Source organism: Pelodiscus sinensis, chromosome 3 (genome assembly GCF_049634645.1).
Source record: "Pelodiscus sinensis isolate JC-2024 chromosome 3, ASM4963464v1, whole genome shotgun sequence".
Lineage (NCBI taxonomy): Eukaryota > Metazoa > Chordata > Testudines > Trionychidae > Pelodiscus > Pelodiscus sinensis.
The window spans coordinates 184,888,645-185,314,163 of record NC_134713.1 but is presented as its reverse complement, the minus strand read 5'-3'; the positions used below and the strand labels follow the sequence as shown (position 1 = coordinate 185,314,163).

Below are 425,519 nucleotides of genomic sequence, written 5' to 3'. Positions count from 1 at the left end.
ATGGAAGACTAAAGAGATTATGTCTGTGCCCATGCCACTTCCATATTTTTTCTCTTAAACTAGATTTAAAAAAAAAATCTTCTTTTTGCTTTAAAATCTGGTTTATGAAAGGAAGTGGGTATTTACTGAATGCTCCCTCTAGACAACCCAAATAAGTATTCCATCCATGCCTCTAGTTGGAAAGCTTTTCACCAAAACTTTATTCTTAAAGGGAGCAAATTTAAGTTTTTCTAATAATTTAAAATTATCAACCAGTATCAAAGTGTTCCTGCAATCTTCCCTGAATCACTATATGTCCGTCATGCCTATGAGAACCTTCTCGACCTAATGAATGAGAATGCAATATGTAACGAGTAGTCCCTATTTACAGAGACTCAGACCTGTGCCCACAAGTAAAGGCTTATTCTTAGAAGTGTTGTCAAGCTTGTGACCTTGAGACAAAACACATCAATGTTGATTGCACCAAGTCTATTGAGAGAGTGCAGATGCCAACAAATTGCCCTTTTAAAAGGCCAAATAAATTGCAAGCAATGTAGTCACCTACCTTGCCACATGGTGCCTAGAATGGTGGGCAAGAATGGCAAAAGAGCACCCCATGACTCAGCCAGCTCACTACAAAGAGAAGAAACCCAGATATGGCGGTGAGTGCCATAACAGATGATGCTGGCTATAACCTAACTATGCGATATGCCAACAAGCTGAAATAGACAACCAGCTCCACTTCATTTGTCCACTCAAGAGGCAGCAGCAGCTGTCCAAAAGAAACCAAATGGCACGGTGAGTGGAAAGATATGCTTCACATCTGCCTCCTTTAATCACCCGTGCAGGGCACCATGCCAACCCATCCACAACAGGTGAGCATTCAGTCTGCCTATTGTAAGCCATCTTGCCCCACAATCCTAAACTCCCCATTGGGCCCTACGGGAGGGCACTCCTTCCCAGAGGCACCAGCCATATAAAAGGATAGGAGAGTATATTTAAGATAGTTTTCTCTTCTTCAAAACATCATTAGGATTGAAAAATGAATCTCTTGCATGCACATTTTGCATAAATACATGGTAAGTTACCAATTGATGTTCAAATAACTTAATTGAGTTGGGGGGGGGAGGTCATTTAATTGGCCTATTGAAATGTTAACAGGAACAGATATGGCATGGAATAGACTTTAATGGCTGCAGTGTGGCACTAATGTCTGCATTCACTTGCAAAATTGTTAATTAGGGCACTTTGGTAGTTCATTTGCTTTTGTATTGATGTACTTAGTCCAACAAGAGAAATCAGTTTTGTATGTGGTATTTACATGAAGCAAAAGAGCCTTAACATGCATGTTCAGTACCAAAAGCTAGGAAAATAAATACTAAAGCAAAGTTGTTTTGTGATTAGTGCCTATTTTTTCAATTGCAAATTTCTACTTGTATCAGTCATTTTCTAATATTCACCATATTTCACTGTATTTTGATTCACCTACATTTTTTCAGTAGTGTGGTTTAAAATGCCGTAGTATGGTTCAAACATGGTACATTCACTAGCTATTTCAAGAATTTTTTTAAAAAAGGATCCCTACTGTGTAACAAAGTCCCACATTCAAAAAGAACTTAGATCTGTGTTCGGTTTCCATAGGATAATATCTCTTTAAATATATCTAACAGGAATGACTTAAGTTGTATTGACTGGCCTACAGTTTACAAGTGGTGTATATTCGGAAAGCACATATTTGTGCAAAGGAAGTATATAATACTTCTCCAACAAAAAGAAACATTTTAAATATTGTTGTTAGGTTTTTTTATAAGAAATTGAAAAATTGCATTGATTTAATTTCCTGAATTTTAGAGAGACGAAGCCTTGCACTGTTTCAAAAGAATGAGTATCCAAAGCTGTATACTTGAATTGGCTGTAAGATGGTTTTATTATGTACTGTGGAAAGACAAGATGGTACATTATCCTAGAGGGCATTATTTATGAAAACAAGTGGGAAAAAAAGGCAAAGAATAAATCGTTGTAAATAGTACTTTTTTCCAACAGTGATTCTGTTGACCTGCTACAACAGAAATATAGAAAGAAAGAAAGAAATTATACTGTGTGTCTAAATGAAAAAAGTTCCATAATCATTGTATTACTGTCCCATGAGCAACATTTGATATTCTTTCCTACTGACCACTCTTTGCATTTTAACATAGTTTGCAATGATGCGTTTCTTTTAAACTTCAGAGATTCCTGTAGGGAGAATTGACATCCATCAATTTCTTGTATGTATTTGTGAAAGTACTTATGTAGAGATCACAAATATGCACGCAGCAGCTATCTCGTTGTGCAAGTTTAATCAGAATCCCAGAATGTGTCATTGTGACTGTATGCAAATGTATTTACATAGGAATAGGTCTTGGGTCCTTGAAAGAAGGCAACAAAGTTGAAAACTGAGGCCAACAAATAAATGAAAGTTTCTCTAAATCCATTGGATAATAGAGGCAGTGTTAAGGCTAACCACAGTGTTGAACTAAACAGAGGGATTACTCCTGGGTTTTGCATCAGTTGTTTTCTGCCGGGTGGCCTCACTTGTCAAAAAAAAAAAAAAAAAGTTTAACGGGAGAACATTCACATGGCACATTGAGAAAAGAAGTATGCTTAATTCCATCAAAGCTCAGAAATCAGTCATTAATTTATTCTAACCTCCAATTGTTGGTCATTTGTGAAACATCTGGCCTTTAAGTCATAGGAACCTAAACATAAGTACAATGTGAGCTCTTCTCAAGATGTAAGTTTGGTATAATGGGGGACACTGTCTTAGCTTGTATGTACGTATACGTGTGCATGTATGTATATAGGTTACATATGTTTCAACTGGTACTTAATTTCTAAGACTTTGAAAACATATTAGAATGAATCCTTCATTTAATTTACTCTAGAAATCAGATTATTGTTCATTTGCATCTTAGAAAAGTTCTGCCATTAGAAAGAATCTCTTTTTTTCATGGTGGGTTAGCAGTTAGATATTTAGCAATCTTGCGGCTTACAAGTGAGAAATAGTTCCTAATGAAGTTGAAATTCAAGATAGAAAATGTATAAAAGCTTTCAGGAAAAAACATACCCTATTTTCCATATGGCTAACTAATTGTTATGATATTTGTTTTAAAGCTGGACTTAGACACTCCTGACTGCCCTCTAATTTGATATGGCTGGCCCAGACGATTCTTATTCAAGAAACTTTGGTTAGGAGAATGCAGTGAAGGAGATAAATAATTTTGCAGCCATAAGCACATTGCAAAATATAGAGCGTAAATCAGTCATTTATACAGTACAGAGTAGAACACTTTCCAGTTCATTTAAATTCGTTATGGGTTTGAACCTGGTTGTAAAGTAGCAAAATGTTTTGAAATAGATTTGGTGAAATCCTGAAGTTGGCAGAATCCTATGTGTGATTGATCTTAAAATAATGAAAGCAGTGCACTATACTCACTTCTAAGAGGTATTTTTGTGATATATTTTATCATGTATAAACTTTAACATTGCAAAATGCTCATTGATGAAGCCACAGTATTGCATGAGATGTGAAAAGGAAATTTGAATTCAAATCGGATGGGCAACATATAGCTGTGCCAGTCCACAGCCAAAATGTAATTTAGGTATTTCAGAGCTTTCAAAGTCTCAAGAAATTTACCTATGTGGACGGATTTTTTTTTAATACCATTCTCTCTGTAGTCAGCCCATTTATTTTCCTCATAAGAAGAAAGAATTTGATGCAGCTATGATGTTATTTTGACAAAGAGAGGGATGCTTTCTGAACATATAACAAAGCAAAGCAATTTTTAAGGCTTTATATAAATTGGGTCCTTTCAATTAATATTAGCACAAATCCATAGTCCATTGCAAATTTTCTAGTTTCAGTAATTCCTTTCAAGGCAAATGTTGTTCTAACAAAGTCTGAGAATATATACAATAGAGAAAATTATGTCCCCTCATTTTTCATGGATTGCATTAAAAATACAAACAACATATTAGGTATTGCCTAGTATATTTGGGTGTCATCTTGTTTACTTGTTGCTTTTGTAATGTGGCCAAACTTTTGTAATATGTGTGTATAGATATGAGAGTGAGTTTGTGTAAAAATAAGAATGTAGATGCCATATGCTGAAGTCATGCTTAAACTTTGTTTAACCCATCATTTCAGAAGTACTGATGTCAAAAGTACTGTTAGGATAGTAGAGATGAGAGAAAAATCACTTTAAACAGCTTGTGAAATGTAATGTTTGAAATGGTTCTTTGAGAATGTGCAGATTATGGCTTGCATAGTGACTCTTTCCAGCTTTCTGGGAAATGAGCTGTTGACATTCTTTTGGGTCATCATCCAAGATAGGAGGGCAACCACAAGGATTTAGCAGATAAATGCATCCAAAAAGACCTTTATCCATTTCACTGCAACTTGGAAACATTCATGTCGAATAGCAGCATTAATGTAGCCCTTTTAGCCCTTCAAAGTGAGCCTTATATTTAAAAAAAAATCAAATGACCACAGTAATAACTTCTTTCTGTCTTCTAAGAGGTAATTCATTATTTACATAATTCTGGAGCGTAAACCAATCTTTTCTTCAGGACTCTCTGAAATAGAATTGGGAACTTAGTGAAAAAGATGCTTTTGAATTCTAATCAACCAAATCTGTCTCAAATTCATTTCTAGTTTATTGTAAACATTAGAATTTAAAATAATTTCTTTTTTTATCTGGTCTTTTGAAGAGAAATAGTAACCTGTTTTCACATTTTGTTTTGGTTGGGGGCATTGACTTTTAAATTCAGGTGTCTGGATGGGTGGGTGCTGATAGCATGGCGTGAGTTATACATTAGTGTGGGTTATTACAATATAAATAGAAAAAAAACTTTTTGACTCGAACTAAAATGATACTATATGGGCTGAATGTGCAGGAAAGATTCCCACAATGCACTGTGAAAACCTAGGCTAACAAACACCCTGCTGCGTTGAAAACCCCCCCAAAAAAGACAAAAGCACAATGAAATAGAAAGCTTACCACCGGTAGCTTTCAAAATGACAAACTAGGCAAACTATACATCTCCACCACTCCAATTTTGTCAGAATGCTAATGAGCTTGCTCTGATCTTTACTCGGCTTCCCGTGTTTTCTACATCTTCAAGGACCACATGGCGCTAGCAAAATAAAGACAACTAAATGAGAATTTCGAATGCTTTTTGTGTTGGGACCTGGTGCCTTTCAGTTGACGCACTCGTTGAATATTCTCAACTTAAAAGAGTACAACAGGGGGTTGGGTATGAACTTTTTAACAGGGGGAAATTTGTACAAAAGTAAATTAGTGTGATGAGGAAAATATGAGAAAAATTTCTGATTAATTTCCACTCCATAATATCAATGACACCTTCAGTCCCACTCATACTCTTCTAACAAGAGATGCTGATAAAAGATGAATGATTCTGTGTTGTTCGCAGTGAATGTTTAGTGGTTTTTTAATAGCAGCATTCTACATAAAAGGCACCAGGAAGTACTCTGCATTAGCAGTTGAGATCACTAGTTAATAGGATGATGTCTTTTAGCTTTTGTCACAAGATTATTAGAAAGGAGGGTTTCTGGTCTCATTGTGCCATAGTTTGGAGTGCTTGTTGAGTACAAGTACTAAAATACAGGTTTCTCAGTATTGTTTCACATGTAAAGTGAAAGGCTTTTAATGCAACACCTTTTACTTTTTTTTTACCAGGTGATTTTGTCATTGATCTCTTATCTGCCCCCTTTAGCTGTTTTAATCATTTGAAGTGTTCTGCTTTTCAATGGCCCCTTAATGATGGATATGTGTATAGATTCATTATAAAAAATAAATCCCCAAAAATAATGTCCTATATCTTCACAAACCTTATTACAAAGCTGTATTTACCAGTTTGTATTGTCGACTCCTGAATGCTTAGTCTATCAGTCTGTGTAATTCAATTTTGCAATTGTTTTTTTTAAGCATACTGCCTAAAACAAGCTTTGTCTTTAAACATAATTAAAATCTCAAAAAGTAATGACAAATCTGTAGCCACTAATGTTAGTGGTAAGAGAAAATATCACGAGTATTCAAGTTCACTAGGGAAATAGAGACCCTAACACCATCCAAAATCACTTCCATTGCTGCCTTATGGATCATTAGGGTAGGATGTATTTGCATATCTGTGCAAGTTCAAATCTAGGGGGGCATGCTTTGTGTGTGAGACAGGGTTTATCCCTTTTTAATATTCTATATTAGTGTTTTTAAAATGATCTGTATTTGGGCTTCTTTAGTATTAATCTGTGTAAAACACACAAAGATTTAATATCTCACTATACCACCCTTTCTCACTTTAAGTAATATAATATTCCTTGATTACTCCCATTAGTTTCTAATCATGGAGTAAAATGTTACTCAGCATGACGACTGACAACAAAAATAAGGCTCTTTTATAGAAACTAAGCAGTAGAAAAGTCGATAGAGTATAATTCAAATAATTTCAATCATTCATGCATATACATAAGGAAATACCTGTAGTTTACTTAAGTGATAGATACATTATGAACTTTTTATATTTACCATCTTGCTTAAATCAGCAAAAACAAAGAAGACTGCAATTACTACATCCGTTTGCCAGATTTGCATTCCGTGTATGGCATTATTTTTACTTACCTCAGCATAATTAACTCTAGGTGAATTGAAATCTGGCCAAATAATGAGATTTGTAAGGAGGTATCCAATCATATTGTGGGAGATTTTAATATACACATAAAACCATAGCAACAACAAAAACAGTGTGGCAACAATAGTTGCTACAATAAAAGAAGAAGAGAAATATATTCCTCAAAAATGATGTTCTCTATTCATCTTTAATCATAAAATAGGAAAGGAAAATATCTTACCAAACATTTGAAATACATCAATGATGTAGATGTGGTGTCACTATCTGCGTTGCTATGGGTAAAGGTTTGTTGGCATTTCTGTTTTCTTATATAACCATACAAAATTACCCTATAGGGGCATGTCTACACTAAGAAATAATTTCAAAATAAGTAAAATCAAAATAACAACTCCGGAAATAACAAAATCACAATAGCATGTCTACACTAGGGGGGAGTATCAGAACAGCTCAAAATTATTTCGGAATAGCTCATCCACACTGATTGGAACTGCCTTGGATTTCGATCCCCTGGAAGCACTCCAGGGAGGGCACCAGGCGGGCAGACACTTCCTGTGGCTGCTTGGTCAGGCAAGGTAAGACGTGCTTTCAGGGGCTCCTCTCTACAGCTGCGTCTCACTCTGCTCCCACACTGCCTACCCTTTGTGAGACACCAAACAGAGAAAGTGAGCCCTGGTTGCCCTTGCAGACACCACAGCACTGACATCATGGAGCCGGAGCTGCTGCAAAGCAGTGCCACGCTCGCGGGCCTCATGCTGCACCTCGTGGCACAGTTCATGCAGACTGCCCACGTGCTGCTCCAGCAGGATGATGATCAGCCCACATACTAAATAGAAGAGTAAAATTTTAGCATGTACAACCTTAATTTGGGTAACATAAACATGAAGACTTAAGGGCTTGATTCTCATTTACATTAAGGCTGTTTTACACCAGCTGTCGGTGTCTTAAAGTGCATATACGTGTAACTTGGATAACTTCACTGTGTCACGTTGAAATTAATGGGACTCTACAAGGACAGATGCACAAAATCCTTCGGTAAAAATTAGTTCTTCTGCAAGTGCTTGCATATGTCCATTCCTCTAGAATGTAATGTGCTTTGTGCACAGTGTCAGAGAACCAATATTACCAGTCAGGGCAGTTCTGTGTCCTCTCACCTCATGCCACTTCAGGTTGGTATAAGAATCCAGGGATGCCTCCAACCTCTTTCAATTCCTTCTTACCGCCACTGTCATAAGCGATTCTGTCGCTGCTTTGTATATCCATCCTATGATTGGTAGGGATTAGTTAAAATGGTTAGTTTTAACAATGCATATTAGTCAGATTTTTCATCTCTGGTAGCATGGACTGTACTGGAACAATGCCACGCTCACCAGGTTTTAAGTCCTGCCAGACTTGCGCTGCACCATGCCAGTTGGTGGCCTGGCTGAAATATTTGGGAGGATCCCATGTCAGTGTCTCATTTCTCGGGGATTAGTTTAAAGGATAGAGCAGCGAGGCTCAAACGTTTGCTCATGGAGGCAGCACTTCACCCCCAGTCTGACTCGTCTCAAGCGCAAAGCATCCCCAGGTCACCGGAGATGTCTGCAGCTCCTCGGCCCCATTCGCCAACACTGAAGAAAAGGCTTAGGCTCTCGTCAAGCTTCACAGTTGTCAGAGCCACGTAGAGCCAGAGATTTTACAATACATTTTGGGGGGATACTCTCACTGGAGCACTCTTAAGCTAAGAAGATGGGATCGCTGACCTGTGAAAAATCTGTTGAAGGCATCCCCTGTAAGATCTGCACCAGAACCATCAATCGTTGCCACTCCCAACCACCCAGAAGGTAGTGCAAGAAGGTTTACAGTCCGTACAGTCCTCTCATGGTACCATTACCTCCGAAGCCCTAGGCTTTGACTGTATATTTCCAGTTCCTGCTGATTCTCCACCTCCCCTACCAGATATTTCAGATTCTTCCTCTGGTCTCATAGGTGTATTCTTCTGTGTCTAAGACAGGGCATACCCTCTATCAGAGACTTGGGAGCCACTGGTCTTGCAAAAGTCACCGCATTGGCTCCATCTAAGAGGCAGTGACCCAGCCAAGAATAGGTCCCAGGGCAATATCAATGGCTCTTCTAGACACCATGGGGCATTCTTCCTCCCACAAGGACCCCGCTGCAACCATCCTGTTCCTTGTCCTCCAGAACTCTCCAGCTGTTTTGGCACTGAGCATCATTCTTCAGTCCCTGGTACCAAGATCAGTACCAAATAGATAGAAGTCACTTGGGTGGCTCCCCCACCACCAGTCCTGGAGCGGACATCACCTCAGAATCCTGTAGCATCCTTTTCCTCATTCCCCACAGGTGAGTCTGTTGGGGTGGCAAGTGCTTCAGAGAATCACAAAGCTCATCAAGATCTGCCAAGAAGGAGAGTTTCTGTTCTTGACTTGCAAGCAGAGGAAAAATGAGAGCGCTGTCATGAGTTGGCAGACTGTTTGGTATCAGCAGCCCTGGCTGGGGTTGCTCTGCCTGATTAGTGAAGCCATAATGGAGGCAATTCAGGCACTGCAGCAGATACCATCCTCCTTACCCACCACAGCAAAGCAAGCTGAAAGGAGGTATTACATTCCCTCTGGGTGTGTCTAGACTACAGGGTTTTGTCTACAAAAGTGGACTTTTGTCAACAAAACTATACCTGCATCTACACTACCACCGAGTTCTGTTGACATAACGTTGACAGAACTCGGCAGTTTTGTCGACAGCGGTAAACCTCATTCTAGGAGGAATAACACTGTCAACAGAAGGCGTTATTGCATCTACACCGTCCTTTGCATCTGCACTCTCATGTCTACAAAGCAGCTTGCTATGTCGACAGAACTGGATGTAGTCTAGATGCTCTTTGTCGACAGAAGCTTTGTCGACAGTATCTGTCGACAAAGCCTCTGTCAACAAAAGCCTGTAGTCTAGACGTACCCTCTGTGGGCTACTAGCATTGTATTCTCATTCTTCCTCTGGTGCCTTGGTGGTGGTGGCAGCATCGGTGGCATCTGTTAATGAATGGGAGGGACAAAGACCACCAAGCATCCATGCCAAAAGGCAAAGATTTGAAGAGGCTGGACTTGTTGGGATGCAACCTTTATTTCACTCTGCAGCTCGGAATTGCAAATCATTCTTCACTCTGGAGCCACTGTGGCCTTCTGGGAGAATATTATAAAATTTACAAGATGAGGTACCAGAGACAGGAATATGCAACTGTGAATGAAAACAATCTAGTTACCTTGAACTGCTCTCCAGGTCAGTTTAGGTGGCATCAGTGCAGCGGCTCAAACTGTGCGAAGATGTGTGTGGTTACAGCCATCTGGGCTCACCTCAGAATGGTAGCGGACCAATCCAGGACCTTCCTTTCGAAGGTCCCTCTTTGTTTTCAGATAAGATGGATGATAGTTCTCCATCATCTAAAAGATTCCAGGGTGGTGTTAAACTGTGTTGGTTTCTGTACTCCTGCCACAGAAGAGAACCAGTTCCATCCTCAGCTGCCATACAGACACGAGGGTTTTTCTCTGCAGTCTCAGGATCCACTGAGGAGAAAGGGCAGGGGTTATAGGAGACTGCCCTCCTCTTCAGCATCAGTGCATTTATTCCATGTAGGCACCTCATCCAGACAGACATTTTAATGCAGGGATGGGGAACCTAAGGCCCGGGAACAAGATGTAGCCCCTGGCTTGCCTGGATCCAGCCCCCAAAGCTCAGGGGCCTCCCCAGCATTGGGGAGCCATCGCTGGTGCTCCACCATGGGGCTGGAGCACACAAAATCTACTAGCCTGGGCCCCCCTAGGCTCTGATGTGCAAGGGGAACGTGGGAGGTGTCTTTCTCTTTCTCAGTCAGAGGCCTTGTCAGTTAGGGTTTCTTTGGGGTTTGTTTTTGCTTCTCACTTGTATGTGGCCCCTGATTAATTTTTCTGGGCGTCAGCAGCCCTGGACCCTAAAAAAGGTTCCTTACCCCGTCTTAGTGCATTGGTGGAGGGCAACGTACAAGTGACTGTCATTCCATCTGTTTCCCATCATTTGTTTTCAAAACACTTATCCCACCTCCTACGTGCTTGGGCTCATGCAGCTGGTCCCCGAGTTATGAACGCATCAACTTATGACCGTTCATATTTACGACCAACCTCCTGTACAGCTGGAACCCAAGTTACAAATGAAATCCGCACTCATGAACAGCGTGGCTGTAATGTAAGTTAATATAATCCAACGTACGAACAGATCGAGTTACAACCTAGTATTTGGTACGTACCTTAATCATAATTCAGGGACCGGCTGTATAACATTAAATCAGTGAGTCTTAAGCACGATAGAGCTGGGATACATCCCCCAGTTCATTCCCATCCCATCTGCCTACCGTCCTTCCTCTTCTGGGACCACTTTTGTGAGAGCAGCCTTTAATAGGTGGTCCAATCATTTCTTCACGCAAGAGCCACAGAAGAAGTCCCATTGAGTCTCAAGGAAAAGGTTTCTATTTCCACTACATTCTTATCCTCAAAGCAAAAGGAGATCTCAGGCCTATTATAAATTTAAGGAAGTTGTACAAATTCTTGAAGAAAATAATATTCTATGTGGTTACCCTAGCCTTGAGTATTATCTTCCTGGAAAAAGAAAATTGGTATGCCATCCTCAAAGCTGGTTTTTTTCTCCACTCAAGCTCATCTGAAGACATGGATTTTGCCCATGAAAGCACTTTTGATACAATAGATAGATAGATAGATAGATAGATAGATAGATAGATAGATAGATAGATAGATAGATAGATAGATAGATAGATATTTTAGTCGCTAAGGTGCCACAGGACGACTCATTGTTTTTAAAGGACACTTACGTCCACTTGCAGTATGACACAACCATCGGTCAATTCACGGTGCTCACATTTGGTCTCAGCAACTCGTCGGGTTTTCATGATGCATGATGGAGGTTACAAAACTTGGAGTCCATGTGTTTCTTTACCTGGACGACTAATTGGTCAAAGCTCAGTTCAAGGCTCTGGTTACATAACTCAGTGCACTGAGTGCCTAGTAAATTGGGATAAATCAGGTACAATGCTACAGGGGGGAGTGTATTGGACCAGTGTTAGACACCACAAAGGCCACGGCCTTACTATCACAGTCCAGGCTCAAAAGACTGTGGGGCTTAGTGCTGTGACAGAAAACATCTCCTCTCCCTGTGGGTGGCGCACAGCTATCTCCACCTCCTGGGTCACATGCAGCAATGTACCTATGTGGCTCAGTATTCCAGACTGCTACAGCCCTGCGCAGATACAAAATTTGTATCCGCACTCACATCTGTATCCACAAACATGCGCCACAGATACCTGCATTGACACCTGTGGATGTGGTTACCGGCAGGTATAAAGTGCTCTACAGAACCCATCTCAGAAAGCTGCAGGCCTGTACCTCAAGACATCATTTGCACAAGGTGGTTCTCATGCCAATGTCAGTTTTGTCATCTCTGAATTAATGAATAGACCCTCTGAAAGTCTGTGTGTGGGCCTCCTTATCCCCACCACTATCAGCCCTCTCACAGACATATCGGCTCTCGGTTGAGAGGAAGGGATCATTTGGGGTGCCTACAGACCAAGGTCTTTGGTTGTCTCCAGACCTAATGGTCCGTAGAATTGTCTGGGAGTTGAGAGCTCTACAGCTAGCCTGTTCAGCTTCAGTGGGAAAGAACTTGTTAACTTGAACAGACAACTCTGACTGTGTTTTACATACACAGAAAAAGGGGAGCTTGAGTGACCTAAGAGGCAGTTCATTTCTGGGACTTTTGCATAACCCACTCAATTCATCTCAGGGTTGCTTACCTTCCAGAGAATCACAACATACTGGCTGATTAACCTCCAATCACCATAACTGGTCTTTCTGCCTGGACATTATCAGCTCTATCTTCCAACTCATGGGGACTTACTTCCCACATTCACCTGTTTTCAGCAAACTCCAATAAAAAATGCCACCTTTTCTGTTCCCAGGGAGGTCTCTGCTCAGATGCATTGATGGATGCTTTTTTGCTACCCTGACAGAGCTCTGATTCCTGTGCTGCCCAGAGTTTTGTTCAAGGTCAGCAGTGGTATTCAGTCCTGCCCAGCTAATCAAAACTCTGCTGTCTCCAGACGTGATTTCTCAGGGTCACCGCCACTTGCTCCATCTCACCCCGCAAGCCCCCCACCTGATAGTGAGGATGTTTCCATGGTTAATAGTTTGGGAGAGATCTTGTTCTAAGGATGTTCAGAAAGTGCTTTTCAGTACAATAGTAGAAAACCCTCCGCTAGGGGCCATTACTAAATGGCTAAATGGAAGTTCTTTTTCCATTTTAGTCCCATCAGGCATACCCTCAGAGCATGCATTTGTGAACCTCATATTGAACCATCTTCTCTACATGAGAATCAGAGTTTGTATCATCCCCTATTCCTTCTCAGAAAAAGTTGTGGTGAGGGAAATAAAATGCCAGCTGGTAAATCTGAGGGTAGTGTGCTCTTTACTAAAGCAGAAGACATTGTTATGAAGGATGTGAGCAAGCCATCCTATCACTTCTGCATTTAGCCTTCATGTCATGACTAAACAAGCAAGGAAGGCAGAGAGGAGAACTCTGGCCTGAGAATCAGCGGAGCTGGGGAGGAAGAATAGAACTTACTGTCACTAAGAGCAAGTCATCTGATGTGACTTCTCAATCCACAAGCACAGAACCTCCACGGCCAACATTGTTTTCTAAGTGAGTGGGCCCTGCAGCTCTAAATTCACCACTCTGCTAATGCTCAAGAACAGCAACAAGAACAAAATTTCCCATGTTTTAGCAGCAGGTTCAGCGATACCAGGGGATGGATGTTGGGTTATTTTTTCCTGCCATGTGGACAGAGACCTGACATAATTTTCTCACCAGTGCTCGTTTCTTCTTAAATACCAGGAGCTTTCAGAAACTGAAGATGGCCTGAGCATAGCTAGTCATCATCCTTCTGGATTTTGAATCTTGGTCATGGTTATGTGAATTCCTGAGGCTGTAATTTCCAGCAATGCCAAACCTACTGATGGATAGAATTCCTGGAGCAGTACATTTTATTTTGTATCCTAAGGTTAAACAGTATCACCCCTTACAGGGTGCTGTGCAGTTGATCTCACCTTCTACCATCTTCCTTTAGGAGTTAAAAAAAATCTGTCCTCCTGGTTTGTGGTCATTGGTTACAGCTTGGTCTTCACTATGATCTTTCATAAAATGTGAGGCCTCTTGAACAAGCTCATGTATTCTGTTCTTACTGGCTTTCTATTAAGGTAATTTTCTGGTGGTAGGTACATCAGTAGGTAGAGTGGACAAAATCAATGCCCTTTCATGCAATTTCTCTTTTATCATCTTTCATAACAATAGTTACGCTCTGGATGGTTCCCAGTTTCAGATCCAAAATAACTCTAGGTTGCAGAGATAACAGACCACTAACCTTTTGTCCTTCTGTGCCAATTCCCTTTCCGACAAGGAGAAGGCCTGTAATGTGATGAAGACGAGCTCTGTGTGAGCTCGAAGCATGTCTCTCTCGCCAACAGAAGTTGCTCCAATAAAAAATATTACTTCAGCCTTCTTGTCTCTCTAAAAAGAAGGCCTGGTATTTCTTAGATGTGGTCAGAGCCTTGAAATCATATTAACACAATTCTTAAAAGTTTTAATAAGACTCTGTGTGGTTTGGGATTTTTTGGCTATTAAGAAATTACAGTTTCCTGATTCATGTTAAACTAGTTAGATATGAATGTGCCATAAAGAAATACACATCACTGGTCCTCTGAGAGTTGAGGCACATTTCATTACTGTTTTGCACTTTCTTGGGCTGAAATAAATTCTAACAGTGCACAGAATAACTCTGTCTGGAGATCCTTGACAGTCAGTTCATATCTTGAGTAAATATTATCTTATGGATGTCAATGCCTCTTTGGAAGCTGCATTAAAATATTGGTGTCCAGAGTGAAGTTCTCAGAGAATGCCTCTGCATAACTTGCCTTCAGTGCTTTCTCCTCCTACTTCAAATTTGGAACTCTATGATCGGCAAGAGAACTTTGTTTCCTTACTTGAAAACTGCTCTTCAGAAGATTTAAGCCCAGACTGCAGCCCCATCCTGTGTATCTGTCCATAGCTATTTCTTTGTGCATTCAGTTAGTTTGGAGTAATTATCTGGGGAAAGCAGGCAGAGGTTTCTTTGGAGAGAGCTGAGCATCCTGATTCTAAGCTGCTGGTTGTGGAATTCAGAATAAACCAGCTCATTAACTTCAGACTTGAGGAGCTTTTTTCAGTAAGTAACTTTAATGGGAGAAGCACCATTTTTTGGTGATTGTCCATTTTGAAATTCAAAATGTCATAAAAATATTTTAGGCAAAATGTATCCAGTTGATGCCCTCAGTCATCATCTACTAGTACCTGACATTTTTATCCTTCATGGCTAGTTTCCCATTGAGTCATACACATAAACTCTTAGAGTACGTCTACACAGCAGCGTTATTTCAGGATACAATGTCAGTTATAGTGCGCGTCTACACAGCAAGCCCATTATTTTGAAATAAATTCAAGATAACAGGCTTCTTACTTGGACTCCTATAACCCTCATTGTACAAGGAGTAAGGGAGGTCAGGGGAAGAGTGCTCTGTTTCAAAATAAGTTCTGGGTAGATGTGCCCGAAGTCGAAAAAAGCTATTTTGTCTTAAGCTACAAAATTGATGTAGCTCAAGTTGTGTAGCTTATTTCAAGTTTACCCCTGCTATGTAGACATGCCCTTACTCTGCTTATCCTAATGATATAAAACCCTTGTTTCATTAAGGCATCAGAAATCCTCTGGAGTTTTCCGATGCTCACAACTTCCTCTAGCAGTGGATATTTAACAGTCTGACCTGTGCTTATCACCTTGTCTACCAGTACTATTTATTGTACTGTTTAGTTTCTTGAGTTTCCTTGACATTTTTTATTTTTCTGGCACAAAAACATTTATCATAATGAAAAACAGATTGAGATCCTAGTAAATACGCCATGTTTGGCCAAATTTTTCAAAAGTAGTAATGGGGAAGGGGCTCAGATTTTGAGACTCCAAATAGAACTGTTATGAAGGAGCCTGATTTTCAGAAAGTGCGGAGCACCGGATCTCAGAAAATTGGGATCTTTTCAGGTTTCTCCAGTTTAACATCTAGACTAGTCAAGTTTTCAAATCTTGACTGCAATGCCAGGCTGTCTGGGCACAGGGAGCAGATTCGAAGCTCCTGTTAGAGCTAGTCTGATTATTCTTTGCAAATAATATTTGTTAATTTAGCCCTTTCTGATGCCTTCTCTACACTTATCATTACTTTGTATACTTTTATCACATTTCTTTTTATTCGTCTCTCCTCTGAGCTAAACAGCCCCAACCTTTCCAATCTATTTTCATATGAGAGCTTTGATATTTTCCTAATCTCGATCAGATAAATGGAACTGTTTAAGCAGGCAAATAAGACATATTTTCAAATTAATTTCAGGGTAAAATATGTAAAACTTTAGGCATTGACCAATCTTTGTAGGACTATCTGGCAGTCATCTAAATACTCTCAAATAACTACTATGTATGCCCTCATAAATAGCAGTGAAGTAAAGTTGGCCAGGTTTTTTTTGTGTGTGTGTGTTTTTTTCCATTACTGGACCTGCTCTTGTTCACATGCATTGGCATTCTCCTGCTAGCCTCTTCACCCAAGTGTGTTGAGTGAAGAAAGCTTCTTCTATTCTATTTTAAAACTGTGTATAAATATCAGCAAATGGCTGAAGAATGGGCTGTGTCTTCAGTAGGTTCATTTTCATAGTGTTCTGTTGAAGTAAATGGGTAGCTATGGTGTTTTCTGTGTTTAACCATTCCAACGTAACACACAGAGTATGCAGTACAAATAAAATGTAAAAACAGTTGTGCTTAAGACAGCATACCTAATGATATCCATAAAGCTATTTCTTGCCAGACTGAATGTGCTGGTTTTGGATGATGATATAAACCTTTTATTAGCTATATTTTGTGAGTAGTAATTAATTTTTGCGAAGCAGCTATTTTTGAATTTGAGGATTTTTAAATATACATTATTTTAATCTATTAGTTTGGCTTGATGAATTTATGATGGTTTTAGTGTGTCCATCCATTTACATAGGAAACTAGTCTTGTCCCAACATGTTGCCACTTTTTTCCCATTTGAGTAGCGTTCATAATGTTTTGTAGTACTTTCTTCTTTTTTCTTAACAATGTGAAGTCATACTAAGTTAATCCGTGTTTGGTCTATCTTAATGTCTTACCTAAAAGGTTTAAATGGTTATAATCTACAATACATAGTACATTTATGTTCTATTCACAGGTTGATCATGTGTATGTGTGCGTGTGTGTGCACACGTGTGTGTTTAGCAGGGGAAAAAATTGTGATTTCAGATTGATTCCGCTTGACCATTTATCAGACTACTGTTTATTAAAATGTTTAACAAGCAATCAGCATACAAACTACCCATTGTAACTTCTGCAATATTTAATGAAAATAATATTATATACATCCATGTTCAAGTTCTACAACATACAATTATGCCACTTATTTATTTGCACTGTCATCCAAAAATTGTAATGTATTTGAAATTCAGAAATGGTAAGGTTGAAAGAAGAAAAAGACCTCAGTTGTTATTAAATAGTAGCAATTGAAGTAATAATTTAGTGCATGTAATGAACCAAAAGATGTGAACCCTTTTGGAGGCAGCGGTTCATCAAACTCCTGGATTGCTGGATAAAATCTTTGAACTTCGTGCTACAGCCTTTATTCAGTTTCATGCAGGAGATACTACAGTACAATGTAGAACCAAAATTTAAGTCAATGGGCATTGCTTGCATGTTTTTGAGACAGATTGTGGGCCTTAAACTTTTTCAAGCTCAGTGTTTTGATCATTCTTAATCATCAAGGAGGGATCTGGTAGATGTCAAGCGAAGAGAAGGCGAGAATATGCATCCTTCACCGCTCAAGCCAGATAATAAAATAAGAATATGGTGATGTGAGAAAAGTCTCCTAGATTCCTAGGGGAAAATAAAATAGGAATTTTATTTTAAAAAATTAAGAAATTAGAAAAACATTACCAAAAATTCTCATCACACATTGTCCAGTAAAAGCTATTATGCTAGTTGTTCTTGTCTCATATTTCCATCGCTTATTCTGCTTTTTGAATATACGAGATACTTGCAGCACTAAAAAGTCTAAAGATTTTTTTTTTCAGGATTCATTATTGTACCTATAAGATAAAAAGGTATAGCCATAATTATGTGTTAAAAAGAGTACATTCTGCTAGATAGTTAACCAGGTGAGGTTAAACAAAATAAGATGAATTCTGGGCTTTTTAGAATACTGACAGTCTTCATTTTAAGCTACAACGTAAAGTGCTTTATCCTGAGATTAGGTATTGTGGCAGAAGCTAAAACTGCCTTTTTCTCCTAACGGTGCCAGAATACAACCTCCTTTTCTTTTTGCGCTAACAAGACTGCTTTACCACCACAGCCCACTCTAAGTAATTAAATCAATCCTTTGTACTTACCGTATTCTCCTCTAGTGACGGTACTAGATCTGATTATATGCTTCATGCATATTCAAAGTACGGCACTGACAGCTCTTTAATGAGCTCTTACTTAATCAGTATGAACAATGTTCATCTTGTTCTTTTTTTCCTCATACATTAGAGCTAGGAACAGTTGGGGAAAAAAATGAAACATCCAGCATTCATTTGAAAAATATATTGTACTTTGAAAAGTGTCTAAGCTGGGGAAGTTGCATTCTGCCCTTTAAAAGTCTGATGGACAAATTGGATTACTAGTATTGGATTAAATAACAAATGGTTAGAGGAGAAATGAGAAAAGCTCGCTGTGATCACAGGCTTTAATATTTTTTGTTACTTATAAAGCTGAAGGGGTCTTTAACCAGTTATTAAAGTCAGGATTAATTTGTAATGGTCCAACTTACTAGCATTAAAAGGGTTGGGATTTTTTTTCTTTAAAAAAAAATTAAAACAATGGTATAATGCATGTATTATAGGGGAAAAAAACAATTTTAAGTTGAAGATCTGTGGGCTATTTATAGATTTCCATCATCTTGTACTGGCTCAGATAAGAGGTTTGCGCACACAGTATCGATTTGGTCTCAAACATGTTTTTCACTTCATTTAAATAATCTGTGTTGTATTGTTTCTCCAGAGAGCAAAGTGGATATTTTCACATTTTGAATTTTTAAACATTTGTACTTGACTGTTTTAAATAATCATTTGAACTTGGAAAATAAACACAGAGAAGTTGAACAGTTTTACTGAGTAGAAGTGTAAAATTAATTGTGGTTGAGAAAAATCCATATATTCATTTTTATCTGGAAATAGTAGGTATAAATTTAAATTTAAAATATCAATACTGGATCAGCATTCAATTTCTCTTCATTTAGAGTGTTTTATAGGCATTCTCCTGTTGAAGAAAATAGTGCTAAATTGAGTAAACTAACTAGTAGAACTGTGTTGATTGAGAATAGTCATTTTAAAATTATTTATGTTGTCATGTATATTACCTTGCTCATGTATGAAGCATCTGTTTAAGTTGAATGTACAAGCATTTAAAAGCCCTTGGTCAAAAACTAAGGTATCACAATCTACTGCTATTAATATTGCACACATGTGTCATTTCATTGATCAAAAAGGCCTTCACTGGCGTACAATTGGCCTTTTTCCAAATTGCAAGCTTTTTCTCAGCTTTTTCTTTTTACTCTTTCTTCTTTTGTTGCTGCCCAGGGATTTATGCCTATCGCAGACGATATCACATGACCAGTGTCAAGGCATCACATGGTCCAAAATGAATACAAAAACAGCTGCCCTAAAAGACAGATTAAAATTACTGTAAAACAATAAAGACTTTGTTGACTCGCTTTAAAAAAAAAATTCTGTGAATACTTCCTACACTGAAATATAAGCTTAAAAATATTGAAGATGCATGCCTGTTTTTGTTAGGCTCTCGATTGACAAATATAGCTGTTCTATATTAGTATAAAGAATCAGCATCTTAAAGTATGATCTCACCCTAAAACGTTTGTCATGGTGAAAACTAAGGGCTCCATCCTCAGCTGGTTTAATTTGGTGAAGCTCTGTTGAACTGTGGCTATGTCCCGTTTTCTGTTTGTTTGAAAATGGTTTGCAGACTCAACCATTAGCTAGCATGTATTTGTGACAGTATCTTTTATCCAAAGACCCCGGAGTACTTTATAAACAGTGAATTAATTCGGGGTTATCATCTCTGTATCTAGTTAGGAGAACTTTTTTACCTGCATCATAAAGGGGGAATCAAATCTCATGGCGATGAGCACAAGAAAGGAACCCCCCATATTCCTGGCCCCCTCAAAAAAAAAAAGTCACCTGACTCAGTGCAGTTCAGGGGAAGGTGGTCAGTCTTCTTCTAGAACACTGAGTACCTTCTAAGGGCTTGTCTTCACTACATATTGGATCAACATTGCAGCGATCGATCCACCAGCAGCCTATTTATTGCATCTGCTTAGGTGTGATAAATCGACTTACAGGTGCCCTCTGTAAATTCTGGTACTCCACCAGGATGAGAAGAGTAGCCAGAGTTGATGGGAGAGCAGCCTCCACGGACCTTACCGTGTGGAAGACACCACAATAAGTATGTTGATAGCTGAAGTTGCGCAGGTTAGCTCGACGGGGGGGCGTAATGTAGATCAAGCCTCTGGCTTGCATTAGGAAGTCCCGCTAGCTGGGCCAGTGAACCAAGTCCTCTGATCTTTAATTTGTTAGGGCAAACCATCCTTCTAGTCTTAAAACTCTTTGGAGGGAATTCTGAGTCATAAAATAGTATTGTAAATGCAGTGCAGCCATGCCACCCTGCAGAAAACTGCAGGAAAAAGGTTTTGAGGGAAGAAATCTCTACAAAACAATGCGACTCCCCTCTTGTTCTCATGGACTGGCACTTCTGCTCTCTGCTAATAAATACTGCTGGACCATCCCACTGTAGAGATCCGTGAGAGGGAGAGGACATGCCTGCAGAAGTACTAGCTCTGTCATGTCCTTCGTCCCCCAGCAAACCCTAGATTCTATCAGTGTAGCTCCAGAGGTGCAGCATTTAACAGGAACTACTGTAAATCACAGGGAAATACCCAGCGAAAAAGGTAATAGAACCCAGTCTGTTATTATCTTTTCTGTCTAAACAGCATGGAGCCGTAGGGAGCCTATGTGTCCCTATCAGCTCTGTCCCTGATCTGTCCACTCTTCTCCCTGTGGATTCCAGATCCATTGGGCTACATGGGGCAGAGGCAAACAATGCCATAGAGACAGCTGGCCTTCCTCTCCATGCAGCAGGGGGAATATCCGTGTAAAAAGGGCAGTTCTCCTTGCACAGATCTGGGGCCATGCATCTGTGTTTTGTTTGAGAATGTATGTAAGACAAGCAGTGATGCCAAAGAATCAGCTATGATTCAGATGTTAACACCCAGAAATTTGGGGTTTCCTCTTAAACCAAAAGCTCACCATACATTTTGGGTACGTTACCAGCTTCTTGTGTAAGCAAGCTACTGCTCCACAACACTGGAAATGAATATAAGACCTTCCCTGCTTTTACAAACATAATGAATTACTGTAATCCTCAACATTCGTTTAAGGTAGGTGTTAGTCTCGTATTAGAAATGGGAAACTGTGAGATACAGGCCTACGGTCAAAGAGCGAATCAGGAACAGTTCTGAGGAAAAGAATCCCACCCCTTTGAATTCCTGACTTTCTTCTTTTATTGTATCCACTAGACAAACTTCTTCCCAAATTATGAGAAGTCCTGTGGCACCTTGCAGACTAACAGATTTATTGGAGCATAAGCTTTCGTGGGCAAAGACCCACTTCATCAGATGCATGTCAGACCCACTTCGTCAGATTTCAGGTCTTTGCCCACGAAAGCTTATGCTCCAATAAATCTGTTAGCTTATGCAGATTCAGACTAGCACAGTAACCCCTCTAATACTTGTTCCCAAATTATGTATTTGTTTGGGTTAAAATTAATTAGATGTACATGCCAGGGATATGTATATAAGGATTTTTGTCTCCTTCAGCTTAATTTTCAGAAAGACAATAGCTGATAGTTTACCACAAATGGTAGAAATGCACATATGTGCCTGTGCCATGACTCCAGTACCCACGGCCATAGGCCCCCATTCAATTCCTGTTAAAATCAATGGTAAGACTTTTACTTTAGTAAAGACTGACCCAGGGCCCTGGTGCGTAGAAGCTGGGTCAGCTATTTCAGCCCACAGTCTGGTAAGCTTGGCATCAGCACAGCACATTGGCCATGGATTCGGGCAGGATTTCACCTCCATAGCTGCTCTGGGCACTCCACCCCCATGGAGCCTGAGTATTCTGGGTTTGTGTAGCTGGAGTTAATTTCACCCATCATAATGTTTTGTTGTTTTTCCACCCCTTTTATGATCATATTAACTCTAGGGAGGGTTTAAAGGTAGAACAATTTTTCTTCCAAATGTATTTAGCATAAATATGCTCTAGAGTTATGTTAAGAGGCACTAAAATATATATGCTGAAGAATATCAGTTTTAAAAGATTGACTTGTGATCATTCAACAGTGTAGAACTGCTGGTCTTGGAAGTCTAATCTTGTGTTATTTTTAACATTTGGAAAATTACTTTTTAATATCCATTAACAGGAGAGATCTCATGTTCCAAAAATTGATCTTAAAGTATGTTGCCCAGCTTGTGAAACATCATATAAATTACAAATGTGCTTATTCTATAGGAAGGAACACAGAAGAAGAAGAAGCTATGATGCAGGAATGGTTCATGTTGGTTAATAAGAAAAATGCCTTAATAAGGAGAATGAATCAGCTTTCTCTTCTGTAAGTATGGATGGCTGAGCTTGTTACAAGAGGTTGATTTATCAGTATGTTCACTTAGAATATAGATGCTAATTTTTTTTTTTGCTTTATTTCCATTAGACTTCAGAATGTTTCCTCAAAGATGCAAAGTATGTGTGATTTGTGTACATACGAAGTAGCTTCATTTTTCTCATATTTCAGACATGAAAATTCAAAGCTTGCAATGGTGCAAGATTAGTGAGAGCTGTGAAAAAAAATATGAAATAGCAAGTGCATTTATATTTTCAAAGGCAAAAATAGTAGGATCAACTTACTGTACCAAAATATGCACTTGAATTGTACTTTAAATATAATATGCAAAGTCTAGTTTCACGGAAAACTTGAAGTTAAAATTCACATTTGCTGGTGTCAGTAATATTAGATCATTCACTAGTTTAGCAGTATTGAAGTGTGGGAAAATGCATATTTGTGAACATCAGGTGAAGCAACGTTACCACAGGCGATGCAGAGAAAGATTTGTGTAATAAAGACATGTAAACCGTCTTCAGAAATGGGCAGAACTGGCACATTTATTAGAAGCATGGAGGATGAGAGAGAGCATAAATACCATTCATTATTAGACTGGCATTTGGCCTGTTGAGGTCATCATTTCTTGTTTAGTTTTTCTCAGTTTACTGATGATTTTCTTTTAGTATGCCACCTAGTGTAGACATATGCATGCTTCCTTTGTAATATAGTGAAATGAGTTGTATGTTCACGAATTTCTTCCATGTCTGAACTTGATAGAAGATTCCACCTTATAATATTAAGCTTTCTAATCCTGTGTCTAATTTTCTGTATTCGTTAAGTCAGAATTTACATAGGATAATACTTTAAGTGTTCATACTAGTGAACTGTTTGAATCTGGAATTTGTTCTTTAGATAGGAGAGAATATGTAGGACATATCACAACAGCTGCTCTGAGGATGAATATTTAATAATTATGTACAATAGTACAAGAAAATTAAACTAAATCCAGAAAAAACAGATGTTATGGAAACGAAAAAAGCGACATTACTGAATATTCTTCCTAAGGAAGGTTTTAAGTTTGTGTATCATTTGTTTGGAGTAGCTTAAAGTTGAAGAGAAAAGTCAGTTATGAGTCCTAAAATCAATGTAAGTTAAAGGTTCTTTTAAGTGTTTAATGATTTAGTAATTAACATATTGATGAACTTTTGCAACTTGCCTAGGGAAAAAGAACATGACCTAGAAAGGCGGTACGAACTGCTGAACCGAGAATTAAGAGCAATGCTTGCTATTGAAGGTAAGCAACATTAACAAATGAAATTACTTAACAGAAAGACCAGTAAGAAGGCCCACCTGAGAGTAGAGTTAGCTATCACACATAATTCAAAATTATAACGTGCAAACAGATATTATAGGTCTTTACTCTTATGCATAAATTATATCCAAAGAAATTGTTTCAAGCATAGACTTCAGGAAGCAAGATGAGAAACAGGTCTTACTACAGTATATTTGAAAAAGCATTGAGGTGGGGAAACACAATGTATTTTTGCATTTTATTTATTATGTTTGTTACAGCACAGTAATCTTAATTTTGACACAGTGATGTTGCTTATCATAAAGGGATGACTCTTACATGAGATTCCTTATTTTTTTACATATTTTAATATTTTGATAGCAATATTTCCACTTGAGGGAAAATATCTCTTCAGTCTTCATGATAAAATATACACGTGACAGGTACATATTTCATCACATATAACATCAGTGTTAATGCAATCTATTGCACATATTTTCTTCATTCTTTGTAGCTCTTTAGAGTCTAGTCACCTTACCTGAATGAAAACTCATGGAAAGATTGACGTGGGGAGAAGTGAAAAAGTTTCAGACTTTCCATAATGCTTTTAACAGGAATTGTACAATAATCCTAAGGAGGATACATAACAAAAATAAATATCCAGCTAGCTTAAACTGTTGCTTGCATTATATTGTTATTTAAATATCTTAAGTGTTTTATAATGCTGCTCTACTTATACCTCTCAGTCACAAATGCCGTCTTGTAGTTCAAAGATGTTTGCTTAAAAGTTAATCCTTTGGGCTCTGTAAAATGGACCTTTTGTCTAATCAATGCAAATTGATTTTGCTATTCTATATTGACCTCTTAGCCCTTTGACTGTCCATGGTAATTTCTTTCTGCACCTGATAAGGTAGCTGATCCATAATAAATCAATTCTAATTAGTTTAGAGACTTCACTGGAAGCATAAGTTTGTAGGAGAAAGACGAGGTTTGTCAGGTAGCTTCATATCTATCAGCCTGTTACTATATTCTTGGGTAAAGCTTAGTTCACCATATTCTTGAATAAAACCTGAGTTCAGAAATGTACAGTGAAGTGGTAGTTAATTGTAAATTAAATATTTAAAACCAAATTAAAATCCTTTTAAACAAAAAAATATTATTGGGCATAAATTATACTGTAATGTTCCTTTATTTTATTTTATTTTATTTTATTTTATTTTATTTTATTTTATTATTTTGAGGACTTCAGACCTCAGGTCTTTGAATGCCCTTACAAAATATAACAAATCACACATATACCTTAACAAAAAAAATTAAAAATAGCAAAAGGTGCCAGACATTAGAAAGATCAGATCTGCTTGTTATGTTACAATGATACATTATACAGGATTTTTCAGGAAAACCATGTTTGTTTGCACTACTCTTATTATGTTTTAGAATTTTGAATTTTATTAAGATGATTGTTCTCTTGGGAACTTTTTGCACTATCCCTCAGCCATCAGGATGACCATATTAAAGGTGGAATTATTCAGATAAAATGATGATGACTGAGGTGATATAAGTATGTTACAAACTGCTGAAATATAATTTTGAAAAATTGTCTATGAGTGTAGATGTAGATGCTTTCAAATGTTTCATGTCTGATATATTCTCAATTTCAAATATAATTTAAAAGCGATTTTAAAACAATAACACAAAATGCTTATTTGTAGCCAGGTTGACTGTAGAAGAAATTAGTTATATTGGCTTCATGAGTGCAAAGCAGTATCCATCAGCCCATTGCTAATGAACAGTTGGTGCCATGTAAAAGATGTGAATGAACAAATCTAACATGTGTGTACAATTTTTCCCACTCCCAAGAACATATGGACATGAAAAAGTAGCAGGGTTGTTTCTGTTTGTGTATTTAAAGTGATTGTTAGTAGCAATTACAAACTGTTTTTTTAAAAAACACGTTTTTGAGAGGTGATAATTACTGTTTTGGTAAATTGCTTTAACTCTTCCCACCCATGACTCGACTGTTTAAAAATCTATCAAACAATTTACTTAGCTAGTTGATGACAGGGGAAAAGAGACTTGCAAAAGGTAGCAGCCTGCTGATTGTAGATAAAGGCAGTTTATTGGCCATGGGCCTGCCCTGCTTGTCTGAGCAGTGTGTGGGCAGTACTGTAGTTTAGAGGTGCTGACCGTTATAGTGTTCAGTGATGTGGAGACAGTGTCCTCTTAGCCAACTGCATATGCAGTTGAATAGACTTTTGGAGTGTTAAAAGCACTTCACACAGAACACATGAATGGCCAGCAGTGGTAAAAAGAGGAGTACTTTTTCCCCCCTCCCATTTAGCAGCAGAGATTAAAAAAAAGGGAGAGTAACATCCTGGGTGCTTACAACAACAAGCTATTCATATCATTACAAAGTGAATTTGCTCCTGAAAATGCTCATCCCGAGAAAAGCCAGAAATAGTTGTATAGAATCATAATACGCTGAAGGAAATATCCCTTACTTGGTTAGTTTTAAAGCCTGGCCAAATGAGAGCACGCTGCATGAGTTTGTCTCATGTAAACAAGGTAGGCATTTCAGAGCTTGGATTCTCCTGCATGCATAGCAGAGTAGCAGGATACCTTAGACTTAAACACACTTCACTTGCCTTCCCTTTCCCCTCTCCCCCCTCCTCCCCAGGTTTAATGCCTCCTTAGAAAAGATAAGTTCATTTTTGCACACCTTGGGGTAGTGTGTTCATTTTCTGCCCAAGAAATGGATCTTCTTTAGGATTTTGTACATCTTGATTTATTCTTGGCTTAGAGTTTGAAGTGGGTGCTCTTCTAAAAGGATTTATGCATAGGTTCACTATTTTTGTAGTTATGGTTTATATGATAAGCTTTTTATATTTAAAATCAATATGTAATCCTGTGGAGGAGCTTATCCCCTAAAACCCCATTTGTAAATCTATTTTAGCTTTGTTACACAGCACAGCCACAGTATTCCATAGATTGATTAGGTTCAGCAGTAGAATCCTATCAAATGGCCTGCTCTGATGATGATGCAAACTCTTTCAGGATTGCTAGTTGACTGGAACTAAAGATAAGACTTGACTGCAATCCCCCAATGTGCTCTTTACAAAACTAGTGTTAATTTTCATCAAAGTGCTAGGCTTATTTATTATAGTGGCAAGGTTGAAGGTTTTACTAGAAAAACTTTAGACCATTTCTATTACAGTGTTTCTACTGGAGCAGGTCAGCCTGTTTTCTCAACATAGTTATCAGTGTGAGCAATTAAAAAGAAGAGAGTATAAAGTCCATGCAGATGAATAATTTGAAAACATTTGGATTTAAATCTGAATTTAACAAACTATGTAATTTGACACTGCACATTGCAAGTGACTGCATGGGGTCTTTTGGCTTTTCAACACTTTTAGCTCATATACAACATCAGAATTTAATCCTATTTTTATCCAGAGTGTAGCTTTTATAACAGTATTATTCTGGAATCTTCACATTAATCACAGTCCGTATTGTAGTTTCCCAGAGCTGTAGTCACTGCTGGTAACTATCTCTAACAGGTGTTACAGATAATCCTGTCTTAAAATTTAGAAGTAGAAGACAAACTTGCATGCCGTTGATTTTTAAATATATTGACATTTGTGTTTTCTCCTAAAGCTGTTTTTGCTGCGGGAGATCTCTTTAATCAGATATTTTGCTGTACATAACAAGCTCCTACTTTAATATTATATAAAATAAATATTGACCAAATACTGTTAATAAACTCCTCCCTTCCTGACAAACTGCTATTTAATTTATCCTTTCCTAAGACATGTATGTAAGTTAATTAAGCTAACAACAAGGCAATTGTGTACTTGTGTTAATGAATCTTTCAGTTGCATCTTCACAAATAGCACTTGTTGTCCACTGGAAGAACAACAAAAATCAGTTTCATTCTAGAAATGAGTGTCCCACAAGACATTATTTACCACACACTGCTGTGATCTGTGCATAGTATATCAATATCTATAGGTAGGAAAAAGTAGTTCATACCAAATCTCTAATTCTAATATAATTCTAAAATAGTGTGGCTTCTGCCTATACACATAAGATGTTATGGAGAATTGCTTCCAAAATTCAGAAAAAATAAGAATGTTTTAAAAAACTGAAACTGCCAACAAAGGCAAAACTGCAACATATTATCTCAAACCCATGTAGAACTTGTGCTTTTCAGGTTCTTCCTGAATGTATCTGCATTTTCAGGTGTCAAAATATTAGCGAATCCTTAAAATCAACAAGCTTGTAGTCAGGAGCATGGAGAAGTTAGGCTAGAAGTTAGACAAGGTTTGGAAGTCTGGGAATTCTGAACGACATGTCTTTTCCCCCCTTGTTTCCAGTCAGATCACTGACAGACATTGTATGACATACACTTGGGAGGCTGGTTTGTTTTAGTCAGTTGACCTCACTTATGCTGGCACTTAATTTTTACGTGTGATTTCACAAAGAGCCTGTTTGGAGTTTGAGATAGAGAAGGCAGGATTTTTTTAAAAATTGAATTGAAGCAGCATGCCCTGAAATGTGCCAGACTAGGAAAGGGCAAATATCAGTGGAAATCAAAGGAGCATGTTCTACACTCACAACAAAAAAGGGAGCTTTTGGGGGTTCCAGGTGTGGGGTGGGCTAAAGGTGAGGACAATACATTACAAGATAAATTGATTTGGTTACCACCTGGAAAATTAGCTTCCATAAGTATGATTGATAAGAAACTGTCCCTTTAAAAATAAGCAGTGAGAACTGTCTGCCGGCGTTCTGCCAGGTAAATGTTATGGAAAGTGACATGGTGTACTGCATCAAGTTCTTACCCATTTATGAAACACCACTGTGTACATTTGCACACATTGAATGTATATACACACACGTGTCTGTTTCTGTTTTCCATATGTGCATGTTAGTATATGCACGTACACCTATGGCGCTTATACGTGGCCATGGAGAGAAGGCAAGAGAATGAAAAAAAATGGTTACATTCCTGGCTTTTTTTGCTGTGGTTCTAACCTTTATTGCATGATGATGCATCTAATTTTTAATTTGTAAATACAAGACTGAATTCCCTCTAGCACCACTTGCTTTCATAAAGCTTCTGAGCAGTTTGCTGTCTTGAATAAATTTTGCTTTGGAGGGGGGTCAGGGGGATTTGAACCAGCACATTCTTGTGTGGGTTGCGAAGATTCACATGGTAACCATTGGTGTGCATTGTTAGGTTTATCTGAATAAGCACCAGCCATGTGAGTTTTAACATGATTGCCCAGGGCAATAGAGAGAAGAGAGAAATCCAAAAGGATTGCACACTCTCTTTCCTCTGTGTTTTTGGAAAGTGCACAGAGGGGAGGACACTGCTTGAATCGGTGGTTATGGTCATTTTTAAGCTGGTGTCCTGTTTCCCTCCTGGTCCTCATTTGTTCTGCTATCTGCCTCATCATCTACTTCTCCTGCTTTTCATTGTTAACTTTCCTAATGAGGGAGGCGGGGTGGACTGGCGGTTGATTGACAGCTACAAGCCCCTACAGTCTGGCTAAAGAGCAGTTGGCTTGGACTTCAGGCATGTTCCAATCTTGAATTTGCCTTCTTTTTATGAAATGCAGATACTGTTCTGTTAAAAAGAGGGACAGAGATCATGCAGAGGAAACCTATGGGGTCAAAAATGTTCCCTTGGAGTCCTCTAGTGCACAAGATTCGTGCAGTAGGACTAGCCCTTACCCAATCTTGTGCAACAAAATAATTTCAAAATCAAATCTGTAATTGTCATTTAGCAAAAAGCCTTAGATTTAGCCATCATCCAAACAATCAAGCAGGTTACAACACTATGGAGAAAACTGCTCTGTAATATTGTCTACCAAATGTACTTTTACTTCAAAGAAAAATGCTAATTAACTGACACCTACTTTTAAAGTTATTTTGAAACATCTGGTGCCCAGTGTGAGATATTTCCAACTGCTATGATACACCAAGCAAGAAATTAGCAAAGAATAAGCTATTTGTGCATAGATGGAGTTAGATTCTAGATTTTAAAAAGTTCTTAGAATTTTTTTTGGTTCTGTGAATTTTGCCAGTTTCAGAAACAAAAGTGCCTTTCCCTCTACCCAACATATTCACAGAAAACAAAGCCAGAGCTAGAAAGATCTCTAGAATCGGATAAAAACAAACAATAAATGAAATAAAGAAATGCAGATTATTCCATTTATTTCTTTTTTTAAAATGCTATTGATAAACTGATTCCAGTCTGTCCAAGCCTCTGCTAAAAGTTCTGTGAGAAATTTAGAAATTAGGCATCTTGGAATATTGCCACATCTAGGATAGAATTCGTTGTTTATGTAAAAGTATATAAATTTATAACTACAGGTTATTAAGTAATAATGCATGAAGTCAAATGCAAATCTTCAATAACTTGATATTTTTGATATATACAAATTCACACAAATGTGAAATATGATCCCAGCTTAAAGTTCCATACCTTTGGAGGTTACAGAAAGGAATAATCTTATTTTGTTTTTTATTCCTAATGCCAAAGATCTGACACCCATTTGTTTAAATCATACAGAAATTCAGACCAAAAAGATTTTAAACCACACATTTCTGGGGGATTTAATTATGCTTATTTAATATATTTATTATTTTCAGATTGGCAAAAGACTGAAGCCCAGAAAAGGCGAGAGCAGCTTTTGCTGGATGAACTTGTTATTCTCGTTAATAAACGTGATGCCCTGGTCAGAGATTTGGACGCCCAAGAAAAACAGTGAGTATGACGTGTTATTTTTGTAAACCCTCTAGAGACATTTTGACTTTTCTGAGAATGGATTTGCTTTTTCTCTATGGTCCAGACAGTAAAAGTTTGAGGAAAGTTCAGTAAACAAAAGCAGCATGTTCTCTCTGGTGTTCAAGAGTGAGAACATGAACTCTGGGGTTTGTTAATGATGATCCATTTTAAAGAAAATCTAGAGCCTGATCCTCAAATTGAATGGTGCTATCACATCTACCCTAGAGTGGTGCTCTGTAGCCAAATTCCTTTGGCAAATAGCCCGCAGAGCGCCTAAGTGGTGTAAAGAAGAACTGTGTGTCCTTAGATGGAAAACGGACAATAATTGTTCCTTGCGTTTGTTTTCAGGGCTGAAGAAGAAGATGAACATTTGGAAAGAACTCTGGAACAAAACAAAGGCAAGATGGCCAAGAAAGAAGAGAAATGTGTCCTCCAGTGACTGGCCTTCCTGGAGCAGATGCAGTTGCATTTTGTAGTCCAGATCTTTCTTACATTTTTAAAATACTGACCCCAAGACTCAAAAAACAAATATATAACTCAATACTTCCGAAAATATAAAACTTCTCCCCTTTTCTTAGGCTAGCTCTATACTGCATTGTTTTCTGGATTTGTTATTTTTTTCCACTCAAGCAATATTATTCCAAACTAGCTTTGTACTATGATTTAATTGTGAGCTTAGTCATCTTGTTGAAATTCTGTTACATACATTTGCACAGAAACATTGTTGTGGTGGTAATATCAAAAATGTTTAAGAGAAAAAAATGACAGGATTTCTTTAGCCAGAGGAGGAATGAATTTTGAAATAAATATGTTTGTTGTAATAGGATGATGAAGGGGGAAATAGAAAACAAAAATCATTCTAAATGGTTTCATCTAGTCCTGCCATATGTAATGCTTAATAAGCTATCTAAATTTTATAGTTCAGATTCAATCCAGTTATTAAAATGTGCTATATTTACCAGTGTTTATTTCAGAAACGTTTTACATTTTATTGTATGTATAATATAAATTAAGACTGTCTGATTCGCTCCGAGACCAGTTCTTTACCATGTGATTTGAAAAGAGCCTTGTGATCTGAAGATGTGGTGTGAGATGGGGCTAATTGAAGTGCATCAGTTTACAGAAACATTTTGTCATTAAAGGCTACGCCATTTTTTTATAATTATTTATTACATCTAGTTTTGTTCCCTTCTCCATTTTGTTGGCTCCAGAATGCTGTTCATATTTATTCAGTAGCTATTAAAGTCTGTTCTGCCATTGTGTGCAAACCCCCTCTCAGTTAGAGTTCCTTTTGCTTCCATTGCTCGCTCATTTTTGTGAAAACTGTTATTTATTACAATACTGAGTCATATATAAATTTTCAATAAAAGCTGAATCTTTCTTACCGTTAACTGTTGCTGTCTTCTCTTCCCAGTGTGAAAAGTTTACTTCTGATTGTTTGGGGGGAGGGGAGATGGGGAAAGGTTTATTTAATTTTTAAAATGAATTTGTAAAAAATGATTTGCAAATGCAACAGCTTCCTACCTGGCACCAGTCTAGAGGCAAAAGATACACCTTCAGATACAAAAATAGAATTTTCTTTTGGGGGTGAGGATTAAAAAGCCATGGCCTTGGTTTTATTTGTAAAACTTTTCCAGATACAAGTCTTGTTTGTCCAAGAAGGTTCCAATTTCTCTTTTTTTGGAACCTGTTCCGGTTTACATTAAGATTTTGCAAATCAGACCTCTGGTCACTGCTACTTTGTCCAAGATTTTCAGAACTGGCCACAGTGCATCGTTTTCTTCACCTTCCTTTGCAGTGGCTTGCCTTTTTATAGCTCAGCGGGCCAGATCAAAGCTCTTTGTCAACTCTCAGCGAACTGCAATTTTTTAAAAAATTGTATTTAGTGATAGAACCACCAAGCCAGACAAAAAGTTCAACTTTTGACATGGCGCAGCCGTATGCCTGTATCCGCCTGCTCAACTCATTCCAGTAGCAAACCAGCCCTCTCCCTAACAAAAGGAAGTCTGTTCGACAAATTGGGAAGACCTGAAAATAATAATGCGGCAGGTTTAGGCTTCAGAGTGCCAGCGAAGTTTTACAAGAGACTATAAATCATGCCTCAGTTAGGAAAGGACAGCCCAGCCGGCGCATACAGGAATGCTGCCGCTCAAATCTGCGCCTCCCAGGCCGGGGGAAAAGTTCGTGCGAAGTTTCTGGGACGGGACCCAGTGGCTCCGCGGGCACTTTGGGGGAGCTGGCCCCGCCACCTTCCTGCGCCATGGAGCCCCGGTGAAAATCAAATCCCCTCATCCAATCGCTGCAAAATCCAGCCAAGTGGGGCTAGGGGAGAGTCCCATCTCAGCAGCTGCTCCTGCGCCTGCCGCCGCGGCTTGGAAGAGAGACGCGGTTTTCTGACCCGTGCGGAGAGAACACACGAGATGTTACCAAATCCACCTCGTGAATAATCCGGTTAAAATGATAAAGTGCCAGTGTAAATACCGGGGCTCTGGGCATGTGCCTTCGGATCTGCCCATCATGGGAATCCCTTGCCGAGGTGGTTCATATGCTAAATGAATTAAACCTCTTATCTCCTTTCACTGGGGGATGCGAATCGGGCCCGGATCTGCCTCCTTCTCCCCCTCGCCCTTTGACTCTATCACCCCCGCCCATCACCTCCGTTTCTGGGCTGTGTTCTCTCTTGCCGGCCTGCTGGACCAGCCGCTCTTGATTTGGCCCGAGACAAGTGCGCACTTTGGGGTGGTTAATGTAGGTTAACGCGCTTTCTCGGCGCCTAAGAGTCAGAGGAGAATTGGTTAATTCGCAGCGAACAGCTGTTCGCCCTCGCAGGGCCCTGGGCTGCGGAGCAGGAGCCTGTGCCAATGACACCGGCCACGGCGGAGTCCTCGCTGCTGCCTCCGCTCTGATGAAGGGGGAATAAGTTTTGACAGCTGGCGTCCTCTGGCCTTTTCCAACTGGCCCGTTCAGGGGCTGGGCCCGGCTCGCTTTGCCTTCCCGGGCGCAGGTTTCTCTGGCCCGGGCTCCAGGGGGTGGCTCAGCCCTCGGGCTGGGGCTGTGGGCTAGCGGGGGCGCGGAAGAAGAGGGTGCATGGAACCGGGAGGGGGAGACATGCTGGGGCACGGAGCACAGAGCGAGACGCGGGCGCTCCAGGGCAGCGCTGGCCACTAAGCCAAGGGGCTGAAATGCTCCGGGGGGAGGGGTCAGAAGCAGCGTCCACCGGGCTGTTCTCCGCCAGCAGGGTCCAGCCCCAGGCTCCGGGGCCGCTGCAGGGAGCAGGGAACTTGGGGGGCTTCTCCCCGCGGCATTGCCCGGTTGTTTGGCAAACTCGCTGCAGCCAGCTGAACTCCCGCCCCTCCCCCCCCCGTCCCAGCCAGCCCAGGGGCTCCTGGGTCAATGGGGGCGAGACAGTCAAACGCCCCCTCCCCCCGAGCGCCCCAACCCCTGTAGCTTCCCACGTGCCTCGGGGTCCTGCCCAGGCGCAGCAGGTGCTGCGGGATCCCGCGCACACGCCTCCGGTGCCCGGCTGCAGCCCTGGGACCCTACCCCCCTCCCGGGGGCCGAGAGGGGCTACGGGAAGGCCGGGCCCCGCAGGCGCTTACCTGTGCGCACCCAGCGCTCCCCCTTGCAGCGCGGTCCCTGGAGATGGGTGGGGGCAGGACGGGGTACCCTGACCGCCCCCCCTGCGCCTCCGCCGCGGCTGCTGCGCCGCCGCCTCTGCGTGCAGCCCCCAGCGCGGCGCCAAACTTTTCTCTCGCGCGCTCGCTCTGCGCCGTGTGCCCCCTGCCTCCCCCTAATCCCGGGCTTTTATGGGCTGCGCATTAAGAAAATTCGCCTGCAATTTGGGATTAGACAAGTGCTCTGATTGCACGGGCAGGGGCCAGTGCTACCTGATACCTCCCCGCTCCCAGCCCCAGCCTGTGGGGCTGAGCCCCAGCGCCAGAGCCAAGCTCCAAGCGGGAGCGGGCCGGGCAGCCGAGCCCCGGCTGGCCAAGCAACCCCCTCTCCTGCACGAATAACCGGGAGCCGATTGCTGGGGAGTTGGGCGCAGCCGAGAATATGGGCTTTTTGGCGAGCCTGGCCGGGCTCCCTTTGCCCGGGCGCGCGTTGGAGAACAGCCCTTCCTGCTTAAAAATCGGCCCCCAACTCCTGGCCTACCACCCTGGGACAAAGGTTCAGGTGCCTCAGCGGGGCTTGCTCCCTGTGCCTACAAAGGCAAAGGTAGGGACCCCGGGACTGGTGTCCCCTGACAGCCCTTTACTTTTTGTGAATGGGCTGCGGCGCCTTTGTTCCCCGGAGAAGTGCCCGTGTCGCTGACTTTTGTGGACTATAGAAAGATCTTGTAAACCCTCCTTTTCTTTCGTCCCTTCTCCTCCTTCTACCTCGCCCCCCCCCCCGCTTTGATTAGATGTCCCCTCATCGCCCGAAAAAAAATGTAATTTCGTTTGGGCCGGCGGTCACTTCCTTTGAACATTAGCTCGCTTTCAGCTCCAGCTTCAATGAGAAGGAGTTGATTTTGAGAGATCAACAAAAGACCCGCACCAAAGCCTTATTAAAGGTCCTAAGAAGATCGCCTGGACCCTTTGAGAAGCAGTTAGGGAAACAGTGTGCATCCATGATATTCTGTTACCGTGTTTTATTGGGACGCCAAAGGAAAGTGTCTCGTGAAAAACACTTACTTTGATGCCCGGCCGCGTTTAATTTATTTTGCTGGCAACGAGTTGATTTTTTTTTTTGCATGTTATTATTATTACCCCCTTTTCAGATTTCCCTTTGTGTTATTGGACATTCTCCTATTAAACTACAAAAAAAAGGAGTGATTCTTAGGAAGAGATTAGGGCCCTTCGTTAATATTTATGAGACGGCGCAACTTAAACATATATATGTCGAGATCATTGTGGGGCCTGAGAGCTTGGAGAGGGAAAGCCCAAGTTTATGGTCACCCATCGCCATTCCCTTCGCTTCCTTCGTTGTGTAGGTTTCACGAGCGGCGCGCTTCAAATAAAGGTTGGGACCGATTTTCAGAACGGGCACTTGGGATGTTTCGGAAAGGGGGAAACCCGTGAAACGAAACCCATCCCAGGCCAGCACAATCCTTCTCTCCCAGCCTAGGTCCTGCCCAAACACAAACGGGAACGAAAGGGGTGATTTGCAGGGCGTTGCCGGTGGCAGACCAGCCATCCCAGCCTTCCTTCGTGACATACATTTCTGCGCACTTAGGAGCCCTGGTTCGTACCGGAGCGTACGAAAAAACGGGGGTTGCAAACTTTGGGAGAGCGAGTGGAGTCGTAGAAGAAAAAGTCAGGCTGGGGCAGGACTGGGAAACCCACTAGAAGGAACTTGCTCCACATTCCGGGCGGCCCGGCTAGGCGCTGTCGCCCCTTGGAGTTCAGGTTTGCTCGCTGCGCGCCTAGGGAGAAGCGCTGCTCAGTGCGCGCGCAAATACAACTCAGCTTCACACAGACGCGCACGGGCAGCAATTAAACGCGCAGAAAGTTCCCTGTGGGCGCCGGGCTAGGCGGAGCGTACGCTAGTCCAGCCGGGGCACTCCGGGAGCCCCTCCCCCGAGCTAGTCCCGAGTCACTTGCACCCGGGACGGGCTTTGTCCGGGCAGGACAGCACCAGGGGCTGCGCCGCCGCCTGCCCCGGGGGAGCCGGCGCGCGCGGCAGGGCTGGGGTGGAGTGGGGAGCCGGAGAGGAGGGAGGGGGCGTGCAGAGGTAACCCGCATCCTGAGCTGCCATTGGCCAAGGCGGCTGTCAGTCAGGCTGGGGGAGGCCGGGGATTGGCGCCGGGCCGGTTACGCACTTGCCTCGCGCTCACATACAAGGGTAGGGCGGTGGAAAGGTGATCAATCTTCATCAGGCTACATTTCCAATCACCTAAGCGCCCGGGCCAGACCGCTCCTGCCACAAGGTAACGCGCTGGATGCGCTGCGGGGCCGGCTCCCCCCTGCCCTGCCCCACGCGCGGCCCCGGCGCCCCGCAGAACTTAGCGCTGCCCGCAAAGAAAGTGCAAGGAGCCGCCCCCACTCACCCCCCCCCCCGGGTGGCAGCGCGGGGCAGGGGGACAGTAGGGAGCCCGTTGCAAGCGCCCGGAATCTGGCCCGTCCGCTCCTGGCCGGGGCCTTAGCGGCAGCGCCCCAGGGGTACGGGCAGGTGAGGCTCCTGGTTCCTGCGCAATCTGTCCCGGCGCTATGGGCTGCAGGAGCTTCCCCCCCCCCCCCAGCCCGGACTTTCCGGGAGCAGCAGGGGCGCCCCGGCCCGTCTGCTCTGCCTGGCCCCTTGTGCGGCTGAGCCCGGCTCGGCACCTTGGCCCCTGGTGGAGCCGGGCGAGGCGCTCCGGGCTGCCCGCGTGTCCCCGCCAGACTTTGCAACTCCCCGGCCAAGTTCCGCTCCCTGGTAGCGCAGCTGGCGGGTCCCGCGCGGGGGTTGGCGAAGCCCTGCCCGGGGGTGCTGGTGGGTGTGGGACTCCTGGATTGTGTCTTAGCCGAATGTGCGGCGCCGTTCTCTCCCCGCCTCCTCCCCCTGCCTGGGAGGGTGCCGCTGTGGGGCTGGCAAAGAAACTTACATAATGGGGCCAAATCACTCCAGGCCCGGCCAGGCTCCTCTCCAGGAGCCGCTCAGAGGGAAGCAGGGCTTGGCCTGGCCTGGGGGAACCTGCTGCCTTCGATGCGCCACCGCCAAGCCACGGATCCTCTTTGGAGCCCTCTCTCCCGGCCTGGGGCGCTTCTGTGTCCATGGCGCTCTCTGGGACTAGAGGCGCGGGCGCCGATGCTGGTCGGGAGTCTCTGGGAGGATAAATCGGCCTCCACAGCACCCCTTGGCCTGGGAGGTTAGGACGCTTTGCAATGGACTCGGTACTTTCGGGAAATCCGCAGGAAAGTGCACACAGGCCTGTGGAAACCTCCTGCGTGCGTGTCCGCTCACTCCAAACTGCGAGCTAAACCGGACGCGCTTAATTTCCACCCAGACCCTAAAACCGAAACCCATTTACACTAGAGGGGATCCCAGCTGTCCAGTGCAACAGGTGATCCTGGGAGCTGGAACTACGGGTGCGGGGGGTGCCGTGTTTTCCATCTCATGCAGAGTTTACAGTTGGGTGCATTGGCGCTCAGCATATTACCCCCCCCCACACACACACACACACACACACTATACACATTGCTCCAGCACCCCTGGAGGATGTAAATTAATTTGGAAATGGCCTTAACGGCGAAAACAAACAAACAAACCCCTCCTCCCCCCTTTTTTAAATCTTTCTGGTGCAAATACAGGAAACTCAGCTGGAGACAACATGGCCCTGCACCCAATTAAAGTTTGTAGCAAGTGATTACTTGTGATTAGAGCCGCCACCATCTGTTGCAGGAATTCAGATTTTATTTTATTTGGTTGGTCTCTTCTAGTTTTTCTCGTGGCGGACACTGAGGGTGCTTAGGTGTCTGTGGCCTGCGGAGAGAGATTTCAGGAGCTGGGATCAAGGTTGTGGATTTTTACCTGGAAATTTTTACTTGGCTCTGAGGGGGGGAAATAGATACATTCCAGTTCCGCGGTCCCGCTTGTAAATTCTTTGCTGTTGGAGAACAGCAAGACAAACTGAATTGGCAGGAAACCGTGAGGCGACGGGTTTGAGTTGGCACTTCTCAAAGCCGGGTAAGGTCACCCAGCTAGGCAGAGCAATTCCCCCTTTTATTTATCCCTAGTGAGAGGACGTGAAAACTTCCTCCGTCACCCACACGCACCCCTTGTGCAAATTTGTTTATCACCCCTACGGGAGGAAACCCCTGGAATATGAATTTCAAAGTGCTTCTAAATCTGTTTGGGTTTTTTTAACTGCTACCCATTTCTAATTAAAATGTCCCCTTCTGCTCTCTCTTAAATTAATTATACGTCCCTCTTTTGATAGCTCGTTTTGATTTCTAATCCAATTATCTTTTTAAATAATTGCTTTATCTCCCCCCATCACTTGTACTGTGCCCTCCTCCAAGCCCCCACGGCGATTGTATGCTAATATGGCTCTGCTCTTTAAAAAAAAAACTCACTTCTCGTACTTTTTTTATTTCACTATGTTTGGGGGGGTGTCGGCCATATTGACTGTTCCCCCCGCACACCCTTCTCTAGACGCGCAACAACTTTCGAACAATAATACTGACCACGAAAAGGAGCGAAACTTTCGATTTTATTTGTACTGCGTGGGGTTTTGTTTTGGTTGTTTTGTTGGGTGGGTTGGTTGGTTGTTTTTTGGCGAAGAGAGAAATACAACTCCCTTTGCAACGAACAGGAGTCTGTGCTCTTGTGTCTTTTTGCAATCCACCTCCCCCCCCCCCCGCAAAAAAACCGATTTAATTTAATAGACGCACAAATAGGTAAAACTTCCCTGCGCTTTCGATTCATTTTAATGTGATCGGCGCCGCTCTTCTCTCGCGAATTCAAACTCCGAATCCCAGCGGTGTGTAGCGCGCCCTGCGAAGTCACCGGGTTTTGTCGATTCCGCTCCGAAGAGCTTCTGATGTTTGTCTTTTGTTCCGTGTGTATTTTGTTTTTCTTTTAGGGAGCGAGGAGACTGTTCTGCACCCGGATTTTCTGCCCTCGCCTGGAAGAACCCGTTTTGTGACTTCAAGACGTTTTAAGACTTTTTGTTTTGTTTTTGTGATCAATCGGGGAAAATCTTTCCAGCTTTTAGCATGATGTCTTACCTCAAACAGCCCCCCTATGGCATGAATGGGCTGGGGCTGACCGGACCTGCCATGGACTTACTGCACCCCTCCGTGGGTTACCCGGGTGAGCATCAAACCTCTTTAATTTCTACCCGCTTTGCCCCTCTACTAGTCACTTTACACGGCTTAGCTAGGCCTCGTACAGATCAAGTCGTTTTTCTCCTTCTCTTCTTGCAACGAAGAGAGATGGGATATTTCTGGCACTCCTCTGTACTTTCAAAATGTACCCGAGTATTTAAAAAAAAACCAGATTTGAGCGAACGAATCTGCTCGTTAGATTGTTTAAAAGTAACTTTACTCTCAAAACTAAGTTGGGCGATAATAGAGGATTTCAACAGAGAAATCTCCTTTCCCCCCCCAAACTAAATCGCTTCTGAACGGTCAGATGAGACGATTGAAAAGTTTAAATTTCTGTTGAATTCGGGCGCTTGTTTTTACCAGTGGGGATCTGTTTGTTCGAGTTCTTAACTTTGGGAGTTAAAAGTGAATGTAATGAAATTTGTACCGGACTGCGGAGAGGTGCTGCTTTCTGTTTCCAGCCCTCGGCCTGTCCCTCACTTTGAGGGGTGGTAGTGGGGTCTTTGTTCTCGTCCGTTCCAATTTCTTTTCCTCCCTGGGTTGTAATTTAAACACACACGCCGAGAACTCCAGTTTTTCCCTGCCTCTGGGCTCCGGGGCCTGGCGGAGATGGCTGTGCGGTGCTGGGGTGCGGATTGCGGACGGGGAGAAATCCACAATCGGTTTGGCGTTCCCCGCCGGATTTCGCCTGGTCCGTTTCACTGCGGCCTTAACTTTTGGAGTTCACTTGCTGGCTCGCATTTTCGCCCCTGTCTCCCGCCTCCTAATCTCCCTTCCTCGCCCCCCCCCCCCCCCAAAAAAAAAAAACTTCCTCGGAAATGTTTCCCTTCCACATCCCAATGCCACCGAGCGTGGTCCATGGAGAGCCTTGAAACGCTGCACAGATCCGCCGGGATCTGTAACTAAACTGAGCGTTTGCGGGAGAGGGGGGCAGTAGTTCCTGGGATTTCCAACTCATTTTGGAAGCGAAATGCGGGTCGATTCCGCTCCCGGCTCCGGTTCCAGGCACCGGCTTCTGGGTGCTGGGTGTGAATCCGCCTGCCGCGAAGCCCCCGGCCCGTAGCAAGGGACAGGCAGGGCCCGGCTCGGGGGAGTCTGCAGGGAGCCGGGCTGAAGCCCACCCCAGCTGGTGGTGGGGGTAGCCGGTGGGGAGCTGCGTGTCTAACCCGCGTGTCTGTCTCGTTCCCGGGCCGGCAGCCACCCCACGGAAGCAGCGGCGGGAGCGCACCACCTTCACCCGCTCGCAGCTCGACGTGCTGGAGGCGCTTTTCGCCAAGACCCGCTACCCGGACATCTTCATGCGGGAGGAGGTGGCGCTGAAGATCAACCTGCCCGAGTCCAGAGTCCAGGTCCGGTACCATCTCTCCCGGCCGGTGGGGCCCGCCCCGGGCCGGGATGGGGGCAGAGGAAGCCCCAGGGCAACCTACCCGGGACGGGGGTATTTCCAGTCAGCCCCTGGGGAGCGGGCCGGTGTCCGGCCCCTCGCACTGCCCTCGGGGCTCGCGTGGAGCCCTAGATCCTGCGCCCTGGGCGGCTGTCCCGGCAGGTGCGGAGCCAGAGCAGGCTCAGGGAGGGGGCAGTGAGCTTGGGCAGCTGACCCCTGAGCTCTCCCAGTCCGGCCCCAAGTCCCCCTGCAGGGGGGCAAAAGGGGCCTGCCAAGGGCCATCGGGCCTGCCGGCAAAGATCCGCTGTGGGGCTCCCCGCGCGGGGACCCAACGGAACCGCTTGCCGGGGAGAGGCGCAGCACCCGGCTGGCCAGGGCTGATGGGTCAGCCCCGGAATCTATCCCTCGCTGGAAGGAGGCTTCCCCGCGTGTTTTCCGGGCCCCGCGCCCCAGCCGGTCCCGCTCAGACGGCGCGGGAGGGAGCCTCACAAACGGGGGGGGGGGAGAGTCTCGCAGCGTGTCCGTCCCCCCCGGGAAGCCGGGGCAGCCTGAGGACCGGGGTGGGGTGCGGGGGTTGCAATAAAGACAGGGCTGGGGCTGGCTGAAGGGGGCAGCTCTGGGGTAAGATCCAGCCTCAGGTATTTCCCCCGACGCCCGCGCACCCTGCAGTGGCTCTGGGGGCTTTTCCTGGCAGCATGGGCAGGCCCTTCGAGGGGGCGGGCTGGGACCCGGGCCTGTGGCGCAGGGGGCCAAGCCCGGAAATGGCCCTTCCGGCCTGAGCGAGGTGGGGGGAGGCAGGCGGGGCTGTCATCTGCCCACGGGAGCTCCCTGGCAGCCATGGGGGGGAGGGGCTGCTGTGCTGGGCGCTGATCACAGGGGACCCGCTTCCCGGCCCGAGGGGTGCACGGCGCTGCACAGGCTGCGGAGAGGCGGGGGCTGGGCTGGACTGCTCAGGACCCAGCGCCTGCTCCCTCCCTGGCAGGCTGCGGGCATTGGGGGCGGTGCTGGGCCAACCGGATGCTGGGCCCCTCCTTCGCGGGGTACGGGGGGGGGGAGAGCCGATCGCTTCGTGCTTCCTGAGGCAGCTGGGGCGCTGTGTAGAAACCCCCTTGCTTCGGGAGCGGGGGTGGCGGGGCTGGGAATGGGGTGAGGTGCTGGGTGGCGGAGCAGGATGCTGCTCCCCTTTTCGGGGGGAAGTGCTGGGTACCGCTGGGGGCGGTGTGTTCGTGGGGCCGGCAAGGGGGCGGTTCTGGGTGGGGCAGTAGAGATGGGGTTGGGTAGGGTACAGTGGAAGTCCTGGGTACCGAGGGCTCCTTTGCAGGCCGGGGCGGAGGGGCTGGTTGCAGAGCTGGGGCCGGGGGGAAGCAGGTGGGGATGGCTCCGCTCTCCCCGTCGGGCGGAGCTGGGGGTGGCGAGGGGCTTAGCGGGAAGCCGGCTGGATGGCAGGGGAGCGCCAGGCCGTGGGGAAACTCGACCGGAACTTTGTTTTCGCTTGTGCGTGGGGGTGGGCGCTGGGCACAGGCGCTGGTTGGCAGGGGGTGGGCGCTGCGCGTCTCTCGGCCGGGCGAGATGAAGGGTGGGAGCCGGGGGGCGAGGGATGTGGGCGCTGCGTGGAGTGCAGGGGGGTTGATGCTCCTGGGACTCCAGCTGGGGCCTGGTCTGTGGGGTGCTGGGAGCCACGGGCCCTGCCCTGGGGGGTGGGTGTAAGTGCCGGGAGAACTGGGGGTCGGTGCGGGGGGGCCATGAGAAGCTCGTGGGCAGCTCTTCAGTGGCTGCCGGGGTGTAGTTCTGGCTGCTGAGCGCCGGGGCATGGCTGCGGGTGATGGTGGTGGTTTGAGATGCCGGGAGAGCTGGATGGCCAGTGGCTGGCAGGGTGCCAGTGGGAGACTGGCTGCGGGGGGGGGGGGACTAGACTCCACTAGCTATGGCTGCTGGGGGCAAGTGGGTGCCAGGAGCTGGCTATGGGCAGTGGTGGCTGTTCAGGGTGCTTGGAGGCTGGGGGCTGGGCAAATGGGTGCTGATGGCTGTTCAGGGTGCTCTGGAGCTGGAGGGTAGCTACAGATGCGGGGTACTAAGAGCTAGGTGCCAGGGGCTGGCTATGGGCGCTAGGAGAAGTGTCTGGGATGCTGGGGGTTGTTGGGTGTCTGGTGCTGACTGTAGGTGCTCCGGGGTGGGTACCAGGGAAGGCTGTGACGCTGGTAGCTGTTTGAGACCCTGGGGGTGGCTGGCTATGGGGCTGGAGGTTCAGGGGCTATGGGTGCTAGGGAAGGTGGGTGCTCAGGAGCTGGGAGAAGTGGGGCTGGCCAAGGCCGTTGGAACAGTTTGCATGGTGGGGGGTGCTGGGCGCCACACTGTAATCCCTAGGCTCTTCAAGCCAGGGCAGCGCCCTTGGTACCCCTCCTTTCAGCACCTATATTGTTGGTTTTTCACTGTCGGGCTGGGATAAGTGGGGGCTGGTGCCGGGGGTGGGCTGGCAGGGAGTACCAGGGACTGGGTGCTGGCTGGGCTCAGGGTGCTAGGGTCTGGGTGTGAGGGGCTAGTCGCTTATCTGTGCCAGAGGCTGGAAGCCAGGTGCTGGGGGCTGGCTAGCTATGGGCGGGCGGGGGGGCTTGGAGTGCCAGGGGCTGGGTACCAAGAGTCTGGCTAGCTTTGGGCTGGGGGTGCTGGAGGCTGGGAGAAGTGGTAGCCCCCCCCACACACACACACACCAGCTATACCACCAAAGGCTCATTCACTTGTACATCTACTAATGTGATATGTGCCAGCAATGCCCCTCTGCCCTGTACAGGAGCTATGGGGGCTGGGAGCTGGCAGGCCGGTTGGAAGCTGGGAGATGTGGGGGCTGCGTGTTAGGAGCTACTGGTGCAATGGGCTGGCTAGCTATGGGCTGGCTGGGAGATGTGGGGGTTGGCTGGCTCTGGGTGCCAGGCCCTAGGGGCTGGCTATGGGCTCGCCGGGGGCCGGCTGCTGACGGCTCGCTCTCCCCGCAGGTGTGGTTCAAGAACCGGCGGGCCAAGTGCCGGCAGCAGCAGCAGAGCGGCGGCGGGGCCAAGAGCCGGCCGGCCAAGAAGAAGCCGTCCCCGGCGCGGGAGAGCTCAGGCTCGGAGAGCAGCGGCCAGTTCACGCCCCCCGCCGTCTCCAGCTCCGCCTCGTCCTCCTCCTCCAGCTCCAGCTCCTCCGGCAACGCCGCGGCCGCCCTGGGCAACCCCGCCGCGGCCGCCGCCTCCATCAGCGCCCCGGCCTCGTCCATCTGGAGCCCGGCCTCCATCTCCCCGGGCGCGGCGCCCTCGGCCGTGTCGGTGCCCGAGCCGCTGCCGCCCGGCGGCGCGTCCTGCATGCAGCGCTCCGTGTCCGGCGCCTCCGCCTCCTACCCCATGTCCTACGGGCAGGGCGGCTACGGGCAGGGCTACCCGACGGCCCCCTCCTCCTCCTACTTCGGCGGCGTGGAGTGCAGCTCCTACCTGGCGCCCATGCACTCGCACCACCACCCGCACCAGCTCAGCCCCATGGGGCCCTCCTCCATGGCTGGCCACCACCACCACCCGCTGGGCCAGGGCTCCGGCCACCACCACCACCACCACCACCACCACCAGGGCTACGGCAGCACGGGGCTGGCCTTCAACTCCCCCGACTGCTTGGACTACAAGGAGCCCGGCGCCGCCTCCTCCTGGAAACTCAACTTCAACTCCCCCGACTGTCTGGACTACAAGGACCAGGCTTCCTGGCGGTTCCAGGTCTTGTAGGCTGCGCCCTGCGGGGGAGCAGCCCGCTGCCCCGCCCCGGCTACGGAGCCGCCTGCTTGGGCTGCCCTGGATCGGCGTCTTTCTCCCGGGCAGGACTGGGTCCCCCTCGCACACCACCAGCCTCTCAGCCCCGGCTCGGCTGCTCGCTCCCGGGTAACTTATTTATTCCTGCTCCGCCCCCGGGATGCTGCTGCGGGGCGCGTTGGCTTCACACGGGCCGGACCGGAGGAGGATTCCCGGCTCTTGCTGCCGAAGCTGCGCTCCGTGGACACAGATTTCATCCCCCCTCCCCCCCCCCCCCGCAGGCTGCTCCCCACGCGTTTGGTGACTCCACTCTCTCCAGCTGCAGGGGCCCGGGCTAGGGGTGCCCGCTGCAGCCGGCGCTGTGTACTGGGGACTGGACAGCGTCTTGCTGCGCAGCGCAGCGGGAATGGTGTAAATATTGGGTCCGTTCCAGGGACCCGCGTTATTTTTAGTTATTGGGTTGAAATTTTATCTTGAGTCTAACACTGAGGCAAAAGGAACTAAACACCAAACTTCTCTCCTCTCCCACAACCGCGCGGGGCGAGTCCAGGATCCCGTTCTCCCGCCCCTCTTCCCCCCCCCCCCCACTGCATCCTTCCTCCCTGGGGGGGGGGGGGGGGCGGCTTAGGACAAATCCAACCCCCTCCCGCAAGAAGAGACTGGGAGGGCTAGCGATTTTGGAGGGTGATTTTGGAGAACAGCTGTCAGCGGTGGGGAAAGGAAACGGTTATCCAGCTGATCCAGTTTAGTGGGGGGGGGGGGGAGGGGAAGAAAAGCAGCTCCAATTCCGTCCCTTTTAGCCCCCTCGGTTTGTCTAGTGAGTTTTTTTTTTTTAGTGCCTCGCCACGCTGCGACCCTAGCCAGCCACGCCTGCGCATCTGTCTCAACCATGGGTTTGAACCTCTCTGGCCCCTCGGTGGAAAAGGAATTTGTAAATTTGATTATTGCGCCGTAATCCAACACGTACCTGTTGACATGTAAGGCAACTCCTTCCTCCCCCTTATCTACATAGCCCTGTAATAAAAATCAAACTAATGCAGCCCTGGTCCGTGTCATGCTTCCCAAGCGGGGCCCCCTGGAACAGCCTCCAGTAGCTCCAGCTTCCGCGGAGCATGCGCTGGCAGGCGCAGGTTGATTTTTATTTACCCACGGGGGGCGGGCGTGCTGGCCCTCGGTACTTTTATTTCCAAGAGCTGCCTTTTTAATGGCCGTAATTGGATTGGCCGCCCACCAAAACGCTGGTGGGTTAGACAGAGGGAGGCGATGTGAAAAAAGCTCCCCGGTTGGCTTTTGGAAGAACACGAGAGTTCACCAGCACCGGCCCAATGGGATGTTTGTCTCTAGCGGGGCCCAGGCCCATCTGAAGTCTGGCACTAAGTTTTCCCCCTCTTAATTGCGCCTGGATTTCCCCATTCAGTGTGTTTTAGTGGACGCGGCCCAAGCAGCCGCAGCCTGGGCTGCCTTTTCCCTTCGGGAAACCATCAGTTCTGCCAACTGAGCCTGGGGTGGGTTCGTTTTTTGTGTTGGTTTTTTTTTGGAGCCGCTGATCTACTCTCCCAGAAAGGGGATGCCCCGAGCTGCTCTGGATTGTCGGGGTTGGGCTGCAGTCAAACGGGAGCCGCCAACGCCAAGCTTTCTAAAAATCATGAAGGTTCCAAGTACACAAAAATCCCCCCAAAAGCACGCCCCTTGTCCCAATGAGCTCAGCCCCTTCCTTCTCCCTGCCGCTCCGTGTAAACGCATTTTTTTTGCCCGCTTCGGAATTTAGACCCTATATAAGTGTAAACGATTTTTTAAAAAATCAATGCATTGGCGCCTCTCTAAGAGTGCCAATCTCATCGCCCCCTCCCCCGCAGTGGGTGTAGACAGACATTACACCGCTGAGGGAGATAAAAAGGCTTCTAGCTTTTAAAAGACCAGCTCAACAGCAAAGTGCAGGTCGGAATCAGCGCAGGAAGCCCGGTGGCTGTAGCTATAGCACAGACCTTTCCTCCCTGGTGCAATGCTGCATGGCGCTAGCGAGTATTTTTCACCCTGGAAAAGGCTCATCTAATCCCGGGCAGGACAAATCCCCCAGCGCTCTTGTGAGTCGTAAATGAGCCAGACACCTGTATGCAAGACAGCTGTTGGCCCCAATTCAGGATGCACGTAGTTAGGGGGCGGGCGGGGCCGCGTGTGTTATACAAGGACACGCCCGGTGTTTTGCTGCGCTGCGCTGCGCTCTGCCCCCTGGAACGACCCCTTCAACCTGGGCGCCGATGCAATCTGCGTCTCTTCGGGGTTTTGCTCGATCAGCCCAAACTCCCGCGCGGTGTCTGCTTTCTCCTAGGCGGAGCAGCCCTGGCTCGTGCTCAGGGTCACTTCGATTGCAGATGCAACGCCAACCCGTGGGAAGCCCCCCCTCCCCCCCTCTGTTGGCCTCATCTGGGCCAGGAGGCTCGTGGCAAGCTGGAGGAGTTGCCCCGCCCACCCCCATGGCTGGGCTCGCCCCGGGGGCTCTGCGGCTGGAGCGGCGCCGTGGGCACGCGCAGCCCTCACCTGGTGCCAGCGTTCCACAGCCTGTCCCTGTCTCCCCGCCCCCCACCGCCTGGCAGCCAGCTGATCTGATCGGCGGCTACACAGCCTGCTTATGAACCAGGAGCGCACTTCAGTTTATCTCCTGTCAGCAGCCGCCCCCTTTCAAAGGGGAGGGGGGAGGTTAGGCTGGGCGCGCGGAGGCACTTTGCAAAGGACAGGCACCCCTCAACGCCGTCTGGGAAAAGGCTGCTGGGCAAAGCCAGCCCCGAGCCGTCTGCGCTTAGGGCCGGATCCCGCCTGCTGCTCCAGCTAAAGAGCCAGGGCAAGTAAGTGCCGGGCTTCGGCACCCCCCAGAAATAATGGTGCCCGGTCCGTAAACCTGGGCACAGGCCTGAGGGGAGGGGGAAAGGAACCAATAGGGGGAAATGTTCGTCTGGACAGGCTCAGCTGCTCGCCCTCTAGGTCCTTGCCCAGCGCAGGAGTTACCAGGCTGGCTGGGAGACAACTCGCCCTCTCGCTCTGAGGTGCTGGGACAAATGGCGGAGGGGGAAGGGCTCCTGAGAACCACGGATCCAAACTGCAGCCTGTGTGTTGATGGAAACCGCTGCCACCCCGTCCCGGCGCCTCTCTGGGCAGGGACCCGCTGGGTGCAGGGAAATGACTCAAAGCCAAAGCTAAGATGCTACTAGCCACATCCCTCCCCTCCCGTCCGCCGGAGGCAGCCACCTTGCCGGGGGCTCAAGAGTCCTTCTCGGGCGAGTCAAAATGGATCCGAGCCCGTGGGTCTGGGCGGACAAGGATTCACACGCTGCGCTTTGAATTCAGCGCGACCCGGGCCAGGTCCGTGCGCCCTGGCAGTGCCAGCGCCCTCCTAGTGGCACGGGGGAGGGGGGAGCGAAGCTGGCAGGCCGCGGCCCAGCTCCGTGGCACCCGCTCCACGAGCTTGGCAGGTTGCCTGGGGGGGCGATTCGCTCGGTTGAGCAAGGGCCAGCGCAGGTGGCACCTTCGCCTTCCGGCCGCTGAGCAGCCGCAGGTCCCTCTGCGTGGGGGGTGCGGGCTCCCGGCAGGGCAGAGAAGGGCTGGCCTAGCCCCTGCGCGTTGCTGCTGAGAGCTGGCCGGCTGCACGATCCCCCGGACGCCAGGCGGCTCCTGCTTGGACAACAGCTCGTTAAAGTGGCTTCGTGGCTTCACGCCACCCTGCGCCGGGTGCCAACCTCCCGGAGCTCCGCGCCACCCCCGGAGGCACCGCCGCCCTTGGGGGCCGCGCTGCTGCCCCGGACCCGCAGCTCCTTGGGCAGGGCTTGCGTTCGCCACACAGAAGCACGTTCCACTCGCCTTCCCTGGCTAGCTCCGGCGCCCTCCCGGGACGCAAGCCAACAGCTGGCTCTGGGCACCACGCTAGGGCAGAAGGAAGCGCCACAGTCGCCAAAATCCTCTTGGCTGGCGGCCCGCGCTCCTCGGGCAAACTGGTGATTTACCCAGCGCGGCTTCGGCCTTGCCTTCTGTGCACCCCCCTCCTTCCCGCAGGGACAAGCCAACGGGAGCAGCGCGGCGTCGGGGGACAGGTACTGCGCGGAGCCAGCGGCGCAGGACTTGGGCGTTTATGCACAGTGCAAACAGCTTCCCCATAGGCCGGGCCCAGCTCAAAGTAGCTCCAAAGCACCTCCCCCAATAAGGCCTTGCTCAGGCCTGTAACTTAACTGGGGGAGGTCGTCAAGACGGCTCCCGCCGGTCTCCTCACAAGAGGCCACTTACGGAACAGCAAATGTAGACAAGCTCCGCGGCCGCGTTACAGATGCCGAATCCCGGTTTAGCGCGTGATTCTCGTCTACACTTAACCAACCTGGCCGCGCCCGCAAGAAGCAACGTGCAAACAATCAATCGCTCGCTAGCGCAGCATATGGCCAGCGCAACCAGGACATTAGCCCCTAACCAGTATGAATATTTTATATGGTGGAGGGAGCCACTCTTTGAAACACATTCAGGACAAGTCTACCGTACCCAGCAGTCGAGTGAGTTCCTAGTGTGTGGGGGCCGAGAAAGTACTTCCCTGGCCGAAGCGTATGATGTCAGATCAACGAGTCGTTTTGAAAAGGCATGAATTGTTAATGAAAAGTGGAATACATCACACTCGGGCACGAACGAGTTTAAATGACCGAAGCGTCGGGTATTTTATGCGACTCATCTAACACATTTGCCCATGTTGCTGGACTATCGTTTGCACCAAGAAAGACTGGCCAAGCGAATGAATAAACAATGATACTTAAGAAAAGCGGGATTGCGTCATAATACAGCACGTCTGAACTAAAGCAACAAAGCCATTCGCTGGAGACAGGTTAGGCAATAAGTAAGTAGCAGCAACTGCCTCCGACATCAAATAAAACACAACGGGGGCGGGGAATCTCTGTCCTTTCAGCGGCCCAAAGTGAGGAGGAAATGGGCTCGAATGGTTCATGCATAAGGGCCTGATTATACCGGACTCGCTTGCAGCCGAGGTGTGAAAGTTTGAGAGGGGCGCCTATGCCCACACACGCGTGGGCTGGGGTGGGCCCTAAACTCCCCGGCTTGGAGGAGCGAGGGTCGCTGGTCGGGTCTTTGGATTCACCAGCGCAATAAAACTCGCCGGTCTCTGCGAGAACAGAAATCTCCCCCTTGCCTGGGGTTTTGGGGTCCGGTCGCTGCTTAGGCAGAGTCGCGCCCTGGGTCAGGAGCGAGCAGAGGGGGCTGGATCTCTCTAGGGCACCAGGTGGGCGGCAGTTTCTCCAGCCCCGGTGGAGCTGGGAGGGGGCGTTAGGACAGACCAGGGACTGGCTTTGCTCTGCTCGGTCCCGGTGTGATCAGCAGCCGCTGCCTCTCCCCGCCGATCAATACGCAGCCGGGCTTGGCTCCCAGGACACAGCAGGGGCGCACCCGGCCTCTGTCACCCGCCTGCCCCGACTGCAGGGCTGGGGCGGAGGGGAAAGTGGCAGCCAAGGATTCGGAGCCTGCCTGGCGTGTGACTGCCCCGTGGGCACGCAGCCATAGCCAAGCACCACCCCGGGAGGGGCTAACAGGCTTGCGCGGGGGTCGGGGAACAGTGGGCCCCCAAGGGCGAGAAGGGCCAGGTTCCCCCCAAACCCCGCTCCCCACCTCGGTTTGCTGTCCTGGGCTGGAATGGGAGTCAGGTGAGGGGGATGGGCCCTCCCCCATGCTGGGTGCACCAGGCACGGCAGGGTAAGAGCCATGGGTGGTTGTTTCCCTCTGCTGCCCAGGACCGCAGACGGATTTGGACATGGGCCTTTTAGAGCTCAGTGTAAGAGCCTCTATCTACCCTTTGAGCTAAAAGCTCCCAGCCCAGCTGTAGCAGTCTCTTGATCTTATCTGTTGTTGTGGTCTAGGTGCCACTGCATGGGATAGTGAATCGCACTAGGCCTGTGGGTCACACTAGCAAAGGGGTCAGGGCGGAGGGCAACTTTACTTGGCAGTCCTGCCCCCAGCTGGGCCGCAAGACCGGGTCAAGCAGCAGCCTAGGCTTGGAGGAGAAGCTGCGCACAGAAAGGCCGCTCTCAAACCTCCAGCAACTGGGAGACACCACAGCCAGGGCCCTAAGACGCCCCCCAGCTCTGTTCCCCGCTTTCGGTGGGCACTGGGATCCATCACACCCACAGAGGGGAATTCAGAGTCAGGTGCCCGCTGCCAGGTGAACTGAGGCCTGTAAGTGGGTAGCAGCCTGGCCCTATGGCTGAGCCCAACGAGACACGCTGCACAGGGGCTGACAGCCACGGGCCTTCCCGGGGACAGCCCCACGAGCAGGGGGAAGGAGGACTGCTGAAGCGGGCACACAGGCACCTCCTCCCCCCTCCCCGAGCGCCGCGTCGCAGCTGGCACCCTTGGACGGGAATTTCAGCGCGGCTCCGGGCAGCGCATCACGAGTCGCGCAGCTCCGGCCGCAGGACACTCCGCTCCGTGTGGAGCTGCCCGCCACGTCTTAGGCAGAAACGTTGGGTTAGCGGCAAGGATCAGCTAGTCCGGGGAGTCAAACGTGCAGCAGCCGCCGCTGTACTCCCGGGGCCTTGACGGCGCTTTGTATTGCGAACCAAACTGTGTCACCCGGGCCTGCGTCCTGCGCTGCGCGCCAGGTGTCTGCGCTAGCCAACGCGTGCGCGCTGTCTACGGAACCGCCCCGAAGCCTCCCCAGAACCTGGACTTCCACGCCACCCAGCCGCCGCGGAGTCCCCAGGAATGCTCCCTTCAGCGAGGCCCAGCTGTAACTCCGGGCGAAGTCCTGCCTTTGGGGCCCCTCTCAGAGGGGTCTCCCCCGGCCTGCCTGATCCCTGCCCCAGCGGCACCTCGCCCGAGGAGTGAGGCCGGGCGTGAAGCTGATGTGAGCGTGAGCCCGTTTACACCGGCATATCTGGCGTGTCGCTGGAGCCAGGGGAAACTAGGCTCCCCCCGCCTCCCTGCTTCTGAAACTCTGCACGCACGGGGCCTGTCACTGTGCCCGACGCGGCTGTAACGTAGGGGTCGGTCCGCCTTTTGATTCTCTCCCAGCATTTCTGACTTCTCACCTTGGCTGCCGGCGGGAAGCCCAGAGCTGCGGAATCAAATCTTCGACCGTATCTATTTTTTAAGCTAGCCACGACTACACTGGCAGACACTCCAGTGACTCCCGCCCAAAGCAGGAGAACTGGTTGCCGGGGCCTGGATGCGGGGGAAGGAATCACAACCACCAGCCGCGCCGGGCAGGGAGCTGAACACGTCCCTAGCCCGGCAAGAACATGGCTCTTCGGAGCACAGATGCGCTCTGTGCGCGCGTTCTTCTGGGGACTCCACCAGCGTGTGCACGTTTGCCGCTGGGACTGATGTCACTCCTGTTCAGACACGGTTTTCCCGGCTTCCCTAGTTATGTAAACCTACGGTTCTTATCCGGCACTTAATACACAGCTGCTGCTTCATTGCCCTTAACGTGTGGCTAAGAATAGTACGCCCTGAATGAGGCATGAGTGATCCAACAGGCAGTGTCTGATAATTGAGATCACCGGGTCCTGCTCTGCTTTCACAGGGCGGATCGAAGTGCTTTAACCGAAGTGACTCTGGATTTGCGACAGAACCACAGGATGGGTGGTTTTGTTCACACCGAGTAAGTAGCCCCTGTCCGGTTGCAGCCTAATAATAGCTACTGCAAAGTCACCGAGCAGAAGGGGTTAGACTCTGGTTTCAGTCACTCAGACATAAACGCGGAGATGTTGTAGTGACCTCAATAGAAGCACATGGGACAGTAAATGGGAGCAGAAGCGTTTTAGGATGAAAATGGTGCCCCCGGTTTTCTCATACCATGGCATCAGGACAGTAGAATTTGAGGTGATTGGGTGTTTGTGATCGCTACACGTACACGTCGTTGAAGGGGATGGGTGTGTAGCACCAAGAATCCCTGAATGGACACGCAGTGTTCTAGAACGCGTGTGCGGAGTTCTAGAACGCGTGTGCAGACCCAAGGTACGCAGCGCGGTTCAAGACCTTTCTGCTTTCAGTCGTAATGGTTCTCATTGGGGTTGAACCAAAACAAATACAAAATGATTTAAAACCAAGGCACGCTGAGAGTGTGTATGGCCCCTCCACACACCTCAACAAATAATTCCATCAAGTTGGTTTGTGACAAAACTTCCTTAACTTCTTGCTAGAATTTATAGTAGTTGCCTTAATTACTTTTCTGACGGTTAAAACAGTGGAACTTGTTAAAAAAAAAGTTTTCGTTTTTGTAAACCGCCTGTCAAGTGGATTGGCGTCGGGTGCTGTCATCGGGAAAGTCCTCTCATAAGCCAAAGTATTTGTTCACGTAGCTACTGACTATGCCGAGTAGGAAGCGGCTTTTCAGGATTCTGTTTAGGTTGCAGCGCTGGCCCGAGATTAGCAACTAACCATTAGAGGGTGAAACGCGGGCTCCACTGAAATCGCCCATTGACTTCAGTGGGGTCAGGATTTCACCCTTCGTGTCGCTGTGAAATTCAGCCAGGTATGGGTGGCGCATGCAAAACTTTAGTCGTATTGACCTACCCCGCTCCCATCGCCGGGCTGGGTTTGCGGGAGAAATGAGCCAGCACAGAAAGCTGGAGGGGAGGGGGATACTAGTGCCTCATTTACACGGATGTAGTGGCGCTCGCATCCATGAGAGGCCGCCTCTCCTGACCCACCCGGCTAGGACCCTGCACAGAGGCGAAGGGACCCTAGCTACTCAGGGTGAGCCAGCAACAAACAGATGATCCAGCAGGGAGACACAGCGCTCCTTCCCGATACGGCCAGGAGGAAAGTTTGGCCAAGCACTAAAGCAGAGCCGCAAAGCGTTGTGGTGTGTGTGTGTGTGTGTGAACGCGCGGAGGGACACAGCTGAATCTGCGCTTTATCCCCTGCACACTGGCCCTTTTGAGCAATCTCCCTCCCCCCGCTTCTCGGGTGCAAGGCGCTGGATGGGCTCCGAGAGGGCTCCGCATGTGTGTGTTTAGACAGCGCTCCAGCTCGAACGCGCTCCAAGCAGAGCGGCCGTTTCCTATGTTCGCTCCTCGGGTGGCGTTACGGCAAATCTGCCTTTCTCAGGCTTGTTAAAGCGTCGGCCAATCTCGGCTGTCTCACGCCGCGCGGGGCCGGGCCGGGAGTTTGTGGGACAGAGTTTGAGGCGGCTGGAAAACGCTCCGGCTGGTCCCGGGGCTCAAAGACCCGCCGGGAACTCCCAGTAAATGTCCAGAGCCCAGCGCCCCCGGGGGAATCCGCTGGTGCGCTGGAGAATTCCCAGGGGACCGTGCCCAGTGCCTGCCCGTTCTTCCCAGCCTGCCAGGACAGACTTGCTCGGATTTCCCGCGTCTGGGGCTTCCTTGAGTACTAATGAGGGCGGAGTGATCATTAACCGGCGCTCCTGTCTTTTCTCTTCAAAGGAGATTCAGCCATTGACATGCCCGGGGCTAGTTTTTCTCTATGCAATGTAGGGCGTCCAGCAAACTTCCCAGGCGCCCCACAAACTTCCCAGGCGCCCCACACCGCAGCGATCCCCGCAGCTGGAAAGCGGATGCTGCCGAGCATTTATCCCGCGCCCCGCAGGAAAAGGGCAGCCCTGGTAGCGCCTGAAGCTGGCCGGTGCGCCAGACGGTGCCGCTGTCCTAGGGGTGCTGCTGGTGGTGGGGGTGTTTCAGCCCCTTCGCAGAGAAACTTGTGGCAGACGATCGGCGGACGCGGGGCGCATTTAAACACACGCGCCTCTGCTTTGAAACGGTCTGGCAGGCTCCGCCAGGACTCGCCCCAGAGATGCGCGTTCTCAGGGCCGCTTGCTAATGAGATTAGCGCGCCTGCACCAAAGCGTGGCGCCCGAAGTCACATCACCCGGCCGCGGGGTGACTCCGTAGGCGGGAGAGGCCGGGGATCCCGTTCGCCTCCCCCACATCTCCGAGGGTGGCTGTGGGCGGGGCGGGTCCGGCGCACGACGCGCCGCTGGAACGCGGACTGACTCCGGATCAGGAGCGCTGCGCTAATCCACGCGCCTCTCGCCTGGCGATTTCACCGCGCCGCTTCCCCACTGGGGTGTGCGCGTCGCACCAGCTGCTGCCCTCCTCCAGCCAGGCCGGGGATGCCCGAAGCCACGTCCGCTGCTCTGAATTCGGTTGCAGGCAGCGTCCTTTCTTAACGGGCCGTCCGGCCTCCAGGGGTGCCCGATTAGCAGCCCTGGCTCCCCCTCCAGTTCCCCCCCGTAATTATGTCACGTTCACGACGCTTCACGCTCCGGCTTTGCAGCCTGCTGACTTGGCTGGCAGCTGCCGCACGCTGGACCGAGTTGCGGGCAGGCCGCACGCGTTAGCCGCCCAAAGGGCGGTGAGATGTCCAGGGCTCGGGACGCGCAGCAATTACACCCAGGCTTCGCAGCCTGAACAGCGAGCCCTGGACCCAACCAGGCCCCAGCTCGCCACTAGCAAGGCTCGTTTTCAGCGGCTTAGAAATGTCTCAAAACAATCCCATGGTCAGCGAAACTTTGGGACCTTTGATCCTGCAGGAAAGTCCCCTGCCCAGAAGCGTTAGAAAAAATGCGCAGTGACTGCACTTTGCCAGCCCCAGTTCTGAAAGGGTGTGGGGGGGGGGAGGGGGGGAGTTACTTCTTTCCCCTCCCAGCCTCACGCCTCGGGAGCGCCAGGGAACATGGACGAATGTTGGGGAGGCCCAGGGAGCGTGTCCTAGACAGTTTCTAATGCAAGGAAACCGACCCACGTTTTTGTTCAGTGCAGGGCTTGCCTTGGAAGCAATGAGCTACAGCGAGTGCAGGTAACAGGACATCTCCAGCAGCTGCTTCATTCACACAGGGCCTAGCTCAGCACTGTTGCTGTGGCAGGATCCCCCCCCCCCCCAAGATGGGAGCAGCCTCATTGGCTTCTAGGGGACTGTGGCTGGGTTGAGGTCAGGCCTGTCCCTTAGGACTTTGCTGACCTGCGGCCTGAGCAAGGTCCCGCCTAGTCCCTGACCGAGGCAGGGCTCCTGTATGGCAAAAATGTCACCAGTGCATGTAACTAGACTCTCCCCAGGCAGTAGCACCAGGCTGAGGGGCAACCTGCACGCATAGGTCACGTCCTCCCTTTGCCGTGCTTCCGTGTGCAAGCGCTGCTGTCGCTGTGGGGATTGGAGGCGGGTCGGCTGGATTACACCCCACTCACTGCTCTAGGGAAGAGGCAAGACAAAGCAGGGCCAGAATTAGGGCCTGTGATGGGGTGTCTGCCTGACGAGGGTTAAATCCAACCCTGGGCGCGTGCTGGGGCTGCAGCAGATCCCAGCCAATTAGGGCCCAGCTGAGAGTTGCACAAATGAGAGCTCTGGCCTGAGCAGACAACAGATGGGCCTGCTTCAGCTGTGGAGCAGGCAGGACTTGGCTGCCAGGGAAGATGGCGGTTTCCTGGGACAAGGCAGGCAGATCTGGGGAGCTCTGGCCTGACTTCACCGCCAGGGGTGTCTTCCTGGGGGGGAGTGCCGGACCAGCTGCCATTTTCTTTTCCCCACTTGGCGCCCGACGTACATATGGCAGGGGGGAGCGGACCAGCACTTTAAACTAAAGGGGCTGTAACAAAATGTTCCTGGCTTTTTTTTTTCCTCAACAAAAATCTTCTCGGTCCTGGGGGGGGGGGGCACAAATTAAAAAAGGTTGAGCACCCCTGTTCTATGGTGTCATTCTATGGCTAGGTAGCTAACCTGACCCAAGTGGTAACTGAAGCAGGGTTCTTCTCCTGAGTCTGGAGAGCAAGGAGCGTGTAACCGAAGAGCTGAAAGGAGCACACAACTTTCCTTGCCTCCCTGGGGGTGTTTACATTTGAAATTTAAAGATGACACTTTAATGCTCAACGCTGCTGATGGTTGGAGCAGAAACCTTCAGCAAATGTATCCATTCCACAAGCCTCTAACACCTCCTGCGCTGGGGACTTTTAATAATTTATTAATATAAAAATAAACCCGGCAGGACTGTGAGTCATATCTTATATGTGATAAATTCAGTCCCTCCCTCAATTGGTTTAAATGAAGCTGCCCCAGCCCTTCTGGTCTGCCATTCCTGCATGCTACAGAACGCAGGGATTCAGAATACGGGTCCTGAGGAGATAGCGGGGTTATGAGCGTGTTCCTAGAGGAGACCAGGAATGAGTGGCTCATGTTGTGTAGTAACCAAATGCTATTTGTGTTTGGAAGAGCAGGGCTGTAGGGTTTAGAATCTCAGCCCCCGTCTTGGCGTTGATGATTTTTCTAACCTCTTTGCACTCCATAGTGGGTTTTTAAAAACCATATTCATTGAGCTAATGAGCAAGGCCTGTGAGGAAACTAGGGCAGTGTGGAGGCTGTGACTAGAAAAGGGAGATTCAGCTAAGCATTTTTTCTCATCAACTATAGCTTGTGTCTGACAAGCAAGCTCCTTTGGAAACAAAAACAAATGGCCAACCCCCCTCCTCACTGCCTCCAGTGAACTACGGGGTTACTTCCAAAGTTCTGAGAGAATGACTTAGCGTCATGTAGCCAAATTGCTAAAAACCACAACAGGGTCCTCTCTACCATCTTTCTCATTAAAAAGGGGGAGGGGGAGCCAGAAACTAACACTCAGGGATTAAACAGTTTAACCAACAAAACATGCTACTTTCTCCCTGCACACCATACACACATACTCAGTAATCACACAAAACATTGTCACCCATGATTACCCAGAATCCTTAGCTCTAGCACAGTGGTGGGCAACCTGTCGCCTGAGGGCTGCATGCAACACCTTGGGATTTTGTGTGTGGCCCATGAGACGTTTTCTTTACTGTTGCCAGATTCTGTTGGGTTTCGTCCACGTAGGTTTTTTTCTCCTACCCTCTGCATCCAGTCGAAGTGCTGCTAGCATACAATTACCACAGCCTGCAAATTCTGGGTACGCAGGCGCAGTTAGCAAAACTGCCCTATCCCGGGAGACCATGTTGGATACAACAATCTTGCAGCCTACTGAGATGGAGGGGCACTCCTGCAGCCCAGGTGATGGGTGGCTGCTTCTCTAGTCTACAGATCGGACTGTGCACTGGCCCTAGAATGGATGCGTGTTTAGATGTGGTCCTCTCGCATTTTTCTTGTGAAGAGCCCAAGAAATTGGGATTTAGGTGGGTGATGTCAATTTCACCCTCAATGTCCCATCATCACCTGAAAGACAACCCAGCAGCAGGCCTCATGTCTGGTGGCTAAAGCAGGTCACTGTGATGCATGGAGGACTGCAAGAAAACAGACAGGCTGTGTCTACATTGGCATGATCTTGTGCCAAAGCGGCTGCTTTTGCGCAAAAACATGCTGCCTGTCTACACTGGCGGGGAGTTCTTGCGCAAGAACACTCACGTTCTAATGTGTGAAATCAGGGCTTCTTGCGCAAGAAATATGATGCTCCCACTCAGGAATAAGCCTTCTTGTGCAAGTGTCCTTGCGAAAGAGGCCAGTGTAGACAGGCAACATGAATTTCTTGCGCAAGAAAGCCCGATGGCTAAAATGGACATCAGAGCTTTCTTGCGCAAAAGAGCATCTACGCTGGCACAGATGCTCTTGCGCAAAAGCACATCTCTTGTGCAAAGGCACATGCCAGTGTAGACGCTGTCTTGTGCAAATACTTTTAACGCAAGAACTCCTGAATTAAAGAGCATTTTCACAGGATCATGCCAATGTAGACACAGCCACAAGGTATGATATAGGGATTTTTTTTTAAAACCTGACTGAGACAGTTGAGTAGCTCATGGGCTGGGTGACATGACAGGTTGTAAACATGCCTGAAATGGCAGTGAAACGTGACATCTGCTGTATGATTTTTTTTTTAAACACAGTTTGGTGCTGGGGAAAGGTGCCAAGTTGGCAGCACCAGAGCCTAAGTGGCCAGATAAGAACCCAACGAACCTGGCGCTAGTAGACTTGTCATCTACTCTTCCTGTCATCCCAGGGCATGCACACACTCAATGTAAGTGCTGGTGGCCATGGTTGTGGGGATCTGGTGAATGGTGCGGAGAGCAGGTTGGTGGGAAGATACTGATAAATCCCTTTCTGTTCATGGGGCAAAGCCCAGTCATTAAAAAAGTTGGCTAGTCTGGAAAATATTTGAGTTGAGCTGAGACAGTATTTTGTTTTGTTTGCTCTGTACATCATGCAAAATTGGGCTCACAAGATGGGTGTGATCTAATTTATCATGTTGCTACTTTCATTAGTTTTGTTATTCTTTAATGTTTACTCAGGTTTGAAAATGTTGGCGTTTAACCCTTCTCTGTCTTGGTTTTTCTATTTGGGTATGTCTAGACTGCAGTACTATTTTGGGGTACCAAGAAACGCGTCCGTTATGTCAAAATAATTTTCAAAATAACAGATGTGCTCTTTCAGCATCCCTGTAAACCTCATTCCATACGGAATAAGGGATGTCTCAAAATAGCACTTTATTTCAAAATTTGGCACCATGTAGACATGTCAAATTTCAAAGTACAGGCAGTCCCCGGGTTACATACAAGATAGGGACTGTAGGTTTGTTCTTAAGTTGAATCTGTATGTAAGTCGGAACTGGCGTCCAGATTCAGCCGCTGCTGAAACTGACCGCCAGTTCTGACTTACATACAGAATCAACTTAAGAACCCCAGGTGTCCCCAAATCAGCTGGTGCTGAAACTGATCAGCAGCTGATTCCAGGAAGCCCGGGGCAGAGCAACTCTGCCTCGGGCTTTCTGTAGTCAGTGCTGGTCAGTTTCAGCAGAAGCTGACTTGGGGACGCCTGGGGCAGAGCAGCTGGGGTGCTGCTGGGTTGCTCCAGTAGTGCCGCTCCTCGGCGCTACTGGACCAACCCAGCAGCACCCCATCTGCTCTGCCCCAGGCGTCCTGATTCAGCCGCTGCTGAAACTGACCAGCAGCGGCTGAATCAGGACGCCTGGGGCAGAGCAGCTGGGGTGCTGCCGGGTTGGTCCAGTAGCGCCCAGAGCGGCGCTGCGGGACCAACCGGCAGTGCCCCAGCTGCTCTGCCACAGGCGTCTGGAGAAAAGCCTAGTCTGCTGGGGGGCGAGGGGGCGTACTAGCTGCGCCCCCCCCCAGCAGACCAGGAAGACGCGGGCGGCGGACCGAAACTCACTGCGGTCCCGCCACCTGGGTCCTCCGCGGCTTTGCTCCCTGTCTCCCTGGTCTGCCAGGGAGACGGGGAGCAAAGCCTCTGAGGACGCCAGCAGCGGGACAGCCGCGGGGCGTCTGGGCTGTCCCGCTGCCGGCTTCCCCGAGGCTTTGCAAAGCCGCGGGGGGGCTCGGGCAGCGAGGCAGCTTTGCAAAGCCTCGGGGAAGCCGGCAGCGGAGCAGCCCAGGTGCGCCTGGGCTGCCTCGCTGCCCGAGCCCCCCCGCGGCCTTGCTCCGCGTCTTCCTGGTCTGCAGACCAGGGAGACGCGGAGAAAGCCCCAGCGTACACGGGCGGCAGGACCGCGAGGTCCCGCAGTCCGTGTCCTCCGGGGGAGCCCCGTTCGTAACTGCGGATCCGACATAAGTCGGATCCGCGTAAGTCGGGGACTGCCTGTAGTCTATTTCAAAATAAAATTGAAATAAGATACATAATTTTTGTAATGCAAATTGCGCATCTTATGTCCATTTTAAAGTGCAGTGTAGACTTACCCTTTGTGATTACTGTACAGGAGTGTAACAAAGGGCAAGCAACACTACAATCTTAATGACACTCACATATCCCATTGCATCCTAGTGTTTCAAAACATCTTACAAAGATGGGGAGTATTATTAGCTCCATTTTGCAGCGAGGGAAACGGAGGCACATCGAGCTTTTCCAGAATCACGCAAGGAATTACTGTCAGAGCTAAAAACAGAACCCTGAGCTCCTGATTGGCGTGCTAATCATTAGATGATTATTGGCTTAGTAGATATAAAACCCTATATAAATGCTAAGTATCATAATTGAGAAGAGCATGTACAGAAAAGCAGGAGAAGTGTAAATTATACAGTTATACATTTAAATTACAAGTATCTTATAACAGTTATTTTGTAGATGCTCTTTCTGGGGTGATTACAGATCCATGCACTGTTCTCCTCCATGATATGAGTAAAGAACCACTGCACACAATCCATTTGTGGCTTTCCTTGTGCCGACCACTGGATAATAGTCATTGCTAGCTCGTGAATGTAAATAGAAATTAATATATACAAAAATTCCACATGAGCTCAGAGCCTATTTTAATTTTTGTCAATAAAATCTCCCAGCATAACGCCTGGAAAATGATACTGCTTCATTGGAGATCTTTTCTTTCATGTCTTACATCCAGAACAAAAAACGGCAGGGAAGGAGACGGCTGAATATGGTCACAAGGTTGAAGTATAAAGAAAAACATATGCCCATTTTCAGATAAATCCCTATTCAACTCTTTTCCAGGATAGAGCTCCAAGAAAGCCATAAAGGGATTTTATTAAAAACTGAGATTTTTAGGAAACAGCATTCTTGATCTTATGTACATTTCTAGCATCACTTCCTGTATATTTTTAAACTGAAATCCTCTTAGCATGCAAAGTAAATAGATTATGATATACTGAAGGATTAAGGATCACTGTCTGGTGTCAGATTAATCCCACATATAGACCATCACTTGTACTGACAGAAATATGGCTTCAATTCAGCAAAATAGCTCTATGGCTAGGTAACACATTTCAACATGTTATGTAGAGCAAGTGAGAGATTTCCTTGGTCTGTTGTTGCACTGCATCTATCTATCTCAGAAATTAAATATAAATCTGTATCATATGCAGCACATGCTCTCCTCAAGTTACTGTAAGGAGGCATAGCGCACCAATCATCCATTACATATACTGCTACATGTGGGGAAATGCTGAAGTAAACTGTTTGTTTCACAGTTCTCACTTTATTAATGTTTTCCCCATTGAATACATAGAATTGTATGCATTTAACAGTTTTGTTCACTCAAGACAGAAGCTTTTCAGTATGTTTTAACAGACATATCTAAATATGCGGATACCCAGAGACTGTTAAAAGACGTTGCATTTTGTATTACTACCGAACCAACAATCCTCTTAGTGTATGTTAGATTGCATCAGTCTTTTGACACTCATGGGAAAAAATGGCTGGACCAATAAACAATAAATCAATACACTTTACATAAAACAGATATTCTTAACACAGTTTGAATTTTTAAAACCTTTTTATTTTGAATAAAAATATAATATTTATTTAGTGACAAATACCATTTAGTGACCAAAAAGCAAAATCAACTACATCATTGGCTTTCAGTTTTATGTAACTGACCAGTTCAAAAGATCAAGCTTAATCTATATGTGTATATATAATAAAGAACAATACATATGTATATACATGATATTCTGGATCAAACAGTGGAAAGGAAGAAACACCATAAAGTTCCTTTTCTCCTTTAGTAGTTCTGGAACTAGTATTATAATGAAACAGTTTAAGTTGCTTTTCAGTGCATTTTCTGTTAGTGACTAGAAGAGCAAGATTAAAATCAGGACTCCAAAGGAATGATGTTTAAGAGACTCCATCTTTTTTTTTTTTTTTTAAAGGCAAAATAATGGTTCTTCAACTAAGATGCTATATGTAGATTTGAAAATTGAGAGCGTTCTTAGAAAAATGCTGCTGACTGTGAAAGACTGCTCTTTCACAGAAGTAGCCTGAGTGAAGATTTTATCTGCTAGTATCTCAGCAGAATGGTTTTCACAGCCTTAAGTGGACATTAAAATCTGCATCCAAGTGAAGATTATTAAAATATATAATGCATGGAGAATTACATAGAATTTCCTCTATGAGATTTATGGATTTGTTTAGTGAAAAACAAATCTTTCAATGTTACCGTTTGTACACTGTTATCCATGAGTACTGGATTTTATACATCATAGGAGATCATGCTGAAAACGTCACAATATTGCTGTACATAAATAAACGTGAGTCTGATTTTTGCCTATAAATCAATAATTCAGTGTTTTTAGAACGTTGCTGAAACGTGTAACTGAATTGTCTCTTGAAAGGCCTGATCCAAATGAAAGATTGTGATGAACTTCAGTGGGAGTTCAATCAGACCTTAGTTATTTTTCTTTTAAAGTGAAAGTACTCATATTTTTGGTTATACTAGACCAAAGTGTATCACTTTGAGAGATCCACTTCCTTCATTCTCCTGAGGAGAAAAAAGAAGCATAAAATCACTCACTGTACAGTACAGACATTAAATACGATAGATGTAAAAATTTACCCTTTTATATTTAAGAAACTGCCCCCCCAGTACCCCAAAGAAATGCAAACTTTTCTAAATATTAACTACCGCATGGAAGATTATTTTGCAAAAACGAAACCTAATTTTGCTATCTTTAATTCAAATGTATAACAAACATTCTAAAAGTGTATTATTGGAGCCAGATGTTTAAAGATAGGGAAGAAATTTTGTACTCTTAACACAAGTCTGCAAATACTTATGTGGACATGAATTGGAGGCCCTTCTATGTATGTATAACAAATGCAAATGCATAACTGAAACCTAGGCCATTATTTTTGTAAGCAACATGACAATTTGTGAAAACAGCATGTGCTAAAATGCAAGGGTGTTTCATGATATATGTTGTTAGTGTAGCGCCCCCTCTCCACCTGGTTACCTTCTTTTAGAGCCAATCTCCTTTCAGGTTCGGATGGATAGGTCTGGGTTCTTCTGGATCCCGCCACCTACTCAATTTTATTCTTTCTGATTGATGTACTTGGCGGTGCCTCCACCCCCCTCACTCCTTCCTAGCAGGGTTGCCAGGGCAGCTTGGGAGGAAAATTCTAGCCCAGGATAATCCCCACGTATTCGCCAGATAGTTGGAGACTCCCAGAAAATAACACACACATACACTATAATAAACACAATTATATTAAACAGGAGACAATTATAACAGAACAGGGTAAAACATCATTTTTAGGGTCACCAGTGCCCTGCAACTGTGAAGTTAGTGTCCCGTTGGTACGCGTACTTTGTTGGGGCCCTTGATGACTGTTGACCACACAATCCTTCTCTGCAGAGGTTTAGCAGTGGGGCTGACTAGGTCCAGTACAGCCCAAAGGACTCACACATGGGAGAAGGCAGTAAATCCCTCCACAGTTTAATAGGCTGCAGGTAATAAAATCCCCAAACAAATTCCCTGACTTACTAACTAAAAATTGGTGCACTCACACACTCCATGAATGACCTCAGGTTGAGAGATGACTCAGTCTCTGCAAAGGGGCTGCTCTCTTCTCACAGGGGTCCTCTTCAAGCAGGAACCAGGCTGCTTCGGTCCCAGAATTTCCCCTTACCGTGAAGAGGTGCAGGGCTCAAGATGCAGACCACACAACTGCACCAAAATTCAAAACTACAGCCTCCCAGGCCAGCCTCCAGACCCACACAGCAGGCAGCAGCCCTGAACTTGCTGCTAGAGCCCAGCTGACCATGCAGTGACTCTCTCACCCAGGGAGCTGGAGCCAACTCAGCCTGGCTGGGGAAGCCTCCCAGCAAACTCCACAACTGGGAATCAACAGTAGAGACATAAACCCAGCTGAGGGATCCTGCCTTCAGGTCCCTAGATGCTAGCTCTCAGGGGGAACCCTGCATGCAGGCCTGGGGCTTACTAGCTCCCACACACTCAGTCCTCCCCTTTTCCTGGCTGGCTCCAGACTCCCCTCAACAATGGTCTCTCCTTCCCCCTGGGAGGGGCATCTCACTCCCCATGGGTTGCCGGGCAGACTCTGGCCCTGGTAGGGAGGGGGAGCCAAGGCAAACTCAGAGTGCCTCTCCCTGAGCTGCCAGCAGACAAAGCCCCAGGAATCCAAGCAATCTCCTTGGGGGTTACACTCTCCCTGTGCGAAAGTTCTTGCCGTCCTCGGCAAGGGTCATTTAACCACAACACAAACATGCAAGGTCCTTTCCATCAGGTAATAGTATACATTGTTTAGTTGACAATAAATATCATTAGCCAATAAGTAAGTATTGCTGTGTCCACATACAATATTAATTTAAACATTAAATTGTTATTCAATTTACATTAATAACATTCTTACTATATTTAAATAAATGACTTAACCTTGGAGTCTCCATTGTTAACTATCAGACACAAACAATAATAGGCCACCCGCACCCATCTATTTACTAAATGCAGAGGGACAGAGGTGGAGGACCCTGGGACATCATAGGTGAGTTTCTGTACAGGTTTTCGCTCTCGTTCTGAACGTCGAAGTACAGGAGCTTCTTCATTCTCAGGGTTCTCAGCAGTAATGACTGCAGGACAATCAATGATTTCCCTCTCTGCAGGTTGCATGGCTTCTCCCACATCCTCTACAGGTGGAACCATCCTAGCTGGTAAACCACTTGCCTCTTCATGCTGTATTGTTGACTGAGGGGGTACAAAGGGTGCAGCTTCAGGGTTAAGTATTTGAGCTAGAGGAGGCTCAGATTCTCCCTCTCTAACAGTTTCTACCTCACATAGCTGCTCATGAAGCATAGGAGGTATTGGATAATAGGGGAAGAATTCCTCTTCACTGCTACTCTGTGAATGAGGATCATTTTCTCCAGAGGAGGTTAAAGACTCACTGTCTGCCTCCTCAGCAGATTCAAGTTGTGCAGTAAGGGTTCTTTCTGCAGGAACTTTCTTCCTTAGTCTTGAACGAGTAATGGGTCGCCGGGAGGAACCACATTCACTATTTTTCTCTTCACCTATTAACTGCCCCACTGGCAAGAGGTGGTTTCGGTGAATAGTCTTACAAACATTTTTTCCATTTTCCATCCTAAGGCGATATACAGGCAAGTCTGGTAGCTTATCAACCACTATGTAGGTGTCTGCATTCCACCGGTCAGCTAATTTATGTTTTCCAGTGAGACCTAGATTTCGGATTAAGACTCTGTCTCCTACCTGCAGATCCTGTTCACGGACCCGACTATCATATCTCTGCTTGTTAGCAAGGTTGCTTTTTGTGGCTGCTTGGGAGGCCAGTCTGTAAGCTTCCCGCAAGTCACGCCTGAGACTCTGAATGTACTGGAGATAAGTTGTTTCGCTAGCTTCATCAGAGGATATCCCAAAACATAAGTCAATTGGTAGCCTGGCTTCTCTGCCAAACATTAAATAATAAGGCGAAAACCCAGTGGACTCATTTTTAGTGCAGTTATAAGCATGCACAAGGTAACTGACATGCTCACTCCATCTGGTCTTTTGGGATGGATGTAGTGTTCCCAACATGTTTAGCAAAGTCCGGTTAAATCTCTCCGGTTGTGGATCTCCCTGGGGATGGTAAGGAGTGGTTCTGGACTTCCTTATTCCCAGGGTTTTTGTAAGTTCACGAATTAGTCTGCTTTCAAAATCTCTTCCCTGGTCAGAATGGATTCGGGCCGGGAAACCATAATGTACAAAGAATTTGTCCCATAAAATTTTGGCCACTGTACTGGCTTTTTGGTCTTTTGTGGGATATGCTTGGGAATACCTTGATGACTGTTGACCACACAATCCTTCTCTGCAGAGGTTTAGCAGTGGGGCTGACTAGGTCCAGTACAGCCCAAAGGACTCACACATGGGAGAAGGCAGTAAATCCCTCCACAGTTTAATAGGCTGCAGGTAATAAAATCCCCAAACAAATTCCCTGACTTACTAACTAAAAATTGGTGCACTCACACACTCCATGAATGACCTCAGGTTGAGAGATGACTCAGTCTCTGCAAAGGGGCTGCTCTCTTCTCACAGGGGTCCTCTTCAAGCAGGAACCAGGCTGCTTCGGTCCCAGAATTTCCCCTTACCGTGAAGAGGTGCAGGGCTCAAGATGCAGACCACACAACTGCACCAAAATTCAAAACTACAGCCTCCCAGGCCAGCCTCCAGACCCACACAGCAGGCAGCAGCCCTGAACTTGCTGCTAGAGCCCAGCTGACCATGCAGTGACTCTCTCACCCAGGGAGCTGGAGCCAACTCAGCCTGGCTGGGGAAGCCTCCCAGCAAACTCCACAACTGGGAATCAACAGTAGAGACATAAACCCAGCTGAGGGATCCTGCCTTCAGGTCCCTAGATGCTAGCTCTCAGGGGGAACCCTGCATGCAGGCCTGGGGCTTACTAGCTCCCACACACTCAGTCCTCCCCTTTTCCTGGCTGGCTCCAGACTCCCCTCAACAATGGTCTCTCCTTCCCCCTGGGAGGGGCATCTCACTCCCCATGGGTTGCCGGGCAGACTCTGGCCCTGGTAGGGAGGGGGAGCCAAGGCAAACTCAGAGTGCCTCTCCCTGAGCTGCCAGCAGACAAAGCCCCAGGAATCCAAGCAATCTCCTTGGGGGTTACATTAGCATGCCTACAAAAAGTGTGAAAACTTTGCTACAGAAAGTGTTATGCTATAGTGAATCACTGCTTCCCTTTTGATTGCATATGGGCAGAAACCTCTTCGCGATGCAAAGAAAGCTAGGCGTGGAGTCAAAATCAAAGGAAAGTGGGTGTATGTACCCTACTGTAGTTTATAAAATACATTAATTTAAATGGAAACAAAGTGGAAAATTGGCAACTAGAAGGATGTGTAAGTTAAGGCTGCCGCAGGCTTATGTGTGTGCTGGCAAGTTCATGTTGATTTTCACTCTTTCACTTCAAGTGAGAGAGAGAGAGAAAAAAACAAACAAACCAACCTTGCAACCTAATAAAGAGCATTTATCAGAGCAGCAGCTCCATCTTATGGTATATATATTCAAACACAGAGATACACATCACGTTCTTCAACAATGCTTCAGTGCACAATTCATGTATTACTGCTGTGTGTTTAAGGCAAAAAAGATTTCAACAGCTAGAATTTTGTCTTGCTGGCAATACTGCATTTTAGCTCCAGCCACTTGTACGGCATTTTTGCTGCTTGATGGATAGGGAAAAAGTTAGAGAGCATGTTTTTAAGGAGGTACTTGGCCGTCACTAGATAAAGCTTCTTGCACCATGTAAATGCCAACAGTTGTTCTAGGAAAATGAAAGTGTTTTCCCATTCAGCACCTCCCTACCACACCCCTAAGGTTATAAAATGCAGAAACAACTCAGCTTTCCTGGTGAATTTCATGCACAGCCTCTACCATACCACAACTCCCAGGCAGATCTTGAGGCAAAGTTTGTAAATGGTTAGATTCTAAGTTGGCTTAATGGATATTAGACTCTTAGAACTTTCATTTGTTTCACTGATACTGAACATTTCAACTCTAGTTTTGAGTCTAGACTACTGGATAATTATTAACATCTTTCTGTTTCTAAGTGCAGGCATCTAGCACCTGCTCAAATCATTTTTTTTACTAACATTTCATCACTAGAGATAGTCTACATCTTCATGGTAGCCATGCAGCTATTGCTCCTTTTTCATTCTTAGTCCTCCTTGTATGAGATGGATTGCTGTCTTGTCTTCTGTTAAGACGGTAGCACAGGAATTCTGCCCTGTAGCTGTTGTGGTCATTTTGTAAGTTAATATACAATGAAATAATTAATAACTTTGCACTTCCATGGTGCCAGGCTCCCAAAGAGTTATACAAAATGTCAGGAAGCATTATCATCCCAATTTCAGAGCAAGAGACTGAGCCATAAAGAGATGAAGGCCTGCATTTGCAATCTGAGACATCTGGAGCCTAATTTTATACACAAAGACAATCAGCACTTCTGGAGACTTACTTGTATCAAATTAGGTATCTAAACATTAAGGCATCTTAAATCAAGAGAGACTTCTGAAAATGTGGAGCTTTCTTAAGGTCTCCCAGGTAAACTAAAATTGGGAACAGAATTGAGTCAGGGATTGGAAGTCACAAGGCTTCACTGAACCCAAATGCCAGATCTCAAATGCCAGAAATTTGACTTGGTAATTGGATCTGACCTTCCACATTCAGTCCCACATGTACCTCTAATGACTAGATCAGCTGGACTTTCAGTGGCCATTTCTTCTAGAAAATAACTAATCACTTTACATTGGCAAAGTCTTTTTTGGTCAAATATTTGGCTACGTGGCAGTGTATTTTCTGGACCTGGCAGGTGAATGGAAACAATTTCCTGCAGTTTCAGGATTTGCAGTGAGCAAAGTATACACAGGTAATGATATATGTGCAAGAGATTGTTGACATTATGTGGATATTGTCTTAGCAAGGCCCCTGGTCTCCACTCATTTCTGATCCCAGCTTCATGGCTACAGAGGTCTCCCTGGTAGCAGAACCAGGGCAATCTCACTGTGCGAGAAATGGCTAGGCTCTGGGTGTGCACCCCTTTTGTGGCCCAGAACCCAGCACAGTGATGGCTCCTTTTGCTTCAATGTACAGGAGGTAAAGGAACAGAAGAATGAATCTGGGCATTCACTGGTGCATTGGAGGGATAACTCAGCCATTGGGTTTCACAGCCATTCTGTGGCGGTAGGTGGGAGGAGTTGTCTTGCTCCTCACTGGACATATCGAGAGGACAGCCCCAACTTTGGCTGAGTGCTGAGCCCAGCTTTTGGCCCTCTCAGTGAATGCATTTTAATGGTCTCTTAGGGTACGTCTAGACTACATGCCTCTGCCGACACAGGCATGTAAAGTAGGCTACCCAACACAGTCAAAGAAGCGAGGATTTAAATATCCCCAGCTTAATTAAAATAAAAATGGCTGCCGTGCTGTGCTGGCTCAGCTGATCGTCGGCACAGTGCGGCAGTCAAGACGTGGATCGGTCGACAGGGAAAGCCTTTGTCAACCGCTCCTGTAAACCTAGTTTCACGAGACATAAGGGAGTGGTCGACAAAGGCTTCTCCTGTTGACCGGTCCGCGTCTTGACTGCCGCGTTGTGCCGACGATCAGCTGAGCCGGCACAGTATGGTGGCCATGTTTATTTTAATGAAGCCGGGGATATTTAAATCCCGGCTTCTTTGACTATGTCGGGTAGCCTAGTTTACGTGCCTCTGTCGGCAGAGGCATGTAGTCTAGACATACCGTTAGTTGAAGACACATCTCCCTAAAGCATAGGCCTCATTCCCTAGGAGCTTGGCAATATTGATACTGAATTCAATAGGCAACTGTACCAGGCCCTTTTCTGTGATTTTCAATACAACAACTTTCAGTCCAATTAGCTGGACAAAAAGGAAACATGTTTTAACTTCTCCACGCTCTTATACAAATCTGTAGAGAGAGAAAATATATTAAGCCCCGCAGAATGATGGAAAATAATCATACTTCGATTTTGAACCTGTACACAACATTTAGCACGAAGTATACTGTGCAAAGGATGGACATGCCTGTGATACTCTATAACAATACAGTAACAGGTTGTTCAAATTATGTAGTTAAGCACTAAAAGATGAGGAAAGGTTCAAGTTAATGTTGCTCGTAAGGCTCCGAAGTGTGGTTCCGTTCGGAAAAGTGACAACGTAAAAATGGTTCCAACTTGCTTCCTGAGCATGATTGTCAATAATTGCTCATTTTGGTGACAAAGATCCGTTGTTATTGCTTTTTCTTCCATGCAAGAGCCATCCCAGCTCCAGGAGATGAAGCAAAATTCTTTTTTCCCTTGGTTAACAATTCTGTTTGATGCCCAAGTTTTATTATTTCAATCGTTGTAGAAGCCTTAGTCAAGGACAGTGTTCCCTGTAAACTGTGTGCTTGCGTGGCCAATCAGGACAAATTCAAATGTGGCTCAGCTGATTTGCAGAGCACTCACAGCTAGGTTTTGTGTTTCTATTAGTAGTGAACATTTGCACATGCCTCAGTGCACATAACATTTATACTGCACATAGATGGAAAAGATTAGAGGGACCATTGGTCATGCACTACAACCCCATTGTGCTAGGTGCTGTACAAACACAGCTCCTATCCGTCAGATAGAAGAGCACATACTCACTGAAATCAAGAGAACTGCACAGATGTCGCTAAGGGCATCATGTGAAGATCGTCTCATCAGAGTCAGCGTTTACCTTGCATAATCTTTATTGACTGTGACTAGAACCCAGCCTCACTGTCAGATTCCAGCCTGAGTTTGCAGGGATGGCAATCAGGAAAACAACAACAGCAACCCATATTTTGACTTGTACTTGGCACACATTTGATCTGGAATCACTGAGAGACAATGAATACAAGTTCAACAATTTGAACAGTCACGTTTCAGAGCAGAACTACACTTTATCTGCTGCCAAGCCTGTGTCCATTACAACACAGTCTTTTTCTCGATCAAGTGAGATCATGTAACTGAAGATCAGAAAATGTCTCACCAACCTTAGAGACACGTATACATCTTGTAATGTTTTGTTCTAGAGGATGAAGGGTCCCACAAATCCAGAGATCCACTACAGAGCTGGAGCAGCAATAGTGCAGACCACACCACCTACAATAGCCAATATGTTCTATTGGATGAAGGGCAATTTAAGTCTTTGTGACTCTTTAACTGTTGGTGTCACTGCTGAAACTGCCAGCAAGGATGCCAATTAGTTGGAAACGTGGTGGCTGTGAGACTAATTACCCATTTCACATTTTCCACCCAAATCAGTATCAGACATTAACACATTCTGATTGCTGGTAACCAGAGCTGGATTCAAACCATGCAGGTCTGGCTCCATTTTACAAGCCCTTTGGAAGTGGAATGACCACTAACAGGAGACCTGCATGCGGAGGAAAGATCAGGCCGGGAAGTTTGTAACAAGATGTGAAACAGAGTAGAATGAGAAAAAAAAAAAAAGAAAAAAGAAAGAAAGATGTTACCTGTTCTGTGTGAACGTCTCCAAAATTCCCTTTAAAACACAAGATGACAACATTACAACAGAACACTTGCTGGCAAACAAACAAGCAAGGTTAATGTGTGGACGTTTATTTTATATCCTATCACCAGGCGGAAAAGTTGTGGTACCTATCACATGATGGATAATTAAAGAGTCCATAGATATGTAAGTGCATGTGGGTTACACCCTCCCTCTCTTCCCAAACACTGCCAAACCCATAGCGCAGTGCAGTCTGCAGAAGATAGCCTGGTAGACACAAGGTCAGTGACAGATCCGTGTCTGGGTATCACACATGCATGAGTGTTTGTAACCAAGAGGTATAGGATATACTAAACGCAGCTCTGGTAGCACAACCCTTTCATGTTGATCTCTTTGAAAATGTGATATGATACTTGGACATGACAAATGGTGAATATCCTGACCTCAATCACCTCTTTTACAAATATCCTTCAGTGCATCAGTACACATGGCTTGGGGACCAGAGCCAGGCCTACATTAGAAAAGGACACCGGTATAATTATGTTGCAACTTCACCCGGTGTGGACAGTGCTACCTCAGCAGGAGGGCTTCTCTCTTCAATACAGTCCTAGCCATCCAGAGATATGGATTAATGATGCTGACAGTAAAAGCTTTTCTGTTGGTGCAACAGCATCTTCACTGAAGTTCTACAGTGGGCATTTTAAGGGCAGACATGCCCTTGGTAAGACAGGCCCTTCTACCATTACTTGTCCACATTGAAATAGTCTGGCATTGTTCTATAGCTCTCTCTATTCTGTCAAAGGTTTAAAATACTTCACAAAGACAATGACCCCCTCTGTTCACTCCAGAAACATCCTTGCCGAAATCATGTTGTTTCTTTTACAAACTATTGATGTCAATGGCGTTACACTGGTTTACACCAGTTGAGGATCTGTCCCGTATGGACGATAACATAAAGCAATGTCCCTAAGAATAACAGTAATATGTTGCACATAGATAGCCCCTTTCATTTATGAACAATACACATTTTTACAAAAATGGGAAAACCGAGTCACAGAGGTTAAGTGATTTGCCCAAGGTCACAAGAACCAGTGGTAACCTCAGGAATAAAACCCAAGGTCCTTGGTTCCTTTCATTGGGAGATCTCGCTGCCTCCTTGTTCTGCTGTCAGACTGTTAAGAATTTATGAATTTTCAGACCTTGCTTACTTTTTCTTTCTGCACTCAAAATTCTTCCAGGATATCAACTGACACTATTTACAACTTCTTTCCATTGTGCTTATTTGAAAATAACATGCTAGTTCTTACCTGCAGGATTCCAGGGCAAGGGCTCATCCATTACAGAAGCAGCACTGATATCCATTCCAAGCGCCGTCTCCCTGTTGTCTCTTTGTCTATGTGTAGCAGAACTTAAAAAAAAAAAAAGTGGTGATGGAGCAGAGAGTCATATAACAGACATGTTGTTTGTTTACATCTTGAAAAGCGCATGGCAGTCTGTAATTCACTGTTTTCAAACGCTAGCTCTTTTTTATCAGATGCTCCTGTTTGTTTACCATGAAAACTCTCTTGCCTGTGCAATCATTCTATAGCTGTTCTGTCAGTCAAAGATGTGGAATAAGGGTCTTGTCTTTCATGCGATTAAGGGTTTTGTTAAACAGGGTGCCCCCAACAGATCTTCAGATTGTTCTAACAGACAAGAGGAATGTTTCACATTGAAACAGTTCTAAGGAACAGCAGTCAGGCAGATACCAGGATGCCAAGAAAGCAGGATGTGATGTACAGAACACCATCCTCTAATTACTCTCACACTTAAAAAAGCCCCCAAACCAAAAAAACTCCCCCTACAACACGAAGTTGTGAGCTTTGACTCTCTGTTGCTCCTTCGCCTCAAAGGGAAAAAAAACACCACCACCCGCATGATGTTGTGGAATGTACGTATAAGTTAGTTTGTCAGGTCTTCTTGATTTCTTCATTTATTCTCCTGTTGCTCATTCATCCTCAATCTTCTGTTATTCCACAGCATACATAGGCAATCTGCTTCCCCAGGCAGTGGAATCAGCCTGTCAAATTTTAGTAGATACATTAACTTGTCTGGCATCGGCATGCCTAGCAGGATCTCACCATGCAGTCCTCACACTGGCAAAACTCCCACTGAAGTTTTGCCTGCAGGAAGAAAAGAGCAGAATATAAAGACTGAAGAGGTTCTTAAGCAGGATCAGGGGGTTTCTGTCACTTCTTCATTCTGGTGGATTTCCCGCCTCCTAGTTCCTCTTTGACTATGGTAACACCTACTCTATTGCACTACCATTTTCAGAGGGACAATGACACCCCATGCCATTTTTTTTAAAGACTCCGAGTAGATTAGCAAGTGCTTCTTTTAATTTTGGACAGAAGTAAGTTGTGAGAATGAAAATGTGGCTGCTTTCATGTTGCACACTAATTTATTAACGGCTACAGTGCGCAATCTCGTTTGGCTTTGATAATACAAATAATAGATTCCAGACATAAAAGCCCTTTATTATTGACAACAATGTAAATAATTAAAGAAAGAGCTCAGACTTTCCTTGTGTCTTTGTCTTTCTACTCCCTGTACAGTGAAGGTTATGCAAGCAGCTGTGACTCTATAAAGCAACTTAAAGCAACCCTGCTCCTCATCAGCTTACCCCAAGCCATATTAAAGCCACAATAATGCAACTGCTCCATCACACTAAGCTTTATTGGCTCAGCCAAAGAAACTAAGAAACTTCATTGGAGACCAGATTAGGTTGGTTACAAAATGGAGAGATTCTTTTGCTCTCTGACCCCATTATCTTTTCCATAGTATCTTAGTCAGCTTTCTTACCCATAGCCATAGATTCTGGGGAGACCTGTAAATTGCTTTTTTGGCTGCCAAATTGCAGTAAACCTTCTATTTTTATGTTTTAAAAGAGCTTAAAACTGTCCATCCTCTTTAGATGTGTCTTAAAAAATGGCCAGTGCTGGGAGGATTTTGTATATATCCAAAGGCTTAGAAGAAAATGTTCCTTCTCCTGAGCTGTTAGCTTTATGGTCAACAAATATGAAAAGCCCAGTGGGGATAAAAGGAACTTAACCAGTTCTATCTAATGCATATAAATCTACCTAAGAGCTCAGTGCACATCAAGTCCTCAATGTACTACATTCATCTCAGTCTAAAGATGCAGAAAACGGGTTTTTTGCACATATTCCACATGTTCTTTTTCAATGCTGAGTTAATATGAATGAGAAAGACTCATCTGAGATGAGTAAACAAAGTCAATCTGGCTGGGGTGAGTTGGATCAACAAAGTAATTGTCAGGTTTTTCTATCAGCAACAACAGTTTGTTTGGGCTCAGCATTTCTAAAAGTAGAGATGGTAAAATGGTTTTAGGGAGACTGCTGCCGAACACTTTCCTTATTATCCTTGTTTTGCAAACCTGGAAACTTTCCATTAATTACCATGTAGCATATGTGACAAAGCCAAGTTACTTTTTCAAACTTTTGTTCTTCAATAATCAAATGAGCTCACTTAATATGTTAATAATCGAATTTAATCTAGACGCCCTTTGATTACAATAAAAAGGGTAGGGAGTGTATTTGCTATGCAACAAATACATGTAGTCCTAATAGTTAATTTCACATCTTCAAAGAGCCGTACACACATTAATTAATCCACCCAACATCTCTTGAAGTTAATGACTGTTATTACTTCAGTCTTACACACGTAAAAACTAATTTGCCCAAGGCCACACATATTTACCCTAGACAGCATTTTTGGTGCACCTGAAATTCCCAATGACTTCAGCGGAGTTTTGAATATTCAAAGAATGAAGAATTGGGCCTATAGTTACAAAAGTAGGATTAGAACTCTGGACTTCTTGTTTTTCCATCTCATAATCAGTCTAGCATACCATGCAAGGTAAATCAGGGTACGTCTTCACTAGCTTGTTAGTTCGAACTGGGTAGGGTAATGAGGGCAAGCAGAGTTGCAAATGAAGCCCGGGATTTAAATATCCCGGGCTTCATTTATATGTTCCCGGGCGCCGCCATTTTTAAATCCCCCTTAGTCCGAACTCCGTGCCCGCGGCTACACGCGGCACGGAGTAGGTTGTTTGAATTAAAGATCCTAATTCGAACTACCGTTACTCCTCATTCCACAAGGAGTAACGGTAGTTCGAATTAGGATCTTTAATTCAAACAACCTACTCCGTGCCGCGTGTAGCCGCGGGCACGGAGTTCGGACTAAGGGGGATTTAAAAATGGCGGCACCCGGGAACATGCAAATGAAGCCCGGGATATTTAAATCCCGGGCTTCATTTGCAACTCTGCTTGCCCTCATTACTCTACCTAGCTCGAACTAACAGACTAGTGTAGACGTACCCTCACTGTGCATATGTATTAGATGAAGTTACAGTACATTTTGTACAATGCTGTTTTGATGTATTTATAGTACTCTTCTCACTTTGTCTTAATATTATTTGCAAACTTCTTGCTTCAGTGTTAAAAAGAGAATTCAAAAAAGGTGGTATTTCAAAGGAATCAATGAAGCTCTAAACCCCCCCTCCTCCAATATGAAAGAGCATGGAAGGCAGCCATATCATAACATTTCTTGGATTTTGATTGGGAGTTACAAACTCAGATTGATTACACACTTGTTTTCTGTCCTTAATATAAAATATGTACATTTTAAAGCACTTAATTACCACTTAAAAAGCACTTAGATTATATAACATATACAGCACATACTTTTGCATTATACTTTAAATCCACTAGCATTAAAACTATATACAGCTAATTAGAAAACAGAAACAGTTTGAACAATTTTTTGGGTAGCCAAGTATACTTAGGGGAGAAAACAAAACACAGTCCACAATAATAGATGTGGACTGAGGATGCAGGCATAACAGGACTTTATCTGGTGTGCAAGACCATAGAAATTGTCTCTGCAGCTCACCAGCTGAGTCAGCCAGAAATAAGCTGGCCTGAAGAAGTCAATATTTTTCTCTTACACAGTGTTAAGTCATGGAGAGGATCAAATAAGTTATCCTGCTCCTCCGGACAACAAGGTTAGTGCCTTTCAAAAATGTTTTAATTATTTATATGCATCCACAGAGTAATTCCGATAAAAAATGTTTCACATGTACAGACACACACACAAAAAGGCCACAGGAGAGAAAGGATAGTTTGGTTATAAAATATGTGACATCTTTTGAATGGGTGATTGTGAAATGGTCAAAAGGAAACTACAAGCGACCAGACAATCTGCCCACCAGCAACAACAACAAAAAAAAAATACCAACAACCCTGATTAGAACTAGTACAACCCGTCTTCTAGCATTCACAGAAAAAACTCTGCCCTGGCCAGTGCCCTCAGTTGCCTAGTTTAACTTAGGATAGGGTGAGTAAGCCTGAACACAAATGCAAAAAGAATACAATTCCAAGTATTTGGAGCATGAACCTTTGCTCAGATGAGTAGTGGGCACTACTACCTGGAGATCCAAGATTACTTGTGTGAGTAACAGCTCTAGGATCAACTGTATTATTAGGACTGTTCAATTTCAGTCCATTATACTGCTCTTTCCCTAACTTAACTTTGAGTTACTAACAGGACTCATTTTTCTGGCTGGGAAGTTACTTTAGCATTTGGATTTGCTTGACTCTAAATCCAAGGAGAGAGCTCAGTTTGGGTCTACAGTCAGGCCCAGGCCAGAAAAGGAGCGAACTTAGTGGCCTGCCCTACAAAGGCTCACAGTTTCCCCGATCTTTTTCTTGACCCTTTATTGTCATTCAATGGCGTTTTGCCCTATCATTCAAAGGGAAAAAAACAACAACAAAACAAAACAAAATTCCCCAAAAAAACCAACAAAACTCCAACTAATTATTTGAAGGCTAATGTTCCATTTACATTCCCCCTCCTCTGCTGCTTAACTGATATGAATTTGCTGTGCTTTTAGGGCCTGACTGAAATCCCACTAATGTAGACGTCTTTTCAGTGACTTTCATGAATGATGGATCAGGTCCTTAGTACTCAGAGGTGGGAGAGAGCTTGAGCCAATCCTGTTCACTCCGTCAGAAAAAGACCCATTCAAGACCGGGCAGTGTCCATTCTCATGTTAGAAAACCAGGCGGATTCCACTCAGCTTGTGATATTGATTTATGAAATCCAAGCAAGTCGCTTAGTCAAATGCGTCTACCTTTTTGTTTATACTTTAGACATATTTTTATAGAGATGAAAATGGAGCAACAGAGGCAAGTGTAAAGCACAAGGATCGATGCCAGCTATAGGATCTGACTCAGGGATGCCTGACTGGGGATAAAAGCCTTGAGGAGGCTCTTGGTACTGAACAGGTTAAATAAAAGTGAATTGTTAAGCATAAAATTGAAAAAAATCTGGATGCCATCTAAACATATACATAATCTGTTATGCTTCCTAAAGAGTGCTGGTACTAGGGCTGAATTAAGGAATTAAACTCTTTGTCTGGACAAAGAGTAAAAGGATTTTAAAACATTGGTAATCATTGAGATTCAGCTAAATGGTCCTAAAAAGTAAAGCAGCTGCTATCATAATAGTACATATGAGAACTAAAGAATTGCACTTAGCCTTGGAACTGTGCTGGGATTTAAAAAAAATGTAATAAATACGCAGCTAGTTATAGTGTCTAGATACTATTGGGATCACTTTTTCAGTCATGCAGATGCACAGGAAACTGTTCAACATTTTAGGATGCCCAAGCACACATCTTACAGGGAACATTTGAGGAGCTTTACCAGTAAACTGGGCTATGTCTAGACTGCAAGCCTCTTTCGAAAGAGAGCGTCTAGTCTGCACGCGGAACTTTCGAAAGAGCAAGCCGCTTTTTCAAAAGAAAGCACCCAGTGAGTCTGGATGCTCTCTTTCGAAGAAGCCCTATTTACATTCAAGAACGCCTTCTTTCGAAAGAAGCACTTTCGAAAGAAGGCGTTCTTCCTCGTGAAATGAGGTTTACCGCCGTCGAAAGAAAAGCCGCGTTCTTTCGATTTAATTTCGAAAGAACGCAGCTGCAGTCTAGACGCAGGTGAAGTTTTTTCAGAAAAAGGCTACTGTTCCCGAAAAAACCCCTGAGTCTGGACACAGCCCTGGTGTCAAATGACTCAAACAACATCAGGAATGGAGCCATGCAGCACTCTCCATTAATTGTCTTTTGTTAAAAAATCTATTGAGCATCACCACTTTGCATGGTGTTTTACAGAGATTAAAGAAGACACAGGCCCTGCCCCAAAGATCAGGGCCCAATCATGCACAAGCCTTATTCGTGTGAGTACGATGTAACCCTATGAGTAGTGTCCCTGAGTGTATTTAATTAGACCTTCTTTAAGTAAGGCTTGCAGGATCTAGTTCATAATTATAAGATTGATACTGAACATTCTGTTGGTGGGTCTGTGCACATGTGGCTATATTGTTTTCAGTGTTCCCTCCAATTCTTTCCATCCATGTGCAGCATACATTTTTTATGTGCACCGAGGCATGTGCAGATGTGCACCACCCGTAGCAAGGGCAAATTGTGGTAGCACCCAGGAAATGCACTGCTCTCTGTGCCCCTGCTAAAATGTTGATTGCTAAATCATAGAATACTAGGACTGGAAGGGAGCTCGAGAGGTCATCGAGTCTAGTCCTCTGCCCTCATGGCAGGACCAAATACTGTCTAGACCAACCATCTCTGATAGGTGCTCCCTCATGCTCCTCCCTGTTTTTCTGCCTGGTCCTCTCTGTACCCCCTCTGCTCACAGGCACCAGTCACCTATGATTTAGTAGCTGTGGGCACTCTGCTAATCAGCTAAACTGCATTTGAAAATCTACTGGGTGGTCGCCCAAGCACACATCTTACAGGGAGCACTGACTGTGTCTTGTGCTTCAATGAAGACCTCGATAGGACAGCTGTAGAGACGAATCACCCAGGGGGAGAATATTGGGAACTTTGAATGCTAGGAAGCAACAGCCCTCTCCCCTGCAGTACTGACCAACACCAACATTTGAGACTGCTTCTCTAGTGAGCGGCGTAGTGTCATGACCTCAGAGAGCGCGATGATATTTAACAGTGCTGCTACTCCATTGTTTCAGGAGGCAGAAGCAAAGTCAAATTGTGAACCGCTCCTCCCCCGAAAAAGTTAAGGGGAGATAAAATCAAGTGCATTGGAATGACACCGAGGAGGTAAGAAATGAAAGTTCTACCTACAGTAACATGTATGAAATAGTTAGGGAGATCTCGCAGAGACACCAAATCCCACTGTGCACTAGGTTTGGAGACATGGGGTATATCAAAACCACCAAACCCTGCCTTTTGGTGACAAAACAGGGAGAGCATATATACGACCATGAGACACTTGTCAGGAAAAACGCACAGTTTCAGTGACAAATAACTTCCATCCCTATGGCTCTGTCTACACTGGAAAGGTTTGGCAACCCAAGCACTGTCAATATTCATGAGTCACCAAAAAGAAAGTCAGCAAATCATGTTTACACTGCCACCCTTTGTCGACCAAGCATGGCCACAATGTTAGCCCCCCCCATCGGCAGAAAGAGCAAAGCAACATGGTTAAGCATCCCACAGTGCCTTGCATCACCGTCAGGCGCTAAGCATGGTAGGAACGTGCAACGTAGCACTAGGCATTTTGGGAACATGAAATCGTCCTGTCAGCCACCTCTTTGCTTCCCAGCTCTCTCAGGGCTTCTGGCTTATTTTTGTGCCAATTGAATGACAGGCCTTGCTGAGAGTTCCAGCATCTGCTGCAAGAAATCGTGGATCCCAGACTCCTCTCCCATGTTGCATTCAATCTGCTTAGGACATCACACGCCGCAGCAGAGCTACTTACGCACTTAATAGCAGAGGATGAAGACTTGGATGCAGACGACAATCTGAGTGACTGGGACAACAGCAAAGTGGTATTGCACTGGGCTGTCATGAAACAGCTGTGTCCAGTAGAGCGTGGCTTTTGGGCTAGGGACACCAGCACTGAGTGATGTGATTGTGCTGTCATGCAGGTGTGGGATGAAGACCAGTGGCTACTGAACTTTCAGATGCTTTAAGTAACTTTTCTGGAGCTGTGTGCTAAGCTGGCCCCTGAACTGCGGCACAAGGACAGCCAAATGGGAGATGTTCTCTGGAAAGAGAAGTGCGTTGCGATTGCTTTGTGGAAGCTGGTGACTCCTGATTGCTGCCATTCAGTTGCAAACCAGTTTGGAGTGGGGAAGTCTATAGTTGGGGCAGCACTTCTGCAAGTGTGCAGGGTCATAAGTTGCATTTTACTGTGTAGGACTGTGACTCTGGGAAATATGGATGAGATAGTGGCTGGCTTTGCTGAAATGGGCTTTCCAAACTGTGGCAGGGCGATATATGGGTCACCTTAATAAAGGTGCAGGAACAAACCATCTCGATGTGCAGTAAGAAAAGCAAATATGATAGGCGACCATCTTGGTTTAGCAGTGAAATCCTTAGCAAGCTTAAGCACACAAGGGAAGCTTACAAGTAGGGGAAACTTGGACAGCTGACTAGGGAGGAGCATAAATATATTGCTTGAATATGCAGGGGTGTAAACAGGAAAGCCACAGTGCAATTGGAATTGCAGCTAGCAAGAGATGTGAAGGGAAACAAGAAAGGTTTCTACAGGCATGTTAGTGATTAGGGTGATCAAGGAAGGTGTGGGACCCTTACTAGATGAGAGAGATAACCTAGTGACAGATGATGTGGGAAAAGCTGAAGTACACAATGCTTTTTTGCCTCTGTCTTCACAGACAAGGTCAGCTCCCAGACTACTGCACTAGGCAACACAGTATATGAAGGAGGTGGGCAGCCCTAAGAGGAGAAAGAACAGGTGAAGAACTGTTTAGAAAAGCTGGACATACACAACAACCACGGGGCTGGATTGAATGCATCCGAGGGTTCTGAGGGAGTTGGCTGATGTGATTGCAGAGCCATTGGCCATTATCTTTGAAAACTTGTGGAGATGGGGGACATCCATGGATGATTGGAAAGAGGCAAATGTAGTGCCCGTTTTTAAAAAAGGGAAGAAGGATGGATGATCCAAGGAACTACAAACCGGTCAGGCTCACCTCAGTCCCTGGAAAAATCACAGAGGGGATCCTCAAGGAATCTATTTTGAAGCACTTGGAAGAGGGGAAAGTGATCTGGAACAGTCAACATGGACTCACAAAGGGCAAGTCATGCCTGACCAATCTGATTGCCTTCTATGATGAGGTAACTGGCTCCCTGGACATGGGGAAGTTGGTGGATGTGATATACCTTGACTTTAGCAAAGCTTTTGATAGGGTCTCCCACAGTATTCTTGCCAGCAAGTTAAGGAAGTATGGATTGGATAAATGGACTGTAAGGTGGATAGAAGGCTGGCTAGATTGTCAGGCTTAATGGGTAGCGATCAATGGCTTGATGTCTGATTGGCGGTTGGTATCAAGCGGAGTGCCCCAAGGATTGGTTCTAGAGCCGGTTTTGTTCAACATCTTTATTAATAACCTGGATAGGGGGATGGATTGCACCCTCAGCAAGTTCAGAGATAACACTAAGTTAGGGGAGAGGTAGATATGGTGGAGGGTAGGAATAGGGTCCAGGGGGACCTAGACAAATTGGAGGATTGGGTCAAAAGAAATCTGAGGAGGTTCAACAAGGACAAGTGCAGAACTCTGCACTTGGAATGGAAGAATCCCAAACACTGATACAAGAGCAGGGACTAAGATTTTGTGCACTTCCCCCGCCCCCAGACTCTGACTGATCTCCTCCCACTGCCCTGAGGTGCTGGCGCCTAGAGGGAACTGCCAACTGTTCAGAACAGCTGGAGATTCTCCCAAGGTGAGGGAGGGGCAAAGACTTCATATGCTCCCCCACTCCCAGGCCTATCGAGGTCTGTGGGCAAGGTAGCACAGAAATGTCCTGGCCCTGCCCCTTTTTCCTGAGGCCCTGCTCCTTCTGGGGCAGCTCAGGGCCACTTCACAAAATTGTAAAGCACCCCGCCCCGCTAAAATGTTGCCCACCCCTGCTCTGGGGAGTAGCTATTTTGAAATAGGGGCAGTGGAGCATCCACACGACTGCTATTTTGAAATAAGCCTTACTCCTCGTGAAAAGCAGGATTTATTATTTCAAAATAGCCAGCCCCTTAGTTTGAAATAATGGGCTTAGTACTGAGGACGCTCTGCTTGTTATTTTGAAATAAGGGAGGTTATTTCAAAATAACTTCCTAGTGCAGACCAGGGCTAAAGTGCCACAGGACTATTAGTTGTTTTTAAAGTCACAGTCTAACATGGCTACCCCGGTGAGACTGCTGATCATGGTGAGTTTTAAGGGTGGGGTGAAGGAAGGCCGGGAATGGGGCCCCAAGGACGTACTGTCTGCGCTTGTGCAGCAGGTACACATGGAAACAATTTGTTATAATCCTACAGTTGTCCACTGGCGGCCATTATTCTGGCTTACAAATCCCTACTGAAGGCTAACAGGCAAACCTGAGCTCAGCTTCTGGATGCGAGCGGGGGACGGGGAAGGGGCCCTCTCCTTATGCAGCCAAACTACGTGCCACCTTGGTTGCAGCAACACAGCACGAGGAATGGTTTAGGGGAGGCAGTGGGGAAATGGCAGCCCTGCCACGGAGTCTCCATGAGAAAGTTAAGTACCTCAGGCAAAGCTTCAGCATCATCTCCCAGCAAGAGTCTATTGATATCTCTGTGCACACGGATGCTCTGGTTGGACATAATGCAGACCCAGGCAGGGCTTAGCCAGCTCACAGAAATACAGCCTTGGTCACCCCATGCCACCACTGCCATCCCCTCCTGCACTGCCGCCTGCCCCACCCCTACCCCACTGCAATACACAGCAACTTACCACCCCATGCCACTGCCACCCTCCCTCCGGCTGAACTAGAGCAACTTCCTGCCCTGCATTGTATTCGCCCTCCCCCGCCTTGCACAGCAACTTACTCCACCTCTCTTCCCTGGCCTCATGACCCTACATCTCTTCCCTTCCTTTATGTTCCATGTGCAGTTGCTGAGAGTCCTCACAAACCTCAGGACCTGAAAACAATTCCCCGCTGCCTGGCACACAGGTTGTCACCAGATGGAGGCCCACCTCTGTGTCCACGTTCAGCTCTTCATCAATAACTTCTGCCTCTGAGACAGCTCCTGTTTCTGACTCTGCTCTGGGAAGTATCCACACTCTCTGGACATGGAGGATTGCATCCGGTTCTTTATAAAAGCAGCATGTTGTGAGTACAGCAGCAGGCCGGCTCTGTGCCTCCTTCACCTTCTGGTACACCTGCTGGAGTTCCTTCCTCATGACTCTGCATTCTAGGGTGTCTTGACCGTAGCCCTTCTCATGCAGGGCTCAAGAAATGTGACTGCATGTATCCTAGTTCCTACAGGCCACTCACAGCTGGGATTGTATGGATTCTTCACCCCACACACTGATGAGGACCAAAAGCGCTAGGGTGCTCCAAGATGGGAGAGGGTCTTGAGTGAGAGCCACCCGCTTCCCTGAGAAGATGCCATGAGGAACACTAGACATTGAGCCAGGCACCAGGAAATGGATTTTAAAGTTCCCACAGTTTGCAGGTGGGAGGGGCGCATCTGTTGACATAGCTGCAGAGCAGCAGACTTTAAAGTGCTGGAGAGAGCGGCTAATTGGGTATTGTGGGAGCAATGCTGGAGTTCAATAAACTCGACAAAAAAACGACTATAGTATACACTGCGTGACTGTCAACAGTATGGGGAGGGGGAAGCTGTGGGAGAACATGGAGGGAATCCCAAGATGCGCAGGGATCAGCTCCGCCCTCCCACAACATGGCACGGTGGGATACATTCCCACAGTGCACTGCTCACACTGTCCATGATGGCGCCCACAATGTGGACATGATCCCTCCACGGAGGGACAAGTGTGAACACCCTCTGGCGAGCTTTTTGTGAGCTGACGTTTGTGTTGTCAACCAAACTTTGTAGTGTTGATATAGCCAAAGAAAGGCCGAAAAACTATGATAAAGTTGATCTTTTTTTCCTTGAGAGAGAGAATTTGGAAGTATATAGGCAAACAGCAAAGTCTATATCTCATTGGTCTGTGGAATACATAAGCACAGAAAGACTAGCTTTAAACACCATGGCTACGTCTACACTGCAGGGTTTTTGAGCAAGAACAACTGTTCTTGAGCAAAAAGTTGCAGAGTGTCTACACTGTATGTGCGTTCTTGCACAAGTAAATTTACAGTACAGCATTGGAAAACAGGGCTTCTTCCAGAAGAGTTATTCCTCTCCCCATGAGGAATAAGCCCTCTTGCGCAAGAAGGCAGTGTAGACAGACAACATGAATTTCTTGCGCAAGAAACCCCTATGGCTAAAATGGCCTTCAGAGCTTTCTTATGCAAGACAGCGTCCACACTGCTATGGACGCTCTTGAGCAAAAGCACATCTCTTGCGCAAAAGCACATGGCCGTTTGGACGTGCTCTTGGGGAAGACCTTTTGCCCAAGAACTCTTCCGAAAAACAGTTCTTGCGCAACAAGCCTACAGTGTAGACGTAGCCCATGAGAAGTAGAGACAGTCAATAGCTAACTAAGGGTGCATCTACACTGCACCATTATTCTGGAATAACGGCCATTATTCTGGAGAAACAATACTAGCGTCCACACAGCAATTGTGTTATTTTGAAAGAAAATCAAAATAACGTTGAGCCTTTTCTGACATTGGTAAACCTCATGCCACGAGGACTAATGCCTCTTCCGAACAAGATCTTTTTTGTGGACGCTCTATTGCTGCTATGTTGAAATAGCTCCTCACCAGGGCCATTCTGAGTTATGCCTCCCCAGTGCCTCCTGGGGCTTTAAACTGAGGGAGCACATCCACATTAGGGGAGTCTACCTCAGATTAATTTGGACATCTTCCAGAATAGCTTTTTCTGAAATAAGCTTGCATTGTAGACATACCCTAAGCGTGACCAAGCTTATAACAACTATGGGCCACTGGAAGAGGGAGAACATGTCATGCCTGTTCCACTGGGGCTGGAGGCTGAGCTGAAGTGGACATCAGAAATGTCAGATAAATATGGGAAACTTGAGAGAATGATAGAAACACTTTGCAGTCAATATACTTTACAAACTCAGAGTCATTAAATGTAAGTTCCTAGTGAGGAGGGCAAGCATTAACCCTCTTCTAGAAATGAAGAAACTGGGGTATAAAGGGCAAGCCCACCAACCGGGGAGGGAGGCGGGGGGCAAAGGGGACAATTGTACAATGCCTGGAGCCCTGGGCCCTTTAATCGCCCTCAGCTCCACCCCCTCTACTCTTGGCCATGTCTTTTCTGGAAGCATGGAGCTGGCCCTCACCTCCTGCCTTGCCCAGGGGCCCCCAGTGGCAGGTGAGTTTTTATTAAAATGACTACTGATTTTTGGAGGATCAACTGGAGCTGACTTACAAGGTGTTCAAGAAGTGCTGAGCACACTCCTGCCTCCTGAAAATCATGCCTTTTTAAGTCGTCTTATGTTAGGCACTCAAAGTCACTAGTGACTCCCGAAAATCTTGGCTAGGAAGTGCCACATGGATTGCGGCTGAGTGGCAACAGACCATAATACATCCTGCCTCCTACCCCTGTGTCTCTGCAAACTTTCCTTTCTCCACAAAAATCTTTCCCGGGGAAAATGTCTGATTTGGCCACAGATGGGTCGGGAGAAAATAAACCTTTGGTAGTGTGAAAATGCACATCTTGTTTGCTTGTCATTTGTTAATAGATGTGAACAAGGGATGTTTCTTGGAGTCACACAGTCTCTAGCAGGCGTCAATTTCTCTTTGAGCCAATATAGAAGAGTTGTTACTGGAGTTTCTTTTAAACTCACATGAGGGTGGTCAGGGTTCATGTAGTTTCGGCAGTTCTAAGGAGCCAACAATGAGGGTCAGAAACTCTCTTTATATTTGGTAGCTCAGCAGGAGGCAATCAAAAAACGTCAGGGCAGTGGATCTGCTTGCTTAGGGTCAGCTGCTTTCATAGGGTTTTAGCAGTTTCGAGGCGGTGTTGGTGAGGGTCAGAAGTTTTTCTTTATATTCCCCAGCTTGGCAAGAGGTAGTCAAAAACCTCAGGAAGGCAGAGCCGTTTATGCAGCTTCAGTGATTGCAAAGAGTGGCTAGTGAGGATGAGCAATTTGAGGTGACCCCCTTGGGCTCGCCTGTGTTAAAGTGGTCAGGCCAGCAAGCCAAGAAAAGCAAGTGAAGCTGAACTCCGGATTAGCGGATACGGGAAGACCAGCAGAGCTAGAGTCAGGGCTGCCCTATGACTATCAGGTACAGCGGGGTAGGGAACCTTTTTTGAGTTGGGGGTCGCTGATCCACAGAAAAATCAGTCAGGGCCGCACACAAACGAGAAGCAAAAAAACCCCAAACCAAAAAAACCCTGACTGAGAAGAAGAAAGACTCTCCCCACATTCCCCTCACACACCAGAGTCTAGGAAGGCTCAGGCTAGTAGATTTTGTGTGCTCCAGCCCCACAGGGTATGTCTAGACTACATGCCTCTACCGACAGAGGCATGTAAATTAGACATACCGACATAGTCAATGAAGCGGGGATTTAAATATCCCCTGCTTCATTAGAATAAAAATGGCCACCACGTTGTGCCGGCTCAGCTGTTTGTTGGCACAAACCTGCAGTCAAGACAGGGATTGGTCGACAAGGAAAGCCTTTGCCAACCGATCCCTTATGCCTCGTGAAATGAGGTTTACAGGATTGGTTGGCAAAGGCTTTCCTTGTCGACCGAGCTCCGTCTTGACTTCTGGTTTGTGCTGACAAACAGCTGAGCCGGTACAATGTGGTGGCCATTTTAATTCTAACGAAGCGGGGGATATTTAAATCCCCGCTTCATTGACTATGTCGGTATGTCTAATTTACATGCCTCTGTCGGCAGAGGCATGTAGTCTAGACATACCCACAGAGGGAACAGCAGGGGGAGGGGCCTAGAGTGACAGTGTGGGCTCCCCAGTGCTGGCAGGGAGATGCCAGATAAGAGATGTGCAACCCAAGATATAGTATCCCCACCCCTGAGGCTTAGTATATATCATTCAGTAAAAGGAGAGCTGAAGGAGAGAGGGCACATTTCTACCTCTGCATAAGATGCATGCTGGCATTGGTCCCCATTCTGGACTGTAGTTTAAATTGTTGAATTAGATCAGTACAGCTGTGTACACACCCCAAATGGTCACAGCCAACAATGTCACACTAAACGTTGCAGGAACCGGTTGCATCCAAATTCTTTAGATTGCTCTGAAAATCTCAAGTGTGCTTTTTGTGTTTAAAAACTGTGTGAAACTCTCATTTTGGCATTAGCCTACTGTACGCTTAATAGCATGATCAGTGCACTGAATATTGTCAGTATTACTCCAAAAGTCCATCCTGTTTGTGTGGGTCAGAAGGCAGAATATTGATATTTGGTAAGGGATGTATGTGTGACTCTGTCCTAACCAGGAGTCAGCGGAAGCAATCACATACCTGCAGCTAGGACAATATGCAAGTACAGGTTGGACATTTCTTATCTGGCATCCTTGGGACCTCACCGGTCCCGAACCAGGGAATTTGCTGGATCCCTGCCACAGCCTCCAGCTGCCGACTCTGCCAGCTTGGGGGAGGGAGGGAGGATGAGGGAGGGGAAGAAGTGGGGAGACTACGTCCAGCCCCACCTGGGTTGCTGGCGCTGCTGCTGCTGCCTGGGCTGGACTGCCTTCCAGGCTCTAGCAGCCTGTGCTGCCGTGGGCTGCCAAGGGCTAGCTCTGGCCCTGGTTGGGCTGCTGGGGGCTGCTGAAGGCTTGGACTCCGATCCCAGCCCCATGGCAGCCTGTAGTCCCATTTCCGCAGCTGTCTGAGGCTCTGTCCCTGCACTAGCGTGTGTTGCTGGGGCTGCTGCCAGCCCCAGCCCTGGTTCCGCTGTTGCGGGCTGCCAAGAGTGCAAGCTCCTGCTCTGTGGTAGCCTGTAGGTTTTGGTCCCAGCCCTGGCCCCATGGTGCCACGGGTTGTCGCCAACCCAGTCCCAGTGCCGCAGGCTGTTGGGAGCTGCCAGGGGCTGTTACTGGCTCCACCCCCGGTGCTGTGGGCTGCTGCCAGCCCCTGCCCCATCCTACTGCTTCAGCCTGACCCCTCCTGGACTGCCCTCCTGCCACTAGGTACCAGGGTTCTCTGACCAAGGAACATCTGTGGTCCTGCCGGACCGTGGATGTTGCAGGACCAGAGAATTGCGGATGTGGGCAGTGCAACCTGTACAGTATTATCTAATTATTACAAAATTACCAGAAAAGGTCTATCACACAGGAAGGTAAAAATAGAATCGGCACACTAACTGTCCTTCAAAGCACTTGAAAGTCCTTCCAGGTTGGTATCATTTGCAAATTGTATAAGCATAGGAGTTACAGCACAAGTTGCAAAAGCTAAAACGCTTCACTGCTAAACTTACACCCCATCCATTCTGCCGATCTCACCTGTTAGAACTGCTCTGTGCTGTGTGTCTGAAGTTTGAGCCAGAAGGGGGGAGGGTATCCTGAAATGTCTGTTCCTCTTGTGATGTTACAGATCGGGTGACAAAAGCTTCATCTGTGGTATCCTCAGTGTTTCCATGCCCCAAAAGAGCTGTTAAAATGATCAAATTGAGACATTAGATTTGATTGATCACAAAGAACAAAACACGCTCATTATCCCCAATTTGCTCTCACAATAAGCCATTCAGGTTATTTCAAAACTGCCACATAACACAAGAGATAGGGATGTAAAATCCCGTTTAATTAGTTAACTGGTTAAACATTAAGCTTACCAGGTTAACTGATTGAACAGGGGCAGGTGGGGGACCATCCTCTGCCTGCTGCAGCTGGGCAGGAATTTTTCCCAAGCCACAGGTAGGGGCTGCTCCAGCCCAGCTGCTTCCAGCTTCATGCTGGGCTGCCAGCTGTCAGCCTGCACGGGGCTGGAAGTGGCAGCTGGCAGAGGGTGGTTTCTAGCTCCCAGCTTGCATGGGGGGTACAGAGGGTTTTGGTGGCAACCTGGGGCAGGAGGGGATGGTGACTGGGGCAGAGAGCTGGGGTGCGGGAGATGGGGTGTCAGAGGCAGGCGCTGGCCAAGAGGCACTTACCTAGGCAGTTCCTGGCCAGTGGGACCCTCATGCAGGCTCTGTGCCTGCCAGCAGCCACAAACCACTCAAAGCAGCTGGCTGTTCCATGTAGCTTTCCAGCCAGTAGGAGCTGGGAGATGTGCTGGGGGTGGAAACAGCATGCAAGGCTTCTCTCCCCTCCGCAGCGCGTGGTGCAGACAACAACAATGAGCAGTCAGCACTTGGAGTGGCACGGAGCTGCTCCATGTCCAAGGGTCCCAGCGGGACAGGCTGCAAGTTGGATTAAAAGACTTGGTGGGATGGATCTGGTCTGTGGGCCGGATCTTGCCCATCCCTGGTCTAGCGGATGACATAGATTGTGTTTCATGTGAGCTTTTCTCTACAGCAACACTGATCAACATTCATACACTGCATAGCCTTTCCCCTTCACATCTTTAAAAGAGATTAAAACAAAGTCAAACTATTTTCCCTACTATTTTTGTTTTACTTAATTTTAGTTTACGAGACAACACTGACTTTAGGACCCTGAAAATAGGGAGATTTTAGCATATCAGAAGCCTTAATTTGAGATGTGCTGAATCTGAGAGACCACTTTTTGAAAAGTACCCAAGCCATCTAAAAAGATGTAGAAAAATTGCATACTGTAGGTATGACACTAAAAAAAGAAAGCATAATCAAACCCTAGGCTAGCAGAGTATGGATTAAGGAAAAATCCTGTTACAGATAAAGACTTTAAAAGGTTTTTCTCAAAAAATCATAAGACCTTTTGCTTTTTTTCCCCTTTAAATCCTGTTTGCCCCCCTTGTTCTCTACCTCCCTGAATCCTGCAATACCTAATCTGCAACAATACCCATGGTAACACCACAGGCAGTGGAAAGAATATAATGCTACTGCAAGCGTTACCATACTGTTGTATTTTACATTTTGGCCAGAGACCCAGAAGTGCTCACCAGCTTAGGAGGGCAAAGACACTTGGGTTTCTGATCCTTCAGTTTCTAAAGGGCTAACTCCCCAAGCTTGTTGCGGACTGTTATTACGTGTCATGCTGTTCTTGTGTGAGAGAAAAATGCAGTGAATGAGCCAAACAGGAGTAAACTAGCTTATCTACCATACCCATAACTAGCGTGCTCTGGTTGTACTTGCTTCACAGATCCACACACATGGAACTGTGCGGGCAAGGAACCATTAGAAGGAGTTAGCTCAGTAAGGGGTCACATGCCTGGATGCATGCTCACAACAGTTCCTAGACTGAATCTATTAAAGAAGAGGCATAGATCCCATTCTGATTCAGTCCCCTTGTCTAGAATAAAAACTGCAAAGAGAAGCAGTAAAAGAGGGAGAGTGAATGTGTATCTAGGGAAGCAATACACTATAGCTGGAAAATTCAAATTCCTAGTAAGTAAATTAGAATTTCTTCTACTGAAATCTCCAGAGATCCCTATTCTTCGAAACGAATGAGTAGTAATCAAAGAAGAGAGAGGGGCTGAGCAATTAACTGATCTAACAAGGAACTGCAGAAACTATTTTTCAGTGTGTCAAGAGCTCCAGATACTGGCCTAGACATAAGCCACTAACAGAACTTTTGCCTTACAAGCCACCCTAATTTTGGTGGACTAAACTGTAAGACCCTTTGGGAATCAACAGTATATCTCGTAGCTGTTTTCAAAGCACTGGCCTATCCATTTTCAATTGGCCTAGAAGTGATTCTGTTTTTCAGCTCAGAACCCAAGATGAGCTACCAAACATTCCAGTTCTCACAATATAAAAAATGAGACCTAGATTCAAAGACTAGTTTAACGTGGTTAAATGTATGCCTTCTTGTTATGCCGAGCTGTGATACACAAGTCACACGCTGAATGAGACTGCCAGAGGTCTGGTCTACATTGGTATAACTAGGTCTCCCTGGGATGTAAAAAATCCCCCCTTCTCCGAGAGACGTGGTTATCCTGACCTAACCCCTCAGAGTAGTCAGCATTAGATTGATGGGAGAATTCTCCCATTGACCTAACCCCCCTTCCATCTGCACACAAATCATGCTAACAAAGGGCTTGAACCCAGAGTCCCAGGACCAAAACTAGAGTCAAACCAGGACTCAAGGTTCTAGCCCTATTGCCTTTCAGTGTAGATGCAGCACCTCTTGACTTGTTTGGTTCTGGCAGTCTGCCAAAAGTAGGGAGCCAGAGGAAGGCTTGTGGGGTAGGGGAGAGCAAAGCTTTGTACCAAAGCTGCACAGCTACAAGACACCCAGTGTTACAAGGTAGATGGTGACCGAATCCCCTTTCAGGTCTTGGTGAACCCCAGAACATCACAGTTGACCCTTCATATTGTTTCAACATAGTTAATGTTTGTATTGCAGAGAGAATCGAATTGTGCTGTAACAAGGAGACATAAAGGGCTGAAGCCTTGGACATGTCTGGTCATATGCTCTTGTTACGACATAGGTAGGTCACATATAAATTAAAGCATGTTGTGTCCAGGACAGGAGACAATTCTGATGTAACCTCATCTGCTAACCTGGATATTTGTGTAGTGTAGGCAGGCCCTTAGCTATACCAGGTTACACATTATTAAGTGGGCGTGACCAGGTCTGAGGCAGCATAATTGAGAGTAAGCAAATCTGCCATCTACCAATTTACACAACCCCTCTGAATTTGGCCCTATACATTCTGGGAAACTGGCTTGCCCTTAGGCATGCTAATGAGTTTTGGCACTTTCACATCTTGGAAACAATTTGAATGCATCTTAGGATCTGTGTGCAGAAGTTAATTATATCTGATGGATATTCAGTGCTTAGTGTGAAATGAATTAAGTTTGTTTAGTTCCTAGGAGGTAAGAAGCCACAGTATTGTTGCCATAATCACAAAAGCAGCATTGCCCATTGCACTAAGCTGTGCTCAGCAGAGGCCAAAGACTTGAATGGGTCTATGCTTCGTTCCTTACCTCGAAAGGGGGTCTCTTCAGAACTAGACTGAGGAACACGAACAGAGCGCAAGGGAAAGCGTGTACATGCTGTCTCTTTTCTGTGGATAAATATTGGCATTGTGGCACTTTTTGTGATCACTAAAATTATTAACAAATTTAAAATATTCACCAAAGTCCGTTCACATGTAACCTGTAGATAGTATTTTATCAGGTGATGCGCAAGTCAATCCCTGCATCTTTGTTTACTTTTAGGACAGGGAGGGAATTCCTTAGAACAAATCAAAAACCCATGAGCATGAATGATGATGGTTCCAAAGGCTTGCCAGAGATCCTAGTACAGGGGTGGGCAAACCACAGACTGTGGGGCGTATCTGGGCTTTCAGGACTTTTAATCTGGTCCACAGGATTACTAGTCCGGGGGCATAGCTAGGCTAAGGCAGTCTCCCTACCTGCTGTAGCCTCATGATTAGGGATGTTAAGGACTAGTTGACAGGATAGTCAACTAGCTGCTTCCCCCGCACCTTGCTGCCTCTATCAGAGGGGACAGTGCCGCATGGAGCCCAGGATCTCTGTGTGGTGCTGCTGCTTTGAAAGGCTGCCGAGGCATTTCAAAGGGGTATCACCACATGGAGCCTGGACTCAGCTGGGGACTACCCAGCTAATCCTGAGCTCGGTGCGGCATTGCCACTATGAAACACTGCAGTGGTGTTTCAAAGGGGGAGTGCCACCCTATCGACTAATCGAATAGTCAATGCATTGACTACTTGATTAGTCAATTACACGATACTTAACATCCTTACTCATGATGCTCCTGGAAGCAGGTGTCACATCTCTGTGGTCTGTGGAGGAGGCAGAGAATCTCCATGTGCTGCCCCTACTTGCAGTTACCGCTCCCCACAGCTCCTATTGGCCAGGAACAGGGAACTACAGTCAATGGGAGCCACGAGGGTGGTGCCTGTGGATGTCTGCAGAGCGTGGGGCTACCTGCCTCCACCCCATGAGCCACTGCAAGACATGCCAGCTGGACATGTCATGTGCCAGACATGTCATGTGAAGCCAGGGCAGGCAGGGAGCCTTACTTAACCCTGCTGAGCTGCCACCCTGGAACCACATGAGGTAAGTGGCACCAGGCCAGAGTCTGCACCCCACATTGCAACACCCTGCTACAGCCATACATTCCTGGCCTGCCATACAATTTTCCTACCCGAATGTGGCCCTTGAGCTAAAATGTTTGTCCACCTCTGTACTAGTGGCTTCTTTCACTGTAGGTGGAATGAAAGAAGGAAGAATGACCTTTGTATATTTTGGAGGCAGTGGCGCAGGAGAAATCATGATGGTCCATACAGTCCCAATGCTAATCCTGATGAGAGGACCTAGTGTTACTGTATGACAGGATATATCCTAGAGAAGTCTAGAGCAGCTCAAAACTATGACAATCAAATTCTCTATTATCTTTAGAATGAAGAAATATATATCTTCACTATGGATCCATGGGTTTGTGTTTCTCGTGGGCACAGATTAACTTTTAATATAACATTTTCCCTCAGACATTCCTTAAAAGTTACTTTTCCCTACATCTAATTTAAATAACTCAGATCTAGCCAAAATGGCATGAATACAGCATAGAAGGGCTGAGGGGATGGTTCATATATGGATTAGGTTTATGCTAGGATTCAGGGCTAAATCAAGACTTGGTCTGGTGGTCCTGGAAGGCTCATAAGTTGTTTACACAAGATTTCAGTCCTAGATGATGAATACCCTTCAAGATAATGTGTAGTCTTGGTTACACCAGAACCATAAAATAGGCCTGTTCTAGGTTTGGCTCTTGGACTCCTCAGTTTTCTGAGTTCAGATGTAGGGATCTGAATCTCAATTTCCACAAAATTTGAAAGACTTCGGAAATCAGTTTCTGGCTTTGCCTCTTTTCCTTGAGAGAGTGAAAGAGTTCATTTTCAAAGAAGTTATTTTTACCTCAAATGCTACCATATTACTGTACATCTTGCTAAATTTACAAAGATCACATTTCCCTGGATAAGGGTGAGAGAGCATTATATGATGATAATATATGTTTAAATTAAAACAACATGCTCAAGGAATACATATATATGATGACGCCCTCCTAAAATTTACTTGTAGCTGTGTTTGTGACATCTGGCACCTAGCTTGAAGAGCTACATCTAGTTCTGTAGAAAACAGGTTTTCATATTATTCAGCCAGACAAACATTCTGAGAAGACTTCATGCAAGAGTGATGGAATTCATACTCCTTCCCTAGTGGTGATATTATGCATCATTACTTAAATGTGTCTATTCTCTATTGCCTCTGTGCCTGCACATTAAAAAAAAAATTCTCAAGTCTCCTCCACAGGACTTTCAGGGATAAAATACATCTTAAGACATGTGATCACATGGCAGAATGCAAATCTTTTTTTAATATTGTTTGCAAAATTGACAGATCTACTTAACAGAAGCCATTAAAATGTTTACAAAGTAGGAGCTGCTCTTGTAAAAATACAGCTTTTTTGACATGAAAAATAAACTAGTTGATAAATGCAAGATAAGCCATTTGACTTCTTCTTTGTGTGCTCTGCATGGTATGCACAGCCAATTCTGTAAAATCTGATGTTTACAGAGCAATCCTAATGTACAATCTCCTTAGGCAAAAGGGACACAAGAAGCCTTTAAAACGCTGAAGCAAGCATTTAATCAGAGTTCTTCATGCTGATCTTTGAAAAATTCAATAAGTTCAAAAAATGTAACTCCCTCTAAAGATAAAATATCAGTTTTTTTGCTTCAGGAGTTGCAAATATATACCAATGAACTCCCAGTGAACCAGCCAGACTTTGGCCACTGTTATTTTAAAAAATAAACCGTAGGTTGCTCAGAAACAATACAAGCACTCAAAAAATACAAGTAGTTGGTGAGTAGAAGTGTTACCATAGAATAATAGCTCAACTAGTCAACACATATACACTTCTTTTGGTACCTTTAGTCAGTTTCCTTTCACGTGGCTAGCTATTTTAATGTTAATTACACATTTCTTTATTTTACATGCTTGTTTCATAGTGAAAGTGAGATTTTACATATTTTCCTAAAAATATAAAGGAGCTAGTTACGTGCAAGTAATTACCCCAGAAGTGTAGTACTGACTATGACCATATGTGTGTTACACAGCTGTTCCACCTTGATTCTAATATAGCTCTGGTGTTAGAGCATGTGAGGGTATGCATAAAGTCGATAGGTGACGTTCTAGCACCACTGAAGTTAACGGAAGTTTTGCCACTAATTTCATTGTAGCCTGTATGTGTGTGGTGTGGTTTTGTTAATTAATCACATGCATTTATAAGATGCTCCTCACCAGAGCATCTCAAAACTATTTACTAAATTAATTTAAAAATATATGCTGATAACAGAGAGTATCTACTAGGCTACTCTAAAGCCTTGTTAATTAAAAAGTTGTTTCCCAAGTGACAGTCCAGGAGCCACAGAAAAGCCAGACCAAAGAGGCTGTGATCCAATATGACAAGATCAGGCTCTGATGGATTGCCAACTGGAACAAATTCCGCAGGCAAGCATCTACCATTGCAATGCCCTCCCCGGCAGACACTCTGACTTCAATTTTATGAGCAGTCTCCTGACAATAAAAAGGCCTGCATTTCCAGCTATACTTTTGGTAAGTCTTGCAAACCATGTGATCATCTAATTATCTTGACCATGAGCAGATACACATTTGTCAATAGTGGCAACGCATGCTATAAGCTCTGCTGTCATGGTATAACATGATCAACATAATACCATTATTGTTTAGTAATTATAGCAGGGGATAGGCTTGCAGGACTTTTGGGTTTTATGCCTGATACTGCTATCGACTAGACAGTTTTTCTTACTCATAAATGGTATTTCTTTGGTGCACAAGATTAATCTGTAACTGGAAGGGATATAAATTACAGACTCACAAGAATATTAGGGAAAGACAACCATTTGAGCATAGAAGATAGACCAGTTTGGCCAAAGGCTGTATCAGTAAAGGTGTAAATGCATACTCAGTGTCTTAGGCTATGTCTAGACTGCTGCTTTTTTTTTTTGATAGTTTTGTTGGAAGAGGCTTTTTTTAAATTTGGCCCGTCTACACTGGACCAAATTTTGGAAAAACCTCCTCTTTCGGAAGAGCCCTTCTTCCTCATGGAATGAGGAAGACAAGGCTTTTGAAAGAGTGCATCTGCTCTTCCATAAAAAATGTCAGAAGAGCAAACACGTTCCCCGGGCATGGCGGAGTTTTTGTATCCGGGAAGAACTCTGTAGTCTAGACACAGCCTTAGTGAAAGTTGACACGGAAGACTGGACTATTCTGCTTTGTTCGGGTCCTCATACCCTGCTCATCACTACTATAGCTAAGGGCTTGTCTTCCCCACCATGCTACCACAGTGTCACTGCACTGATGGTAGCACGTCTGATAAGATGTACGGTGTTGATGGGCGAGTGTTCTTTCATCGATGTAATAGTTCCCACCTCTTGTTGAGAGGTTATGTTGGTGGGAGAGCATCTCCCATGGACAACGCCATGAAAACAGCAATTTATATTGATATATCTTTTGTTGCTCAGTGTGGGGGATTTTTTTTCCACATCCCGGAGTGACATAATTTACATCAACTTAAGCAATATTGTAGACAAGCCCTAAGTCATGGTAGATTGCAAACTTCCTCTTATTGCTATTCTAGGGAAGCATTGCCTTTCTCAGCCTAGGAGCAGAACTGCTTTCAGAACCTTATAAGGTGCCACAGGACTCCTCGCCACTTACTATGAACCTGAGGCTCTTCTGGGCCCTTGATGTACTGGCACATGAAAGTAGACAACTCTTAAATGGAGAGTGGTGTACCAGTCTCCAAGATCCAGAGAGGGAGTGATGGATGCTGGAGTCCTCAATGTTGAGCTGTCTCAGGTCCAGGACAGGTCTGAGACCTCCCTTTGCTTTTGGGATTAGGAAATAATGGGAGTGGAAACCTTACTCATGTAAAACATCCTCCCTGACTCCCAACTGAAGCAGAGATTGAATCTCCTGACCCAGAAGTACTTTGTGAGAGGAGTCCCTGAAGAGGAATGAGGAGGGAAGGTGGAAATGAGAGGAAGAAATCCACTGGCATGTGTATTCCACCTATACAGTGGTCAACAGCTAATGGCATGTATGGATACAGAACCAAATACTGAAGAAATGGAAAAGGCAGTTTGCAAACAAAGAAAAACTGGGCTCTGGCATCCTGGGAACTGGTAATTTCTGCTTCTTATGCCTCTTCTTAGGCCCTGGGGATGGTGACTGGTGCTGGGACGCAGGCATGGTAGGAGGCACACCTCCTGGCAGTTAGTGCTGAGTTTGACTGACTTGTCTTAGATGAAGGTCTCCAAGTCACCTCTGAGAGTAGAAACTTTAGCCTGGTTTCATGATCTTTCCTCGTGCACGGCTTAAAGTCCCTGCAGATTTGGCCACACACCCCAATATGAGCTTCTCCAGGACATTTCAAGGAGCTTGAGAGTGGGTTGCTCACTGCCAACCACCATTGAACTGTGACTCAATTTTAACTGGCCTCTCTATTGACACTCGCCAGAATGCAAACCAAGCCTTTCTTTACAGCTTGTAGCACAACATTCTGTATCTAATTTTGTCTTGAAAAGGGACAATTTCCTTTAGCCATTTTGTCCCCATAAAACATCCGTCTTCAACACTACTCCTGAGAGATTGGTTAGTGAAACAGCCTGGACTCCAAATTCCCCACAAGAGTGAAACCTTGGTGTTCTGCCTCATACTTATTAGTGTCTCTATGTCCTGGAATTGATGAACCCCAGTGCAGAAGAAACAGGTGCAGTGTGAAAAACCAGAAGTCAGCAGAGGGAACCACCTTGAGATAGGAGACCAGCAATTTGAAGAGATGCATTTTTCGGTGAAGAGAGGAAAGGTGTGGAACACCTAGACTTCTGGGTTTACATTGACTGTTCTTTGACAAGAAGGCTCCCTTTTGAGGTTGTCAACTTGCAGACAATCATGTCCAGGTGAACAAGGTTTTGGGATGGCGCTGCAAAATTTTGGAGCAAGTTTATAACTAGGCGATAACTGTTAATTATGTCTCAATCTCTCAAAAGGAATGATGACAGATGGCCTAATTGTTAAGATACTAAATCACAACTCCCTGTTCCTGGAAATGGGTCACTAATACTGTTCTGAACTATATTTAAATTCTAGGTGCCAGCAAAACCAAAAGGGATATTGCAGCACTCAAAAGTACAGGCTCCTAAAGCAAAACTGCATGCACAATTGACTTTGAGAGGCAATGAGGACATGTAGGTACCCATTCTCTTTATTCTTTTGATATGAAGAAATTCCATGGGGAACTGGCTCCAATGTCTGCACAGGCCGACTCTATGTTGAACATTTTGGTGGCAACCATAAGAAGTCTAGTCAGGCTAACACAATTCCAAGCAGACCATTTCTTTCAAACAAAATAAATTAAGCAGCCCCCCTAAATTAATTATCTGAATTGATGCTAGAGTTATTGCGGGTAGCAAAAACCCTTGGGACTGAGGTCACAGCAACTATGGCAAGGAGGTCTTGTATTGACTTTATCCCTTGGTGCTTTTGTTCTGAGAAACAGCAAGAGAGGGATGGACAATTTTGAATCAAGAGGAAAACAGAAGAAAGTCTACGAAAACTTGCACTGCTAATGAACCCAGTCCCCTCAGCTAAAAATGATGAGACTCCATTGCTGCTGAAACAGAAGGAGGCAGCCTCTAATGCCAAGGATCCTGAAGGTAAAAATCACATTACGTGTGTTCATGTGCCCTCAGACCTCTGCAGCTGGAGACAACCCTTTGACTTGGAGGGACACTTTCTTCTTTCCTTGCTTTATAGAAGAGACATATCGAAAGTTACCTCTGCATCAGGAATGAGCTCTATTGGTATATTCTTTGCACTTCCTGTGTGGCAAGGCAAGCAATTCAGGGCCTGATTAAGGGGATCAAGGCAACTACTCCAGTAGGGGAGAACCATTAATTTTCACTTAGTGGACATTTCTCCCACTAATGAAGAGTTAAGCCAGATGGCTCTGTGGGCTACATTAAAACTCAGCGGTAGACCTGTCTGATAGGAGATGGAATCTTGGTAAGCATTTTGTAGATACCAAGACACTCAGCAAGGTGGAATTTCTTTTTCACATCTTCAGTGAATTCTGTTGAGTAGGAAAAAGGGGGAAAAAAGCAACAACTCTGAAATCTACTCCATCAGAGCTCTGGCAAAGTACAGGGAAATAATTCCAGACCCTTTGAAAAAAGACTGAGAGTCTCTTTTAATGTGTAGTTTGGTGTTGCTCTCTTTAGGAAGAGGAGACTGACTCCCTGAAAAACTGGCTCCAGATGAACAAATCTGAAGATTTTGTGCCAACATTGTATTACACTTGTGTTACACGTAAGGCTTGTCTATGCAGGGAAATTAACCCTAATAGTTCTTGCGGAACAAACTATTGTGGAACAGCTCACTGGGTGGACACTATTCCAGAATAAAACTGATTTTATTCCAGAATAGTTGCTCAACATTCAGGAATAAAGTGACTTTTTTTATTTTGGAATAGAGTGTTCAGGGCAGTAGATATTCCACATCAGCTGTCCAGTCAATTTTCTCATCCCAACAAGCCTTCTGTATGCAAGGAGAATGAAGCATCTATTTGACACCACTAGATGCTATTACGTAACCTTTGGGGCACTGGGCGGAAGGGAATGGTATTATTGGGCTTCTCTTCCTCAAAGCTAATATGACTTTTTCAGACAGGGAGGTAGAATCAGATTTAACAATTTAGTGATATTTTGAAAAAGAACAGGGTCTTGCAAAGCAAACTATTTTGAATACCTCCTTTCTGATGCTATTACCTGAAACATTAGGGGCTTGCCAAATCACTATTGTCTGAGGATGGTGGACAAGTGGCTGTTTAATGCTCAGGATCTTGTCACAGTTACTCCTCAAATAAGTGACCCTTATTTTTAAAGAAAGATTATCTGTAGAAGCCAATGATGGAATATATTCACCCTTTGCTGGCAAGACACATAAGGGTTTATTAATACATATCTTTAATGTCTTTGATTTGGCTGAGGGAGAGGAGATGTTGTCTAGTTGGACTCACTCTGCAAATGCAAGCCTTGACTATTAAGGTGGAAAATTCTGGAAGGACTGTTGAGGAGGAACACCTCCATCTTCCAACAAAGACCTTTTGAACACCAGCATGACCTTCTCATTCCAAAAAGACTTGCCGTTCTTTGTCAGGCAAAACTTTAGCTATGAATCTGGGGCAGAGTGTTTGTAACAGGTGCTAATATGGATAGGCCTGACAGAACCGAGGCTGGTTTATGCTGCGCCTCATGCACTACAAAAAAAAATGACAAATCCTTCTGTTTTCCTCCAAGCTTTTTTTTTTTTTTTTTTAAATTTTGCTGCTCTGAATACCACTGGACTATCTACAACTGGGAAAATTAACATTCAGAATGTTTCCAGAGTATGTAACTGTCAGCTCAGCTTGTGCTGTTCAATTTGGCCCAGTACATCTTGCTGGCTGATAAGTAGTGCAAGGTCATTCACACTGCCATCCCCAAATTCCTGCTGTTTCATTGGCTGCTCAGTTCTGTTCAGGTGTGATGTGAAAAAAATACCAGTCAGATAGAAACTGACCTGGTTTCCTGGGAAAATCACTGTATAACAACAACTACAATAGTAAAGCCATCTACCTGACAAGATAGTGTAGTGCTTAATTAATACACAGACAGCACTTTGAGATGTTTAGATAAAAGATGCTATGTAGTTGAAGATTATAATTACTTCCAGTAACAACTGTTAAGTATTAAAACAATCACTCCAGATTGCCACAGAACTTCATCACATATGCAAAAGCAGTGCCAGCAATATACAGTTTGTAAGATTACCAACAATCTTTGGCATTTTCCTTGCTTGCCTCTATCATTTAAGACACACTGGAATTGATGTTGCGAAGCGCTTAGTGCCCTCAATTCCCTCAGCACCCAAATTTGGGGAAAACAAATGATGGGATGTATGCACTTTTTACTATTTATACTTTTATAGTCTGAATAGACAAGCCAGACAAAAGGTGCAAAGGGAGAAACAGAGGCACAAAGAAGTGAAATGCCTTGTACAAAGTCAACAGATCAATGGCAAACTGAGAATAAATTCAACTCTCCTGACATCCAATCCAGTGCCGTGCCCACCAAATCACACTGCATCTCTTGCTCCCTTTCTTCCTTTAAGTGTTTTTCACCAGTCCTGGTAAGAATGGTGGTGTAACATAATCCCGTGCCCATGTGGCATGTGACATAGCCCATAATCCCATTATCTAATTTGAGCAGTCAGATGCCAGGTTCCTTGATCTGGTCCTCATCAGTAAGTGCCAGATTAGAAAAACCTGAGAACTCTAAACCGAAGTTGCTTTCTCATTTTATACACTGTACATCTTGCAAGTGCATTATGCTTTCCAAAGCGTTTCAAAAAATGGTTAGCATACACAGCACACAGCTGCAGACTATACTTAGACGTGTGTGACAGAGCCACAGCTAAACTCCATGGAAGCGTCTCATCTGGAACTCCAATAGAGAGAGCGAGAAAGCTGTCAGGAGAGTATTCTCTAGGACAATTCTTTCCCAGCCCTGGTCTGAAATAGGATATATACCCATCTTTTTGGGGTAGGAATTTGGGAAGGAGTGGGTGATCGTGAGGAGGATGTATTTTTACTGGAACAATTTTTCCAGCAGGATCTGTAGTGAGGAACCTTTTTGGTTATGAGGTGAGGCTTCTTTTTGTCCAGGGAAAGGTAATTAGTTTGAAAAGGCACTGAGGTTAGCTACCTTGACATTTCTCTTAGTGAAGTCCCAATGTAACATATTCTGCCTCAATGTAGTTGATCCAAGGTCTATGTGGTAGATCTCAACCAGCTACATCACCACCAACTTGGACTGGTTAAACTGAGGTTAAAAAGTGTTGACTATGTTTTCATTACAGAACAAGTTGAGATGTACATCCTGGTAAACTATGCTTGGACGGCTAATGCTGGTGTCTCTTCCTAATGCTAAGCCTTTAATTGACCTGCATTTTCATTTCTCTGTCAAGAGCTCCTAGAGTCTGCATAGGCCATTTATTCATGCTTCTCCCTAGGCTTTGCAGAATTCAATTTTTATTTTGCTAGGATAATATCAATGTTTACTTTTAAGTATTTTTATTTGTATCCATTTAAATTCGTATGGGAGGGGACAGAGAATTTTTTAATGTTGAGGTTCAAAAAGTTTAATTTCTTTAACTGTTAAAACACAAATTGTTGCCATCACCTATCAAAATGTACAAAGTAAATATCCTTAAATACAACTCTAATAAGCTCCAAAGTAGCATTTTTCTTACTTTGCCTATTTGTAAACTTAGGTTATTATCAATGGAAATAATTTTCTGTGTCAGTTTGTGTGTGTGTTGTGAAATTGACATTTGCCAATAAATGTAATCCTGCCAACCCTCATTATCTGTTTAAGTGAACACATAAAAAATACTCTAAAAAGCCATTCTAGTTTACTGGAAAAGTAGATTTTTATATATTGATGTGATTAGGTGGGTCAGTGGGCTGGAGGCTGTCTCATTTGATCCCTAGTACAGCACCATGCATGGTGCTGCTGCTTAATAATACTGTAAAGATCATACAAGACAGGCTTTCTTTTTCCCATCTGCAATGTTCGTCTGAATTTTATACATTTACCTACCAAGATATTTGGGCCCTGATGCTGCAATATATTGTACATTGTGAGCTGATCCACTGGAATACGGCCCCAATAGAAGGAAATGGAAGTTTGCCTGGGTGCAGCAAGCCAGCTGCATGCTGTATGGTAGATTACAGTAGTATTAGTTCTTTCTGAAATTTTCACTATATTTTGGTGATTAGCGTTTCTATACATATACTGTTTACTCTGAAGAGTTGGTACATTTTCTGATGAAATATTTTATGAGTGTTGTCAGTATGTACAATAGTGATAGAAATGTAGCCGTGTTAGTCTGGGGTAGTTGAAGCAAAATGCAGGACAATGTAGCACTTTAAAGACTAACAAGATGGTTTATTAGATGATGAGCTTTCGTGGGCCAGACCCACTTCCTCAGTATGTACTATATTGTGGAAGCTCCAAAAGTCCTTCATGGCTATCAGGAGGGTAATATATTTTAAGAGACATCAAAGATTTAGCAAACAAACAAAAAACCAAGGGAATTTAAAGGAAAACTAAGTCTGTATGGGACACGTTCTCTTCCCAATGAACACATATGCCTCTTAAAATTAACAGGAGTTCTGTACTTAGGAGAGACTAAAGGTCTAATTTAAACTAACGAAAGCCAGGACATGTAAGACTAGTATTCTGTCCCTTTAAAGATTTTTCCCCCATTACACACCCATATGAATTAAGAATATTCTCAGCTTTTACAGAGACTATTGTAATTGAGCTGAAAATGAATGCAAGCAGTTTGCCTCAGAAAAACAAGAAAGTACTTTTAAAATAATTTGTGGACTGTAGTTAAGTTTTTTACTGTTTAACCCATGAAAATGACATTTCTGATTAAAATTTTCTCCTATTATACAGCTGCCTTCTAAGGGCAAAAAGAAAAAGCTAAACAGTCAAGATGTGCCTGGCCAAATCGTTAACACACCAGTGCACATATTTAGCTGACAACTGCTTGAAATGTGAACCATTTGCTTACCCTTTCTAGTTATTTCAAAACTGATTTGGGCTTAAACATCTGAAACCTACAGGTGTTAAAATTCTCCCACTTGTCAGCAGCGCTGGCCTTATCAGACATGGTTTCAGGATGTGGTCAGACTGGAAGAGATAACCAACGACCCCACAGGTGAAACCCAAAGAACAACCTAGCCCACCTGCACCCCTCAAGGCTTATTTAGTGGACCTGTCCTTCAGAAAATAAAATTCAGAAGGGGAGTAGTTAGAAAGCACCCAAGTTACTAAAGCAATTACACTAAATGCACTGAATTTAATTTGATAATTCATGGTCACAGGTCTGAAACCTTTAACATTTAACCTTGCAGCAAATTAAATCAGCTTTCTGATCAAGTGAAAAATTGTAAGCTATTGAAGTTTGAGTGTGCAAAGGATAGGGTAATTAAAAGAAGCCTTTAAAAAAATTAGAAGAAAAAATGTAGTGCTAGGCCTTCAACCGAAACAAAACTAGCCTGACAAACAGAATATCTGTAGCAAAACAGGAAGCCATCATGGTCTTTATAAAACATATATTCGCAGTGAGTGAATCATACAGAAGGATAAACTAAATGTAGTTGAGATATAAGCAAGCCCAACTCCTGATGAATTCAATGAGCGTATCTCCATACACCAAAATTGAATTTGGCCTGATATGTTCTGTAATTCCTTTCAAACAGTATAAATAATATATTTGATTTTAAATAACACAAAAGTGGAGGCATGTGCCTTCCATATAAGCGAACCTCCCCCTTTGTTTCACTTTTTCACATTAATGCAACTTGTACTAGTAACATACGCTATGCCAACATATATAACATGTTAATAACATGGTAATTATACACTGTGCAACTCTCTGTAGAGACACAGTAATTAAGTGGTACATTGCATAACTGAGAATGTATGGGAGTGGTGTATATTATATACACATTCACACAGCACGCACACATTCACTGTCACTTCACCTTGGATTCGCTATTCAATCTCTGCTAGACAAATTCTACACTGAGACAAAACACAAATGCATTTTCTAAATGTATCTTAAGGAATTAGGACATAAAAGAGGTTGGGGTATTAGACCCTGACTTGTTTTAAACATCACTATAGAACCATGACTGACAGTTAACAATTTACAAGAAGGGTGTGGCTATGAGAGTCACTGAGGCAGATATAAGCACAGGTTCTCTCTGATATGCACTTATGGCCTGTCAGTCATTCTCTCAAGTGCTTTGTTGCACAGACATGCCAATAACTAATATCACATTCTATAGGTCTAATGCCTAAAGGCCTTTAAAAGACTATGCAACCGTATTAGCATTTGAAAACCCCTGATTAATGAGGTTTATGTGCTTCAGTTGACTTTTCCCCCTTGTAAAAGCATAATCTTCGACTGAAAACATGAACACTTGGAAAGACGGAAACTATTTTGTGTATAATTTTTTTAACGGGTTAAATATTATATTTGAAGGAGGGAAAACAATGCGCATCTTTGTTTCTGAGCCATAGCTCCTGCTCTATTTCTAAAATGTAATGCACTGTCTCGTACACAGAAAATGTCAAAATAGACTGCTCGCTTCAGACCCGATTTACTAGCCCATACTGCCTTTCCCACCATCAACTGAGCTACATTTTGCCACATTGCATAGTTCAGTAACAAACTGGTATGAGCAGTGGAGCCAACTGGGCAAGACGGGGGGGGGGGGAGGGTGACTTTGGGCATCTCCTAAGCAGCCCTCAGCACTGCCCAAAACAAGCTACGTGGGGCTCCGGCAGCAATTTAAAAGGCAAAGGGCTCCAGCTGCCGCTGCAGTAGCAAAGGTGGTGGCCAAGAGCCCTGGGCCCTTTTGTACTGCCATGCCTTGGGGCAGTTGCCCCCTTCGTCTCCTTCCTCTCCACCCCCAATATGTGGGCCTTGGTTTGAATGCTACTTTTTAAATCAGACCAATACATATGCTGTATTCTAAAGTGCTAGTCAGGAAATATTGCACCCATTTCCCAGCCTTTTAAATACAACTCTGTCCACAGGAGCTCTGGTTGGAGAGGCCCTCAAAAGTTTGAGACAAAATGTCCCAGAAGCAGCTGGAGGTCCCTGGCACTTGGTTCTTCAGAATGTAATGGGGAAGGAGGAAGGGAAGAAGTGGAGTGCGAAGTGGAGAGGTAACAAGAGCTGCAGCTCCTATGGTGTTCAACCCCTTTGAAGCCCAACTTTCAGGATGGGAGCCCGGTAAGAGCCAAGCATGAAATCTTGGCTCCACTGGGAGTTTTACCATTGACTTCATTGGAACCAGAATTTCATTGCAGATGAGCAAATCTGAGATGTTTGTTTCAGATGAAATATCGACGGATTGCCTTTCTCTCAGAAACATTCAGTTCGTTCTGAATATTAATAATTAGCAACCTCTTGGTGAATGGGCCAAATGTTGCCATTAACTGGAAGTCACCAATAAGTGAAAGATAACCTGTCTCTCCTTTCCATGGTGAGTGGGGCCCTGGGATCACCAGCGCGCAGGGCACTGCTGCTAGGGTAGGTTGCAGCCTGGACAATGCAAGAACAGGTAATCTGTGAAGCTTGTGGGCCTCAACGCTCCCACTCCCCACAGAAAGCCCTGGCATCCTGGCTGAGTTGCTCTTCCTGCCCCCACACCTGGCTGCTGTCCTGCCTACCATCTACTCTAGGGAATCCCAGTGCTTCTGCCCCTGGCAGCAGCCCCACAAACTTGGCCTGCCCTGGGGCATTCCACATGGAATGGAGGTTCAGGGGGGAGGAACTACAGGAAAAGAAACTGTCCAGAGCCAGCATGTCTGCTGGATATATCCGGCTCAATTAACATCATAGAGAATAAATATAGTGTCAATCCCAGATAAAATATTCCTGTTAAGCAATTTGTTGTTCTCAGGTTGTGATTAAGTGGCATTTACTGTAAAGCAACCATTGTTGTTTTGTCACTTTTTTTGGGGGGGGGGGGGGGGGGGGCAGGAAGACAATAAAAAGATTGTTCAATGAAGGAAGCCTTCCCTTATAAAGTATCTTTCCACCTATGAAATTTTCCATCACATCCCCACTTCACTATATATAGCCTTATTGGCTTCCCTTCTTCCAGCCCCTTACCCTTTCATGTGGACATCTTTCTCCCTATACTGACCACATACCTATTTCCATTAAACCCAGAGGGGTGGTGGTGTTCCTCTGGATCACTTAATTCTATTTGTTTTCCTGTTCCAAATTTGCTTTAGATGAAGGAAATCCTTTTTTCCCCTCCTACCTTGTGTTAAAAAATGTGCAAGGCATTCTGGTTTGCTTTGCCTGTAGGCAACCACTCAAAGTGCAGGAAAACAGCACCGTGGAATGCAATCAGAGGAGCAAAATGGAGGCAGGTAGAGAGTGGGAAGGAATGAACAGGCTTGAAGCATTTTTCATTCAGCTAGGGCATTGCTGTGTACTAGAACAGGATGGCCAGCTCACGCTGTTTCAGACCTGCTTCACTTCACCCATATTACCACCTCTGCGGCTGCGGCTGCGTCTACACTGGCATGATTTTGCGCAAATACTTTTAATGGAAAAGTTTTTCCATTAAAAGTATTTGTGCAAGAGAGCGTCTATATTGGCATGTGCCCTTGCGCAAAAGACCAGGAAGAGGATGGTAGCACAGCCAGCTGTGACACCAGAAGCCTTTTCCAACTTCTCTTGTTTTCTGGGTTTTTTTAAGCTTCGGGAAGTTTATTATTTAAGACCTATTTACTATTAGGGTATGTCTAGACTACATGGCTCCATCGATGTTCACTCGACATAGGAAAATGAAGCAGCGATTTAAATAATCGCTGCTTCATTTACATCAAAATGGCCACCGCGCTGTGCCGATCAGCTGTTTGGCAGCACAGCAGGGCAGTCTGAATGCGCTGCAGTCAACAAGGGAAGCCTTTGTCGACCACTCCGGTATGCCTCGTGAAACATACCGCCACAGCGCAGCGGCCATTTTGATGTAAATGAAGCAGCAATTATTTAAATCGCCACTTCATTTTCCTATGTCTAGTAAACTCATCTACATGGCTCCGTCAACGGAGCCATGTAGTCTAGACATACCCCTAATGTTTACATTAACTAACATGGTTAAAACAATGTTTAGGACAAAGAGTAATGCATAGAGGAATAAAATAATGATACAGAGTGTAGGCAATAAAATGTCAATAGGAAATTTCACTGATGTTTGGCAGCCGCAGGGTAAATTCTCAAGGGATATGAAGTAACTGACAACCACATAATCCAAATAAACAGGGAATGATATACAAGCCACTGTATAGCATTTTTAAGAAGAGTAGATTAAAGAAAAATAAAATAGAATATAAAGAATGTCTTCAAATTTTTAACTTCAGAATATGTTCAAGAAATGTACTCCCTGTGTTTAAGACGTAGATGAGATTTCTCTTTCAAATTTCAGTGAACGTACAATAGGCTGGTCTCTTATTTATAACAGAAATTTTTTTATATTTATATACTATGAAGACTTTGCTAAGAACAGCACCAATACTTTTTTCCCACCACCCAAAATGAAGGGACAGAATCAGAAGATGTTGGAAAACATCTTTCATAATCAAGAAAATATGAGATGATAAACTTCTGAAATAGTGACATTAATAGAATAAATTGCCTGAAAGAATGTGGTCACAGATAAGACTGTGATCAAAGTTATACAGCGTAAGTGGTGAACAATATATGCAGCTCTTGATGGTATTTTGCAGTGGATAACACTGAATTTGCCATTACTAGAGGACTGGGAGAAGATAAACAAAAATCTTCCTGCTTAGATGCTTATCATAAGAGCATGGATGTATAAAATATCTAATCTGTAAATACTAAAAATGGTAAGTCAAGCAATATTCACAATCCTCTGTACCTCACAGATGGAGAGAGGCAAAGCTAAATCCAAAAGATCTCTCAAACAATAGATTCCCAGATCCTTTAGAAACCCAAGCGACACTGTCTGGAATACTGACCTGACCCAAAACTCCTTGATATTAATAATAGGAGTGGTTTTTTGACCCAGAAATAAGGAAGGAAAAAAACCTGACACTGGAAGTATGTGGTGAAGGATTGTATTCAGGACCAGAGCTGGTTAGAGAATTTTAATTGAAACAGTTTTCTGCCACTTTGATAAACCCATTTTTTTGTAAAATCATACCAATTTTAACATTTTCTGCAGAAAATGTTTAAATTATAATATATGTATGTGTCTAGGACATTTTTGTTTTGGAAATTTTTGTTTGAAAACTTATTTATGGGATTTTTACAATTTTTTATTACCATTATTATTATTTCATTAGGTGTCACTAGTAGTGCATAATATGACATGTCATATCATATATTACTACTACTGACTTGGCATGAAATAATTTAAAATTAATAGAAGGAATATAACAATGAAAAGCCCATAAAATAAATGCTCAAATGAAATTTTCATTTTAAAACAAAATTATGAATTTCAAAATGTCAAAATAACCTGTGAAATAGAAATTTCAAGTTTTGACCAGCCCTATCTAGGACTCATTTGTAAGTAAGATGACATGATGAATGGACTTAACGTAATCATACAACCTTTACATATAAGCAAAGGGCTCCACATCATACTGTTTGAAAATAAGCAGTGGTGATATTTGGTATTTCTAGGCCCCCCAAATCTGTTATCAGATCTGTGTGGACAGAAACCGTTCTTTTGATGTTGTTGTTGTTGTTGTTGTTATGGGAGTTGCTCTGAAACTTTGGGGAGTGATCTCGCTAAGTGGAGTTCAAAACTTTCAGAATTAAGCCACTCATCAGCAAACTGGCTTCATCATTGGAAAACACGTCAACGAAGAGGGTGGCAAGCAACATGGAGAGTCTATTTAAAGATCTATTCCTGTGTAACCCTAAAATGAGCCTTTATTTGTCATGGTGTGTAGTTGCACCTCATGGTGAAAGTGAATAGGAAGCTGTGGAATAAAGATAACAGACTTCCCAGAAGTCTCTCTGGCCTCATGTAGTAAAGATTAGATAATAGTGTAAGAGAAATGAGGGATTTCAGAAATCAGAAGGATTTTGCCTTTCTATACAGTTAACCTATGACAAGAAGGTTAAAAAAATGGAGACATTCAATACAACAATTCAAAATAAATATGAATGGAACTATTATAATGAATAATAATTAATATTACAGTAGTGTCTCCAGCTCATAAGCAAGACTGGGGCTCATTATTTTAGGCACAGTACAGACATGCAGTAAGAGTTAATCCCTGACCCCAAAAGCTAACTATTTAAATAGACATGGCAGATGAAGGACAGGAGGGGAAGAGACTTGCCCAAGGTCACACAGCAAGTCAGTAGCAGAGCTAGAAATTGAACTTAGGTTTCCTGAGTCCCTGGCCAGTACTGTATTCACCTAGCCATGCTGCCTCCCATTGAACTGTAAGGCAGAAAAGCTCCACACTGTGACAACGAACAGGAGAATAGTTATTGACCTTTAAAAATATGAAAAGGGAGAGGTGAAGAAAATTCATTCTTTGTGCAAACTTTTTGAGGATTCAGGTACTTCAAAAAGAAATGTGAATGTTATGGACCAAATTCTTCAGTGATACATACATTGTGCAACCCTGGTGAAGTTAATGATGTTTATGAAGTATAAATCAGAGCAAACTATACCCCACATACTTAATAGAAACAACATCTTTGTCAGGAATAGGGTAAGTGTCTGCCAACTGGTGGCTAGACACAGGAGCTAAGTTGATCAATTAAAAGCATCCCCATCTTGTGACTGAAGTTTCCACATGTCATCTGTGCATGTTATGTCACAAAATAAAACAAATAATAATCACTCTTATTTAGAACCTCCCCTTTAAGGACACGGATATAGTGTGTCCTCTATACAAGAAAATTTAAGGGGAGTGTAAGTGAACAATACATAAGTTTAAAGGAGGGTATCATTTAGGGCAGTGTTTCTCAACCAGTGGTACAAGAGTATCCTTAGGGGTATTCAAGAAAAGTCTGGAGCATATGTCAACACAACTGAAATTTGGAGAAAACAAAATTTTTGTTTTAAGTTTTACAGCGCTTGATTATTTTTGTACCATTTACACGCAAACATGTCATCACCTGCCCAGGTACGATTAAGTTGTTTAAACAAATGTGTTGCAATGGTAGAAAAAGTTTTTGTGTGTCTGAAAACTGTAGGTACTGGGGGTACTTATACTTTTTTTTGTTTTGAAAAAGGGGCACTTTATAAAAAAAAGTTGAGAAACTAATTTAGGGGAAGTTGAAGGCCCGAAATAGAAACCGAGGCACTGAGAGGTTAAGTAATTAGCTCAATGTAACAATGCATTACGAACAGAGTTTAGAAGAGAACATAGACTCATGATTCCCACTCCCTTCCTTTAAGCAGAAGGCTATGCTGACTCCGATTGTCTCAATTGAGACTGAAGCAGGCACCTACACAGCAAATCTCCCATCTCAGAGGACAGACTCCACTCTGAGCTAATCAACAGGATCTGTGTTAAGATTCTCCTAGCTGGATACTATAGTTTTATATATATTTTATGGAGACCTTTGCTTATTTGCCAACTTCCCCCCCCCTCCCAAAAAAAACCCCCCAACTCTGCAAATTCCTCCATGAGCATCTTGTAGAAAGTATATTTTTGGTCAAATTATAGAAAGGATTATGAGGGCATTGGTGGTTCAGTGGTAGGATTGTCATCTGCCATGTGGGAGGCACATGTTCAATTCCTAGCCAAGGCAGTGCCTCTTTTCAACCTGTGCAGCTCCTTGTCAGAGAATGTTGTGAAGGCCAAGACTTCAACAGTATTTAAAAAAGAACTAGACAGTTTTATGGAGCATAGGTTCATCAATGGCTATTAGCCAGGATGGGCAGTAATGGTGTCCCTAGCCTCTGTTTGTCAGAAGCTGGGAATGGGCAACAGGGGATGGATCACTTGATTCTCTGTTCTATTCATTCCCTCTTGGGCATCTGACATTGGCCACAGTTGGAAGACAACATACCGGCCTAGATGGACCTTTGGTCTGACCCAGTATGGCTGTTCTTATGAACAAACTGAACTGTACACTAGAAAGTTTCAACAAACAAATTATACCAGTCTGAAAAACAGAAACAAAACACCACCACTAGAAACAGCATGGATTAATACATTATTTTGGAAATGGAACTGTCTCAACCAATCAGAGAGAAGGGATAGACACTTATTTCACAATTATGCAATTCCCTACGCTCAGATTGTTTCGGGGGGGGGGGGAGGGGGAGGTGTCTAATTTGCATAACAACTACAAATGAGATTTCTCCGTAACCATGTAGAATGTGAAACCCTGGCATGACTGGCCAATCACAGTGGCAGGCTTCTCACGGTGACTGTACTTTCTGATTATTTTTAATCCGACTCTCAAATCTACCTCTTTTTCCTGCCTCAATGTGACTGTGAAAAAGTGCACTCTGATTATGCAAAACCCTCTGCTTTGACTTTCTACGGTCCGCAAACCCCACAGTCTACGTATCCACCACCACCACGATGCCTTCTTCAATTGGTGACTTTCTTTTACGCTGTTCATGACACATAGTCCCAAATATCAAATTCAACTTAATTTTAAAGGAAATCACTATCAGTGCGGAGGAAAAGAGGTGTGGCTGGGGACTAAGTCTTCCAGTGACAAGGAAAATTGAGCAGGAATGCAGGTGCTGAAAGGTCTGAGACTAGATAGCATCAGAAGGTAGAGGAGGGCAGACAGAGGAGCCAACAGGATTGCTGGGCCCCTGAGTAATGTTTGTGGGTAGCTCTGTGTATGTGGAAGAGGTGGGACCTCAGGCGGAAGGGGTGGGGCCAGGCCAGCCAGGCCCTAGTGTCAGCCAGAGGCACAGTGCTCTAGCCATTGAGATCTGGGATATTCTGATGCAGGGCTCCCTCCGTCTCTCCTGATGTTATGGTCTAGATAGATAAATAATTGGAGTTGCAGGAACAGGGGGGCTGGATCCTGGGTCTGCCACATGAGTAGTCTAACCACCAGGCTATAAAGTCATTCTCAGTCTCTCTCGCATGCTCTTTCTCTCTCTGGCCCAAGTGGCGCTTTGGGAGTGAGCGAGTGAGAGAGAGGTGAACATCCTACCAACTGGGCGATCTTCCTCCTCCAGCTGTGTAGCCACATCTCACTCATTTTGCATGGTCAGGCCTAACCTAATTACTTATGAGAATTCAAGCCAATATGATCATCCCAAACTCATGCCAAGATAAGCTTCATGATTCTTTATACCGATTCACGATAGGAAAGATAGAACTGTTGTAATGTCTGCGTATGGGGGACTTCATGTATGAACCGGTGCTAGTGATGGGGGTGTTTAGAGACAGTGGAAGAAGAAGCTCTCTGACCCTAATCTGCTTTCTCCTCACTTTCCAGTGGTAAGAAAGAGAAGCAGCAGCAGTAAATTGGGTAGGTTTGCCATTGCCACCCATTCCAAAATTATATTGTGGGAGTGTCGCTATATGATGACATTGCATCTTTTCATTATAACGTTGAGACACCCTGACATTTCATACAGCAGACACAAACGTGTGTGATGGTCGATGTTGCTTCATGATCTGCATTTAAGATTCAAGTCAATAGTTTAAAACTAGCATGATTCAGCACTAGCTTCATCGATGCCAGTGACTCCTGAAGTCAGCTATGAAGACTGTTGTGGAAATAACATTATAAAGCATAAATGTTTCTAACCTGCCCAGGGTCAAGAGGCTAAATGTTCTGAGAAAAATACGCAGCTTGAACTTAAAGGGTAGAAACTGTAGCCGAGTAAAAGAACTCCCTTCCATTGCTGTAAGATGGCTATTGCTACTGTTTCTAGAGCTCTGTTATGATCACACGACCCTAAGATTTGCGACAGAGATGCTTCTGCAGAGACTAACTGATGATACAGCATATTCAGGGAAAAAGACATTTTCAGTGAACGAAACAAAATATATAAAGGGGAAAGGTTTTAGTTTAAAGACAGAATTGTCCCTTGGGTTGAAAACATGACCTCCGGTGACCTTGTGTGTGACTTAGGGCACTGCTGGTCAATTTTCCAACCTGCAGGGCAATAGTTTTTCTCTCAGCTCCATTTACTTCTCCTTCTCTTTCATATTTTGGCCAGATTTGATGCTCAGGAAGGTAACAGGTTGATAACGTTGACAAGTGCCAGGTGTACTATCAGTGCTAGTCAATCTGCTCTATGTAGGTTTTACCAGGAACATCCCTCCTATGCTGACACCAGCCCTCTCCTGAGCAGAGACTTCCAACAGTGAAAGATTATGGCACATGCTGGTTTTGTTATACTGACAAACCTTCAAATAAGGACTAAGTTAAGACCATCAAACGACTTTCATTTGTGATGTGTCTGATTTTCATCTCCACAGGCGAAATGTTAGTGTATTTACCCACTCTTTCACCTATGTCCCCTAAAGGGAAAACAGCCAAGACCTCCACTTTGCTATGGGCTTCCCATAGCATTCAAGACAACCCTAGGCACAGAGTGTGAGAGTCCACAGTCTTTGCTTCCAGTAATCACCATAAGCAGAGGTTGGGTTTTTTTTTAAGTTCTCTACTTGATCTGCTTCATCAGCAAACAGATGTACAAAGACAAACTGAATGGTTCTGTTTAGAAAATGTTGACATCTGAACACAGGAGAATCTATAGATTCTTCTTCCCTCCTAATCTGCCCCTGGTTAGGGCTAATATTTCCTTTTTTACCCCTTCCACCTTCTGTGCAGTGAATATTCATCTGACACATTTGGTGGGCAACAAGCTAACACGACCTTTTCTGATATTACAATTTTATGTACACGGTTGGCTTAAAACATCACAAATTTTATAGTTGTGTGTTCCAGAAAAACACCTCTTCTTCAAATTCCTCAGCTGACACGTTACCTCTGTGATGTGTTACACCCTGTCACATCATGTTACATTATACAGAGTAAACAGAAGAAAGGTTATAACCTTGGTGTGCATACCAACTGCCATGCAAGTATGTGTTTGCCGGCTACTCCTTTTATATATATGAATGCGCTCTAAAAAATACTAAAATCAGAGAAACTACAGCCTTGAGGAAGGAGCTGAAGTACATCACATGAACATACAGACACACACCTACTGCTAAGTAGACAGAGCATGGAAAGAGAATCTCACAAATGGTAGAACACTAATATCATTTTACATATACATAGTAGATTTTATCCAGCAGGTACAAAGTAGCTGACTGTGAGCCAGATTCTGGCTGCTGCGTACACATAAAAGCACAACTGAACCTGCAGGGGCATAAGGGGGATATTGTGGACTATTTTTGCTCTGAATCTGGATTCCCCACCTGTGCCCAGATAGGTCACTCCATAGGCTCCCCAGAGGCCTCTGACAGAGGGAGCAAAGTAGGCAGTTGCCCTGGGGCCTGATGATTAAAAGGGACTGGGACTCCTGACTGCCACTGCCACAGAAGCAGCAGAGGTTTGGAAGTTCTGGTCCTTTAAATTGCTACTGGAGCACCACATGGTGCACTCCAGACAGCTCTCAAGGCTGGCTGGGTGGATGTGGGGGCCAGTGCGGCATGCTCCAAGTAGCATAGAAGGCTGGCTATCCCAGCCCCACACCTTCCAGAAAGCTGCCTACCCCCTCCACCTTGCCCAGGGACCCGATCAGTCTGTTGGTCTTCTGGCTCCCCATGATAGGAGTGGCCTCTGGGTCAGGAAATACAGTCTGCAGGTTCTACACATGCAATGCTGAGCCAGCAATAGCAATTATACACCTCGTGCAGGCCTGGTGTACATACCCACAATCGGTATATCTATTACATAAAAACTGTTAGAAGAGCCCTATTAAGGTTGCAAAGTCAAGCACTCGAAAGTTAGGAAATTCCAGAATTCAGTTTGCTTGTACAGTCCCAGTCTCATTGTTCCAATCATCCCTACCCCCAGCTACCACTCTACATCTCTGTGTCCATCTCCCTCCTTTGCATTCAGTTCTGGTTTCTGTCCCCTCCTTGAGTCCTTGTCCCAGCCTACCTACGTTACAGATTATGGTGTATGGATGTTACACAATAGCTGGCTCTTCCATATTGCTGATTTTTTTCTGTCTGAAATACCATCCCATGAAGACAAAAGCAACAAGCCTGGCTAGCCTCAAAGTTCTTGCCATCTTGGATATAGTTGGCAAATACCATACCAAGAATATTACAAATAAAATGGGAATCAATTCATTTAAAAATCAAGATCTAAAGTTGAACCGTCTTTTAATTTCATTTGATAATTTGGGTACTGGCACTTTTAAAAAGTAAGTTACATTCCATAGCAAACATTATGTCACAATAGACAAGAAAAAAGTTAAGGAATGTCATAATTATTCTAAAAACCTGACTGAAAACTATAAATCTCTTTCAAGTTCAGGTACACAGAGCCTTGTGTAGACCCTCTGCAGCTAAGCAAAGCAGCCAGTCTTTGATGTACTTATAATTATTAGGGGCTTAAGATTATGTCTTTAGGCAACACTGCCTAGCAGTAGGAAGGTATAGATCAAAACTGACATCATGACACAATGAAGTGAAGGTAGGTGAAGAGGAGCCAAAAATAGTTTGGCATAACTATATACTTCAAGTAAAACAAGGATCTGGTGTGATGTTGTTCAGGGACAATGCAATAAATAACGCAGTTAGTGACCAGAAACACCACAATATTAAGAACTGAAGATTTATTCTTCCCTAATATTGGTGAGAAATAAAAATGCAAGTAACAAAAAACTAACAATAAAATGAAGTAGAACAAGCAGCCAGTCAATTTACAAAATGATGTAAAATACATTGCAACAACAATTATTTCACTGGGATTGGTCCTGCCTTGGGCAGGGGGTTGGACTTGATGACCTCTTGAGGTCTCTTCCAGCTCTATGATTCTATGATTGTATGAACAACGAGGGTCTAATGCAGGGGTGGGGAACCAAAGAAAAACCAAACAAACCCTCATGGGTGTGACCCCTGACTGAGAAGGAGAAAGACATCCACATTCCCCTCACACACCAGAGGCTAGCGGGGCTCAAGATTGTGTGCTCCAGCCCAGCAGCAGGGGGAGAGGGGGAGAGGGAAGGAGAGCCAGCATGGGCTCTCCAATGCTGGGGGGGAGCCCTGAGCCCCAGGGCCCAGATCCAAGCAAGCTGGGGGCCACATCTGGCCTCTGGGCCTGCAGTTCCCCACCCTTGGCCTAAGGAAGGATTGAGAACTAGAGATGCAGTAGGGCTTCAATCTTCAGGGCACTGAGTACTCCCAGTTCCCACTGAAATTAATAGGAATTGAGAGCCCTCAGCATATTGCAGGATCCAGCACCTCAGGTGAGCATGTGAGATTGTTACATGCTATAGTCCGAATCCAGTCTATAGAAGTAAATGGGAATTTTTCTTGGACTCCAGTGGGCTTTGGATCAGAACCCATGTGTGGTAATATGTAAGCATCATTAAATGACTGAAAGGGATGACAAGGAACTTAATAATGAATGCATTATGCCTGGCACAGTATTCTGAAAAATCACATGGTGGAACTCTTTTCTCACTATAGATTAACTGCCAGTTGGGTGTGAAAGGAACATTTTGGATCCAAATTGATATTTTTTGCCTCCCAGGGGAAACTATCATATTATTGGAATACCCCAAGCAAGTTATTTCGTTCCTGAGGATCTGACTGACTTATACTGGGATGCAAATAAATGAACATGAGCCCGGTTTTTAAGTTGGAGGCCCAAACTTTTCAGAACAGTTATGGACATCTAGTCCTTTGTCATATGAAGGCCAACATGGGAATATTCTTATCTGGCCCAATTAGATTTTGCTCTATGTTCACTGTATAACACAACTTTATTTTGGATAGCAAACATTATCCCCAAACATCTTACAGCAGCATGAAATAATGAATATGAGAAGAGGAAGAATGAAATGAGGAGAAATGAGCTGGAAAGACAATGAGGCAGGTGGACGTAAGAAAGCTGTTCCAGATAGGAGGAGTTGCAAAAAGAGAATGCTCTCTAACCAACAGTAGAGAAGGGATTAAAGAAAGCCTATTGGTAGAAGAATGAAAGGAATGATGAGAAACAAACTATTAGATAATAATAATAATAATAATAATAACAGGAACAAGAAGAGAAAAATTATGAAAAACTCTAATTCAAAATTAAATGGTTACAGTATAGACAACAATCAATCCTATTGATTATTAGAGCAGTTGGAGCAATTTCTCATGATATGAATGAGCGATTCAAGAAAACATTAGGAGTGCAAGCCATGCCAATCAGTGACCTCCAAAACACTGCTCTTAGACAGTGGGAGTATTTCAAAGAAAGTAAAAAAGAACAAGTGCACTTGAGTGCCTAAAATGCAGGAATTCTCCGAAGAGTTAAACAGAACTGCTGGCTACTCAAACTTACAGAGTCAGTTCATGATCAGGATATATCGGTGACTCACAGAGATATATTTTAGTAATAGAGAGCTAGCCGTGTTAGTTTTTCCTTTTGTTTTAGCAAGATTAGACTATGTAGCACTTTAAAGACTAACAAAATGGTTTAACAGGTGATGAGCTTTCGTGGGCCAGACCCACTTCCTCAGATCATATTCTGGAAGAGAATTGGTATATATGGTCATGCCAATTCTCTTCCAGAATATGATCCGAAGAAGTGGGTCTGGCCCATGAAAGCTCATCACCAATAAACCATCTTGTTAGTCTTTAAAGTGCTACATAGTTTTTCCTTTTGTTTTAGGGATCTATTTTGGACTTTTTGACTTTCCCTTTTGGTGCTTATAGGCCATTTGTTTAAAATAAATTCCCATGATGTAATACTGATACAGTAAACTAATAATCATAGAATACCAGAACTGGAAGGGACTTCAAGAGGTCATCAAGACCAGTCCCCAGCCCTCACAGCAGGACTAAGCACCATCTAGATCATCCCTGACAAATGTCTATCTAACCTGCTCTGAAATATCTCCAGAGATGGAGATTCCACAACCTCCCTAGGCAATTTATTGCAGTGTTTCACCTCCCTGACAGTTAGGAAGTTTCTCCTAATGTCCAACCTAAACCTCCCTTGCTGCAGTTTAAGCTCATTGCTTCTTGTTTTTCCTATCATCAGAGGCCAAGGAGAACAGTTTTTCTCCCTCCTCCCTGTAACATCCTTTTAGATACTTGTAATAACACCAACTTATTCGTATATAGCTTTTTTCATCAGTAGATCTCAAAGCACTTTACAAAGACAGGCTAGCACCCAGTCTCCAGATAATTAGAAAAGGAAATTTTAAATGATTTTGAAATCCCAATGGAGCCAGTAGAATTCTCTGAGAATGCGGTGATCCGCCTGAGCTTCTTTATAGGTGTGGGAAGGCAGGTGACTCAGTCTCCTACTATGGTGTCTACAAGAAGAAATACCTCAGTATTTCTGTATCACTGTATCTGGATATTAAAAATAATTTTTTTTTAAGGAGCAAAAACTCACATGTCTCTCACGTCAACTAATGGACTGCTGAGAAAGTCTGCCCCAAAGGCCTTTTTAGAACAGTGGAATTACCACACCTCCAGTTGTGTGATTAGGGTACCACTGTTAAAAATGTTGCCTAAACATTAGAGCTACTAATATTTTAAATTTAATTTCTAAGTAAAGGTATAGTGCTTCGCAGTTTGCCTTTGAACTATGCAGCATTTATCTGTCTTTCTTGTCACAACATGAATTCCTTTTGGGGGAAAGCTATTGATTTGAAGGTTAAAATAAATTCATCTTACTGGGCCCTAATATAATTTGTTGGAAGCTGGCCTTGGGAAACTTTCTGACATTTTACTACATATGCTCTTCATTGGGTATTCATAGTGCAGTGATGATTGAATGGTTGAGTTCTTTACTTCTATCATCATTATTAAACATGGCATTTTTTAACACATTGTACCTTGTGAGTTCTTTATAGCTTCAGAGCTGAGCTTTACATTAGCAATCTATAGTCTACTGAATTAAGCAGATGTGCTCTTCTACAGAGGAAAAACAATACCTAGTTATTTGTGCTCTAGTAGGGTGTGTACAAATACTAATACAAATCCTCTGCTAGTAAGCCGAGATTTCTCTTTACTAGACATTTTTAAAAATGTCTATATTGTTCCTGTCAATACAGCTAACTGGGAAGTACTGAACAAGCTTCAGGACAAGGCCATAGGGAAATCACTGAGGTTTTGCCAAAAAGCTTGTGTTAAAGACCTGCTGGGGAAGTAATTCAACAGAATTTAACTGTGATCCAAAAACTAGATTAAGGACAGTCGTAAAATCCAGGGCCACCTGTCTCCAGTTCAAATTGGAGTTGGAGAAAAGGGAAGGACTTTGCATTTCTACTCTGGGAAAGTGTACAGTGCCATTATTTTGATCTCATAATACCACAGGATGCATTCTCATAGGATTTCAAACATCAAATCCGTTGAGAATGCTTTCTCTTAAAAAGCTTTTATCGAATTAATCTAACAATGTCTGTTTCGGCCCAGACCAAGGGCAAGGAATAGCAGAGAGCCCAGCTGACTCCGCATACCCCTCCTCCCCCCCAAAAAAACCTTGAGTAAAACTAGCTGTGTTCTTATCTCCTGGAACACAAAGGAATGTCAATGGTTCTACAGTGTTTTCATTAAAATCACCAAGAGATTCTTATTGGCTGTAGGATCCTTCAATAGTTATTTCTCGGATATATGCATGGCAAATACTGACAATATAAGGAGCTCAAATACACTAAAAATCCAGAAATTACCTCCTTTGCAACATTAAGTAGAGTGACTACATTTCCCTATGCTGAATATGGGACACTTGGTAAAATTACTTGTATTCAGGTGAGTTCAATGGCAATCAATCAGAACTATGCAGTGCAAATGTTCAAATTAACATCAATTTGACTGAGCCCCTGTTAAACATAAATACTGCATAGCTGGGGTCTTTCTATTTACCTTCTTACCTTTAAGGTGTTCGGGTTCACAGCAGGAGAGGGACCCCCCCCGTACCTGCACACCTTTCTCACACAGAGGGTTACCAACTAACCTGACCCTCCCTGGCTAGCGAGCTCCACCCTCCTTGCCTGGCTGGGCCCCAGGACAGATCCATCTCTCCTGGTTGCTGGAGCCTACGCAATAACAGGGGGCATGCAGGCTCACTGGAAAGGGAATGCACTCTCCAGGGGTTGGATATGGAGGAGGAGCGGGGCTGTGGAGCATGAAGCAGCGAGAGGCAGCAAGAGGGGGAGCACGTAAAGGATTGATGGATGGGCAGCAGAAGCAACAAGTAACTAGCAGACATCTGGCACGTGCTCACACTCACCAGGCATTGCTGCTTGCTGCATGAATTCTGTGCCAGCTGGAAATGGGATGTGGGGGCAGGGCCCTGCTGGCTGAGAGCTAGGCCCTGTTGGCTAGGATGGGTTGGGGCTAGGAAGTACATATTACATAATGTGGATGAGATTGGTACAGAGATAACATGTAATTGAGAAATAAATGGTTTGGGGGAAAATATTATTTAGGGAGGGAAGGGAACTCATTCTGTGGCCTTCATGACACATCCCTTGATATTACCATCACTTTCCCTACCTTTGCATACAATTTGGGCCCATGTGCCTCTGTGATATACCACTTGCACATCTCACTGTTTGCTTTGGTTGCTGCCTTCCTATTGAAATTCACAGTGCAAGTGAAAGGCTTGATTTAGGAAGCCTCAAATGCCCTTGAAACAGAGCAGCAGAAGAGAGGAAAGCGAGTGGAGAGCACAGTGATGGCACAGAGAGCCACAGGGAGTGGGAAACAGGATGAATGAAAGGCAGAGGTGAAAGGAAGCGGGTGCGCCCAGATGCACAGCTCTGGCAGGAGCTGGCTGAGCTGCAGCAAAAGCCAGCAGGGAGCTATTTAAAGAGCTGGCAGGGACCCAGGTTGCAATAGGACAGGACCTGTAAAAAAATGTTAAGTTACTTTCACTGCTGATGAAAGGTCCGGGGTTACAAAATGATGAAGAGGCAAAGTAGGAGGAGGGAAGAGAAAACAGACAAGGGAGCTGGATAAAACCCTGGTTTCAATAAAAGGGGCCTGGACACTCAGGCTGTCTCTCAAAAATGGGGATCACAATACACTGGGGCAGCTGATAACTTAATTTTTCTATGCACACTTCAATGAAGAAAGTGTCTTGTGTATTGCTGCAAAAATGATCTGTAATGAAAGACTCAGTTGTAATACATGCCTTCTGAGAGGCAGAGTTAAGATTGTTGCTTGCACTGTAATTCTGACGCTTCCAACTTTTGCGTGATTCGCTTCTCAGAGGTAACGTGGCATTGACACTGCAATTTACACATCAGGGGGTGGTTTATTTGGCTTTTGTTTATGAGTGGTTAAACAATGCCCAGGCCTCATAAAACCTTTTTTGCTAATGATTCTTCCTTCCTGCATCACAAACTTAAAATTAAAGCAGAGTAATGCAAAACCAAACAAAACCCACAACTCATTTTTCTAGTACCGAGGGTCATAACCAATTCCGGGACTCGTAGAAAGATTCTCACAGATTCCAAGAGCAAAGGAATCAGGCCCTCAGTGCTCCAACATGCTAAGCTACAACTATCATGGGGGCCTTGGATTTACTAAATATTTTGAACCACCCTGATATTAATTATTCAGAAAATGACAACATCTTAAAGACTGCTTCAGATAATGGACTGATCTTTTTATTAGTCACAGTGAAGAAGTTTCAGGCTCACTGATGCCGGGGGGAGAGGGGGCGGAAGGAAACGCAGTTGCCTGTGGACCCCGCAATACAAAAGGGCCTGGCGCTCCTGGCTGCTGCCGCCGCTACTGCAACAACAGCAACAGCCAGAGCCCCGGGCCCTTTAAAGTGCTGCCAGAGCACCATGTGGTGCACTGAGAGCTGGGGATGGGGAAGGGGGCGGGGAGAGGCACACTCTCCCAGCGGTACTAAGGGCTGCCTAGCCCCAGCCCTGCTCCTTCTGCTTAAAGCCCCACCCCTTCCAGGCTCACGGAGCAGGGCACCCCATCGCTTTCCTAGGGACCCAGTGAGGCTGTCAGCTGTGCTGAGGAGTTTACTGTAAAATAATAAGAATTAGCACTTACAGAGAGAGGGCTTTCCATGAAAGACTCTCAATATACTGGCAAAGCTTTAATTTCACCTCATAAAATCTCTAAACATTGGTATGTCTGTTTTACCGATAATGAGAGTAAGGTGCAGAGAGATTAAGGGCTAACTGTGTAGCACTGAATGTATGCAGCCGCATATATATATGTGTGCAAACATGCAATGTATCCATGCAAGTCAGATTTTTACAAGCCCATGTAGCTCATTAGGCTTTGAACTAGCACACACATATAAAAATACCTGACTTGCACGTGTACATTGGCATTGCATACATAATCGGATATGTACAAATGTAAACTCAAAGTAATAATCCTCTAATTTTGACAACCTTTCCCTAAAAAAAAATTGCCAGCCTGAAACTTACATTTTCTGACCCCCAAAGCCTATGTCTTGACCGCAAGATCATCCTACTTTCTTGTTAGGTGACAAATGAAAAGGATCACAGAAAAACTCGCACAGCAAAGAAGTGCATTGGAATAAGGAAAATGGGTATTACACATAGTACTCCTAAAAGCTCAACCTTTTTCTCCTAGGGTATGTCTAGACTACATGCCTCTGTCGCCAGAGCCATGTAGATTAGTTTACTAGACATACCCAAATGAAGCGGCGATTTAAATAATCGCTGATTCATTTAAATTAAAATGGCTGCTGTGCTGAGCCGATCAGCTGTTTGTCGGCTTAGCGCGCTAGTCTGGATGCTCTGCGGTCAACATCAAAGGCATTTGTTGACTGCCCCGTTATGCCTTGTGGGATAAGGTTTACCGGGGCGGTCGACAAATGCCTTTGATGTCGACCGCGAAGCGTCCAAACTAATGCGCTGAGCTGACAAACAGCTGATCAGGCTGGTGAGCACTTATCTCATCTGAGCACTTCCAGAGCCTCCCAACGAGAAGCCTGTTGTCTTCACTGGGACTTCTTGTGTGAGCTAATGCTTAGCAGGCTGAGGAAGGGCTCCACAAGCTGGTATTGAATAAATAAAGTTTACTTGTATGAATAAGGATTCAGGATCAGGATCCTTTATGCTACTCTCATTGCAATGTGCATAGCATTCATCAACCCTTTTTCTTATTTTCTATAAAACCGGTGTTTTACTCTTTTGCTTTGCAGCCCTCATGCTGACACGATTCTCACTTCTATACCCAAAGGCAAAGCAATGCTGTTTTCATAAGCTTACCTCCTTCCCCCTAAATAAAAACATCACCTCCTTTTCCAAGAAAACAATTCAAATTAACCAATAACCCCCTACAAGTAGAACATTGTGGTGATGCAGAACAAGTATTGATTCAAACAAAAGGGTTTTTTTTATAAACAGCCTTAATTCTTACCAACTCCAGTCGTTATTGATTCTGCATCAATGTCGTTAGCCTTTTTCTTTGCCACTTCAGCTAGTGCCAATTCACCCTTATCTACCGCAAGGTAATGGATGTCCTTTGGAAATAAAGCAAAATAAAAGATTAATCTAAAATGAATCAGACAAGTAACAAAAGAGATTTTGAAAGAAAGAGACTCTTTTCTTGCTTAGATCACCAACACAAATGGAACAGACGAACCTACTGTTATATTTTAATTTTCTTTGTACTATTCTTTCCCTATGCAAATTTTCTACCCTACTCATGTTGTTGAAAGCAAGGTCTCCAGTTAATAATACATAAAAAACTGATCATCCTTGAACAGATAAAAGTGAGCCTGACAACGCTGCATGAATAACTGAAACTTTAGCTGGATGCTTCCGAGTCTTTGGTGCAGCTGGCCCTAGCTGCTGCAACATGAACCGAACAGCGATTGGATGGCAGGCGGTGTGGCCACATTGTGTACATCTAACCAAAAGCGTGGGACATCTCTTGAGCTAATGCTAATGTCTGGAGTGTGATGGAGTTTTTTCATTTGGTATGAGAGTTTTCAGATAAAGCTCTGATTGTTCTGTTGCACTATAAATTCTTTGAGATGTGGATTCTCACTGCAATGATTTTGGAGATACTGAGATTAATAGTGCTCAATGACTTGAACATTTTAATAGATAGGGAGACTTCCATGTCCGCTCAGGGTTTCATGGCCACTATGATACTCATATGTTTAATTGCAGAGTACTGGAGACTCAATTCATGGATCAGAGAGCTTTCTAATTTCCCCATGTCATGGGTCCTTCTTTGCCTGCTGTAATTCGAGGTCAGTGTTTATCTCTCCTCAAGGGAGAGAGAGATCTGTTTTGATGGTCTAACCTTTGAGGGTAGTGCCTTTACGACAGAGATGTGCACCACCAGCCTGGCAGTTTTGCTCACTACAGTAAATGAAGGGTACTTCCTTGTAACTGAGGATCTACAAGGTGGAAGCTACCTATTTACACTCATGGGATACGCCAACCAGTGCTGCTCGGATGATGCAGGTTAGTTAGCCATGCCCACACTGGAGGATTTACATGCTCCTTCTTGTTCCTATCCTCACGATTCCAGAGTGTTTAAGAGAAAAATGGCACTCGCATTGCCTCAGCTCCTTTCACTGCCTCGTTAAGTACGTGTTGTGAATAGGACTCCAAGGAAGAGAGGAAGATGGGTGGGGAGTGTGAACATAGAATCATAGAATACTAGGACTGGAAGGGACCTCGAGAGGTCATCGAGTCCAGTCCCCTGCCCTCATGGCAGGACCCAGTACTGTCTAGACCATCCCTGATAGATATTTATCTAACCTACTCTTAGATGGAGATTCTACAACCTCCCTAGGCAATTTATTCCAGTGTTTCACCACCCTAACAGTTAGGAACTTTTTTCTAATGTCCAAACTAAACCTCCCTTGCTGCAGTTTAAGTCCATTGCTTCTTGTTCTACTTTCAGAGGACAGGAAAAACAATTTTTCTCCCTCCTGCTTGTGACACACTTTTAGGTACCTGAAAACCACTATCATGTCCCCTCTCAATCTTCTCTTTTCCAAACTAAACAAGCCCAATTCTTTCAGTCTTCCTTCATAGGTCATGTTCTCTAGACCTTTAATCATTCTTGTTGCTCTTCTCTGGACCTTCTCCATGCAGAGTCCATCTTGAAAAATGTCTGTTGCAAGTAAGTAACCACAGAGTGGCTTCTGCACATTCCCACTTATAGGCCAGACTTATAGGCTAGGTGTTCTAATTAAAATGTAACTGTAGGACTACATTGCCAAATTGAGCATCTGACCTAGAGGCTAGATCCAAGGCATGCTGCTTTGTGAAAAGTATGGATGAAATTCCAAGTGGCAGCTTTCCAAAGATCTATAATTGGCATAAGTCTAAGATATGCGGAAGATGCCACCTTAATCCTAGCAAAGTGAAACTAAATTCCCTGGGGAACAGGTATTGAAGCCAAAAAAGTATGTCTCCTGAATGAAAGAAGAGTCTAATCCAGTGGTTACCAACCAGTAGATCAGGATCTACAGGTAGATCTTGGAGCCTATGACAGGTGATCCTGACAGGTTTGGCTGGGAGACTATCAAGTGTCGGCACTTCATTTGCCTGTCTAAGCACTGTCGTGCTGTTCCTGCTCCTCTGCCTTGGAGCTGCCTCCCAGCTGTGCAGGGCACAGGAAGAAGAGGAGGTGGTGCTGATGTCAGGGTGCCCCTCCCTCCACTCTGTCTCCCATCTCCACGGGGGAAGAGGGAAGGGGAAGGGATGGAGAGAGTTTGCTGGCTGCTTTTTGGAGTGGTGCAGGGCCAGAGTAGGCATGAGTCTGCTTTAGTCCCCTGCACCATCACCCAGAAACCATCTGTGGTAAGCATTGCCCAGCTGGAGCCTGCATTCTGAACCCTAGCCCCAGTCCTGAACCCCTCCTGCACCCCAAATCACTGCCCTATCCCTGAGTCCCCCTGCACCCAAAATCCCTCCCACAGCCTACACCCTGAACCCCCTCCAGCACTTCAACTTCCTGCCCCAGGCTCAGCTCAGAATCCTCTCACACTCCAAGACCTTTAGCCCAAGATCAGAGTCCTCATCCTCTCCCCCTCTGCCCCAGCCTGATAAAAGTGACTGAGGATGGGGAGGATGGAGTGAGGAGGAGCAGGGGCGCGGCCTTGGAGAAGGTGTGGGCAAGAGTATTTGGGTTTCAGGTGGATCCTGGATTGTATTTAAATTGAATAAGTGATCTCATGCTTAAAAAGGTTGGAGACCACTGGTCCAATCCATCTATACAACAATTGTCAAGAAAGAAGTTGTGAATTTTTATTTTCTGCTCAGGAAAATAGGAGAACATCTACAGTTCTCTGTCCTATCTAAAGAGTAAGCCAAAGCACTGTTTACTTCTAAATCATTTTAGTAATATGTGCGGCATGGCTTTCAGCCCTATGGAAAACAGAGTTGGTTTTTTGGGGGGAGCGGGGGGAAAACTGAAAGATTGAAAGATGAAATAAAGAACATTCTCCCAGAGGTTCATAAGGTTGTTTTATTAATTATGTGAGAACCAAGTTAAGATCCCATAGTGGAGGGAGACCCTTCAGAAGAGATGGATAAGTAAATCTATTTACTGACTCATGTGTGACAACTGACTTATTGTTAACCAGTGTAAAAACTAGTATATTTGATAAACAGGATAAAGCCAGAGTAGGAATTCTGAGATTAAGTACACTTTGGACTGGGACTTATGAAGGAGGTATGCTATTTTCAACTGCCCACATACAAAACACATTTTAACACATACCATTTTTAGTAGCTTCTTTCCTATAATTAAATAAAATAGTTTGTATGTCAGCTGAACATGAAAGTTTGACATTATTAGAAATGTATTGCCCATGCAGTCAGCTAGAGCAGTGGTGCATAACCCTTTGGGGTTGCGGCTATTTTCCCGGCTCGGTGCCCGACGTACGTGCAGCTGGGGGGGAGTGGCAGAGGCCGCAACAAAATGACCGGAACTTTTTTTTTTGCTCAACAAAAATTTTTCTGGCCCTGAGGGTTGCTAATTAAAAAAGGATGAGCACCACTGAGCTAGAGAGATCTAGGGTCTGGGTGACAGACTCAACTGCTCTGACAGGTCAATAAATCTAGACAGGAAGGGTCTTGAAGATCACTGTCAACAGGTAGAGAAGGACTGGGAACCCTTGTTGCCTGGCACAAGGTAGGGTGATATAATACTGCTGTTGTCCTGTTTTATCTTGTGTATAACTTTCTGCCAGGGAGGAAAAGTAGCCAAGCACCCAAAATTTCACAGCAGGAGAAATGCATATGAGATCAAATGACAGTCTATCCCAACTCTCAAACCAAAGATCTGACACCTCATATTTATTTGGTGCTAATAAGTCTATGGTGAGGTATTCCCACTGGGCAGAGATTCCCTGTGCTACTGATGTCATCAGGGAAGATTCTTGTGTATCCACATTGACCCTGCTTAGCTGATGTACTAAGTCATTGTTCTTTCCTGCAAATAGAGTGCTATCAGAATGAGTAATGTGCCATTTCGATAATAGAACTTCCCTGGAGAGCCAGGGAGAGTGGGTTCCTCCCTGCTTATTTATACAATAAACTGTGATGGTATTGTCTGTGGCCACCTGAAGAATCTTGCGTTGAATGTGAAGCCTTTAACGCCCAATGAATTTGAGGTTTTTGTGGACTCTTGTCTTTGGAGTCAATGACTTCTAGCGCTGAAGGTGTGTCAGTGAGCTCCCATTCTACACTGGATGTATTCAGAGTGACAGTCCCTGGTGGAGCTGGCAGGATGAACTGTACTCCCTTGAGCACATGTTGAGGTTAAGCATTTTTGTCGGAATGATTAGTGTTTGATATATGCTGTTTATGCTATATCTGTAGTTGGCAAACAGCCAGCACTGAAGGGTTCTCATCTGTAGATAAGCACATGGAGTGACATAGGTTGCTGAAATTAGAAGACCTAGTATTAACAGGTAAAATATTATTGCCTGAGATGATTGAGACCTTAGACTATGTATAGCAGTTGGGATGTTTCAAATTGAAATATTTCTTGAGGAAGAAGAGCCCTGTTTAATTGATGAAGGGTACTGATTTAATGTATTCTAGAACAGATTTCTTTTGATTTATCAAGAACCTCAGATTTTCAAAAAGGATACAAGTATGAGAAATGGCTTTGCAAAAAATGTTTTTCTATGTTTTTTTTTAATTAGGCAAAGGCACAAGTAATGATAAACTTGTATCCCTTTCCTTCTCAAGTAAGCTACTGAAAGGCAATCTGAATGTCCCGAAGGTGGTAGACAGGCCAAAGGGAAGGACTTTGCATTGACAATGGTTGCTTCCTTCTGTAAAACTGAGGTATTTGTGATAGAATTTCTTGATGATGGCATTTAGTTTCCTTAGACCTATGACTGATCAGAGACAACCATCATTCTGGAAATCAAGAAGAATCTTGAATAGAATCCTTTCCTTCTGAATTCCATTTGGACTTCTTCTACCACTCCTGTTTTGAGAAGAGCCAGACTCTTTGATTTTACAGGCTCTTGTGAGAGGGGTCCATGAATAAGGACAGGAATGGGGGATTGAAGAGTTTCAAACCATGTTGGATGCTCACTGTGGATTATTTAAATACCTGCTTGCTCCCAGAGAAGCCCCATGGTAGGAGAAATGGCATAATCAGTCTCCAGACAGGAGGAGTTGGGCACAAAGAATTTGTTTGATTGTAGCTGTCAGGAAAATTGTCAAATGTGGGACCTGGGGCTTGATCTTGAAGACATTACAGAAAGTTGCTTGCTTTCTGGTTTTGGTTTAAAATTACTTCTGTGTTGAGAAGAGAACTGTGGTTCTCCTTGGATGCTTCCGATACTAGTGACTCCTTTAAATCAGGGGTAAAAGAAGAGGAGGAAGGCATGGCTGCTGTCAGGAGGGGCAAAGCAGGCAGTTGCCATAAGTTTTGGCAATTTAAAAGAGCCCTGGGCTGCCACCACTGCTACTGCAGCAGCACTAGCAGCTGCAGCCCTGGGTTCTTTAAATTGTGATGCAGTCTGGGCAGCACTGAGGACTGGCTACCCCAGCCCCATCCCTTCTGCTTGAGGGCCCGCTCTTCCAGGGGCCCAGAGCAGAGCTCTTCCACATTATCTAAGGAAGATCTTCAACTTCTGCTTTGCTTTCTGGTGGCAGTCCTGACCACTTAAGACAAGCTGTCATGAGTCTCCCTTTGCTACCCAGTGTGCCACTCTGTCTGGTCAGTTTGAATGGTCTCTTTGGCAGGTATATACTATGGGGGGGGGGGATTGATCTAAGTTATGCAACTTCAGCTACATGAACAGCAGAGACACAGGCTCATCAATGAAGGGGGGAGAGTGGGCAATTACCCAGGGCCCAGCAATTCAAAGGCCCTTTAACTTGCACCATGTTGCACACCTCAGGCAGCACTAAGGCTTGTGGTGGTAGGGGGATGGAGGGGAATGCACAGCTACTCTCAGCCCCGTCTCTTCCAGGAGTGCAGCGCTGTCCCCCACCCCGCCTTGCCAGGGGCCCACAGAGGCTGTCAGCTCCCCTGTATAGCTAAAGTCAATGGACTTAGCTCTACTTATGATGGTGTCGGCTATGGTACATTGACAGCAGGCATTCTCCTATCAACTTTGTGCTTCTCAGTGAGGTGGATTACTGGAGTCAGTGGGAGAGCAATTGGCAGTCAATTTATCATGTCTATAGTAGACACGATAAATTGATCCCCGCCGAATCAATTGCTCCCCCATCAATCTGGCTGGTAGTGAGGACGAGCTCTTTACAACATACACACTGTCTGTTTTTTCCACTATGTGTATCTTTAATCTCAAATTCAGCATTATAAAACTTAGTGTAGCTTGTGTAAGGAGGAGCCTTCCACCCAACTTTCTCTGCCACACCCAGCTCATTCTCTGGGCTCCCCTCTTTGCTTCCTGTTCCTGCCAATTATATATTTTCCCCTTGTTGAATTAATTACCTCATTAACCTGACTAGCCTGACCATTGCCAACAAGTGTCAAAAATCCCCTCCATTACAGGTTAATTCATCCCAATTAAGCCTGTGATCTTCTCTGTTATACAATTAACAGTGAGAAAACCTTCTTAGAGAAGTGGCAGAAACAACAGCTCTCACCACAGAATGTGAGGAGTCAAACATCACCTTCAAGGCATATTTTTCCACTTGCTGAATTTCCATTGTGATCACATTTGCCAAACTTCCTCTGCTCGTCAGGAAGGAATTTGGAGAATATTAATAATTTTTCCCAAAGGTGAAATTGGAAGTGAGACTTGACAGCTTGACAGTTTGCTACCATTAAATATAAAGCAGAGGAAGAGAAACATTTTCTTTCTGTCTTTGTTTGAAGAACTAGAATGGATTAATCCCCTTGCTGACCTTTAGATCATTGCCTTTACTACCAGGAAGCATGGGGCTGGATAGGTATTGAAAACCCTTTTGGGGAATTTATCCACTTGTTTGGACACTGCCTGGAAAGAGGCTAGATGAGACAAAGGGCGTATCTAGACTACACTAGACTTTCGGAAGAATACTGTATATGCAAATTCTCGCAAATTCTTTTGAGCTCACTCCCGTTTGTTGACAAGCCAAGTAACTTTCGAAATTCTAGTGTAGTCTAGATACGCCCAAAATTACCTTAGCTGGATGTAAAACCCTATCCAATAAAGGCAGAAAACACCTACTGCAAATGTAATTGCACCTTCAGATGGAGAATATAAAAGAAGACGGTCTCATCAGAAGATGCCTGGTTGTCAGCATCGGGATCTGCATCCTGCAACCCATAATGCATCAGAAGTCAGAACAAGAGACTTTTCTACATTTCTCAGATCAGTCTGGTAGCTTTGGATACTTAAGAATGACACCCTGAGATCTCAGAAGGGATTTGATCAGAATAAAGTACACGCTAGGGATCTAGGTATGAAAGACTTGGCCAAAAGGGCCCTGATGATATGGAGCATGCGCCAGTTGGACTAATACTCAGCCAATGGATCTGGTTCATTACCTTGACAACAGAGAAATGTCTGGGATTCTGAATGTCTCTTGGAGGGGAGCTGTGAGCACTCCAATGGGCACTGCTAGCAATGGTTCATCATCAAAGCTGCACTCATTGGCAGGCCCATCAATGGGATGGGGGCAAAGGGGCAGCTGCTCCTGGATTCAGGAATTCTAAAGGGTCCGGGCTCTGGCTTGCAGTGAATTACCACCAGATTGAGCACTGCACAGTGCATGGGGGAGTGGTTTCTAGGCATTCTGGAAGGCATTGAGGTTGGTTGCCCCAGCCCTGCCCCTCCCACCCAAGGCTTCAACCTTTCCAGGAGGATGGAGCTGTTCCCTCCACATTGTCCAGGGGCCCAACAATGCTGTTGACTGCCCGGCTCACTGGCAAAGTCCATATGTGGGAATATGAAGCAGCCACTCCCAGAACACTTTTTTTCCATGTGGCAAAAACAAAATACCTCCTGATTATTTTTTATCGTAAAGATAAAAATCCAAAGAGATATTTTATTCTTGGTCATTATTCTGCACTCTAACTGCATGCAGAGATGTGAAGGGAAAGGAGAACTTTCTCGAGACAATGTCTCCAAGTAAAAAAGCCACGGCTATCTCTCAGACTCAGAATACGTCAACACTACCCACTTATTTTGAAATAAGCTATTTTGGAATAATAACTCCCAAAATAGCTATTTCGAAGTAGCGCGTCCACACTGACTGGAGCCTGAATCACATTTAAAGCCCACCGGAATTACTTCGGGCTGGGCATCAGGACAGCAGGCACTTACTGTAGCTGCTGGCTGAAGCTAGCTGAGGCTTGTGGATAAAGGGACTTCGCTCTACAGCTGTGTCTCAAGCTCTTCATCTTTGCCTACCTCCTCGAGGGACAGCTAACTCATCTTATGGAGTGCTCTGGTTGCCCTTGTGGATACCACAGCACTCCCAGACATGGAGCTGGACCTGCTGCAAAGCACTCGCTGGCTCCTAGACCTACTGCCGCACCTCCTGGTCCAGTTACTGCAGGCTGCCCATGTGGCACTGCAGGGAAAGGACCCTCAGCTCCCTGCGGGGCATCTCCTCAGCTCTCTCCACATGCTGCTCATACAGCACAGCCCCACTCACTCTCCCCTGCACACCATGCACCGCTGCTTCTGGTGCCGGGACACCAGTTCCAACTGGTGGAACTGGATAGTCATGGAGCAGTGGGACAACCAGCAGTGGCTCTAGAACTTCCGCATGTGGACGGACTCCTTCCTAGAGCTCTGCAAGTGGCTCGCCCCTGCCCTATGGTGATGGACACCAACATGCAGCCCACCATCCCCTTCCAGAAGCAGGTAATCATTGCCATTTGGAAGCTCGCCATGCCGGACAGCTACCACTCCGTCGGGAACCAGTTCAGCCTGGGGAGATGAACCATCGGGGCCATGCTCATGCACATATGACACTCTTTCTATTAAAAAACAACAGTCTAGTAGCACCTTAAAGACTAACAAAACATGTAAATGGTATCATGAGTTTTTGTGGGCACAACCCACTTCTTCAGATGACCGGTCATCTATAATGTTTCTATAATGTTATCCCTTAGCATTCTCCTTTTGCTTGCTCTACATTCATTTGTCAAAGACAAATGACTGGCTTGTCAAATATTCAGCTGTCTTCCCATGTCCAACAGCACAAACAGTAGTACTGAAATGAAAATATATGAGCAGAACTCTAAGCATTAGAAAAAACACTAAGGAAAAGTGAAGAGTAAAAGAGAAGGAACTGCGATGGCTCCAAATGAAGGGGTGCTGACTTTGAGAATCCCAAAAGCCGGCTGTTTTTGGACCATCACAAACACAGGTGTGATTTAAAAGAATGTGGCAAGTGTCTTGGGGGCAAAGTAATTAGTTAGAAACTGGATGCAAGCACTGTACTTCCTCTGTGTAGAGAGGGCTGCATCACAAAAGATATGATTTTTATCAAGATTAAGGAGTTTAAAGACCTGAAGAAGAGCTTTGTGTAGGCTCAAAAGCTTGTTTCTCTTACCAAAAGCAGTTGCTCCAGTAAAAGATATTACCTCATTCACCTTGTCTCTTTAAAAGTTGATACTGTCAGTTTACTCAAGATAATAGCTATAAATGAATGTGCAATGAGTTGCTTGCAGCTTCCAAATAGTTACATGTATGGCTAGGGTCTACTCACATATCTACAGATTATGGGGGAGATTTAGGTGTTGGGAGTTTAATGGTCCTTTGTGCCTTTAAAATCTCATCCTATATTGATTAAGTTTAGGGGTTCTAGTTTTCAACATTAACTAAATACAAAAAATGACTGTAGAGATTCAAGAATTTATTTTAAATAATGTAAGGGGGAAGAGAAATTTTATTAATAATAAACCAAAAATGACAAGATTCCCTTAAAGGGATTTTCAGCAGAAATTTCATCTTGTAAACTTACAATCAGCATTTACTTCCTGTTCAAGTTCTCTGCAAGTTCATTCCAGCTCATGTAGCCACATGAGGAGCACATTTTTAAGTGGTTACAGTGTTGAAATTTAAGATGTCATCAATAAAATGAGGTTGCTTAAAATGTATAATTATTTTTAAAAAACAAAATAATGATTATGTGACTTTTATTGCTAATGAAACTACCAATTTTGGCCCAGATGTATGCTGCTGAAATTAATAAACCTGTAATACCTGTTTGGTTTGTTGTTTTTTTTTTTTGTTAGGAATTTACAAGATACTAAAATATCAAAAACTAAACAGTAAAATGGGTAAAAATAGAAATGAAATCCAACAATCTCTAATTTTGTCTATCTGTCCATCCATGTCTATATATAAAAATCATTTTTCAGATTCTCAATCCATGGATTGCTGGTTCAAATGATGATATTACCCTGAGAAAATAGGATTTTCTGTCCAAATCCTCTCCGCTTCCTTCCTTCATGGCTAATGATAACACTACAATCATCTCTGTCTCCTGGGCTCAGAATAGGAAGGCCATTTTTGTCTCCTTTTACACCAAGACTATGTCCAGATGTTTCTTCCTCTATGAAAGCTTCAAGCCTCACCTATCCTCTATGTCTAAATAGCTAAAACTCTCAGCCAGGTCTAAATCATCACTTGCCTTGATTACTTCAGAACCTCATCTCTGGTCTTCCTGATCCTCAGCATTGCCCTATACAAGTATATCCAAAGTATGGCCACAAAGATTTCTTGCCTGTCTCTAATTACATCACCCCACTCCCGGAACCACTTCATTAGCTTCTGCTCCATTACATCAAATATAAACTTCTCACATTCAAGTATCTACAGAACTTTGCTTCTCCCTGCTGAACCAAACCAGTGGTGAGGCTAGCACAGGAAAACTGGGTAGGCAGTAAGGATGTTAAATTGTGGTTAATTTACTTGTCGAGTAGTCAATGGAATTTCCATTGACTACTCGCACTTCCGCATTCCTCCTTTGAAATGTACAAGAGCCCCAGTGGGGGCTCTTGTACATTTCAAAGGAGGAATGCGGAACGTCGTATGCAGCCCAGGGCCAGCAGAAGTCCTGCTGACTCTGGGCTACACGTGGGTGCCAGCTTTGAAATGCCATGCAGAGACCAGGGTCAGCTGGGGAGTCCCCAGATGTCCTGGGTTCTGTGGAAAGGCTGCACCCTGGAATCAGCTGTGAGCACTGCCCCTTTGAAACACTGAGGCAGCGTTCAAAGGGGCAGCACTGCAAAGCTGAGCCAGGATCAGCTGTGTGGCGCTGCCCTTTGAAGTACCCCTTCTTCCCCCTGCCTTTGTATCTGATAGAGGCAGCGGGGGGGGGGGGGGGGAATCGACTAGTTGACTAGCCTTTAACATCATTAGTAGGCAGTGGTGCTGTGTGTGTGTGTGTGTGTGTGTGTGTGTGTGTTTGTGGGTTGGGGAGGCCAAGAAAGGGCACATGTCCTACATGCCATGGGCAGAAGGGGCAACAGGCCAGCTAGCAGCCAGCAGAGGGACTAGCGGGGGAACCTGGTGCTCACAGCAGATGTTCGACTCTCCCACACTGATTGGCAGGGGAAGTGGAGGACAGCAGCCCCTGTGTGCTCTGCTCCTCCAGCCTTGTTGCTTGGGGGCAGAACAAGATTGACCCCACTCTCACAAATGGGGAAAGGATGAAGTTTGGGATGGAGAACAGAGAGTCCCCAGAATGAAGGGGTGTTGACTTTCAGAATCCCAAAAGTAAGGATATGCTTGGACCAGTTTCTGAGCACAAACAAAGGTGTGATAGAACAAGAATGTGCAAGTGCCTGGGGGTGAAGTAATCAGCTAAGAACTTGCAGAGAACACTGTACATCCTCTGTGTGTTGGTCTGCCGTGACTGTCAGGAGAGACGGGCCTGAGTTATAAAAAGTATGATTTTTTATCTAGATTAAAAAGTTAAAAGTTGATACTGTCAGCTTATTGGAGATAGCTGAAAATCAGATGGCTCTGGAATAAGTCTGAGCTTACAAATATTTGAATGCGTAGCCAGATTCTGTCCATGTATGTAATAACATTTATATTGATCATATTTAGGGATTCTGGTTAAACTGAAAATAGCAGTAATAGTATATTTAAAAAAAGTTTTAAATAAACTTGGGGGAAGGGAACAACTACTGAAAATGACAAACTTCTTTTCAATGTACTTGCAACAAACAGAATTTGAATATTATTTACTGTAAAGTACAGCCTGTATTATTGCTCTATTCATGCTCTTGGGTTTTTTTTCTCCTTGGTCCTGTGTAAAGCACTCAGACAGTTCAGTAATGGGGGCTGTATAAGCATCTCAGATAGACAGAACAGCAACAGCGACTTTTTTGTGTGGCAGCATGCTTTAACATTGGATACAAAAAATAAATAGGACAGTTTTAAAAAAAGCTATTTTAAGTGTTTTTTAAAAACGATTTCATATAACCTGTCATTACTAATTAAACCACCAATTTCTACCCATATGAGGAAATCACAGGATTGTCTTTCTTCGTGTCATTTTGACACCGACATGTGTTGGGTCTGTGTGTACTGAGGGAAGATCTAGAAGCAAGCTGAGAGCTCTTTTTTGTTTAGAGTATCACCTGGTTCAATTATCATGGAGACTCACGATCTGCTACCATCTACTTTTTAAAGTTTGCACAATTTTTTGCCTTTTTATGGTTTCTGATTTACGCCCACAACAGCACAAGCTTTCAGCTCATAATCAAATTAACCTACCAAACAGGATTTTACTAGGAAGTTACAAAAACCTAAATTAACCAAAACCAAGAAGTGAAATGAGAAAAAAAGAGAAACCAAAACAGATTCCCTTACCATGTACACCAACGAATTAAAACAAAAAATAGGTAATAAAATTCTTAACGTTATTATAACAGATTTTCTTCCCACATACTCAGCCATGAGATTATAATTTCAAATATCACACTACCTATCAGAACAATCTTTTAAGTAGATTTTTCTTTCTGGCTATCACGAGTAGGTTGAAATGGCTGGCTTTTCCCATTGAACAATTTGATTAGTTCCTGGAGCTGCTTTTTATGTTCATCTTTCCAACTTATGCAGAGCTAGCCCTCCGTGAGCAGAAGTCATCTGAGACACTATTGCGCATTTGTCTATAGGATATTTCTGGGCAAAATTCCAACATTTCTTCAAAAATTACTTACACTTTCCTCATCAGTGTCTCACCCCAAGATCTGACACTTTTATTAACGTGCCGGTTCCTCGGGTTTCTGCTACCTTTGGTAAGCGGATGGCCTTTTGAATTTTCAGCAGCTGAAAGCTGGAATACACTACAAAAGGATTTGAAGCTAACAACCCTTCTATCGCTTGATCTTTTCTGTCATAGATTGGATCAGTCATCGTCCAATAAATGTGACTGTTATTCATGAAATATTAGGTCCTCTTCTATTTTGCTTTTATTGAACATTGTGGGAGTTAATATAATTGATGGATTTATATGTGACGTGGAGTTAGGAGCTTTGCAGAGGAATACAGCAGCATCTTTATGTGTACTATTGTGGTATCATGTTAGTTACAGTGATCATTGAGGAAGAAACTTTCAGTGTGAATCCCTGTCTTCAGATATTTTTAATTTTATGCAAATAGATTTTGGACTGAGTTTTCTCATCCTAGCTCACAGTCCCGAGATAGTTTGTGATAAGGGCTTAAGACAAGGGTGTACATACTACATGCATTAAGATGTAAATTTAAAAGTATATACTTAGTTTGCAAATGCTTTAGGGCAGGGACCTTCTCTTTGTTATATATATTGTGTACTGTGCCTAGCATAATGGGTCTGAAGCCTCTACGTGTTATCACCATGCAAATAGATCACTATTTCTGTGATATACGTGGCTTTGAATTTCCCAACAATCGCACGTTAAAATTTCAGCCATAAGACCGTTAGCTCAATGCAAGTATTGTTTGTTCATTTTTTATAAATGAGCATTTTCACTTCACTGAGTGGTAAATAAGCAATGAAGTACTTATGGGGGAGATGTATTTTGACGGGGGATTTGAGAAAGAAAGGGTGGCTCCTGCTTTCTGCCTAGGGTTCAGGAAAGCATGTTAGGCACTAGGAACTGCAGGAAAGGCCAGGACACATTATAAAGAGATTGATTCAGATCACATCGGTGTAAACCAGGGATAATTGCATAGAGATATAAAGAGTTACATTCATGCAAAACAGGTGTGGGATCAGACTCAGGCCCCAAAAACAGTTATGAGGGAGAGTATTGATGGAGTAAAGGCAGGGAGAGAAAGAAAAAGAAAAGGTGAGAGAAGAGTTTAAACTTGATGTAGAAGGGGAGAAGGAGCCAGTGGCTTGATCTGAAAGGGAAAGAGTTACCAGAGTCACAAATGCACAAACACATAAAAAGCACATTACAAATATATGAACATAGGTCCAACTCTACTTTCACAGACATGGGTAAAATTACCGCTCACTTCTTGTATTAGCCAGGGTAGAAATTTGCCCTGAAGGTCTAATTTAGACCAACAAAAGGAGGAAAATGCACAGTTAAACCCTCCATTGTGATACTGTCTACTGCTATTGAATTGTTTTTAAAGCATCTCCAGGGCAAGTATGGGAAGAGAACACCATCACTACAGCTTTCAATCATTGTTAAAAGGTTCAGGATAGGCTGTCTGTATTCTCCCAGTCTCTAAATGGCTAGAGGTCTACATGCCTTCAGCATTTATGTGGACAGACCATTCTTCTCCCGCCCCAAAAGGGTTAGATTTGATGTTAAGTGGGCAGAATTAACACCAAAAAAGGACCTAACTTGTATGAATGAACTGGAACAGACATGAAAAAGAGAAAAAATTAATACTGATCTTAGCTGAAATAACTTTTGATTTTAAGCCACCTCAGAAGTCCTGACAACAGGAAGTTGCTGTGTGATTATATGAAATTTTACACATTTGGAGGCTACATTAGAGATACAAACAGAAAACTCAGCACTCGTCGATACTCGTTGTGCAGATTTGTGTCATTCTCTGGAAAATGTCACATGATGCAATCTAGATAGGTTACTGCAAAACAATGGTTTTCAAACTACAGGTAGCGAGCCAGTACTGGGTGGTGGAATGTCAGGCACTGGATCTCGCTGCAGGGGGATCAGGTGAGCAGTGGGGGGTATGAAGGCAGCTACCTGCCTGTCCTGGCACCTCAGACTGAGCTGTACCCCAGAAGTGGCCAGCAGCAGGCCCAGCTCCTAGGTGAGGAGAGGGGGCAGAAGAATGCACAGGCTCTTACCCTGAGAAGTAGCTCCGCACTCCCATTGACTAGAACCTGCTGCTGATTGCTTCTAGGACACAGCATGGTCTGCTGTACCAGGACAGACAAGAAGCCTGCCTTAGTGCCCCAGCTGCACCGCTGACTGAGAGTCGCTTGAGGTAAGCCCCTCCTGCCCCAGCCCTGCTCCACCCCCAGAGCCGAAGCTCTCATCCTCAGCCCAACCCCAGAGCTCACAGTTTAGTCAAATTATGCTGGGTCGTGGGCATCAACCATTTTCTTCAATTGGGTCATGAGAAAAAAAGTTTGAAAACCACTGCAGTAGAAGACACAGTATAGAAGTATAATCTAGGGACCGCATGGTTAAGCTTCCTTTTCTAGTCTGGTATGAAACTATGAAAATGTGCTATGTTAAAAGCTAACAGGATGATCCGATGGAAATACAAGCATGAATTGATATACAGCATCCCTTAGTCCTGAATCATCAGTTAAACATAAAGGACCTTGGAATCAGCTCCAAGAAGACAGTGGGAATTTATTTTGTAGCCTGCATAGTAGCACCATTACAATTACACTGGAGGAGATATGAAATGATTTCATTTGGTAGATAACATCATATTATAAAGAATCACAGTGCCTTTGAAGCAATCACATTTTCAATTTAAAGATCCTAGGGTGCGTCCACACAGCACCCCACATGCAAATTGTGTATCTTATTTCAATTCTATTTTGAAATAGCATATTTTGAAATTTGGTGTGCCCATGCAGTGCCAAATTTCGAAATAATGCACTATTTCGAGATACCCCTTAACCTTTGTGGAACGAGAGGTTACAGGGATGCTGAAATAGCGCACTCGTTATTTCAAAAAATATTTCAAAATAATGGGCTGCTTGTTAAGACACGGGGTAGCTATTCTGGGATACCTCCAGTATCCCAAAATACCTGCACAGCGTAGACGTGCCCTTAGTCACTTTCATTTAAAAAATAAGGAAAGGCAGCAATCTCTATTCTGGGCTAAAAAGGATCTGTGACCCCAAGCTGCCTCTTAAAATCTTGTGGCTGTTGTTGCTGCATCTTCTCTGGGCAAAAAATAGCAGAGAAAAGAACAAACCATCAGCTTGATACAGTGGATTTTTAGAAGAGTAACTCCTGTTAGTGTGAATCAGAAATAAGCGAAGGAGATGACTGATGTTGGACAGTAATTGAGGCGTGAGTTCCAGGTCAAAGCTGCACCAGATCTGGTTAAGTTGAACGTCACCGAAGTTTCATAAGTGTCCTTTTATGAGCTTTCAGCCCTGAGTGGCAGCCCAGTTGCTAAATCAGCAGCCCTTGTGAGACTTCTGCAAACCTGAATGGTGGGGCCATCAGCTGTTTTGTTGAAATCTCCAGTGTCTTGGGGCTAAATACAAACTAGACTGGGAAAAGGGCCCCTTCCAGTTTTAGATGCAAGCTTGAATGCAAATGACATAAACAAGTTCTAAACCAGGAATTCCAGTAAAGCTTCACTTGCTCCTTAAAATATCAGGGTGGAGACTGGGGTTGGATGAAGGCACAGCCACTACTGGGGTCAGGGAAACAGGCCTTTGGAGTCACCTAGTGATGTTAGAATCAAGGGTGATGGTGCAGGGATGGGACTATGGGATGACGCCTTGGGAGAGTGCCTAGCATGCCAGATTGTACAAATTCAATGCTGGTAGGGAATATGAGTTGGTCTGTGAGATGTACCACTGAGAATCCAATCACTGCTAGAATTCCTAGGAATTTAGTGGCTGAAGATCCACATGCCAAATTGAAAATATGTCCCAAGTACCGGAATGCTGTAGCTGAATATGACCATAAGACCCACTCGGCTTAGACAAGATCTTGTCTACACAGGACTTTTAAACTATCGGTACAGTTACTGTTTATGCCTGGGTAACTGCATTAGTACAAGCCATGGTTTATACTCATGCTCTCCATCTAGATTAGGGGCTTGCGCCATTGCATTTATTTTGGCATAGTGGCTCTGGTGGGTAAAACCCCAGGGGAGACAAACCCCAACCTGCCAGGCTAGACAGATATACTTCTCAGTGAGTTTGGAAATCACAGCTTCAGTTAATTATACTGACAACCAATTTAACCCATGGGCAATGGAGGCTGACATCAGAGGCCAGATGGAGGTGGGAGTCGATATTTTGACAGTTGTGTTAGGTAACAGGGACAGGCTGTGAGGGGCCATGAAAGTGAAGACAAGTAGCTTATATGTGATGCAGTAAAGCAGGGGGAAACAGTGGAGGGAAGCAAAGAGAGGGGAGCACAGACAAAGCCATGGACTGAAAAATTATCTTTTAGCAGCATTTTGAATGGATACAAATAAGGCAGATTGCATTTGTCCAGGCCAGAGAAAAGGATTTTGCCATAATCAAGACAAGAAATTATGAAGGTTTTAGCCATGTGGACGGATAGAAAAGGCTATATTTTAGAGATGCTATGCAAAAAGAACTGGTAAGATTTAGACATAGCTTGGATGCGAAGACCTACAGTAAGGTTCAAGTTGAACATCTGAATGAGAGACAGGAGTAAGCAATCCCCATACTATTACAAAATCCAGGGATTCTGTTCTCACTTTGGTCTCGTCTACACTCGGATAAAAGGGAGTTAAAAAAATCTTTATAAATTCTGGGGAGGACCCGCGGGTTCACCTTAGCCAGATGAGACATGATAAAGTACAACTTGTTCTGACTACACTACAGATTTCACAGATGTCCATTAGTCTTTTAAATAAAGCACCCTTTCAGCTAGCCCAGACAAAGCCTTACATGAATGTATCTCAAGAGGAACTCCACGGAAGTCAATGGACTGGATTCTCCAGTGGCCAAGTTCACTTTGTGCCATTTATGCTGACTAAGTAAACTAAAGTTTCCAAAGATTTATCCCCTGTGTAAGAGGAATCTCCATCAGCACAAACCTGGCAAGTTCTTCCTGGGATGGAACTCCCCCTTCTGGCACCAGGAAGAAGGGGGACATGTTCGGGGATTGGAGTGAAAGACGAGAAGAAGGTACACAGTGGAACAGTTTTTGGTGTGGGACCTTATGCCAGTGTAAATTATAGCTGCCTGCTGCTTATTCACTGCATATCAAGCTAGGTCCATTGCAACCGATTTCTGCTCAGGCACAGCGAGAATAAAGCTCAGTGGAGTTAAACGGGTGAGAATAAGAACAGAATCATTTCCCAAGCTTCTCAATGACTATAGATCTCAACACTGCTACTCTGAAGTCTTGTGCAGAAAAGGTTATATTATGAGAGAGACAGAGAGAGAGAAGGAGAAAGATGAGATGAAAAAAAAACCCACAATTTTTGGAGGGGATACAAGTAAATACAAAAATATATAATGAGTTTCCTAAAAGTATAATATTTTCATCATGTTCTTTTGATGCATATTTAGAAAAGTTTATCACAGTATGCACATCTTTCTAATTAGATGGAACAAGCCACACGATTAGAGCTGTGAAAAAAAGCATCAAAAGAGGCACATAACTCTTTATATAATTAGACAGGATTTTTTATAACCCATAAAAGAAGGACTTAATTGTGTAATTTAACATACAATTTAAATATCAAGATCAAACTAGCAGGGCAAGAGTGATTTAATGGGATAAATAATATTAACATCTAGTGCCAAAGCTTAATTTAAACAACAGAATATCTTCATTATGCAAAAGAGTCAAGTAAATGAGACTTTCAAAGGGCTTTAAAAAAAAAACAAGCCCTTTCCCTATTGTTTCTTTGAAAACAACTAAACCGGCTGCATAGCAGCAACATGCTGAGAGAGGAGCAAAGCGCTGCTGGCTTTGTCCATCTGACCTCACTGTGACATTGTGGTGCAAGATCTTATAAAACAAGAGCCTCCTGCAGACATTGCACAGGGGACTTTTTAAGAGCCGGTTAATTTTACTTTTGTAGCTAATTAAATGGGAGGGCCAGAGAGCGCATGAAATGTAAAACTGCTTGGGCTGACGTTGCAGCTTTGTTGTTTTAAAAGTACCTGGAGGAGCGTTCATAATTTGTCACTTTTCACAGAAACCTAAGAGACAAATGGGGAGCATCCGGGATCCCCAGGATAGAGGCTGCTTTTGCGGACTGGCCTCTGCAGCTGTACTTCTTAAAGGAATGGATTAGAAACATCTAAGCTTATTAGGGTGGAAGATGACATCCAGCCCTTGTCTGACACAGGAGGAGGAGGAGGAAAGTTCAGAAATGTATATATTAATTCCTGAAAAACATAAAACAGGCTTTAGGCCCTGGCAAGGCAAATGTCAGCAACTCAAAAGATACTAGATTGCTATTGACCAGTTTCATCATGGAAAGGGGCAAGCCAGGTAGAATAAAGCCTTCTCCTGTATGTGTCTAATACTGCAAATGACACTGATCCTCTTTAATGTGCACAAAAGCTGACAACTAACTCCTCTCCAGAACAGCAATCACCAAGCCATCTACAGGAATGACTCACCATAAACAGGTCCCGAGCACCTATGTCAACAGCGAGCAGAAATGCCTTTTCAAATCTCTGATACCTGCAAGAAAAGGTGAAATGTATCATTTGCTGAGGAGGTGAGCACCAGATTACCAGAGACAGATGAACTGACAGCTGGTGAAACTCTAAGGCAATGTCTACACTACCAGGTTATTTCAAAATAAGTTATTTTGAAATAATAACTCCCGAAATAACAATTTCAAAATAAGCTTATTCTTCTTCACAAACAGAAGTTATTATTTTGAAATAACAAGCCCCTTATTTTGAAATAACAAGGCCAGTGTAGACATGCCCTAAGAGGCGTGTGGCCTCTGCTCCAGTTCTTGTTTAAAACATACAGTACATTTATTATGAACCCCAAAAGGGAGGCCACCCCACATGACTGGTAAAACCATTTGTGAGATAGCCTGGAGATCACAAAACTGAGAAATATGATAGCAACAGTAACAAGCACTTTTTATCTTCTAAACATTTTAGCAAACAATCAAAGTGCTTGGATTTAGTGGATTTCAATGGGAATTGAGGGTACTTAGCATCATAGGGTGCATCTACACTGCACCTGTAGGTCGAAATAAGATGTACTATTTGAGTGACACAAATTGCATATCTTATTTTGATCTAATTTTGAAATAAAGCGCCATTCCAAAACGTTCCTTAACCCTTGCGGAACAAGGATTACAGGGACGCCAGAATAGTGCACCCATTACCTTGAAATCTATTTTGAAATAACGAGTGCATTTAAAGATGCAGAATAGCTATTTCGGGATACTTCTGGTATCCTGAAATAGCACCACTGTCTAGATATAGCCTTACAGAATTAGGACACAACAAATTAACCCTTATAAGAGCCCTAGGAGCCAAGTAGGTAAATACTATTGGCCCCAACCATCCCCTTCCATAATAAAGCCTGTGAGCAAACAAGGTGGGGGAAGATCCCCCTCTCCCACCCCTAAAAGACTAATGTTCCTACCTCAGACTTGCCCGGATTCCAGAGGCCCACATGGAAGTGTGTGTCATTGCACTGGCTCTGAATACTAGCAGCCTCCCTCCAGCCAAGCTCCCTGACAGTGCAGTTCCACTGAAGTTCTGCTACCTAGAGCAGAGTTTCTTAAACTTTTTAAGACCAAGGAACACCAAACAATAATTTTTTTATGAGGAGCACCACAAATTTTTGGTTGAGCAAAAGGGCCAAAAAGGGGAGAAAAAGGGTTGGGGGGGGGGGGGGGGGAATTATTGAGGGGAAAAAAAGGGTTGGGGTAAAGTAATTGGGCAAAAATAAATAAATAAATAATAAGGTTGCCTGCCCCTTTAAAGACAACCATTTTGAATTCTGTTGCGCTCCGCGGCACACCTCTGACTGCCTCGTGGCACTCCGGTGTGCTGCGGAACACAGTTTAAGAAACACTGCCCTAGAGGCAGTGTTATCTTCTCTGGGTAAATGCCACAGGGCTGGAAAGGGAAGCGAGGCAACATACCACCCCTTGGCCAAAGACTCGTCTCCCTTCCCAATATGGCCCCCTTTCTAGCACACATCTCCAGACAGGCTGAGAGTTCTTTGCAGGGCCTGGTGAAGAGAACAGAGCCATAGACGTGACTGGGCCTCTATTCTAGTTGGAGGAAAGGGGAAATCCATAAGCTGAATGTCCCCTCTGAGTGTGGATCCAGAAGGCAGAGTCTTAGAACTGCCTGCTTACAGAAGGAATCTGTGAGTCTGTGTCAGCACTGGGAGCATTCAGGATCCCCAGGATAGGGGTCCCCACCTTATTTAGGGTACACCAAGCTTTTGGTTCCCACTCCTATACTTAGATCACTACAGCAGTTTTTCTCAAACTGTTTCAGAACATGAACAGTTGAATAGAGAGATTACTTCTGGACAATAGTCCCATAGCACAATCCCATGGACCACTTCCTTTCTCATTTTCATGCACCATATCCTGTGATAACTGCAGTAAATACTTACACAAGAAAGCAATATCAAGATCCAGATCTAGATCTCAAGAGATGTACAGCGTATCTGTATCCGCATCCATATCCGCAAAAATGAGCCATGGGTACCCGTGGATATAAAGCAGATAATTGCAAATTTGCAGGGTTCTAGATACTAAATTTGTATCTGCATCCACATCCATATCTGCAAAAATGAACTGCAGATATCTGCATCTGCATATACACATGGATATAAAGTGGATATCTGTGGCTGTGCAGGACTCTATTTATGTATGTTTTTAATACATCAGGTGGACATCCATAGAAGCAGCTGAAACCAAAGAGAGATGGTTCTTAATAGCAGCGACTGTCAAACTGTGGGTCATGGCCTTCCAGTGACTTACCCAGACAAGCTGGGATATAAAGTTTGAAAACCTTTGCTCCATAGGATACCATCAAAGGCTTTGTGTACCCAACTAGCACCAGAAACCAAACTTGGGACAAATGCTGCACTAGACAATATTCCTATTATGAGATCATATATAACGTGAAGGAATCTATAAAGATTTTCAATAGAGAAGATCACAACTACTCCATACTAGCTAGGGAGAGCACTATGGAAAAGAAAGTCTTGATGTGGAAAAAAGTTTACTAATCTATTATGCCATATGCATATATTCACCATATAACAGTTAGGCTGAAAAATGTGAGATTTTAATTTATTAATACAGTGTATACATTTTATGGTAATGTATTTTTGCTTGCAATCACAAAAATCTGTATGACATGAAATAGCGTAATTTAGAAAGATTATTTTTTTGATTTGCAGAATCACAAAAAGTAAAAAACAACAACCAAACAATGGTTCATCTCAGTTATCTACACTGGTGCCCATAGTTAAGGCTGCACAAGTGTTTCTATTGTAAGAGGTAATATTTAGTTGCTTATCTTTATTCCTTTACTTTGCTGGCTAAAATTGGAGAGGTTTATTCTCAGTCAGGGAATAGATTTTCTTTGAAAGTCTGAGCCAAAGCTGTTCTGCTGTTTTTGAAAATGAAGACAAGGGAAAATAAGAGTCCCCCCCTCCCATTATGAAAAAGGTTTGTGACTTCTTCACTTTTTTAAAACAACAGCTGTACAGGGTCACTTGTATATGACAGAAACTTGACATTTGGCAGAGGGAGATCATGGATGATGTGCCAGTGAAAACTGATTGTGATGTTAGTTGACTGTTCAAAAGATGTGTTTTGTGAGTGCTCAGTGTCTTTCATAAGACCAAGTGGTCTGCCAATATTCTATTAGGTTTATGTGATCATGGTTAGATCAGAAAAGTTGGTGGGCAGTATTGTGTCTTTATCTCAGATTAGTGAAGGTGCCCAGGGAAGAACGCAGCCCTCTTTTCTTTTGATGGATGAAAGTGTCTCGCTAGATGGACAAGTGGTCTGATCCGATATTGTAAGTCTTATGTTCTACCCAGCTCTGAAAAGCCTTCTTGCTCTTTTCCAGAGCATGTCAGTAGAATGACACAGCAGAATCTAGCACAGAGCTAGCCAGCAAGTGCTTTTCCACAACAGATAACGAGTTAGTAACAAGAAAGCAAAATAAATTAGCATAAGCAGAAAAGGAAACAAACTTTCCAGCTTCCTATATCCTAGTTGTGGTCTCCCAGCTTCCTAAAGACAATTTCCCACTGTGTCATCTGATCACAAATTTACTGTACATCCCCTGAGCATGCCAATAGGAGGAGGGAAAAGTGGTGCTGACGTTAACTTCTTTATTCCTGGGGTGTGGGCAGGGCCCCACATGCATCACACATCTGTATCTCTAAAGGTTTTTTTAATACTTTCTATGAAGGATACCACATGAAAATACATTGCATTCTATATTTCTTTTTAAGCAAATGCTTTAGTTTAGAGAAATATATATAGACGTTACAGTAGTGCATATACATTAGTGTCATAAATGTCTTTTTTCAGGAGGCACCCCCAAATGAAATGACAGTTCTCATTCCCAGGTTTCTCAAATACACTATATAAACACCTCCTCAATGCTAAGATGGAAAATAAGAGACTGAATCGTGAAACATGCGTTATAACATACCAACCAGAATACATGTACACAGTGCCTTTTACATGGCAATAGCTAAAAGAATTTGAATGAGATCTGCAGTAGCCAAGACCATCTTTGCTACCAAAAATGAAAAGTAATATTTTCCTTTGATTATTTTGCAGAACGGAATCATGGCCTTAAAACTGTCAGTTCTCTTCTGTCTCACAATAATTTCAATTTTTTCCTTTAATCAACAGACATACTTCCGTCTCATTATGGCCCCTACTCAGAAAACCGTAAAGCTAGCTTGTTATTTCCAGAGCTATACTCGGAAAAAAAATCTATCTACCAAAGAAATGCTCTTCACAAACCAAGAGAGCTGGAAATAACAATCACAGAGACTTCATAAATTATTATAAATAGTATTGCTCTTAAATGAGGTAGTGTTTTCAAATGAAAGTGACAAGTTTGGATTACTTATGCAACCAATATTAAATCAGTCAAGAACATGTGCCTTTTAGATTTGTATAAAGTAGCTTTATTTAAAAAGCATTTTTTTTAAGTCTCTTCGGTGTGTAATATTGCATTTTCATTCTGTAGGGCCAATAAGAATGTGCCCTGGCTGATGTATTAGTGTAAAGATACATTCAGACAGATCATGCATGTTTTACAGTAGGGTTTTGTTGTGGGGAGAGTTCTTATTTCTCCTAGCACACACCATTTACAGCTAGCTGCCTCCTAAACAATAAAAAAAAAATCCAATATTTGTTCTTGCATAAACATTAGAGGGCACAAAATTTTCAGCCTTCAATATGGTAGTGATATTCTACAAAATACAAAGTTGAATACTTAATTTACTACTTGCTTCAAAGTAATTAGAATAATTTGAAAAAGAGAAGAAAATCTGCCTGTAAACCATGAAGTTCTGCTATTTGTTAAGTCAATGTGTGAGCCGACAGAAATATGACCTTTGCGAATAGAACTTACATACTATTATCAACCATATAGGACAAATGGTAAAACATTAGTTTATGAGCTATTTAAAGTAAAGTATAAAACCCAGTATAATATACTACTAGCCCTGGTATACAGTAGGGCTTTATTTCGAAATAACCCCCCTTAGGTCAAATTAATAGTGGAGCATCCACACTATGCCAATATTCCATGTCCAAATCATAGTAATTTATTTATGTGGTGAGTTTTTTTGCAGATGCAATAATAAAAATAATGTACAGTTGTCTCCATTCTTTATTGGACCTAAACAGAGTAGGAGCACATGCTATACCTGTTCTTCTCTTTTGTTGTTGTAATTTCTTTTGCCCTTTTTAAAGACTTGCTGGCAGTGTTCCCTCTATTTTTTCTGTCGAGGGGTGGAATCAGTTTTGTTGGATGCATAGAAGAATGTGTGGATGTGCACCACCAGTGGAAACATATGCTGCCAGCTGTGGGCGCTCTGCTAATGAGCTGAGAGGCATTTGAATCTCTCCTGGGTGATTGCCCAAGTGACCAGCTTACAGAGAACACTGCTTGCTAGCTAGTAAATCTGCCATTGTGAAAAGTTTCAGAGGTGTGTTTGTGATACTTATACGTTAGTATCACTTTTCACAGACTCCCAGCAAGTCTGTTGTGAAAAATGATGTTAACAAACACACTAATATAATTTTTCACAGTAGACTTGCTCAACCCTGGAAAGTCTAGGGACAAATTAAGCCATAGGTAGGAAGACAACGGGGGAGAGGGGACAGGGTGATGGAGGGGAATGGATAGGGAGTCAGGGGAGGCCAGGTGTAAAAGATATGGGGAGGCAGCTGCCGCTTCATGGCCAAGAATCTATCCTGCATCTATTACATTTCTTGCATCCCCTAATTTGTGTAATATACCTTACCTGTAAGTACAGTGGACCAAATTCATGTCCTTGGATATGGGCAAGGAAGGCTGGTTCTTACTGATTTTAACTGGGATCTTGGCAGAGGTATTGGAGGGCAGATTTTGGCCATATAGGTACTGCTATACCCAAACATAACACAGAGGGTTAAAAATAGTGATTTATCTTTCACACTGAATTTCATGGCTTTGAAAGTGGTCAAACTGTGTGCATGGGAGGGGAAGGGTTAATTTATTTAATATATACAGTATTTTAGTGAATCAAGTGTGAGCTCTTGTACTGCCAGTTATAAAAACCAACAGGAAAAATCAGAGCAGAAACAGAGAAACAGAGAGTGGGAAATTTACTGTAGGCAAGATGGAAGCATTCCTTTAGGGGCCAGTTACCACCAACAAGCCTTCTTAGACATGCCCATTGACCATGTAAGCATATTCCTTGTGCTGGGCCGATAAAGGAGGTATGCTGTATTATTTTTTTTCTTGTCTTCAATAAGAGTACACAACATTTAGAAAATAATCTGTTGCAGAAGTGCTGTGGCATAAATATTATTTATATACACTTTTAAACTGAAAAAATGTTGAGCTCTCCTCATCTAGCAGTCCAATCAAGGGTGATATGCATTATAAAAAAGAATATTTAAATACACGTGGAGGAAAGCCACCAGACAAAAATGAATATTGAAAAAAAATTTACATGTAATCAAATTCCACTGAAATTAAGTTTTAATTGTTCAATACTGTGTGACGCAGATGCAAATTTTTAAGTATTTGGAATATCAATCAAGTGTTTACTTACATCAAGCAATTGTATTTAAGCATATAAACAGACGATGAAAATATGTTCAATCATCTACAACGCCCAACATTTATGGCAGGGGTTTACAGGATCTCTTTTAATCCAGTTATTTCATTTAATATTTCAATTTAATAGCTGAATCTTTCATTCAATTTCTAGGCATTTTGCCCATTTCATAAACACAATAATACTCATTATTATTCATAAAAGACGACATTTCCCATAAGTTCTCATATCAGCTCTTTTTTGTAATAGAAGCCATTTGCATGATTGTTCAAAATAAGCACGGCTTATTGACAAGATTTTTTTTCTTTTAAAATTAGACAAAATTACAATTGAAGTGACCTGTTTTAAAAGAATGCTAACCTCACTCATGTGGGAGATCATCTACAAAATGGTAAACAAGAACTGGGCCAAGGATTTTAAAAAGAGGGTGTTGAGCCTCCTAAATAAGTGGCCTGATTTTAAATGGGTTCTGCTGGGTGCTCAACAGTTTGACTATTAGCCCACTTATTTAGGCATCTATCCATGTTTTGGCACCCACTTTTGAACATCTTGGCTCAGGGTTTTCACAGTTATGTTTTAATTAAAACATGCACATGTACAGGAAGAAAGTCAAATGTAGAGGCAATAATTTTTACTTCAATGAGCCTTTGACAAGACAAGGCTTGAAATAGCTGTAGACTTCCAGAGGAAGTTTCTGAGTTAAATTTCTATAAATTCAGAGGTAATTAGAGTATGCAATTATTTACGTTTTAATGTCCAGAATACACAATCAGTAAGGGTATGTCTATTCTTCAACCTATTTTGAAATAGGGATGTAAATGAAGACATTCAAAATTGCAAATGAAGCTGGGATTTAAATATCCTGTGCTTCATTTGCATAATTGCGTTCTGGCGCTATTTCAAAAGAGCGCTATTTCTCAATAACAGATGCTGTTATGACGTGGTTATTTCGAGAGAAAACCCATCTCTCAAAATAACCCTTATTCCTTATACAATGAGGCTTACCAGTTATTTCGAGAGAAGGGCTGTCTCTTGAAATAATGCATCTACACAGTACATTTTATTTCGAAATAGCGCTATTTCAAAATAGTGCCATAAAGCAATTATGCAAATGAAGCATGGGATATTTAAATCCCAGCTTCATTTGCAATTTCGAATGTCTTCATTTGCATCCCTATTTCAAAATAGGGTGCAAGTGTAAACATACGCTTACAGAATTCCTACACTAGTCTGTTGTAAAAGACTCACTTACTAGTTATTTACAGTGTTGCCAATTCTTATAAAAGAATATTCAGAATTTTACTATGGACCTTGTGATATTTGATGTTTTACTTAAAATGGCAATGCCTGGAGACATGATTACAGGAGAATCTCAGCATTTATTTATTTAAAATATTTTTACCCCGCCTCTCTAGTTAAAATATTCAAGATGGATTACAAATGTTTTAATCAAACTGTCTCTCTCATTTATACAGGACCCCAAGGGGGCGGGGGACATAAAACCTGCTAAAACATCTCAAGAGGAGGGACACACACACACACACACACACACACACACACACACACCCCACTAAACACCAAGACAAACATGGGTAAAAAAGATGACTTTGGCCTGGCTCTGAAACAGTGCATTGTTGGTGTCAGGTGAATGTTCCAGAGGAGAGAATTCGATAGCCTAGGGGCAACGGCTGAGAAGGCCCTGCTCCACGTAGATGTCAACCTCACCTCCATAAGTGGAGGAACACGGAGCAGAGCCTCCCCAGCCAATCTCAATCCCCAGGTGGGTTCGTATGGGAGGAGACGGTCCTTCAAATACTCTAGTCCCAACCCATTTTGGGCCAAGTCATAACCAAGACCTTGAATTGTGCCTGAAAACATATTGGAAGCCAGTGCAGCTGCTGGAGCACCGACATAATGTGCTCCGTATAATGAGTATTAGTTAAAACTCAAGCAGCTGCATTCTGGACCAGTTGAAGCTTCCAAAGACTCTTCAAAGGCTGCCCCACATAGAGCTCATTGCAATAATCCAATCGGGATGTGACAAGAGCATGAGTCACTGTAGCCAAGTCATTCTTATTCAAGAAGGGTCACAGCGGGTGGATCAGGAGAAGCTGCCCAAAAGCACTCCTGGCCACTGAGGAAATCTGATTTTCAAATGTTAAAAAAGGGGTCCAGGAGAACTCCCAAGCTGTGTACCTGTTCTTTCAAGGGGAGTTTTATTTGAAACCCAACAAAAGAGCAAAATCTTCACGCCCTTCCCTTCCACTGATTTCATACCAAGTTACTTTTCTCTGGTTTGTTGTGTAAAAAATGGAATCTTCAAGTGAGCCCCAAAGGCTCAGAAACCAAAAGGCAAAGAGAAAGTTTTAAAAAAGATCACATGATTTCGGGTGCCTGACTCATGATTTTTTCTTGTCTGGGGCTTGCCACACTAAATCTACCTGATATTTTCATATGCATAAGCAGGAGATGAGTCTAAAGAGACAGTGGTCCATTATAGTTCTGATGTGCTATGGCTGAAAGGGATAAGCCACAGGGTGTTTATTTACTACAATATACTTTTTTTTTACCTCAGTAAGCGTTCCAAAAGCTTCACAGAGATCAGAGCTAAACATTTAAACTGCAGCTGCTAACTGCTTTAACAAAATTTACACAAGAATCTGACATCAGAGATGGGCAGTTCGTATCACCTGGCCAACAATCACACGGCTACATAAGCACTTACAGGCAAAGCCAACTTATTTTTCTTTAGATTGTGAGCTCCCCAACCTGGGGAACATGCTCACAGGCCAAATGGACACTGACAGCTCATGAAGCGGGAGGGTCCCTGCTCCCAGTAGGCACCATGGGATTCTGACAATGGGAAGGAAAGCTGTGGGAAAGTTGTTTGGAGGTTAGTGGAGAGATGACCAGCAGATTCATGACTACATGATCTAGTGCTGAAAACCTTGCTTAGCAATAGGTATACTGGACATGAAACCTATTTGATAGCAACTAAGAAGTTGCCTGGCAACAGGGAGGAGACTTTTCATGACTCTGGAGGAATATCCCTACACAAAGCATAGTTACTTAACTGATCACTGGATTTCCTGGTTAGGTAGGAAACATGAAAAAGAAACCAACAGTGGATGTCAGCCTTTGTGTGTCCAGAGGGTTTTTAAATGATAACTATAATTTGTTAACATTGCTTTTATAAAGTTAGGCTAGTAAAAGTTTTGTTTGTGTCTTTGAAGTGCCAGGTTTAAATATAACGAAGCTGTGTGATTTTGATGGGAGCTGGCAATGCTCACCATCAGGTATAGACATTAGATATTGGTCTAGCCAGACAAACATTATATTAATTATACCATATATGGTTTTTTCTCATCCATGGGGCTGCTAGAGGAAGCATACAAGAACAGGAAAATTAAGGTCCCAATTACAGAAACTATTTTCAAGGACAAAAAACAATTCATCGTGTCAGCAAAACTGGCTGATAATTTTGCCAACTTGATTCAAATCAAATTTCATTTTTTATCACTCAACAAAAGAGTTTATTTCATGGCACAAAGTCTAGAATATTAAAATGACACCTACGTTCTATGAAAGAATTAAAAATATAATTTTATACACTTACAATTGGAATGAATAACTCTTCTGCACAAGTTGGATTTGGGAAGTCATAGCAATGAAAAACCAGGACACTGTCCCAAGAAGAAATTAAGATTTATCAGCCATATAGATTTGATTCTTCACCCTAAATTGCTCATGACCTACTGACTTTAATAAGACTTAAATACATGCTTAAACTTATACATGTGCTTAATTGTTTTACTGAATTGGGTCTTCAATGACAAATGAGGAAAACCTGTACTATAATGCTCTGAAAGTGATACACATGTGCATAAGGATTAATGAGTAACAATTTAGATTAAAAACTTTTAAGCAACCCAAGAGTTTGTTACTTTGATTTTATTTATATTCAATTACATATTTCTAAAGGAAGTCCATTTATAAGTTTATAGCTTATTGAGAAAAAACACAGGTCTGAGACCATGACATAAAACTCTGGGAGTGCGTCTAGACTGGCAAGATTTTGCACAAAAGCAGCTGCTTTTGTGCAAAAACTTGCCAGCTGTCTACACTGGCCACTTGAATTTGTGAAAGAGCAGTGACTTTGTAATGTACAAAATCAGTGCTTCTTGCGCAAATACTTTCACGCTCCCGCTCAGGGATAAGCCCTCTTGCGCAAGAATACTTGAGCAAGAGGGTAAGTGTAGACAGGCACCTTAATTTTTTGCACAAGAAAGCCCGATGGCTAAAATGGCCATCAGAGCTTTCTTTCGCAAAAGCGCGTCTAGATTGGCACGGATGCTTTTGTGCAAAAGCACTTTTTGCACAAAAGCATCCTTGCCAATCTAGACGCACATTTGCGGAAATACTTTTAATGGAAAAACTTTTCCATTAAAAGTATTTCCGCAAAATCATGCCAGTCTAGACGCAGCCTGGATGTAGAACTGAATGCCCTTTAAATACACACTCTGGGTATTGAGCAAACAAACACAAATATAAATTGGAAAAGGAGGCTAATATGAAGAGTCTGATAGTGTGACACCCTGACCAAAGAATTTTCTCATGGGTTTAATTTGCTGTGAATCTGCATAAAATATTCCCCACACAAAAGAGTCTAAGAATTATCTCTGCAAGATGATATGAAATCATACTTTGAAACTCTTCTCCCTGTAGTGTTTTTGTATTCTACTCTGTAAACACAATAAACCCTAAACTGATTCTTCTATGTAATGATTCATGTGACTATGTATACATGTGCATGACTATTCTCAGATGTGTTTATTTTATATGTTTGAAGAACATTGTTCAGACACATTTTGGAAGATCGGTTTTCAAATAAAGTCATTTTTTGAATGAAGTAGGTTTTTAAAAAGTTGTCTTACAAGAGAAAGGAATTTAAATATACATTCAGTAGGGGAAAATGTTCCATGTGCATCCAAAATTACATTAAAAATTGCAGGTCAACTATGAAAGAGTACAGCATTCAATTTATTTGCTCAGTCTTAATTGCAGAGCCATACAATTAATACAGAAAATACAGTGTTGCTCCTTTTCATAATATTATTTGTTGAGTACTCAGTGCACTAGTGCTTAGGGTGGGGTGAGACTGTAATAAAGAAACTCCTCTTTGTAACACATATATGAAAGAGGGAAGATTTACTATGGGAATCTTAACTCAGTATGTCCTGGCTTTGTACAACTAAACAGACCATTGAGTTAATGGAATTCTGGATGTAGGAGAACGATAGTCATACAAAGATTTATTAGTAAGAAATATAGGCTCTATACCTAACCCAGACCATGCTTTTCTGTTTGATGCCAGGGAAGTCATATAAGTTTCTGTAAAATGGGGGTCACAGTTACTGGGAAGGACAACTTTTGAGAAGAACAACGGTACTTTCCCATTTCACAGGAACATCAGGTGGCTTAATTCTTTCATGTATGTAGAGTGCTTTGAGATTTTCAATGGAAGGTGCTAGAGGAAAGTAAAATACTATTCAATTAAAATTATAAGACAGAGGTTTCTGTGTAATTTATATTTTACTATTTTCTCTCTTATAACCTTCATTTCCTTTGAATTTCCCACATTGCAAATTTGCTTTATCATACTCATTCTCCTTCAAGAGAAAATATTTTGTTGCCATAGCAATATCTTCCTTCCTTGCAATTTTATCATAGTATCTTTCCTTCAGGTTCCTGTAAGATGCAGCTAGCACCCATCCTCAACACACAACACCCTCCCAGCCTGTCAGTTCCCACCACCTTCCACTACTTAGTAACTTCTCAACTGTGTATCTTTATCTTTACATACAGACACTCTCCAACACACTGTTCCAAAGTACTCAAGGCTAAAAACAGATGTTAATTAAAAATGCAGATAAGACCTGATGACACCTGTTGTTTCGCACTTATTTTGCTCAACCCTGTCTGTTAAAATCCCAGCCTTCATTCCATTAATTCTCTCCAGCTTTTATTCTGTTCCTGCTTTAGCCCTCTCACTCCAGTGATCACGTAAACGTCACAGTATTTTACTGAGCAAACATATCAGCACGCATACATACCAAAAGACAGCTCCATAGCACAACTATGGTTAAGGATCAGTTGCTGCCTCCATTATGAATCTCTCTTGCATGAGTGTGATACCTTAGCAATTTCAAACTGCAACAGATGGGAATTTGATATTAAAGTTAAGGTGAGTGCACCCGTTCTAGCTTTCCATGAGCTACAGGTGCAATTCTCACTCCTGCCTAATAATGGAAATGTGATGCTGCCACTTCCTCAGAGAATAATGTCTTAGAACAAATATTCCAACTTGGGTGCCTACATTTCATAGAATCATAGAATCCCAGGGCTGGAAGGTCATACATTTAAGTATGTAAATCCATATTCAGAAATTTGGTCCCAGTCTGTAGTTAATGAGTTACTGAGTTTTGTACTCCAAAGTACTCTCATTACTTAACAGCTATCACTTTAACAGGGAGATTTTCAAAGCAAGTTGGCTACCTAACTGCTCTTTGTGCCTTTTTAAACATACCCAGAAACGCTTTTCTAGGTCTCTCTGTCTCTCCTTCCCTTCAACATCAGAAAATATACGTCAGCATCAACAATATTATTCTGTGAACTGGCCAGAGACAGCAATGTCGGAATAATACATCTAGGGACCATGCCCAGATTTACCGATGGTAGGTTACCAATCCAGAGAACGCTAATTCTCAGGTTTATCCTGAACCAAAGATGGCAGTGCCAAAGCATGAAGTGTCAAAATCTCAGTGTTTCTTTCTGTGATTCTCTTCCAGACTTTCTTTTGTTTCCGTTTTAACCCTCCCACTTTAATCGTCATGCAAATGATGTTCCTCAACTATCCAGTGTCAAAGAAATTGGACTACAGAGGAGAAATACCTGTCTGAAGTTCAAAAGGGCTCAGAGAGGTGATGCTCAGTATGAAGATAGCCATTGGAAGGCTAAGAAGATGCTTTAGACTCTACTGAGGGCATCTTCCTTTTGATAGTCAAGATTGTGCATAGGACTCACTACTGGATTTTCATCTGTAACTGTGATGTGTTTTGACAGAGCTGTTCCTGTAACTGATCTGCAATAATCTCCCCCCCACACACACACACACACTCCTCCCATATTTGAATGCGATTGCCACACACCTGCAAGATCAGACCCTTACAGACACAAATAAACACATCACACACTAAAACTAACCAATGGTCCCCCTTATGACTCATCTGCTGTAAAGCCAGTTTAACCAGCCCTAGAGAAGTAGCTGTGACATAGGGCTTACCCAGGGCAGTACTAGCTATTGCAACAGCTCTATATCCCTCCCTTCTAATGCAGCCCCACTTTTAGAGGTAAGTCAGGGAAGGGAAGACAGCATGGAACTCTAAATGCTCCCATTCTGGGGCACGGAACAGCCCACAGCTAGTTGTGGGGAACTGCAAGCTCTTGAGACTACTCTTAGTATGCTGGGGCCCGGCCCCAAAATCCCAGCGACAACGTACAACTACCTTTCCTGGGTACGCCTCCCATGACGCGCAGCACAGAATCCAGCCCAGAGTCCTTATTACCGTGTGGCTACAGATATGTCTGTTGTTCATGCTTCACAGGATTGGCTTCCTAGGGAATTATATCATCCTGTTTATCTTTTTCTGGTATTTTGCCCAATTTTGCTTATTTCTGTGATGATCACCAGAGAATTAAATCTCAGACCCATTCACATGGCTTTAAAGTCTCTGACTGAAATTGAAACCTGTTATGCAGCTGGTTTAAGAAAAATTCATTTGCAAAACTACTGAAACAAAGGCGCTCTAAACTGTCACTGGCTATAATATTTAACTGGAAATATACACCTAGATAAGTCAAAGTGGCAACTCTAGTCTTGTTTCTAAAGCAAGTCGGGAAGCATGACGTAGGGAAGCTCTCTCATGTGCACTTAGATCACGGTGACTGAAATTCCTGTCGGTGAGGGCAGCATGCATATGAAAACCTCAGTTTTGGTCATTTTTACAAGATGGCAAAAACAGTGACTATGCATAATACTCTCTAGAAGATAATTATTTCACCAGTCAGATTCCTTCTACTACACCTACTGCCCTTATTGAAACTTGACTGGGTTGAGTGGGAATTCTGAGGAAATAATGAACCCTTAATGGATTGCCATACTCACACTATGCAAAACTATACAAGACACAAATGACACTAAGATACTCTTTTTAATCCTGTATCATTATCATTAACGTTTATAACTACATTTCATAACAGCGCTAGCTATTAGTACAATGACAACCTCATGCCTAGCCAAACTTAGGGTGCCAGCTATTATATATTTGAGAGAGTTTGTCTGTCTGAGAGTCTGTCTGTCCATCTATTCAAGAACTCCTTCTAAATGGCAAGAGCTAGGACTACCAAATTCAGTATGTACCTTCAAGATCAGTGTTTGGCTAGGAAAACGGGACTGCCCGGAATGGGATTGCTTCTCAGAAAACTATACAGAAGAGAGACAGAATCACCAAGCAGGTGAAAGGGGCTGGTTGGGGGTACAGCCCCCATAACCAGGACTGCCTCGAGCCTCCCATTTTCAGATACTCTTTAGGGAAAGGAAGGCAAAGCCCACCCCCTCAATTTGTACGAGAATATTGCTGGCTGTTCCCCTTTGTCAGGGAGCGAGGGGAAAGTGCAGAGTTTGCTGCATTCCTCACTCTGGCTGGTGAGCACAGGGGGCAGACGAACCTGGATCGGCTCCAACCGAGGGACATGCACCCCTCCCCCGGCATTGCCCACTGGAGCTACAGCAGCCATGGAGAGAGACTTCTCCCTTGGCCCCTAGCTGCTGTGGTGAGAGAGAGCTGGGGTAAGTCCTCTCTCCCCTGAGAAGCCTGCATACAGGAGCCCTCATCCCCAGCTCCACCCCAGAGCAATGATTTAAATACAGCATGTACATTTTCATTTTATTTTCCAGAAAACAAAGTGAAGGATGCTGGGTAAATCTTCTAGTAATAAATAAGTCATATATTCCTAGACACAAAAGGCTCCATCCTTACCCAACATCTCTTCTAATCTCTTACTCCCAGAGAGGCCAAGGGTCTGGAAATTTATCCTTACAGAGTGGTTGGAGTTTTCCAGCCCCTATGGCTTAGAGCCTTCCAAAAGCACTTGCCGATTGTCTTGTTTTCCAATCATCTCTGGCTATATAATGGCTTTCCAAAGGCAGTTAATGGTATAAACTAGGGAGAGTGCTAGTATACCCTTCTGGTGTTCTGGAATTGGCTGGCAAACACTGTAGCGCCTCACATAAGAGACGACACTAGGTGGAAAAAAGCCTCGTTCTACTCTGTTCTGTTGTTACAGATACTCTGCCTTCTCTCTTCCTTAGAGGTGACTGGTTGCAAGAGAGAGTTCTATGTGTAAGCACTGCCTTGTGTGTATCGGGTTATGCCACTGCACTTCTGGATTTATCTGCTCACAACTTTACCATATTATTTTAGCTCCACTCAAGTCAGTTGTACCATCCACTCAACTTTGGGAGGAGTGCACATGGGTCTCCTGAGAGGACTGTACAAAATATAACTGCAGATACAGACTAAAGGTTGCGGTAATTACAGTACAATTGAGGTGGGAGATCACTTTTTATTTTCAGTCACAAGCTGGACACAATGGCTCATAGATACATCCCGTATTTTTTAAGTGTGCAGCTGATCAGATTCACAGTTTGTCCATGAGGGAGGCCTAGGCACACACTAGTAAATACAACACAACTTAGTTTTGTAAAGAAATTCATTTTCACCCAAGAAAAATATACAACTATATTCTTTTGGTGGAATCATCAAATTTCGAGATCCAAGTGGACCTGGAATCTTAAAATGTTTTCCATGACCTGCATGTAATAAAGATAAAAGTTTCAATTTCTTTAAAATGGAAATTCACAAATACAAAAATAGATTCCAGCTATCACGGAAAAAAAGGACAAAGTGTAAATGCTGATTTGCTGGTTACCCTCTGCTTTGTGCCAGCTTTGCAGCTGCACTTTGGATGTTAGTGACAAGCCTTAATTTCCAGCTCAGGAAATGTTACTGTGAGAATGTATGCGTGCATGTTGCGTGTGAAAGAGAGAAAGAGAGACAGAAACAGACATGTTCTGAATAAAACACAGAGCATGGGCGTGTATGTGTGTAAAATAAACAAGTTATTTTCATGCATTAGGAAATATGACAAGAACAATTTATGAATGCTTGAGTGGAGCGAAGCAAAGCCATGAGTCAGCTATGTAATGTCATTCTTAAGAAGTGAAAAATAATTATTCCATCCCTCTCCATGTTCTGTATTCATAATGCATTAAATATATGGGGATATTATAATAAATCAGGAGAGTGAGTTTTGATGTCCAAGAAACACCAAAGATGTATTTGATGCTTGTAATTCAGTTCCTGTATTTTATTTCAAGATAAGAATTCAAATTAGAAATGAAAATAGTTATTTAGATCATAAATCCTTATTTTAAATCTCTCCAGGACAGGCCCTCATGCTTCTGTTGGTGCTGGTGAGAAACAGTCTTTTGATAGCTTTTCACCTATGTTTAAGAGGCCTTTAATTTTCATTTTGTGTATAAAACACTTGCATTCAAAGGTAGTCCAGTTTCATGATTTAAGGCCTGCTCCTGCAAAACACCAAACCCCTTCAGCTCCCATGAAACTCAATGGAGGCAGAGGAAACTCAGAGATTTGCAGGATCGGGCCCTACATTTTATAACAGATGGAAACAACATGGCTTCATTAAAATCACGTTATACCTTGCATTTTATTTCCTTCTACTAATGATCTACTTTCATCTCCTTGCTGTTCACATTCTGTGCTATCACAACCCAGTGTGACCTATGTTTTAGGACATGAGTGATGTTTTTGGGGAGCTTCATTTTTAGGTGTCCCACTTGAGACCCTTTAAAAGGGTGAATGCCCAGCACATTCTGAAAATCATGCCCTTTTAAAGTGTCTCAAGTTGGGCACCAAGAAATGAAGGCCTAGTATTTCACTGATATGTAAATAGATCTATCAAGGCATTTGTAATGGGATACAGAGCTGTTCCTCTAAAACACCTGCCTCCTATTGTATTGGTGAGGCTGGCTGTGACCCAGATCCATGTGATAACTGTTTGGTGCCCTGAGATGGTGATCTTAGTCCAGATTCCAGTGAACACAAACATTCACATCATGAAACTTCAACAGCAACCGGCTCTTTTTGTGGAACTCCTGTTAGCCAGGCAAAAAATTGCCTTGGTGCAAATAGTCTTGACCTACTTTAACTCTCCAATGAGTGAGTCCCCACCAGATAAAAGGTAGGGCACACTAGGGGCAGGTGGGGGGAGGCAAAAGAGATGAATATTTTTCAACCTTAACCATTTTCACTTTCGGATCTAGAAATATGTAAGCATCTAAACATGTGAATTTCAGATGCATAGAATCATAGAGCTGGAAGGGACCTTGAGTGGTCATCGAGTCCAGTTCCCCACCCTCATGGCAGGACCAAGCACTGTCTAGCTCATCCCTGACATGTGTCTGTCCAACCTGCTCTTAAATATCTCCAGTGATGGAGATCCATAACCCCCCATGGCAATTTATTCCAGTGTTTAACCACCCTGACAGTTATGAAGTTTTTCCTAATGTCCAGCATAAACCTCTCTTGCTACAGTTTAAGCCCATTGCTTCTTGTCTTATCCTCAGAGGCCATGAAGAACAATTTTTCTCCTTCCTCCTTGTAACACCCTTTTAGATACTTGAAAACCACTATCATGTCCCTTCTCAGTCTTCTCTTTTATAAACTAAAGAAGCCCAATTCTTTTAGTCTTCTCTCATATGCCATGTTTTCTAGACCTTTAATCATTCTTGTTGCTCTTCTCTGGACCTTCTCCAATTTTTCCACAACTTTCTTGAAACGTGGTGCCCAGAACCGGACACAACACTCCAATTGAGGCCTAATCAGCACAGAGTAGAGCCGAAGAATGACTTCTTGTGTCTTGGTCACAACACTCCTGTTAATGCATCGCAGAATCATGTTTGCTTTTTTTGCCACAGTGTTATACTGTTGACTCATGTTTAACTTGTGGTCTATTATGACCCCTAGATCTCTTTCTGTAGTACTCCTTCCTAGACAGTCACTTCCTGTTCTGTATGTGTGAAACAGATTATTCCTTCTCAAGTGGAGTACTTAGAAGACTCCATCTTTTCCTGTCTCACCATATGCTTTTCCTGCCCCCCTTCTCTCCCCTTTCTTTCTCTCCTTGTCCTCTGCCCCCCAGTCCAAACTTTCCAGGTGTCCTCTATATCCCCTGTCATAATCCCCAGTTCTCTCCATGCCTTCTGCCTCCCCTAGCCTCTGCACCCATTTCCTTGTCTTTGTCTGATGCCTGCATCCTCATGCACCTGAGCAAGAGCGAGTGCAAGAACTCTTTACTCCTCCAAGAGTGCATAGTGCAGAAATCCCCTTGCCTCCCAGCACTGACCGGCAGATTTGCGTAATGGGAAATGCATCTCATAAAGGGATATAGAAGTGGCTATTCAGCTAGGAAGAAACAGGAACTATTATGCCTTCCCATGCCCCTCTGGGGGTGGTGAAACTGTGCCAACGGGTATGTCTACATAGCATATTAAGACAGGGCTCTGACTCAGGCTTAAGCGCAAGTTACCTTCTGTACACACAAAAATCAGTGAGACTCAGGCCTGGAACAGCACTGGATTTAGGATGGTCAACTTTCTACACATACAGACCCAAACACCTTTGCCCCTCTGAGGCCATGCCTCTGCCCCACCCTTTCTCCGAGGCCCTGCCCCTGCACCCTCCATCCCCCCACTCTGTCACTCTCTTTCCCCACCCTCACGTGCTCATTTTCACTGGGCTGGCTCAGAGAATTGGGGCACCAGGTGGTATGAGAGCTCCAGTTGGGGTGTGGGCTCTGGGTATGGCTGGGGATGAAGGGTTTGGAGGTGAAGGAGGATGGCCTGGGCTAGGACTGTGGGGTTTGCATAGAAGGTGGGAATCAGGGCTGGCTCCTATGCGGAAACGTGGCCCCATGGCTGTGATGTAATGGGGGGTACTTTGCTGGTTGCTATGCTGGGCAGTGGGTTGTGAATGACCTCCACTGGCTGCTGGCTGCAGCACGGCCCAGCAGAGCAGGGGATGAGTCATTATGCAAGGAGGCTAAGAACTTGTCTGACCAGTCATCTCCCAGGGAGCGGTACAATGGGAAGAAGGGGAGTGGAGCCTGGCTGGGGGCAGGGCTGGAAGTGAGTGAGTTAGGTTTCTGGCTGGTTTCATAGAGGAAGCAGCCTAGGCAACGGGCTGGGATTTAGGGGCCCAGGCTCCCCAATCTCAAGGGAGGCTGAGGCATCCTAGGCCTGCCCTGTAACCAGATTACATCTGTGCTGTGCTGTATCCTGGAGAAACAATAAACTCCCTCTGTTCTACTGGCTGGTGGAGTCTGTCCGTGCCATTACAGGGGTGCAGGAGATGGGAAAACCCCAACGCGCCATCACAATGGCACTGCATGCTGTACTGTCTGCAGGCACTGTCCACTCCACTCCCACTGGCTGTGATTCCTAGCCAATGGGAGTGGTGGGCACAGCACTTGGGGTGAGGGCTGCATGTGGACCCCCCTGGCTGTCCCTATGGGTAGGAGCTGGAAGGGGGATGCCTTTGCCAGCATCTATACCAGCTCTGCTATGCAGCACCACCAACCAGAAAATCAACGGTCCGGTCAGCAGAACAGCCACAATCCGTATTCAGTTAGATCTTCTGGCTGAAAACCAGACACCTAGTCACCCTTACTGGTCTTGGGCCCACAAATCCTGCAGGGGGTGAGTCAGAGCCAGAGTCCAGCTGTGACACAGGCATTTTGCAGTGTGGATAGAGATCAAGTCTGGGTCATTGGATTTGGACCTGGAGAGTCTGCCAACACTACCCCATAATCCCATTAGGTTATGCTTCCCAGGCCTTCCATCCCAAAACTTTCCAGGAACCGGAAGCAACATCCTGGTTCAAATGCAGCTACTTAGCAATTAAAGCTTTATTTCCATGCTGACCATTCAACTAGAAACTCAGACAGCCTTCATGTATACTAATTACTGTCAGCACTAAGAAGTCCTGCACCAAGTGCGCTGCTAGCTGGCCAGAGAGAGGAACAAACTTTTCACAGATAGTTGATTACATTCTGAGGCAGGGCATACTGATCAAGGCCACCTCTGTAACTCATGAGCTCAGTCTACACCGGTCAATCATGTTGCTTAAGTATCTCCTTGGTTTAGATGGATAGCTTTGTTCCCTGCTGGCCTGGAACAGAAGTTAACACTTCCACTAGAGGACCTCCAAAATATCAATGTTCTCTAGAGCCTGCCCTGCCTGAAAGGACTCAGATACAATAGCTCATGACTAGATCACTAAGTGCCTGTCCCATCACCCTCTCTATCCAGAAAAAAAAATGATCCAGTGTAGAAATCTTTTCAAGTGCATTTTGTATGTTTATCTGGCTATATGATTGTTTTCGGTGCTGCTCTGAAATATTTCTAAAGTGGCCAGTGTTTCTGTGTCATTAATGTAAGAACATAAGAATGGCCATACTGGGTCAGACCAAAGGTCCATCCAACCCAGTATCCTGTCTGCCGGCAGTGGCCAGTACCAGACGCCCCAGAGAGAGGAAACACACCAGATAATCATCATATGATCTCTCTCCTGTCATCCACTTCCAGACAAAGAGAGGCTAGGGACACCATTCCTACTCATCCTGGTTAACAGCCATTGATAGATTCATAGGGTATGTCTACACTACCCCCCTAGTTCGAACTAGGGGGGGTAATGTAGTCATACGGAGTTGCAAATGAAGCCCGGGATTTGAATTTCCCGGGCTTCATTTGCATAAAGCCGGCCGGCGCCATTTTTAAATGCCGGCTAGTTCGGACCCCGTGCTGCGCGGCTACACGCGGCACGGACTAGCTAGTTCGGATTAGGCTTCCTAATCCGAACTAGCTGTACACCTCGTTCCTAATCCGAACTAGCTAGTCCGTGCCGCGTGTAGCAATAGAAAGTTTAATTACAGCTCCCGTTACAAGTGCCACAGGCAGTAACAAATGCCATCAGGTGCTCACTCTCAATACATTTCTGAGTCAAAATTCACAAACTGTTGTCACAGTAATCCTTAAACTGTGAGTTGCAGTCAGTATTGACAAAAATACATACCACGTCTCCACACATTTCATTAAAGTCTGTACAAAATTCACAATACATAATGCTATAGCTGTCCCATAAGCATTACAGAGCACCATCCCAAATATCATTTAATGCCCTCTCTTGTATGGGACCATTTAAACCCATTACATGGGTGCACAAAGTATCCCTAACTTCCACTGTGCAGGAAGATTCAGCACTAGTCACAATCAGTGCATTGTCTGATTGCGTGTACTATCCAGAAATTCTGCAGGTTCTAGAGTTCACTGCTGGCTAAAAATTCCTTTTTTTTTCTTGCTGACACCACACAGAACATTGTGAGTCAGCAGGGTTCCCAAGAATAACAGCATGAACAACTATTTATACAATTTTTATAAAAAGGACCTGAGGATTTCAGTGGATGAGAAGCTGGACATGAGTCAACAGTGTGCCCTTGTAGCCAAGACGGCTAAAGGCATATTAGGTTGCATTAAGGTGAGAACTGCCAGTTGATCCAGAGATGTGATCATTCCTCTTTACTCGACTCTGGTGAGGCCACATGTGTCCAGTTCTGGACCCCCAATTACAGGAAGGATGTGGATGCATTGGAGAGGGTCCAGCGGAGGGCAACCAAAATGATTAGGGGGCTGGAACATATGATCTACAGGAGAGGCTGAGGGAGTTCAGTCTATTTAGTCTGCAGAAGAGAAAAGTGAGGGGGGATTTGATAGCAGTCTTCAACTTCCTGAAGGGAGGTTCCAAAGAGGCTGGAGAAAGGCTGTTCATGGTAGTGATGGATGGCAGAACAAGAAACAATGGTCTCAAGTTGCGGTGGGAGAAGTCCAGGTTGGATATTAGGAAAAACTATTTCACTAGGAGGGTAGTGAAGCACTGGAATGGGTTGCCTAGGTAAGTAGTGGAGTCCCTATCCCTAGAGGTATTTAAGTCTTGGCTTGACAAAGCCCTGGCTGGGTTGATTTAATTGGGATTGGTCCTGCCTTGGCAGGGGGCTGGACTTGATAGCCTTCTAAGGTTTCTTCCAGCTCTATGGTTCTATGATTCTATAATGTCATTTGATGGGAACAACAGCCCAGCTTGTCCATGAAGGTAAAGTCTTGATCTTTCAAACTTCCTGGCATCACGTGCCCTGCTAGCATAGCACTTGCATAATGATGTAGTAGAACCCTCTGCAGTTTACATATTCATGGGCATCTTGCAGAGGGCAAACTAAAGGCACATGAGTCCTATCATGGTTCCGGCACTGCTTCGAAAGCCCATTCTCTCAAAGCAAGCAATTACTTCAAGAACATCTGTAATGCACACCTTCTCAGGGTATGTCACAGTCCTGGTTGCCTTAAAACCCTCTGCCACAACATCCCCCACAGTTGATTTGCCAACTCGGAATTGGTTAGTCACAGACTATGGCAGAGTGAGGTGGCCAACTTGCTATAGTAACCTACTTCTGAACTTCAGGGGTCTCCTTTACGTGGATGTCCTGTTCCTGGAGAGTTGAGGCAAGCTGATCCCAAACCTCCTGGTGCTTTATGTGAACATGCTGGACCCACTATTGGTCATTGCTGGGCCACCTGATGATGTGATCCCACCCGATTGTGATCATGGCACTGCTCCAGAAGCACTGGTCTATATAAGGGGAAATCTGCAGCTAAGCCAACAGGCATGAGCAGCATCAGCTGGGTTGCTGCTGGCATGTCTCCTAACTGCTGCTGAAATGTCCATCAGTCTCTTGAACATGCCCTGCTGGATTCCCAAAGTAGGACTGACAGCATTAGACGGACAAGATCTTCCATTGGGTCAAAATCCATTTTGATGGCTCCAGCTGCTGGGAGCACGTGAATGCAAAATGGCTTGACTGGATGTGCTGGTAGACTAAAACCACCCAAAAGAATTCTGGTCATCTCCAAGACCCAGAGCAGCTTTTGCTGGTAAGGGCATGAGAACCCTGGGATACGAAGGTTTATACGCTCAGAAACTCAAGTTCTGACTCAGGTCTGCATAGTGCACTATGGATGTATCAGCACCGTTGTTTCCAGTGTAACATGGACACCCCAAGTGTAGGCTTGGTACTACTGAGTCTGCAAGCATGGGTCACAGAGACCCTAGACTTAGTGTGTTCTGTAGACATACCATTTTATAATACACTCTGGTTATAGTGGATCATTACTTTAAATCCGCAATACAGTTTTACATTAGCATACAATCAAATCATTTCTAGCCACTTAATGAAACATCCTAAAGGAAGCAGGAAATAAACACCAATTAAAACAGAACCTCTTTAATAAAATAAAGGTTCGCTTTGGAGACTGGGGGTTTTCTGCTTTCTATCAGATAAAGCTCCCATTTTTGAAGATTTCATTTTGTACTTAGATTATGCCTTCTCAGATAAGCTATAAAGCATTACCATCTGCTCTGCCAACAATCACATGATCCTATCACTAGGATTCCACTGAATACAAATCCTATTGACAACAACATTCCATGCATATGTTCCACAAATTGCTACAGCATTAGGAAGAGGGATTCCAAAATTAGAGGTTACTCCTGTCTTGTCCGGTGGGGGAGGTACAGCACACAGGAACACCATCCTGTCTATCCCCTGCTCCCATGCCAAAGTTTCCAGGCAACATGCTGACAGTGAGGCTCCCTGACAGTGAGGGTGGGGGTGAGAGGAGGAGAAATTGGCTCACTGTGCCCAGCCATGCTCTACAGCCTCAAGGGTTGAGAGCTTAGTCAGGGCCCCATGCCTCTGCATGCCTGATAGCATTTGGCAGCAAACTCTCAAGTCAGAGAGGATACACCTTTCACTAGCAGCTATAAAGAGCACTGTACGTTCCCCTTGCAGCAATCTCTGAGGCATTCTTTCCGTATCTGCTCTATGCAGACAAAATGGCCCAGAGCACCTCCATTTGGACACTGGTGTACTGCATGCTCCCCCACTGCATCCCTCTGAAGAGCAAGAACACAATTTGTCCCTAACACCATAACTGTATCTGGCAATAAACTCAGCTGAAGGTTCTGTCCTTAAAGCATCATATTATAATGCTAATGTTATGAAATTTCATCAACTTAGAAACATTCCCTTGGCCTTTTTGTGGACTAGTTTAGTATAAAGATTATCCCTTTTCAGGCTTTCCAGTTTTAGAAGACAATTATCTCTTTGAATTCTGATAGAGGTTAAATTTTACCTTCAAAATAATTGACAGTTCATAATTTTGCATATGGAAGAAGACTTATATCATTCTAATGAGACATAGAAAATGGATGCTTTCATTGTTAAGTATGTGAGTCTCATTCTTTCAGGCAGTCCCCTGTATAAAATATGGTACAACTTTCTTATTTATCACCGAGGCAAAGAATTTCTATCTTATTTGCATTAATTGAATAGCTTTCAAGTAAAAAATAGAGTAAGAATTTCAATTGTGTTTGTTAATATTCACTTGCATAGAGTCAGCTGTTGTACGCTAACATTTATAGCCAATCAAAAAACCTAGGCCATTAATTTATTATTGATCAAAACTCCAGACATATGTCAATGTTATAGAACCTCAGCTAAATTTGATTTATTGATGTCTATATGAATTACAAGTCACAGCAACATTTATTTTATTTCTTTATTATTGTGGCTAAAATGGAATTTAATTTCTTAAACTGTATTGAAAGTTGTATTATTCAAATAATAACATGGGCAGTAAGGTTATGACCCGGAATATTATTTGTTAAGTGAGAAATCTGAAGGTGGGAAGAACAAAAGACTCAGATTTCTAGGGCTCAGAGCCAACAATAACTTGGACCACACACTGCTCATTTCCATTTTTTAGCATCAATTAAAACTCAGAGTTTCTTCCTAGTTTGTAAGCTACTCCAATTGTTAGTCTAAAAGTAGCTTGCCCAAAAATTGCTCTAGAAAGATACTTTCTTTTATCAAATCAAAAGGGAAAGAATGATTCATTTTTATGTGTATTGATGATAGAAGAATCCTAAATAGCACTTTATCTACATCATCACACTTGAAAAGAATGAAGTGCAAGCTAAATAAACAATGGTGATGAATGCATTTTTTTCAGGGGTGGTCCTTTTGGAAAATGCTAACCACATTAAAGAGGGTGGTTATTGAAATGTGTAATTAATTTGAAGTTTATAAAAGCTGAAGCTGTCATTCACCTGAGCAGATGGTGGAAGAACCTTCTTGCATATCTGCTGATTGGGTCTCTATATTCCAACACAGTCGTATCCAACAAGGGTCTTACCGGAGCATAAAAGGTTCCCAGGCTTGCCTCAAGCTGTGCTGTGGAGTTCAAACATAGCAGCAATGAAACAAGTGAAACTGCTTCAATTACAACAAGTTGCTCATGTTTGTAGTCAGTCAGGTTTCTGAAACACAGCTGAAATGTGAGCTTGTTACAGGAAAGATGAAATCTAAAATACAGCAGACAAAACCTACCCTGTGTATAAACTTTCAGATAAAGTATCATTGACAAAGACGTTGAGCAAGAAAAAGCAGTCGAAAGTGAAGTAATTTATAAGGAACCTGCCTTTTGCCAGATATGCATAATTAAAACAGTGACTCATAAGAACAATACAGTTTGAACAAGTTTGTCAGTAAAAATCAACTCCTAATTAAATCAACTTTTCTCTTTCCTACCAAAGAAATTATAAGGAGACTCAACTTTTCAGGATTTACCATTTATGTGTTTGGTCACTGGGTGGTCACCATAGACAAGGGAGTTATATTGGTTTAAAATGATTGTAAGGGAGAAGACAATGAGGCCTTTCTTCAGAAGAATTTTTTTGTGAATTCCCTTTTGTTTTGATAATGGCACTTAGGGGTTTTATATTTTTTTAACATAAAATGTATTTTTCTTGCATTATTTATAATTATGTAAAGTGCTTGTGCCCTAAGTGTCTTGGAGAGGGTACTTTAATGATGAGTAACATTAATTTCCAAACATCTGGAAGATTATAAGGTGACAGGTAATGACCAGCACGAATTTGTACAAAACAAAGCATGTCAAACCAATCTGATAGCTTTCTTTGATAGGATAACAAGTAATGTGGATAAGAGGGAAGCAGTGGACGTGATATACCTAGACTTTAGTAAAGCATTTGATACGGTCTCACTTGACCTTCTTATAAATCAACTAGTGAAATACAACCTATATGGGGCTACTATAAGGTGGGAGCATAACTGGTTAGATAACTATTCTCAAAGAGTAATTATTAATGGTTCACAGTCATGCTGGAAGGGCATAAAAAGTGGGGTTTTGCAGGGGTCAATTTGGGGACCAGTTCTGTTCAATATCTTCATCAACAATGTAGATATTGGCATAGAGAGTATGCTCATTAAATTTGCAGATGATATCAAGCTGGGAGGGGCTGCAAGTACTTCGGAACATAGAGCCAAAATTTCAAATACCCTATATACTCGAGTATAAGCCGACCCGAATATAAGCCGAGGCACCTAATTTTACCCCAAAGAACTGGGAAAAAATATTGACTCGAGTATAAGCCTAGGGTAGGAAATGAGGCAGCTACTGGTAAATGTAAAAAATGAAGATAGATACCAATAAAATTACATGAATATTTATTTCAAAGAAAAACAATAACCTAGCTCTGTAAGTGGAAAAGGGGGTCAACAAAAACAATATGGTTCTGCAGGCACGGCCACAGCTCAGCCCCCGCCGCCCCCGCCCCCGCCCCCGCCCCGCAGCCCCCACGTTCCGGCCCCCTCGCCTGCCAACAAGCCCCCTCTAAACGAGCCAGCGGGGGGGGGGGGCTGTGAGAGACCAGAGCCGGGCATCGATGGGCCAATGAGCCAGCGGGGGGGGGGGCTGTGCGAGACCCGGGCCAGGCGTCGATGGGCCAATGAGCCAGCGGGGGGGGGGGGGGGGGAGGCTGTGCGAGACCCGGGCCGGGCGTCGATGGGCCAATGAGCCAGCGGGGGGGGGGGGGGGGAGGCTGTGCGAGACCCGGGCCGGGCGTCGATGGGCCAGTGAGCCAGCGGGGGGAGCGGGTGCCGGTGCTGGCTGGATTTTACCACGGGAGGGGAGGGGAGGGGAGGAGGAGCAGGGAGCAGCAGCTGGTCCTTGTGCACCTGCCCCAGAATCGGGCCCAAGCTCGTGATCAGGGCTCCCGGGCGCTTCAAGAACAGACGCCCACGGTGGCGAGTCGGCTCCTGGCCCAGCTGTTCCCGAGCTCAGCGCTGCACCCGAGCGTCATGGCGAACGGCCCCAAACGCCCTTCCTCCCACGCGGCAAGGGCCCATGGTGCCGGGCAGGCAGGGGTTGGGGGGCCAGGAGGGCAGGGGCTGGGGGGCCAAGGAGACAGGGGCTGGGGGGGACAAGGGGACAGGGGGGCTGAGAGGGTCAGGAGGGCAGGGGCCGGGAGGGCCAGGAGGGCAGGGGCTGGGGGGGACGAGGAGACAGGGGCTGGGGGGGACAAGGGGACAAGGGGGCTGAGAGGGTCAGGAGGGCAGGGGCCGGAAGGGCCAGGAGGGCAGGGGCTGGGGGGCCGGAGCTCCGGGCTCACGCGTCTAGACCCGGCCGGCGGCAGAGACGCGCTTAGCCCGCCCACGAGCAGGAGGCTGACTCGAGTATAAGCCGAGGGGGGCATTTTTCAGCACAAAAACTGTGCTGAAAAACTCGGCTTATACTCGAGTATATACGGTAATCTGGACACATTGGAGAAATGGTTTAAGGTAAACAGAATGAAGTTTAATAAAGTACTCCACTTAGGAAGGAACAATGCATTTCACACATACAGGCTGTGTTTACATTGGCACCCCTTTCCGGAAAAGGGATGCTAATGTAGACTTCGGAATTGCAAATTCCATGGGGGATTTAAATATCCCCCGCGGCATTTGCATTTACATGGCTGCCGCTTTTTTCCGGCTTGGGGATAAGCCGGAGAAAAGCGCCAGTCTAGACGTGATTCTCCGGAAAATAAGCCCTTTTCCAGAGGATCTCTTATTCCTACTTCCTAATTATACCTAATTTCTTATTTCCTACTTATCCCCAAGCCGGAAAAAAGCGGCTGCCATGTAAATGCAAATGCCGCCGGGGATATTTAAATCCCCCGCGGAATTTGCAATTCCGAAGTCTACATTAGCATCCCTTTTCCGGAAAGGGGTGCCAACGTAGACACAGCCACAGAGTGGGAAGTTACTGTCTAGGAAAGAGTACTGTAGAAAGAGCTCTAAGGGTCATAATGGACCACTAGCTAAATATGAGTCAACAGTGTGACGCTGTTGTAAAAAAAGTAAACATCATTCTGGGATGCATTATCAGGAGTGTTGTGACCAAGACACAAGAAGAAATTCTTCCTCTCTACTCTGTGCTGATTAGGCCTCAATTGGAGTATTGTGTCCGGTTCTGGGCACCACATTTCAAGAAAGATGTGGAGAAATCGGAGAGGGTCTGGAGAAGAACAACAAAAATGATTAAAGGTCTAGAAAACATGGCATATGAGAGAAGACTGAAAGAACTGGGTTTGTTTAGTCTGGAAAAGAGAAGATTGAGACATGATACCAGTTTTCAAGTACCTAAATGAGGAGAAGGGAGAAAAATTATTCTCCTTAGTCTCTGATGATAGGTCAAGAAGCAATGGGCTTAAATTGTAGCAAGGGAGGTTTAGGTTGTACATTAGGAAAACATTCCTAACTGTCAGGGCGGTTAAGAATTGGAATAAATTGCCTTAGGAGGTTGTGGAATCTCCATCACTGAAGATATTTAAGAGCAGGTAAGATAGGCATCTATCCGGGATGATCTAGATCAGTGATTCTCAACGTGGTTGGCAAAACCACTTGGAGAAACCTTCTAATTGTCCGCTCTGGCATGTTTATTTACCGATGCCGCATCCATGGAGCCCCCCGGCTTCCCTTGGCTTCAAACGGTGAACCGGAGCCAATTTCTGGCTGCGGCGCCGTTAAGTAAATATGCCGGAGCGGCCAATTAACAGGTTTCTCAAAGTGGTTTTATGAACCACACTGAGAAACACTGATCTAGATGGTTCTTGGTCCTGCCATGAAGGCAGGGGACTGGATTTGAAGACCTCATGAGGTCCCTTCCGGTTCTAGTGTTCTATGATTCTATGCATTTTTTTATATGATGTGATTGTTGCCTGGGAGTCAGGGTGATATATATGTTTTTAAGTGTAGACCAAATGATGTATGAAAGTCTCTATCTTTCTCAAATCACTGAAAGAATTTGATACAGTGGAACAGATTCTCCTTTTAAGATGGATGTACAAATCCCACTATTATTAATTAGAGCTTTGTGTCTGCATTAAAACAGAGTACTCCCAACCCACTGTCTCATTAGGCAAACAAAATCTCAATTTACTGCTATTAACATTTGTTTGAACTAGCCATTTCTGTATTTACTGATAATGGCTTTTTAATTGTATGCTTGCTTACATTTTATTGTATTAGGTTTGATAGCACTAAATGTTCTAATAATGCAGCCTTATAAACATAGGCAAGGTGTTAGTAAATTAGGTTTTGCATTATCTTAAATCTAAACAGTCAGATAAGATGAACTTTAAAGGTGTTTTCTTTCAAAGCAGCAGTCAATTTAGATTAAAATTGAATACAGAAATGCTATTGCAAAAACAACCCATACTCTCTTGCTATTGCTGTTTTCCTGACAGCATGTTTTGTACTTCTGAAATGTGGCAGCCTACGTGGAATATGGGTAACTACTAGCACAGTTATAGATTCATTAGAGAGCCCAGCTTGATGTTGGAGGCAGAAATAGAGATCTCAAAGATAACCGCCACACTGCTACAAATAAAAGGGCTCACTGGGTTCCACTAATAAAAATAAAACAAATTACCATGTCAAATTTGTTAGATTCATATAGAATAAATCCACGCTGGAATAAAAGTCTGTCTGTCATAAGACAGCATTAGGCTGCTACATGGGGAGAAAATACACAGACATCTATTTAGAATGTGCATATTTTCATAAGTTTCAAGAGCAACCTTTTTTTTTCCACTGGTTACTTTACAAGTGCCCATTAAGAGAAGATTTTAGTGCTGTACATTTGTGGAGGGGACTTTATGGAAATCTCACTTGCATCTCATGCGGTAGAACAGGATTGTCCAACGATGGTTTGAGAGCAAGCTGGGCAGCTTACAATTTTTCTAAGATCTATGATCACCACATCCACTAGCCCCAGCCTTTCTTCCCATAAAGATGAGCCTGTTACACAGTTGTATTCTTGCTGGGCCATAGCATGACACCTGCTCACTCTAAATTTTGGAGTCTATTGCATTCCAGGATACAACTCAGTGGGAAGCCATTACACCAGCATCTAGCAGAGATGAGGCTGAGTTCATTCTTCCATGTGGGGGAAGTCAGGAGGCACCGTAAGGGGATAAGTTGGTTACAGTGCAGAGAGGGCTAGGAGGAGATACAAGGACTGTGGAAAGATGGCTCTTAGAATAATATAATACTAGAACTAGAAGGGACCTCAACTAGTCATTATGTTCAGTCCCTTGCACTCAAGGCAAGACCACACATCATCTAGATCAGGGGTGGGCAAGTTACCTCTTATGGGCCAGATCCGGTCCAAGAAGCCACTGGTTCTGGCCTGCAGACATGCTGCCAGGACCCTAAGGCATGCAGCAGCTGCTGATTTAAGACCAGGGCTGCTCCATGTGGCTTTGTGCTCTGGAGGAAAAGGGAGGCTTCGTGTGATAGTCCTGCCTCCAGTCCAATCCTCAGCTCCTACTGCAGGGGTAGCCAACCCGTTGCAGATGAAGAACCAAAATAGTGGTGGATACAGCGCAAAGAGCTGAGGGAAAAAAGTTGTTCAGAAAAAAAAAAAAAAAAAGCCCCGACGTGTTTGATTGAACAAAAACCATTTTTTTTTTAAGAGCAGGCATTGCCAGTTTAAGGTGACCATTCTGAAAGCGGCCATTTTGAACTCTGCATGGAACGCCACAACTTTGTCTCTTTCAGACAGAAACATGTTGCCCCTTTCAGAGCCGCGGGACTCAAGCCATGAGTTGGCCACCCCTGTCCTATTGGCTAGAAATAACCAGCCAGTAAGAGCTGAGAGATTGGCCTGGGGCATGGGACAGTGCAAGGCTCTCCCCCTCCTGGAGCTGAGAGCCACATCTAGGGAGCAGTCTGCAGTTTTAAGCAGTCTGGGGGCTGCAGCAGGCAGGGAGCCCAGCCTGCCTTGGGAGTGCTTCAGGGCTGCTATCTGGGAGATACTTAGGTAAGCGCCTCCCAGCCAAAGCCTGCCTCTGGCACCTCTGCCCCTCCTGCACCCCAACTCCTTTCCCCAGGTCACCATTCAAACCCTCTAAAACCCCTTGCCCCAGGTCACAGCTCCCTCCCAGACCCTGTACCCCCTCATATACTTCTTCCCCAGGCCAGAATCCTCTCCTGAACCCATACCCCCTCCCTGAGCCTACATCCCTATCCCCAATCCACTTCACAACCCCTTCCTTCACCCAAACTCCCTCTCAGATTTCACACTAGCTCCTTCACCCTAGTCCCTTACCCTGTGCACCCTTTTGCACCATCCTAGACCCTGCACCTCCTGCACAGAAAAGTGCGGCCTTTGACCACTTTCCAAAATCTTGCAGTGGCCCCCCACCAAAAATTATTGCCCATTCCTGATAGATGTCTAGCCAACTTGCTCTTAAGTATCTCCAGTGATGGAGACTCCACAACCACCTTAGGCTATTTATTCCAGTGTTTAACCACCCTGACAGTTAGGAAGTTTTTCCTAATGTCCAACCTAAACCTCCCTTGCTGCAGTTTAAGCCCATTGCTTCTTGTCCTGTCATCAGAGATTAAGAAGAATAATGTTTCTCCCTCCTCCCTGTAACACTCTTATAATAGTGATAGAAATGTAGCCGTGTTAGTCTGGGGTAGTTGAAGCAAAATGCAGGACAATGTAGCACTTTAAAGACTAACAAGATGGTTTATTAGATGATGAGCTTTCGTGGGCCAGACCCACTTCCTCAGATCAAAAATAATAGGTACTTTAAAACTGCTATCATGTCCCCTCTCAGTCTTCTCTTTTCCAAACTAAACCAACCTAATTCTTCCAGCCTTCGTTCATAGGTCATGTTTTGTAGACCTTTAATAATTTTTGCTGCTCCGCTCTGGACCTACTCTAATTCCTCCACATCTCTGAAATGTGGTGACTGGAACTACAGTTGAGGCCTAACCAGCACAGAGTAGAGCAGAAGAATTACTTCTCATGTCTTGCTTACATGACTCCTGTTAATGCATTCCAGAATGATGTTTGCCTTTTTTGTAGTAGTGTCACTCTGTTGACTCATATTTAGCTTGTGGTCCACTATGACCCCTAGATCCCTTTCTGGAGTACTCCTTCCTAGACAGTCACTTTCCATGCTGTATGTGTGAAACTAATTGTTCCTTCCTAAGTGGAGCACTTTGCATTTGTTCTCGTTGAATTTAATCTTATTTACATCAGACCATTTCTCCAGTTTGTCCAGATCATTTTGAATTATAATCCTATCCTCCAAAGCACTTGCAACTTCTCCCAACTTGGTATTATTTGCAAGCTTTATAAGCATACTCTCTATGCCAATATCTAAATTGTTCATGAAGATATTGAACAGAACTGGTTCCAAAACTGGTCCCTGTGGAACCCCATTTGTAATGCCTTTCCAGGATGACTGTGAACCGTTAATAACTACTCTCCGAGGTCAGATCTAAACTTGTAGGGAACATCAAATGAGGATACGTAACTCCAGGTACGTTAATTACATAGCTGGAGGCAGCGTACCTTGTTCTGCATTTCCCCGCAGGACAACCTGGCCTCCATCTTGGTGCCCCTTCTTCTCCAGGCTTTTGGTGCCAAGACGGAGGAAAGGGAGGAAACAGGGAGTGCCACATGACAGTAAATCTGCCCAGCACCTGGAAAGCATATAGGGGAGCGTCTGTCACTCTGACAGGGCTCTGTGTCTTTGGATGCTGTGCAAGCAGGTCATCCCAGTGGGGCACAGAGACCTCCCACAGTGAGCCAGCCTTGCTGAGAGCTAGAGCCAGGGGAGATAACATCTAGAAGGGACCCTTTAACTTACATCCACACACAAAACCAGAGAGAGAGTGTCTGCATACGACACACAGAATGGCATGGGACAGAAGATTGAGAGAAGTCCACTTACCTGTTCCAGAGGTTCCTGGAATCCAGTTACTGACATTCCTGTGTCATCCAAGTGTCTGAAGGACATAGTATAGTCCTTCTCTATTGTCTTGTTCCCCTATTGTAAGGGTCTGAGCTCTGGGGTTCATCCCCTATGGTAACATCTATGCTAACATCCGAGCCACTATTGTTATGTTGCAGGGTGTCCTAGTTCGTTTATTTGTGTTATCTAATAAAGATCCTGTTGTTTAATCTGCCTGCGTCTCAACCACACTAAACACCGATGATAGATGCGGAGGGGGTAGGATACTGCAGACAGCCCATCTTCTGACCAGTAAAATCATAGATCTAACTGTTTCGGGCTAACATACTCATTGCACAAGCAGGAGTACTGGCAGCCGGCAGGGGTGCCTTCTGAGTTCAATTTAGTGAGTCTTAACTAGATCCGCCAAATCGAACTCTGGAAAATCAGTTACAGCAGTGACGATCTTCTGTTTAGTGTAAACATGGCCTGAGAATGAAAATGGTTATCAAACCACTCCTGAATTGAAAGACTGCCCTTTTTGCAAATACTCCCAAATTGAACTAAATAACTCCTGTGCCCTCCAGTCATGATGCCCTTTCTTAATTGGGTGCTGCTTCCAAATTTTAAAATATATAAATACATATTTGAGTCTGTATTGACCAATGTTAGTCACTGATTTCAATATAAGAGAGATACAAATGTGTGTGTATAAATATTACAATATACATGCATACATATACACATAGGTATAATAATTATTGTATCATATAGTATCATAGGCATATCACAAAGATGATGTATATCATGCAATATATATTTAGGTATATGTATATATTACATAATGCATGTATTTTTACAGGGCTGGCCCACAACATTTTGGCACCTGATGGGGGGAGCTCAAATGATGCCCCCATGCCACCTTTTTCCTGCCTGCCTGTTATTTCTCTTGCGCCCTCCTTCCTCCAGCACAGCACTCCACCATCTCTGTGCATCTAGAGCAGAGAGGATACATATGCACCAGCAGCAGACACAATTTTCTATACTCTGGGTCCTAGTGGCACCCCTCCACAGTCTGGCACCTGAGGTGGCTGCCTCAGTTCGCCTCATGGTAAGGCCAGCCCTGTATTTTTACACCTTTCTTCCATTAATATGAATTAAAATACAATTAATATTTTTGTATAATCTTATTGAAAATATCTCTAGAATGATGACCTTTAATGACTTTACAATGATGTTTGATTGCAGAATAGCAACGCGTCATTTATACCTAGTAAATATTGAGCCTTCTTTTTAAAGCTAGTTGTATGATCCCAGTAATTCAAGCAGAGATTTTAAACTATAAGCATAAATATTGATGAAATACACCCAAACTCTGACCTTCTCTCTCTGGTGTCAGCTTCTGTCTCAGAAGGTGATTTACAATGGCACTCATGCTCATGTAACACTGATGACCCATAGTGTCCCAGTTCATGCTGCTCAGGACACTAATCGCTTCGGATATCTCATCGTAACGAACATACTGGTGGATGAGTTCCACAACTCCCAGCTGTCCTCTTGTGATGACACCTGTCATAGGAAACATTAAAGCCAAGGCTAGCACCATAACATTGTAGATCAATAATTTTCTGTTTTTCTACCATAAAAATGTTGGTCCTTATTAATTCAGGTTTTAACAAGTAAATGAGCTTTATGTTTCAATATTGTACTGTGCATTTGTACAGCACCTTTTATCTAAACATATCTAGCCTCAATATGCTTTACATTGCGCAGAAAACTCAAGTGAAATATGGGGCGGGGAATGTGGCATATGCTTACCAGCAACAACAGCACTACATAATGGTTTACATTATTTGTTTATTTTAAATTATTTATAGGCCTTTCTATAGTGTTCATCACAGTAATAACTGAACTTCTCACATATGTTAATAAATTAATTTTTACAATGCTTCTTCCGTTGTAAGGAGGTAGTGTTGGAGAAAACAGAAAGCAAAGAATAGCCTAAACTGTTTTTACATTCACCTACAACTGGTCAAATGGCACAGCTGCACCAAGATTAGAGAAGGAGATTCTTGCTAACTTAAAATGATTACTTCTTAGAACAGCTGGTTCAAAAGCACACAAAAGAGGCTATTTCAGCTTAGTCTTAAGTAACATACAGGAGTTAATTACAATTGCTGAGCTACTAAGTAATAGTGACTAAAGTACAATTAGGTTCAACATGCTCAGAAGCAAAAGGCAACACCGTGATAAAAAAAAACTTTAGAAAGGGAGAATTCAGTCAAATAAGATGGCTAGTCAAACAACCCCTAAAATCAAAAAGAAAGGAAATAAAATCCTTACAGGTGGCATGGATATTACTTAAAAACAATAACAGATACTCAGGCACGCATTCCACCAAACAAAGAGGGAACTAAAATGGTAAACTGCAAGCCAATGGCAAGGTTCTAGAAAGGTTATGTGAATTAAACAGAAATCCTTCAATATTTGGAAATCTTACCCTAGTGAAGCCAGTAAACAGGGGCCCAAAGGAACAGCAATATGTAAGAGGTAAATTAGAAGGAACAAAATGGATTCTGAAGAGCAAATAGCTGAAAGTGTAAAAAAACAATAAGAATTTTTTTAAAGTACAGGCAGTCCCCGGGTTACGTACAAGATAGGGACTGTAGGTTTGTTCTTAAGTTGAATCTGTATGTAAGTCGGAACTGGCATCCAGATTCAGCCGCTGCTGAAACTGATCAGTTTCAACAGCAGCTGAATCTGGACGCCAGTTCTGACTTACATACAGATTCAACTTAAGAACCCCAGGCATCCCCAAGTCAGCTGCTGCTGAAACTGATCAGCGGCTGATTCCAGAAAGCCCGGGGCAGGGGCTTCCTGTAGTCAGCCACTGGTCAGTTTCAGCAGCGGCTGACTTTGGGACGCCTGGGGCAGAGCAGCTGGGGTGCTGCTGGGTTGGTCCGCTTTGCTGTCCGCTGCCCGCGTGTTCTGCCGCTTTGCTCCCCGTCCCCCTGGTCTGCAGACCAGGGAGACGGGGAGCAAAGCAGAGCAAAGCCGCGGAGCACACGGGCAGCGGACAGCCCAGATGTGTCTGGGCTGTCTGCTGCCCGCGTGCTCCGCCGCTTTGCTTCCTCTCCTTGGTCTGCTGGAGACCAGGGAGAGGGCCCCGTTCGTAACTGCAGATCCGACATAAGTCGGATCCGCGTAACTCGGGGACTGCCTGTACATCGAAAGCAGAAAGCCTGCAGATACTTCACTTTCTCCGTAGGATGATGAACCAGGCTGCAGTGCCAGAAGAGGTGCTAGAGCAAACCAGCATTTAAAAGCAGCATGTCATCAGGACAAGATGGTATGAATCCAGCCCTTCTGAAGGACCATAAGTGTGAAGTGACTGAACTGCTAACAAAAATATGCAATCTCGCATTAAAACACCCATTTTCCAGAAGATTGGAGAGTGGTAGATGCTGTACAGGCAGTCCCCGGGTTACGTACAAGATAGGGACTGTAGGTTTGTTCTTAAGTTGAATCTGTATGTAAGTCGGAACTGGCATCAGCCACTGCTGAAACTGATCAGTTTCAACAGCCGCTGAATCTGGACACCAGTTCCACTTACATACAGATTCAAGGTAAGAACACCAGGCATCCCCAAGTCAGCTGCTGCTGAAACTGATCAGCAGCTGATTCCAGGAAGCCCAGGACAGAGCAACTCTGCCTCGGGCTTCCTGTAGTCAGCCGCTGGTCAGTTTCAGCAGCGGCTGACTTTGGGACGCCTGGGGCAGAGCAGCTCGGGTGCTGCTGGCTTGGTCCAGTAGCACGGCCGCTCCTCGGAGCTACTGGACCAACCCAGCAGCACCCCAGCTGCTCTGCCCCAGGCATCCTGATTCAGCCACTGCTGAAACTGATCAGCAGCTGAATCAGGATGCCTGGGGCAGAGCGGGTTGGTCCAGTAGCGCCAAGGAGCGGTGCTGCGGGACCAACCGGCAGTGACCCACCTGCTCTACCACAGGCCCCCGGCTTTGCTCCACGTCTACCTGGTCTGCTGGGGGGGGCACTAGCTGCGTCCCCCCCCCCCCCCCCAGCAGACCAGGGAGACGTGGAGCAAAGCTGCGGAGGACCTGGGCCGAACCGTGGCGCTTCCAGATCAGCGCTGCGGTCCGGCCTGGGTCCTCCGCGGCTTTGCTCAGCATCTCCCTGGTCTGCAGACCAGGGAGACGCTGAGCAAAGCCACGGAGGACCCGGGCGGACCCGCGGCTTCCAGATCAGCTGAAAGCGCTGTGGGTCCGGCCCGGGTCCTCCGCCGCTCTGCTCAGCATCTCCCTGGTCTGCAGACCAGGGAGACGCTGAACAAAGCGGCGGAGCACCCGGCTGGACCCGCGCCACTTCCAGATCAGCTGGAAGCGGCCGCGGGTCCAGCCCCTGGTGATCCGCCGCTTTGCTCCCGGGGCCGGACCCGCGGCCGCTTCCAGATTAGCTGGAAGCGGCGCGGTGCTCCGCCGCTCTGTTCAGTGTCTCCCTGGTTTGCAGACCAGGGAGACGCTGAACAAAGCGGCGGAGCACCCGGCTGTACCCGCGCCGCTTCCAGATAAGCTGGAAGCGGCCGCGGGTCCGGCCCCCGGTGATCCGCCACTTTGCGGAGCCAGCAGACCAGGGAGACGGGGAGCAGCTTTTCTCGCCCCGGAGAAGGCGGGCGGCGGGACCAGGCGCCCCGCTGCTCTAGTTCTCCGGGGCGAGAAATCCCCGTTCGTAACTGCGGATCCGACATAAGTCGGATCCGCGTAACTCGGGGACTGCCTGTATTTTTAAAATGCTAGAGAGGTGATATGGGGGATACTGGAAGCCATAAATCTGTACGTGGCCAGCTGATTGAAATGACAATTGAAAATAAAATAATGAACACCTATAAGATCATGAAATGATAGGGTCAGTTTCTACAAATGAAATCATGTCTCTCTAATATATGAATGTTCTTTGAACACATCAATAACATAATGAATAAAGGAGAAACAGTACGAATGTATTTAGACTTTCAAAAGGCTTTTGTCAACATCTCTCACAAAAGACTATTAAAGAAGCTACCCTGCTTTGGAGTGAGAGGGAAATACTGTCATGGATCAAAAACCAGGCAGGAGACAGAAAGCAAAGAGTAGAATTAAACAGTCAAGAGAATGTCTGCAGGTGCTGGCTGCTCCAACCCAACATATTAAAAACAACCTCATCAGCTACAACATCATCAGCTTTCCAACTCAGTAATTCTGAAGCTAAGAGGACGCTGAATGTAAATTTTCATGGCAAGGCAAGCTCCCAAAATCCAAACTTTTGCTGTCTAGGAGTCACCCTCGATTGCAGCCTTACCTATCAACAACATCTGAATCAGGTGAATCATAAAACAAAGTTGTGCAATCAATATCATCCAGGGTCTGACTAGGGTTATAATGCTTGAATGCTTTAATTTATTCCACAGCTGAGTACTACGCAGTATGTTGGGGAAGAAGTTCATATATGGATCTCACTGATTTCTGGTTAAGTGAGGCTATGAGACACCTAACTCCCACTGCCACTCCACTGCCTTGGTTCCACTCGTTGCTAACATCTCTCCTCCAGCCATCTAGTGAGAGGTGGCAATATTATGTGAGTACAAGAAAGCTCTTGGTAACCCACAGCTACCACATCACGACAACCTTGTTCGCCATCTTCACACTCGCTCCAACCATTCTGGGCAGCCCGAGAAACTTTTTTGTCCTCCAGCTTCAACCCATAAGGCACCTGGTAGGTGCAATGGGATAGCTCTGATGTAAACAAGCATCCCACCATTGAACTGCCTGGTTTCTTGCTGGGCTGAAAACAGCCGATGACCATCCACAACATTGGGATATTACATGGAAGATGTGTGCATCTGATGCACAAATGGAGAATCAAGGATTCACCCTAGCGTGAATGTGGAGACCTTTAAACTATCAAACACATTGTGAACAAGTGCCCCATCTTTTCATATCTAGAAGGTATTGTACATGTGCACTCCTCAAAATGGATTTCAGACCTTGCTGTTAACTAGTCAATTTTGCTATTGCCACACAAAAGAAGAATGGTGAATTTTCATCATGGAAGAAGGTTTACAGTGGGATGCTTCAAGGTTCCTCTCTGTCCCATGTGTAATATATTTATTAATGATCTGGAATGGAGGGTGTATTGTGAAGGAGCAAAGTTTGCAGATGTCACAATTATTTTGGTGAGTGAAGAAGAGAAAGGATTGTGAAGCACTTCAGAGGGACATAACTAAGCTAAGTGAATGGGCAACACGATGGCAAATGAAATTCAATGTCATTAATGCAGAGTACTGAATATTGGAAGGAAAAATATGCAAGTAATTCATACACCTTACAAGGCTCTAAAGGGCATTAAGAATCATAGACAGCTCAATGGGGACCTCTGTTGAATGTGCAGGTCTGGTTAGAAAAGCAAAGAAAATATGAGGGTGAATAAGGATTGGGGCTAAAAGCAAGGAAGAAACTATTGTTATGCTTTTATGTGAATCAGTGGCACAGTATCATCGGGAGTACTCTGCACATTACTGGTCATCACATCTCAATTACAGGAAGTTTAGAGAAGGAAGGCAAGCATGGATATGGAAAAGCTCATGAAGAGTTATTGAAAAGATTAGTTTACCATAGAAAGAAGTCAAATAAGAGGGAACATGATAAAATATAAACATATAAAAATAATAAAAAATATTTATAAAAATATAAATATATATAAAAAAGGTGCTCTGGCACCTCACTACCCTCATGTTCTCCAGTACAGTTCCAGCATCTCTCACTATGCTCCAACCCACTCCTTCTTGCTGGGTGATCGCTGCCCTGTTTCATATTCGGGCCTGGCTCTAGTTCTTGGCTGGAGACACTAGTAGGCTCATCCACTCCCCCTGCCGTCAGTCCTCCCTGAAATGCAGGCTTCAGCTGTCTGACTCAGAGAATCAGCAGGTGTCTCTCCCTCCATCCCTTCCTGGGGGTGACTTTCCAGCCTGGGAATGATTGCAGGCAGTCCCCAGACTGTCTCCCTGCCTTCTGCTTTTACCAGCCTGATCTGGTTGCATTGCTCACAAGGGAACTATTACTGCTTCCTCTCTGAGTGGCATCCCTTCACTGAAGCCTTGAGCCCAGCTCTTCTTTCCCTCTGAGCGCTCATTTGGGCTTTTTCTCTGGGTACATCTGTACTACACAGCCTATGCCACATAATGTAGACAGAAGGAGCCTCGCTGATGGTACTTGAATAACCAATTCCCAGCAGAAGCCCTCTTCCTTCCACATAACTGCATCTACACTTGGGGTTATATTGGCATAACAATGTAGGCCAGAACGGTGTTTTTTTCACACCCTTCATCAATATAGCGATTGTGATATAACTTTCCAGTGCAAATCAGGCCTCACTCTCAGAACTCTGGATTCTGCATTCGCTCTTTACTTTGGGGTGTCTCTTATTTATAGCTCTCCAGGGCAGCCCCATCCTCCTTATTATGTTCTCCTCCTAACACGCACCTGGCCTGGAACAGAAGATTTACACGGATGTTCCATAACTGTCACTCAACTCTCATTTTAAGAAAAACATAGCAGTAGGAAAGAGAAAATAGAACCTAAGAATTGCAGTCAAAGACTCAAAGAAAGGTAAGAAGAGAACTTTCTTCTAATGGAGAAGAGCAGAGACAAGCTGCAGAATGCCATATCTCACAAAACTTCCTCAAATGCAACTGTGAGTGTAGTTTGCACAGGCATACAAGAGCGAAGAGGCAGGAAAGCTGGAAAACAGGTATAGCCAGATGTCAATGACCAGCAAGTGGTTGGTATGCCATGTCTGATGTTTCTAGACCATTTGAAAGGCTCTGTCTGTTAGAGAGAGTAAGACAATGATATTTTTAATTTTTTTCAGTATCATTTAAAGGACACGTGCTTGCCTACTAGACTACATTTTACACTGTTACAGTAATTCCTCATTTATAACACGTGCCTGCTTAACACGTTTTTGCGATAGCACGATTTTTTTTTTAGGGAACGTTTTTTGAATTACATGACCGTCCCTGGAATAACATGATTTCCCCAGCTGGCCTGTTTCCAATGGCTGTGCGGGGCTTCCCTTGCCTCCCTGCAAAGCGGCAGAGGGTTCGCCGCTCGCCGCGCCGTTCCCCGCTGACTCCCCCTCACTGGACACCTTGCCCTCTCTCCACCGTCCTTGCTTGCAGGCCAATGGCTGGGTTTCCCCAGCTGGCCCATTGCTGGTAGCTGCGAGGGGCTTCCTCCGCCTCCCTGCAAAGCGGCGAAGGGTTTGCTGCTTGCCACGCTGTTCCCTGGCGACCCCCCGTTGCTGGATGCAGTGCGGGTCCCGGCAGACCCGTCACAGGGGCATACTCCCATCCCAATCCCCCTCCTCTCTCCTCTCCTTCCCTTCCCTTCCCCAGAGCAAAATACCTCCCCTCCCTGCTGTAACCCAGTCCCCTTTCTCCCTCAACCTTATGTCCCGGTCCCAACAGACACCACTGCTTGAAACACAACCCCCACCTTTTCCATTATTTTCAATGGGAAATTTGACCCCGCATAACACGTTTTCACTTAACACGATCATTTTCTGAAACATATCTATAGTGTTAAATGAGGAATTACTGTATTTACTGTATGGAAACGTTCTCTGTGTAATTGCTGTTTTTACATTGATGTGGTGTATACATGCATATTTCTGGTAATGATATTATCTAATTGTTATGGTAGTCCTTCTTCTTTAGTGTTTATAGTATGTTTTTAAAGTATTGCACAAGCTAAGTAATATTGATGTTAATTACTGAAGGAAGATGGAGATAATTGTTTATATGTTATGAAATATAATGTAGTACACTAGGGCAAGATTGGTATTGTTATTTTTCTGAATTTAAATTAGCTAGGCAGAGCACTGGAGGCTTCTCAAATTTGTCCAGATATCTGTGGTGGCAGCTGGAAGTAAAAACTATTTTGCACATGGTCTTAGCAATTATTTCATCCGGAGCAGTTCATCCGGAGCAGTTCAGAAAGTCTTGAGATAAATTATTACTAGCTATAACAAGGGTCTTGATTTTCAGAACTACACAGGTCCAAAAAAAAAGTAGACACCATCTACAGTGAAATACAAAGTTACTTGGCAAATCTATGCTGTGTGGTTTCACACATGTGAGCTACTTGGTTAAGCTTTCCCGGGAGAGTACCCTGATAATGAAAATCTCTCTTTGATGATTAAGTTAATGCAGAATGATCACCTGCCCTGCAAGGGTTAAAATCATAGGATGGGATGCAATATCTGGTGGTAGAATAAAAAAAACCCAGAATTGTATAAAGGCCATAAATTTAGATCTTTATAGCAAATCAAAAGCACAAATTACTCTGAGAAGAGAGTGATATCTATACCAGATCAAATATGCACTATCACCCTGAAACTTTATTCTTTTTGTATAGATCTGCTGATTCTAGCAAACACATACAAAAAACCTGCAATATCCATAGTGCCCTATATACAGATATTAGGAGCCAAATTCTTATTATAGACATTGATTCAGCAAGGTACTTATGTACAGATGTAACTTCAAGCATGGATGCAGTGTCAGAAACTACAACTCCATCTTTAAAATACCCTGCTATATATAGACTGGGTATTTTACTACTGGGAACCTGCCATCAGCAATGTGTCCTAACACAGTACATTAGCTATACCACATAAGCACAACACAGCGAGTTAATGAGAGTTTTCACCTTTCAGTGCTGAATGTCTGTTTTTTCCATCACATGCCTCTAATGTATTTTTATATAATGTGTATGTGTACTAAATATTAATTAACAGAGCCCCAAAAATTGCAGATCTCAGCAATGAGGACTGACTATTCAGAACAGTATTTCACCTTGTTAATGTGGCAAGCAGACAGAAAGCTACAATCAATACTGAAGCAAGAGGGGACTTTATATTCTGATGTGCATCACTGGCTATGGATGAAGAAAACATGGTCTTCTGTGTAGAAGAGATTGTATGGTAATTTACACAATGAATTTTAAAATGTGATAACTTTCAACTGTGGAGGTCACCATCTTCCCATTTGGATGCTTGACTTCTCTTGGGTGGTACGCTTCCAAGTGACCTACTTTGGGAAAAAGAGGTGAGAGCCAACTCATTGCCTAATTGATTTAGGAACAGTGCCCAGGGAAGCAGTCCAATTAAGTTTACTAACTGGCAATTAGCAGAAAGGCCTCTAAGTCCCTGCACTGAGAGTCTGTTTGCCTTAATAAAAACATAAATGTGCTAGAGCTAGGTAAGGGAGAGCAGTGCTTTCTGGAAAGCTGTCGTGAGTAGACTCCACAAGGGAGGACTGAAAGAAAAGCAAGGTACACATGAGCAGAGTGCCTTCTGTCTGACAGGTAACCAGGTAATTTAGAGGTTTATTTTTTAAATGGATGACATGCATAAAAACATCAAACAGCCGCTTTAATTAGTGTTCTGTCTGGTGCTTTACAACTGCTAAGCCATATTGGACACGGTGGAGCTGCACTATTGGATAATAAATGGCACTCGATAAACATTTTTTTAATAGTATTTTTGGATAAAAGTGACAAACAGGTTAGCTCTTTTCAATCAATAAAAGCATGGCTAAATCTGATATTTTGCTTCTTGCTAAAGCTAAACAATATCAGTTTACCAATGTGTAGTTAGACCTTGAAGACTGTGTTATCTGAATCACTTTTAGTCTAGTCTTTTAGGGCTTGTCTTCACTTAATTTTTGTTAGTCTCTAAGGTGCCACAGGACTACTAATTGTTTTTACAGTTACGCAATGTCACAGCTACCCATCTGAGACTTTTTATCCTGAGAGCGACACTCTAGAGATCGATCTTCCAGGGTTTGATTTAGCGGGTCTAGTAAGGACCCGCTAAATCAACCACTGATAGTGCTTTGTTGACCACCGCACTCTACCAGGTCACAAGGAGTAAGGGAAGTCGATGAGAGAAAATTTCTCCCATTGACCTCCTGCAGTGGGGATGCCACAGAAATTTGACTTAAGGTACACTGACTGCAACTATGTTATTCTTGTAGATAGATTTGTGTATCTTAGGTCAACTTTCTCTCGTAGTGTAGACCTGGACTTTCTTTAATCAGAAGTTTTTTTCTTTATAAAAGGTTACTTGAATATCATTGAGGAAAAGATATACAATTGACAGACTTGTCAACAAATTCAGGTCTAGAGCCACAAACATATTTAGGCACCTAACTGTCTCTTCAGGGGCCTATGTCCAACATTCAGATGCCACTGACATTCTCAAAACCACCACTGTGCTGCCTCCTAACATGGAAGGTGCCTATGTTTCTGCCAGTAGGGCATGCACAAAGTTATGCTACATCACAGCACTGATGAGAGACTTAGCTCATGCCTATGTCATGGCAGCCTTCCCAAATTAGACCTTTCCCTATCTATCTTTCCTGAAGGTCCCAATCCTGTAAGTGTTTTCACAGCAAACTTACAGGCAGCCTGGGATGTATGCGTGTGCACCCACATGTCTATGTGATGCAGAAATACCCAACAGCCCAGTAGTTGGGGCACTCATTTGGGTTGAGGGTTTAAGACCCTGCTCAGATCGGGCAAAGGAGGGATTTGAACTTAGGTCTCCCGTATTTTACATAAATGCCCCAGTCACTGGACTAGGGCCTATGTGAGGGCATATCCATCTGTCTGTCTTTCTCTTGCTCTCGGTGTCTGTGAGAAAGGGCATAGGCTATTTAAATAGTTTTAGGACCTACCTCCAAGGGAAGGCTTGCAGCTGGGGATCCTACGTGTATATGCCCTGTCAAACATGTGGCTCAGGCCCAGATCAGTAAGCATTAGGCCACTGAACACTAAGCCCTACCCCTTTCCTCTGCCTTTCACTCCTGGCTAGTTTAGGCAGCTCCTCCCTCAGGTTGCTGAAGATGCCTTTCTTAGGCAAGGGACTCTCTCCATTCACTGTGGAGAGAGCTAGGGCCCCTAACTCAGGACTCAGAATGCCATTTGGCAGAAGGGTGCCTAGAAGTTAGGCACTGAAAATCCCATCTAGCTCTCACTGCCACCTAATTAAAAAAGACAGCTGGAGTTTGTTGTGATCTCACTAGGGCATGGGTTCCCAAACTGGAGGATGTGCCCCCCTGGGGGGCATGAAGAAATTCCAGGGGGGGGGGGCGTGAGGTGACTCAGCCGCCCCCCCCCCCCCCATCAAGTTTTGCTGCCCCGCTCAGTTCTTTTTTTTTTTTTTTTTGCTCAACAAGTTTTGCTGCTTTTTTGGGGGGGAGGGGGTGTGAGGGTTTTTCAAAAATCAAAAAGGGGGGCCTGATGCCAAAAAGTTTGGGGACCACTGCACTAGGGATTTACATGGCAATTAAAATGTACATACAAAACCACCACTCCGCTGCCTCCTAATGTGGTAGGTGCCTATATTACTGCACCTTCACCTTGTTGGACAAGCAGCGGGGGAAAATGCTGAAATTTCCTAGTGGCATTACATCCAACATGGCTCTCTGGCGCAGGACTGTCTCTTTATACAAAGTATTGAACTGGAGGTCAAGAGACTTAAGCTTGATTTTCCTCTCACTTACCTTCACTTTATACTCTCTTGAGTGGTGTCAATCCTGATTCTCCTAGGTGTGAGAGGAAAATTAGATCTCTACAGGGCTCTATTCCTGCATCGTCCCTTGACTTGCAGCATAACTTTGAAAAGTCATTTAGCATCTCTGTGCCTCATTTCCTCCACTTTTAACCTCCATGAGGCTAATAATGCTTCTTTGTCTTTGTACAGAACTCTTGTGCTCTACAGATGAAAAATGCTATAAATTCTAAATATTATTTTTACTACTTCTACCTCAGTTCACAAATCCAAATATGTTAATTTTCTCCTGCCCTAAATTATACAAAAGCATTTGCCTCGTATGAGGAGTTCTGAATAAAGGAAATGGGATACCACATGTGCTGGAGTCAGGAAGAACATTAAACAGAGTCGTAGTAGATATCACCTCACTGCTCAACCTGCTGCAGACCAAATGTGGGATGCACAATTTGACAAATATCCATCAGGAGGGAGGGACACACACACATGCGTGTGCACACACCCCTATAGACACACATCCATTCATGGGATCTACACTTTTAGTGTGAATAGTCATTCTATAAAAATGGTTATTCTTCAGGATGTGTTGCACATGTCCATTCCATGGCAGGTGCATATGCATCACTGGAGAATTTTTTCCCCATAGCAGTAACTATAGAATCATAGAATCGTAGAACTGGAAGGGACCTTGAGAGGTCATTGAGTCCAGTCCCATGCCCTCACAGCAGGACCCAGTACCATCTAGACCAGGGGTGTCCAAACTTTTTTCAAAGAGGGCCAGATTTGATGAAGTGAACATGCGTGAGGGCCGACCATTTTGCCTGACATTCTTTGAACCATTAAAATTAAATGCAAATTAACTATTTTATGCAAAGTTTATTGCAAACGGCATACTTTTCATTTCGTCACATGGATGACCAATCTAAACAGGTGTTAAATCACTCTGCCTTTCATATCTGAAGGCCAGATGAAAAAAAAATCCAGGAAGCTGAAATATATGTCAGGAACATTGTAAAGTACATTACATATTATTGGTAATAAAGGTTGTCTGTCAACTTTTAAGTTCAAAAAATATGAACAGGAACATAACACCAAGTGTATATGTTGTGTCCAAATATATTTATAACTGATTTAGACCAACTGACATTAACTGAGATTTTACAATGTATTCATCTCAATACATATGGATTCGTTGGGGGCCATAAAAGATAGATATTGCCAAATTACCTGTGGGGCCGTATTAAACCGGAACACGGGCCGCAATTGGCCCGCGGGCCGGACTTTGGACATGGCTGATCTAGACCATCCCTGATAGATATCCATTTACTGCTCTTAAATATCTCCCGTGATGGGGATTCCACAACCTCCCAAGGCAATTTTTCCAGTGTTTAACCATCCTGACAATTAGGAAGTTTTTCCTAATGTCCAACTTAAACCTCCCTTGCTGCAGTTTAAGCCCATTGCTTCTTGTCCTATCCACAGAGGACAAGAAGAACAGTTTTTCTCCCTCCTCCTTGTAACACTTTTCTAGGTACTTGAAAACTGCTATCATGTCCCTTCTCAGTCTTCTCTTTTCTAAACTAAACAAGCCCAATTCTTTTAGTCTTTCCTCAGAGCTCATGTTCTCTAGACCTTTAATCATTCTTGTTGCTCTTCTTTGGACCTTCTCCAATTTTTCCACATCTTTCTTGAAAAATGGTGCCCAGAACTGGACACAATACTCCTACTCAGCTCAGAGTAGAGTGGAAGAATGACTTCTTGTGTCTTGCTCACAACACTCCTGTTAATGCATCCCAGAATCATGTTTGCTTTTTTTGCAACAGCGTCACACTGTTGACTCATCTTTAGCTTGTGGTCCATTATGACCCCTAGATTCCTTTCTGCTGTACTCCTTCCTAGACATTAACTTCCTATTCTGTATGTGTGAAACTGATTGTTCCTTCCTAAGTGGAGTACTTTGCATTTGTCCTTATTAAACTTCATCCTATTTACCTCAGACCATTTGTTCAATTTGTTCCGATCATTTTGAATTATGACCCTATCCTCCAAAGCAGTTTGAACCCCTCCCAACTTGGTATCATCTGTAAATTTAATAAGCTGTTGAGGCATTATATGCACTTGCTGCATACCCATGTTGCTAGCTGAGGGAACCACCCTTTCAGTTCCTTCACACTGGAAGCAAGTATATGTTGTGATTCCAATGCAGAGGGGAAGGAGGGTGGGTCATGGAATGGACATGCACAGAACATCTCAAAGAACAACTTTTTATTCTGAGTTCTTGCATGTGTCCATTCATTCTGGGTGACTCATAAGCAGTTGCAGATGAAGAAGGGAATTGGAGTCTACTGGAGCAAGTACTGCAACACCGTGCTCTCAAATCTAGAAATAATCTCCTGAGTTCTGAGAGAAAACACAATGGGCAATGAACCTATGAACCAAGCCACTACCTTGCAAAAGTCACTGATGTGAATGTGACCCGAAAAAGTCACTGGCAGTGGTTGTACTGTCATAAAGTGTGTTAAAACTCATGGAGATAGTAGAACTATAACAATATTGAGCACAGATGTATACAGGAGGAGCTTTAGGAAGAAATCTTCTGTGAAGTGACATGTTGTCCTTCATCCTGTCAGCAAAAGAGACAACTAAGTGTAGAGACATTCTAAAACAGTCAGTCCTGTTCTGGTGAAAGCGAACACCCTATGAATGTTTAAAGTCTGAAGTTTTTCCTCACCTTTGTGAGAGTAAATTCTATGGAAAAGAGTTGCTAAGTAGACAGGTGATTTAGATGGAAATTGGACACACTTGAGTTGTGGGTTCATATTAACTTTATCAAGCTCTGTCTTAGCAGGGTCACCCATCATAGCCTGAACCTCTGCTACCCTCCTGCCTGAATGTTACTTTCATTAAAGAGATGAGAAAATGAGCATGTCGCTATAGACTCAAAGCGGGGAGCCCATTAAAACCACAAAAAACAAATTTAGGTCTCAGGATGGTGTTGAGTCCCTAATAAATCAGATAACCCAGTCCAAACCTTTCAAAAGCCAAAAGAGAGTTGAAAAAAACAGATCTTCCCAGTACAAGAGGCTGGAATCTAGAGACAGCTGCCCAATGAATCCTCAGGAAATGGACTGAAAGTTTTGTTTCCTTTACAAGAAGAAGGTAATCCAAATTCAAATGAGAAGAGCCTGTGAGGAGTAGGTATCTTTCTTCTGGGATCACCAACAACCTCTTCCATTTCTTGATGTAAATATACCTGCCAGAGGTTTTCTGATATTTAAAAGAAAATTTTTGCATTCCAAGGAAACAGACAGATGCCTGGGGAGTTAACCACTGATCATCTGAACAGTCTGGTGTCAGCCAAGAGGGCTGGGACTTAGAGTCTGGCTGTGGTCTACAAAACGATGCCCCAAACTTCCGGAGAAGTATGGTTCTGAAAGGCTAATCAGGTCTGAAAATGAATGGTGATGGGGTCTGACTAGGGCTATCAAAATTAAGATGGAGTGATCATGTTTGAGTTTGTTCAAAGCTCTCAACACAATCACCATAGAGACTGGAGGAAAAGTGTAAAGACGTTTCCCCTTCCAGGACAGAAGGAAGGCATCTGGCACAGACTCTGGACTGTGACCTGCTCCTGTTATGTTGCATAGTGAATCGGTCTATTTTTGCTATCACTCAAATCTGAAAAATAGACTTTCTATATCAGGTCCAAGTGATCACATTCACATCTTTACTAAATGATCTGCCATACCATTCTGAGATGCTTTGAGTGTAATCTTGTTCCTGATGCAGGAACACGAAAGTTCATTTTCTCTTGACACAGGGATCTGACCTGTCGCCTTCCTGCTTATTTAAACAGAACACTGTTATCTACATGCACCCTTACGGGTGTGAGGAATAAACACTTGAAAGGCTAGGCTAGATAGGTCGAGTTCTCAAATACTGATGTGGAGGGAGAGATTCTGATTTGATCAGAGATCTTGTGTCTGAAAGGCCTCTAAATGAGCTCCCTGCCAGCCGAGAGAGGAAGCCTCCATGACTATGGTCATGGACAACAGGAATCCCATTACATATATTGGCAGGATACATCCACCAGTCCAGGGACGACAAAACACTTACAGTAAGTGAATCTGCCAGTCCAGAGAGAGATGGTAGACAGACTTCAACCACCTCTGCATAACAAGATCATCTTTACCACAGAGTAGGTTTCAGGCAATACAGGACCTATGAAAAGGCTTCCAGATATATCTTCATATGATCATGAAGAATTGTCTGAAATGTCTACATCACATCGCATCTTATACATACATGATTCAGCACACTAAACTTCACCTTAGAGTTTTGGTTGAGAACAATTCCTATGAATTTGACTTGCTATACAGGGAGAAGAACTGACATGTCCTTGATTGACAGGCCCAATAAGCAAAAGAGGAACATGTGCTCTTCGATAGCCACTATTACTTGATGTCTGGAATGACATTTCATTTATGAGTTGTCCAAATGTGGGTACTCCTGGACTACTGCCATCCTGGGATGTGCTACAACCACTGTCTTGAATGTTGTGAAGACTTTGAGGGGCAGAGGACAGGCCAAAGGGAAGGACTGTAACCTAATAGTGAATATTTGCTCCAACAAATCTTAATCTAACTGTGGCTCTGGTGAATTTGCCACAGGGAAGTTGACATCCTTTAAGTCAAGGGCAGCAAACCAGCCATTGGGGTCAAGGGATGGGGTAATAGATGCCAGGATTGCCACAGGAAGCTTATCTTCTTTACAAATCTGCTGAGGTTTCACAGATCTCTTCTGGACCGTGGCATGAGAAAATAATGGGAACTGAATCCATTCTCCCAGGTCCCTTGTTACCCCTTCCTGCAACATCACTGAACTTCTTGACTCAGTACAGTGTTGTGAGAACTGTCCCTGAAAGGGATGGGGAGTGTATGAATTGCTGAGTATATCCCAGGTGAACCATGCTTACAACCTATCAATCTGTTGTAATGTGAATCCTAGCAACCTGTGGGGCTACCTGGTGCCAGGGAGGAATTTGGAGGAAATGGTTTACAGGCCTTAATTAAAGAGTCAATACGACTTAGATGTTATGGATTATTTGGAGGTAATAGAAGGTGGCAGGAAGAAGTCTCTTCCTCTGAGACTTATGACATATCCTGGATTGAACCAGTTGCCTCATCAGGCAGAAACAATTTGCTACCTTTGCTGGACCTGTAGACAGAAATTGCTTTCTCTTTAGGGCCTAGGGTATAAATGTCCGAAAAACGGGATGATTGCCCTAGAATCTTTAAGAGACTGCAAAGCTTCATCTGCCTTCTCAGGAAGTAAATCTGAGCCCTCAAAGGGCAAGTCCTCAATGGTCTGGTGGACTTCAGCTGTCTGATGACTGTAGCCAAGAAGCACAATGAGTCGTGACTACTGTTGCTGGCACCTGAACAACTGAATCTGCTTCATCCAATGCAGCCTGTTAAAGATCCTCTTGCTTCCAGGCAGCTTACCACTTCCAAGAGCTCTGAACTTCTCTGGCCACTTCTTTACAAATGTCAACATCGGGATGCTGCCAACTTCGGTTGAGTCATTTTCCCCACATAGCAAGTGACTGGATTCCAAAATGGAGTTGCAAAGCTGCTTCCATCTCAAAGTCCAACTTCCCTCAACTTCTGAGTCCTGGTCTTAAACCCTTACAGATAGGGGTCCTTCTCCCAAACACTTGAAATGGTGGGAGTGAGGATTTCTGATAGGCAGAGCCATCGACAGCCTGCGCAGGCCCCTCGGCTAGGTAGGAGGGCCTCAGCTCCATGTTTTTGGGAGGGGCAGGACTTTGGGCAGAAGGGGTGGGGCTACGGCAGCCAGCCCTCCGTGCTGCCCAGAGTGTGCCATGAGTCCCCCCCCCCCAACCCTCAGGGCCACATGAAGTGTGCTGTCGTGTGGCACTCCAGTGGAAATTTAAACAGCCCAGGTGTATGGCCGCTGCCACAGATCGGGCCCCTTTGAATCATTGGGCCCTGGGGCAACTGTCTCCTTTATATCCCCCCCACTGACAGACACACACTTCTCGTAGCCAGAAAAGTGCTTAAATCCCAGAGACTTAAGCATGCTCTGGGATCAAGCTAAATGCACAAAGAAAAATAAGATAACCAAGATTGTTTTCATAAATGAGTACTCCTGACTAAAACTATAACATAAGAATGGCCATGGATCAGACCAAAAGTCCATCTAGCCCCGTATCCTGTTTGCCAACAGTGGCCAGGTACCCCAGAGGGAGGGAACACAACAGGTAATCCTCACATGATCCCTCTCCTGTTACCCAGACAAACCACAATTATGCTATATATAAAATAAAAGAACTCTAGAAAAAGTTTTTCTAAAGTGTGAACAGGAAAGAATACGAGAAGCTCAGATACACAGTTTGACTGCCGACCAATGGGCAGTGAAAAGGAACTGAGAGGGATTGGGATGGCTCCTCCCGTTTATACCCTGGGCTCGCAGGGTGCACAAGCCACTCCAGTGGTAGTAATATGGGAAAAAGTTCTCTCTTCAATTCAAAAGCATCTAGAATGGAAAGGACCCATGTGAGCACTCAGAAAGAGTTATGATTTTGTATTTCTGACATAAATAACTTAACAGAAAAACTATTTTTGTTGCAGTTGTACCTAGGAGCCCATCACAGGCCAGGTTTCCATTATGTTAGTCCCTGTATGAGGGGACATTAAATGGATCTGGAACATTAGCAATTATGAGACTAAAGTGAGCAATAACCTTCACAATGGGAGAAGCTGGTGAAGAAGAGGTGTTACCTAGACACTGTAATGTGCTGAGTGACTTACCAAGTTTAAACTGAAGAACTCCTAAAGGTCCTTTGTCAAACCGAATTAACAGAAGGTCATGAACATCCATGCTGTTGTCCCTGGGAGATGCAGCAGGAGGTGCTGCCCATTGTAGCTGGATGAGGCTGCTAGACACATCAAACCGCTTACTGAATTGCAAAGTTGTCGTAGGTGAATAGTCTTCTGCCAAAAGCTGCATTTTAATTGGGGACAGGGCCGTGTCAAAGAGCTGCAGCTCCCCTTGAGAGCTGCCGATCAGAAATATTGCTCCGCTGGGGTGGCAGTTTATTAAAGCAGGCAATAGTTCTGCCTGGGCTAACAGAGTCACTCTCTGGTGGGCTTCATACAGAATGACTGAAGAATCTTCACAGCCCAGAACCAGCTTGTCTTCTGTAATGTTCCTGCAGCAACTGATGGCCTTTGATCTGAGAGGTATTCTGGTGACTGCCATGCACTGAAATTTCTTCCTCACCCACTCATAGAGGCAGCTGTCAGCCATGGGCTCTTTGTCTGTGCTGATGGAGTGCTCCACTGTGTGAACTTGATACGGCTGAGTGGTGCTAAAGCTAGCATCAAGCGGATCCCATTCTGTATGGACGTAACTCAAAACCTGGGGAAAAAACAGAATATTTTAATAGGCATTGATAATGATGCAGCCCCCTTTTTACAGGTTCGGAGGAAACTCCCCATACAGTTTCTGCAAAACAAAAACATTTAATGAAATCCTAACAAATCAGAATATAAAAGCCATACCCTACTCTCACAGTTTAATAACTAAACAAATGATCGTATTTTATAAATAGAGTTTTAAACTTTTTATTTAGAGGTTGAACTACTCCAATCCAGCACCCTTGGGACTTGACTGGGTGCCAAACCAGAGAATTTGTAGTAACACAGAAGGTAAATATTGTCTAGCAACATTACCAACACTTCCATTGCTTACTGGGCTCTGAAAAATAATTTAGGGGTAAATTAGAGCTAAACAACAGCACAGGACACAGAGCCAGGACTGGTGGCTGTCAACAAACATTATAGGAACATGGGTAATTTGGCCACACCAATGATAAGTGGACATCAGTGTTCCCTCAAAGCTGCGTGGCAGCACAGCTTCACGGGTGATTAAACAGCCCCGCCCACCCAGTTTAATCAGCCCCGTCCAGTCAGATTAATCAGCCCTGTCCTGTGCTGCCGCGCAGCTTAGAGGGAACACTGGTGGACATCAAGCTAAATAAAATCATGCTAGACCACAGATGTTGCCGGATTAGAGAGTTCCGGACTAGCGAGGTTCAACTTGGCGTAATCTCTTTATCAAAAACATAACACAACTATCCAAACGTTATTCGTTTACACAGAGAACTTAGGAGGTGAGCAGAACAGAAGACACGAGAGACGATAGCTCATGTACTGGTCTCATTCATAAAAGAAAACAAGAAAACGAGCTGTTGACTGAATGCCAAGAATTGCTGGTTATTCACTGTAAACAATCAATTTAAAAATTACATTGTATATCCAGAGCAAAATGTTTGTGATTGCTCCTGTGGGATGTGGTAAGAGCAAATGCTGCATGGGCACTGTTGGTTGTACAGAAGTGGTAGAACCAATCTGCATCAAAACTCTGTGATATTTAATGCACAATGAGGAGAGATGTATGAATGAAACCTAGCTGGTTTAGATTAAGAGTAAATGATTATATGAAAACAAAGGAGGAGGACTAGCTGTCAAAATTGCAGGTTGAATAAACTAGAGGCAGAGCACAAAACCAGGATGATACAAAGACCACAGATATATAACTGTAAGGATGTGGGGTATGGGAAGGCAGGAAGTGCAGTAAAGGGATGAAGAGAATAGTGGTGTTTGACAGATACTGGGTGGTATTGTATGGCACCTGAGCAGAGATGCTATGGGGAAATTAGGCAGTAGATAAATAATTAGCCTACTTTATTCTCTTAAAGACAGAGAACCAGGTTAGCAAATGTGTGCACCTAGGAGAAAGAGAAGGATGAGCTTGTTTGTATTTGTTCATGCTGAAATAAAACAGTAATAGGAAAATTCTGCCAAGCTCTGCCCACTGTTACACCCATGCAACCCCTTAGACTACATTCTAGTATTGCTGACCTGCCAAAAAATTTGGAGGCCCTAAAGGCAGAAATGTCAGTAAAACTTATTTTGAGGTCAGGCAGCATTGCAAGTAGCAGTTAAAAAAGATGGATAATAAACGTGATTAGCTGACTGAGCAGATCATAAGCCTGGAGGGGGACAAAAATGGAACAATGTGTTTTCAGTCTGAACTCAAAATATAAAAATACAAGAGTTGAAACCTAAATCAAAGTAGTTGATCATTTTGACTATGCTAAGTCTATGTGTGAGTCTATAACCCAGTGCAGAATTTAGCCTCCTGGCCTGTAACAGAGACAAAAATATATTCATTCTGAAATGTCAGCGATATTCTGAAGTGAGGACTGGTGAATTTCTGAACAGACTGTTTGGGATGAATATGTAGTTGGCCATTCTGGTTAAGAGGTATTGTTTTGACAGTTTACTCAACTAAAACTAATGTTAAGAAACAGAGCACTAAAGCAGAAGCTGATTAGCTCAACTATATGGCAGGCAGCAAACTGTCTGTCTGATCATTCAAAAATCACTACCCAAGTTTTAGATTACCAATCAAGGAACAACAGAATAGAGGTGAATGTCTAAGTGTGAAGCAAGTACATATCTAGTAGCCAGTGCACTTGATTTTGATTTTGATTTATTTCAGCTGAGTTATGTGGATTAGTCCCACATCTGAAATTGGCTCATGAGAATGTAATGACAAGGGAAGCCAAGCCAAAGACCAACAATATATAGATACTGGGGCATATATTTCTGAATTGAAGTTATATGATGTGGAATGGAGATAGAATATCATTAGCATATGGGAGCAAACGTATTATTTTGTATTAGGTGAGTTATATGCAATACAACAATTATGTTTACCAAACTGAAAGGAAAATAAAACAGGAGGTGAGAATTTGGATGATATGCCTGTAAAGAGAAATATTTTATAAATATTTTGATTTGACACAGCACCACAGATGTTTTGGAGTGAAGATCAGTAAAGGTTAATGAAGTAATTTTGGATGTTGCTACAGTCAAACTAGATAATGTTTTTTTATTAGAAACTTGTAAATGTGTAGCAAATTGCCTGCAACAAAGGTAGAAAATATTTGAGAAACAGTCAGAGAAACTCAATATAAATTGATTCTGGTTACTTCCATACTGGGTTAAAAAGGCAAGATTGGCAAGTGTGATTAAGCATGGACCTTCGCAAATATATTCTTGCAATGGGAAATAGAGGGCAAAGAGAGGATGGTTAGATGCTTAGATTTTCAAAATGTATTTGTAATGAGAATTCATGTCTGTGATGCAACAGAAATCACATTTGACATGAACTGGAGTAATAGAAATACAAGAACTCTAAACCTGTGACTAAGGAATTATCTTCTGTCTAACTCTGTGAGTGAGTCTGGAACAGCCTAATTAGCACTCAGTAGGTCCTTGGGAAGCAAGAGATATTTGCTCCTGGGCATCCAGGGGCTCTGAGCAAGTAAGAGGGCTGGAGCTTTACGTGATACCCGATGGTATATGCAAAATGGGTAGTTTATCTATCTACTTCATGCTTTCCCAGGTTCAAGGGGGTCTTTTGAACTAACACATTCAAAAGGGGCAGGAGAAGGAAAAACAACATCTTTCAAGTTTCCATTCAATATTGAGTAAAGAGGCTCAAACCTACTTCCATTCTAGTCAATGGAAAAACTCCCTGGATTTAATGAAGAAGGTTAAACCCTAAATGGCACATAAAGTGTTTGTTGTATAGACTATATTTGATTAGAAGTCATGGGGTAATGATGAATGCTTATACTTATATGTCAAAATGACCTAAACGATATATGCAAGATCTGGTGGGGAGAGCATCAGTAATACAGAGTAGGGATGTTAAAAAGTGGTTAATTAGGTAATTGTGTAACCGCTGAAAATTTCAGAGGCTCCATGGTACATGCTGAGGGCAGTAGAATGCTAAGGCTTTGCAGTATGATGCTTATACTGCAAAGACTATAGCACAGCTGCTCCCCAGCAGTGGAGCTGCAGTCAAGGTTTACAGGATCAGTAGGAAAAGGCTTTCCTTGTTGACCAATCTCCGTCTAGACTGCTGCTTTTTGCCGGCAAAGTGCCGTGTCGGCAAAAAGCAGTGGCCATTTCTATTCAAATGAAGCGTAGGATATTTAAATCCCCGCTTCATTTGCAATAGCGATGTGCCTAATCTACATCCCTCTGTCGGCAGAGGGGTGTAGTTTAGACACACCCTTCTTAAACATTGATGTGAACAAAGATTTGTTTTGGGCAGGTTCGTGGAAAAAGTACAACTGCCTCCAAGTTACCAAGTTTTGTTCCTGTCAGAAAATGTATGAATGGCACATAATATTTGTACTTGGGGCTACCTAGAAAAGTGGTGAGGGGAAAGAAGGTGAAGACTCCAAAGTATTTTTCCCAAAAACGTCTCCCTCTGTCATTACATGTTAATGTGACTGACAACACATTATACAATGAAGAAGGTTTATGCCAAGATGCCAGCCTTGCTCTGAGACATTTGGGGACATTTACCAAAAAAAATTAAGAAGGTTGCTTGCTGCAGGGCTGAGAACCCTTCAGGATTGTCTCAGAGTCACGAGGAATTAAAGATTATGACATGTGATGAAATCTCCAGGAATACACCCAATCAAAATTGGCAACCCTAGGCTCCAGTGATGGAGAAGGCGGCCTCCCACAGCCAAAGCATTGTGCTCATCTGACCTGAGGGGTGAGTGACACACAACACACTTAATCCTACCGGATTTTAAATCTAATTGCAAAATATGGAAAATTAGGGAGAGTTGGTATCCATGTTTATGGGTAGCCATGAGGAAAACAATAACCCAGCATATTAAGAAGTCTGCATTTTGGGGAGGAGTTGATCAAAGGGCTTTAGGGTTACCAGGTGACTGAAACATCCAGTTGAAAAGGGATTCAGGTGTATAAATCCAGTTGGTGCAGGCAGAGGAGCCAACGGCTCTGCAGGCCATTGGGCAAGACAGGGAGGGGCAGCTCCATGATCCCAGAATGGGTGGGGCCTTGGACAGAAGGGGCAGGGCCAGGGGCAGCCAGCCCTCAATGCTGCCAGGACCAGGGTGCACTGGCCCCTCCGCCCACCCACCCTCAGAGTCGCATGGAGCATAGCGCTGCGGCAGTGATTTAAAAGGACCTTTTCAATCACTGGGCCCCGGGGTGATTGGCCTCTTTTGTCACCCCCATTTGTTGGACCTGGATACAGGGTTGGCAGGCTCTCTAACTGACTCTGTGTGGCTCCCTGGAAGTGGCCAGCATGTCCCTTGGGTCTTAGATGGAGGGATGATCACGGCGGCTCTGGATGCTGACTCTGCCCCACAGCTCCCATTGGCTGGGAACCGTGGCCAATGAGAGATGCAGCAGCAGCTCCTATGAGTGAGTGTATCACATCCCGTCCATACTGGTGCACATAACAAAATTAACTCTGCACGTGGACAATCTGTGGTGGGGTGGGGCCAACTGGTTCAGAGTAGGGGGGGGCTCAAGGTTGGGGAGGATGATGGCTCTGGTTGTGAGTGCGGGCTCTAGGGTATTGCTGAGGATGAGGCATTTGGGGTACAGAAGGGGGCTCCAGGCTGGGGCCAAGGGTTTTGGAGTGTGGGAGTGGCCTCAGGGCAGGATGTTGGAGTGGGGGAGCAGGGCCTGGGACAGAGTTAGGGTGCAGGAAGCAGCTCAGGGCTGGGTTGAGGTGCGGGGCACTTACCTTGAGCAACTCCCATTTGGTAGTGGAGGGGGCTAGCTCCACAGGGCCTGGGCTACCCCACACTGACCTGTAGGCACCGCTCCCCCTCACAGCTCCTTGCCAATGGGAGTTGCAGGGGTAGAGTCTCCAAGTGAGGGCCGCAGGGAGACAGTGCTCCCTGATACTTGCAACAACATGGCTCCAGCCAGTGTGGAGAGGAACGGCAGCGCACAGCACCACCTTGCCCCCCCTCCACCCCAGGAAGGGCTGGCCTGGAACGCAGGGCTTCAGAGGCTGCAGCTCTAGGCTAAGAGAGCACCTTCAGTTCAGGGCCCGTGGGCTGCAGCCCCTAAAACACCTTCCTTAATCTGGCCCTGCTGCTGGGTCCAGAGGGGTGTGGCTTTAGAATCACAGAATCTTAGGGGTTGGAAGAGTCCTCAAGAGGTCATCAAGTCCAACCCCTTGCTAAATGCAGGACCAATCCCAATCCCAATCTCCCCAGCAAGGAGCTGCCATGGTCGGGGAAGAGGTGCAATTCTCCAGCTCTAGCAGGGAGTAGCTGTGTCTGGAGGAGAGGTGCCTTTTTCTGGTGCTAGCAGGGAGCTGTTGCAGCTGGCCGAAGGAGAGGGGTCTCTCCCTGGCTGCGGCAGCTCTGTGCATGGCAGTTTTAAACCCTTGAAAGAGGCTTAGTAGGCGGCCACACAACTCAGACAGCACCTTGTTCCACATCCCAACCCCTATCCCCAAGATCCCCCCTTCACTCCAACCTGCAGTCCCAGCCTGGTGAAAATGAGCAAGTGAGTGAGGGTGGGGGAGAGCAAGTGACAGAGGCAGGGATGATGGAGAGAGAGAGGGGGCAGAGCCTCGGGGAAGGGGCGGGGCAAGGATATTTTGAGTGCTGCAATTAGAAAGCTGGCAACCCTAAAGGGCTTATCTACATGGTACTGCAATGCACAGGTAGACAAGCTCCAAGTTTTACAATTTCCTAAAGCTAAACCATAGACACTATTTCTTCCTTATGCAGCCTTATTGTACTGTTTGTTTCAGCCATTATAGGGCAAATCTATTAAGGTATCAGAAGAGCCCTTTCAAATGGTTTTATTTAGATTCTGATTGTTCACTTAGAAGAACCTTTAAAGCTCTCCAGGCTCCTTGCATTCTCTTCCTTCACATCAGGAGCTTGATCCCAAGCCCACTCATGTCAACTGAAACCTTCCCTAGCGAACACATTAACCCTTCAGACTTTAGAGGTAACATTAAGGGCAGGGGCAGATGACCGTTTTGCGGGGCCCCGGGCAGCATAATTCCGCGGGCCCCCCCCTTTGCCACGGCGCACACGCAGTGACGCCATGAGCATGAGCGGCGGCGCCACAGCGCATGCGCGGAGCTTTCTGAAGTGCAGGGCCCGGGGCGGCCACCCCGTTCACCCTGCCTTATATCTGCCCCTGATTAAGGGGCTACAAGGAAAAACGGTGTCCTCTGAGCACCAACATGGATTCAGAACTCTCAGAGGGTATGTCTACACTACAGCACTAATTCGAACTAACTTAGTTCGAATTAGTTCATTCGAACTAAGCTAATTCGAACTAACGGATCCAGACTAAAAAACTAGTTCGAATTAGCGTTTTGCTAATTCCAACTAGCATGTCCACATTAAGTGGACCCTGAAGCGGGGTTAAGGATGGCCGGAAGCAGTGCCGGCAGGGCATCAGATGAGGACTTAGAGCGTGGAGCTGCTGCCTCAGGCTAGCTAAGGGCTGTGATTAAAGGGACCCGACCCCCACCCCAGACAGACAGTTCTCAGGGGTGCCCTGCTTGCAAAGCAGTCCTGGCTTGGAGTGCCCTGAATGCCCACACTGGGCACATCACAGCACTCGGCCATCAGCCCGGCTGCACTTGCCGCAGGCTGCCATCTGGGGAGAGGGGGAAATTGGGGGGCTGCAGGAGAGCTTCCACCCCCAGAAGCCCGCAGAGCCAGCCCAGTCCTCCCCATCGGGGGCTCGTACCCCATTCCTCCCTCACCTCCTTCCACTTACCCTTCCCTAGCCCCCCTTCCTGATGTACAAAATAAAGAAAATGTGTGGTCAAAAATAGAATCTCTCTTTATTGAACAAAACTTGGGGAGACTGGGAAAAGGAGGTGGGAGAGGGGAAGAGAGAGGGTGGGAGAGGGGAGGGCAACTAAAATGATCAGAGGTTTGGAACAGGTCCCGTATGAAGAGAGGCTAAAGAGACTGGGACTTTTCAGTTTAGAAAAGAGGAGACTGAGGGGGAATAGGATAGAGGTCTCTAAAACCATGAGTGGGGTGGAGAGGGTGCATCAAGAAAAGTTCTTCATTAGTTCCCATAATAGAAGGACTAGAGGACACCAAAGGAAAGGAATGGGTAGCAGGCTTCAAACTAGTAACAGAAAGTTGTTCTTCACAAAGCAAAGAGTCAACCTGTGGAACTCCTTGCTGCAGGAGGCTGTGAAGGATAGAACTAGAACAGAGTTTAAAGAGAAGTGAGATAAAGTGATGGAGGTTGGGTCCATAGAGTAGTATTAGCCAGGGGGTAGAAATGGTGTCCCTGCCCAAAGTTTGTGGAAGGCTGGAGAGGGATGGCACGAGACAAATGGCTTGGTCACTGTCTTCGGTCCATCCCCTCCAGGGTCCCTAGGGTTGGCTGCTGTCGGCAGACAGGCTACTGGGCTAGATGGACTTTTGGTCTGACCCAGTACGGCCATTGTAAGCTCAGGGCTCAGGGTCGGGGGTCTCAGTGGACCCCCTTGATTTTCATGCACACCTGCTCCTGGGTGGCCTGGCTGGCAGCTCTCCTGCCCTAGACGGCCACTTTCCTGTGCCTAGTGCGGAGGTCGTGGACGAGGTCCACGATGTCCGCACTAGACCAGGCGGGTGCCCGCCTCTTGCGGTCCCGGGCAAGCTCCCGGGAGCCGCCATCCTGGTCCCAGGAAGAGTGGGAGGGCTGGGGGGCATCGGGTGGCTGGCTCGAGCCGTGCCGGGTACAGGGTCTGCTACCTGGGTGCTGGCAGGCTTGCACCTGGCACGGGCACCGTAGCCAGCCCGTGCCCCTTTAAGGGGTCCGGGGCCGGGAGGGGGGCAATAGAGTTTCCCTGGTGTTGGCCAGAGTGGCCACCAGGGAAACCTGGGGAGGGCTAGCCTCCCACTAGTTCGAATTAAGGGGCTACACACCCCTTAATTCGAACTAGTAAGTTCGAACTAGGCTTAGTCCTCGTACAATGAGGTTTACCTAGTTCGAACTAAGCGCTCCGCTAGTTCGAATTAAGTTCGAACTAGCGGAGCGCTAGTGTAGCGCCTATGAAAATTAATTCAAACTAACGTCCGTTAGTTCGAATTAACTTTGTAGTGTAGACATACCCAGAGAGCAAAATGTCATGGCACGTGTAACCTGTCTGCTTTTATCTAATGAGCAATGGGGTACAGATGCAAGGAGGAATGTGAAATTTAAGTGGCAAGCAAATCCCAATACTTTTACCCATTTTAAGATCCCTATTAGACTGTCTCTGCACCCCAAGAGAAGACATCAGACCTAGACATTGCATCTAACCATCTATAGCAAGGGGTGGGGAACCTTTTTTGGGTTAGGGGCTGCTGACCCACATTAAAATCAGTCGGGGACCAAACATAAGTGAGACGCAAAACAAACAAACAAACCCCTCACTGATGTGGCCCCTAACTGAGAAGGAGAAAGACACCCCCCACATTCTCCTCACATACCAGAGCCTAGGGGGGCCCAGGCTAGTATATTTTGTTTGCTCTAGTCCTATGGGGGGGACGGCAGGAAGGGGCTGGAGCACCAGAATGGCTCCCCTATGCTGGGGGGAAGCTCTGAGCCTCAGGGGCTACATCCAGACAAGCTGGGGGCCACATGGCCTTACGTTCCCCACCCAAGTGTATGCTGACTAAATATGAAGTGCTCATGGCTACAGTGCAGTGGTCTATCTGCCTGGGAATGGGGGCTAGAGTTCCCTCATTAGCTCAAGGAAGTAGGCAGGGAAGCTACATATAATTTACAGAAAAAAGGCAAAAAATAGAGAAGGAGAGTGGGGTAGTGCCTCAGTTACACAGATAGATCCATATTTGGAGGCCCCAGCTTAGGCTAGCAGTTGGCCACAGTTTCAGAGTTCATGAAATACAGCTTGTGACTCCAAAGGGAGATGTCTGAAGGTCATTTTCATGAAGTAGAACCAATTATACTCTGTGAAGAAGCACTCCTTTTGAGTTTTGTAACCACTGCACCACAAATTGTAGTAAATGTATTTTAAAATGTTTTGCATTGTAATTTATGTATCCGTTCCCTATTAAAGCAGCTGTCATGCACCAGTGTTACATATTTCCATCCTTTTTTTCCATGATAGGGGCCTATGCATTAGCTAATCAGCAGAATGAGCTTCTATGCTCTTCCTTCCTAACATCCAAACTCAAAAACTGTAACATTCAAAGTTAAGGAAGTAAATCTTTCAATCTTTGAAATTGAAGCACCTGAATTACATTAGTTCTCTCTTATTTTTGATGTTTGAAAGAAAATAATAAACCTTATTTAGGAAGTAGTGCACTCCTGTGTGCACACTTTTAAACACTCAAATAATTGCAGGCTTTTTGCATGGAGTGCTGAGAAAGGATAAAGCCCACATACTGAATGAAATAAGAGTTTTAAACAGTAGATTCTAAGCAGAAAATTGGCTTACCAAGCAGATAAAAAAGAAAACAAAGGAAACATAGAAATAAGCTCTCTGTGACTGAATTGTCTGTCTTTTCGTTGAGAAAATGTTTGATTTACTTTATGCATGTTAGAAAACTGCTAGTTTAATTTCACACCATGAGACTCCAAACAACAACAAACACTTTAATTAGAAACGTTGAGTGGGAAGTATGAGGCACTCTAGGGTAACATATCCTAGACAATGCAAAGAGGAAAAAATAAAACTCTTTTGAACTCATTTTATATAAGAACTCCCAGCTCCCAACTACAGACTGCTTATTTGCTGCATTGTATTTACAGTTTCATAGACATTCATTCATTTACATCTCCAGCTAACATTTATTCTTATTTTCTTTAAATTTATCACCATCATCTTTGCTCTATATTTATTCATTGAACTTTTCACCCAACCTGACATCAAAAATTTTACATTTGCTGCTTTGTGACTGTGTTAGGTATTTCAGCTATTCAGTCACATACAGCGTACCTTTCTTTCTGAATACTATAATTGTTAAAGGATAGCTCTCTTACAAAAGGTCAACTATGTTTGTTTCACAAAGTTTGAGAGACAATAACTCAAAAGCACTAACTATTAAGGACAGTCTCTTGGGAGAAAGAAACATGATATTCTCTCACAGGCAAATTATTATTTCCACAGGAATGAAGAATAATTTCAGTGATTCTTTAAAAAAAAAAAAAGCAACTGAAGTGAAAACAAACATAAGGCAAATGCAAAGTATCACAGCATATGATCATTGGCAGCATTATCACTTAATTCACAGCTTCAGAATATAGTCTATGTTGTGTTTTTTACCATGTTTCTCACAAACCATTTAATCCAAGAATGATCTTATGCTAGATCTGATCTATTCATAAGAAAATAGTTTTTAATGATTTCTTGAAGATACACTCCTCTATTTATTTACAAAGCAAAACAGCAGCACCAGCTCCACAGGAGAACAATTTAAATAGCATCCCTGACCATGCAAACTATTACCAATAAAAAGGGGAAAATAAATATATTTACATATGGGCTCATTAATAAGAAAAGCGCCTTCATATTTCTCTTTCGAGGGCTGATCTCCACCAAATTCTATACAATTTAACACATCCAGATGATTCTTGTATTAAAAACAGTAAAGCAATCAAATATATTGCTATAGCAAACTGCTATTAAAAACTTTACATAAATATAGCACATCTTAAACTACATTCTCCAGTACTTTTTTTTTTTTGTAATTACCATTCAGGATTATTGCTTTTGTACTGTGTGACTTAAAAATATTTAAAGTACTGCTTGAGTATTATAGATTTTAACTTGCTCCTATTTCCCCTTCAAATTATGAAAGCATCTGCTTCTGTTTTTAAGGGGACGTTATCTACATTTTAGTCTCAGACACAACACATGTAAAAAACCTCAACCCATATAACACAATTCACAATTCTTTATACTGTTGTTTACATTTTTAAAAAAAATCTATTTCCCCTCCTTAAAATAAAGCATTGCTTGGATGAGTAACATCCGTACCCCCTGAATGTACAATGAGCAGCTCCTCAGTGCATGTGGACAATGTCACTGGACTACGTCTGGGGAGAAGCTTGGTCTCATCCCTCAGCCATCCCTGGAATCATCCTGATGGGAATTCTTCTGGTGTGTAGCAAAGGCCACTGAAGGAACTGCACATTTGAGACACTTCCAGAAAGGTAGCATCTCACCGAAGCAATTCCCTCGGGGTGTGTCTAGACTACAGAGTTTTTTCAAAAAAGTGGCCTTTTTTCGAAAAAACTTCACCTGCATCTAGATTGCTGCCGCGTTCTTTCAAAATTAAATCGAAAGAACGTGGCAGTTTTTTCGACCGTGGAAAACCTCATTTTATGAGGAATAACGCCTTTTTTCAAAAGTGCTCTTTCAAAAAAAGGCATTATTGAACACAAACAGTGCTTTTTCAAAAGAGAGCATCCAGACTGCTTGGATGCTCTCTTTCGAAAAAGTGGCTCTCTTTTTCGAAAATACTGGTTGCTGTCTAGACGATTTGTTTCGAAAGAAGCTTGTAGTCTAGACGTAGCCTCAGTGGCCTTTGCTATGAACAATCAAGGAGGGTTTGCTTATAGGTATACTGCTATCATTAAGTAACAGCAGTAGCGGTATTCCATAACCAAACCCTTCTTGTCTCCTTGCCTGAACAATTGAAGTAGATTCAGTAGTTGGCAGATCGTTTCTGTGGCTTGGTTAGATAATCAGGATCGTGGGCTGGAGGACAGATGTAGGCAGAACCTACTCATTTCCTCATACTCTGTTTCCAACCCCACCAATCCCACATGTCTGCAACCAAGACAATCCTCACAAAGTGGACGTTTAGCAATTCCTGCTGCCTCCCAGGATTCTGCCAAATAGCATAGGCGTATCCTAACTCCTCTTCTTTTTCCTAGTACAGTTTGGGAAAGTGTACAAGGCAAGACACCCCAGAAGGTGGCATTATTTTATTACATATATTTTAATAATTTTTCTTTGAAGAAACAAATCCTCTGCACAGACTAATTTCTTGTTTTATATTCCCTTACTACCAATATTGATTGGGAGAAAGACAGATAAAAGAACACTCCTACACAATCGGTGGAAAAACAAATTATGGAATCCACATAAAATGAAGATGGGCTTACTCCTGGGCATAAAAATATTTTTAATGCCTCTGTTCAATTGTTATTTGATTGTATACACACCTATGACGTATGATGGTGTTGTGCTATATCTACAATATTGCAGGACAATCTGATTTTAAAATCTGATTTCCCTCTTAGAAATCTCCATCTGTTGGAACTTCCTTTTAAAATGCAAGCTGCTATAACATTTAAATCTGTTACACTATACTGGTGAATGTTCAGGCAGTGAAGTATTTGTATTATTTATTCTTGACCAAATTTCCCTTAGAAAGTGTACTGTGCTTGATGCTTTTTTGACACAAACAGTGGCTGTGTCTAGACTGGCCAGTTTTTCCGGAAAATCAGCTGCTTTTCCGGAAAAACTTGCCAGTTGTCTACACTGGCCGCTTGAATTTCCGCAAAAGCACTGACGATCTCATGTAAGCTTGTCAGTGTTCTTGCAGAAATACTATGCTGCTCCCATTCGGGCAAAAGTCCTTTTGCACAAAACTTTTGCACAAAAGGGCCAGTGTAGACAGCTCAGATTTGTTTTAGGCAAAAAAGCCCCGATCGCAAAAATGGCGATCGGGGCTTTTTTGCGGAAAAGCGCGTCTAGATTGGCACGGACGCTTTTCCGCAAAAAGTGCTTTGCGTTCCTCTGTCTAGTGTGACAATCTAGACGCTCTTTTCCGAAAATGCTTTTAATGGAAAAGTTTTCCATTAAAAGCATTTCCGGAAAATCATGCCAGTCTAGACGTAGCCAATGTGAAAACAAGGGTCCTGTGCTGAAGAGCTTACAACTGAAATAGATGAACTTGAGGCAAAGAAATGGGGGTAAGAATGCAGCATAAAGTCAAAGAGACTGAACAGCTAAATCTGGCAGGCAACTTGTTAGTTCCACTTTCTAAAATCTTTGTCTGTGTTAATGTTATGGTATGGGCTAACGAAAAGATCATCAATTCAGGCATGAAGGCAAAAAGGACTCTTCCCACTATTGTGTTAAGCATCAGTGATGTGCTTGGGACCGTACATGACAAAAATAAAGACAGACACTATCCTGAGCAGTCTAAACAGAATAAACAATGTGCCCTAGGAGATGAGAGGAAGTGCTAATTTAGAAATCTCAATGTCATGTATAAACTAAAATGGAGAAAGCTTTACATTGACGAGTTAGTTTTTGTGGCTCTCGTGAAAGGAATGAGTCTTTAGGAAAGATCTGAATAAGGAGAGACTGGAAGCCTGCTCTGCCTGGATTAGAAGGCCATTCCAAACAACACGGGAACTAGGCAGAAGGAATGGAAAGGTGAGAAAAACAAAGGGGGACGGAAATTCTAGCATCATTGGTAGTGCAAGGAGGTTAGTGGCAGCCTGGTGAAGTTATAAAGCAAAAGTTATGGACTATAAAAGTGGAGAATGAGGAGTTTAACCAAGGCATAGAAGCTGATCATATTACTGTTTTCTGGTTGTCACCAGCATTTAATTATGGGGAAGCCAGGTCAGAGATTCAAAAAGAAGAATAATGTGTTCTGGCCAACAGGCATGGAAAATAATTTTAGCAACTGCATTCTGGATGGACTGGGCATGTGAGGAGTCAGATGGGACTCAAAGAGGCCAGAGACTACGAGATTGCAAGAAGCCGACCAAGGAGTGGCCAATAGCTTTTTAGCTATTGGGACAAAAAGGTAGGGTCACATATTTTGGTAAGTTGTGGAGAGAGCAGCACCGGGAATTGACCATAGCTTGGATGTATGGGAAGAATCAAAGATGACCACTAATGGTTGGAGAGTAATGTAAAGAAATGCGACTAGAAAGGGAATATGTAGGACAATTTGGATACTCTCATACTTAAACAGCACAGTGATAGAAATAATACCACAGAAATAACATAGACAAATTATTTCAACTGCATTTTCTTCTTTTATAACATTTCTTATATATAGACAAAGCCAAGGGAAAAATTCATAAGGATCACTGATTATCAAGATAATAATTCTAAGACACTTTGACTCTGATACATCGCTAGTAAAAAGTAACAGATAATATAGCTTATAAAAGTGAAATATGCTGAAAAGAATGAGCAGTCCTGTGGCACCTTAGGGTATGTCTACACTACAGTGTTACTTTGAAATAGCTTATTTTGAAATAACGCGTCTGCACACAAAATGAATTTTGAAATAGCAGTTTGCTATTTCGAAATAGCGCATCTACACTGAGGGGACTCTGAATCGCATTTAAGGCTGGCCGGAACCAGTTCCGGCAGGGCACCAGGTCAGGACTTACTGTGTGTGGCTGCTGCCTGAGGCTATTTGAGGTCTGTGCTTAAAGGGACCCCTCCAGACAGCCAGTTCTCAGGTTTCCCTGCTTGCTTGTCTACCTCGATGAGAGACAGCAAAGCATTTTGTCTCTGCGTCCTCTGTTTGCCCTCATTTGGGACACCACAGCACTCTGTAACGTGGAACCAGAGTTGCCCCTGGGCACTCTTGGATGTGTTGCTGAGAGCCTGGCTGCACTTTCTGCAAGCTGCCATCCGGAAAGTCCATCGGGGCTGTCAGTATCCAGGAGGCCTTGTGGGAGAGCTTCCACCCTGCAGAGCCTCCCTGGTCTGCCCCACTGGGGTCCTGTGCCTCATTCCTTCCACTTACCCCTCCCTAACCCCCCTTCCTGATGTCAAATAAAATATACATATTTTCATGAACACAAACTCTCTTTATTTAACAAAACTGAGGGGGGAGGGAATGAAACTCTGGTGAGACTGGGGAAAGGAGGCGGAAGAGGGGAGAAGAGAGAGTGAGAGAGGGGAGGGGGAAACCTGGGAGGAGGTAGATGGAAGGGGGAAGCAAGGGGAAGAAGGGGGAGGGGAAGCTCAGGGCTCAAGGGTGGGGATCTCACCGGACCAACTTGATTTTCATGCAAACCTGCTCCTGGGTTCGCATGTGGCCTTTGGTGGCCAGGCTTGCAGCTATCCTGCCATAGATGGCCACGTTCCTCTGTCTAATGTGGCGATCATGGACGTTGGGGGCATCCCCTGCAAACCTGAATAAGGTCCGTGATCTCCACACTGGACCAGGAAGGTGCCTGCCTTCTCTGGGCCCTGACAGGCTCCTGGGAGCTGGTAGACAGCTCCTGGGGAGTGATGGAGGGCTGGCTGCCAGTGCCTTGCTGGCTCATGTTTTGGGGCCACTGGGTCAGGGGCAACGACTGCTGGCTCAGAACTGGCAGGCTTGGAGCTGGCACAGGCACTGTGGCCAGAGTCTACCCCTTTAAGGGCTCCAGGGAGGGATGGAGGGAATGGAGAGTTCTTGGTTGAGGCTGGAGTGGACACCAGGGCACCATGGGAAGGCTGGAGGCCCCCTATTTCAAAATAAGTGTCTACACAGCACTTATTTCAAAATAGCTATTTCGAATTTGGCATTATTCCTCGCAGAATGAGGTTTACCAAATTCGAAATAAGCGCTCCACTATTTCAAATTTATTTCGAAATAGCGGTTTGGCTGTGTAGATGCTAGGAAAGTTATTTCGAAATAACTTTGCTGTGTAGACACTCTTAGAGACTAACAAATATAAGTATTTTCAGGGAGTAGCCAAGTTAGTTTGTACAGGATAAACTTAAAAAACAACAAATGGTCTGGTAGCACTTTATAGAGTAACAAAACATGTAGATGGTATCATGAGCTTTCATGGGCATAGGCCACTTCTATAAAGTGTTACTCTATAAAGTGCTACCAAACCATTTGTTGTTTTTTAAATATAAGAATGTATCCTAAGTAAAACCCACTTCATCAGATGAGTTGGAGAAAAGGTCGTGTAGAGGCTTTAATCCATTAAATTAACTTGAGAAAATGTTAATCAACTTTTTTATGTAAAGGGAAATTTTAAAATGATGCTGGATGCCTGGAGCAGAGAAAGTTAACTTGAGTCAGGAGAAGGATCAGAACTGGGAGAATTCAAGTCCTTTGAAGCCCTGACTCAAAGATTCCCTGCTCTGACCAGTAGCCTGCATTTCCTGAACTGAAAAGTTCAGTTCAGTGCCTTGTCCATTGCCAATTACAGAAGCTGAAGGAGCAAACAGTCATCAGGTAAAAATAAAAGCCAGGTTAATGTAGCCCTGATTAAAAGCGTTGACCATGCTACTATTTTCTAATTGTTACTAATATTTAATTAAAGATATTTGAGTTTTTGAAGATACTTAATCAAATTGCTTCCTCAAGAAGTGATTTACATACATCCTAAGGCTAGAAATAGGGATATGTAAATGCCTGGCCCAGATTTTTATTTCTTGTCATGTGTTAGTATATAAATTCATATTATATTTTGGATAACATCACGAGGGCACATCCTATAGAGCTAAATAAGCATTATAATCATTACCTAGCTAGCATCTCCTGATTTGCACCTCCCAACACTATATTGGCTTAAACTTTTTAAACATTTTTGTATCCTTGTGTTAGTCCCACAAATGGAACTACTAAATTATTGGGCTAATTGGGAGACCATATTCAAGGTATTATTACAGGGTATGTCTACACTGCACAGCTATTTCAGGATACCTCTGGTATTCCAAAATAGCTACCCCACATCTACAGAAGCCACCCGTTATTTCAAAATATTTTTTGAAATAACGGGCGCACTATTTCGCCATCCCGATAAACCTCATTGCACAAGGGATAAGGGATGGCTTGAAATAGCGCGTTATTTCAAAATCTGGTGCTGTGTAGACATGCCAAATTTCAAAATAAGCTATTTTGAAATAGTTTCAAAATAAGATACACAGTTTGCGCTAATTGTGTATCTTATTTCGAGTTTAGGGTGCTGTATAGATGCACCCAGAGGTTAATCCTCTCCAGTCTGGCACCCTCAGGACCTAAGGAGTGCCAAACTAGAGAATCTGCTGAACCATGGGAGGTGAATATTGTCCAGCAGCATTACCAACACTTCCACAGCTAACTGGGCTCTTAGAAGACATTTGGGAGTAAATTAGAGGTAAGTAACAGCACAGAACACAGAGCTAGGACTGGTTGCTGCAAACAAACTTTATGGGATTGCAGAAAAAGTGGCTACACCCTTCATAAGTGGACATCCGGCTAACTAAAATCATGCCAAGGATATTGCCAGACCAGAGAGTGCTGGACTTGAGAGGTTCAGCCTATATCAGGAATTTTTTACCTCTGCTTCTCTCACCAGAGGCAAAAAATTTTTGGCTAGCCGGTTAACACTAGTTTACAAAACAGATGCAATAGTGCTTGCTATTATTTTTGAGTGCATGTGTGTGCTTAATGTTAAAAATAATAGCATCTGAAGCAAAGTAAAACTGTTACTTTAAAGCATTCAGGAAATCCTTCCACAACCTCTATCCCATGTACATTTTTTTTTCCTACAGGCTAATTGTCCTATGCCATATTTTCCAAAAGGCAGCAATGCTATAACTGGGTTTTATATACATTTAATTTCTGTGCTGAATTGCATATAGATTCCAAATTTGAAGTGCAAATAAAAATAATGTTCATACATCAGTCATAGTAAGTTATTTTTCATAAATTGGAGAACATCTGTTTTTATAATGGTTGGCATTTTTCTCTGCTGTTTTTTTAACCCTCAGTATAAACTTGAATAGACTGTTCTTATTTGTGAACAAATCTGAAGAGTAAGTAATAAAATATAGTTCAGAACTTTACCTCTAGTCTGCCATGTGCACAGCCTAATAACAATAAGTTGGCTCTGTCCCTCTCACTGGAAATAGGAGACCATGGCCATGCTCCATCATTAGTCAGAGACCACCAGCAAATGACCATATCTTGGATACAATTTATTGACAGGTGACGTTTTATCCTTCTACTTGCTGGACCAGGTATATCAGTATAAGAAATCTGATGGAGAAAAAAAATACAGGAAATATTTCAAGTCATAAAAACAACATACTGGCAACATTTACTGTGCATGTGTGAAAGTAAACATAAACACAGAGAGGACTACATGTTTGTGTGTGTGTGTATATATATTACATTGAAATGAAAGAAATCTCTCTCCCGACAGAAAGGCACAGCTCACCCTCAATTTTATCTATGGGGAAGGGATTGAGAAGAAGAAGGGTGTGAGTTAAGCAGGAATTTACTGCAATGACTCCAATCAATACCAAAATGTACAGTCATGGTTGCTTGACAGCATCGACCTACACACGGGATTTAAACGCAGCCATATTAAATGACAAGTCCTGTGATGCTGACCAAAGGGTTAGGGCTGCTGTTTAAGACACATCATCAAACATTAAAGACAGCTAACAATGTTTAAAAGAGAATGTTTATTTCCCCCTAAATAAAGGAATCCAGCCACGAATACCCATTTTGTATCAGACTATGCACTTTGCTGCATAATGTGGATGAGCTACAGCATCATGCGTAAAGTTTATGCAGCTCTTGAGAATTGTGCCTCTATTTCTCAGGAAGGATTTGCAGAATTTATTATTCAAACTATGTTATTTTGGAGCATGGTTATTTGAAAACATGAGCAGTGCACCATCTGGGTGACACATGCCAAGGAAATATAGATTGCACCGCATTTCTGCTTAAGGAATTAATGGAAGGTTGATAGCTAGGGGAAAAAAAAACTATCTTGCCATTGCTGGTCAGCAATAATCGAACCACTTTCTGGGGATTAAGCGCATGGCTAAGCCTACTGGACCAGACACTAGCAAAGGGCAGGGGGTCTTCTTATCAGAGAAATGCTTCTGGAGCCAGTCTCACTACATGACAGATTGCTTTCATATTCCTGTCTGCAAGGCAACAAAGGATGGCAGTAATGCGATAATGCCAGAGTGCAATGGGTGTTAAGAACCCGTTGCATTTATGTATTGTATTTAGTAAATAATCAGGCTCATCCAAATTGTGATCTCACCACTCAACCAAGGCCATTAAAATCAAGGTTAATACTTTTAATAATCCTTTGCTGTTTTTTATATGGTCAAAAAGAACCCTTTTCTATTTGCATGGTCATAATATTATTGACCTCTTCATCCCCTGAATACACATCAAAAGGAACTGAAATCAAAGTAATTACCAATGTTGTTCTCCCACAGTAAACATTTATCGCTTTGTACTTTCGCCTCAGTGGTGATTAAATTGAAATGGACTAAAAAAAAAACCACAGAAGGATTTTTAAAGGATCAATGTGTTCAGTAAATTTATCTTGCACTTTAATTTGCCCAAATTCTGTCAATTTTAAAATATAAGTAGATAACATACACATACATATAAAGTTTATCCAAGAAATGCTAAGTTAACCACTCAAAGAAATACTAAGTTAGTCACTTAACTTTTTTTATTAATCAAAACCACACTGGAGGTACTGTTAGATGAGAAATACAAATACCTTATGGCTAGCAAACACAAATGCAGTCGCAAGTATTAATTACAGTGCTGAACCGTAATTTTACCAGTCACATACTAGTTAAACACAATATTACTAGGTTTTTTTTTTTTAATCTTATATATGTTAGATGAAACCTTCAACATTGACAGTCCTCTTGAGAATAAGGAATTGGTAGTAGCTGGTCTTATGTTTTGCCAGCCTCCAAGAACACAGTGCTGTGGACTCACATAATAGCTCCAATTATCTTTATCCAAAGTGTCACTGTTTTGATATAAAACCCAAGATGGCACTTCTCAAAAAGGAAAAAGACGCAGCCAATGATGGATTCGCTTGGATATATATTGTACACAAATACAATTTCCAGCTAAATACTGAACATACGTAGCGTTAATTCTTTATCTGAAAGTTAGAATACTTTCCAAAGATAAACAGTGAACTCCAAAGCCGAGCCTGCCAAGCCTGCTAGTCAGAGACATGCTGAAGGAAAGCAAAACTATTTTTCTGCCTCCAAGCATTGAGGCTAAAAATAAAAACTATCCATAAAACTGAAAAGCAAACAAGCCTGACTGACTCATTATTACTACAATACTGCCTAGATGTCCCAACCAAGATTGGACACCATTTGTCAAGCCCTGAACAAAGACATAGTACAATACGGTCCCTGTACCAAAGAGCTTACAATTTAAAGAGAGACAGGAAATATCCTCCTTTTACAAATAAGAACATGAGACTATGAGAATGGCCACACTGTATATGATCAATGGGCCATCTAACCCAATATCCTGTCTTCTGACAGTGGCCAAAGCCAGATTCTTCAAAGGAAACGAACAGAACAGGGAAATCATCGAGTGATCCATTCTCTATCGTTCAGTGCCAGCATCTGGCAATCAGAGACTTAGGGACACCCAGAGCATGGGGCTGCATTCACGACCCTCTTAGCCAATAGCCATTGAGGGACTTATCCTTCACAAACTTATCTAATTCTTTTTTGAACCCAGTTATAGTTTTGGCCTTTGCAACATCCCGACAATAAATTCCACTGGTTGTCTGTGCATTGTGTGAGGAAATGCTTTCTTTTGACTGTTTTAAACTTGCTGCCTCTTAATTTCATTGGGTGATCCCTTGTTCTTGTGTTATGTGAAGAGGTAAATAACACTTCCTTATTCACTTTCTCCACAATCTTAGGCCATGTCATCACTAAAAGGAGATGGATGCTGCTGCAATCAATCTTCTGGAGTTCTATTTAGGGGGTCTAGTTAAGACCTCCTAAATCGAACTCAGAGGGCACGCCTTTTGGCAGTCAGTACTCCTGCTTCTGCAAGGAGTAAGGGAAGCCTACAGGAGTGTTTACTCCCATCGGCCTCCCACTGTGGGGATAGCAGAGAAACTCGAAATAAGGTATGTCAACTCTAGCTACGTAATTAGTGTATTTTGATTCGACCTTCCCCTTTAATGTAGACCTGGCCCCAGTTGTCTTTTTTGTAAGCTGAACAGTCCCAGCCTTTTTTAATCTCTTCTCACATGGGAGCTTTCTTTTATCCTTAATAATTTTTACTAGCTTTCTCTGAAACATTTCCAATTCTAATATATCTCTTTTGAGATAGCACAACAAGAAGACACAAAAAAGATTAAATGAATTGCCCAAGGCCACCCAGGAAGTCGGTGACAAAGACAAGGATTGAACGGAGAGCTTCTGAATCTTAGACCTATGATTTAACCAAACCTTTAACGGTTTTTTTCTGCCTTTTTGACAAAGCATCCAGCTCCTGTGAATAAGGTCAATATTCAGGAACTGTTATAGTGCCCCAGATTTCTCACTGAATAGAATCTTTGCTTCTTATCATTGTCATTTGCAACTCTATTGCTTCTGTGATCTAGACATTATACATTAGTTTGATCCAGGTGGGGCAGTTCTGAATACCTGCATATTACAAAGGAAAGCTGATGTAACAGTCTTGCAGTCAGGCCTGCTGTAGGAGGGTGGGCAGGGGAAGGAGGCAACTGCCCCACAGCCTGGCAATTCAAAGGGCTTGCGACTCCAGTCACCAGCGGCCCTTGGCCCCATCCCTGCTATCTGAGGCCTGCTCCTTACACAGGTGTGAGCTGGGCACTTCCCATCTTGCCTAGGAGCCTGGAGTGGTTGTCTGCTCCCCTGCTTGCAATAGTGAATAATACTTCATGGTGGTTCACACTGCTGCAGTTTAAAGATAATAACATTTATATTTAGCTGCCTAACTAGTAAGCCTGACACAAAAAGCATGCAGTTAAAAATGCTAATGCCTTTTTTTTTGGGGGGGGGGGGGGGGAGGGTGAGGTCTGGCCAAAATATAGTCATTCCCACTGATTTCTAGAGCAGTGGCTCTTAACCTTTCCAGATCACTAAACCCCTTTCAGGAGCTTGATTTGTCTTGCAAACCACAAAGTTTCACCTCCATTAAAACACTACTTGTCACAGCACAGCATTACTGACTAAGTGCTTACTTTCTCATTCTGTCCGTACAAAATTTGAGTTTGTACAGACTTTGCTAGAGCTTTTCATGTAGCCTGTTGTAAAACTAGGCAAATATCTAAAAATGTCTGGAAGACCCCTGAAACTCTGGTTGAGAACCACTGTTCTAGAGAAAGCAATATTAGTATCGTCTGTAGAAGTCTTCCAGAACTCAGCTGAGACAAAATATAACAACCCTATAAAGGAACACAGAGGCTATTTCTGATTTCCTAGCACAGTGAGATGTTTCTGCGGATTAGATTTTTCCCTCTTTTCCAAGTAAAAGGGCACCACAGTTAGGTTCAGAAATACTCTTACTGCAATCCAGAATAAAAATGTGATATATAAGTATAAAGCAAACACAGGAGACATAGCCCTTACAAGGAAATGATCAGGATAAGCACGAGCTCATTACAATTTCTCAATTAAAGTTTAGGGGAATAGTTTGGCTTAGGGGCATCAGTCCTGCTTCTAAAGTAGCAACCTTAATAAATACTATAGGCAAGGCATAAATGTGCATCATTTTAAAGTAAACTGTATCAGCTCAGTTCCTAGTGAACAGTGAACTGTCTCAAATCCACGTTACAGAGGTTGGCTCAATCTCGCAAACACAAGTCACTGCTGAAAAGAGGCCCTGAACTGAAACAGCCTGGAAAATGTATTACTCACCCTAGCAGAAAGCATTCCTACCTTGCAAGTTAAAATGTATTATGACAAAACTTAAATCAAACACATTCCTTACAATATGCCTGCAAATTCCCATATAGAAGGAAACTAATTTCCTGTAGGTGATGGGGAGGGGGGAAAGGGGAGGGAAGAATATGAACTTGCACAAACAACAAGGAGCCGTGTGGCACCTTTAAAGATGAACAGATTTATTTGGGGATAAGCTATCAATGGCAAAACCTTGCTTCGCCAGAGTCATCTGACATGCCTCTTACAAAGTGGAGTTTTGCCCATGAAAGCTTGTGCCCAAATAAATGTTTGTCTTTAAAGGTGCCACAGGAATCCTCATTGTTTTTGCAAGAACAGACTAACATGGTGACGCCTCTGATAGCTTGCACAAGGTTGTGTCATTAATGTTTATCCAGGTTGTAGTAAGTGCAAACTCTCCTCCTCCTCCTGCTTACTAAATATCTTTCTGGCCTTTGGGGGAAGATGGTCTTCTGTCCTCTATTCTTGCAGTAAGTTAGAAACTTCAACCTTTCTGTTAGAAGCCAATGGCCTTCAAAGAGAACCTGGACGATTATTCTCATTATTTATTTTGCACTAGCACCTACAACGGTGGTTTTCAAACTTTTTTTCGCATGACCCAGTTGAAGAAAATTGTTGATTCCCACGACACAACATAATTTGACTAAAGTGTGGGCTCTGGGGTGGGCATGAGGACAAGAGCTTTGGGCTGTAGGAGAGGGCTTTGGCTTTAGGGGGGTGTCAGGGCTGGGGCAGGAGGGTTTACCTGGAGCGGTTCCCAGGCAGCCGTACAGCGGGGGCACTAAGGCAGGCTTCTTGCCAGTCCTGGCACCACAGACCATGCTGTGCCCCAGAAGCAGCCAGTAGCAGTTTCTAGCCAATGGGAATGCAGAGCTACTGCTCAGGGCAGCGGCAGTGCATGGAGCCCTGTGCACCCTTCTGTCCCCCACTCTCACCTAAGAGCCAGGCCTGCTGCTGGCCACTTCTGAGGCGCAGCACAGTCTGCAGTGCCAGGATAGGCAGGTAGCTGCCTTAGCACCCCCACTGGTCACCTGATCCTCCTGAGCCAATGAGACCCAGTGCCTGACATTCCACAACTGAGTACTGGGTCGTGACCCATAGTTTGAAAAACATTGATTTACAGGACTCTGCTGAGCTTAAGACCCCATCGTACTAAAAGTCAAACAGGTTACAATCCAAATAGACAAAAACCAGGAGAAAGGGAATATTACAGCTCTCATTGTACAGCTGGGGAAATGAGCTATACAGTGATTAAACCACTTGCCCACGGGAACTGTAGTCATATTTCCCATAATGCCACCCTCTCTCCCCTACTCCTAGGAAATGAGCATTGTAACTAGACGGAGAATAACAACTTCTAAACATACAACTGTGAGACAAAAGCAACCTATTTATATGCCTACGATGTAGATATGGTGGGGTATAGAAGAGTCTTTGATCTTGAATGCTCCCTTGCAAGTTTTCTTTTGACAAAAATCAGTCTGGGAGGATTTACAATTCTTGAATCCCTCAGAATTGCATCTTCACATAGCATTCATGGTTGGCCTCATGCGCTGCTTCCTTCAACCTCTGTTCCATAAACCTCCTGTAAGAACATACCTCCTTCTGCACATGACCCCATCACTGCCGTCATCTTGTTTTTAACTCGTTCAAGAATGCAACTTGCTGGGATCATCAAAGTATCTCTTCATTTGTGACAAAAATCAACCTGACTTTTGGCACCAACGATTGTTTTGTTTCCTCTCCCCAGCTGTTTTTAATGGCTACAGTTCTGCACCATACAACATGTTGCCATCACTACTGCACTGAACACTCATATCTTAGGCTACCTCTAGACTGCATTGCTTTTCCAGGATACTGGAGGTATCCTAGGAAAGCAACGCCACGTCCAAGGAACACGTTCGCTTTTCCGAAAAATGTTTTGAAAAAGCAGACGCACTCTTTCGCCATCCCTGTAAACCTTGTTCTACGAGGCACAAGGGATGTGTCAAAAGAGCACTTTTTTCCAAAATTTGGCACCATGTAGATGCGCCAAATTTTGGAAAAGCCTCTTTTGACAGAAAATCAGAAAAAGATACTCAATTTGCATACTGCAAATTGCATATCATTTTCTGATTAACCCTGCAGTCTAGCTGTAGCCTTAGTTGTAACACAGGCATCCCGCCACCTAATCAGAGGCCTTTGAAGATGCTGAAATGCATCCAATGTGAGCCATGCCTGCTGTCAGCCGATTACTCATATAAATAAAACTATTCATCCATTCAATGTCATTGGCTTCTACGTGTAGTGCCAGGCAAGTTATAAGCTTTATTTTTATAGGAGGCATGGATGCCTTTGGTTTAATCACCACAGATCTTGCCATTTTCCCAGCATTAGGTATAGTTGGTCAATAGTCTCTTCAATGTCATCTACATACTCAAGATCTTCTACAGAGGAATAATTAAATAATCACACTTTGGCTTCAATCAGCTTTGTAACAATCTTCAAATAACTGTAACAATCTTACACTAAACATATTAAAAACTGGACCAATATTGGCACATCAATTTTTTAAAGGTAAGAAAGTATAATCCATTCAGATATTTTCTGACTTTGCGATATAAATTCATTTTTAGAACGCAAAGTATTTGCATTAGAATGGCAGGTAAGGAGTTATGTCAAAGACCAGTATTTTATTGTGCAATACTCTATCAGGCAGTCCTAGTGGTCCATAGCATAAAGTTGATATGGTATTTATAGTCTTCATTGACTGCTATACCTTAAAATCCAAGGAGGAGAGTTTTTCCAGTCTTTTGTCTACATCAGGAGAACCTGTCTTCTTTGTAAACTGAATAAAGCAGAGTTTGTTTTGCTCCCAAAATGACAAGATGATGAAACTGTCTGTAAGAACAGCTGAAAAACAAATAAAAATTGTCACCACTGTAATACCTACTACAAATAACAAATTACTGAGTTTTCCACTGAGACACTGAAAAAGCAATTTTTCTCAAGACCATGTCTTAAAAACTACACTGAAGTCTGTGTAATCTCCTAAAAGGAATCAATGTGTCATCTTGCCAGGACCTTCTTGGAAATGAGAAATAAAGCTTACGGTGTACTTAAATAAAACTGAATAAATTATCTTATATCAAATTATCACTCTAATCAGTGTTTTATTCCTGTCCCTCAGTCTCATCTTGGTACCTTCCTTAGTCTCTTGCCCAAAACAACTCCCATTGATATTTTGGGGTTGTGGCTTTGCACAGCACTGTTTGCATTTGGGCTGGTCAAAGACAAATTATTGTTTGAGATTAATTTGGTAATTTTACATTATCAGTCAAGAATAAACAATAAATGATGGAGCAGAGGCTACCACAGTAGTCAAGAATGTTGTTCTTCATATCATTTTTGTTATGGGCAAAAATGAAACTATTGAAAGTTTTACACAGGACATTCTGTTTCAGTGCTCTTGATCTAAATCATGTGCATGTCCATGAGTGAATGTATTCCTGAGAAGTCTGGAAAATGCCTGTGGAATCACATGGTATTGTGTTACCATCTAGTATAAATGGAAATATTTAAATGTAAAATAGATTAACTAGCACTACAGAGAAAACATAGGTTAATAAAGAAAATGAGTGATACAACACTGCCAATAATTTAAGGTTTCCCCAAACACTGAGCTGTGCTCTGAACAGTGAACATCTGTAAGAGGATGTGTGAGAATTCAGACAGCAATTTGATGGTTAGTAAATGACTGAAAATTGCTCTTTGGACAGAAATATGATTCTAGTCAAATTGTGAGATTCATTTTCAAGAATTAAATGCAGAAACCTATGCAAAAGGGATAGAATCAGGTTAAAAAAATAAAGGACCTGGTTAAGAAAAATCTATTTTAAAAACACCTTTGCATTTGTAAATAATACCCTAAATTCTTAGATCTATGAGAATTTTTATAATTTACTTTTAATAACTGATATTGATAGCTTATTCTTACATTACACTCACCTTGAACCATGAAAGTAAATTAGTCAGCTTTGCTTTTTGTTTTATAAACAGCTGCACTTTCACATCGTCAGGCGTTCACACAATTTTGCAATATTTGGTATGCAAGTGTCAAAGGAAAATGTTTGGATTTAAACAAACTGTGATCCCTGATATTTCAAAATTTCATAAAAGGAAACTTTTGAAACAAAACTTTGGGCCTAAACTAACTGACACTGTCCCTTTGATGCTACAGTTGAGATTTTTAACACACAAGAAAATTCACATGGCCTGTGTGTATATATGCAATTGCATACACTATATTACTAGAAACAAGCTTTAAATAAATATTTCTGCTACACTACAGACAGGCCTACATCAAACCTCAGAACACTCCTGAAACGTGGGTCTAAACACAGAGGAGGGATTGGAGACCTATGAGCAGGTGAGAGTGGTGAATAGAGAAAGTTGGTTCTTCAGACTCTGCAAAGCTCTGGTTGCTTGGATATTGGATGAAGGGGTGGGAACAGGAAACATGACTCTTATTGTTTAGACTGGCAGCACAGCTGGGACATTCAGAGCCACCTGGTGATTGCTAGGGTGCAAAACTAAATTATAGTCTTGGGTATCAGAAAAGATTTCAAGAGGGGCTTGGGAGGAAAAAGAGGGTGGTATAAGATATTATCAAAAGGACTGCCATCCATTCATAATTCTTCTTTCCTGAATCAGGCATATATTCAGGACATTCAGTTGTCATCAATACCTGGAAATTTGGAGTATCTGTTTAGATGAGCACACCCAGGAAAAGACCTATTTCCTGCGCCCGATTAGGTCTAAAACAATCCTGACTACGCTGACCACAGAGGCCCTTAAAGGGAACAGGAATGCAGCTCTACAGGCTCATAATGCCCCAGTAAGCTTTCAAAGATTAGGCAGGGTACTGGGCTATGAATCTACCACATGCCTGCCATGAGATCACAATGTTTTAACAGAATTTAGGAATTTTGAAATGTCAAGAGACGTGGACGATAGTTATGACTATCCTGCCTGTTCTGCAAGGTATGTGACATTGATTTATGTAAATGGGGTCTTTTCCCATGCCAATCTTTTCTTTATTTAGCTAGTTTATTATATTTTGTTAAAGGATAGAATTAACAATAAATGCATCTGCCTCTTCTTCACAGTTGCAGCCTCAAATTTGTACATATTTCATAGTTCAGAATTATGTTTAATAAAATATTAAAGTTGAATGGCTAACCACTCAAAAGTCAGGAAATATTAGTTAAGGCTATATATGCAACCTTAATTTAGCTCCTCGTGCATGCATTGTGTTACAATCTCTATTTTAGAATGGCATACAACTTCTCAAGCCATGCAAATAATGATCATGAACGTTCTGCACATTTGTGTATTTTTGTAATATTTCCCATTTTTCTACATATATCATTGTTAGAATGGACTGATATCTTTGGATTTAGACTCCTTATATATTAAATACCATACAGCAATGACAAATTATTTAAGAAGCTTGTTAGATGCTGCATGCTAGCTTATCTTCAATCGTCAGCAGAGCCTTCTTTAAGTGCAGTTCACCAGGAGGACATTAACTAGGAAGCTATTTATTTTTGCATTTAGGTGGCCTTGTATGGCAGCATACTCTTTTTGTTGTATATTTAGGCTCCAATCCTGCAAACTGATTTTTGTACATAGATCCCCAGTGCCCAGGCAAATTTCTATGGACTTCAATAGGGTTTTACACAGGCATGTCTGACATTTTGGGTCAATCCGGAGGCCTAAATCCATAGTGTGTTAAGTTAATTTCTTGGGCTTTAATCTGACTTTGCATAAATGGATTCCATTTTAGCAACAGACTTTTTCTTTCCCTCCCGCTCAGGTATTCTTGTCAGTCCTCAGAATGTATGACTGGGCATTTCTGCTGTAAATAAGCTAGCTCCACATGCATGTATAGCAATATTCATTCTTTGCTGCGCATTTGATGATAACAAAAACAAAAAACACCAAACCAAACCAAAAGCCAAACCAAATACAAAACAGACTCTGAAAATCACACTATTAGGGCAAATTAAATCCAATGTCTTCTGGAGAAATTTCTTTTGTGCGCTGCTTCTCAAAGATGGCAATGGATATACCAAAAATTCAACCTTCAGCTCCTATTGACTGGACAATGGAAATGTTCAAAAAGTTCATAAGATTACTTTTTAAAATTAGAAAAAGACACTTTATCTGGCTCTCATTGAGCAGAAGTATGTTGCCTTTTTTTAGCACAAACTTTAACAAATATTTCACTTTCAGAACTGAGCATTTTTAAACTGAAAGTTGAAAATTTCAGAAAGTTATGAGCAAGTGAAAACAAAGGATGGAATAGAGACCATTTTGTAACCGTAACTTTGGAAGTATAACTTTGATTGTTACAATTTTCTTGAGAGGTATGATTGTTAAGATTTATTAATTAATCAATCAAATATTAGAAGGTTAAGTAATTTTTAATTTAAAAAAACTGTGAAAAAAGTAAAAAAAACAGGGAATTCTAAATGACAGTCTCAGCACCTATGTCTCTTTAGGGTACGTCTACACTAGCTCCCTAGTTTGAACCAGGAAGGCTGATGAGGGCGACTGAAATTGAAAATGAAGCGCGGGATTTAAATATCCCGTGCTTCATTAGCATGTTCCCGGGCGGTCGCCATTTTGGAAACTGACTAGCCCGGAATAACTGCCCGCGTCTACACGCAGCAGTGAAACAGGAGTTTGAAGTAAACCCCTTAACTTGAATTAGCTGTTAAATCTCATTCCATGAGGAATAACAGCTAATTCGAGTTAGGGGTTTACTTCAAACTCCCATTTCACTGCCGCGTGTAGATGCAGGCAGTTATTCTGGGCTAGTCAGTTTCCAAAATGGCGACCGCCCGGGGAACATGCTAATGAAGTGTGGGATATTTAAATCCTGTGCTTCATTTGCAATTTCGGTCACCCTCATTAGCCTCCCTAGTTCGAACTAGGGGGCTAGTGTAGATGTACCCTTTGTGTATCTGGGCCTAAGCCCCCAGATATCAAAGGGAGCTCTCATGCACTCAGATGTACATTGATATTTAAGTACAAAACTTGGACTTAAGCTCTGAGTACTCAGAGTAAAATTCATATCTACTCAGGTGCAAAATGAAATTGTATATTCGTGATCATTCAGATGCCAGGATACTAATGTCTGATTATAGTTCTCAATGGAAGTTCGCAGTGGAGCATTAACAAAACAAAAATGAAGAAGACTTTCATATTACAAAGCTGTTGTTGAAAACTGACATATTTCATATACACTGGATTTTGAAATAAACACATCTCACTGAAATAGCAGTCATTAGCAATTAGAAATATTAGTTTTCTGGGAGCCTACAATTTAGAAATTAGGCCACTCTGTGCAGTGCTATCCTGTTATTTTTTATAACTGAACATTCTGTATAGATATAAAAATCCTGCTTAATGAATTATTTCATTCTTATCTGTTTCTGTCCCTTTCCTCTGTGCATGAAGTAACCATGCAAACAGCTGCAAGTACTAGTGTTTAAATTGTGTAAGAAACAGAATTTTAGAAAATCCATTCAATATTTGACAAGACTGAAAACTTTGATGTTAAGTGTTATTCCCAAACTGTTCTTGGTCCTGAGGGTTCTAACGATGGCATTACATGCAATTACTTGTTGTATTTGCAAGTCCCCAGTGGCAATAATTAGTCTACCTGTTGACATACTATTTCTCCTGCTCTATTGTTAATGTAGGCAATTGATTTGCACATGGGTGTAATTACCATCAGTGATGGTGTCGGAGATGAGCTTCCCCACCAGGGTCCTGTCAATCACCACTTTCTCCAGCTGTGGCCCAGAAATGCTTAGGGACACCAGCACACCTGAATGAAAGAGGAGCTAAATCCAAGAGGCAGAAAATAAGACATCAGGAAACAATAATCAAGAAACTGGAATGTTCCAAAGTACATATTAACATTTCTCTGTGTTACACAGGAATCTAACTGCAAAATCACACAAAGGCTTTTATCTTGGCCAACAAAATATATTACAAACATGCACAATGAAAGCTTTATCAATGAAAAAGAGAACTAGAAAAATGCATCATGACTATCAACTACAAGTGCACAATAACTAGTTATGCTGATCTCTTCAAAACTACTGGCCTAAGTTCTCCATATGTTCTACTCAAACACCTGATTTTCAGAGGAGGAGGAGGACATTAACATAGGAGAAGGACATTAATTTAGTGTCTTTTTGCATGTGTTTGACCCGCAATTCACAAATTTAAACATTATAAAGAATAATTTCACATCCTCAGTCAGGAGATACTCTAAAAGTTGCACTGACATTTTAATTTCACCTCGGTTTAATTTGCACACAGACATTTAAAACATCAGCTGTCTTCCATCTCTATTAGCTTTGATTATTCATGTGCTTTTGAATGTATATAATGGTGGCCTGATGCCCTAATGATAGGCACCTAATAAATTCGTACACAAAAAATGCCCGCCATGAAGTCTCAGAGGTCTCTCAGTATAGAAGGAACACAAAATCTAAATACAGTACAGTAGAGTCTCTCAGCTCACTTCAGAGTTAATCAATCATCCCTTATTAAAGTCACCTCAATTAAGTGGTACTGCAGACCAACAGTGAGTAGCAGTCTTTTCTGATGCCATAGCATGGCATAAGGGGTGTTGCTTGGTGTGAGGGACAAGTAAAGCTTTGTTTTTGCCTAAATAATCCACAAAAAGGTGGCTGAATTAAATCCACCATTGCAAAATAATGCCGAATAAAGACCAAATACTTCTGCTCCACCGTCAACTGACATTATCATGCCAGAGCATACTACAGCATAAGCAGTATGTAAAAATCACTACAGGTTATCCTCTCTAGTTAGCAACATCTGTGGTCCAGCATGATTTTAGTTAGCTGGATGTCCACTTATCATGGGTGTGGCCAAGTTTCCCATGGTCCCATAAAGTTTATTTACAGCCACCAATCCTGGTTCTCAGCGTTCTGTGCTGTTATTTAGCTCTAATTTACCCCTAAATGTCTTCTAAGAGTCCACAAGCAGTGGAAGTGTTGGTAATGCTGCTAGACAACATTGACCTCTCGTGATTCAGCAAATTCTCTGGTTCGGCACTGGTCAGGTCCCAGGGTGCTGGACTAGAGAGGCTCAACTTGTATTAGGGTAAAAAGATATTATTTACTGGACTATCTTGCTAAAAAGGGGCTAAGCTAAGGATAAATTTGGCACTTTTTGTCCATAAATGGACTAACTGGTTGTCAAAATTTAGGGGTTATTTTACAGCACCCTGAATGCATAATGAATGTCTGTGAAAAAGCATTGAAGAAAATCAGCAATGTGGGGTTGATTCCCAGCGATACCACAGCACTGCTCAGTGTATCTAGGAAGAGAGTATTTAATTGGCATTATGCCACTTTCCCCTCTCCCGCTGCTTCTGCCACATGGCACCAGGTCTGCTCGGTGATCCCCAAAGCCACATCTTTGGGCGACAGGGTTCATGGGGGGGAGAAGGTGGGGCAATGGTGAGAAGGGACATGGCTTGGGGGGCCTATAATGGATAGCCCCCTTCCCTTTCCCGAGTCTTGGGATGGATTGCACAATCACTCTGGCTGGGGATGGCCTGTGGGCTGGGAGTTTGAAACCCCTGTTTTAGATAGTATTATAGATGACAACTCTTTTTTGGGGAAAAGCCAAGAAGTTAGTTGAGCTAGTTTGCAGTGGGTTTTTTTTGCTGACATTTGTAAAGTCCAATCTTGTTTTCTTGAAGACAAACCAAGACAAACACACATAAGGAGGAGGAGGAAAGAACAGATTAAAAAAAATAGTTCCTGCTTCTGGTGCCGTCTTTCACTTGCAGCCATACTCGTGGAAAAACACAGACACAGCACATAGTCTGATTGACACCCCCACCCCCAGGACAAGGCAAACTTGTACCAACATTGGACTAGTTAGGGCCTTGCTTTCTGATCGCAGACTAACAAAACATTACAAAACACACTCTTGGCTGGCTATCCCACAGTCTTATTAGAGAGAAGGCAAAAGCACAGAGATTAGAAAGAGGAGAAATAAAATAAGGAAGAAAAAGAACATCTTTTGGGACTAGGACAAGGAAGGCCCAAAGGTGTTAGCGCAAATTCTGGGGTCCTAGCCAGCCATAGTCATGAGGCTTGTTCGTACCAGTTCTCCCATCTTTCAGCCAGCAGCACCTACATCCATCAATTTTCCACACCCAGTCTCTTTCTGAGGATGCCCAAAGGGAGCGATGAGTGAAATAGCCCACCCCTCATTATTTTGTCCACCCATTAGAACTAATTTCCAACATACCAACTTTAGGTCACTGATTTCCAGCTCCAGACTTAATTTTTTACCAGGAATGGTCTCAAAATGGTCCCTGAGTTAGATCAAAAAGCCTTCTTTGTTCCACCTACTTCAGTTCACTTGTCTCTCTTTTTCACCTTTCCCCATCAAGTCATCATTATAGATTACTGTAACATGTTATAAACTTTTTCCTGCTTTCCTATAGTTAGGCTCACATCATCCCACAGATTTAACCCACCTCACTGGACAAACTTATATGCCTGGTAAAAAAGAGTAGGGGGTAAGCTAATAAAGTTAGTCTACTGCTTAAAGTTAGCCTTTGTCTGTCTCCATTCAACTGCATGCCCCGATCAACTTTGTAGGATCTGCTCTGCAAGTGTGGATCGCTGGATCACATTGTGCTCTGGTCTCACCCCTTATGCCACCACTTCCAAAGAAGAAAGTAGCTGGCTACTGCAGCTTGAAGCCAGAGGAATCTTCAGTTGTTGCATTAAAGCAGTGTTAAGTCCTCTTGGTTGCATCACTGGAATATCGTAAAGGGGACTTACTATGGGCCAATGAGCCAGGATCGTATTTATATTTCTAATTTAAATGTATATAATTTTAGAATTCTATAGTTTAAAATTTGGTGCTTGCTTTTCTAACAGATGTTATCATAATAACCCACGTCTACTCTATGTCACAGGTGTGAAACAAACATTGATGTACAACATGCTGTTAGATGGAATACCAGGCAAAACTTCCTTGCAGTGAGATCTATTAAATTGTATAATAGTTTCGAAAGGAAGCAGCAGGAGTACCATTACTTTAGACTTTTAAAAATGAACTGCAAAAGCAGTAGGAAGTATATAGTTGGGAACAAACCTGAATTGATAGTGGCATGGATTAGATGACCTGAGAGTTGGTCTATTTCTAATTTATATGAACACATTATGTTGTCAGAGATGCAGAGATATTTTCATTTATGATTTTTCTTTTTGAGTTTTGTGTTTTCCACATTTTGATTAAAAGGGAAGAGAATGATTTCCTTTGACAGTGTTTAAGTACAGGCAGCAATAGGGACACGAATTTGAGCTGGCTTTTTTTCTCATCTACGACCCTACTATACTATCTTTGCAAAATGGCAGTTATACACATCTTTATGAATTAATATTAATTTTATGCATTCTGCAGCAGTGAATAGAACAACATATAAACTAATGAAATATTTCCTTCTTTCCTTTATTAATATTTTTAATGAGAAACTCCAATCTATTTTTTGTGCTAATTTATGCTGGGTTTTAAAAACTAATTGGCATGATATTTCAAATACAAAACAAACATGCCTGCCATGCAAAACATACATTAAAGGCAGAAGAAAAAAAATGTAGTAACTTCCCATCCTGACAAAGACTAATCTTGTATTAATCTGAAGGCACATACAATATGTGAAAGGGTATGTCTACATTGCATTCCTCCTTCGAGAGGGGAATGCAAATGCAGACAAACGAAACTGCAAATGAAACGTGGATTTGAATTTCCCACGCTTCATTTGCATAATTGCGTCCAGCCACTTTTCCAAAATACTGTATTACAAGAAAAAAAAAGTGGTCCATATGGGATTATTTCAAAAAGAAACCTTCCTTCAAAATAACCCTTAAACCTCATTTTTTAAGGAGTAAAGGTTATTTCGAAGGAAGGGTTTCTTTTCGAAATAACCGCTTTTTTTCTAGGATTATGCTATTTAGGAAAAGCGGCCGGCTGCTATTATGCAAATGAAGTGCAGGAAATTCAAATCTGTGCTTCATTTGCAATTTTGTTTGTCTGCATTTGCATTCCTCTCTTGAAGGAGGAATGCAATGTAGACATATCCAAAGAGTCCCAGTCATGAAAGATGTCCTTTAAGGTTCTATTCTAGTAAAAATGTTAGGCACAGTTACACGCTTGTAGTTTTTATTACAACTTTTCAAAACTTCAATTTATCCTTATGTTGCAGTTAGATTAGATAAAAATAATTTATTTCCAATTTGATAACGTGAGTCTAGCAAGGTCTGACTACAGTTAGTTATAACTGTCTAATGAATTCAGCTGAAAAAGTAGGTGAAAAATTGACCTAACTACGAGAACAAAACTACAAAAACAAAAAAATAATACATTTACTATGAGAAAGTCTTCATACGCTTCTGAATTGTGCAAGCTCTAAAAAGCCTGGGATTATTAGGTGAGCAAAACATCAACCTGCCACACAAGGGAAAAACACACTAAATCCTCGAGTTTCAAACTGGATGATTTGAGTAAGGGGGTTGGGTAAATAAATTTCCCATCACTTTTGCTCTATAACTTCCTGTTCTTGGTAGTCAATCTGTCTGGTCATCCAGGAAAAGTTTACAACCTTAGAGCATTAGAAATTCCTCCTTCTCCAAAAAGTGAGATGCTGTGGTGCTCTGCATTTACTTGAGAGATGAAGGCAATGGGATAAGCCAAGCAAAATAGAGATCTGTTGGAGATTACTCCCTATTTTACAGAGAAGGGATATCCACCATGTCTCTCTGGCAACAATCAAGAAGAGTGCGTTTTGGTTTGTTACCCCATTCAGTCAGCAACATAGGTACCTTCTACCTCTCAAATGACTCTATTAAAGTATCAAAGCTACATGATTGTTATTGTGTTGCATCTAAATTGTCCATTTTATATACAGGCAGTCCCCGGGTTACGTACAAGATAGGGACTGTAGGTTTGTTCTTAAGTTGAATCTGTATGTAAGTAGGAACTGGCATCAGCCGCTGCTGAAACTGATCAGTTTCAACAGCCGCTGAATCTGGACACCAGTTCCACTTACATACAGATTCAAGTTAGAACACCAGGCATCCCCAAGTCAGCTGCTGCTGAAACTGATCAGCAGCTGATTCCAGGAAGCTCAGGGCAGAGCAACTCTGCCTCGGGCTTCCTGTAGTCAGCCACTGGTCAGTTTCAGCAGCGGCTGACTTTGGGACGCCTGGGGCAGAGCAGCTCTGGTGCTGCTGGCTTGGTCCAGTAGCGCGGCTGCTCCTCGGAGCTACTGGACCAACCCAGCAGCACCCCAGCTGCTCTGCCCCAGGCATCCTGATTCAGCCACTGCTGAAACTGATCAGCAGCTGAATCAGGATGCCTGAGGCAGAGCAGCTGGGGTGCTGCCGGGTTGGTCCAGTAGCGCCAAGGAGCGGTGCTGCGGGACCAACCGGCAGTGCCCCACCTGCTCTACCACAGGCCCCCGGCTTTGCTCCACGTCTCCCTGGTCTGCTGGGGGGGCACTAGCTGCGTCCCCCCCCCCCAGCAGACCAGGGAGACGCTGAGCAAAGCCGCGGAGGACCTGGGCCGAACCGTGGCGCTTCCCCTGGGCAAGGAGTCCTCAGCATCACCCAGAACATGATGCAACCCCCCTCTCCACCCTGGCACTTCAGCGGTAATTTAAAGGGTTTGGGGCTCTGGCTGCTGATGCTAGCACAGGAGTAGCAATGGCTGGAGTCCCAGGCTCTTCTGAATCACCAGGTCCTGGGCAACTGCTCCCTTTGCTCTCCCATAGGTAGGAGAACATATTGGGGGAGAACAGCCTGTTCAAAGGGAATTTTGGGCCAAATGCAACCAAGTACTTAAGCTCATGTTTAACTTTAGGTCTCTATTTCAATACTTCTCTATTCAGCAGGGCACTTAAGTACAGGCTTAAGTTCCACTAAACTAAAGTCAAGTCCTAACATTCAGGGGCACCGACAGGCTGGCTGGGCCCCTGGGCAAGGTGTGGTGGCTCTGAGCTCCCAGAAATGGCAGGGCCTCATGCAGAAAGGGAAGGCTGCAACGCCCGAAGGGTGCTGCCCTGGCACACTCCTCTGCTCCCTTGGCAGCCCCCAGAGCTCCCCAGAGTGCACTCTGTGGCACTCCAGGGGTGATTTAAAGGGAGCACTGGCAGCCAGAGCCAAGGGCCCTTTTGAATCAGCAGGTCCTAACTGCTTCCTTTGCCTGCTCCCCCACCCCATCAGCGGGCCTGAGAACATCCAACCCAGATCAGGGAATATGTAAAATGGGTCCTGGAATTGCAAAGCAATTCTTGTTTCTTATTCAAAGCAGGATCACAGGGTTTTCACCTACTTCTGCATTGCAGGTTGCTTTTCTCCCTCACCCCACTGTAATTATTCTGTCATTTTCCTCAGAATAGCTGAGGCTAGTGTTGTTACATGTTAATATTTCACAACAATCAATGCATGTGTGAGTTTAGCAGTTTAGCCCTGGACCTCTACCAACATGTTATGAACTAACTGCTGTGATTAAAAGCAAATAATTTAATATGATGGACAGTGTTCCTATTACTAGCTGGCAAGAAGTACTAACTTCTCATATATTGTATTCACATAATATCTTGATTCTGACATCAGATACCCTGGCATGTATCACCATATATCTTGCTAAATCAGCTTACTTGCGTGCACATGCCTAGCAGCTAATTGCACAAGCTACGTCAGTACATATTGCTCTGTATCCCAGCTCACCAGTAAGTTCTAAATGTGCAAACGACTGTAACATTAAGAGTATTAATGGGCTTGTTTAGTTTGGAAAAAAGAAGATTAAGGGGGGACATGATAGCGGTTTTCAAATATCTAAAAGGGTGTCACAAGGAGGAAGGAGAAAATTTGTTCCTCTTGGTTTCTGAGGACAGGACAAGGAGTAATGGGCTTAAAGTGCAGCAAGGGAGGTTTAGATTGGACATTAGGAAAAAATTCCTAACTGTCAGGGTGGTCAAATATTGGAATAAATTGCCAAGGGAGGTGGTGGAATCTCCCTCTCTGGAGATATTTAAGAACAGGTTAGATAGACATCTGTCAGGGATGGTGTAGACGGAGCTTGGTCCTGCCTTGAGGGCGGGGGGCTGGACTCGATGACCTCTCGAGGTCCCTTCCAGTCCTATGATCCTATGATTTATGCACATATGCAAATTGCAACTTAAATAAAATCAAATACTAAGTTAAAATGCAAAATTCTTATTATTAGCTGCCAATATTCACTTCAGCTATTGTGCATTCATATAATAAAATATGTAAATACTGGCATGTGTTAATCCTACACTGAAATGTGCAGGTAAAAACCAAGAAGTTAGGAACTAGATTATTCAGCTAGCCCTCATTAGTTTTGCAAATATTCATTGTACACCAAAGCTGAATAAATAGCTTTATATCACAGCACTGAATTCTCATTTTTGTGGCAAAAGACTTTGAAGCATTCCAGAACACTGAGGAATGATACCACAAGTGAAAAGTAGCTACAGTTTCTTAATAGCACATTCTAATTAAAATGTTAGTGAAATTAATTGACAACATTCAATTGTTATTCCTGGCCAGAATAGGAAGGAAGAATAATTTATTTATAAATAATAATGACATTTTACTGGAAAAACCTCTCGCCTTCCTTTTCTGTCAAAGCATTTCAGTCTATTTATTTTCTTCTTTGACAACAACTAACAGAAGATTACAGGATTATTTCAGCAGCTCATCACAGGTCATCAAACTTTGGGTTTAGAACTACAGTACTAACATGGTATACATTCACATGCTATTGGAACTAATAAGGAGAGAGCTAAAGAAGAGAGCTCAGTCCTTTAGGACTCCACTAAGCTCTCTTAAATGGAATACCGCCACAATCCTTTCAAAAAAATTCACAGTACTTGTCTATTTTTGTTAGTCTCCAAGGTGCTATGGGACTCCATGTTGTTTTCAAAGTTACAGACTAACACGGCTACCCCTCTGAGTACTTGTTTAGGTTATGTTTGCATGAACTCGCACATTTTGTATTTCTATAAGATACAAAAAATAGTCACATGTATCTACAGTATTGCAAGAATAAAGAATATAACCAACGAATTTTTTTGGCAAAGGAAATCATATAAATATAAAAATTTCCAGTGCCATGTCTGTCAATTGCACTGGACGGGGGGGCTTCCAGGGGACAATGCCCCCCACTTTTTAACTAAGGCATAGTAAGGGGACAGGGAATGATGCTGCCTCCACTCCCCACTGCATACCTTAGGCAGGTATGGAGCACCACTAGCAAGAGGTGCACTTTGCGGAGCGGCAGCTGATAATGGGGTCAGCTCTATTGCTGCACTGTGTAGTCCCTGCCAATGTTGCTCTGCTCCCGTCCAGTTTAGAGGGCAACCCTGCCCTCTGTCCCCAAACTACATTCATGTTAAAAAAGGGGGGCACAGCTCCTTGTCTCCCAAGTTCTGGTACCAGTGGCTCTTCCCAATTTTACAGAAGTTCTGGTCCCTTTGATGTTCATCATATAGGAAAAAGTGATGAGAGTAGACACAAAATTACACTTTAAAAAAAGTGCAGAACTAGGACATTATGGTTTAGTGGTAGTTCTAGACCAGGGGTCTCCAAACTTTTCAGCCCGAGGGCCGCATTAACTATCAAACAGCAGTTCGGGGGCCGCTTTCACGACGGGGAATTTCAGTTGCCTATTGCGCCCTCTGTCGCAGCGCGGCCGGTACTCTGACCATGCACTCCCTCCAGTGCTGAAGGGGAGGGAAAGGGGGGCCCGGGCCCACCCTCACTCGCGGGCCCCAGCCCAGGGCCCTAAGGACACGGAACCAGCTGGCTCCGGTCCGGCTGACGGGGCTCCTGCCGTAACTCGTCAGCCCGCCAACTCTAACGAGTTCTGCCCTGGGCTGCTTCCTTTCCCTCCTCGTGTGACCCTCTACCTCCCCCCACCGTGGGACGGTCACCTTTGATTCGTCCGTCAGGCTGACGGTCGTATATCCAGACGCCCACCCCTCCCGCCGGGGCTGGTCCTGCCGTCTGGGTGGCCGTCGGGTCTGGACTCCTGAGAAGGGGGGGGGGCTTTTCCCCCTGCTCTCCCCTTCCTCTGCACGCTGTCCTCCCCTCCTGCTTGCCACCGCTCACTCATTCCCCCACCCCCAAAGCACAATACATCTTTATTTAAAGCTGCTTTTCCTCAACTGAAAGAGAATGTATTTCTAATATTGCTTTCTTTTTGAAAAACGAATTACAGAATGTGACTTTTATTTTTTTAGAATCATCATATTGTAAGACATAAATTGCTATCAGCATTAAGAGTTCTTTCTGCTTGTGAGGTTGGAGGAAGAAGATGTCTGAGAGGACTGTGCACGTCGCCGGGCGGGCGTTACCACCACCGCCCATCCTGCCCCCTGATTGGCCGGCTGCCCTGTCAGTCTGGGCGGGGGAACGCCGCCCGTGCTAACCCCCACCCCCTGCGCCGTTTGCCGCCGCGCGGCCGCTTGTCAGCAGAGCGGCCCGCTTCTCCTGCCCCGGCGCGAGTACACGCCGCACACCCCTGACAGGGCCCCCCCCGCGGCAAGAAGGGCCCATTCGGCGGCGCCTCAGGGACGGGTGGGGGTCGCCTCGTCACACCGGCACGTGGAAGGCGGGGCCAGACAAAAAGGTCTCCACGGGCCGGATGAGAGGGCCTCGCGGGCCACATCCGGCCCGCGGGCCGTAGTTTGGAGACCCCTGTTCTAGACAATGGCATGCAGCTGGATTCAATTTAGAGTTTTGAAGTCAGATGTCCAAAAGTATGTGCACACAAAGGACCATATGATTTGCATGCCTACTTACTCTCTATGGGTATGTCTACACTACCCCGCTAGTTCGAACTAGCGGGATAATGTAGGCATACCGCACTTGCAAATGAAGCCCGGGATTTGAATTTCCCGGGCTTCATTTGCATAAGCCGGCCGGCGCCATTTTTAAATGCCGGCTTGTTCGAACCCCGCGCCGCGCGGCTACACGCGGCAGGGGGTTCGAACAAGCCGGCATTTAAAAATGGCGCCGGCCGGCTTATGCAAATGAAGCCCGGGAAATTCAAATCCCGGGCTTCATTTGCAAGTGCGGTATGCCTACATTACCACCCTAGTTCAAACTAGGATGGTAGTGTAGACATACCCTATGTGTAACTGCAGTACTGTGCATGCAGTCTTACTGTCATTTGCACACACAATTAACATGACTGAATATTTAATTTTAGTAGTTGTGTATGTGCATTTGTTTGAGTCTCAATTTATTGTTCCCTAGGTTGGTAAGAGCCTGGAGATTCAAATATTTTTGGAATTTACTCTTTTCCAGCAAATAAAATAATATTAAGTGTTTTTATAATTTTTTTTATAATTCATTGATTCAAAAATATGGCATTCTGTTGTGAGAGACCACAGTGCTTTGCACATCTTCCATTGGGCAATTCATGAAGGGAGGGATTTACTCCCTTTCACCAGATCTGTGGGGGAGAAATAAGTAGCAATTCAGTGTAGGATACTGTATGACATGAAAAAGAATTGATAAGTAGGAATTTTGGAAATTGCCCTACTTGAGAAGAACTCTCCCAGAATATTCATTTTCCTCTGTTTTATTTTCACTTGTTGAAGAAAAACAGTTTATTATGAGGATGGCGGAGAGCAAGATAACACAAACGTTTTGACTGGATGTTTTCTGGATCTTCTACATCATTATGGGAAAATTCAAGTCTAGTTACTTATTGTATAAAATTCTGTTTGAACTGTGATAATCCCAAATGCAAAATGTTTTAAGTAAAGGAGAAAGCAAAGGAAATTGCTTAAGACAGAAGTAACTATTACTAATACCTTTGTTTTCACCTCTGGCTAATTTTCAAGCAAAATATAGTCAGACTATATATTTAAAAGTTGATATAGCAATCTCTCTTTTCCTCTCCTGTCAATTTCACCCATACCTTGTAAGAGAGATACTTTAATAGCTATATTGTTTTGTGTGCAAGTCTGTGTGTATGTATGTGAAGAATTTCCTGAGAGAAACCCAAGTTGAAGAAATGAGTTTTACATAAGATAGCTGGTGAATCTATGATGTAGCATTTTAAGGGAGGAGAGACATAATTCTGGCTTGAAGAACTCCCCTGGCAAGAAGCTCCAAAATTCAAGGAGCCAATCCTTAAAGTACAGGCTACAAATGGCAGGAGGCTCTTCAGAGGACAAGTGTTCCATACAAGTAAGGAGCGAGAGTTTAGAGAGGCGGGGATGTGACAGGAAGGAAAAAAGATATGGGGAGACTAAGTAGAAAGAAACAAGTAAGGATACATAGCAAAAGGGTAACAAAAAATAGGAACAGCCTTTTTTTGGGGTAGGGACACTTAAAGCTGATCACGACGCAGCCTCTCTGATTCACATACTTCTTCCCTTCCTCATCTGTCCTCCCAAAAAATCTGGGGCCTCAAATAACTCCACAGTTCATACTTAACATTAGCTTTATAAGATTAGCATTCACTGATGAAGTGTTCTTGTTAAAACAATTCTGGAAATTTCTTGAACATAAATGGAACTTGGATACGTTAAATATATTTAACAAACAGGATCATACAAATTTGGAACTGTTTAAATTTAAGTTTCACTGAAAAAAATTGAAACATTTTACAAGAGCAAAGTACAAAGTTTGTTTTGAGAACTACATTAGTAACATTTTTAATAATTTCAGCTTCAGTGCTGAAGAAGTTTTAAACATGGCACATCTTTCTCATAAGCACTAAAGATACAGGGCTATACAGAAAAGTTCCAAGTGATAAAATACTAACCATAACTCCCATGCAAGTTGCTGAATCAGGAATTAGGACTCTGGATCACAGATTCTAATATGCCATACTGTTTCCACTTACCCTAATGCTCTATGCTAATGAGGATGTGAACAGATGTTTCCTTTTTATAGTGTATCTGTCCTCAATATATACATAATACACTATACATAATACAATATAGATATAGTACATATATGTGTGTGTATATATATATATATATATATATATATATATACTATATATATATGTACTATATCTATATTGTATTATGTATAGTGTATTATGTATATATTGAGGACAGATACATGCACATAGCTTGCCACAGTGCCCTATGCTCTGTAATTACACGTGAGCTGTTTATCTAGATTCTCAAACAACTCCCATCACCGTCATGTCCAAGCTCAAAGTCAGTGCTTTGATATATATCTATATAAATGTTTGCTACGTAAAATATATAATATGAAAATATTTTCCAGGCTTTTTTATACATTTTAACAGCTCTTTTGACTGTGCCTGGGTATGATCCTGTAAGGTGTTTGCAGTAGTGCTGGAACTAGGAGTGCTGGGGGTGCAGCCACACCCCTAGCTTGAAGTTGTAATAACAAACACCAAATACATGGGTTCCACTATAAAATTGTTCCAGTGCCCCTGAATGTCCTGTGCCTTCAAATCACATTACTTTTATGGAAGATGAAGACATTTAGCATCTTGCAAGATCAGCACCTCACAAGATTTAGTAAGTGCTCCTTACTAATTATTTCTTGCTAGTAAAATGACCACAGAGTTTGATTTTATCCTGCCTGTTTCTGCTGATAAATAAAATCTAAATAATGAAATACTCCCTCCACTAAAACACTAGTGAGCTTCTATACTAGTTAACATGATAACATTTCAGCATCAATCACCAAATAGTCGTTCAGCTCCACTGACTGAACATTTCAAGACCATGTCAAAACATTTTACCTGACAGACATATTTATTCTTCCATTTGCTCAGCACACACTGACTGTTTTGCATCAGCTCCTGAAGAACAACAGAAAACAGAAAGAGGGGAGTTGGCCATACACATTGTCACCAGTGGTTAAGGTGCTTCTGATTTTCAAGCATGAGAGATCAGCATGCCACACAAACAAAGATGCAACTGTTTTGGAACAGCCCACCGGACAAAAGCACATTCATCATCACCAGGAGGGCTGATCCTTTATGAAAATTAAAGCTGTTGAAAGAGGTTTGAAAACCGGATTATTTGTTGCCATACTTGAAACTTTCTGAAAGGTACCTCCAGATCCTTAAGAGCATCTCGCAGTTTTTCTGGGCGTTTGTTTTTAAGTATCCAAGGATAATCTCGAGCTGGCAAATAAAATAAATAGATATACAGAGAGATAAACAGTCAAAAACTATTATTTTAAATTGCATTTTTCTTTCTTTTAGTGTGGGAAAACAAGTAATAATCCCCATAGGAATGATCTTAAACATAAATGTTATAGAGAAACTTGCCCATAATTGGGGGGAAGTGGGTATGGTTTCTATTGTCAAATGATATCCTTTTGAAAGGCTCTGTCATGGGGACAGTTAACATGAAATATCCTCACCTACTATGATTTCAGCATGACAATCATGGGTAAAGCTCTCAGGGCAGAATATCCTCCCCAGCTGCTAAGCGTTTGCCATGGGAAAGTCTCCCAAACACTGTGTTTGTAGCTAACCGAGATGCAAGTTATCAACTCCCTCCTGACTCATCTTAGATATTATTATGTTGAATTAACATTAAGGGCAAAAATTCCTAAAACAAGCACTAACTTGTGCCCACAAAATATGCATGCATAGATGTCAACAGGTAATTGTGCACTGCACTACTACTACCACCATCTGAGCCATATATGCATTTATTACTGGAAACATTGGTTCTAAGTGTCTGCTAATGCAAGCCAACAAAAAAAGAGGAGTGGGGAAGGCAGAAAGGAAATTCAGGGCCAGGGAATATGACTGCTTAGCTCACTTAAATAGGAATCATAGATACTTACAGTCTTATAACAATCTTGCTAACTTTATTTAGATGCCTAACTTTTAGCAAACAATTTAGAAACATTTAGCCTAAGATACTAACTCTGCAACATTAAAGGAGGCAAAGCTTCCTTCGGAGTTAATGGCAATAGTTGGGTCATAGCTGAAAGACCAGATTCTAACAACTTACTAAAAGTCATTATTTAAAAAGTGAGCCATTTTCCTTAAGAATTCATAACATAAAAGCATGCGAAACTGAAATAAAGTCTCTCTCTCTCTTTCCTCCCTCCCCCACTCTTCATTGTTTATTAGTCTAAATTGTTTAAAAGAAGCTCTGAACTGTCAGAGTTTCTATGTCTACTTTCATGCCAAATGAATTAAGTCAGGGTTTACGCCCTACCACAAAACCAGTTTATAATAGAAATGTTATACAATCCTTCATTATTGCATTACGTGTAACATTTAAAACAAAACAAAACCAAAAAAGCACATGCACATACAACTTCCCTTGTATTAGACCAAGCCAGTGACAATGGAACCGTTATGACCATTCTAATTAGGCAGGTAAGATCACATTTGCACTGAGCCACTGTGTAAATTAAGAACTCTTATCTACATATACAAATAGAGTTGACAACTTTTTTCTTACACGAAACTGAACACCCTTGCACTGCTTCCTGCACTGCCCCTCTTTTGAGGCCACGCCCATGTCTCACCTGCTCTTTGAGGCCACACCCACAGCTCACTCCATTCCCCTCCCCCACCCTTACTCCCTCGCCCATTTTCACAGGGCTATGGGCAAAAGGAGGTCAGGGTTCCAGCTAGGGGTGCAGGCTCTGGGGTGAGGCCAAGTATGAGGGGTTTGAGGTACAGGAGGAGGCTTGGAGCTGGGGAGTAGCACAGAGAGGTTCAGAGTATGGGAGAAGGCTCTTAGCTGAGGCAGGGGGTTGAGGTGCAGGAGGAGACATAGACTCTGGGCGGGGGGGGTGGATTTCAAGGTGGAGTCATAAATGGGGGGTTTAGGGTGCAGGAAGGGAATCAGAGCTTGGGCAGAGGGTTAGGGTGTACGGGGAGAGGGCACCTGCTGGCAGTGTGGGCACTGGAAGTGGGGATGAGGGGTTTGGAGTGCAGGAGGGTGCTTCAAGCTTGGATTGAGTGGTTCGGAGGGAAGGAAGGGGATCAGGGCTGGGGCAGGGAGTTGGAGTGTGTGTGAGGGGGTGTCAAGGGTGTAGGCTCTAGGTGTCACTTACCTCAGGCAGCTCCTGGAAGCAGCATATCCCCCTTCAGCTCCTACATAGAAGCATGGCCAGGTGGCTTTGCACACTGCCCCATTTTAGCTGTTGCCCTGGCAACTCTCATTGGCCATGATCCTGGCCAATGGGAGCAGCAGAGCCAGCATTTGGGGAGGGCGAGGTCAGTGTGTGGAGTCCCCTGGCTGCCCCTACATGCAGAAGCCAGAAAGGGGGTACATATTGCTGATTCTGGGAGTCACATGAAGCCACAGCAGGGAGGGAGCCTGCCTTAGCCCTACTGGACTGGACCAGTCCATCGACTGGTCTTCTAACAGCTTGATCAGCGGTGTTGACCAGAGCCAGAGACATAAATACCAAATTACATGTCCAAATCACCACTTGAGTATAAAATTAACCAGTGCTGCCTTACCAAAGATATGGCCCATAAATTGTCATGTAAAATTCTGTGCTTTGCAGCTGCCCTGATCTCAGCACAGAGCCCTAATATTTGGACTGTTCATTGACAAATCCATTGAGGCCTGTTAGGGGAGGAATCTTCCCATCGTGCCACAGAGCAGCAGTGGGCCAGGTCAAGGGAATAATCACGGTGACACAGCTAGTGTAGCTAACACATCATATATACAAGAGAGGCTAGTTGGTGCAGCTGTCTAGTCAGTATCCGCTGGCTTGGCTCTGCTCACAACAGATGGGCCCATCATACAGGGAAGCCATGAAGGACAATACTCCACAGCATACAAAGGATGTAAATCTTGTATACGGCTCCTTAAATTTTGACCTGCTTTATAGCAGATCTTCACTAGTTCTCCTGAACACAAGGTTCTCCAAGAATACTGGGGTCTGGGACCCAAGAGAGTTTGTCCTTATGGGACAAATTGGAACATAAGAATGACCAGACTGGGTCAGTCCAAAAGTCCATCTATCCCAATATCTTGTCTTCCAACAATAGCCAGTACCAGGTGCCCCAGAGGGAACAAATAGAACAGTAATCATCATGTGATCTATCCCATCACTCATTCCCAGCTACTGACAACAACAAAAATCTAATTGAGTTTGTGTGATTTTTCAAAATAAAGGTTAGTGTTATGGCCAATTTCTCCCTCAAAATAGATACTTTCTGCCACCAAACACAGATACACACTCCAATTAGAAGGGAGAATTGGGTCACACTACTAATTCAGTTATGATCACATATAGTATTAACAGAACTATTAAAGGTATAAATTTTATTTTGAAAAATCCCATAAAATCAATTAGATTTTTCATAGCTGTAATGCAATAGAGACTGAATAAATGTGGTATGAAAAGGAGTAACTATTCAGAAGTTATAAAACTTGTGGTTTTATTATTCAAATGATAAACTTCTAGAAGCACCATGATAGTAACGTGATAGTTTCATTAAAACGTCTTTTAACCAGGAAATAGGAATATAGAATCCAATGTAAATTTTAAAAAAACAAACTGAATACAGTTGTTTATCAGCATGTTTCTACTACACCTATTGGAAGAACTTTAGGTTACTATTTAAATTGTTTCATTTATTTAAGATGTTTATCGATAATCTTGATAAAGAGAATCCTGGATTATATTTATTTCTCTTTTTACTTGACACGAGAAATGAGAAGGAATTCTGACTATCTTGACCAAAAATATAGAAAAGATAAACTGCAATTATAGAAGAAAGGTTTAGTTACATCTTATGAATTATTTTGTGCTCTTTAGTTTTATGATATTCATACCTATTATATGGTATGTGTAGAAAGTTGAGTTTGACTAAGAAAGATTATTTTAGTGTTTTGCCAAGGGCAGCAGCAATTAAAAATATAATGTTGTCTTACAATAATAAGCAACCTAGAAAATGCCCTTACATTCCACAAGCTGTTGCTTCTCTTCTAAGTAACCATGCTTCATTTGTGATACTAAAAAAGGGGGAGGGAGGAGAAGAGAATGAAAAGATTAATGTTAACCCTCACAACCACTGTCAGCAAATATTAATACATTAAAGAGAAGAGTCAGACATTTTAATAAATTACAGAAATATACACAAAATTAACACAGGCCTGATTTTTTTCACTTTGCAGTCAGATATCTTAAATTTGCAGTGAAAGAAAAGCTTATGCAGCCCAACAGGTGGGCCAATATTACCGAGCCTCCAATCTCATCAGATAGTGAAGTGAGCTGCAACTGAATCCAAGAGAGAAGCTGAGTCAGTCTGTCATCAGAACCATGAAGACAGCATATTAACCACCAAGCTAAGTACGTGGGATGCCCACACAAGCCTCCACTTTATCCTGGTCTGAAACAGGAAGTAACTGTAGCTGAAAAGACCTTTTGGGCCATCATGAAACTTCTAGGATTAACAGGATTAATCAGATAAAGAAAATTGATCATTCACTCTGAAATGCCTATTTCAGATATCAGGTAAAGATCCAGGAGGCTAACACTAGTGCATTCCTCTGTGTTTATGATGCCCTCTACTGGGATTCCAACAAATAAAAAAATACTAGAATGCTCACTGTCAGACTGGCTGTATTTGAAACACTGTATTACATTACATTTATATTTATTAATTTTTCTTTCTAGCATAAACAACATTGTGAAGTAGAAAATATACACTCTGTGAGGCCTGAATGATGTTTAGTTTATCACTGTCCAAATAGACAAGGAATTCAGTCATGTCTCTTGAAAATTAATTCAATTATTTTGCCATTCATTTCATTAAATTATTTAACTATCTATAGTTCAATTTATTGCAATAAAAAGTTTAAAAATATATTTGGATTACTCAGGACAGAGAGTGTGACTGCTTCTTTATTCTAGAGAAATACAAAGACCCTTGTATATTAAAATGTTCATTGCTGATTTTATACATAATGCCATTAACCAAACTACTTCTTTCCAAAGCAGACTATTTCAAAGTTTTCAACATTTTTTAAACCCTTAAATACAATTTATATCGTACCTGGTTCTTTCTTGTCATAGTATTGATAAATCCCAATGTCTTCATCTACATAATTGAGTGAAAATATCATTAAATTGTGACTGTGTCAATGGAAAAAAATACAGCTTATGAAATGAATTTAAACCACTTTTAAAACAATGCCTCCTGGTGACTGACAATGTTACAACTACTGCCTTGTAAACTTTTTTTTTTTTAATAATATTAGTGCACTTTGGAAAGCTCCTCTTTCAATGGTAAAAAGCTCCCATTTCTAGCTATGTGGTGCTCTAATTCACTAGATTTTAAAGAGATGCTATTTTACTGCACATTGACCTCTAAGGCCTCAGGAGAAATTTTGGCAGAACTTCCTCATTTGGAGAAGAAGGTGGAAGTCATTTCTGTGGCAGACTAATTTAAAAATAAAATAGTGGTTTTCTGAAGCTGTTTGGAGGTTTGAAATGTTAGATTAAGAGCAGAGAGAGACAGTGAACAACAGGTTAAAGACAAGATGTGTGATATATTCATGTATAATGTGGCTCTGCAATTTATTACATAGTTATCTCCTCAGATATAATTTTATATATGGTATTATTTGTAATAAGCAAAAGCAATCTTAGGTTAGAATCCATTACAAAGAAAAATGAAAATAATGAATTGTCATTTTAAAATCTGATTTCTCCCAACAAATGAAGCAACATTTCATGTTGCTAAAATGTAACAGTTCCTAATATGATTTGAATTACAGTTATCATAATTATTTATTTTATTTAGGTTGCCAGGCATTTCTGGACAGTCTAGCTATTAATTAAACTTTTTTCTCTAGTTGTCATTACAGCATGCTTCTTCTCATAAATATAGGGGACGGTGTAGGATATTGAGTCAACCTTTGATTAGTCATATTTTTGTATGGCTTTTAGTGTTACCAGAATTTGTCTTGTTCCAACTGTCATAGAGACTATATGTCAAATAAATGTGGCTTTGGTATCATACTCTTCAAAACCAGTGATTTGTTGAGCATTGGATTTTAGCACTTGCAAAGCTAGAAGTACAAAGGTTTTTTCCACGTGAATGATAATTAGTCATGTATCTCAAATTACTTTGAAAACTGGAATGATAGTTTAATATGATAAATAGGCCATAAGTATACCAATTCTTCATTCAAAATGTTCAGAGCCCGAGCAATAAAATATTGTTACATATTAAGTGCATTTTATGCTTCTGCAATCAACTGGAAAGTATGAATGAATACCAATAAATTAGTTATTGCAGTGAAACCTATAGAAAGCAGCACACAGCTTCTTAAAAAGAAGCATGAATTAAACAATATAATCTTAATACATTTTTCTTTATTGACAAGAATGTTTCATATCTATGATGAGATAAGTACAGAAGCTGGCCACATTCTACCATACTATTTTTATATCATTTGCTTTCCCCAAGTACAAAAATAAACTTCATGTAAGTATTCAGAATTTTATATCAGTTGAATATTCATTGACAGATTTCATTATTCTGTTTTAGAAAAAGGTTGGAATTTGGTCACAGTTGATTTACCCCCAACATGTAAGGTATTCTTCAAAGACCACAGGTGCATCTCAGTCAGGCAGAAAGACATCTGATGGCAGATGGAAACTCAGTCCTATCAAAAGAAGGAAAGAAACAACATGTGGAAATTAATTATTTTCTATCACCAGTGAAACTGAAAGTCCCTTGGCAACAAAGTGGTAGAAGAGCCTGCCATTGGTGATATTCTGAAAGCAGAATCATAAACACCCCCCCCCACACACACACACACACACAGTGTAGTGCTTTTATTTCTGCTCCTATAAACGATGCTAGCTAAGGGGAAAAAATATCCTTTCTATTATATTAAATGTACTATGTTGCTATAGGTATATATGAATTTTATTTAGATTCTAAGTAGGTATTATAATAGAATCGGAAACAGTCTTTAAAAACCTAAAATATATTTCTTTGAACCATTGTGATTGCCTCTCATTCATATACAAAAGCTTGCATATTCAGCAATAGCAAAGTCAGAGTTAAAGGAGAATGAACTTTAGAAAAATAAATTTTTTTTGCTTTATATTTAAAGAAAAATTTACAGCCAGCCTCTATCTTTGTCCTTGCTGCTGTTTACCTGTAACATTACCACATATGTGCGTGTCAAGTCAATAACTGTGCAAGCAAAATTAGAGGCTATTTTTGAAGGTCTGACCTTAGAATGTTAGAATATACTTTTAGGATTTGACCCTGCAAGCCTGTACATAACACTCTATGAATGATGATGATAGGAACCTTGCAAGCACTAACAATTAATGTGAAATACGTGATTTGATGGCTTTCACGGGAAACAAAGGGAGGTTACATTAAATTATTAGTAAATGACAAGAACAACACGTATCATTCAGATACAATTTATTAGGTGAATTTATGTAAAATTATTATAATTCTGTTTTTTTTTCTTTGAAGTGCTGTCTCTATATTCACAGTTATGAGGATAATCTTGGCCATGTCTACACTAGGAAACTATTTCGAGATTAGTGAATTCGACTTAATAACTCCCAAATTAACAAATTCAAACTAGCCTACACTATGGGGAATCCTCAAAATTAGCCCGAGGCAGGTTCTGTTAATATGGACGCAGAACCTCGGACTTAGAGCAGCAGGAAGCACTGGGATGTAATTATTTTCAAATAGTGGCACTGGAGCATCCACACTACTGTTATTTTGAAATAACTATTTTGGAATTAGCATTATTTCTTGTGGAAAGCAGGAGTACAGATTTTTAATTCTGTGGTCCGTTATTTTGAAATAATGGGCTTAATAGTGTGGATGCGCCACTTATAAAATCTACTGGGAGTGGGTTATTTAGAAATAAAGTCCTAGTGTAGACAGGGCCTTCTCTCCTCCCATGCCATTGATCATTTCTGGCAAAAAAGTATCCATTGGACCTCTCTGACTAACCTCTGTAGCACCGAATACTCTGAGCTGTGGTTACAAACAAGGTCATAGGCCTAAAAAGCTTCAGCTTCCAATAGTCCCATAACAGCAGAATTCAGAGGAACAGAGAAAAATAAGCATTTAATATGAACATGCAAAAGAACCACTCTTGAAAAACTGTGGTTAGTATGCTACTGTACATAAACTTTTTTTCCCTAATTATTTGAGACACGCTTTCCTTTCCTGCTGTGGGAAACTCAATAGCACTACAAGAACAAAAAGATAAGTTAAAGGACTTCTAATTAGAAATTAATTAATGGAGATTGCATATCTCCTAGAACTGGAAGGGACCTTGAAAGGTCATTGAGTCCAGCCCCCTACCTTCACAGCAGGACCAAGTACCACCCCTGACAAATTTTTGCCCCAAATCTTTAAATAGCCTCCTCAAGGACTGAACTCACAACCCTGGGTTTAGCAAGACAAGGCTTAAACCACTGAGCTATCCCTCCCCCAACAAGCATCTGACATAAATTTCAAATCAAGAGAGTTGTAGGATGAAAATATTCAAGACTCGTCAGTGATATGCCCCAATGAGGACTGTTTTAAGACCCTGACATACTTTCATCTTAGCTAACATATAATATCTCAGTGTACAGTTTAATCCACTTAAAAACACTGGAGTGGGAAAAACGTTCCTCTTATTTCGATCCCCAACATGATAAAAAAAAAATCTCGCTGAGTTCCTAAACCTGTTAGGTCAATCCAAGTACAAGTTTAAAATACACATGACACCTAGCAAATGCAATATAGTTTCCCTGGGGTGAAAATGAGATTTTGCTAAGAACATTGGGAGATTGCTGGAACTCAGACTCCACTTCTGGAATAAGTATGGGATGAGGACCCAGGACAACACTGTCCATGTGGAAGATGGTGAAAGAAGGCGAGCCCATAAATTCTGTAGTGCTCTCATTCTTCTTGCAGATATTACTGAAACTGAAATAGTTTCTTTGGCAACAAGTGGAAATAAAACACAAATCCTCAAGAATCAAACAGTTAAGGTCTTTGATAAAATGTGTTCTCTGACTGATGGAAAGACATTAACAGCATTTTTCAGAAATCTTGACACGGTAGTTTGACTAAAAAAAAAGAATCTGCCACTTGCAGATGATATATATGGAGTGGCAAGCAGGAGCACCAGGTCAGAAGAAAAGTGGCTGAGAGACTTTAGACATCGTATATAATCCAATATATAGACACAGAAGCTAGAAATAGTGTTACCCTCTGCTTTTCCACTTCCCAGAGTTGTATTTTCATCATATATGGATTTCTGGACTGCACCAAAAACTCCTACCGTTCCACAGAGCACACCAGATCACAAATAAATAATTCACATCTTGTGACCCAAACCAAGAGGTGGAAGAACTTAGTAACTGTGAATCAGAATGCACAACACCACCTTTCTGAGATAGCAATCCAACAATATCAGTAAGAGAAAAAGAGATTCTCATGAGACATCTGTCAGTGGAGCTACAAGATTTACACTCATTAAGGATCTCACTATACAATACTGCTTCATCATGATTATTAGGAGAGCACTTCCACTGAACAACTAATATACTCTGAGTTCTTATGGCATCAGGTAGCTTTCATTTTATTTCTCTGAAGGTGGATGTTTACTGAAAATTCCTAAAACTCCTTTTTTTGGGTTACATGGAATCTGCATATTTCAAACCTGATGGTCTGGTTTCTTAAAAATTCTCTCTGGCTAGCCTTATGTTTTTATTCTGGCAATCAACGTCTTCCAAGCTTGTAGGTTCCCTGTCACTCACAAATTAAGCTAATTCTTCATTGCAAACTTCAAAGTTGCCATTCACTCAATCGGATTATAATGAAGAGTGAGTAGAAAGCATCTGCTAAACATGGCATCCCCCCGAGCCGATTTAAACTTCTCCAAGTATGAGAGCCAACAGAGACACATGAACAGTTATGGTAATGCACAAAATAAAATCCTTGATTTTTCATCTAATTATTACTATTATATTTTTGTTTTAGTCTGTTTAGGAGCCAAGCCTTGAATGTCAGAGAGACAAAGAGAGGAGCAAAAAGGAAAGTAGTGGGTTAAGCACCAAAAGAATGCTTTCAAGTGTTTTTTTCCTCGAGTATCAGAAAGAAAAAGACAGAAAGGTGCTTTGCACTCAGTACCAAATAATAACTTTCGTAAACTTTTCATATTTTTAAACATTTTCATTCCATTATTGAAAAAAAAGTTACGTAAGGAAGCGATCAAACTGAAGCAGCATATTTTAGTCCTCAACTAAAAAATGACTGTTCAGGGAAGTCACGTCCTCTATTTATTCACAAAAGAAGGATCCTTACAATGTACTTCAAGGCTAATCTGGAAGTACCACATCTAGGTGTGAGGAACAATTTGGTTTATAGAGCCACACAATCCTTGACCTCTATGCCCTATCAACAAAAAGACCAATTAGTGCTAGTTCTAGAGTTGGGTTGTTTCAGTGATCACCAATCCACTGGAAAAACTTCTAAATTATCCCAAGACATCTTCTGTTTAATCATATTTTACTTGAATCTGTATGAATAGAAGACTTGTGTCCCTAAAATAAAATGGTACATTACATGCATTAATATTCACTATTACAAAATTATGTTGCTCCACTAGGAAAAATATTTGAAGGAACTCAGAATAGGCATGACAATCAAATAATAGCTCCTCAATGTCTAACTACATGATTTCTTGCACAATTTTCTTAACTCTTAAAAAATGACTTGCTAAGTTTACAACATTTTTATCTGCATTGGTTATACCCTCCCTTATGCACATGCTTCAAGCATATGAGATATCCCATTGAGCTAAATGGAATTACTCATCTGCTTGTATTTAAGCACATAAATCTTTGCAGGATTTGTAAGGACAATTGCAATTACTTTTTATGTTTCCCCTTCTCTTGCTTCTGGTTTATAAGATTTATGGCCTTAATTTTTTCCTGACTTTTGATGCCTTGATTGTCTTAAACCTCTTCTTAAGCTTGAAAAGTTCTGATTTTTAAAAATTAAAGAAAAAGAGCTATTTTACTAGGAAGGTTCCACAACCTATTTCTATATATAGTTAGGATATATATGTGTATATAAAAATAAACTTATGCACATGTTTTTGCTGAAAAATGTATCTGACTATGCATTATACATACATTTTTCAAAGTCCTAAAGTAAGTTCTATTTTCATAAAATATCACTACAGAGTTTTTTGTTTTATTGTTTTTTATTTTAACAAAGATTAATTATTTGAGAGGAAATGGCTATCATTTTTATTAGCTTCCAGACAGAATCTCTCCCCAAACTCAGTTTTGTTTTCTTACTATTTCCAGGTGGGAATCAGAATTATATCTCTGTAATCGCCGGAACTCATTCCCTTTCTCATTGTCAAAGCTATAACTGATCAGATATCAGGTGTTCAGGCAAAGAGGTAAGCCAGAAAACCACTCTACAATTCATTCTATGTTTCTGAGATGTCATATCTGGAGCAGCAATGATCAGTCTCTTTTTCTTCTTCTTCATGACCAATTTCTCCTTCACCAAGGAGAGTAATTTCTTGCAGCACAGTGATATTAAAGAAATGTAACAGTCAACTATGTGAGATAAAGTTTGGGCCCAATCAGATACGCTAGCTCAGGAGGTATGTACTGTCACTTTGATGAACTGATAAATCTACTTCGTTGTGCAAAATATGTAAAACACATTTTAAAAAGCTGGAGTGATCTTGTCTTATTTTATTTTACTGTAACTTGACTAACTAGCTTTAACAACAAATAGTTACCTGTACAAACAAGTAGCTCTCTTTGAGCTCAATCTTGCTCTCACGGCAATTAATGGAAAAATATACATTGACATTTATAGGAGCAGGATCATTCCCTTTATATTTGTTCACAGGGATATCATGTTTGGGAAAAATATTTGACCTGAGTGCGCTATAATGGAAGGCATTTACAAACAGAATGAAAACGTAGAAAATCTGATTCTAAAACAAACAAAAACAAAACTCTTTACTAGGAATCAGTTTGTGGTCTGAATCCAGATTCTTAATTCTCCTTTATAGTTTATTCCACCAAAATGCTAATATCTAAGTTTAAAAACTCCTGCACTAGAAAATTCATCTGACATTCCTTGGGTCCTTGTGGGGGTTTAGGGCAGAGGGTAAGGGGTGCAGGAATCAGGACTGGGGGGCTGGAAAGTCTGAGGGGCTCCCTGGGACTACCCACAGTAGTGAAGGTAGTGCTGCTCCGCGGATGGTAGCTCCCTGGGATGCCTGGGGCCTTGCTGCCCGGCTGGCGGCAACTTCCGGGGGACTAGGATTTTCAAACTTTGGGTTGTGGCTTGTAAGGTAATCCACTAGCCGACCACGTGATGTTTTATTCACCTGATTATCCACAGGCATGGCCAGTTGCAGCTCCCAGGAGCTGTATGGTACACCGTTCTCGACCAACGGGAGCTGCGAGAAGCGGTGTGGGCTGGGACACCACTTCCTACAGCTCCTGTTGGCCAGGAATGGTGAACCATAGCCACTAGGAGCTGCCATTAGCTGTACCTGCAGATGCAGGTAAACAAAGCACCTCGGAACCAGCTAGCAGTTTATCCTTACTAGACATGACCCAAAGTTTGAAAACCCCTGGTCTAGTGCTCTTATAAACCAGCTTACTACAAAATCTTGCCTATCTTAAAATATTAGTTTCTTGCCTTTTTTCTTTTGAAAAAGTAATATGTAAATGGGTGTACAACACACAGTACATACTGTAATGAAATACACACTGAAACTCTTATTGTAAAAAAAAGGCTGAATAATCGTTGAAAGGAAATACATTATCTGATAACCTAAGGATCCTGGCATGAAAATCATACATTGTAAATTTATTTCCATATGCTGTGAAGTTGTTTCATGCTCCACTGAATTAATTCTTCATGGTTTTTGTTATTGTTTTAGAAGTCTGAAACTAACTCCTGTCTTTTGTAATTACAAGTAGTTATGTTACATTTACTGTTTTTAATTTTAAGGCATTTCAGTGTTTAACTGTAGAAAAATTATATAACTCCTTAAAAATATCAAAATTACTACATAAATCTCATCCTAATAAAAAGTTCAGCTATAAATGAGAACACTTTAGCTCCAACTGATAGCTATTAAGAACACATCTTAAATGTGTATCTTACATTTAATATAGTTGCTGCTTATCTATCGCACCAAGATTCAGAATACCGAAGGCCTGATCCAGCAACTAGTTCTGCAGGGATGGATTCCAATGAGGATCCATGTGGTCTAAATGTGTCACCTATGCAGAGCCAATAATAGGATCAGATCCTTAAACAGGATCTGAAAAATAAGTAAAAAAAAAAAATCAGAAATTCACTGCATTTTTATTTAACTCTTAAAGTACAGTAAAACTCCAATTGTCTGGCATCCAGTAGTCCAGCACTCCCGATAGTCCGACACCAACTGGAACCCGGAAGTGCTATGGCCAACCGGACAATTGGAGCTGCTCCTAGCTGCTTCCCCAAGTCCGCTGCTGCCACTGCTGAAACTGACCAGTGGCAGACTTGGAGAAGAGGTGCAGAGCAGCTCAGCTGCTCTGCCCCGCCGCGTCCCCAAGTCGCCACTGCTGCTTGCAGCCCCAGCTGGCCTGTCGTCGGCAGCTGCGCGGGGCTTCCCCCGCCTTCATGCAAAACGGCGGAGGGTTCGCCCTATGCCATGCTGTTCCCCACCAACCCGCCCCCCCCCCCCCCGACCCCTGACAGCCCTCCTTCCAGAGTACCTCTTGATACTCCGGCATATCCAATAATCCGGCACCCCCTGAGTCCCAAAGGTGCCAGATTATCGGAAGTTTACTGTATCAGGATTCTAGAAATCATTCTTTAGCACAGTTTGGTTGCTTAGCTGTGTGTTGCGGAGTCCTGGAGCACATGGTGAAGAACCACTATTTATTGTGGATCAGATGTACTTGACTTCTTGGATTAGCAATCTCTTGAAAAAATGTCAACAAGCTTGTCAGTTCACTTCTGTTCAAATATTTGCAGGGAAAAGATGTTCTGAAATACACTTTTACAAACACTCTATATTTCTAGATGCTGATGGACAAGTATTTGTATTGATTATTTATGGGTATCTCCATTTTATGCTATTTTACATTAACTACAACCTGATTCACTCACTTATTGGTAAACCTATTTTGATTACGGGAATGATGTTTTACAGAAATACACTTGTCCAAGCCTTAGTGTGGTTATACTAATATAAAGGTGCCTTATACCAATATAGCTTAATTCCCTTTCCCACATTGGAACAGTTATACCAATATAAATGAGGCCACTGGAACCTTTATGTGTGTTGGGTCTTTATCTAGCTTGCTGGAAGAAAAGGAGATTGTTCCTTTAAGGGTTGCTTTGTAAGAGAGGGAGAGAGGGAAGAAGGGAGCAAGCTTGCAGGGATGGACAGGAAGGGCATGATGTATTTGGGGCTAGGCCAAGGTCTTTGTATTGCCCTACCTGCTAATACAAAGAGTGGGAGGGTATTAATGCCCCAGGCAGCCATGAAAGACTCTCCTTCCCATGATCAGGATGGAAGAACCCAGTCACACATGTATTTGGAATAGGCCTCAATTCCCTTTTGACATGCTGTGGGCATCACACTACTTGCCACTTTTCCCCAGTGGAGCTGGGAAGAAATTTTTCCTGCCCCGTCAATTTTTTTCACCTTTGCCACAGCTGATTTGGTCTGGTGGGGTGGCGTAGGTGTGTTAAGTTATCATGTTACAATTTATACATAATAGTCATGGCAGATGTCCACTGTAAACACTTGGTAGAGAATGCATATGCTTATTGGATACATTGGGATTGGAAAAGGATCTGAAGGATCACATCCCTTATTGGAGCTTTGTAAGGTGAGTTGGGGCTCCTATACCTCATCGTCAGGGAGCCAAACGTCCCCTTTTCTTGGTCCCCTTTAAAGAAGCTGAAGAAAGGGGTTTAAGGCTCCTATCTCTGATTTTGAGCTGCCCCTCACACACACTCCTTCCCTGCACTGTACAATCTGATCCCAGATACTTCCAGGTATTATAAGAGAATTAGCAGATTTATCCAGTGTTGCTCAGGTCTGTAATTCAGGAATTCCATCATGTCTTTTTTTCTAGAAGCTCTTATAATTCACTATGTTTTCACAAAAAAGGGCCAAAGTCAATTTGGTTTCCAAGAACATTTTATTCTAGTTTTAAAACCTTAAGCATTGATTTAGCTATGCCAAAACACAGCACTACTCCAAATTTCTCAGTTTAACTCTTTTCTGTAAGGTTTACCGAGAAGTAATTTTATTCCAGGTTCATCCTGTCTTTTGGCTCCGGTTGGCTCAGTCACTTTCAACATTTGCTCATTTATGTCCATTTTAAGGACTGTACTTGCTTTGGTGATTGTCTCATTTCTGTTAGGTTTTATGAGAAGCAATCCCATTCCAGGCACATCCCATTATCCTGGCACAACCAAACCCTTAACTTGCTTTAAGTTGTAGTAAGAGGAAGCTGTATACTGAATTTAGTGGTCCTAGTTCTTACCATTTAGGAGGAGTTCTTGATCAAATAGACACATTCTCTAAAATCTATAGTAGATAAAATAGCAGCCTAACATGCATGACTTTCTGCTTTTCTTGCAGCATGGACAGACAAAGAACCTTTTTATATCAATATAATATTGCCCGAAGTAGGATGACTGTACCTCTTTAATTATAATGGCCTAGTTAAAGCAATACAATTTGTGTGTGTAGACAAGCCCTTACTTAACCATCATGCTTAAAATGTATTACAAACTCTGCTCAATTCTTTCTGCACATGCTAAAACCCTAGACTTTAATGTAATTAATTATTTTAGTTGAGATATTGCTATGGCATAAATTGGTACTGAAAGTCATACTCAAATATTGTGCATTTTTATCTACAAAATTCAGTGTTTCATGACCACCTTCTTTTCCCTCCATATCTCCTCAGTTCTTAGTCAGGCTCACTGAAGTCAACAAAAATGTTGGCTGAGTGAAAATAACAGGATATTGCCCTTTAAAAGTAAAACCATAGAGAAGCGTATGTGTGTTTTGGCACAGATTTGGGGAATCCACTTTAAAGGCAAGTATTTTATTTTGATATCACTGTTGATTCACTTTCCTTCTGAAACTTGCCAACATTTTCTCATCTATGTGCCTATATTTTAAACGCCTAAATCCACATTTAGGCACATAAATAAAAGTGGCCTGATTTTTAGAAGTACTTAAGCCAATGGACACTGTAAGCGCTCTGCACTCCTAGGGTGTGATTAGACTACATGGCTCCGTTGACGGAGTCATGTAAAGTTGTTTACTCAACATAGTCAATGAAGCGGGGATTGAAATAATCCCCGCTTCATTAAAATAAAAATGACCGCTGCGCTGTGCCGACAATCAGCTGATCCGGCACAGCGTGGCAGTCTAGATGCGGTGCGGTCGACAAGGGAAGCCTTTGTCGACTGCTCCTGTAAGTCTCGAGGTTTACAGGAGCAGTCGACAAAGGCTTCCCTTGTCAAACGCATCGCGTCTAGACTGCTATGCTGTGCCGGATCAGTTGATTGTCGGCACAGTGCGGTGGCCATTTTTATTTTAATGAAGCGGGGATTATTTATATCCCCACTTCATTGACTATGTCAAGTAAACTAATTTACATGGCTCCATTGATGGAGCCATGTAGACTAGACACACCCCTAAACGTCACACCACATATTTAGGTATCTAAAAATGGCTTTAGAGCTGGACAACACCTCTCAAGCTTACACAATTCTCTAATTTTGACAAAAACATGTATATAAATTATTTTTGGTGGGAGACAGAGATATGGGCATAGCTCTAGTATGATGAGGAGGAAAATTAAAAATAAACAGTTGTTTCTACAATAAAAAACTGGCTGAAAAAGATGTAGTTTAAAGTAAAGTACAGATGCAGTACAGATAAAATTATCAGGCTCATTTAAATACCAATCTGTCTGTGTGGGCACTTACAGTGCTCTCATCATCAATGTATCTGAGTGCCTCATAGACATTTATGAATTTATCGTCAAAACACCCTCATGAGGTAAGGAAGTAATGTTCCCATTTGACTGATAGGGGCCTGAGGAACAGAAAAATCCGGCTTGCCCAAGGTTAGCCAATTACATATTGTGGCCAATTCAGAAATTGAATCCAGATCTCAGGAGTTCCAGCCCATTGCCTAATCCACAAAATCATCTTTCTTACCTTCATGCATATTTTTACTGCAGATTATTGATATACACTTGTGAAAGGCAGCTATTGACTAACTTATAAGATAACAGGATTAAAGATAACTAAACGGAATGAACTTGAGGTAATGGTATTTGGTAGAGACATTAAGTTTATGAATCAGTCATACCTCTAACAACCTTAATTAAGCCTGGCACTCATTGTTCAATTGATACTGCAGGGAAGTGTTATAATCTGTAACAACCGTCTGACAGAGTGGGTGTGAAAAGTTAAAAGGTCACCAAAGATAGATCCAATTGATCTAGGTTGTGACTTCATACAGTGAAAAGTTCACATACACATTTTGGTGAAGACCCTTAAGCCCTTTATAAAAACCTGACAACAAGTAAGTAACTTACACCGCAGAGTACCAGTGTTCATGCATGATGAGGTAATTGTAGAAGTACTAAATACCAAACAGTTTTACGACATATTTTTGGCCACTGAATGTTGATTCAAATTGTCTAGATTTTCAAAACTTCAAGTCAACAGATCTTACATTTTCCCAGAAGTAGTTTCTCACTTCAAAGCCCTGAGAGAAGATAATTCCTTTTTTTCAACTGAGTAAAGATAAGCGTCAAGAAATTATTCAAACACAAAATCAAAATATTTAAATAACAATAATAATCACAGAATCATAGAAATGTATGGTTGGAAGGGATCTTGAGAGGTCATCTATTCCAGGGGTCTCACACTCAATTTACCTTAGAGCTAGTACCAATCCTCAAATCCTCCTAGCAGATCAGTGGCACTCCCCCCCTACCCCGCTCTAGAGAGACTCTGGAGAGGATGTCTCTTGCATTACCCCCGTGCATGTCTCCTGGCCCCACTTGCCATACCTGGGTGATTTAAAACCTACCAGGGCACACACACACACCCCGCCGCTATCACCAGCAACGCACTAGGGCTAGAGTAGCTTCCGACTGCTAGCTTCATGGCATGTCCTTGTGGCCCAGGTGTAAGCTCTGAAACTACTAACTCATTTTGTGAAACTGAGGCGACATCAATAATTCCAGTTCTCCTGATAAATGGGGTCTTTTGTTCTGAAAAGCCCCAGCCACATTATTAGAATTAGATCTGGGAACTACTGATGCCTCATGCACCGCTATCAACTGTGATCACTCTGAATTAGTAGGCAATGCTTGTTTGTTGGTGCACAGTTTTAAAAGAAAAACTTTAGATCTCATAATTTGTGAGGAAAAGCTAAAAAATGTGACCTGAGTTCAGCCGAAGACCTCAAACTCCAAATGCCAAATAAAAACATCCCCAAGTGTATTTTTACGTATCACAGCAGAGGTTTGAATGCTTGATTTTCCCATGGTTAGATGAGATACCTCATACATTAAGGCTGGGGGGAGTTAAGGAACCAGAGCCTCCAACTCCACTGAGTCTCAACTCAGACCCCTGTGTAAGGCAACCCCTGTGTAGGCTACCTCCCAGCACAGAGTCTATGTCCTAACACAGTCCCTTCAGTCTGGCACATGAGCTCTATAGTCCAGGTTAGGGGTGTGACTGACTAGTCAACTATCCAATAAGCAAATGCTTATCGGATGATCGACACACTAGTTGACTAGTTGCTTCCCCCCTCCCCTTGCTGCCTCTATCAGAAAGAGGAAGTAAGGGGGGGGGGGAGTGAAGGAGGTGCTTCAAAGAGTGAAAGAGGACTCCTCTGCTGACCCAGGGCTCCATGTAGTGCTGCCACTTTGAAACGCCGCGTGGAGCACGGGGACAGTGGAGGATTCAAGTAGTCCCCTGCCGGCCCTGTGCTCCTAGCAGCACTTTTGCCTTTGAAGTGTTCAAAGGTAGAGGTGCCCTTATTGACTAATCAAATATCAGTGCAAATTGCATCTATTCTATTAGCCAGTTAATCTAAATTTAACATCCCTAGTCTAAGTCACTGTGGTGGCTGTCTCTAGGAGTGCCCCTGGAGCAGTGTCCTGTTGCGGTCCCAGATTCCTCCAGGCAGGCCAGTTGTAAGTTTGGTGGGGTTGGAATCCCAACAGATCTCAGTGCTTTGGCCACCTGGGTTTCTCTTAGGCAGGTGATGCTGGGCTTCCCCTCTGTCTCCTTTGACCAGGGAGACAGTGCTTGTTTCCAGGTGGCTGCCTTGGCTGGCAGGCTAGCAATCCTTCCCCTCAGGTAGGGAGGCAGCTAGCTCCTCCTGCCTTTTCACCAGTCAGCCCCAAACTGAGTCAGTTTCTCTCCTTTTCTCTCCCCTTCAGGTTAGGTATTGGCTGCAGGTATTATGGGGCAGGGCTAGTTGGGTTCGTAGGCTCTCTTTAATTTTTTATGTGCTGATGGGCAGTTTCTCTCCATCACACTCACAGAACTGAACAGCTCTTATCCTTCACAGCTTTTAAAATGGATATGCTAAATGCCTGTATATTTATTTAAATAATTTCAAAAACACATTGACAAACTAGTTATAAATCTTCCAAAACTTAAAAGTTGTTTGGAAAAAAAAATCAAGAAAACATTTTCTGAGAACATCTTAAGAGCTACTTAATTTTATCTTTAAATGTAATTGTTGGTATTTTATTTTAAAATAGTTTTGACATTCAGACAATTTATCAGTAGCTTCTTTAGTATGGTCCATTTTCTTCTCCTTTTCTTTGTGTTTGTTCTAGAAAGCAAATTAAATTTCACTAATATTTGAACATCGGTTGTGACCTTTGTTGTAGCCATTTTCAAGATTCATGTTAATATGAACATCTTGTTTGCTAGTATTTATTTTAAATATTTTTGCTGATGCACATAACTCCCAGTTAATCCAATAAGACTCGTATCTAGTTCTCTTCAATATTTAAAAAAGAACTACATCTACATGTCAGACTTCCTTTTAACCAAGATTTGATTGCAAACACAAACAGATAGCTTTTTTCCCTTTGTACTCCTTTCTGATCTTCAAACAGGTTACTATGAAAAAGACTTACGATTTTTCTATTTTAAGGAATATTCATCTCCACCAGTACACTGGAGGAAGACAGAAAAATAGAAATGTTCATATTGCAATAATTAATTGTGGATTGTAATACCATAGTATAGATTTATGCTGTTATTATACAGATAGGAAGGGGGAAAAGGGACTTTGAAGAAAAAATGCACTTGTTCAAACACTTTATAATCACAATTTTTGACAGCTGAGGAAAGGACCACATACAAAATTAAAGGTAGAGAGATTTAAACACTGAACAACTGATTGATTTTCTTTTGTCAGAGACGAGTATAGTAAGGCCAGTCTTGTCTATTAGAAGAGTTCAGTTAAGAAATCTTCTGAAGCAGGGATGCCTTTAAACAATGAAAATGAAACAAGTCATGTCCAAAGTATGCTGAGATACCATGTAAACACCAAGTTTCAGAAAAGTAGCTAAAGCCAAATTGGACATTATTAATAGTAACAAGCCAAGACTTAAGAAATCCATTCACCAACACACAAGTAGGAAACTTCCCTGAAGAAACTGGTTGAGGAAAGTGAATATTTATTCATCGATTTTCTCAGAACATAAGAACGGCCAGACTGGGTCAGACCAAAGGTCCATCCAGCCCAATATCCTGTCTGCCGACAGTGGCCAATGCCAGATGCCCCAGAGGGAGGGATCACAATAGGTAATCCTCATGTGAGCCCTCCCCTGTCACCCACCTCCAGACAAACAGAGGCTAGGGACACCATTCCTACCCATCCTGGCTAACAGCCATTGATGGACCTAACCTCTATGAATTTATCTAGTTCTTTTTTTAAACCTGTTAAAGTTCTAGTCTTCACCGTATCCTCTGCTGCACCACGGTCCAAACCCCTAATAATGTTTGTTGCCCTTTTCTGAACCTTCTCCAATATCAATATATCTTTTTTGAGATGAGGCAACCACCTCTGTACAAGTATTCAAGATGTGGGCATACCATGGTTTTATATAGAGGCAATAAGATATTTTCTGTCTTATTCTCTATCCCTTTTTTAATGACTCCTAACACTCTATTTGCATTTTTCACTGCTGCTGCACACTGAGTGGATGTTTTCAGAGAACTATCCACAATGACTCCAAGACTTCTCTCTTGAGTAGTTGTAGCCAAATTTGTCCCCATCATATTGTATATATAGTTGGGATTATGTTTTCCAATGTGAATTACTTTACATGTATCAACATTAAATTGTATTTGCCATTTTGTTGTCCAATCACTTAGGGTACGTCTAGACTACAGGCTTTTGTCGACAGAAGTTTTGTCGACAGATACTGTCGACAAAGCTTCTGTCGACAAAGAGCGTCTAGACTACATTGAGTTTTGTCGACAAAGCAAGGTGCTTTGTCGACAAAACCCTGTAGTCTAGACACAACCCTAGATGCAATAACACCTTCTGTCGACAGAACTCTGTTGACAAAAGGCATTATGCCTCGTAAAATGAGGTTTACCAGCATCGACAAAACTGCTGAGTTCTGTCGACGTTATGTCGACAGAACTCAGCGGTAGTGTAGACGCAGGCATAGTTTTGTCGACAAAAGTCCACTTTTGTCGACAAAACTCTGTAGTCTAGACACACCCCTAGTTTGGTGAGATCTTTTTGAAGCTCCTCATAGTCTTCTTTGGTATTAACTATCTTGAGCAGTTTGGTATCATCTGCAAATTTTGCCATCTCACTGTTTACACCTTTCTCTAGATCATTTATAATTAAGCTGAATAGGTAGGGTCCCAGGACAGACCCTTGGGAGACCCCACTAGTTACCTCTCTCCACTTGGAAAACTTACCATTTATTCCTACCCTTTAATATAAGGTTTTCTTTTGACAGAGTTTTGTCTCTAGCTCTTATGGTTACAATGAGAGCAAGGTGAAGTGAATGTGACCCCAATGCAGTATTCTCTCTCTGGATCTAAAAATAAATAACCTGAAACTGTTGTGAATTCTCAAAGACCCAAATTCTGGGAGTAGCCTGAGTAGTCAGGCAATTCTACAGGAAGTTCTAAGGCTACAGAAAAATGCTCGGATAGTATGATGATAAGTATAGTGTAAGATCATATATGAAATAGAAAGTAGAAATGAATAGGAGGGAGAAAACTCCTCACCCAGCCAAGTTTTTAGCCATTTCTCTAGTGCTAAGCAGCCTTTCTATGAGGATTGAGACAGGAAGAAAAAGCTAATGGATCAGAATTGCAACAGATTCACCAAATCCCCCAGACCTTGCACATGCGTGAACTGTCTCTACACAGCCGTCCAGATCCTATCCCATTTTTCCATCTGCAGAAAAAACTACACTAGGGAGAGCAAGTTTTTTTCCTATAGAGATGTCTACTATGTCCAGTACTTCAGAGTCTTTAACTCTCTTCCCTCCCATCTCTACATACACTGGGGAAGGCTGCAAGGGTAACTCTTCCAGATAGTGAGTCGCCAGATGATTTGAGAAATGATAAAGACCTGAGAATATTAGTATAAAAAAGTCACAGTAAGAAACAACATCCATTTGAAACAAGGGAACCAAATGTTGTAAATGACATGAATAAGCACAGTAAAAAGATCGGCTATGTGAAGGACAGAAAAATTGGAAGAGGGAAGCATAGAAGTGTGATGGATGGAGAAAACACATGTATGTGTGACTGATGCAGATTAGACTGACCAAAGTCCCTTTTAACGTGCACCTGCTTAACCATCAAACCAAGTATTTTCACCTTTTCCCTATGGGAAGGAAGATGAAAGGAGGAGCAGGCTGCAGTGCAAAGAGGGTGACGACATTTCTTGCACCAACTGCTCAATCACCCATTTTCTGGGCACTACAAGAAGCAAATGTTCCCCCCTCTCCCCCAGTTGCATACTGCAGCAGTGGCTCAGTACAGACAAGGAACCTACTGAATTATGGACATAACTCACTTCAGCTTCTGGGTTTTCTTTGATGTGTTGGGCATCATATCTGACACCACCAGCAGCCATTTGACTGCAGGCTAACTGAACCAGGACTCTTCCTTGTTCTCAGTTGTCCTTGTTCACCCCAGGATGGTCTTGCACTGGCTGATCCTACACCCTTTTAGGCAATATGAGCTACATTATTGACTTCAATGGAGACAGACTCAAACCTTTATTTCTTCCTTACTTGCCAGGGGTCTTGTCCCTCCTTCCTTACTCCATGGCATCTTCTGCATCTTCCTCCTATTGCCTTCTACCACTATATATGGGATCTCTATCTTCTTTCCACTAACCTATAGCATGTTTAAACTTCCCTTTTCCTGCAGATATCCTTATAGCATTATTAGCTCACAATGAGATGTTGACTGCAGAGTGAAATGTATTAGAATCATCACTAGTTTCAATTTACTGTTCACACACCAAGAAATTGACCACTTTACAAACTGATGGGTATGGAAATAGACATCAAGATACCAGTGGGTGAAGCTATATAAATTGAGACAAGAGATGTCCAAACATCAATAGTTTATATCACCATTGAATTCAATGCTACCCTCTAGTGGCAATGCTAATCCACTAAAAGAGCAATATCTGATTATACAACAGACAAGTAGAGATATTTGCAGGAAAGCAACAGTCCTCAAAGGATAAAAAAAAAAACCAATAGCTAAATCTGTAGCTGTACTGTAATCCCACAGCCTGAAATACCATTTTAAAAGTCTGTAAATCGCAAAAATTAACCTTCTCAACTTCTTAATTACAGCTTGTTAAAATACTCACAGTATCACTTAATCTTCTAATTAGCTTCATTAGTCTGCCCTAGAAATAGTTATTTCCAACATGGCATCCACCTTGTAACATAAGCCATGATTATAAACTAAGCTTTCATTGGAACATGCCTGTATTTATCAGACAGACATTGAAGAAAAACAGAAATCTCGCATCTGACCTAGCTACATTTGTCAACATCACTTCCAAACACAGTTAAACCTAATCTTAAAACAGATCATTTTAAAATCTTAAACAAAGAAATAAGTATGTCCCATATACACCAGTAACCTATCAGCCACAAAAGTCTCAAATGATAAATTGTCCTATCTGAAAACAAAAATAATTAGTTGTTCAAAGTTTTGTCAAACACTTGCATCTTCGGTGCTGCCTGATATTTTGAAGACCATACAGCTTGTGTTTATGAAACAGAATGCAGATCTGCATTACACTTTCAGATGCAAACTCTTCATATTTTCTGTTTTTAATTAGATTAATTAATTAATCCCATACCATCAATATAATTTATAGTATGGAGACATTAGCTACACAGTTCTTCTCAGTGGGTAAAATAGTTTTGGGGGGGAAATAGACAAAAATTACTCATTTTTAAGTTCTCAAAATTGCACACACATGCACATACAACCCGCCTCCCTCCCATTACCACTAACAAAAACAAAAATATCCATTTAGAATAAAAGCGGTGCATACATTTTTGAGGAAAAAGAGTGGAGAGGCCATCAAAGAACTAAGCTCACTTGCTTGCAGGAAAGATATTAAATGCCATGCACCTAGAAATGTTAGTGTAGTATAATTTTCATTTAAAACGTTCTTCCTTATTATCATCATGTGGGTCTCTAGTTGAAAGCAGTTTGTGAGACTTGGATGAAATAGTAACATTGTGGAAGACACTATAAATGTAGTTGTCCCATTGCCTCCCCAGTAGCAAACTATGCTGTATTTTAATAAAATTAAAAGATGGGAAATTTAAATCTTATAAAAGGCAATCTTTTTCATACAGTGTACACTTATACAGTAAAACTCCAATAGTCCGGCATCCAATAGTCCGGCATCCAATAGTCCGGCACTCCTGATAGTCCGGCATCAAAATGGCAAGAGCCTAGTGAGTGAGCTTCGGCAAAAAATGAGTCACAAGATAACAGCGGCAGCAGCTGAACTGAGCAAAAAGGGTAAAAAAGGCTTTAAAAACCTAAAACATTACAGTATACAGTATGTACAATAAAAAGGGTTAAAGAACACTTTATATACAGTATATAATGTATACAGTATATATATAACCATCTTATAGTACCTCCTGATAGTCCGGCATATTTGATAATCTAGCACCACCTAGGTCCCATAGGTTCCGGATTATCGGAAGTCTACTGTACTTTGTAGAAGTGTTTTCCACAGGTTGACTAAGGCCAAATGCTTAACAGGATTCTAAAACTACTGGACAACAAGAATTATAAAAGTATTTTTTTAAGTGATATAAACCCTCACACTTCGGAGCGTAAGACAACTTCTAATCAATAAAGAAAGAGAAAAATCTTTTCTAGTGGGTAAGTTATTTCATAATTGCTTTCTCTAGAATTTCTCGCACCATCCTCTAAAGCAGCTTGTGCTGGTCACTATTGAAGACCACATATTTGACTGTATGAACTACTGGTCGATCCAGTATAGTAGTTTCTATTAGGGATGTAAAGGGTTAACCAGTTGCCTGGTAAGCATTGCCTTACTGGCATGCTTACCAGGGTAAAGGGTTGACTGGCACCCACCACAGCCAAAACAGACCCCTGCCTGTGACGCGGTGTGGATTGGGGGCTGCTCTAGTCTGGCCAAGTCCACCATGCTGTGGCCAGGAGGCTGCTCTAGCAGCTTTCTGCCCATGCCAAGCTGTGGCAGGCCAGTTAACCAATTAAATACATAATTTAAACATATAGTTAAATATATAGTTTAACTTGTTAACACTTTAAACGTGATTTTACATCTCTAGTTTCTGTGCTTCTGTTTAGGATTGCCAGATGGTTTCAACAAAAATACCGGACACACTTGACATCACATCACAATCTATATTACATCTTATTTAGAAAATACCAGACATTTATATTTTCTCAATTTGCTTCCTGAACAGAAAGCTCAAATATTGGATTGTCTGGTTCAAACCCGGATATCTGGCAACCCTACTTCTGTTACATCTCAAAACATACTGCGTGTTAAAAAGGGAGGTTATTTACCAGTAACTTTTTCTTCAAGACAGGGATATGGTGCTCCTGGTGTCAAGCTATGCTGCCTCAATTCCTTCCTATCTATAGATTTTATGTAGAAATCCAAAGTAAAAGGGAAGATGGGCAGGCAGTGTGAATGAGTCTCTGAAAGAACCAATAGTTACTGATAAGAAACTACTTTTTTGTCTTTGGGGCCTGTGTGCATTCCCACTTGTGAGAGAGGGGCAAGCCATGCTCCACTGGTAGATGGCGGAGTTTTCTAAATATGAACTGTAACAGTACTCTCCCACTCTCTGGGTATTGAAAAGTAATGTTACATCCAAAAAGCAGCATCCGGGAATGCTGCTGCTTTGCACAGCTCCACCAAGCAATCCTCTCTAAAGCGTGCCATTGATGCTGTGGTGCCTCTTGTGGTTCTTCAAATTTGGAGGTACTGGTTTCTCAATTAAGATACAGTATTGATCTAGACATCTTCTGATCTGACAATCGGTTCTCCTTGGCCTCTTTCTCTTTCGCCTCTTTCTCCTTATGCTATAAATAGCCAGTTAGAATTACCAGGTAATAACAGAATGTCCTCTTTTCATCTAGTATATGGAGACTAGGGATGTTAAACTGCAGGTAATTGTGTAACATGTAACTGCTGAAAAACTCAGAGGTTAGTTTCACGGTTACATGCACCCGCAGCCTGTGCACAGCTTAAAAGCTGTCTCCTGACACGCAATGGCTCCCTCCAGCAGCCTCGCTCCCATATTAGAAAAGTTATACTCTTCTGAAAAAGTATATTTTATTTTTGTGCATGTATTATTCCTGTATTTGAAATTAGAAATATGAGGTATAAACCTGTTTACTAATTTAGATATGCAAATTGAGGACCATTAGTAGTGCTAAAGGAACTTAATAGCCTGGTTCTCTGATCAATGATCTGTGAATAGTCTTGTTCTTCCTGTAAGCGTTGTCTATGGTTGGCCCTGCCAAGACATGTGGACTGGTCACCTGATGTTGGGACCCATTTTGGATGCTGAACACAAAAGATTCTCACATTTGGCAAGAGATATGAAGGTGGGACACCAAACAAAAGGGGTGGCTACCAGACGCCAAGACACTACTGCTTACTACCCAAGATGACAGATTTATCTGGGGTTCTGGTCCCACTGGGGCTGTGCACTGGGGTGCTCTGCAAAGTCCCTTTGACTGAGCCTTCCCAGAGCTGAGCTGATCTCATTGTCTGTATTACTCTGCTGTGAGCTATGAGCCAATTCTGTGCCAACACTGGAAGAGACCACAGGATCTAGCTCAGCAGGAAAGGGCGGTGGGGCTGAGAGGGCTGATAGACAGGTTCATTGATATTTTAGCACATCAAGTGACAGTCTTAAGGGGATCTCTGTGATTGAACCCATCACACTAGCATTCAAAATGTATTGGCTGGATGTTGTAACAACAATATTCTTCAATATTTCTCACAGTCTGGCTCAAAAATGTACAATATCCATTTGTTTTTGTTGCTGTTGTTCCTACTAACAATTAAATGATCTGACATACCGACCTACAAAGGTGACAAACAAAAATCTGTGACAAAACCAAACAAAAAAGGTGACAAAAGCAGAAGTTTGGGATAGGGGACGAGAAGAGGTTCAAAGGACATCTCATTTTCTGTAAGACTTTCACCCCATCCATATCCTCTATTTGTCATCCTGGAATGTCTTAGTCTTTGCTTACTTGAAAATACCCAATATTTTGTAGGAATAATTCAATATCTCTTAGAATAGGTTCCAAAGCAGTTGGCCCTCCTAAACGACAGAGAAATGCACTACTGGCTACACTGTTGGGCTGGTTCCATAGAAATGCTTTTATCTTTTCTTAGCTAATACTGGGCAGAGTGTGGGGCTAGATTTAGGAGCAGGCAACCTAGGCAACCCCCAGAGGTTCCAGGTTTAGGTTCAGTGTCCAGTTCGGGGGGCTGGTTTTGTTGTTAGCAACAAAAGGCAAAAAAGAATGTTTGAAGTAGAATGTTTCAGATATTCCATATGTGAATTTATTTTTCACGAACCTCCTAGAATGCTCTGGATCTTTGTAGAATCTTGTGGAACCTTCCAGACTTTCTAAGAATTACATTTTCCTTGACCCTCCTACAATGTTATCAGCCATGTCCTCATGCTTATAAAAGGGGTGGGACATCACCAGTCTGTGAGATATGAGAACGAACTGAAGTGAAATGAAAGCTCAGATATGATATTATGAATCTTGTTTTATTGTGTAATTGTGAAAGTGTATTTGTATTTTAAGACTTCAGGAGTGTAAGCAGAGAATAAAGGGCATACTTAATGAAGCACCAGAAACTTCTATCAAACCAATATCTATGCAACAATATAAAATAAATACTGTTACATCTTTTGCCATGCTTTAATGCTGGATGACATTCTAAGACTGCAGAACATAGACTTTTGCTTTTCCTAATAATGTCTGTTTTCCCTGAATACAAAATGTCCCCCACAGAATCCTTCAGGAGCTCGGTATAGGAAGCAAAAAGCTGAATTGCAATATAATTTGCAGCAAGGGGAAAAATGGATGGGAAAACATTTGAAAAAGAACAACACAGACTGTACTTTAAGCAGTAGCAATTGTTCCAGCGCAAAAGAAATTGAGGAGCAGAACATAAATGATTGCAATCCTATTACTAAGGAATTAGCAGATTTCCCTGAAGAAAAGGAATGGAAATGTGAAGAAAGTGATGGACAATTATCAGGTTTCCTGGCAGGGCAAAAGAGACTGATGATAAAGAAGGATGTGGATCACACGAAAAAGAGAATAATGACAAAAAAAATCCTGTTTACATGAAAAGGAGAGAAATGATAAGAATCAGACTCTCACGATGACAGAAACAGCAATGAGAAAAACTGCACACCCAAATAGATACATCAGATCTTGCTTTATGCTGGTGATCATGAACTCTTCCAATATTAATTGTACAATTTTGTATGTGTCGGCCAAAATCAAGAATGTGATTACTGACATTTCCAGTAAATAAGCAGAAGCGACACTTCTCAAAGTCACACAGCGAAAGAATGCTTGAGAATGGCGAGTCGGTGTTGGCTAGTTTACTTGAAATCAACTGACAAACTGTTCTGTTTTGGTTTGGGTTTTTTGCAAAATATTTGATAAGAATGACAAATCTTTGTACTTTCCAAGTGTAATTATAAGCACAGCTTAGTTGATGCTCTGAAGCAACATGAAAAGTCAGCAGCCCACTTTATGCCCTACTCCAAATGAATGGAAGTTGAGTCCTGACTCAGGCTGTATAAATGCACAGACGCAGAATACCAACACATTATTAATTTAGAAACCCAGCATTGGAGGAACATGCCTGAGCATCTGACTTCAATTACTCTTTTCCTTGCAAAGAATAATTTGGCTTTCTGGAGTTCATTGGATAAGTTGTTTACTGAACATAGCGGTAGTTTCCTCAATTTGGTAAAGCTCCTTGGGAATACCACGATGTCATGCATGGCCACCTACATGGAGTAATTCATAAAGAAACTATGGACTATTACTGAAGTGAAACAATTAAAAACCAATTGAATGACTTTAAAACAAGGATTTCCTTGATAACATGTTGATGCATCTCACAAAGTGAAGTACTACACCGTAATAACGACTGCACTCCTGACGTTAATAAAACTGAAAAGATGCCATTTAAACTAAGATTTATTGATGACGAAGATGGCTGTATCAAAGTAAAGGAACGTGGTATCTGTTTCTGGTCTGTGGACAGCTCTACAGGAAAAGGCCTGGAAGAATTATTAATGAACGTTTTGAATGAGAATAAGATAAAGCTTCAGGACTGCTGGGGCCAAGGCTTTGACAATGGTCTGAAAATAAAAGGAGGAAACAGTGGCATCCAAGCAAAGATCCTTGTGCTGAATCCAAGCAGAGCATTATTTGTGCATTGTGGCTGTCATTACCTCAACCTGGTTGTGTCAGATTCAGTGACATCTTCTTTAGATTCAGTAGCTCCCTTCAGAGTACTGCAAAGGTATGTGTCCTGTTTTCAGCATCAGCTATCAGGTGGAAAATCCTCATGGATCACACTGACAGCATAAGGTCAGTGATGTACCAAATGACTGAGGTTTGCAACGCTGCGATGGAACAGGGCCAGTTGAGTAAAGCTGAGGCTGAAATCTGACACGAGACACAAAATGAGGCAAACCAAGTCACTGACTTCATATTTCAGGTCTCAGTAATGGTTTGGCACAATAACCTGTTCCAAGTAAACATTATAAAAAGGCATTTCAAACTCACTCGATGGACATCATGACTGCTACTACTTTGATGAGAAGCTGCCTTGATTTCATTGTGGGCCTGGATTTGAAGAGGCCATCACGCTGCCAAAGAAATGGCAGAAAATTTAGCAGTTGAGCCTGTCTTCAAAGAAACTTGTATTCACTGGAAGAAGAAAAGAGTTTGGTTCTGAAGACAAAGATGAGGTGATGGGAAGCTTCCCCCATCTCCACAAGAGTTCTGTTCAGTGTCAATCCTTCCAATCCTTCTTGAAGGACTAGGGAGCCGCCCCTTTGGCAGAAGGCCCTTTCTGTTTGCTGGATCAGAACGAAGGCCTTGAGTCTTGAACTATGGCCCAAAGTGCTCCTGTATGTCTGAAATCTGAGCTAAAGTCAGAGAGAACTGTGCTCAGAATGTAAGTCTCTTCCACGTGGCAAAGTAAAAATGCCTCAGAGAGACCATGGATGATAATTTTTTTTACTCAGTTCAACAGGTTCTAGCAACTGATATTAGGGCTCGTCTAGACTATGGGGAAGATTCGAAAGAGAATATGCAAATTCACGGGAATTTGCATATCTTCTTCCGATCTCAGTTTTGAAAGCAGTTTTTCCTCAAAAAATGAGGTTTTCGCGGCTTTTCGACGAAAGGGGCAGTTTGCCAAAAAAAAAAAAAAAAACGAATCTAAACTACTTTCACTTTTGAAAGCTCTGCTTTCAAAAGTGAGATAAGAAGAAGATGAATCTTTTGAATCTTCCCCGTACTCTAGACATAGCCTTTGTCAGCCAATATCCTCATGGTGAGATCCAGAAAGCATGGATCCAGGTGGAGAATCTGACAGTTTTTTGGAGATACTGCATTTGACTGGAGAGGTAACTGCACTGGAAATTGAATGGAGAGATTCTTTAGGACTGAATTGCTATTCTGATGCTGGGACCAATCCTATTCAACCTATTTATAGATAATCTAAAGAAAGGGATAAAAATGGAGGTGGAAAAATTTGCAGATGATACTAAACTACTCAAGATAGTTAAGACCAACGCAGACTATGAAGAGCTTCAAAAAGATCTCACGAAATTAAGTGATGGGGCAGCGAAATGACAAATGAAATTTAATGTAAAGTAATGCACATTGGAAAAAATAATCCCAACTATACATACAATAAGATGGGGACTAATTTAGGTAGAACTACTCAAGAGAGAGATCTTGGAGTCACTGTTGATAGATCCCTGAAAACATCCAGTCAACGTGCAGGGGCAGACAAAAAAGGAAACAGAATGTTAGGAATCTTTAACAAAGGGAGAGAGAATAAGACAGAGAATATCTTATTTCCCTTATATAAAACCATGATACACCCACATCTTGAATATTGCGTACAGATGTGGTCACCTCATCTCAAAAAGGATATACTGGCATTGGAAAAGGTTTAGAAAGGGGCAACAAAAATTATTAAGGGGTTGGAACAGGTTCCATATGAAAAGAGATAAAAGAAACTGGGACTTTTCATCTAGAAAAGAGGAGACTAAGGGGGGATATGATAGAGGTCTACAAAATCATTTCTGATGAGGAAAAAGTAAATAAGGAAAAATTATTTACTTGTTCCCATAATATAAGAACTGGGGTCACCAAATGAAATTAATAAGTAGCAGGTTTAAAACAAACAAAAGGAAGTTTAGCTTCACTCAGTGCACAGTCAATCTGTGGAACTCCTTGCCAGAGGATACTGAGAAGATCAGAACTTTAACAGGGTTCAAAAGAGAACTAGATAGATTCATGGAGGTTAGGTCCATCAATGGCTATTAGCCAGGATGGGTAGGAATGGTGTCCCTAGGCTCTATTTGTCAGAGGCTGGAAATGGATGACAGGAGAGGAATCACGTGATGATTCCCCGCTGTGTTCACTCTCTCTGGGGCATCTGCCATTTACCACTGTCAGAAGACAGGACTGGGCTAGATGGACCTTTGGTCTGACCCAGTATGGTTGTTCTTATGTTATGTATAGTGATCCAGGCTGACCCCCATCTGAGCTTTCTGAAAATCCTCAAGATTAACTTAATTGGAGGATAAGCATATAGCTGGCCCTGGGGAAGCTCTAGCCAGGCAAGCTCCCAGGCTGCAGAGCCTGAAGTAAGGCCTGAGGTACTAGGGCTGCAGGGAGGCATCCAGGGCAGCAGAAGGTAGCTGGTCCAAACCCCCTTGCCTATGAGTGGCCATTTTAGCCTGCAGTTTGTCCCTGAGGTAAAGGGCTAGATCAGTGGTCCCCAACCATTTAAGGTTGCCGGGCACCAGGGGGCGTGGCCGTTCGCCAGCCGGACGCCAGGGGGCATGGCCGTTCGCCCGCTAGGTGCCAGGGACACTTGCGCGCCCGGGGGCGGCCCCCCCATAGCCTCATACCCGGGGGCAGAGGCCCCCCATAGCCACACGCCCGGGGCTGGTGCCCCCTCCAAGCGCCACACTCCCAGGGCCGGCGCTCCCCCCCCCGCAAGCGCCGCGTGCCCAGGGCCGGCGCTCCCCCCACCATGCATGCTCCACGTGCCTGGGGCCAGGCCAGCCCCGAGCACTTGGCGGGCGCGCACAAATGCCCCCGCTGGCAAAATGGCACCCGCGGGCACCGTGTTGGGGACCACGGGGCTAGATGATAACTGGCAAAGGGTCTCTGAGGCAAGGTGTGTACAGGGGGATGGAGGTTTCCTGAGAGGGAGGACCCCTAAGTATGGGGACACTGCAGCAGGACAGTACCCAGAAGAGAGGACGCCACAGTCTGGGGGGGGGGGACATGGGTCTTATCACAAAGTGGTGAACAAAAGCTAACAGCAGGCATTACACTAGCCAGAAGGGGGCGCTCCAGGGCTGAGGGGCTGAGTCCCTGAGTAACGAGCTGGAAGGAGGCACTGTGGCGATGAGTCACACCGTGTTACAAGGTTACCCACTGAGAGGAGACAATTGGGCACTGCAAGTTTTAACTTGGAGCCACAAGCTCCACGTGAGAAAGAAGAGAAATAGTTGGGTTCCCCTGCTTGTGAGGCCTCAGATGGAGCAAGCGCAGCTGGCCAAAAAAATCTGAACTCAACTGCATACACACACCGGCACCAGAATATGTATATCAACAAGCACATGAAGGCCATAATATTATGTATCCAAGTTGTTACATTATATAATGAACTACTGACCAAAGAATAAATACCTGTGTGTAATGGCAACGGTACTAAAGCTCCTAACAAACAGGATTTGACTAGCCTACAGCAAACTGATTTTAGGAGACACATTGTTGAGTCAGCTTCCTTTAGTTCACTTTTTAAGGAGGAGCCTAATGTCTGCAGAGGAAGGTCTCTATCTCAATAAAGCTATTATTTTATAAAACATCTTCATTGTAGGCAGAAAAAAATCTACATAGTTTATAAACTGCTGCTGTGTACACACATGCGTGGACATGATGAACACAATTACCTCCAACAGAAAGTAATTTTGTAAGTGAACATTATATAATACAGACGCTTGTTCATTTGTTCTAAAACTGGAATGAGTTTAGCCTGTTTTTTATTTATACAGTGTGTATTTCCTTTTCTTTTGCTTCCAAACAATAGTTACATACTGTTCAACTTTTGCTTACTTGAATCATGTCAATCTCTTTTATTCACCTCTCCTGGCTGGGAGTGGGCAGGGAGCTGGGGAAAGCTGTCCAGGCTGGGGAGAGTTGCCCTGATGGAGTGGGGTAGAGAGGTGGGGGGAGTGGGGAGCTGGGAGGGGGGCTATTCTGGTGGGGGGGGCGTACAGAGAGCCATCCCGCAGGAGAGGCGCTATAAGCAGGGCACATCACACCTTCACTCCACCAGTCTTCACGACCAGGATTGGGAGCCCCCTTGTGCCACCATCACCCCTACCCCATGCTCCCACAGGGCAGGCCAGGGGCTGCTTTGCATACGCTGGATCTGGGGCAGCTCCTGCAGTACACAGCCTCCCTTTCCCCCACCCATGCCAGTCTCCGTTCCATTCACTGCAGCCAGAGTAAGTGGCTCCATGGCTCCAGAGCCAGCTGCTCGCTGGTGCCAGCTCTAGCTCTGGGCAAGCTGGTAAACCCACGTCCCTACCCTCAGCTGGTCCTGCTCTAGCCGTGGGGAAGATGGAGGAGCTGCACAGCTGCTCCTGGTGCAGGACTCGAACCCAGAACCCCAGGTTCTGGAGGTTCCATTAGGGTACCAAAGGACCCAACTGAGGCCCAGACTTCTCAAGTCTTCCAGTGTATTCTCAAATGTTGTCTGTGACAGATGGCAGGATAGACACCTCTCCCTTTATAATAATACAAATATAGATTTTCATTCTCTGAAATCCAAGAAAAATAGTGGACAAAGTTATGCACATTAAAGAAGTAAGTAACTGTATACTTCTGGGAAGCACCAAATTATTTGTCTTTGACAATAAAAACAGTTGGAGAAGAGTTAAGTAAAGTAATGTAAAGCTCTTAGCTTTAGAAGAACTAAGACAGCTCATTCGTGCAGAAGCACCCTCTAATGGCTGGCTGCAGAGTTAATTTAATGGAAGCTGTAGGTTAATTAACATCTGCATTCTCAGGCAGAAGGAACAATTAAAATGCTGAGTGATAAACAGGGAAAAGGACATATTGAGTATTTTTGTGTGTATGTCTGCACACATTCACTAATAATTATACACACTACAAAAGGAATCAGATCAATCTATTGTATACTTTACACTGCCATATATTTCATGAGATTCTGGATGTGTTTATTTTTAAATTATCCCCAACTGAAGTATATATACCATTTTAAATTTACATAGGTTTCAGTTGTCTTTCAGAGGAAATATGAAAGCTGATTTGCAAATCTGCATAGAAATTTAGACAGCTCTTCGTTCCAGTTTTTGTACAACATGCAAAAATGAGTTATGATCAAACATTTGAAAACAGCAGATACAGACAATGGACTTCAAGAAGGCAGACTTTAACAAACTCAGAGAATTGGCAGGTAAGGTCCCATGGGAAGCAAGTCTAAGGGAACAAAGAGTTCTGGAAAGTTGGCAGTTTTTTAAAGAGCAAGAGCACCAGAAGTAATTTCCCCAATGCCTAAGAAAGCTAAGTATGGGAGGAAACCACCCTGGTTTAACCAGGTGATCTTTAACAACCTAAAACTCAAAAAGGTGTCATATAAGGAGTGGAAACTAGGTCAAATTACAAAGGATGAATATATATTTTAAAAAATCCACACAACACAAGGAGGCCAAGGTACAAAATGAGATTAAACTAGGTAGGAATGTAAAGCAGTGTTTCTCAAAGTGGTCCATGGATAGGGTTGCCAGATGTGCAAAAAACAAAAATACCGAACACCCCCCAAAAAAAAACACTGGGAAAAAATTCTGTTGAAGAAAAAAAAAAGGGGGAGGGGGGAGATCAACGTTGTTGAGCAAAAAAGAAAAAAAAAAGAACTCTAATTTACCGGACAGAAGGTGAAAATACTGGATTGTCCGGGTGAGTACCGGACACCTGGCAACCCTATCCATGGATCCGCTCTGAAAAACCTGCTAACTGACCACTCTGGTTTGTTTGTTTATTTACTGCCTCCGCATTGCAGCTCCCATTGGCTCCAGTTCACTGTTTCCAGCAAAGAGGAGCAGCGGGAAGCCATGGATGCAAACAATGAACCAGAGCCAGTGGGAGCCACGAGGATCCATGACTGCGGAGCTGGTAAATAACAAACCAGACTGGCCAGTTAGCAGAATGGATCCACAGATGACTTTGAGAAACACTGATCTAAAGAATAACAAGAAAACATTTTACAAATGTTACATTGTAAATTCTACAAACATAAGAAGTAAGAAAAATACCAAAGAGAGTGGAACCCTTCAATGGGACTGGAATCCATCCTATGGGGCCCACAGATAGGGTTGCCAGATGGTTGAAACAAAAATACCGACCCCCAACCCCCCCAAAAAAAAACACCAGGAAAAAATTCTGTTGAAGGGGGGGATAAAAGGGAGGGGGAGGAGACCAAAGTTGTTGAGCATAGAGCCCCTAGAGCTCAGGTGTCCGGTATTCTCTGATTTTTTTAACTGGACAGGAGGCAAAAATACTGGACTGTCCGGGTGAATACCAGACACCTGGCAACCCTACCCACAGAACTCACTGTCATGACAATGGGAGCAGCTAAATATACTTTGTTGCAAGTGGGACTGCATGAGCAAAAAAAATTGACTCCAAATTTGTGGGAAAACACTAAATCTTTTTTTAAAGTAAGGGTTTAATATGTACATTTAAATGAGAGAGAAACAGATTAGATGTCTAATGTAACAAGAGTTAGCGTATTTGTATATGGTTTAAGCTAGATTTGTTATAGTCTTTTAGTGGTCACATTTGTTTCTGAAATCTGTTTTTTTATGTTTGTACAAATAGATACACAACAAATATAAATAAATATTGTGGCAAGGGCCCTGCTTGTCCTTGTCAAACTCTGCTCTTCTCCCCTTGGCGAGAAGGGCCTCAGGCAAAGCATCCCCTTGTCCGTCATGTAGGGGCAATCAGACTTTTCCTCAGAAGTGAGTTAGGGTGGTAGTCTCTCTGGGATGAAGGGAAGGAGCCCAGCCTCTCCTCCTGGAGCTCCTTTCTCCCCTCCTGTCTCTTGTAAGTATGAATGTCTGTATGCTTCTCTCACACTCTCTTCTATCTCTCTCCCCTCTCCACCTAACGGGAGGTTTTTAAAGGTCTCCAGCAGGCCAAAAGTGGAGTCTGCTGGCCCTAATTGGTTCAAGGTAGCCCGGTCTCAGCTAATCCCTAATCTGCTTGAGACAGCTCCTTGTCAGCTGCTCCTAAGTGGCCCACTCCTCACTAACAAGGGAGTTGGCTTTTTTCCCTCCCTCCTTGGGCTGCCTTTCTCCCACTTGGTTCAAGCTCTTCGACCTGACTTTGTCACAATATATATAAAACGCATACAGGCTGAACCTCTGAAATCCGGCACTCTCTGATCGGGCAACATCCGTGGCCATGCAGGACCATGCATATTGCTGGACTAGAGAGCCTGGACGGGAGCAAAGGCAGCCAGGGTCAGGAGCGAAGCCCTGGCCAGCAGCAGCAGGTCCAGTGGCTGGGAGCCCCTGCCAGGCCAGGCCGATGGCTGAGAGCACAGTCTGAACCAACGTGGCAGGGAGCAGCAGTGGGGAGTGCAGTCCCGGCCAGGGCTGGAGGCAGTGGGGTTTGGGCAGTGGGGGCAACGGGGCTCGCACGGCAGGGAATGCAGCCCCGGGCAAGGCTGGGGGCAGTGTGGCCAGCACAGCAGGGAGCGCAGCTCGGGGCCAATGTGTTAAGGAGCGTAGCCCTGGCCAGGACCAGGAGCGGATCCCAGTGGACAGGACTGGGAGTGGAGTTCCATGGCTGGGACAGATGCCCAAGAGGGGCCAGTGGCAGTGGGGAGCCTTGACCTCCCCTAGTCTGGCAAACTCCTAATTGTGCCGGACCAGGGAGATCTAACCTGTAGTAGAATGGTGACTCTATCTCTGTAATCTCCTGCGAGCGCCCCTCATTCGGCCAAGTGTGAGTTCTTGCACTGCCTCAGTCTTAAAAGCCCTGCAGCTACTCAGCCCTCTGACCGAGTCACACAGTCTTGTATTCATTCACAACCCCCTTCTAAGAGATACCTCTAACAGAGGCCCATCCAGGTACGCATAAGACCTAGCCCCATTACAGTGTCTCTTCCTGGATTTGCAGAATCTACGGCTTTTGCCGATGGGAATGGGCTAAAAATGAAAGAATAAAATAAAAATGCAGGAGCAACTGGGAGTGGGAATTGTGGGGCGGGGCAGGAGTGGGATTTAAAAAATAGCATGGCTATTTTGCATGGCTTTGAAGGAGAGATTAGGCCCATTACTCATGTGGGAAAGACATAATAGAAAATGCAGCAATGGCTATTTTGTTTCAGCTTTCACCAAAAAAGTTAGCAGTGACTGGATGACTAACATAGTGAACATCAATGTAAACTGGATAGGATCTGAGACTAAAATAGGGAAAGAACAAGTTAAGAATCACGTAGATGTCTTCAAGTTGGCAGGGCCTGATGGAATACACCCTGGAATATTTAAGGAACTGGCTGAAGCGATCTCTTGGCCATTAGTGGTTATTTTTGAGAATTTGTGGAGGACAGAGAAATCCCAGAGGACTGGAAAAGGGCAAATATAGTACCTAGCTACAAAAAAGGAAATAAGAATAACCCAGGGAATTATAGACCAGACAGCTTAACTTCAGTACCCAGAAAGATAATGAGCAAACAATCAATTTGTAAGCACTTAGAAGATAATAAGGAGATAAGTATCAGCCAACATGGATTTGTCAAGAACAAATCACATCAAACCAATCTAATATCCTTCTTTGACATGGTAACAAGTCTCACAGATACAAAGAAAGCAGTAGATGTGATATATCACAATTTTAGTAAGGCTTTGATACTGTCTCACATGACGTTCTCATAAACAAATAGGGAATATAGCCTATGAGATGGTGTGTGCACAACTGATTGGAAAACCATACTCAGAGAAAATACCATTCAATATCTTTGCAAATGATTTGAAAAATGGCATAGAGAGTATACTTATAAAGACTGCATATTATACTGTGCTGAGAGGAATTGTGAGTGCTTTGGAGAATGGGATTAGAATTCAAAAATGATCTTGACAAAGGAAGAATTCTCTGAGATGAGCAAAATCTGGACAAATGCAAAGTACTACACAGAGGGAGGAAGAAATAATCAATTGCACAAATACAAAATGGTAAATTACTGCTTAGGAAGGAGTATTGCAGAAAAGGCTCTGAAGGTTATAGTGGATGACAGACTAAATATGAATCAACAATGTAACAGTATTGCAAAAAAAGCACACATAATTCTGGGAGGTTATAAGCAAGATACAGGAAATATGACTTCTACTCTAATCAGCACTGGTGAATCCTCAACTGGAATACCGTATATACCATCCCACTCTGGGAAAGATGTGGACAAATTGGAGAGCGTCTAGGGGAAAGGAACAAATAAGTTTAAAGATCTAGAAAACATAACTTATAAGGACAGATAGAAAAAATGGGTCATTTAGTCTGGAGAAAAGAAGACTAATTGGGGGAGCGGGACATGATAACAGCCTTAAAGTATGAAAAACGTTATATAGAGAAAAATGATAAACTGTTCTCCTTATCATTTGAAGGCAAGAGAAGAAATAATGAGCTTAAACTGCAGCAAGGAATATATAGGTTAGACACTGGGTAAAACTTTATAACTGTAAAGGCAGTTAAGAAATGGAACAAATTACCAAGGGAGGTTGTGGAATCTCCATCATTGGAAGTTATTAAGAACAGGTTAAACTAACAACTGTCTGGGATGATCTAAATAATACTAGATAATACTTAGCCCTTCCTCAAGTTCAAGGTATTGGACTAAATGACCTATAAAGGTCCTTTCCAGTCCCACTTTTCTATAATTTACAAGTATATTTCACTATTTTAAATATTTTGTTACATGTCCTGTTGAACAGAAAATTACTTTGCTATCTTATCAATAAATTTTCACAAAAGCTATTTACAAAAGAATGTATGTAAAATATTATCAGTGTACTAAGCCAAGAATATATAGTTGTCCTTTTCATTTATCCCAGAAATTGCCTCAAGGCTACACTGAAGTTACTGGAAATATAAACCGTTCTGAAGTTTCAACATTTTCCTTAATATATAACTTTCTTTATATTCTACCATTTTTGCTGAATTTGACTAAAAATACCCAGAATATTCTGAAATATACTAAAACTGCTATATTATACCTCAGTATTAGAGTCTATATTTGGCATATAATACTTCATTATGAAATGTTAAGTATCATGTCACAGTCTTTATATAAAGCCAGAAGCAGATAGAGCAGTTAATAACATAAAAGTAATGAGGCTAACTGACCAACTTGCTTCCCAACGTCACTTTGCAAATCTCTTTGGGCTAAATTTTCAGCCAGTGAGAGAGGAATTAGCCATAGAAATCCCATTAATGTTAATGAGCGTGTCATGGCTAACTCCCCATGCACTGCGCTAAAGATGTACGGCTATATCTCTAAATATGTGCAGATGCCCATATTCTTTTTTTTTTAAATAGAGCCTGAAGAAATGAAAGGCTCTATTCTCACATAACTGACTTATACACATGTATCTTTTTTCTCCCACTCATGAATCTTCTACATATTGGAATGGGTGTACTGTCTATGTTCTGTTTCTTAAAAAGATTATCCAAAGTATGTATGTTTACCAGCATAGAGAGACAGTCTGAGCTATATATTGTACAGTGAATAATACACATACGCAGAAGGATTTTTCTCTTATGTCCATATCAAGTAACCGAGTAATACTGTGTACTGTGTGAATCGTGTTCAGCAGTACAAGAACAGCCTGTATTCAAGTGGATGTTTTTAAGAGACTGTAATACTCACAAAGGCATCAACAGGACAGAATTTGAAAGCAAAGTCCCAATTATATCTGTAGAACAGATAAAAGCATGGAAAGCCGCAATGTAAGGGCTTGTCTCCACTCACCAGGAGATGGACGCTGTCGAGATCAATCTCCCAGGGTTCAATTTAGCGGGTCTAGTAAGGACCCACTAAATTGACCACTGATGGTGCCCATGTTGACTCTGGTACTCTGCCAGGTCCTGAGGAGCAAGGGAAGTTGACTCGAGAGTTTCTCCTGTTGCCCTCCGACAGTGGGGATGCCGTGGAAAATCGATCTGGTACATCAACTCCAGCTACACTGTTCATGTAGCTGGAGTTGCGTATATGAGGTCGACGTTCCCCCCCGTGCAGACCTGGCCTAAGTTTTCCCACATCCAGTGACTAGATCAGATTTAAACAGGAAAGAGACATCTGTGCATTGGGCCTCTGCCCACAATGGCCTCTAATTCATTTCATACAGGCCTCCAAAGAGCTATCTTGCATGTGCAATTGTTCTGTGTGGAGATAGCACAAGGTCTAAAGGGAAGCCAAAGATGAACCCCCAAATGAACAGTAAGTAAAATCTGCTTTAAGCTCACTCAAACAAGTCGAAGAACCTTCTTATGGGGCCAGGACATATAGGCTCTTCAATTAGATGGAATATAGCTAAGTCCATGCTCAGACTGCTAAAAATTTTAACTGGATCTTTGGTCTCACAATGGAATCACTGCCTACCTGTGGGAAAAGGGAAAAGGTGGAGAATGTTCTCTATCGATTGTATTGTCTTCCCTTTACTTATTCTTTACAACAACGCTTCATCTGGGCCACTGTACGGTTTGGAAAGAGGTGGGGCAGATTTGGAGGGAGAGAATCAGGGGACGGGGCTCTACCTCACTATTCATTGCATACCTCCCCATATTTTCACTCTGAAATCCTGCTGAGAATTTGTGAAGCTGTGCGCTGTCTTAACTCCAGGAGAGTCCTCTCTGTCACTATTTCTCAACAGTCTGCAGCTGTTTCAAGCTGCAGCTGTGCTGCTGAGAGAGAGACCAAAAGAACAACACAGAGGCAAGGTCTCCATGCAGTTGTCTCCTACCTCCTTAACTCTCTGACGTCTCCTTCCTTGTATATCTAGGATGAAAGTGGGATGCTTGAATCCCCACACCATTCCATGTTGTGGGAATTATTTGAAGAAATTTTGCATGGTGAACCTGGCATAGTTTTCTTGTACCTGGCTCCCTTTCAAAGGTTTCTTCATGAGAGATGTGCTATTTAGTAACCATCCTCCTCACTTGTCAGCTTTATTTGAGGATTGCAAAATACACCCCTGACAAATGTTCTATTGCTCGGTAATGCTAACACAAGTCATTAATTAGCAATAAGTTTGTGTAATTAAATGGGAGAGGTGCTTTGCACAACATTTAAAAGTACATGCAATGAAAATAATAAGCGACCTTGTATATAAGATATCATTATAGATCAGAGCCCTCTTCTGCCTGAAAGAAAGAAGTAACTTGGCAATGGATGCTAATTCTTCAGTGTTTTCTACATCACATAAATCATTACTCTTTGTAAAGGACTTGCTATCTTTAAATAACAATGTCTATAAATCACACTTTCTTCTGAATCATCAGGAACTACCATCCTCTGGTATTTTCTGTATAGTTTTAGATATGTTTCCTGACAAGTTAACTAAAGAATTTATCATGTATGTCATCAAACAGAAATATAACAAGCATATCTTGCCAGCTATTGCAGAACCTCCTCTCTCTGGCCATCTCATTACAAGTAATAAACAATGTAAAAGTAATCAAGTGTTCAGCAGTGCCATAAAATATTATTAGAATAGTTTAGGGCTAAGCCTTTCCCCCATCTCAACATACACACAGGCACACGCTCTTTGTGATAAGGATTTGTAAGCTAAAAACTTAGCGGGCTTAATCCTACAATTGTTATATGAGAAAGACTTCCAGGAACTTCACAGTCCAAAACATGGAGTAAAACATGAAAATAATGTGCACATTCTCAGCAGGATCAACTTTCTTGGTTTTATCTTTCCAATTTTAATATCAAAGTATTCCAAACTCCAATTATGTTTCATTACTGAAACTGTGAATATCCCATTTAATTATTTTTAATATCCTAGGATTACACAAGGAATGCAGAATGTTGGTAAAGTAGACAAGGAAGAAAACACAATAATGATTTAAAGGGGGGGAAAGCTGTTTTTCGTGTTCTTATCCAATCAACAACTAGCTTTAAATATAAGTAATATAGTATTACACATAATTGCTTTAATCCTAAGGCATTTTAGGGTGTACTTGAAATAATACAAGGGAACCTTGTTTTTGTATATTCATAGCGTAAAACATCTAGCAAATAGTTTCTACATTCAGAGTGTGTGATTAACCAAGATGGTAAATACTTTTAAAGACACATTTAAATCAAAATACTGTATGTTAAATCAAAGAACTGTATATTGTGTAACAAATCTCACCATTTTCTTCCTGAGATGTTACACCTTGATTATAAAACAAGAGCTACAGATATAATTATACTCATTCTATATTCTAAGACTTCCAGTGAAACTGCCAATTTAGCAAAGATGCAAATGTTCCACAACTTTCTATGTATATTTTTTTTCCCCTCACCTCTGATAAATTGATTTTTAAGTTATCATAAATGCAGCTTTACACAATAGCACCATCTAGTGTTTAAGATACATGTTTGCATTTAATTTACTAAATGGCCTCAACACATTTTTCTCTGGATTCCCAATCGAGAATATAATTAAAATGTTTTAAACAATGTTTCTTCCTCAAACTTCTCCCTACCTGTATGTTTTCTAATTTCTCTTATCTAATTTCTCCCACATTTTTAACGCAAAAGGTAAGTTTTCATTTTTATTGTTTTCAATCTAATTTAGATTATCACTACTTAATGGGAACTGGGGTGAAATCCTGGCCCCATTCAAGCCAAATGAATGGCAACAGGGACAAGGATTTTATTTCTGATCTTTTTGTTTGCCTCTCAAATTCTGTGCAAACAAATGGTGCAATATGAATAATAAAACAATAATAAGCTATCATTTAAGAGATGCTCACTCCTTATGGAAGGTATGTTATAATTAAAAGTCAATAAATTGATCTAAAACTTAGATTTTAACAAGACAAGTAAATACATGTTATATTCCTTCTTCCCTGTGGGTACGTCTACACTGCAACACTATTTCGAAATAACTAGCACTATTCTGAAATAACTTAGTCCGTGTCAACACAGCAGGAAGTTTTTTCGAAATAGTATCCAAATACTATCAAGCTGGAGCACTTCTTACTCCAACTCCTGCAACCCTCATTGTACGAGGAGTAAGGGAAGTCGGAGGAAGAGTGCTCTATTTCAAAATAAATGCTGCGCAGATGCTCCCTATTTCAAAATAAGCTATTTCGAAATAAGATACACAACTGAAGTAGCTCAATTTGCGTCGCTTATTTCGAGTTAAGCCCTGCAGTGTAGATGCAACCTGTATGTCCTGTATCAGATTTAAAATAAAATAAATGCAAGATAACTTCCCTACAATTAAGTCTCCAAAAGAATGGAGTAGTCAAAAAAGTTAGAAGCTGGCATTAATATATTAGAAGAATGAATCATTGGAACAATTTTTACACGAAGGGGGTGCTCAAAGCAAAATCCATGCATTTGGGTTGTTATTACTATTTCAAGTGAGGGCGTACAGCAGCACCATCAGCACCCCTAATTCCAGAATCTATGAATGCACAGACCTGATTAAAACGGTGTCTTAAAAATTATAGGCAGCAGTGTTTCACTACCTATTACTGAGGCTTCGCATGATAAGACCTTACTTCCAGTGGCTTATAACTTTTCTAAGCTTTGAACATATTTGCTGAACTTTTCCATACAAGGTGTCTGTCTCAAGTTGGATGTTTCCGGAAAATTTTAGCCCTTATTGTTCAGCTATTTCCAAGAACAAGACTAGGGATGTTGATTTACCATGTTAAAAAATTCTCGAGAAAAACTGTTTGAAAGCTCTAGTACCTCCATGCTTTGGAGCAGTGACTCAGAATTTTGCAGGAAGGTGGCCTTTGTGTCAAGGACTTGCATTTTGCCATCATGAAAATCTGCTCAATTTGGCCACGATTGACTTTTGAAAAGTCACAGTTTGCCCAAGTCAGTAGACTTTTACTCAACTTCAACAGTTAATTCTCTGAGGATTCTTCCCTTAATGCAGGGGTGTCCAAACTTTTTTCAAAGAGGGCCAGATTTGATGAAGTGAACATGCGTGAGGGCCGACCATTTTGCCTGACATTCTTTGAACCATTAAAATTAAATGCAAATTAACTATTTCATGCAAAGTTTATTGCAAACGGCATACTTTTCATTTCGTCACATGGATGACAAATCTAAACAGGTGTTAAATCACTCTGCCTTTCATATCTGAAGGCCAGATGAAAAAAAAAATCCAGGAAGCTGAAATATGTGTCAGGAACATTGTAAAGTACATTACATATTATTGGTAATAAAGGTTGTCTGTCAACTTTTAAGTTCAAAAAATATGAACAGGAACATAACACCAAGTATACATGTTGTGTCCAAATATATTTATAACTGATTTAGACCAACTGACATTAACTGAGATTTTACAATGTATTCATCTCAATACATATGGATTCGTTGGGGGCCATAAAAGATAGATATTGCCAAATTACCTGGGGGGCCGTATTAAACCGGAACACGGGCCGCAATTGGCCCACGGGCCGGACTTTGGACATGCCTGCCTTAATGTGAAGATGCCTGAGCCTCTCACAGCTTCTAGTACTGACCAGAGTTCACATGAAGTATCTCTGCAGAGCAACAGAACATTCCCCCATCAAGCCAGAACTACTAGTCTCAAGCTGGATTTTTCCTGTAATGACTGTTCACACTAACTCTGGCCAAGTTGAGGCCAGGGTGAGATGACCACCTGTTCCTTATTTTAAGGGACCATAATTGATTTGTCCCTTAGGAAGATCACAGATCCCTTATTTTAAGATTCACTGAAATGTATTGAAACCAGTAATTATCATTTTAAACATTATCTTGAAGCTTAGGATAATTGCACTGCGCACTCAAGGGCAGTAGAAATATACACTTGAGAGAAAATATGCTAAGGGAAAAGGTGTTTTCCTAAAATGTCCATTAAAGGTTGACCATTTTTAATACAGTTCTCCCTTATTTCCATCCGACAAAGGCGGTCACCCTTGGCCAGGCGAGGGAAAGGAGACACTCAGCAATGCCCCTCCCCACAGCAGGAAACATGTTTGATTCAAATGCAGAGGGGATAAATGTCTAACCAGGTAGAAAGGAAAGGATTAGACTGGGACTGATGAGGCTGGCACTAGAGGTGACACACAAACTGGGACTGGTTAAGGAGACTGAGGCTGAGCAGTAGGGAGAGACAGACAGGGAGATAAGACTGTGGACAAAATTAGTTTATTCTTCCACAATTAGAAAATAATTCCATAACCAAAATCTTGTCTCAAACTTTTTTTTTAATATAAGACTGAAATTTTATTAGCTATTTCTGAACCAGTTTTAGGAATATTAACTTGTGTTGTGTTCACTGACGATATATGGATAACAACCAATGAAGCAATTATAATAAATGTCCGTGTCTGATCTTTTTCTAATAAAACATATACTCCAGCCTCAAATAATGTGCCATTCAAATTGAATAAACCTAAGGTGACATGGAGTATCAATGTTTTAGTGCTTAGGCATTTTGTTCATGACATTAAATTGCATGTTTCACCTTTTATCAGCTCTTTTCAAGAAAGCATATATTTAACAGTTAAAAAATAAGTCCTCTTGGTTAGCATGTATCATTTTTTTTAAAAGACCCGGACATTTGTAAGCTGTGACAATTATTTTTCTAACAGAATCTAGATGTGGATATCATTGGCAGTTATGTTTGCAGCTTTGAAGTCTGCTCTAGGTCTGTCATTTGGTTTAGGCTATTGATGGGTGCCTGGGGTGTTTTGTCCTCTGGGATGCTATTTTCCTTTAATTCATCTCTGATTAGAAGCTATTTATGCATTTTTATCTGCTTTATGTAAAGATCAAAGGGATCAGGGATCCCTATTCTGACCCTATAATAGGCAAAAAGGACAGTATGCATGTTCTTATTTGGTTTCAGTGTAAATTTTAAAGCCCACCTTTACACTGTTCAATTCTTGATACATCCCTTATGGCAAGAGCTTTCTATATGACTCAGCAGTTAATGGTACATACCCTGTTGCCTACAAAAATGGATATACTTTTCTTTTCATACCTTTGTAAATAAGTTTTTAGATTGAAATCTCTTTAGATAATTATTTATCTCGTCAGTGAGATTTGACACATTGATTATTACTAGCAATTAAAGTACAATTGAGCTCCACAGTCACTACAGCATCATTGTTCATAATGCTGCCATTACACTAAAATTATGAAAACCTCTGTAACTATTACCAAGACTGTTGTTCTTATTGTGAAATACTCGTCTCAAAAATTAATTTAACCCTTTTAAAGCTCTAATGGGGCAAAATTTGACTATCTAGCCACTTCTAGATGGATTTCCTGTTCATACTCAAAAATAGCTCTAAAATGTACAAATAAGGAGTCATATTCAGCTACCATTGGTATTAATGAAAACGGAGATCTTGCCACCATCAGTGCAAAAGAAACAAACCCCTCCACACTAACACAGTGCAGTTTAAACAACAGGTATTGCTTTGGGGAAACAACTTTTTCAGTTACAATGTGTAGGCCCACCGACAGAGATGGGAAGGGAGCAACTACCCTGGAACCCAGCCATTCAAAAGAGCATGAGGCTCCAGATGGAGCTCTGGGCTTCTTAAATCGTCACTGGAGCCCCAGGTGGTGCTGTCCTGGCGGTGCTAATGGGTTGGCTATGGGGGAAGTATGGCACAGTCTGGACAGTGCTGAGGAATGGCTTCCCCAGCTCCTTCCACCCGAGGCCCCGCAGCTTCTGGGAGTGCGGAGCTGTCCTTCCATCTTGCATTGGGCCACCCCTGACACTTTAGTCACACTGTAGACACGTGGCAGATTTGGTACACAAACACAGCAAGTATGGTGAAAAAGAAAATTCCAAGGACTGTATTTTCAAAGGGATGCAAAAATGTTGTGTACAGAAACACTCTTCCTTCTGCTCAGTGGAAGCTACAACTCACCCTCCTTGTGGCCTGATTTTAATTTGTCCTGTTACTTCCTGCTTGATCTCCTGGTCCTCAGCTGAGAGCCATGGAATGAGGACCTGTGAAAACAGCCAACAAATCCCTCTGTGCAGGGAAAGCATAAAGTTTGAGTACACGAAACCCCTTTGAGGAATTTTTTCTGTCAAAACGTATTTGCATAAGGAGGTGCAAATTACTCCAACTGGTCTGTGGACTGACAAAAGAAGAAACGGGGACCCATTTGATGGGAGGAGCCTAACAGAAGGCTCAAAATTCTTCAGGGTTCCAGCCAAACAACAATTATCTGGAAGTCAGGACCACAGATCTTCACGTTATCTGTCAGAGTCTAGGATTGCAGAAGGTTCTGCTTTCTAAAAGGTTCTGGAAGACTGCAGCACAGGCACCTGGAGTCCATGAATAGGAATATACAGACGAAGAAACCGCCAGCTTTGCCAGACAACTTCAACAGAGCAGTTATGAACTTAATGCAGAAATCTGCAGCACTTTTAGTATTTAGAGGCACTGAAAAAAATAGGATTTAATATCAGAGTCCACAACTACTGAAGTGCCATTTTTTAATTCAATAAAATCTTTTTTCCAATTCAGTTGAACTTCTCACAGAATTGCCAATCTGTCTCACTGGAGTGCTGCAGAAAGTAGGGGTCCTCATTATAGAATTTAGGGTCACTTTGCAGGATATGACCAAAGAACAAGTATCTTACGCTCAGGCAGCTGCAGTCAAAGCCTTCTCTCAATTTTTGCCTATGTACTTCTACCCTGATTTGGAGACACCACACTAGGACTGAGAGAATAATTTTTTCAGGCCTCTCTGCTAAACAAGCAAACAAAAATAAATTGCAATTAATTTCAGCTAATTTTGTGGGCATTTTCTGACTGGAAACTGGATTGATACCGCAAAACTTATTTCACAGATCATCAAACGGTAAAAGATTTTGGTCCTTACCTCTCTTAACTAGATTTGAAATAGAGATCTCGGGGTGAAAAGCTCATACTCTATAATCTCTTAATCTATCAGGTCCCTCCAGATGATTTAAAAGGAATTCAAAGGGTGGAATTTAGGTTAAAAGCTAGCAGACAATGTCTTAATTGCTGTATTTTGGGACTGCTTCTTTTTTATTTTTTGTACTTTTTATTTTGCATCAGACAGCATTATTGTTGATATTTTACCAGATGCTCTTCTTATAACAGAAAACATAAACCTGGATGAGGTCAAACCTTTTTAAGATTTTAATTAAATGGACACTAAATACTGGAGGATGAAAGATGCTTAAATTGTTTTAGAATGTGTACCATCTTCACTGTCTTTTTCTTGTCTATATTTATAGCTTTTGCATTCACTCCAGGAAATTGCACAGCTTTAAGTAGAGGAGTGCCTTGCAAAGAACAACTGTAACTTAGAATTTAGAACACTTAGGGTATGTCTAGACTGCATCCCAATGTGAGGTAGACATTGCAAATGAAGCTGGGATTTAAATATCCTGTGCCTAATTTGCATAAAAATGGCTGCCACGTTTTGCAGACTCAGCACTTTGTTGGCAAAAAGCGGCAGTCTAGAAGGGGATCTGTCAAGAAAGAAAGTCTTTTTCGACAGATCCTGTAAAGCTCCTTCCAGGATCCTCCTCTAGACTGCCGCTTTTTGCTGACAAAGTGCCATTTTTATGCAAATTAGGCACAGGATATTTAAATCCCTGCCTCATTTGCAATGTCAATCTGCCTAATCTGCATCCCTCTGCCGACAGAGGGATGCAGTCTAGACATACCCTTATAGCTTTACAACAGCTCTGCTAGTCACAGACTGACATGACCCAATGAAACTGTATAAGCCAACAGAGAGGCAACAGAGGTTTTGTGCTACATCAAAATAATAATTATAATACATTCAAACAGGACTTGGTGCTTGGAGCAAATATACAAAAAATGGACAGAAACTTTATGTCATAGCCTAGTACCTGGGGGAAGTTAACAGGAAGAGATGAGAGTTATTTCCACCGTCACAAACTGCAAAACAATTTACAAAAAAAGAGTAGACTAGATACTCACTGGTATCCTATCCACTGAACTCAATGGACCTTAGCTGTTGCCAATTTACACCACTTAAGTATCTAGCTCAAATGAATGTATAGATGATACATTGTCATATAAGCTTTTAAAAAAATCTATATATGCTAATTATGGTAAGAAACCTGAGGCTTTCAGTCCTGTCTATAGTAAAGAAATTGAGCTCTCAGGCAAAATGTCAGGCTTTAACACAAATTATAAGAAATCAGAGGCCGTATGAACAGAACTACCACAGGCAGGGAAAATGCAATTAGAAGAGCTTTTAAATTTAAATGTGCAAGGAAACTGATGAGATACTTAGGGGGGTGAACATTCCAGCCGAAATGGAAAAACTATACAAAGAGAAAATTATATGCTGCTTTTAGGGAACATCAAAAATTACCTTGAAAAAACAGACAAACTTTCATTTTCATTCCTAGAGAGCAAAGACACTTCCAATGACCTTCTTTCTCTTCCAGATTCTGACAGTCTTGTGTCTAAGGAGCTTTTAAAGGGCATTCAATGACATATAATGAGATTTCTTGGACCTAGAAGCTGCCCAAAGCCAATAAGGAGGTACTTGTCTACAAAAAAAAAAAAAAATCAACAAAAGAGGGGTTGGTGCTATTACTTATCAAAAATAATACCAATACACATAGCCAAGAGCCTGGTCTGACTGGCAATGGATCTCAAATTTCTACCATAATTAAGGCCATGTCTCAACTGACAAGCTTACAGCAGCACAGCTGCACTAATAGTTGTGCCATAGTAAAGCTATGTCTACGCTGCTCCCATTTTGTGCAAAAAATATGCAAAGGAGGCGAAGCATGGAATATTGCCGTGCCTTGTTTGCATAATTAATGAGGCTTCCGCATTTTTTCAGGAAGAACGGCTGTTGAGCAAGAGTGGGGTTTTGCGCAAAAGCCTCTTGCGCAAAAACGGAGCGTCATTAATTATGCAAATGAGGCACTGCAATATTCTGTGCTTCGCTTCATTTGCATATTTTTGCAAAAACAGGAGCAGTGTAGACATAAGAGCGCTTGTATAGCCACGCTCTGCCGAAAGGAGAGAGCTCGCTCATTGACGTAATAAAACCAGCTCAATGAGAGGCAGTACCTATGTCAACAAGAGAGTGTCTCCCTGCTGTCTTAGTACTGTGCACTAGGTATGTGAACCAATTACAGTAAAACTCCAATAGTCCAGCATCCAATAGTCCGGCACTCCTGATAGTCCGGCATCAAAATGGCAAGAGCCTAGTGAGTGAGCTTCGGCAAAAAATGAGTCACAAGGTAACAGTGGCAGCAGCTGAACTGAGCAAAAAGGGTAAAAAAGGGTTAAAAAAAACTAAAACATTACAGTATACTGTATACAGTATGTACAATAAAAAAGGTTAAGAACACTTTATATACAGTATATACTATATACAGTATATACATAACCATCTTATGTATATGCTTGATACTCTGGCATATCTGATAATCCGGCACCACATAAGTCCCATAGGTTCCGGGTTATCGGAAGTCTACTGTAACTGGTTACCTTGTAAGCATCACCCTTAATAGGCAGGCAGAGGGTTACTCCAGCCCCATGGGGCTGCTTAGCTCCCAGCCCACAAGGACTCAGGATTCGCAGCATGGAGAGGGAAAGGGCTGCCTGCTCCCAGCCTGCACAGGCTCATGGGCTGGGAGTCGGCAGCCTCGCATGTGTTGAAAGCAGCAGTTATGGGGGGGGCGGAGCCTGGACAGAAGTCCTATCCTCTTCCTCTTGCTGCCGCTTCCAGCCCCATGTGAGGCTGCCAACTCCCAGCCTGCATGGACTGGGAGCCAGCAGCCCAGTATGGGGTTGGAAGCAGGAGGGCTGGAGCAGCCCCTGACCACAGTGCAGGAGCCACTCCAGCCCGTCTCCATTTAATCAGTTAACCGGTTAAACTTAACGTTTAACCAGTTAACTAATTAAACAGGATTTTACATCCCTACTGAACACATGAGCGCTTATGCCGGCAACATTTATTTTGCTCTGAGTCCCATGGCAATAAGTGAGACCACAAACCAGCGGTTTTCTTTTACAAGTTCACTATCAGCAGTGAAACTGACAGTGCAAAAATTCTGCAAGTGTAGACACAGCCCAAGTTTTTCTAAAGCAATTGCTGCTTCTGAAAGCAGGCTGCAGGTAGGCCCTCATGTTTAATGAAAGAGCTCCATAGCTACTGTGGTGTTAGTGAAAAGTCTGTTTCATTCTAATGATTTGAATTATCTTGATCTGATTCGTTGGGTCAGAAACTGCAAGCCTCAGTAGATTTTAGCTAGAAAGTTGTTCTAAACCAGCCAACTGAATGCAACACTAACAAGTGGTGTCACAAAGGTTTTGCAGACATTAGTAATAATATAGACATGGCCTTAGTAAAAATTATGCAGGGATTATATTTTGGGAGTGCATTAAGAAACTCACTCAGAGCCTGAAAGAACAGATCCAAAGCATTATATAAAAGCCCACTTACTAAACTCATGGGGGGCACTGTAATTTAAAAAACTCCCCATTCTCTCTGATCCCTCACTGAAGATTACAGATTTCCCCTTGATTTGTAAAACTACCAGATTTGCCAAATTATAAAAAGGTGAGTTTAACTGAAGCAGCTATTTAAAATTCAAGCAATTAGTCCACCAAAAGAACTAGAAGATTCTAGTCTTCTTCCTATGCCATCCAAGAACGCACTTCAAAAATCTTGATGAGAGACTCAGGAAAATCCACTGGGCGTAAGGGGATACAGAAGTTCCCATGTGCAGCATGAAGTGGGAAGCCGAGAAGCCCAGCACAACTGCCCAGTCCCTGATAGGGAGCAAAGAAACCAGGTGTGGCTGCCTCATTCATGGAAGAGAGTGGGGAGCTCAGGGGGATCAGTCAGGCTCCTGTTGGGTAGATCCACGCCCGGAGTTTGGCCAGCTGCCATGCTCCTAATGGGGAGAGGGAAGCCAAGAGCCCAGGTGGCAGCCCACATTAGAGCAGGAGCTGGGAGCCTGAGCAACAGCCTGGCTTTGAGCAGGGAGACAGGAATCCAGGAGGGCAGCAGTGCTCCCCTGCGGAAAGTAGGAAGCCCAGGTGGCAGCTTGAGCTGGGAGTCTGGGTGGCAGTCCAAGTTGGGAGCCTGGCTGGCTGCCCGAACTTGAAGCAGAGTCCAGGTAGCAGCAGACCACCTGTAGAGCTGGGAGCCAGCTTCCTTTTCAACTTCACAACTTCAGGAGAGACACAGAATTGACAAGAATAACAGACAATAGATATAAGTAACAGTTTCTACAGGGAAACTACGTCACCCTAACTACACCAACATAAGATCTATGCCTCTCATGAAGGTGCAGTTACTATGTTGGGGTAGTAGAGCACTTACATTGGTCAGAGCAAGGCTATAGTGTGTACATTGATATAATTAGATTGAGGTAAGCTACCTCGTATTGACCTAATGCTGTAGTATAGACCAGGCCTAAATTTTCAGACTCAATGTGGGGCAATGACAAATACCCAACTTGGATGGCATAGCCAAATGTCTGTTTTCTAATTTGAATTGTAGACCAGACCTTAACCACCATCAACCAAGTGGTCTAAAGCTATGCCGACAGCTCTTTTCATCATTTATTTGTTTCCTCAATTAAAGAATTAAGCTGCCACTGATATAGTTATCTTTAAAAAAGGATGAATTTACACAATACTCCTTGTCTGGAGTTGCAGTAGACAGTTCAGAAACTGAATGGGAATTACTGTTGCAAGACTGTACAGACCCCAGGAAAGTATAGTATGCTAAGCCAATGAGTATGCATTAAGCCATTCTTTATATAAAATACCATGCTCATGCTTAGAACAAAACACTTTTCTCCCAATGAGTTTGTCTCTCTGAAGTGAGAGAGCCATGAACAAATAATTAGAGCATGCACCAATAACATACATATTAAGCAGGCTGTGGCAGCTCAATAACTTTCCCCTATTTATCTTCCAACTTTCACATCAAGTATATAGCCCACATTACTGATGATAACCCATTATTGTTTGCCAAATCAATTTGTCCCTCTTGCATTGTCTGTAAACGAGTACCCCTAGACATATTTGTTCGGCTGGATAAACTTCCCTGGATTTCAGTATTCTGTCTAAAATACATACGTAATCAAGAACAACTTGTGCTTTGGATCTGAGGAAGTGGGTCTGGCCCACGAAAGCTCATCATCTAATAAACCATCTTGTTAGTCTTTAAAGTGCTACATTGTCCTGCATTTTGCTCCATTTCTTCCATCACCCAAAGCTTGATTCAGGTTCTCTCTCATGTCCCCTTACTGCAAAACATTAATGCTCCTGTAAGATATAAGCATTTCAAGATGTAGAAGGATCCTACAACATTGAGGATCACTATGTTACACGGATCCCTGTGAAGGACAAAATGATATAATTTTGGGTTGCAAGATAACTACAAAGATAACACCCTAGATAAACAGGATCATAATCTGATATCTGAATGAGGCAGAATTAACAATGAAGAAGAACGCCGTCACACTTCAAAGTTCATACAAAAGAATGATCAATTTTTGCTTGCCCAGATATACAAACAACTGACTCCTCCATGTATTATGCATTATAAACACCATTGGGTATTTGGTAATGCCCATTTGATAATACTGCTGTTGTTCAGGCTGCAGGGTGCTGTTTGTGATCCTGTGGTGCAGAAGCTCTATAAATTGATAGTACCATCTTAATTGATCAACAGAATGCAATCTGCAATTTCATAGCTTTTGTGTCCTTGCCAATACTTTCTGTTTTCAAATAAATGTTAAAAGTTTTCGCTGCAGGTAACAAAACTAAGTATATGCTTTATTGTGGTATAGTTAATCTGATTCACATTTTGAAATATGCAAATACTTGTCTCACAGTCTTTCAAATGTCATTAACTGCAAATCACAAAAGTAACACTGGATTCATTTGTATTGTACAGGAAGGTCAATCCTGGAAGATTCCTGCCTTTAGAACTTATTTGGCTAAAATAAATTGCATATGAAGGACTTGAAGGATCATTCCCTTAGTTCACATTTTTGCTTGATCAGTCAGGCTAACACATAACATACATCTGGTTCTCTCTGCTCCCCCCAGAAAAGTTTTTATATTGATTCACCTTAACATGACTGACAATCCTACCTTCTTACTACCTGTATTAATATTAATATTAATTAATATAATATATAATTAATATAATCCATTCATCTGAAGAAGTGGGTTGTGCCCATGAAAGCTCATGATACCATCTATATGTTTTGTTAGTCTCTAAGGTGCTGGAAGACTATTCGTAGTTTTTTAAGTTTTTCCAGAAACAGACTAACTTGGCTACCTCCTGATGCATTAATATTTGTTTGCTGTATCAAAATCCACTTTTCTTGGTAGCACTACATCATAAAATTTTAATGAATCTAGAAAAAAATCTACAGCACAATAGAAATCAGATAAATATGTTCATCATCCAAAAATCAAATAATCATTTATTTTACCCTGTGAGGCCTGACAGAGTAAGCTTTTGCTTAATTAAATTATTTTTAAAGTAAGTTTTAACACTGTAAATGTTCACTTAAGCTTTTGAAATATCTTATGGTCTTTTATGTAATTGTCCTATATTTAGATCATAAAAAAATAATTTGACTCAGGCTACAAAACAAGAATCTCTTTTTACAATTTTTATACAAATATTTGAAAAAAGGATGCAGTGCCTCAAAGTTATTAGTCTGAAAATATACATATTACCAACAATATTATTTTAACATCCTAATTTATCCTGTCTTTATATTCCCCAAACACTAAATGACAGAAGAATTAACTATAAAACATAATTTAATTAGCCAATTTTTTTACAACAATAATAAAAAATTACAAACAAAACTGTTAGGGTATGTCTAGACTACATGGCTCTGTCCTCATGCCTCATGAAATGAGGTTTACAGGATCGGTTGGCAAAGGCTTCCCCAGCCAACAGATCCGCGTTTAGACTGCTGCGCTGTGCCAGATCAGCTGATTATCGGCACAGCGTGGCGGACATGTTTATTTTAATGAAGTGGGGATTATTTAAATCCCCACTTCTTTGCCTATGCCGGGTAAACTAGTTTACATGGCTCCGTTGATGGAGCCATGTAGTCTAAACATAGCCTTACTGTAACAAATATTCATTTTGTAGATAATCTTTACAATGGGTATGCCCAGTAGAATGTACTCAAAAAGCCTTAGGAAGTACATTACTATACTGTACCATTGATTATGATACTGAAAATGATGGGGTTAACCCAAACAATTTACCCTAGCCTTGCTAAGACAAAGATACTCAATTAGTATGGTTTTTAAACAACTGTTCCTTAAGAGAAAATATTGCTTGTTCCCAAAGTTATAGACCAATTTTAAAGCATTGGTTATCTTTGCTCGCAAGGGGGTTAATTCAGTTGAATAGATGGATTAAGTGAATTTACTTCCCAGCAGTGCACCTAAGGGAAATAACATCTGCAAGATAAGACTTCACTATTGATATAATGGTTTGTGAACCTAGATGCATGATGGCTCCACTTTGCATGAGACTGGCTATGGTGAAGACACAGTCAATCTGTTATCTTTTAAGGGGCCTCATATGGTAACTAACTCCAAGAACACGCTACGGGGTTATTCAGTGCATGTGAATGGGACCTCAGTCAGCAATCTAGGGTCTTCCAGAGTGACAATGGAGCCCCAGCAGAGATAGCATAAAACCACAAAGCAACTGCAATGTCACAATAGGTTTTATTAGGGAGAAAAGTGAAATTAACTTGGCAACAACTGTCTGGTGTTACACTTAAACAACTGGTAATTCTTAATAAAGTCACACCACTTGTGTTTCACAAGGCTGTCTACAACATTATGCTTTGCAAGTATGTAAATTAACATATGATATACACACAGACTTATATGTATTTATGTAAGGCTTCCCATCAATGTAGAATCTATGTACTGCACAAATGTTAATTTCTTTATTACTACATACTGTTTTCCCCACTTTTACAGATGGGAAATGAAGGAAAACAAAGTGTAATTGAAATGTTCAGGGTAACACAGGATCTCTGTAGCAGAGCTGGTGACTGAACCCAGATCTAGTGGATCCTATGTTAGTGATGTAACCACTGGACCATAGTTCTTCTCTGTGCATAACTATGCATACAAACACAGGAATGAGATCCACCTGATAAAAATGCAGATCCATGTAAAAAAATGGAGTTTCTCTCAAACTATGGCCATTTCAACTGTATTTCTCTTGCTAATCCCTCTCTGCTGGGACTCCTTACAATGTTACAAATAGATGCACTTTTTATGAGAAAGAAATTAACCTGATAGGAAACCATTCCCTTCTTCCAAAACAACGGTCTCAGATGTAACAAGAAATATTCAGTCCTGTACTACAGGGTAAACCTCTCTAATCTCGTACTCTCTGGTTCGGCAACATCCATGATCTGATATGATTTTAGTTAGCCATATGTTCACTTATTATGGGTGTGGCTAAGTTTCCCACGTTCCCATAAGAAGAAGTTACTCACCCTGTGTAGTAACGATGGTTCTTCGAGATGTGTCCCCGTGGGTGCTCCACTCCAGGTGTCGGGTCCCGTCCCGGCGCCGCTGGTCGGAAAACTTCTATAGCCGTAGCCGAGCCGGACCGCGCACGCGCGGACGCAGCGCGCGGCGTTCGCGCCTTTGCAACGGACCGGCTCCCCCTTGTCAGTTCCTCTCACCGCTCGGTCTCTGAAAGATAAAGCAGAAAGACCCGGAGCGGGGAGGAGGGTGGGGCGTGGAGCACCCACGGGGACACATCTCGAAGAACCATCGTTACTACACAGGGTGAGTAACTTCTTCTTCTTCTTCGAGTGGTCCCCGTGGGTGCTCCACTCCAGGTGAGTATAAAGCAGTAACCCAGAATGCGCTCCGGGTCAGTTATTTTCTACTGTGGACAGGACTGCAGAGGCTACCGCTGTATCTGAAGCCCACCTCTTAGTTACGGCATAATGCCGTGCGAAAGTTGCGCTAGAGGCCCAGGTAGCTGCCCGGCAGATATCCGCAAGGGGAATACCCTTTGCAAAGGCAGTGGTAGTCGCTACCGCTCGCGTAGAATGAGCCCGAGGTAAAACAGGTAAAGGCTTATTCCTAAGCAAGTGGCATTTCGTAATACAGAGAGTGATGAGATTTGCAATGCGTTGAGCGGAAAGCGCTTTGCCCTTTGATCTAGGTGCCAAAGATACCAACAGCCTGTCAGTGCGTCTCCATTGACGTGTTCTATCTATATAGAAAGAGAGCGCACGTCGGACATCGAGCGTGTGAAACAGAGCGTCCCTAGTTGAAGAATGAGGCTTGGGATAAAAAGTCGGGAGGACCACAGGCTCGTTAATATGGAAGGAAGAACAGACTTTGGGAATAAAATCTGGGTGTAATCGCAGCGTCACTGTATCTTTGGAAAAAACTGTAAAAGGAGGGCTTGCCATCAACGCCCCCAGTTCACCTACCCTTCTTGCCGATGTAATTGCAAGGAGGAAGACTGTTTTCATTGTTAGCATATGCAGAGAAACTGATGTCAAGGGCTCAAAAGGTGGGTACATAATGGTGTCCAATACTAAATCCAGATTCCAAGAAGGGGAAGGCGCCCTTCGTGGTGGATGCAAATTTAGGAGCCCTTTGAGGAACCTCTTTGTAATTGCATGGGAGAAGAGCGAGGAACCTTCTATTGGCTGGTGAAAAGCACTGATGGCTGCCAAGTGCACTCTTAGGGACGATAGTGCCAGTCCTGAAGTCCGTAAGTGAAGGATGTAGTCCAAAACGTGTTGTAGAGGAGATGAGAGAGGGTGTATGTTGTTTTGAATGCACCAGTTAGCGAATCTCCGCCATTTTGCAAGGTACGTGTTCCTCGTAGAGTCTTTCCTACTGTGTAGAAGTATTGTCTTGACCTGCTCAGAACAGAGATTTTCATCCCCTTTTAACCACTGAGGAGCCACGCCGTCAAATGCAACGCCTGCAGTCTGGGGTGTAACAGCGTGCCCCGTTCCTGAGTAAGGAGGTCTTGGTGAAGAGGAAGAGGGTAAGGTGGTTGAACTGACATTCTGTGTAAGAATGGATACCAGGCTTGCCTGGGCCACGCTGGCGCTAGCAGAATGACAGTCGCCGCTTCTAAGCTGATTTTCTCCAGTGTCCTGGAGATAAGCACTGTGGGGGGAAAAGCATACAGAAGTGTCTTCTTCCATGTGACCAGAAGCGCATCGCCGAGAGAGCCCTTGCCGAGCCCTGCTCTCGAGCAATACAGGCGACATTTCTTGTTGTTGTATGTTGCGAATAGGTCTACCTGTGGAATCCCCCATTTCCGAAATACCACAGAAAGTACATCTGTCCTTATCTCCCACTCGTGATCCGTGGGGAATTGCCTGCTGAGAGAGTCTGCAATTACATTGGCGGTGCCAGGTAAGTACGACGCTGCTATGGTTACGTTGTTCTGTATGCACCAGTTCCAACATCGCACTGCTTCGGCGCATAGGGATCGTGACCGTGCTCCTCCTTGTCTGTTGACATAATACATTGCAGCTATATTGTCCGTCAGTATCCTCACTGTCAGACCTCTGATGTGGGGAAGAAAATGTTTGCATGCGTAGAAGATTGCCCGAAGCTCCAACAGATTTATGTGCAGACGCCTTTCGCTGGGAGACCATTTGCCCTGAATTCGTTCGCTGCCCATGTGGGCCCCCCAGCCGATGAGTGAGGCATCCGATGTTATCTGTACCGATGGTTGTTGTCGATGGAATGGAACCCCTGGCAGAAGGTTTTGCTTTTTCGTCCACCACTGCAGGGATCTTTGGACATGCGGAGGTAGGCATACTACCTTTTGGATGTCGTGCCTCACAGGGACATAAACTGTGGACAACCAATGTTGGAGACCCCTCAGGTGGAGGCGCGCATGAGGAACTACAGCAGTGGCCGCTGCCATATGGCCCAGGAGACGCAGGCAACTGTGTACCGATACCATGGTGTTGCTGGTTAGTATGGTCACGAGATCCTTGATCGCTTGAAACCTTTCGTGAGGTAAGTAAGCTCTCGCCGTGCGTGAATCGAGGTTTATCCCTATAAACTTTATGAATTGCGTCGGAATAAGTGTTGATTTTTTCCTGTTGAGGAGGAGGCCGAGTGACTCGAACGTTTGTTCTACCGTCGCCACCATCTGCGATGCCTCTCGCTGCGTGGCACCTTTTATTAAACAGTCGTCCAGGTATGGATATATTATCACCTGTAACCGACGCAGATGAGCTGCCACGACGGCCAGGGTTTTTGAGAAGGCTCTGGGTGCTGAAGCCAGACCGAATGGTAGAACCCGATACTGAAAATGATCGAGACCTATCACAAATCGCAGAAAACGCCTGTGCGCGGGATGTATTGTGATGTGAAAATACGCATCTTGTAAATCGAGGGCAGCGAACCAATCGTTGACATCGAGGGATGGGATTATGGAAGTCAGTGTCACCATTTTGAAGCGCTGTCTGCGAAGATAACGATTCAGACGTCTTAGATCGAGAATGGGTCTCCAGCCCCCCGATTTCTTTTCCGTTAGAAAGTATCTGGAATAGAACCCTCTTCCCCTGAACTGATCGGGGACCCTCTCTATCGCTCCGATGTCCAGGAGATGATGGACTTCCTGTCGCAGGAGATCCTCGTGAGATGGGTCCCTGAAAAGGGACGGGGAGGGTGGGGTGGTGGGAGGGATGGAAGTGAAAGGAATGGTGAAGCCGCTGCTTATGACTTCCAGAACCCACTTGTCCGATGTTATTGCGACCCATTGATGATAGTAAGGTCGTAAGCGGTGGTGAAAAATGGGTTTTGTCTGTGTAATGACGATTGGTATGATGCGCTTGCCCCCGACAAGGGAGTCAAACTTGCTGTTTTGAGGTGGGCGTGCCCGTCACCCTGGGTGGTGGTGGACGCCTTCGTTGAGGGCGCTGTCTAGGTCGCGACTGGTCGAACGGACGATTTGTTTGCCTCCGAGACTGATAATCGTACCGTCTTTGGTATGGAAAATAACGACGGCGGCGGAATGGCGGTGCGTACATCCCCAGCGTCCGAAGTGTCGTTCTTGAATCTTTTCCCGTGTGAAGCACCTCATCTGTCTTTTCTGCAAACAACCTCACCTTGTCAAACGGGAGGTCTTCTACCTTGGAGTGCAACTCCTTGGGCACTGCCGCCGTGGCGAGCCAAGAAGAGCGCCTCATGGACACCGCTGTTGCCACTCCTCGAGCTGCTGTATCTGCTATATCCATGGCTATCTGAAGATTGGCCTTGGAACATGCATAGCCCTCCTTGAGGATCGATCGTAACAACTCTCTGTCCGCCTCCGATGATCTTTGGGACAGGTCTGTAAGTTTCGCTATACTGTCGAAGCTATGATTCGCCAACAGAGCTGTATAATTCGCTATGCGAAGAAGCAAGGTGGCCGATGTATAAACCTTTCGGCCAAATATGTCAAGTTTCTTTGCCTCTTTATCAGCCCCCGCATTCTTCAATTGTGGGTTCTTAGCCCTTTGGAGAGCTGCGTCGACGACCAAGGAGTTTGGTTGCGGGTGAGTAAACAGAAATTCCGAGTCTTTGGATGCTATAAAATAACGCTTTTCCGCCGGTTTCGAAGTTGGTGGAGTCGAAGCCGGGGTATTCCAAATCTCTGCTGCTGATTGGAGGATCGCCTCGTCCATAGGAAGAGCAACCTTAGATTGTTGTTTGGGGTGTAAATTTCTCCAGAGCTTAAACTGCTTCGTTGGAGTGTCTGCTATCTGAACCTCTTGAGACTGGGCTACTCTCCTAAAAAGGTCTTGGAAGTCTTTAGTGTCGTCCGGGGGAGATGGATCCCCTTCAAACACTGCATCGTCTGGGGAAGATGTTGAAATATCTTTTTGAGTTACAGATCGTAATTGATCGTCCGTATCCGATATCTGGCCTTCCTCGGGCTCAGATAGCTGAACTGAAGGCGAAGGATTCTGGTGCTTAGGCGATGCCCTCTTCCAGTGTTGAATTGGAGATGATTGACGTGCCTCATGAGGAGTATGGCAGCAGCAGTGATGAGAGCGAGAATGAGGTCTCCCATATCCCGAAACTGACCGGTGACTTCTATATTCAAAATGGTCAGGGGAAGACCTTCGCGAGGAATATCTGCTGTCATACCGCCTATGATAAGATCTAGGCGGGGAGTAGCTAGGTGAGCGGGATCTGTATGATGATTCCCGACGGTAGCAATGATATCGTTCCCGATGGTCAGAGTAACAAGATCTTGACCTACAGCGAGGAGAAGGCATTGTTGGGCTATGAGACAACGGAGGATGACTAGCCCTCATTGACTGAGAAGGAGAAACTGAAGGCTGAGGTGAAGGTGAAATTGAATGCCTTCGTGCTGACTTTCTAGCAGCCTTTGTCGGGACTGCTGAGGCAGGGGAAGCCTCTCCCCCTTGCACTGATAAGGAACAGCTGGTAGGGGGAGGAATAATTTCGCCAGGATTGTCGGCAGGCATTAGCATCCTGCCCGGCACCGCAGGCAGATGGTCACTCGGTGCAGCTGCGATAGCAGCATGATCTGCCGGTGCCGACTCGGCACGGTGGGGGGCGATCTGCCGGCCCCGTTCGTTCCGCTCCCCGGTGCCATCTGGCAATGCGGCATCCGGTGCCGAGCACGGTGCCGGCTTGTCCTGGCCCCCAATAGCCGTTTGCGGTGCCGCTCGATGCGGCTGGGCAGACTGTCGCGGCTCCAGCCCCTGTGGCGGTGCCGAGTGTTCCGCAGCGACCGTGCTCTCGGCGGGACGCGGAGCCGGTGCCGATAACGAGCGGCTTGCCGCTTGCGGCTTATGCGACCTGCCTGAGTGCGTTGCCGCCCCGGAGACACCCGGCTTGTGCTCCTGACCAGCCCGGGACAGCGAGGGAGGCGGGAGAGAGCGGGTGGGAGAAACTCTCTTCTTTTTTGATCCCAACGCCTCAGGGGAATCTGATCTCTTCCTTTGTCCTATAGAGGACTTTGAGACCTGCTGCTCCGGAGGCTGTAAAGCTTTGTCACACAACAGCAGTTTCAGGCGCATATCTCTATCTCTGCGTGCCCGCGGAGTCAATTTAGCACAGTGAGTGCATTTTTGTGGCACATGCGCCTCTCCTAAGCATCTGACACAAGCTTCATGCCCGTCAGATGCTGGCATGGCTTCCTTGCAGAGAGCGCACCGTTTAAATCCCGGTGACCCAGGCATAATGTCTCGTTTTTGTCTTTTTGTCTTCTTTTTTTTTTTTTTTTTTTTACCTAACTAACTATTATTAACCAATTAACTAACTAACTTTCTCTTTCTTTTTTTTTTTTTTTTTTTGTGTAGTAACGGCTCCTGTCTGAGGAGACAAACGGCGTTCCGCCAGCAACCACGGGCGGCTGAGAGGAACTGACAAGGGGGAGCCGGTCCGTTGCAAAGGCGCGAACGCCGCGCGCTGCGTCCGCGCGTGCGCGGTCCGGCTCGGCTACGGCTATAGAAGTTTTCCGACCAGCGGCGCCGGGACGGGACCCGACACCTGGAGTGGAGCACCCACGGGGACCACTCGAAGAAGAAAGTTTGTTTACAGCCACCAGTCCTCTTGGCTCTCAGTGTTCTGTGCTGTTACTTAGCTCTAATTTACCATTTACATCCCTAGAGATTACTAACAGTCACATGAACGTGTCAAGAACAAATAATGTAAAACCAAATTAATAACCTTCTTTCACATGATAACAAGACTTTTGGATGGGGAGAGCAGTAGATATGATATATCTTGACTTTTGTAAGGCTTTGTAAACGGTCTCAGATGACATTCTCATAAACAAACTAAGGATATATCATCTAAATGAGCCTATTATAAAATGGGTGCATAACTGCTTGCAAAACCATACTCAGAGAGAAGTTAATAATGGTTCAACACTCATACTGGAAGGACATACTGAGCAGGGATCCACAAGAGTTTATCCTGGGTCCAGTTCTATTCAGTATCTTCATAAATAATTTGAATAATGGCATAAAGAATACTCTTATGAAGAAACGAAGCTGGAAGAGGTTGAAAGTCCTTTAGAGCAGTGTTTCTTTTTGAGACCGCCGAACACCAAACAATAATATTTTTGTATGCGAAACACTGAGAGTTGCCAGATGGTTTCTAAAAAAAAAAAAAAAAGTGCCGGGGAAAATTTGTTGAGGGGGGAAAAAAAAGCATCAGGGGGAGTAACCAGAGAGACCTTGGAAGGTCGGGCCGAAATGCGGTTGCGGCCCCTTTAATTGCCGCATGTCCCAAGCAGGCTTCCATCAGCCACTGGGAAAAGTGGAAAAATTTCCTTAATTAGAAATACCCTAGGAACACCTGTGACAATTTTCTTTAAAAAAAAAAAAAATATTGTCGTCACACACACAAAAAAAACCAAACCAAACCAAAGAAGTAACAAAAACAAAGAAGAGGTCGTAGCATACCTGCGAGTTGTTCACAGAACACTAGTGTTTTTCAACCTATTTTTATAAAGTACCCCTTTTAAAAAAAATTATAAGTACCCCCAGTACCTACAGTTTTCAGACACACAGAATTTGTTTCTACCATTGCAAAACATGTGTTTAAACAATTTAATTGTAGCCAGACAGGTGAAGAAATTTTTGGGTGTAAAAAGTATACAAATAATAAAGCGCTGTAAAACTTGAAAAAAATTCAAATTTTCTTCAAATTTCAGTTGTGTTAACATACCCCCCAGACTTCTCTTGAGTTGTACCACTGGTTAAGAACAACTGCTTTAGAGTATAGGATTAGAATTCAAAATGATCTTGACACACTGGAGAAATGGTCTGAAGTAAATACAATAAAATTCAGTATGGACAACTGCAAAGTACTATACTTAGGAAGATATCAATAGCACAAATACAAAATGGAAAATGACTGCCTAGGAAGGAGCACTGTGGCAAGGGATCTCAGGTTCATATTGGATCACAAGATAAATAGGGGTCAACAGGAGAACACTGATGTATACTTTTTTAAAAATTTTACAACATTCAGGAGTATATAAGCAGGAGTATTTATTGTAAGCAAGACATAAGAAGTAATTCTTCTACTCTACTTAGCATTGATAAGGCCTCAACTGGAGTACTGTGCCCAGTGCTAGGCACCACAATTTGAGACAGTTGTGGACTAATGGAAAAAATCCAGAGGAGAGCAACAAAAGTGATTAAAGGTTTAGAAAACATGACTTACAAGGAAAGACAGAAAAAAATGAGTTTGTTTAATATGGAGAAGACTGAGCAGGGACATGATAACTAGGGATGTGAAAGATTAACTATCTAACGGGTAATCATCACCCTTAAAGGGTGACGCTTACTGGTTCTGGTTAACCGGTGGAGGCTGGAGCAGCTATCTGCCATGGCTGCTCCAGGTGTGCAAGGGTCAGCCGCCGACTGGGGCACTCCAGCCTGACTGAAGCAGTCCCAGTCTGCAGAGGGCCCAGGCACATCGCAGGCCAGGGCTGCTCCCACTACCCCTTTAATCAGTTAACTGGTTAAACATTACATTTAACAGGTTAACCAATTAAATGGGATTTTACATGCCTAATGGTAACAGTCTTCAAGTACATAACAGATACTGGTAGTAACAAAGAGGAGGCTAATAAATAATTCCTTATCCACTGAGAACAGGACAAGAAGTAATAGGCTTAAATTGCAGTAAGAGAAATTTAGGTAGGCATTACAAAAAACTTTCTAATTGATAAGGGTAGTTAAGTACTGGAATAAATTGCCTAAGGAGGTTTTGGAATCCATCACTGGAGATTTTTAAGAAGAGGTTAGACATATACCTGTGAGGGATAGTCTAAATAATACTTAGTCCTGCATCAATGCTGGGGAATGGATTAGATGACTTATCAAAATCCCTACATTTCTCTGATTCTATCTCAATCAATGTCAGCAAGAAACAGCTTCCTGTCAAGTAAAATGGTAGTTTTGTAGCTTTCTAATGGGGCACACAGCATTTACTTCCCGCCTTATCATCAGATACGGAACAATTGAACCTAAAAATATTCACATGTAAGATATATTTTGGTAATGTTTATAGTTTTCCAAAAATTCTCCCCTTCACCTAAGGTCTATATAGTGGATGGCTTATTAAAGGTCACAAAAAATTCACAGTAACTTTTTTAAACTCTCAAACATTTCTAATATAGTTAAGTTGCAAAATATGTCCTATGCAGAATACATCAAAGAATGGCATGGTGCAAAGGTTTTATTGGCACTTGTTTCAGTTAACTTGCATAGTTCCATAATGGTTTTGACAATTCAGCACCCGAGACACATGATAACTCTTTAAGCAACAGTGTACAATTATATATATTTATCTGTGCAAATATATACGATATGTCTTTTGTTTTACATGTTCTATATTTATACAGCATTTTCTTCTTACAAAATGAGCTAAAGCACAGAATGGTGAAAAACTTCTGGAGTGACTTCAAAACCTTATAACTCGTAAATTAGCAAAGGAAGCATCTCGATAGTATATTTAAGTTTAATGAAAGAGTCAGATTACAAAAGTCTACAGTAGTGGAAGAAAATGATATAGCTTTAAAGTTCAGTTGCACGGTATTAAAAAGCAATATTCAAATAAATTATTTTTCCCTGCAGTATACCAAGTGTTTGGAGATAGAATTAAAATTGGGCTTCCATTTTAGACTGAGTATAATACTAGACTGTAATGCAGTGTGTTCAAGTGAGCTCCAAGTACCCAGAGTGTGTGAGAGAGCATTTTGCTTCAGGCATTTGAAACTTAATGCTACTTTAATATTCTCTGTTGGGTATTGTTACAATGGAATTTCAACTATGTCCTACAATTTGCGTTAAAGATTACCTGAATAGCGGTGAGCAGTACAAAATTTTTGAAGCATATATCTAGGCTGACATAGTGGCTTAATGTCCTGTTGTTTCTTGCTTTAGAAAAATTAATTTTTCCAGTCTTCTACAGTGAATGCAAGCACCACCTGGAGATTTAAATTCACTGTTAACTGTAGTGTATTTGCAGTTCTCTTGACTATTCTATGCTGAGGCTGGCCTATATGCATCAGACATGTAGAAAACAATAATGCCATCTTATAACACTACTTCATGTGCTTTTGAATCCAAAACTAGCCATACAATGGGTACCTTAAGTAATCAAGTCATTTAGTGTCTTGCTTCAAACAAGTCTGATGGCATATCACAATATTTTAAACGATTGCATGGTTTGTCCATAATTAAAACTATATTGCACAATCCTTAGGAAAACATCTCCCAATAGGAGATACTAACTCCCGTGTGGTGGTGATACATGTTTAATAAATTTCCTTGCTTTTTCAAAACAAAGTGTTAGATTCCAACTTTACAATCTTCCCCGAAGCAGGGACAGTGTGTAGCTGTATCTCTCCAGGAGGGCAACAGAAAACAAAGTGTGACTGCAGTCACATTTTCTTTGCTTCCCCTTTGCTTTAGTGGATGGGAAAGTTATTTCTCCTCTTTTCATGAAGAAGCTTACTCGCGGTGCTCTTCTCATTCCACATCTGCATTCCCATCCACTAGCTTTCCTCTTCACAACCAGATTCACCCTCTGAGCAGGTCGGAGAAAGGGAGTAAAGCAATCTTTCTTGCCAAAGTGCCATTCTCCAGTATAGCCAAATAAGGCCTGCAGACAATCTAGCTCTAAATTTGGCAATTAAAGATTCATTCATCTGACCCTACTTCAGCTCATGTAGAAATATTATGCTGCTATTTATGTAGTTTGATAGTGCTACACTATCTGATGTTAATTTTCATAAACTAATTCTCACTCTTCATTGAAGAGTCAAACCAGATCAAGAGATAATGGCAAAAATACAAACTGTACAAAAAAGCAAAATGCAGGACAATGTAGCACTTTAAAGACTAACAAGATGGTTTATTAGATGATGAGCTTTCGTGGGCCAGACCCACTTCCTCAGATCAAATAGTGGAAGAAAGTAGTCACAACCATATATACCAAAGGATACAATTTAAAAAAATGAACAAATATGAAAAGGACAAATCACATTGCAGAACTGTTCTGCAATGTGATTTGTCCTTTTCATATTTGTTCATTTTTTTAAATTGTATCCTTTGGTATATATGGTTGTGACTACTTTCTTCCACTATTTGATCTGAGGAAGTGGGTCTGGCCCACGAAAGCTCATCATCTAATAAACCATCTTGTTAGTCTTTAAAGTGCTACATTGTCCTGCATTTTGCTTCAACTACCCCAGACTAACACGGCTACATTTCTATCACTATTGTACAAAAAAGGTTGGCACACATCAAGGACTTATTAGTTTAATCTTTTTTAAAAAAAATTACAATAAAAACATTTTTAGTCATGTAACAGTCTTTAAGTATAAAGCTTTATAATACATTTAGAGGTACACCATCAAATTACAAATGCGTACTTCTGTCTGAAAAGATGCAGTCCATTATTGTTTTGAATAGCACTCAAGATTAATAAAAGACTAGAGAAAAAAGATTGATTTTCAGATTTTCATTTTGAACAATTAATGTTAATTGCCCTATGTAGCTAGTTTCACTTTTACTCTTAACTGGTCAGTTTCTTCTTTTGTTTATCTGGGTCTAAGAGCAACAGGAATAAAAACATTTTTAAGTTTAGAAAAAGATTATAAAACCAGAAACATTGGCAGGTGGACTAGGGCAGCGGTTCCCAACTGCCAATCCACAGACCTGTGCCAGGCTGCAAACAGCTGGCTGCTGGGCCACGGCAGTGGCTGGAGCTGAAGCTGGCTGTTCATGGCGGCACTGGCCTAGTGAGCCGCCACACAGCTGCTGGCTTCAGCTCCAGCAGCTGTGGTGGCTGATTTTGCCCGGCAGTGGTGCTGGGGCTGAGGCGGCAACAGGAGGATGTCTGGTGTCTTCTGTAAGAGGGGAAATCATGCCCGGTTCCCAAACATTGCTGTCCTGGTCACCCCAGTGCCAGTAGCGAGGGTGCCGATGCCGACGAGACAGTCCGAGGCTTATTCGATTTAGTACAGATGTTCCCAGCTTATCCCCCGTGCTGACCCTACTCGTTGGAACAGGTGGAAGTGAGTGCACTGGTGAGGCACGTTTCTTTGCCGAAGAGCCCAAACTGAGGGAAGAGGCCCTTCGTTTTTGGGCCATAACAGGATCTGAGCAAGTAGTGGACGGTGTAGAGTCTGATGGCTGGAGCGCTTTGTCAAATAAGAGCATGTAAAGTCACATCTTTCTGTCCCGTCATGCCCTCACAGTTAGCTTAGAACAGTGCAGGCATTTTTGAGGCACATGTGCCTCACCGAGGCACCTAATACAAGAAGAGTACCATCGAAGGCCAGTATGGGCTTACAACAAGTATTGCATTTTTTGCAGCCCTGTGACCTCGGCATCATGAGGGGGTGCTCTCATCTGCCCCCATGTTCATTTCTGTTTCTTTCCCAGGTTACTTTTTTTTTTTTTGGCTGTGGTCTTAAAGACGGCTAGTAGCTACATAGTTTAAAAAACATTTTTTAAACTGAACGACAAACTACTTAACAGTAAACTATAACTAGAAATTGAGTATAAACAACTGAACTATTTAACTAAGAGCTTTTTTTTCTGACTAGAACAGTTGAGTAGAAGGGCTCACTCTGTCTGCCACCAAGAGCAGCAATGAAAGAAGTCGGGCAGGAGTCGGACCCTGCGCTTGTGCAAAAGGGCACAAACGTCACGAGACGCCAACTGTGCACATGCGGTCCGGCTGACTACTGCTATGCAAAACTCCAATCTGCGGCACTGGGACGACCTGACAACCGTGGAGCACCCATGGGGACAACATTTGAAGAAAGGAAGGTTGTCAATTTAAGTCAGGAGTTGCTGGGACACAGTGTGCCAAGTTTGGTAGTGACAGCGGATGCAGGACAGATTCCAGGCAAGACAGAGATGGTTGCCAAAAGGAAGTGGCAGCAGGGGGTATTGGGAAATGAGAGACAGTGGGCACTAGGGTGGGTTTGGCAGGTTTAATAATACAGAGACGCAGAGTACCAGGGTTGGCTGGATGGGGACAGTGGGTTCTGGAGTTGCAGGTAGAGGGATGTGCAGTGACAAGACGGGGTCAGCGGGTGAATGGGTTGGTGGACAGGTAACATTTTGTGTATTTGCATATTCATAATGAATATGCAAATACACAAATAAAATGTTGCAGGTCCGCCAACAGCTTGTAAATGGGTTTGCCGGTCGGCGGTATAAAAAAGGTTGGGAACCACTGGACTAGGGTGTAGTAACTGCAACTACTTTTTTGTGGGGTGCATTACATTTACTAAAATTTTGAACTGTTGATGTCACTGTAATATTTCTGTTCTTTGGCCTGCTAGTTCCACCTTACAGCAGTAACAAAATGTATTCTGCACATGGAAGGCAAAAAATAGTGGAAACATTGGCTCTGAGGCAGTAAAGTGAAAGCTGCTGTATTTCCTTCAGAATTTCTCAGGAACAGCAAGCAACATTATGGAGATGTATTTGAAACCAAATATGCAAACAGAGTAGTTTCCTCCTCTCCAAAACAAGTTAAATCAAAGGCTTTGTAACCTCTCTGTCCCTTGTGATAAAATAACAAACCCACTGCCATTTTCTGCACTAAAACTTTAGTAATTTAAAAAGCACATCCCTGAGTGATATAAGTTTTACCACTGAAAAGCACCAATATAGATAGCACAGCTCCTAGCAATAAATAGCTAATGAGTAGATCGATAGAATGTGTTGTAAAAGCTTCATCACTTCATTTGGAATGAGATTTTTTATCACCAGGCGAGATCTTCCCTGGAGATAAAGAATGACTATGCTGCCCACGTCACAGTGCTCTGGCAGCAGCGCTGAAACGCGGACAGTGCAGACACCCTAATTCTCAGAGTTCCTGATCTCTGAGCCTCCCTTGAAGCTCAGTGTTAACTTGGCAGCTCAGGAATCACAGAGAAATTGGTTCAATTGTACTGTCACTTCCACCCATCTACATGAAAAAATCTCTAAATCTTGTTACTACATATTTTAGAAATGTGTGTCTGTCTGTTCATTTGTTCAAGAACGCCTCTTAAATGGTTACAACCACCAAATTTGGTATGCATTTTCCTCTTAAAGCAATGAAAGAGTTTATTTGTGGCAGGACAATGGGACTTGCCTGGAATGTGATTATTTCTCAAAAAACAGAAAGGAAGAGATTTGCTAACAGGGGCAGTTATACTACAGAATGACCACAGGAGGGCAGCAAGGGCCAGAGATTAGGCCCAGGACAGTTATAACCCCATTGGACCCGGAAGTAGAAGGGATGGAAAAAGGGACAGCTACCTACTATATATTGTAGAAAGTTTGTCTGTCTGTGTGTCTGTCTGTCCCCCAACTGAGGGACATGCACCCCTCTCCTGGCTGTGCCTGCTACAGTGGCCATGGACAGGTGCTTTTCACCTGGCCCCAAGCTGATACAGTGAGAGAGGGCTGGGATTATCCTCTTTCCCTGGGACAATAACCCCACCCTTGAACAATGACTTAAATGAAGAAAAACAAAATTTATTTAAGGACTTGAGCAACAGCAAGTAAATCTTCTAGTGTGTATATATTAAGCACATGAAGCACTAAACTAATGGAATCCATGAGATCAATTACATCCATTATACAAATACAGTCTTAATTACTGTCTTGTTCCTGTGACAAGAGATTTTGGAGAGATTTTGATAGTACTAAAGCAACCAATATAAGTATAATGAAATGTTTCATTATAACATGTCTAGATGGTCCTTAGTCCTGCCATGAGTACAGGGGACTGACCTTGATGATCTCTTGAGGTTCCTTCTGGTTTTATTATTCTGTGATTATATTAGGGATGTCAACGTGTAGACAACTACACAATTAACCAATAAGCCTAGGTTTATCAGTTAATTCTGTAAACTACACGCATCCCCTCCCCTTGCTGCCTCTGTATCAAAGACAGCGGGGGGCAGGGGGATGCGGGAGCCAGTGCCCATGGGAAGCCAGCTCCACCTGTCCCCTACCGCTGCCTTTAATAGAGAGGCAGCAGAGCAGAGGGTGAGGAGACAGATGGGAGCTGATATGTGTGAGGAGCCCAGCTTTCAAGCCAGCTCTCCATACATGCTGGCTCTGCACACCCCTTGCCTGGCTCTGCACACCGCCTGCTACCCCTTGCTGCCTCCTACAGTGGCAGAGTGGCAGGCAGGAACCACTCTTTCCTCCCCCCCCCCCCCACTGCTGCTTTTGATAGAGGGAGGGAACAGAGGATGCTGCCACAGAGCAGCAGGCCTTTGTCAACAGTGAGCCTGGGCCCATAGCAGCAGCCCCTGTACGCGGAGAGCTCGGGTGCTCCGCAGACAGGAGCTGCTGCAACCCCATGCTGCTGCCTCTGTATCAGGCAGGAGTTGGTCTGCATGGAGAGCTGGTTTTTAAACTGGCTCCCCTTGCAGACCGGCTCTCACCTAATAGAGAGGCAGCAGCCAGCATGGCAGGGGGCTCCCCAGGGGTGACGCTAGAGAGTACTGGCTACCAGCCCTACCCCGGAACTATCGAATAGTCACGTAATTGCTAAAATTTTATGCGGTTACACTATTCAATTACACACTAACATCCCTAGTTTATATTTGCACTTTTGTTCTGAATAATTTTTACGATAAACAGAGGGCCAGAGAGGCTATCAGGAGATTCTTTGCACCCACGCCCCAAAGTGTTGAGAAAAGGCCTTGTCTTCATTATGTGGTGGATCGATGCCACAGAAATGGATCCACCAGCGGTAGATGTATCACATCTATTTAGATGTGATAAATCAATCTCCAAGCACTCTCCCATCAACTCTGCCAGGACGAGAAGAGTAGCTGGAGTCAACAGGAGAGCAGTACCCGTTGACCTTACTGCATGGAAGAAAACATTGGTAAGTATGTCTACTTCAGCTGCCTTTAGGGTTGAGCAACAGGAGGGCTTAGTGTAGCCAAATCTCCACTGTCCTCAGTCTTTGTTCCCCTGCCATGGGGAAAGCTGCAAATGTCCACACAACCTCCTCCACGCAACAACCTTATATGTAAGGGGCTGACAGTGGATTTTCCTCAGGCAGATGGCAAGATCATACAAACCTATTTATGCCTATAATTGGTGAGAGAAAAGAAAGACTTAATCTCCCGCACCACAGCAACTAGAAACTTCACTTCTCATCTCTTCCCTATAGCTGAACAGAGAAGGTGAGAGAGAGGGTAAAGACCTCAGAGTGTGCCATTAAAAGCAACATCCACTTCCAAAAGGAAAAGACATTACCTGCTCATACTTTACAAAACCATTTTTAAATGGAGCCTTAAAATAAAGGCTTAATGGATTATTAAAAAATGTTATAAGAATCTTATAGCTGTGGATAGCACGCATTAAAAATGGCTAATAAGGACATCAATGGAATGTGTTGTAAAAGACTTATAAACCCCCTCTTAACTCATACAAATATTAAAGGACCCATATAAAATTGATTACCCATTTATTAGAACATCTAGGAATCATTTCTTAATTTTTTATAAAATATAAATGGAACCTTAATATTGTATAAAGTATAACCAAATTCCTAAAATATGGCTTAAAGCTTCTGTGAACAGAATGAAAGCACACTGAATGCAATGAAGTAATTCAAGACTTTTATTTCATGATAAAAAAGAAATTTCTAGGTAAGTTCCACTATGTCTTTTGTGCTTATGCAGTTTCTCACACTAAGCTTATTAAATAAACTATGAAAAAATAGAACTAAGTGTAGCGATTAAGAATACAGCAACTAAATCTTTTACGGGAAATAGTGATACCATCTGAAACTTTCCTTCTATGATTTTTTGCAAATGTTTCTAAATGACTTGAGTTCAAGTTCTTGCTTTATTTTTGCCTATTTACAGCCTTTTCATTGTTTTGCTATTATATATATACAGGCAGTCCCCATGTTACGTACAAGACAGGGACTGTAGGTTTGTTCTTAAGTTGAATCTGTATGTAAGTCGGAACTGGCGTCCAGATTCAGCCGCTGCTGAAACTGACCGCCAGTTCCGACTTACATACAGAATCAACTTAAGAACCCCAAGCGTCCCCAAGTCAGCTGCTGCTGAAACTGATCAGCAGCTGATTCCAGGAAGCCCGAGGAAGAGCAACTCTGCCTCGGGCTTCCTGAAGTCAGCGCTGGTCAGTTTCAGCAGCAGCTGACTTGGGGACGCCTGGGGCAGAGCAGCTGGGGTGCTGCTGGGTTGCTCCAGTAGCGCTGCTCCTCGGCGCTACTGGACCAACCCAGCAGCACCCCATCTGCTCTGCCCCAGGCATCCTGATTCATCCGCTGCTGAAACTGACCAGCAGCGGCTGAATCAGAACGCCTGGGGCAGAGCAGCTGGGGTGCTGCCAGGTTGGTCCAGTAGCGCCCAGAGCGGCGCTGCGGGACCAACCAGCAGCGCCCCAGCTGCTCTGCCACAGGCGCCCGGAGAAAAGCCTAGTCTACTGGGGGGGGGGAGGGCGTACTAGCTGCGCCCCCCCCCACCCCAGCAGACCAGGAAGACGTGGGCGGCGGACTGAGACGCACCGCGGTCCCGCTGCCTGGGTCCTCCACGGCTTTGCTCCCAGTCTCCCTGGTCTGCTGGAGACCAGCAGACCAGGGAGACGGGGATCAAAGCCTCTGAGGACGCCAGCAGCGGGACCGCTGCGGGGCGTCTGGGCTGCTCCGCTGCCGGCTTCCCCGAGGCTTTGCAAAGCCGCGGAGGGGCTCGGGTAGCGGAGCAGCCCAGGCGCGCCTGGGCTGCCCCACTGCCCGAGCCCCTCCGCGGCTTTGCTCCGCGTCTTCCTGGTCTGCAGACCAGGGAGACGCGGAGAAAGCCCCGGAGTACACGGGCGGCAGTACCGCGAGGTCCCGCAGTCCGTGTCCTCCGGGGCAGCCCCGTTCGTAACTGCGGATCCGACGTAAGTTGGGGACTGCCTGTACATCGGATCCCTACTTACAAACCCTGCACTAGCTGCTTCCCCCCAGCAGACCAGGGAGACGCGAAGCTAGCGCCCCCTTTCTCACCCCGCCCCCAGCAGACCAGGGAGACGCGGAGCGGCTTTTCTCAGCAGACACCTCAGCTTGAGAATAAAGGACTGAGGGAAGTGAGGTATGGGAGAATAAAACTGAGCTCTGGAGAAATGTGTGGCTAGAGTTTCCCCTACAATATGTACCAGTTCCGACTTACATACAAATTCAACTTAAGAACAAACCTACAGTCCCTATCTTGTACGTAATCCGGGGACTGCCTGTATATTTCTCTCTCCAAAGTTATTTCACCATTTTTTGCTTCTGTTTCTCATCCCCCCATCCCTTTGGTATTTTACTGTTATGTTTTATTTCTTTATATTATTTATAGTCTTTCTTTTTACTTCTCTTTCAACTCAGCTTATTCAGATCATGCCCCCCAAGAAACTCCATCACAGACAGAAGGAATGACTAAAATTAAAAGTGTAAAAACAGACTGTGTAACTTCATAAAGTATCTTTAAAAGTCACTAAAATCTTACCTAATTGTCTATTTACTCCTCCCTTTATTTCCTCAAAACTGTAAAACTTCAGTAGGAGGTGACAAAGGATAAAATTTGATTAACTATCCTGTCTCCATCCTAGCCATCCATCCCCTTTCCGGTGCAGGCACTAACTGAAAGGTCTCAAGTTCACCCCTTTCATAGAATACTAGAACTGAGAGGCCATTAAGTCCAGTTCCTAAGCATCATCTAGATCAGTGGTCTCCAACCTTTTTAATCACAAGATCACTTTTTCAATTTAAGAGTAATGTAAGATCTACCTCAAACCCGAACACCCTTGCCCTGCTTCCTTCCAGCGGCTTCTCTGAGGCCCCACTCCTGCTCCAACCTCTTCCCCGAGGCCTCACCCTGCTCACGCCATCTCCCCTCCTCATTCACTTTCACCAGGCTCGGGTGGAGGACTGGGGTGCAGGATCTGGTCTTGGGCCAAGGAGTGAGGGAGGGGCTCTGGGCTTAGCCCAAGGCAGGGGATTGGAGTCCAGGAGGGTTTCAGGGTGCAAGCTCTGGGAAGGAGTTTGGGTGCAGGGGGAACTTACATTTGGGGCAAGAGCTTGGGTGCAGGAGGAGGTTCAAGGCTGGGACAGAGGTTCAGGAAGCAGGTTCTGGCTAGGCACCGTTTAACTGAGATGGCTTCTGGGTGGTGGAGTTAAGGCAGGCTTACTCCTACCCTGGCCCTGCACCACTCCTGAAAGCAGCTGGCATGTACAGTAATGGCTCCATGGCACCATGTGCTGCTCCTTATCTACAGGCACTGAGCCCAGAGCTTCTGTTGGTCACGGTTCCCCGTTATCGATCAATGGGTGCAGCAGGAGTGGTGCCTGCAGGCAAGGACAGCATGTGGAGCATGCTCTGCCTTTCTCAGGGGCTGCCGGGACATGCCACTCACTTCCAGAAGCAGCAGTTACATAGGGATAATTACTCTAGGCACGACAGGATAGGCATTTTAGAACTCACTACTCTCAGAATTAAACATAAGCATAAAAGAGAAATGAAAATTATGAAATGCACAAACCAGTCAAAAACCAAATATAGCTCACTTTGCAAGCAGCAAAAGTAGTAACAACAACCCCTCACATATGTGTTGGGTCGGGAGATGAGTGTGAAGAATAGTGTGTGTTTGTGAGAATGACAGAGACACAGTGTATGACAGTGACAGATTTGCATTGGTAAGCTCCTTCCATCCCCCTCTCTCTGTGTGGAGATAGTGTACACACGTGAGGGGGGAAGGACACCCTGACACAAGCGTCACCACTGTTTTGTCTCCCACACACTGCACAGCAAGCAGAAGGTTCCCAGAAGGTCAGCTCCAAGGCAAAGGGCAGGAGCAGTAGGACAGTGGGTGGAGGGACAATTGAAGTGCCAATGCTTGAAAGCTTCTCGGCAAAACTAGTCAGGATCACCTGTCAGAAGCTCCAAGATCTACCAGTAGCTCCTGATCTACTGGTTGGTGAGCACTGATCTAGATCATCCCTGACAGGTGTCTGTCTAACTTGTGCTGAAATATCTCCAGTGATGGCAATTCTACAACCCCCCCCCCCCCAGGCAATTTATTCCAGTCTTTAACCACCCTGACAGTTCGGAAGTTTTTCCTAATGTCCAACCGAAACCTCCCTTGCAGCCACTTAAGCCCTTTGCTCCTTGTGCTTGTTCAGTTCCCGCTGGCGGGGCTTGCACGGGAGAGTTCAGCCGCAGCGCAGGGTTGGTGCGCCCTGCAAGTCACCACGGCGGAAGGGAGCTGCTGTCCCCATCTCAGGGACCGGCCGCCCCTGGCAGAGGGGGGTCGCTGGTCAGGGTCCTCTTCCCACCAGGGGATCGGCCGGAAGTGGGGCGAGAGAGAGGCCGCAACCACCGCATCCTAGCAACAGTGCTCTCCCGTCACTTAGCAACCAGGGAAACAACCTGCGCGCGCATGCGCACATATCGCGGCGCGCCTCACCTTGTCTCTTCCACTCGCGCGCGGGAACAGGTCACGCCTAAAGCTACCGTTGTTTTCTTTGGCCGCGCATGCGCGCACTCTCGGGTTCCCTCAAAAACAAGACCGAAATCTCTGCACAGAACGACGTCCACCCGAACTCCCGGCTCTTTCATCTCGCGCACGCGCAAAAATAAACGCGGGCCACGCTCCCTCTGCGGCGCATGCGCTAACATACTCGCGGCCTAGCGCCCCCTGGCGGACTACGGGAGGCTGTTCCTCCTTGGGCCTGCTCTGAATGTGCCCGCCACTCACTGCGGGCGCGATTCTGCGCTTGGTGGGAAGGTGCTAAAAGACGGGGCACGAGCCGCTGTCATCACGCCGAGCTCAGTGAGCGGCAGCGAGGCTGGCCCGGGGCATGCTGGGAGTTGTAGTGCTCGCGAGGCTCAGACTGAAGGGAACGTGCGGAGGTGCCGCGAGGACAGAGACTACAGCGCCCAGACGGCAGCGCGGCCCGTTGGGATCTGCCCTCTCCTCCCCCCTCTAATACCTTCTGCCGCGCCATAGAGCTGCTGCTGCCTTAGCTGGGATTAGAGGTGACCCTGAGGCAGCGACACAGCCAGACGAGGAGCCGCTTCGTTCCGCCATGGTCAGTACCGCTCCTTACTCCGCCGGCACGAGGGAAGCCGGAGCGCTTCTCCCTCTGCTGAATGGGGATGGGAACCCCTGCGTGGGGCGCGGGTTCGCCTTCCCGCCTGTGTGAGGGGGTAACCTGCCCGGGGTGCGGCGGAGCAATTCCCCCCCCCCCCCGTCTCGGGGTGAGGGGCTGGGAGGGGGAGCAGATTCCCCCCCCGTCTCGGGGTGAGGGGCTGGGAGGGGGAGCAGATTCCCCCCCTCCCCTCCCGGGGTGAGGGGCTGGGAGAGGGAGCAGATTCCCCCCCTCCCCTCCCGGGGTGAGGGGCTGGGAGAGGGAGCAGATTCCCCCCCTCCCCTCCCGGGGTGAGGGGCTGGGAGGGGGAGCAGGCCCCCCTTCCTCTGTGTGTGTGGGGGGGAATATCCCCTTTCTGCGGTGAAGGTGGGTTTACAGAGCCTCTCTCTCCCCCATATGTGTGTGGAGGCAGTGACCTTGTGCAGTTCCTAGTGGAACAGAGGCATGTGTGGAGTACATGGTGGCTGTGCCGGGGAGGGGGTTGGGGATAGGGCAAGCTGCAGAGGTTCCTGGACTAGGCACCCACGTTTAGGGGTGAGGCACCATCGTTTCTGTGCTGCGGTGACCCCTTATCCTTGCAGCAGAGGTCATGGAGCCTGCAGCCTGGGCCCCTTGAACATTGCTGGCTGGAGCGCTTGCAGAGGGCACATCATCAGTGGCTAGATAGAGTTGCTAACGGTTGGGTAAAATCTTGGTGTGTTTTTGTAGAAACCATCTATAAATTCCTGGAGAAGGGATGAGGAGGTGGGTGATGTTGCTGAAATGCCTTGAGCTGGCTTTGAATGTGTTCTTCAAGGCACAAGCACACCTGAGACTCAAACGGCTCCTATCAGGGCTGCCTGCTTGCTGAAGGATTCAAACTAGCAATTACACTTTTCCATATAGTTTTGTATCTTGATCTAAAAATGTCACAGGTCTAGGGGATCATACCACATGCACTCCTGTGTTGTTTTCCAATTCATTTTGTGTTTGAGTCTTATGATGTTAGGCAAGTTCAGGTGATGTAGTTAGGTAAGAGGGAAGGGGGGCTGGTACTAACCTCAGATATGTGCCCTTGATTTCAGATTTCATTTGTCCTTTCTATGGTGGTAGTGAAATAGTTGAAAAGATATTTTGCCTGCAAAGGCCTGAGAGAGAAACATTCTCATTTCTCTGTTAAAATAGTCACTAATAATATCCCCAAAGGCAAGGAGCTATATCCAGTACACTGCTTCTCTTTATTTCTGGTGTAACAGTTAGGATTGCACTACAGGTGCTCTGATCTTACTACTTGCCTCCATTTCCTCTCCTAAGATGCATTTAGATATTTTCAGGTTAAATAAACGAACTTGTATGATACGGCTTACTGTCGGATTTGTAAATTGCTTGCTTCCTGTTACTATCCAATGTATATACAGGCAGTCCCCGGGTTATGTACAAGATAGGGACTGTAGGTTTGTTCTTAAGTTGAATTTGTATGTAAGTCGGAACTGGTACATATTGTAGGGGGAAACTCTAGCCAAACATTTCTCCAGAGCTCAGTTTTATTCTCCCACACCTCACTTCCCTCAGTCCTTTATTCTCAAGCTGAGGTGTCTGCTGAGAAGCCGTATCTGGGGGCGCTAGCTTTGCGTCTCCCTGATCTGCTGGGGGGGAAGCAGCTAGTGCAGGGTTGCCTCACCCCGTTTGTAAGTAGGGATCCGATGTAAGTCGGATCCATGTAACCTGGGGACTGCCTGTACTTAAGATGACCCTTCTTGTATCCCTAGCCATGGATATGTATTTATTTTTTTGCCCATCCTACCTTCCTTGATCCTAAATCCTGCTGTTTCTGCCCCAGTCTTCTTTTATTTGTATGTCTACAATGCTACTCTAGTGAGTCCCTGTACAAACTTACCATTTTGATCTCCTGTTCATGCTACTCCCACTCATATAAATTGGTGCTAGGAATGACATTGTTCAAAACAAAATCCCTCATGATTTTAGTACTGTATAATTGTTATTAGTCAAATCCTCAGGTATTTTCAAATGTGAATGTTTACATATCTTAAAATGGAAGTTGAAGGAACGGACTCGGGACCACTACATCCACATAGAACTTGCCCATAGCTAGAAACAAGTGCTAAACTATCTGATCATGCTGAATTTTAGCAGAATTCAGTTTTCTGAACTAATTTCTCTACTCAAAAATAGGAAAAGGACTGAGTGAAAGTGAGAGACAAGATGGGTAGAACAACATATTTTATTGGAACAAATTTGTTGGTGGAAGAAATAAGACTTCCGTAGATCTTGAAAGCTTGTTTCTTTGGTTTTTATTAACCAACTTTTGTTGGTAAAAGATATTCCCTCATGCACCTTGTTTCTCTGATGTCATAGAACCAGGGCAGCTACCACAGTACTTCCAAGAGGGAAAGTCTGTCAACCAAGTCATATTGGTTTGATGTCTGACTCTTAAGCTTTCAATGAAATAAAGCTTCAGTAATATTAACCGTGTATAGTATAAGGTGTCTTATAAAGCAAGGTTGGGTACTTCTAAACCTTGAACTGAGCATGGACTACTGTCCTCGTAATCCCATTTTCCTATATTGGGGGAACGCTCCCCTATAAATGTAATTTTTAACTAGTTAACCAATTAACTGATTAACCAATTACATTGGATTTTACATCCTTACTCTATAACCAAGTATTCTTTTAAAATAAGATATTTTGTCTTCCTCCGTCTACAGAATTCTACTTATGCTGAACAATAAAGAGGATGAAGGGGTCTATAACAAAATACTTTATTTGGCACTCTTTTGTATAGAACCAAATACTCCATACACTTTCATGCCTTTGGGGGTGATGGGAGACAGCAAGGTATAAATAGCTTCCATTATATTTTAATTGAACTTATTTTATATGTGTCATCTAACAAACTCCAAAAACTGAAGACTAAATTAGGTTACTGCTCTAGTTACTAGAAAAGAAAAGTATTCTTATTAAAGTTCTGAAGCCAAGTTGCAAATTAAAATGACTATCCTATGTACTTAAGACTCCTTTCTGAAACAACGGACCTCCATGTAAAGGGACATGGTCACCTTGACATCTAGCAAGTTTAAAACAAAACTGAGGCCACCTTCACTCTGCGGAAGATTGATGCGGCTGTGATTATCTTCCAGAGTTTGTTTGAGCAGGTCTCATAAAGACTAGGGATATCAGTGACTAGTCAAGTCACTACTTGAGTAGTTGCTTCTCTTCCCCTCCCTCTTGCTGCTGCTATCAGCAGTGAGGGGAGCTGGCTTAAAAGCTGGTTTCTCCCAACAGTGTCTCCGTGGGGGAGCGGGACAGGAGAGGCAGAAGTGCAGCAGGGGACCAGGCACTGGCTCGCTTCCTGTCCCATGCTTCACCTCTGCCTTTTAAATGTAGTAAGAGCCACCCTGCTCTTGCTGTGTTTAAAAGGCAGAGCCACAGTGGGGTTAGCGCTGCGTTTAAAAGGCAGAGCCACTGCAGCTCTTCAGTTTTCCCCCTTATTGGCTAATTGAGTGGTATATAGAAATTCCATCAACAACTCGATTATCTGATTAAACATAATTTGACCTCCTTAGTAAAGACCCACTAAAGTGAACTCAGAGGATGCCCCTGTCAGTGGCTAGTATGCCTGCTCCTGCAAGGAGTAAGGGAAGCTGACAGGAGTATTTGCTTCTTTCAGCCTTCTGCTGTGGGAACTGGGGGGGAACTTGAATCAAGGTATCTCGACTCCACCTACATAATTAATGTAGCTGGAGTTGCATGTCTTGATTCTGGTGCATAAAAAAGCCTCTGCCTGAGCTCACTAGATTTATATACATGGACAGGGCTCGACAAATAATACAATCTACTCACTACAGGCGAGTAGATTGTAACCCGGAAGAGCCGGGTTCGGGTGATCTGCGCATGCGCAGAATGCCGGACGGCACAGCTGGCAAGCAGGGCTCTCCGTGTTTCGGCGAGCCCTGTACATGGATTTTCTAAAGCTACACCAAACTGTAAGATCTAAGGTTTTAAACTGCAACTTGTTGTGATCCTTGTCAATCTTTGTAACTCTTTGTAATAGGCAGCCACCTTGCTTGTAACTTTCCCTAAGCTGCATTCTCCCCTGAGTGAATGGAGAGAGTGTGAGTGTGTTTGAAGAAGGCCTGGAACAATGGACCACATGGCAATGAGCCCTCACAGTCTGGGCATGCTCTCTGCTGGATAAAGGGAAGTCTGGGAATGCTCCCTGATGACCAGGTGAATGAGTCACAGGCATCATTCAGTCACTGTATAAAGAGAAGGAGCACATGTGAGACACTCTTTTTTTTTTCCTTCCACTGATCCTGAGAAGCTCCCCTCTAGTGTCTTTCCTCCTGACCAGCTTCCCCAGCCATGATGAGCAGACAGAACCTCCAGGATCCACATGCCTTGGCTCTTTCTGCAACCCATATGTCTGTGTAAGTGTGTGATTGCCTGAGGGCAGGAATGAATGGAAGTGTGTGTGTGTGTGTGTGTGTGTGTGTGTGTGTGTGTGTGTGTGTGAGAGAGAGAGTTCTGTCTTCTTTAGCTTAAAACCTTTGGTGGCTGCATTCTCCTCTTTAGATCTACTTAGTGGAAATAAACCCATACTAGTGTAGCCCTGGGTGGTCTCTGGTGAGAATATTTTTGGGGTAACAGATTTGACCTTCCCCGTTAGTTTAGACCTGTCCTGTTTTAAAAGTAGCTTCAGTTGCTCAGTGCAGCTATATCTTGCTGATTTTGTGTGTTTTTGCTTTTAAAAAAAATCACAATAATCCCAAAATGTCTCCTCCCTCCTACCAACTCAGACTGGTTCAGTTAAGTTAGCAGCCCATAGGCCAAGTGTGGAATGGAGGCTGTGCCTCACCAGGAGCACAGGGAGTCCTGCTGGCAGGTCCAGGCACACTGGCCAGGATCCAGCCTGCTGGCACCTGGATGTTGGACTCCAGAAGCCCCATGGCTCTGTCCACTGGGTGTGAGTGTATGGTGTGCACGGGCAGCGTAAGGTGGAGGCAGAGCAGTGGGGACATGGACATGGTAGCAGTAGGTCCTTCACAGGCAAGATGGCGACTGGGTCTGCTTCTGAAACACACACACACGCGCGCGCGCGCGCACAAGGTACATCCACCATCACAATGGGACAGGCAAAGCTAGTAAAAATGAATTAGACTAATTAAAAGAAATAATAGCTTAAGGCATCTGTAATGGGGTTTTCTCTTTTGTGTGTGGACAGCTCCATGATTTTTACAATATTGACAGGTAATACTGTAGTGGGAGCTGCACCTGCCTTAAACCCCAAACTGAGTTTTTGTGGCATTCTCATTTTATTCTCAGTCTTGTTTCCTGTTGCTATGTTAAAGACCTATCCGTGCAAACTGATTCTACTGGGAAATGAGTTAAAACTGACTGAGTAGAATAAAATATTCTGTAATCTGTTAAGTATTCTTAAGTGTTGCTTGTAACAATAGTAGATAAAAATCTGACCTGATTTGTTGAAGTGTAACAATCCAGAGAAACTGTGCCCTCCTCCTCCCCCCATAAAACGATCATGAAATTGGAAGTCGCTCTTTCATTTTGCCAGAAGTGCCCCCAAATGACACTAAGCAATTAATCTGAAGTGATGAAAAGTGCATGGAGGGGAGCACCTGAATCTTGGTGTGCCAGTGTTACATGTTGTCTCATTTCAAAACCTGTTAATGTTCATGTAATTTAGTGGTAAGTTCAATTTTCACTTTTTTTTTAACACAACTGTTACTTTTATTACAACTAGCAGGAAGATCATTATTTTATTAATTCTGACAGAAAACAGATCCCTGGAAGACTAGATATTAACATCTGATACACAGTGGACTTCTCAGATTATATAATGCGAACTCACTTGTACAGTTCTGTCATCTAGCCAGATTCACCAGTCATCAATAAATGTGTAAAATGCTACTTCTCTATCCTGTGGTTCTGTAATAAAGCCATCATTCTTGGAACTTTCTGAAAAAGGAACATAATCATTCCAGTACTCTGAAGACTTGTAGTAATAACAAATGTGACATTAACCTCACATGCTACAAATTGGAATCATTAAAAAAAATGAATATCAAACCATGAGTTATTTTAAAGTAAGATTACTTACATTTAACAATACACAATTACTATAAGAGTGACTGACTCAAATTGCCTATATATTGGAATTTTGATGTTCTAGCCTCCTAGCAATTTTTTGCTTTGTAGCAATCTTTGCTCTTTTTATTTTATATAATGAAATTAGACTGTTTCTAGATAAGTAGCTTCAGATTATGGTTAACATGAGCAGCTTTCATTAGGAAAGTCACAATCTTCTGGGGTGGTATCTCTTAGCCCTAACTGCCAACCTGAGCTTTTTGTTACCTTCCCAATGCTTGAGCTAAATTTAAAAGTTCAGCTGACATAGCTATGCTGGAAAGAACTACAAACATGATTACATGTGAGACCTGACAAGAATGTCCATGACGAATGCAGGCTGTTGACTTTTTTTCACAGAAGGCATAATGCACCTTGCTGCAAAGCTATTAACATATCTACTGTAACATTTTTTCTGTCTGATGCTGTTGCTTTCCAGTTTTGGGGGTCAGCCTGACATGCTTGTAGTTTGACTTCAGTATGCCTTTGTTTTGTTTGCTGGCCACACTGGAAACAGGAATCTTGTTTTAGCTAAACAAAAGCAGCCAAAAGCCAACAGAGTTGGAACTTATAAAGGATATTAAATACTAAAAGGTTCTGTAGCCACATAAAGAGAACATGGAAAGAAGGAACCAATAAGCACAGAGGAGGGATGGCCCAGCAAATAAACAAATATTTTTAATAAGTACAGTATTAATGAGGAGTTAGAGATAGAAATTACCACATGAGAATGTGGAAGTCAACTTCTAGCTTCTCATTTCCACTGACCCAAATAGCTTAATGGGACTAAATCAGCAAGATTAGAATCTCCAACCGAAAATGTTAATGAAATTGCAAGCCCAATAGCAAGGATTTTTAATGAATCTCTAAACTTAGCATGTCTCCTGTCGAAAGGTAGAGCCCCTAATGTGGTCTCTCTATCTATGTAGATTATATTAAAACCTTTTCCTGTGGGATGACAAAATGACATCATCACATCACCCCACCTCCAGCTGGAGTTTTGCTCCAGGCAGCTCTTCTGGCCCCCCTCTCTCCTCCCTGGTGCTCCAGGGAGGCAGGAGCTGTGTGGCCTCTCCTTCACCCTTCCATGTTGCTCCGGGGAAGCGGTGACTACCTACTCCCTTGGGCTCCAGGGAACCATGCAGCCTTCTCCCTCCCTGTTGCTCTGGGAAGGCAGGAGATGCACGGCCTCCTTGGTGCTACATGCGCCCCTGCTGCGTGTGGTGCTCCCTGCACCTGCTCACCCAAGCCCTGAGGCTGCCTGCCTTGGGTTCCTCGGGTGTGGGGGGAGTTTTAAACACGTCTGCAGCAGGGAGGGCTCAGGGTATGAACCCCCACTCACCCAAGCTGAGACTCTCCAGCCCACTTGTGCACTCTCCCCCCTGGCCAGACATCTGCCCCCAGAAAGAGGGGGTGGTTGGTGAACATAATTCTCGGGTGGCTTTCACAGTCAGAGTGTGAGAGAGGGGGGTTGACAAGCATAGTGCGTAGGTGGTGCAACCCCCTAGTCCATTTTTTAAGAAAGGGAGGAGCAGAAGAAACCCAGGAAATGACCTGTCTTGTATTGGAAGTAATTTAGGATATAGAGTTAAATAGTAATTGAGATACAATACAGTATGGTTTTACAAGAGAGATCATGACAAACCAACCTGATCTCATTCTTTGAGAAGATACCTGATTTTTGTTTAAGACAAAGGAAATGCAGTAGGTCTAATATGCCTAGATGCAGTTCCAAATTGAAAAATTACTGGATACATCATCACATCATGGGGTAGAAGAAAATGGGGATAAGGAACAGGTTAACGGATAGACTACAATGGGTCATACTGAAAGGAGAACTGTTGGGCTAGAAGGAGATTATTAGTGGAGTTCCTTGTGGATCAGTCTTGGGACCTTTCTTATTTAACAATTTTTTATTAATGACTTGGGCACAAGAAGTGGGAATGTATTTAGAGGTACTGTCAACCTAAAGGACCAGAATATCATGAAAGAAGATACAGATGACCTTGAAAACTGGAGTAATAGAAATAGGAATTATATCAGCACTCTTTTGAGTGTTATGTAGATATTTGCTGGAATGTCACCTGATCCAGGTGTGTTCCCTTGTGACAACTGCTTGATTGCTGTTATGGTCTCCTAAATTGGAGACTGGTTCAAGCTAATTTTTCAGTGGACATTGTGGAAGAGCATTAATTGTATCCTCGGAAATGTTGGAAGACTGATTGAGAAGCCAAATGAAATGTTCCATTCATTGGCCAAGTGTTTCTTTTTGTCAGTTAAGAACCTGTTGCTCTCGGGTGCTCATACAGAGGTTAACCTGTTGTCCCAGAGTCCATTCACAGCATAAAAGTAAGCAAAAAAGCATTTCATGCCTTTGCAGACTTCTGCTAGTTGTAACCTGCCACTTCCTTTTTCCACCAATGTTTTTTTTTATTTGCAGAAGTCTGTTTTGCTCAGTGATGTGCAGTCTTCCTATCTGCAGAATCCTTGTCCATTGTGGTGGGAAGTGCAGAGACCCAGCAGCCCTCTGGCCTGCTGTTTTCTCCCTGCTGGGTTGCTTTGCTTCACCACAGTGGCGGGAAGTGGAGCACCCCAACCTGCTTCATTCCCTCCAAGTGATGCAGGGCTGAAAAGGAGCAGGGGTAGGGAGAGGCCCTGACTCCTGTTGCCATCCCATGCCGGGCCCTCCAATAATCCCCAACTTGCATCTTTCAGGGGAGGAGGTTTTGGGAAAGGGGTACAATGGGGGCCTAAGTCTATCATCTGACTAGCAGTTGGTACTCTCAGGATGCAAGTGAGCCTTAAACCATGGAGAATAGTGAGAGATGTAGCTGTGTTAGTCTGGTGTAGCTGAAACAAAATACAGGACTATAGTGCTACATAGTCCTGTATTTTGTTTAAACCATGGAGAAATCTTCACCAGATAATATAACTGATAATGTGTCAATATTTTGAGAGAGGGTGCATCCAGTTTGTCTTATGCTTGTTGAAATAGTATATTGATTATGATTAGATTGCACATGTTGCATTTGGAAAGTAGTAGCAAGCTGCCAGAGTTCATGTTACCAACTCCGTTATTATACACAGGGCTCGACAATCTATGTGGCGAGTAGATTACAACCCGGAAGAGCCGGGTTCAGGCAATCTGTGCATGCACAGATCACCGGACAGCGCGGCTGGCGAGTGAGGCTCGCCGCAGCTCGGCGAGCCCTGATTATACATATGGGTCACCTTCCCTGGGCATTGTCACACTGGTATAAGTACTTTCATATCACACTAAAGCATTTGTCTGCCTACCCAAGACAAACCTTCCTAGTGTAAATGGGATCTAAAACAAAGAAGTTTTACTTTTTTTTTTTTTTTCTTCCCCCCCCTCCTCCCTTCTCTCCTCCTCCCCCCTCCTTGCTGTTCTTTGCACTTGCAGCTTAACATTAAACCTAGGACAATGGTCTCCAACCTTTTTAACCACAAGATCATTTTTTCAATTTAAGTGCAATGTAAGGTCTACCTCAAACCCAAATTCCCTTAACCCACTTCCTTCCCACCACTTCTTTGAGGCCTTGTCCCTGCTCCACCTCTTCTCCAAGGCTTCACCCTGCTCACACCATCTCTCTTCTTCCCCTACCTCACTCACTTTCACCAGGCAGAGGTAGGGGGTTGGGATGCAGGCGCTGGTATTGGGCCAAGGAGTTTGGAGCGTGGGAGGGGCTCCAAGCTTATCTATGTGGAGATAGAGTACAGGAGAGGGGAGAGGAGGGACACCCTGACATCATTCCCCCCTCTTCTCCCTCCCACATCCTGCACAGCAAGCAGGTGACTCCCAGTGGGGCAGCTCTTAAGGCAGGAGCAGCATGACATTGGGTAGAAGGGCAACTGAAGTGCTAGCGCTTGATAACTTCCTGGCCAAATCAGTCAGGATCACCTGTCAGAGGCTCTTAAGATCTACCGGTAGATCCCGATATACTGGTTGGTGACCACTGCCCTAGGAGATTGGTCTGAGGCTGTAGGGGAATTTGATGTAACACACATTACCCTTTGCTCTGCTTCTGGAGATGTGGAGTAATTCTTGGACAGTGGAAAACCGCATACACATCAGCCTTTTGCCTGCTGTTTTGTTGTATATCACTTGAATTGCTACATAATAGGGATGTTAAATATCGATTAATTTAATAATCGTGTAACCACTTTAGATTTTACAGTAACACAATTAGTCCCGGAGGCAGGGCTGATAGGCAGGCAGTGCAGTCCTGGCCCTGCTCCTGGGGGGCCCCCCTGCTGCCCCTATTTATAGGGGACCTGGCCTCTCTGAACAGAGACTACACCAGCATCCCATGAAGCACCTGTCTGCAGTGAGCCCGGGCCTGCCTGAGACAGGCTGTTCCACTGCAACCTTCTGCCTCTTTTCCCCCGACCTCTTCTCCACCCCCCCCCCCACCCCCCCGGTGCATCCGTGGGAAACAGGCAGCTCCGTGGGATCTGATGCTCATGGGAAGCCAGCTTAAAGCAAGGTGGAGGGGGGGAATGTGTGTAGTTGATTGGATTAATCGATAAACTTGGTTTTATTAGTTAATCCAATCGTGTAGTCGACTACACACTGATACCCCTACTACATGGGTTGGTGTTTTATTCATGGCTCCACCAGATAATTAGGTTTGCAGTATTCTACCAATATACACTTGCAAGTAAATCTACAAATTTCTGTAATGAGAGCAGTCTTTAGTATGATGCAATTCCAAGATGCATATTTTGACTATCTCCTGAAACTTCTACAGTATTTCCAATAAGCTTGGAGCATAAGAACTAAGCTGTAGTCTAAAGGAATGTTAATGAGTCTGAAGTGCCTGTACTTTAAAAAAAAAGGGGGGGGGGGGGAGCTGTATTTTGCCCTGACTTTAAATTTTTCTGGTCTTCCTTTAAAAATAGTCCCCACAACTCTTCTGTACAGAGTGCAAACAAGTCTTTAAAACCCTAGAAATAGAAATATTCCAGTTGCAGTCTTTTGGCTACCTTTCTGCAGGTGTGGTCTTCTCCCAGAATACTGTTGAGAGTATTGCTGTTGGTTTAAAATAGAAGCAGAATCCTAGGAATTGACTATGTGCTAGGTTTTGTACATGCTTGGATCCAGAAATATTAAAGATTTGAATGTTATTTCTACAATAACTGCTGAAAATGTTTACTGGCTCTCTAATCAGGGAAAACTGTATTACCAGCAGTGTGTTAACTGAGTCTATTTCTTTTACAGTCTGAAGCAATTAGAGTCCTTGTGACTGGAGCTGCTGGTCAGATCGCCTATTCTCTGCTCTACAGCATAGCCAAGGGTGATGTCTTTGGCAAAGAACAGGTAATAAACTTGATCTTCAGTTGAATTGAACTATCCCTTGTCTTATTCAACTGTAATAAAGAAACTGAATTCAGTGCTACAGTCTTTAAAATCTCTTAAGTCCCTAGATAAACTTGAAGTTAAGTTTTTACTATGAGCCTTCACATGTCATACAAAGACATAAGTTACTATTCTGAATGTGCAGTGAGCCTGAAGAGAAGAAATGAAGCCTCGAGTTGTTCTGCATTATGCTTTTGTACGCATTCAGTGCAGAATTGTAATGCTGCCATTAGTCACTCTGTCTTAGTAAATGGGCTGTTTAAATGTTCCCACCTCTTCCAAAAGGTCTAATTTCATTCTGGCTGCAGGATGAAATAAATGAAAAAACGAGTGAGCTTACACTTTTCAATATGCTTTTAAATTACTTCATTCACACTACAGAATGCATTCTTTCTCAGCCTCTTGTTCTTATGCTGCTGGATATCACTCCCATGATGACTGTGTTGGATGGAGTAATGATGGAACTACAAGACTGTGCCCTTCCACTGCTGAGAGGTGACCAAAAGAAATACATGCTTTCTGAAAGTTAACTTAGCTTGATAAACTGCAAACAGTAAAAGAAATAGGATCAACTTTTTAAATGTGTTTGTGTGTCACCTACAATACTTGCATATGCAAAAATGATCATTGTATACATAATATCTGGGAGTTTGGTCTGTTCAAATGTTTCTCAAACAGGTCTGTGGACCCCTGGAGGTCCTGCTGATGAACTCTTCCCCTTTCCTTCCAGTGCCTCCTGCATGCCAGGGAACAGCTATTCAACAATGTGCAAGAGGTTCTGTTAGAATTGCCGGGCATCTGATTTTCAACAGCACAGTAGAGGGCTAAGGCAGGTTCCATACCTGCCCTGGTTCTGCACAGGTCGTAGTCCCCGCCCCTCCCCCTCCCCCATCCACATTAGCCAGGAACCGTGACCAATTGGAGCTGCATGCATGAGGGCAGGCACATGGTGCCTCACTGACTGCCCGTGTGCCATGGGACCTGCCCCAGCCCAGAGTCGCCTCCTGCACTCCAAACTCTTCATCCTTGGCCCTATCCCAAAACCCATATTCCCAGCAGGAGACCTCATCCCCTCCCACGCCTCCGTCCAAGCCCAGTAAAGGGATTAGGGGGTCAGGGAGAGTAAGCAACGGAGGGAGGGGGCATTGAGTGAGACAGGGCAGAGAGTCCCTGAAAAATCTAATTGGGGGTCTTCAGGTTGCTAAAGTTTAGAACTGCTGGCCTATACTATTTAACCGTTAAAAGTTATATATAAGAAGTGAGTTATATATCTGGCAAACAGTTGGCTGCTTGTACTATTGTATCATGATAGGCCTCTCAGCCAAGAAGTGAAGTAGCTTTTATTTTTCATGCCAGTGCTTTTTTCTGAGAAGGTTACAAAAACCTATAAAACCACTGAAAAAATGAAGACAAAATTGAAAAATGGCTTGATCAACTTGTCTAACAAGCTATGGATTCTCAAGCATAATCTCTTGTGGAAAAAAGCGAGTTAATGGGCAGTGCTGTAGTTATTCTAGTCAGAGCTCGACAAATAATACAATCTACTTGCCCATGCGAGTAGATAGTAACCCAGAAGAGCTGGGTTCGGGCGATCTGCACATGCGCAGATCGCCGGATAGCGCGGCTGGCGAGCGGGGCTCACCGAGGTTAGGCGAGCCCTGATTAGAGTAGCTGATCAGTAAATCAAATGATCATTGATCGGTTGATAAAATTTCCCAGACATTGTCGTTTTAGTCAGTCTTCTCCAGTGTGAATTAATATTACTGGCTATTGAGGAAAAACTCATTTACATAATATACAAAAATTTGATGCCATTACATGGGTTGGGAGGTATGTATGCCTACTTTGTATAGGGTACATCAAAAGATACAGGCAAACAAATGAGAATACACAGTTCATTCATGTTAGGAAGCTGCCAATACCCCACTGACTGTTCTTCTTTACAATAAACCATGATTAAACTAGTAAGTGTGGGCATCTGCTCTCTGGGTGTTTCTTTGTTATGGCTGCACATCTGTTCAGATCACTTCTGTTTAAGCGGTGAACAATGAGCCATAGAACACTCAAAGATTGCTCTGTTACTAATTCTCTCTCTTCCCTCCTTTGCTTACAGAGGTCATTGCAACAGACAAAGAGGAGGTTGCATTTAAAGACCTTGATGTAGCCATTCTGGTTGGTTCCATGCCAAGGAGAGAGGGCATGGAGAGGAAAGAGCTACTCAAAGCAAATGTGAAAATATTTAAATCCCAGGGTGCAGCCTTGGACAAGTATGCCAAGAAGACTGTCAAGGTGATTTACAGAAACTGTATTTCATTTCTTAATTGGAAACTCTTAACCAAGCAGCTTAAAGATCCAAAGAACTGTAGTGGAATACAGATGTAGTAAAAGGACAAATTTTGTTTTATGGAAGTCTTTCTTATCAAATCTCAGATGCTTTATATTGGACAAAGCCTAAGGGGAGACCTCCAGTTAGATCCCCTAGCTGATCTAGGGAATGATCCTAGTCTCATCATTTCTCCTCATTTACAAGATGATGAACCATTTTAGAAGTAAGAGTGTGTAGTGTCCTTCAGTTAATCTTCAGGGGTGGGGAGCAGTAGAGTGAGGAGAGATGGTCCTTCTCTCCATAATCTCATAGGCAGATGAAACTATGCAGAATTGATTCATCTGAAATAGAAACCTGTAGCTTTCATTGAATGACTTCAGTATCAGTCAAGTAAGTCACATAAAATGAAAATAGTCTTTTGTTTTAGGTTGTTCATTTTTTAATGTCAGTATTTGAGAGGAGTTTTTTAAAACTTTTTTTTTTGGGGGGGGGGGTGTCTCTTACCAGTAGTTCAGGCACTGAATAGAATCTGGTGGTTTCCCTCCCACAGCTCCTGATCTCATACTTCTGCTCCCACTGTGCTTTGTAATTGATTTCAATATCTACTTCCTATGCTGATGAATTTTCTGCTGGGCCTACAGCTTTATTCAGTGTTTCCTACAGTTTAAATAAAAATTAGCACCAACTATTAGAGTAATGGGAAGCTAACTAAGAAGGAAAGGAAAGTTCTAGATCAGCTCACTAGATAGTACCAAGCTCCGTAGAGCCTCCAATAGATGAAGAAAAAGTAATCTGTTCTGTCCATATTAATAAAAGGGGGTGACTTTAATTTGAGGCTCAGCATCTTTCTTCAAATAGGCAACTGTTGCTTTACTCATAATTATGATCACGTTAAAACAATATAATCTACTAGTACTACCTTAATAGTAAACTTTACTGTGAGAGAGGAGAGCAGAAAACAAAGAGCTAACTAGTTTATATGTATAGTCTTCTGACTATATTAAGAGTTTGGGAGGATTTTTTTGTGTGTGGGGGGCGGGGGGAGAACTAGACGAAAGGTCAGCAGTGTAGACATCCAAAATACTGATCTTCCCCTTTACTATAGGGGCACTTGTAAAGAAACATTTAAAAAGAATGGTGGTTCTGTGATTCTATATTTATATCTTCTGGGTGTATTAATTTTTAATAAAGGACTCTAAATTAGTGATTGTATATGATAAGTTTGGGATTTAAAGCAGAGGTTTTTTGTTTTTCATGACAGCTTCTTTGGAGAAAAGCTTTTTCTTTACAAACAATGAATGTTGTGTGTTATCCAGCTGAGGGAAGTGAATTTGCAGAAATTGTAGCTTAGCTGAAAAGCTGACTTTTTTTCCCTCCTTCCCCCCCCCCCCCCTCCCCGCCGGGCCCACTCCCTTTCATTGCCTTGCTAGGTTGTGGTGGTAGGAAATCCAGCAAATACCAACTGCCTGACTGCTTCAAAGTCTGCTCCCTCAATACCAAAGAAAAACTTCACCTGTCTGACTCGTTTGGACCACAACCGAGCTAAATCCCAGGTAGGAAGAATCCATCCAGGGCTAGAATACCCTCTGATATGTCTAAACTTAAAGCTTTTTCAAAAAGTCTGCTAAAATTAGATGTACTAAACACATAAAGAGAAGCTGAAATTGGTATGTTCCATATCTTATTTTTTTCTAAATTCAAATTAGATTGCTCTGAAACTTGGTGTATCTGCTAATGATGTGAAGAATGTCATCATCTGGGGGAATCATTCCTCCACTCAGTATCCAGATGTTAACCATGCTAAGGTAAAGGTGAAAGGAAAGGAAATTGGAGTTTATGAAGCTGTAAAAGACGACAGCTGGCTGAAGGGTGACTTCATCACGGTAAGACTTTCTTTCCGTTAGTGCTCCCTCAATGCAAGTGGACAACATTGTGCTCCTGTTAGATTAGCTCTGACTCAGTGTAAAACACTAGTATTAATAATATTATACACAATGGAAATCTTACGGGAAACCTTAGCAAAGCAGATCTTTAGGCCTACTAAAATTATTTGTCTTCAAATAGCTTGTCAGATTAATCAGATGTTCATAGCTTTAAAGCTTGTGGTCCTGTTCCTGTGGTGCTTCCTCTCTGAGAACTCTTAACTATCTGGATTTTTTTTTTTTTTTTTGTTGAAATGATCAACAACAGTGATCAGCTCATGTCAGGAGTCAAAATTGCTACCTCTGGGTGTTATCAGGTATTCTAGCCTCTGCAGGGAGAGGATAGTTCACTTTTCAGTAATTCTATTCCATTGAATTGAGGGCTCTTCTGGATAGCCTGATCATCACTTTTGGAGAGGGGTGTGTGTGTGTGTGTGTGTGTGTGTGTGTGTGTGTGTGTGTGTGTAAAATATAAATATATAAAAGTAAAACTACCATTTTCTAACTAAGAATTCTTTGGTTTGACTGAGTTAGAGTGCTTCTCATAAAGAATTGTAATTGCTTATGCTACCTTCTAGCTTGTTTCTGGGTGCAGATTGTTATGCTTGACTTTAAAAAGGGCCCTTTGCTTGCTCTATAAGGTTATGAGGGAAGTCTCTCTTTCCCCTCCCCCAGTTAAGTCTAGGGAATCCAGCACCTTCACTGTGAGCATATAATAAACAAGAGAGCTTCTATTGCTGGATCCTTGACTCTGGTCTGTTGCACACTATTGGGATAGGCCCTCAGGGTCAATGTTCCATGTAAGATGTGCATTTCTGCAGCTGCCCCGCTGATTAGCACCCATAGCTAGGTTTTTTGTTTCTGTTGGTGGTGGTGCGTATTTGCACATATGTTGGTGCACATGGATGAAAGAGAAAAGAATATTGCTCCTGGGTATGGTCTGTGTATGTGGTGGGGGGTTTTTTCGGGGAGGAGGGGGAGATATTAAGAATTCAAATAGGGCATACTTGTAGGGCTCGCTTCCTATGAGATTAGGTAGGGTCTTTGAACAGAGTCAGTGAACAAATTTTGGCTGTTAAAAATATTGCATATGGATGTCTGTCTCTCTCTCTCTGTGTGTGTGTGTGTGTGTGTGTGTGTGTGTGTGTGTGTGTGTGTGTAATTCTCCCCCCCCCCCCCCCCCCCGCAGCAATTGGCATTGTTGATCTGACTTAACTGTCTTGGAAAATACTCCAGAGAGACAAATCTTCAGGCAGTATCAAATGACTTGACAGCATTTAAAATAGATTTAATGTAATAACTTGTGGGACACAAAGGTTGATAAGCAGATCATCTTTGTCTTTAGCTGCCCTCTAAACTATCAATTTATACTATAAATTAACCTATATGTAAGTCCCTACTTAACATGCAATATTGCAGAAGTCACAGATTTCACAGTACAGTAAACTTCCGATAAACCGGCACCTTTAGGACCCAGGGGATGCCGGATTATCAGATACAGACTATCGGAAGGGGGGGCTATGAGGGGTTTAGTGTGGTGGGGGGGGGGGAGATACCACCCCAGCCCCTTCATAGCCCCCCTTCTGATAGTCTGCTCTGCAGCAGCTGAATCGGGATGCCTGCAGCAGAGCATCTGGGGTGCTGCCAGGTTGGTCCGGTAGCGCCGCCCCTTGGCGCTGCGAGACCAACCCGGCAGCACCCCGAATGCTCTGCCCCAGGCGTCCCCAAGTCAGCCGCTGCTGAAACTGACCAGCGGCTGATTCCGGGAAGCCCGGGGCAGAGCAGCTCTGCCCCGGGCTTCCCGGAATCAGCCGCTGGTCAGTTTCAGCAGCGGCTGACTTGGGGACACCTGGGGCAGAGCATTTGGGGTGCTGCCGGGTTGGTCCCGTAGCGCCGAGGAGCAGCGCTATGGGACCTACCGGCAGCACTCCAGCTGCTCTGCCCCCGGCTTCACCGATTCAGCCACTGGTCAGTTTCAGCAGCGGCTGAATCGGAAGCCGGGGGCAGAGAAGCTCCAATGGTCCAGCTGCCCGGAGCACTTCCAGGTTCCTGATGGTGCCGGACCATCAGGAGTGCCGGACCATCAGATGCCGGACCAATGGAGTTTTACTGTATTAGGCTTTCACTGCAATTTTGTTAGGTGGGCAGCTGACAGCGGGATCAGATTTTTCCAAATTACTGCAAATAATAAAGGTACACTATTGGTTTTTTTCCCACAATATTCCATGTTTTGTCTGAAATTAAGCTACAATTATTTGACAGTTATCCTGCAGTTTAAATAGGGCCTAACCTATAGACATCAAAAAACCTTCACTGAACTGAAAGTGGTACAGGTCACCTGATGTATGTGACACTTGAATCAATTTGGTGCTTTTGAAAGATGCTGTGTTGACAGCCCAGTGGGACAGGCTAGAAACGTAGCAGTGCAAGCTTCCCACCCGCAGTAGTGTTGGCCTTAATGCTTGCGGAACTTTTCTAGTCTCTGTTCTACTTCGGTATTACAATCCTGCCAAGGAGTGACTGTATCTGTCATAATTGAACTGAAATATTTTTCTTTCCAACATGAAGTGTTTTTAGCTAAGGCAATACAAGATACTCTCGCCCTTGACAACTATTCTTGGGGGAATTTCGTGCCAGAATATTAAAATATTGTGCCAAATATTTTAAAATTCTGCATATTCGTCAAAACACAATCACAACAGTTTCATTTATTTTAGCAAGTAATTTCAGAATACTTATCGGCTACGTCTACACTGGCCCCTTTTCCGGAAGGGGCATGTAAATTTCACCTATCGTAGTAGGGAAATCCGCGGGGGATTTAAATATCCCCCGCAGCATTTAAATAAAAATGTCTGCCGCTTTTTTCCGGCTTTTAAAAAAGCCGGAAAAGAGCGTCTACACTGGCCCCGATCCTCCGGAAAAAGCGCCCTTTTCCGGAGGCTCTTATTCCTACTAGGAATAAGAGCCTCCGGAAAGTAGGAATAAGAGCCTCCGGAAAAGGGCGCTTTTTCCGGAGGATCGGGGCCAGTGTAGACGCTCTTTTCCGGCTTTTTTAAAAGCCGGAAAAAAGCGGCGGACATTTTTATTTAAATGCCGCGGGGGATATTTAAATCCCCCGCGGATTTCCCTACTACGATAGGTGAAATTTACATTCCCCTTCCGGAAAAGGGGCCAGTGTAGACGAGCCCATCAAGTGTGTCCAAACAAGAATACAGACAACAAATAATTCAGAAAACGTTTGACAAATTCTTCACTAGGCATATTAATACAGAACTTTGAGTAATTCATTTATACTAAATAGGAATGTAAAATCCCATTTAACTGGTTAACCAATTAAAAGGAGGGGTGGGCCAGCTGGAGCAACCCCCTCCCCACCGCTGACAGTGGGTGCTTCGGCCAGGCTGGAGTGCCCCTCACCTGTGATGGCCCCCGTGGCAGGTGGGGAGCTGTTCTAGCCCCCCTGGCTAACTGGAACCAGTAAGCCTCACCAGTTAAGGGTGAGGTTCATTATCATTCACATCCCTAATACTGAGATACATAAACATGTTTCCTACACCCCTCAAAAGTAGTGGAAAGGCTTGGGGGAGACACAGAAACTAAGGGAGAGGGAAATAACTGCTGAGAAGAAACATGGGAGTTGAACCTAGAGGATTGAGCATAGATGGGGGAAGTGTGTGTGTGTGTGTGTGTGTGTGTGTGTGTGTGCGCGCGCGCGCATATGCATTGCCCCGTCTCAATATTGTCAGTCCTCTAGCTTCTATGCTCTGTCACTTTGTGCCCCCCTTAGTAACTCTTCTGAACTCTAATTTGTGTGACATGCCCCTCCACAGCATCCTAGCATACCCTGCTTTCTGTCCCATAACCTATACCTGCTCACGTGTACCCCTGGGCAGGGCATTGTTAGGAAGTTAACCTTTCCCTCCTTCACCTAGCTACTCCCTCCCTTGAGCCAGCTGCCCTCTCTTCTGCTACTGCATCAGCCCCCTGGTGGGTGAAAGGTATAAATGCATCTTCCTGTTGTTCCCCATCAGAATTGGTTATTCTCTGAAGGAGAGGGAATCTGCAGAGGACATTAATTTTGCACTTGCACAGTGTTGCAGAATTCCTCCAGTAGTGACTAGATCACAAAGACATCACTTGATTCTTAAACCTTCTGTTATTTCTTGACTATGTGCAAATGAGATGTCCAATTTGGGTTGTTTTTTCTTTACTACAGACAGTTCAGCAGCGGGGTGCAGCTGTTATTAAGGCTAGGAAGCTGTCCAGTGCAATGTCAGCTGCCAAAGCCATCTGTGACCATGTGAGGGACATCTGGTTTGGCACTCCAGAGGTGAATATTGTTTTGACACATATATGGAGGTGTGCTCTTGATTAATCTTTTAAACTCTTGTGTTTTAATGTCCTTCTGGAGTAACACTGGGTACGTTAATCGGTCTAATTATGAGTGACAGATATTATTACACATTTGGGACTAACAAATGCAGCAAGACTTTCTCTAGTATAGTTTTCTGAGAGTAATTAAATTTGTGCCCACTGTAAGCAAGGAGGGAACTATTTATCACTAAACTTTGTTTTCAGGGGGAATTTGTTTCCATGGGAGTCATTTCTGATGGAAATTCCTATGATATCCCGGAGGATTTGGTCTATTCATTCCCTGTTGTAATCAAGGTAACTAGACTGCTTAAATCAATCAAGGTTTAACTAAGTATCTTCTGAAGTGACTTTGTATACAAAGTAGGAGATTATGTAGATTTCAGTGGAAGCATTTTAGGATTTGGATCATTGGTGCTGTGAAACAGGCTTTCAACATACTTCTTCCCTCTGAAAGCTGGTCAATATACTCACTGTTCCACAGCTTGAGCTGTCAAGTGAGTATTGGATGGCTCCAGAAAAGCATAGTCGAAGTGCAGGGAGGAGGAGGCAGAATACACTGCAACTACCTTTCTAAAATGAATTCTGAAGAAAAATATTAATGCTCTTATGACTACTAAGGTAAAGAGAAGTTAGATGTGTTTATAACAAAATAAATAAAATAAAAGTCCATCTCTCACCGAACTGCTTCCCCACAGTAAGTTTGTTTGGGAATATTTGCAAGTAAACTTAAAATACCTTGTAACTTTTTATATAGAATGGGATTTCTCATTTAGGTAGCAAACTCTAGTCACTATATGACAGCTGACTTCTATAGAAACCAATCTGCTCTACACCATCACTTGGTTTCAGTTTGAGCAAGCATTTATCGAGTTTCTCCCAGTTCTGGACCAGAGATTAGCATTTGTGTTCAGAGTTGTCACTCATTTCATTGTAGTACTTAAACTGTAAAATTAAGTGCTGCTTTTAGACTATACAAGATTTGTTCTCATACAGACTAATTTTCAACAGGATAAAACCTGGAACTTTGTTGAAGGTCTTCTAATTAATGACTTCTCCCGAGATAAGATGGATCTGACTGCAAAGGAGTTGTTGGAAGAAAAGCAAACTGCTGTGGAGTTTATTTCCAATGCATGACTACGTGATCATCAAGATCTAGAAAATCCCTTAAAAACTGAAGAGTCTAAAAGTCGTCTATAAATCTAGAAACAAATGCTGTTGCTGTATTCAAGTTCACTTTGTGGCAGTCCATTCGTTTTAAAGGTCACATGCTTCCTGGTACATTATAACTATTATCTAGAGTTCTTTGCAATTAAATATACAAATAATTCAAAATCTGTTCAGCTTTTTTTTGACCAAAACTTGTCAGTTCAGTACTATGTTTTCTGTATTAACTGGAGAATAGTAAAAATGCAGTCTTGTTTAGAAATTGGTACTAGTGGCATTTGAATTATTATATAAAGATCAAGATTCGAGTGGCCTAATTTTGAAAAGATAAACATGCTAATTCTCCTTAAACTAGTACTTTCTTATCTTAAATCCAAATAGGAAACTAGTTGATGGATTCTCAGAGTATGTACTGTTCACTCTGGTTACACTTTGCTGTGTTTGTAATAGAAACATTAAAGTATGGCTAATTGCACAATGGATACCAATCACATTCTCCTTTTTTTTTTTTTCCCCTCTAAACTTACTTTGCCTCTGTAAATTGTGTGATGGGCAGGATATCTTTGGGCAGTTATAACTGACAATTTTGTAAAAATATTCTCTTGTGGTCAACTTTGAGTTGAGGTAGAAGAGGAAAGGTTAGAGGTCAGTTTTGGGACCAATTCTGTTCAATATCTTCCATTTAGATAACAGCATAGAAAGTATGCTTACAAAGTTGTAGATGATACCAAGATGGGAGGGGTTGCAAGTGCTTTGGAGGATAGAGTCATATCTGAAAATGATCTGGATTCTGGACAAACTGGTAAATAGGATGAAGTTTACTTAAGATAAATGCAAAGTACTCCCAGTTAGGAAGGAACAATCTAGAGGTGTTAAATATCAGTTAACTGAATCATCAAGTAACTTCATGAATTCTTAAGGTTACTCAACTATTCTATGGTTCCTGGGGGCGGGGCTGGCAGCCTGTTCACTCCAGCCTCACTCATGAGGAGCCCTCTGCCAGACACAAGCTGATCCGCAAGGGGAGCCAGGTTAAAACCAGTTCCCCTTGCGGACCGGCTGCCTGTTGTGGTTCAGTGCTGCTACCTCTGATTAAGTAACTGATAAGAATTCATGAGGTCACTCGACTATTCAATTAACTGATATTTAACATCTCTAGATTGTTCCTTCCTAAGTAGAGTACTTCCCGCCCCCCAATGTAAATGTGTAACAGGATTTTTTTTTTTTTTAAAGCAGTTAACATCCCTAGACATGATAGTAGCTTTCAAATACCTAAGAGGGAGAAAAATTGTCCTCCTTGACCTCTGATGATAGGACAAGAAGTAATGGGCTTAAATTGCAGCAAGGGAGGCTTAGGTTGGGCATTAGGAAAACCTTCTTAGCTCTCAGGATGGTTGTACAGTGGAGTAAACTGCCTAGGAAGGTTGTGGAATTATCGATCATTGGAGATATTTAAGAACCGGTTAGATAGATGTCCCGATCAGAGATAATCTAGATCGGGGTGGCCAACCTGTGGCTCCAGAGCCACATGCGGCTCTTCAGAAGTTAATATGCAGCTCCTTGAATAGGTAACAAATCTAGGGCTGGCACTAGAGGTGCAAACTTCCCACTGGGCTGGAGGGTACTCTATTTCGAAATAAAAAAGCTGTTTAGACGCGGTTATTTAAAAGAAAACCCTTCTTCCGAAATAACCCTTAAAGCTCGTTGTATAAGGAATAAGTGTTATTTTGGAAGAAGGCTTTTCTCACGAAATAACTGTGTTTAAACAGCGTTTTGTATTTCCAAATAAGGTATTTTGAAATAGCGCCTGTCTGAATATGTAAATGAAGCGTGGGATATTTAAATCCCGGCTTCATTTGCAATTTCGAATGTCTACATTTGAATTCCTCTCGAAAGAGGATGCAAGTGTAGACATTCTCTGTTTACACTGCAGAGGAAGATTGGAGCTGCTGCTGTCAATCTTTCAGGGTTCGAATCAGCAGTCGAATTAAGACCGCTAATTATAACTGATAGGGGCGGGCCTGTTGATGCCGGTAACCCTCATTTCACAAGGAGTACAGGAAGTTGAAGGAAGAGTGTTCTTCCTTTGACTTCCTGTAGTGTAGACAGCGCCAAAAGCTAAGTTAAGCTACTCCGACTTCAGCTATGTTAATTGCATAGCTGAAGTTGCATATCTTAGTTTGACTCTGTCCTGCAGTGTAGACATCCACTAAGGTGCCACAGGACTACTCATTTTTAAAGTTACGCACTAACATGGCTGCTTCTCTGAGACTTTTAATATATCCTGTTTCTCCACTACACCAGATTTACACTGGTATCACAGTACTGATGCTTATGCAGTAATTTTTTAGCACTGCCATGCTTTTGGAACTAAGGATATTAAATTTAGATTGAATAACTGAATAGTCAATGAGATTTCCATTGACTATTTGATTAGTAAATAAGGATGCCCTGCCAGGCAATTCAAAAGCAGAAGCCCTGCTGCGATTGCAAGGCCAGCAGTGGACTCCCCACTGAACCCACACTACCTGGGGTGCCTCAGCTTTTGAAATGTACAAGAGCCCTGGCAGAATTGCAGGAGAACCAGCCCCGAGTGGAGACTGCTTCAGTCCCCATTTGTGCCATTTCAACTGTGCCTCTACATCCCCTGTCCCCTGCAGAGACTGTGCTGGGGGGGGGGGAATTGGTTTTTAAGTCAGCTCCCCCCCAGCACTAGCCGGCTCCCCCCCTCTTCTCTTCCCCGCCTCCTTCCCCCAGTGCCTCTCTCTCTGATAGTCAACTAGTTGCTTACATCCCTATTTGGAACCACACAAAATATATAATAATTTGGTTAATTTAAAGTGATTTTTTTTTTAATGTTACAATTTTGCTAGGCATATATAAAGCATGCTGATGATTTGGTCTCAAAGATTTTACTTGAACCAGTTTGCTTAGTCTGCCTGAATTGAAGGTATTCATCAGACCTAAATCTATACTGCTTAAAATGTAGATACACTAATCCTTGGTTTAACTCAAACTACGTTATAACAGATCTGAATTTGGTCTGTAGTCTCTTACATTAAAAACATGCACTTTTGTTTAAATGAAATAACAGGTAAAAACCCTAACTATTTTTGTCTACTTTTTTTTTTCCTGGTTACTGCAGTCACTTTATTTTCTACCAATGTAATAGCACAAAATCAAAGTCTTTCACTTATCTTATTAACTGGAGGAGCTGCTTACAGTCCAGACTTCTCCTGCTCATGTCTCTGATAACTGCCTTGTCAACCCCTCCCTGGGTGTGTTCCTCCTCCCCCATTACTAAACTTCTAAGGTAGGTAGCTCAGTTCCCAAAATGCTACATGAGTCCTAGCTTGAGACTGCAGTGTTAAACAAGTGCTGCCTTTAGCACAGGGCTCAGCAACCTCTGTCTCTCCTGGAGCCCCAACTCAGCCTCCTTTGCTCCCTCCCTCACCCGCAGCAGGGACAACCTTACGCAAGATTGGAGCGTCAGCGCCAGCTTCTGGGGGTGGAGAGGAGGGATGCAGGAGCAAGTCCCGAGGTTCTGCACTGGATCCTGCATGCAGAGAACAAGTGGAGCAAAAAATCTCGGCGCGCTGCTCTTTTCCTTCCCTCCACATGGGGGAAACAAGCAGCCAAAGTGGCTCCTTGTGTACAGTTCTTTCGTGCTTCCCCTGTGAATCCTTCCTGGAGGTTTCCAGTGAATGGGAGAAGCAGGCGTGTCACAGGGTGCCTGCCACTTGGCATGCAAATAAGTGTCCCCCTCTCCCCTCCTCTCCCCCCCCCCCGCATGCACAGACCCCAATGCCCTCACTCACCCCCTGGCCAGACAGCCCCTCCTCCCCCTGCCCCAAGTAGGATTGCCAGGTGTCTGGTATTCAACCAGACAGTCTGGTTTTTGGGACTGCTGTCCGGTAAAAAAAAAAAATCAGAAAATACCGGACTTGTGCAATGTCCAGTATTTTCTGGTTTTCTAGCTGGGTGCCTGACAGAAGCCTGGCGGGGGTGGGGGAAGTGGCTGGGAGACGGGGCACGATCGGCGCTGGGAGCCTCTGGTTGCGTCTGGCGTAGGAGTGACGCCTCGGGGAGGAGGAGAAGCCCTGTCTATGCTCCTAAGCGTGTTGTGGAGCCGTAGCTGGACTCTCTCATGCTTCATCAGGACTGTGTGCAGGACAGGCAGAGCCCTGGGATCTGCATGTGCCTGGGTCAGTCCCACTCCCGCTGGTCGATTCTCTCCCCTCTCCTCCCCCCTCCCCCACATCCGTGGCCATTCCTGCTCCCCCCGACACCCTTCCGGCAAGCCCTGCTTCCTGCCGGTCAGTTCTCCTCTCGATCTTCCCCTGACCAGCCCCACTGTCCCTGACCCCCCCCACCTGTGCCAGCCTTGCTTCCCATTTCCCCCCCCCCATCCCGACCAGCCCCTCTCCCCTTCCAGCTGGTCCCTTCCCCATCTCCCCCCTCCCCCATCAAGTGTGTCCTGTATTTTTTCTGAAGCTACCTGATAACCCTAGCCCCAAGGCCCCTGGCCAAAATCCTGCCTACTCCCACCCCCTGGCCAGACACCCCCCTGGCTAGAATCTGCACCGCCACCAGACTCCCCCCTGCTGTTCCCCAGCCAGGCAGCCAGCTTCCTGTCCCCTTGCCAGGCAGCCTGTTCTCTGGCCAGACCTCACACCCTCACCCCCTCCTACACCACACCTCCTCCCACCCAAATCCTGCATTCCCTCCTTTCCCTATCCCATTCACTGGTAGCCGCACACTGAACTTCTCATTTTTACCCCCCCCCCCTCCGAGCCTACAGGAGCCCACAAAATCCACTAACCCTGGAACCCCAGGAGAGTAAATCTGGCCTGAGACCTTGAACCTCAGACCCCTGCCCCCCCTCACTTCTGTGGTCCCAGACCCAAAAAAGGTTCCCCACTCCTGCCATAAATTAAGACAATGTTGAAACATTTTGTGTTGGACAGAATATTTTACTTCATTTAAAACTGAAGCCTGGCCAATAAGCCCCCAATTGTGGCCCAGCCTCCATCTGGCTGCAGAATCGTAACACTCCTGCACCTCTGCACATACCAATCCTGTGTCCATCAGACACCTGAAGTCCCTGCCCTGAGCACCTCATAGCCCCAGACCCCTGCACTCCCACATCCCCAATTCCCTACCATAACACTCCTGCACCTCCACACATCCCAACCTTGTCCCTGAGTCCATCATACACCCAGTCTCCTGCCCTGAGCCCCTCATACAGCCCAGCCTCCTGCACCCCCATATCACACGCCCCTGCTATCAGATTGACAGAAGACAGCAATGATTGCATGAATGCAGCTGGATTTGACCAGTTATGATGTAAACTTCAAAGAAATGTATGAAAAGAAGTCCCATTAAATAAAGTCTGTGAGTACATATCAATTATAAATAATATTACATTGTATATTTTCAGTCATGCAAATGGGCATTCTTATACGGCACTTGTTCTGAATTTTGATGTAGTTTGGCTCTTTGATTTGGAAAGATTGCTGACCTCTGCTCTAGCAGTTTCTTCCTGGATACAGCATCACAGCGAAAGCCCCCAGGATAAGGTAACCCTTGTGGTATTTTTAACTATTTAGCTATGTAAACACTGCAGCTCAGACTAAGACAAGATGCATTTGGTTTTTTTTTTTAAAGGGATACTGTTTGGTTAAAAATCATGAGAAAAATCTTGGACCTACTGAAATCAGTGGGAATTCCTTTAAAGATAACCCAATTTCCTTACCCCTCTTTATTAATACCATCTTAATTTTTAAGAACTATTTTAGGTGTAATAATGCAACTACTTTGCTATTTATGCTGTTTGTTCCCTTTTTGCATTTCACCTAGTGAATAAAGACAAGTGAGTTTTACTTCTGGTCAATATCCTTTTTGGGTCCGGTGCATATTTGGCCCTTTATTAATATGATCAGCTAAAAATCCTGATTGCATGCCAGCATCAGCAGGTGGATTTAAGAAAGAGCAGCGAAGATGAATTACCTATTTAGAAATGTATATTTCCGAATGGGTTTAAACCAGTTTTAAAAGTAAAAACTAGGTACAAGACATCCCTGCTGTAAGTTGCCCCAGGATACATCTGTTCTGCACTAAAATTGTTAACGCTTGCAGGAACTGATGCATTATAAGTCCTCTTAAGTCGTGAAAAAAAAACCCCAATTTGCACAAATGGAAGTCGGCTGTGGGCAGAGGCACAGCAAGGGTGTTATGCGCCTGGGTGCAAAGGAAAAATTTGTGCCTCCTCCTCCCTCCCCACCCCCGCTGCCATGTGGCAGGACCCCGAACCTGGTGCACAGCTGAACCTGACCCTGGAAGGAGGGGGTAGGGGAACTTGTACCGCATCTTTCCCTGCTCCCTCCAGTTTGGGGCCAGGCTCCCGAATGCACTAACCCACCAGTGGAGATTGAGGAGGTTCAGGCTAGGAGCAGAGAGGAGACTCCAGCTGCCAGTGGCAAGCAGAGTAGGAGCAGGTGATCCGAGGGATGATAGGGGGAGCAGAATGGGATTAAATTGGTGCCTCCCTAGCATGGTGCCCAGGGGCAACTGACCCCCTCCGGTCCCCAGGCGTGTCCCTCCCCCTCCCCCCCGCAGATCTATCATCTTATGCATGTGCAAGATCTGTGAGAGCCATCCCATGAATCTGCAGTTAGTGTCTGTGGAGCCTGCTTCTGTGGGGTCTCAATGCTGCCACATTCACCTCCAAAAAGGGGGCTTCCCAAAGCAGGCCCTTGCTGCTGACCCTCAAGGCATCCACAGGTCCAGTCTCCTTTAAGTGGGCCCACTTCCCAGGGATCATTGGTTTTGCATCTGGCTTCCCTCCCCTCTCCAACCCTTGCAACTTCCCAGAGGTGCTCGCCTTCTGCCTTATCCATTCCCATCTCATTCACCCCACAGGGACAGTCTCTACCTCACTTGTTTTAGGGACTATTCTACCAAGACGTAATACAAAGTTTCCATGTAAAAGGACTCAATACAAAGCTAAAAACTTCAATGAGAGAATGATTAATACAGAGACATGTCTACATCTGCTGCAGGGAGACATCCCTGCCTGCCTCCACCCCTCTCCCCCAGAGTCTACAGCCCATTGCAAAGCTGGGGAGGAGAAGAAAAGAGGCTGAGGCCCAACCAACAGGACTGGAGCAGTCATGAGCAAGCCATGTCCGGGAGCCATTCCCCTGTCCATTGCTGGTGCTGTGTTGCTTCAGGCACACTGAAATGCGTCACCTCTGGGGTGGGGCTGGACAGCTATTTAACACCTGCACAAGGGATTTCAGGCAGGGTGCAGTGCGGGCTGCCTTCCTGCAGACCCCCCATCAGAACCATTGTGCCCTCCTGGCTAGGAAAAGAATAAACAGGAGGATTGGAAATTAACCCACCCGGTCTCACATTCCCTAGGCAGGGAATGAGCCATCCACATTAGGCCCCAGCTGGAGTATCGTGTCCAGTTCTAGGCACCACATTTCAGGAAAGATGTGGAGAAACTGAAGAAAGTCCAGAGAAGAGCGACACAAATAATGAAAGGTTTAGAGAACATGAGCTATGAGGCAAGGCTGAAGGAATTGGCCTTGTTTAGCTTGGAAAAGAGAAGACTGAAAAGGGAAATGGGAGCAGCTTTCAAGTATCTAAAAGAGTGTCAAAAGGAGGAGGAAGAAAAATTATTCTCCTTGGCCTCTGAGGATAGGACAAGAAGCAATGGGCTTAAATTGCAGCAAGGGAGGTTTAGATTGAACATTAGGAAAAACTTCCTACTTGTAAGGGTGGTTAAACACTGGAATAAATTACCTAGGGAGGTTGTGGAATCTCCATCACTGGAGATATTTAAGAGCAGGTTAGACAGACACCTGTCAGGGATGAGCTAGGGCAGTGGTCTCCAATCTTTTTAAGAACAAGATCACTTTTTGAATTTAAGTGCAATCGGAGATCTACCTCACACCCAAATATCCTTGCTCTGCCTTCTCTGTGCCCCTTCTCTGAGGTCCCCTGTTCATGCGCACTCCATCCTCCCTCCCCCATCCTCCCTCACTTTCACCAGGCTGGGGCTGAGGGTTGGGGTGCAGACTTTGGTCTTAGATAAAGGGATTTGGGGTATGAGAGAGACTCTGAGCTGAGCTTGGGACAGGCAGTTGGAGTGCTGGAGGGGGTTCTAGAAGCAAGCTTTGGGAGAGTGATTGGATGCAGGGGGGCTGGGGCAGGGGCTTGGGGTGCAGGAGGGAGTTCAAGACTGGGGTAGGGTTTCAGGATGTGGGCTCCAGATGGGCCCTGCTGACCTCAGGTGGCTCCTGGGTGACCTCAGGTGTCCCTGGCCCTGCATCACTCCCAAAAGCAGCCAGCAAACTCCATCCCAAGACCTGTTGTGTCCCCTCTCTGTTCTGTGGAGATAGGATACAGAATGTGTGGGGGTGGCGGGAGTGAGGGCTGGCGCGGATTAGCCTGGCCTCAGTCATGAGGGCTTGGTACCATTCCAGTGGGAAGATGTGGCTTGACAGCGCTTTGTGTCTGTATGAAATCAAGTGAGGTGGTCCAATGACAGGCAGGTGAGTGGCTGAAAGTCAGTGGGCAGGGAATCAGGTGACAGGTGCTGGGTCACTGGCAAATGCAGCATATGGGGAAAGGGGCTCCCCACACCTCAGCTCCCAGCACTTGCAGGCAGAGTTCACAAATGACAAAGCTCTTCTTGCTTCCCCACCAGCCAAGCCATCATTTTACTGCAGGTCCTTAACATGTGCTGTCCCTTGTCTTGACTGGGCACTGCTCCGGGGCAGGCCCACCTCTCCTAGCCCAGAATCACAGAAGTGCCCAAAAAGTGGGGTTGGGAGGCACAAGCACCCGGACCCATGATCCCCCACCTTGCTGTTCTTGCCCCAAGGCCCCCTCTCATACACTGTCCCTCCCCCCAAAATGCTCCTGAGCTACCTCTTCCTCCCAAGACCCACCCCCCACTTGTACTCTCTCCCTGCCATTGCCTGCCCTTACACCCCTGCTCCATGCCCCCTGGCCCTGGCCTGCCCAACCATGGGCTGCTGCTGGAGACTGGCAGGATTTCTACCAGCTGCTGCCAGAGCCAGGCACGCAACCCCAGCCAGCGCCTCCCCCACAACTCCCTCCTATAGAACCAGGCACTGGAGGAACCCGTCCAGTAAGTTAATCTTACTTTTAAAAGAGGCCGCTCCTGCCCGCTGCTGCTCGCATTGTGCTCTGGGAGGCAGCATGTGGCCCAGCTGCTGGCTCTCTGATCTAAGCATTGGGTGGGCCTGTGCAGCATGTGCTCTGCTCCCACCCCAGCCGGGCACCCTCCTAGCGTGGCGCCTGGGAGAAACTGCCCCTCCCTGCCCCCCCTTTTCTATTCCTCTGGCAGTAGGGAAAAAATTCCCCACTTTAAGTCAAAAAATTTTGGAACGTATCTTGGACTTATAGCGAGGACGGCCTGTAATACTTTTTCCCCCTCTCTGAACTGGGATCTTAACCAAAGCCTATTTAAGTCTATGGAAAATACTCTCATTGATATCAATAGACATTTGATCAGAGCTGAGGTGAGCTGAGAATTGAATGCTTTGCTTTTCTACATTAACAATTTTTAGTCTTGAAAAGCCTGGTAAAAACATGTGCAGAGTCTCCACTAGGCCTGTAGATGGTGCAAGTGAGAAGAGAGTTAGAGGAGAAAGACTAGAAGTACTGAAACTTTCTCCCATGGGGCTTGTGTATGTCTGAGCTGAAAGAAACAACAGTTTAAACAAGACTAGCAAATAGCTTTTTCAGGAGTGCCATTTTGGGCAGGGAGGCAAGAGAGGGCTTCTTACCTCCACCTGAGTTTAGTCACATGTTCTAGCCTCTTAACTGAGTATGGAATGTGAGTTCTGCAATGGTGAGCTGCTACTCCCATTTTGTGTCCCTGGGGCAGGGAGTCAGTACTTTGTTTATAAAAAGGGCAGGGTGGGTAAGATTAATTTAATTACTAGCCCTTTCTTAAATTAGATGAGCTATAAAACAGGAATCCTGTTGAGGATGGGGGGAGCTGAAGACAGATTTTAGAGGAGACTCAGAAATGTATTTACTCAAGGTTACATTCAGAAAAGAGGGAGATGTGAAGCGAATAAGTGAAAAGAAGGGGCCAAAATTAAGGGAAGAGGTAGTGTTTGGCCCCATCAGCTTAGTATCTGAGTACCTGACAATGTCTAACCTATTTCTCCTCACCCTCTCAGTGAGGTTGAGCAAGTGCTGTTATCCCCAGTGAGGTACAGGGAGACTTTCCGGCTAGATTTTCAAAGGTATTTAGCCATCTAGTGAGATTTTCAAAAGCACGCAGAGATTAGGTGCTGTGTAAACACCACTAAGTGCCTAACTGCATCTTTGGGTGCTTAAATCTTCTAAACTCTGTCCCTAAGGCACTGGCCTGAGGTCAGACAGAAAATCCATGGACAGAGCTGTGTCCCTGCCTTGCCCCACTCCAACCTTTGCCCCGTGCCCTGGTCCTGCTGCGCTCCTCCTCACCCATGTAGAGCAGAGCAGGCTGCTGGGTACGCTGACCACAGGTCTTATTTTCCAGGAAAGTCCCAATTTAAAATATTCTGTCCCGTTGTCCCCATAAACCATTGAAATGGCCCAGAAATTCCAACATTTAAAACGGAGGCGGGGGAGAGAAAGCCCTGAGGATCCCACAAGATCTGGAGTATGGGAAGAAGTACGGCTAGAAGCAGCTGCACATGCTGCTGGCTGGGGAAACAGCAGCACCGGGATGTGCTTCCTGGAAGCTTTTTCTGCTGTTCTGAATCTGGCCAATAGGAGCAGCAGGAAGTGGTGCCTGGGGTACAGTGATGGAAGCTGCGCAAAAGCAAGTAAGTGGCCTCCCTTGCCCTCATGACTGGCCCTTGCACCCCCAGTCCACTCATTCACTGCCTCCATCCAGAGCCCACGCTCTCAGCCTGTTCACTCACCACCTCAACCGAGACCCCACACCTCCAGCCTGCTCATGAGTCATTCACCACCTCCACTGAGACCCTGCACCTCCAGCCCCCTCACCATCCTGCTGAGACCCCGCACCCCCAGCCTGCTCACAAATCAGAAAAAAATCCTTTGTCAGATCACATGTCCTGATTTTTGGTTTGGAAAATATGGTCACCGTACTGCTGAGTTGCTCCTGCTCCTGCTGCCATGGTGAATTGGGGGTAGCCCTTGCCGCTGCCTTATGACAGCCCTCCCTCCCTCTCCCCCTCCAGTAATCTCCCGGGTTGCCCTGGGACCTGTCCATAGGACAGTTGAGGCAGCCACCTTGGGGGGCCCCCCAAAGTGCAGAGCCTGGCATGGCTGCCCCAAACCATCCTATGAACTTTGTCCATGGGGGAAGTAGAACCCAGGTCTCTGAGGGCTAGCTCCCTGTCCACTGACCAGACCAGCTCTCTGCTGCATGCTGCAAAAAAAAAAAAAAAAAAAAAAGGAGTCTGATAGATGAGAACAAATCCAAGAAGGCCAGTTCTCTGAGACTCCAATTGGTAAGGATGTCATGACAGCACGAAAAACAACACAGAGATCAGGAAAGATGTAAAAAGAAAGAATGACGGTCAGATGTGAGTAGGAGACAGTGGGAGATTCTGCCCCCAGGCTAGATGGAAGAGCAATGGCTGCTGTGCAATTACACATTTTAACTGAAAACCATTTTATGTCATTTTTCTGAATTTGAGAAAAGGAAAGAATAAGATAGTGTTGTATGAGTATAAGATCTATGATTATGCCACCAATTCTTAGGGGTTATTTTCAGCAGTGTTCAGGCCAGGTCTAGAAAAAAGAACCAAAATTGCATCCATGGCATCTATACAGTGAAAAGTTTTGTCATGATTTGTATTACTTACTGGTCACCGTGTGTTCAGGATGGCTCAGAATGTTGCAGAAAGTGTAGTCTCTGAGCCGTGGGGTGAAATGTATAGGCCTGGATAAAATGTCCTATTTAAGTAGGAAGTGTATAGTTTTTGAGCATATTAACATCTTTGAGAGGAGGCACTGATGGCAATAGAAGTTTAGCCAGGTTAAGGACTGTCAGGTGGGAATTCAGAGCTGGCTCCTGACACAATACTCACATACTGGACCTGATTTAAAACTTATCCTTTCCTGGGTGTTACACATTATCAATTTAAACAAAACAAATCAGCCTTAACTGCCCCTTGATCTGAAGAAGTGGGTTGTGCCCACAACAGCTCATGGCATCAGCTACATTTTTGTTAGTCTCTGAGGTGCTGCAGAACTATTTCTTGATTTTTAAGTTTTGCCTCTTGACTGTTATAATTTCCATGAAAGGCTTCTCTTCCGCTGTATCTGCCCCCACTTTGTTACAGGTGCCTGAGACGCATTTGAATTGCAAACCCATTGGGGCACAAAGCATCTTTTTGTTCTTCTTCATGGAGTGTCCCTGTGGGCACTCCATTGTAAGTGTGCCAGCACCCAGTGGGTGGTGTGGTGGAATACTGCTGCTAAAATGTTCCGAATATAAGAGCAGGGGGCGCCCAGACTCCTACGGTGGAGCTCCTACAGGGACACCCATCTCGAAGAACACCAGTTACTGCACAAGATGAGTAACCTCCCTTTTCTATGCTTGTACAGCACATAGCGTAAGGGCACTGCTCTTTACGTACATACACACTATAGTAATCTACTCTTATTATAAAGGGAGAGGTGTCTGTCACGCCATCTGTCCCAGAGAACATTTGAGAATACACTGGAAGACTTGAGAAGTTTCCAGAAAAACCCAGAATGAGTGAGAAATTATGAGTTATGGGGATCTCACCCCGTGGCGGAAGCAGGTGCAGTGGCAGGTAGCCTGGCGGGCCGGGTTGGGCAGGGAGCAGCCGGGGCTCCTCCCCTTGGGTTGTGATTGGCAGGAGTTCGGGGTGGGGCTTGGTGCCTCCCCAGCAAGTGGCTGGCAGGTGCGGCAGGGAGCTGGCAGGGGTGGTAACACCATGCAGACCTGTGCCTGCTGAGGCGGGCAGCTCACAGGCCAGGGCCCTGCGCTGCTCCTGCACCCCAGGGGTGGCTTGTTTGGCAGGTGGGGGCAGCAGAGCACAGTGGGGGGCAGCACCTTGCAGTCCATTGAGCAGCTGCTACCACAGCATGATGACTTCTCCAAGTGGCACGTTGGGCCCGGGGACAAAGAGAAGCGGGAGATGCTGCGAACAGGGGGGTTGACAGTAAGTCCCTGCCCATCACGCTCTGCCCATCCCTCCCTCGGCCCCCCCCGACCCGGTGCTCAGCAAGTCTTCCCACGCCCTGCCCTCTGCTGCGCCTGCCACCCACTCAGCTGCCCCACCTCGCTGCTGCATCTCATGTCTCTGCCACCCCTCAGTCCACTGCATTGCAGCCGTGAGGCTGGGCTCGGCTAGTACAAATAATAAGTCCTCCCCAATTTCTTTTTTTAGCTGAGTTAGAGCTAATGGGACTTACCTCATCTGGCTGTTACCATGAGGCAGCAGACAAGTTCTGACCTCCAAACAGGGTGCTACAGCTTGACAGTTGGTTTCCAAGATTCCTGTAACTAACTGTATTACAGGAGTACATAGTAAAAGTTGCAACCATATGTCCATTCTGAAGCTTTATTTTGAAATAAATCTAGATTCTTTGGACTTGGGGATTTTTGCATGTGCAAGCAGGGTGCTGATCCTGTATTAATAAGGCTATTCCAAGGTTCCCAGTTTAAAAATGGGAATATTTCTGGGTTTGCTGACCACGATAACCTTATTGGTTGTATAGCTTATAACTACTTTATGTAGTAAAGTCGTTTGGTGCTCTCCCACAAAGATGTGGAATCTTGACTCTTTAAGCATCTTTGGTGGTTTACTTAATGCATGCCCAGCCTAACAACATAAAAACTTAAAAATGGAAGGAACCTTGAGAGATCATCAAGTCTAGTCCCCTGCACTTATGGCAGGACCAATCACCATCTAGATCATCCCTGACAGGAGTTTGTCTAACCTACTCTTAAAAAATCTCCAATGATGGAGATTCCACAACTTGAGTGGTGTGGAGAAAATGAATAAGGAAAAGTTATTTACTTGTTCCCATAATATAAGAACTAGGGGCCACCAAATGAAATTAATGGGCAGCAGGTTTAAAACAAATAAAATGAAGTTCTTCTTCACACAGCGCATAATCTATTTGTGGAACTCCTTGCCTGAGGAGGTTGTGAAGGCTAGGACTATAACAGGGTTTAAAAGAGAACTAGATAAATTCATGGAGGTTAAGTCCATTAATGGCTATTAGCCAGTCTGGGTAAGGAATGGTGTCCCTACCTTCTGTTTGTCAGAGGGTGGAGATGGATGGCAGGAGAGAGATCGCTTAATCATTGACCTGTTCAGTTCACTCCCTCTGGGGCACCTGTCATTGGCCACTGTTAGCAGACAGGATACTGGGCTAGATGGACCTTTGATCTGACCCAGTATGGCCGTTCTAGGCAATTTATTCCGGTGCTTAACTTCCTAAGTGTCAGGTTGGTTGTTCCTAATATCCAACCTAAACCTCCCTTGCTGTCGTTTAAACTCATTGCTGCTTGTCCTATCATCAGAGGTTAAGGAGAATAATTTTTCTCCCCTCTCCTTGTAATAGATTTCAAGTATATAAAAGGCTATGTCCTCTGTCAGACTTCTCTTTTCCAGACTAAATAATCCCAGTTCTTTCCATCTTCCCTCGTAGGTCATGTTTCCTAGATCTTTAATCATTTTTGTTGTTCTTCTCTGGACCTTCTCTAGTTTCTCCACATCTTTCTTGAAATGTGGCATAATACTCCAGTTGAAGCCTAATCAGTGCAGGGTAGAACAGACAGGGGCGGATATACGGCAGGGCGAGCAGGGCGGTCGCCCCGGGCCCCGCGCTTCAAAAAGCCCCGCGCATGCGCCGTGGCGCCACCGCACATGCGCGTTGCGTCACCGCGCATGCGCCGTGGCAAAGGGGGGCGCAAGATTATGCTGTCCTGGGTCCCACAAAACTGTCATCTGTCCCTGAGAACAGAAGAATTACTTCTCGTGCCTTGCTTAAAACACTCCTGTTAATATGTCCCGGAATTATGTTTGCTTCCCCCCACCCCCCATGTCTCTTACAACACTTCTGTTAATGCATCCCAGAATCATGTTTGCTTTTTTGCAACAAAGTCACACTGACTCATTTACTTTATAGTCCACTATGACCCCTAGAGCCCTTTCTGCAGTACTCCTTCCTAAACAGTCATTTCCCATTTTGTATGTGTGAAACTTATTGTTCTTCTTAAGCAGAGTACTTTGCATTAGTGCTTGTTGAATTTAAACCTATTTACCTCAGACCATTTCTCCAGTTTGTCCAGATCATTTTGAATATGACCCTATCCTCCAAAGCACTTACAACCCTCCCATCTTAGCATCAGCTGCAAACTTTATAAATGTAGCAGCACCAGAATTAACAACTGCATTGCAGACTTTATGGGAACCAGCACTTCCTTATAAATTACCTGTACATGGCACTTTGCCAGGAGGAATTGTTCTATTATGCTGACTTTTGGCCATCAGCTTGTTACTTAGCATTTCTAAACAGTTTATGAACTGTGGCTTGGCCCTGAATGCCCTGGATAATAAAGTGGATAATAAACGTTAAATGGTCCTTCTACTTGTTTGAGGGTTTTTCTACAGCTAGGCTCATCCCAGCAATCCTCCTCTCTTCTGCTGTGTTATTGGAACTATCTAGTGTATAAGCCAGATCCTCCACTAATGTAGCTCATCATACCTCCATAGAGTTCAATGGAGCTATACAGTTTTATACCATCTGAGCATCAGGCCCTAGGACTAAATTCTTTGCCCACTGGGCCCATTCCTGCAGTTTCCAGACACCATAGTTACTGGATGCTTGGGGCGTGCAAGGAATACCAAATCAGGCCCATGCACTGTTAATTTTTCTCTCTCCTCAACATTCCCAGAAATTGGCACCATCATCACACTTAAGACTGTCTGGTCTAAAAGAGATAAGTGAGAATATGAGAGACCAAACCAGATACATATTGGTTAATTTACAGCATCATCCAAGACTGATCAGCAGGGCCTGTGGTGATCTGCTGGAGTTTTCCCATTGCAGCTGCATCTTAGAATATATTCATTCTCTTGTAGCTCACTTAGGACTTGTCTCTACTACCAGGCGGATCCACAATGCAGCAATCAATCTATTGGGGGTTGATTTAGCAGGCCTAATGAAGACCTGCTAAATCAATTTCTGATCACTTGGACATTGACTCCAGTAGTCTATGAGAGTGAGAGGAGTAAGGGAAGTTGATGGGAGAGTTTCTCCCATTGATCGTGTGCAGTGTAGACCCCATGCTAAGTAGATTTAAGCTACATGGACATGAGTTAATCTATTAATATAATTCAAATTGCATAGCCCTTAGACGGACTTTTCCCCATAATGTAGATCTGCCCTGAGATACCTCTAGTTTAGCTCAAAGTTCTATTTACCTGTGAAAACTGCAAGGGCAGATGTGTATGTGTTTTGTTCCTCGGTTCAGTTCAGCAATGAAGAAAATGTGCCATGTTTTTATGTGGCTTTCACTGCTACTCTTCATCTCTCCCATCTGGAAAGGGAATGTTTTCCTGGAGTGCTGATGATTTGAGGTGAGGTTGGGAAGAGGCAGGGATGTGAGTACTTTGGGAGCCCATCAGGATGGGCTATTAGATTCCCCCTTTTTGCCCCACATATCTTGTTCTGACTCAGATGCCATCATTCTAGCTTTTGGGGCTTTGTTTCCTTTGTTAGCAGTTTTCACTTTCCTTTCCCCTTCCTGCTCCACTTTTTATATTGCTCTTCCCATGAGTGACTCTGGTTATTCTCCAGAAGTTACCCTCATCAACACACGCTATTTGTCCACCCACCACTGCACCTACATTTCAGACCATCCAGCCTGGAATTCAACCTGGCCATAAAGTTTTGGAGGGGTAGTCACTCCCAGCAGCTGCCATGGGACTCTAAACTGTGTATCATCCCATGGTGGTGTCAGCTAAAGAGGGTGGGTCTCTTGAGCCTGCTGGAGTCCTGGGTTTTCAGATGTCTCCCAAGTCCAATGTATGTTTCTATTTTCCCTACTTTCAGAAGGAAAGAGTTCATTGATCCTGGGATCCTCAAGACGTTTGACTACATTCAGGGTAGGGGTCATCCTGAGTTCAGCCAACATTGCAGTGTGAGACTCCTCCAGTTGAGACTCTAATCCTAATCTCACAGGAGGTCAGACATGTAGCAGGCAACCCTGGTAGGTCCAGGAATCCTGTGTGTGGAGTAGGGTGAGGCACAAAGGAGCCGGGGCAATGGAGTTAGGCAGAGCAAATGCTACTCACTTTATAATCCCACCAAGCAGCAGGGAATCCACTGAAAAGTTTACACAGTCATGTATAAGAGGATTCCAGAATGAATAGTGCAGCAGCTGGAGGAAGCCCTGTGCAAAGGTCTAGTGGAGCAGGGCAGAACAGCTGGTGCAAAACGAAGTGCAGAGAACCTGCAGTGGCCTGCTTTCCCCATCTCTCTGCCTATGCCGAGAAGAAAAGTCTCAGAGAGGTAGCCATATTAGCCTTCATCTGCAAAAACAATAAGGAGTCCTGTGGCACCTTAGCCCTTGTTTACTCCCCTTATTTTGAAATAACAAGTGGCACGTCCACATTACCAAGCCTATTATTTCGAAACAAGGGGCTGGTTATTTTAAAATAATAACTCCTACTTTCCACAAGGAATAATGCTTATTTTGAAATAGTTATTTCGAAATGGTGATAGTGTAGATGCTCCACTGCTGCTATTTCGAAATAACTTCTCCCCAGAGTCATTCATAATTACTCCCCTGTGCTTCCTGGGGCTCTAAGTCAAGGCAGCACATCCACATCAAGGGAGACTTCCACGTAGTGTGAACATGCTATTTCAAAATAGTTATTTCAGGAGTTATTTCAAAATAAGTTACTTCGAAATAATTTCCTAGTACAGTCAGTCCCCGGGTTACATGGATCCGACTTACATCGGATCCCTACTTACAAACAGGGTGAGGCAACCCCGCACTAGCTGCTTCCCCCCAGCAGACCAGGGAGATGCGAAGCTAGCGCCCCCTGCCCCTCCCCCTCCCCCAGCAGACCAGGGAGACGCGGAGCAGCTTTTCTCAGCAGACACCTCAGTTTGAGAATAAAGGACTGAGGGAAGTGAGGTGTGGGAGAATAAAACTGAGCTCTGGAGAAATGTGTGGCTAGAGTTTCCCCTACAATATGTACCAGTTCCGACTTACATACAAATTCAACTTAAGAACAAACCTACAGTCCCTATCTTGTACGTAATCCGGGGACTGCCTGTATAGACATGCCCTTAGAAACTAACAGCTTTATTAGGCAACAAGCTTTCATGGGTAAAACCCACTTCATCAGATAAATTGGAGTGGAGTTTACAGAGTCATGGGGATATAAAAGAAAGAGGGTACTTGTGTAAACGAGGCTAATCATTTCCACATCAACTGCTTTGAACAAGCCACTTCCACCCTGACTTGATTAGCTTCATTTGCACAAGTTCCCTCTTTCTTTTGTTGTCCTTATACATACCCGTGCCTTTGCAAGCTCTACTCCAATTCATCTGATGAAGTGGGTTTTACCCACAAAAGCTTATGTCCCAATAAATCCTGTCTGTAAGGTGCCACAGGACTCCTTGTTGTTCATGCTGAGGAGAGTACACCTACAGCTATCTGCTGTGGTACAGCTCCTTGCCAGGAGCCTTCTCACAAGGTTCTGGGATGTCAGCAAGCTTTCGTTATGGGGTTGGGGGGATTTCTTGCTTTTACCGCTAATGGGAGTCGACGCTGACTGCTTGTACTAGCCTCACTTGCCTGTTCTCCTTTTTCTCCTCATCCCAATCTCATCTTCCTACCCACTTACAGCCATCCTTTCTGTAACTCCCTGCCCTTTTCAACTCGTATGTGCCCCCGCTCTGTAACTACAGTTCTATTCCTCTCACCTCTTCTACCAGTGAGGAAAGCTGGAACATGCTCACCCAAGTAATGCTCACTCTGCAATCTCCTTCCTGCTGCTGGTTACCCTTGCTGGCTAGAATTCACCTGGAAAATAGCAGGGAGTAGAAGAGAAGCTATTGCAACCACTCTGCCAGGGCTGGGGGACCTTTTTTGAGTTTGCAGCCACTGACCCAGAGGAAAAAAATCAGTCAAGGGCTGCACAGAGGTGAGATGCAAAACCCCCCCAAAATCCCCAAACCCCTCACTGACATGGCCCCCAACCGAGGAGGAGAAAGTCACTCCCCACATTCCCCTTGCACACCAGAGACTAAGGGGCCCAGCCTAGAAGATTTTGTGTGTTCCAACTCGCAGTGGGACAGCAGGGGGCTGGAGCACCAGCACAGGCTCCCCAATGCTAGGCGGAGGTGAACATCAGGGGCCAAATCCAGGCAAGCCAAGGGCCACATTCACCCCCCAGGCCTTAGGTTTCCTACCCCTGCATTATGCACTGCAAATGGGAGACTATTTCAAGACAATCACTACTGCCTGCAACCCTGCTGAATGTATGACCAGGCTGCTGAATGCATAAGTGTTACGGGAAATGTCTGACCCTTTGCAGCCCTGGCAAGTCTAACTATGCCTACTATGTATGTGCAAATGAGACCAGGCTGCAGTTTGCATGGGAAATTTTCCAGGTCCCTTTAAAAAATGAGCCTGTAGATGTCTGATTGGTACAGCTGCCTGCAAAGACACAGTACGAAGTTGCAGTGGAAATGATTGATATTGAAACTCAGAATACCTGATCGGAAGCAGCATGCTTAGAGTGCAGCTCTTGTGTATGTTCTCAGACTAAAAAAGCAGAAATGTATTTTTCGGCATAATGGGCCTCTTCACATTCCCTTGCTGATTGCTGAGGCTTATAAAAATCCAAGAGAGAGGAAGTCATGAGACAGTTTGCTCATTTCCTTTATTTACCCGGAAAGGAAAGAAACAAGATATCACTAATTATTATGAATTTAGAGGGATACTATCAAATGAAATCTGATCAAGAACTTTCAGCAAATCAGTATTTCAGGGTTTTTTATTCAAATTTAAAAAAACCCTGGTTTTCTTCAACAGTGTCTCCCTGCATTGTTTGTAACCCACATAGAATCATAGAATACTAGGACTGGAAGGGACCTCCAGAGGTCATCGAGTCCAGTCCCCTGCCCTCATGGCAGGACCAAATACTGTCTAGATCATCCCTGATAGACATTTATCTAACCTACTCTTGAATATCTCCAGAGATGAGGATTCCACAACCTCCCTGGGCAATTTATTCCAGTGTTTGACTACCCTGACAGCTAGGAACTTTTTCCTAATGTCCAACTTAAACTTCCCTTACTGCAGTTTAAGCCCATTGCTTCTTGTTCTATCCTCAGAGGCCAAGATGAACAAGTTTTCTCCCTCCTTCTTATGACACCCTTTTAGATACCTGAAAACTGCTATCATGTCCCCCCTCAATCTTCTCTTTTCTAAACTAAACAAACCCAATTCTTTCAGCCTTCCTTCATAGGCCACATTCTCTAGACCTTTAATCATTCTTGTTGCTCTTCTCTGGACCCTCTCCAATTTCTCCACATCTTTTTAGAAATGCGGTGCCCAGAACTGGACACAATACTCCAACTGAAGCCTAACCAGCACAGAGTAGAGCAGAAGAATGACTTCTTGTGTTTTTCTCACAACACATGTGGAGCATTGTGCTAGTGGTAAGAGACGGGAAGTGAAATTGATTTGAAAGTCTCTAGGATCAAAAGAGAAGAGGATTTGGAAAAGTAAACATGCAGCAGCCATGCTTTAATTAAGGTATCATGGCTAAATCACCTGTCCAAGAATTCCTAAGTAGGATCTATTCATAGAATCACAAGCCACAGAAGATACGTGCTAGTCTCTTGCCTTTTGGAACTGAATGGTTTGAGTGCACTTGGGGCAATCTCTGACAGGAGAAAAAGGCAGCCTTTCTATAGGGGAGATTCAGGTTACTTGCTTTCGGACTTGCTCTATAAAAGGGACGGATTTGTCTTCAGCGTACATAGTGTTGGACATCCTAATCCATATGCATCTGTGTAGGGCATCTGAAAATTTGGGGCATCACTGGATCTTAATGTTTACCTCTTCCTATCCCTGATCTGTGGCTCTGTTTCCTCCTGAGAGGATGTAGTCTCTCTCTCTCTCTCTCTCTCTCTCTCCATATATATATACACAAAAGTTTTTCCTGCTGGGAGACAGAATTATGTCATCACTCTCTGGCCGCAAAAGCCAGACTATTGATTGTGTAGAACTCTCTGGCCTGTGTCATGCAGGAGATCAGATTGTATGATTTTAATCATCTCTTTTGGCCTTATGAATCTTTGGCACCACAGCCAGCAAATGTATTGGCCTCAATCCTGGACCCATCTAATATTTGGCTTGAGCCTTTGATTTGTTTGAGCTATGGGGAGGGAAGCAATTTACTCTGCTGTCACACTCCTCAATTGTTAATGCTACAGTAGATACTAACAAAAATGCATGGTTGGGCCTGTGATGACTTTGCAGTGCAATAAATTGTGCACAGAAGCAGAAACTCCTCAAAATGCTGCGCGGTCCTAGATAACTAGTGTCTTTAGGCTAAAGACAGCAGTTATTCCAAGTGGAAGGAGACAAGATAAGCGCACTAGTAGGGGACGGATAGACAGAAGAGTAACTTTTTAGACATAAACAGCGCTTACTTTTTGCAGGTTGCTTCCCGAAGCAGATTAGGGGTTTGTGAGGGCCCTGGGATAGAGCAAGTGGGGGGTTTTCCCCATCCCTTCCTTCTGAGTCCACCCAGTGCGCCTGCTGGGGAAATGGGGTTGGGGTTTGGGAGCTTGCCCCACTACACCTGCCATGGAGCAGGATTGCGGTTCCCCTCACTCTCTAACAGGAGAACCAGGCAGAGCAGGGCAGCCCCCCATGTCCCAACCCCACTCCCCAGCAGAAACACTGAGTGAGTGAAGCAGGACGGGGCATCTACTTTTCTGAGAGCTTGACAATTGGCTGAGGCTCCTGGGCACGGGCCCCATTGGTTCAAACTTTACCTCCCCACACTCATATCAGGAGATCTGCCACCTCTGTGCTCTTCAAAGATGATAGAACTTGATAGGCCTCACTAGGGCTGTGTCCAGACTCAGGGTTTTTTTCGAAAAAACTTCACCTGCGTCTAGACTACAGCCACGTTCTTTCGAAATTAAATCGAAAGAACGCGGCTTTTCTTTCGACGGCGGTAAACCTCATTTCACGAGGAAGAACGCCTTTTTTCGAAAGTGCTCTTTCGAAAAAAGGTGTTCTTGAATGCCAACAGAGCTTTTTAGAAAGAGAGCATCCAGACTCACTCGCTGCTTTCTTTCGAAAAAGCGGCTTGCTTTTTCGAAAGTTCCGCTTGCAGTCTAGACGCTCTTTTTCGAAAGAGGCTTTTTTGAAAGTATCTTTCGAAAAAGCCTCTGTCGAAAGAGGCTTGCAGTCTAGACATAGCCTAGTAGCTCAGCCTTAATGTATTACAGGGTAGCAGTTAGAGGGAAAGAATCACAAATACTCAAGTGGATTTGACTCCAGCTAGTAGAGAGCTAATATTCTCACACACCTGCTAGCACATGCCATGTAAAACAGGGTTTCCCTGGAAGCAGCATTTCTGATATGTCACTAACCAATTATAGAGAGAGTCTGCAGAATTGGAATTCATCTACAGATTTGGCACTGTTACTTTGGGCTTGAACAAAGACATTAACTGGTTGACACATTACAAAGCCAATTTTCCTGCCTTTAACATCTGCATTTCCACATCTAAAGCTATGTATGGGATATAGCCAGCCCACCTAATTAGCCTCATTAACACAGATCCTACAAATGAATGGCACTTCTGCTGTTTGTTATTTCCACTCCCTTTCATCTGATGAAGTGGGCTTTACCCACAAAAGCTCATGATTCTATATATTTTGGTTAGTCTCCAAGGTGCCAAGGGACAACTCGTTCTTGAGAAGAAAGGTAGATTGCATTAAGAATAGTCAAGATTGTTGCACAAGAAAGCCAAAACTTTAGATATTGGTATTGCGGTAACCTCTAAGATGGGATTTGAATTTCTAACACAAAACCAAAATCTCTCTCTTACATAGCGAGCAAAATATGGTATAAGGCAGTGTTTCTTAAACTGTGTTCTGCGGCACACCGGTATGCTGCGAGGTAGTCGGTGGTGTGCCGCGGAGAACAACAGAGTTCAAAATGGCTGCCCTTAAAGGAGCAGACGGATTTTTTTTTTGGCTCAACAAAAAATCCTTGGTGTTTCTCATAAAAAAAAAATTATTGTTTGGTGGTCATTGGTCTTAAAAAGTTTAAGAAACAATGGTGTAGGGAATGGGGAAAATGAACTTGTCTATTTGCAGGTTGCCTTTAAGAGATCACCTCAATCCTTCTCCTGATTCAATACGCCCCAGTGAATTTACTTTGTAATAAAAGTCACTTTGTCAGAGTGTTTTTCAAGTGTCAGGAATTTGAGGGTATGTCTACACTACCAAGTCAACACCCAAAAGTCCACAAAACAAAACTTGCCAGAGGGTGTTCACACTTGCTCCCTTCATCAAGAGATCATTGCCCCCCTGGGGGTATCATCATCAACAGTGTGAGCAATGCACTGTGGGTATGTATCACACAGTGCAATGTTATGGGAAGGCAGAACTGATCCCTGTGCAGCTTGGGATTCCCCATCAGTCCTCTCATAGCTTCTTCAGCTGTCTAGGGCAGTATCATGAGTAGCTCTGTGAGCTCTCCCTGCTCAGGAATGTCAAAGAAGCACAGCAGCCTGTCCCCTGCTCCCTGCAGAAGCAGTCTGCCTGCTGCTGTGTTCCTAGTGCAGGGCAGAACAGGAGCAGTCCAATGTTTTGTTCTCTGTTTGGTCCCCAAAGAGAGCAGCTCATGTAGCAGTCAGATACTTCTCCCAGCTTTGAAAGGGGACGTTCATATGCCTGCAGAGAAAACACTGAGCAGAGCCATCAGAGCAGGCGTTGTGGGATACTGGAGGAAGCCAATTCCATTGACAAAACAAACAGAAGTATCTGCACTGGCTCTGTGGACAATAAAGAAAAGGGGGGAAAGATCTCTCGTATGAGTGGGAGTTTTTTGTCACTGAAACTGGGCATTTTTCCCTGACAAAAGACCCATTACAAGGCAGGTTTTGACGACAAAAATTTGTAGTGTAGACAAATCCTAAATAAGTTAGGATTAAAAGGTATTAACCATTAGTCCTGGGTTCTTGCTGACATCTCGAAAAGATAGTGCAATATCTTTTGCTGTAGAGCCTGTACACCTGTTTGTATCATTCTGCCTGGACAGTGATTTGAGTTATTCAATCACGAGGCTGAAATCATTCTGTCTTTTTCCTCCTTTCCCAACTCTCCTGTGCTCCAGCTGGTTCTCCCCTTATTCCTTTGCTTTCCTTCTTTTCTCTCTCTAATGGCATTATTTAAATCTGTGACATATTTTGGGATTTGGAGGCCATACGCAAGTGCAATGTACATGAACCGAGATTTCATTTCAGGTGAAAGGTTCTGAATTATGGCTTTACGTTGGTGTTTGCTTTTAAAAGAGTAACAAAGTTAAAGTGAAGATTTACCAGAAGATTTTTTTTTAGATTTACACCCCTCATTTTCCAGCTCTCTCACACATTGGCCATCACCTCTGATCTCCTAGCTGTCAGCTTGGCAGTCAAAAAATATGGCATAGTATATCTAGAAATATGATGCGTGGCTAAAAGCAGGCCGATAGTAGCAATCAAAAGGTATAATTAAGACCAGGAGATGGCTCCACAGAGCAGCTAAGTTACTACACAAGAGTTTGAAAAAGAGCATCTATGGAAACTATTTGAGAGTGGAAAGAATCTTAACAATGCTATCTTTGTTAAGAAACCCTTTTTTGGGGGGTTGGGGGATGTGGAATAAATGGGGCTTCCCTTTCTTCCTCAAAGGGGAAAGCTCATACCTGGCCCTACAGTACAGATTTCTAATTGAAGACTTTATGAAGTCATATGACTTCCTTTCTTTTTAAAAACTGGTCTTATTATCTCAGTACAGCTGCAGGACTCATACAATTTCACTACGGGTATGTCAACACAGCAAAGTTATTTTTGAACTTCTTTGGAAAGTCTTTTGAATGCATCTGCTATTTCAAAATATAGCGGACGTGCTATTTCACCATCCCTGTAAACTTCATTCTACCAGGAGTAAGGGATGGATTGAATTAGTGCTTTATTTCAAAATTTGGCACTGTATAAACAGCAACAAATAACGAAATAAGCTATTTCAAAATAGACTCGAAATAAGCTACACAATCTGCATAGCACAAATTGTGTATCTTATTTCGAGTTTCTGGTGCTGTGTAGACGCACCCTACCAGTCCCCGCCCTTACTCCCTGCCCAAACACCTGGTTGCACCTCTAAGTAATATAAGATTCAGCTGACAATTGTGACATTCAAATATTCAGCTCTGCCTATTCCAGACTAGGGCATTCTGAAAAAGGCAAACAGAACAAAGCTACCAGTTGTCAAATATCTGGATTGAGCAACTTCTCTCCATATCTCCATGACAGCATCTTTACAGGTTGAACCAAAGTCAGAACACCCTGAGATTCAAACCCCTACATAGACCTCTGGCATGGAAAGACATTGGAATAAATAGGGGCATTCCAATTGAATTTTCCACTGAACAAACACAGGCCTGCCCTAAAATATTATGGGGGTAGGGTTTTTTAGTATTTGCAGAATTACTAACATTTCTGAGTTTACTGTAGCAAATACAGATACTCTGGATAATGTAAATATTTCCTTTCCTTCTACCCCTACCTCACAGAGCTGCACGCTGATCATAGCCAGCTATTGAACACAATACAAATGTTGTTATTGACACCAATGGGTTGTCCCATTTGCTAACAATGAAAGCTTAGGCCCATAATCAATATTTTCTGCTTCTCATTTTCAATCCATTATAATCCTTCATTCATGAGTTGTCTGAAGGCCAACATTGCTCTTTGTAAGATTTTCCAAGCACATGGCAGAGTAAAATTGTTCCATCAGGCACAAGCCAGCCTTGTTTTCTGTCATCATAAGTCATCTTTTTATGTGTGTTCTATTTAATTCATGACATGCATCTTAAGCTACCATTTGTCTGTCTGGTACATAAATGTTGTTATGCTTGCTATGAAGAAGTCTTGCTGGTGCAGACCACACACTGATTTATAGAAACTTAATGAGATACCACATTTTCATTTTTAACTTCACTCCTTTCCATTTTCCAGTATCTTACACGTGATTTCTTTTAACTAAGATCAAACTAATGAATAGATTTTTTTTGCTCTACATTAAAAGATGTAAAAAATCTTTCTAGGTGTGTCTAGACTACAGGTTTTTTTTTTTTTTTTTTAAAGTAGCCTTTTTTAAAGAAACTTCCCCTGCATCTAGACTGCTGCTGCGGTCTTTTGAAAGCAAATTGAAAGAATGCAGCAGTTTTTTTTGACTGCGGAAAACCTCATTTTATGAGGAAGAACACCTTTTTTCGAAAGTGCTCATTCGAAAAAAGGCGCTATGTAATGCAAACTGTGCTTCTTCTAAAGAGAGCATCTAGACTGCCTGGGTGCTCTCTTTCAAAAAAGCGGCTTGCTTTTTTGAAAGTACTGGTTGTAGTCTAGACGCTCTTTTTCGAAAAAGGCTTGCAATCTAGATGTAGCCTCTGTGTTTAGTAATATTTGCAACTGACCCACAAAGTGCCCATTCTATGGTTCTTTTTCTTTTGGAACTATTTTTTTTTCTAACACACATTAATTAAATACAAATATACCTTTAAATATAATTACACATACGTAAATACAAATATAATCTGATTAATTAATTAATCAAATCAGTGGAGCAAAGGAGTGAAGAGTAATTGAAATGATGGTAAGAAGGAAATGAGAAGAGGGAAGACCACAGCAAGCTAAGAGAGAATTCAACCAAATAGATGCATTGAAGATCACCAAATAACAGGATGTGGGAAAACACATGGTAGCAATAAAATGAAAAATGTGCAAAACAACAACAACAACCAACCAATCAATCAATCCAGAATTCAAAGTGGAAGGGAAAAGAGGTTGGGAGCCCAGGTCCAGCAGATAATCATCACCAGCATGGAATAAGATGGAACAGATTTCGTAGGAGGAGAAGTTATGTGAGGGAGAAATAGAAAGGGGATGGAGGAGATAGAGTGGAATACAGGAGGGTGAAGCAACACAACTTATGATTGGGGAAATGTGCCAAATTTGGTGAGAGCAAAGTAGTGAAATGAATGGGATGAGAAAGAAGTCAAGGCCCAAGTCAGCTTCTTAAGAGAGGGAGCAGGATTTCCAGGGATAACTGGAGAGGAGCAGGAGGGAAATATGGGGCTAGGGGTGGGAATCAGATTGGCAAGTGGTGTAGGCATGAAGGCGCAGGAGAGAAAGGGAGGAGGAGAGGGCAAATGTGAAGGGTGGACCAGGATTAGGAGATCACTGGAGGAGAGAGACATAAAGCAATGAATGAGATGGAGATGAGGTGAGGATATATGAATGAGAGAGGCAAGGACTGAAAAGACTACAGTTCCTGGGAGCAGGCAGAGATGGAAGGGGAACAGAGAAGGGGAGGTAGCAATGAGGTTTGGGAAAGAGAGAAAACTAGAGAGTTAAAGAAAGGCCAATAGACAAGCACGGGAAGGAGAAGTAGGGCAGAGAAAAGACAAAATCTGGAGGTTCCTTAGGGCTTTGTAGTAAGGCGCTACCTGCTAATGGACAGAAGAGATGATTCCCATTCTCAGTGGAAAACATGGTGCTCCAGGAGGAGCAGGCTCCTGGGTGGAGTCCTTCCGCCTGGCAGGGGAAGGAAAATGCTGGCAACAGAGCAGGCTTTAGCAAATGAAGTTACTAGACAACAATGAGAACACACGTCAGCTGAGCGCCATTACATCTGCCTGTCACTGTCATATTTGTTTTGGTGTCAACATATCAAACCAATGTAACAGGAAGGAAGCAAAACATGAACCACAGCTGGCAAATAGGGAAACATATCCAAGAGCTAGAGTCACAACATATGGCTGGTGTGTGAAGCGACAAAAGCCAAGTGCAAACATGGATAATAAGACACTAATTTAAATAGCCACTACAAATGGCAAACATAAGAAGGTTACCGTCAAGATAAAATGCTGGGAAAGCCTAAAGAGGGAGGAAATAAAGACAGGTTAGAAAGAGATAAAGGCCCTGACTGAACAACTATCTTCCTAAAATCAGGGCCAATTCTCTAGTTTGCATAAGATCTCCTTTCCCAAAAAGTGAATGTGGGTTGTGGGCACTTAGGAGGAAGAGCTCAGCAGCACCATCTGGGCCCCTTACATACAGAGATCTCGCTGTGAATTCAGTGGAGTTGAGGGGAGACAGGATCAAGTCCTAAGAAAAGAGAGACCTGAAGAGACATTTTTTTTAACGAGTGTTGCAAGCAGGCTTGAATCTTTTACCATGTTTCAGTCTGATCAAATGAGAGAAATCTCAGAGAAATTACACGGGACAATTGATATTAAAATGGAGATAATCTCATCCAGACCACTATCCTTGCCTCATTGAAGCATGTGTTTACATCAGAAGAACTTAAATAAATGAGATTTTGGTTCAAATATTTGGGCATGATCCCAACAGTATTTAATGATGCACCAGGTGGAATTCTTCATACCAACTACTGTGCAGATTTATGTAACTCCATTAAAGTCAATGAAGTTCCACAGAAGTGAGTTTGATTCATCCCTTCTCTACAGAAGTACAGGTTAGACCTTGCTGGTCCGGCACCCTCAGGACCTGACTAGTCTTGAATGGGGGGATTTGCCGGACCAGGGAAGGTCCCTCCCCTCATGACTACCGGGCGAGGGCTCCAGCCTGCCCCCTCTGCTGCCTCAGCCCCCCAGGGCTCTCCCCGACCCCACTACTGTCAGGGCCACAGAGCCACAGTCAGAGCTGTGCAGGGGCAGAGCTCCACAGCTGCTTAGCTCTGCTCTGCAGCCATGGCTGGAGTGGGAGCTCTTCAGCTGGGGCAGAGGGATGGGGCCAGAAGTCTGCGGCTTAGGCCAGAGCTCCCTGGCTGCCACTGGGGCTGGAGTTCCCCGGCTGCTGGAGCCAAAACACGGCTGCAGCTCCGTGGCCGAGAATGTGGCTGGAGCTCCCTGGCCAGTCTAGAGCTTCCTGACCGCTGGGGCCAGGGAGCTCCACTGGGGCCAGAATTCCCCGCCATGTCACCTGTCCTCCCACACACACTCACACACACTATGCTCCCGGCTAAGTTGCCGGTGCCCCTTATAGTTCTCCTGCCCCGCCACCATCCTCTTCCTGGGCTCTGTGGCCGACCATGGTTGTTGCTGGACCAGGGAGCCCTGTTTACGGGAGGTACAATCTGTACTCAAAAGAGCTGATGCCTGCAGTTTTGGCTTGTTTGTATAAATCAACAAAACCCTTGCCCCTATCAATAACACAATGCACAGATTGGCAGGAACCCAAACATGATTAAAATATCCTTGCTGCTCTGAGATGATATCACACTCTGGTACTTGCGTTTGTAAAGTACTAAAAGTTTGCATGCCACAGAACCATCAAAGCATATCTAAATGAATGCTCTTCCATTTTAACTCATTTCATGCCCCAGAAGAAGGTATGCACAAATACCACTTTATTTTAAGGCAGACTGATCATTTCCAGTGCTTAATCCAAGGCCACCTGACTATGCAAGTCTAGAAACAGTTTCCTCCCTGGTCCCAGAATTCCAGTTTACACTCTTATCAAATGGATACAAGATATATACAAGAAATGACCCACTACCTAATGTATGGATTTTTTCATCCATTTATACTGATTGATTGGATCCATATTAGTAAGGTGAATAGTGTGGATGAAGTTTTGTTTTCTGACTCACTTGGAAGAGCACATTTGTCTTATTTTCTGTGCTTTAGTTTATTGAAACACGTTAAATTTATTTGGGAGAAAAAGACATCACAAAAATCACCAGTATAAGCCCCATACCTAACTGTGCCTGGACTCTGACAAATCTTAGACATTATTAGACCAGGAGGTGAACTTATATAAGACAATTCTGTTTATTTCTTTACCATTTCTATTTTAAGATCCTTCTTGTGTTGAGACACAAACACCATTAAATGCTTGTTGACAGTTACCAGTCTTGTGTGGAACAGAGATAAATATAAAGAACACTAAAAAAAAACCCTAAATTTGATGGGATCTGTCAACGTTGTAGTAATATAATGGGCAGCATTTCCTTTCCCCACAAATGCTTCCCTAATGGTACTCTTATGATCTTTATGACAATCTCAAATTTGCCTCATCTTCCAAGGGTAATCAGTTCCGACACTGGGAAGAGGCTGCTATCATTTCCCCAGCTTATTTCTTCTGTGACAGACATTCCTTTGCTCAGCTACCAAATGAGAAAACTGCAAATGGAGTTTTAATGAAGCATTATTATAAATGTTGCCAAACAAGGCATTTCAACAGTAAAGAAGAGGAAGATGTCTGAATACTTCTCTCTCTATATATCTGTGGCTAAACCATCAAAAACATCTTCATACATAAATCTTATGATATTTTCCCCAAATCCTTGTCTCAGTATGTGGCGGGCAAAGGGTTTTGCTAAATCAGTGCACTAAATAAATGTACCCCAAAACCCAGGCATTATTCCCCCGTTTTGGGGCTATTCTAGCTTTCCATAGACTCTACCAGTGAAGGAAAGGTTGGCATGACTTTTCCTCTAGGAGAGGCTGTGGTGTTTGTGGCTCATTGTTGGCATGACTTTTCCTCTAGGAGAGGCTGTGGTATTAGTGGAGAAAACTGGGACTTTGGCCCATCTGAGCCCAGCAGCTGAAAGTTAAATAAAGGTCTTGCAATACATGTTAATATTTATTTTTGTTGCAGCACTTTGGATGACTCAGCTTGCTTTGAACAAAGGGACTTCGCCACTTTTAATGCCTGATCCTGTTGTCAATTACTAGCTGGTATAGTGCTCATCGTCCCATTGATTTCAGGGATGGGGTCCACCTAACATCTGAAAAGTGTCGAAGTCCCTTTGAACAGAGAAAAGAGTCATCCAAACAGCTGTACCAGAAAAATAAATATTAACCTGTATTGTCATATTTGAGGCGGTTTTGAGCTGTGCTTCCAAAGAGAAACTCATGCTCTCTTTTTTATTGATGGTGAAAAGTTGGCATGAAAGATTCCCAGGGCTGAATTCTAGCTTTTGCTTCCACCAATATAAAGTAAACACATGACCCCGGGCAGCAAAAACTGCCAGGCTTATTTAAACAGTGGGAGGTTAAGTGAGGTTTTCTATGCACTTCGGTTGAGATGGTTAAAACCGGAACAATGTAGAAATCACGTTCTATTTGCAAGAATTGCCTATAGCATAGTGCTATTAGTGGGACAGTGCTCACTGCCTTGAGTAGTCCCCTGTTTAATCACAGTGTCAATTTGTGGTAATAAATACTAAACCTGGTAGGATGCATCTGTATAATGGGGCTCCTAGAAGTCTGTGTGATGGGGTACAGTCACAAATGACCTCCAGGGGTGCTGACATGGTCACTGCCACTCGCTTTCCTGCTCTCTGGGGCTCCTCATTGCCAGGTCCTGCTGGGCCAGCTCTGCTGGTTTCCTGCAGCCAAGGCCCCGAGCTGAGGTCCCTGCCCCCACCGAGAAGCAGTACAGACAATGAACCACTTCAGGTCCAAGGAGAGTGCACTTTAGGTCCCAGCCTCCTGAGAGAGCACTCCCCAGATGGGATCAAACCCCAAAGAATTAGGTAAGCCCCCTCATACAGTGAAAGGGGGAATGTGCCCACTGGTTGCCCCCCTCTCCAGGTAGTAATCACTTACATTGGGTTTGATAGAAAGTAAAAATGGTTTTATTAAGTTGAAGCAGTAGGATTTAAGTAGTAACAAGTGAAAGCAGGCAGAGCAAAGTAGGTTACAAATGAAAAGAAACAAAACCGCTTGCCGAATTCTATATTGAAACCTCAGTACAAACCTAATCGAACTCACCCTAAAACTTCTTTTCCAGCTGCCACTCTAAACCAGGGCTCTCCTCCCCACCCTGGGGACTCAGGTTCCTTCCTTCAGGTGCAGCCCAGCCAAAAGACCTAGGCCTCTGCTTTCCTATTCCTTTTGTTAAGGAGTTGAGGCCACTCCCTACCAACCACTGCTCAGACTTAAGGACAAAAGATTGTTTAACAGTGGCTCATCTAGAAGTTTCAGGTAACATCCTCTGTGTCACCCATTTGAAACTCACAAAGTATTCCCTACTCCACGTGTCTAATTTCACACACACAAATGATACATACAACAGAGTAAGATAAACAGAACCAGCAGATCATGACATGAAGATCAATGGATTACATGAAATAATTCGCTCAAACCACCTTTGAGTTATGTATATTCATGTCCATGAGTCCATTTCATAAACTATGGGGAGCAGGAGGTGTCCATCACAGTCTACAGGCAGTCCCCGGGTTATGTACAAGATAGGGACTGTAGGTTTGTTCTTAAGTTGAATTTGTATGTAAGTCGGAACTGGTGTCCAGATTCAGCCGTTGTTGAAACTGAACAGCCGCTGACTACAGGAAGCCCGAGGCAAAGCTGCTCTGCCCCGGGCTTCCTGGAATCAGCCGCTGATCAGTTTCAACAGCGGCTGAATCTGGACGCCTGGGACAGAGCAGCTGGGGCGCTGCCAGGTAGGTCCCCACAGCGCCGCACCTTGGCGGCGCTGCGGGGACCAACCCGGCAGTGCCCCAACTGCTCTGTCCCAGGCGTCGGCGAGAAAACCCTGGTCTGCTGGGGGGGGGGTGCACTAGCTGTGCCCCCCCCCCCAAGCAGACCAGGGAGACGCGGAGCAAAGCCTCTGAGGACGCGGGCGGTGGGACCGCGGCGCCTCTCTGCGGTCCCGCCGCCCGTGTCTCCCTGGTCTGCTGGGGGGGGGAGGCGCAGCTAGTGCCCCCCCCCCAGCAGACCAGGCTTTTCTCGCCGCAGAGGATGCAGGCGGTCCTGCCACCCGCGTCCTCCGCGGCGAGAAAAGCTGCTCTGCCGGGCCCCCCAGCAGACCAGGGAGACGCGGAGCGGCTTTTCTTGCCACGGCTTTGCTCCGCGTCTCCCTGGTCTGCTGGGGGGCCCAGCAGACCAGGGAGACACGGAGCAGCTTTTCTCGCCGTGGTGGACGCCTGAGTCCTCCGCGGCGAGAAAAGCCCCGTTCGTATCTAGGGATCCGACGTAAGTTAGATCCACGTAAGTCAGGCACTGCCTGTATATGTCCATCTTGTGCCGGGCAAGGTGAATTAGGGTGACTAGATGTGCTGATGTTATCGGGACCATCCCAGTGTTAGGGGCTTTGTCTTATATGGGCCACCTGTTACTCCTCTGCATCCCAATTTTTCACACTTACTATCGGGTTACTCCAAGGTGAATGCTCTTATGGATCTGCGTGCTGCATTGTGACAGGCTGGTCAGAACCATGGGAGGCTAGGAAAGGAGATTTCTAAAGCTGGAAACAAAAGGAAATGAAAAAAAAAAAAGAAGTAGTAGTCCTGGCTCTTGAAGGCGCAAACATAAAACTAAAAATCTTACTTGACCTACGGTGCCCAGAGTAAGAGCTGCCTATTCTCAGCTCACTCACATGCCTCTCTGGCTTATCTCCCCTCCCCCCCATGTCGACTCCTGAAGGCTCAGACACCCTGCTCTTTAGAAATCAGCTGCCTGTGCCAATGACATGCATCATCATTCCTGAAGGAAGCATGTGCAACTGCTGTAACCATCTCGGGTAGCAGAAGGCAGCCTCTTGGCTGTTTGCTTCAGCATCCTTGTTTCGCTTGATCATATGCTCAGTTTGCCACTTCCAATGTGACACAGAAGCCTATTGGTGCCAAATGGCCAAGGATTCGTAGCTCTTTACAGGCCACTCTACTGAAATTGTGAAACTCCTAATCCTGGCACAATGGGTATGCTGGGAATATTTAAGAAATAATGTAACTATACTGAAAATAATGGTCTCGTGGTTTGGGAATGGAAGTTAGTCACCAAGCAATTACATGTCTTGATGATGGCCCAGACCCATTCAAGCAGAAGGGAGCTGTCACTCCTTGACTAGCCAGGCACATTGCACCATTGTCTCCCACAGCAACAAGAAGAAAAGTCAATGGAAAAAATCATTGAAGATAAACTGGAAACATCGAAGGGATTTGGCCATGCAAAAGAACACTAGGACACAGAGTAATTCACCCTGTCTGGGAATGGAGACAAAAGACTGATCTGGTACATCACAGATTGGAGAAAGATGCTCTTCCTCCATGCATGGAGGAGACACCTTGAGTAACGAGGGATCCTTCGTGAAAGATTGGGTCCTGGTCCTGTGAGACCAGTAATCACTGCAAAGACTGAGCTTTGGGATGCAAATCTACTTTATTAGCTCGGTACAAGAACTAGTAATGAGAGTTGGTCCCATCACTCACACTTGTTTCTGTTTGAATTCCTTAAAATAAGCATCCTTGTTTTATATAATCAAACTCAAGTGCTGCGTCTGATACAAGAGCGGTGGGCTAAGATAAAACTGGGGTATGCTGCTGCTGTGGGAATGGAGGAGCTGAGATTTCTGTGGGGAACCCATGACAAGGGGCTGGATACCACCGGGAGATGTTCTGAAAGGACTTGGGTGTGAGGGTGTATTTACAGTCAACTGGCAGGGCTAGTACAGCCCAGAGGAGAGTGCTTGAATGGTTGACAGGCTGGTTATGTTGGGAGCTAACACCCAGCTGGCACCAGTATATCACCCTCACACTTGAGGAAGGTAACATCAAGGTGACTCAGAGCCCTGTGGTCCCCAAGAAAAATCCGGAGAAGTGGCAGGCTTTTCCTTCTAAGAGTGTACCATGAAAACAAAATATACAAAATGTCAGACACTCTCCCATCTACTACATATTTGAGAGAGTTTGTCTGTCTGTTCAAGAACTCCTCCTAAATGGCAAGACCTAGGATGGCCAAATATGTATATAGCATCCTCTTGTCATAACTTAAGGAAAAGAAAGGGTTTGGTGGTGTCAGGACAATGGGATATGCCTAGAAATCGATTACTTCTCAGAAAACCATACAGAAAAGAGACAGAATCACCAGGCAAGTGAAAGAGGCTGGAGGCACCCGCCGTTTGGGACTACCCCAGCCCAGAGCCTCCCACCTGGAAGATTCTGTTTAGGGAGGCCAGAGGGGGACTGAATCTCTTCCCCCCTAGATTCATACTTAGACATTGCTGGCCATTCCCCTTCATCAGGGAGCAAGAGGAAAGTGCACAGTTTGCTGCATTCCTCACTCTGGCTACTGAGCGCAGTGGGCTGATGAACCTGAACCTGCCCCAGCTGGGGGGGACATGTACTCCTCCCCCAGTAGTGACTGTGGGAGTTGCACTCAGCCATGGAGAGGTGCTTGTCATCTGACCCTAAGCTGCTGCTGGAAGAGAGTGCAATGGCTGCCTAGCAATGGCTGCCTTGACCAGGGAGTTCTAGGAGTTTGATCTCTTTGCCCATGGTCCTCTTGTGCTCCTGAGCCATTACTTCGGAGAGCTGTGATGGGAATTCTGGGACACTGCATCTATAGCATGACTAGAGTGCTTGGATGGGACATGGGTCAGAACCGCACCTGAAACTGCCTGCCTTGCAGGCTTGCTGCATCATTGCTATTCACTTCAGCATGGGCTCATCAATGTAATTGGCAGTGGTACGGTTCCCTTGACAGAAGGTACCCATAGAAAAAGGTGTAATCTGCTGCTAGGAGTACAGTGAGGGAGCCACCCAAAATTCCTCAGTGCTCTCTGTGCACTCCCTCCTGAAGTCAGTAGGCTGCATGAGTGTAAGCAGGAGCAGAATCTGCCCCCAGTTATTCCTCTAAGCCTGCCAGCTTCTAAATAAATCTTGCTTCTCCCTTCCCCTCACTCCTTTTTCACCTTTTGCTGTGAAAAGAGGAATTGGTTGGGGGTGTGCACAGAGCTCTGGACTTTCCCAAATGAAAGATGGGCATTGGACACACTGTGGGTCACATCCTGCCCTCTCTTACATCTATACCACTGCTTTGACATCAGTGGAGCAGCTTGGATGGTACTGAGAGCAAAGTTTGAGCAAGGAACCTTTCAGTGGCTGGGGGACTCTGGTGCATTAGGCTGCGTTAAACAGTTTTATTCTGGGAAAGGTGTAGGGCAAACGGCCAGGTCTCCTCTGAATTACATAAAAGCCATGGCAGCAAAAAAAGGTTCTATTTTAAACACAACTCTGGCAACTGTTCAATGGAAGAGGGGCTGGAAATAGTTTATTCCACCCCGTAAAGGGCTTTGGAAATGTCACTTTAAGCAGGGAAGTTGGTACATGCTGTGCAGTTTAAGGAATGAGGTGGCAAAGGTTTTTGTTTCCCAGCACATAGGGTGTTTGTTGGGTTACGTTAGGAAAAGAAAACAGAAGTCAGACTTGAGCTAATAGTGAGGTCATTATTTTTAGTATATTAAAATGTCTTTTTGATGCGCTGTGAACACAAGTCCTATTTCTGTGCTCTGATATGGAAACACACACATGGCAGTTAAATTTGAACCTGTTTCTCCCAGCTCCTCTAACCTCAGTGGGACTGACTTGTATCCAGCTATAGAATGCAGCCCTTTAATAGGAGCCGCTTGTGCTTATATGTGGGCAGAATTTGGCACAGCATAAAAGTGCCTTGCTTTTACATAAGGGGATTTAAAAACACTTTTTTTTTTTTGTGGAGGGAAGGTGCTTACACTGGAATCTTCAGACTTCTAAGCACAGACTTCATTTGCACTCAACCAAAAAGCCTGAGGAGTGTTTCCTTTAAGGATTTCTCTAATCATTTTGCAGAATTGTTTTCAACAATACTTGTTTTTAAAAATGACAGAAAACAAATGAGCTGGAGATATAGAATCAGCTGCAAAGGCAGAGCAGATGTGCTTCTCCGGTGCTTCTCTTAAAAGATCATGCTCTGTTTATGTCTGGTGTTACTGGAGATCTAAAATATTCATAAGGAGAGTGCATGTCCTTTCAAGTCACCAGGGCCTAATGAAATATATCCTACAATACTCAAGGAGAAGACAGAGGAAATAGCTGAGCCATTAGCGATGATCTTTGAAAAGTCATGGAAAATAGTGCGATTCCAAAGAACTGCAAAAGGGCAAATATAGTGCCCACCTATCAAAAGGGGAACAAGAACAACCTCGGGAATTACAGACCAGCCAGCTTTGCTTCAATACCTGGAAAGGTAAAGGAGCAAATAATTAAGCAATCAGTTTGCAAACACCTAGAAAATAAAAAGTGATAACAATCATCATGGATTTGTCAAGAACATATCATGTCAAATGAACCTAACAACTTTCTTTGAAAAGGTAACAGCCCTTGTGGGTGGGGGAAAGCAGCAGATGTGGTATATCTTCATGTTAGTAAGGCTTTTGATACCATCATGCATAATCTTCTCATAAACAAATTAGGGAAATACAACCTATACAGAGTTAATATTAAGATGGGTATTTAGCTGGTAGGAAAAGCATTCCCCAGGCATGTCTACACTAGGAAATTATTTTGAAATAACTTATTTTGAAATAATAACTCCTGAAATAACTATTTTGAAATAAGCTTATTCACCAAGGAAAGCAGGAGTTATTATTTTGAAATAACCAGCTCCTTGTTTCAGAATAATGGGTTTGGTTATGTGGACATGCTGTCTGTTATTTTGAAATAAGAGGAGTTATTTTGAAATAACTCCCTGTCCCTAGTGTAAACCCGGGCCCAGAGAGTACTTATTGGTGGTTCAGTCAAATTGGAAGTGCATAGCAAGTGGGGTCCCACAGAGATCAATTCTGGATTCTGATTGGTTCAAAATCTTCATGATTTAGATAATGGCACAGGGAATACACTTATAAAGTTTGTGGCCGATACCAAATTAAGCAGGGTTGCAAGTTCTTTGGAGGGTAGGATTAAAATTCAAAATGATCTGGAGAAATTATCTGAAGTAAATAGGATGAAATTCAATAAGGACAAATGTAAACTACTCCACTTAGGAAGGAACAATCCGTTTCACATATACAAAATGGGAAATGATTGTCTAGGAAGAAGTACTGAAAAAAGGGATCTGAAGCTCAAGTGGACAGCAAGCTAAATATGAGTCAAGAGTGTGATAGTGTTGCAAAAAAGTGAACAACATCCTGGGATATATTAGCAGGAGAGTAGTAAGCAAGACATGAGAAGTAATTCTTCTGCTTTTCCCAACATTGATTATGCCTCCACTGTAGTATAGTGTCCAATTCTGGGCACCACATTTGGGGAAAGATGTGGATGAATTGGAGAGAGTTCAGAGAAGAGCAGCAAAAATTATTAAAGGTCTAGTAAACGTGACTGTCTGGGAAGATTAAAGAAATTGGGTTTGTGGAGAACATGATAACAGTTTTTCAAGTACATAAAAGGTTGTTACAATGAGGAAGGAGCAAATTGTTCTTTTTAACTTCTGAGGCTAGAACAAGAAGCAGTGGGTTTAAATTGCAGTAAAAGCAGTCTAGGCTGGCCATTAGGAAAAGCTTACTAACTGTCAGTGGGTATGTCTACACTACCCTCCTAATTCGAACTAGGAGGGTAATGTAGGCATACCGCACTTGCAAATGAAGCCCGGGATTTGAATTTCCCAGGTTTCATTTGCATGAAGCCGGCCGGCGCCATTTTTAAATGCCGGCAGTTCGAACCCCATGCCGCGCGGCTACACGCGGCACGGAGTAGCTAGTTCGGATTAGCCTTCCTAATCCAAATTAGCTGTACTCCTCGTGGAATGAGGAGTACAGCTAGTTCGGATTAGGAAGCCTAATCCGAACTAGCTACTCCGTGCTGCATGTAGCCGTGCGGCACGGGGTTCGAACTGCCGGCATTTAAAAATGGCGCCGGCCGGCTTCATGCAAATGAAGCCCGGGAAATTCAAATCCCGGGCTACATTTGCAAGTGCGGTATGCCTACATTACCCTCCTAGTTCGAATTAGGAGGGTAGTGTAGACATACCCAGAGTGGTTAAGCACTGGAGTAAATTGCATAGGGAGCTTGTAGAATCTCCACCATGAGAGATTTTTAAAAGCAGGTTAGACAAACATCTGTCACGGCTGCTGGAGTCTAGTACTCAGTCCTTCCTTGAGGGCTGAGGACTGGACTAGATGACATCTGAAGGTCCCTTCCAGTCCTATTATTCTATGTAAATGCCTGCGGGGAGGGATATCATAATCCCCTCAAAACTGAACAAATCATCCCACAAATTTCCTTTGGTGCAATATTGTGGTGCAACCAATGAAGGATAATTCAATGACCCGGTAAGACACCCGGGTCACAGTCACCATGACACTCCTAGGAAACTTCTATGCTAAGGAGAAGTTGGGAGGAGGGGGTGTCTGTGAGAGGAGCACGCTATAAGCAGAGAGATGTCAGTTGCTATGTATTGTGTCTATTCAGTTAATAGACAGGGTGCCAGTAGATGGTACTACAGAATATGTAGCATGAGGTTCTGTGGGAGCAATAACACTTTTTGCTGTTGGACCCCTGCAAATGGCTTTGCCTGAATCTCTCTGCAGGCAGCTCGGAACGGGATTCATCAGGACACAGCTAGAACCAGGCCTACAAGGAGGGATATGGAGCAAGTGCCCCAGGGCCTGGCACATCAAAAGGGCCCAAGGCTCCCAGCTGCTGCTGTCATTTCTACAGGATTGGCAGCATCTGGAGCCTTGGGCCCTTCTAATTCTGAGGGCTGGCTGTGGGGTGTGGGAGGTGGTGCAGCTCACTCTGAGGCCTTCCTGGAGCACAAAGCTCCCCCCCTCTCCTTCGCCCAGGGGCCCAGCAAGTCTGTCAGGTGCTCTGGTTAGAGCAGGGGTGTCCAAACTTTTTTCAAAGAGGGCCAGATTTGATGAAGTGAACATGCGTGAGAGCCGACCATTTTGCCTGACATTCTTTGAACCATTAAAATTAAATGCAAATTAACTATTTTATGCAAAGTTTATTGCAAACAGAATACTTTTCATTTCGTCACATGGATGACAAATCTAAACAGGTGTTAAATCACTCTGCCTTTCATATCTGAAGGCCAGATGAAAAAAAAAAAATCCAGGAAGCTGAAATATATGTCAGGAACATTGTAAAGTACATTACATATTATTGGTAATAAAGGTAGTCTGTCAACTTTTAAGTTAAAAAAATATGAACAGGAACATAACACCAAGTATACATGTTGAGTCCAAATATATTTATAACTGATTTAGACCAACTGACATTAACTGAGATTTTACAATGTATTCATCTCAATACATATGGATTCGTTGGGGGCCATAAAAGATAGATATTGCCAAATTACCCGGGGGGCCATATTAAACCGGAACACGGGCCGCAATTGGCCTGCGGGCCGGACTTTGGACATGCCTGGGTTAGAGCTTTCTCCGTACACAAAGACTGCTGGCAAAATAGCTCAGTTCATCTGTGTTTCTAGCACAGCATGTGAAGTCTGTCAGGGTATGTCTATGCTGCACTGAAGCACCCCCGGCTGGCCCGTGTCAGCTGACTCTGGTTGCAGGGTTGTAAAATGGCAGTGCAGACATTTGGGCCTGGGCTGGAATCCAAGACCCTCCTCCCTTGCAGGTTTGCCACGCCTGGGGCTCCAGTCCCAGCCCAAACATCTACACTGCAGTTTTATTTTCCTGCAGCCTGAGCCCCATGAGCCCGTCACCTGACACCGGCCAGCTGCAGGTGTGTTCTTGCGGTACAGCTACCCTTCAAAAACAAACGGAAGGAAGGAAATGACTGTGGCAGCAAATGTCAGAACCTGGGTCAACTACTTCAGGCTCCCAGGACTTGCTCCATGGGGCTGAAAATGGCAGCGTAGACGTTCTTGCTCAGGCTGGGGCCTGGGCTGTGGGACCCCACCCTTGCTGGGTTTCAGGGTGCAGGCTGAGTTCTAGTTTTAGCCCCATTGCGCAGGTGCCATGAATGTGAGTCAGTTGACAGGGGCTCTGAGGAGGGTTGCCAGGCATCCAGTTTACAAGCAGACCGCCCAGTCACGGCACGGAGCCACCTGACTGCCCATGTGCCTACGAACCGGACAGGAGGGCTGCTTCCAGGAGCTGCGTGGAGCCAGGGAAGGCTGAGAGTCTGCTTTAGCCCCTCTGGGCTGTGGATCAGGGGCTGCCTGAGGTAATTGCCACCCAGCAGGAGCCCGCAGACCAATCTGCACCCCTAGGCCAGAACCCCCTCCTGAAGTCCACCCTCCCACCTCCTCCTGCACCTAAACCTTCTGAGCCCCCCACTCTGCATTTGCTTCCACACCCTGTCCACAGCCCAGAGCCCCCTCCTGCACTCCAACTTCCTCCTACACCCCAACCCTCTGCCCCAGCTGTGAGCCGTCCTGCACCCCAAGCCCCTCATCCCCAGCCCCACCCTAGAGCCCACACTCCTGTCTGGAGCCCTCACCCCTTCCACATCTCAACCCCCTGCCGCAGCTCTAAGTCCACTCCTGCACTCCAGACCTGCTGGCTCCAGCCTGGAGCCACCTCCTGGCACCCCAAACCCCTCATCCCCAGCTCCACCCCAGAGCCCGCACCCCCAGCTAAAGCCCTCACCCCCTCCCACACACCCTCTACCCCAGTGTAAGGGAGGGAGGGAGGGAGACAGCAAGTGATGGGGAGGGAAGAGGGAATGGGCTTCTGGGAATGGGAGGGGCAAAGGTGTTTGGTTTTGTGCAGTTAGAAAGTTGGCCGCCCTAGCTCTGTGATTTGGTATTGTGGCTTTTTTTTTTTTTTTGGTAGTGTAAACATACCTGCTGCCATGGCAACAGGTGAAAGCCCAGCTGGGGAAGGCAAGCCCCAGGCATTTCCACCCAAGGCCCAGCTACTGGAGCCAAGTCCCGCCCACCCCCAGCCCGGTCCTTCCAGACCATTTGGAGAGCTGGGGCTACCATGCTGCCGGGCCGCGACCCCATCCCACCATGACCCATCCCTCTCTGGTGGTTGGGGAAAGCCGAGCTGCCAGGCTGCGATCCCAGACTTCCCCGGTGGTTGGGGAAAGCTGAGCTCCCAAGCTGGGCAGCAGCACCATAGCACCAGCTTTCCCCGCCAGTGTCTCCAGCCTTAGGCGGTCGGGCATGTAGGCAGTTTTGGGAAGGTTGTGCCTTCCTTTGCCTACATTACTGACTGCCCATGCTTGCTGCCACACAATGGCCCAAACCCTACCCTGATTGAGAACCTGTGAATCTCCAGAGTTTTCAGGGGGGCTGGCAAAGGATAGATCAGGACGTAATTTGGCACTCTGAGTCTGTGTAGGGACAGCCTATACCATCCTTGCAGATACCATCTGGGGACAAGAGACTATATGTCATTTGTTAAAAAAAGTCTTCTTTATTTAATAGGAAAGGTGTATACTTGGCAGATAGGGATGTTAAATTTAGATTAATTAACAAATTGAAGAGTCAATGGGATTTACATCAACTATTCAATTAGTCTATAAGGGCGCCTCTGCCTTTGAACTGTAGTAAGAGCCTGCTGGTCCACGCTCCCTGAGGCATCCCACACTCCCTGCTGGTAATCCCCCACTGGCCCCATGCTCCCTGTGGTGCCTCAGCCTTTGAAAGGTACAAGAGCACCAATGGGGATCTTGTGCATTTCGAAAGCAGTCACAGCAGAAGCAGAGCGAGTGGCGACTGCTTCAATCCCCGCTTGTACCATTTCCCGCTGTGCCTCTACCTCTCCTGCCCCCCACAGAGATGGTGCTGGGGGAACCAGCCTTTAAGCTGTCCCCCCCCCAGCACCGGCTCCTGCTCCCCCCTCCCCTTGCTGCCTCTCTCTGATAGAGGCAGCAAATGTGGGAAACAACTAGTCGTATCACTTGTCAACTATTCGATAAGCTTATGCTTATTGGATAGTTGACTAGTTGACTAGAGGCTTACATGTCTGTTAGAGAAAAAACTGCCCCACCCAGTAAAAAGTTTGGCCAGGCCACTTTTGCTATAATGGGCTTCCGTTACTCCTTGGGATAAACCGACCGCACCCTTCCTGCATATCATTGCCTTTAGAAAAAGGGAAGGTGTGAAAAGGAGAAAATAGCCTCAGACTCTCCCACCCGTCACCTTGGCATGAGAACTGCGGGGCTTACCTGGTCGCATGAAACCTGCACAGTTTGGCCCAATCCCTGGGACTCAGACCCCCCACTTGGTGACCATTGGGCCATATATGGTAATATGCAAGCGCGGGAAAGCAATGTGCAGATTTGGGGATAAATACCCATGGCACTGTTCGCTCGAGGAGGTCTTCGCAACATATGTACCACCGTGCGTGTGCCTTCCTGTATACTTCAAAGCGCTGCCGGCCTGATCAACCGACCAGCCACCTCCCCCGACTCTCAGGCGTAACCAAGGCCTTCGCAACCGAACCGATATCTTTGAAATGTTCTGTGTGCTGTGTAAATTGGTATGTATGATTTGATTTTTCTTATTGTATAGCTTAATGTTATAGTTGTTTTGGTAGTACATAGAGTTTGTGGTTATTATTGTTATTAATTAGTATAGCTTGATATCTTTAGAGAGAGCAGAGACTATTCCCCTTGCCATTCCCATCCTTATATTTCTGATACGTTCAACTAGAAATTGTAGAATAAATATAATAAATATTGTAAATTCATTACTGACACGGTCAATTAAAAATTTTAGAATAAATACTATAAATTCATCACTGTCATAAATAAATATCTTTAATTTACTAAAATGGTCCACCTGGTTCTGTCCTTCCCCCCTTGGGTATGCATCATCGGACCTGTGGTTCTCACGACAATGCCTACTGGCAGAATTATCTTTCTGAGGCAGGGGAACGTACATGTTGAAACACAGAATGTAAGGGAGGCAAATAAAAAAGGGTGGGGGGAACTAAAGCAATATGAAAGGTCTTCAGTAACTTATCACCCCTCACTCTCACAGACCTTGGGGGAAAGGCCAATCCTCGCCTACAGACAACTCCCTAACCTCAAACAAATTTTATCCACCAATCACACAACACACCTCTATCATAATCATCCAAGGACCCACCCCTGCAATCAGCCCTGATGCCAACTCTGCCCACACATCTATACAAGCGATTTCATTACTGGACCCACCAACATCAGACGCTACATCTGGGGCTCATTTAATTTCAAACCACTAATGTGATCTATGCCCTCAAATGCTAGCTATGCCCCACTGCCATGTATATTGGCCAAACTGGACAGTTTCTTCAGGAAAGAATTAATGGACATGAATCAGATATCCGAAAAGGCAACACACAGAAACTTGTTGGAGAACATTTTAACCTGCCCAGGCACTCATTAGTGGATCTCCAAGTCACTGTGTTGTTTCAGGCCAATTCCATAAGCCAAATACACAGGGGGTATGTCTACACTACCCCGCTAGTTCGAACTAGCGGGGTAATGTATGCATACCGCACTTGCTAATGAAGCCCGGGATTTGAATTTCCCGGGCTTCATTAGCATAAGCGGGGAGCCGCCATTTTTAAATCCCCGCTGCTTCGAACCCCGTGCAGCGCGGCTACACGGGGCTCTAACTAGGTAGTTCGGACTAGGGTGCCTATTCCGAACTACCGGTACACCTCGTTTCACGAGGAGTAACGGTAGTTCGGAATAGGAACCTAGTCCGAACTACCTAGTTCGAGCCCCGTGTAGCCGCGCTGCACGGGGTTCGAAGCAGCGGGGATTTAAAAATGGCGGCTCCCCGCTTATGCTAATGAAGCCCGGGAAATTCAAATCCCGGGCTTCATTAGCAAGTGCGGTATGCATACATTACCCCGCTAGTTCGAACTAGCGGGGTAGTGTAGACATACCCACGGAATGGTTGGAATTTAACTTCATTTACAAGTTTAATTCTTGTCAGAATGGAATGAACAGGGACATCTACCTTCCACATACTAATGACTTAACTAACCAACCAATGGAGGTGCTAATTGTTCTTAGCAATCTCTTGTAACTTGAACAATCTATTTACTATCTTGTTTTCTCCGCTCCCCCGCCGTTCTTCTCCCTCCTTCCCTTATTTATTCTTGGATCTGGCCTTTCAATACTCCAGTCAGCTGAAGAAGTGGGATGTGCCCACAAAAGTTCATGATACCGTATACATGTTTTGTTAGTTTTTAAAGTACTACTAGATTATTCGGGTTTTTTAGAGCTTTTCTAGTTACAGACTAACTTGGCTACTCCTCTGAAGGTTTTAAAATGTGATCTCCTCTTTGGATGCTTATTGCTCATAAAACTGTTCTTTGTATGATATTATAAGCCTCTTATGCCACAAACAGGAACAATTTCATATATATTAGTCCTACCAGGTATTCATATGGATGGAGTTACTTACTTGCAAGGTTGCAGCCTAATGTAATTGTAGCCTTATCAGTACTGCTCACTTAGGGCACGTCTACACTGCAGGATAAAAATCGAATTAAGATACATTTCAACTATGTCAATTGCGTAACTGAGGTCGAAATAACTCAATTTGGCTTTTGGCATGGTCTACACAGCAGGAATGAAAAGGAAGAACACTCTTGCTTTAACTTCCCTTACTCCTCATAAATGAGGGTTACGGAAGTCGGAGTAAGAAGTCTGCCATCTCGAAATTATTTCGAAATAATGGCTTGCTGTGTGGACGCTTCACTGCTTCTATTTCAAAATAACTACTCTCCAGAGTCATTCAAAGTAATGACTCTCCTGTGCTTCCTGGGGCACTAAGTCAAGGTAGTACATCCACATTAAGGGAGTCTGCCTTGGATTAATTTTGAGGCTTCCCTGTAGTGTGGACACGCTATTTTGAAATAGTTATTTCAGGACTTATTTCAAAATAAATTATTTTGAAATAATGTCTTAGTGTAGACATGCCATAGGTTCTTATGTGCTGGAATCCAATACAAATAAGTTTTTAAAAGGAAAGCCACGAGCTTGAGACTTCTGTGCCTTGCAAAGATGTCAATCAGGAGTGATTCTAGGGAAGCCAATGGAATTTCAGTGCTGAATGTGAGAGGCAGATTAGGTCAACAGACCTTCTCTTCTGCGCCTACAGTGCTGGCTGATGAAAAGTGCACTTTGTGAGCTCCATCAATGCAGGTATTGTAGTGCAGCTTTCCCTCATTTCCTGCAGGATCACCCAGTCCCTTCCTGCACAGATTTTCGTTTTCAACAGTCTCTACTATATCAGGTGCCCTTTGACCATGTTTTCCATCTGATGAACTTGGCCTTGTAATCCCATCCTGGAAATGACAAGGATCTGTGTGTAACCCAGTGAAGAGAACACAAGACTGTAACAAGGAGAAAAGATCTAAAGATGTAGTGAGCCATTGAAGAATTATAGGCGGAAACCCAATCATATGCCTGAAAAGAACATGAAGAGCTATGTAAGCCAGACCTGAAAATGTGGGGAAAGACTTGATGAGAGGGAGTGAAACAAAACCACACTGGGGTTCTGCTTCTGTGTTGTTATCTTAAGTATCAAGAATATCCACTCTGATTTCCCCCTTCCTCCCATTTCCCCAGTTGGTTTTCATCCTCTGAGCTCTTTTATGGCCATTTGCTGCAGTCATTAGAGAACCTTCCAAGGTAGACAGGACCTGAATTTTAAACATGAAAAGTAACATAATTAAATACAAAACAACCCTCCCCCCTTTCAGGTCTCATGCATCATAAAGCAACAAAATAGGGGTAAAGTCTCAATTTTTGACCTTTTCCAGGTCACCTTAAAGGCACAGTCTGCATCTTAGGAAATGGAGAGTTATCAGATGTCGTATCACTGGGGAGGAAAATCATGTCTCACACTTTACTACAGTGCTCAGGACCCTCAGCAGCACAGTTACACAATGCAGGAGAAACATTCTCCAGGAATTCGCTCCCATTCGGACTGCCATCCACTCTTGTCATAGCTTCATGTAGCATTGTTCTTGCTCACTTAGCTTAGAGAACAATAGGGCAATAGAATTCTATCCATTAGAATTGTCTGCCTGGCACCCTACTGAAACCTCTCACTATAGAAGTATCTCTCTCCCCCTTCAGTGTCTGATTCCCACACTTTTGCCTCCTGAAACAAAAAACAGGACTATGTAGCACTTTAAAGACTAACAAGATGGTTTATTAGGTAATGAGCTTTCGTGGGCCAGACTCACTTCCTCAGATCAAATTGTGGAAGAAAATTGGCACGACCATATATACCAAAGGATACAATCAAAAAAATGAACACATATGAAAAGGACAAATCACATTTCAGAAAAGGAAAATTTTGTCCTTTTCATATGTGTTCTTTTTTTTTTTTTTTTTTTTTTTGATTGTATTCTTCGGTATATATGGTCGTGCCAATTTTCTTCCACAATTTGATCTGAGGAAGTGGGTCTGGCCCATGAAAGCTCATCACCTAATAAACCATCTTGTTAGTCTTTAAAGTGCTACATAAAGTGCTCCTGTTTTTTGTTTCAGCTAGACCAGACTAACATGGCTACATATCTATTACTATTTTGCCTCCTGAGTAAGTTTATTTCTGGCATTTAGGTTTTTGACATTTACACTGGAACTCAGTATACCAAGTAACAATAAATATATATATAATATATATATATTATACATATGTAAAGATATATATAACCTATATATTATAATTATATAATGTGTGTGTGTGTGTGTATATATATATATATATATATATATATATATCTGGCATTTAGGTGTTTGGCATTTTATGCCCAGTAACCATAGGTGTTTTAGGTAATGCCAGTTTATTATCTAGATATAGTGACTGTGAAGATCTGTTTTACTGTATGTAGCTTTGCTAACTTAAGAGTTTCAGTTTGTCTTATCAAAACATTTTGCTTCATCCTTCTGATAGTTTGGGTCTGAGGATCCCAGTGGCTCACAACAGCCAACATAGTTACTAACAATTTTGCAGGATTAAAATAATGTGATTTGTAAGTACAGAGTGATCTAACCAAAGACATGCAGATTATGTTACAATTGATAATGAAATGTGCTTGAGGAGGAAATGTGGCTAGCTCAAGCAAGCCCTGCCACTGGGCAGTTCCCCATCTGTAAAATGGGGCTAATCATACTGCCCATCTCTCACCCTTTTAACCTTTTAGCTTGTGGGCATTGTGAAGTGGGAACTTTCTCCTAGGGTTGGTCTACACACAAACTTGCATGAAATAACAACCTTAGTTTTAATTTAAACTTTTGGGTGCAGACATATTTGAGTTAAGAGGGTTTCATTTCAGTTTAGATTAAACTTTACCAATTGCAGTACAGCTGGTGCAAATGCATATTGGTCTGCGATTTCACAGTGCCTAGCACAATGGGGCCCAGATTTCAGCTGGAGCTGAAAGGTGCTACTATAATAATACTAAAGACAGTGGCTGGGCTCTGCAGGGGGCCCCCTGCACTCATCCCACTGGGTGCACCCATGCAGAGACTGATTACAATCTATAACACAGAATTTACATTTCCTTTGCCCCCTCTCATTTATTGCCATACTCTGAGCGGGTCTGATTTGCAGCTGTAATGGCAATAGCTGTTTAGAACTAGGGGACCAGCCCATTTGTGTGTGGGCAGAGTAACAATTTGTTCGTGTCAGTTTAATATTCCCAGCATAACGCCTCTGCTTATAGTATGATGCAGACCCTGAAAGCTTAGCCTCTGCCTGTTTTCTTTTTCTTCTAAATTGACAGTCTAATCAGTGACATGGGCTGGGCTCCCTATAATACACAATTCTTGCTCAAGCTAGACGCATTTAGCTGGTAATACTGATGTCAACTCACTTATTTTGGGATGTTTCCTCAGCCAGAATTCAGTCAATATGCGCTGAAACTTAGTCCCCTTTCGTGTCGACACTTTTAACGTCAACAATATAAACAAATAGAACAGCTCCAGTCAAATATTGTGTGTGTGCTTCAATGCTTCTAGACCCTTACAGACTCCTGTTTGACCAAAGCTAATGGAGCAGCACCAAGAACGCTCCTTCCCTACAGCTGCTCTTTGGATTCCAGTGAACTCAGGCTATATGTGAGAGTCACTGAGGCCAGTTTCTCTTTTCACATTGGAATCCCAATACCGCCCTGCCCTATGATTCAGTGCCTTTGCTCTCACAATTTTACAAGCAGCAGAAAGGAACTCTCTCTGCATACTAGAGGTCAGAGTATTACTGGCTGCCAGTAAGAGCCATCCTGAGTTCCAGCACCAGGAAAATGGAGCAGTGAAAACTGGAAAGGGTCTTTCAGCTCTGTAGTATTCCCTAGCCTTGGACACAGATTTTGGTTGCTTTCTTTCCTGTGATTTTACTTTTGAACACTGGAGGTTGTTACAGTTCCTCCTACATATTCCGTTCCCTGGACAGAGTATTTGGTGCCAACATTTGTTGTCTTTGGAAAATGTAAAACAGTTGTATCCTTCCAAAACAGTCATCATTTATTCCATCTGCCTTTGCCGAGCCTTTCCGTAGCATATCTTCACAACTCACCCTCCCAGGCGAGGCATGTGCATTTGAGGTCCCTGGAAAGGGTAGGGATGAAAAGGAACACTAAAAGCAGGCCCAATTCCCAGCATAGCTCTATTTACACAGCCGAGAATCGGGTCCATGGACTTTATGTTATATTCATTTGTTTTCTGCTTTATAATGTTTTGTGGTTAATGCCTGAATTCTTCTGTTTTGGTGCTAAAGTACCATCTTACCTAGAGATTGTCCCGAGCTTAAACCCAACATCTAAACAGCCCTGAACTATGAAAAGTTTGGCCCTGAATGAGAAGGGAGGGCTATTTTTAGAACATGTCAAACTGAACTCCCCTCTAACTTAGGAGAAGTTTGGATTTGATTGTACATCCTAATTTTGCCCTTTTGGCATATTGCTATCTTATCTCAGTCCTCTGTCCCCATAATGTAACCCAGCTGACCCTTGCTCACACAATAAACAATGTCAAAAGGGGATGGGGAATATGTCCGTGAGGAAGACTTTTGCACTGTACCTGTAACTCAGGAATGGGCAATAATTTTTGATGCTGAGACACTCCAAGAATTTGGTAAATGGTTAGGGGCTGCACTTTTCTATGATATTAATGGAGGGGTGCAGGGTCTGGGGAGAGTTTGGGTTCAGGAGTGGGTTCTAACCTGGGGAGTGATGTAGAGGAGTTGGGGGCAAGACGGGTTGTGACCTGGGGAAAGGTGGTTGGAGTGCAGGGGGGGTGTCAGGTGCAGACACTGGACAGGAGACACTATAGGCTGGCTCCTGGCTGGCAGCCCAATAGGACCCTCAGACAGATTCTCTGCCAGGCATGGCTCCATATGCCACTCAAAGCATCCGGCTGCTGGGACCAGCGTGTATCTCTGTGCAGCGTGTGTCCCTTGTGGGGGGCGCTGCTCTCTGTCCCACTCCCCCCTCAGCCAATGGGAGCTGTGAGGATTGTGCTGGGGGTGGGGGGCAGCACACAGAGATCCCCCCTCCCCAAGGTGTGTGCTGTGCATTGACACACATGGTTGCTTTGAGCAGCAAGTGCAGCTGTGACAGTTAGGATGTGTGCTCGAGAGTCTCGCTGGGCCGCAGCAGGCCGGCTCCAAATGTTTTGCAAGCTGGATTTGGTCTGCAGGCAGAATTTTGCCTGCCCCTGCTGTAAATGTAACCTTGATGTTGGTATTTCCTGGAAAAATTGTATCCAGAGTAAACACAGACCCCACCTTACACAAACAAATGTAACTTGGATCAGGATTGAAGGCTGAGCAGAGTACTGTCAAAAAGGGATGTTCATAGCTTGTTTGCTCTGCAGTAGAAGTGCTTGCTCGGTTTCCCTGGCAGTCCCCACTTACACAGGCTGGGAACCTACACTGGGATTTCTGCTGTCCCTAATGCCAGGCTCTGATAGAATGTTGATTGCGTTTGCCTGATGGTGATTCACATCACAGCGCTCCGTTGTGGATGCCACCTTGCAGGATGGTGCAAACTTAATGGCTGTTTCTTTCCAGACAGTTTGCTGACAGGTTGGACAAGCTTCTAGAGACGTGCGCAGTGTATGTTACTGACAGTGTCACTCTGCTGTATGTTAGAAGGCCTTGCAAAGTACAGTCCTACAATGACAAAGTTATTATATCAACACTGGCCACTTGTTACTCATCCAAAAGGTAAAAGTCACTCCATTTCTTACCCTTCTTTGTTAACACAGTCACTGTCAGTTGGCAGAGTCCTACTTTAGCACTACCTCAAACAGAACCCAAAGGATATATCGCCCCTGCCATTAGACACCCACCAGCTGACAGGCTTAGGAGGCTCCAGCTAAGGGACTGTTTAATCCTAGTGTAAAGACATTCCAGGTCAGGCTGGTGCCTAGGATCAAAGATCTTGTGAGATGGAAGCCAGTGTGTGTATGGCAGATATGCCAGAGAGGTTTTGGGGAAACAGTTTTGTTGATTGATGACATCATTCTTCAAATCCTGCTGGTTTTGAACTGAGGAAAGCTGTGGGCAGTGAGCACAGACATTTCTGAATAGCTTCCAGCATTTCTCAGCACAGGGAGAGTCTGCAGCGTATAAAAACCATGTACAGGAATCGACCTCACACATCTGGCATGTGAGGAGTGTCTGTCTTCCTGAACGCTGCTCCCTCCGTATTGGAAATTACTTGTCTGTACTAGCGAACTGTGCATTGGCAGGACACTCACTTAAACCTTAATAGAATTGCCTTGAGAAATGATAGCAATGTGCTAATACCTCACAACATGGGGTACATATGACAACATGGAACGTCATCCAGGAGCAAACTGATGTGTGTACTGGATTGCCATTAGCTGCTCCATTGCTAATGGTTTCCAGCTGTTAATGATCACTGTTTTTGTTCTAAAGTCTCAGAATGATAGCCATGTTAGCCTGGAACTTTAAAAATGGGTAGTCCTGTGGCACCTTAGGGTACATCTACACTACGCGGTACTTCGGGATACCAAGATATCGTGAAATAGCTACCCCACATATTTACAAGCTGCCCGTTATTTTAAAATATTTTTCGAAATAACGGGTGTCCTATTTCAGCATCCCAGTAACTCCTCATTCCATGAGAATTAAGGGATGTCTCAAAATAGTGCATTATTTCGAAATTTGGCGCTGTGTAGACGTACCAAATTTCGAAATAACCTATTTCAAAATTCAATTAAAATAAGATATGCAATTTGCATAGCTCAAATTGCGTGTCTAATTTTGAGTTTAAAGTGCTATGTAGATGCACCCTTAAAGACTAATAAAAATATATACAGATATAGCATCCAGAGCTTTTGTGGCAAAACCACTTCCTCCAATGAGCTCCACTCAAACTCTTCTGAAGAAGTAGGTTTAGCCCACGAAAGCTTATGATATTATGTATATATTTGTGTTAGTCTCTAAGGCTATGTCCATATTACAAGGCTATTTCGGGATACCGGAGTATCCCGAAATAGCTATCTCACATCTTAAAAGTAAGCCTGTTATTTTGGGCTCACACTTCCGACATCCCTATAAACCTCATTCCACAAGGAGTAAGGGACGTTTCTGAATAGACAGCACCAAATTACAAAATAAGCTATTTTGAAATAAGATCAAAATAAGATATACAATTAGTGTAGCTCAAATTGCATATCTTATTTCGACCTGCAGAGCAGTGTAGACACACCCTAAGGTATCATGGGACTACTTGTTTTTGTTCTGTTCCAGATATTTGGATGAAAGTGATAGGAGTTGGCAATGGGGAATCAGGAATTTATTTGGGATAAAAAATTCTTGTTTCTTCTGGTTTTTAAAAATAAATGAAGTCATTCAGATATGCATTTTTAAATAATCATAAGACAAGCATTTTTTGTACATGCATGTATGCTTAGAGTACTTTTGACCTCTTCACCCTAACTAACCTGTCCTTTTACCTAAAAATTACCATGGTAAAAATCACAGTCCTAGGGGTTTTTTTTTTTGTTTTTTTTAATATAGTTATCCAAGGTGATTTCATTCCCCCTTGCTAACTTGCTAGGTGCAAGACTGACATTAGGTTATCCTACAACATAAAATACCCCCACCAAAGTCTCTCATTAGAGGAGTACATTCACTGTTGACACCTCTACTTTGTTGTGGAGGAAAGGCTGGCTTTGTGGTAACCATTGATTATTTGTGCAGATAAAGTTTCATCCCTCCTTAGTTTCCAGGATTATTTGTGCTGGGAAAGGACAGGGTGGTTTGCATGATTGAAAAATAAAAGCCTCAGTGCTTCCCTGTGGATCACAAATGCATACTGCAGTGCGTGGGCATACCAGTTCTTCGAGATTTCTTATCTATTCAAACCTCATTCCATCCCTGTGTAACACAATGCTGCCGGTGGAAGTGCAAAAGAGAACAACAATCAAATAACAACCTTGCTAATTTCTCAGGACATTCCTGCATTCTAAACTCCCTTTTTTTGCTAAGGAATTTCTAGGGTCAGGTTAACAGTATTTACAATCAGTCTACTCTCCAGTTTGGTTTGTCATTTACAGTGAAACATAAACCCTGGGTTACATCTACATGATGGGTCTGCGCTTTGGCAGAGGATGCTGTAATCAAAATGTCACTGCAATAGTAACCTTACACCTGGTGATCTGGGTCTCATGACTATTGTAATATTTTTGGAGCTGAACTTAACACACTGCACAATGCTCTGGTGCAAAGGGTAGCCCCATCAGCTGCTTTTTGGTCTGACTCTGACTCAGAAACCTGGAGGTCACTGGGAGGAAGCTGCAGAAGAAGGGACAGGGAGGGAGGAGTTACATTATGTACATGGGGAATTCTGAAACGGGGGTAAAATGGTTGAGAGTCATGGTGGTTAGAATGTTGCATAACCACTTTCCCCCTCCATCACCTCAGACATGGCTACTCAGAAAGTGACTGAGAGCTCCGTGAATCAAAGCACCCGATTCTGACCTCAACCTGGTAAAAAATCAAGAGCAACTTAGTGTCAATGGAGTTATGCGAGTATAAAAAACTCAAGTCAGAACCAGGTCCAAAGACTCAATAGTCAGTGACATCATATCTGTATAAATGTCCATGCTGTCCTGTCCCAGCATGCACTGGGCTCAGGAACAGTATCTTCTTTACATGTCCCAAAGTTCTGATGTCCAACACACCAGAAAAAGAGTGTAAAGGGGGTGTCTCTGGATCTGAGACGTCTGTCTGCACCACATCATACTCTCTTTCCCTGTCTCTCGCTGCTGTGATGGGCTATTCCCCTGTTGTGGAATTCAGAAAGGGCTCGTCTACACTGGCCCTTTTTCCGGAAGGGGCATGTTAATTTCAGCTATCGTAGTAGGGAAATCCGCGGGGGATTTAAATATCCCCCGCGGCATTTAAATAAAAATGTCCGCCGCTTTTTTCCGGCTTTTAGAAAAGCCGGAAAAGAGCGTCTACACTGGCCCCGATCCTCCGGAAAAAGCGCCCTTTTCCGGAGGCTCTTATTCCTACTTTGAAGGAAATAAGTAGGAAGTAGGAATAAGAGCCTCCGGAAAAGGGCACTTTTTCCGGAGGATCGGGGCCAGTGTAGACGCTCTTTTCCGGCTTTTCTAAAAGCCGGAAAAAAGCGGCGGACATTTTTATTTAAATGCCGCGGGGGATATTTAAATCCCCCGCGGATTTCCCTACTACGATAGCTGAAATTAACATGCCCCTTCCGGAAAAGGGGCCAGTGTAGACGTAGCCAAAGAGCTCAGAGGGGCAGAACCATGGTTCTGCTGACTTCTAGCTTCTTTGGGGCTCCAGGAATGGAGTAGCCCTTGTATGACCTGAAATGCAATTCAGCCTTGCTGTTACACATGGTACACAAGGTTGGGTGAGTGCTTCCATCCCCCATCCCCCTGCACATGTGCCAGGCAGAATCTAGTCCTAGTGATTATACTTGTATAAAACCAGGACATGAAAATCCACTGCATGAAGCACTGAGAGCATTTCCTTTATGCCTTTTAAAGAAAAGTTCAGATGTATTCAGGTTTATTGAGCATTCAAAATATTAACAGATGCTGGACAAAGGGTTTTGTAATTCTAGTATCAGTTCTGTACAGTGAGACCAAAATGTAACATTCCCTTTATTAGGCCAGAGACATCTTCCTTGTATTTAGCACTATTCTGCTCCACCTTTAGTGGATCAATTTTGGTCAGTTCTTTGAGTGGTCACCTAGAAGAGATTTCACTATAATGAGGCTCTTAAATTATCCCAGTTTAAGGCTTCCATGTCATAGTAAGAGTGGTGTAAAGCAGTCTGATAGATCAGGATCAGGCCAGGACTGTTTCAGTGCTGTAGCATGCCCAAACACATGCAGAAGAATTGATTCTCATTTGCACAAAGGTCACTTTTCACCACTTAGACACACCCTGGAAAGAGACCAACATGAGAATGAAATGTAAATGTACCTTAAGGCCCCTTCCTAGTGCCAGAGCAGTATACAGAGGCTTTAGTGTTAATAAGAATCAGGCCTATAGGCTTTGAAAGTAGCTCCATTTATTTCAATCCTTGTAATCGGATTGCAGTCTCTAATTAATAGAGCTAATGACTGCCTTCGGGAGACAAAACCTAGGGGAAACCAATGATGACACTCTTTAGTTACTTTCTTCTCTGTGACAGGGTAGAGACATAGTGTGCCTTTTTGTAAGGAGTACAGAGTGGATTGTAATATAGCACTAAATCCAGTTAAGAAATCTATTCTCGCTCCCAAATTCCATTCTGCAGTAATCTGCCTGTATAAAATGTCATTCAGTGCATTAGAAAGCCATATCCTCATTTAATCTGATGATCAGATCAGAAGTCTCTCTAAAGTAGCTTTAAGTTCATCGCTCTAGGAATGCTGTCCATTAAATTTTTCCTGGCTGGGATGCACCAAATGAGGTCTTGCCTTCTGAGAGTATTTGTTAAAAGGACACCATGATGCCTGTTTACAAAGAGGTAAATAGATGATACAAGCTGCACCTGCAGGCTAATTGTGCCTTGGTTTTTTCAACAGAGATTTGACTTGGGGGACAGAATCTGCTGGTTCTGTGCAATTTGATTAAAAACTGCTGACAGTAGAGAAGAAATCTCTGAAAAGGGATTAGATCGTTTAGGGGAAGGCTGTTGCACTAACTCTCTTTGAACAAAGAGCTGCTAGAATTTCTTGAGCTCCCATACATTGTTATAATTTGTTTTTCACTATACAATAGTAGTTTTCTGAACGTGTCTTGCACGAAGGTGGAAAGCTCATATTCCATGGTGTCACAAAAGTATGCAGGGCCTTACAATATGTGATATTACAGCACACAGAATTCTAGGTAAAAACAGAGTAAAGATTTGAGGTCTGGTCCTCCTATTTTATTGTTGCTTCAAATGTTGTATTTTCATTCCATAGCAAATATGGCCTTGTTGCAGTGCTCTCCACTGACACAGGGAAGATCCCACCTGTCCCTTAGTTATTGAGCGTACTGGTGTGTAGCATGAAACCTCTGTATGGGTTATTAGTACTGGTCCTTCCCCCCCAGTGATGGGATCTGCAGACCCTGCATTTGGACGGGAGGGTTTAATGCCCTGTGGGCAGAGGAAGTCTGCCCTGCCCCTTCCCCCCTCCCCCAGCTACACTGGGCATGCTCTAAGTGCTGGGGTAATATAAAAGGGAGCTGGGTGGTGGGGAGGAAGGACCTGTTACAGGAATACCAAAGGTAACCCAACCAGAGTGCTAGATGATGGGAGTTGTAGACCTGGGAGACAGCATTGAGCCTCCAGAGCTGGTGAAGCATCAGGGGGAAATTGGTGCTGTGGAGCTGGAGGACTCTGAAACCATGTGGACCACCCCAACACCAGAACTGGAAGACACTGACCCAGGGAGGGTGTGTGAGTGGTATCTCCCACCCGAATGAGCTCATCATGTTGCAGTGGGATTTCCTGGTGAGTGCATGGTGGATCATATCCCCACTGACAGGACCTCGGGTCAGGGTGTGGTGGAGGAGGGTGGGCCTGGACCAGACTACTGGAGTTGCTGCCCCAATCCCTTTGACTCTAGCCATTAGGCTATATTGCCCTTTCCCTCGGGGCTACTTTATAGACTCTGGCCATTGGGCTGGGCAGCCTCAGGCTGGGATGGGCTTATGATATAACACCTCCACATGGAGTGAGTCTGTTGCAATAGGGGCTTGCCTCCCCAATGATGGAAGGAGAAGGATCTGTACAAAAAATGTTTCCCAGTTCCAGTGACACTTCTGAGTTGAACAGAAACAACAAGCCTTACTACCTAGCTTTTAATACGTGTTCTGCCCTGATCAATGTTTACTCACTCTGTGTTTTAGCAGATATGCAGTGAATCATTGGGGAATACAACTGAAAACCAACATGTGCACAAGAACATAGCTCAGCTGAAAAAGACATCACCAGCCAGTAAATTATTAATTTTTAACTACATGGAGAAATGTTCCATCACTCCTTTCAGAGCTTCCCTAAAGGGACTGCTTCCCTCACATACAGGCCAGAATATGATGTTGTCTAGTAAATAGGCTACAGAAATTGACATTTATTATTATTATTATTATTTATTATTATTATTCAGCTAACATTTATTTACCTTGCCGAGAAATAACTCTCATAACAACCCTTCAAGTAGCTAAGTCGTCTGCATTAAATGGTACAGATTGCAGGCCCATACGCAGGAATTTCTGTGTGTGCAGGGTGCTTTTATTGTAAATGTGGACCACAAGGGTGTGAATGCACCCTCTATGGTCCCACAAGTGGGGAAATCAGCCCCAACCTTCCCCCAGCCAGCCAGAGCATGGGGAAAGGAGGCTTCGGGAGCACGTCGCTCCTGCCTTCCCCTAGCCAACTGGAGCATGCTTACTTGGAGGACCATGGGGGGGGGGGGTGTTTTTGCCCCTTTACAACCTGCCCCACCTGGATTGTGGTCATTGAGAAGGGTAACCCTGAGACACTGAGAAAGGGGGAGTGAAATCTGCTCTACAGCCTTACCTGAGAGCCACTTGGCTTTTAGCTCATGTTGCAGATGTAAGCGGGGGAATGGTCCCGCTATTGTGGGGAAACTTTCCTGGCTTCTATACACCCGGTGAAATGGACTAGCGAAAGGATCTGAGTCCCTGCTTCCACTTCCTTTACCCCACGGCTCCCCTGATCCTGAGGGCTCCCCTTCTACTCTCCTGAGTAGCAGAGTCCTCAAAACCCCAACAAGGCTGGGCCCAGGTTTCCTGGGGCTTAATCCCCGACCTTGTAGTCACTAGGGGCAGGAGTTAGGGTGTCCCCACTCCAAGGTGCTCTCTTTACACTGCAGGCCGCCTTGGCCCAGTGATCATTTCATCAGATTCAAAGCAAATAGAATTTATTAAACATCAACTGATTAAAGAGAAAAGAATAAGGAAAAAAATGAGAATGGTTAAATGAGAACACACAGCCCTGCTCTGTAGCACAGGGACATCAAAACAGCAGTCTGCAGAGTGTAAGGACAGCTCACAGTCTCTTCCTTAGAGGCCCTGGATGTGCTGCAGGGGGCTGCAGGCTTGACACACTTGCTCTGGCAGTGACCACACAGCCTCAAGCTCTAAGTGGCCAGATCCCTCTCCCAGTCCAGAGCCTCTCCCCACACTTAGCAGTTCCTAGCTGCTCACCACACCCAGCTGCAGGCTGTGCTGCTTGGCCAGTCTTCAGCTCCTTGCGTTGCTTCTCTGTTCCTTTTGGCTCTCTGAGCACTGCCAGTCTGCTGCTCAACACAGAGTCTGCGCTCCTTGAGCTGTGTGTGTCTGACGCTGCTGCTGCAAAAACTGCCCCTCAGCACAGCTTAGCCGTCTCTCAGCTCTCTCCTTGCTCAGAGAGACCCAGAACAATCCCAGCTCACAGGGAGGACGGGGCCTGGCCTCTCACTGGCCTTCCCCTTTTGATACTGGGAGCTGGCAAACCAAAAAACTCCCACAGAGTTTCAGTAAGGGGCTAACAGTCCCCTTACACAGTGGCTCTGGGTTACAGAAGGACATACTAGCAGGTAGCAGGGGGTTTCAAACCATGGCTTTTAGGCTTCCTTTCTTTATCACTGCCCAGCAATCCCAGGAGCAGTGGCCGCTATTCTCCTCTGTCCCTCTGTGGCCTCCTGAAAGCCATTCCTCTGAAGAGAGAGTTCTTCAGAAATCTGTGGAGAAGTTTCACCTGCTGGTGTTTCCTGGGACTTAGCAGATACTTCTACTCACCCTCGCTGATGGGGAGGAGCCAAAGGGGCTGTTGACCCAGGGCCCGGAAACTTAAAAGGGCCCAGGGTTGTGGGTCACTACTGCTATTGTAGTGGTAGCAGCACCTGGAGCCCTATGGAGTGCCACTGGGGGGTGCTGAGGGCTGGGTACCCCAAGTTCTGCTCCTTACATCTGAGGCTCCACCCCTTTCAGAGGGCCTGGAGCTGAGCTAGCCCTGCCCATATTGCACTTTTTTCTGTGGGAGGGATACAACAGAATCCCTATGTATCTCAATTTCCTATCAGTAAATAGGTTCATTTCATTTTCCCACTTTGCAAGGAATTTTGAGATGGTTTTTTCAGAAGGAAGATGGTTGATTAGCTCAAATGTTTTTTTTTTTTTTTAATTTCAAACAATAGTAGAAAACACCCTTAAAGAAGGCAAACTTCATAGCCTGATCTCATTTGGCTGACGGTCAAAACAAACTATGATCCACAGCCTGACAGGATAAATAATTGTAAGGGCTGGAAGGTATGAGCCAATCCTCAATCCAAAATAATGACATAAAAATAAATATATATTTCATGGCCTGAAAATGAACATGTAACAAACACTGGCAATGCTCAATAGGACTATAGGAAGCAACAATTCATTTATCACTTGATCTGAACCAAAGAAGCTACAATAGCTGGTGTTTGGTCTCTAAGGTCTTTTCCTGCAGCCATAATTAGGGAAAGCAGCAACCATGAAAGTCACATCCTCACATTACATCTAAATTACATTAAAATAACGCAATATCTGGCTACTCAAAAGAAGATCCTATCCTAATAGTACCCTCCATCACCAGATACAGAAACAGAGCACAAGATGGATTAAGAAAACTTAGTCTGACAGCATTCTGTCTGGCAAGCAACCACTTTATCAATAGTTGTGGTTGTGAAATCCTCATTTCTTTATTGTTTTATCTTTATGGTCCCCACTTCCCTACTGTTAGCCTGTGTGCGCTCGCTCTCTCTCTCTCTTTTTTAAATTGTTTCTGTCTATTAACATAATTTAGGTAGGTGTAGCTTAATTAAGGTGTTGGAGTAGGACTGGTTAGAGCAGGGATCTCACACTTAGATGTTAAATTTAGGTGAATTAACTAATCGAATAGTTGATGGAACTTACATCCACTATTCTATTAGGGTATGTGTACACTACAAAGTTAATTCGAACTAACAGCCATTAGTTCGAATTAACTTTCATAGGCGCTACGCAGGCAAACCGCTAGTTCGAACTTAGTTCGAATTAAGCATGCCGCTAGTTTGAATTAGGTAAACCTAATTTTACGAGAACTAACGCCTAGTTCGAATTAAGTAGTTGGAATTAAGGGCTGGGTAGCCACTTAATTCGAACTAGTGGGAGGCTAGCCCTCCCCAGTTTTCCCTGGTGGCCACTCTGGGCACCACCAGGGAAACTAGTCTGCCCCCCTCCCAGCCCCGGAGCCCTTACAGGGGCATGGTCTGGCTACGGTGCCTGTGCCAGGTGCAAGCCTGCCAGCACCCAGCCAGCAGACCCTGCACCTGGCACAGCACGAGCCAGCCACCTGCTGCCACCCAGCCCTCCGCCTCTTCCTGGGACCAGGCTGGTGGCTCCCAGGAGCCTACCCGGGACTGCAAGAGGTGGGCGCCCGCCTGGTCTAGTACAGACATCGTGGACCTCATCGAGGTTTGGGGGGAAGCCTCCAATGTCCATGACCTCCGCACTAGGCACAGGAAAGTGGCCATCTAGGGCAGGATAGCTGCCAGCCTGGCCACCCAGGAGCAGGTTTGCATGAAAATCAGGGTGGTCCAGTGAGACCCTCGACCCTGAGCCCTGAGCTTAGAACATAAAAGCATAAGAATGGCCGTACTGGGTCAGACCAAAGATCCATCTAGCCCAGTAGCCTGTCTGTCAACCGTGGCCAACAGTAGGTACCCTGGAGGGGATGGACCGAAGACAATGACCAAGCTATTTGTCTCATGCCATCCATCTCCAGCCTTCCACAAACAAAGGCCAGGAACACCATTTCTACCCCCTGGCTAATACCACTCCATGGACCCAACCTCCATGAATTTATCTAACGTCTCTTTAAACTCTGTTATAGTTCTAGCCTTCATAGCCTCCTGCAGCAAGGAGTTCCACAGGTTGACTCTTTGCTTTGTGAAGAAGAACTTTCTGTTATTAGTTTGAAGCCTGCTACCCATTAATTTCATTTGGTGTCCTCTAGCCCTTCTATTATGGGAACTAATGAAGAACTCTTCTTTATACACCCTCTCCACACCACTCATGCTTTTATAGACCTCTATCATATCCCCCCTCAGTCTCCTCTTTTCTAAGCTGAAAAGTCCCAGTCTCTTTAGCCTCTCTTCATATGGGACCTGTTCCAAACCCCTGCTCATTTTAGTTGCCCTTTTCTGAACCTTTTCCAAGGCAAAAATATCTTTTCTGAGGTGAGGAGATCACATCTGTACACAGTACTGAAGATATGGCGTACCATAGTTTGATACTTCCCCCTCCTCCTTCTTCCCCCTTCCAGCTCCCTCTTCCCAGGTTTCCCCCTCCCCTCTCCCACCCTCTCTTCCCCTCTCCCACCTCCTTTTTCCAGTCTCCCCGAGTTTTGTTCAATAAAGAGTTTCTATTTTTGAACACACGTGTCCTTTATTTTGTACATCAGGAAGGGGGGGTTAGGGAGGGATAAGTGGAAGGAGGTGAGGGAGGAATGGGGTGTGAGCCCCCGATGGGGAGGACTGGGGTGGCTCTGCGGGCTCCTCAGGGTGGGAGCTCTCCTGCAGCCCCCCGATTAACCCCACCCCTGGATGGCAGCCTGCGGCAAGTGCAGCCTGGCTGATGGCTGAGTGCTGTGATGTGCCGAGTGTGGGCACTCCAAGCCAGGCCTGCTTTGCTGTCCCTCATCGAGTTAGACAAGCGAGTGAGGAACCCTGAGAACTGTCTGTCCGGGGTGGGGGTCGGGTCCCTTTAAGCACAGCCCTCGGCTAGCCTGAGACAGCAGCTCCACGCTCTAAGTCCTAACCTGATGCCCTGCCAGCACCACTTCCGGCCAGCCTTAACCTCGGTTCAGGGTCCACTCAATGTGGAAATGCTAGTTCAAATTAGCAAAATGCTAATTTGAACTAGTTTTTAGGTCTAGATGCACTAGTTCAAATTAAGTTAGTTTGAATTAGTGCTGTAGTGTAGACATACCCTAACAGTGCCTCTGCCTTTTGAACTGTAGCAAGAGCCCTGTTGGGTACTTGCTACAGTTCAAAAGAGGAAGCCCCACTAGGAGCATGGGGCCAACAGGGATTCCCCGTTAGCCCTGCTCTCCCTGCTGCACCTCAGCCTTTGAAATGTACAAGAGCCCCACCGGGGCTTCAAAAGGAAGCCCCGCAGAGAGCGCAGAGCCAGCAGAGTCCGTCCTGGTCCTGCGCTCCCTGTGGGGATTCTGCTTTTGTAATGTGCAAGCACCCCAGCAGGGCTCTTGCACATTTCAAAAGCAGAATTGCAGCAGAAGCGGCACGAGCGGAGACTAGGATTGCCAGGACAGTCTGATATTTTTGCCTCCTGTCCGGTTTTAAAAAAAAATTCTGAAAATACCGGACACCTAAAATGTCTGGTATTTTCTGATTTTTTCTTTTTTTTTCCCCCAAGCCAGGAGGCAAAAATACCGGACACCTGGCAACCCTAGTCCTGGTGGGCTAGAAGGGCAGGCCTGTCTGTTACTGGCCCCTAGCCCTGTCCCTTCCTGTCTTTGCCCTACCCTCTCCCACTCATGGCACCCCGTCCCCAAGGACTAAGCTTTGGAGATCACCAGGGGTGTGGTGCAGAAACTAGAGTCCCCGATTGATCTGATCCTGACTGGTCATCAAAAAAAAGTTCATGTCTTTATTGGGTAAGGGGGGTATTTAACAGTGTTATGTCTGGAGCCCAAGGTACTGGGTAAAGGAGTGTGCCCCTAGAGTGTGTGAGTAACAGAACTTTGTGTGGGTAACTCTGAGGAGGTGAATAAAAAATTGTGGTAGGTTACATTTGCCATCTTAAGAGGGTTTCAGTCCCACAGGAGTCTTTGAGAGCTGTGCTGCTTCCTCTAGTTCAGTGGCGCACAACCCATGGGGGTTGCGGCTGTGTTCCTTGGGGGGAAGGGGGGTCGCAGCACTGGCCCGGCTGCCATTGTGTTCTTCTGGCTTGGTGCTCAACCTATGTGTGGTGGGGGTGGGAGGTGGCAGGGGAGCGGACCAGCACTTTAAATTAAAGGGGCCACAACAAAATTTTCCCAGCCCTGGGGGTCGTGAATTAAAGGTTGAACACCACTGCTCTGGTTCAGCGTTTCTCAACCAGTGGTACAAGTACTCTTAGGGGTACTCGAAGTCTGGGAGGTACAGCAACACAACTGAAATTTGGAGAACTGAATTTTTGTTTTAAGCTTTACAGTGTTTTATTATTTTTGTACTTTTTACATGCAAAAATGTCATTGCCTGCCCGGCAATGTGATTAAATTGTTTAATGTGTTGCAATGGTATTAAAAAACATCGTGTGTCTGAAAACTGTAGGTACTGGGGGTACTTTTTTTTTTTAAAGGGATACTTTATAAAAAAAGATTGCAAAACACTGCTCTAGTTGACTGTGCCCCAGTGTGGTGAAAACAGTAGATCTTCCATGTAGCAAGGTACATTCATTGATTGGTTTATGTTTGTATAAAGTGATTCTTAGCATGCAACAGCTGAGCAACACATGCCATAAATGTGTAAAACCCAGCTTCTTTTAGCTTATAAACACTTTACTGGCATTAACCAAAAAAAGGTGTAAAGCCCCCTCCATTGTTTTCTCTTTGTGTGTTCATAGAGGACCAGACTGTGGCTGATCTTGTGCCCCTACATGGTAATGTGGGGGGAACATGGCTTGGGAGCACAGCTATTTCACCCAGCTATTATAGGCAATGGGACTAGCCTCACTGAGGCTATGTCTAGACTGCAAGCCTCTTTCGAAAGAGGCTTTTTTTTGAAAGATACTTTTGAAAAAGCCTCTTTCGAAAAAGAGCATCTAGACTGCAAGCGGAACTTTCGAAAAAGCAAGCCGCTTTTTCGAAAGGCAGTCTGGATGCTCTCTTTTGAAAAACCCCTGTTTGCATTCAAAAACGCCTTTTTTCAAAAGAGCACTTTCCAAAAAAGGCGTTCTTCCTTGTAAAATGAGGTTTACCACCGTCGAAAGAAAAGTCGCGTTCTTTCGATTTAATTTCGAAAGAACGTGGCTGCAGTCTAGACGCAGGTGAAGTTTTTTTTTTGGAAAAAGGCTACTTTTTCCGGAAAAAACCCTGAGTCTGGACACAGCCTGAAAGGGGAGAGAACGGGTAGGATGAAGGTGGGTCCCAGCTCTTTTGGAGGTCAGATCCTGGCTTTAAGACAAAAATTCCCCAAGCCAATGGCTCCACAGGCTGATGTAGTTAAGGCATTTCAGTTTCTTTGCCAATAGCAATAAGAGTAATGTGGCCACGTTTGACTCTTCTAACCAAATGGTTCAGGCACCAATGCTGTAGCTGAGTGAAATGTGTGTGAGAGCTTGCGTGAGACTCAAGCCCAGAACTTTCAGGGTAATAGTAGAGCACCTTAACTACTCAGAAACCACTCCTTTGAAAGACACAACAAACACTCCAGCTGGCATCTGGTGCCTCATTCCCCTCCCCAAGTGCACGCAGTGTATTACAGTTGCCGTCTCTAGCCTACAGTATGAGTCAGTATCTTGTTTACTTCACTGTAGTCTCACTGATTTCAACAAAGGCCACAAGCTATTTTGGCATAGGAGTGCCCTGTGCATTAGCTAAAACACAATGGGCATGGTTTCTGTTTAACTTCTGTGATTAGTATCTACAGGGAAGTCAAGTTTTAAGGACAACGGTGAGACAGGCTATGTCTATACAACCGAGTTTTGTTGACAACTTGTCAGCATTCAAAAGTTGTCACAACAAGAATTGTCAGAAAGTATTTACACTTGCTTCCTCTATGGACAGATCCTGTTCACACTGGGGGCACCATCATCAACAATGCGAGCGGTGCACTGTGGGTATGTATCCCACCGTGCAATGCTGAGGGAAGGCAGAGCTGATTGCTGTATGTTGGGATTTCCTCTGAGTTCTCCCACAGCCTTGGAGCGGCATCATGAGTAGCTCTGTGAGCTCTCCCTGCTGAGGAATATCAAAGCAGCACAGCAGCCTGTCCCCTTCCCCCTGCAGCAGTGCAGGGCAGAACAGGAGCAGCCCAATGATTTTTCTCTTTGTTTGTTCCCCAAAAGGAGCAGCTCACACAGCTGTCAGCTACTTCTCCCAGCTTTAAAAGGGGAGGGCCACATGCCTGCTGGGTAGCAAAGAAAACACAGAGCAGAGCCATGAGGGCAGGCATTGTGGGATACTAGCAGAAAGCCAGTTCTGTGACAAAACAAACAGCAGTGTCTACACTGGCTCTTTTTGTATGTGAGTTTGTGAATATGGGCTCTGTTCCTGTATTTTACGTGTTCTCTGTCTGGGAGGGAGCAATGGGCCTGGACTGCCTGTTGTGAAGAAGGATCGTTCAGTGGATGGCTGTGCTAACTAGCACTGAGCCATAGACAATGGCTGTCAGAGCAGCCAATACCCACCTGAAGAATGTGTCTGGAAACCTGCAGACCAGCCAGTGCCTTTATGGCTACTTGCACGTGAAACACAGACAGGCCACTTGATCATGTGACCAGCTCCAGTTTGGGAGACACCAGGAATATAAAAATCCCATGAGGCCGTCTCCATTTTGTCTTCAATATTGCTCCTGATTCCAGATGCATCCTTGCTAGGGACAGAGATCTGGGAAGGATTGCTGACCTATCCTAATACAGGATGTACACCAGAGACTTCTAAGCTAGCCGTTTGTAACATCTCTGCTAAGAGCCTGCATCAAGAACTTGGTGACTGATGTATGTAATGTGTTCTCCTTAACAATCTTACTCTCAACCTTTTCCTCCTTTCATTTATAAACCTTTAGATTCTAAAGGATTGGCCCAGTGTGCTCTTGTAGGAAAGATCTAAAGCAACAGTTCCCAACCTTTTCCAGATGGGGACCCATTTTGACAATTCAGGAAGACTTGGTGACCCAGGGCAACTCAAAAAATGTGTGAATGGCTCTTTAAGAGCCACCTGGAGAGACACCTGGCGACCCTTTTGAAATGTAATGGTGACCCATATTTGGGTCCCAACCCATAGGTTGGGAAACCCTGATCTAAAGTGTAAATTGGCCTGGGACTGTGGCTGGTTCTTTGGGACTGGGAGGATCTACTCGGAGTTGGTGAGATCAGGTTTTATAACCTCTCACCTGTGTGTAAGGTTTGGCGCTGATTGTGGCACAGGGAAAGCAGCTGCCAGTCTGGCCAGCAGGAAGCCTCACAGCAAAACCCCTCAGACACCTCTGAAGTGCTCTGTGACTGGTATGTGGCCTAATAGGGAAAGGTTTCCAGTTGAGGGCTGTAAGTAGCCCTGGTTTTGAGCAATTCGCCTTAAGATGATGCCCTCAGTGGTGCCCAGGCCCAGCCCGGTCTGTCATAAGGGGTGCTCAGGACTAGGGTAGAAGCTTGTGGTGTTTCGGGATGTGGGCTCCAGCTGGGCACCGCTTATCTCAGGTGGATCGTGGGTGATGGAGCAGTGGGGCTAAGGCAGGCTCACCCCTGCCCTGGCCCTGCACCACTCTCAAAAGCAGCCAGCAAACTCCATCCCAAGTCCTGTTGTGCCCCCTTTCTGCTCTATGGAGATAGAATACAGGGTGGGAGAGGGGGCACCTTGACATCTGTGCCCCTCTTCTCCCTCCCCTGCCCTGCACAGAAACCAGGAGTGGGAAGAGGCAGTTCCAAGGCAAAGGGCAGGAGATGTGCAGCAGGCTGGGGGAGGAGGAGGAGAAAGAGAAAGGTAGCTGAAGTGCTGGGCTTGATAACCTCTTGGCCAAACCAGTCAGGATCACCTGTCAGAGGTTCCAAGATCTACCAGTAGATCCCAATCTACTGGTTGGGGAACCACTGCCATAATTTATTCAGCACTGACTGAACATTTAACATAACAAATAAGCTCCTAATGAAGCCTATTTAGCTCTTTCTTTGAACAGTCCTGGGAGCAGCCTTGGAGAGGGTTCACAACATCCTAGCTGATACACCTGTCCCCTCCCCTCTTATTTTCACAGGGCTCTGGCATTCCAGCCGCTGGCTTAACAAGGTTCTTTTAACTCGGGGTCACCCCATTAAGTACAGTTCTGCTTGCCTGCATTTATCAATGTTGTAATTATTGGTATCCTCATATTTCACTACCTCTGCATTCAGTACTAAAGTGACTTGTAACCCAACATCAACCAAAATTGGTTAGTTTGATACCTCTCTGGGTAATGAATATCTAAGCAGAGCAAGAGCAAACTATATTTCTATAAATACACCCAAAGTCTTTCTTCCTCCCAGCTAGCTGCCAGGGAAGCATTCATTCAGACCTTGGTGAGCCCCCATAAAGTTCTAGCTAATAGATATATCACCTTCTGGAAAGAAACCTGAGGTCTGCTCTCTGGAAAGTTACACCTTTGCCCTGAGGGAAGTAAGTACAGTCCCTGTAATAGAGACATTGCAATCACCACAGGAAATGCTGCATATGGCTCGGTACAGTAAGTCTGTCTCTGACAAACCACTGCTTAGTTCTATCCTTTTCCTGTTGCATGCTCCTGACAACAGAGCTTATAGCCGTTTCTCTGACTGATGTGACCAAAAGATTATGAAATAAAATCTTGTTGTATGAAGTGCAACCAAAAATAATGATTTGATAGCCTCCATTGCAATATGATTGGAGTCAGGAAAATATGTTCAATGCTGAGTTGCATCAATGCTGAGTGGCAGCACGCAGGCCAAATGCCCTATAAACAAATTAAGCTTTGGCGATGAGCCAGGAATGCTTTTCAACAATGTTCTTTTAGTGCTGGTCTCGAGAGGTAGCCAACCTGGGTAGCTGTTCAGGATACTGAAATCTGGAAGCCAGTTTCTGCCAGGTTTATTTTTTTTAATAGTAAGTTGTGGGTCAAGATGGCAGGGCAGCACAGTGCTAGCAGGAAGATATGACCAGAGCAGCCTCTTCTGTGCTTGACTTCTTGTTACAAAATGTAACATTATATACTTTTCTGTATGCATCTAATTGGCAACACTGGAAATCATCTTTCCTGAATATTTCCAAGTCTACCACAGACAGAATGAACAGAGTAAATGCTATTATAATGCGGTGACAATGCACCCTCTATATTTTTATGGAAATGTGCTTTTGGTTATGAATATGCATAACTAAAATATGATTTATGCAAAATGGTACAAATAACCTATCATTCAAGAGCATGTAAAACACGGAATGTGTATATTTTATCTTCATGCATGCATCATTCTTGTATGTGAAGTTAGGAATATGAAGTGTAAACCTGTTGTTAATGTAGATTTTCTAGTGATAGCCATTAGTGGTATTTAAGGAACTTAATGGCCTAGTGCCTAAGACAATAAGCTGAGCTGTTCTCAGTCTATATTGCTCTAGTGGGGAGCTGTTACCCCAACTCTGTGCCTCTGCTGGAGGAGACCAGAGCTTCTGGCTCAGCAGGACAGGATGGTTGGTTGCCCCAAAGGGCAGGCTCACGGCGTGGGGTTCAGGGGTGGGGGATACAGGAATCAGGCTTGGGGTGTGTGAGGAGGGGCTCAGGGAACAGGGTAGGAGTATATGTTGGGGGGCTGGGAGTGTGGGGGCTTAGAATGGGGGTCTGAGGTGTGGGGGTGAGTGCAGGGAGGCAAGGATGCTATGTAGGGAGGACAAAGAACAGAAGGCCCCCAAAGATCCCTACGACAACATTGCTTGCTTTGCTCCTTCCCGTCACTCTCAGGGAATGAGAGGAAAGCGCAGAGTGTGGATGACTCACTCTTCTGCCCGCTCCCCTGCACTCCGCTCCCCAGCCGGGAGGGAGAGAAATGGCCTCCTTAAGTGGCATCCTAAGTGAGTGGGCTCAGGGTTGGGGCAGTCCCAGATTGGTGGGGACACAGCCAGCCCCATTCACCTGCCTGCTGCTTAGTATGACAGCCTGCAGGAGACCCACAGGAACCCTGGTAGGGAACACACCCCACTTTCTCTTGCAGCGGAGCATCCCAGCCGGCCAGCTCCTTCCGAATGGAGCAGCGCACTAGGGCTCACTACTTTACTTTCACCTCTGTGTATAAAACAAATTCATAACATGCTTTTTATGGTGTAAACTCACTAACAAGTTGTCCTCCTGGCTAAATAAGTGTCTCATCCAAAGTTCTTCCCAGCATTTTCAGCCAAGCCTGGCTGATCTCTTTTTCGTGAAGCAAACCCACTGCCTGTTTACTTCCTGGGAGAAGGATACCAAAGTATCTTTTTTTTTTTTTTTTTTTTTTCAGAGCGACCAGCTCTGATCTTTGATCTACCCCTGAAAATAAGGTCTTTGCTGTGGGGTTCTTACTTTTTTACCAAATTAAACTTTCTTACATTTCTGTTTATAAACCCCGTGCATGCCTTTGGGCATAGGAAAAGTGCATGCATATAAAAACACACGTCTGTATGCATGCTTTTTGGATATCGGCACATTTCTTACTTTGTCTGTAGTGATGTTGTAGCTGTGTTGGTTCTAGGATATGAGAAAAAGATAGTGGGTGGAACTGTAGCTTTTATTGGATCAACTTCTGTGGGGTGGCCCAACATAAGCTATTCCCTCTCTGTCTCTTTGTCTCCCTCCCCTTTGTCCTGATAAACAGAAAACTTTGGATAAATGGAGAAATGATGTGGAGTGACCCTTGTAAAACTTCAGCATGTGCCATAGAATTAGGATTTCTGCTACAAACTGCAATTGCTGTAATAGGTTTTACTGTTTTATCTTGGCCTATAGCAAGGCCTATAGTGCTCTGAAAAGAGTGAATAGTGGCAGGTACCTGGAAGGAACTGTGGGGAAACAAAAGGAAGAGCAGAGACACTAGCCCCTCTTATGTTTTTCACTCTTAGGAATGATCTGGCTAATCATTAATTATTGCTTCTGTTTTACTACACAAGCAGTTGCCAGGTCATTTCAAGCAAAGGAATGGCATTTTTTTCAGAGTATTATTTTTTAGTTGTATTTGATTATTTATTTTCCTTTCTGGATAAGATATGCTGTAATAAAACCAGAGGTGTATAGCATAAGAGGACAGAGATCGTTCATGCATTATTAAGAATGTGTGTTTCTCATTACTATCTCTGTCATTCCTTTCCACTTAAATCTGCATTTGCAAGTGTAACCCTCCCAAATGCATTCATAATACCGATATGTTCTCCATTGCTGTGGTATTAATAACTATGAAACTTCCACCATGGGGAATAAAGCACTCTTACACTATTCAGATTTTTTCCAGTGTGTTAAACTTCAGCACAGCTTTGTCACCCTTGTTTTTACTGTTTTCCCCCCCGTGCTCGGATGAAAATCAAAGGTACTTTTTCATTCTTTCAGTTCTTACTTCTGTATACCAGACTTCCCCCGATTTACACATTCTTCATTTCAGCCTAAACAATCCTGCATAACTGTCTCTCAACTGAAAGAAAACTTCAGGAAATCCCTTTAATGAAGACCATGTTCACTTTGTTTCCCTGACTACAAAAAGGGTTTCAGTCAGAACCTTTAGGAAAATGCTGCATTCAGTTTCACCAACAGCAGCTTTCTACTTTTAAGAGAACATCTGAAAACAACTACACAACCACAACCTACCCAAACAACATTAGCCCAGACCTGAGTCCTCCATTTCTTGTGCGCCACACAAATTCCATTACATTCGGATTCAGCTGGGTTTTGAGTTTGCAAAAGACAAAAGCTTAGGCCCATTGTACTAATTACACATCCATATTTTTCTCAAAGAAGACTACTTTGCTTTTCTCATGACAATATATGATTTGTCTTCAAAGCAGATTTAGCCACAGTCTCTTTGACTAAAGAGTTGTAGATATCACAACAGAAAGGCAGGTGGCAACAGGCGCAGGCCTGCCAATGTGGGGGACTAGAGGAGCAGTTGCCCTGGGACCCGATGATTCAAAACGGCCATGCGCTCCCGACCACCTTTTGCATAGGAGCAGCTGGAGCCCTGTGCCCTTAAATTGCCATTGGAGTGCTGTGCTGCACCCTCTGGGAAACATTGAGGATTGGTTGGGAAGGTGTGGGGCTGAGGGTTGGCTGCCCCAAACCCAGGCCCTGCTCCCTCCGCCTAAGGCCCTGCCCCTTCCATGAGTATGGAGCTGCCCCCCCTCCCCACTCACGCACACACCTTGCCCAGAGAACTGGTGAAGCTGTGGGCCCCCTGAGCAGGTGACAGTCAGCTAGTGAATGAGTGGCTCGTGAGATGGAGAGGCGCGATGAGCTGCCAGCAGGGTGTCTGGTAGAGAGGGGCAGCGAACAAGTGCCCAAGCAACAGAGTAAATTGCTTCTTTACCCACCCTCCATGGGAGGTGAACTCTGCAGGGGCACCTCTGAACTCTGGGTCTGCCCTGACCAAGGACAGCAATGACGGAATAGGAGAATGAGATGCACAGATGTGCAATAGGACTGAGAGTCTCAGGAATCAGAGGCTCTGTGCGGGTGAGGTGCTGGCACCCACTCTGAAACATGGCAGGTTACATACATAGAGCCACTGCGGCCTGGTCTGCGCTAGAAAATTAGGTTGGTTTAACTATGCTGGTTAGGGGTGTGAAAAATCCACATTCCTTAGCAATGTTGTGAAGTTAACCCCTAAAGTCTTCATGTAGACAGCAGTACATTGGTGAAAGAATTCTTTGACAACCTAGCTTCTGCCTCTTGGGAAGGTGGATTACCTATGCTGACAGGAGAAACCTGTGTAGGTAGTTTCTGCACTGAAGTGCTACAGTGGTGCAGCTGCAGGAGCATTGCTGTAGCATTTTAAGTATAGACATGACCTAACCTTTTCTACTGTCCTGGTTGGGGCAGGGATCCACATGCTTCTGCGTAGGAAAGGGTCAGGTAGGGTCTTTCCTAACTGATCTCTGACCTGGTATTTTTGACCACCTGCTGGGGAGGAGCTGAAGGGGTTCTCATATGGAGATCACGCTGGCTCACCACCCCTAGAGAACAGAAGGAGCCATGAAGGAGCTGTGATCAACTAATTTCTGGGGACATCTCAAAAAGGGCAGGGACAGGAGACAGACAGGACTCATAAACAAGTTGTTCATCCTACCAAGATTACAGCAGAACTGAATCAACCCATAAATACTAAACTGCCTACCCCTATACGTGCCTTTTCTATGTTAAAAACATAGTGGAGAGACTATGTCCCAACATACTGGGAAAGTCATAACATTGTTGCTGCATTCACTCTTGCACTTGGGGGACTCAGGGGTGGAGATGGACAAGGGCTACCAAACAGTGCCATGTAAGCCAGGGATCTGTAGGAAACCCTGACTCAGATTTCATAGATCACTGACCAGAGGTGGAGAGGTGTTCCCTTCTTTTCCCTATCCCCGGCACTTTTGCCATGTTGGAGTTCTATGGAGAGAAAACCAGAGTCATGGTGGGAAGCAGCATTTCCATCTTCCCCAACTCCACAGGATTTCTGCAGCCTTGTTTTCATCCAAGCCTTGCAGCAAAAAAGGCACATAAGGGCTAAGGCACAGTTTGGCAGGAAAGTAAAGATTGTATCAAAGGAGTAACTGATGACATTATAAATAGTTTCTTACTCACAGTGTTCTATATGTGTTTGTTTCTTTGTTCAAAAGTTCAGCATGCCCCAGTGGATATCTTTACTCCCAAGATTGAATAACTTTTTACTAGGAATTTAACTGGTTAACCACTTAACCAGTAAACATCATCCTTACTGGGTGATGCTTACTAGTAACTGGTTAACTGGTGGTCTGGCTGGGTTGGAGTAGCCCCTCCCCGCCCCCACTCAACGCAGGTAGAGGGGTTGCTCCAACCCAGCTGAGTCCACTGTGCTGTGGGCTGGGTGCCAGGCTGAAGCAGCCCTCATCTACAGCAGGCTTGGATCAGCCTGGCTGGAGCAGCTCATGGTTTAGCAGGTCTAGCTGGGCTGAAACAGCTCCTCTCAACCCTGGGTTCCCAGATTACGTTTACACTGCAGCGCTATTTCAGGATACCAGTGGTATCCCAAAATAGCTATTCCGTGTCTTAACAGCAAGCCTGTTATTTTGAAATGTAACGGGCTTGGTATTCTGGCGTCCCTGTAAAACTGATTCCACGAGGAGTAAGGGACGTTTTGGAATAGCGATTTATTTTGAATAAGTGCTGTGTAGATAGCACCAAATTTTGAAATAAGAGCAATTAGCGTAGTTCAATGGCGTAGCTTATTTTGAGCTATGGGTGCAGTATAGAAACACATCCCCAGTTAAGTGGTCAACTGGTTAAACATAACATTTAAGCAGTTAACTGATTACATGGAATTTACATCCCCACTTTTTACTAAATTAGGCTTATTCTGACTTGCCTGTGGGATTCACTTAGTCCTTTCCACATACTCATGAAGAGTAACAAATAGTCAATGCACAGAGGACCCGACAGCTTCCGGGGGCACCCGGGCAAGGTGTGAGGGACTGACTCTGTGCCCCCAAAAGGGGTAGAACTTCAGGCAGAAGGGACCACGCCCTCAGTGCCACCCAGACCATGACGTGCCTTCTCCCGCAATCCTCAGAACCACCCAGAGCATGGGGCACAGCACCACCACTTTCCCAGGTAGCCCTAAGAGCTGTGCTCAATGTGACACTCTGGGGCTAATTGAAAGGGTCCAGGGCTCCAGTTGCTGCTGCTGCCATAGTGATTCCCATGTGAGACCTTTAATTGTATTATAAATCGGGCAAGTCATCTCTAGTGGAGAAGGTCCCAAATGTAGCAAATTCTCCTTGGTTCAATGGAATAAAGGGAGGAGGAAAGAAAAACTGGCCAACCCTAGGAAGGCCACATGAGGAGATTCTGTACCCTTTGCTTGCCATGGATTAGTGATATCTCTCCATAGAAATATAGAGATGATTTGGAGGTGGTATACGTGTGATGTCATGATTAATGGCTTGACAGGATCTACTTATCAGTACTTCAATGTGAAAATAAGAGGGGAATACTGACCAGGGCTGCTTATACTGAGAAATATGTCCCAAGAGCCACACTTTGAACATACAATAAAGTATATGTTTGGCCTATTTTGCCTAAGCCATGCCTAGCGTTAGGACTCTGCCTGTGTAGCACCAACAGGCATAATTAAACCTGGGACCTCTGGAGCTTAGTGCATGAGCCATAAAGCCAGCAGACTCTCAGCTAATGCTGTAGAAAACTTATTATTTTTCTCTATAAGTAGTCTAAGTGCCACGATGTGGGACAGTGACCCATACCCCGTAGGAGTGGGGATACACCTGCACAACCATGGGGGGAAATGCTGGGCTAAATATTCAGGAAGGAAATATGGAGGAAAAGCTAATCATAGAGCACTTGTGGGACCATGGCTTCCAAAGAGTACTCCCCCACTCTCCCATTTCCCCCTTCCCTCCACTCCCGATGTGCCTATTTCATAGAAGAACGTATTTATTAATACAACTATTATTGAAGCCTTGCCTCCTGTTGGGGAAAACTCATCTCATGCAGATACTCCCCATTGTCCTCTGTAGTGAGAGTCCACAGAAAAAGCCTGAACTGTTCCAGGCACCATTTTGGTCCCACTTAAGCTCTCAAAATAACAACCAGTGAGACACAGTGCATAGCTCGGTATACAGGGTGAATTTCACTCCTGTGATGTGCCCAAGCATGAAGAACATATGGAGCTATATTTTGTGGAGGATGGCACAAAACCAATCCTATTGGGCCCAATTCTCCTTTACTCTAAGGCTAGTTTGCACCACTCAAGCAGAGCAAAGTGGCCTCAAAGCGAGTATAAATATAATTTACTCCCACTCTAAGGCCCCTTTATTCTGCCATAGCAATTAGCATGTGGAACTGAGCATTTGTGTTTGCATGTAAATGAGAATCAGCCTCAGTAACTTCTGGGGGACTTTTGCCAGAAAAAGGACAGAGTAAAAACTGAGAAAACTTGGTGATTGGGCACCTATAGATTGCATTAAAAGGTACATATTTATTGCTTCTTGTCTGCTGGAAGCAGTGACAAGAATCTGTGGAACTTTGTAGTAAGTTTTGGATGTGCTGTTCAACTCTGAGATGACTGAGATAGGCAGATAATCATAATGGGACAAATACATCCTCACTGTAACCCTCTCACTTCAGTAGGGATTACTTTGGCTCAACAATATATTATTTGTATTAAGTAAAAAAAATAATTCTTCCTACTTATACTAAACATATAGGCTGTGTCTAGACTGGCCAGTTTTTCTGGAAAATCAGCCACTTTTCCAGAAAAACTTGCCAGCTGTCTACACTGGCTGCTTGAATTTCTACAAAAGCACTGACGATCTCATGTAAGATTGTCAGTGTTCTTGCGGAAATACTATGCTGCTCCCGTTTGGGCAAAAGTCCTTTTGCACAAAACCTTTGCGCAAAAGGGCCAGTGTAGACAGCTCAGATTTGTTTTCCACAAAAAAGCCCCGATCGTGAAAAAAGTGCTTTTGCGGAAAAGTGTCCCTGCCAATCTAGACGCTCTGTTCCGAAAATGCTTTTAACAGAAAACTTTTCCATTAAAAACATTTCCGGAAAATCATGCCAGTCTAGACGTAGCCATACGGTCAAATTCCTTGTCCTTGTTTACTCCAAAAGAGAATTTGACCAGGATTATTTATAGCATGCTTTCTTAAGTGTTTTTTTAATGGAGCAGGAACACCCACCCAGCAGAGGGATAAGCTAGCTGGGGCAGCTTTCCAGCCCAATTCTTGTAATATTAGTTTTCTTTCTTTAGCCCTGCAAGGTTATGCTAGACATACAGACTCTGTAATCACTATTTTGAACTTAGACCTTTGATTTCACATAGGGGTTTATCAGTCTTGTTTGGGTAACCTCTCTACCACTGAATAACTGGACTAGGAACAAGTTGCAATCTTAAAGGTGAAATCAAGTTAAGTTTACAATTATGTGCAAAATAGAATTTATAAGTTCCTTCCCTTCAAGGATAAGAGGGGGCAGAGCATATAAATTATTCTACACTCATCTTCACTCATTCCCCGTTTAAAGGTCCTCGTTCAGGAAAGAATCCCTGTTCAGTCACATTGAAGTAATTTTAAAACTAAGAATGTGCTTGCATGCCGTCCAGAACTGGGGCCATGGCTACTCCAACCAGCAATGCTCCACTGTTTGTGACATCCCAGAATGCATTGTCCTGTAACCTCACAGCAAACCGCACAGAGAATGCAAATAAATTGTGGAGTTTTAATTTGTGCCAGATTCTGAACAGCTGAAAATATTGAAATAGTAGACTTTTAAAATATATTAGTCTTAGTGTACAAAGAAACTACAATAAATTGGAGAAAAGTTCCCCGTCCCTCATTTTTAACATCCTCTGTTGTGGAGCCAGGCAATCCATCATTCCACTGAGCTCCTTTTAGTTTTTCCGTGCATAGTCATTCAGCAATAAACTAGGGAACCTTACTCAGACCAAAACACTGGCTGAGCAGAATTTCCTTCCTTTCTTTGTTCCTTCACACTGTATAGTCTGAGACATTGGCTCACTAGACTGAGAACTGGATTACATGTTGGTACAGAGGAGTAAGAACCACCCCTACCCACTCACCTGGGCAACCCCCACTGGATGCTGTGTGCAGGTCCTCCTGGATCAGTATGTGGGAAGCAAATGGAGCCTTGCCTTGCCTTACACCATTTCAAAGCTCTTTCCTATCCCCATGTACTGACCAACTCACCCAAGCTGGCATGGCAGGTATGAGTATTTTACACTGATAATCAGCAGCAAATTACGAATTTCACAAGAGGAAAGGGAGAATCACTTCATTACACTGTCTTCTGATTAATAAAGGCACACTTTTACAGTGGTATAGCACTTTTATTTACTCTTCAACAATCTCACAGACATATCCCTGTGATCCCAGGTACAGGCTTTAGAGACATGTTCCTGGCTATGTGTTGCATTGGAGGGGAAGGACTGGAAGTAACTATAACAGAGGTTTATTTCAGTGTGTCTCATTGTCAAAGTGTAGTGTATTCTAAAAGCCTCCTTAATATTAACAACAGCCCTTTGAACTCCTCTGACAGCTTTAGTGTCTAACAGCTCAAACTCTGCAGCCAAGTGCTGTGCCTCAATGCTCCACCCCCGCACAAACATTCCCCCTTAGATTCACATAGGGTTGCCAGGTGTTCAGTTTTGAATGGGAAAGTCCAGTATCTGAGCTTTCTGTTTGGGAAACAAATTGAGAAAATATAAATATCCGGTATTTTCTAAATAATATGTAATGTCAATTGTGATGTAATGTCAAGAGTGTCCGGTATTTTTGTTGAAACCATCTGGCAACCCTAGATTCACACAAATTATGCAAAGTGCAACACACAGCAATAAACATGTTCTCAATGAGATCTAGCCTGCCATAGAGACCCCTCCATCTCCCAAAGGCACATTTGACCACCATGTGGCACTTGTTCAGCCAGTTGTTGAAACGCTTCTTACTGTGATCCAGGTACCTCATGTACCGTTTCATGAACTTGGGCTGCAAGGGGTTAGATCTCCTGAGTGGAGGAAAATAAATGTATCCATACCAGTCTGGCTGTTCAGCTGCTTTACTTTTAGTTTTCTCTTGTCACATTTACAGTAATTTTTAGGGAATCTTTACTTTGATGGAAGCTGGGTCGGGCCTTTATAGTTCTTCCCTTTGGTGTTGGTGTATCTGCTTAAAGTCCACCTTTTACAATACTTATAAACTTTTCACCGTAAACTTGTCTGTCTTACAACCTGAAATACTGTAGTGCCATTGCTTCTTTAGTTATCTATCCAATGACCACAGAACACTGGTCAAATCACTTACTTATAAAATGTAAAAGTTTGATTTACAACTGTGGAAATGTTAATTCTCCTATATTATTTTCAAACTGCCATAACAAATTATTTTCTTTCAGTGTCTGTACAAAAGAATTTGCTCTCTGTCCTATAAAGCAAGATTGTTTGCCAAGTGTTTTATGGCTGAGCTAACTGGAAAGTTAACACCTGACTTACTTTTAAGAATAATGGTAGGAATAAGGTCAGTAGTAAATGTAAAAGAACTCTAAGATTGAGAAGTAATGAAGGTACAGCTTATCTGTCTTTGGATATAGACGTTGGTGTGTAGGCTCCTCTTTGGACAACAAAATTGGGTTGCCAGATGGTTGAACCAAAAATACCAAACACCACCCGCCCCCCCAAAAAACCCACTGTTGGGAAAAAAAAAAAAAGTGGGTGACCAAAGTTGTTGAGGAAAAAAAAAGGACCCCGACAATTAAGCAAAAAATAAAAAATAAAAATAAAAATACAAAAAAAAGCATGGCGCCTTTAAGGACTTCAGGGCTTTTTTTGTTGTTTTCTTCCTCCATGCCACAAGACAGCTTCCCTGCAGAACCAGGTAAGCGGAGGGGTGGGAGGGCCCGGGAGCTAGGGCTGAGGGGGGCGGAGCCCGGTTGCTGAGTGTCATAGGGTTGCCAGGTGTCCAGTACTTTTGCCTCCTGGCAGGGAAAAAAAAATCAGAAAATACCGGACATTTTAGGTGTCTGGTATTTTCTGATTTTTTTTAACAGGACAGGAGGTGAAAATACTGGACTGTCCAGTTCAAAATCTGGCAGCCCTACGAACAAAATGAAAAGCCAATTTGAGCTAATTATATCTTTCTTATAAAAGATCTTCAGTCTTCTGAGAAACTATTCATATGCTTCAAGACCCAACACTACAAGGAGCCATTACTTTAAAGGAAGTGGAGAAGGAGCAGGACTTGCAGTTTGTTTCCTAGGATCACATACTCTGAAAGACACCTGGCATTGAAAAATTAATACAACTAGACAAGTAAAAATATAGGCGCTGAAATATGCTGCTGCCTTTGTCAGTCTTTTTGTGGATAGAAATTTCCTCACAATATTTTATTCCTTGAATGGCTCACATCATGACTCCAACAAAAATATATTGTCAGAAGTAGAAATGGCCAGAAGCAAAGGGTTAATCTAACCAGTCAAGTGTGCAAACAATGAGAAACATTATAACAGCATCTTAGAAATTGAAAGTGGCTTTGCGAACAAAGTGTGAGTTTCACATGCCATTATACAATTAATTGAAAAAAAACAAAAACCCTGTATCATTTACAAAGCATGTGTGAGAGGGAGGAATTTCAGAGTGGGGCCAGTATGTCTGGGATGTGCCCTACCTTCAAGCTCAGTGGCAAAATTGATTTCCATTGACTTCAAGAGGATTGGGGCTCTTCAATTTACATTTACAGACAAAAATTACATTTTCTTACAGTTAAAAGGCAAAATTCTGCTCTGAATTAAGAGAATACAACTTTGATTTAAGTCAGAAGGAGCTGAATCCATGTAACTGAGAAATTTTGTTCCATGGTTGATCAATAACCAGAACAGGATGGCTTGTTGTTTTAAAGTTGCAGACTAAAATGGCTACCTGTCTGAGACTTTTCCCCAAAACAGTTGTAAAAGAACATTATAGCTAAAAATCTTATGTACTCAAAGTTTAGACATTTTGCAGTTAAAGTTGTTAATGAAAATTCCTAAACAAAAAAGATTTAGGTATGATCTAGTAGAGTTCAGCTAACCCCCAAAAGCAACATATACTTTCTTTTCAAAGAAGCATACTCCTTTCAAGTCCCGCAGCTAAAATGTTTAGAAATGAATATTTAAGAAATCCAACCAGTTTCTCTGACATGTAAACCTTCATCACTATCACTCTACTCCAGACTCACACTGCCTCACAACCTTAATTTTACCTTCGTGTTTTGTTCTGTAATGCAACATACTGTTTGATGGATGGTGTTGATTTTATAGGTATTTTTAAATGTATAATAAAGATTCCAAAAGGAATACAATCCCAAATTGCACACTTTTTATGTCTGAATTCTTTCCTGTTGTGTGTTGTGTAGTATGATGAACAGAACTGAAAGTATCTATCTCTTTGGGGTTGTGAAATGTTGCTTTTATGCTGTTGTAGCTTTATGTAATTGCATGTAGACTGTACAAGTTTGCAATTTTAATTATGTTGATTATATTATGAGCCAACTGACCTATGTAGACTTTTTCCCGCCCAATGAATAACTGTGTAATTATATTATTATCATAGAAATGGAAGACTTTAATAGGACATAAGTTGTAAGACTTTATAACTTCCTAGGAAATGTTTACTTTGGCCTTTTCCGTTGCATATATCCTATAGGCCTTGATCCTGTATCTATGTGCACATGCTGTAACTATGAGTAGACTCATTAGCTCAGAAACTTCAGAGAATTAGACATGTTATTCTGTAACTGGAAAATCTTAAAAAAACAACAAATAGTCTAGCAGCACCAAAGAGACTAAAAAAACATGTAGATGGTATCATGAGCTTTTGTGGGCACAACCCACTTCAGATGAATGGAGTTATTAAAGGTCCAGTTTCTAAATAAATACATACATACATACATTTATTTAAAAAGCTCATGATGTCATCTAGATGTTTTGTTAGTCTCTAAAGTGCCGCTAGACTATTTGTTGTTTTTTAAGTTTTTTCATTAGCTCAGAGTTAAACACGTGCAAGCAAAATTAGGGGCTTAGACAGACATACTCTTTTTATGTTAAGAGACGAGTCACAGTATACAGCACCTGAATTAACTTACAACTCAAACAACAGCAAAAAAAATTTTAATGTATTCTTTTGGTCATCCCTTTATCCATCATGACACCTCCCCAGGCCTTTGACATTATCTTGCTTCATCCTGTAACTTGCAACGCGCCTGATTCAGTAAGCTGCTGAGCACTTCCTGTGTGGTACTGTGATGTGTGTTTTCAACTCCCTGTTACTACACTGCTGAACACCTCTGAAAATTAGCCCTGGAGAGGTTATTCTGGGAATCGAGAACCAGGAATTTAATTACAAAATTCCTGGGAATGGGGAAGCTACACAAAGCTCTTGAATCACAGGTCAAGGTAATTAGCATATTGCAGTATATTTATTACATGATAATGAAATTACAGAAAAATATATAGAAGAAGAGGGGAAAAATAAATTCCCAGGCTGAGAAGTTATTGAAAATTTAGAACTACGGATCAAACATATTACAAGGAACAGGAGGAATTTTTCTGGCTGTCCTCTACTAATAAATCCAGGCCAGTATAGCAAGGAGTTTACAAAGGAAAAACCAAATTGTGTGTGTGCCTTCTTTATGATAGGAAAAGGCAACCAGAATTTTTTTTCTGTTTGTTTTTTTATATCAGAAATTCCAGGCTAGTCTAGCCTGTCCCCCCCTCCCCCCGGCATATATTAAGAATGACCAGAGAATTAGTAAGATTATGACATCAAGTATTATTGAAATGAAAGCTTATTTTGAGTCCAACTTTTAAAACTTTGGTTACTTATTTAACTCAAATGCCTAAACAAATGGTTGATCTCCTTGTGTGTAACTCAATGCACATTCCCCTAAATTATAGGATAATCTGTGAGGGAATCTGCCATGTTCACATGTACAAACTGCACAAGAATTTTTTCCTGAGAGGCAGATAAACATAAAAGACCTGCCAAATACATGTGACATAAGATGTGACACTTCTCAGGTCTACAGGCCCCTTCCATGGGGAGGCTGCCGTGGAGCAGCCTTTGTCCACGGGGGGAGGGGGGGGGGGGGTCCAAGCTCCCAATGGGCAGAGGCTGCTGCGCATCCCACTAAGCAGTTTCTGTCTACAAGGAGCTCAGACCCCCTATGGACATGGACTGTTGCCATGGAACACCCTCTGTCTGTGGGGAGTTCAGGCACCCTGCCAACAGGGGCTGCTGCCGCTCCACTCTGCTGCCTCTGTTTTTAAACCAGTTCACCTGGTGGAACTGCTCCCACCAGCCGCCTCACATGGCTGCCTCTGATAGAGAGGTAGCAGCACAGGGTGGCAGAGTGCTCCTGGGAAGTGGGGCCAGAAATGCACTGGCTGCCAGCCCTGCCCCCGGGAAGTATCGAATAGTTGTGTAACCACTAAAACTGTATGTGGTTACAGGACTATACAATTATATACTATCTAACATCCCTACAGTGTAAAGTGCTTCATTGTTAACCATGCTTATTTTATAACAGTTGTGAAAAATTCATCAGACTTGTCCTACAGATAGCACATTTGTCAATATTAATACTCGTTTCATTTTTACATTCGATCTTAAGTCATAAAAACTCTGACTCAGACAAAGAATCCATACTCGGGCAAAGATTTCATTAAAAGATAGTGATGCTAACATGCAACACAACTATGATTAAGACAGCAACCTCTCACACAGTGATGCAAGGTGGTGATAAATCAATGCGATACTCACAAAACCTGCATAGAGGACAACCCCAATAATTGGCTGTGAACATCTATAAATTATTTACATTAGAAATGTTAAAATCTTGAAACTGGACACTACAGAGAGCTTTTCTATGCTCATCCCATCATTTACTCCTCAGCTGTGAATTCATTGTTATTGCAATCAGGGCTGGCCCAAGGGTTTTTGGCACCCTAGGTGAATTATGACTTTGGCACTCCTACCATCCCACATTCAATATAGAGAAAAATGAGAAGTCTGGAATGACATCTTACTTTTACTTGGCACTCAAAATGAACAATGT

The 425,519-nt window shown here is 43.8% G+C and overlaps 4 protein-coding genes across 18 annotated transcripts in view; 3 read left to right on the top strand and 1 right to left on the bottom strand.

Annotated features, from left to right (window-relative positions):
- EHBP1 (EH domain binding protein 1) overlaps positions 1 to 32,018 on the top strand; it is a 337,547-nt gene extending 305,529 nt beyond the window's left edge. For all 11 annotated transcript variants that reach the window (XM_075925601.1, XM_075925605.1, XM_075925600.1 and 8 more), the window contains 4 exons: positions 22,459 to 22,558; positions 23,767 to 23,840; positions 30,492 to 30,606; positions 30,976 to 32,018. In XM_075925601.1, the coding sequence (XP_075781716.1) occupies positions 22,459 to 22,558; positions 23,767 to 23,840; positions 30,492 to 30,606; positions 30,976 to 31,066 (380 nt within the window). In that variant the 3' untranslated portion in view covers positions 31,067 to 32,018. The remainder of the gene's footprint in view (positions 1 to 22,458; positions 22,559 to 23,766; positions 23,841 to 30,491; positions 30,607 to 30,975) is intronic.
- A 4,383-nt stretch (positions 32,019 to 36,401) lies between these two features.
- OTX1 (orthodenticle homeobox 1) lies at positions 36,402 to 45,328 on the top strand. Of its 2 annotated transcripts, XM_075925599.1 has the most exons (5): positions 36,486 to 36,538; positions 38,028 to 38,103; positions 39,173 to 39,402; positions 40,614 to 40,765; positions 43,791 to 45,328. In XM_075925599.1, exons 3-5 carry the CDS (start codon positions 39,306 to 39,308, stop codon positions 44,541 to 44,543), a joined length of 1,002 nt encoding a protein of 333 aa, XP_075781714.1. In that variant the 5' UTR covers positions 36,486 to 36,538; positions 38,028 to 38,103; positions 39,173 to 39,305; the 3' UTR covers positions 44,544 to 45,328. The 2 variants fall into 2 exon arrangements, with proteins under 2 accessions (XP_075781713.1, XP_075781714.1); XM_075925598.1 differs by lacking the exon at positions 38,028 to 38,103 and having other exon boundaries at positions 36,402 to 36,538.
- A 16,422-nt stretch (positions 45,329 to 61,750) lies between these two features.
- Positions 61,751 to 320,836, bottom strand: WDPCP (WD repeat containing planar cell polarity effector). Of its 4 annotated transcripts, XM_075925595.1 has the most exons (19): positions 320,453 to 320,836; positions 293,305 to 293,485; positions 249,294 to 249,378; positions 247,761 to 247,805; positions 246,667 to 246,717; positions 242,824 to 242,894; positions 242,508 to 242,567; positions 229,402 to 229,516; positions 224,380 to 224,513; positions 216,730 to 216,921; positions 197,873 to 198,482; positions 179,793 to 179,981; positions 170,424 to 170,547; positions 144,318 to 144,381; positions 124,534 to 124,636; positions 88,728 to 88,875; positions 72,567 to 72,667; positions 71,264 to 71,292; positions 61,751 to 62,736 (listed from the first exon to the last, which is right to left on the bottom strand). In XM_075925595.1, the coding sequence occupies exons 3-19, from the start codon at positions 249,352 to 249,354 to the stop codon at positions 62,686 to 62,688; spliced, it is 2,148 nt and encodes a 715-aa protein (XP_075781710.1). In that variant the 5' UTR covers positions 249,355 to 249,378; positions 293,305 to 293,485; positions 320,453 to 320,836; the 3' UTR covers positions 61,751 to 62,685. The 4 variants fall into 4 exon arrangements, with proteins under 4 accessions (XP_075781710.1, XP_075781712.1, XP_014424510.2 ...); XM_014569024.3 differs by lacking the exon at positions 293,305 to 293,485 and having other exon boundaries at positions 61,752 to 62,736; XM_075925596.1 differs by lacking the exons at positions 246,667 to 246,717; positions 247,761 to 247,805; positions 249,294 to 249,378; positions 293,305 to 293,485; positions 320,453 to 320,836 and adding an exon at positions 243,137 to 245,404 and having other exon boundaries at positions 61,752 to 62,736.
- On the top strand, positions 320,836 to 342,926 carry MDH1 (malate dehydrogenase 1). The gene is made up of 9 exons (XM_006114072.4): positions 320,836 to 321,077; positions 332,521 to 332,619; positions 333,057 to 333,153; positions 334,772 to 334,947; positions 336,415 to 336,537; positions 336,691 to 336,867; positions 341,123 to 341,236; positions 341,485 to 341,574; positions 342,289 to 342,926. The coding sequence occupies exons 1-9, from the start codon at positions 321,075 to 321,077 to the stop codon at positions 342,412 to 342,414; spliced, it is 1,005 nt and encodes a 334-aa protein (XP_006114134.2). The 5' UTR covers positions 320,836 to 321,074; the 3' UTR covers positions 342,415 to 342,926.
- The last annotated feature ends 82,593 nt before the right edge of the window (positions 342,927 to 425,519 follow it).

What these genes read in the sequence shown, in the direction of transcription:
- OTX1 (XM_075925598.1), top strand. Translation starts at nt 39,306, where the DNA reads ATGATGTCTTACCTCAAACAGCCCCCCTATGGCATGAATGGGCTGGGG. An exon ending in CCCCTCCGTGGGTTACCCGG is followed by an intron (nt 39,403 to 40,613) that starts GTGAGCATCAAA and finishes CCGGGCCGGCAG; the next exon opens with CCACCCCACGGAAGCAGCGG. An exon ending in TGCCCGAGTCCAGAGTCCAG is followed by an intron (nt 40,766 to 43,790) that starts GTCCGGTACCAT and finishes CTCTCCCCGCAG; the next exon opens with GTGTGGTTCAAGAACCGGCG.
- WDPCP (XM_075925595.1), bottom strand. Translation starts at nt 249,354, where the DNA reads ATGTCTTTCTGCCTGACTGAGATGCACCTGTGGTCTTTGAAGAATACC. An exon ending in GTGCACATGGCAGACTAGAG is followed by an intron (nt 198,483 to 216,729) that starts GTAAAGTTCTGA and finishes TTTTTTCCCCAG; the next exon opens with GTTTTGAGTTACGTCCATAC. An exon ending in AGTTCTTCAGTTTAAACTTG is followed by an intron (nt 179,982 to 197,872) that starts GTAAGTCACTCA and finishes TTCCTATGACAG; the next exon opens with GTGTCATCACAAGAGGACAG.
- MDH1 (XM_006114072.4), top strand. An exon ending in TGCCCTTCCACTGCTGAGAG is followed by an intron (nt 333,154 to 334,771) that starts GTGACCAAAAGA and finishes CTTTGCTTACAG; the next exon opens with AGGTCATTGCAACAGACAAA. An exon ending in ATGCCAAGAAGACTGTCAAG is followed by an intron (nt 334,948 to 336,414) that starts GTGATTTACAGA and finishes TTGCCTTGCTAG; the next exon opens with GTTGTGGTGGTAGGAAATCC.